General features: G+C 43.0%; 2 protein-coding genes, 1 non-coding gene and 2 pseudogenes across 4 annotated transcripts; 3 read left to right on the top strand and 2 right to left on the bottom strand.

Moving 5' to 3' along the window:
- Positions 1-35,337: 35,337 nt before the first annotated feature.
- Positions 35,338-35,455, top strand: LOC124719341 (annotated as a pseudogene).
- A 16,185-nt stretch (positions 35,456-51,640) lies between these two features.
- Positions 51,641-51,715, bottom strand: Trnas-cga. The gene has a single exon. It is a non-coding gene; the product is annotated as a tRNA-Ser (tRNA).
- Positions 51,716-114,877: 63,162 nt separating this feature from the next.
- LOC124718828 (protein draper) lies at positions 114,878-518,008 on the top strand. 2 transcript variants are annotated; one of them, XM_047244449.1, is made up of 20 exons: positions 114,878-115,067; positions 363,047-363,172; positions 408,234-408,360; positions 415,825-415,993; positions 419,140-419,386; positions 429,051-429,171; positions 438,571-438,708; positions 450,678-450,889; positions 452,590-452,756; positions 460,129-460,257; positions 478,720-478,827; positions 483,867-484,031; positions 488,386-488,592; positions 493,066-493,221; positions 497,212-497,388; positions 500,872-500,982; positions 503,297-503,497; positions 509,539-509,739; positions 511,716-511,871; positions 516,238-518,008. In XM_047244449.1, exons 2-20 carry the CDS (start codon positions 363,069-363,071, stop codon positions 516,372-516,374), a joined length of 3,033 nt encoding a protein of 1,010 aa, XP_047100405.1. In that variant the 5' UTR covers positions 114,878-115,067; positions 363,047-363,068; the 3' UTR covers positions 516,375-518,008. The 2 variants fall into 2 exon arrangements, with proteins under 2 accessions (XP_047100405.1, XP_047100406.1); XM_047244450.1 differs by lacking the exon at positions 460,129-460,257.
- Positions 195,904-230,393, bottom strand: LOC124718760 (loricrin-like). The gene is made up of 3 exons (XM_047244374.1): positions 230,358-230,393; positions 201,766-201,987; positions 195,904-196,980 (listed from the first exon to the last, which is right to left on the bottom strand). Exons 1-3 carry the CDS (start codon positions 230,391-230,393, stop codon positions 195,904-195,906), a joined length of 1,335 nt encoding a protein of 444 aa, XP_047100330.1.
- On the top strand, positions 198,791-198,908 carry LOC124719252 (annotated as a pseudogene).
- Positions 518,009-576,716: the final 58,708 nt, after the last annotated feature.

The following is a 576,716-nucleotide window of genomic DNA, read 5'->3' as shown; positions in this document are numbered from 1 at the left end:
AAACTGCTTTTAATAAACATTTTAAGTACAAGAATGCACTTCTACAATCCGAGAAAACATGCAGCATTTCTTATTAAATAAAACAGTAAACTAGTAAAAAACTGTAAATATCTTCTGGGGGGGGGGGGGGGGGGGGGGCAGCTGCCCCCCCCCCTTCCCCTGCCCCTCGCTGGGTACGTCCATGCCTACCATTGTAGCAGTGGTAACCGATCTAACAACTGCGCCAGTCACTTCTTGTCTTATAAAGGCGTTGCCGACCGCAGCGCCGTATTCTGCCAGTTTACATATCTCTATATTTGAATACGCATGCCTATATCAGTTTCTTTGGCGCTTCAGTATATTTTTGTACTGTATATCACCATACAAATAACTGTTAATACAATATACATCTTGAACATTAATAAAACGGCCAGACTGCAGGGACGGATTACCGAATAGAAATGGAGTAAGAAATGTCTTCTCAAGATGCGTCCGGAAACGCGTCGCTGCCATGGCAAATGGCACTGCTAAGCTAAAATCCGACCGAACAGGTCTCGGAAGACCCTTACGGCACCGACCGGCCGCCGTGTCATCAGCCAGTTTGCCTCACATGGGCTGAGTGCACTCGGCTTGCCAACAGCGCTTGGCAGACCGCACGGTCACCCGTTCAAGTGGTAGCCAAGCCCGACAGCGCTCAACTTCTGTGATTTCACGGGAAACGAAGTTACCACTGTGCTGACCATGTAGATGGCACTAGCGAATGAAAGTTCCTCTGACCACGCACCGAGTGTTCCTTGTGTGTTGCTGACTGTGTGATTGACCAGCGTACTGTAGGCAGCAGAATGGTCCAGTATTCATGTGAGGAACAATCCGAGATGGTGAAACTTCCTGGCAGATTAAAACTGTGTGCCGGACCGAGACTCGAACTCGGGACCTTTGCCTACCTTTGCTTTACCAACTGAGCACTTGCCCGCGAAAGGCAAAGGTCCGGCACACAGTTTTAATCTGCCAGTGTCATATCAGTGCACACTCCACTGCAGAGTAAAAATCTCATTCTGGAAACATCCCCCAGGCTGTGGCTAAGCCATGTCTCCGCAATATCCTTTCTTTCAGGAGTGCTAATTCTGTAAGGTTCGCAGGAGAGCTTCTGTAAAGTTTGGAAGGTAGGAGACGGGGTACTGGCAGAAGTAAAGCTGTGAGGATGGGGCGTGAGTCGTGCTTGGGTTGCTCAGTTGGTAGAGCACTTGCCCACGAAAGGCAAAGGTCCCGAGTTCGAGTCTCGGTCCGGCACACAGTTTCACTCCACCAGGAAGTTTCATATCAGCGCACACTCTGCTGCAGAGTGAAAATCTCATTCTGAATCCGAGATGGTGTTTGTGTACTGCCAAGCAGATGGAAACAGTCGAGAGGCAGCACGGCTATATCAAAACAAGTACCCTCACAGACATCAACCACAACACAACATTTCAAGCCCTTGTTGGGCGTTTGTGTGATCATGAGTTCTTTCAGACAGACGAACGTTCAGGGAGGCGGCGCACCGTGCGTACACCAGATTTAGAGGACAAGTAGTGCCTCTGGAGCCTTCCCGTCAGCTTGGCCGTGCACAAACACCATCTCGGCTTGTTCACAACAAGAATACCGGACCGTTCACCTGCTCACAGTACGCTGCGTCAACACACAGCCTACAACACACGAAACGTGGTCAGAGGAACTTTCATTCGTCAGCGTCATCTGCTGTGGCAACGATGCATTTCTGGACACGTTTTCATAGGGCTTTGTCCCTCCATTTACAGTCAGGAATCTGTCCCCACAGTAAGTCGGTTTTATTAACGTCCATCCTGCATATACACTCCTGGAAATGGAAAAAAGAACACATTGACACCGGTGTGTCAGACCCACCATACTTGCTCCGGACACTGCGAGAGGGCTGTACAAGCAATGATCACACGCACGGCACAGCGGACACACCAGGAACCGCGGTGTTGGCCGTCGAATGGCGCTAGCTGCGCAGCATTTGTGCACCGCCGCCGTCAGTGTCAGCCAGTTTGCCGTGGCATACGGAGCTCCATCGCAGTCTTTAACACTGGTAGCATGCCGCGACAGCGTGGACGTGAACCGTATGTGCAGTTGACGGACTTTGAGCGAGGGCGTATAGTGGGCATGCGGGAGGCCGGGTGGACGTACCGCCGAATTGCTCAACACGTGGGGCGTGAGGTCTCCACAGTACATCGATGTTGTCGCCAGTGGTCGGCGAAAGGTGCACGTGCCCGTTGACCTGGGACCGGACCGCAGCGATGCACGGATGCACGCCAAGACCGTAGGATCCTACGCAGTGCCGTAGGGGACCGCACCGCCACTTCCCAGCAAATTAGGGACACTGTTGCTCCTGGGGTATCGGCGAGGACCATTCGCAACCGTCTCCATGAAGCTGGGCTACGGTCCCGCACACCGTTAGGCCGTCTTCCGCTCACGCCCCAACATCGTGCAGCCCGCCTCCAGTGGTGTCGCGACAGGCGTGAATGGAGGGACGAATGGAGACGTGTCGTCTTCAGCGATGAGAGTCGCTTCTGCCTTGGTGCCAATGATGGTCGTATGCGTGTTTGGCGCCGTGCAGGTGAGCGCCACAATCAGGACTGCATACGACCGAGGCACACAGGGCCAACACCCGGCATCATGGTGTGGGGAGCGATCTCCTACACTGGCCGTACACCACTGGTGATCGTCGAGGGGACACTGAATAGTGCACGGTACATCCAAATCGTCATCGAACCCATCGTTCTACCATTCCTAGACCGGCAAGGGAACTTGCTGTTCCAACAGGACAATGCACGTCCGCATGTATCCCGTGCCACCCAACGTGCTCTAGAAGGTGTAAGTCAACTACCCTGGCCAGCAAGATCTCCGGATCTGTCCCCCATTGAGCATGTTTGGGACTGGATGAAGCGTCGTCTCACGCGGTCTGCACGTCCAGCACGAACGCTGGTCCGACTGAGGCGCCAGGTGGAAATGGCATGGCAAGCCGTTCCACAGGACTACATCCAGCATCTCTACGATTGTCTCCATGGGAGAATAGCAGCCTGCATTGCTGCGAAAGGTGGATATACACTGTACTAGTGCCGACATTGTGCATGCTCTGTTGCCTGTGTCTATGTGCCTGTGGTTCTGTCAGTGTGATCATGTGATGTATCTGACCCCAGGAATGTGTCAATAAAGTTTCCCCTTCCTGAGACAATGAATTCACGGTGTTCTTATTTCAATTTCCAGGAGTGTACTTACTAGTGGCCTCGGCAATGCTTCTGAATTCGTAAATCTGTATGGGAATTGGATGTACGTAAACACGTATAGAAACTGGATATACATAATAATCTCCTTCTCCCTCCAATCCGTTTATTCCTTTCCTCCCCCCCCCCTCGCTTTGCCCATTTCCTCCTCTACCCCTCTATCACCTTCCTCACTGTACACATCTTATCTCACACGCCCCATATCCATCTCCGTCATCTCTTGGCCCACATCTTCCTTCCCGTTCTTTGTATCAATTTCCTCCACCCTTCTCTGTCCTGACCATAATTCCAGGCGTAGGTCCAGTGTGTTTAGCAGCTGGATGTGTGAGGATAGTAGCTTTAATGACCAGCGTCATACGTCCCTGTATTGACCGACCATGTGCGACAGGCAAAGAACTCCACAAACTGACACCTGACACTTAGTAAGGAGTGTGTCAGGACTCTCCATTACATTGAAAACAATACATTCAACGCTATTCTTTGCATTGAGTAAGCACTCAGATATCGACAGTAACAATCTGAGAGCGAAACATGGGAGAGCGATATTAAGAGTTGTTGTGAGACTAGGAACAATCTGAGGGCGAAACAGGGGAGCGCGATTCTGAGTAGTCTCGGTTGAGAGCTCAAAGACAAAAGACGTGTCACGCTGTCCTCACGTCGGTGATGGGCGTTCTTACCGCACTCAACGCCTGCTTTCATTTATATAGCCAGGAGAGATTTAGATGGCTTAACTACGCTTGAAGACGGAATTCAAGGCAAAATTCGCAAGCATGGCGCAAAAGCAATTGCAGGGTTAGGCTCGTGATTGTTAGTCCGAGTTTGCAATAATCCCAGCCGGCCGCTGTGGCCGAGCGGTTCTAGGCGTTTCAGTCCGCAACTGCACTGCTGCTACGGTCGCAGGTTCGAATCCTGCCTCGGGCATGGATGTGTGTGATGTCCCTAGGTTAGTTAGGTTTACGTAGTTCCAAGTCTAGGGGACTTATGACCTCAGATGTTAAGTCCCACAGTGCTTAGAGCCATTTTCCTTTCCTTTTTTTTGCAGTATCCCATGTTCTGCTTGTCAGTTAAAGAAGCCCCCCTTATCCTCCAAATAATAATAATTATTCTCCACATCTAATTAATAAACAAATTCTGTGGTTATTAAATCTTAACGTAAATTTGAAATTGAAATAATTTGTTAATCTGGCACTCAGCCATTGTTGATACCTATGTCATTGTAATTGTCATTGTCTATTATTAGTTACGCGTTTATGATGATTCTGAAGTTTTAAGTAGACTTAATCTATGCAATCCCTTCTCACAAGTTATTTAGTAGTTAACAGGACCCAAGCAAACTCCTTTTTATTAGATTCTTTCTTAGTAACAATAAGCTTTAGCCGCTGTTGCTGCATGCTGCTGCGAATTGCTGTAAACCACATGGAAAATGGCACTTACCTAAAGAGATGAGTGCAAAACTTGGGGCCAAAACAGAACACTGACACACCACAACACGCCATGTACTCTAAGCCAGTAAATTCTGTTGCACAAGTCAGATTCTGTTTCACTTGTAAATTATTGTTCGAAAACGCCGTCAGATAACTTAGGTATTCATTGTTACAGGTTCATTTGTTCCTGTAGTTTTTCATATCCAAATGCGCAGTCAGATAGCTTATCCAAACGCTAGTTTTATGTTTTTCATGTAACGATGTGTTGAGGACTTCAAAAATGACAATGACATTGTCACTCATACAACACGGACGGGTTAGATTAGGTTTACTGATAGCTCAGGTTGCATATCGAATCCATTTTCACCGACGAACGAAGGGAATATTTGTTGTAGCTACGTGAAATACATGTCTTAGGTACGTTACATATTTGTTGTAGCTACATTACATATGGGTAGCTACGTTACAACCTGTACAACAAAATGCATGCACTTCTGCATGCTTACATCAACATTCTGTTAAACCGGTTGTTAATGTACCAGCATTTCACATTTGCAGTGGCCTATCTTGCGCTTGGTTTAACCTGTGATATAACAATGTTAATCACTTAAACGTATTCAAAAATGGTTCAAACGGCTCTGAGCACTATGGGACTCAACTACTGAGGTCATCAGTCCCCAAGAACGTAGGACTACTTAAACCTAACTAAGGACATCACACACATCCATGCCCGAGGCAGGATTCGAGCCTGCCACCGTAGCGGTCGCTGAAGCGCCTAGAACCGCTCGGCCACACCGGCCGGCCTTAAATGTGTTAGCTAGACCAATCTATTCCGGGAATTTTATTACTCCACATTGTTTTATACTCTACATAATTTTTACGTCCCTGTATTTGCTATGAAAACTGTATTTTTGTTTATGACATGCAACTAGAAATAATGAGACATGCATATTTCAAAAAAGGCAGATTTCCGTTTGTTAACATATATTTAATGAATTTTTTTGTTTAAATGACATAGTTATTCAACTGAACGAAAAAAAGACCAAAACGAGATTCAATGCAGCTGTCCGGTTACTACCACTGCCGAGCGATGTTTATTTTTTCCCATCGTTACGGATTTTATGCTCGATGCAAATGCTTGTAGAACATGTATCTTTGATTAAATTCACATCAGCCAGTAATCGACCCAATAGTCCCCACATGGTAGGCAAGTGTTTTACGGCAGAGCAACATTACCCGTCGAACAGTTAGTCTTTCTTTACGTTTTTAAAGACCGTCGGAAAAATTTCAAAATCGAATTCCTCGAGAATTTTTGAGAATTGCATTTTCTGGCTTTTTGTGATCAGGACTTTTTTTTTTTTTTTTTTTTTTTTCCTTCAGTCTACTGACTGGTTTGATGCGGCCCGCCACGAATTCCTTTCCTGTGCTAACCTCTTCATCTCAGAGTAGCACTTGCAACCTACGTCCTCAATTATTTGCTTGACGTTTTCCGATCTCTGTCTTCCTCTACAGTTTTTGCCCTCTACAGCTCCCTCTAGTACCATGGAAGTCATTCTCTCATGTCTTAGCAGATGTCCTATCATCCTGTCCCTTCTCCTTATCAGTGTTTTCCACATATTCCTTCCCTCTCCGATTCTGCGTAGAACCTCCTCATTCCTTACCTTATCAGTCCACCTAATTTTCAACATTCGTCTATAGCACCACATCTCAAATGCTTCGATTCTCTTCTGTTCCGGTTTTCCCACAGTCCTCCAGACGTACAACCTCAGAAATTTCTTCCTCAAATTAAGGCCGGTATTTGATACTAGTAGACTTCTCTTGGCCAGAAATGCCTTTTTTGCCATAGCGAGTCTGCTTTTGATGTCCTCCTTGCTCCGTCCGTCATTGGTTATTTTACTGCCTAGGTAGCAGAATTCCTTAACTTCATTGACTTCGTGACCATCAATCCTGATGTTAAGTTTCTCGCTGTTCTCATTTCTACTACTTCTCATTACCTTCATGTTTCTCCGATTTACTCTCAAACCATACTGTGTACTCATTAGACTGTTCATTCGGTTCAGCAGATCATTTAATTCTTCTTCACTTTCACTCAGGATAGCAATGTCATCAGCGAATCGTATCGTTGATATCCTTTCACCTTGTATTTTTATTCCACTCCTGAACCTTTCTTTTATTTCCATCATTGTTTCCTCGATGTACAGATTGAAGAGTAGGGGCGAAAGGCTACAGCCTTGTCTTACACCCTTCTTAATACGAGCACTTCGTTCTTGATCGTCCACTCTTATTATTCCCTCTTGGTTGTTGTACATATTGTATATGACCCGTCTCTCCCTATAGCTTACGCTTACTTTTATCAGAATCTCGAACAGCTTGCACCATTTTATATTGTCGAACGCTTTTTCCAGGTCGACAAAGCCTATGAAAGTGTCTTGATTTTTCTTTAGCCTTGCTTCCATTATTAGCCGTAACGTCAGAATTGCCTCTCTCGTCCCTTTACTTTTCCTAAAGCCAAACTGATCGTCACCCAGCGCATTCTCAATTTTCTTTTCCATTCTTCTGTATATTATTCTTGTAAGCAGCTTCGATGCATGAGCTGTTAAGCTGATTGTGCGATAATTCTCGCACTTGTCAGCTCTTGCCGTCTTCGGAATTGTGTGGATGATGCTTTTCCGAAAGTCAGATGGTATATCGCCAGACTCATATATTCTACACACCAACGTGAATAGTCGTTTTGTTGCCACTTCCCCCAATGATTTTAGAAATTCTGATGGAATGTTATCTATCCCTTCTGCCTTATTTGACCGTAAGTCCTCCAAAGCTGTTTTAAATTCCGATTCTAATACTGGATCCCCTGTCTCTTCTAAATCGACTCCTGTTTCTTCTCCTATCACATCAGACAAATCTTCACCATCATAGAGGCTTTCAATGTATTCTTTCCACCTATCTGCTCTCTCCTCTTCATTTAACAGTGGAGTTCCCGTTGCACTCTTAATGTTACCACCGTTGCTTTTAATGTCACCAAAGGTTGTTTTGACTTTCCTGTATGCTGAGTCTGTCCTTCCGACAATCATATCTTTTTCGATGTCTTCACATTTTTCCTGCAGCCATTTCGTCTTAGCTTCCCTGCACTTCCTATTTATTTCATTCCTCAGCGACTTGTACTTCTGTATTCCTGATTTTCCCGGAACATGTTTGTACTTCCTCCTTTAATCAATCAACTGAAGTATTTCTTCTGTTACCCATGGTTTCTTCGCAGCTACCTTCTTTGTACCTATGTTTTCCTTCCCAACTTCTGTGATGGCCCTTTTTAGAGATGTCCATTCCTCTTCAACTGTACTGCCTACTGCGCTATTCCTTATTGCTGTATCTATAGCGTTAGAGAACTTCAAACGTATCTCGTCATTCCTTAGTACTTCCGTATCCCATTTCTTTGCGCATTGATTCTTCCTGACTAATGTCTTGAACTTCAGCCTACTCTTCATCACTACTATATTGTGATTTGAGTCTATATCTGCTCCTGGGTACGCCTTACAATCCAGTACCTGATTTCGGAATCTCTGTCTGACCATGATGTAATCTAATTGAATTCTTCCCGTATCATCCGGCCTTTTCCAAGTATACCTCCTCCTCTTGTGATTCTTGAACAGGGTATTCGCTATTACTAGCTGAAACTTGTTACAGAACTCAATTAGTCTTTCTCCTCTTTCATTCCTTGTCCCAAGCCCATATTCTCCTGTAACCTTTTCTTCTACTCCTTCCCCTACAACTGCATTCCAGTCGCCAATGACTATTAGATTTTCGTCCCCCTTTACATACTGCATTACCCTTTCAGTATCCTCATACACTTTCTCAATCTGTTCACCTTCAGCTTGCGACGTCGGCATGTATACCTGAACTATCGTTGTCGGTGTTGGTCTGCTGACGGTTCTGATTAGAACAACCCGGTCACTGAACTGTTCACAGTAACACACCCTCTGCCCTACCTTCCTATTCATAACGAATCCTACACCTGTTATACCATTTTCTGCTGCTGTTGATATTGCCCGATACTCATCTGACCAGAAATCCTTGTCTTCTTTCCACATCACTTCACTGCCCCCTACTATATCTAGATTGATCCTTTGCATTTCCCTTTTCAGATTTTCTAGTTTCCCTACCACGTTCAAGCTTCTGACATTCCACGTCCCGACTCGTAGAACGTTATCCTTTCGTTGATTATTCAATCTTTTTCTCATGGTAACCTGCCCCTTGGCAGTCCCCTCCCGGAGATCCGAATGGGGGACTATTCCGGAATCTTTTGCCAATGGAGAGATCATCATGACACTTCCTCAATTACAGGCCACATGTCCTGTGGATACACGTTACGTGTCTTTAATGCAGTGGTTTCCATTGCCTTCTGCATCCTCATGTCGTTGATCATTGCTGATACTTCCGCCTTTAGAGGCAATTTCCCACCCCTAGGACAAGAGAGTGCCCTGAACCTCTATCCGCTCCTCCGCCCTCTTTGACAAGGCCGTTGGCAGAATGAGGCTGACTTCTTATGCCGGAAGTCTTCGGTCGCCAATGCTGATTATTTATCAAAATTTAGGCAGTGGCGGGGATCGAACCCGAGACCGAAGACGTTTTGACTATGAATCAAAGACGCTACCCCTACACCACGGGTACTCTGGACTTAACGTACCATAACAAGAGAAAAGTGGATGTAAGTGGGGACACTGTTCTGGGACACAATTCTGAAACACATTTATTAATATATACCATGTAGAGACAATATTAATAATACCACGTTTTGTCAATAAAGACTAGACTCGAACAGACTGATGCATTAGAATGAATACCCGAGCCGATATAAAAAAGTATGAACTAATAACCATTGATATTGCAGAGTCAGACCATCCGTCAACCTATAAATCAGAAGCTTTTTCAATAACAGACAAATAATTAAAAAACCGCACATGCAGCAGAAAACTGATCATTAACTGACATTGAGAAGAAAGTGACCAACAGGTCACAATGTTACTCCTTCCTCATTAAAGCATTAATCTCATCAACCCTAGAAGTGGACGACGGTTCAATCCCGCGTCCGGCCATCCTGATTTAGGTTTTCCGTGATTTCCCTAAATCGCTCCAGGAAAATGCTGGGATGGTTCCTTTGAAAGGGCACGGCCGACTTCCTTCCTCGTCCTTCCCTAATCCGATGAGACTGATGACCTTGCAGTTTGGTCTCTTCCCCCAAACAACCCCCAACCCACTAGAAGTGGATTTAACGAAACCTTTGCAATAAAGCAATTGTTGACGTGACAAAAGGAACTGCGGTGTCGTGAGCACGGCACGCATCACCAGACAGCACCACAGGCGCGGTCAGGTCGACAACCCAGTTCAGAGACGGCGTGTAGCACAGCCATTGCCGCACCGCCGGCCGGGGTGGCCGAGTGGTTCTAGCCGCTACAGTCTGGAACCGCGCTACCGCTACAGTGGCAGGTTCGAATCCTGCCTCGGGCATGGATGTGTGTGCTGTCCTTAGGTTAGTTCTAGCGGACTGATGACCTCAGAATTTAAGTCCCATAGTGCTCAGAGCCACTTGAACCATTTGCTTGCCGCACCGAGAAATCGCAGCGGTGGCGCCGCCGTAGAAACGCACCGGCGCCACAGCAGAGCGGCCGCTCCCAAGTCAGCTCGTCTACCGGGAACACAGCCTTCTACTTGGGTACTTCGCGCCGCATCGTCTGCTTCTAGCGAGTCCACGTCTTGAGTGAACATTCTAGTGGGACAAGAACTGTATACTGCCCAGCCCTCTGGAACAGTAGTTGAACTTCACGATTTGCTGCATGATCCGAATTGTTCAAAGCTGAGTATTCCTCAATATGTTAGTTCTTGTCACTAATCATTATCAGTGTTTTCTCCTCGTCCTCCTCTCATAGCGTTTCCCTCAGCGCGTCATAACTACACTACTGACCAATCAAATTGCTACACCAAGAAGAAATGCAGATGATAAACGGGTATTCATTGGACAAATATATTGCACTAGAACTGACATGTGATTCCATTTTCACGCAGTTTGGGTGCATAGATCCTGAGAAATCAGTACCCAAAAGAACCACCTCTGGCCGTAATAACGGCCTTGATACGCCTGGGCATTGAGTCAAACAGAGCTCGGATGGCGTGTACAGGTACAGCTGCCCATGCAACTTCAACACGATACCACAGTTCATCAAGAGTAGTGACTGGCGTATTGTGACGAGCCAGTTGCTCGGCCACCATTGACCAGACGTTTTCAATTGGGGAGAGATCTGGAGAATGTGCTGGCCAGGGCAGCGGTCGAACATTTTCTGTATCCAGAAAGGCCCGTACAGGACCTGCAATATGCGGTCGTGCATTATCCTACTGAAATGTAGGGTTTCGCAGGGATCGAATGAAGGGTAGAGCCACGGGACGTAACACATCTGAAATGTAACGTCCACTGTTCAAAGTACCGTCAATGCGAACAAGACGTGACCGAGACGTGTAACCAGTGGCACCCCGTACCATCACGCCGGGTGATACGCCAGTATGGCGATGATGAATACACGCTTCCAATGTGTGGTCACCGCGATGACGCGAAACACGGATGCGACCATCATGATGCTGTAAACAGAACCTGGATTCATCCGAAAAAATGACGTCTAGCCATTCGTGCACCCAGGTTCGTCGTTGAGTACATTGTCGCAGGCGCTCCTCCTTGTGATGCACCGTCAAGGGTAACCGCAGATACGGTCTCCGAGCTGATAGTCCATGCTGCTGCAAACGTCGTCGAACTGTTCGTGCAGATGGTTGTTGTCTTGCAAACGTCCCCATCTGTTGACTCAGGGATCGAGACGTGGCTGCACCATCCGTTACAGCCATGCGTATAAGATGCCTGTCGTCCCGACTGCTAGTGACACGAGGCTCTTGGGATCCAGCACGGCGTTCCGTATTACCCTCCTCAACCCACCGATTCCATATTCTGCTAACAGTCATTGGATTTCGACCAACGCGAGCAGCAACGTCGCGATAGGATAAACCGCAATCGCGATAGGCTACAATCCGACCTTTATGAAAGTCGGAAACGTGATGGTACGCATTTCTCCTCCTTACACGAGGCATCACAACAACGTTTCACCAGGCAACGCCGATCAACTGCTGTTTGTGTATGGGTAATCGGTTGGAAACTTTCCTCATGTCAGCACGTTGTAGGTGTCGCCACCGGCGCCAACCTTGTGTGAATGCTCTGAAAAGCTAATCATTTGCATATCACAGCATCTTCTTCCTGTCGGTTAAATTTCGCGTCTCTAGTACGTCATCTTCTTGGTGTAGCAATTTTAATGGCCAGTAGTGTAATTGAGGGTGACGAAGAGTAAAATCTCCCTCTGTGGTTGTATCAGAAGTACGGCACCACACTAACTCCGTCCGCACAGGCCTTGGAAGGTTCAACGGCGCTGACTGGCCGCCGTGCCATCCTCAGCCCAAAGGCGTCACTGGTTGTGGATATGGAGGGGAATGCAGTCAGCACACCGCGTATGTCAGGTTACGAGACCGGAGCCGCTACTTGTCAATCAAGTAGCTCCTAAGTATTTCTCACAAGGGCTCAGTGCAGCCCGCTTGCCAACAGCTCTCGGCAGACCGGATGGTCACCCATCCAAGTGCTAGCCCAGCCCGATCTGACGTGAACCAGTGTTATCACTGCGGCAAGGCCGTTGGCACGATACAACACTAATACAATTAAACTTTCCTCCAGACATTTAGCTCTCAACTTTATCGTTGATGATGGAAGCAGAAGAAGTGAATTAAAATTTGTGCCACGGCCGGAACTCGAACCCGGGTCTTCTTGCTTACTGGGCAGAAATGCTGACCATTACACATCTGTTAAGCAAGAAGACCCGGGTTCGAGTTCCGGCCGTGGCACAATTTTTAATTCATTTCTTCAGCTCCCATTATTATTGTAGATAAAGATGAGACTTAAATGTCTCGGGGAAAATTTAATTATAAGACCTATAAGATCACCTGACGATTTAGGAGAAAAATAAGCTGAAGCGTGTAATGATCAGCGTTTCTGCCTAGTAAGCAAGAAGGCCCGGGTTCGAGTCCCAGCCGTAGCAAAAATTTTAATTCATTTCTTCAGCTTCATCATTACAACACTAATAACTGACATCAATGCATTACAAAGACTCTGTTAGGAAAATAATCAAGTGAAGCGCTCAGCAAATACGTTTTAGCCGAATAATGATAGATTACGATCAACAGATCAACACACAAAAATGCGCAGCCCTCAAGAATCCATGACAGGCAAATAACATGAGTGCGTTAAAACGATCCCATCAAATACATTGTCACCTTCACTAATTGAAAGTAGTTAATTTTTAAGAAACTTACGGGAATGTCTGACGTTCCTTTTCTGACAACAATAGTATTCTGATGGAGAATCTTCTTGCTTACTGGGCAGAAATACTGACGATTACACGCCTATTAAGCAAGAAGACCCGAGTTCGAGTTCCGGCCGTGGTACTAATTTTAATTCATTTCTTCAGCTCTCATTACTACTGTAGATAAAAATGAGAAATGGGGAAAATTTTATTATAAGATCTATAAGATCACCTGTCGTGTAGGACCTCCCCACTACGTCCAACGCTGGGGTGCTATTCCAATGTCGGAGAGTCCTGGCAGTAGTGACAATTTAGGTTCAAAATGGTTCAGTTGGCTCTGAGCACTATGGGACTTAACTTCTGAAGTCATCAGTCCCCTAGAACTTACAGCTACTTAAACCTAACTAATCTAAGGACATCACACACATCCATGCCCGAGGCAGGCTTCGACCCTGCGACGGCAGCGGTCGCGCGGTTCCAGACTGTAGCGCCTAGAACCGCACGGCCACTACGGCCGGCCAGTGACAATTTAGGAGAAAAATAAGCTAAAGCGTGTAGCATTTCTGCCTAGTAAGCTAGAAGACCCGGGTTCGATTCACGGCCGTGGCGCAAGTTTTAATTCATTTCTTCAGCTTCATCATTACAACATTAATAACTGACGCCAATGCATTAGAAAGACTGTTAGGAAAAGTATGATGTGAAGCGTTCAGCAAATACGTTTTAGCCGAATGATCATAGATTACGATCAACACATAGAAATGCGCAGCCCTCAAGAATCCATGACAGGCTAATAACATGAGAGCGTTAAAATGATCCCATCAAATACATTGTCAACTTGAGTTATTGAAAGTAGTTAAATTAACTACTAAGAAATGTGTGATGTTCCATTTCTGACAACAATAGTATTCTGATGGAGAACAGAAACAACAGAGATTAATTACTCTTCCTACAAGTCATACAAAAATCTACTCTCTAGTATCTGACGTGGAGTTTTTAAATATTCTTCAACTTTTCATAACAACTATACTGCAGTGCTGCTGTACGCAACAGACACCTTACCTCGTCTTACCGCTGCATCTGCGTGACCAGAATCACGCTGAAACAGTTAAAAAGAAATACTGCAGCCCATACAGAGTGCAATGCATGGTCACAACTACTGAAACAACTATTGCCAGTTTTGTTTACAGGAACTTAATGATCAGGAGGGGTTTGGTCAACAAGCCATAAGCGGAGTAAAAATGAAAGAAATCAATAAAAACTTTAATTTACAATATTCAGAAAACTGATAATTTAAGCACTGGCAAGCTTTACACTGATGTTTGTACACTACTGGCCATTAAAATTGCTACACCACGAAGATGACGTGCTACAGACACGAAATTTAACCAACAAGAAGAAGATGCTGTGATATGCAAATGATTAGCTTTTCAGAGCATTCACACAAGGTTGGCGCCGGTAGCGACACCTACAACATGCTGAAATGAGGAAAGTTTCCAACAGATTTCTCATACACAAGCAGCAGTTGACCGGCGTTGCCTGGTGAAACGTTGTTGTGATGTCTCGTGTAAGGAGGAGAAATGCGTACCATCACGTTTCCGACTTTGATACAGGTCGGATTGTAGCCTATCGCGGTTGCGATTTATCGTATTGCGACATTGCTGCTCGCGTTGCTCGTGATCCAATGACTGTTGGTAGAATATGGAATCGGTGGGTTTAGAATGGTAATATGGAACGCCGTGCTGGATCCCAACGGCCTCGTATCACTAGCAGTCGAGATGACACGCATCTTATCCGCATGGCTGTAACGGATCGTGCAGCCACGTCTCGATCCCTGAGTTAACAGATGGGGACGTTTGCAAGACAACAGCCATCTGCACGAACAGTTCGACGACGTTTGCAGCAGCATGGACTATCAGCTCGGAGACCGTGGCTGTGGTTACCCTTGACGCTGCACCACTGACAGGAGCGCCTGCGATGGTGTACTCAACGACGAACCTGGGTGCACGAATGGCAAAACGTCATTTTTTCGGATGAACCCAGGTTCTGTTTACAGCATCATGATGGTAGCATCCATGTTTGGCGATATATCGCGGTGAACGCACATTGGAAGCGTGTATTCGTCATCGCCATACTGGCGTATCACCCGGCGTGATGGTACGGGGTGCCATTGAGTACACGTCTCGGTCGCCTCTTGTTCGCACTGACGGCAATTTGAACAGTGGACGTTACATTTCAGATGTGTTGCGACCCGTAGTTGTACCCTTCATTCGGTCCCTACGAAACCCTACATTTCAGCACTATAATGCACGACCGCATGTTGCAGGTTCTGCACGGGCCTTTCTGGATACAGAAAATGTTCGACTGCTGCCCTGGCCAGCACATTCTCCATATCTCTCGCCAATTGAAAACGTCTGGTCAATGGTGGCCGAGCAACTGGCTCGTCACAATACGCCAGTAACTACTCTTAATGAACTGTAGTATCGTGTTAAAGCTGCATGGGCAGCTGTACCTGTACACGATATCCAAGCTCTGTTTGACTCAATGGCCATGCGTATCAAGGCTGTTATTATGGCCAGAGGTGGTTGTTCTGGGTACTGATTTCTCAGGATCTATGCACCCAAATTGCGTGAAAATGTAATCAGATGTCAGTTCTAGTATATTTGTCCAATGAATACCCGTTTATCATCTGCATTTCTTCTCGGTGTAGCAAATTTAATGGCCAGTAGTGTATTTCTTCGACAGTATGACTAGCAACAACTTTAATTACTCCACAACGTCTATAATCAATAATCACGTATCTGCTCACGAAAAGGTTGCAAATATTACTATCAATGTTTGCGTACACGAATAGGACAAAACCCTCCAGTGCACAAGCAAGGAACAAGTACGTGTAGCAAAAAGACAAGTTACCAAAACTCCTCAATCAATACGAAAGTCTCCTCCATTGCTGCTAGCACCATCACGGCAGGCTGCGACCTCTCATGTCGCCCTGCTTCTCTGCACCGCATGCTGCGTCTGACCACCTCCGACTCCTCTCAACAGCTCTTAGTTCGCCACTACTCGCGACAGGTAATATTAGTATGCACACCACAACAGAATTAGAGGCCAACTTTCCAAAGAACTCAGAACCTTTGCCTTTCGTTGGCAAGACCTTTCGTGAAGTTTGGAAGGTAAGAGACGTACTGGCAGAACAGAAGCTGTGAGGACGGATCGTGAGTCGTGCTTGGGTAGCTCAGCCGGTAGAGCACTTGTCTGCGAAAGGCAAAGGTCGCGAGGTCGAGTCTCGGTCTGAAAGTTTCGTATCAGCACACACTCCGCTTCAGAGTGAAAATCCCATTCTTAAAAACCACCTTTTCTTGCAACTTAATTTATTTTTCCTAGACGCGTTTCGCCTTATTCTAAGGCAGTGGGATCTGGAACGATACAGTTTTGTTATTTTTAGATTATCAGACAGTTCGGATCCCGTTTTTTATGTAAATAAGTAATTATTTACAATTTTCTGTGCTCTGCGTTTGCTCTCATCTGGTTTGGAGTTCGCACTATCACTTTATTTGCTACACATAAGCACAATTTTGTATTCCGAACTTTTTCACACTGCTCATTATGTTTCTCCTTTTTTGTGGTGTACTGTTATTCTTTTGCCACTTGGTATAGCTATTTGTTCGAACAGTATGCTTTTAACAACGTAAATATTGTAGCTTCACATAATGAAGTTTCACATATACAGATATACATATGGCGGTAGTAACACGCACATAATGTATAAAAGGGCGGTGCATTGGTGGAGCTGTCGTTTGTACTAAGGCGATTCATCTGAAAAGGTTTCCGATGTGATTATGGCCTCACGATGTGAATTAAGAAACTCTGAACGCAGGATGGTACTTGGAGCTAGACGGGTGAGACGTTCCGTTTAGGAAACCGTTGTTGTTGTTGTTGTTGTGGTCTTCAGTCCTGAGACTGGTTTGATGCAGCTCTCCATGCTACTCTATCCTGTGCAAGCTTCTTCATCTCCCAGTACCTACTGCAACCTACATCCTTCTGAATCTGCTTAGTGTATTCATCTCTTGGTCTCCCTCTACGATTTTTACCCTCCATGCTGCCCTCCAATGCTAAATTTGTGAGCCCTTGATGCCTCAGAACATGTCCTACCAACCGATAACTTCTTCTAGTCAAACTGTGCCACAAACTTCTCTTCTCCCCAATCCTATTCAATACCTCCTCATTAGTTACGTGATCTACCCACCTTATCTTCAGCATTCTTCTGTAGCACCACATTTCGAAAGCTTCTATTCTCTTCTTGTCCAAACTAGTTATCGTCCATGTTTCGCTTCCATACATGGCTACACTCCATACAAATAATTTCAGAAACGACTTCCTGACACTTAAATCTATATTCGATGTTAACAAATTTCTCTTCTTCAGAAACGATTTCCTTGCCATTGCCAGTCTACATTTTATATCCTCTCTACTTCGACCATCATCAGTTATTTTACTCCCTAAATAGCAAAACTCCTTTACTACTTTAAGTGTCTCATTTCCTAATCTAATTCCCTCAGCATCACCCGTTTTAATTTGACTACATTCCATTATCCTCGTTTTGCTTTTGTTGATGTTCATCTTATATCCTCCTTTCAAGACACTGTCCATTCCGTTCAACTGCTGTTCCAAGTCCTTTGCTGTCTCTGACAGAATTACAATGTCATCGGCGAACCTCAAAGTTTTTACTTCTTCTCCATGAATTTTTATACCTACTCCGAATTTTTCTTTTGTTTCCTTTACTGCTTGCTCAATATACAGATTGAATAACATCGGGGAGAGGCTACAACCCTGTCTCACTCCCTTCCCAACCACTGCTTCCCTTTCATGCCCCTCGACTCTTATAACTGCCATCTGGTTTCTGTACAAATTGTAAATAGCCTTTCGCTCCCTGTATTTTACCCCTGCCACCTTCGGAATTTGAAAGAGAGTATTCCAGTTAACGTTGTCAAAAGCTTTCTCTAAGTCTACAAATGCTAGAAACGTAGGTTTGCCTTTTCTTAATCTTTCTTCTAAGATAAGTCGTAAGGTTAGTATTGCCTCACGTGTTCCAACATTTCTACGGAATCCAAACTGATCTTCCCCGAGGTCCGTTTCTACCAGTTTTTCCACTCGTCTGTAAAGAATTCGCGTTAGTATTTTGCAGCTGTGACTTATTAAACTGATAGTTCGGTAATTTTCACATCTGTCAACACCTGCTTTCTTTGGGATTGGAATCACTATATTCTTCTTAAAGTCTGAGGGTATTTCACCTGTCTCATACATCTTGCTCACCAGATGGTAGAGTGGCTCTCCCAAGGCCGTCAGTAGTTCTAATGGAATGTTGTCTACACCCGGGGCCTTGTTTCGACTCAGGTCTTTCAGTGCTCTGTCAAACTCTTCACGTAGTATCTTATCTCCCATTTCGTCTTCATCTACATCCTCTTCCATTTCCATAATAATGTCCTCAAGTACATCGCCCTTGTATAAACCCTCTATATACTCCTTCCACCTTTCTGCCTTCCCTTCTTTGCTTAGAACTGGGTTGCCATCTGAGCTCTTGATATTCATACAAGTGGTTCTCTTCTCTCCAAAGGTCTCTTTAATTTCCCTGTAGGCAGTATCTATCTTACCCCTAGTGAGACAAGCCTCTACATCCTTACATTTGTCCTCTAGCCATCCCTGCTTAGCCATTTTGCACTTCCTGTCGATCTCATTTTTGAGACGTTTGTATTCCTTTTTGCCTGCTTCATTTACTGCATTTTTATATTTTCTCCTTTCATCAATTAAATTCAATATTTCTTCTGTTACCCAAGGATTTCTATTAGCCCTCGCCTTTTTACCTACTTGATCGTCTGCTGCCTTCACTACTTCATCCCTCAGAGCTACCCATTCTTCTTCTACTGTATTTCTTTCCCCCATTCCTGTCAATTGTTCCCTTATGCTCTTCCTGAAACTCTCTACAACCTCTGGTTTTTTCAGTTTATCCAGGTCCCATCTCCTTAAATTCCCACCTTTTTGCAGTTTCTTCAGTTTCAATCTGCAGTTCATAACCAATAGATTGTGGTCAGAATCCACATCTGCCCCTGGAAATGTCTTACAATTTAAAACCTGGTTCCTAAATCTGTGTCTTACCATTATGTAATCTATCTGATACCTACTAGTATCTCCAGGATTCTTCCAGGTATACAACCTTCTTTTATGATTCTTGAACCAAGTGTTAGCTATGATTAAGTTATGCTCTGTGCAAAATTCTACAAGGCGGCTTCCTCTTTCATTTCTTCCCCCCAATCCATATTCACCTACTATGTTTCCTTCTCTCCCTTTTCCTACTGACGAATTCCAGTCACCCATGACTATTAAATTTTCGTCTCCCTTCACTACCTGAATAATTTCTTTTATCTCGTCATACATTTCATCAATTTCTTCATCATCTGCAGAGCTAGTTGGCATATAAACTTGTACTACTGTAGTAGGCATGGGCTTTGTGTCTATCTTGGCCACAATAATGCGTTCACTATGCTGTTTGTAGTAGCTAACCCACACTCCTATTTTTTTATTCATTATTAAACCTACTCCTGCATTACCCCTATTTGATTTTGTATTTATAACCCTGTAATCACCTGACCAAAAGTCTTGTTCCTCCTGCCACCGAACTTCACTAATTCCCACTATATCTAACTTTAACCTATCCATTTCCCTTTTCAAATTTTCTAACCTACCTGCCCGATTAAGGGATCTGACATTCCACGCTCCGATCCGTAGAACGCCAGTTTTCTTTCTCCTGATAACGACGTCCTCTTGAGTAGTCCCCGCCCGGAGATCCGAATGGGGAATATTTTACCTCCGGAATATTTTACCCAAGAGGACGCCATCATCATTTAATCATACAGTAAAGCTGCATGTCCTCGGGAAAAATTACGGCTGTAGTTTCCCCTTGCTTTCAGCCGTTCGCAGTACCAGCACAGCAAGGCCGTTTTGGTTAATGTTACAAGGCCAGATCAGTCAATCATCCAGACTGTTGCCCCTGCAACTACTGAAAAGGCTGCTGCCCCTCTTCAGGAACCACATGTTTGTCTGGCCTCTCAACAGATACCCCTCCGTTGTGGTTGCACCTACGGTACGGCCGTCTGTATCGCTGAGGCACGCAAGCCTCCCCACCAACGGCAAGGTCCATGGTTCATGGGGGGAGGAAACCGTTAGGGAATTCAATACTCCGAGATGCACAGCTTCAAGAATATGTCGAGAATACCAAATTTCACGCTCTACTTCTCACCACGGACTACGCAGTGGCCGACGGCCTTCACTTAACGACTGAGAGAGCGGCATTCGTGCAGAATTTTCAGTGCTAACAGACAAGCAATACTGCGTGAAATAACCGCAGATACCAATGTGGCACATATGACGAACGTATTCGTTAGGATAGTGTGGCGAAATTTCACGGTAATGGGCTATGGCAGCAGACGACCGACGACAGGGCTTTTGCTAACAGTACGACGTCGCCTGCAGCGCCTCTCTTGGGCTCGTGACCATATCGACTGGATCCTAGACGGCTGGAAAACCCTGGCCTGGTTAGATGAGACCCGATCTCAATTGGTAAGGGCTGATGGCAGGGTTCTTGTATGGACACAAGCTGTCAACAGGGCACTTCTTCCCAAACAACGATGTCACTAGGCTACTCAAATCGCTCGACATGAATCCCATCGGAAATGAAGCAGGCAAAAAGGAATACAAACGTCTCAAAAATGAGATCGACAGGAAGTGCAAAATGGCTAAGCAGGGATGGCTAGAGGACAAATGTAAGGATGTAGAGGCATATCTCACTAGTAGATACTGCCTACAGGAAAATTAAAGAGACCTTTGGAGAAAACAGATCCACTTGTATGAATGTCAAGAGCTCAGATGGAAACCCAGTTCTAAGGAAAGAAGGGAAAGCAGAAAGGTGGAAGGAGTATATAGAGGGTCTATACAATGGCGATGTTCTTGAGGTCAATAGTATAGAAATGGAAGAGAATGTAGATGAAGATGAAATGGGAGATATGATACTGCGTGAAGAGTTTGGCAGAGCACTGAAAGACCTGAGTCGAAACAAGGCCCCAGGAGTAGACAACATTCCATTAGAACTACTGACAGCCTTGGGAGAGCCAGGTCTAACAAAACTCTACCATCTAATGAGCAAGATGTATGAGACAGGCTAAATACCATCAGACTTCAAGAAGAATATTGTGATTCCAATCCCAAAGAAAGCAGGTGTTGACAGATGTGAAATTTACCGAACCATCAGTTTAATAAGCCAAGGCTGCAAAATACTAACACGAAATCTTTGCAGACGAATGGAAAGACTGGTGGAAGCCGACCTCGGGGAAGATCAGTTTGGATTCCGTAGAGATGTTGGAACACATGAGGCAATACTGACCCTACGACTTATCTTAGAAAATAGATTAAGGAAAGGCAAACCTACGTTTCTAGCATTTGTAGACTTAGAGAAAGCTTTTGACAAGGTTGACTGGAATACTCTCTTTCAAATTCTGAAGGTGGCAGGGGTAAAATACAGGGAGCGAAATGCTATTTAAATTTATACAGAAACCAGATGGCAGTTATAAGAGTCTATGGACATGATAGGGAAGCAGTGGTTGGGAAGGGAGTGAGACAGGGTTGCAGCCTATCCCCGATGTTATTCAATCTGTATGTTGAGCAAGTAGTAAAGGAACAAAAGAAAAATTCGGAGTTGGTATTACAATCCATGGAGAAGAAATAAAAACTTTGAGGTTCGCCGATGACATTGTAATTCTGTCAGAGACAGCAAAGGACCTGGAAGAGCAGCTGAACGGAATGGACAGCGTATTGAAAGGAGGATATAAGATGAACATCAACAAAAGAAAAACGATAATAATGGAATGTAGTCGAATTAAATCTGGTGATGCTGCGGGAATTAGATTAGGAAATGAGACGCCTAAAGTAGTAAATGTGTTTTGCTATTTGGGGAGCAAAATAACTGATGATGGTCGAAGTAGAGAGGATATAAAATGTAGACTGGCAATGGCAAGGAAAGCGTTTCTGAAGAAGAGAAATTTGTTAACATCGAGTATAGATTTAAGTGTCAGGAAGTCTTTTCTAAACGTATTTGTATGGAGTGTAGCCATGTATGGAAGTGAAACATGGACGATAAACAGTGTAGACAAGAAGAAAATAAAAGTTTTCGAAATGTGGTGCTACAGAAGAATGCTGTAGATTAGATGGGTAGATCACGTAACTAATGAGGAGGTATTGAATAGAATTGGGGAGAAGAGAAGTTTGTGGCACAACTTGACTAGAAGAAGGGATTGGTTGGTAGGACATGTTTTGAGGCATCAAGGGATCACAAATTTAGCATTGGAGGGCAGCGTGGAGGGTAAAAATCGTAGAGGGAGACCAAGAGATGAATACACTAAGCAGATTCAGAAGGATGTAGGTTGCAGTAGGTACTGGGAGATGAAGAACCTTGCACAGGATAGAGTAGCACGGAGAGCTGCATCAAAACAGTCTCAGGACTGAAGACTACGACAAGAACAACAATCGAGAGGTCGAATCGTGTACAAAATCATGTGCTGCCAACGCTTTCGCAATTATGGACGGCCATAGAGGCAGAATGGCTCAATATTTCTGCAGAGGACTTCCAGTGACTTGAGCCCGTGCCACGACCAGTTTCTGCACTTCGTGAGACTAAAGGAGATTCGATAAGATATTCGGAGGTATCCCATGACGTGTCACCTCCGAGTATATTGAGTGCATTGACGTCCGTCGTGCGTCCTGATATTTGCTGTTTTGCCATGACATGTTCTGCAGGATTACAGCAGGTGTCACTGGGATAAAAAGTCACTTCTATGAGAGCAAAAAGTAGCAGAGTGTCGTAACGTAGTAGGGATGGAGCGCAGATCACCTAATCTAAGACGTAAGTCGTCACATGTTTGTTGATCTTTTCTGGAGAGTTCGGCGATAACGTTAGTGTCAATAAGAAACACGACTATCTGTTCCACCAGAGCCGTACCAGGTTCTTCACACCTCTGTTGTGAGATATAGCTTGCTTCGTTTATACATGACATCGTGTACACAATAGATGATGTTTCATGAGGAATAGTAAATATATTAAGAGGTGGTAGTGTAGACTAATTCACATATAACTTTCCACATAACATGCGTCCTATTCTTGTTGGTTACAGAGTTACAGTTGTTAGAATGTAGCGCAAACGCTCACACCGTGAAGCAAAGTGAAATCATCAAAAAATTCACCCCAGACTTCATTCACGAACATCCTTGAGAACACCATTTGTAGCCGGCCGGAGTGGCCGAGCGGTTCTAGGCGCTACAGTCTGGAACCGCGCGACCGCTACGGTCGCAGGTTCGAATCCTGCCTCGGGCACGGATGTGTGTGATGTCCTTAGGTTAGTTAGGTTTAAGTAGTTCTAAGTTCTAGGGGACTGATGACCTCAGAAGTTAAGTCCCATAGCGCTCAGAGCCATTTGAATCATTTGAACACCATTTGTAGCTCATCCGAGGTCGCCTCGGCATTCTTTTATGAGGAGAGCACTATTCAAAGTCTTAACGATAAATTCGTCTCTTGAGTTTACTTCTTGTTTGCAGATATCGCGTTTCAGCCAGTCCCATAGGCAAAAATCCACAGGGGTAAGGTCTGAGGACACTGATGGCCGAAAAACGTGACCGTTTCTGCCGATACATTTTCCAAAGAAGGTTAAGTTCATATGGTGTGTTACCTGACGACAAAAATGTTTAGGCGCCCCGTCATGTTGGAAGGACATACCGATCCGTCTAGCCATAGAAAACTCTTCTACAGAGGGCACTAGGAAAGTATTGCAGTACAGCTTTGTTTATTTAATTTTTCCTAAGTAATTTCCGCCACATTCAGTACATCTCTTCACCCCCCCCCCCCCTAAACCAGATCTCCCAAGTTTATGCAGGGAGTAAGGCATACTCGTGGTTCCAAGCCCTCAGTAGGTCCTCATCACTTGAAAACTGCACTCCTTTCAGCTTCATTTTCAGGTGCGGGAACAGAGCAATGTCACAGGGAGCAAGGTCTGGACTGTAAGGAGGGTGCTCAAGAAGTTTCAGTCCTATATCCCGCAAATATTCGGTGCATGCTGCGGCGCGGTGAGCTGGAGTGTTGTCGTGATGGAGGAACCAAGTGCCCATTCTTGACTTCGGCCGCAATTCCTTCAAAGATTGGATGACTTTGGGCAGGCATTGCTCAGTGTATCACTTAGTTGTGACTGTCTTCTGTGTGTCCAAAACAACACGCTCGACAATTCCACAAGATCTGAAAAAAATACAGCTATCATTTTGTTCTTTACTGATCGGGATTTTCTGACAGCTACGGATGTGTCGTCATCTTCAAAGACGCAAACCTCGTTGTGAGTCTTAGTCGACACGTCATAACAGCATAGCTAAGTCTCGTTACCCGTCACGGTATTATTCACATACTGAGATCGTCTCTTAGAAAACTTCTTTAACATCTCCCGGCACCAAGTCACATGTCGCGTCACCTGCTCTTCCGTTAGTCTATGCGGCACCCAGAGACGACAAAGTATCCTTACTTGGAAATGATCATGCAGAATCGAATGAGTTGCTGGTGCATTTAGCCCCAAAGTATCCTCTATCTGCTTATACGTCATTCGCCTGTCTTCGTCTCTTTCCTCACAGCATCAATGTTTACCTTCATAACTAATGATTGTGGCCTTACCGTCATGTCAGCGCCCTCCAGAGTAAAATTTCCTCTTTATAATTCTCTGTGCCATCTGAATATACGCTGAAAAGCCAAACAAATTGTTACACTTGCCAAATATCGTGTAGGGCCACCGCGAGCACGCAGAAGTGCCGCAACACGACGTGGCATGGACTCGACTAATGTATGAAGTAGTGCTCGAGGGAACTGACACCATGAATCCTGCAGGGCCGTCCGCAAATCCGTAAGAGTGCGAAGTGGTGTAGATCTCTTCTGAACAGCACTTTGCAAGGCATCCCAGATATGCTAAAAAATGTTCATATCTGGGGTGTTTGGTGCCCAGTGGAAGTGTTTAAACTCATAGGAATGTTCATGGAGCCACTCTGTAGAAATTCAGGTGTGGGGTGTCTCACTGTCCTGCACGAACTGCCCGTCGGAATGCATACAGGTGATCAGACAAGATGCTTAAGTATGTGTCATCTGTTATAGTCGTCTCTAGATATATCAGGAGTCCCATATCACTCCAATTGCACACGTCCCACATAATTACAGGGCCTCCACCAGCTTGAATACTCCCCTGCTGACATGCAGGGCCCATGGATTCCTGAGGTTGTCTCCATACCCGTACACGTCCATCCGCTCGATACAATTTGAAACGAGACTCGTCCGACCAGGCAACATGTTTCCAGTCACCAACAGTCCAATGCCGGTGTTGACGGGCCCAGGCGAGGCGTAAAGCTTTGTGCTGTGCAGTTACCAAGAGTATTCCAAAAGCCCATATCGATGATGTTCCGTTGAATAGTTCGCACGCTGAAGCTTGTTGATGGCTCAGCATTGAAATCTGTAGCAATTTGCGGAAGGGTTGCACTTCTGTCTCTTTAAACGATTCATTTCAGTCGTCGTTGGTCTCATTCTTGCAGTATCATTTTCCGACCGCAGCGATGTCGGAGATTTGATGTTTTACGGGCTTCCTAATATTCATGGTACACTCGTAAAATGATGGCATAGAAAAATATCCCCTTCATCGCTACTTCTGAGATGCTGTGTCCCATCGCTCGTGCGCCGACTATAACACCACGTTCAGACTCGCTGAAATCTTGATAACCAGCAGTGTGGCAACTGTAAGCGGTCCAACAACTGCGCCAGACATTTGTTTGTCTTATACAGGCGTTGCCGACCGCAGCGCCGTATTCTGCGTAATTATGTATCTGTATTTGAATACACATGCTTATACCTATTTCTTTGGCGCTTCAGTGTAGGTGTACGATGTGGACACACATCCCCAAGTGCAAGAGTCATTTCTTCAAAGCTCTGGTCTCTGTTAAACCACGAGCGATGATGTACCGCAAAATTGCCCGAATCTCACTTCAAACTAATCCTGATAGTGAACGACTGCGCCCACAGAGCTGGCACAGCGGTTACAAGGAAAGAATGAAGTATTCTCAGAACACAGCAACAATCAGTCTCCTGCGACGTGTTGTTGCTTCGTTTTGCAAAACATTCCTAGTACCCTTTATACTAATGCTGGCAGCTCACTTTCAAAATAATCTAGACACCTCGGCCCTGTAAGGGCTGTCACACAGCAACCCCAGTCAACGTATTATTTCTCAGACCACCCTACAAAATGGTTCAAATGGCTCTGAGCACTATGCGACTTAACTTCTGAGGTCATCAGTCGCCTAGAACGTAGAACTAATTAAACCTAACTAACCTAAGGACACCACACACATCCATGCCCGAGGCAGGACTCGAACCTGCGACCGTAGCGGTCGCTCGCTTCCAGACTGTAGCGCCTAGAACCGCACGGCCATTCCGGCCGGCAGAGCACACTACACATTTACAGAGAAGCGTTATTGAAAATGTATCTCCACAAAGGTATGTTGGTTTTTGTCGGACCGTCGATATGAGTTACGAGTGTTATTGATTCTGTCTCGGGATTGTTCCTTTATTTTATTCTATTACGGCTCGTATGGTTCACCGCGAAACTGCGGTTGTGCTTGTTAACATTCCCAGGAGGAGTGAATAGCGGAAGTAAATGAAATTCTAGGCCTATGCGACGTGAAAAGCATTAATTTTTTGGAATTGCATTAATACACACATCAGAAAAAGTTTTGCATCACCCCAGTTCCCAGAACTGAAGATAGACGTCGTCTGTGGATATTGTATCACAGACACATTCCCTTTCACTGTTCACAGCCGATCAGTTCCAGTCACTCCACCAGGAAGGATGTACACGGCTCGTGCTGTCCGTAGTTCAACCACGCCTAGACGGTCGATACCACTCTTCGATCGCATCCGCCTTATTACGTTGTGCCAGGAAGGGCTCTCAACGAGGGAAGTGTCCAGGCGTCTCGGAGTGAACCAAAGCGATGTTGTTCGGGCATGGAGGAGATACAGAGTGACAGGAACTGTCGATGTCATGCCTCGCTCAAGTCTCCCAAGGGCCACTACTGCGGCGGATGACCGCTACCTACGGATTATGGCTCGGAGGAACGCTGATAGCAACGCCACCATCTTGAATAATGACTTTCGTGCAGCCACAGGCCGTCGTGTTACGACTCAAACTGTGCACAATAGGCTGCATGACGCGCAACTCCACTCCCGACGTCCATGCCGAGGTCCATCTTTGCAACCACGACACCATCCAGCAAGGTACAGATGGGCCCAACAACATGCCCAATGGACCGCTCAGGATTGGCATCAGGGTATTAGAGGTACCGGTGTTCACAGCAGCCTGAACCACCACCTCTAAAGGTCTCGCTTTATGGTGGTAAAACATGCAATGTGTAGTTTTCATGAGCAATAAAAAGTGCGTAAATGAAGTTTATGTTGATCTCTATTCAAATTTTCTGTACGAGTTACGGACCTCTCGGAAGCGATGTGATCCAAAACTTTTTTTGATGTGTGTATTTTAGTATAATATGGTCCATTTTCCTAATCCACATGTATCACGTTCCTCCCTCACTTTCTCTTGTGAGCGTGAATGTGGGCGAACAAATGTCTTTTCATATCCGTAGGGACTTATTTTGTTGTGGGAGCGGAGTTGGTCGCCGTCTGCTGGGAACAGGAGATGTGTGCTTGTCGTTAGGAGGGGAACACAGGATGACCCACTTAGGATCCCGGTTCTTGGCCAGAGAGGTTTACCCCTATTGGTCTGAGGTTTGTTTGTCTGTCAGGTTGGTGAAGAAGTGATCCCCTCTGTTAGCGTCCGTCGCACCGGTAGTTGTGAGAAGCTCGGTGAGAGAACGGACATTGGTTCTTGACGAGTATGGATGTAGCTCGTAAGTTAGGGTGGAGACAGGATGTACGTAGAGTCGCATTTTGCCTGAGTTAAATTTCGTTGAAATTAAATGAGGTGTCATGACTTCACAGTCAGTTTGTGCATCATTTACGAGCGGTTCGCATGTTGTAGGCTGTGCTATGAGTTATTTTTAACTGTTTACAATCAGCAAGCATGTGTCTGGAGCATTATAAATGAATTATGTAGGAGTGTTTTGCAGGTCTGTATGGTGTGGAACATGTCGGTGTGATACATACACTCCATTCCTAAATAAAGTAAATTGGGTCCTCCATCCATGGGCCTAGTGCAGGGTGAGTGCTTTTAGCCGAAACGTGTAAGAGAGGTTGAATGCTGGTGGCTTAGTTTAGTGGTGATGAGATTCGTTTGCAATAATTTTCTTAGGTTGGTGGCTGGAGCGCAAGTGAGCTTTATATACTGACAGATTTCAAACTTGGCGCCGGTTCCTAAGAGGTTGGTACAAGTGCCCTTTCTTTACTGCCAGAATTCAAACTCAGTGCTGGTTCCTAGGAAGAGGTGGCTGTCTGGTCCTCGAAAAGTAGTTGAAATTAGGTAGTTGAACACCTTTGCATACGTATATGAAATTGTAAATTGAATTATTTAATATGATTAAAATCGAAATGGAATTAAGTAATTAGGTATTTACAGAAGACTATGTCCGTCGCGTGTATGGAGGGTGTGTGACGTAAGCGGGGCGGCGGCGCAGCGATTGTACAGTTATTGCGCACGCGCGAGAGTGAGTCAATTAGGGAGCGTTCTAGTGCGGACCAAACTTGCTGTTATATAGTCATGGCGGATTCCACTGTCGAGCAAACTTTGCCGCCAAAAGTGTAGCACTGCGTTCTCGCTCGCACGGGGACACGTGGTGGACGGTGAGCGGTTGGCATCGACACGTTTAACGTGCCCAGGAAAACAACTTTGGCGCCAGAAGTGTGGCAGGGAACAGCCGACCGTTGTGTGATTCAGCTCGGAGGCTAACAATTTTGGCGGGAAACGTGCGGAGGTGACGAATACACGTGGTGAGCGGACAAGGGACCGCTGTGACGTCAAACTCGGCAAGTTCCAGCGTTTCCAGCGAAAACATGTTTACAACGTGGGAGCGATCGCTGGGCTCGACCCCAGTGCGAGTGGCAGGCTGCCTCGCGTGACAGGCGTCGGCAGTCTCTCCACGTGCTGGCCAGGGGGTGCGAGGATTTGAACTAATTTAGTTGGAGCGCGGACGTCGTGGTGACTGCACTGCGATATCAAAGATGTGTGTGCTGACTGTGTTGGAGAACAAGTGATGACTGTACTGCTTGAAATAATGTCTTCAGCCCCTTCCCCCCTGCAAAATCAAAGGACGTGACTTACGTTACTATAATTGCAGTTTATTATTTGACGCGATTATGATAGACTACCAGTGAAAAAAGATAAGTGACGGAGAAAGCTCGTACGTGTGATCAATTATGGTGTTGGGATTTGAACTTGTGATAGATTTTTGTTATGGATATAAGGAAAATGGCTTTCTTGCCTAGAAAATCGGACATATTGAATAAATAATAAATGATAATAATAAATAGAAGTACAGTTTTCGAGACATTATCGTGTTGGAATTTGAATTTGGCGCCATTTTCTAGTGTAGGTAGGCCTATAATAATAATAATAATAATATAATAATAAATGATAATGAATGATAATAAATGACAATGAATGATAATGAATGTTAATAAATGATAATGAATAATAATAAACAAAAGTAAGGTTTTGCAGCCATTATCGTGTTGGAATTTTGATTTTGGAGGGAATTTTCTAGTGGAGGCAGGTCAATAATAATAAATATTAAGAAAAATGATAATAAATAATAATAAATGATAATGAATGTTAATAAATGATAATCAATAATAATAATAAAGACAAGTACGGTTTTTGCATGCATTATCCTGTTGGAATTCAAACTTGCCGCCATTTTTTTCTTCTGGGGGCTTAGGTTAGTGGACGTAGCACAATTGGTCTATTTTTCCGCCAAAATTCAAACTTCCCGCCATTTTTTCTTGAAGTTAGGATAGTGGATGTAGCACAGTTGGCCTATTTCCCCGCCAAAAGCCGCCGTATTGGATGATGTCATGCGCTGTTGCCAAGTCTACATGCCACCATCTTGGATGACGTGATCGCCGCCATCTTGAATAAATTTGGCAACACTGCAGCGTGGCCTGTCACATACTTAGTCCTACTACTATGGCCAACGTACATCCAATGCGCCAACAAACTGAGTGACCACGTGGTGAAATCGATCACACACGAGTCCAAAGAAAGAACAAAAAGATAAGCCACAAATTAGGCAAGATTCCTAGCGAAAATCACCACAGCAAATGAAACACAATAATTTAGAATTAAATCACCAAGGCCGAGATCCTGCGTTCATCCAAAGTACACGCGATTGCCACCAAACTAAACCGTAACAAAAGGTGCCCTTTAAACCACGAAGATCAGATAATTCTTTAAATATAGCGCGCACAAAACAAATTAAATCGGCAAGAGACAAGACCCATTACAGTGCAGTATTAGAACAGGATCCTCTTGAATCGCAAGTACAAGTTACAACCTAAAGATAAAAGTACACGTAAGATAGATTCGAAAAATCACGGAAAAACAGAAAAATAAAGTCTCACACGTACGAAGATACAGTTACACTCACATTCACACTAGATATAGGTTCCCTAGATCAATCTCATCACGTCTGTGGTGGATCCTATTCATCACATACTTCCAAACGAACAAAGCAAGGTACGATCAATATAACTATCGAACACAATCGTTGGCTAATATTGAAACCTCGTAGCACAAACTGACTGTGAAATCATGACGGCTTTCTCTCCCCTTCTCTGTGCATTTCCTCCCCCCTTTCTCTGTCCATCTTCTCCTTTCTCTCTCTCCATCTCTTCCTGCTCCCTCTCTCTGTCCTTCTCCTCCTTCCCTTTTTCTATGTTCATTTCTTTTCCTCTTCTCCTCTGACCTTTGGCTTTGTTTATTATTATTGTAAATGCAGATTCTGTAGTAGTATTCTGATCGTAAGCTGGTAAGGCATAAATATAAAATTTCCCGTTTACTAACAATGTTTCACTGTTATATATTTATACATTAGGAATATATCCTGTGTCTGTCGAAATCTTTATTACAATAACGTGGAAAAAAATTGGAAGTAAATCGGAAAGGTACAATGTTTTCTCTTTATATATTACACATATACAGTTATAGGATATATTTATTAAGACAATACATGTGTTAAAGAATTGGGTGCCTAAACGCACGCTTGTATCAGAATTGAAAATTGAGTCAAAAAGGCAAAGCAATAGATCAAGAACTTTGCGAGGTTAACGATTTTGCACGAACCTACATTTACATTTTTTTAATGTTACCCTTTCATTACATATATATTACGTATGTAACAGATGGTGTTCCAGTAGGCATATAAAAAGACTTGCGTATTCGAATGTTGTGCTATGACAAAATTTTAAAATAGTCCATGAAAAACTTCCGGAGATTCGAGATTTTGAAGAAATGAACAACAACGTTTGTACTTACTGTATATAGAAACTACATTTGTTCCTACTCGCAAATCTCCGAAAGTTTATGGTCGAATGTTTTGAAATTTTGACACAACATTGCATTGGAATTCGCGTGTGTTTTTATATACCTGTTTTAAACATATGAAAACATACACTGAAGAGGCAAAGAAACTAATGCATGTGACTAACACGCAGAAGTGCCACAACACCACGTGTCATGAACTCGACGAATGTCTGAAGTAGTGCTGGAGGGAACTGACACCACGAATCCTGCAGGGCTGTCCATAAATTAGTAAGAGTACGAGGGAGTGGCGATCTCTTCTAAACAACACGTTGCAAGGCATCCCAGATAGTTTCAGTAATGTTCGTGTCTGGGGAGTATGGTGGCCAGCGTAAGTATTTAAACTTAGAAGAGCCACTCTGTAGCAATTCTGGGCGTGTGGCGTGTCGCATTGTCGTGCTGTAATTTCCCAAGTCCGTTGGATTGCACAATGGACATGAATGGAAGCAGGTGATCAGACAGTACGCTTATGTAGGTGTCACCTGTCAGAGTCGTATCTAGATGTATCAGGGGTCCCACATCATTCCGTCTGTACACGCGCCACACCATTACAGAGCCTCCATCAGCGTGCTCAGTCCCATGCTAACAAGCAGGATTCGTGGATTCATTAGGTTGTCTCCATATCCATACACGCCCATCCGCTCGATACAATTTGAAACGAGACTCGTCCGACCAGGCAATATGTTTCCAGTATCAACAGTCCAATTTTAGTGTTGACGGGCCCAGGCTAGGCGTAAATTTTTGTGTTGCGCAGTCATCAAGGGTACATGAGTGGACCTTTGGCTCCGAGAGCCCATATCGGTGATGTTTCGTCGAATGGTTGGCATGCTGACACTTCTTGATGGTCCAGCATTGAAATCTGCTGTAATTTGTGGAAGGGTTGCTCTTCTGTCACGTTGAACGGCTCTCTTCCGTCGTCGTTGCTCCCGTTCTAGCAGGATCTTTTTCCGGCCGCAGAGACGTCAGCGATTTGATGTTTTACCGGTTTGCTGATGTTCACCGTACACGCTTGAAATGATCGTACGGGAAAATCCCCACTACATCTCTACCTCGGAGATGCTATGTCCCTTCGTTCGTGGGTTGACTATAGTCCCACGTTCAAACTCACTTAAATCATGAAAACACGCCATTCTAGCAGCAGTGCCCGATCTAACAACAACGCCAGACACAACCGTTGCCGACCGCAGCGCCGTATTCTGTTTACATGTCCATGTATTTGAATACGCATGCCTATACCAGTTACTTTGGCTCTTTATTGTATAAGTCTTCATAAATTTAATAGTAGGGAAAGGTGTTACAAAAAGTGTTATTAGGCGTGCTGCATTAGAACGCAACGTTACTGCAAAATTTCAAGGCAATCGGTCATGAACTTCCGGAGCTATACAATTCCGAACGCACGAACATTGGTTTTTGTACTGATGTCACAAAGAGTGATAAAAAAAGTCAAAAATTTGTGCAGTTTTAACGGTATTTAAAATATTTTGTGTTATACATATTTACATAAACACTAGTAATAAGGGCACAAGTCAGTCAAATGAAAAAAATCCGTCACAAGCAATCCGACTGCGACGTCATACGGCTTCAGATGACCAACAGTGAGCTGTGTAGTACTTCAGTGTCACGCGTGATGTATCTCTAGGAGGCAGCCAGTAAGCAAGTAAACAGGCGTTCTTGTCACCGTGTCTGGCGACATCTCGCTGCGTGCCAGCCGCGAATGCTAATCGCCGCTAAACGGCCGTCTCTGCAGGATGGACAGTTGCAAAACGCAGCAGACAGGCAGCTGACGTCATCACGTCTCAATCACCACTTCCTGCCTGCCGTATTTTGCTAACACTCGCGAATCCATCTACGCCTACTCGCCGCAAGACCTGTGTGTGTGTGTGTGTGTGTGTGTGTGTGTGTGTGTGTGTGTGTGTTCCCCCTCCCTCTCCCCCCCTTCCATTTCACGTGTGAGTGGAACGAGGGAAGAATGACCATCACTCACCCATTTCATGGACGCGAATTTCTCTCATTTTATCGCCGCGGTCGTAATTTTCAGAATTTTTCCTTAGCACCACAGTTCAAAATCTTTTCTTGTCTGAACTGTTTATTTTCCTTCTTTCACTCCCGCACAAGGCCATAGGCGACACAAATATTTGTAAAAAAGATGTTCTACTGATTAAATTCACAAAAGGTTTTAACAAAAGTCTCTTTTCCACAAACGAGTTCCTTAGTATTGACAGTCTGCATTTTATATCGATTCTCTCTACTTTGGCCCTTGTCACTTACTTTTCCGGTCAAATAACAAAACTCGTCAGTCACTTTCAGTTCCTCATTTCCTAAAATAATTCCCTCGCCTTCTCCTTATTTAATTCGACTGCATCCCATTACCTTCGATTTTACTCTTACTGCCGGCCGGTGTGGCCGAGCGGTTCTAGGCGCTGCAGTCTGGACCCGCGCGACCGAAACGGTCGCAGGTTCGAATCCTGCCTCGGGCATGGATGTGTGTGATGTCAGGTTTGTTAGGTTTAAGTAGTTCTAGGGGACTGATGACCTCAGATGTTAAGTCCCATAGTGCTTAGAGCCATTTGAACCACTTTTTACTTTTACTTACAGGGTGACAGTAATTGAGCTATGCCTGCCGGGGTGGCCGAGCGGTTCTAGGCGCCACAGTCTGGAACCGAGCGACCGCTACGTCGCAGGTTCGAATCCTGCTTCGAGCATGGATGTGTTTGATGTCCTCAGGTTAGTTAGGTTTAAGTAGTTCTAAGTTCTAGGGGCCTGATGACGTCAAAAGTTAAGTCCCATAGTGCTCAGAGCCATTTGAACCATTTGAATTGAACTATCAGAAAGAATCGTAAATTAGTTACAAACTACGGCATGCACACACTTTATTCGAGATGTAAACGTCAGTACAGATATTCGGACTTTGGTTACGACATCATTGGAGACGATGCGGCGCGGAGGGGTAGCGAGATTCTGCGTGATCCCCTGAAGTGTCGGAACATCGATGCTGTCGATGACCTCCTCAGTGGCTGTTTTCAACTCAGTAATGGTTTTGGGGTTGTTGCTGTACACCTAGTCTTTCATACAGCCACACAGAAAGGAGTCGCATCTGTACGGATCCGGAGAATATGGCGACCTATCGAGGCCCATGCCAGTGGCCTCTGGATTCCCTAGAGCGAGAATGCGGTCCCCGAAGTATTCCTCCAGGACATCAAACACTCTGCTGCTTTAATGGGGTCGAGCTCCACCTCACATGAGCCACATCTTGTCGAAATCAGGGTCACTTTAGAATGAGGATGAAATCGTCCCAAAACGTGCACGTTCCGTTCGGTAGTCACCCCGCCATCAAGGAACATCGCACCGGTTATTCCGTGACTGGACGTTGCACACCACACAGTCACCTGTTGAGGGTGAAGAGACTTCTCGATCGAGAAATGCGGATTCTGAGTCCCGCAAATGCGCCAATTTTGGTTATTGACGAACCCACCCAAATGAAAGTGGGCTTCGTCGCTAAACCAAACCACGCTCGCGCATACGAATTCCCGTCATGCCCCGCGGTCAACCGCTCACTTGGAACGTCCTGACGCAAACAGTTCAGAAGTTATGACGACTATATTTCATGTAGTTCAAGAATTGTCACCCTCTATATTATATTGGCAACGGCCTTGCCACAGTGGATACACCGGTTCCCGTCAGATCACCGGAGTTAAGCGCTGTCGGGCGTGGCCGGCGCTTGGGTGGGTGACCATCCGGGCCACCATGTGCTGTAGCCATTTTTCGGGGTGCACTCAGCCACATGATGCCAATTCAGGAGCTACTCGACCGGTCACAGAAACCGTCATAACGACCGGGAGAGCGGTGTGCTGACCACACGCCCCGCCGTCCGCATCCTCAGTTGAGGATGACACGGCAGTCGGATGGTCCCGATGGGCCCCTTGTGGCCTGAAGACGGAGTGCTCTATATTATATTATATTTTTACTTTTACCCAGGTATTGTTGAAAGGAAAGTGCGAGTATTAGTTGAAGACCAATTGGATGAAAATCAGTGTGGGTTTAGGCCTCTTAGAGGTTGTCAGGACCAGATCTTTAGATTACGGCAAATAATGGAGAAGTGCTATGAGTGGAACAGAGAATTGTATCTAATTGTATCTATGCTTTATAGATCTAGAAAAGGCATATGACCGGGTTCCTAGGAGGAAGTTATTGTCTGTTCTACGAGATTATGGAATAGGAGGCAAACTTTTGCAAGCAATTAAAGGTCTTTACATGGATAGTCAGGCAGCAGTTAGAGTTGACGGTAAATTGAGTTCATGGTTCAGAGTAGTTTCAGGGGTGAGACAAGGCTGCAACCTGTCTACACTGTTGTTCATATTATTTATGGATCATACGTTGAAAACAATAGACTGGCTGGGTGAGATTAAGATATGTGAACACAAAATAAGCAGTCTCGCGTATGAGGATGACTTAGTTGTGATGGCAGATTCGATTGAAAGTTTGCAAAGTAATATTTCGGAGCTAGATCAGAAATGTAAGGACTATGGTATGAAGATTAGCATCTCCAAAACGTAAGTAATATCAGTGGGAAAGAGATATAAACGGATTGAGTGCCAAATAGGAGGAACAAAGTTAGAACAGGTGGACGGTTTCAAGTACTTAGAATGCGTATTCTCACAGGATGGCAACATAGTGAAAGAACGGGAAGCGGGGTGTAGCAAAGCTAATGCAGTGAGTACTCAGCTACGATCTACACTCTTCTGCAAGAAGGAAGTCAGTACCAAGACTAAGTTATCTGTGCACCGTTCAATCTTTCGACCAACTTTGTTGTATGGGAGCGAAAGCTGGGTGGATTCAGGTTACCTTATAAATAAGGTTGAGGTTACGGATATGAAAGTAGCTAGGATGATTGCAGGTACTAGTAGATGGGAACAATGGCAGGAGGGTGTCCACAATGAGGAAATCAAAGAAAAACTGGGAATGAACTCTATAGATGTAGCAGTCAGGGCGAACAGGCTTAGATGGTGGGGTCATGTTACACGCATGGGAGAAGCAAGGTTACCCAAGAGACTCATGGGTTCAACAGTAGAAGGTAGGAGGAGTCGGGGCAGACCAAGGAGAAGGTACCTGGATTCGGTTAAGAATGATTTTGAAGTAATAGGCTTAACATCAGAAGAGGCACCAATGTTAGCACTGAATAGGGGATCATGGAGGAATTTTATAAGGGGGGCTATGCTCCAGACTGAACGCTGAAAGGCATAATCAGTCTTAGATGATGATGATGATGATGATGACTCCTTGTATACAAATTTTCATGACATTATCCATTTGGTTCAACTACTCTTCGAAGCACTTCTCCGTCACAATCATTCTTCCGAAATTTATACCCTTTTGTGCGAGTGGGTGAGCGAGTTTTAATTTCAATCTCCAAAATTTAATTATTTTGGATTTATTTGCTCGTTTCTCACAACGAAATTATTTGTGTGCTTTTTGTGCGCCATATTTTTATGAGATGCGTTTGCTTCACACCTTACTATATTTTTAGTACCTAAATATTCATGTTTTAGTTTTACATTTTTTGTTTCTTTTCTTTTTACTTCGTCGTGCCTACGTGAAGCGAAAGCTGTAACCCCCAGTAGGTAGTCCTGAAAGCTCAAGTTGGCGAAAAATGGTTCAAATGGCTCTGAGCGCTTTGGGACTTAACATCTGAGGTCATCAGTCCCCTAGACCTTAGAACTACTTAAACCTAACTAACCTAAGGACAGCACATACATCCATGCTCGAGGCAGGATTCGAACCTGTGACCGTAGTGGTCGCGCGGTTCCAGACTGTAGCGCCTAGAACCGCTCGGCCACCCCGGCCGGATCAAGTTGACGAACTGTAGTGCACAACATAATCAAAGAACAACTTTTACAAACTCTGTAATTCTCTCCCATTGCGAACGCATTAATTTGAAAAATTCTCCCAAAGGTGCCACAACCTTCTTCTGTAATCTTGCAAAAGCACGGCGTTCCGCAACTCCCCCCCTCGGGCTCAGCGACATTTCAAACGGCAGGGTGTCACACATGCGAAAATAAGGCCAGAGCTCTAAAGTTCATGTGAGGTTTAAGGTGGACCAATGATGTGACTTTGAATCCAGACCTCACCACAACCCTGGCCGATGCCTACGTGGACGCGTCACACGTTGGGAAGGTCATCACAACTCCTGTTACTAACATCCCACCTCTTCTTTCGAGCTGGCTGACGAAAACGTTTCAGACACACCGCTTCTCCGAAACGACAGGAAAATGCTTCAGGGGGGTGGCATAAAGGACGTGAATGAAGCCACCCCTCTCTTTACGGATTTGATTCCCAAACACTTCGCGATCGAAAATAGTGTGATCAGCAACAGAATGACGTCCTTGACAACCTTTGACACTGCCCTTCTCTGAGGATGTTTTGACACAGGAACCTCCTAGAGCGTGTCCCATTCTTTTCGAGTGCAGACCCACTAGAGAACTTCCAAAAATATTCGAAGGAACTTGATCGTGATCCAGAGCAGCAGATCTCCTGTTTCGTGCCTTCGTGTGACGTGGTCCCGGAGGGTTGTGACATTCGCAGACGCGTGAAGAAAACGGAAAGTGTCCCTTCTAAGACAGAGCCTCTCCCACCCTGTTCCCAGATCGGCAACACCCTCGTGCCACCCGCCATCCTTTGTTCTTTGTTGCGCACTTCGCAAATGAACCTGCGACAGAGTCATAGGGGCCTGCAGACGGGCATCCCTTCGACACCCCTCCAGCGTGTCTACTGGCAAGTGCAAGAGCAGCAGTGTTGCCTGTCTGCAGGGGCCTGGAACTCTCGTCACGAGTTGTCTCTGTATGAATACATTTTAATGGGCTCGAAAAAGGCGGGTGGGGGCACTAATGGTGTTGCTGAAGTCAGGTGGGGGGTGGGGGTACGTCTTAGAGGGATCCACTGCCGTTTTATCCAAGTGTGTACGAGTGCCGCATGACTCTGTGATCACATCAGAGGAGAGTGCAAAGCTGGAGGACTGAAAAAGCCAAAGCATCCTCTGCTTCTTCGAATCACGTTCAACTTCTGTCTACTGTTTTTGAAAAGTTCCTGGTGATCTCACCCTGTACATCAGAGCAAAAAATGCGGTCATACTCCCAGTCAATGACGTGTGATCACATTCGATGGGGTTGCTGACCCTCGATGTTAACGAATGCGTTAACGGATGCACTGGTTACTGAAAAAAGGATATCTCAGTTAAAACAACAATTCTGACAATCAGTTCCAATTCCTTTACTGTGAATACCTAACGGTCAGTTAAATGTACTACACCGACGCTGGCCCCAGATGAAGAAAGCCAGCGATGGCGTTAACTACATGATAATAGCTCATTCTTCACCTCATTATCAATCAAAACGCTAGCTTCACTTGTGAAATGTATGCCACTCTGTAGCTCAGTATAAATTTTCCATGTACATATCATTATTTTTATCCAATTAAGCAAATTTATCGGCAGGAATATCAAATTTTGTGTGTGTTCACCTTGAGGTCTGGAGATCAATTGGCCTAGTTTACTGCTTGTAACAGTACTTGAATTACGTAACCATTACGGCACCTCACCTCAACCTCTCGATACCAGCAATATTCTACTGTATTTCTGTAAAATAGTTAACATATTTCTGTGACAATATTCAGATTTGATTTCATTAATGTAGAGGTACTTCGATACATCGAAATGTATATATTGCAATGATATTATTCTTATGTGAATTCTTTCTTTTGTCACTATGATCTTTGACGTACTTGTAACTCTGATTTTTGGCAGCGTAAGCGGTTATTAGAGAGTCAAGCTTTGGTCGTCATGTTAAAAAGACGCAAATTGTAGTCAGTTTATGAAACGTGAACTTTAACAGTGAGGAAGATATTTTCAAGTATGTTTTACATTGTGAAGCGATGTTTTGGAACGAGTTACGTGATATTGCAACAAAAGTAATAAAAAAGAAGTGTAACTTAAATTCGGAGTGCTGATTACTTTTTTACATCACCGTTGTCCTAACTTGCAAAAGTTTAATCTTCAAGAATGGGTTATGAAACACATCTATAAAATTTTTGTATAACGCAGAATAACACCTAGGCCTCTTTGCATGCGAGCTTGGAATCATCACTACCTAGGTTTTCGACGATTGAGCCATGAGTTCACAACGAGACCAGCGTGGGAAACACGAAAAGAGTGCCTAGTTTATCCATTATTTCAAGAAATGACTTTATTAACTGTGCTCTAATGACACCTGCCATATAATATAACTTTGTTGTTGCCCGAAAATGCAGTATTTAGCAGCGTGAGCAACACTACAATCATAATTAATTTTTGACCTTTGTTGTGGTAGGGTTGTTAGAAGCTCTACCACCAGAGTGGTCTGTTGGCCCTCCCCCACTCCCCTCACCGCCCGATCTGTAAATTGGTAGGGAAAAGGTCTCGGCCTGTGTGAGGCTGTTGGATATGATGGATCTTAGACTTTATTATTTCGAATGCAGTGCATAATACATTTTCAATAAACAATTTCAGTTCGCATTGATCGCTCACTGGACAGCAGCTCCATCCAGTTTTCTCAATAACTGCCAGTCTAGCCAATAGCCGTATATGGGAAACAATGATAGGACAGCGAGTTATCACTGCAGTACAGGGCAACAGCCTCCTGCTGATCTTCAAGTGAATACCTCCTGGATCTTCAGTAGATGTTTTCCGCTGTTAGGCTAGCACTGGAGAGTTCCTGCAGCCAGACTAGCCACTGTTGGGTAGACGATATTCAGCAGCATCGAATAACAGTTTTAGCCTATCGATCTTCCATTCCTATTGCATACTTTACATTATTCGACAGCTGAATCATTCAGAGTGTGTCAGCAGTATCAAAGGTTGTGGAGCAACTCACCCTGTAAATTTTTTGGAATTTGGTGGTAAGCTCCTGTGGCACCAAACCGCTGAGGTCATCGCTCCCTATTTACTTAATCTAACTTACGCTAAGGCCAACACACACATCAATGCCCGAGGGAGGACCCGAACCTCTGACGAGGGGAGCCGCGCGAACCGTGGCAAGGCGCCTCAGTCGCACTCTGAACTGTCGTTTTCAACCTCAAAATGTGCGGGAAGGAACTCCCCAGAGAGAGACAGGGGTCGTTCCATTGACGCCCTTTATGACCCCCTGATGACTTTTCATGTGGATTCTGAGCAGCGGTGTGTCCTAGGGTAGTTGTACGGAAACCACGAGAGTTGTACACGGTGGCAGCCAGTTAAGGAATATTTTAGGCGAATTTAATAAAAAATGTATTTCAAAGGCCCAGTAAAATCTTCACAGGTTTTCTCCCTGAGCAACTTACGCTGTGCCTATGTGACACAAGTCGCCTGTCTTTCAAAACCGAGGCAGTTCTGTCCAGTTAAAGCTACTGACAAGAGACGCCTTGAGCCCTCTGCTGAAACTGCTAGCTAATTCACGCCATTGGTTTTAGCCAATAGCGTACGTGGGATACAGGTCACGTGTGTGGACGCTGGAGTGTTCTGCGGTGCGGAACTCAGTTGCCTATCTCTCTTGTAATCCAGACATCGAGCAGAACAGGCGTCTGGCTCTGCTTTTCACGACCGACCACCAACGTAGGTTAACATGAACCCCTTCCGTTGCCCATTTCAGTTAATTGTTCGACCTCCTATACTGGCCTAAACCTGGTAACTTCCAACCCTAGGCGCACCCCCTGTATACCGTACTTTGAGATATATCCTCTTTGTTGTACCTAATTTCCTGTTTTGTCATTTAACGGCAGCCCTGGATGCCCACTCTCAAATCCTGACCGCTCGACCTCCTGCACACGCTCGTAACGAGGCTAATGTAACAACTGAGCCGCGTATCGACTCGTGCTACACCTTGTGTTTAGATTGCATTGGTTTTCCTTTTCTCCCCCTGACATGTTTGTTTGATATGTTGTCTGTCATTAAGTGGCTGCTTGGTTGTCTTTATCCCCTCTGCTATCGATATCTGAGTTTTTGCTTCCGGGAAACTGCTATGGAGGAAATGAGATCTTTGACCGGTTGTAACCTCGTGTGGTGGCGCGGAAGTAGGGGTGTTGCGCGCAGAGAGTGTGGTGGACACGGGAGGCCAGTGTGGCTCTGCAGCGCGAAGCAGGCGTGATCGGTTGTACCGAGTCGCCATGTGATGTATGTCGGCTGTGTGTAACGAGCGGGTCGAGTTGACGGAAGAGCTCCCCGCGTGTTGCTTGTATGCAGAATCGCCCCACGAGTAGTTGCTGTTCATTTCGCCTTGGTGGGACGTTAACAAGCTTCTTTAAATCCTCCGTTTCAACACTGGAGTTTAAAAGGAGGCACCTAGCATGAATGAGCGGTCACTACCCGTCAACGCTGCAGAGAAGACGTGAACTCTGGTGACAGAGCGTGTTATCGCGTGACCGTGGCGTGTTGGGTACTCTGGCGACGCGTGCGCGGTCGGATGTGTGGATCCTTGGCATCGGAGGTCGTGTACTGCCTGTTCGAGCATAATTGCAAGTTAAGTTCGTTGGAATTTTGTGTAACCTCTCGTTACTGTCCGATGGGAGGTGTAGTTTTGCAGTTTAATTGTTTCGCTATTCTGTCGTGTGTTACGAGTAAATTCATGCTTCTTGTTGGTTGATCATGTGGTCGCTCGTTCAGGACTGTGCGGTGTAATGTTTCCTTGCACGAGGTTGGTTCTGTCAGCAAGTTAAGCCATCTTATAATAAGTTTTCGCTGGCTAAGAGTCGGTGCAGTGACCAGCCTGAGAGCAGCAATTGTGTTTACGGGCGTATTTCAATTGATCAGTATTCTGTCTAGCATGAGCATCCGTGAGTGGGTGATTTGTGGCCGCCTTACACGGGTCCGTCATATCTGTTACGTTCTAATGATATTACAGGACATTTTTGTCCAAATTTTTTTTTAATTCCTCCAAGTTTGTAAATTCCTTTTATTGCCATTAATCGTGTGTTTACTGAGACCTGTTTAATTTTTTTAATGGCGGTGTTGGTAGCTTCACTACCTCACCGTACTTTATTAACGAAGTTCTGTATTTACTTTAGTAGCCTGTTTACTAATGTTCTTTAATTTTTTTAAAATTGTTGTATTGCTATAAATTACTTTGATTGGCGTTAGCGGCGTGTTTTAAAAGGTAGTTTATTGCCGTACTGCTAGTTTCTGTAAGATACGAATAAAACATTTGTGAAAATCTCAACTCGACAGTAAACTACTAGAAATTTGGCCCCGTTTACCAACTTGTGGTGTGGCTTGTAGTAACCGTAACCGCTGTCTGTTTCAACAACCTTCTGCTCACTTCCCTGCCCGTATATTTTATCAGCATATACATTAACATTGGTGCCCAGAAGTGGGATCACAAACATTAACAGAGTGCAGCTCTGGGCGTCGTGGTTCTGACCTCCATCACAAAGGCGCTAAAAGAAGGGATGAAATGTGGGTGAGAGGGGGTGAGACGACCTTCCCACGTCTACAGTACTTTGGGCAGGAGTGTGGTGAAATTTGGTGCCAATGTGACATCATCAGCCCACCTCATGCTACACGTATACTACTGAGCTTGGCCTGTTTCTTTGCAAGTGTCGACATCTTGTTGTTTGAAGCGTCGCTGAGCCCGAGGGTGATGAAACATTACAGAGGCAGGTTATAGGCACCTTTCAGATAAATTTCAAACTTGCATGTCGCAGTGGGAAACAATTACGGGGTTTCGAAAAAGTGATCCTTTAATTGCTCTGCACAGTGTACATCTGCATCTACCGTGGGTGGTCCATTGATCGTGACCGGGCCAAGTATCTCACGAAATAAGCAACAAACGAAAAAACTACAAAAAACGAAACTTGTCTAGCATGAAGGGGGAAACCAGATGGCGCTATGGTTGGCCCGCTAGGTGGCGCTGCCATAGGTCAAACGGATATCAACTGCGTTTCTTTTAAATAGGAACCCTATTTTTTTTATTACGTATTCGTGTAGTAAGCAAAGAAATATGAATGTTTTAGTTGGACCACTTTTTTCGCTTTGTAATAGATGACGCTGTAATAGTCACGAACCGTTGGTAACACGTAGGTTTTTTAAATTAAAATACAGAACATAGGTAAGTTTGAACATTTTATTTCGGTTATTCCAATGTGATACATGTACCTTTGTGAGCTTATCATTTCTGAGAACGCATGCTGATAAAGCGTGATTACCTGTAAATACCACATTAACGCAATAAATGCTCAAAATGGTGTCCGTCAACCTCAATGCATTTGGCAGTACGTGTAACGACATTCGTCTCAACAGCGAGCAGTTCGCCTTCCGTAATGCATCGACAATGCGCTTACGCATGTTGTCAGGCGTTGTCGATGGATCACAATAGCAAATATCCTTCAACTTTCCCCACAGAAAGAAATCCGGGAACGTCAGATCCGGTGAATGTGAGGGCCATGGTATGGTGCTTCGACGACCAATCCACCTGTCATGAAATATGCTATTCAATACCGCTTCAACCGCACGCGAGCTATGTGCCGGACATCCATAATGTTGGAAGTACATCGCCATTCTGTCATGCAGTGAAACATCTTGTAGTAACATCAGTAGAACATTACGTAGGAAACCAGCATACATTGCACCATTTAGATTGCCATAGATAAAATGGGGGCCAATTATCCTTCCTCCCAGAATGCTGCACCATACATTAACCCGCCAAGGTCGCTGATGTTCCACTTGTCACAGCCGTCGTGGATTTTCCGTTGCCCAATAGTGCATATGTTGCCGGTTTACGTTACCGCTGTTGGTGAAACGCTTCGTCGCTAAAAATAACGCGTGCAAAATATCTGTCATCGTCCCGTAATTTCTCTTGTGCCCCGTGGCAGAACTGTACACGACGTTCAAAGTCGCCGCCATGCAATTCCTGGTGCATAGAAATATGGTACGGGTGCAATCGATGTTGATGTAGCATTCTCAACACCGACGTTTTTGAGATTCCCGATTCTCGCGCAATTTGTCTGCTACTGATGTGCGGATTAGCCACGACAGCAGCTAAAACACCTACTTGAGCATCATCATTTGCTGCAGGTCGTGGTTAACGTTTCACATGTGGCTGAACACTTCCCGTTTCCTTAAATAACGTAACTATCCGGCGAACGGTCCGGACAATTGGATGATGTCGTCCAGGATACCGAGCAGCATACATAGCACACGCCCGTTGGGCATTTTGATCACAATAGCCATACATCAACACGATATCGACCTTTTCCGCAATTGGTAAACGGTCCATTTTAACACGGGTAACGTATCACGAAGCAAATACTGTCCGCACTGGCGGAATGTTACGTGATACCACGCACTTATACGTTTGTGACTATTACAGCGCCATCTATCACAAAGTGAAAAAAGTGGTTCAACTAAAACATTCATATTTCTTTACGTACTACACGAATATGTAATAAAAATGGGGGTTCCTATGTAAAAAAACGCAGTTGATATCCGTTTGACCTATGGCAGCGCCATCTAGCGGGCCAACCATAGCGCCATCTGGTTTCCCCCTTCAAGCTAGACGAGTTTTGTTCTTTGTAGTTTTTTCGTTTGATGCTTATTTCATGAGATATTTGGCTTTGTCACCATCAATGGACCACCCTGTACAAGCACTCTGGAAACCATCATGTGGTGCATGGCAGAGGATATCTTATACAGCTCCTAGGCATTCTCTTTCCTGTTGCACTTGCAAATGGAGCGAGGGGAAAATAACTGCCTTATTTGCCTCGATACGAGCCCTAATTACCCTTATCTTGTCTTGGTGGTCCTTGCGCGAAATGTACCTCGGCAGCAGCAGAATGGTTCTGCTGTCGTCCGCAAATGTCAGTTCTCCAAATTTTCTTAATAGTGTTTCACGAGAAGAAAGTGGCCTTCCATCCACGTGTCCCCACTTCAGCTCGCGACACATCTCCATAACACTCGCGCGTTGATCGAACCTACTGGTAACAAATCTCGGAGCCCGCCTCTGAATTGCTTTGTAGCCTTGTATTAATCTGATCTGGTAGAGATTCCAAAAAACTCGAGCTGTACTCAAGAATGGGTCGTACTAATTTTCTACAGGGTGTTTCAGAAGTAATGGTCAGTAATTCACACGTGGTAAATACAGACCAAAAGTGACTAAAAATCTCCAGTAAACATGAGACCACAAATCAATGATTGTCGAAATACAACACATTTTCTGTTGCGGTTCATCAGTGCCTAGGAACACATGGAATCTCTAAATTTTAAAGTAAGCGTTTTTAAATATCGTGCGTTCGTCTAAATGCAACATTGAATTCGCCTCTGAAATGTGTTGCGAATCCTCTCTGGCGGTGCTGGGGAATTTTGTAAATGCTGGAAGGCTGCTTCAATCCGCAAGCGTAATTCCCCAAGCGAGTTGACCACGGTAGCATAGACCGGGCTTTCGACATGACCCCAAACACAGGAATCCATGTAATTTAAATCTGGAGACCTTGGAGGCCATGGAACAGGCCTTATTCTACCTCTCCAAAGTTGACCACACGTCCGAGTTAGAAGCCTACCCACTCGTAAATAAAAATGTGCTGGAGCACCGTCATGCATGAACCACGTTTTCAGGCGTTGGTTCAGCGGGACATCATGATGTACATCTGGAAGTACAGTCCGCAGAAGTGGCATGTACTGCTGTCCGGCTAGTCTCTGTGGTAGGAAATGTGGTCCTATTATATGTCTCCAAGCAGTGCTGTACCAACAGTGCTTCTTCGACGATCATTCGGCAAATGCTACCAAATATCAGCCCCTTGGTTCATCTGGCCGGTCAGCTGCTCCACAGCTGCACGTCTACTCGCCTGTACACATCTCCACAGCTGTCATTCACCTCCGTAATGCACTACAGCTGCTTCGTCGCCGGTTTTGGGTAGTGTCTTTTTGCCGTGCACGGTATACTTTAACCATGGCAGCAAGCAAACTCAGCCGTTTCGGTAATGCTTCCACCCTTGGCCCAGAAGCCAATGATGAAACCCCCCTGGACGTCAGATAAATCACTCCGTTTCCGCATTATGGCAACGACTGCACTATTTTCCGCTTTATATACCCTCCACTGCTAGTGCTCCCACCTGCCGCCTGTGAGTGGTTATTGCACGTTGACGTCGAACATATGCGATGATCACATTTATGTGACTGGATCATGTATTTTGGGCGTTGCCATGTATAATAGTTGTGGTGCCGTTGAAACTCTATTAGTAATTATTCTGTAAAACGTACAGAAACGTGTATGACGTTCCGTCTCTCACAATAGTGGAATTCTTATTGGAAACCAAGAGCGTTTCCTCTCATCTGCTCTGGAAGTCGCACTACCCCTATATTTCCGAAATATAAGTACAGTTTAGTATTACGAACTGAGTGGCGATAGGTGGCCTTTGCAGATGAATCATGTTCCATCGGACAGATAGCCATGGGCGTGTACGGCGAGACACGTCTGAGAGCAACAGTTTCAGGCTGGAGGAGGGAGCTTTATTCTCTGGGGAAAGTTTTTGTGGCATACCTTGGGTGATCTCGTCATTCTGGAAGGTGTAATGGATCAACAAAAGGTCGCATCTGTCCCTGGGGCACCATGTCCTCTCCTAAAGGCAGTTTGTTTATCCTAGACATAATGATATCTATGAGCAGGACAATGCAACGTGTCACAAAGCAAGCAGTGTACGTGTGTAGTTTGATGAGCACCAGCATTTGTTTAGAATACTCCCATGGCCACCAAACTCCCAGATTTTAAACCCAATTGAGAATCTATGGAACCGCCTCGATCAGGGAGCTCGCATCATGGATTCTGAACTGAGAAATCTGGCGCAGCTGACCACAGCACTGGAGTCGGCAGGACTCCACATCCCTGTCAGTACCTTCCAAAACCTAGTTGACTCTCTTGCTGTATATGTTCCCACAATGGTCTGCACTGCAATAAAAATTACTTATCTTCTTTCCTTATCTCCTTTTTAAAAAAACAATAACAATTATGATCTTACTGGTCTGGACTTGGTTTCATGCTAGGCAGCGCGTGACCTTGAAGTAGAGTAATATCTCTGACTTGGAGTATTTTATCTGTGGCGCTCAAGCTCTTTGGCCAAGATGGCGGCGCCCACGGGTGCATGGGCCATAGTTTTACTAGGCCCGTGAGCTGAATAATTACGTCCGGTCTGCACCGCACCCAAGGCCTTGGCCGGAAGTTGCGGTTGGGCGCGGCCCAGACGGGACTGTTGGCTAAACAGCCTTATGGTACATTGGTTCCTAGCGTGCCATTTGTTTTGTATACCAGAAAAAAGAAGAAGTTGAATGCTGATGAGTATTTGTTTATATGGGCAGTGTAACCCAGCAGCTTATCGCTGACGTCACATCCTGCTAGCGCCAGTCTCAACACATAGCTCCAACCGCAACTTCTGGCCATGGCCTTGGGCGTGGCCCAGACCGGATGTAATTATTCAGCGTCATGGGCCTAGTGAAACTAAGACCCGTGCGCCCGTGGGCGCCGCCATCTTGGTGTTCACTTCTGGTAATGTACCTCAGCAATGCCTCTGCGATGTCTAGGTTACCGTCGTCACTGGCGGCGCAGTATATATGTGTACAGGTCGTTAAAGGCCATTGATATTGACCTGGCTGGACAATTTGATAAACAGCAATTAATTGGAGGACCCAAAGTATTTCGTGTACTGCGTCTGCAGCTCACTTGTGATGTACAAGCCGTGTTTGGAGGCTCGACATGGCTTACCTTGGCTGTTGTTTGGGCCAATCATGCAGACTACGGTAGCCTTGAAGCATTCCCAAATGCTAACATTCTTGCTTGGCAGACTTGGAGTATTGCTGAGACTACAGGACTGTTGGCTAAACACCCTTATGGTACATTGGTTCCTAGCATGCCATTTTTTTTGTCTACCACTCCCCACGCTTCTCTCCAGTACTAATTTGGTGATCCCCTGATGCTTTGGAATGTGTCCTACCAACTGATCCCTTCTTTTGGTCTCTTCCCCACAAACGACCAAAAACATATCTCTTCTCCCCAATTCTGCTTGCTCAGTACCTCCTCATTAGTTACATGATCTTCCCATCTAATCTTCAGCGTTCTACTGCGGCACCACATCCCAGAAGCATCTATTCCCTTTTTGTCTAAACTGTTTATCATTCACGTTCCACATCCACACATGGTTACACTTCAGACTATTACTTTCATAAAGGACTTACTGAGACTTTAATCTGTATTCGATGTTAACAAATTTTTCTTCTTCAGAAACGCTTTTCTTGCTATTGCCAGTCTACATTTTATATCCTCCCTACTTCGACCATCATCAGTTATCTTGCTTCCCAAATAGCAAAACTCATCTGCTACTTTAAGTGCTTCATTTCCTAATCTAATTCCCTCAGCACCACCTGATTTAACTCAACTACATTCCACTATCCTCGTTTTGCCTTTGTTGATGTTCATCCTATATCCTCCCTTCAAGACACTGTCCATCCCATTCAACTGCTCTTGCAAGTCCTTTGCTGCCTCTGCAAAAATTGCAGTGTCACTGGCAAACCTCAATTTTTTTATTTCTTCTCCCTGCACTTTAATTATTACTCCAAATTTTTCTTTTGTGTCGTTCACAGCTTGCTTATTATACATTTTGAATAACATCGGGGATAGGCTACAACCCTGTCACACTCCCTTCTCAACCACTGCTCCCCTTTTGTGCCCCTCGACTCTTATAACCGCCTTCTGGTTTCTGTACAAATTGTAAATACCCTCTTGCTCCCTGTATTTTACCCTTGCAACCTTTGGAATTTGAAAGAGAGTATTCCAGTCAACATTGTCAAAAGCTTTCTCTAAGTCTACAAATGCTATAAACGTAGGTTTTATCTTTCCTTAACCTATCTTCTGTCACACCTGTGAATGCCTGCTTTCTTTGTGATTGAAATTATTATATTCTTTTTGAATTCTAAAGGTATATTGCCTGTCTCATACGTCTTGCCCACCAGATGGAAGAGTTTTGTCATGGCTGGCTCACCCAAGGCTATCAGTAGTTCTAACGGAATGTTGTCTACTCCCGGGACCTTGTTTCGACTTAGGTCTTCTAGTGCTCTGTCAAATTCTTCACGCAGTATCATATCTCCCATTTCACCTTCATCTACGTCCTCTTCCATTTCCATAATATTGCCTTCAGGTCCATCACCGTTGTATGCACTCACTAATACTCCTTCCACCTTTCTGCTTTCCCTTCCTTGCTTAGGACTGGTTTTGCCTCTGAGCTCTTGATATTCATACAAGTGGTTCTCTCTCCTCCGAAGGTCTCTTTAAGTTTACTTTATGCAGCATCTATCTTACCACTAGTAATATACGCCTCTACATCCTTACATTTGTCCTCTAGCCATTCCTGCTTAGTCATTTTGCATTTCATGTCGATCTCATTTAGACGTTTGTTTTCCCTTTCACCTGCCTCATTTACTGCATTTTTTAATATTTTCTCCTTTCATCGATTAAATTCAATATCTCTTGTGTTAGCCATGAACTTCTATTAGCCCTCATCTTTTTATGTACTTGGTCCTCCGTTGCCTTCACTATTTCGTCTCTCAAAGCCACCCATTCTTCTTCTACTGTATTCATTTCCCCGGTTCTTGTCAGTCGTTCCCTAATGCTCCCTCTGAATCCCTGTACAACCTCTGGTTCTTTTAGTTTATCCAGGTCCTACCTCGTTAAATTCCAGCCTTTTTGCAGTTTCATCGCTTTTAATCTGGAGTTTATAACCAATAAAATGTGGTCAGAGTCCACATCTGTTCAACGTGCCTACGAAGCTCTAAAATTGACAGGAATTTCTGTTGTCGGTGAACGCAGATCCGTTTCAACGAGTTTTCGAGCGAACATTGTGAAGAGATATTCGTTTTATAAACAAAAACTGTCTTTTCTTGCTGCTGTTTATTTTATTTCCTTTAGACGTGTGTTGCATTTCACTTTAATGCATCTTCAGTGGGATAGTTCTTGGAATCGGCGTTTCTTGTCATCTGATCACATGCTGGAGGTGGAACTTTAACTTGACTTACGAAAAATAAGCACGTTTTCATATTCCAAATTTTTTTCTTGACAATTTTCATATTGTTTGCCCTTATTGCTGTGGAGCACTAGTAGTCTTCTGTCACTAGTTGTAGATATTTCAATTAAATTTGCGATTTAATGTCGTAACTTCTGTGAGTTCTGAACTCAAAGCATTAATTTCGTTACGCAAATTCTCTTTACTAAATGCGACTGACTTTTCGTCACTACCAGTAGTTATGTTACGGATTTTGTCTACTTCATTGTTCAATTCGTTTCACTAGATCCGTACGCCGTTAACCATTATACTCATCGATTTTTGTCCATCTTGCTTGTATTATTGATTTTAATGATCTCATTATTTTGCGCCTGTGTTTTATCAAGAGCTTTACTAACCAGTTCAATTATTTGCTTGCATTTTTTTTGTCAATGTGGGTCCGAAATTCTTGGGTTTCCGTTTCGGTTTCTTCGCGTTTGACTTTACATCCCTGTCTGAGCTGATCATGTTTTTCATCGAACATCTCAGTAAACTCGGATCGCAAATTATTCACAGTATCTGTTAACATGTTCAATTTAAAAAAAACTTCCTGGCAGATTAAAACTGTGTGCCCGACCGAGACTCGAACTCGGGACCTTTGCCTTTCGCAGGCAAGTGCTCTATCAACTGAGCTACCGAAGCACGACTCACGCCCGGTACTCACAGCTTTACTTCTGCCAGTACCACGTCTACTACCTTCCAAACTTTACAGAAGCTCTCCTGCGAACCTTGCAGAACTAGCACTCCTGAAAGAAAGGATATTGCGGAGACATGGCTTAGCCACAGCCTGGAGGATGTTTCCAGAATGAGATTTTCACTCTGCAGCGGAGTGTGCGCTGATATGAAACTTCCTGGCAGATTAAAACTGTGTGCCCGACCGAGACTCGAACTCGGGACCTTTGCCTTTCGCGGGCAACTGCTCTACCAACTGAGCTACCGAAGCACGACTCACGCCCGGTACTCACAGCTTTACTTCTGCCAGTACCTCGTCTCCTACCTTCCAAACCTTACACAAGCTCTCCTGCGAAACTTGCAGAACTAGCATTCCTGAAAGAAAGGATATTGCGGAGACATGGCTTAGCCACAGCCTGGGGGACGTTTCCAGAATGAGATTTTCACTCTGCAGCGGAGTGTGCGCTGATATGAAACTTCCTGGCAGATTAAAACTGTGTGCCCGACCGAGACTCGAACTCGGGACCTTTGCCTTTCGCGGCCAACTGCTCTACCATCTGAGCTACCGAAGCACGACTCACGCCCGGTACTCACAGCTTTACTTCTGCCAGTACCTCGTCTCCTACCTTCCAAACTCATTCATGTTCAATTTAGTTTTGATTTTCTCCTGAATTTGTTTGTTTTCCTTCCACATTTCTTTGTTTTCCTCCCGAACAGATTGTATTTGCCTTTACGATTCTTTCATTTTGTCGACCATCATTAATTCCATTTCCTCTAATACCTGAGTAGAGACGTTATTACTGACAGTAGTGGTCCCCTTTTTTTGAGTAACCAACGGCGTTGAACTAGGCTTGGGCAGACGTTTTCAATAAGCATCAAGTTAAAGAGTGATGGAAGCTGCGATTGCTGATGAGCTTCACCGCCTTGTCCATTGAACTTATCCTAGGTGGGCAGCTTCACAAAAGGATTTGGCAACCTCCATCAAGCATACTTAGTTGACATGATTGCTTATTCGAAATGGAATTCTGGATATAAATATTTATTAGCAGTGGTTGACATTTATTCCAAATACGCGTGGGTTGCTGCTCTGAAGACTAAAGACGGTGTTGCAGTTGCAAACGCGCTTTAAAAAATTTACACAGAAAGCAGGCGCGTTGTAGTACATTTACAAACTGATCTTGGGAAATAATTCTACAATACTAGTTTCAAAAAGTTAATGTAACATCTCAGAATTAATCATAAGTCCACTTTTTCGAATATGAAAGCTTCCGTAGTTGAACGTTTCAGCAGAACTCTCAAGAGTCTTATGTTCAGAAAATTTACTGCTCAGGGCTCCTACAAATTGATTAATACTGTACAAGGATTCGTAAAGCAATACAATCACACGAAACACAGGACAATTAAAATGCAGCCAGCGGAGGTGTACAATAAAATCAAAATGATCGAAACACGCCCTTCGAAACTTAAAATTGGCGGTTATGTCAGTTTTAGCAAAAAGAAGACAGTCTTTGACAAAGGATACACTGCAAACTGGTCAACGGAAATTTACAGAATACGTAAAGTGCAGTTTCTCAGATGCAGGTATTGGTGGTACGTCTTCCATTTCCAAAATTTGCGAGCTCGCAGGCGAGCTCTTACCTGCTACTTTTTTGGTTTAGTTCCCATTACTGCAAGGGGTGAGGGATCTTGGCTGCTACATTTCGCTCCAGTTCTCCTTGCCGCCACCACTCTTCTGGTAAAGACGAAGATAGCGACAGAGTTGATCACTCGTGGTACACAGGATGTGGTACACAGAACAAACTATCTCCGTGGTACTTAACCCGAATTTCGTTAGTGGTTGACGGATCGACCTATTTCCGTGGAGCCCGAATTTCGTTAGTGGTTGACGGATCGACCTATTTCCGTGGTACACAAATCGAACTAACCTACACTTGCGCAACACACTGGAAAAACGACACACGCAAGATGTTTTTTTCCACCTCATCCGGCCTAAACCGACCCTTTTAATACTTGAACTGATAATTCGTAAGAAAGGAAAGTTCACAACATTCCCATATTAAATTATGCAAATTGTAACCTCTTGTACACACACACAGAGAAAACTGTAATTATAAACATTGTGTGTGTGTATGTGTGTGTGTGTGTGTGTGTGTGTGTGCGTGTGCGTGTGTGTGTGTGTGTGTGTGTGTGTGTGGTTGTTGTGTGTGTGTATGTGTGTGTGGGTGGGTGTGTGAGTGAGTGTACGTAACCGACTCATCTCGACGGCTGCCCGACCTTGGGCAACGGCCACAGCGCGATGACTCAGATGGGTACGGTGCAGTGTAGTAAGTGTCCTCGTTGCCTATATACGTTTTCAAAGTGTTCCAGAACGAACATAGACATACTACTGTCGTGATACGTGTGTTGCATTAGGATGAACATTGGCCCAAATGTCACAGTTGTAGTTGTCAAAAATACCATCACGGGTAAATCCGGTCTCATTCATGAATAGAATACCGCTTACAAACAGAGAATTCAGGATTCACTCTTGTTCCACCCATTGACATGAATTCTCTGTAGGAGGGAAGTCTATGTTATTGAGGGCTTGCACTCGCTTGGGATGATATGGATAGAATTCTTGCCGATGCGAAACCCCCACACACTGGTACGAATCAGGACACGCTCTTGGGTAGCAATCCCCCTTGTTGAAATACTCGGACGTTCGTGTACAATGCTGAACACCCTTTTCTCAACATCATATGTTATGGATCTGGGTCGAACTAGTCGTACATGGTGTGCGAAACTCCCGGCCTCTCTAAGGCACTGATGTAATCGCCTAAATGTACGCCTGTTGGGCTGCCTGTGAAGAGGGAAAGCTTCCTCACACACTCGTGCAGCTCACTTTGCCACACAAGAAGTGATGTCAGTGTGCTCTCCATTAGTGTACACTCTGTCCATGGTGATTATGAGGCCGGTACGGCACAGTGCATAGAGGGGGAAAGGGAAGTAGTTGCGCATGCGTAAATACACAGAAAGGGGGAAAGGGGGAAAGGGAAGTAGTTGCGCATGCGTAAATACACAGATAGTCGATCCCTAACCTTGAGATATCAGCGTTTTCAGTTGGTTCCCAACTCAAATTAATGCGATACCTCAGCAACGGTTGATTTGCCAACCCATGTTTCTTGGAGCTTTCTAGCTACTTTTGGCCTGCACTTTCCATGTGTGAATTATTGACCATCACTTCTGAAACTCTCTGTACACGCAATCTCCATTGTAGCTGAGCTGCACTTTCCTAAAATTCTCCAAATATACCGCAGTCGACTACTCGCCTAATACTTAATCATACATGATCGTACCACACTTACACATCATATCTTAAATACCATAAAATCCGGATGGAGTCATGGTTGGTAGTCACACTTTATAATTAAGACATTTTATTGCCATTACCCCGCAAAAAATCCAGAATTACAAATTGTGGACGAGTCACTAGATAAAGCTTTGCAAATACAGTTAGAAACCCAACGTACTCAGTACTCAAACAGTCCCTTATTAAGAAAACAGAATTACTGACACACTTCAGAAGTTCAAACTCCCATATAGGATTTCCCTGTAAATACATGTAATAAACCAACTACAAGTAAAGGGTGACTCAATGACACTTGAACACTAGTGCTAAGCTATGATCAAATTACATAACATGATAGAACCACTTAAACAAAAAAGAAAGAAAGAAAAAAACTAGAGCAGAAACATTGATCTTTAAAATTACTAGAAAAGGCTGCACAAGGAACTCAGCAGATGCTATGCAGTTGCCAGTCCCTAATATTTAAGTTCATATGCGAACAGGTTACATACAATATGCATTTATATATTCACCAGCTTAAACCGCCTTGGTGGGAGGAAGATAAATACTAAACTTTGGAAAGCGATATGTGAACAACTCCCGGTAGTAGCCAGGTTCTTAAGCATTGCCAGGCCTAGACCTCGGATGACATTTCACTCCCTGCCAAGGCGCTGGCACAATCAAAAGTTTCTGCACGAATCACAAAGACATTCCAATAACTTTCATATCAGGTACACAATACGAGGGAGCGGGTTCCACAGTTTCACCGCTTTCCTTCAAATTTTGATCCCAGCGAAGTCACAGAACTTGTATCTCCAAGCTGCCCATGTCGGCTAAAAGCTCAACCAATTTCACACCACAACATGTAACGGTCATCACCCTCGTTCGGCAGCCGTTGACACTCGTCTCCCCTCAAATGTCGTGAGATCTCCAGGGTTACCCGTGGATGGCCAACAACCCAATCGGCCAACAACCCAATCGCTTCGCCCGCCAGTCCGGAAGATAAGACACCCGAAACGCAAAGATAACTTAGCTGAACCACAATCGATCTCAACGATACATGAACAAAATAACACTGGCGCTAGCTCGCCACGGCTCGTTTAGCTGATGTTATTATTCTGTATCATGTCACGTTTCAACGTTATGCGTACATGCGACGGCTAATTGGAAAGTAAGGAACGATAAGTCGCGAAATGGTAACCACAGTGAAAATCAAAACTGTTTTATTTGCAACGGTTAGCTACAACTTCCAGCTACTTCTCTACACAGTCACCGCTCAGAGTTAGACATCTGTCGTAGCGTTGTACAAACTTTTCAATTCCCTCGTTACAGAAGACAGCCACCAGTGCTTTTCGATAATTATCTACTCTGGACTGCAGTTCGTTGTCTGTGTCAAAATTTTGTCTTCATAGCCAGCAGTTCATTTGAGCAGAGATTAACTTCAGGGGTAGCCAATTACGAGCTGTATTGTGGGTGATCAAACGCTTCCCATCGAAAACGCTGCAGGAGCACCTTCATTGCCCCTGCAGCGTCGGCCAAGAATCGTCGTGTAGAACGAACCGCATGGCAGCTATGTTATGTGGATTGCATAGCTTCAGGCGAAATCTTTCGCCAGGCCCTCATACTTGGCAGCAGACGCTAATTTCTAGCCATCTTTACGTTCTCACTGTGAGCTCAGAGCTGGAAAGAGCGACATGATGAGATCGACGGGCATACTAGACACAGTTCCCAACGCATCTGTGCAAAGCTTCATCAGATTTTCGCTGTATTTTCCATTTCGCGACCGACTGTTCCTTACTTTCCGAATAACCCACGTATTTTATCAATGTGAATGTGTCAAGCAGCACACCACTGATACTGTATTCGGACATTAAATGATTGGTTGTCCTACTCATCTGCATTAACTTAAATTTTCCTACACTTAGAGAAAGCTGCCAAGTAGAAATTCTGTCTGAGTCATCCTGCATTCTCACTCTTTCCCGCACATGATAGTGTTACCACCAAACATTCGCAGAAAGATACTCACCCCATTCATCAGATCGTTTATGTATACAAAAAATAAGAGTTCTCCTACCACATTTCGTGGTAGCACTCCTGATGATACCCTTGTCTCTGATGAACACTCGCCATCCAAGACATCATACTGGGTTCTGTTACTCAAGAAGTCTGCGAGCCACTAACATACCTGGGAACCTATTCCACACGCTTGGACCTTCATTAAGGGATAACATCACTGTAACAGATTTTAAGAAAAGCATTCACCTGGCAGATTTTTTGGGGCAGAAGAAAAGGTCGTAGAACTATGATGCTTCAGGTAGTCATTGAGCATATATTTAAGTATATTCAAGAAGTTTTTATGGGAAAATATTGCAAAATGGCGACTTTGCAGAAATTCTTGCGAGACACATTGAATTTGAGGTGATCTGTGGTATGAACTATAACTGATGTCTGTTTGAATCACCAAGCAAGGTGACGCAGTGATTAAGCACACTGGACTTGCATTCACTAGGACGATGGTTCGAACCTGAATGTAGCCATCCAGACTTAGGTTTTCCACGATTTCCCTAAATCGCTCCAGGCAAATTCTGGGATGGTTCGTTTGAAAGGGCATGGCCGACTTCCTTCCCCAACCTTGACACCATCCAAGCTTGCATTCCATTTTTAATTACTTTAATGTCAATGGGACATTAAATCCAATCTTTATCACTTCCTTCCTTCCTTCCAATTTGAATCTGGAAAAACGGAAAAAATCTATATAGCTAGCGAAGCATGTAGGGAATTTTAAAAATGCTGGTTTTTGTGTGATTGGCAAGTGTTCGAACAAAGTTGCTTAACTTTGTTTATACATATTGTTTAAATTAAATAATCGAAAATCCTATACATGTTTCAATTTGAAATGTTATTTCAAAACTGTGGTTTAATCTTCAAATAAAAAGATTGAAAATTGACGTAGTATGTTGTGTGCCATTTTGAAAAATAATACTCTGATTAAAATACGTTTGACATTTTGGAATCTGTTACAGACACAATCAAATGTCAAAATTCTATTTTTAGAAAACTCTTACCATTGATCTGCTATCCCAGCACTGGTCTGTCTTGTTGTTGTTGTTGTAATCAAAATTATACCCACTGGTTTGTCATAGACCAATTGAAATATTGTTCATGGCAATTCCATAAACGCACAAAACATCTCGATAGTAGTAAGGTAAAAGAGCTGCTGGTGCACTTTTGTTATCAAACTGACATGCAAATTAATTAAATTGTGACAGTTGATTGATTTATGTCTGCCTCTTCCTCCCCTTACCTTCTGTTCTGCTAACTGGTTTATGACCTGGGGCTCGATGGGTCATAAACTACTCAGCAGAACGACAGGTTATGGGGAGGGAGAGGAGTCACAAAACAGTCAACTCTTACAATTTAACTTAATTTGCGTATCAATTTGAAATCAAAGGTGCACCAGAATTCCCCTTGCCCCACTATTTACAATTGCGTTTAGCGCTACTCCAGGCAGGCGCATTGCTAAGGCGACTCAACTGTAGATTTCATATGCATTCCGTATGAACCTACTGCTTGGTGTAACAACATCTGGGAAATCTGGACAAGCAATACTTCTTGTGAAGGCTAAGCCTTGAGAACTTTGTTCTTCCAATTTCATGTCTGCATTGCACAATTTACACTTTATGTATTGTGAAATGACAGAGAAAACGGCAAGAAACTGTAATCCTACAGCTCAATTCGTAATTCACATCAGAATCCAGGTCACCATCTCCCAGTTTCTTAGCAGAGGAATTGGTTCCTTCCGAACTGCTCTCAGACTCATGTCTACTCTTTGGACGTTTGATGAGATACTGCTTCGATATTGCGTTGGACACAACGTTTTGGTACATTTTCTGCCCTAGTACACTTTCTTATCACTCATTCTCACCTGAAAGATAAGACTGTATGCTACAAGTTCGCAAATAAACTATCAAAAGCCAATACTGCACACAAAAATAAGGATTCGTACACATGCTGACGCAAAGCTATCATGTTATTGTCTTTAAATGCTTCTAACTACACCGGGGTGACAAAAGTCATGGCACGACAATAAGCACCTATGCAGGTCGCACCAGTGTTTAAGAAGGGTAGTAGGAGTAATCCATCGAACTACAGACCTATATCATTGACGTCGGTTTGCAGTAGGGTTTTCGAGAATATACTGCATTCAAACATTATGAATCGCCTCGAAGGGAACGATCTATTGATACGTAATCAGCATGGTTTCAAAAAACATCATTCTTGTGCAACGCAGCTAGCTCTTTATTCGCACGAAGTAATGGCCGCTATCGACAGGGGATCTCAAGTTGATTCCGTATTTCTAGATTTCCGGAAAGCTTTTGACACCGTTCCTCACAAGCGACTTCTAATCAAGCTGCGGGCCTATGGGGTATCGTCTCAGTTGTGCGACTGGATTCGTGAGTTCCTGTCAGGAAGGTCGCAGTTCGTAGTAATAGACGGCAAATCGTCGAGTAAAACTGAAGTGATATCAGATGTTCCCCAGGGAAGCGTCCTGGGACCTCTGCTGTTCCTGATCTATATGAATGACCTGGTGACAGTCTGAGCAGTTCTCTTAGGTTGTTCGCAGATGATGCTGTAATTGACCGTCTAGTAAGCTCATCCGAAGACCAGTATCAGCTGCAAAGCGATTTAGAAAAGATTGCTGTATGGTGTGTCAGGTGGAAGTTGACACTAAATAACGAAAAGTGTGAGGTGATCCACATGAGTTCCAAAAGAAATCCGTTGGAATTCGATTACTGGATAAATCGTACAATTCTCAAGGCTGTCAATTCAACTAAGTACCTGGGTGTTAAAATTACGAACAACTTCAATTGGAAAGACCACGTAGATAATATTGTGGGGAAGGCGAGCCAAAGGTTGCGTTTCATTGGCAGGACACTTAGAAGATGCAACAAGTCCACTAAAGAGACAGCTTACACTGCACTCGTTCGTCCTCTGTTAGAATATTGCTGCGCGGTGTGGGATCCTTACCAGGTGGGATTGACGGAGGACATCGAGAGGGTGCAAAAAAGGGCAGCTCGTTTTGTATTATCACGTAATAGGGAAGAGAGTGTGGCAGATATGATACGCGGGTTGGGATGGAAGTCATTAAAGCAAAGACGTTTTTCGTCGCGGCGAGAATTTCAGTCGCCAACTTTCTCTTCCAAATGCGAAAATATTTTGTTGCTCCCAACCTACATAGGTAGGAATGATCATCAAAATAAAATAAGAGAAATCAGAGGTCGAACAGAAAGGTTTAGGTGTTCGTTTCTCCCGCGCTCTGTTCGGGAGTGGAATGGTAGAGAGACAATATGATTGTGGTTCGATAAACCCTCTGCCAAGCACTTAAATGTGAATTGCAGAGTAATCATGTAGATGTAGAAGACGGTTGTGGTGTGACGTACACGAGGTATAAAAGCGCAGTGGGTTGGCGGAACTGACATTCGTACTCGGGTGGTTCACGTGAAAAGATTTTCGGCGTGATTATGGCCGCATAACAGGAATTAACGGACTTTGAATGCGGAATGGTAGTTGCACCTAGGGACATGGGATGTTATATTTTTGGGAAAGCAATATTCTGAGATCCACTGTGTCAAGAGTATGCCGCTTTACCTCTCACCGGCGACAACGGCCTTCACTTAATGACGTTTGCGTAGAGTTGTCAGCGATAACAGATATGCAACATTGCGTGAAATTCCCACAGAAATCAATGTGGGGCGTATGACGAACGTACGTGTTAGGACAGTGTAGCGAAATATGGCGACAGTGGTCTGTGGCAACGCACGACTGCCTTTGCTAACAGCACGACATGGCCGGCAGCGCCTGTCCTGGGCTCGTGACCACACCAGTTGGACCCTAGACGACTGGAAAACCGTGACGTAGTCAGCTGAGTCCCGACTTGAGCTGGTGGTAGGGTGCGAGTGTGGCGCAGACCTCCCACAAAGCTATGGGCCCAAGTTCTCAACAATGCACTGTGCATGCTGATGATTGCTCGATAAGGGTGAAGGCAATACGGAATGGGCTGCACCCTCTGGTCCAACTTAACCGATTATTGACAGGAAATGGTTGTGTTCTGCTACCTGGAGACCTTTTGCAGCCAAAGAAGTTTTATGCGTGACGATGAGCCACGTCGCCGGACTACAATGGTTCGCAACCAGTGTGAAGAAAATTCTGGACAGTCCGATCGAATGATTTTCCACTCAGATCACCCGACATGAATCCCATCGAGCATTTATTGGGGCACAGTCGAGAGGTCAGTTTGCGCACAAAATCCTGCACCGGCTACACTTTCACGATCATGGATGGCTGTAAAGGCTCAGTATTTCTGCTGCGGACAACGAACGACTCATAGTGTCCACGCCACGTCGAGTTGGTGCCCTGCTCCGGGCAAAAGTAGATCCGACGCGATAGCGGGAGGCATCGCATGGTTTTTGTCACCTCAGTGTGTAACCAAGCACCACAGGGAGTACCGACTTAGCGCAGGTAGGCCGTTTCCGGTCATCCAAGGCCGTAGAGGTTCTCGGAATTCCATATAGGAGATTTTATTATTTCAGGGAGCAGACGCTTTGCCTCATACGCTATAGGCCATTAAAATTGCTGTACCATGAAGATGGCGTGCTACAGACGCGAAATTTAACCGACAGGAAGAAGATGCTGTGATGTGCAAATGATTAGCTTTTCAAAGCATTCACACAAGGTTGGCGGCGGTGGCGACACTTACAACGTGTTAACATGAGGAAAGTTTCCTCTCGATTTCTCATGCAAAAACAGCGGTTGACCGGCGTTGCCTGGTGAAACGTTGTTGTGATGCCTCGTGTAAGGAGGAGAAATGTGTAGCATCACGTTTCCGACTTCGATAGGTCGGATTGTAGCCTATCGCAATTGCGGTTTATCGTATGGCGACATTGCTGCTCGCGTTGGTGGAGATCCAATGACTGTTAGCAGAATATGGAATCGGTGGGTTCAGGAGAGTAATACGGAATGCCGTGCTGGATCCCAACAGCCTCGTGTCACTAGCAGTCGAGACGACAGACATCTTATACGCATGGCTGTAACGGATCGTGCAGCCACGTCTCGATCCCTGAGTCAACAGATGGGGACGTTTGCAAGACAACAACCATCTGCACGAACAGTTCGTCGAATTTGCAGCAGCATGGACTATCAGCACGGAGACCGTGGCTGCGGTTACCCTTGACGCTGCACCACAGCCAGGAGCGCCCGCGATGGTGTACTCAACGACAAACCTGGGTGCACGGGTGGCAAAACGTGATTTTTTCGGATGAATCCAGGTTCTGTTTACAGCATCATGATGATCGCATCCGTGTTTGGCGACATCGCGGTGAACGCACATTGGAAACGTGTATTCGTCATCGCCATACTGGCGTATCATCCGGTGTGATGGTATGTTGTGCCATTGGTTACACGTCTCGGTCACCTCTTGTCCGCATTGACGGCACTTTGAACAGTGGACGTTGCATTTCAGATGTGTTACGACCCGTGGCTCTACCCCTCATTCGATCCCTGCGAAACCCTACATTTTAGCAGGATAATGCACGATCGCATGTCCTGTACTGGCCTTTCTGGATATAGGAAACGTTCGACTGCTGCCATGGCCAGCAAATTCTCCAGATCTCTCACCAACTGAAAACGTCTGATCAATGGTGGCCGAGCAACTGGCTCGTCACAATACGCCAGTCACTGCTCTTGATGAACTGTGGTATCATGTTGAAGGTGCATGGGCAGCTGTACCTGTACATGCCATCCAAGCTCTGTTTGACTCAATGCCCAGGCGTATCAAGGCCGTTATTACGGCGAGAGGTAGTTGTTCTGATTTCTCAGGATCAATGCACCCAAATTGCGTGAAAATGTAATCACATGTCAGTTCTAGTATAATATATTTGTCCAATCAATACCCGTTTATCATCTGCATTTCTTCTTGGTGTAGCTATTTTAATTGCCAGTAGTGTATTTTAGAAGATTCAAGGCATCTATTAACAAATTGAAAAGATGTTTTTTTTTGTAATTCTACAGTGGTGTTACCTATTAACAATCTGCAGTTGAGCACCGTATCAAATGCTTTCCAGTAACGTTACAGAGATGGGGAGTTACGTAGCGATGTCAGGAATGTTATTTCTGGTCGACTCGAGTCCCATCCGAAGTATGCAGATGAAGAACAGGAAAGGCAGAAGTCTGAATGATTAACACCAGTAGTGCATTGTGGGACATGAAATCACCTCCAAAATGGACTCTGGGATGGCTGTGCTTACATCGTGCTGGCGGAGTTGAGATGTGCCGCTGCAGTGCACTTGACACAGTCTTGCAAAGAGTGTGGTTTTTTTTTCGCTTCCTGTTTTCAGCTACAGGCGCGAGGGGCAACAGTTATGGGCCATAAATGCCAGCAGCTATGGTGACCTTCCTGGGAAACACTCGGTATGCACGACGCTTTTTTTTGTACCAGAGAGCATGTAGCCTCACCGTCTGTAGACGTAGAGACTTAGTCAGCAGACAATATGCACAATTCCTGCTGAAATGGCGTGGAGCGAGTCAGTTTACAAGTTATGTACATCTGATTTGTTTTGTGTGTATTGTAAGTAGGTTATTTAGGTTTTCATGTTGGTAACGTCTCGTAGCGCTGTGTATGAAAATCACTGGCTGTGCTGTGTGCAGTCTGTGGCTTGTTTGCATTGTTCGAATATTCGCTATTGCAGTGTTGGGCAGTTGGAAATTAGTCCCCAGCAGTTATGGAAGTTCTGTTGTGCAGTTGGAGGTGAGAGGCCAACAGTGGTGGCTGTGGGGAGGGAGATGGCGGAGTTTTGAGAGCGGATGATTTAGGCGTGTGTCCATGAGAGACAGTAAATTTGTAAGACTGGATGTCACGAACTGACATACAGGGTGAAAAGTATTTAAACCGACAAACTCTGGGAGGTTGTAGGGGACATCAAAACAAATATTTTTCCCTAATGTCAGTTTTTTCCTATGAGGATTATTTAAACCGGTGGAGGCGGTATTACGCTCTTCAGTTGTTAGAGGCCGTATTACGATTTTGACTTGTCACACGGCATATTACGCTCTTCACTTGTATTGGCAACTGCTGTCCACCATTGTAGTAGTGCACTGTCTCTGTTTACTAATGGAGCGATACACCTGGAGTGAGTACACTGATACGGTTGGTGCGTACTACGTAGCGCACCACAACGGGCGAGCTGCACAGCGGGTTTATCAACAACAATATCCTAATCGCCGTATCCCGCATCGTACGTCCTTTGCTGGTGTGTACCAACGTCTGCGTGAGACCGGGTCATTTAGTGGATTACCTGGACAGGGACGCCGTCACACGGTAAGAACGCTGCAATTTGAGGAAGCTGTCTTACAGCATGTGGAGCGGGATCCTTCAGTCAGCACTCGTGCAATTGCACATAACATGGGGACGAATCAGGCAAATGTAATAACAGCCCTTCGAGAGCAATTGTTACTTCCATTTCACTTACAGCGTGTCCACAACCTGGAACCAGTTGATTATCCACCCAGACCACAGTTTTCGCAGTGGTATCTGGAACAGTGTGAAATGCATCCTAGATTTCCTTCCTTTGTGTTGTTTACCGATGAAACAACGTTCGGGCTTGATGGAGTCTTCAACATGCACAATTCGCATGTTTGGAGTGAGGATAACGCACATTCCACAGTTACTAGCGCTCATCAAGTGCGGTTCTTCGTTAATGTGTGGGTCGGTGTTGTTGGGGACTGTTTAATTGGGCCGTGTCTTCTACCTAGACCATTAAATGGTAGGCACTATTACAATTTTCTCGCCAGAGCATTGTCAGAATCGTTGGAAGACGTCTCGCTCGCTACAAGACAACGCATGTAAATCCAACATGACGGGGCGCCGGCACATTTCAGTCGTCGTGTGCGTCGATTCCTGGACCGACGGTTCCCAGAAACGTGGATTGGCAGAGGTGGTCCTGTAGCGTGGCCTGGTCGATCCCCAGATATGTCCCCTCTGGACTTCTTTGTGTGGGGAGAGAGATGCGCAACCTTGTTTACGCAACTCCTGTTGCATCAGAAGAGGATCTGGTTGCCCGGATAGTAGCAGCAGCAGCAGGAACAATTCAGGATACTCCTCGGGTTTTTGCCCCTGTCAGACAGAACATGATCCGACGGTATAACCTCTGTTTACGTGTCAATGGAGGAATTTTTGAAAATCTACTGTCATTGAAATTGGGTTGTATTAATGGGTTGTCTCTTGGTCATAAAAAAAATGGAAAAGTGTTTGTTGGGTTAACTAATTTGCCTCCAGAGAAATCTTCCTCTACCGCTTTAAATACTCCTCATGGGAAAAAATGACATTATGGAAAAATGTTTGTTTTGATGTCCCCTACAACCTCCCAGAGTTTGTCTGTTTAAATACTTTTCACCCTGTATATATTATGACTTTTGAACATTATTAAGGTAAATAAATTGTTTGTTCTCTATCAAAATCTTTCATTTGCTAACTATGCCTATCAGTAGTTAGTGCCTTCAGTAGTTAGAATATTTTATTCAGCTGGCAGTATTGGCGCTCGCTGTATTGCAGTAATTTGGGAAACGAAGATTTTTGTGAGGTAAGTGATTCATGAAAGGTAAAGGTTATTGTTAGTCAGGGCCATTCTTTCGTAGGGATTGTTGAAAGTCAGATTGCGTTGCGCTAAAAATATTGTGTGTCAGTTTAGTGATGATCAGAATAAGTAAAGAGAGAAATGTCTGAGTACGTTCAGTTTTGCTCAGCTGTTTGAAAATCAAATAACGTAAGAGGTTTATCAGCACAGTAATTCATAAATTTTTCTAAGGGGACGTTTCAGTATCAGTACACGTTGCAAGAACCCCCACTCGCACTAAACCTCCAGAAATGTGTCCGTAGATCGTGCTATAAGGGGCGTACAGTATAACTGGCCACGCTTGCCCACCCGAGTTTTGCGATACTTACACCAGTCTGTCCTCGAACTGACTTAGTGAGCTGCCACGTACGCATTGTTCCTACTGTACCTGTGGATATAGTCTCCTAGTTTCATGTCCCCTTGCAGAGCCGCGCCGTTGGAATCTGAAAGTGTAGTACAACCGTCTATCAAACAATGGAACATCCAGGATGAAATGTAATAACGTTCTGCCTAACTGCAACTCAGCGTCTCCGCTACATGGCGAGTAGCAACTATCCTTTTCATGTTTCTGAATGTTTTACGTAAGGAAGCCGAAGAACTTTTTGTGAAAATAATTTTTTAATACTAATAATACTAACAAGAATTCATTACAGACGAATGGAAAAACTGGTAGAAGCCAACCTCGGGGAAGATCAGTTTGGATTCCGTAGAAATATTGGAACACGTGAGGCAATACTGACCCTACGACTTATCTTAGAAGAAAGATTAAGGAAAGGCAAACCTAGGTTTGTAGCATTTGTAGACATAGAGAAAGCTTTTGACAATGTTGACTGGAATACTCTCTTTCAAATTCTAAAGGTGGCAGGGGTAAAATACAGGGATCGAAAGGCTGTTTACAATTTGTACAGAAACCAGATGGCAGTTATAAGAGTCGAGGGACATGAAAGGGAAGCATTGGTTGGGAAGGGAGTGAGACAGGGTTGTAGCCTCTCCCCGATATTGTTCAATCTGTATATTGACCAAGCAATAAAGGAAACAAAAGAAAAATTCGAAGTAGGTACAAAAATCCACGGAGAAGAAATAAAAACTTTGAGGTTCGCCGATGACATTGTAATTCTGTCAGAGACAGCAAAGGACTTGGAAGAGCAGTTGAACAGAATGGACAGGGTCTTTCAAGGAGGATATAAGATGAACATCTAGAAAAGCAAAACGATGATAATGGAATGTAGTCGAGTTAAATCGGGTGATGCTGAGGGAATTAGATTAGGAAATGAGACACTTAAGGTAGTTAAAGTGTTTGGTATTTGGGGAGCAAAATAAGTGACGATAGTCGAATTAGAGAGGATATAAAATGTAGACTGGCAATGGCAAGGAAAGCGTTTCTGAAGAAGAGAAATTTGTTAACATCGAGTATAGATTTAAGTGTTAGGAAATCGTTTTTGAAAGTATTTGTGTGGAGTGTAGCCATGTATGGAAGTGAAACATGGACGATATATAGTTTAGACAAGAAGAGAATAGAAGTTTTCGAAATGTGGTGCTACAGAAGAATGCTGAAGATTAGATGGGTAGATCACATAACTAATGAGGAGGTATTGAATAGGATTGGGGAAAAGATGAGTTTGTGACACAACTTGACAAGAAGAAGGGACCGGTTGGTAGGACACGTTCTGAGGCATCAAGGGATCACAAATTTAGCATTGGAGGGCAACGTGGAGGGTAAAAATCGTAGAGGGAGAGCAAGAGATGAATACACTAAGCAGATTCAGAAGGATGTAGGATGCAGTAGGTACTGGGAGATGAAGAAGCTTGCACAGGATAGAGTAGCATGGAGAGCTGCATCAAACCAGTCTCAGGACTGAAGGCCACAACAACAACAATTTTTAAATGCGATATCACTATGGTGCGTTTATTTAGGAAATACCCTAAAATGAAATTGTTTACACTTATTATAAGGTAACTACTAACGGCATAAGAGCATGGTCCACCACATGACCAAATCTAAAGGCATCCCATCGACGACTGCCGACTACCGCACCCAGTCTGTAACTTGAGCGTACAGTCGGTATAATTCGTGTAATATCATGCATGCTCGGTTATGCCAAAGTCTCTCATTTATTTATTAATATTAACGTTTTCTGACATTGTAAAATTTTTGAAAGGTAGTATTTATGAACCACAGACTCCTCCTAATGTCTGACTAGCAAAAGCCCACTTTTGTTTGCAAAATATTATGAGCCGTGGTGCGTCTTTTCTGGCACACCAGCTCTTTGGCAGTACTATCGATTACCCGACTGTACTACGATCTTTGCTCGTGTTGTGGGTTGCCAGCGGGTATTTGCGGTAGGGGGGTTGGTCGTTGTACTTGCTCCGAGGCGCTAGGGCGTGCTTGAGGGGACGACGGAGCAAACACGGGGGCGCGGCCGGTCTACCTTGCAAGACGGTCGCGAGTTTGTGGTGGACCTGTCTGATGTCAGCTACGGGCGCTGCTCGTCGCATTGCTTTGGGGCCTGTTTTCCCTCGAGACCATCCCGAACAACGCTCTCCATCGTCCGTGTAAGTAGTTTTGGTGCCTTCTTTTCGTCAAGCCATTTGCGTTGCAGCGAGTGTACTTGTTGGTCGGTTGGTTCTAATGTACGTGTTGTCGAAGTAAGAGCAGCCGGCAGAGTCTGTGTGACTGTATGCAGACCAGCAGTTACTATTTGCTTTAAAATCCGCTGGCTGGATGACTATTAAAAGGCAGATTAGCACGAAGGCGTGCGTCTGATGTTAGGTTATTGCCATCAAGCGACGTCCCGGGTATATTGCTGTAACAAAAAATTGCAACCAGTTGTTCTGTTATTAGTAAAACTTGCATTTGCGAAGTTAGTCATTTATATGTACTTCCTAATATGCGTGCACTTATTGAATGCAGTCACTCAACAGTAATTGGTTTGTGATTTTGTTTATCAATTTCTTAACGTATATTGATTGATGTTTGGTTGGTGTTTGCCGTGTCTTCTGCGGTCTCTTTGTGTTCCAGTTTCTGCGAGTTGGGTGTGTGGGTGCGATGCACAGAAGCTGTGACGTGCCGTCTAATGGGAAGTGACTCCCGGTTGGGTCCCAGCGTTTAGGTGTTGTTTTGGCGGCTGGTCTGCTGCTTTCGACATTTAAGTCACCTTTGCCCAGGGCAGCCTGGGGTCACTGCCCGTTGGATAAACGTTACCTATTTCTTGTATTGTTTTTTTTTTAAAAAAAGGTTTTATATTTATTGAATATAAATTATAATTATAGTCATGTGTTGTTCTGGTTGGGTTTTTGGGGGTCGAAACGAACTGAAATCAGCTTTATATTGTAAATTATTTTTTGAAAAAATATTTTGTGCCATTTCTTTACATCATCTTCAAATTGTAATTTATTTGAAATCTCTGTGGGTCATCTCTTTAAGTATGTTGGTAATTTTTATGCTTGAGAAGCAATATATCTGTAATATTTTATAATAGATGCCCACGTTGATTGTATCTTACCTGTTTTGAATAAACAATGAATTGACATTATAGGGGCCTTGACCTTCCATCTTCATCACTTCCTAATTCACGTATTTATTAATGCCAATTACTTGATTCACGCGACAATCAATGTACAGGGTGATTACAATTAAAGTTAAACTTTGAAAACGCTGTAGAAATAACACCATTGGTCAGAATGACGTCAAATTCCAACGGAATATTATCGGAGAAGGGAGAAAGCGTATGGCAGAACAAAAATAAATAGTTACAAAATGTAGCGATTGATGGCGCTGTAAGCATCATAATTTCACAGTGGTCGACTACAAATGACAAATGAATCATACTAAGGTGTACATTTGGCGTTAAACAAACAAACTGTACTACTCAGTGTGCATGGGTGAACAGGTGGGATACTGTTAGTTACGTCAGCCGATCCACCACGGCAAGGTCATATCACATCGGACGGGAAAAATCTGTTTTTAATTGTCCTGAGGCCAAAAAGCATCGGTCACGTCGATTTTTGATTGTCCTGAGGCCAAAAACAGCATAAAAAGCATCAATAACATTGGTTTTTAAATGTTCTGAGGCCAAAAACTGCATAAAGAGTATCAATGACATCAGTTTTTAATTGTCCTGAGGCCAAAAACCGCATAAAAAGCATCAATCAAAATCAAATCGGATTCTTAATTTCCGTGTGACTGGCGCATTACATTTTCAGCGTGCTGTTCTGCAACAAGTTGAAATCGAGAAACAGCACGTTCCACAACTGATCGAAGTGTTTCCGGTATAACGTTCAGAACGTGTTGCGCAATGCGTGCCTTCAATGCAGCCAAGTTTGCAATCGAAACATTGAACACAACATCTTTCAGATAGCTCCAAAGCCAGAAGTCACACGGATTAGGATCAGCTGATCGGGATGGCCAGGCTGTAGGGAAAAGGCGGTTGATAATTCTAGCTCTTCCTAAATAGCGCTTCAACAGCTTCTTAACTGGATTTGCAATGTGCAAAGGTGCGTCATCTCGCATAAAAATGTTGCCATCCACACATCCACGCTGTTGGAGAGCTGGAATGACGTGGTTGTGCAAAAGACACTCGTAGCGCTTACCAGTGACGGTATAGGTAACAGGACCGGAAGCACCTGTCTCTTCGAAAAAAATATCGCCCTATGATAAATGGTGCCGTAAACCCACACCACACAGTGACCTTTTCAGGATGAAGTGGTACTGGCTGATTTGCCTGTGTATTTTCCGTTGCCCATATTCGATAATTCTGTGTATCGAAATACCCTGTCAGCTGGAAGTGGGCTTCGTCTGTCGACAAAATCTTCCATTGCCAATCATTGTCCACTTGCATGCGTGCAAGAAATTCTAAAGCATAGGTCTCTCTTGCTGGCTGGTCAACACGAAGCAACTCGTGCACATGGGTAATTTTGAATGGATAGCAAAGAAGGATGTTTCGTAGGAATTTACGCACCGTACTCACACTTATGTCCAATGTTCGGGCAGTTCTCCGTGCACTGCACGTTTGCACACCACCACTCGTCTCCTACCGCACTGCTGTGGCCACTGCTTCCACTGACCTCGAATCAATTCGTTTCCTCCCTCTACCAGGTTGCACACCAAAAGAACCCGTCTTTTCGAATTTCCTAATCATTTTCTCCAGACCCACGGCAATCATCGCACCGACGCCTTTTTTCCAACGCTTCAGTGTCCGGAACTTCTGCAGAGCGACGTGTGCACAGTCATCATTCTTGTAATACTGCTTTACAAGCAAAGCGCGATCCTGCGTTGAGACGGTCATGGCGAACGTCGCAGACACGAAAGGAGGAAAAGCCGTGTACCCGGAGTGTTTATACCAACTTCAATGGGTCCTGCGCATGACAGGTGTTTTCATTTACGTACTATGACCCATACAGCGCCATCTATTGATCGATTTTCACACGTTTTTTTGCTTCTGCCATATGTTATGCCCCTTCTCCGATAATATTCCGTCGCAATTTGACGTCATTCTGACCACTGGTGCTATTTCTACAGCGTTTTGAAAGTTTAACTTTAGTTATAATCACCCTGTACTTTCCCAGCACATCTCTTTGCTGACGTCAGGAGCGACCTCTGCCTCAGCACCTCGTCCTAGTGGCTCTGCCAGCCAGCGTGCGAACCTACCGCTCGCTGCTTACTCTGTACGTACTGCAGCGCCGATACGTTCACTACGTGTATGTGAAATACCAAACTGAAATTTAATAAAATGCACTCTTATCTGCAAATAAGGGGTACTTTATAACGCCGGTGGCGGCCTTAGAGGCCGAGTAGTTCCAGGCGCTTCAGTCTGGAACCGCGAGACCGCTACGGTCGCTGGTCCGAATCCTTCCTCGGGCATGGATGTGTGTGGTGTCCTTAGGTTAGTTAGGTTTAAGTAGTTCTAAGTTCTAGGGGACTGATGACCTCAGATGTTAATTTCCATAGTGCTCAGAGCCATCTGAACCATCATAACGCCGCCATTTGAAATTGATGAAACTGGACGTACTATGATTTGTAGTTGCCACGTGGCACATGTTTTAACTCATTGCCTTAGGTTCCAGCCTTATCAAAGATAAACTTAAGACTCATATGTCTCCAAGAAAGTGCTATTCCATCAGATAAATTTTAATTTATATTCTGTGTCAACAAATTTCTCTTTTTCAGAAGTACTTCCCTTGCTATTGCCACTCCGCATTCTAGACTACTGGCCATTACAATTGCTACACCACGAAGATGACGTGCTACAGACGCGAAATTTAACCGACAGGAAGAAGATGCTGTGATGAGCAAATGATTAGCTTTTCAGAGCATTCACACACGGTTGGCGCCGGTGGCGACACCTACAACGTCCTGACATGAGGAAATTTTCCAACCGATTTCTCATACACAAACAGCAGTTGACCGGCGTTGCCTGGTGAAACGTTATTGTGATGCCTCGTGTAGGGAGGAGAAATGCATACCATCACGTTTCCGACTTTAATAAAGGTCGGATTGTAGCCTACCGCGATTGCGCTTTACCGTATCGCGACATTGCTGCTCGCGTTGCTCGAGATCCAATGACAGTTAGCAGAATATGGAGTCGGTGGGTTCAGGAGGGTAATACGGAACGCCGTGCTGGATCCCAACAGCCTCGTGTCACTAGCAGTCGAGACGACAGGCATCTTATCCGCATGGCTGTAACGGATCGTGCAGCCACGTCTCGATCCCTGAGTCAACAGATGGGGACGTTTGCAAGACAACAACCATCTGCACGAACAGTTCGTCGACGTTTGCAGCATCATGGACTATCAGCACGGAGACCGTGGCTGCGGTTACCCTTGACGCTGCACCACAGCCAGGAGCGCCCGCGATGGTGTACTCAACGACGAACCTGGGTGCACGGATGGCAAAACGTGATTTTTTCGGATGAATCCAGGTTCTGCTTACAGCATCATGATGATCGCATCCGTGTTTGGCGACATCGCGGTGAACGCACATTGGAAGCGTGTATTCGTCATCGCCATACTGGCGTATCATCCGGCGTGATGGTATGTTGTGCCATTGGTTACACGTCTCGGTCACCTCTTTTTCGCATTGACGGCACTTTGAACAGTGGACGGTACATTTCAGTTGTGTTACGACCCGTGGCTCTACCCTTCATTCGATCCCTGCGAAACCCAACATTTCAGCAGGAAAATGCACCACCGTATGTTGCAGGTCCTGTACGGGCCTTTCTGGATACAGAAAATGTCCGACTGCTGCTCTGGCCAGCACATTCTCCAGATCTGTCACCAATTGAAAACGTCTGGTCAATGGTGACCGAGCAACTGGCTCGTCACAATACGCCAGTCACTACTCTTGATGAACTGCACCCAAATTGCGTGAAAATGTAATCAAATTTCAATTCTAGTATATTTGTTCAATGAATACCCGTTTATCGGCTGCATTTCTTCTTGGTGTAGCAATTTTAATGGCCGGTAGTGTATATATTCTCTACTTCGCGCTTCGTTACTTTTTTGCTACCCAAATAGCAAAACTCATCTACGACTTCCAATGGCTCGTTTCATAATTCACTCACATGACTTACTTGCGGTAGGGTACATTCCATCCCTTCCTTCTTTATGTCGGACACTCGCAACCGGGATAACGGCAGAGTTGCTAAATCCGTCTTTTGCCGCACCCCCACACTTCGGCACACCCCCCGAGCGCGCCGCCGTACTACATTAGCCGGCGTGAGTGGGGGAGATGCACAACCCTCGCTGTCGCCCATTAACTGCACCAGCAGGCGCTTCCCGCTCTCTGTAGTGCCGTCCCGCGGTATTGATCGTTCAACGCGAGAGGCTGGCGCGTGTATTGTTCGCCTGTTTTACGCCCTCCCTCATCTTCTGAATGTCGTTAACTTCTGCTTTGTCAGGCGCGCCAGAGGGACGGGCGTAAGGTGGCCTCTCTGTGACTGGCACGTGTTGTACCGGCAGTTTGTCTATCCTTAAAGCGGCATAGCATGCTTCTCTGTCACAGTGAGTTCGATGTACAATGAGCTGACAACAATCATCGGATACTTCCATATACCGTGTCGGAGGACCTCCTTTTGCTCCGTGCAGTGCAGCAAGTCGACTTGGAGTGGACTCAACAAGTCTTTGGAAGTCACCTGCGAAAATACTGAGCCATTCAGAAATACTGAGCCACACTGCCCCCTCTAGCCGTGCATATAAGCGCGAAAGTATCGCCGGTACATGATTCTGTGTACCACCTAACCTCTCGATTATGTACCATAAATGTTCGATGGATTCATGCCAGGCGATCTGGCTACTCAAATAGTTTGCTCGAATTGTCCGAAATGATTTAAACTAGTCGCCAACAAATGTGGTCCGGTGGCATTGCGCATTGTCATACCTAAAAGTTCCATCGTTGTAAGGTAACATTAAGCCCACGAACAGTTGAGAATAGTCTCCAAGTAGCAGAACATAACGATTTCCAGTCAACTATTTGCTCATTTGGACCAGAGGACCCAGTCCATTCCATGTAAGCACGTTCCACATCATTATGGAGCCACCACCAGCTTGCACAGTGCCTCGTTGACAAATTGGATCCATTGCTTCGCGGGGTCTGCAACACACACTTGAACCCTGCCCATCAGTTCTTACCAACCGAAATCGGGATTCACCTGGTCACTGCAAGGTTTTACAGTCGTCCATAGACCAACCGATATGGTCACGAGCCCAGGAGAGAGGTTTCAGGCGATATGTGCTGTTAGCAAAGGCACTCGCGTCGCTCATCTGTTGCCATAGCCCGTTAACTGCTGGTAAAGCTTTCGGGATGTGAAGTCGTGGTCCTTCTCTTCCTGACGTTTCGTCCAGGACTGCGCTGGACATGCTCAGAGGCGCTCCTCCACTGAGTCTTGCCGACTGACCGGTCGGACGTCCGAGAGCTACATAAATAAAACCACGCCCTCTTTCCTACAGTATTTCTGTCGCTCTCGGACGTCCGACCGGTCAGTCGGCAAGACTCAGCGGGGGAGCGCCTCTGAGGATGTCCAGCGCAGTCCTGGACAAAACGTCAGGAACAGAAGAGTTTCTTGGACCACGACCTCACATCCCGAAAGCTTAACCTGCAGCTACGTCATCTGCTCGTGAAACCCTTCATTCTATGACAGCCCATTAACACAAATTACCGGCAGTGGTTTCTGCCGTTTTTCACGCAGTGTTGCTTGACTGTTAACACTGGCAACTCTGCTCCCGGACGTTAAGTGAAGGCTATCGGCCACTGGGCTGCCCGCGGTGAGATGTAACGTTTGAATTTTTGTATTCTCGGCACACTCTTGATACTGTATCTCTCTGAATAGTGAATTCCCTAACGACTTCCAAAGTGGAATGTCCCACGTGTCTAGCTGCAATTACTGTTGCGCGTTCAAAGTCTCTTACTTCCCATTGTGCGGCCACTATCACGTCGGAAGCTTTTTCACATGAGAAGCCTGAGTACAAATGACAGCTCCGCGAATGGCTCTTATATACCGTGTACGCGCTGCTACCACCATCTGTATATGTGCATAATCGCTATCCCATGATTTGCGTCACCTAAATGTAATAGCGCAATTTTTGCACACTCCTCTCTCAACTGATCAAATTTGACGGTAATGTTATGAGTAGTCCTCTCTAACCTCTGGTAGCAAACTTTTTTTATGGAAGAGTTTGAGGAGAGGCCATTTGATTGAGCAGTACTCAAAGCAAAAGTCTTTTACCTATGTGTAGATGATATAACGGGCGGCCAAAAAGTTTCCGTTGGAGGGCGTTGCTGCAGTGTGTATGTAATGTAGCATGACTCCGATGCGCATAGGCACTGAAGCGCCAAAGAAACTGATCATGCGTATTCAAATACAGAGATATATAAACAGACAGAATACGGTGCTGCGGTCGGCAACGTCTATATAAGAGAACAAGTGTCTGGCGCAGTTGTTAGATCGGTTACCGCTACTACAATGGTAGGTTATCAAGATTTAAGTGAGTTTGAACGTAGTCTGATAGTCGGCGCACGAGCGATGGGACACAGCATCTCCGAGGTAGCGATAAAGTGGGGATTTTCCCGTACGACCATTTCACTGGTGTACCGTGAATATCAGGAATACGGCAAAATGTCAAATCTCCGACATCGAGACGGACACGGAAAAAATCCTGCAAGAACGGAACCAACGACGACTGAAGAGAATCGTTCAACGTGACAGAAGTGCAACCCTTCCGTCAACTGCTGCAGATTTCATGCTGGGCCATCAACAAGTGGCAGCGTGCGAACCATTCAACGCAACATAAGCGATATGGACTTTCGGAGCTGAAGGCCCACTCGTGTACCCTTGATGACTCCGCGACACAAAGCTTTACGCCTCGCCTGGATCCGTCGACACCGACATTGGACTTTTGATGCCCGTTGTGCATTGCGATGGACTTTACCAAATTCCAGCAGGGTATATGGGTGTCTGAGGAGCTATTGTAAGGATCGGGAGGTATGGCTATCATCCCCTAGCGGGAAAGTCGGGAAAACTATCACCAAAGGGTGTCCCTAAGGCTCCGTTTTGGGACCCTTTTTCTGGGACCCATATGGAACCGTTACTAGACAGACTACAGCAAAGTGAAGAAGTGCTAGAGGTGATAGCCTACGCAGTTGACCTCCTCCTGCTGGTCGGCGGTCGCAGCCGAGAAGACATCGAACCAAAGATCGAAAGGGCCATGGAGAAACTGCACCAATGGTGCCAAAATACAAAAATGACAATATCTCCGAGTAAGTATACATACTTGCTTCTAAAAGGGCAGTTAATCAGGCGTTCTACTGCTAGAATCGATGGCTCACCAGTTCTTCGGCGACGGGAGACACGCTATTTCGGAGCCATCATTGACGAGAGATGGAACTTCAGGAAACACATAGACACCGTAACCCAGAGAGCTCTCCAACTACTAAACAACCTCATCTCCATTGGACATAAAAGATTTCATCTCCCTCCTCATCTCACAAAACTTTATCACAATAATATTCTAACTTCAGTAGTGGGTTACGGCTCGGGAGTCTTGGCGCACAGGCTCACTAGGGCCGTGCCCGCCATGACAGTGAGAAGGGTCCAAAGAAGCATGATTTTGAGATCTGTGGGGGCCTACAGAACATCTCCGGGGGGTGCTCTGTTAGTCATAATGGGGCTCTGCCCGCTAGATATCAAGATACGTGAGCAAGCGGCAAGGTACTGGACCAAAAAGGGGAACAGCGAGAAAATAATAGAGATCATGGGTGTGCGGTTGGAGTATAAGAGGGAAATACGAAACAGAGGAGAGGAACTTTGGCAGAGGGCTTGGGAGGAAGAAGAAACTGGGAGAAGAAACCGTCCAGTTCTTACCAGACGTAAAAGAGCCTGGGGGTATGAAATATCTTGAACCTACACGAGGACTTATTCACTTTCTCACTGGCCATGGACCCTATCCGACATATTTATGTCGGTTTGGGAAAAGGGCAACCCCCGAGTGTGACTCTCGTCCATGTGGTTTTCGAGCGCCCTCTCTTCAATGATGTCGCGACAACAGTCCGAGACAGACTTCCGAAGAACGACACATACCAAGTACTCAGACAAGAAGACACTTTTCACACTTTGAATGCACTGGCAGATGAGGTATCACGGACAGTGCTAGCAGAATACCTCAAGGACCAAGAATAGGTACCAACTCATAGACCAACCGACTGAGACCAGATTCCATTCTCATACCGCCTGTGCGTGGAATGGCCGACTTCCATCATAGTTGGAAATCGCCACGTACGGGACTGGGGGGGGGGGGGGGGGGATCAATACCACCGATTATGATAAAAGCACCGGATATGACGTAGGCTAAGTTAGTTTTTGTAGGACTTAGATTTAGGACATTAATTTAGGAAACTTCAGCGAATACTAACTTTGGCCAGCCCAGTGCCAGGGGTATGCTCCTCGGGGTTAGCTCGTCGAGCCTGGCTATTCTAAGTAAGTTTGTACTTTACTGGTACACCTGTGACGCTGCAGGTAGTAGTCATTCTAGATTAGTTAATTAACAAGTAGGTTAAATCAAACTGCCCATTGTTGTAGAAAACTAACACACTGTAGTAGTTTAAACTGTAGCTCACTACCATAACTGTAATAGTAAAGCTGCATTGTAATCCAATTTATGTATCACCTTATGACCCACTAATCATGTTAGGAGGTGGGTTAACATGTATAATTAGTATTGTTATGGAAATAAAGATTTTTTGTTATTCTTTTTTTTATAAAAAATTCCAGCAGGACAATACGACACCCCACACGTCCAGAGCGGCTCCAACTGCAGTCTTCTGAGTTTAAATACTTCCGCTGGCCACCAAAGTCCCCAGACATGAACATTATTGAGGATATCTAGGATGCCTTGTCACGTGCTTTTCACATGAGATCTCCACCCCTTCGTATTTATGGACAGCCCTGCTGTATTCATGGTGTCAGTTCCCTCCAGCACTACTTCAGACATTAGTCGGGTCCATGCCACGTCGTGCTGCGGCACTTCTGCTTGTTCGTGGGACCCTTACACGGTATCAGGGAGGTATACCAGTTTCTTTGGCTCTTCAGTGTAGAAGCACCGCCTTATAGCCAAGACATCGGCGTACGTGTGGTAAATGCAGAAACGTGAACTATGGTGACGTTATTACCAAATACGTCCAGACAGGACCAATGTGCTGTTCTGTTAGTGTTTATTTTGCTGCCGAGGAGCAAACGCCGGCAGACACCCGTCGGAGAACGAAGAATGTATGAGCGCCAGCATGTCCGTAGTGGACTGGTGGAACTACGAGTCTTGCTGCTTCATGATAACGCACTTCCCCATACCGCAAATGTCTTAATGAAGAAGTTTCGCCAACTCAAATGGGAGACACTCGCACTTTAGTCATCCATTCGATTATCTCGCCTTCGGCCCCTTAAAAAAAGGCCTCGGCGGGTTCGAAGATTCCTATAGGACGAGGAAATGGAGCAAGTAGTTACGGACTTCTTCACGCAGCAGGACACGGTGTTCTGCGAAACGTGTGTCTTCAGCCTGGTGGGCTGATGCCTCAATGCTCACTGCGACCTTGGTAGATTGGCATATCGAGTATGGTCTTCGAACGGAAAGTTTTTGATCGTCCCCTACACTTTTGTATTCTGACGCCAAGGTGAAGAAGAAGTCCGCAGTTCGGGGTCTTGCGGTAGCGTTCTCGCCTCCCGAGCACGGGGTCCTGGGTTCGATTCCCGGCGGGGTCAGGGATTTTCCCTGTCTCGAGATGACTGGGTGTTGTAGTGTTGTGTTCATCATCATCATTCATCCCCATTACGGTCGGAGGAAGGCAAAGGCAAACCACCTCCGCTACGACCTTGCCTAGTCGACAATGTGGGTCTCCCGCATCGTTCCCTACGCTCCTCGGAGTATGGGACCTCATCACCCTTCAGGTGAATAAGCACCTGAATTCAGTTCACAACAGTATCCGATTTGCGGAGGAAGCAATAGGACCGCTGTCGTTCCCTGTGTACATAAATGATTTGGCGGACAGAGTGGGCAGGCAGTCTGCAGTTGTTTTCTGATGATGCCATGGTGCACGGTAAGGTGTCGGAGTAGAGTGACTGTAGGAAGATACAAGACGACTTAGACAAAACTTCCAGTTCGTCTAATGAACCCCAGCTAGACCTAATGTGGAAAAATGCACGTTAATGGGGACGAGTCTGAAGATCAAATCTGTAATGTTCGGATACAGAATTGCTAGTGTCCTGTTTGACAGAGTCAAGTCGTTTAAATATCTGGAGTATCGTTTCAAAGTGATATGAAATGGAGTGAGCATGTAAGGATACTATGGATGACAAATGGACGACTTCGGTTTATTGGGAGAACTTTAGGAAAGACTGGTTCACCTGTAAACGAGACCGCATATAGGACGCTGGTTCGATCTATTCTTGGGTACTGTTCGAGTGTTTAGGATCCATGCCAGGTCGGACTGAAGGAAGACGTGGAAGAGCAATTCAGAGGATGGCTGCTAGATTTGTTACGGGTAGCTTCGAACAGCACATAAGTGTTGCGGAGATGTTTAGGGAACTCAAATGAGAATCCCTGCAGGGAAGGCGGCGTTCTTTCCAAGAAACACTATTGAGAAAATTTAGAGAACCGGCCTTTGAAGTTGACTGCCGAACTGTTCTACTGCCGCCAACATACTTTGTGCGTAAGGACCATGAAGATAAGGTACGAGAAATCAAGGCGTTTCAGTCTGGAACCGCGCGGCCGCTACGGTCGAAGGTTCAAATCCTGCCTCGGGCATGGATGTGTGTGATGTCCTTAGGTTAGTTAAGTTTAAGCAGTTCTAAGTTCTAGGGGACTGATGACCTCAGAAGTTCCATAGTGCTCAGAGCCATTTGAACCATTTGAACGAGAAATCAGAGCTAGTGCGAAGGCATACGGACAGTCGTTTATCCTTCTCTCTGTTGCGAGTAGGACAGGAGGGGAAATTACAAGTAGTGGTACAAGGTAGTCTCCGCTACACACCGTACGGTGGTTTGCTGAGTATCGATGTAGATAAAGTACAGAAGGGTGGCTGTCGGCCGTTTTTTGCACATCATGGTAGGTCGGAAAGTGAATGCGTGGTTTCGCTATTTCTTTCATAGTAAGTTCACAAACACAGATCCATATTTGCAGGCGTATAGCTGCCACCACCCGTCACAAACTATGAGTGTCCGAAAGTTGGTACACCGGGCACATGTTGGGTCTGACGGAGACAGTCTTGCAAAGGGCCAGGAACGCACACAGTCGGTGTTCAAAGATAGGGGATATACCGGGTGATCAAAAAGTCAGTATAAATTTGAAAACTGAATAAATCACGGAATAATGTAGATAGAGAGGTACAAATTGATACACATGCTTGGAATGACATGGGGTTTTATTAGAACCAAAAAAATACAAAAGTTCAAAAAATGTCCGACAGATGGCGCTTCATCTGATCAGAATAGCAATAATTAGCATAACAAAGTAAGACGAAGCAAAGATGATGTTCTTTACAGGAAATGCTGAATATGTCCACCATCATTCCTCAACAACAGCTGTAGTCGAGAAATAATGTTGTGAACAGCACTGTAAAGCATGTCCGGAGTTATGGTGAGGCATTGGCGTCGGATGTTGTCTTTCAGCATCCCTAGAGATGTCGGTCGATCACGATACACTTGCGACTTCAGGTAACACCAAAGCCTATAATCGCACGGACTGAGGTCTGGGGACCTGGGAGGCCAAGCATGACGATTGTCATGCGCAGTCGCTGACGTTTTGCTGTCCAGCGCCATCTGTCGAACATTTTGTGAACTTTGTTTTTTTTTTTTTGTTCTAATGAAACCCCATGTCATTCCAAGCATGTGTGTCAATTTTTACGTCTCTATCTACATTATTTCGTGATTTATTCAGTTTTCAAATTTATACTGACTTTTTGATCACCCGGTACTCCACATCACATCAGCGCAGCTTTAAGGAGGGAGGGAAGATTTAGTTTAATGTCCCGTCGACATCGAAGTCATTGGAGACGGAGCACAAGCTCGGATGGTGACAAACATAGGGAAAAAAATCGGCCGCCCCTTTTCAAAGGAACCATCCCTATATTTGCCTGGGACAGTTAATGGAAATAATGAAAAACCTAAGTTTGGATGGCCGGACGCTTGCTTGAGCCGTCGTCCTCCCAAATGAAGAATAAAGGTGTCCATCCACAGGTCAAGACGAGGAGGAGGGGTTGAAGCCCTGGGTGTTCCCCCCACACATCGACAGCAGTTCGCGGAATTAGGCAGAATATTATGTTCAAGTAATCTTCCGGCGACCTACAAAGACTGTCGCTTTTCTCGGTTCGGTAAAGAATGGTCTGAGTTTGCCGACAGCTGGAGTTTACAGAATATCATGCCAGTATGGCCGAGCCTACATTAATAAGACCGCACGCACAGTACGTGAAAGATGCGTTGAACATAACCACCACATAAGCCAAGCGTCGTTTCTCCACACGACGTCCTCTAGATTATTCTCCTACGGACATCTTGTCTCCAACTGGATCCTTCTGGAATTTAGTAATTAAGAAATCTGTGGAAATACGTCTGGCGGAAGTTCATATTAATCGTGATGGTGGCTTTCAAACTGATTTTTTTTTTATACGGATCCTAACTGGTGACAAGTTAGTAGTGCTCAAATGCGCCCTCCGTGGAAGATGTAATACATAAAAGAAGTTCCTAAATGTAACAAATGAAACATTGATGAGGACACTTTTTTTACTGCGAATAGGCCATCTGAGAACGACGTTCCAGTTCCAGTGCTTCTTTCTTTGTGCTTTTCTTTTCTTCCAGTACGCCATCATCTGTTCACTACATTTCTTCTTTCTGTCTTCAGACCATTTTCAACTAGTCTTTTTAGCTACCCTGATTTGGAATCCTTCCATTTTCAACAATCTTTCTCGAAAGGCTTCTCTGTTGTTTGTATCTTCTGTTTTTACATTTTTTCTTCCTAAATCCTATTATACTTCATTGACCCAGCTTGTTGTGGACTTCTTACGCCACAAATATTTGAAAATCTTATTAGTTAATCTACTGTCTTGCATTCGAAATAGATGTCCAAAAACGTGAGTCTTCTGTTTCTCATTAAGTTTCAAATATATTCTATATTTTGGTATATATTTCAGCATTACTTCGTTATTTCGAACTTTTTGCTGTGTTATGTGGTCCTAATATTTTCCTTATAATTCGCCTTTTAGGTACTTCTAATTTATCTAAATTATAGTCTAATATCAAAAATTCGCTTGGCTACAGTCATTCTGGCTTCGCTACTGTATTGTAATGCGTTATTTTTGCAATTTTGGATAGGCACTTTTTATGCAACCCCCCATTTTATGCAACTTTTTCTCTATTCCAGTTTTTTCTAAAGCATTTCCTTGGATTATCTCCCCTAGATATTTGAATTTTATTACCCTCTCTATTTGGCCAATATATGTCTAAAAAAATGTTCAAATGTGTGTGAAATCTTATGGGACCTAACTGCTAAGGTCATCAGTCCCTAAGCTTACACACTACTTAACCTAAATTATCCTAAGGACAAACACACACACCCCCATGCCCGAGGGAGGACTCGAACCTCCGTCGGGACCAGCCGTACAGTCCATGACTGCAGCGCCTTTAGACCGCTCGGCTAATCCCGCGCGGCTGTGTTTTCAGGAATTTTGGAGTATCCTTAACGTTTCTTACAAAGGATACTACTATTATTAAAGATTTAAAAAGAACTTTAAAAAAGTGCAATAAACATCATCTCCTCCTTTCATTTGACGATCTTACAGCTAGTAGCGCTCAAGAGTGCTCTCTATGGAGTGGAATAATTCATAATATATAAAAATGTTTCTAATCATAATACATACAAAATCAGATCTTTAACATCATTAAAAAGTTTAAAGGAAATACGCAAATTCGAAAGTTGTCTTCTCTTCGTCTTGTTTAGCGGTCGTAGAGTTACTGCTGCGGCAGGTCGAACACAGCGCCACGCTGGAGGGTGCGATGGCCAACACAAAAGGTCTGCTGCCATCTCTGCATAGTGTTTAGTTTTCACTAAGTGAGGTCTTCGTAAGATGTGGGTACTGCGATGTTTGTGTACGTCTCGTTATTATCAAGCATTAAAACGTGCTCATCTGGAGATATATTGGTCGAAAGTTGAACGAGGGGTAGCTGTTTCAAGGGCAGAGGGGGAAAAAAATGCCAAAGCAAGAGCCAAGGAAAAAACCTCTGCGATATCGCAGGATGGCGTTGGTGGTCTGTTTGTGCTTCAGCGTGAGATATTATCGGCTTCCCTGGTGTTGCCTGTCTGTCGGCTGTGATAGCAACTGGCGTATCCAGTCGGTGTTGCAGGAGCTCGCCGATGTTGTCGCTTGTCAGTGTGTGTTAGTTCGCCGTAGGTTGTTACGCCACAGCTAGCAGTGGCTTTGGTCGCTTATGCGTCCACCTGTGATTGTGATATACGTCCCCAGAGTAAGAGTGAAGGAACTGTTCGATTGTCTCGTGTTCCTGTATAGTCGTGTGGTGAGCTTTTTGAATACTTCCTTGAGGGTTTCAAGGAGGTGTTCATTGTGTAGATCCACGGTGCGAGTGTAGCGTGGAGCGATGCTAATGATGCGTAGCACTTTGCTCTGTTTGACCTGCAGGCAGCGCAGGCGTGTAGGAGCTGCATATCCTCAGATGCAAGCTATGTACGTCATCAGAGGTCTGATCAGCGTCACGTGTATGGAGCTCGACACCCTCCTACTTAGTGTGCTTTGCCTGTTGAGTGTTGGGTAGAGTTGTTTGAGCCTCACGTGCGCCCTGTTAGCAACGTATTGTGTGTGGTCCCTGTAGTGTTACCTTTTATTATCTTCTCCTCATTAGCTATTGAAACAACATCGCTTTGTAATGTAATTTTAATTTTCAGCAAAAGCACATTCAACACATCGCTGAAAAATACACGTCTTTCGTATCAAGACAAGAGAGAGAGTCATCAATTAGTTCTTAAAAACAAAAAACCTACGCAAAAATAAAAAAAAAGAACAAAATTATTTATAAAATCGGTCGCTGGCGCAGCGATCTTCTGCGTGCGCGATCGTAAATTATAACTTTGCGGTAGTCAAAGTACCATTACAATGCCTCCTCTACTGACACGCTCCGCAAGCGAGCGTGCCAGTATAGAAAATTTATATATATATATATATATATATATATATATATATATATATATATATATATATGAGAAAATAAGAAATTTACATATTACAAAAAATATTTCTGAGCACAATGCTCTTTGCATATCAGTCTTTGTATACAGTCTTTTTGGTGTGTATCTTCTTTAGGAGTCGTAACATTAATGTCTTTGAATTGCAGCGTATTATCGTTGCTTAGCACAGCGTTTAAATTCAGTTCACATGATTCGTGTTTACAATGGAATTAATTCGAACAATAAATGTTTCTATTATATTGCTCCAATGCCTTTAAACGTAGTATCGGATTCTGAGTGTGTGTGTACTGCCTGGATCTCTTGCGTGTGACTTGAAGAAAATCCAAAGTTTGTTCAATGTGTCAACACGAAATTGTGATCTCCAGCAGTCGAATTTTGGTGGTGTCAACCGGGGTATAAATGGTCAATGAGGGCATAGGAAACACCTCACTGCCTACGACAGGTGATGAGCTTGTCTTTTACACCAACCTGAAGACCTGCCGGCATCCACAACACCATACACTTCAAAGCATATTGACACTACGTAAATATTTCTTGACCAGTGTTCCATCACGTTGGTTTCTTCTTTGCATTTTCAGTCCCATTTATATGAATCATGTGGTACATGCACAAGTCCTTTGCAGTTCATTAACATCTCCTTAAAATACATTTCTTACATAAAGTACATAAATATACAAATATTTACAATTAATCATTACATGAGATAGTTACATTGTTGTCATATAGCACATATACAGAATTAAATGAAAAATATAGTAAATTTTTACGTTACATTCAATATCATTGTGCTGACATGTGAATTACATTACATTCAGATTGAAATATACATTTTATTTGTTAGCTCATTCTTTTTTTTTCCCTTTCGTTACACTTGCAACATTTGAAGATAATTGTGGCAACTCGCTAGAATATTCAACTTAGAATTCATCTTGCCTCCTGGAATAAAATTTACACATATTTCAAGCCTCAAGACAGCCCTCTGTAGGAGGATAGGTTCATGGGATGGTTGCTAACTACTTCATAAATACTAGTAAAGTCATCCCCTACAATGGACTACACAAAATAAAATATGATAAATAAAATACATGTTAACTTAATATAACGTAAAAGTTCCTATACCTAATACCGTTTCTAAGTGTGGTGTCCCCACTATTGCTGTTTCTAAGAGTGGTACCCCTCTAAATATCTTAGGATCCTACAAGTATGTACATCAGTGTGGTAAGTATATATATATATATATATATATATATATATATATATATATATATAGTTCAAGTCAATCATGTTCCTATAAAGTTTGTGTAGTTCATCTCCTTCCTTTCATGAGTATCAAGCAATATAAATAAATGTTTTACTTAATAAATAAATAAATCTTCTTAGATAGTTGCTGCTGCGTTCCATGCTGTATATCCATTCTGTATTTACCTTGTGGTACCTGTAAAATTCTACTCATAAATAAATATGTGTGTATGTCTCTCCATACTGTCAGATAATCACGAATTATATAATGTCAAATATTTCATCAACGTGTATAAATTTTTCTAAGGAAGGGATGAGAGTATGAGCCGCAACAGAGGACTGACGTTTTGTTTTCTCCTTATTCTCCTTTCTATTTAATGGTGCATCAGTTCAGTTCAGTAGATGAGCTTTAATTATGTCATTAGATGACTGCTAAATATGTTCTCTTAAATAATTCTTCCAATCTGAAGTGTCAAGCCTACATAACTCCAAAAATTTCATTACAAGTTCCCATTAGATTAGTGTTAAAGTGTTATAGATTTAAATCTTCTGGTATATTTCCAACAGTGGCTGCTGTAAATAATTCTTTCCACATAAATCTATACTTTCACCTTTAGTTATAAGAATATATAAGACACCACATAAGTTATTATCTCAGGCATACCAATCTTTCAATAAATAATATTCTTTCCACTACTTTCATTCTGTATTCCATGAGTACATGTGATATAGCGTTCAAATCTAGTTTCTCTCCTCTCAACATATTCTCAATTACTCATAACATTCTCACCTATCCATTATTCATTCTTCACAAGATAACATATACTTATTCCTCAGCATTATATATATATTTTCCTCTTATTCATCACCACTTACTTTTTACTTCAACAACAACAACAATAATAATAATAATAATACCATTTTCTCATCTTATATACCATTTACCTCTCTCCGTATTACTATTTGTCCTCTTATTAAACTAAAATTACATTCACTCATTCAGTCACTCGCATCACTCATATCAACATTACTATTATCACATGCCTCCTAAAGAAAATAATTCTGTTCAGTTCTCTGCCTCCTCTAATGTGTATATGCCTCCTCTAATGTGTATATGCCTCAATAGCAACTCCTCTTATAACCAAATATCTTATTAGCTATTGGATGGTTCACATTGCTTTCTAGACTTACCTGCATTCATTAGATTGTAAGTATCTGTATAACTTAAATGTAGGCTCATCATAACTTCAGGTTTTCCTATTCTTACAAAATAATCTGTCAATAGACGTCTGGTAATAGCAGTGGTAGAAACTGAACGTAAAGCATATAATTTTAAATACTTTGTGAAAACATCTAACACAGCAAGGATGTATTTCATTCCTCCACGTGCTTGTGGATAGGGTCCTGCAATATCTAAAGAAATTAGCTGTAATGGCCTCTTAGGTATGATTGGGTGCAATTGATTCATGCTTGTGCGATTAGAATATTTGGCTTTCTGACATATGATGCATTTCCTAATATTACTCAATACTCTTCGCCTTAAATTTGGAAAATAGCAATATTGTATAATCTTATCTGTACATTTGGTTACACCATAGTGTCCCCAAGTTCTGCGTGTAAATAAAATAAAATCATCAACATGAGCTTCAGGTAAGCAAACACACCAATGCTGTGATTTAGGGTTTCGTCGGTGAAATAATACTTCTTTGTGTAACGTGTAATATTTTTCAAGATGTGAGTCTGTTCCTGCACGTAATTTATTCTTTATCTGGATCCACCTGGGATCATTGTCCTTCAATATGGCTAACTTCCTGCACATGTTTTTGTAGTAAAGTGCAAATGTACCGTCATACATGAGTAAAATTTTAAAATCTGATGTTTGTTCTGTCACATCTGAAAATTCTTGTAGGCTTTGTGGCAAACGAGATAGAGCATCGGCTATAATGTTGGATTCTCCTTTTATATATATAATATCAAAATCATATTCTTGTAGTGATGCACACCAGCGTGCAAGACGTGGATGTAATAACCTGTATGATAGCAGGAAAGAAAGAGCTTGATGATCAGTATAAAGCTTAGTACGTTTTCCCCATAGAAAGTAGCGAAACTTGCGAAACGCCCATACTATGGCAAGTGTTTTGCGCTCGGTCACTGAATATGACTTTTCGCATTCAGTGAGCGTGCGGCTAGCAAAACTTATAGGTTTGATGACTGTTTGTTCATCTTCTACATGAATTTGGAATAAAAATGCTCCGAGCCCATAGGAACTTGCATCTGTTACTAGGCAAAAGTCTGACGTCACGTCAGGATGACATAACAACGGTGCATTAACTAAAGCATTCTTAATCGCTTCAAAATCTGTCTGACAGAACTCTGTCCATTTCCAAATATTATTTCTTTTGAATAAATATAGAAGATGTGGACTATTAAGAAGGTGGTAGGGTACAAATTTCCTGAAGAATGAAGATAGACCAAGAAAGGCTTTGAGTTGTTTACGATTCTGTGGGGATGGAAAATTCTTTATTGCATCAATTTTTCTTGAGTCTGGATAAATGCCTTCAGTTGATATGATGTGACCAAGGAATTTGATTTCTCTCCTCCCTAATTCCGTCTTTGATAAATTGACAGTGACACCTGCGTCAGAAAATTTAGTCAGAAGTTGCTTCAAAAGATTTACATGTTCTTCCCAAGTAGTGGTGGCAATGACAATGTCGTCAACATAAACTGTGATTTGCGATAACAATTGTGGTCCAAGAACAGCATCTAAGGTTTCGATAAATACTCCAGCACTCACTCGTAGACCAAAGGGTAGAACACAAAATTGATAACTACGTCCCGCACATAGAAATGCAGTGTATTTACGACTGTTTTTATGGAGGTCCACCTGCCAAAATGATGAGCGGAGGTCGATATTGGTTAAATACTGTACATCATGAAATTTTAAAAGTTGTTCTTCCAAATTAATAGGTCGTGTGTTGATTGGGATTATAACTTTGTTAATTTCTCAGGCAACCAGCACTAACCTTACACTACCATCCTCTTTATTAACTGCTAGTATCGGACTGCAATATGGTGAATGTGACCTTTCAATGATACCCCAAGCTTGCATTTTTTCAATCTCTTTCAAAACTGCGGGTTTCTTTGACCAAGGAATATTATAATATGTTCTACAGTATGTTTTGTGTGGTTTAACATCCATCTCATAAGTATAGCCTCTAATAATTCCAGGTTTCTCCACAAATACCTCAGCAAATTGCTGCAAAACTTCAAGCAATTCAAGTTGTTGTTCCTTCGTCAGATATTCAGATTCTGTGCATTTCTCATATAAATCATTAGGTTTAATTCCCTGAGATACATCTTCATTAAAAGTTAAATCACAAATGTTTATTGCTGGTGGATACACAAAATGTAACTGTTCAAATTTACCTTGTTTACTGTTTAAGTTTTTACCCTGTGTTAACTCTATTGTCAGTTGTTGTTGGTTTACGGTTAAATGACATTTCCCTTTTCCTAAATCTATGATTGCTTGATATTCATTCAAAAAGTCAATTCCTAATATGCAATGCATAACTAATTTGTGTACTACCAGAAAACTGTAATTGAGTGGTATATTTGAAAATGTGAAGTTAATTAGCACTTGAAATTTCACATTCTTTGATTTGTTACCGGTGGCACTTATAATGTGACAATTCTGTACTGGCAATGTTTGTATGTTCATTATTTGTTTGAGTTCATTATATAAGGACATTGAAATGACACTTGCTGCTGCTCCTGTATCTAACATTACTTCCACTTCATAACTACCAATCACAACTCGTGTTATAGCCTGAATAATCTTCTTTGTTTTACTGGTACTATTAAAATCTACATCCTGATATAATCCTTTTTCTATTTTCTTACTGTCATCATATCGGAGAAAACAAATCGTCGGTTCCGTTGCGCTCTGCTCCCTATTGACCGTAACTCGAGCGCTTAGCTCGGTCGTCGTTCGTTTTCTGGCAAATTCAGTTGTTGCTGCGGGTTGGGTTCATTGCCCAGCTCAATAATATTTACATTTCTGTCGCGCGTCACCCAAGTATCAGCTGTTTGGTTGTTGACATTACCCCGAGTCGCATTGGGAGTTCCGTTAGATACAAATTGAGGGTTGCTGTATTGCATGTGTCGTGGCGGTTGTCCATTGTGATTTCCCCATACATTATTTCGCCCATGACTGTAACTGGTATTGTCATTACTGTTATTCCTGCAATACATGTTTGGATGGTGTTGGATGTTGTTTCTCTGAAAATATCCTGGATGGTACCTGTTATCCTCTCTTCTTTGATCTCTATAATTTCGGTTCCTTCTTCTGTTGTTGTTATTTTGAATATAGCTGTTATTGTTCTGATTGTAATTACTGTTCGGATAACCATTATAGTAATAATTACTGTTTCCTTGCCAATGCTGCGAGTTGTTTCTCCTAATATTGAATGGATTTGTCCCAGTGTAGTGTGAATTGTTTCTTTGAGTGTTTTGTTGTGGTGTCGGAGGCGGATTCCAATAGCCTCTGTCATTTCTTTTGTGCGTACGCGAATTGCTTGGATGGATCGGATACAATTGCTTGAAATTCCTGATCTCATCTCTGCAAACAACATCTATCTCATCAACATAACTGAAAAAATTCTTTATGTTGTCCTCGGACACTCCTATTAATTTATCACGGTAAGGCAATGGTAAGTGGCTTTTAAGTGTTCTAATTACATCTGGTAAATCTGCTGGTTTTGTCCAATATAATGTTTTGTCTAGGTAGCGTTCAAAGTATTGTCGTAAAGTCTCTTTCTTCGGGTTGTAAATTTCTGGATTGTATACTTCTCGTTTTAAACTTTGCTGTTCTGTGATCGACCAGAATTCCTCAAGAAATGCTTGTTCAAACTGTTCAAATGTTAAACAAATTTGTAACATATCGAATTTTGTCGGATTCTAACCAATGTCTCGGGAAAATACCATCAAAAGAGCGGATGAAAACAATCGGATGCACTTTGTCTTTCTCATCACATGAAAATGTCTCAAAGTATCCATGTCGTACTAATGTTTCATCAGCTACTCCCGATGGTATTGTGGGTCCTGTATTTTGTGTCAAACTGTGCATAGTATGTGGTGATGTCTGATAGTAATTTTGATCTTGTGGTAGCATTGAAAATGGTTCATTGGGATTTGTATCACTCATTGGTAATTCTATTTTCGGCTGTGTGCTGGGTCTAGCATTATTATGATTCTCATTTATGTTTTGGTTGTCTGTTATGGGTTTTGGTATCACTGGCGAACATGGTATTACATTCTCTTTAAGTTTACGTACCTCTTTCTGAATATTATCTGTTTCTCCCTTTACTTGTTCCTTTGCCTTATCTAAAATGATCTGTGTCATTGTCTCAAACTTCTCATCTAAATAATCATCACATAATTTGCATTCATATACAAGTTTTTCTGCTAGAGTTGTGTCATTCTTTAAAGATGCTACATCTGCTCTGTCTTCAAGCTTTTCTAACTTTTCCTGTATGGATTTCTGCTCCAATGTTACATCATTTAATCTGTCTGAAAGGTCTGTAATCGTCAGGTCTAAGTGATCTTGGTTTGTTTTTTACGGAATTGTGTGACTGTCGTAATTCGTCAACTTGGGTACTGGTTTTCTGTTGTTCAAAAACTACTGTTAACAATTTCTCATTACATCGTTGTAAGTCAGTTTTTGTCTCGTCACTAAATTCCACAAATACCTTTTCTTGTCTCGTAACCTTGTCTGATAAGTCAGTAAATTTACTTCCAAGACTACTGGTGGTTTCTGTCAAGTCGGCAATTTGTCTCGATTGTTTTTCAAAATTTTGTTTTATGTCCCGTGTCAGTTCATCGAATTTAGTGTCAAATTTCCCAATGTCACGTTTTAAATTAACATTTTTCTCGTCTAAAGCGTCAAATCTTTTGTCTAAAGTGTCAAATTTTCTGTTTTGGTCACCAAGGAACTTGAGAATCTGGTTGAGCATGTCAGAGTCCTGTGTCTTAGTTTCGTCATTTTTTCGTGTCTGATTGATGTCTGGTTCTGAAGTTGACGTTGTCAATGTCACGTTTTGTCGCGTAGTACTCACTCTCCATTCGCCTGTATATCTGTTTAAATATAGGAGTTGTTGTCTTAATCGATCCGGTAAAATTATGTCTTGGACATCCTCCCTATTAAGTTCAATATTCATTTGACTGTCGGACATGTTTTGCAATGTGTCACTTTCACTAAGCTCGTCCGCGGAAACAATTTCTACGCGTCTAGCGTCCATCTTGCGATTTTCATAATTAATTGCAAATAAAATTTTCCAATGGTAAAAAAAAAATTTTTTTTAAATATGATATGTTGAAATCTGAAATTTCTCTTATGGAAATGGACATTTCTATATGATTTCTAATTAGAAATTGAATTATTAAACTGGTACTGAAATTTCCCTCTCACAAATAAATGACTGTCAATATGCTCTTCACTTACCATTTCCAATAATAGTAGTAAATCAATTTTAACTTCAATTTGAAAAAATAATTTCGAAATAAATGGATCGTAATAAAGGAAGTACAGATGGCTGCTTGAAACTGGAAAAAATGTAAATTTCTGTACTCACCAATTTTTTTCAGTCTTATGTTGCAAATGTAGCGTCAAATATACAGTTTTCAATCCAAAATATTTCTTTCGCGTCCGTGCAAATTATTTTATGGAACGTTATCCTTTTCCCTTTTTTTTTTACCAAATTAATTTCCTCAGCATGAAAATGAAAATTAACACAAATTAATAACAGGGAAAACAATATTGTTGTAAATTTCATGCACGTAACATTACAATTGAAATGAATGAGACTTAGTCCAAATTCATTTTCTGATGCTATTAAGTGGTTAAAATTAGATAAAATGTCCAAAATTTATAATAACTGCACTTGTATCAAATCCAAACTGCACTTGTATCAAATCCAAACTGCACTTGTATCAAATCCAAACTGCACTTGTATCAAATCCGAAGATTGCAAGTCCTGTCACCAGGACGCCAATTGTAGTGTTACCTTTTATTATCTTCTCCTCATTAGCTATTGAAACAACATCGCTTTGTAACGTAATTTTAATTTTCACCAAAAGCACATTCAACACATCGCGGAAAAATACACGTCTCTCGTATCAAGACAAGAGAGAGAGTCATCAATTAGTTCTTAAAAACAAAAAACATACGCAAAAGTAAAAAAAAAGAACAATATAAAATCGGTCGCTGGCGCAGCGCTCTTCTGCGTGCGCGATCGTAAATTATAACTTTGCGGAAGTCAAGGTACCATTACATCCCCCAAGTGCGTTTCCGGTCCAGTCCAGACACCGAGGTATCTAACTGTCTCTCGAAAACGTATTGGGCGAGCATGTGATGTTACCTGTCAACAATGTTGATGTTTGCGCAGTAGTTTCGGTCTGCTTGGGAACAGAACTGCTTCGCACTTTCCGTTTACTTTACTACGCCATCGTTCCATCCAAGGCTCGGCAGTTCTGAGTGCCGTCTGTATTGGTGTATTTATGTTCGACCGTTTTGAGTCTAGTCTAAGGATGGCTGTGTCATCCGCGTGGTTGGCCAAAGCCGTGTTTTGTGTTGCTGGGAGATCATTAATGTAGAGGTTCAACAAGATGGGCCCCAGTATGCTTCTCTGGGGTACTCCAGTTTGAATACCGTGTTGTGTCGACTGTTCGCCCTGCAAGTCAGTGTTGAAACATCGGTTGGTGAGATATGAATGTGTGAGATGTACGAGTCCGCCGGGGAAACCTACATCGCTTAGTTTGCTAATCAGGCCGTTGTGTCAGAGACAGTCGAAAGTTTTTTCGATGTCCAGGAACACAGTCCCTGTGGCCTTTTTCGTGTGTAGCCGTGTGTTATATGTTCAATTAGGCAGGGAAGTTGTGTTGCTGAGTGGTGATTCCTAAAGACTTATTGCTCCGGCCTTAGGGTGTCATTGTCGATGCAGTGTCTAGTGATCCGAATTACTAAATTCCAGAAGGATCCAGTTGGAGCCAAGATGTCCGTAGGAAAATAATCTAGAGGACGTCGTGTGGAGATACGACGCTTGGCGTTTTAGTCTTAATCCCAAAGTAAGCTATGACAAGTCTGTCAAAATTTCGTAATAGTTGCTATGCATTGGTATTTAAGCAGTTTCTCTCGATCTTTCACTTGGAGCGGGGTGCACTCAGCCCTTGTGAGGCAAACTGAGGAGCTACTTGATTGAGAAGTTGCGGCTCCGGTCTCTTACACTGACATACGACCAGGAGAACGATGTGCTAACCATATGCCCCTCCATATCCGGATCCAGTGACGCCAGTGGGCTGAGGAAGACACCAAAATTCGACCAGTTGCATCAGTGGATCTGTGATACCGAATGTCATGTATCTTAAAGTGTCTCAAATTTTAGAACTGATCCGAGGCAAATGCTGCATTGTAAGCTACGTGTATTCTTGAAACAATTGTTTGATCTCTTTACCAGCTCGATCATTTAAAGGGAGTCTCTGATACACTGCGTTCAAAAATTGATTTTGTGTTAACGGCTTATGACAACACTATCTTAGTGCCGTTCTAGTGCGCAAAGTCAGCTCAGTCGCGAAATGAGTTGAATTACAAAAACTGCACTGTAAATTCACCAGACCGCAATAACAGTTATCAGAATTTATTGTAATTATGTTCAGTGGACATTTATATTTATCTTTCGGAACGACAATTGAATTGTCGTTAGCAACATCTGCAGCCGGCCGGAGTGGCCGAGCGGTTCTAGGCGCTACAGTCTGGAGCCGCGCGACCGCTACCGTCGCAGGTTCGAATCCTGCCTCGGGCATGGATGTGTGTGATGTCCTTAGGTTAGTTAGGTTTAAGTAGTTCTAAGTTCTAGGGGACTGATGACCATAGCTGTTAAGTCCCATAGTGCTCAGAGCCATTTGAACCATTTTTTTTTTAACCATCTGCATTACTCCTATTATTTTCTCTACACAGAAATGCCCGCCCCCGGGAGCTAAGTGGAGCCGGCACAGTAGCTCAGTGTGTTCGGTCAGAGGGTTAGCTGCCCTCTGTAATAAAAAACTTATTCAACGGCTTAACATTGAACTTGAACGGGTGTCATGTGACATCCGCACAGAACAAATGCAACGAACAAAATCGAACAAAATGAGAACAGTATTTTAAAAAAAGAGTGGTCAGCGCGACAGACAGTCAATCCTAAGGGCCCAGGTTCGATTCCCGGCTGGGTCGGAGATTTTCTCCGCTCAGGGACTGGGTGTTGTGTTGCCCTAATCATCATCCTTTCATCCCCATCGATGCACAAGTCGCCGAAGTGGCGTCAAATCGAAAGACTTGCAGCCGGCGAACGGTCTACCCGACGGGAGGCCCTAGTCACATGGCATTTACATTTATTTACACAGGAATTGTCTTTCTACCGCTTCGTCTTTAAGTCCGACAGACTTCTTCGAGGCATAGCCTAAAGCAAATATAGTTTCCCCATAATACGAAACGTTGTAGCTACTGAGAATGAAGGTACTGAAAATTAGGAACACACTAAATTTTGTGGTGACGTTGGCAAACAAACACAGAGTTAGGTCCGTTTACTCTTAGGCCGAAGTAAGTGAAAAAACGACGCTAATAAACAACGTTTGTTGTCCCCCACGGCTTCGTTCCTACGTTTCGTTTTCCGCTGTTAACGACATCAACGACGTAGCAATTGCAGCACTGTAGTTGTCTGGTATGCGTGCGTTACTGCAAATGAACTATCTGCAACATTTAAACATGGAGGTCCCTACAATTACTTTCGTGTGTCGTCTCTGCCATACTACCTGATCGTTACGCGTGGTAGAAGTTGGTAGCAACGTCAGAGACAAAGGAAGACTTCACATTTGTCTTTCTGCTTCCTTTTACCTCTCCTAATGGCTGTGTATACACATGATTTTTTTCCTTTGTGTACATCTAACGCAAAGTTCCCTTGGAATTATATAAGTTCTGTTGGCCTCCTAGTATAATTGATATCAAAAATCAGTACTTCGGTTTTCGTGTCTCACGTATTCATTTACGTGTACAGAGAATAAGAGCGATCCTATCACGTTTCCCTGGGGCACTCCTGACGATAACGTTGTCTCTGACTAACACTCGCCGTCGAGGACAACATACTGGGTTCGAGTGCTTAAAACTCTTCGAGCCGCTCACGTATCTGGGAACCTATTTGCTGCGATCGGACCTTCGTTAACAGCCTGCAGTGGTGCACCGTGTCAAACTCTTTACAGAAATCTAGGAATACAGAATCCGCCTGTTGTCCTCCCTCCATGGTTCGCAGGATGTCATGCGACTACCAGGTATGAAATGAGCGTTAAGATACAAATGTGTCGATAGGGAACATTTGTTGTGAACGCGCCTTAATTTTTTTTTGTTTGGTTGGTATGACATCTGTCAAAGATATTTAGTATACATCAAGTCATGGAACAAACAACATCATATGTTTTCATCGTGTTAACAATGTCGAATTTTGTACCAAAAAGTGGTGATTTGCGGAAAGCATTAATTTTTTGTTTTCATTTAGAAAAAATTCCTGCAGAGTAGCATCGAATGCTTGTCGAGGCATATGGTGATCATGCTCAATCAGAAGCAACATGCGAAAGATGGTTTCAACTGTTCAGAAATAATGATTTTGATGTAAGAAATGAAGAACGTGGAAGGCCACCAAAAAAGTTCGAAGACGCTGAATTGCAAGCAATATTGGATGAAGATGATACTTTGAGTCAGAAGCAAATGGCAGCAATGCTAAATGTTGCACAACAAACCATTTCTGACCGTTCGAAAGCTACGGGAAAGATCTAAAAAGTGTGGAAAATTGGTGCCACATGAATTGAATGAAAGACAGATTGAAAACCGAAAAACCATTTGTCAAATTTTGCTTCGGAGACATAAAAGAAAATCAATTTTGCATCGAATTGTTACTGGCGATGAAAAATGGAATTATTTTAAGAATCCTAAACGGGAATAATCATGGGTTAATCCGGGACAACCATCAACATCGGCTTCAAAACCAGATTGATTTGGCAAGAAGACAATGATCTGTGTTTGGTGGGATCAGAAAGGTGTGGTATATTATGAGCTTCTAAAATCCGGTGAAACTGTGAATACTAATCGCTACAGACAACAAATGATCAATTTGAACTATGCAATTGATCGAAAAAAGACCAGAATGGGCCAGAATACATGGCAAAGTAATTTTTTTACACGACAATGCACCTGCACACAAAGCAAAACTGGTTCAGGATACATTCAAAACACTTGGCTGGGAGCTGCTACCCTATCCGCCGTATTCACCAGACCTGGCCCCTTCCGACTAACATTTGTTTTCATCAATGGGACACGCATTGGCTGAAGAACACTTCGATTCCTACGAAGAACTCGAAAATTGGGTGTCCGACTGGTTTGCTTCAAAAGACGAACATTTCTGTTGGTGTACTGTCCACAAATTGCCAGAAAGGTGGTCAAACTGTATAGAAAGCAATGGTCAGTACTTTGAATAGAATGTTTTAACTTTTCAATTCAAAATTAGTGTTTCATTTTCACAAAAAAAAACGCTCATTTCATACCGGTACACCTGGTAAAGGGGGAGCTGATTTCGCCCGAGTGATGCTTTCGAAATCCGTCCTGGTTTGCGGACGTAAGCTTTTCTGTGTCAAGGAAATTTATTACATTCTAACTCAGAATGTGTTCAAAAATTATGCTGCAAACCGATGTTAAGGATACTGATCTGTAATTATGCGGGTGTGTTCCCTTTCCTTTCTATTGGACAGGAGTCACCTGCGCTTTTCCCAGTGGCCTGGGCGAGAGATTCGCCATACATTCAAGAAGGTAAGTAAGGGGCCAATGCCGCGGAGCACTCTTTCTAAAACCGAATTCTGATTCAATTCGGAGCAGGCGATTTGTTTGCTTTCAAATGTTCCTGCTGTTTCTCTACGCCAGGGATACTTAGTACTATGTGGACCACACGTGAGTCTGTCCGATGGTCAAATGACTGTGTGAATGATTTCTTGAACGCGAGATTTAAAACTTGAGCTTTCCTTTTGCTGTCTTCTCATGCCACATCAGACTGGATAGAAGCTCTCGACCCGCTTCGTGATTTTAGGTAGGCGCAGAATTTTTCTTCATTTCTGGCGTTCCCCAAGATAGTGTGATAGGCCCTTTGCTGTTCCTTATCTATATAAACGATTCAGGAGAGAGTCTGAGCGGCCGTCTTAGGCTGTTTGCAGATGATGATGTCGTTTATTGACTAATAGAGTCATCAGAAGACCAAAACAAAATGCAAAACGATTTATAAAAGATATACGAGGGCGGTTCAGAAAGTAACCTCCGAATGGCCACAGTGCGGGTTGTGGGGGGAGTAGCGACGCCATCTGTGCGTTCACGCACTCAACAGGTCAGTCGGCATCAAGCCGTGGTCGAGTGAACGTCGTACCTGCGCTAGTTTAGTTTTTGTGGCAGTTTGAAATGTGTGCTGCAATAGAAAACCCCGCCAAATGTGAAGTGCGTGCTGTCATAAGGTTTTTTACAGCCAAAGGATATTCTGCAGCAGCTATTCATCGTGAGCTTTGTGCCGTGTACGGACCAAGAGTTATGAGTGAAGGAGTTGTCCGTGAATGGGTACGTTTATTTAAAAGTGGACGAGAAAACGTTCATGATGAAGAGAGGAGTGGTAGACCATCATTGGTGACTGACGAACTCGTTCAGACAGTTGATGCAAAAGTTCGTGAAAATCGACGTTTCTCAATGTCGGAGTTGTCTACTGGTTTTCCACAGATTTCTAAGACTCTCTTGTACGAGATAGTGACAGCAAGATTGGGTTACCGTAAGTTCTGTGCACGACGGGTGCCCAAAATTCTTACCGACCACCACAAAACTCAAAGAATGGCCTCTGCATTAGACTTTCTGTCACATCATGAGGACGAAGGAGAACCATTGTTAAACAGAATCGTGACCGGTGACGAAACCTGGATTAAGTACGTGAACCCTGAGACAAAAGAACAATCAAAGATGTGGGCACATTCAAATTCGCCTACCAAACCAAGAAAAGCCTCGCAAGATTTTTCTGTCAGAAAACTGATGGCAACGGTGTTTTGGGATGCCAAAGGGGTGTTGTTGGTTGAATTCATGGAACGTGGTACGACCATTAATCAAGACGTGTACTGTGAAACAATAAAAAAGTTACGACGGGCTATACAGAACAAACGCCGTGGTATGCTGACTTCCGGTATCGTTTTTTTGCACGATAACGCCTGTCCTCACTCTGCTCGCAGAACAACGGCCCTTCTTGAGTCCTTCAAGTGGGACGTTATCAACCATCCACCTTACAGCCCAGACCTGGCGCCAAGTGATTATCACCTCTTCATGCATTTGAAGAAATGGCTCGGGTCACAGCGGTTTGATGACGACGAAGAGCTCAAAGATGCGGTCACAGGCTGCCTCCAGGCACAAGCGGGTGATTTTTATGCAGAAGGAATTTCAAAGCTTGTGAAGAGATACGATAAGTGCCTCAATCGCTATGGAGACTATGTAGAAAAATAGTGCAAAGATGTAGTTGTAAGATGTATATATTAAAATATTTTTATTTAACTTGGTGTATTTTTTTAAATCAACCGGAGGTTACTTTCTGAACGGCCCTCGTATATATGGTGCGAAAAGTGGCAATGTCATGCAAATAACGAAAAGTGTGAGGTCTTCCACATGAGTGCTAAAAGGAATCCGTTAAATTTCGGTTATACGATAAATTAATCACTCGTACAACAGATCCACTAAGGAGACTGTCTTCGTTACGCTTGCCCGTCCTCTTTAAAAATACTGCTGCTCGATGTGGGATCCTCGCCAGATAGGGTTGATGGAGTACATCGAAAAAGTTCAAAGAAGGGCAGCACGTTTTGTATTATCGCGAAATAGGGGAGGGAGTGTCACTGAAATGATACAGGATTTGGGGTGGACATCATTAAAACAAAGGCGTTTTTCGTTGCGGCGGAATCTTCTCACGAAATTCCAATCACCAACTTTCTACTCCGAATGCAAAAATATTTTGTTGATGCCAACCTACATAGGGAGAAACGATCATCATAATAAAATAAGGGAAATCAGAGCTCGCACGGAAAGATATAGGTACTCGTTTTCTCCGCGCGATGCATGAGATTGGAATAATAGAGAATTACACTACTGGCCACTAAAATTGCTACACCAAGATGAAATGCAGATGATAAACGGGTATTATTGTACAAATATATTACACTAGAACTGACATGTGATTACATTTTCACGCAACTTGGATGCATAGATCCTGAGAACCCAGAACAATCACCTCTGGCCGTAATAACGGACTTGATACGCCTGGGCATTGAGTCAGACAGAGCTTGGATGGCGTGTACACGTACAGCTGCCCATGCAGCTTCAACACGATACCACAGTTCAAGAGTAGTGACTGGCGTATTGTGACGAGCCAGTTGCTCGACCACCATTGACCAGACATTTTCAGTTGGTGAGAGATCTGGAGAATGTGCTGGCCAGGGCAGCAGTCGAACATTTTCTGTATCCAGAAAGGCCCGTACAGGACCTGCAACATGCGATCGTGCATTATCCTGCTGAAGTATAGGGTTTCGCAGGGATCGAATGAAGGATAGAGCCACGGGTCTTAACACATCTGAAATGTAACGTCCATTGTTCAAAGTACCGTCAATGCGAACAATAGGTGACCGAGACGTGTAACCAATGGCACCCCATACCATCACGCCGGGTGATACGCCAGTATGGCGATGACGAATACACTCTTCCAATGTGCATTCACTGCGAAACCCTACATTTGAGCAGGATAACGCACCATCGCATGTTGCAGGTCCTGCACGGGCCTTTCTGGATACAGAAAATGTTCGACTGCTGCACTGGCCAGCACATTCTTCAGATGTCTCACCAATTGAAAACGTCTGGTCAATGGCGGCCGAGCAACTGGCTCGTCACAATACGCCAGTCACTACTCTTGATGGCCGGCCGCTGGTGGCCGAGCGGTTCTGGCGCTACAGTCTAGAACCGCGCGACCGCTACGGTCGCAGATTCGAATCCTGCCTCGGGCATGGATGTGTGTGTTGTCCTTAGGTTAGTTAGGTTTAAGTAGTTCTAAGTTCTAGGGGACTTACGACCTCTGCAGTTGAGTCCCATAGTGCTCAGAGCCATTTTTTTTAACTACTCTTGATGAACTGCGGTATCGTGTTGAAGCTGCATGGGCAGCTGAACCTGTACACACCATCCAAGCTCTGTTTGACTCAATGCCCAGGCGTATCGAGGCAATTATTACGGCCAGAGGTGGTTGTTCTGGGTACTGATTTCTGAGGATCTATGCACCCAAATTGCGTGAAAATGTAATCACATGTCAGTTCTAGTATAATATATTTGTCCAATGCATACCCGTTTATCATCTGCATTTCTTCTTGGTGTAGCAATTTTAATGGCCAGTAGTGTAGATTCTATACCAAGACGCATGATAGAAGTACAAAATAATGTGATATTCCAGATAAAATATTATAGTTCTTAAAACATTTTGTTACGTCTTTCTCTTCATTTTTTCTCGTTGACAGCCAGTGGAAGATCACTTAACAACATATAAAATAAAATTTGAGTTAGTTTTCTTTTGAGTTAGCTATTTAATTGATGTGAGATCCTTTTGAATATACAGTTTGTTACATATTCTATTTTTATTTCATTTTCAGCCTGTCTAGATACAAAGTAATCATTCTAGATGGACGCTTTAAAAGTATTTTGTGTTATTTCAAACACGTATCTGTCTTCGCCTCCATCCATTAGTACATCCTCCAAAAATTATGCAAAAGATTTCGTCTTATATTTATTCATTGTTAATTTCTCCTCTATTCTCTCTCTTACTCACGCCTCTCTTAGATTATCACCTCAACTGCCCTTCTCCCCTGAAACATTTAAACATGTCTAGCGGTTTCCATTTCAATGGGAAACCGGAGTTGCCCCTGTGGTTCTAGGCGCTTCAGTCTGGAACCGCGCGACAGCTACGGTGGGAGGTTCGAATCCTGCCTAGGGCATGGATGTGTGTGATGTCCTTAGGTTAGTTAGGTTTAAGAAGTTCTTAGGAGACTGATGACCTCAGATACTAAGTCCCATAGTGCTTAGAGCCATTTGCACCATTTTTGAAACTATACGTCCTCGTTTAATTGCTGCTTTATTTACTGTCCTCTATCATTCCTCTCAGTATATATAAATGACCTAGTAGATAGTGTCGGAAGTTCCATGTGGCTTTTCGCGGATGATGCTGTAGTATACAGAGAAGTTGGAGCATTAGAAAATTGTAGCGAAATGCAGGAAGATCTGCAGCGGATAGGTACTTGGTGCAGGGAGTGGCAACTGACCCTTAACATAGATAAATGTAATGTATTGCGAATACATAGAAAGAAGGATCCTTTATTGTATGATTATATGATAGCGGAACAAACACTGATAGCAGTTACTTCTGTAAAATATCTGGGAGTATGCGTGCGGAACGATTTGAAGTGGAATGATCACATAAAATTAATTGTTGGTAAGGCGGGTACCACGTTGAGATTCATTGGGAGAGTGCTTAGAAAATGTAGTCCATCAACAAAGGAGGTGGCTGACAAAACACTCGTTCGACCTATTGCTCATCAGTGTTGGATCCGTACCAGATCGGGTTGGCGGAGGAGATAGAGAAGATCCAAAGAAGAGCGGCGTGTTTCGTCACATGGTTATTTGGTAACCGTGATAGCGTTACGGAGATGTTTAGCAAACTCAAGTGGCAGACTCTGCAAGAGAGGCGCTCTGCATCGCGGTGTAGCTTGCTGTCCAGGTTTCGAGAGGGTGCGTTTCTGGATGAGGTATCGAATATATTGCTTCCCCCTACTTATACCTCCCGAGGAGATCACGAATGCAAAATTAGAGAGATTCGAGCGCGCACGGAGGCTTTCAGACAGTCGTTCTTCCCGCGAACCATACGCGACTGGAACAGAAAAGGGAGGTAATGACAGTGGCACGTAAAGTGCCCTACGCCACACACCGTTGGGTGGCTTGCGGAGTATAAATGTAGATGAAAACCTATGAAACCGTATTCTTTGATATCCTCTTACCTATAATCCATTCTTCGTTCTGAAAACATTCCTTCCTTTTTTCTCTGTCCTAAGATAAAATGAACTGTGGCATACACTTAAGTAAAGAAAATTTCGCAAACTTTTCACTCTTATATTTTGCTCTTCTGCACTCCTATTCGGTCCTAGATCCCTCCCTCTTTCCTGCTACCCCTCCCTTGACATCTGCATCCGCACCTACATGGATACTCTGCAATTCATAAAAAAATGCTTCGCACGGGCGTTCTTCGAACCACCGTCACATTACTTCTCTGCCGTTCCACCCTCAAAAAAAACGAAAAACAAAAAAACAAAAAACAACGCGTTGAAATAATGAACAACTAACACTGCAAACACCTTGCAAACACTGATGTGTCTTATCACAATGGTTCTGTCTCCTATCTACGAGGGTTATTCCGAAAGTAAGGTCCGATTGATTGCCAAATTGAAACCACAGTGAACATCAGAAATGTTTTACTTGTAACAATTAGCTACACCTTTCAGCTACTTCTCTACGTAGTCGCCGTTCTGACTTAGACTTTTGTCATAGCGTTGTACCAACTTTTCAATAGCCTCATCATAGAAGGCAGCCGCCAGTGCTTTCCGCCAATTCTCCACGCTGGCCTGCACCTCGTTGTCTGTGTCAAAATGTTGTCTTCAAAGACAGCGGTTCATGTGACCAGAGATGAAACTCAGGGGGAGACAATTGCGGACTGTATTGTGGGTAATCTCACATTTCCATTTGAAAACGATGCAGGAGCATCTTCATTGCCCCTGCAGAATGCGGCTGAGAATTGTCGTGAAGACGAAACAGCACGACAGTTATGTAATGTTGGCTGCATAGCTTCAGGCGAAATTTCTCACCAGGCCCTCGTACTTGGCGGCAGACACTATTTTCTAGACATCTTTACGCACTCACTGCGAGCTCAGAAATGAGAAGAGCGACGTGATGCTAACTGGGGTTATACTACAGACACTACCCAACACATCTGTGCAAAGCTTTATCGGATTTTCATAGTCGTTTCCATTTCGCGACCGATCGGACCTTACTTTTGGAATAACCCTCGTATGTTGGGGTGAGCAAAACATCGTAGCATTCAGGAAAGGTGATTGGCGATTGGAATTTAGTGAAAACACCAAGCCCACGTTTCAATGATTTCCATCCTAACTTATTTACCATATCTGTGAAACAATCTCCCATATTTCGTGATAATACAAAACGAGCTGCCGTCTTTGAACTTTTCGATGTCCTTCATCAGTCCTTCCTCGTAAGGATCTCATGCCGCGCAGGAATATGCACGAAGAGGACGGACAAGAGTGTTGTAGGCGATCACTTTAATTGATTTATTGCCTCTTCTACGTATTCTACCGATAAAACGCGGTCATTGGTTTTGATTCCCCACAATATTGCCCATATGGCGGTTCCAGTTTAAAAATTTCGTAATCGTAGCTCCTGGATATTTAGTTGAAATGACAACCTTTAAATGTGACTGATTTATCGTGTAAGCGAACTTTAACGAAATTGTTTTGATAATCATGTAGAGAAGCTCACACATTTTATTGTTTTGAGTCAATCGTCACGTTTTGCTCCGTGAAGATATATTTTCAACCTCATTTTTCAATTTGCTTTGCTTTTGTGAGGACTTTACTAGATGGAAGGATTATGTGCCACAAATCAAAGAGAAATATTCTGATTGTCTGCCAGATAGTTTATTGTTGTTGTTGTGGTCTTCAGTCCTGAGACTGGTTTGATGCACCTCTCCATGCTACTCTATCCTGTGCAAGCTTCTTCATCTCCCAGTACCTACTGCAACCTACATCCTTCTGAATCTGCTTAGTGTATTCATCTCTTGGTGTCCCTCTACGATTTTTACCCTCCACGCTGCCCTCCAGAACTTAATTGGTGATCCCTTGATGCCCCAGAACATGTCCTACCAACCGATCCCATCTTCTAGTCAAGTTGTGCCACAAACTCCTCCTCTCCCCAATTCTACTCAATACCTCCTCATTAGTTATGTGATCTACCCATCTAATCTTCAGCATTCTTCTGTAGCATCACATTTCGAAAGCTTCTATTCTCTTCTTGTCCAAACTATTTATCGTCCATGTTTCACTTCCATACATGGCTACACTCCACACAAATACTTTCAGAAACGACTTCCTGACACTTGAATTTATACTCAATGTTAACAAATTTCTCTTCTTCAGAAGGGCTGCGTCACTATACTTGCGGAATCACACTCATCGCCCCCGTTTCACTACGTGACGTCCCGCCAGATACTCCCAACTGTGACATTTCACACAGAAAAATCACGAATCCAGTCGCACACCTGAGACGATAGTCCATAAGAAAGCAATGTGATTGGGTGCCGCTTATGAGGAATGATATCAAAAGCCTTTTTGGAACTCTATAAACCTGGAATCAATTTGAGAGCCCCCGTACGCAGTACGTCGTGTGTGTCTCAGAAGAATGATGCTTTGCGAGTCCATGTTGGTTTGATGTAAATAGGATATATATTTCGGGGTATTTCATAACGCTGGAACAAAGTATTTGTTCACACGTCCTACTAAATGTCAATGTCAGTGAAATGGATCTGTAACTCAGTCTTTTTCTTTCGTATGTATTGCGGTGGTCTTCGAAACTTTAAATTCTTCTCCTTCACGATAAATATTAGAATACTTCTCACGATGTCATGGGGAAAGCAAATAAGCCGCTGCATCGTTGATGCACAAGGTGCGCTTCTAAAGACATTGCCTGTAGAAACATAATCGTCATGACAACATAATGGAACATGTCTGGTGACTCCTTGATAGTTTTGTTAGTTTCTGGAATGTCAAAGAATCGTTTCACAAAATTCATTTAATATATTCATGGTACCCCAACCAAAGATTATGAATGAATTTCACTTTGGTGAGTCATCAACTTATCAAATACATATTTACACAGAGGGGAGAATAATTTCGCGCGGCAACTACAACTAATCTCGTTGTCTACATTGCGAAGTATCTGTATCAGCCATCACAAGGGCAAAAGGGACGCAATGAACGCTGCAGTTGGTCGCTTGCTCGACGATAATGTCGACACAGGGTAAAGAGTAAGAGGTTGTAGCTCTGATTCCCAAACGGGTGTGAGAGTAACATTTTACCTCCAATGTGACAGAGTTACAAACAGCTATATCGAACTCACAACGACTTCTTCAGAAATTTTGTCATCGTAAGACGTAACCAGTAGATCTGGAGGTAAGAAACATAAAATCCTGTGGAACTGCTACTGAAAATACACAAGTCTGTTAATGAAACCTTATCACCGAGTACTCTGTTGACTATGTTTCATTCAGCAACCGATCTCACAGCCACGTTATCATATATACGTTGTAGGCCGGTAGAGTTACTTGAGCACGATTAAGACTTTACGTTTAATTAAGATAGCTGTTCGTTATATGGTATTATAATGAAACAGCAGTTGTATTAGCACAGTGCATAATAGTAGCGTTTCCTATTAGGTTGTTGATCGAAATGGACACAAACATCAGAGAAATTGTCAATGATATATTGCACTTCGTTGCCGAAAACCGTCTGATGATGCTCAGATAGTTTTCCGATCCCATGCATGTTGCAACTTTCTGTTTCTGAGTTAGCCATGTTTAAAGCGCAATCGCCTAAATAAAATAACACGAACAAACAAACAAAAGAAAACAAAAATTAACTTTCTTGGTGGTTGATCGATAAGGGGAGAGGAAGGTAAACACCTGCGGGTGCCAGATTAGATGATGTGCAGTAGGCGTGTTTGCCAATCAAGTACCTTGCTGCTGTCTTCCAGGTCGCATTTGTTACTCTGAAATTGCAAGGCATCTAATTTGTTGGCAACAAACGTCAACTGCGAAGGACAAGTCACTGTGAAGCAGTTCGTAACATAAAACACCTCCTTTGAGCTGCCAGATGTATATAATAACAATACATGTTGTGGACATATACTGGCCATCGTTTGAGATAATGTTTGTTATGGCTTACCCACTATTTTGTGGTTATGAAGCTACCATGTGGTACTTCAAATCACCAGCAGGCTGCAATGATTTTAATTTACGCTCACCTCCCTAAAACTATGATCGAAAATGCCAGGATCAATCCTTTGAAAGGGCAAAGACGACTTCCTTTCCCATCCTTCCCAGTTTAAGATTCTACTTCACACATAATTTCGTTTCCATCGAGAGGTTGTACCGTGATCCTCCTTCCTTTCTTTTAACGTCAATATGACTACTGAAGGCAACTGTCGCACGAGGTCACTTGGTCGTCCCACTTGTCAGTTACCACAGACACCGTCACTTAATATATTGGCAAATCGCAGAAACGTTCTTCATCAACACCTGTTTGTCTTCCTGAATGTGGTGATTAATGTATCTCAAAATGATCGTATTTGAAACGATACAGCTTCACTTCCTCAGGAGCACTCGCTCCATACAGCGTACGGGTGTTTCGAATCGTCTCTGCTGCTTTCATCCTTTGGACCACGCTTATTCAACTGTTGGTCTTTGATCTTTGTCCAGTACTGTCGCATCCTCTGTCGGTGTCACTCCCTTTCTTCTGTCCAGGGGGTATCTTTTCTTCGGGGCTTTTCCTGAAATCCTAGGATTTCCTTCAAGGTGTGTCCCACAGACTGTCTGTTCTGGACATCAGTTATTCCCAGTTCTTTAATGTCCTTCTCGGTTTCCGTCAGCCAAGTGGTGCGAACCTTCTTGTTTTTCCAGAAGGTAAACAGACGGTTGGTCAATCTGTTTGTAGGCAATCTTGCGACATGGCTATAGAAAGCTACCCTTCTTTTTCTTGCACAGTCAGAGAGCCTCTCGATATGTTCGTAGAGCTCCGAGTTATGCCGCCTTCTGAATTCCTCAGCTTCTTCTACCGGGTCTAGGATCTTCCCGAGGATTCTCCTCTCTCTGACTTCCAATTTCTCCATAAGACTTCTCCGGTTCATAGAAAGACACTCCATGGCATACAGGGCTTCTGGTCGTACTTCCTGGTCTGTAGTGCTTCAGTTTCAGGTTGCGTGACAGGCATCTCTTGTTGTAGGAATTCATAGTCAGTCGGTAGGCTAGTTCCAACTTGTTGACTCTCATGAATAATGACGTTTTTTTCTGATAAGTTGGGTTCAATCCATTCGCCGAGACACTTAAATTTCTCAGACCTTTTGATCTTTGCCTGGTCTAGTAACATCTCTTTATTACCTTCTTTGATGTTGGTGAAGAACTTGAAGACCCGCTTCGGCTGCCTGTTTTCTGAGGCAGTTTACCTGCATTCTTGCCATTTCAAGAGAATCAGCAATCAGTGCCATGTCATCTGCAAAAGCCAGGCAATCTACAATCAGTCCTTCGTTCTTACGGCCCATGTAGACACCACTTTGGACACCCAAATTGGTCAGTTCTTTGCGTTATTCTCTCACCACCTTTTCGAGGACACAGTTGAAGAGAATCCACCCCCTTCTACTATACACAAACAGAACACAATGTCACAAACGTTAGACTTTTCTCCGTTTTGGAGACCGTTTCCTAATGCATAAACGAGGCTTCTTATAACGCCAACAATGAGAAATATTCAAATTCTTGTGGCACGAGCTACACTACAAATTTGATCAAAATAAGACCATAGTTAAATACGCTTACAGCAACACACCATACAAAATCGCCACGAAGAATACTGAAACAACGTATTATATCATATGCAACGGTACATAATGTTGTACTTGTTAATTCGAGCGCAGAAAAGTCTACTAAGGATCATAGGCTCTAAGCGTGATTCGCCGTGATCACGTGGACGGTCGCCGGTCGGTATCCAGTCCGCGTTGGCCGATCGCGCTTAAATTGGTCTTGCCATGACCGACACCCACGAGCTCTTTCACAGGCATGTTTCCGCAAGATTTTTCTATTACTGGCTGGTTAAAAAATTGACGAAACTGTCTCTGATCTTCTGTCAGACTGATGCTCTTAGCAGACAAGTAGAATACGGCTTAAATTTGGAAATTTGTGGTAAGGTCTCGTGCGGCGAAACTGCTGGGGTCATCGGTCCCCAAGCTTACGCACTACTTAACCTAACTTAAACTAACTTACGCAAACACACACCCATGCCCGAACCTCCGACGGGGGAAGCCTCGCGGACGGTGACAAGGCGCCTAGACCACTAGGCTACCCCGCGCGGCGAAATATGGCTTAAAAATGGAAGGAAAAGGATAGGTTTGATATTACGGCTTTGCGTTCGGACCACATGACGTTAACTACAAGACCACAAGTAGGTTATTCACTACAATAGGTCAAGTGGAAATCAACATTTCCCGTACTTTGTGCTGCCTCACCCCTTTATGACAAAAGCTCGATGGTAACACGTGTGAAGCTCAGTGGCTGGTTTAACTTGTTTACCTTGTAATGGCTTAAGTATGGGTCCCAGTGTTTCACAGCCACAAACATACCCTCTTTACCTCCAGTAATCCTAACTAAAGAAATCAAAACTGTGCCGTGGTTCCTAATCAACATTAAACACGTCCATTCACAACTGCCTGGAACAGAGTTGGATTACTTTCGGCAGTCAGAGGCAGAAGTTGCTGCTTGTAGAGACTCTGTCCCTAGTAACCTTTCTTACAACAGTAATGTTAGTTTAGTTCACGAACCACTCGTCAGGTAAGGTCATGGGACCTTCATTTCTTGCTTTAAGTGACTTTTAGATTTTGAAAGTACTGGCACTAGACTGGGATTCCAGCTATGATTCCAGTTTTTCACTGGGTTTGAACCCTTCGAGATGATACTGTCCCATCATTTCGTTGTTTCATCACGATGCTAAACTCCTCTAAGTCTCTACGAACATCGCGATCCTAACTACTAGTGAAAGGGAATTTGATAGTTGATATTACCTCTTCTTTTGGGGTCAACAACGACGATATGTGCTGGGTTGGAGCCGCAGGCAGCACAGAACTATTGGTCGCGTTACCTGTAGCCGAACATGAGCACATCGCCTACTTGTGAAGAAACAACAAATATTCCGTGCCTATTCGTAGCTATAAGACAATAGCGAAAGATGCCGGATTCGAATCCCTGCCAGGCAAAAATCATTTATATCGTCTTTTCAGGTTCCAGTATATGCAACTGGTGAACATGTTTAATATTTGACATCTGATTATGCTTAGTTATCAAATCACATAGGTACTGGGTTCTTCATATCGTTTCACATTTTTACATTCCACTTCATTAGATACCTTTCGTGGTTACTTCTCAAGGGCTTGATATGAGATTCATGGAATTCCCAGTGCACTGCTAAACATATCGTCTTTTATTTCCGGGTCTGGACATTCAGTCTTTTAAACCGATGCTGGTAAACACTTCGGTATTTTACGACTCTTTATGCCAAATCGAGTCTTGATCAGACACACAAGCTTTGTTTGGTTAACAGTGGGTTCAAATTAACTTTTCATATCGTTTAATGATTGTGATGAGACTTCTGCAGTGTCACTTATTGTAATGAAGTTTAATTTACAGGTGTTGATGTCTGTCTCATCTGTAATAAAATGTTTTATAATATTTGTTGTATGACAGTACTGGTACGCATCTGGACAGGCTGCCATAATGAGCAGTCCTGCCTAGTGGTCTCTTGTGGTAGGCATTGTATATTGTCAAACTACTATACTAGAGAGGGTTTAGAGAACCTGCGACACAGCTGTGCTATGTTGGTAGCATACATTCAGGTGCACACTACAGGTTGGAATTCATGGGTGGCCCACTTTTTGTGCTGTCGAGCGTACATTTCGAGTAAGGGCCATGAAGATAAAATACGAAGAATTACTGCTCATATGGACGCATATATAGTGTCATTTTCCCTCGCTCTGTTTCCGAGTTGGACAGGAAATGACTAGAAGTGGTACATGATACCTTCCACCGCCTAACGAACGGTGGCTTGCAGAGTATGTATCCAGATAAATATGTTGACACTGAACGTGAGTTTAAGTACGAACTTACAGCATGCTGGAATAATTGTTGGTCAGCATCTTCTGTTAATCTGTGCAACGAAAAACCAGCCGAAGTTCCAAATTTCACATTTTTTTTATTCGCTCTCTGAGTAGTTTCAGGCCAGGACCCATTTTCAGATCGTCGTAACACATATTCAAAATGGTATTTCAGAAAATGGAAAAACCGTGTCAAAAAAGTATATGTATTATGAAGTGCAAATGCATGCAGCACATGCAGATAACTGTTAATATGTATACGTTTTTGAAATGGTTTTTGCATTTTCGATAATACCATTTCGACTACCTGTTATGATGATTTGAAAATAGGGTCCTGGCCAGGAACTATTCATAAAGCGGATAAAAAAAAAGTGAAATCTGGAACTCTGGCTGGTTTTTCGTTGTACGGTACTGCTAAGTTTAAGTGTCAGGAACTCTTTTCTGAAGGTGTTCGACTGGAGTGTAGCTTTGTATGCAAGTGAAACACAGCCGGCCAGGGCGGCCGAGCGGTTCTAGGCGCTTCAGTCCGGAACCGCGCGACCGATACGGTCACAGGTTCGAATCCTGCCTCGGGCATAGATGTGTGTGATGTCCTTAGGTTAGTTAGGTTTAAGTAGTTCTAAGTTCTAGAGGACTGATGACCTCGGAAGTTCAGTCCCATAGTGCTCAGAGCCATTTGAACCATTTGAAACACAGATGATAAACAGTTCAGACAAAAAGAGAAAGTGGTGCTACAGAAGGCTGCTGAAGATCAAATGGTTAGATGACGTAGCTAATGGGGAGACAAGAAATTTGAGGCACAACTTTATTAAAAGAACGGTTCAATTGATAGAACACACTCTGAGACATCAAGGATTCATCAGTTTAGTACTGGAGGGAACATGTGTGGGTTAAACGTTGTAAAGGGAGACCAAGATATGAATACAGTAAGCAGCTCCAAAAGGATGTAGCCTGCAGTAGTTATCCGTGATGATGAAGAAGTTTGGACAGGGTAGAGTAGCACGGAGAGCTGCATCAAACCAGTCTCCGGACTGAAGAATACAACAACGACGTTTTTGATGGCTAGTTCCAGTTTTACAGGTCATAGCTGAAATAAGTGAAGAGTAGAGTATCTCTTCCTTCGTAAACATACCCGAAAGAGAAATAGCTCAGACTTCAATACCAGAACAGCAACAATGACAACGTTCAGCCGTATCAGTTTTCTCTGTTGATTACGATATAGAGATCGCGATTATCGCTGAAACAACCGCTTTCCGCTTATATCTTTTTTTTCCACGCCGTATTAACCAGATTGTTAAAACCACTCAATATAACCGGTTTCTGAAATAACCGAAATTCGTTTCTGTAGTGCTGCTTTTTTCCTGTAAAAATTTATAAATCGAACAAAGATTGGAAAACTTTGACTCCCTCAGTTTCAAGTTACATAGAATCAAATTATTAAGCTGAAACGTCAAATACAAGAAAACTGCTTCCGTCCATCGTCAGCTGCTTTTCTCGAGAGTGATAAGTGGTTGAAAAAAATATTCTCCCGTTGGTTTTAGTTTTTTGAAACTCTGCTTAGAAAACATGTTTTAATCGGGTATCATACCAGTATTTGGAGAGTACAAATAGTCTGTGCTAAAGGGTGAAAACTGAGTTTGAAGAATTGTTTTCCGTGGGAATTTGTCCGTTTGCAGGGGCTATAAGCAGATTGTAAGACGTGTATATTTCTATTGCCAAACAACAATTTATGAAAGATGTTTATATTTTATCAATAGGATTAAGTAGGAATAATTAATATTTGTCATGATGGAAATAACTGTGGTATCAGGGAATGTCTGCGCCAAAGTATTGTTGGCAAGAGAGATGGTTCAAATGGTTCAAATGGCTCTGAGCACTATGGGACTTAACTTCTGAGGTCATTAGTCCCCTAGAACTTAGAACTAGTTAAACCTAACTAACCTAAGGACATCACACACATCCATGCCCGAGGCAGGATTCGAACCTGCGACCGTAGCGGTCTCGCGGTTCCAGACTGCAGCGCCCAAAACCGCACGGCCACTTCGGCCGGCGGCAAGAGAGACAGCAGATTGATATAATGTTAAAAAGGGCGGGAGAGACCGCGGTTGGATACATTTTAAGAAAAGAGCGGGAAAGACCGCGCATTGATACATTTTGTAATGGTAGCAGGGATGGTCTGCACCAGAAAGCATTGTTGGCAGGAGAGACCGCACTTCAGCGTTCGTAGGAAGTCAGTAGTAAGCGAGAAGTGAAGCGAGTCGGTAGCAGGTCTGAAGCGAGAGCTTGAGAGGAGCGGTGTGCCTGCCAGCCACCAGCTATGATTTACAGGAGATTATAAGCGGATATAGAGAGACATCAGCTTACTATTATCATAAGAGGAACTAATATTATTGAATTATTTTTTTGAGAAACTCAAGACTACTGAAGGTATGTTTGCGCAATGCTAGTTGTAAGATTATTGTAAAAAGTAAGTCCCATTTGAACGTTTGTAAAATCATTTAATTCAGAATATAATTAATTTTTGCCAGCAATATTGCATTTCTGATTATAATGCACCCCAAAAACCATCAACGTAAAACTTTGCAAAATTTTATTGTTGTCAAGAAAAAGTTTAACTATGAATTACGTAACCTCAGTCGAATTAATTAAAGAATAACGTCAGCTTTGCTACTAAAGAATGACGTCAGGTTTGGTAATAAATACAGCCACTTATTATGAAAGCCCACCAGCAGTTAATAGAGTGTAGTAAAACAGAGTAAGTATATTCATGCCGCAGTTCGATGTAGCAGTCAGACGGCGATCCAGTAACAGTAAAAAAGGTAAGGAACAGTTTTGGGTTATTGCAGGTAACGACTGAGGGCCACGACGACGACACGTTCTATGTTTCGTCGAAATACTCAGAAAATAACTTTTAATAAGCAGCATTTAAATTTGTATGGGAAGGTTGAGAAAGAGAATTAATTTCAAAGGGAAGATTTCATTTGTTATTACTAAGCAAGAGGTAGAAATCCAAAGGGAAGGTTTCATAGATTATTGTAGAAGGGAAAGTTAAGTAACAAAAGAGATATAGAGGAGACAATTATTGCGTAACATAAGAGATATATAGAGGAGACGGGAAAGTTTCAAGATAAAGCCATGTTATGCAGGCGCAGACAGCAGAACAGCTATTTTCTGTTTTCATTTTATACTATCAACGAACTGTTATTAAGTTTTTAACTTATTATTATTACCATAATTTCCTTCCTCTTCTATTATTTCGTAGAAACGACAGACACTCTTCAATCTTTTAAAGCAAATGAAGCAGTGTATTTTATTCTTGCTACGTCACTTCCAGTTTACGGTTGGTGCCATTCTGCAATACAACTGATGTGCGGCGACGATATGCGGAAACTACGGTACAGACCAGGTGGGGGCGCCGGCCGGAGTGGTCGAGCGGTTCTAGTCGCTACAGTCTGGAACCGTGCGACTACTACGGTCGCAGGTTCGAATCCTGCCTCGGGCATGGATGTGTGTGATGTCCTTGGTTAAGTAGGTCTAAGTTCTAGGGGGCTGATGACCTCAGCAGTTAAGTCCCATAGTGCTCAGAGCTGTTTGAACCAATCAGGTGGGGGGGGGGGGGGGGGGGGGAGACTTGCGGACTGCACGTGCACGCGTTTCTTAAGCCACTACACACGGCGACAGAAACATTAATGTCTCAGCACTGCTGTACCCAGCGTTCTTTGCTCCTTTCTGTCGGTACTGTTAGCAAAATAGTACTGATGTTTTTTTCCCATTTTCTACGTGTAATAACGTAATATTTCAAACCAGTGCAAATTTTTGAATAAAATTTATTTGTTCAAAGACGGATTATTTAAAAATGAAAAATCTTAGCGGCGCTCTTATGGCTAACTGATATTTCGGGTTTTTACTCGGTTATTAGAAATAAATAAAAACATCCGTTATAATCGAGACCAACCAAAAAATACCGGTAACTGAGAACTAAAATACCGTCATTGGTTTAAGCGGTACGTTTTTCCCCATCCCTGCCCTGTAGACGTGCTTGTATTACGGCGCGTTCGTCTCCCCCTGCATTCCATTGACGCCGCGTCGGCCTGTGAAGCTGCAGGTGTTTCCATGACAACCACTCGCTTGGCCGCCGCAGGGGAGACAAACCGGCCCTGTTGCGAGAGAGAATTCCTGTCCCGGCCCGCTGGCAGGCTCTCCCTGCGCCGCGTCCGCTGTGACGTCACAGCTGACGCTGCACGCTGTTTGGCTGAGGAGGGGCAGTGGGGTGGGGATAGGAGCGGAGGTGGGGGGACCAGCTGCCGAGCTGCCGCTCAGTCCGCGTCCGACCTGCGATGGGAACGGGTGGTGGGTTGTGTGAGTGCGACGCCCAGCAGTCCTCCGATCGCGCGTGTGTCCGCTGGTCGTGGGTGTGATTGTTGTCGTGATCGTGTGTGTGTTTTACACGAGCGAAGAGCTGGCGCTTCTGAGGGATACGGACACCAGCAGACGGAGGGAGCAGCGCGTTAACTTTCTCGGTGAGTCGCAATTCCACGATTACAAACAGCTGTCTTTTTTGACGTCGTGCAAGCGTAGGAGATAAAACTCCAGATACAAGGATCATTCTGAGAAGCTTCCGCCTTTATTGCAATCTCCTACGAATAACGATAACGGCCGGTTTGAAAACTGCGGGGAGTTTTAGTTGAAACGTAGTCCAAAGTCGTCATAAATGACTTTTGCCACTCTCGCCGTTGTTATTAAACCATCCTTTTACTTCATATGCAATTCCTGTTAAAGGGAAAAGTACAGTTCGTGAGTCTAATTGAAATCATTACCTGTAACAACAAGTGCGCGAGCGTTTAACGAGTTATGCTTCACATTTCAGAATGACTGCACGGTGAAAACAAAAAATGAAAGAATGGTTTCATTATAACAGTAGCAACGAAAAGGGGCAAATTTATAGCATTCAAAAAAAATACGAAGTAGCCAGTTGAGTCTAAAATTTTTAAATAGTTATCTTGTTTTTTAATAAAGTGTTTAGATTAGTTGTAATTGTAAATTAGGGAAAGCAACTCCCTGCTTCCCAAGCGTAGAAATAAGCCAGCGAATATGTGAAGCGAAGTAGGAATTTGTAGTAATGAATAGGACCGACCTGGTTGCATTTAAGTGCTCCGATACTTCAGTACGTTCGCTTACTGTCAAGGAGATGCTTTGACGCACTTCTGCCACACATTTGACCCATTTCACACGCCTATGCACAGATGGCGGTTCTTGTCGATCTTAATAGAGCAAGTAGCTGCAAGTGTCAGTGATAAATGTGCCACTATATGCTTTGTGGCGATTTTTGTGGGAGGTGTATAAACAAACAAAGAATACCTTTGGTAAAGAAGTCGTGCAGGCAACACTGTCGCTTCGAATACCTTCTTGCGTTGTGAAATTTTATTTTCTGTAATGCTAAAAACACATGGGTTTAACATCACGGCGAAATAGATCTCTGTTTCATTATTTCGTGGGCTTTACCGTCTGTACGGTGGCAAATCATTAGCTGTTCTCTACGCAAATGTGCGTCTTTGTCTCGAAAGTTACGCAAGTACGGCAATAACGTAACCTAAAGGATGACGCAGTGTTCTGTCCAGAGGTGTCATCAGTTACCTCTTACTTGACAAGGAATGTCCTCTGGGTAATTTAATTACGTTTCTCAACACACGATCTAAGTATTTATCCATCTGTAAGAGTGATGAAGCGTTGTGTCAAATTACGGGCAATGACAGGTATATATAGTTTGATTTTGTTTGCGTTGCCATCCTCCGCAACAAGCACAGATATATTTGTTTGTAAATAAAAACCTTTCTTTCTTGCTTCACTGTAATTTATTTCTCCCAGACGTGTTTCGCCTTTTTCACTTTAAGGCATCATCATTGGGATCTAGAGTGATACAGTTTTGTTTTGATGAGTGTTGTTTGTAGATTGTGTCGTTTTTTAGGTAAATAAGTGATTAGTTCTTCGCGTTCAGATGCGTTTCGCTATTATTGACACAGCATTATCAGAAGTTGTTCTGTAGGTATAACATGTGGCACAGTTTACTCACGGTGTTTGTGTTGACGTGGATTTTTTCCTCTTGTTCAAAACACGTAAAAAATGCCTGAAGTGTCGTAAGTAACTTGTACACCACATTCAAAGGCAACAAATGTTATTTATCTGATATTACCTCCTAGCAGATTAATACTGTACAGACCGAGACTCGAACCCAGGACCTTTGGGTTTCTCGACCGAATGACCCATCCAAGCACGACTCACGATCTGCCCTCAAGCCTTTGCTTCCGCCACTACCTAAATTCCTGCCTGTTAACAATCAGAACACAGGAATGTGTTACGTATGCAGTATTTGCTGAGTACGCTTTCTCAATAAAAGTAACAACTCTTTAAGATGGAGTGTGATTCAGATAGACAAGAGAAACAAGTGACAACTAATGTGCATAGTGTTTCAGAATTGCACCGACGAACTTCGAGGGGTTGTAGTGCGTCTTCAGAAACAAAATTAGGATAGGATCCTGTGTCCGGAAAGGTCATTCAACGACGCTGCAGAGCGTCGAATGCTTCAAGCTTCCAGGGATGACGCAGAAGGATAAATGTATCAATTTGATATAAAGAAGCATTGTCCGGAAACTAACTAGTCGGAAAATCTTTGTGATACCTCTGACAACAGATCTGATGTACGGTACTTTTGCTACCGATATATCGCTAGGCAACTTTCAGAGGTGGTACTGTAGACCAAAACAAGGAAAAAATGTCTACCGAACGTAAGCTCTAAAATTCATACATTAACAGCTACAAACATTTGTTCAATAGACGAGATGTGTTTCACAGTAGCGAAGATGTTCACGTCCTAATAGCTCCCCGAGTATGCATTTTAGAGCTCTTGTTTACTGGACACTTTTGTTCTTGTTTTGGTCCATAGTACTACTTCTGAAAGTCACCTACCATTCAATCTTAGCAAACAGGATGCCGGTTCATGTATTCCATTCCCACAACCGATTTTCGCTTGTAACTTTCGACTCGTTCGTTTCGAGACCAGGTGACGTACTTCAAATTGACACATTTATCCGACTCCATCATCCTCGAAAGTGTGTACTGTCATCACGGAATTGCCCTGCCTGCGTCTATAATTTCGACACTTCGTAGCGTCGTTGCATGACGTTTCCGGACACAGGTTCCTATCCTCATTTTGTTCCTCAAGACACCTTCTACATTGATTCGAAGATTGTCGGTGTAATTTTTGTTAAACACACTGTCCATCTAAACACGCTGTACTCGTATATGTGCAGCTCGGTATGATCTTCAGTGTCTCCTGCCCACCTGTTGCTATGTGTGAGTCGCTGGAGAGGGTTTGAAACGAAATATTACGCCTATACTCACTAACAGGTTCCAATCTGTGGTCTGATAATCTCGACCTTATGCACTCTGTCTGTGCCTTGGGAGCTTATCGTGCTTTTTGTCATAAACGAAGATACATGATCTACGTCTTCCCTGAGTCAAATCATTTGTTTTTTTATTCGTTCGTTATTTCATTTGTAGTCAATTTCTGTTGCAGAGATGTTGCACTGGCTTTCACGATTTCAGTTATATTTGTACATATAAATGTTTAGCCAGCAGTTCATGTGAGCAGAGATGAACAACGGAGGGAGCCAATTAAGGACTGTGTTGTGGGTGATCACACACTTCCCTTCAGATACGCTACAGATGCTTCTTTATTGCCCCTGCAGAATGCGGCTGAGAAAGTAACGCGTGACATTTGTGTTATGTATGCTGCATAGCGTCAGGCGAAATCTTTCACCTGATCCACATACTTGATGGGAGTCACTGTTGTTTTAGGCATTTCTATGTGATCACTTTGCGCTCTGATCTGAATAGAGCGACGTGAAGCGATCGACAGGCTCACTTACGACTGTAACACATCTGTGCAAAGTTCCATCGGATTTTCACAGTGACTTCCATTTCGCTCCTAATGAAAGCTTATTTCCCGAATATGCCTCGTACACGCAGCTTATGATCTTCATCAAGATGTCCTTTAACAAATGCTTATGGGCTATTGAGCAGCAAGAATGAGATACTGACTTACCTTCACATTTTCACAATCATACACTATTTTATTTTCAGTGTACACTATGCCCTCCTTGGTCTTCACTATCTTACACTCTGGCCACCTCATTCATTAGCTCCATGTCTATCCAAAGTACGTGAAGCAAACAAAAAAAGGAGCAAGCAGCAGCAGGATTATTTCTATATAAGGAGAAAGTATACACATTTCATATTTACCATTGCTAGTTTATGGACACACACCTCTTACTGATTCCTTGTTTGAACAGGAGCATTTCTACTGTTCAGCTTGGAGGTACTCTTTGAGGCAATACACAGTAAGACATTTAAATCTGTCTTAGGAAATTTGTGGAAAACTACAAATCGGATTAAGAAAAGAGTGTAATAAAAGTTGTTCGCCTCGAAGGGGAGCCTACAGTGACACCAAACTGGACTCCCCTAGACCACCTGCAGGGAACAGGAGCGGGGAGTCGACTTTGAAATCTTAAATAGGAACCCCCCCTTTTTTTGTTGTGGATTCGGATTCTCCTGGATACAATACTAACTACTGTTTTATCATTTTTGATTGCGTTATAGGTGCCGCTGAAACCGACAAAAAATGAAAATGGGTTAAAAATTGTTGAAATATTATAGTGTCTCCAGAAAGACACATCATCTTAAGATTCCAGGGGTTCAGTTATGCAGTTGTTCTAAAATCTTTAATGATAAGTCGGTTTTACAACAAAAAAACTAGATTCTCCAGAACATAACACACAACTTTGTCGACATTATTGGTGTAATTTCTTTCACACGCGTACGTGAAATGGAAAGTAGTTGCAAAAATTCATTGGTTGGTTTATCAATGAACTATCTGACAGACATTGTCCGGATATTCATTCTGCCAGAAACGAAAGCAAAAAATAAGCTGCTTTTTTAGTGTAATAACCTAAACAGTTTCTGTAAGCTGGGCGCGGCTTCTTCGTGTGTCTGCAACGCGATTCTGTAAACGTCTCTAAAAGTGACGATTGGCGTCAAGGGATTTCCTCAGGCTGGAGAGTAAATGATTTAAAACTCCATGCATGATGCTGCAGCTTTTGACGGACCTCACTGTTTGTGACGTCATACCTGCTGCACTGTGTGTCGTACAATGATACACTCAGTGGCATACGTGGATACTGTCTACAAAATATATTGGGAATAGTGTTAGCAGCAAAGAAGTGATAACTTTAAACGTCATGCACAATACTGCAGTTATTACCTCATCGCAGTGTTTATGTCTTAATATCTCCTGAGCTGTAATGGGTGGCTGGATCTTATCCTGACATAGATTGAAGCCTGACTGTAAGGGACAGGTGTACCAAGCTTGGTTGAAATCGGTCCAGTGGTTTAGGAGGAGATGTGGAACATGGACACGAGCACAGTTTTTGTAATATGTGTGCAATAAAAAGGTATCGCAGAAAATTGTGCTGTTTCGAACATTTGCTTAATGTTTTTCAGCTGCTTTGATTTTCGCGACGGAAAAGTGTTAAATACAAAGGTTACGTACTTTTTCCCTAAGAATCAGAACCCACAATAAAAAACGGGACTCATTATTTAAGATTTCGGCGTTGACCTCCCTTCCGTCTCCATTGGGGTTGGTCGGTTAAGGGGTCGAGCCTAGTATCACTGGATGTCCCCCATTGAGGCTAACAACTTTTGTTACAACCTTTTTATAATCCGATTTGTAGTTTTCCAGGTATTTCCAAAAACAGTTATAAATGCTTAGCCCTGTATAGAAAAGAGGAGAGTAAACAACGTCGTGATTGATTTCTAAATAAACACTGAAGCGCCAAAGAAACTGGTACAGGCATGCGTATTCAAATACAGAGAGATGTAAACAGGCAGAATTCGGCGCTGCGGTCGGCGATGCATATACAAGACAACAAGTGTCTGGCGCAGTTGCTAGATCGGTTACTGCTGCTACAATGGCAGGCTATCACGATTTAAGCGAGTTTGAACGTGGTATTATAGTCGACGCATGAGCGGTGGGACACAGCGTCTCCCAGGTAGCGATGAAGTGGGAATTTTCCCGTACGACCATTTCAAGAGTGTACCACGAATTTCAGGAATCTAGTAAAACATCAAATCTCCCACATCGCTGCGGCCGGAAAAAGATCCTGCAAGAACGGGACCAACGACGACTGAAGAGAATCATTCAACGTGACAGAAGCACATTCATTTCGCAGACTGCTGCAGATGTCAATGCTGGGCCATCAAAAAGTGTCAGCGTGCGAACCATTCAACGAAACGTCATTGACATGGGCTTTCGGAGCCGAAGGCCCACTCGTGTACCCTTGAAGGCTGCACGACTCAGAGCTTTACGCCTCGCCTGGGCCTGTCAACACAGACATTGGACTGTTGATGACTGGAAAAATGTTGCCTGGTCGGACGAGTCTCGTTTCAAATTGTATCGAGCGGATGGACGTGTTTGGGTATGGAGACAACCTCATGAATCCGTGGACCACGCATGTCGGCAGTGTACTGTTAAGCTGGCGGAGACTCTGCAATGGTGTTGGGGAGTGTGCAGTTGGAGTGACATGGGACCCCTGATAGGTCTAGGTGTTGCGCTGACAGGTGACACGTTAGTAAGCATCCTGTCTGATCACCTGTATCCGTTCATGTCCGTTGTGCATTCCGTCGGATTTGGGCAAATCCAGCAGAACAGTGCGACACCCCTCAGGTCCAGAATTGCTACAGAGTGAATCCAGGATACTCTCCTGAGTTTAAAAACTTTCGGTGGCCACCAAACTCCCCAGACATATGAACATCATTGAGCATATCTGGGGTGTCTTGCAACGAGCTGTTCAGCTGAGATGTCCACCTGCCACGTACCCTTCCGGATTTATGGACAGCCCTCCAGGATTCATGGTGTCAATTCCCTCCAGCACTACTTCAGACATACATCGAACCCATGTCACGTCGTGTTGCGGCACTTCTGCGTGCTCGCGGGTACCCTACGCGAGATTAGGCAGGTGTATCATTCTCTTTGGCTCTTCAGTGTAGATGCCTCTTCATTGTATAAAATCTTCCCGACCGTTACGGGAATCTTTTTCGATTAATTTCAACCGTTTCCTATGGAGATAGTGATTGTCCCTATCTTTTATATTTTATTCGAGCGTGTGTCTCCATTTATCTGAGCACCCGCATTGCCATTCAATTTGTATTATCCTCGGTCGCATCTTATGCGCACGGAGACGGACGTGTGTTATACTGCGCTCTGTTGATGGCTGTATGTTTTTTACCACGCTGACTTCTTGTGTAATCCTTGGAATTTCCTGGCGTCCAGATTGCACGCAGATGTATCATCGCGCAGATGCTTGCGAGTGGGTAAACAGGCGCAGCTGTTGATGGTTTCGTAGCCTTCCGCTTCGCGTCGGTGGCCGTTTGGCGTATCTCGCGCGCAGCAAGATCGAGCCAGTCCGATCACTGGACGAGCGTGATCGTGAATGCGTCGTGCGTCAAAAGTAGGAAAGCGCCGCCAGGGCGGGCTGGGTATGTCTTAGAACGCTAGCGGGGGAGAGAGTTGTTACGAGGAAAGAGTGAAAGTGGCTGTTGCTGAGTTAGTAGCCACCAACCAGGGCTAATTTCCATCGGTATAATTGCGCGCTGACCGGCCACATGTGATAACTGCTGCTCATAAAGTGATCGCCATTTTTTAGCATCGCGTGTTCGCTATAGGGAGCTCAGTCGCAGATTCCGGGTTCAGTTAACGCCACGTCTTGTCAGTTCTAGCGCGAACTATGGATCTGTCTGGTATCCCGTATGAGAAGAATTTCAGACGTAGGTCGTTCAACCGCACTGAGTTTCTGACTGGTTTTTCTTATTGTCTACAGATGAATGTCTGTTAGTTTCTTTGTTAAGTGTTTGCCGGGAACTTACTTTTTTGCATGTTCCATGAAGGCTGTTACCAGCAGCTCTCCACGATCTGCAACGTGTCAGTATGTTTGCAAACAAGGTCTATTTTCTCTGTGGAATCTTGACTTCATACTGGCCTTTTACATAACTGGATTTCTTTTTAAATCTTAATATGCCACGATATTGGGTAAATAAAACATATCTTAGGAAATTCAGATGCAGAATAGGACGGGAGGTCAAGCAGATATTGTTTCAATTTGTTTTTAAAACTTTTGTTGCCCCAAGGACCGTCAATTCACAGGGGAAGTGGTTTCATGACTGCATACTTTGCTCCGTTCTGTGAGAGAGTAAGACTAACCTGTCGATAGTGGAGATAATTATTGTTGGTATTGTTTCATTTTGAATGCTACCACTATTTTCTGATGATATTGTGGTGTGGGGAACAAATAGTCATCAGAAATGATAAAGTCGAGAAATATGAAATGGAAATACAGTGTGGAGAAAAGCAAGACCATGGTGGTAACCAAAGGGGATAGAGGGGGCAAGGGACAAATTCATATTAAGGGACGAAGTATTGAAATAGTGGACAACTTTAAATGTTTGGTAAGTGTATTAATGGGGAATGCTCGTTTAGAGACAGAAATTAGCAATAGAATACAACAGAGTAGTACATTTTATCAGTGTGTGAGGGGCTCGGTGTGGGGAAGGGAAGTGCCAATGAGGTGCAAGCTGGTGCTATACAAGGCTTACTTCACACCCATACTAATTTACGGCTCAGATACTTGGACTATGACTAGAAGAGAGGAGAGTAGGATACGATCCACTGAAATGAAGTTTCTGAGAAGTATGCTATGAAAGACGAGGAGAGACAGTTTGAAAAATGAAGATGTTGGGAAGAAAACTGGAGTGGGGAAGCTGACTGAGAAAATTGAAAAGAATAGATTAAAATGGTTTGGGAACGTGGAGAGGATGGGAGAGGAAAGAATAGCAAAAAGAATGATGGAGTTCAAGATTGAGGGCAAGAGGCCAAGAGGAAGACCGAGAATAAGATGCACTGATACAATAAAGATGAGTGTAAGGAGGAGAAACCTACTATGGCACCAAATTGTGGAAGAAGAATGGTGGAAAGACCGAGTAAAGTGGCGAAGTACCATTAATACCCCAACTCGACCAAATGTTGGGTAGAGGGGAAACAAAAACATCAACGGAGGGAAGTACGTAATTTAAGCTAGTTTCCTGATCTTTTCGTCATCAGAATTAGTAATTACACGCAGAGATGATGTTGCTAAACTCAAACATTTGCCAAGTTACATAATACATGCTTCTGATTAATATGTAAACACAGGTGTTTTAAAGAATCGGTTTTACATATTCCATTACATATTGTATCGTAATCAATGATGCTATATGTTGTCTTGTACAGAAGTGAATTATGTATGTAGTTTTGTAAATTGATAGAAGATTTATCGAGGATTAGTCAGTAATGCTCTCAAGAATATAAAGTATTGCTTGTGTCTAGCGTTGCGGGGACCAAGGCAGTTTATTGTGAAAAGCAGAGTAATCACGTAGATGTAAGTTGGGAAATGACGTTCGGCTGTGATACGGATATCAATTTTTTATTCGTTGTCACTTCCGATTAGCGTTGTCACAGTTGGGGTACGGAAACGTACCAAAATTCTTGCGGTGCCTAGTGAACCAACAATACACCTCTTTAAAGTGTGGTTCAAAATGGTTCAAATGGCTCTGAGCACTATGGGACTTAACTGCTGTGCTCATCAGTCCCCTAGAACTTAGAACTACTTAGGTTTAAGTAGTTAGGTTTAACCTAAGGACATCGCACACATCCATGCCCAAGGCAGGATTCGAACCTGCGACCGTAGTGGTCGCGCGGTTCCAGACTGTAGCGCCTAGAACCGCTCGGCCACTTTTAAAGTGTGGCCTCATATATTGTGTAGATAGCTCCTTTGATGTTTTTGTATGGTTCGGTTGCAGCTATCGTTAGTGTGTTTTATTTACAGTATGTCGTTTAGTTTTTGTGGATGGTGGTGGGCTTAGCTCATGTTGTTTACTGGACTTAAATAGCTCTGGCGTGTGTATTGAACTTTGCAATACTGTCGTTACATGTTGTTGTGGAACCAGTCCGAGGTCGGGTTTAGGTTATAAGATGACAATTTGGTTCTGTGTCGTCAAAGCCAGTGAATGTCCGCAGAAAATATTTTTATACATTCATGCCGCATTCCATAGTTACATTTATATCACTGGTGAAAACTGTCCAGTCAGTGTAGCGTGATATATTCAAGATTTTAATATGTTTCAAGGCGCTGGCAACCACAACGTCCCCATCCAGTATCCCATATTCCCGCGGCCGTCGAGTTAGTTTGACGGTTTTTGTTTTGTTAGTGTTTTCGTGTTGTTAGTGACGTCACCTGTTGCTCATTCCTTGAGGTTCACGTCACCGCAATCCTAAAGACGTCATCAATCGAACGGCATATCGTCGCTAATTGTCTCCAACGCCGTACAGCATTACTGAATTTACCTTGCAGCTTAATTACTTTTAAAACGTGCGCTGTTTATAGCGAACCCACGAGTATCTCGGACTGCGCTCCCGATTACCCAGTATACCACAACTTTAATTTCGCGTTGGCAGTCGTTGGCTTCGCCGACGTACTACCAACTACTAGTGTTTGTGACGTATTCCCCCATGGATCCCGTGGCCTTGTTGAAGGAACCATTCCGGCATTTGCCTGAAGTGATTTAGGGAGACCTGAATTAGGATGGGCGGACAAGTCATAAGCCTTCATCCTCCCGAATCTAAGGCCAGTGTCTCGACAAACGCACGTTTCTGAATTTTTACCTAGTGTACAATGGTGTTATTTTTAAGCGCATTGCGAACGATTTAGCTTAATAAGCCGGAAATAATTATAAACTATTCATTTAGTCTCTTCTTCGTAAAAAAGACTGAAAACTGATACTTTGTGGAAGTTAAAACTGTGTACCATCCCGCGATCCCAACCAGAAACCTTGTATACAGTGGGCAATACTCTTAACGAATTTTTAAGTCAAACATTTTTAATTACAAAATCGTCTTCAGTGGCGTGTTTCTTTTTATCATAGTTCTATCTGGAGCCGGCCGGAGTGGCCGAGCGGTTCTGGGCGCTACAATCTAGAACCGCGCGACCGCTATGGTCGCAGGTTCGAATCCTGTCTCGGGCATGGATGTGTGTGATGTCCTTTGGTAAGTTAGGTTTAAGTAGTTCTAAATTCTAGGGGACTGATGACCTCAGAAGTTAAGTCCCATAGTGCTCAGAGCCATTTGAACCATTTTCTATCGATGTTGTTATGGTCTTCATTCCGAACACTGGTTTGATGCAACTCTCCCTTACTATCCTATCCTGTGCAAGCATCTTCATCTAGGAATAACCATTGCAACCCACATCCCGTTTGAACTTGCTTACTGCTTTCTTTTCTTGGTTCCCTCTACAACTTCGTACCGTCTGCATTCTTTTGTACTACCAAATTGGTCATTCCTTGATACTTCTCGGGCGATCCTTTCTTTTAGTCAGGTTGCCCTTCAAGCTTTGTTTTCCCTAATTCTCTTTAGTTCCTTCTCATTAATTATTTAATCCATGGAACGATCACGTAGATTCGAAAGTAGGGAAAGCGGGTGGCGGATTTACGTTCATTGATAGCGTGCTAGGACAACATAACCGGTCTTCAAAGGAGATCGCTGACGAAACATTCCTGCGAACCTATCCTAGACAATTGCTTAAGTGTCAGACCCATGATGATGATGATGATGATGATTTCAGTTGAGGAGCGTTCACCATAATAGTCGTCAGCACCCTGACGAAAAGTCAGCATGCCAGTCTCCCTGGTGTGGACTAAGGAAGCCTCCCTTTCCCACCAATTAAGGGCTGAGGCCTTACAGTTCACGAAATGTCACCACCCTTGCAAAACTGGAATCATCGGCGAGGATGGTGGGCAGATCTCCATCGAGAGTGAGGACTGCACCGATATCGGTACATATGACACACGTTGCCCAAAATATGCTGAACTGAAAGTGTCACACCACAAGCCTCACAGAGTGGTGAGGAGGAAGCCATCTGTTACAGGGCTGTCTCCAATGTGCAGCCTGGTAGGCAGAATCTCCTACCAGCGGTGAGACTGACCTGAAGTCCGCGAAACCTGTGTGGCCGATTTGGGCGACCGTAGTTCGTTTTGTCACCTGCAACCATTCAGTGCAACGCTCTGGTGCTGCGCTAACGTCCAGTGCCAATTTCAGTCGCAGCTGCCGATATCGTGCAAATAATTCTGGCACATGCGATGGTCGTCGCCTACGGAGGCCCACCGTTAGGAGCGTTCGGTGCCTGTGTGTTCAGGCTCATTTGTTCTCTGCCCAGCATTGAAGTCTGATGTTGATTCCGCCTCAGGTCCCCGCCTGTCCAGTTTTACCAACCTGCCCAGCCGACGACGTCTGACATCAGTAATGAAGAGTGACCACCCCACCGCACGTCGTCTTGCGTTGTTTCACCTCGGTTTCGCCACGTGTTGAAGACATCACAGCACTCCTTGGACACCCGACGATCGTGCAGTTTGCGAAATTGTCGTGCCAAGCGTCCGGGTCATCACAATCTGCCCTCGGTCAAACTCAGATGGATCGCGCGCCTTCCTCATTCTACACAGGGACCACACGCCCACCGATACTTCGTGTACCGTGCGTGTGTCTGACTGGCAGTCAATCCTCCCCGGGTACGCTGCTATCGTCTGGTTGGGTTTATATCGATAGTAAGTCTGTGGTCATAACATTCGATTAGTGTAGACGACTGCAGGTTGGTTAACATTATTCAGAACTTACGCAATCCACTCTGGGCGGTGGAAGCAACTGGGCATCTCAACGTGTACTGTTGGTTTTGTACAAACAAGATCTGTAACGCCCCTTAGAAAAATTATAAATGTCTGTGCTGGTAAACCTCTACAGTTACTTGATTTTCAAACAGCTGAGCAAAACTGAACGTACTCAGACATTTCTCTCTTTACTTATTCTGATCACCACTAAACAGACACACTTTTTTTCTTTAGCGCAGCCCAATCTGACTTTCCATAATCTATACAAAAGTGTCCCTGACTAACAATAACCTATACCTTTCATGAATCACTTACCTCACAAAAATCTTCGTTACTTGAACTACTGCAATACAGCGAGCGCCAATACTGCCAGATAAATGAAAGATTCTCACTGCTGATAGGCATAGTTAGCAAATGAAAGATTTTGATAGCGAACAAACAATGTATTTACCTTAATAGTGTTCAAAAGTCATAATATATATAGCAGTTCATGACATCTAGTCTTACAAATTTCAAAACTCCGCCATTTCTGTCCCCACATCCACCACTGCTGGCGGCTCACCTCCAACTGCGCAACTCTACGCGCTGTTGCCCAACAATACATAAGCGAATATTCCAACAATGAGTCCAACTAGCCACAGATTACACACAGCACAGTCAGTCATTTTCATACAGATCAGATGCACATTATCTTTGGTAATACAGAGGAGGTATGAAGGAAGGAAATTTCCTAAGGAAGGGATTTATCGTACACACGTAAATACCTCTCACCATCTCTCTCCCCCCACCCCTCCTCCCTCCTCACCCTTGCCCTAACGCATCGCAATGGTAAGAGCCGTGTTGACAGAATGAGACCTTTCACAGCGCGCACAGAAGCCTTTAAGCAGTTATTCTCAGCCGCGGCAGGCGACACGGTTTGATTTCCGCTGTTCCGGCCCGCTTACCAGGGAGCGAAGTACAGCCGCAGGCTACAGCAACTAGACCTCCGTCTGAGGCGCGGAATTCTTTCCATAACGGACCTCCGGGCTCTGACGAAGATCGTTCGGATGCATTAATGCACAACGATCCAAGTCAGTGCACTCGAGAGCTGGCAAGTGTGATGAACTGTGATCATCCCACCACCGTTCGACATTTGCATGCAGTGGGGAAGGTTCAAAAATCGGGTGTATGTTTACCGCATGGTCTAACGCGAAACAAAATTCAGCGGGTGGCCATACATCAATCCATGCTCACTAGTTGCTTGGCGAGCAACACCGAACCTTTCCTGTGCCGTATCGTTGCTGGTGACGAGAAATGGCGTCTTTGTGCTAACATAAGAACGAGCTGACAAGTGCGAGAATTATCGCACAATCAGCTTAACAGCTCATGCATCGAAGCTGCTTACAAGATTAATATACAGAAGAATGGAAAAGAAAATTGAGAATGCGCTAGGTGACGATCAGTTTGGCTTTAGGAAAAGTAAAGGGACGAGAGAGGCAATTCTGACGTTACGGCTAATAATGGAAGCAAGGCTAAAGAAAAATCAAGACACTTTCATAGGATTTGTCGACCTGGAAAAAGCGTTCGACAATATAAAATGGTGCAAGCTGTTCGAGATTCTGAAAAAAGTAGGGGTAAGCTACAGGGAGAGACGGGTCATATACAATATGTACAACAACCAAGAGGGAATAATAAGAGTGAACGATCAAGAACGAAGTGCTCGTATTAAGAAGGGTGTAAGACAAGGCTGTAGCCTTTCACCCCTACTCTTCAATCTGTACATCGAAGAAGCAATGATGGAAATAAAAGAAAGGTTCAGGAGTGGAATTAAAATACAAGGTGGAAAGATATCAATGATACGATTCGCTGATGACATTGCTATCCTGAGTGAAAGTGAAGAAGAATTAAATGATCCGCTGAACGGAATCAACAGTCTAATGAGTACACAGTATGGTTTGAGAGTAAATCGGAGAAAGACGAAGGTAATGAGAAGTAATAGAAATGAGAACAGCGAGAAACTTAACATCAGGATTGATGGTCACGAAGTCAATGAAGTTAAGGAATTCTGCTACCTAGGCAGTAAGATAACCAATGACGGACGGAGCAAGGAGAACATCAAAAGCAGACTCGCTATGGCAAAAAAGGCATTTCTGGCCAAGAGAAGTCTACTAATATCAAATACCAGCCTTAATTTGAGGAAGAAATTTCTGAGTATGTACGTCTGGAGTACAGCATTGTATGGGAGTGAAACATGGACTGTGGGAAAACCGGAACAGAAGAGAATCGAAGCATTTGAGATGTGGTGCTATGTTGAAAATTAGGTGGACTGATAAGGTAAGGAATGAGGAGGTTCTGCGCAGAATCGGAGAGGAAAGGAATATGTGGAAAACACTGATAAGGAGAAGGGACAGGATGATAGGACATCTGCTAAGACATGAGGGAATGACTTCCATGGTACTAGAGGGAGCTGTAGAGGGCAAAAACTGTAGAGGAAGACAGAGATTGGAATACGTCAAGCAAATAATTGAGGACGTAGGTTGCAAGTGCTACTCTGAGGTGAAGAGGTTAGCACAGGAAAGGAATTCGTGGCGGGCCGCATCAAACCAGTCAGTAGACTGATGACCAAAAAAAAGAAAAAGAAAGGAATGGTTGAGCCCCAATAAAGCAGCAACCGCCCGATCATACACCCGCGCGCATCAACAAAAGATAATATTATTCATCTGATCGGACAGTGGCGGTGTCGCGTACTACGAAATGCTTCCCCGAGGTGTAACCGTCACTACCGATATTTACTGTCAGCAACCGAGACGGCTTGCAGGAGCCATCGAAGAATAACGAACAGGCAAAAACCACCGTACAGGGATTGGGTTGGAAAGTCATTTCGCAGCCACTTTATTCATGTTATCTTGCGTCCTCAGATTTTCACTTTTTCCACTCTCTATCGAACAACCTTCATGGACTTGCCCTCCGGATGAAAATGCGCTCCGAACATGGCTCGAAGAGTTCTTCGCTTCAGAACCGTGAGATATCTACAGTCGCAGAATCGAAAAGTTACCACAGCGTTTCCAAACTGTTGTAGATAGTGAGGGGGAATATATGTTTGAAGTCTCCGTTATGTGTATCTGTTGTGCTTATTAAACTTACGGATAACGCCACGAACTTAAGCACCAGTCCAATACATTGGGTAGAAAGAACCGCATCCTCCATGCCGACAGAGATGCCGAAGAGGCAAATCATTGAGATGGACAGTCGGGCCGTCCAGATTTACCTTTTCTGCAGTTGCTCTGAATCGCATAAGGTGAGTGTTGCGATGGTTCCTTGAGGACGACACGGTCTGTTTCATCCCTCATCCTTGTCCTGCCAGTTTGTAACCGTCTCTAATGACCATGTCTCAGACGGTACTGTGACTCTTAAATTGAATTTAGTTACTTTTCCAAGTCTGGTCACACACACACACACACACACACACACACACACACACACACACACACACACAAATTCTTTTAAGGACATCATTCTCGCAAAGGAAGTATGTTTGCTGAGAGTACCGTTCATTTGCACCGTTGCTGGTTGCGGTGTAAACAAGTGCTGTTCTCAGGAGACGTGCAGGCTTGTTGTAAGCAATTTCGTCCATCATACTAACTGTTCTTCCTATGCCTTTTTCTTTTACGCTTTCTTTCCGTATCACTTTTGTTTTTTGTTTCTATGCTTCCGACTTTTTTTAGTTTTAATCGCTGTGCCCAACCAAGGAGACGCGCTTCAGTTATTTAGCTCTTTTTGGGATTCTGTTGCTCAAGCGGTGAAGACGACACCCTTTATACGACTACTTCGTCTGTCTGTCCGTCTGTTAAGATCCCTATTTGTCTGTTTGTCCGTCTGTTGTCGGGGTAGATGTATCAAGCTGAAATTTGTGTCAAATCCCGAGTTCTACGGCCAGTTGGCGGTTTTTTTAAAAAAAATAAGCTTCTAAATCAATGGATTCCAAAGGTAGGGCTATTTCTATAACATTTTTACTCTCGCGCAATCACTCATAAAAACCTGTAGGGTTCGCTCTGACCTAGAATCATGGAATTTGGCAAGACGCAGTGTTTCACATTACAAATAAAGGAAAAAAATCAACAATTGTTATACTTGTTTCGCAAATCAAACTGCCTTTTCCTGCTGCTAGTTACTTTATTTATCCCATACGCGTTTCGCCTTCTACTGTTTTAAGGCATCAGTGGGATCTATAATGATACTGTTTTGTTAGTAGTAGATTATCAAATAGTTCACTTCGCGATTTTTTGTAAAAATGTAATTACTTAAGATTTGCTGATCCTCGTTTCCTCCCATCTGCTCTGGAGGTCGCACTACCACTTTTATCACTGTTCTATATTCACCTCTTCGTGGTGAACAGTGTGTGGAAGGCTTGCTGCGGAGGATGGCCACACAAACAAACAAAAATTGTTAGTTTGTAATTATCACATAAACAGTATTTTTCCCTATTTGTTGTCCGTTTGTTAAGACCCTTTTTCTCAGGAACTAGTAGAGGTATCAAATTGAAATTTATGTCAAATAGTAAGGTCCAAGATCCATTCATGCTGTAAAAAATTTATGCTTCTAAGGTAATACAATCAAAAGATACGGCCTTATATGTCACATATTTTGATATTCAAAAACTCACTCATTCAAACCTGTAGATGAACTATCAACGCACAATGTCCCAGACTGTATGGTCAATGTTCAGTGCTATGACAGGAACGATAATTCGAAGCAAAAAAGTCCAGTAAACATGGGCTCTGACTTCAATATTTTGGGAGCTACGAGCATTTCTTTATTTTCGATACTCAGAAATAAATCTCTTCTGCTGCAAGCTTTTCACTTTCCATATTTTGAGAGCGCAAGTGTGGATCTAAAGAAAACAAGTCCAGTAATCATGGAATCTAAATGCATATATGTTCATGTTTTCTAATATCAAAAACATCTCTTCTACCGAACGAGAGATCGTAGCTCTTAAGGTACGTGTTTTAGAACCCATGTTTATTAGGTATTTTATTCTTGTTTTCGTCCATACTTCATCCTTCCAAGATATGCAAAGCAAAGAGGTTACAGAAAGACATTCGTCTCACAGTATCAGAGATGAACTAGCGCTCACAGCTCTTAAAATATACATATTAGAACCCATCTTCACTAACTTTTTTGCTTCGAATCACCGTTCCTGTTATACCCCTGAATATTGAGCATTCTTCCTGAGACTGGGCGGGAACCCTATTCACAGTTGTCCGCTTTTTTCTCACAGCATCTCTTCATTTATTCAATGCGTTTCTACATTGTGGCCCTATCCACCCTGAATTTTTCCATGCAGGCTTCTCACCAAGCTGTAAGTGCGCGTGAATCAAAAAGTCAGTATAAATTTGAAAACTGAATAAATCACGGAATAATGTAGATAGAGAGGTACAAATTGACACACATGCTTGAAATGACATGGAGTTTTATTAGAACAAAAAAAAATACGAACGTTCAAAAAATGTCCTACAGATGGCGCTTCATCTGATCAGAATAGCAATAATTAGCATAACAAAGTAAGACAAAGCAAAGATGATGATGTTTACAGGAAATGCTCAATATATCCACCATCATTCCTCAACAATAGCTGCAGTCGAGGAATAATGTTGTGAACAGCACTGTAAAACATGTCCGGAGTTATGGTGAGGCATTGGCGTCGGATGTTGTCTTTCAGCATCCCTAGAGATGTCGGTCGATAACGATACACTTGCGACTTCAGGTAACCCCAAAGCCAATAATCGCACGGACTAAGGTCTGGGGACCTGGGAGGCCAAGCGTGAAGAAAGTGGCGGCTGAGCACACGATCACCACCAAACAACGCGCGCAAGAGATTTTTCACGCGTCTACCAATATGAGGTGTTTTTTTTCCTTTGTTCTAATAAAATCCCATGTCATTCCAAGCATGTGTGTCAATTTTTACTTCTATATCTACATTATTCCGTGGTTTATTAAGTTTTCAAATTTATCCTGACTTTTTGATCAGCCCGTAAATTAGTTTCCAGGCATCCCAATCAATATGTGAGGAACCTCGCAACCATTTCTTCGGCTGTATTTTCTCGGTGCCGCGCGGTTTGAGTCGCCATGCCACGGATTGTACGGCCCATCCCGATGGAGGTTCGAGTCCTCCCTCGAGCATGGGTGTGTGTGTTGTTTTTAGCATAAGTTAGTTTAAGTAGTGTGTAAGTCTAGGGACCGATGACCTCAGCAGTTTGGTCCCTAAGAAACTGATACACATTTGAACATTCTAATTTGCTCGACGAACGATAGAAATTAAGCAGAAGCAAAAGGACTGTCGCAATGAAACTGTACAGTTGGTTGCCCGATAGGTGCACAAGATAAAGTCGACAGCAAAAAGTCGTTATGACTAGAATTTCCGCGGAACGAATGTTCAAATGTGTGTGCGTTCCTAAGAGACCAAAGTGCTGAGGTCATCGTCCCTAGAAATACACACCACTAACATGCTAAGAACAAAACACACACACACACACACACACACACACACACACACACACACACACACGCACGCGCACGCGCGCGCGCGCGCCTGAGGGAGGGAGTGTCCGCGCAATTCGTGACATGGCGCCTCAAACCGCGCGGCTGCGCGGAACGGTTTGAGATACGTGAGGTTTGCGAGGCAGTATGAATGACGACTGCTGAAATCATGTTTTCCGCGCCGTATTTTAAGCTGGTACGTGTGAGAATATCGCATCATCTAGTTCGTGAAGCATAACAAGAAATCCCGCTGAAGTGATTTCGCCTGCAATACTACTGACAGGAAAGCCCATAGTGTTCGGCGTATTGCTCTGGCGCATCGTACTGCATCTGCAGCAGCAAATGCAGCAGCAGTCGGCACCACAGTGACACAACGAACTGCTACAAATCGGTAACTTCGAGGACAACTCCAAGCTAGACGCCCTATAGCGTGAGTTGCATTGACCGCAAACTACCGCCATTTGCGACTTCAGTGATGTCAAGCGAGAGCTCATTGGAGGCCAGGGTGGAGCTTGTTCTGCCTGGGCGCCAGTGACGGCCGTGTGTCGGTTAGAAGGAGACCAGTTGATGGTCTGCAACCAGCCTGTCTGCATGCTAGATGCGCTGGACCTACACTTGGAGTTGTGCTCTGGGGTGCAATTTCGTGTGGCAGCTGGAGCACTCTCTTGGTTATGTCACGCAGCCTGACTACAAATCTGTAAGTCAGTCTGGTGATTCTATCTGTTGTACTGCCATTTATGAACAGCATTTCACAGGATGTTTTCCAACAGGATAACGCTCGCCCACTTAACGGTGTTGTAGCCAACATATGCTGTACGGAGTGTTGACATGTTGCCTTGGGCTGCTCGATCACCAGACCTCTCTCCAACTGAGCATATACACTCCTGGAAATGGAAAAAAGAACACATTGACACCGGTGTGTCAGACCCACCATACTTGCTCCGGACACTGCGAGAGGGCTGTACAAGCAATGATCACACGCACGACACAGCGGACACACCAGGAACCGCGGTGTTGGCCGTCGAATGGCGCTAGCTGCGCAGCATTTGTGCACCGCCGCCGTCAGTGTCAGCCAGTTTGCCGTGGCATACGGAGCTCCATCGCAGTCTTTAACACTGGTAGCATGCCGCGACAGCGTGGACGTGAACCGTATGTGCAGTTGACGGTCTTGGAGCGAGGGCGTATAGTGGACACGCGGGAGGCCGGGTGGACGTACCGCCGAATTGCTCAACACGTGGGGCGTGAGGTCTCCACAGCACATCTTTGTTGTCGCCAGTGGTCGGCGGAAGGTGCACGTGCCCGTCGACCTGGGACCGGACCGCAACGACGCACGGATGCACGCCAAGACCGTAGGATCCTACGCAGTGCCGTAGGGGACCGCACCGCCACTTCCCAGCAAATTAGGGACACTGTTGCTCCTGGGGTATCGGCGAGGACCATTCGCAACCGTCTCCGTGAAGCTGGGCTACGGTCCCGCACACCGTTAGGCCGTCTTCCGCTCACGCCCCAACATCGTGCAGCCCGCCTCCAGTGGTGTCGCGACAGGCGTGAATGGAGGGACGAATGGAGACGTGTCGTCTTCAGCGATGAGAGTCGCTTCTGCCTTGGTGCCAATGATGGTCGTATGCGTGTTTGGCGCCGTGCAGGTGAGCGCCACAATCAGGACTGCATACGACCGAGGCACACAGGGCCAACACCCGGCATCATGGTGTGGGGAGCGATCTCCTACACTGGCCGTACAGCACTGGTGATCGTCGAGGGGACACTGAATAGTGCACGGTACATCCAAACCGTCATAGAACCCATCGTTCTACCATTCCTAGACCGGCAAAGGGAACTTGCTGTTCCAACAGGACAATGCACGTCCGCATGTATCCCGTGCCACCCAACGTGCTCTAGAAGGTGTAAGTCAACTACCCTGGCCAGCAAGATCTCCGGATCTGTCCCCCATTGAGCATGTTTGGGACTGGATGAAGCGTCGTCTCACGCGGTCTGCACGTCCAGCACGAACGCTGGTCCAACTGAGGCGCCAGGTGGAAATGGCATGGCAAGCCGTTCCACAGGACTACATCCAGCATCTCTACGATCGTCTCCATGGGAGAATAGCAGCCTGCATTGCTGCGAAAGGTGGATATACACTGTACTAGTGCCGACATTGTGCATGCTCTGTTGCCTGTGTCTATGTGCCTGTGGTTCTGTCAGTGTGATCATGTGATGTATCTGACCCCAGGAATGTGTCAATAAAGTTTCCCCTTCCTGGGACAATGAATTCACGGTGTTCTTATTTCAGTTTCCAGGAGTGTATGGGACATCGTCGGACGGTATCTCCACCGTTATATACAACCAACATTAACTGTTCCTATGTTGAGCAACCAAGTGCAATAGGCATGGAACTCCATCCCACAAACTGACATCCGGCACCTCTGCAGGCTTGCGTTCAACATTCTAGCCGTTACACCGCTTATTAATGCACCAGCATTTCACATTCACAGTGGCTTATCTAGCGCTTATGTTAATCTGCGGTTTCTCAAGAAGAGAAATTTGTCATCATCGAGTACAGATTTAAGTGTCAGGAAGTTGTTTCTCAAAGTATTTTAATGGAGTGTAGCCATGTATAGAAGTGAAACATGGAAGATAAATAGTTTGGACAGGACGAGAATAGAAGTTTTCGAAATGCGGTGCTACAGAAGAATGCTGAAGATTAGATGGGCAGATCAAATAACTAGCATAGAATTGGGGAGAAGAGGAGCTTGTGGCACAACTTCACTAGAAGAAGGGATCAGTTAGTAGGACATGTTCTGAGAGATCGAGGGATCACCAATTTAGTATTGGAGGGCAGCGTGGAGGGTAAAAATCGTAGAGGGAGACAAAGAGATGAATACACTAAGCAAATTCAGAAGGGGATCTAGGTTGCAGTAGGTACTGGGAAATTAAGAAGGTTGCACAGGATAGAATAGCATGGAGGGCTGCATCAAACCAGTCTCTGGACGGAAGAGCACAACAGTAACAACAACAACAACAACAACATGTTAATCTGTGATCTCGCAATATTAATCATTTAAATATGTTACCTAAACAAACGTATTCCCGAAAGTTCATTACTCTACACTAATTGTTTTTGGGTTTGCGTTTTTTTTTCTGACAGTGTACTATTGCTGAAATTGGGTTCAAATGGGTCTGAGCACTATGGGACTTAACTTCTGAGGTCATCAGTCCCCTAGAACTTAGAACTACTTAAACCTAACTAACCTAAGGACATCACACACATCCATGCCCGAGGCAGGATTCGAACCTGCGACCGTAGCGATCACGCGGTTCCAAACTGAAGCGCCTAGAACCGCACGGCGACATCGGCCGGCTGCTGACATTGGGAAATTAGTTTTTGCCGATATGTGAAAACAGAGATAGGGCGTGTGGCAGTTTTCTTTGAATGAGCGGTGGACCAGGAACAAGCTATGCGTAACTTGTGTGGACAAACGGAAACACGGAACTGGTGAAGAAGGGAAAGGGGAATAAGGTCACGGACAGCGTTTTTTAACTGGGCGACTTTGCGGCGGTACAAAGACAAAGCGCGCGCCGCAGCCGCGGTGCTAAGTGAATGTTGCGCAACGCCGCTTCTCAGCCGGGCGAGTGCAGTCAGCGGAAAAACACGATCCGGTGCACTGTTCCCTCGCACACACACACACACACACACACACACACACACACACACACACACACACACACACACACACACACACACACGCGCGCGCCCGCCGGATTCCGCCACTCACACAGAAGAAGGCCGAAACAAAAAGACTCTCCCACATCTTGCCATTTATGGAAGTGAAACATGGACGATAAATAGTTTGGACAAGAAGAGACTAGAAGCTTTCAAAATGTGGTGCTACAGAAGAATGCTGAAGATTAGATGGCTAGATCACATAACTAATGAGGAGGTATTGAATAGAATTGGAGAGAAGAGAAATTTGTGGCGCAACTTGACTAGAAGAAGGGATCGGTTGGTAGGGCATATTCTGCGGCATCAATGGACCACCAGTTTAGTATTGGAGGGCAGCGTGGAGGGTAAAAATCGTAGAGGGGGACAAAGAGATGAATACACTAAGCAGATTCAGAAGGATGTGGGGTGCAGTAGGCTACTGGGAGTTGAAGAAGCTTGCACAGGGTAGAGTAGCATGGAGAGCTGAATCAAACCAGTCTCTGGACTGAAGACCACAAACAAAAGAAAAAAAAAATAGTGCGGTAAAGCACTTACAAGAAGAATGCGCGAAGCTATATGGACTTGCACGTACCAGCTTCTCTTTATGACACGTAAAGTACAGAGTGACACCGTCGTCATGATTCAGTCTTTCAGGAGTAATGAAGAAGGCTAAATGCATCAATCTGAGATAGGAGACGTTGGTCTGGCAACGACCGAAAATCATTTCGACACCTCTGACTGTTGTTGCTACGATTTTAGGTTGAGCAACTTTCGTAGGATGTAGTATGGAGCAAAACGACAAAAAAATTATAAAGTAAACATAGGCTCTAAAATGCGTACCTTAAGAGCAAAGGGCACTTATTCATCTCCTCTACTGCAAGCTCTTTGGTTTCCTTATTTTTGGAGTAGATAGTATGGACCAAAACAAGGAGGATAATGTCCAGTAAATATTGTCTCAGAAATGCATACTTTAAGACAGATGTATTTCACAGTAGCGAATGTGGGCAGGTGCTGACAGATGTTAAGGTTTTGCATTTTAGATCCTACATTTACTAGATATTTTTTTCTTGTTTTGGTCCATACCTACAATCTTAGCAACAACAGTACTGGTACATGTGTTCTACTGTGAGAGGTCTCCGAACGACTTTAGCTTATACCTTTAGACTCGTTCGTTTCCGATACAGGGAGCCTTACATAAAATTGATACATTTACCTGTCTACATCACCCTGTACCTTCAATGCGTACAGTTTCTGAAACGGAACTATTCTTTATGAGCGAAACGTTACTGTCCCAGCCTGCTCAGACAGAGAACGAAGACGGCCATTTTAAATTCTTAGCACTGAGAATGGAGAGAGAGAGCTGTTTTGGAAGTAGATCGTTCAAGATCGTGTGCAGAAACTGTATGTTGCTGTCTTCACTATGAGGGTGTTCTCCGCTGTGTCTGACAATGAGACGCGAAGGCCTGTGTACTTCGCTCATTTTCACTCTATTATCTCGTGTGGTGTAGTGTTTTGGGGCACCAAGAATAAACGCAGGCGGTCGGGTCGGCCTACTCTGTCAGTTCGCCAACGTGCCCAACGTGCGACCCACAAGCCAATGCGGCCCAAACCAAGTATTATTTCGGCCCGAGAAGACAGCAACTATGACAACATCGGAAAAAGTCAATAAAATTCTATTTGTGTAAAGTTACAGTAAACGAAATCCCCGCCACCACACAGACACCATGTATTCCCTCATTGGTCAATCTGGCTCCCTCTCCCTCTCTATGTCGTTTTTTAGCAGTTATTGTTCGTGTTCAGTATTACATTTGGGACCCAAAAATACTCACCTTCTTCCGATGTGGCCCAAGTAAGCTAACAGGCTTCACACCCCATTGTTCACCTGTCTCGGAATTGTTAGTCCGCCGTCCCTGTTCGTATATTCCATAGTGGAAATTGTTGGTGACGATACTCATTCATTCCGAAGACACTGCGACATTCATGCAGTGTACGCTAGACGGAGAAACGCCAAGGACTTGGGTAACATCTCCTTAAGCGTTACACAGGAATGTGTGCACTCAGCAGATTTCATTTTCAACAGATCTGAAAAAAAAATTAGATGATTAACCCTTAGTCTTCACATCTGTGTTGAAAATTTCCTTTCCGAAGTCTCCCTCTATTCTGCACGGCAGTTTCTTGCAGTAGCTGTGAAGTCGCCAATATGATGTACTATTTGTTCTTATACTACCCAGTTTCTTCTTTTGTTTATAAATTTTCTAATCGCCAATGTAAAATGGTGCAAGCTATTCGAAAAAGTGTGAAAGAAGCGGTAAGCTAGGGGGGAGACGGATAGTGTACAGTATGTGCAAGAACAAAGAAGGAATATTGGAAAAGGAAGTAGGTCTTTGATTAAGAAGGGTGTAAGACAAGGTTGCAGTCTTTTGCACTTGCTGTTCAATGTATACATTGAAGACGCGATGACAGGAATAAAAGAAAAGTTAAGAGAGGGTTTAAGTTTCAGGATGAAAGGATGCCAGTTATGAGACTCGTTGATGGACATTGCTATTCTCAGAGAAATATGAAGAAATATTACAAGATCTGTCAAATGGATTGAACAAGCTAATTACTGACTGTGGATTGAGATTAAATCGAAGAAAGACGAAAGTAATGAGAAGTAGGAGAAATGAGACTGGTGAGAAACTTAACATCAAATTTTGTCATCACAAAGAAGACGAAGTTAAGGAGTTCTGGTACTTTTAGAAGCAAAATAACCCATGACGGGCGAAGCAAGGAGGACATGAAGAACAGAGTACCACAGTCAACGATGGCGTTCCCGGCCAAGAGACGCCTACTGGTATCATTTTGTAAGGCTTAATTTGAGGAAGAAATTTCCGAGAAAGTCCGTTAGAAGCATATCATTGTATAGTAGTGGACATGGATTGTGGGAAAACCGGAATAGAAGAGAAAGGACTTGAGATGTGGTGCTATAGAAGAATGTTGAAAATTAGATGGGCTGATAAGGTAGGGTCTGAGGAGTGTCTAGAGAATCGGCGAAGAAAGGAATATGTGGAAAAAAACTGACGAAAAGGAGAACAGGATGACAGGTCATGTGTCAAGATATCACAGAATAACTTCTGTGGTGCAGGAGGGAGCTGTAGAGGAAGACAGAGTGAAACACATCCAGAAAATAACAGAGGACTTAGATTACAGCTGCTACTCTGAGATGAAAAGGTTGGCACAAGAGAGCAATTCGTGGCTGGCTGCATCAAGCCAGTTAGGAGACTGCTGACAAAAAAGCTGACTCAAGTGTGTGTGGCTGGTGTGGTCCCAGGCAACGTGATAGGTAGATGAACAAAACAAGTGAACACGCAGTATCAGTATCTGTCTGGTGCCTTCGGACAAATTACCTGTTTCTTTGTCGTTTCCTGTGACGGAAACGTTAGGGGTAAAATAAAATTTGCTGAGGGGTAAAAGTAAACGATTTGATTCTATTTGTCACGAAACTAAATTATTTTCTAAAGATCATTACTATATTCCCTATTTTTAAGACTCTAATATTGATTATATAATTATCGATGATTATTGTTTCTCAGTTAGTAGCATTAATCCAATGGAGGTTACTGGTTCCTGACATAATCCAACCACTGTACAAGTATGTTATTCTTTGTCTTGTACATTGCTGATGATAAAAGTGAGACATATGCGTAACAGTGTTAAATGTCTCAAGAAAATGTCTGATCCAAATTGTAGATAGTACCTACAGTCGTCCAGAAATTGCTTCATTACTCACTTCGAAACAGATAAATGAACGCTGAACGCAGTATTTATATTATTATTGTTATTATGAGACTGGTTAGAAACAAAGCGTTGAGAGCCTGAAGTCATCCAAGCCGTGCCAGTACAGAAGTAAGGATTCCAGCAAAAAGATGATTGACAAACAGTAAGTACGGTGTACACACCTGAACGTGATTGATTTTAAGTGAGATTGCAGTGTGCAGGTCAAGCATAAGTGTCCATCCTCACTGCGGATAATTAGCTTTCTTATCTGAGGAGGAGTTGTGGGTAGCACTTGCTTCATCATCATTTAAGACTGATTATGCCTTTCAGCGTTCAGTCTGGAGCATAGTCCCCCTATTAAAATTCCTCCATGATCCCCTATTGAGTGCTAACATTGGTGCCTCTTCTGATGTTAAGCCTATTACTTCAAAATCATTCTTAACCGAGTCCAGGTACCTTCCCCTTGGTCTACCCCGACTCCTCCTACCCTCTACTGCTGAACCCATGAGTCTCTTGGGTAACCTTGCTTCTCCCATGCGTGTAACATGACCCCACCATCTAAGCCTGTTCGCCCTGACTGCTACATCTATAGAGTTCATTCCCAGTTTTTCTTTGATTTCCTCATTGTGGACACCCTCCTGCCATTGTTCCCATCTACTAGTACCTGCAATCATCCTAGCTACTTTCATATCCGTAACCTCAACCTTGTTGATAAGGTAACCTGAATCCACCCAGCTTTCGCTCCCATACAACAAAGTTGGTCGAAAGATTGAACAGTGCACAGATAACTTAGTCTTGGTACTGACTTCCTTCTTGCAGAAGAGAGTAGATCATAGCTGAGCGCTCACTGCATTAGCTTTGCTACACCTCGCTTCCAGTTCTTTCACTATGTTGCCATCTTGTGAGAATATGCATCCTAAGTACTTGAAACCGTCCACCTGTTCTAACTTTGTTCCTCCTATTTGGCACTCAATCCGTTTATATCTCTTTCCCACTGACATTACTTTCGTTTTGGACATGCTAATCTTCATACCATAGTCCTTACATTTCTGATCTAGCTCTGAAATATTACTTTGCAAACTTTAAATCGAATCTGCCATCACAACTAAGTCATCCGCATATGAGAGACTGCTTATTTTATCTTAATCTCACCCAGGCAGTCTATTGTTTTCAACATATGATCCATAAATAATATGAACAACAGTGGAGACAGGTTGCAGCCTTGTCTTACCCCTGAAACTACTCTGAACCATGAACTCAATTTACCGTCAACTCTTAAATGCTGCCTGACTATCTATGTAAAGACCTTTAATTGCTTGCCTCCTATTCCACAATCTCGTAGAACAGACAATAACTTCCTCCTAGGAACCCGGTCATATGCCTTTTCTAGATCTATAAAGCATAGATACAATTCCCTGTTCCACTTGTAACACTTCTCCATTATTTGCCGTAAGCTAAAGATTTGGTCCTGACAACCTCTAAGAGGCCTAAACCCACAGTGATTTTCATCCAATTTGTCATCAACTAATACTCGCACTTTTCTTTGAACAATACCTGAGAAGATTTTACCCACAACGCTGATTAAAGAGATACCTCTGTAGTTGTTACAATCTTTTCTGTTTGCATGTTTAAAGATTGGTGTGATTACTGCTTTCGTCTAGTCTGATGGAACCTGTCCCGATGCACTGCAAATTGCACGCACTCACACTAAATGTCCTTCATCTTTCAAACCTGTCGTCATTTTAAAAACGAAAATGTTGCAAGAAAATTCTTTCTACAGTCTAGTCAGCTGCTAGAGATGGTGATAAGGTGGCGTAAAGGGAGGGAGAGGGGGGGGGATGGTGCTAGCTAATGTCTTACTGCACTCAGGAGTAATGGTCTAAGAAAGATTGGCAACCACTGCCTTACACAGACCGAACAGCATGCTATTACAGCCGCAATGTGCCATTTACTGGCCAGTTAAACGCATTTGATGACCTGCTATAGCCTGGAGGGAATACACGGGTCTGTGCGACTGAAAACATTGTTCGCCGAGGGAACTTCACAGCTTTTGGTGTGACTGTAGTCTGGCATGCGTCATCGGCTGTTCAGTTTTCCCCGCTGCAGGCTTCGTGCATCCCCTGACCGCTGGTTCCGCGTTGAACCGCTCCGTGGGAAGACTGGCAGAAATTCCCATCTGCCTCCAGGCGACGGACAGAATCGGCACGTCTTGTGAGTTGGCTTCTATCTCCCACCAACTTAAATATTTCAAAATTTTGGTGCTAGAATGAAGGTTGTTATTCCAGACTGGTGCTGGGAGCCGCACTTCAGACGTTGTGGACTGATTGGGTTTTAGAAAACATAATCTGCATACTGCGATTTGGTAATCTCTCTATGTGATACGGTCCATTTAAAAACGTCGGACTTCTTCTCTAAATGACTGCAGGTTCCGTACACACAAGAAGTAAAAATGAACAATGCAAATGAAATCACGCCAGTGGCGAATCGGTGCAACATCTAAATGTGGTTCCCTTCGTGCTAGAAATGTTGGAAAATAAAACTCGTAATACGATAAACATTCATATAAACATGTGAACCGGTGGATTAATAAGAAAACGACACTTCAGTAACTCAAGATAAGCTCGTGTCTTATGAAATCAGTTAAAGCTACAGTGCACGATGCTTGCATGTCACAAGCCGAAGGCAGTGTAGCTATAGCTGTACTACAATATAAAGATACGTAGTTTAAAATTGTTACCAAAAATGTCGAAAAGTTGTTGAACGATTTACTTCAAATTTTTGGACAATATTCTACTAAATATTCAGACGGACATGGGCTATAATTTTTTTGTGGAACACTGTTCAGATTTTCCGTTGAAACCGAGCGAGAAACAAAAAGCGCTGAAAAATGTGTGGTTTAGTTTTCTACGTAATTAGGTCATTTAAACCATTGGACAAATGGTTACTTCGTTTCCTTCTTATATGCGATTTTAAACATTATCTGCATACAGAGAGAGAGAGAAGGGGAAGACTGAGATCAGGGCGAACATCCAGTTCCCATACGTACGGCCATACACACGAATTTAGCAACTGCCAAGAATTGCAGGGCCAGTAGTACGTCAATAAAAGCAAATAACCCAAAACGGAACCCCATGGCACCCCTCGGTTAAGTTAGTTCTTTTCTGTTCCCCTGAAAATAGGCTGGAGTGGGTAACTGACTGGTCAAAGGCAAGCACGGCATTTCCACACCATACAGAGAAGTTGCAGCATTAGAAAATTGCAGCGAAATGCAGGAAGATCTGCAGCGGATACGCACTTGGTGCGGGGAGTGGCAACTGACCCTTAACATAGACAAATGTAATGTTTTGCATATACATAGAAAGAAGGATCCTTTATTGTATGATTATATGATAGCGGAACAAACACTGGTAGCAGTTACTTCTGTAAAATATCTGGGAGTATGCTTGCGGAACGATTTGAAGTGGAATGATCATATAAAATTAATTGTTGGTAAGGCGGCTACCAGGTTGAGATTCATTGGGAGAGTCCTTAGAAAATGTAGTCCATCAACAAAGGAGGTGGCTTACAAAACACTCGGTCGACCTGTACTTGAGTATTGCTCATCAGTGTGGGATCCGTACCAGGTCGGGTTGACCGAGGAAATAGAGAAGATCCAAAGAAGAGCGGCGCGTTTCGTCACAGGGTTATTTGGTAAGCGTGATAGCGTTACGGAGATGTTTAGCAAACTCAAGTGGCAGACTCTACAAGAGAGGCGCTCTGCATCGCGGTGTAGCTTGCTGTCCAGGTTCCGAGAGGATACGTTTCTGGATGAGGTATCGAATATATTGCTTCCCCCTACTTATACCTCCCGAGGAGATCACGAATGTAAAATTAGAGAGATTCGAGCGCGCACGGAGGCTTTCCGGCGGTCGTTCTTCCCGCGAACCATACGCGACTGGAACAGGAAAGGGTAATGACAGTGGCACGTTAAGTGCCCTCCGCCACACACCATTGGGTGGCTTGCGGAGTATAAATGTAGATGTAGATGTAAACTCGACCAATCACGTAAGTTAGCTTCGTTTCCAGATGATCGATGGTCTAGCGTTCGAACGATGTGGGACCGTAAGTGCTACAGGAGATAGGTAAAATAATGTGAACACCTGTACTTGCTTGGGAATGGTGTATTAATAATGGATTGAACCCCTAATTGCCCGTAATACGGCTGCTGCTCTTCATGGGATTCTGGCATGTAATGATTGTATAGTCTCCAGTGGAATGTTATGCCACTGTTCGATCAGAACTTCTTCTAACTCCTGTACTGACGAGGAAGGCAGAAATCTGCTCCGGCGTCTGCGCTCCAATACCGCCCGCAAGGTTCCATAATGTTAAAGTCCGTGGACTGTTCTGGCCTGGGAAGACGCTGCAGTTCAGCTGCATGCTCCTCATACCACGACTGTACTGGGTGCATTATCGTCCTGAAACATGTCGTCATGTTGGGGAACGGTATTTGAATCATGGAGTGCCCCTGATTACCTAAAATGTTCACGTAATCGTTAGCTGTAACACGGCGTTTGAGAGTAATGATGGGACCAGCAGAATACCACGATATGGCTGCCCATACCATCAAGCAATCACAATTGTAGGCTTCTTTTGGCGTTCTCCAGACGTGAAACCTACCCGATGTTGGAAATAACGAAAACGTTGACTAGTCGGAGCGTATGACGTGTTTCCACTGCTAAACCCGTCCAGTATTTATGCTCCTGACACCTTGTTTTACGCTTCTTTGCCTTGGTTGTCGTCGCTAATGGTTTCGGTGTAGCAGCTCGTCCACGAATACTCGCTTTATGGCGTTCTCGGCGGACAGTGTCGATAGCTACGGGGTCTCGAAGATGGCTACTGAGCTCTGCAGTCACTTTAGCCGCCGTAGTTTTGTTTATTTGACGCAATTCGTGTTGGCGTACGATAATCTCTGTCATTTAGTTTTGATTTGCACCCACTGTTACGTTTACACGATGATGTCTTTCCATGTTTTGTGTAAGCTGTCATGGCTGTTGAAACAGTTGCTCTTGAAACATTCAATAAGTTGGCGAATGCTCCAGCTAATCAGGCCCCCCACAATCTGCCCTCCTTGGACCTCTGTTAGGTCTTTCGTTGCAGGTCGACCATAGCCTCTGATTGCAAATACGAAGTGTGCACTGCTCGTAAACAACCTGCACTGATGCCTAGTCTGTACCCAACACGCCCAGTCCAGTGCTAAACCTGCCTTACGTTCGGTGTTAACCGTTAAAGACAACCATCCCATTACTACCACCGCCCACATCATTTTGCCTATCCCCTGTGTTTCCTGATGTTGGATGTGTCTATTTCTGCAGGTTCAAAATACTGCTTCTACGGACGAACACAATCACTTTGCACCGATCACGTCTGACTGTGAAAAACTGCCGACTGGCTACAATGGTACTTAGTGTCACTGCGACGAGATTTCTGGTGTTTACCGCTATTCTCCGCGAGTGAGTTCGATGGTTGCGTCTATACCTTCAGATGAGAAACCTCACGCTACCGTATTTAATGAAGTCGTTAGACTGGACAGCGATACCACATGTCTGGTGGTAACGACTTTGTTTGTCGTTTCCCTACCTGTTACCTTGGTGTTGTAACATACGGCTGGGGACAGGTACGGTACACATTAAATACGCATACAACTGTGCACAGCACACAGTCACAATGGGCTGTCTTCTTCCCCCCCCCCTCCCTCCCTCCTCCTCCCATATTCCATAGTACTGGCACACAGTGACTCGTACCGGTTTCCTCGTATGGTGAAGAAAACTTTGCGTGGGACGCTTTTCCAGAATGACGAAGTGACTCCCGAGTATAAAGCAGTTTCAAACGTTTGACTGCTTTTAAAGTGAGTTAATGGGTTAAATATCTGACGTTAAGAACGTAAGCGAGAAAAATGACTGAAATTATTGTTGGGAGTCCCTAAATGCTTTCTTTATGAAGTCCTCAGTGGGTATAATGCGGATAATTTTACACACTGTTGAAACAGATAGCTAGTTTTTCGCACTTCTCAATGTTTATGACGTCATATCTCTTGGATATGTATCGTAGGGTGATATCGCTTCGCAGGTACATCCTATTGTGTTTGTGGACACTATCCGCAAACTGATGGCGAATGAGCCGGCCGATGTGGCCGAGCGGTTCTAGGCGTTTGCCTGAAACCGTGCGACCGTTACGGTCGCAGATTCGAATCCTGCCTCGGGCATGGATGTGTGTGATGTCCTTAGGTGAGTTAGGTTTAAGTAGTTCTAAGTTCTAGGGGACTGATGACCTCAGATGTTAAGTCTCATAATGCTCAGAGCCATTCGAACCATTTTTTTGTTGGCGAATGCAGGCGGTAGTTACAAAGTAATAAATCAAAAACCTCATGCTTGATGTTGAAGTTTTATTATATGACCAGCGAGAAATGTAGCAAGCGATAAACTTCCTTTCTTTCATCGTATTGTAGGCGGTGTCAGCGAGAAAAAGTTTCACAAGGGTTTGAAATTATGTATAAAGTTTGTTGGGAATCACTGAATGTTCTCATTCTCAAATACAGGTTGAATAAAATTCGGATATTTTCGCGCCGTCAGTTACGCTGTCGGAAGATATAGACACAGTGTGATTCTTATCAATGTTTAAAATTTTCCGAAGTGACGTATAAGAGGCTGAAACAAAATTTAATATAATGCAGATGGGCCGCAAATTTTGGGAACTACCTCAAAAGTGGATGAGAAACATTGATCGCGTGACTTCACTAGATGACGTACCTCGCCGTACGTGCAGCGTTGGAGGTCATCAGTTTGTCGCACCTGATCACCCCAACCCAAGCCAAGTACTGAGGTCGGTGTGCTTCTGGGCCCACGTGCGCGATTTTAGCATGTGCGGCTCAGGGTTCCAGTCTTGCGTCTGACAGCCAATATTTTTGTGAAACGTGTGTCGGTAAAAATCGCAGATTTTCTTTATAGATTACCGGTTTCGGGTCACTGTCAAACCATCGTCAGGATCAATCTAAAATGTTGTCAGTTTGTGACGACTATCACGCTTCGTCGTATCCTTAGTCCTAAGACGCCCTAAAATGAACAATCGTGGTAGGATCTGCTCTAAGAATGTATACTGATTGCCGCACACTGAACAACATTTCAGATTGATCTGATGATGGCTCGTCAGTGAGCCGAAACTGGTATTCAATAAAGAAAATCTGCGATCTTCATTTAGGATTTTTATCCACACATGATTTAAACCAACAGTTCGCTTACTTCCCCATTGACATCGACAAAGAATAATAGCATTGTTGTCATTGTGTGTTTACATTGAAGTAAGGTTTATTATTTTATACGCCGGTGTCGCCGGTCTCCGCTGGTTTATTGCAAAGTGCAGTACAGCAAAAACCTCCCGTACTGCATCAAACGTACACAAATATCAGTTTCCAAAATGCGTCGGTACCACTAAATGAGCCATGTTTTCTTTACTAAATGATGTGTAAACAAAAACAGAAGGGTCCAAACGAAGGAAACACGAAATAAGAACAGCTTACAGCGAGGACAATAATTTTGTTAAAGGTTTACAACAGATCACATTTACAAGAAGTACTCGAAATTTGCATCGCTTGCTCGAATGAAAGAATTAAATCGCTCAGTCATCCGTTCAGTGGCAAGCCAAACGGCTGCACCTGCGGCGAGATACGTCATCTGGTGAAACATTACTTCTTTTTAATACTTCTCTTACTACTGTGTTAATACTTTAGTGAAAGATTATACCCCTTAATGAGTAGATTATGACAGCATTTTAAGTTTTTAAATTGTCAGTTATGTGTTGTACTCTGCTGAAAAGCAAATTTTTGTTGCCCCTGAAAGCCGTCAGATAGGCAACCAGCATATGCGTCTGCGCAGCATTAACCGGAATTGCCTTTTAGTATTATAGATGTATCCGAAAGAACGTGAGTGGAGATTTCTACAACCGATGTCTCCCAGTTGTCCATCATTGATAAAAACATGTGTCATTGACGAGTCGGTGCGTAAAGAGGACTCATGTCGTCAGTAGATTTCATGGTGACGACTTCAGTTGTTCGAGGTGGTACTTCTTATAACTTCGTGGCAACCTCTTGGATGTACTCGTAATTAGCGCTCCGAGATAGAACATGAGTCTGGTTTTTCGTTTATGTCCGAAGCGTTTTGTGACTTTAGCATGTGCTCACGTGACTCTGCGTGTGGGGTGGGGGATAGGGGACAGGGGATAGAGGGGGTCAGTTTTTTTTGGGGTCGAGCTGCAGAATGCTGTAGGGTGAGTCTTGAAAAGGCTGCCTGGCCTTGGGGAGATGAGGCGAGGGTGCGTCCGCGTGGCCTTGGCTGCAGTCCAATTCTCTCTCGTGTGTGTGTGTGTGTGTGTGTGTGTGTGTGTGTGTGTGTGTGTTTCCCTCCCTGTCTCTTTCTCTCTCTCCGCTCAGTAGCTACGACTGAAACTTCTCGGAGCGCATCGATCCCGAAGCTGCACTCCCCAAGATGCCGACAACTTGTACTGTGTTCGCCAAATGCAGTTGGCGTCAAACACATAATAGTTGGCGTCAAACATATAAATGTGGCAGGAAGAGAACCCCCTGCCACTGAAAGCAGTTGTTGTTTATGTGGTGTCTTGCTTGCATGCAGCTGCTATATACAGCCTCGTCACAGGGCCGAATAGGTTAGGCAAGACTATGAGAGAAATGTGTGCAACACTCATTAACAGCAATTTACGATTATCATCACTTTCAAATTGCGTAATGACTTCAAAGACACACTGTTGAAACGTTCGGTTCGCACACTTTACAGACGAGGACACATCACTTTCGTTGCGTTAACACAGTTCACCAGTTATACTTACCAGTGCCTGTTAGTTGCTACTTGCGACTAATCACAGCGTAACGCAGTCGTCTGCACGGGACGATGGTTCAAACCCACGACCGGCCATCCTGATTTAGTTTTTTTACTACTTCGCTAAACTGTTTATGGCAAATGCTGGTATGGTTCCTTCGAAAGGTCACGACCTCTTTCGCTCTCCCTCCTTCCATAATCCGAGTTTGTGCTCAGTCGCTAATGACTTCACTGTCGATGGGACGTTAAACACTAACCGCCTCTTTCTCCACAGTGCAACATCTAAAGTTATAAATCGCGGAAATCACATTTTATCGTTAGTGGAGTGAGGAGGTATACAAATTGCGAATTCATGACTCTAAAGTGTGACAAATCACAACTAAAGTTGGAATTACCAAAAAGCAACAGTCACAGAAATCCCTGAGATTGGAAAGTCGCAGTTCAACTCACCTGTATTCACCAGATACTGAGTTCAGCAGTGCTTCTGGATGTTCCTTTGGGAAGTATTTGGGTCAGATACGGGAGACGCATAGCGCAGTCTGTGTTGGATGTGTCCTCCATACAGTCTTTCTGCAACGGTGTAGTTCCTCTGTGAAGGCTAGTATTGTTGTCGGGCTCCCTTTGTATGTGTGGCCAAAATGTTCCCTACTTTCTGAATAACCCTCGTATTTTGAAGGGGGGGGGGGGGTGAGATTGTTCTATAAACAGTTTGAAACTATAAAGCTTTTAAAAAACAATTCCGGATTATTTTGGGTACCCCCTCGTAGGTTGTAACAGCCGTGTAGAGATGAAGACGCTTGCACTGGATAGAGGTGCAGTGAGTGAAGGAAACAGCACCAACATCGCGCAGTCGCTCGCCTGTAAGCTCGGTGCGAGGGTCGCTTTCGAAACTATGCGGGTCGGTTTTTCCACGGCGGTGTCAGCAGAAGAGAACAGAACAGAGCGCGACAGTGAAGCCAGAGTGCGTTGCTCCGGGCCATTGCGACAGCGACGCAGGGGCAGGTTTCTCGCGCAGACACCCACGCATCCGATGGGCGAGCCGCCGTCTGGTTTGTCTCGTAAGTAGGCCTCCACCTGCGTTACAAGTCCCGTTTAAATCAGTCGCCATCCGACTGCGAGCAGGCTAGGCTGCTACCGCCATCAGCAGACCAGGGGCAGGTGTAGGCAACTAGCACAGCCTCACTACAGCAATTCCAGAATGAGATTTTCTCTCTGCCGCGGAGTGTACGCTGATATGAAACTTCATGGCAGATTAAAACTGTGTGCAGGACCGAGACTCGAACTCGGGACCTTTGACTTTCGCGGGCAAGTGCTCTAGCATCTGAGCTACCCAAGCAAGACTCACGCCCCGTCCTCACAGCTTTATTTCTGCCAGTACCTCGTCTCCTACCTTCCAAACTTAACAGAAGTTTCGCAGGAGAGCTTCTGTAAAGTTTGGAAGGTACGAGACGGGGTACTGGCAGAAATAAAGCTGTGAGGACGGGGCGTGAGTCGTGCTTTGTTAGCTCAGTTGGCAGAGCACTTGCCCGCGAAAGGCATAGGTCTCGAGTTCGAGTCTCGGTCCGGAACACAATTTTAATCTGCCAGGAAGTTTCACTACAGTAATGTCCGCCAGTTCTCAAGTAAAAGAAAACCTTTCCACCGCCAAGGCTTTGCCTGTTTCAGGAAACTGACGTAACTGCTGCTTTCATTAAGGTTTAGAACAGCACTTCCGCGTCCTTAACTACGTTACACTGAGACGACAAAGTCATGGGATAGCGATGTGCACAGTTAAAGGTGGCGGTAGTATCGTGTACACAAGGTATAAAAGGGCAGTGCATTGACGAAGCTCTCATTTGTACTCAGCTGATTCATATGAAAAGGTTACCGACGTGATTATGGCCGCGCGCCGGCCGGTGTGGCCGAGCGGTTCTAGGCGCTTCCGTCTGGAACTGCGCGACCGCTACGGTCGCAGGTTCGAATCCTGCCTCGGGCAGGACCTAAGACTATTAATCCATATTAGTACGAAAGGACCATATGGTTAAAATATTTTTTACTGTATTGATTAATTTACTATTTTGACAGATTTTTGTTTTGAATTTAGAATTCATTTATGTAGATTTTTTTCTACAAATAGTATTGATACTTTGATTTATTTATGTTTACTTTAAATTTTCTTTTATTAGTTATTTGTGTTTTAGTTAGTGTTGCTTTTTTAACTTTGTTGGAGCGTAAGGTGTTAGGTTATATTCAGATTCGCAAGGGTCCAAATAAAGTCGGATTTGTAGGGATCCCACAGCCCTTTAGCGATGCTATTAAGTTGATTTGTAAGGAGCACCCTATTCCTATTATATCTAATTATTCATTTTATTATTTTTCTCCTGTTTTTAATTTAATGATTTCTTTGTCTGTTTGAGTAATTTTCCCTTACTTATGTGTTCCTTTTGTTATGGATTTTTTTGTGCTGTACTAGATTAGGTGTTTATACCGTTATAATTGCTGGGTGGTCGTCTAATTCAAATTATTCTTTATTAGGTTCCCTTCGTTCTGTTGCTCAAACAATGTGATGTCCTTAGGTTAGTCAGGTTTAAGTAGTTCTAACAAGGGAACCTCCCCATCGCACCCCCCTCAGATTTAGTTATAAGTTGGCACAGTGGATAGGCCTTGATAAACTGAACACAGATCAATTGAGAAAACAGGAAGAAGTTGTGTGGAACTGTGAAAAAATAAGCAAAATATACAAACTGAGTAGTACATGGGCCACATAGGCAACATCATGACAATGTGAGCTCAGGAGCGCCGTGGTCCCGTGGTAGGGTGAGCAGCTGCAGAACAAGAGGTCCTTGCTTCAAGTCTTCCCTCGAGTGAAAATTTTACTTTCTTTATTTTTGCATAGTTATTATCTGTCCGTTTGTTCATTGACGTCTCTGTTCACTGTAATAAGTTTAGTGTCTGTGTTTTGCGACCGCATCGCAAAACCGTGCGATTAGTAGACGAAAGGACGTGCCTCTCCAATGGGAACCGAAAACATTTGATCGCGAGGTCATAGGTCAACCGATTCCGCCACAGGAAAACAAGTCTGATATATTCTATACGACATTAGTGACGGCATGTGCGTCACATGACAGGCATATGTTGTCGACCCACCTAACCTGTACACTTGGTGAATGGGTAAAAAGATTCTTCTACATTGTCCGATTTAGGTTTTCTTGTGGATGTGATAATCACTCCCAAAAAGTGATGAAAACATAAGAGTTTGTCTCACAAACTGAAAATAAAAAATTAAACTGTTCACCCGATAGTAAATTTGAACCAAGGACCTCTCGTTCCGCAGCTGCTCACGTTACCACGAGACCACAGCGCTCCTGCGTTCCTAGTGTCCCTGATGTTGCATATCTTCCCATGAACTACTCAGTTTGTATATTTTGCTTATTTTTTCATAGTTCCACACAACTTCTTCCTGTTTTCTCGATTCATCTGTGTTGAGTTTTTCAAGGCCTATCCACTGTGCCAACTTATAACTAAATCTGAGGGGGGTGCGATGGAGAGGTCCCCTTGTAAGTTCTAGGGGACTGATGACCTCAGATGTTAAGTCCCATAGTGCTCAGAGCTATTTGAACTGTATGGCCGCGCGACAGGAATTAGCTGACGCTGAACGCCGAATGGTAATTGGAGCTAGAAGCATAGAACATTCCATTTCGGAAATCGTTAGAGAATTAAATATTCTGAGATCCACAATGTCAAGAGTGCGCCGAAAAGACCTAATTTCAGGCACTGCCTCGCACCACGAACAACGCGGTGCCACAGTGCCCTCACTTAACGACCGAGAGCAGCGGCGTTAGGCTAGAGTGGTCAGTGCTAACAGACAAGAAACACTGCGTGAAATAAACGTGGGAATCACTACCGTTGTTATTGTTGTGGTCTTCAGTCCGAAAACTGGTTTCATGGAGCCCTCAATGCTCCTCGATCCTGGTCCAAACTATTCACCTCCGAATACCTACAGCGACTTACATTATTCTGAATCTGCTTACTGTATTCATCTCTTGGTCTCCCTATACAATTGTAACCCCACACACTTCCCTTGAATACTAAATTGGTGATCCCTCGATGTCGCAGAATCTGTTCTGTCAACCGATCCCTTCGTTTGGTCAGGATGTGCCACAATTTTTTTTTATCCCCAGTTCTATTCAGTACCTCATCATTTGCGCGATCTGCCCTTCCAATCCTGAGCATTATTCTGTAACACCACTTTAAAAAAAAATTCTACTCTCTCTTCTTGTCTGAACTGTTTTATTGTCCACAGTCCGTTACTAGCGGGGAACTTGAATAAAAACGTTTCGGGTTTCCAACCAGGTGAACTAATTAAAATTACACGAGCTTTCGCCCAAGCACTGCCTGGCCATTGGCAAGTGGTACGACAGCCGGTGTGGTGTTGGTACGCCCCTTCTATACACTAGCTGCCGGCTGTGACGTCACTAGTGCCTGCGTTCGATGGGCCTGCTTCAACCACGCGATCGCTGGATACCATGTCTGGCTGACCTGCAGGCCACCGTTTCTGTACAGGGTGTCATCGGTGATTTTTATTTCAATAGCTTCTCTAATTACACAACCCCAAAAGCCGTTTGTGCGAGACACACGACGCATGTTTCGTCAAACTTTATCCGGAGTCCGTTTTCCAAAGCATGCTCAGCTGAAGCAGATTTCTCGGGATAGCGTAGGCGATAAAATTTCTCATGCTCCTTCCCGTGTTGTTCCACATTGCTTACTGTTTGTCCGACATAAGACTGGCCACACTCGCAAGGTACACAGTGAGATCAAAAGTATCCGGATACCTGGCTGAAAATGATTTAAAAATCGTGGCGCCCTCCATCGGTAATGCAGGAATTCAGTATGGTCTTGGCCCACTCTTAGCCTTGATTACAGCATCCACTCTCGCAGACATACGTTCAATCAGGTGCTGGGAGGTTTCTTGGGGAATGGCAGCCCATTATTCATGGAGTGCTGCACTGAGGAGAGGTATCAATGTCGGTCGGTGACGCCTGGCACGAAGTCGGCGTACCAAAACATTCCAAAGGTGTTCTATAGGATCCAGGTCAAGACTCTGATCAGGCCAGTCCACTACAGGGATGTTATTGTCCTGTAACCACACCGCCACAGGTCGTGCATCATGAACAGGTGCTCTATCGTGTTCGAAGGTGCAATCGCCATCCCCGAATTGCTCGACTGTGGGAAGCAATAAGTTGCTTAAAACAGCAATGTAGGCCTGCGCTGTGACAGTGCCATGCAAAAAAACAAGGGGTGCAAGCCCTCACCATGAAAAACACGCCCACACCATAATACTACCGCCTCCGAATTTTATTGTGGGCACCACACACGCTGGCAGATAACGTTCACCGGGCATTCGCCATAACCACACCGTTCCATCGGATCACCACATTGTGTACCGTGATTCGTCACTCCACACAACGTTTTTCCACTGTTCAATCGCCCAAATGGTTCAAATGGCTCTAAGCACTACGGGACTTAGAACTACTTAAACCTAACTAACCTAAGGACATCGCACAACACCCAGCCATCACGAGGCAGGATTCGAACCTGCGACCGTAGCAGCAGCGCGGTTCCGGACTGAAGCCCCTAGAACCGCTCGGTCACAGCGGCCGGCTCAATCACCGAATGTTTACGCTCCTTACATCAGGCGAGGCGCCGTTTGGCATTTATCGGCGGGATGTGTGCCTTATGAGAAGCCACTCGACCATGAAATCCAGGTTTTCTCACCTCCCGCCTGTCATAGTACTTGCACTGTATCCTGATGCAGTTTGGAATTCCTGTGTGATGGTCTAGATAGATGTCAGCCCATTACACATTACGACACTCTTGAACTGTCGGCAGTCTCTGTCAGTCAACAGACGAGGTAGACCTGGACGCTTTTGTTCTGTAGGCGTCCCTTCACGTTTCCACTTCACTATCACATCGGTAACAGTGGACCTAGGGATGTTTAGGAGTGTGGAAATCTCGCGTACAGACTTATGACACAAGTGACACCCAATCTCCTGACCACGTTCAAAGTTCGTGAGTTCCGCGGAGCGACCCATTCTGCTCTCTCACGATGTCTAATGACCACTGGGGGCGCTGATATGGAGTAGCTGGCAGCACAATGTACCTGATATGAAAAATGTATTTGGGGAGTGTCCGGATACTTTTGATCACATAATATATCTTGTAGACGCCAGGTGTTATGAGATCTGCTGAGTCTTTAACTGGGCTCAGTAACTGAGGGATCTTCGTTGGGAGCGTGATGATCGATTTGATCTTGTCGTTTCAGCGGGCGGCTTATCTTGCCGCAGGCGAGAAGAAAGCAAGTTTCTTTCCCTGCTCCTCATCGGTGGCCTTTTGTGTTTCTCGAAATCACTTCATTTATTTCATAGACGTTATAGCCGTTGACCCTGGAGACTGCGTAAGTAGCTCAGCTCGGGAGGCAAGTTATCGGCGTCTGGTATCATTCTTGCACGATGCACCAATTTTTGTGAAACAGTACGTTGCTGTGCCGGGTGACGACAGCTGATGACGTGCAAGTACAGGTCGGTGTGGGTGGGTATTCTAAAGACGCTGTGGCGAGGGCATTTCGTCTGCAGCGGACGAGCACATCGAGGAAGAGCGGTGTACTGGCTATTTCTACCTCCACGGTAAACTCGATGTTACTGCTTTAGCCGTTGACATATTCCAAGAACACCTTTTGCTGTCTACAAAAACAAAACTCGAGAAAGTCGTTAGAATTACGTTCGTAGGTTCTCAGTTGCGAGGTAAGAAAAGATAGCAATAGCTTCTGAAATCGCAGTGCAAGATGTAGGAAGCTGGCGGTTTGCTTGATGTGCTATCGTTGCTACCGCCGTGTACGACCATCATCCCCCGCCAGCATATACACGGTAAGGTTTTCATATGTTTTCTGCCATTGTAAGCGGTGCACCTTTACTGCACTGGGACTAAGCTCAACGACAGCGCTGCGAAGTAGTGAATAAGATCCTTGACTCTATGTTTATCTGTGGTTCGCTTGATCTCGTGTCAGTTATGGAGCGCTGGGGCATTCTTATCTGAGGCATAATAGCGAGCAGTTAAGTTTTTAGAGGAGAAGATTTCATGCTTGTGAATATGAGAGGAACTATCTGGGATACTTTATTATGGAGATGGAAACTTGTTTGTAAACAGATGTTATTGATTCTATTCAATTTTATCTACATTTTGCAGCTGCAGACGTGACTGTATTCAACACACTGGAAGTATGAATTTAAACAAACGCCTTCAGTCACAAATTTTCGAGTTTAATTAAATACACTGTGCATTTTGCTATTTGGGGAGCAAAATAACTGATGATGGTCGAAGTAGAGAAGTTATAAAAGGTAGACTGGCAATGGCAAGGAAAGCGTTTCTGAAGAAGAGAAATTTGTTAACATGAGTATACATTTTAAATGTCAGGAAGTCATTTCTGAAAGTATTTGGATGGAGTGTAGCCATTTATGGAAGTGAAACATGGACGATAAATAGTTTAGACAAGAAGAGAATAGAAGCTTTCTAAATGTGGTGCTACAGAAGAATGCTGAAGATTAGATGGGTAGATCACATAACTAATGAGGAGGTATTGAATAGAATTGGGGAGAAGAGGAGTTTGTGGCACAGCTTGACTAGAAGAAGGGGTTGGTTGGTAGGACATGTTCTGAGGCATCAAGGGATCACCAATTTAGTACTGGAGGGCAGCGTGGAGGGTAAAAGTCGTAGAAGGAGATCAATAAATGAATACACTAAGCAGATTCAGAAGGATGTAGGTTGAAGTAGGTACTGGGAGATGAAGAAGCTTGCACAGGATAGAGTAGCATGGAGGGATGCATCAAAGCAGTCTCAGGACTGAAGACCAACAACAACAACAACTGTGCATTTACAAAGTGGGTCTATCGTCAGGTGTGAGTTGTCTTAATATATGATTTATTTTTACTTTTGTGGATTATGTGATGAGTTTACGCTGCTCATTTTTCCGCTGTTTCGCATCTTTTCCGCATTTGACTTGCGAAATTCATAATCTAACATCAAACCCCTTTGTGACAGGAACATACATTTCACTTTATTCAAGAGCAAAAATAAATCGTGTAGTAAGACAACTTATACCTGAGGATGGACGCACAGGGTTCGAAATGCAACGTGCGTTTAATAAAACAAGAATATTTATGACTGAAGGCGTTTCTTAATTCATACTGCCAGTTATTGATTTTGTTGATCGAGAAGAGTTCTTGGAAGGATTTTTGAATGTAATGAGTGCATGCACAGGAATGAGATGCATGTCTGTCAGCTCTATTAACTGAAGGAAATCTTTGTCCCTCAGATAATTAATAGCATTCACGATTAGTGTTAATCTGCTCTCTTTGTTTTCATTATGTCACAAACAGCGCAATTGGTTGGAATGTCTGTAATTTTTGTATTAAGAGAATTTCGTAATTGTTAGTGTATTGTTACGTTGTACAGTTTTTTTGACAATAATCAGAGTTTAAATTTTCAAGAACACCTTTCTTTAAAGTAAAATCCTCCTCCATAATTCTTAGTAAGGTTTTGAATATATCGCCGCGTGTGCATTGCACCTTACGCCACACGAAGCCACAGATCGTTTCTGACAAGCAAAAAACAAATTCCGTACTGAGTAGCTTATTTTTTTCTTTACCTCCTATGTCTTCTGATTTCTGTTTGCTTTTAGAACGTCAGTAGAGCAGACACAAAACAACAAACCAAGCATGAAGTAAGTTACTTTTATTCCATGGCCTACCTCACTATGCATTTTTATGAGGAAAAAGTTCACTGTCAGTATTATCAGGTGCTGTGCAAAGCGAGCAGATTAATTTAGTGAACAGTGTAGGTAATCGCAGATACTTTTCTTCTGAGGGGAGCAGTTTGTTATTTTCGTGGGCATCTCAAGTGATAAATTGTACTTCATGTCACGCAACTTTCATAATGTTCTTCAGTCGTGAGTTTTAGTTATGTTGTTCCCACTGAGCGCACAATATGTTACTTTTGGCGTTTAATTAGATTTTTTACTTATTGAAACTTTCCTCTATACAAAGGTTTTTCTTCAACATAATAAACACCCGGAAATTAATACATCTGTTGGATAACTTCTTACATTATCTTCTCAGGTTGCCACTCTGGGTGTTATGATCTTGCGTATCTTATTACTCTGCGCCAAATCTTCTCGTTGTTAATTGTACATTTTGGAGCAAGGTGCTCATAGGGGGACCTCTCCTCTTGTCCTCCGGTTACCATTCCAGGTTCATTTTCGGTATTCTGGCTTCCTCCATTCCTCTTACATGCCCACACCATTGTAACTTCCTTCAATCCATCACGTCATGTATTCTTTCCCTTACTTCCATTCTCTTCATTATTTCGTCGTTTCTTATTTTCTCTTTTCTAAAAATTGTCGCTGACCTTCTCCAGAAGTCCATTTCTACTGCTTGCAGTTTTTTTTACGTTCCTGTATTAGCAGCCCAAGTCTCCCCTCCATACATAACTGAGCTCTCTATCGGTTTATATAGACGTATGATTATTTTGCTTCTGTTCATTACATTTCTCCTCCATAAGATTGAGTTGAGCATCACAATGACGTTCCTTCCACTTCGAATTATTTTATTAATTTGTACTCTGATTTGCCCTCCATCCCTAAAACGGATCCCGAATATCAGAAAGTACTGACCTTCTTAATTTTCTTTCCTTCTGTGTGTAAGTCGGTGGATCATTAGTGAGGCATTCTCTTTTCTGGTAATTAATATGCAGTTTCTGTATTCTGTTGCTAACTGGTTACATAGATAATTCCTTCCTCGCCGTTTAGTACTGTAGGTAATTAATTAGATTAGTTTTTCACTATTTCGAATTCAGTTGTAAGTAGGCTGTTTAGGTTTTTATGTTGGTAACGTCACCTAGCGCTCTGAATGAAAATCACTGGCTGGGCTGTGTGCAGTCTGTGGCTTGTTTGCATTGTTGGAATTTGCTGTTGTAGTGTTGGGCAGTTGGATCTGAACAGCGCGTAGCGTTGCGCAGTTGGAGGTGAGCCGCCAGCAGTGGTGGATGTGGGGAGAGAGATGGCGGAGTTTGGAGAGTGGATGGTCTGGATTTGTGTCCATCAGAGACAGTAAATTTATAAGACTGGATGTCATGAACTGATACTTATATTATGACTTTTGAACACTATTAAGGTAAATACATTGTTTGTTCTCTATCAAAATCTTTCATTTGCTAACTATGCCTATCAGTAGTTAGTGCCTTCAGTAGTTAGAATCCTCTATTTAGCTGGCAGTATTGGCGCTCGCTGTATTGCAGTAGTTCGAGTAACGGGAATTTTGTGAGGTAAGTGATTCGTGAAAGGTATAGGTTATTTTTAGTCAGGGCCATTCTTTTGTAGAGATTATTGAAAGTCAGATTGCGCTGCGCTAAATATATTGTGTATCAGTTTAGTGTTTATCAGAATAGGTAAAGAGCGAAATGTCTGAGTACGTTTAGTTCTGCTCAGCTGTTTGAAAATCAGATAAAGTAAGAGGTTTACCCGCACAGCAATGCGTAAATTTTTCTAAGGGGACGTTTCACAGTATTTCGCTAAGTGTAAGTTTTTGTTTCACGGCACTGTTCACAGTTGCAACTCAGGGCCAACCGACAGTCAGTATTGCTCAGTAATTGAATACGATATCTAAAAGCTCACGTTCCACGAGAAGAAAGTTTTTTGAAAAAAAAGTATATTGAGTATTTTCATGCGTAGACAAATTTTTACAGAGCGCTTACAACACCTGTCGGAAGCTTCGCCAGTGCGAGGTGCAGTGCCAGTCCCTGTCGAAGGAGAGGCCGCTGTGTCTCCCTCCGTGGTATGCTGCCTGCTGCCTGGGGATCGCCCTCCCTCCCTCGCCACGGGATCTTTTCTGGCCGCCTCGGCTTGGCAGACGTCCCGGTGCGGAGCGCAGAGCCGCTTTGTCGAGTTCCCCCGCGTCCACCGCCGTCGTCCAAACACAGCAGGGCCCAGACACGCCGGCGTGCGTTGCTCCCCGTATACCTACACCAAGGTCGCAGGCAGGCGGTCAAGAACGAGTCTCTTCCTGCAGCCTTCCCCCCACCAGTTGGTCCCCGTCAGGCGCCAAGGCTTCGGCCTGCGAGAAAGCGACGACCGCGTCCATCTGTACAGGTCGGCACTAGCAAGGTCGCACTCCAAAATTTCACAAAAAAAACAATAAGCGATTAACTTTATTTTCGATACAGATCTTTTATTGCCTCCCAAAACATCAGCATTTTAAAATTTAAATACGAAGATTTTTGATTAGGCTTCATCGAGACTGTTAATGATTTCGAATGAAATAACCGATGACCTCACAGTCTGGTCCCATAGGAACTTACCAATGTATTCAAACATTATGAATCACCTCGAAGGGAACGATCTATTGATACGTAACCAGCATGGTTTCAAAAAACATATTTCTTGTGCAACGCAGCTAGCTCTTTATTCGCACGAAGTAATGGCCGCTATCGACAGGAGATCTCAAGTTGATTCCGTATTTCTAGATTTCCGGAAAGCTTTTGACACCGTTCCTCAAAAGCGACTTCTAATCAAGCTGTGGGCCTATGGGGTATCGTCTCAGTTGTGCGACTGGATTCGTGATTTCCTGTCAGGAAGGTCGCAGTTCGTAGTAATAGACGGCAAATCATCGAGTAAAACTGAAGTGATATCAGGTGTTCCCCGGGCAAGCGTCCTGGGACCTCTGCTGTTCCTGATCTATATAAATGACCTGGGTGACAATCTGAGCAGTTCTCTTAGGTTGTTCGCAAATGATGCTATAATTTATCGTCTAGTAAGGTCATCCGAAGACCAGTATCAGTTGCAAAGCCATTTAGAAAAGATTGCTGTATGGTGTGGCAGGTGTCAGTCGACGCTAAATAACGAAAAGTATGAGGTGATCCACATGAGTTCCAAAAGAAATCCGTTGGAATTCGATTACTCGATAAATAGTAAAATTCTCAAGGCTGTCAATTCAACTAAGTACCTGAGTGTTAAAATTACGAACAACTTCAGTTGGAAAGACCACATAGATAATATTGTAGGGAAGGCGAACCAAAGATTTCGTTTCATTGGCAGGACACTTAGAAGATGCAACAAGTCCACTAAAGAGACATCTTACACTACACTCGTTCGTCCCCTGTTAGAATATTGCTGCGCGGTGTGGGATCCTTACCAGGTGGGATTGACGGAGCACATCGAAAGGGTGCAAAAAAGGGCAGCTCGTTTTGTATTATCACGTAGTAGGGGAGAGAGTGTGGCAGATATGATACGCGAGTTGGGATGGAAGTCATTAAAGCAATGACGTTTTTCGTCGCGGTGAGATCTATTTACGAAATTTCAGTCACCAACTTTCTCTTCCGAATGCGAAAATATTTTGTTGAGTTCAACCTACGTAGGTAAGAATGATCATCAAAATAAAATAAGAGAAATGAGAGCTCGAACAGAATGGTTTAAGTGTTCGTTTTTCCCGCGCGCTGTTCGGGAGTGGAATGGTAGAGAGATAGTATGATTGTGATTCGATGAACCCTCTGCCAAGCACTTAAATGTGAATTGCAGAGTAATGATGTAGATGTAGACCACAAATTTTCCGATCTCAACGCCAAAACTGCCTCTGGTGCCTTTACCTTTACTGAAGCCAAACTGCCACTCTGATCGTCATCTACTACATCCTCATGATGGAATGTTATCTATCCCTTCTGCCTTCTTTGATCTGAAGTCGCCCAAAGCTCATTTAAAATCTGATTCTAATACTGGATTCCCTATCTCTACTAAATCGACTCCTGTTTCTCCTTTTATCACATCAGACAAATCTTATCACTCATAGAGTCTTTCAATGTACTCTTTCCACCTATCCGCTCTCTCCTCTGCATTTAACAGTGGAATTCCCGTTGCACTCTTAATGTTACAACCTGGGCTTTTGTCTTCACCGAAGGTTATTTTGACTTTCCTGTATGCTGAGTCACTCCTTCCGACAATCATTTCTTTTTCGATTTCTTTACATTTTTCATGCAACCATTTCGCTTTAGATTCCCTGCGCTTCCTATTTATTTCATTCCTTAGCGCCTTGTATTTCTGTATTTCTCTGAATATTTTTCTACTTCCTTCTTTTCATCGATCAGCTGAAGTATTTCTTCTGTTACCCATGGTTTCTTCGCAGCTACCTTCTTTGTACCTATGTTTTCCTTCCCAACTTCTGTGATGGCCCTTTTTAGAGATGTCCATTCCTCTTCAACTGTACTGCCTACTGCGCTATTCCTTATCGCTGTATCTATAGCCTTAGATAACTTCAAGTGTATTTCGCCATTCCTTAGTACTTCTGTAACCTACTTTGTTACGTATTGATTCTTCCTGAGTAATCTCTTAACTCTTCATCACTACTACATTGTAATCTGAGTCTATATCTGCTCCTGCGTAAGCCTTACGATGCAGTATCTGATTTGGGACTCTCTGCCTGACCATGATGTAATCTAACTGAAATCCTCCTGTGCCTCTCGGCCTTCTCCATGCATACCTCCTCCTCATGTAATTCTTGGACACAGTGCTACATGAAATTCAGTCGTAAAGCTGTTTCATCAAAATAACAGCCATAATGCTGCTGCTGTTGACGAGTATCGACGCATTAAAGGAGTACCGGGGTTGAATGTGATTCGGAAGTGCGAATTAAGTGGCGAGTTGGTCACAAAGATCAGCAGATTTGAAGCCATGTCGTTTATGGGTGTGCGGTTACGGCAAATAATCATTTGTTGCCTGGAACGTAAACGTGGTAAGCAATTAACAAACTTTACCCTTTCACGTGGAAATTAAAACGTGCTACTTTCAGTGGTTTATTAGTTACTCCTCTTCGGCGTGTCCTAACAGATGTTCCCACGAAGTTTCATTGTCCTGCGATGAGCCGTTTTTCAGGGGGGGGGGGGGGGGGGGGTTCTGAAGGAGCGAAAGTTGAATTGTGTGTTGCTGGGGTCTTCATTCCGAAGAATGGTCTGATGCAGCTCTCCATGCTGCTCTATGCTACGCGAGCCTCGTCATCTCCCAATAACTAGTGCGACCCACATCCTGCTGAATCTGCTTTCTGTATTCCTCTCTGGTCTCCCTCTCTGATTTGTACCCTCCACACTTCCCTCCAGTATTAAATTCAGGATCTCTTGATGTCTCAGAATGTGTCCTATCAACCGATCACTTCTTCTGGTCAAGTTGTATCACAAATTTCTTGTCTCCCCAATTCTATCCAGCACCTCGTCATTGGCTACGTGATAGACCCATCTAATCCTCAATATTGTTCTGTAGCACCACATTTCGAAAGCTTCTGTTCTCCCTTTTGTCCAAATAGTTTATCGCCCATGTTTGACGTGGCTACACTACAGACAAATACTTCCAGAAAAGAGTTCCTAAGACTTAAATCTACATTCGATGGAACATATGTTCCTTCTTCAGAAATGCGTTTCTTGCCATTGCCAATTGTATATTTTATATCCTCTCTACTTCGGCCATCATCAGGTATTTTGCTTCCCAAATAGCAAAATGCATCTACTACTTTGAGTATCTCGTTTCCTAATCTAATTACCTCAACATCACCTGATTTAATTCGATTACATTCCATATCCTTGTTTTGTTTTTGTTGATGTTCACCTTATAGCCTCTTTTCAAGACGCTGTCCATTCCGTTCAAATGCTCTGTCAAGTCCTTTGCTGTCTCCGACGGAATTAAAATGTAACCGGCGAACCTCAAAGTTTTTATTTCTTCTGCCTGACATTTAATTGCTTCTCCAAATTTTTGTTTGGTTTTCTTTACTGCCTGTTCAGTGTACAGACTGAATAACGTAAGGGATAGACTACAGCCCTGTCTCACCCCCTTCTCAACCACGTCTTGCCTTTCATGCCCCTCGACTTTTACAACTGCCGTCTGGTTTCTGTACAAATTGTAATGGGCTTTGGGTCCCTGTATTTTACCCCCTGCTACCTTCAGAATTTCGAAGAGAGTATTCCAGTCAACATTGTCAAAAGCTAGAAATGCTATGAAGGTACGTTTGTCTGTGAACTATAACCACATACAGTGCTACCAGTCGCTGCAGACGCGACACGTGTATTTGTAGGTGGCCGAGACGGGACAGGAGGATACAGAGAATCAGTAGCGGCGGCAGCTATTCGTGTAACACCGGCTCGAGGTTGTTTACAGGGCCCCGAGCAGAAGCATCGCCGCTATGCCAATCATGCCGCTACCTCTCAGGCCGACAATTGCTTGACTGCCGCCTCAACTTAGCTCATTGGCAGAAAGCACTGCGGCTCCAATGTGGTCGGCCCTGGCGGCTGCGCCTCAAGGACATCGGAGCGCTCAGTTGGCGGTGCACCACTGGCCGTGACTCAGTGGTATTTACATCTAAGTTTACCAGTGCTGCGTTTTGGACTTCACTCAAGATGACGCCAAACAGTGCATCCCTTCATTCAGCCAAGCGGTACCATCTTTATTATATACATATATTTGCGAATGAGCCCATTAGGACTACACAGAGTACTTAGTGGCCTGCATTTGCCTTTCTTTGTGCCCATACTTCTATCATTCTTTTGGTGTGGACTTCTTTTCTTTCCTGAGACCACGTTGTTCCAGTCTTCTTTGGTTTCTCCTCTTGGTCAACTTGCCACTCGTAATAAATGAAAAGCACCAGTTTGCTTTTGTTCTACAATATTACTTTTATTGCTAACCGGTTTTCGGCTTACAAGGCCACCAAAGAAGTTAAATGTCAGCAGACAGCATTGGAAGAGAAGTAACACATATAGACTGAAGTAGAAACATACAGTAAGTAACATCTTTGCAATGAAATAGTAAAAACTGAACAATACATAAATAACAATGGAGTTGACAGGAAAACCTTTAGCACAAAATAGGAATAGCATGCCTACATAAGTTTCTATTAATAAATAAAATAAGATAAAATTAGTACTAGACAAGGCTGCGTCAAGAGGTATGAAACATGGAGAGTGATACACAACCAATTAAAGAAGAAGAGACAGTTGTCAATGTAAATACAGAATACATAAGGAACTTAAGCAATATCAATAAGATAAACAGAAATTAATAAATGTAGGTGTTTGTGGGAACCTACAGTCTGAGTGTGTGGTGGTACTGCCTTTTAACATTAACATTATAATCAAAGCAGTGGCTGTGTACCAGTTTTCATTAAATAAATCAGCAAAGTAAAATATGAACAGTATTTGATGAGACAACTACAAGGGGAGTTAAATATGGACAGTAATACAAGTTAAAAGGAAACCCTTAACTATTGAAACTACAGCCTATGTGGAATACAAAGACAACTGCAACAAATAAAACAACTTAATGAACACAGGAAAATGGGAGTATGTAGGAAGAGAGAGTGTGGGAAGTAATGAACGACAAAGATAATGTTACTTAAAATCCGTCTTGATTGCATATTTTTTATTCGTATGACCGGTTTCGGTTCATTCAGAACCATCTTCAGATCTGATATTTCATTTACAGGAGTAACCCGTCCAAATCCAGCAACTTTCACATGCTGCGTGTGAAAGTTGCTGGATTTGGACGGGTTACTCCTGTAACTGAAATATCAGATCTGAAGATGGTTCTGAATGAACCGAAACCGGTCATACGAATAAACAATTTGGAATCAAGACGGATTTTAAGTAACATTATACAATCACTGATTGCTGTTATCCCATAAGACATTATGTCTGTTTTTGCAAAAACAACAAAGATGATTATTTGAAGTTAGGAGAGGGGAAGTGTTGAGTTGTGTCTGGTCATTTAAGATGAGATCTGGACTGTGAGCAAGATGTTTGTTAATTTGCAGGGCTTCCAGCAGGTTGAGTTTATGGCCTTTGTTTGCTAAGTGAAGTACATGGGGCACTGGCTGGTAGTTGTGACCCTCACTCAGTACATGCTCAGCAAATGCAGAGTCTGAATTCTGCAACCTCCAGCTGCGTTCATGTTCAGCCAGCCTAATTGATATATCTCTGCCTGACTGACCAATGTAAAATTTGTCACAATCAGGTGATTTTGTATACCCCACTGTTGGCTAATAACTGGATCTTGTCTTTGCTATTAAAAACATACTGCGCTGTCGTGTTGCTGACATAGTAGGAAAGCCTATACTTGCAGGATTTCAGTGATTTGGCTACAATCTGTGATACCTGACCTATAAATGGTAGTGTACACCATTTCTTGCAGACAGTGGATGGGGAAGCAGGTGTGGCATAGAGGAGGGGTATAATTTTCCGTTTTTGTTTCCTGTGCAAGATGTGGTCAATAAGAACTGGATTGTAGCCATTTGCTGTGGCAATAAATTATATTGTATCTAACTCTGCTTTAAAATCATCTCTGGACGTGGGGATAGATATGAGACGGTGTACTGAGTGGAAAGCTGCATGTTGGCGAGCTATGGGGTGTTGGGAGCAAGAAGGTATTACTGTGTCTGTAGTTCTTGTTTTTCTGTAAATTTTGAAACAATGTGTGTGTGTACTGATGTCAATGATGAGATCTAAGTAGTTTATGGATTTGTTGCCAATTTCCATAGTGAACTGGATATTTTTATGTTGACTGTTTAGGTTTTTCAAGAATGTATTGAGTTGTCTTGTAGTACCAGTCCACATACACAGGACATCATCCACATATCTAAACCAGCATTTGATATTTGCACTCAAAGGTTCTGTTTTTAGAAAATTTTGTTCAAATTGGTCCATAAATATTTCAGCCAACAGTGGAGTAAGAGGGAACCCATAGCTAAGCCATCTAATTGTTTATAAAGAGTCCCTTGGAACTGGGAATAGTTCTTTGCAAGGTATGTCTGTGTGGCCACTCGTAAGCTTTGCATCTGAAAATTCCCCTGTTTTGGATATCTTCTGGTGTAATTCCTGCTAGTTTCAGATCTGTTTTCATTTCGCCAATCCATTTCATTAGGTCTGTTTTAGATTTACTCCTGTTTTCATAGAATTCAACTATTTGCTTTGTAAGTCTGTCCGGATTCATTCTTTTCATGTGTCCATAGAATCTTAATCCGCGTTTTCTAATGTCATTGTGAATATTAGAGTATTGTTTGATTTCATGTTTGCCTCTGAGCCGATACTGTTCATCCAAAAGTTTTGGGCCTAAAATTTTTCTTATGATCTTCCGTTCCTTTTTCTGAATGTTTTCTATGTTTGTTTTCCTGTTTAAAATTAGTGTCTCTGATCCATATAGGCATTCTGGCTTTATGACGGTATTGTAATGTCATAGTTTTGTGTGCTTGGAGACACATTTTTCACTGTAGATATTTTGTGCGAGTCGAGAAGCAGTGTCCATCACTTGGCATCTGACTTCGCTGGCTTTCGCTTCTATTCCATTTTCCTGAATCGTTTCACCGAGATGTTTAAATTGTGGGACTCGTTTAATTTTGCCATATTTAGTCTCCATGAATTTTGGTGCTTGTTTGTAGCAAGTCATATATTCTGTCTTTTCAAAAGATACTTTTTCCGCAGTTTCTTTCAGGACTTCAGTCTGTTCTTTTGTTGTTGAAATATCGAGAGTTAAGATGGCTAGATCGTCTGCAAATGCTAAGCAATCTACTGTTAATTTTCCTCTGCCGAGAGTAATTGGTTGGTCACTCTTAAGGAATGATTTCAATTTGCGCCATTCTTGTATCACCTTTTCAAGGACGCAGTTGAACAGTAGTAGAGAGAGCCAATCTCCTTGTCTTACTGTTTTGATCAGAAAACGTTCAGAGATTTCCCCCATAAATTGGACTTTAGATTTTGTGTCTATTAATGTCTGTTGTATGATTGCAAGTGTTTTCAGATCTAAACCCTCTTCTTTTAATATTTGGAATAATGATTGACGATCAACAGAGTCGTAGGCTTTTTTAAAGTCAATAAATGTGCAAACTACATCTTTGCCACCTATTCTCTGATGTCTTAAGAATAGTTTTAATTTCAGAATTTTCTCTGGACATGGACGGCCTGGTATGAATCCTGCCTGATATTATCCAATTTTTGTTTTTACTTGTTGTGCTTCTATCGTGAAGCCACTGGGATAGAATTTTGTAAGCTACTGATATCAGTTATTATTATTATTATTATTATTATTATTATATTATTATTATTATTAGACTGGCAATGGTAAGGAAAGCGTTTCTGAAGAAGAGAAATTTGTTAACATCGAGTATAGATTTAAGTGTCAGGAAGTCGTTTCTGAAAGCATTTGTATGGAGTGTAGCCATGTATGGAAGTGAAACATGGACGATAAATAGTTTAGACAAGAAGAGAATAGAAGCTTTCGAAATGTGGTGCTACAGAAGAATGCTGAAGATTAGATGGGAGATCACATAACTAATGCGGAGGTATTGAATAGGATTGGGGAGAAGAGGAGTTTGTGGCACAACTTGACCAGAAGAAGGGATCGGTTGGTAGGACATGTTCTGAGGCATCAAAGGATCACAAATTTAGCATTGGAGGGCAGCGTGTAGGGTAAAAATCGTAGAGGGAGACCAAGAGATGAATACACTAAGCAGATTCAGAAGGATGTGGGTTGCGGTAAGTACTGGGAGAAGCTTGCACAGGATAGAGTAGCATGGAGAGCTGCATCAAACCAGTCTCATGACTGAAGACAACAACGACAAGTTTCTCACTGTTCTTTCTGCTTTTTGTCATCACTTTAGTCTTCCTTCGGTGTACTCTCAGTCCATATTGTTTGGTCATTAGACTGTTCATTCCATTCAACCAGTCCCACTAATTCCTCTTCACTTCCAGTGAGAGTAGCATTGTTACCACCGAATCTTGTCATTCATATACCTTCAGCTTGAATAACCCCACCATTGAACTCTACCACTAAGCTCCTTATACCTCTTTAAACACAGTACCTTTTGTTTGGTTATCGGATCCATCCATATAACGTCCAGCATTTTCCTGAAACACCGTATTTCATAAGCTTTGATTCTCTTCTTGTCTGAACTGTTTGTCATAGACCTTACACTTCCGTACGAGGCGATACTCTCTTCAGATTCTTCCAGAGAAAACTTCCCAACACTTTAATTTCTGTTACATGTTACCAACTGTGTCTCTGTAAACTATTTTATTGTCTTCACCTGTGTGCATGTTCTCGTAAGAGTAAAACTTTTCTGTTGTCTTACTGTTGCATGTTGTAACAGGATTCGTGGTTCCCTGTGAGAAAAGTTACAGTTTTGCACTGCTGAACGGTAAGTTATCTAGCGAAGCCGAACATGTCAGGGGCTTACCATGGATGTGTTATAGGCGCTCTGCTGTTCTTAATCTATGTACACCATTTACAGCCGGCCGAAGTGGCCGTGAGGTTAAAGGCGCTGCAGTCTGGAACCGCAAGACCGCTGCGGTCGCAGGTTCGAATCCTGCCTCGGGCATGGATGTTTGTGATGTCCTTAGGTTAGTTAGGTTTAACTAGTTCTAAGTTCTAGGGGACTAATGACCTCAGCAGTTGAGTCCCATAGTGCTCAGAGCCATTTGAACCATTTTGAAACTTTTACAAAATAATCCAAACAGCTCACATACATTGCATGCAGATGATTCCGTCGTATCCCGTCTAGTGAAGTAACCAACAGGTCAAAACGAATTAGTAAACGATTTAGAGAAGACATCTACATGGGCTCAAAGTGGCAGTTGACCCTGCTCCCAGTCCTTATGTAAAGGCCACCGCGTTGTCCGCGGTGAGAGGCAATCCCTAAAATTTGGTATTCTCGCTCTGACGCTGTGGGTCTCGGAATTTTGAATTCCCTAAAGATTTCTGAATTGCAGTGCTCTTGCGCCTAGTAGCTGCAACGACAATTCTGCGTTCAGAGTCCTTTAATTCCGGTGGTTCGGCGATAATCACGTCGGAAACCTGTACAGAAACCTGTACACATGAATCACGTGATTCGAAACAACGCCTCCGCCAATGCACTGCACCTTTACAGGTTGTATCGCGATACTAACGCCTTCTGTTAATGTACGTGTCGCTATCCAATGATTTCTTGTCAGCTCAGTATACTTGAGGAAGAGTACACTTGGTTGAATGGCTGAAAAGGTTCTAAGCACTATGGGACTAAACGATTGAGGTCTTCAGTCTCCTAAAACTTAGAACTACTTAAACCTAACCAACCTAAGGACATCACACACATCCATGCCCAAGGCAAGAATCGAACCTGCGACCGTGGCAGCAGCGCGGTTCCGGGCTAAAGCGCCTAGAACCGCTCGGCCACACCGGCCGGCTAGTACACTTGGTGTTAGCGGCGAAATTCGTACATAATTAGAAACCTTTTTTTCCTCGCTGGCAAGCTGGACAAAAGGATGCTAGGAAGAAAACTTATCGTTACAACAATACTTTTTATGCAGTAAAAGTTTAGCATCAGGTACGACGTTTTGATTTATTACTTCTTCACTAGTGACTCTTTTCGCAACACTTTTTGCAGATCGTATCCACATACAGTACTGAATGTACTAGCAAAATAATATTGTTACACGTAACATAGTTGAGGAGCAATGACGTCATAAATATTGAGAAGCGTGAAAATTAGGTTTTGCTTAAAATGGAGCGGATATTACCGATACTACGACAGCTATTCGGAAATTTCGATCGGTTGTGAAATGGAAACCGCTGTGAAAAACAAATATGTTTTATTCGCAAGAGTTAGCAACATCTTCCAGCCACTTCTCTGCCTAGTTGCAGTTTCGACCTAGAAGTTTGTCGTAGCGTTGCACCAAGTTTCCAATACCCTCGTCATAAAAGGCGCCGCCTGTGGTTTCCGCCAATTCTCTACACTGGTGCCGACCGGAGTGGCCGTGAGGTTCTAGGCGCTACAGTCTGGAGCCGAGCGACCGCTACGGTCGCAGGTTCGAATCCTGCCTCGGGCAAGGATGTGTGTGCTGTCCTTAGGTTAGTTAGGTTTAATTAGTTCTAAGTTGTAGGCGACTGATGACCTCAGAAGTTAAGTCGCATAGTCCTCAGAGCGAGAGCCTCTACACTGGTCTTCAGCGCGTTATCAGTGCCAAAATGCTGCCCACATAGAGAGCGGGTCATGTGAGCAGAGATGATACTCAAGGGGAGCTCTATGGTGGGTGATTGAACACATCCCATCGGAAACGCTGTAGGAGCATCTTCATTGCCCCTGCAGAGTGTGGCTGATAATTGTCACGAAGAACGAAACGCATGACGGTTACGTTTTGCTGGTCTGCATGGAATCAGACGAAATTTCTCACGAGGCCCCCAAACTTGGCAGGAGATACTATTTGCCAGGCATTTTTGCGCGCTCACCGTGCGCTCAGAAGTGAAGAGAGCGACGTGAAGCGATCTACAGGCATACTAGAGTCACTGCCCAACGCATCTGTGCAAAGCTTAATAGGATTTTCACTGTCGTTTCGATTTCGCGATCCATCGGAACTCACTTCCCGAATAACCCTCGTAGATCCATCCGATGTTTCATAATGAGAGCACTTAGTATCATCCCGCATGCTTTATGTTTTAGTTTCAACTTTTCATTTGTTTCTGGTCGAATAATCTGAAATTTATAAAAGCCACATTAACCCTTTCAGACCCTCTGGCGACAATTGTGTACATTAGCTTTTACTGTACCTTAGCTGCAACTAAAGTATTTTTTTCCGAACCTGAGGTACACATCTGTGAATGTTCATCCTTTTCATCTAACTCAAGTGCTGCCAACTGTTGGGCATAACTATGAAAATATCAGCAAGTCATTGTAGCAGTGTGCACCAGATCGTGGCCACCAGAATACTCGGATGTGGTTGGTTCTCTCTGTTCCACTGTATAACTGAATATTTTTATTGTTATTTGTATGATAATTATTGAATGATCATTTAATTATTTATTACAATAGAGAATATTTCATATAATGAAGCTAAGTGTAGAAAGTATGTTTTAAAAACGAATACATATTTTTTATAAATCTTGCATCGAAAAATCATTAAAAAATCATCTAAGAGCATTACCACATAAACAAAAATTTTCCTTCCTCCAGAAAAATTTCAGGTCAGGAAGGGTTAACTGGCGTTTCATGTCTTCAGGCGTGAGACTTGACATCCTTAAAGTAAAATATTTGACACATCGACTAATTTGTAAAACAATCAGACGTTTGAAGCTGTTTTCTACATGGAAGTTGGTTTCTTCACAAAATTAGGGATAGATGGGGGGGGGGGGGGGGGTGTGTAGTGTCCCTTTTGCAATATTCACCATTATTGAGGTGAAACATAAATAAAAATGACTGTATGTGACTCAAAATGAACTGCAAACATCGATTTATCTGCGAAAGGTAATAACACTAACCGTAAAAATATACAATATAGATCGATAGATGTAGAAAAGACATTATTTTTATTGTATGAGATTATAATGTGTAAGTAATTAAAAGACGTATTATTATCTTTGTAAGAGTATAAAACACAGTGCAATGCTCATTCTTCTGTCTAGTCTGTTTTGTTCTGTTCGTTCTGGTGTTAGCTGGAATAAGGTACGCAAGCTATTGTGCTGCGCTAGCATTTGTTTCTGTCGTAACGTAATTGCAAACATTTAATGGTGCAAACTATGTCCTAGTAAGAATATATTAGTATAAAGTGATCTCCGTGTGTTATTTCAAGAACCTACGCCAGATTCATCTTATGAAAAGAATATTTAATGAAAATTATTTAGCACGTTTCCAGCTGCTGCGGAGCGCGTAACAGTGATCTCTGACTGTTAACAATTAGCCGCCATTACGCGGTACATTTAAAAATATTTTTTCACAGCACAATGTCTGATAGCCGGAGCGGAAGAAATTATGTAAAAATATTCAGTGAAATTAATTGAAGGAATCCAGTGAAATTATTATTATTATTATTCGTTACAGTCAACTTTGGACTACGCTAAGCATCAGTCATTTCTTGTGCTTTTTCTTGCGTTCTTCCCAGTACTTCTTCATTTTTTCTGAGTGGGCTTCTTTACGTTCTTGCGACCAGGTTGTTTCCGTCTTCTTTGATTGCGTTCGGTCTTTGAATCCCTGTATTTTGTTGATGGCATTCCTATATTCCATTCTGTTGTAAACTGTCTCTGGTATAATGTTCATTTCTGCAATGTCTTCTTTTACTTCTTTCAGCCAGTTAATTTGTGTCTTTCTGCTTTCCATGTATTCCAGGATTTTCTTTGCCGTTCTTTCTGGTGCCATTCTTTTGACATGCCCATAGAAACTCAGTCTTCTCTTTTTAAAGGATGTTGTCAGTTTTTCAATTTTCTCGTATAACTCTTTATTGGATCGCAATTTATAATCTTGTCCATCCTTTTTAGGTCCTAAGATCTTTCTCAGTATTTTTCTCTCTTTTATTTCCAATTTCTCCAACAGACGTTTTCTGTTCAGTGGGATGCATTCAATCGCATACAAACTTTCTGGTTTTATTACCGCATTGTAGTGCCTGAGCTTGGCATTGATGGAGATCGACTTTTTATTGTATACATTTCGGCATAGCTGGTATGCCGTTTCCATCTTTATTGCTCTTTCCTGTAGTGAAACATTTGGTAACCCTGTCGGTGTAATCCATTCCCCTAGATACTTAAATTTATGAACTCTCTTAATTATTCCATATTTAGTTTGCAATGTCTGTGTTGGGTCTGTTTTGTCCTGTATCATCAGTTCTGTCTTTTCATACGATATTTGTAGACCTGTCTTCTCAGCGATCTCATGCAGCATTTCTATCTGAATCTTTGCTGTTTCGATGTCATCTGCCAATATTGCCATGTCATCAGCAAATGCCAGACATTCAATTTTTGTTTTATTTCTTCCTAACGTTATCCCATTTTTCACTCCAGCTTCTGCCATCTTCTTTCTCCATTCCCTGACCACTTTTTCAAGGACAATGTTAAACAACAGTGGGGAGAGCCCATCCCCTTGTCTAACACCTGTTCCAATTACAAACGGTTGTGACAATCTACCCAAAAACTTCACTTGCGATTTTGTTCCCGTAAGGGTTTCCTGGATTAGACTTCTGCTTTTATCATCAATCCCAAATTCTTCTAATGTGTTAATCAGGGTTGGTCTATCAATAGAATCATATGCTTTTTTGAGGTCTATGAATGTAATTACTAGATTTTTCGATGTGCGTGCGCGAAGTTGTATTATGGAGAGTAGACTGAATATCTGTTCACTGCATGATCTTCCTTTTCTAAACCCAGCCTGATATTCACCCAGTTCTTTCTCTACCTGATTTTCAATCCTGTTTTGTAGTGCCTTGGATAGGATCTTATAGGCCACTGATAACAATGAGATACCTCTGTAGTTATTTGCATTTGTCTTGGCACCCTTCTTATGTAACGGATGAATCAATGCTGTCTTCCATTCCTCCGGAATCTTCTCTGTATTCCAAATCTCTTCAAACAGCGCCTCGAAATTATTTATTAAGTTTTCTCCTGCGTATTTCAGTAGTTCCGCGACTAACGAATCTTTACCAGATGCTTTATTGTTTTTCAATCCTTTCAAGATCTCTTTAATTTCTTCTTTATTAGGTGGTTCAGAGTCTGGTAGCTTATTCTTAGGCTTCTCAAATGTCAAGGTTTCATCAGGTCTTTTGCAGCTTAGCAGCGTTTCAAAGTAGTTCGCTAGGTGTTGGCAATTTTGTTCCACGCTGGTGATCAGATTTCCTTTTTCATCTTTGAAGCAGTGTGTCGGTGGTTTATATCTTGTTATTGTAGTTCTGAATGTTTGAAAGAAATTGCGTGTATTGTTCTTAGAAAATTCATCTTGTATTTTCTGTATTTGTTGTGTGTCATATTTCCTTCGTTCACTTTTAATGATTTTCGTCGTTTCACGTCTTTGCGTTTTGAACTGCTCCCAGTCAGTTGGCCTTTTGGTTGAGTTGTATTTCTCCCAAGTTCTGGCTCTTTTCTGTAGTGCTTTCTCACAGACCTCATTCCACCAGGGATGCTTTTTCTTTTTGGTTAGTAAAATTGTTTGTTCTGCTGCGTCTCGTATTGAGGTTGCAATTTCTTCCCATTTGTGACTTTTGATTTTATCTGTCTTTTCCTTGTAGTCGTCTAAGACTTGCTGATTGAGCATTAAGTCCTGTACTCTATATTTGGCTATTTTTGTTTCGTCACTCTTGTGACTTCTTTCTGGTGTTAATTTCATCTTAATTTTGGTCAGATAATGGTCAGAATCAAAGTTGGCCCCTTTCACCACCTGTACATCTTGAATGTCCCTTGAATTATCATAACTTATTGTCACGTGATCAATCTGGAACTCGCCAAGTAATTTGTTCGGTGATTTCCATGTTGTTTGTTTTTTGGGATTCTTCTGGAATTTAGTTGTCATAATGTTCAATTTGAATTTCTCACAAAACTCTACTAATCTCTGGCCATTCATGTTAGTTTTAGTGTGTGCTGTAAACCTCCCTGTGCTTTTTGATAATTCGTCCGCCAAAGCCGGTCCCAAGCCCGGTTGAAAAAGGAGGAGGGGGAGGAGTAACAACCTCGTTAAAAAACCTTGGTTCACCTGGCCCGGGTGATAGTACCTCGTAAGGGTCCCTTGCCAGGGTAACGGTGAAGACCTCAACGGCAGTGAAGGCGGAGATGAAGATCATCGGAACGGCGGAACTGGCGGAAAAGGTGAAGATTAACCAACAGTCCAGAAGGCGGAAGAAGACACTATATGTCCCAACGGCTTTTGGAGCGGAAGAGTTATCTTCAATCAGCAGCGTCTGTACTTCAGAGAAGCGGCTGCGAAAGGCGTCTGTACTCCAGAGGAGCGGCCTGAATTAACTTCTTAGTGTAGCGAACTAAGTCTTAGTGGAAGGAGGTGTATACCTCTGGAAACAACAGCTTTAACCAAGTATCAGAAATGGAAGGTGCAATGAGAAAGTTTCCTCCCCGTGGTGGTAATACCACCGAAGCTGGGCATTCGGATCCGGGGGCCCAGCATCATTGCGCAACAGACCAGTCGGAGGGTCCTAGGATCCCTAACGCTAAACATAGGAACAGACATCAAACGTTCATAGGAACACTGAACGTGAACTCAATGCTGAGAACAGGTAAACAAAAAGAACTGACAAAACTAATGGATGAACACAAACTAAAAGTTCTGGCTATACAAGAAACAAGATACCCAGATGAGGATACAGTACAGGCAGACCAGTACAGGATTTATAAAGGGAAACCAGCACAGATAGTAAAGAATACAAAAGGTCTTCGGGTATATGGCACAGCATTTGTGATACATAACTCATTCTCTACTAAGGTACTAGAATTTAAATCTAAATCACCAAGAATATCATTGATAACATTCAGAAATAAAAATAAAAAGTACACGCTTATAAATGCCCATGCACCAATAAATAAAGACAACCAACAAAATCCAGAGAAAGTGCAGACATTTTGGGAGGAACTGGAAGAAACAATAGGGAAGATCCCTGAGCAACACACTACAATTCTGTTAGGAGACTTTAATGCACAAATTGGAAGAAACGAATCCAGTGAAATAATTTTATTAAAACTTGTCTATTTTCTGTGATAGTAATAATTTCAGATCAGTGAACTGGAGCTGACTAATATTACGCTATTGCATTTACAGTAATTTGTAGGGAGCCTGGCGCTCCAGATATAATGCGTAATTGGCGACTTACGAAATTCATTATTTTGGTTATTATATCTCTTTTGTATTTTTTTGAAAGCTAAACGTAAAAACTAACTTCACTAAAAATCAGTAACAGATCACGATAAATCAAAGGACAAACAAATTTACCAGGAGAATATCCTCTAAAAATATATTAGTTACTTTTTTTTTAAGAGATATCATAGGGGGTTGGGGGAGGGGAGGGGAGGAGGGTTACTGGTGAGACAGACTTGATGTTAAATCCACCCAAGCAAGGCTGATTTTAGTAGTAGGGACGCTGTGCTGGAAGGAAGCAGACGTGGCTGGCAGAAGCGGTTGGAACGACCTCGACGCGGCCGACGTTCGTTGGGCGTACTGTGGCGTTCGCCTCACGTAGGCGAGTCCCGGGCGTGGGCTACGTGCGAACAAGCGCCAGGTGCCAACGGCCGATACTAGAGTCACAGACTGCGCACTTGTAGCGCCTCGAACCACTGCTGCGCCAGGTTAAAAGTTAAAAACATAAAGAAGGTGCTGGACGCAACATGAAGAGGTTCAGCATGTGACTCGCCGTTAGGCCCAACTCTCACAGATATATGGATAACTGACGTGAAGCCATCATACGAGGTGCGACAGTAAAGTAATGAGACTGATGTGAAAAAAAAAGTTGCTTACCGTTTTAGTGAAGTTTGGTGTTGTCTCCGTCAAAGTAGTTCCCTTCTGATTGCAGAAACTTTTTCCACCGCTTCTGCCATTGATGGTAACATTTCTGGAACTCATCTTATGTAATATCCTCCAAGGCCCTCGTCACAGCTTTTTGGACATCTTGTGTTGCTTGAAAATGGTGTCCCTTGACCGCCGTTTTGACTCTTGGAAATAGAAAAAAAGTCGCACGGAGCGATATCTTGTGAATAAGATGGCTGTGGTAGTACTGAAATTTGTTTTGAGGTTAAAAATTGCTGTACTGGCAGAGCAGTATGGGATGGCGCATTATCGTGAAGCAGAATCCAATTATCGGCAGTGTTGGCATGGACACGAACAACTCTTTTACGAAGTCTTTATAAAATTTCTTTGTAGTAATATTGGTTAACTGTTTTTCCAGGAGGCACCCACTCTTTACGAACAATTCCCTTGGAATCAAAGAAGTACACAAGCAGGCATTTCACTTTTGACTTTGACATGAGCTTTTTTTTTTGTCTGGGCGATCCCTTTGAACACCACTGCGAACTTTGGCGTTTTGTCTCTGGATCGTTCTGAAAAAAAAAAAAAAACAACTTTCATCGCCAGCGATAACACGGCTCAACAGCCGGCCGGAGTGGCCGAGCGGATCTAGGCGCTACGGTCTGGGACCGCGCGACTGCTATGGTCGCAGGTTCGAATCCTGCCTTGGGCATGGATGTGTGTGATGTCCTTAGGTTAGTTAGGTAAGTTCTATGGGAGTGATGACCTCAGCAGTTAAGTCCCATAGTGCTCAGAGCCATTTGAACGGCTCAACAATTCTGGATTGATTTCCGTTTGTTCTAACAGATTGGATGCCACATTTTTCCGTGTTTCTCGCTGTTGTGGTGTGAGATTTTTGGGGACCATTTTTGCACAAATCTTTCTCATACCAAGATCTTCAGTTATTATTAGATGAACCGTTTCTAGATTGATGTTCAGCTCTTCTGCAATCATTTTCACGGATAATCTTCGATCAGATCGTACGAGTTCAAGCGCCCTGGCCAAATTGACATCCGTCCGTGAGGTTGATGGTCGTCTACTGTGGTCTACATCTTCAACATTCGTTCTGCCTTCACTAAACATTATATGCCAACGAAAAATTTCAGCTATTTACATAATCTCCTCTCCAAAAGCCTTCTGAAGGTTACTGTAAGTTGTCATTGCGTTTTCACACAATTTAACGCAAAAAGAAATGACATAGCATTGCGCAGTATTATGCGGTTACATTCCGTGACGAGAGACACAAACACGTATTAAGTTATTACAGCACAACTCACGACTGATCAGTTGCATCGATATGCCGCTTGGACTTAGAAGCAGCTTATAGACCAAAGATATTGTGCCTACGCAATCCTGCAGGGTTGCCACATCTTGAAAAGAAAATCAGTCTCATTACTTTATTGTCGTACCTTGTACAACTGTTATTCAAGCAATATTGAGGATATTCAGCCCATTTGTCAATCGTGTGATTATTGGCACAAAATGTTTCAGGACAACAGTATCCCATTTTCAGGTGCTAAAAAACAAGGAAACCAGATGAAACACTCCTCGTTGTACCGACAGACATATAAGGATTGCAGACATTCTGAGCTATAACCTAACTTATAAAAGTTTTATGCCATTAGGCCACGTCATAACTTAAAGACAAGCTGCACCCGTGCATTCACAACTGAAACCATAAAACATAACAGCCGGTGCATCCGCAGTTCCCGAGGTACAGTTGCGAACTGAAATCCACTACCATCACCTACCAATGATGATATTTACTTAAAGTCTAACACCATCCATGCTACTATCTGTCAGAGAATCTTTGGGAAATGCCTGTTAGTCCTAGCCTGTTCTAACTTAAAACTGCCCCCACGCTGCAGTCTGAACGGAAATAGCGTGCTTATATCCATTTCACTAGGTACAATAGGTTGGTGAATGCTTCTGAAAGAGGATTTATTTATTTTATTTGCACGTCAAGTTCCATAGGACCAAACTGAGAAGCAAATCTCCAAGGTCATGGAACGTGTCAGTACATGAAATTACAACATAACAGTAATAACAGGTAAAAATAAACATTCATGAACCTGAAAAAAGCCAGTCCTTATCTTTAAGTAAACGCTATCAGCAATACAATAAGAATCAGCTTAATTTTTCAAGGAACTCCTCGACAGAATAGGAGTGACCCATGAGGAAACTCTTCAGTTTCGATTTGAAAGCGCGTGGATTACCGCTAAGATTTTTGAATTCGAGTGACAGCTTATTGAAAATGGATGACGCAGTATACCGCACACCTTTTTGCACAAGAATTAAGGAAGTCCGATCCAAATGCAGGTTTGATTTCTGCCGAGTATTAACCGAGTGAAAGCTGCTTATTCTTGGGAATAAACTAATATTGGTAACAAGAAACGACAATAAGGAATACACATATTGAGAGGCCAATGTCAAAATACCCAGACTCGTGAACAGAGGTCGACAAGAGGTTCGCGAACTCATACCACTTACTGCCCGAGCCGCCCGTTTCTGAGCAAAACATATCCTTGTAGAATGGGAAGAGTTACCCTAAAATATAATAGCATACGACATAAACGAATGAAAATAATCAAAGTAGACTAATTTTCGTGTCGAAGTATCACTCACTTCTGATACCGTTCGAATAGTAAAAATAGCAGTATTAAGTCTTTGAACAAGATCCTGAACGTGGGCCTTCCACGACAGCTTACTATCTGTCAGAACACCTAGGAATTTGAACTGTTCAGTATCACTAATCATATGCCCGTGCTGTGAAATTAAAACGTCAGGTTTTGTTTAATATCGCTGTAGTTGCCCAGAAATGCTCTATACACACTTCCGTCCTCTCATTTAAAACGCGACGCACTCCTCTTTCAAGGCACAATATATCTCTGTCTCCTAAATTTGATAGCAACCACCCTTTTTCTTCAACGTGAAACACCCGTGTTACATCCGCCAACGAAAGGGCACTTCTGGGCACACTTTACCGATATCCTCCTTAAGCACCAACCAGCAACATATTTTACCTAGTGACAGTGGATTTACGCATGCTATTTCCGTTCAGATTGCAGCATAGAGGTAGTTTCAAATTAGAATGGGATAGTACCAGACAGGCATTTGTCAAAGGTTTTATCGTGTCGTTGGTGCTGAGCATTAGGCTGTAAGTAAATATCATCTTTGGTAGGTGATGACAGCGGCTTTATTTCGTAACTGTACCTCGGGAACGGTGGATGCACCGGCTTGTGATAGGCTTATGATGATCCATATTTTATGGTTTGAGTTGACAACGCAGGTGTCCACCTTGTTTTCAGGTTGTGAGGAGGGCTAATGCCATTTTTTTTTTGAAAGGTAGGTTATACTGTAACTTAGAACGTCTGTAATTCTTATACCCTGTATAGCCAACTCTGCCGCTGGATCTTTGATCGTCTACCTCAAGTTGTAAAACGAAGACAATTATTAATGCAATATTAACCTAAAATGTGATTGTAACTCACTTCGTAATCCACATACACAAGAGCCACAAATCTGCTTAGCGCGCGGCCGCAACGTCAACCAAACATCAGAATATATCTCTTATTTACTCGAGACTGGAAATAGGTATCGCTCTCTTTGCACCGTTAAACACAACATCGATATCTTGGCTATGTTTCGTGCACAGCAACCTAAGCCCGAAAATCAACCACACTTAAACTGGCCAGCGAGTACGTTCTTCACGGCCAACTTTTCAAAATATGCCCGGTACTTTACTTATTTGGACGTATCACAATAACTGTCTATTTTTTTATTTTATTTATTTTTGCCGTGTGGCTTCCTCAAAATCGAATGAGAGAGACGACATGGTGGAGAAAGCGCGCGGCGCGAATCCCAAAGAAGTGTTTTTGTCTTTTTTTATGCGAAAAGTAAAAGTTTTGCTGAGAAACTGCCTACAGAGACGGGTGTGGCGGACCACGAAGCGACGCGTCCCTGTCACACCATCCATCTCTTGTCGACTGGTCCATTTGTTAACAGGGAGGTGGCGCGAAACAACGCCACGCCATTTCTGTGTGAACTGGGCCTCGCATACAGGCGTCCTTATGCCGTCCTCACACGGGAGGGGGCAGCTGACGTTGATGCGAATGAGGTCAGTAACACCAACCTCACAAGGCAGCGCGCCCACGTCATTCGTGACGAGCTGGCTAACGCGATTGTGTACTTTCAGCACTCTCCAGCGGCAGTCGTCTGCTGAATTTCGTTCGCAAACCGCGCGCTTTGTTTACAAAAGTGGATTCGTGTAAAATTCTCTACGTCAGCTCTCTTGAAGCATGATTTTCCTCCCTTGTCCGTATGGTAGACATACTTAAATAAGTTCCATGTCCAATCAGTAATGATAGAAGCTTATTAAACTTCGCAGAATTGGACAGACTTACTCATCACAGAGAGCGCACTTATTTTTCCGCAGTATTGAATATTACAGAAAATATTTCTATCAATTTAATAAGAAAATACCACAACCTTTCAGAAAACGGCTACGCGTTATTTCGTAATTCTGCACTTCTATCTACTGCACTACACTGAACTTCCATAAAATAAACTTTGTATTTTCGATCTTCTGAAGATTTTAATGGCTACTACATTATTAAATAATTCATTATAACAAATCCTACTACGAACAACGCGTTCGTGATGAATCTTCAGTGCGCCATTCCCTTAAAACTGCCACACTGGACTCGCATTCGGGAGGACGACGGTTCAATCCCGAGGCCGGCCATCCTGATTTAGGTTTTCCGTGATTTCCCTAAATCGCTCCAGGAAAATCCCTGGATGGTTCCTCTGAAAGGGCACGGCCGACTTCCTTCCCCGTCCTTCTCTAATCCGATGACATCTATGACCTCGCTGTTTGGTCTCTTTCCCCCAAACAACCCAACCCAACCTTTAAAACTGCGTATTTTCGTAACAGGCAAGTAGTAACACGAAACTAACCCTACATGAAAATTCTTTAACCACTAGTGTGACGTTTTCCGTCACTTTATTACAGCAAATCCTACCAATAACGACGCGTTTTCGAGGCATGCTCCGAGAGCTGTACTTCGAACGGCATATAGTCACACGATTTAAGTTGTAATATAAAGCTTACCAAATATGGGCTTCAAGCTGAAACGACGAAATCCAATATGGCCCCTTACAAGTTCTGCTTCTACCGTAGAGATCATACTTACCTCCTACTGGTTCAGCCTCACGTAGCATGTTGCCGAAATTACCGCGGAACTTACTTTCGGGGGAAAAAAAGGAAAATGCACCACGAACAATTTGGTTCAAGTGGCTCTGAGCGCTATGGGACTTCTGAGGCCATCAGACCTCTAGAACTTAGAACTACTTAAACCTAACTAACCTAAGGACATCACACACATCCATTCCCAAGGCAGGATTCGAAACTGCGGTCGCGCGGTTCCAGACTGTAGCGCCTAGAACCGCTCGGTCACTCCGGCCGGCGAACAAATTGGAAATGGAAATGATCGTATGCGTCAGTGGCCGGGAATTCTCAGGCGGGAAGTTCGGCCGCCAAGTGCAGGTCTTGTTGAGTGCGACGCCACACTGGGCGACTTGCGTGTCGACAATGGGGATGAAATGATGATGAGAAAATACCCAGTCCCACCCTAGCCGGGAATCGAACCCGGGCCCCCGTGCGTGGCATTCCAACGCGCTGACCGTTCAGCTATTGGGGCGGACCACGAACAAAATCTCCGAATGGGACGCAAGTCGGTAGATGTGATGCACGAGGGTGAGTCAAATGAAAACCTTAAATATTTTTTTTTTTAAATATTATTTATTGTTGAGAAGTGATACAAAACTGTGTCACTTTTGAACATAATCTCCACCACGCTCAGTGCAAGTCCTCCAGCCCTTACAAAGTGCATAAAATACTTTAGAACAAAATTCTTTTGTTAGTCCGCGCAACCACTCACGCACCGCGTGGTGTACCTCTTCATCAGAACGGAACTTCTTTCCTCCCATTGCGTCTTTGAGTGGTCCAAACATATGATCACTTGGGGCAAGGTCTGGTGAGTATGGTGGATGAGGAAGACACTCAAAATGCAGGTCTGTGACAGTTACAACTGTTGAACGGGCAGTGTGGGGCCTTGCTTTGTCATGTTGCAAAAAGACACCTGCTGACAGCTAACGACATCGCTTTGATTTGATTGCAGGTTGCAGATGATTTTTTAGGAGATCTGTGTATGATGCATTGGTGACAGTGGTCCCTCTAGGCATGTAATGCTCCAAAATGACGCCTTTTTCGTCCGAAAAGAGAGTCAGCATAACCTTCCCTGGTGATGGTTCTGTTCGAAACTACTTTGGTTTTGGTGGTGAGGAATGGCGCCATTCCTTCCTCGCTCTCTTCGTTTCCGGTTGGTGGAAGTGAGCCCAGGTTTCGTCCCTAGTAACGATTCTTGCAAGGAAGCCATCACCTTCTCGTTCAAAGCGCCGAAGAAGTTCTTCACAAGCATCAACAGGTCGTTCTCTCATTTCAGGAATCAGCTGCCGTGGCAACCATCTTACAGACACTTTGTGAAACTGGAGCACAACGTCCACAATGTGGTGTGCCGACCCATGACTAATCTGTAAAAATGCTGCAATGTCATTCAAAGCCACTCGGCGGATTTCCTTCACTATTGCTTCAACGGCTGCAATGTCCTGTGGTGTCACAACTCGTTGTGCGTGACCTGGACGAGGAGTATCTTCCACTGAAGTCACGCCATTTGCGAACTTCCTGCTCCATTCGTAGACTTGCTGCTGTGACAAACATGCACCACCGTAACGAACCTTCATTCGTCGATGAATTTCAATAGGTTTCAACCTTCACTACGCAAAAACCGAATAACAGAACGCTGTTCTTCCCTGGTGCAAGTCGCAAGTGGGGCGGCCATCTTTATGCTGACACTGCGACGGTATGTGTGCATCTGCACTATGCTGCCACCTACAGGGCATTCTGCACGTTGTTTGTAGCACGCTTACCAACTTACAGGATTACGGCGCGAGATTTCGACTTGTTATTACAAATTTAAGGTGTCCATTTGACTCTCCCTCGTGCATAGAGATTCGGCGTTCTTGCTGGCCGAGCTAGTGTTCGGCAAGCAAGGAGACAAGCAGTAGAAAGTGGCACCGTGTGTGGGTGGGCATTATCTTGCTGAAATGTAAGCCCAGGACGGCTTGCCATGAAGGGCAAAAAAACTGGGCGTACAGTATCGTCGACGTACAAATGGGTCGTGGTATGAGATGAAATGGCACCACTGGTTGTCGGGCCGTATGTCGGGCGACCGTCAGGTTGGTATCCCATGTCTTCGGTCCTGGAAGCTCACTAGTTCTAGAAGAATTGTTTTCAGTGATGAGTCCTGCTCCTGATGTAATGGCGTAAAGTCAAGCGCCGGCACGCCAGTCGAAAACGAGAGAGCAGAGAGGGCTGTGAAGAAGACGTCAGCCAATGGCACCGACGCCTCTCCAGGACGACAACGCGACGGCAGCGGCCTCTGTGCGAAGACGGCATAAGCGCCGCGCCCGACAGGCCGCTGCCCGGTTCTACAGCAGCGTCAAAATTATGGCACTTCAAGACCAGCTACTTAGGAATTGTGTACAGGGTGGTCCATTTATAGTGAGCGAGCCAAATATCTCACGAAATAAGTATCAGACGAAAAAACTACAAAGAACGAAACTCGTCTAGTTTGAAGGGGGAAACCAGATGGCGCTATGGTTGGCCCGCTAGATGGCGCTGCCATAGGTCAAACGGATATCAACCGCGTTTTTACAAATAGGAACCCACCATTTTTTTTACATATTCGTGTAGTACGTAAAGAAATACGAATCTTTTAGTTGGACCACTTTTTTTCGCTTTGTGATAGATGGCGCTGTAATAGTTGCAAACGTATAAGTACATCGTATCGCGTAACATTCCGCCAGTGCGGGCGATATTTGCTTCGTGATACGTTGTCCGTGTTAAAATGGACCGTGTACCAATAGCGGAAAATGTCGATAAACGTGTTCATGTATGGCTATTGTGATCGAAATGCCCAACGACCGTGTGCTATGTATGCTGCTCGGTATCCTGGACGACACCATCCAAGTGTCCGGACCGTTCGCCGGATAGTTATGTTATTTAAGGAAACATGAAGTATTCAGCCACATGTGAAACTTCAACCACGACCTGCAACAAATGATGATGCCCAAGTAGGTGTTTTAGCTGCTGTCGCTGCTAATCCGCAGATCAGTAGCAGACAAATTGCGCGAGAATCGGGAATCTCAAAAACGTCGGCGTTAAGAATGCTACATCAATATCGATTGCACCTGTACCATATTTCTATGCACCAGAAATTGCATGGCGGCGATTTTGAACGTCGTGTACAGTTCTGCCACTGGACACGAGAGAAATTACGGGACGATGACAGATTTTTTGCACGCCTTCTATTTATCGACGAAGCGTCATTCACTAACAACGGTAACGTAAACCGGCATAATATGCACTATTGGGCAACGGAAAATCCAGGATGGCTGCGACAAGTGGAACATCAGCGACCTCGGCGGGTTAATGTGTTGTTCGGCATTATGGGAGGAAGGATAATTGGCCCCCATTTTATCGATGGCAATCTAAATGGTGCAATGTATCCTGATTTCCTACGTAATGTTCTACCGATGTTACTACAAGATGTTTCACTGCATGACAGAATGGCGATGTACTTCCAACATGATGGATGTCCGGCACGTAACTCGCGTGCGGTTGAAGCGGTATTGAATACCATATTTCATGACAGGTGGATTGGTCGTCGAAGCACCATACCGTGGCCCGCACGTTAACCGAATCTGACGTCCCCGGATTTCTTTCTGTAGGGAAAGTTGAAAGATATTTGCTATCGCGATCCACCGACAACGCCTGACAACATGCGTCAGCGCATTGTCAATGCATGTGCGAACATTACGAAAGGCGAACTACTCGCTGCTGAGACGAATGTCGTTACACGTATTGCCATATGCATTGAGGTTGACGGACATCATTTTGAGCATTTATTGCATTAATGTGGTATTTGCAGGTAATCACGCTGTAACAGCATACTTTCTCAGATATGACAAGTTCAAAAAGGTACTTGTATCATATTGGAACAACCGAAATAAAATGTTCAAAGATACCTACGTTTTGTATTTTAATTTAAATAGCCTACCTGTTACCAACTGTTAGTCTAAAATTGTGAGCCATATGTTTGTGACTATTACAGCGCCATCTATCGCAAAGTGGAAAAAGTGGTCCAACTAAAACATTCATATTTCTTTACATACTACACGAATATGTAATAAAAATGGGTGTTCCTATATAAAAAAATACGCAGTTGATATCCGTTTGACCTATGGCAGCGCCATCTAGCGGGCCAATCATAGCGTCATTTGGTTTCCCCCTTCAAGCAAGAAGAGTTTCGTTCTTTGTAGTTTTTTCGTTTGACGCTTATTTCGTGGGATATTTGGCCCGGTCATTATCAATGGACCACCCTGTATACTGAAGAACATCGTTTGTTTTCTCTGCTGCCCTTTGCTTGCGACACGTCTGTTTAATACAAAGTTCAGAACTGTCATGTACTTTCCATAATAAAACTCATCAACACGATTTGCTTGAATTGTCTAGCTATCCGAGAAGCAGGTTTCATAGACCCCCATCTTTGATAACTAGGCAGGATTCGACTTCTGCTTAAGCCCCGGATAAGCAGCAAAAACGTGTCTGCAGACGTCCCTGACAGTGGTGGGACACCAACCTGCCTCTCGTCCACCGTACGACGCGACAGCCAGGAATGGTGGTCTGGGATGCCATTTGCTTCCATAAGCAGGAATCGTTCATTACAGCACAGAGATACGTCGACGATGTTCTACGTCCACTTTTGCTGTTCTTCATGGCAGTCCACCTCGAGCTTCAATTCCACCAAGATAATGCCAGTCCCCACACACAGCGAGAATTTCTTCTGCGTGTCTTAGTGTTTGCCAAACCGTACCTCTCTTCCCAATGGAGAACGTTTGTAGCGTTATGGGCAGGGTCCTGCAACAACGTCGGTATCTTGACCATCTAACGTGCGAACTGGACAGAATGTGACACGATATCCCTGAGGAGGACTTTATCAGTCTATGAATCAAAGCCATCGCCAATAACTGCCTGCGTAAGTGCCAGAGTTGAACCAATGCGTTACTGACTTTCTCAATTTGTGAAGTGCTTCTCTTGAATTAATTGAGATATATATATATATATATATATATATATATATATATATATATATATATATATATATATATATATAAGCCTTCGTCCCGATAATTATCAGTGTCACAAGGCGGGTAGTGTCCGCCCCTGGTAGCTGAGTGGTCAGCGCGAGAGAATGTCAATCCTAAGGCCCCGGGTTCGATTCCCGGCTGGGTCGGAGATTTTCTCCGCTCAGGGACTGGGTGTTGTGTTGTCCTAATTATCATCATTTCATCCTCGACGACGCGCAAGTCGCCGATGTGACGTCAAATCGAAAGACTTGCACCAGGCGAACGGTCTACCCGACAGGAGGCCCTAGTCACACGGCAAGGCGGGGTAGTGATACGGTGGTTTGAGCAGCACTATAGTTTGATGCCGTGACCACCATATTCGCCTGATCTGAATCCGGTGGCCGGCTGATGTGGCCGAGCGCTTCTAGGCGCTTCAGTCTGGAATCGCGCAACCGCTACGGTCGCAGGTGCAAATCCTAACTCGGGCATGGATGTGTGTGATGTCTTTAGGTTAGTTACGTTTAAGTAGTTCTAGGGGACTGATGACCTCAGTTGTTGAGTCCCATAGTGCTCAGAGCCATTTGAACCATTTTTTTTTTAATCCGGTGGAGCGTATCTGGGACGCTACTGGACGGCAAATCCGCACCCACAAGCGAACTGCCCGATAATTCCGGCCAACTGAGTGATCTACCCGTTACCACACACCTCCGTAAACTTCCTTGGCGGATCTGTGCCAAGCAGAATCTCTGCTACACTGCGTCCCGAAGGTGGACCAATACGCTGTCGAGCAGGCGGGCACAGTGACCTGACTGGAAGGTGTGTGCTGGAAAGCGCTGCGTACCGCAGCTGGAGAGACGGGTGGTGTAGCATGGTAACGGTGCGCGGATGTGGAGGCGGCGAGCTGGAGAGCGCGGTAGGCGAGGGAAACAGGATGTGCAGCGCCGTGCGGCCAAGTGGCGGGCCTGGCCGACTGCGTCTTGGCGTAACCCGAGACCCGCGCGCAGCAAAAAACGCGAAAACCGCTGCTGGCGTCTCGGCAGCGCCGTAAACAAGCAGATCCGCTGACGCGCGCAGCACCACTGCCGACCAGGCAACACCCTCCCTCCCTCTCTGACGGCGCGCAAATCAAATTACGCCGCGTGGAAACGTGACCCGTATACGTTTACCAATGCGAGGCACTTCACTTCTGGAAATAGTCGCGCGCTTCGAAGGAAGTGTAATACAGATCTACTGAATTCTCCGTTCTTTCCATACATAGTATGAGACCACTCGATCTATTAATAGCCGATTGCTTCAGAAAGAAGATCCTTTGTTCTTCACAAACTAAATTTTCACGTATTGAAAGTGGTTTCGGATTACGCGTATCCATTCTACATGAATACCGGGTCATCAAAAAGTCTGTATAAATTTGAAAACTGAATAAATTACGGAATAATGTAGATAAAGAGCTACAAATTGACACACATGCTTGGAATGACATGGGGTTTTATTAGAACCAAACAAATATAAAAGTTCAAACAATGCCCGACAGATGGCGCTTCATCTGATCAGAATAGCAATAGTTAACATAACAAAGTAAGACAAAGCAAAGATGATGATCTTTACAGAAAATTCTCAATATGTCCATCATCATTCCTCAACAATAGCTCTAGTCGAGGAATAATGTTGCGAACAGCACTGTAAAGCATGTCCGGAGTTATGGTGAGGCATTGGCGTCGGATGTTGTCTTTCAGCATCCCTAGAGATGTCGGTCGATCACGATACACTTGCGACTTCAGGTAACCCCAAAGCCAATAATCGCACGGACTGAGGTCTGGGGACCTGGGAGGCCAAGCGTGACGAAAGTGGCGGCTGAGCACACGATCACCACCAAACGACGCGCGCAAGAGATCTTTCACGCGTCTACCAATATGGGGCGGAGCGAAATCCTGCATTTTGGTTATAATAAAACCCCATGTGATTCCAAGCATGTGTGTCAATTTTCACCCCTCTATCTTCATTATTCCGTGGTTTATTAAGTTTTCAAATTTATACTGACTTTTTGATCACCCGGTATATGGTCATGCACTGAAAGACTGAAGTCGAAACAAGGCCCCAGTAGTAGACAGCATTCCATTAGAGCTACTGATAGACTTGGGAGAGCCGGTCATGACAAAACTCTTCCATCTGGTGAGCAAGGTGTATCAGACAGATGAAACGCCCTCAGACTTCGACAAGAATAAATTAATTCCAATTCCAAAGAAAGCATGTTGTGACAGATGTGAAAATTACCGAACTATCAGTTTAATAAGTCACGGTTCGAAAATACTAACGCGAATCCTGTTCAAAAGAATGGAAAAACTGGTAGAAGCCGACCTCGGGGAAGATCTGTTTGGATTCAGGAGAAATGTAGCAACACGCGAGGCAGTACCGACACTGAGACTTCTCATAGAAGAGAGGTTAAGTAAAACCAAACCTACGTTTATAGCATTTGTAGGTTTAGAGAAAGCTTTTGACAATGTGGACTAGAATAGTCTCTTTGAAATTCTGAGCGAAGCAGGGGTAAAATACAGGGAGAGAAAGACTATTTACAACTTGTACAGAAACCAGGTGGCAGTTACAAGAGTCGAGGGGTATGAAAGGGAAGCAGTGGTTGGGAAGGGAGTGAGACAGGGTTGTAGCTTCTCCCCGATGTTATTCAATCTGTGTATTGAGCAAGCAGTAAAGGAAACAAAAGAAAATGTTGAGTGGGAATTAAAGTCGGGGAACAAGAAATAAAAACTTTAAAGTTTGCTGATGACACTGTAATTCTCTCAGACACAGCAAAGGACTTGGAAGAGCACTTGAACGGAATAGACAGTGTCTTGCAAAGAGGACATAAATGAACATCAATAAAAGAAAGACAAGGATAATAGAATGTAATCGAATTAAATCTAGGCGATGCTGAGGGAATTAGATTAGTAAATGAGACGCTCAAAGTAGTGGATGAGTTTCGCTATTTGGGAAGCAAAGTAGTTGATGATGGTCGAAGTAGGAAGGATATTAAATGTAGACTGGCGGTAGGGAGGAAAGCGTTTCTCAAGAAGAGAAATTTGTTAACATCGAGTATAGATTTAAGTGTCAGGAAGTCCTTTCTTAAAGTATTTATATGGAGTATAGCCATGTATGGAAGGAGAACATGGACGATAAACAGTTCAGACAAGAAGATAATAGAACCTTTCGAAATGCGGTGCTACAGAAGAATGCTGAAGATTAGTTGGGTAGATTAGGTAGCTAATTCCAAGATGCTACTACAGGCAGGTGTAAGATACATGTGAGCGACGTAAAATATTGAACACTAAAATGATGATTTGGCCGTGTCTGACTATCCCCTGAGGCAGATCTTAGGATCTCTTAATGCTCTTTAGCATATAAATTACAACCTCAACATAAATGAATCATTAAGGCAACTAATAATACTAAATGATAAACGTTGTTTCTCATTGTATATTTATTGTAGATTAAAAAACAATCCTTTATATTACAATTGTCTATATTTCCTGACTAAAAATTGCTGATCAATTGCCCAACTTTGTCCCTTTTTATGGCCACGCGATCTAACATAAATAGCTCGAAATGACTGACATAATCTATGTAGCAAACACTAGAGCGCACTACTTTCGAAAATGATCTACGGTTGTGTGGAACCTCTGTGGAAATAAACTAGCGTCAACACAGCTGTTTAGCTTTACAGCCCTAATAAGCCGAAGCAATTAGCAGTATCACCGTATGTACTGCGACCAGTTCTTTGGCGTGACTGTTCTTGTACATGTCTGCAACGGTGGAAGAACTACCACAAAAAAAACTCTTTCAAATACTAGGACGGCAGAAGGCGGCCCTCTGACTAATATGCTTTAATACCGTCGGCTCCTCTCGGTGTTCTACAGACGAGAAACGCGAACTCCCAGCCACAACGACGGAGTTCAAATAACATCTCAAAGTAAGAATAGGCAGAAGTAGTGCTCTCAATCACTGATCGCTGTGTACTCAACGACGATTTCCAACCCGCAGGCGAAGTCCAGAATCGTATAAGTTCTCAGCAGTGCAGTGCCTTTCCGTTCTAACTGTAAATTCTCCCGAGAGCAAAGACAGCAAGTCCGCCTGTATCAACAAAGCTGATACTGAGCGACCTTCACATACGGGCGCTCAAAAACTGAAGACCATTTCACCACTGGCTTGCCAGCAAGACTCGGCTCCCCTCGCTCGTAACTGCAGAAGGCGAATCATATTCTCGAAACCCCGGAATATTCTCCCTCTCTACAGATTCTTCCGAACGCCAACCAGCCATGTTTTAGTCTTTTGTCGTGAGGGAATACCTGTACTCGTACAATGGTACGCTTCAGAGTAAAACTCCTCGGAACTAACTCAGCGTGCTTGATTTCCAAGATGTCGCTTGCTCGTTCCTCTCAGCTGCGTCCAAGATTTGCAGAGTTCCTGCTTATCGTTCCAGTCCCGCTACAAATCTGCCGACCGTGACTCTATTGTGCTCCAGCGCTCAGGTGCCCCTAACGTCCGTCTTGCTACTTCCTATGTTTAAACAGGACCAACACATCTTTGCGGGCGTTCCACCCAGGGCTTGAGTTCCGCCTAACGTTTCAGCTGCACTGGCATTCCAACATCTACTAGTATAGACAATCATTCATTATGCCGTTTTGATAATAAAGACATCCCATCACCTTTCATGCAAAGGCGTTAACAATTATTTACAAGGCATACGTGACAATGTCAGTCTCCTTAAATATTCATCTATACGATGTACAACCTATCAATTGATACCTAATTGTGGTTGTGGATCATGGCAAAGTATGTAGATGAGTGCTTGTAAGGAGCGAAATTGTAGCAACCTTACAGAATGAGGAGGTACTGAACAGAACAGGGGAGAAGAGAAATTTGTGGCACAGCCAGGGCAGAAGAAGGGATCGATTGGTAGGACGAGCTATAGACACTTGGGAGAAGCGACACTTGTGAGGAGCTGGAATGTGGCGACACTTGTGAGGAGCTGGAATGTGGCGACACTTGTGAGGAGCTGGAATGTGGCGACACTTGTGAGGAGCTGGAATGTGGCGACACTTGTGAGGAGCTGGAATGTGGCGACACTTGTGAGAAATCAGCGATGCTGGGGGATCGGCACAGGGTGTGTCGCAAATGCTGCACCACTACCTGCTGCCACATGGTGCGACTGAGCGCTCGGCTTGTGCCGGCCCGGGCAGCTGCCGAGGGACATTCACACTCCTCCAGTGCAGCCAGCTTACATTATTTCAGAATTTTTTTGGGCAAGGAAGAGTGGCCTTAGTCAAATTAGAAATCGGAGTTGATTTTTTCCCCCCCACGATGTCATGTCAACCATTAGTTACAGCACAGTTATACGTTAGACCTTTTTCATTGGAATTTTTGTTCTGATTAATCCTACGTAGGACATAACTTTCGCTCAATCTCATACTTAACGATGTATTTTACAGAAAGTATAGAAACCTAAAATGTTTTCCATCTTTCAACCCCTCACCCAGAAATGATAGGAGTGGTAACCTTTTACCATATATTGAGAGGAGCCAACTAAAGAATTTGGTTCTCGATAGAAACTTTTTTCTTTAATTATTTCGAAATAAACCTCAGTTTTTCCCGAACCTCGCAGGGAAGTGTACTGAGATCTAATGTGAGTCCTGCTAGCAATTAGCGTTAATGTAGGTTTATTCTTACAAAGAAGAAGACAGCAAACAGCCACTATTAATACTGCTATTTATTTAAGTAAATGGCGCTGTAACCGGTTTCGAATTTACAAGTTCATCATCAGACGGCTGTTCACTGACGATTATGTAAAGCGTATCTTGCAAACCTCGTGAACAGCAGTCTGATGATGAACTAGTCAGTTCGAAACCGGTTACGGCGCTATTTAGTTAAATACATAGGAGTATTAATAGTGGCTGGTTGCTGTCTTCTTCTTTGTAAAAATCAACCTACATTAATTGTACACAGCCATGGTCCCACCATGTCAGTTTTAGACAAAATAGAATTAGCGTTAAGGAATGCATTTTATATATTTGTGGTGTGCGTACTGCAAGACCTTCAGTACACACACCATCAGATTATTTGACTTGTTGACTTGTCATTCTAACAAAGTAGGCGAGTGTCAGCAATATGTCTCGTGGTCTTATCGTGGCGTGTTTATCTTCTGCCGTTATGTCAGACGATAGAAATGCCACTTGCACGCTTAGAGTAGCAGATTGACGGTGACCAACTTTAAACAGAACTTGATTAATTTTCACACACATTTATTAAAATAGTAACAAGCATAAACCTTACGTAACTTGATTCTGGATGCTATTTACACTTGACAATCTGAAGTTCCTTTGGTCTTGGTACATTAATCTTATTCTCACATATCTCTGATACTTGACAAAGTGTCTCTACATTTCTCTTCATGGCTATGTACAGGAATATGGTAATCTTATTAGGCGCAGAGTGAAACTTGACTGCAGACTGGTACAGACAAATGCAGACAGGTACAGACTGACGCAGACTGACTAATCGGAGGTCTGTACACTCATTATAATACCTCGCGCGTTCAGGTATCACTGCGCGAGTGTGATCCGTGAGGAGAAAAGGTTCTACGTTAGCAGCAATCTCATTGGCTGCATTACATATTAATACGCGGATCGGCAGAAGCAGAATTTGGTCCGTCTCTAAGGCAGCGCCATCTCGTAGTGCGGAGACGGACGAGCTCTGCGCCTGCACTGTTGTGCTTAGCGGGGCGCGCTCTAGTGGGAAACTTGTGTACGCACTGACTATGCCGTACTATGTACAACAGTCTTGAAACAAGATGTATTCATCGTCCACTCAGACAGACATTGTTTCTAAAATGCTCTACACACAAATGCTGCAGAATCAGTCGGATCTTGTGTAGATCCCATGCTTTTTTGCCTGATGCGTTGCAGCGATCGTTTTCCACTCCTGTGTGACGGCAGTGACGAGACGATGTCGTCTCCTTGACTGAACAGCGGCTCTACTTCTTCGGCGTAAACAGAAGAAATTGAACTAAGTTGTTTCTGGTGGTTGGTCTCCACAGCAGTAGTGAACCTGTTTGGTGTCCCTATAGACCGCCTGCTACCTGTTCGGCCGGGTCTCCTCACAAGTGTCGCCCCTCGCAAGTGTCGCCCCCCTCGCAAGTGTCGCCCCCCTCGCAAGTGTCGCCCCCCTCGCAAGTGTCGCCCCCCTCGCAAGTGTCGCCCCCCTCGCAAGTGTCGCCCCCCTCGCAAGTGTCGCCCCCCTCGCAAGTGTCGCCCCCCTCGCAAGTGTCGCCCCCCTCGCAAGTGTCGCCCCCCTCGCAAGTGTCGCCCCCCTCGCAAGTGTCGCCCCCCTCGCAAGTGTCGCCCCCCTCGCAAGTGTCGCCCCCCTCGCAAGTGTCGCCCCCCTCGCAAGTGTCGCCCCCCTCGCAAGTGTCGCCCCCCTCGCAAGTGTCGCCCCCCTCGCAAGTGTCGCCCCCCTCGCAAGTGTCGCCCCCCTCGCAAGTGTCGCCCCCCTCGCAAGTGTCGCCCCCCTCGCAAGTGTCGCCCCCCTCGCAAGTGTCGCCCCCCTCGCAAGTGTCGCCCCCCTCGCAAGTGTCGCCCCCCTCGCAAGTGTCGCCCCCCTCGCAAGTGTCGCCCCCCTCGCAAGTGTCGCCCCCCTCGCAAGTGTCGCCCCCCTCGCAAGTGTCGCCCCCCTCGCAAGTGTCGCCCCCCTCGCAAGTGTCGCCCCCCTCGCAAGTGTCGCCCCCCTCGCAAGTGTCGCCCCCCTCGCAAGTGTCGCCCCCCTCGCAAGTGTCGCCCCCCTCGCAAGTGTCGCCCCCCTCGCAAGTGTCGCCCCCCTCGCAAGTGTCGCCCCCCTCGCAAGTGTCGCCCCCCTCGCAAGTGTCGCCCCCCTCGCAAGTGTCGCCCCCCTCGCAAGTGTCGCCCCCCTCGCAAGTGTCGCCCCCCTCGCAAGTGTCGCCCCCCTCGCAAGTGTCGCCCCCCTCGCAAGTGTCGCCCCCCTCGCAAGTGTCGCCCCCCTCGCAAGTGTCGCCCCCCTCGCAAGTGTCGCCCCCCTCGCAAGTGTCGCCCCCCTCGCAAGTGTCGCCCCCCTCGCAAGTGTCGCCCCCCTCGCAAGTGTCGCCCCCCTCGCAAGTGTCGCCCCCCTCGCAAGTGTCGCCCCCCTCGCAAGTGTCGCCCCCCTCGCAAGTGTCGCCCCCCTCGCAAGTGTCGCCCCCCTCGCAAGTGTCGCCCCCCTCGCAAGTGTCGCCCCCCCTCGCAAGTGTCGCCCCCCCTCGCAAGTGTCGCCCCCCCTCGCAAGTGTCGCCCCCCCTCGCAAGTGTCGCCCCCCCTCGCAAGTGTCGCCCCCCCTCGCAAGTGTCGCCCCCCCTCGCAAGTGTCGCCCCCCCTCGCAAGTGTCGCCCCCCCTCGCAAGTGTCGCCCCCCCTCGCAAGTGTCGCCCCCCCTCGCAAGTGTCGCCCCCCCTCGCAAGTGTCGCCCCCCCTCGCAAGTGTCGCCCCCCCTCGCAAGTGTCGCCCCCCCTCGCAAGTGTCGCCCCCCCTCGCAAGTGTCGCCCCCCCTCGCAAGTGTCGCCCCCCCTCGCAAGTGTCGCCCCCCCTCGCAAGTGTCGCCCCCCCTCGCAAGTGTCGCCCCCCCTCGCAAGTGTCGCCCCCCCTCGCAAGTGTCGCCCCCCCTCGCAAGTGTCGCCCCCCCTCGCAAGTGTCGCCCCCCCTCGCAAGTGTCGCCCCCCCTCGCAAGTGTCGCCCCCCCTCGCAAGTGTCGCCCCCCCTCGCAAGTGTCGCCCCCCCTCGCAAGTGTCGCCCCCCCTCGCAAGTGTCGCCCCCCCTCGCAAGTGTCGCCCCCCCTCGCAAGTGTCGCCCCCCCTCGCAAGTGTCGCCCCCCCTCGCAAGTGTCGCCCCCCCTCGCAAGTGTCGCCCCCCCTCGCAAGTGTCGCCCCCCCTCGCAAGTGTCGCCCCCCCTCGCAAGTGTCGCCCCCCCTCGCAAGTGTCGCCCCCCCTCGCAAGTGTCGCCCCCCCTCGCAAGTGTCGCCCCCCCTCGCAAGTGTCGCCCCCCCTCGCAAGTGTCGCCCCCCCTCGCAAGTGTCGCCCCCCCTCGCAAGTGTCGCCCCCCCTCGCAAGTGTCGCCCCCCCTCGCAAGTGTCGCCCCCCCTCGCAAGTGTCGCCCCCCCTCGCAAGTGTCGCCCCCCCTCGCAAGTGTCGCCCCCCCTCGCAAGTGTCGCCCCCCCTCGCAAGTGTCGCCCCCCCTCGCAAGTGTCGCCCCCCCTCGCAAGTGTCGCCCCCCCTCGCAAGTGTCGCCCCCCCTCGCAAGTGTCGCCCCCCCTCGCAAGTGTCCCAACCCCTGGTAGGACACGTTCTGAGGCATCAAGGGATTACCAATTTAGCACTGGAGGGAAGTGTGGAGGGTGAAAACCATAGAAGTAGGCCAAGAGACGAGTACAGTAAGCAGAATCAGAAGCATGTAGGTTGCAGTAGTCACTCGGAAATGAAGAGTCTCGCACAGGGTAGAGTAGCGTGGAGAGCTGCTACGCGTGAGTGCAGCTCGTGTCTACTGCAGCTGCGGGGGCCCATCACGGGACAGCCAGTGACGCCTGCTCAGTGGAGTGAAACTGGGCCCAGCTGGCCGTGCTGTGGGGGACGGGCGGCCTTCGCCGCCCATTGTTCGCAAATTAGGCGACGAGCGACGCGGGGCGCCTGCAGCCCGGCTGTCCTGTACAGTGCAGAGGCCGGCCGGCCAGGCCCACGTTTCTGACACACTCCACTCGCCACAGGTTGCAGAACCGCTGTCTGGCGCGTCCACCAGTTCCCCTGTATTCACAAGGGACCACTACAACAGCTCGAACGAAACAAGAACACAGGTATAAACAACTTTAAAAAAAAACTGTTACACCGATCGTCTAAAGTAGTCGTTTGTAAAGGCTTTTTGCCCAAAAGACAGCACCGACATTGTTGGCTGACACCTTGGACCGCGCATGTACCGATCGTATTATTACGAGCTGCTGTCAATAACTAGGGCAACGGCCTTGCTGCAGTGGATACACAGGTTCCCGTAAGATCACCGAAGTTAAGCGCTGTCGGGCGTGGTCGGCACTTGGATGGGTGACCATCCAGGCCGCCATGCGCTGTTGCCATTTTTCGGGGTGCACTCAGCCTCGTGATGCCAATTGAGGAGCTACTCGACCGAATAGTAGCGGCTTCGGTCAAGTATACCATCATAACGGCCGGGAGAGCGGTGTGATGACCCCACGCCCCTCCTATCCGCATCCTCAACTGAGGATGACACGGCGGTCGGATGGTACCGGTAGGCCACTTGTGGCCTGAAGACGGAGTGCCTTTTTTTGTCAATAAGTAACTCAGAACTTTCTTTACTCGGCCAATATTGGCTGAAAAAATACGGAATTTGTTATGGGCCATGGAATACTCCCACTTCAGTGACTATAGTTTCGTGGAGTTCCGATAGGTAGCGGTATTATACGTAGCCTTCAGAATGACATCTGTAACCGAGCTGCATTCCAAGCAGAGCGCAGTCATCGAGTTTGTTTTGGTGGAAAACGAAAGGCTCGCAAATATTCATAAGGGTTGGCAGTCAACAAAAGCGGGATGAGTCGTTGGGGGAGCCGTCTCTCGTCACCGCAACAAGGTGGCGCAAAGCTGTCCGATCTCCAGCGTGCCAGCCGGCCGCCCGTAGCTGTCACTCCTGCAGTGTTGTAATCAGAATAGTAGCTGGAACTCACCCAAGATCACCTTGCAGACCTTTGTTTTTGAGATAGGGACATTCACAGTACCCTCGCAAAACATATATTCACTCACGAAATTTGTAATTAATAAACCATTCCAGTTCAAAGATAATGGCAAAGTTCATAGCTACAACACATTCGAGGTGGTAGACGGATCACAGTAAAACACCTCGCTGCTCAACTCGCGAGTCTGTTGGTAGTCCTTTCCATATGTTAGGGGTACTCAAATGTGTGCGCCTGCTGGATTTCTGGCAAACGAACTTCTCCGTGACAACGCAAGGCGTCATACAAGTGTGCCCAACCGAGAGGAGTTCACGAAACTTCACTGGACTGCTCTTCCTGATCCACCCTACAGCCATGATTTCGCACCTTCCGACAGATGTGTTACTAGCTGTGTGGTACTCGCTGTCAATGTGGACTTGCATCTTGACGGCAATTGTGTTACTCAGTTATTATGATGAGATTTTTCTGTGTACTATGGTCGGCTTGAAACAACAAATTACTTTTGTTCAAATAATGGCTCAAGTTACCTAACGTTTATGCCACCAGTAAGTGTAACCTCAGTTTCCCTGTAAACTGTGTAATCTCTAATAGTGATTTATTCGTTCCAAGTTAAGCCTGATAACAGTCACTGACCCGAACTAGTAGCGAATTGTGCAAAACAAATGACAGCTGAAGGTTTCACCATGTATTTTAGCAATTACTTGGCGGCTGAATACCCCCACCTACAAACACACACAAATTTAAAAACAAATTAAAAGAATTTCTGAATGACAGTTGCTTCTACTCAACAGATGAATCTTTAGATATGAAATAGTAATTGTTTAAAGAAAATTTACATTAAACTGATACGTTCCATGCCATTACGAAATGTTGTATTCATGATCTATGGTACAACCATTAATGTAATGTAAAAAGTCCAGGGAGAAGAAATAAAAACTTTGAGGTTCGCCGATGACATTGTAATTCTGACAGAGACAGCAAAGGGCGTGGAAGAACAGTTGAACGGAATGGACAGTGTCTTGAAAGAAGGATAATAGATGAACATCAACAAAAGCAAAACGAGGATAATGGAATGTAGTCGAATTAAGTCAGGTGATGCTGAGGGAATTAATTAGGAAATGAGGCACTTAAAGTAGTAAAGGAGTTTTGCTATTTGGGGAGCAAAATAACTGATGATGGTCGAAGTAGAGAGGATATAAAATGTAGACTGGCAAGGAAAGCGTTTCTGAAGAAGAGAAATTTATTAACATCGAGTACAGATTTAAGTGTCAGGATGTCGTTTCTGAAAGTATTTGTATGGAGTGTAGCCATGTATGGAAGTGAAACGTGGACGATGAATAGCTTGGACAAGAAGAGAATAGAAGCTACAGGAGAATGCTGAAGGTTAGATGGGTAAATCACATAACTAATGAGGAGGTATTGAATAGAATAGGGGAGAAGAGGAGTTTGTGGCACAACTTGACTAGAAGAAGGGATCGGTTGGCAGGACATGTTCTGAGGCATCAAGGGATCACCAATTTAGTACTGGAGGGCAGCGTGGAGGGTAAAAATCGTAGAGGGAGACCAAGAGATGAATACACTAAGCAGATTCAGAAGGATGTAAGCTGTAGTAGGTACTGGGAGGTGGAGAAGCTTGCACAGTTTAGAGTAGCATGGGGAGCTGCATCAAACCAGTCTCAGGACTGAAGACAACAACAACAACAATGGTCGGCTTGAAAGAGCAAATTACTTTTGTTCAAATAATGGTTCAACTTTCCTGCCATTTATGCCAGTAAGTGTAACGTCAGTTACTCTGTAAACTGCGTAATCTCTAATGGTGAATTATTTGTTTCAGGCTAAGCCTGATAAGTCACTGACCGAAATTAGCAGCGAATTGTGCAAAATAAATGGTAGCTGAAGGTTTCACGATGTATTTTAAGAATTACTTGGCGCCTGAACACCCCCACCTACAAATACACATAAATTTAAAAACAAATTAAAAGAATTTCTGAATGACAGTTGCTTCTACTCAACAGATGAATGTTTAGATATGAAATAGTAATTGTTTAAAGAAAACTTACACTAACAGACACGTTCCACGTCATTACGAAATGTTGTATTCATGATCTATGATACAAGCATTAATCTAACGTAACTGTCATTGCAATTTTTTTTCCCCGTGTCCATCCATAGCTCTCTGCCGTTTCCATACGTTGGCCTCGCGTGCTAGCCACGTGCAGGAGCGGACAAATTGAGGGACCCCACGCACTATTAGCGAGTCAGTTGTGACGAAGAGGCGCGCGTCGTTGAACACACTCCCTGGAAGCACCACGTGCTGGCCAGTGCCAGGGAACGCAAACGGGAGGTGAGTGGCTGTGGGGGTGAGCAGCACGCGGGCGGCTTCCGAGAACGCCGGAGTGCGCCAGTTGGTGACACGTTGGCCATGTGATGTGTGTGGTGATGAGTGAGGGTCTGAGCCATTAGCAGCCGCCTGCTAACCGGGTTATGCCGCCCATGTCAACCAGGCCGCGAAGAATGCTCGTCTGTCATGGTGACGTGTTGCCCGTCACGGTAACTCGATTGGCTGTCGCTGTGAGATGTGGTGTCCCGTCAGCCTGCGTAGCAACGAAACCTACAGAGCCTGTACTGGCTGTATCGGAACAACACTGACAGATCATGACATGTAAGCTTTCACGGCCGGCGTCTTCATTAATTAAAAGTTCCGGGCTGAATTGCCGTGGTCCATATACGCGGTGTTACAAAAAGGTACGGCCAAACTTCCAGGAAACATTCCTCACACACAAATAAAGAAAATATGTTATGTGGACATGTGTCCGGAAATGCTTAATTTCCATGTTAGAGCTCATTTTAGTTTCGTCAGTATGTGCTGTACTTCCTCGATTCACTGCCAGTTGGCCCAATTGAAGGAAGGTAATGTTGACTTCGGTGCTTGTGTTGACATGCGACTCATTGCTCTACAGAACTAGCATCAAGCACATCAGTACGTAGCATCAACAGGTTAGTGTTCATCACGAACGTGGTTTTGCAGTCAGTGCAATGCTTACAAATGCGGAGTTGCCAGATGCCCATTTGATGTATGGATTAGCACGGGCCAATAGCCGTGGCGCGCTACGTTTGTATCGAGACAGATTTCCAGAACGAAGGTTTCCCGACAGGAAGACGTTCGAAGCAATTGATCGGCGTCTTAGGGAGCACGGAACATTCCAGCCTATGACTCGCGACTGGGAAAGACCTAGAACGACGAGAACACCTGCAATGGACCAGGTAATTCTTCGTGCAGTTGACGATAACCCTAATGTCAGCGTCAGAGAAGTTGCTGCTGTACAAGGTAACGTTGACCACGTCACTGTATGGAGAGTGCTGCGGGAGAACAAGTTGTTTCCGTACCGTGTACAGCGTGTGCAGGCACTATCAGCAGCTGATTGGCCTCCACGAGTACACTTCTGCGAATGGTTCATCCGACAATGTGTCAATCCTCATTTCAGTGCAAATGTTCTCTTTACGGATGAGGCTTCATTACAACGTGATCAAATTGTAAATTTTCACAATCGACATGGGTGGGCTGACGAGAATCCGCACGCAATTGTGCAATCACGTCATCAACACAGATTTTCTGAGAACGTTTGGGCAGGCATTGTTGGTGATGTCTCGATTGGGCCCCATGTTCTTCCACCTACGCTCAATGGAGCACGTTATAATGATTTCATACGGGATACTCTACCTGTGCTGCTAGAACATGTGCCTTTTCAATTACGACACAACATGTGGTTAATGCACGATGGAGCTCCTGCACATTTCAGTCGAAGTGTTCGTACTCTTCTCAACAACAGATTCGGTGACCGATGGATTGGTAGAGGCACACCAATTCCATGGCCTCCACGCTCTCCTGACCTCAACCCTCTTGACTTTCATTTATGGGGGCATTTGAAAGCTCTTGCCTACGCAACCCCGGTACCAAATGTAGAGACTCTTCGTGCTGGTATTGTGGACGGCTGTGATACAATACGCCATTTTTCAGGGCTGCATCAGCGCATCAGGGATTCCAAGCGACGGAGGGTGGATACATGTATCCTCGCAAACGGAGGACATTTTGAACATTTCCTGTAACAAAGTGTCTGAAGTCACGCAAACGGAGGACATTTTGAACATTTCCTGTAACAAAGTGTCTGAAGTCACGCTGGTACGTTCTGTTGCTGTGTGTTTCCATTCCATGATTAATGTGATTTGAAGAGAAGTAATAAAATGAGCTCTAACATGGAAAGTAAGCCTTTCCGGACACATGTCCACATAACGTATTTTCTTTCGTTGTGTGTGAGGAATGTTTCCTGAAAGTTTGACCGTACCTTTTTGTAACATCCTGTAGAAAACTACTACTCCTTTCTGACGTTTCGTTGCCTACTGCGGGCAACCTCACATTATTATACTCGCATGCATAGAGATCTACAAGCACGGAAATAATTTTGATAGAAAAGAAGAAGGATTAAAACTAGACAAGATATGGCGGTCGACTTTGTACCAACGAAGTGACAATCGATTACCTGTAATCGAGAGTGATGGCACTAGCCAGAGATAGTTTTAAAGTTGAAAGCACGTGATGAGTGTTGGCGCTAATCTAAGCGCTCTGTATAAGCGGGACCTCCAGCGCCTAGCAGCCAGTCGCCGACTCACCTCAGAAGATGATGTCCGCAGTAGGCAACGAAACGTCAGGAAGGAGAAGGAGTTTTATATATGGACCACGGCAATTCAGCCCGGAAGTTTCAGTTAATGAACACTGACAGAGTTTGCTGCGTTCGCAGTGGCACGAACATGGGTGGATTCCACCGATGACCGACATCGGCCGAAGACAGCCGATCACTGGAAAATCAGTAACGCCGGAACGTTCGCCGTCTCGATGCACAACCTATCCCACCGCCTGAACATGCGCCCGCGGCGGCCAAGTTCCGATCAGTTTCTGTTCTCCGGCCGAACTGGGCGAGGACTGCAACACCATTCCCCCTTTCATTTATCGAACAAACGCAAGAATGGCTGACGTAGTGTTTAGTGTATCTACATTCGCGAAAGACCATATGGCGTTAACTAGTGTGAAAAGCTTACAACGTGTTGCGATTAGTGGATAACGTAAAAATTCGGTTAAATACAAACAGAACATCTTTGCAGGCTATGCAGTGTACTCGAGCGCTAAGCTGTCTCTAATATATTCGTCAAACTTACCTGGTTGATCCAGTAACTGAGAAAAGAGTGTACGGCATAAACTACGTTCCTTAGCCGATTCACATGCATTCGGCGTGATGCAATACTTTTTTTGATCATTATATGACATACACGACACAGCAGCCCCACATGCGTACAGATTGTACACTACATGTTTGACACTTGCTGTGAAACCCAGTTGTAATTTTAATGTCAATGTAACGCTCTTATAATTAATAAATGAAAAGCACCAGTTTCCTTTTGTTCTACAATATTACTTTTACTGTTTACCGGATTTCGGCTTACAAGGCCATCTTCAGACATTTACTGAGTATTATCGCCAAAGAAGTTAAATGTTAGCAAACAACATTGGAAGAGAAGTAAAACATCTAGACTGAAGTAGAAACATACAGTAAGTAACATCTTTGCAATGAAAAAGTAAAAACTGAACAGTACATAAATAACAATGGAGTAGATAGGAAAACCTTTAACACAAAATAGGAATAGCATGACTACATAACAGTTTGTATTAATAAACAAAACTAATAAAATGAAAAGGCTGCATCAGGAGGTATGAAACATGGAGAGTGATACACAACCAATTAAAAGAAGAGACAGTTATCAATGTAACTACAGAATACGTAAGGAAGTTGAGCAATAAGATAAACAGAAATAAATAAATAAATGCAGGAAAATGGAGATCTTTGAGGAAACCTACAGTTTGAGAGTGTGGTGGTACTACATTTTAACATTAACATTATAATCAAAGCAGTGGCTGTGCAACAGTTTTCATTAAATAAATGAGCAAAGTAAAATATGAACTGTATTTGATGAGGCAACTACAAGGGGTATGAAACATGGACAGTAATAAAAGTACCAGTTAAAAGAAAGCCTTAACTATTGAAATTTGGAATACAAAGACAACTTCAACAAAACAACTTAATGAATACAGGAAAATGGGAAAATGTTGGAAGAGTGAGTGTGGGAAGTAATGAACAACAAAGATGATTATATCAAGTTTAGGAGAGGGGGAAATGTTGAGCTGTGTCCGGTCGTTTAGGATGAGATCTGGATTGTGAGCAAGATGTTTGTTAATTTCCAGGGCTTCCAGCAGGTTGTATTTATGGCCTTTGTTTGCTAAGTGAAGTACATGGGACACAGGCTGGTAGTTGTGACCCTCACTCAGTACATGCTCAGCAAATGCAGATTCTGAATTCTGCAACCTCCAGCTGCATTCATGTTCAGCCAGCCTAGTTGATATGTCTCTGCCTGACTGACCAATGTAAAATTTGTTACAATCAGAACACGTGATTTTGTATACCCCCTGTTGGCTAATAAGCCGAAAACCGGTTAACAATAAAATTAATATTGTAGAACAAAAGCAAACTGGTGCTTTTCGTTTATTATAATGTTGTTCTACCAAGAACCGACGGAAGATTCTGTTAATATGCTCTTATATTTCTTAACCTGATAAGAAACATTCGTGTAGTAAGCATCTAAAGACTTGGGTAGACAAAAGAAAACAAATAAATAAAAGGAAGAAACTGGTTTCGAACACGAGACGCCAAAGTCAGAGCCTGCAACGCTAGCTGCTGTGCCACAATTTCGGCTGATATTAGCGCCCGCTAAAAGGCGTCTAAATTATTACATCGAAAAAATTTGACGGTCGTTTACTGAGAAGCTGAGACACGTGTTAGCTTATTTTGACTCCTCTTCCGCTGAAAGAGGTTTCTGTAAGTCGGACTATGGCAATTGCCGTGTTCTCTTCGCCAGTGGCCTTGCCAATTGAAATCCCACGCGTCTGAGCTGATAGCATCGAGACAATGGCATGAGGCAGCACGACGTTTGAGGGGTGGATGATTCCAGATTCCCATCAGCTCGCCACTGAAAAACTGACCCGAATCGCTCCGTCCAAAATAAATACGTCTGTCTTTTATGGTTATAAGTGGGCCCACAGCATACTATGGAAACACAGCATTTTTTATTTCTTTTTTAATTTTTTTTTTACATTTTAATTTTCAGTCGTTGATGAGCTTCGCTATTTGGGCAGCAAAATAACTGATGGCGGAAGTGGAGAGAATATAGAATGTAGACTGGGAATAGCAAGAGCAGCATTTCTGAAGAAGAGAAATTTGTTAACATCGAATATAGATTTAAGTGTTACGTAGTTTGTCTTGAAGGTATTTGTCTGGAGTAGAGCCATGTATGGAACTGAAAAATGGACGATAAACAGTTTAGACAAAAAGGGAATAGAAGCTGATTCATGGATTTTACGTTACTGCTTGGTAGAGCAATTCCATATTTAAGGTTGAATAACATGTACACTGTTTTTGATGTTGCTAATCAACAGACATAAAATATTTTTTGAAGGAACACACCGCCATATGACTGTTTTATTGTTTATATAAGTATAACCCAGGTTTTGGCCTTTTATCCCATTTTCGAATATCTGATTTTATGACTTTTAACACACACTGCGGGACAGTTAACATGGTGGCAAGCTCATAGATGGCCATAAACTACGAAAAATATTGGTTTCCCACGAAATGTCAAATGTAAAATCGCTATCTTGTAACCGATCAGTAGATGATCGTGGGTGCCCGCCACATTTAGGAAAACAGTCTTACATTGATAAATAAAATATGATAACGTGTCCTTAAAACGTACACTACTGGCCATTGAAATTGCTACACCACGAAGATGACGTGCTACAGACGCGAAATTTAACCGACAGGAAGAAGACGCTGTGATATGCAAATGATTAGCTTTTCAGGACATTCACACAATGTTGGCGTCGGTGGCGACACCTACAATGTGCTGACATGAGGAAAGTTTCCAACCGATTTCTCATACACAAACAACAGTTTACCGGCGTTGCCTGGTGAAACGTTGTTGTGATGCCTCGTGTAAGGAGGAGAAATGCGTACCATCACGTTTCCGACTTTGATAAAGGTCGCATTGCAGCCTATCGCGGTTGCGATCGTATCGCGACATTGCTGCTCGCGTTGGTCGATATCCAATGACTGTTAGCAGAATAAGGAATCGGTGGTTTCAGGAGGGTAATACGGAACACCGTGCTGGATGCCAACGGCCTCGTATCACTAGCAGTCGAGATGACAGGCATCTTATCCGCACGGCTGTAACGGATCGTGCAGCCACTTCTCGATCCCTGAGTCAACAGATGGGGACGTTTGCAAGACAACAACAATGTGCACGAACAGTTCGACGACGTTTGCAACAGCATGGACTATCAGCTCGGAGAACATGGCTACGGTTACCCTTGACGCTGCATCACAGACAGGAGAGCCTGCGATGGTGTACTCAACGACGAACCTGGGTGCACGAATGGCAAAACGTCATTTTTTCGGACGAATCAAGGTTCTGTTTACAGCATCATGATGGTGTTTGGCGACATCGCGGTGAACGCACATTGGAATCGTGTATTCGTCATCGCCCTACTGACGTATCACCCGGCGTGATGGTATGGAGTGCCATTGGTTACACGTCTCGGCCGCATCTTGTTCGCATTGACGGCAGTTTGAACAGTGGACGTTACATTTCAGATGTGTTACGACCTGTGGCTCTACCCTTCACTCGATCCCTGCGAAACACCGAGCGAGGTGGCGCAGTGGTTAGACACTGGACTCGCATTCGGGAGGACGACGGTTCAATCCCGTGTCCGGCCATCCTGATTTAGGTTTTCCATGATTTCCCTAAATCACTCCAGGCAAATGCCGGGATGGTTCCTCTGAAAGGGCACGGCCGACTTCCTTCCCCATCCTTCCCTAATCCGATGAGACCGATGACCACGCTGTCTGGTCTCCTTCCCCAAACCAACCAACCAACCACCCCTGCGAAACCCTACATTTCAGCAGGATAATGCACGACTGCATGTTGCAGGTCCTGTATGGGCCTTTCTGGATACAGAAAATGTTCGACTGCTGACCTGGCCAGCACATTCTCCAGATCTCCCACCAACTGAAAACGTCTGGTCAATGGTGGCCGAGCAACTGGCTCGTCACAATACGCCAGTCACTAGATGATCTGTGGTATCGTGTTGAAGCTGCATGGGCAGCTGTACCGGTACACTCCATCCAAGCTCTGTTTGTCTCAATGCCCAGGCGTATCAAGGCCGTTATTACGGCCAGAGGTGGTGGTTCCCGCGTACTGATTTCTCAGGATCTATGCACCCAAATTGCGTGAAAATGTAATCACATGTCAGTTCTAGTATAACATATTTGTCCAATGAATACCCGTTTATCATCTGCATTTCTTCTTGGTGTAGCAATTTTAATGGCCAGTAGTGTAATTTGTTGCGGAATTTGGCTAAAAGAAGGGATCGGTTGATAGGAAACATTCTGAGACATCAGGGGTTCTTCAGTTTAGTACGAGAGGGAAGTGCGAGGGGTAAAAACTGCAGAGGGAGACCAAGAGATGAATACAGTAAGTAGATTGAAAAAGGATATCTGTTCGGAGATGAAGAAACTCGCACAGGCTAGAGTAGAATGGAGAGCTGCGTCAACCAGTCTTCGGACTGAAGACCAGAACAACTACTGCTTTCCATTGTCCTGGGCCGCTAGGCTGCAGTATGCAGCCCGCGCGCGATAATCGGTCCTGGCATGTGGTGGCAAAGCTTTCCCTGATCCGTTTAGCGGTGTCAGTGTTGACGGCGTTGTAGTGAGACTGTTCACTCGCTCCCTCAGATGGTTAGTCGCTCCCTACCGTTGTTCAGTCCCCCCCTTCCCCAGCCCCCTCTTCACCGCCACAGCCGCCATCGGCCACTTGACACCATTCCCGACCACGCTTCGCTCCAGCCTGGCCCCTCCAACACTGCAGAGAGTGAGCAAGAAAACCTGCCCCCTTTCCGTTTAACAGCTGACATAGTGCGCCGTGGTTTCGCCGTCACCCGCCACCTATAACTGCCTACAGCACCCGACACACACACACACACACACACACACACACACACACACAGAGAGAGAGAGAGAGAGAGAGAGAGAGAGAGAGAGAGAGATGGGGAGGTCAGCTTCGTCGTTTGTTAATTTGTTTGGCGCAGATCTCTCCATTATTGTCGATACTACTACTTTGAATTCAAGCCACATATGGTCTACACTTACATTGTCAATTTGGAAGCAGTGGAGATTCTCCCTGACGGATGCGTCAAACGAATTCTTACCTGCTTTTTTTTTTTAATACATATATTTTCATTGATTTTTGGAGCATTTGGGAGTTACGGTATTCAGTCTCGCTACGAGAACTCTGCCTTCAGTAATCTCTGTAAACGTTTTGATGCACGCAGACTACGCGTTTTATAGTCCTAAATTTAAACTCGTGTCCTAAATTTAAACTCGTGTCCTAAACTAACAACCTCGTCACGTGGAATGTATCTAAGAAAACAGCGATCAGCAGTTTGGGGCAGAACTAAAGTAACGATCGCTTTGTTGGCGACGACGATTAAATCTGACCTCTAGGAGGAAAGTCAAGACAGAAAAATTTCAATGTTAGTGGTAAAAGCAAGACACAGGCCGATTCCAGACGAAAAGAGAATAACAGGAAGAAAAATGAGGACAAATGAAAACGTCAATAAGATTTTGAAAATGACTCGACAAGTATTAGAAGTAAAAACATTACATTTAAATCCCGTAACTGACCAAAAATAATAAAGTGTTGTGATTAAATTTTGAAATCCAAAAATTTTAAATGAATTTGACGAGATTCGAACCTATGTCCACCAGCACGGCAAGTTAGTACACTGCCTACGTGATGTGACGCTGAATAGCGTCTTGTGCGGAAGGATCCAATAGTGTTCGGAGCTGTGTATGAAACATGAGTATATAGTTAGCATCGTTTTGTTTGTGTGTGTGTGTGTGTGTGTGTGTGTGTGTGTGTGTGTGTGTGTGTGTGATTTCTGCGTCAAGAGAAGGCAATACCTCTGATTAGCCTTTACACATCACCCATACAGTCAAGAGCGTTCCCCTTGAAGTTTCCGTATTTTTGGTGTCCTGAAGAAACCCATTCGTGGCTGTCGATTTGCTTTGCACGCCTGGGTGCGATCATGATTCCTTAGGCAACCGTAGTCATTTCTCCGCGAACTCATTGACTGTCTTGTCTCACAGCGGGTTAAATGTGTTAACATTTATGGCCATTGCTACTGAAATAATAGACAGTTCACTTTAAAAGTTTTCGTAACCCAATCGATAAAAACGGAACATTTATAGAGTCACTTCGTTGTCTGTCTTGTCTCTCCGACTGTTAAGAAAAATTCTTCCCAGGAACGGGAATACGTATCAAATTGAAATCTAGGGCGCAGACGAAGGTGTACGGTCCTTTGGCGGTGTATACAGAGCTTCTATGTCAATGCAATCAGAAGATGCGGGCATGTGTGTCACATATCATAGACCCACTCATCAAAATCAGTAGGTTACTTTCCTTTAACCTAGAATCATGAGATGTTTCAAGCAACAAGGTTTCACAGTACAAGTAAAATTCGAAATTGTTGATTTGTAATAATATAACACAAAAAGTATATTTTTGAATCTGTCAAGACCTCGTTTCTCAGGAATTACAACAGGAAATGCGAAAGTACACAAAACGTTTGAACTTAAAATGTTCTGAAAGTCTTGGAATTCCTGGAATACCTTACTAGTACCGATATCGATAACGGCAAAAAGTCGTAGAGACTCTAGATTCCTGGGGTGGATGAACTATGTACATCCATAAGTAAGTTTCTAACTAACTCTCACGTGATCAGTCCTACAAGCACTTAGCCAATTGATTTTTCGTCTGCCTCGTCTTCAGCTGACTGCCCCCCCCCCCCCCCCCCCCTGTAAGTAATTGCACCATAAACGAAAAGTCTGCGGTTACTGCCAGTTTTGTCTGACAGGACATTAATATACGACACGAACAACAAGGGTCCCAGCACACATCCCTATGGCAAACCTGAAGTTACTTCTGCATCTGTCGATGACACACTATCCACACTCTGTGCGCTTCTTACGAAGAAATCCTCAATCCTTACGCCATGTGATCGTACTTTCGTTAGTAATCTTCGATGTAGTGCAGAGTGAAATGCTTTCCAGAGGTCACAAAAATGCTGTTTTTATCAGACTGCCCTGATCCATCGCTTTCAGCGTGTTACGTGAAAGAAGTACGATTTTTGGAATCGATTTTCTGTAGGATGTGAGAAAAAGTAACTGGAAATCTTACTAAGCGAACTACTGAATTACTAATAATAACAACAATATGAAAAAACGTAACAGAACTTTGTTCTGCAGATGCTTATCCGTTAAGGTGACACAGTAACCAAAAATAGAGAGAGAAAAACGGTACAAGAAGTACAAATTTATGCCGCGTCATTTGCGAAGCAGTGGCGGTACCTAAAAACCTGGAATTATTTTTTAAAAGCTATATATCTTATTTTTTAAATCTTTTTACATCTTCAAATTGTTTACAAAGCAATCTCATCCCCTTCAAAATATTCTCCATTACAACTAATACATTTGTCCTACGGATGAACGCACTGTTCGGAAGATTTATCTTTAGAAATGGCTGACAGCTCCTCCCTCGTGTCATTCTTGACTTCTTCAGTGTTGTCAAAGCGGTGTCCTCCCATGGCCCTTTTCGTGCGTGGAAATAAGAAAAGAGTCGAACGGAGCCAGGTCAAGCGAGTAAAGTGCGAGAGGCAGCGGAATACTGCCAGTTTTAACCAAAAGCTGTGTAACAGCTGTGTGTTGCATGTGCGTTGTCGTGCTGGAAGAACCAGTCTCATATCTGTTACAAATCGGGTCTCTCTTGACGAACACTGTTGCGCAATCTCCTTAAAACTTCAAAATGAAAGGTTTGATCGACGGTCTGACCTGGTGGAACAAGCTCTGACTGAACTACGCCTTCGATGGAAGTCCAAAACGAGTTTTGTCATCAACTGACATGTTACCATTTAAACAACGAGCAAACCGCTCGTACACTTAAGTTTTTCCCACAGCATCATCTTGGTAAGCTGTTTTCAACATTAAAATAGTTCCAGCAGCATTCTTACCAAAAACAAAATTTCACAGCTGCATGATAAAAAAAAGAAACCAAACAAGAACACCACACATGAACTGGCAATGAGTTGGGCTATACACGCCTAGCGGCAGAAACGGCTACTACACAAGCTCTGTCCACAACAATGTCATTCCGTTTTCTTTCTTTCTTTCTTTTTTTGTTTTTTTGTTTTGAGTACCCCCCTCGTATGAAACATTTACGGCTTGTTTGTGTGCGAATACGTAAGAAAATCAATCAAAATATAACTGTTTCAAATATGAAGACAAGACAACATAGACTGCCGAATAATCGAAGTATTTAGCTATTTTGCCAGTAGATGACATTTGCTGGTTCCCTGGCTGCGTGGTAAAATTAGCATTATGGCACTGTAAACAAGTAACTATCAATAATTCATCATGTGCGTGCGTTGCACCCATCTGCAGATGATGAAAATATTCGAAACCGTGACAACCAATAGTACGGTGTTTTAAATATATATCATTTATTCAGTGTGTTGTAGCTATTATAGGACATTTTATAACTGAAGCGGTGTCTTTCTTTTCAGGTATGTGGTGTTTGACAAGTATATGGCACTGCTGCTGCTCTGCGAATGGCGTGAAATGGCTGACCTGTCTGCTTATTGGAGTACGTAATAAGAATAATAATAAATAATGTAAATTAGTTGTGCACATACTTACTACAACGAGTTGGCCTAGTTGGTAAGCTGGTGCACGCTTTCATCTGCGTATCTGACTGGTGATCTACGTGTGAAAGTGGTGGAAGAGGAATATAGCTTTCGCGCCTACAGAAAATATAGAAATATATGACTTTAATTCCTTCGGTATTCTCATCAGTACCTCAGTTTTCGTGGTAGTTAAGTTCACGTGATCGATCTGGTTCCGAACGTTCAGCGGTGCTGGTCGCCACTAAAGCAATGGGACGTGTCCTCTTTCCTTCAAAATGGCTCTGAGCATTATGGGACTTAACATCTGAGGTCATCAGTCTCCTACACTTATTGTTGTCGTCATGGTCTTCAGTCCTGAGACTGGTTTGATGCAGCTCTCCATGCTATTCTATCCAGTGCAAGCTTCTTCATCTCCCAGTACCTACTGCAACCTACATCCTTCTGAATCTGCTTGGTGATCTCTTGGTCTCCCTCTACGATTTTTACCCTCCACGCTGCCCTTCAATGCTAAATTTGTGATCCCTTGGTGACTCAGAACATGTCCTACCGACCGGTCCCATCTTCTTGTTAAGTTGTGCCACAAACTCCTCTTCTCCCCAGTTCTGTTCAGTACCTCATCATTAGTTACGTGATCTACCCATCTAATCTTCAGAATTCTTCTATAGCACCACATTTCGAAAGCTTCTAGTACAACTGAGCACCACATTGTTTAGCCTCAGTATGCTGGGCTCATGTACACTTAATCTTTCAATCTCAAGGAAAGAGCGCTGGCCGCTGTGGCAGAGCGGTTCTAGGCGCTTCAGTCCGGAACCACGATGCTGCTACGGTCGCAGGTTCGAATGCTGCCTCGGGCGTGGATATGTGTGATGTCCCTAAGTTACTTACGTTTAAGTAGTTCAAAGTCTTAGAAGAAAGATTAAGGAAAGGCAAACCTACGTTTCTAGCATTTGTAGATGTAGAGAAAGCTTTTCACAATGTTGACTGGAATACTCTCTTTCAAATTCTAAAGGTGGCAGGGATATAATACAGGAAGCGAAAGGCTATTTACAATTTGTACAGAAACCAGATGGCAGTTATAAAAGTCGAAGGACATGAAAGGGAAGCAGTGGTTGGGAAGGGAGTGAGACAGGGTTGTAGCCTCTCCCCGATGTTATTCAATCTGTATATTGAGCAAGAAATAAAGGAAACAAAAGAAAAGTTCGGAGTCGGTATTAAAATCCATGGAGAAGAAGTAAAAACTTTGAGGTTCGCCGATGACATTGTAAGTCTCAGAGACAGCAAAGGAATTGGAAGAGCAGTTGAACGGAATGGACTGTGTCTTGAAACGAGGATATAAGATGAACATCAACAAAAGCAAAACGAGGGTAATGGAATGTAGTGGAATGAAGTCGGGTTATGCTGAGAGAATTAGATTAGGGAATGAGACACTTAAAGTAGTAAAGGAGTTTTGCTATTTGGGGAGCAAAATAACTGATGATGGTCGAAGTAGAGAGGATATAAAATGTAGACTGGCAATGGCAAGGAAAGCGTTTCTGAAGAAGAGGAATTTGTTAACATCGAGTATAGATTTAAGTGTCAGGAAGTCGTTTCTGAAAGTATTTGTATGGAGTGTAGCCATGTATGGAAGTGAAACATGGACAATAAATAGTTTGGAGAAGAAGAGAATAGAAGCTTTCGAAATGTGGTGCTATAGAAGAATTCTGAAGATTAGATGGGTAGATCACATAACTAATGAGGAGGTACTGAATAGAACTGGGGAGAAGAGGAGTTTGTGGCACAACCTGACAAGAAGTCGCTCAACTTCGACATCTTTATGACGTACACCACGCCATCATCAGCACAGACAACCGCGTATTACTGCCCACCCTGTCCGCCAAATCATTTATGTATATCGAGGACAACAGCGGTCCTACGACACTTCCCTGGGGCACTCCTGAAGATACCAAATAATGGCGCCTGTTCAAACTGTTAACATTAAAAGGGCTTAACAGAACTTATACCAAAATTATTAAGATAAACGCCATTTACGTACATAAAATGAGTCCTTAAAAGTCTAATAACGGAGATTAAATTCGTGGTACATGTCACACAACAAGAACCCTTTCAGTTCCCAGGCCTGCCGGAAAGTCTGTCCCAGAGCGTGACCTACGCAAAAAGACATAGGTCCCCAAATTAAAAGAGCGGAACCACTGTAAACAAAGTCAAAATGTACTCTGTTACACGATCCAACATCCCACATCCTCATTCCAATACTGAAAAGTCCGGGTATAAGGGTGCACCATATTTATTTATTTATAACTTTTCAGATCCACCTGAAGATTGGACACAGGTCCCGAAACCAGGCTGCACTTTCTATTTAGTAAATGAAGAATTTTAAAACTTTAGTGGATGTTATCACTGATAATGAATATCAAAAGTTTTGGATGTTGTGCCAATAGAAACATGCGAAAATGCAATATTAATATGGTATTTAATTTTAATCCCAAACTGTTTCCGAGAAACTGATTTGGCATACTGAATGGGTCATTGTATCTATATTTCAACTGGTCTGGTTGAAGAGTACAGTTGTACTTACATTTTCCCTAAAATGCTGTCCGTGCTAGACACTGAGGTGACAAAAGTCATGGGATACCGGTTCAGACCTCTTTTTGTCCAGCGTAATGCGCCACCTCGACGTGACATAGACACAAGAACTCGTTGGAAGTCTCCTACGGAAATGTTTAGCCATGCTGCCTATATAGTCTGAAACGCCCCCTTAGAAAAATTATAAATGACTGTACTTAAACTAATACTGTTCAAATAATATATATATCTCAGTTCATGATATCCAGTATTACAAATTTACTCTTTCTGGCGGACACACGTCCAGATCGTCCGCTCTCAAAACTCTGCCATCTCTCTCCCACATCCACCACTGCTGGCGGCTCACCTCCAACTGCGCAACGCTACGCGCTGTTAACAGCCAACTGCCCAACACTACAATAGCAAATTCCAACAATGCAAACCAGCCACAGACTGCACACAGCACAGTCAGTGATTTTCATACAGAGCGCTACGTGACGTTACGAACATAAAAACCTGAACAGCCTACTTACAAGCCGTACATAGCAGCGAAACTGTTGCTGGTGTAGGGATGCTGTGCACGAAGTGACCTCTCCATTATATCTAACGTCGCGTGATCTGGGTGGACAAATCATTCTCTCGAACTGTCCATAATGTTCTTCAGTCCGATCACCGATCAACTGCGGCTCGGTGACCTGACGCATTATCATCCACAGAAATTCCATCGTTGTTTGGTAACATGAACTCCATGAATGACTGCAAAAGGTCTCCATGTAGCCGAACATAACCATTTCCCGTCAGTGAAGAAGAAAACTAAAATTATGGCCACTACTCCTACCAATTCGTGGGATATAGCAGGAGAAACCATGGAGGTAGTGACCACATTCAGTTATCTCGGTTCCCAGATCTCTGCTGATGGCGACTGCAGCCATGAAATCCGGAGACGCCTGTTGCTCGGTAGACAGGCGATGTCAAACCTTGACAAGGTTATAAGATCCAGTGATATAACACTAGCAACAAAGATCCGTATTGTGAGGGCTATGGTCTTTCCAGTTGTGATGTACGGATGTGAGACCTGGACCATTAGAAAGGCTGAACGGCGAAGAATTGACTCCTTCGAATTGTGGTGTTGGAGGAAACTTCTTAGAGTTTCATGGACTGCAAAGAGAACCAACAGATCAATATTGGATCAAATCAAACCAGATTTCTCCCTGGAAGGTCTAATGTGTCCTACTTTGGACACACAATGCGAAGGCATGCCTCGCTGGAAAAAAAACATTAATGCTGGGGAAGATTGAAGGAACTAGAAGAAGAGGACGTCAGAGGATGAGATGGATCGATGGCATCACAGAAACAATGTGTTCCAACCTGGAAGGTCTACGGGAGAAAGTGCAAGACAGGAAAAAGTGGCGTGATTTGGTTCATGGGGTCACGAAGAGTCGGAACCGACTAAACGAATAGAGAGAGAGAGAGAGAGAGAGAGAGAGAGAGAGAGAGAGAGAGATCGGTTCAGTTGGACCAGAGGACTCAGGCCATTCCATGTAAACACAGCCCACACCACTATGGATCCACAACCAGCTTGCACAGTCCCTTGTTGACAACTTGGATCCTTGGCCTCGTGGGGTCTGCTCTACCATCAGCTACTATCAGTTGAAATGTCCGTAAGTTCTATTAATAAACAAAGAATGAATTGAAAGTCGACATTTTCAGTCGATTTCATGAACGTCCCATCTTAAGGAAGGCGTAACTACCCCGCCACGCTGTTTAGCTATCTCTTAACACCCAAACCCCCAGATGTCACTCTCTCAGATCGATACCAAACGTTTTCTGTCGATAGAGTAGATTGGTTGGCATAAATCGCGACATAAAACGTTTGGTACCGCCAAGTAATGGCCGCTATCGACAGGGGATCTCAAGTTGATTCCGTATTTCTAGATTTCCGGAAAGCTTTTGACACCGTTCCTCACAAGCGACTTCTAATCAAGCTGCGGGCCTACGGGGTATCGTCTCAGTTGTGCGACTGGATTCGTGATTTCCTGTCAGGAAGGTCGCAGTTCGTAGTAATAGACGGCAACCGCCGGCCGCGGTGGCCGAGCGGTTCTAGGCGCGTCAATCCGGAACCGCGCGACTGCTATGGTCGCAGGTTCGAATCCTGCCTCGGGCATGGATGTGTGTGATATCCTTAGGTTAGTTAGGTTTAAGTAGTTCTAAGTTCTAGGGGACTGATGACCTAAGATGTTAAGTCCCATAGTGCTCAGAGCCATTTGAGCCATTTGAACAGACGGCAAATCATCGAGTAAAACTGAAGTGATATCAGGTGTTCCCCAGGGAAGCGTCCTGGGACCTCTGCTGTTGCTGATCTATATAAATGACCTGGGTGACAGTCTGAGCAGTTCTCTTAGGTTGTTCGCAGATGATGCTGTAACTTACCGTCTAGTAAGGTCATCCAAAGACCAGTATCAGTTGCAAAGCGATTTAGAAAAGATTGCTGTATGGTGTAGCAGGCTAAATAACGAAAAGTGTGAGGTGATCCACACGAGTTCCAAAAGAAATCCGTTGGAATTCGATTACTCGATAAGTAGTACAATTCTCAAGGCTGTCAATTCAGCTAAGTACCTGGGTGTTAAAATTACGAACAACTTCAGTTGGAAAGACCACATATATAATATTGTGGGGAAGGCGAGCCAAAGGTTGCGTTTCATTGGCAGGACACTTAGAAGATGCAACAAGTCCACTAAAGAGACAGCTTACACTACACTCGTTCGTCCTCTGTTAGAATATTGCTGCGCGGTATGGGATCCTTACCAGGTGGGGTTGACGGAGGACATCGAAAGGGTGCAAAAAAGGGCAGCTCGTTTTGTATTATCACGTAATAGGGGAGAGAGTGTGGCAGATATGATACGCGAGTTGGGATGGAAGTCATTAAAGCAAAGACGTTTTTCGTCGCGGCGAGATCTATTTACGAAATTTCAGACACCAACTTTCTCTTCCGAATGCGAAAATATTTTGTTGAGCTCACCCTACATAAGTAGGAATGATCATCAAAATAAAATAAGAGAAATGAGAGCTCGAACAGAAAGGTTTAGGTGTTCGTTTTTCCCGCGCGCTATTCGGGCGTGGAATGGTAGGGAGATAGTATGATCGTGGTTCGATGAACCCTCTGCCAAGCACTTAAATGTGAATTGCAGAGTGATTACGTAGATGTATATGAGTGTCTGACATCAGGTGGTTTGGACGTATGGTTTTACCTTCAAGTTTGTTGACGGCTGCTAGAACGGAAGTGAGTCTGCAGTGTTGTGTTGCAGCGGAGTAGTTGGTCGGGTATATATGGCGGGTTGCGCCAGAAGCGGGTCAGAGAGCAGTTACGAATGCACCGTTATACGGCGGCGCCGAGCCGGTAGGAACAGCTGCCGGCGTTAAGTGGCACACCTCAGCACCGCCACTACTGACCCACCAAGTAGGTGGCGCGCCTGTTCACAATCCGTCAGTTTCACGTACACATTGCACTACACCAGGGGTCTCCAAACTTTTTAGTCTGCGGGCCACATTGACTCCTCCGCGAAGTCATAAGGGCCAAGATCTACCTAGTGGGATTAAAGCACACTAGCACTCCATGATCACCGTAATGTAAGGCTAAATATTTTATACGATTTACTTGCTATGTGTATTTTACAACGTAATCAAAAGAAAGTAAAACCTCGCTTAAGAAGCATCTTCCATAATGATTCATTACAAAGGCTAGTCGCCGAAGTGGCGTCCATTTGAAAGACATTCACCAGACTCGTGAGTAGAATAAAATGCAAAGAATTTTTTTACTTAAAATGTTTTCGCCAAACTAGTCTGTTATCTGTTTTTTTTTTTTTTTTCACTATCGCACTGAAAATGGTCTGTCTGTTTATTGTGGATAGCCACAAGTTTAACCACGACATTCCGCTTTGTAAAGATACAGCTCCGACAATGTCGCGGTGTGTTGGTCGCGATAGACCTCGAAGCTCAATGGTTGGCAGTATAGGCACCACCTCAAATATTTGGCGGGCCGGATACCGGGGGTGTCCGGCCAGCTAACGCGGGCAGGTTTGCCGGCCCTCGCGGACCGGTTTCGGCCCGCCGGCCGTAGTTTGGAGACCCCTGCACTACACTCATGTTACACACAGTGCGTCTACAGTCCGATTAATCCTCGCAGTACCAAGCCATTTTTAGTAACGTGTATTACCAAGGGGCAGGGGGCAGGTACTTTGCGCTCACCACAAAAAATTGAAATAACAAATAAAATTCATCAATTGTTCTTGAATTACATTAATAACATACTGTTGAGAGATCTATTGGCGCATAATCAGGATCAAGAACCTGAATATTTCTCTTAAAACTGTTTTCAGAGATGCATTGTAAATCTTTCACTTACTTTGTCATCTAAGTTTAATAAGTCTAAATGTCTTCAGAAAAATTACGTAGTAGTAAAAGTCGTTATAGTACTATTGAAGTACACTTTACTATAATTAAAAAATATTACAAAAACTTGAGGTACTGTACAAATAGCTCAGGTACATAACATGTTTTGGCGAGAAGAATTATTTACCACTTTCTTCGGAATCTGGTTCACACTTGGAACATACAACAGTGCTTTTTTTCTCTGTTTACATATGCATCATATAAAGTTGACCGTTGGTAAAGCAGATGCCAGACTGGAATTCATTGGAAGAATCCTAAGGAAATGCAATCCGAAAACAAAGGAAGTAGGCTACAGCACACTTGTTCGCCCACTGCTTGAATACTGTTCAGCAGTGTGGGATCCGTACCAGATAGGGTTGATACAAGAGATAGAGAAGATCCAACGGACAGCAGCGCGCTTCGTTACACGATCATTTAGTAATCGCGAAAGTGTTATGGAGATAATAGATAAACCCCAGTGGAAGACTGCAGGAGAGACGCTCAGTAGCTCGGTACGGGCTTTTGTTGAAGTTTCAAGAACATACCTTCACCGAAGAGTCAAGCAGTATATTGCTCCCTCCTACGTATATCTCGCGAAGAGATCATGAGGAAAAAATCAGAGAGATTAGAGCCCACACAGAAGCATACCGACAATCCTTCTTTCCACGAACAATACGAGACTGGAATAGAAGGAAGAACCGATAGGTACTCAAGGTACCCTCCGCCACGCACCGTCGGGTGGCTTGCGGAGTATGGATGTAGATGTAGATGCAGATGCATATCTTAAAATCGTTGCAGATTATTGTTGTTTTATTCATTTTGTTGTACATTTCCGCTTTTGAACGGCTTTCACTAACATACAAATGACAACTACCTTTACCAAAATGGTTCAAATGGCTCTGAGCACTATAGGACTTCACGTCTGAGGTCATCAGTCCCATAAACTTAGAACTACTTAAACCTAACTAATCTAAGAACATCACACACGTCCATGCCCGAGGCAGGATTCGAACCTGTGACCGTAGCAGCAGCGCGGTTCCGGACTGAAACGCCTAGAGCCGCTCGGCCACAGCGGCCGGCCCAACTACCTTTCCCTCCCTGAGCTCACTTTGCACCGCAGTTCCTCCTGGTTTTCCGTCCGAGAATACTCTCCATACTGCAAGCTACAGGATTTGGCAATCGTGCAATATTCGTATCCCTTCCTTCGATGTATGGTTTCGTGAGCTGTAGTCCCAGATCTTGAAGAAAAAATCGACGCTTACTAGGTTTTTTCTTATTCCAGTCGGAGAAGTTCAACAAAAATAGTGTATAACTATTCAGCGCTGCTATGTCCACAAGGGGATAGAAAACAGACAGCGGCCATCTTCTAGTAGCCCTCTTAGTTGAATATTTCCTCATCATTTGATCGTTGGTCTCATTCTAATATAAATTTGTATCTGTTTCCTTCTTAGAGTCAGTAGGTGAACCAATTGCAGCGTCATAATGTTGAGAAGATAGAAACAGCAGATTTATTTTAGGTTTTTCACGGGGGACATAAGAAACAATTGTGAATTGAATATTTCCAGTGCTAGTACCACTGAAAGCAAATTTATGAGAATATAATTCTCGTCTTGAGATGTCTTTCAGGTATGTGTTTCCTATATGCTTGTAATGTTCCCACGAGAATTAGATTGTGACTCCTGCATAGATCTTCGGCCAAATCAATTGAAGTGTAATATCTGTCTGTGGTGACATTTCGCCCTGAATTATGTAAAGGACCACCAGGCGTTTGACCACAGCTGCAGCGTAATTTGATTATTGTGTACCATCATTTCTTTTCCCAGCATAAGGCTCCATGCTGATAACATGCCGGCCAGGGTGGTCGAGCGGTTCTAGGCGCTACAGTCTGGAACCGCGCGACCGCTACGGTCGCAGGTTCGAATCCTGCCTCGGGCATGGATGTGTGTGCTGTCCTTAGGTTAGTTAGGTTTAAGTAGTTCTAAGTTCTAGGGGACTGATGACCTCAGAAGTTAAGTCCCATAGTGCTGAGAGCCATTTGAACCATTTTTGAGCTGATAACATATCAACTTTTAGCGTCTCTGAGCGTGCGTATCAGTATATCGTATTTACCAGGTTTTTCCTTCATGAAGACCTTTAAGGGACACCTACCACGGAATAAAATTTCATCAATAACAGTGTGCGTCCCAACAGAATAATATTTTGGCGTTGGTAAGCGAAAACAAGTTCTTTATATTATAAATAATTTATAGCTACAGCTAACGATGTTTACATTCTGACGGCTGGAAGAAGAATGACAAATGGGTACAGCCAGGGTCTTTATACTTGCTCTCTAAAAAATTTGTAGGCCACGCCTCTTTTTTATTACACAAGCAGCTACACATGAAACCTCTGACGGTTAATCGATACATTGAAGTTTTACGCACATACAAAAAAATTTTTTTTAGTTAGGTTTACTCGAGTTCCAGGATAGTGTTTTCCAGTACTTAAGAAGTCCAGCAATCGTAGTCTCCATTACCTCCGATTATTCTTACCGGGCGTAATCTGTATAAATAAAAATCAATTGTCGCATGTATGAAAGATCATCGTCTGAGGACCGCTTGACCGATTCGATTCTTCTTTTTTGTGTTCGTACGTGTGGATGGTAATGGTATTTGTGGTACCCAAAAGTTGCATTCAGTTTGACAGTTCTGCTATCACATATTTTCCTAACAAAGAAAAACAGTTTGACAGTTACCGTAATATATAAACGAGAAACGTTGTTACCGAAAAATCTTGCGAAATTCTTGACAGAGTTACTACAGATTTTTACACGACTGACATAGGCTATGTATATATACAGGGGGAAGTGTAATTACCAATATCCTGACTGATTTACTTCACATTTTTGCACGATACTCCACTGAACATTCAGACAGAAATGAACAGAGAGGGGGGGCAAGGAATTTAGTACGAATATGCAATTACCATACATACTTAGGAATTGCGGAGCACTGCCGGGCTCGCTAGTCTGCATATAAAGTTATGCAGATATGGAATTAAAATTATCAGCATTTGAAGTGCGCCAGCATGTTAGTTGGAAAGATGGGATCCACATTCCGTGGGAATACATGTGAATTTAATAAATTGGGGCCTCTATCATGTTTAAGTGGCTTTGCACGACCACCCGTGCACGCATCTCGACACGGGGCAATAGCAGGTAAAGCAGGTGGCGGACTCTGACTCACTGTCAGGGAACTGGAAAAGTGCAGTCGGTGTACCAAGCAGATAGCTTACAAAACACTCGTCTGAGACATTCTACAATGTTGCTCAAGTGTGTGAAGAGTACCAGGCAGTGTCGCATATACACTAAGAAGGAAAACACAATCGCGGGTTTCTTTGATGCGCGGGAGACTATCACGCAACTGCTCAAAAACCTGAAGTGGCAGACTGCTGAAGATGTCCCTTTTACCCCACGAAACCCAGATTACACAGTTTCAAGCGTCACTAGTAATAAGCTCCCAGTGTTCAACCTAGGTGTTGTTCCCATTTGTACTCAGTAAGAGGTCTTTTCAAAAAATTCCGGAACTGTCCACAAAATCAATCTACGGTAACCTTTTCGTTATTGTTCATGGTCTCCTTCGAAATACTTGACTACACAGTTGATACACCGCTCCCAACACCATTTCCACTTCCGGAAGCAGTCTAGGTAGGCGTCTTGCTAGATCGAGCAAAGCGCTGTCAGCGAGTATTCGGTTATCTCGTCTATCGTTGCAAATCTTCGTCCTTTCAACGGCGTTTGCAACTTCGTAAATAGAAAAAAAAAGTCCGCAGGAGCCAGGTCTGGAGATTGCTGAGGATGAAGCAGAACAGTGATGACGTTTTTTGTACAGTGGTCACGCATCACCAGGGACGAACGTACGGGTGCATTATCGTGATGAAAGAGCCATGTCTCTCACCATATTTTAGGCCGTTTCCCTTTGACATTTTCTCGATGGCGTCGCCACACTTAGCGATAGTACCATCGATTAAGTTTGTCACTGTGGCAGGAATTTATGATGAACTCATCTTTCACAGTAAAAAAAAACTGCACAGCTTCTAATTTGACCTGACCTGAAGAGCTTTTTTTGGTCTTGGAGGACCTTTCCCGACCTATTGTGGAGATTGAACCGTGATCTCAACATCATAGCCGTAGACCCATGTCTCATCACCAGTTATAGTTCTCTTAAGGAACATCTCGTCCTCATTTGCGCGATCCAAAAGATCTTCACGAAGTGTGAGGCTAAGTTCTTTCTGGTCTTGACTCATCACCCGTGGATCGAACTCGGCGGGAGCACGATGTTTCCAAGCTGCTGTGTCAGGACTTCAAGGCGTGATCAAGCTGAAATGTTACATACTTTCGCACTTTCTCGGACAGTCAGTCTTCGACTGCCACGCACAATTTCCTTGACGTTCCTGGTAGGAGTGTCGTCGGTAGACTTCGAAGGGCGTCCTGAACAAGTCCCCTTTAACTTCCGTCCGACCATTTTTAAACCACGTGAACCATTCGTAACACCGAGTGCAGCTTAAGCACTCATCAGCATAGGCTTCCTGCATCATTTGGTGTGTCTCTGTAAAGGTTTTCTTGAGTTTGGCGCAAAATTTAATGCAGACGCGTTGCTCGTCTAACTCCGCCATCTCGAAAATCGCAAACTGTGCGCCACAACGTTCTTCTCAATACAGCACTAAACAATAATTAACAGACACACAACAATGAAAGTTCCGGCAGCTGCTCATTAAACACAGGCGCGTGCAGGAATGCCAACCGCATTTCGCTCCAACACACCACTGGCGCGAAATTATGAATGTTCCGAAACTTTTGAACAGACCTCGTATTTACAGTTCTCCGAATGTGGCTGGATAAAAATGCAATTCATACTCTAATGAGTCAGCTCATTTTGTGATGGAATCTGCCGATGATATGGGAGCGCATTGTTCATTAGGGCCTTGGATTCGATTACGAGTTTGCTCGTCTTTGAAGTCGCTATGCCGCGACTTCTACGAGTCTCTGCAGCCAACCTGAGTATTTACAGGATGGCATAGAATAACGGGAATGTCTGAAATGAGTAGTGGCAGCCATGGGCGGGTGGCAGCACTGCGGGTTCGTGACAGCCATTTCAGTAATCACGTACCAGTGGAACATTTAACAGCGTGCGTTATCCATAAAAATGTTGTATAAAAACGATAGTTTGGTAGCGACACAAAGGGAGTTTCGATGTTTTTATAATTTAGGGCGTCATAATGCCGTTCCGTAGAAACACGCGATAAAATGTTGGATTAGTAGCTTTGAAGAGACTGGATCTGCCCACAAGGATAATTTATTTATTTATTTAGCTTATGGCATATGACACATCATATAGAAAAGACATAAAAATCATAAGACACAGAAATAAAGAGTAGTCACAGTGTGTAACATATAGTTGTAGATATAAAAGTGTTTAAAAATAGTGTATATAACAAACAAAAGTTCACAAACAAACATCCAGATTTGTGACATAGTCTATTGCACTTTCAGTCGCGGTCAGAAACTCATTGGGGTCTCCTGCAAAACGTCTCAGAGGGCAATCTTCCACGATGTGACGAATCGTCTGCCGGTCCGCACCGCAGTCACATCTCGGGGTGGTGATTTTACCCCACCTGTGGAGGCTGTCTGCACATCTGCCGTTATTTGTCCGAATTCGATTCAGGGTCGTCCAAGTTTTCCTTGGCAAATTGAATCCTGGTGGTTGGACATTGATGCATGGCATATTCTGCAGGCTTTGGGGCACAGATTCTCTCCACCGCATTTTCCAGAGGTTGCCATAATCCGGGTTGAGAGGATGCGTATTTTTTGCCTTTTTTAAAGAGGGGTGTCTTGAGCGCAATCTGTTCATCTCCAGGGCAGGAACATCCTTATGGATTGGCAGTTTCTCGTTGTTAAGCACTTTTCCGTACTCGCGTAAGAGAGCGTTCTCTCTGCGCAGGTCCGGTGGGGGAATGTTGCTCAGTATAGGTAGCCAGTGTAAAGGCGTTGGCTTTATTGTTCCTGATATCATCCTCATTGTGTAGTTTAGTTGGGCATCGATCAAGCCTGTGTGTTTACTGTTTAGCCATACCGGTGCAGCATATTCTGCTGTTGTGTAGACAAGTCCCAGAGCCGAAGATCTCAGTACAGCCGCGGAAGAGCCCCACGTGGTCCCACATAGCTTCTGTATGATATTATTTCGAGTTTTAAGTTTTGCGGCTGTATTACATAGGTGTTCCTTGAATGTTAGGGTTCTGTCAAAGGTGACGCCTAGATATTTGGGGTAATTATTATGGTTTAGCTGCCTGTTTTCGAAATGAACGTTGAGCTTTCTTTTTGCTTGGGCATTGTCGAGGTGAAAGCATGTCACCTCCGTTTTTGTCGCGTTTGGCCGTAATCTCCACCTTCGGAAGTAATCTCCCAGCTTTGTTAGATCCGCAGTTAATGTGTTTTCCGTTGCCTCCATTGATCTGCCTCTTGCAGCTATTGCCCAGTCGTCGGCATATCCGAATTTTTGAGAAGTGGTTTCAGGTAAGTCAGATATGTAGAGGTTAAACATCAATGGCGCCAGAACGGAGCCTTGTGGTAAACCATTGTTGAGCTTCATTTGGTCACTTTTTAAGTCGCCCATTATGACTCTGAAACTTCTATCTGTGAGCATGTTATCAATGAGGTTGGCCAGCTTATTACATGGTATGACCCGCAGCAACTTGAATATCAGGCCTTGTCGCCAAACGGTATCATAAGCGGCTGATAGGTCAATAAAGGCTACTGATATTTTGAGTTTTTTCTGAAAGCTCGCCTCTATATGAGTTGCTAGGGAGAGGATCTGGTCGGTGCAACTGCGGTTGGGTCGAAAACCTGCCTGTTCAATCGGTACCACTTCAAGAATTTTTCCGCTTATTCTGTTGTAGATGATACGGTCCAACAGCTTATAGACACAGTTCAGCAGAGCGATAGGGCGGTAGTTTCGGGGCATGTCATTAGGTTTGCCTGGCTTTAGTATCGCTCTAATCTTTGCTCGTTTAAGCTGGTGTGGGATATTTACCCAATTCTAAAATATCTGTTAAGAAGTTTGCGAGCCATGTTCTAGTATATTTTCCACAGTGAAGTAGGAATTCCGGGTGGATGCCATCGAAGCCGGAAGCCTTGCCACTTTCGATTTTTGACAAGGCTGCTGCAACTTCTTCCGCTGTGATAGGCTGGGAAAATTCGGAGGTAGGCGATGCCCTTTGTTTTAAGGATCTTAATTCACGTTTGACGGTCGTGGTGTGTGTTCTGTCCCTTGGTGCTCTTGAGGTTCTAACTATGTGTGCGGCCACATTATTAGGGGTTATCGGGTGGGTGTCTTTTATTTTACGTTTACTGCCTCCCAGGTTACGGAGTAGGGTCCATGCTTGCCTACTGGATTTAGTGAAGTCTAGATTCTCCACGGTGTCCATCCATTTTTTCCGTCGAGCTGCATCTAAGCTGTGCAACAGTTCGTCCGCGATTTCTTGGTTGTTGGTTTCGGTAAATTCCTGGTACAGGTCTTCGCATCTCTCATTCCAGCCAGGGATGTACTCTTTCCGGTAGCCTCTGGGTACATTCCTCTTAGCCGTGGCGATGACTGCTCCTACAAATCTGTCATAGTTGTCCCTAGTCGGGGGTATCCAACCTAGACACTTGTCAAGGTTTTCTGCAAAGGTGACCCAGTCTGCCTTCTGGAAATTCCATTGTGGGCGAGGAAAGGATTTTATGATTGGGATGTTAATTCCGACTTTTAAGATAACAGGGCGATGCTGGCTATGTGGGAAATCAGACAGGACTTCACGAGTTGCGGCTAGCGGTTGGTTGTTTTTGTTTTTAGTGACAAAACATAAATCAGGGATATAATCTCGTCTCCATGCTGCTGATCGAAATGTTCCGCGGTCCTTGGCGTCGAAAATCAAGTGGGTGTTAGTCTCCTCACTCCAGCTCATCAGGGATTCACCGTTCTGGTCGTTTCGTGCGTACTTCCAGTTCTCATGGTGACTATTAAAGTCTCCTACGTAGATAGCAGGGTGGGGATATTCTTGGAGTACTTCTGGAGGCCATGGACAGCCGGGAGGCTTATAGATGTTAACTATAGTGGTCTCGCCAATTTTGACAGCAACTTCATGTATGTTGTTGTCTGTAGATATCTTACACAGGGAAGCATTTTCTATCTTATTTCGTATGTAGGTTGCCACGCCGCAATTGCGGTGATAGGTGGCTCCCAGTATCTCGAATCCAGGGATTTTTCCTCTAGAGGCCAGCCGATCTATGTTTTCCGCATGAGTCTCTTGTATCGCGACTACGTCGATTTTGTTCTGAGTGAGAACTCTCTGGAGAAATTCACATTTGCTCCTACTTATGCCTTCAATGTTTAGGTGGCAGACTCGGAGGCACGGTCCGAGTGCTCTAGTCAATTCTTCATCGTTCATTTGGTCGGTATCACTCATGATGTGTTTACCAGGAGATCCAGCACAGGATTATCTGGATTGTCTGGTTGCCTTTAGTGCTAGTTCATTTAGCGTTACCCAGGGTGCACGTGTAGTATTCTACTACGGACGCGAACTAGCCTTACACCCCCCTCAAGGATAAACCAACAGGCCGACCAAAGAAGTGTCTGTTCTCCAGCGAATATTGATGTTGTACGCGAGTCTGTCTTAACGGAGCCCACGCCGTTCAATTCGTAAGCAAGCAGCAGTTTGGATGTCCCACGAGAGTGTTCGCACAATTGATTAAAATTTCATCCGTGCAAACTACAGATGGGCCAACAATTGATGGACAACGATTACCGGTTACGATTAGGATTCTGTCAACAAATTGTAACAAAAATAAACAATGACAATGAATTTCTAAACAAGTTGTGGATGTCGAATGAGGCACATTTTCATTTGAATAAACAGAGCTTCCTTTACTGGGGAAACACAAATCCTAATGCCGTTCATGGGCGCCCCTTACACGCTATTAAAGTGACAATATGGTGTGATGTTTCATCACATGGAATTATCGGACTGTATTTTTTTCGCAAATGAACAGGGACACACTATAACTGTCAATGCCGATCGTTACGTGGAAATGTTACGAACTTTCGTTACACCTGCATTGAACAACTTTCCAAACGTTCAAGAAGTCTGGTTCCAACAGGACGGAGCGACATCACACACTGCACGGCAATCAATGGCATTTGTGCGGGAACTGTTTGGCAACCGTGTGATCTCACGATTCGGTAACATTTCCTGGCCCCCTAGATCGCCAGATTTATCAGTTTGTGATTTTTTTCTGGAGGGGCTAACTCAAGAGGAAAGTCTACACGACTTGACCAAGAACTTTAAACTTAAAACAGAGAATTCGGGATGCAATTCACAGTATCCCAGCTGAGATGTTGCAGCGGTCAATGAGGAATCTCAACAGCAGATTTCACGAATGTATTCGTACAGGAGGACGCCATCTAAATGACGCAATTTTTAAAAAATGATAAATGCCGTCCATGTTTCGTAAAAGGCAAAGTTGTAACGTTTCAGTTACTTTGAATGTAATTTCTTTCCTTCATCACATCTAGTTTTATTGTATTGTTGAAATGTTCCCGTTTTTCTGTGTCACCCTGTCCTGCTACATTAGCTCTATCGCGGCTATTTCGTGAGGATGGTAGCGCACATAAACATGAACTATTGATTAATGGAGTCACGCGACTCAAAGTTCACCCACGTCAGTGTGCTGGACGGTAGACGATCGAATTTAGGTACTTTGCTGTCGGCTTATCACATCAAAACTTTTTTTATTTTTTTATTTTTTTATTATAACGACTAGCTACTGCGAGTAGAATGGATTAACGGATAAGTAAGAGACCCGGGAATTAGCTGTAAATTCTCTGAAAGTGTAAGAATATTGAATGAAAGGTTCCAGAAAGCCGTATTAAGCCACTGACCTCCGCTGTCTCACGCTGCGCAGCAGCAGATGCCATCGCCGCAAAAGACAGAGCAGCAGCAGCTGTGGAACCGGTTTCCCGGGTCAAAGATGTCAGTTCTTTATGCTGTACTAAGTCCCCACCGGTTTACCTAATATGGAAAGACGGCGTCGCTCCATAACACACGGCATCGTTGTTGTGATGGGCTTACGATGGCGAACGCATTAATGGTTTTTCGATTTCAAGCGTCCCATTATGCCTTCTTGGCGAATACAGAGAAGCTGCAGTGAACGGAAACAAATGTTCGAATGTGTGTGAATTCCTAAGGGACCAAACTGCTGAGGTCATCGGTCCCTAGCCTTACACACTACTTAAACTTACTGAAGGGAAATACGACCTTTATTGCCCTTTATTAAAGATGTCAGTGGCTCAGAAAGGCGTTCAATATACAGCAACAAAACACAGATAATTTCCCAACAACATAAAATTTCTGACACGTAGCGAAGCAAGTTTTAAATCTAACCTAAAATCACTGCTCCTGGGCAACTCTTTGTATCCCAAGGACGAATCTGTATCTAAAACTGGAAGCCTGGAGAGAGAGAGAGGAAAAAAGCTACCTTATTGAGTGTAGCTGCCGAATAGGACTAAAATGGTTAATGGTTCAAATGGCTCTGAGCACTATGGGACTTAACATCTGTGGTCATCAGTCCCCTAGAACTTAGAACTACTTCAACCCAACTAACCTAAGGACATCACACACATCCATGCCCGAGGCAGGATTCGAACCTGCGACCGTAGCGGTCACGCGGTTCCAAACTGAAGCGCTTAGAACGGCACGGCCACACCGGCGGGCTTGTTGGTTAATGTTAACAGTAATAATGCATTCTGTAATGTATCCCTCAAAGAATAATAATAATAATAATAATAAGAAGAAGAAGAAGAAGAAGAAGAAGAAGAAGAAGATACAAAAAAAAGTGAAAATAGAAGGAAACAAAACCAGACATTCGACACAAACCAAAAGAAATTTTACCAGACAATAGATAACACACACATTAAAATAAACAATCCACCAAACATAACAGACATGGAACACTTTTGGAGCAACATATGGTCAAACCCGGTACAACATAACAGGCATGCACGGTGGATACAAGCAGAAACAGACACATACAAGATGATACCACAAATGCTTGAAGTGATAATTTTGCAACATGAAGTCACCCAAGCAATTAATTCTACTCACAATTGAAAAGCCCCTGGAAATGATAAAATTGCAAATTTCTGGTGAAAGAAGTTCACCTCAACACATTCACATCTAACTAAATTATTTAACAGTCACATTGCAGACCCATACACATTCCCTGATACACTTACACATGGAATAACTTATCTGAAACCTAAAGATCAAGCAGACACAGCGAACCCAGCTAAATATCGCCCCATAACATGCCTACCAACAATATACAAAATATTAACTTCAGTCATTAAACAGAAATTAATGACACACACAACACAGAACAAAATTATAAATGAAGAACAAAAAGGCTGTTGCAAAGGAGCACGAGGATGTAAAGAGCAACTGATAATAGATGCAGAGGTGACATATCAAGCTAAAACTAAACAAAGGTCGCTGCACTACGCATACATCGATTACCAAAAAGCTTTTGATAGTTTACCCCACTCATGGTTACTACAAATATTGGAAATATACAAAGTAGATCCTAAACTGATACAGTTCCTAAACATAGTAATGAAAAATTGGAAAACCACACTTAATATCCAAACAAATTCAAATAATATCACATCACAGCCAATACAGATTAAGCGTGGAATATACCAAGGAGACTCATTAAGTCCTTTCTGATTCTGCCTTGCTCTGAAACCACTATCCAACATGCTAAATAATACAAATTATGGATACAATATTACTGGAACATACCCACACAAAATCACACATTGGCTATACATGGATGATCTAAAACTACTGGCAGCAACAAATCAACAACTCAACCAATTACTAAAGATAACAGAAGTATTCAGCAATGATATAAATATGGCTTTTGGAACAGACAAATGTAAGAAAAATAGCATAGTCAAGGGAAAACACACTAAACAAGAAGATTACATATTGGATAACCACAGCGACTGCATAGAAGCGATGGAAAAAACGGATGCCTATAAATATCTGGGATACAGACAAAAAATAGGAATAGATAATACAAATATTAAAGAAGAACTAAAAGAAAAATATAGACAAAGACTAACAAAAATACTGAAAACAGAATTGACAGCAAGAAACAAGACAAAAGCTATAAATACTTATGCTATACCAATATTGACCTACTCATTTGGAGTAGTGAAATGGAGTAACACAGACCTAGAAGCACTCAATACACTTACACGATCACAATGCCACAAATATAGAATACATCACATACATTCAGCAACAGAAAGATTCACATTAAGCAGAAAGGAAGGAGATAGGGGATTTATCGACATAAAAAACCTACATTATGGACAGGTAGACAATTTAAGAAAATTCTTTCTAGAACGAGCAGAAACTAGCAAAATACACAAGGCAATCACTCATATAAATACATCGGCTACACCACTGCAATTTCATAACCACCTCTACAACCCATTAGATCACATAACATCAACAGATACGAAGAAAGTAAATTGGAAAAAGAAAACACTTCATGGCAAGCACCCGTATCATCTATCACAGCCACACATCGATCAAGATGCATCCAACACATGGCTAAGAAAAGGCAATATATACAGTGAGACGGAAGGATTCATGATTGCAATACAGGATCAAACAATAAACACCAGATATTACAGCAAGCATATTATTAAAGATCCCAATACCACAACAGATAAATGCAGACTTTGCAAACAACAAATAGAAACAGTAGATCACATCACAAGCGGATGCACAATACTAGCAAATACAGAATACCCGAGAAGACATGACAATGTAGCAAAAATAATACATCATCAACTTCCCATCCAACATAAACTGTAAAACAACACGTTCCCACATAGAAGTATGCACCACAAAGTGTATTGGAGAATGATGAATTCAAATTATACTGGAACAGAACCATTATAAAACAACACCACATAACAAACCTGACATCATACTCACCAATAAAAAGAAGAAATTAACACAACTAATCGAAATATCCATACCCAATACAACAAATATACAGAAGAAAACAGGAGGAAAAAATTGAAAAATACATCCAACTGGCTGAGGAAGTCAAGGACATGTGGCATCAGGATAAAGTTGACGTTATACCGATTATACTATCAACTACAGGAGTCATACCACATAATATCCACCAGTACATCAATACAATACAGCTGCATCCAAACTTATATATACAACTACAGAAATCCGTAATTATTGATACGTGTTCAATAACCCGAAAGTTCCTAAATACAATGTAACATATACCATACAGTTAAAAGGAAGTCACGCTTGATGAAGGTCCGCGTCACTTTCCATTTTTAACCAGACCTAAGGTCTGAGAAAAATAGAAATAATAATAATAAATGAGATTGAAATTGCGAATTGAGCCTCCGAATGTTAGTCATTAGAGAGGAGGGAGACATCACGTGGACGACAACAGGAGTACATAAATGAAACAGATAAGTAGAATTTTTGATATTGCATAAATTGAAAACGCCAACTGTACATTAAAGATATACGCTCTGTTTGTAGCATGATGATTCGATTACTGATGTAGGGATTTATTACAACACATATTGTGTAAATTGGTCATGCCACATAATTTAGATAAAATGTTTCAAATAATTTATAGAACGTGGAACGAACTCAGTACCAGTATGTGCTTTTTTATCGTAATAAAGTGAACCCATTGGTGGTGGTGAAATTTTACCAAACATGAATGGGTGAAAAAGAAGAAAATTGTTTTTGCTCAAGCTAACACGGATGAAAAGTGATCTTCAGCCTCAAGATGGGAGGGATAAGGTGTTACTCCCTTCCATTTGTCGCGTCTTTTAAAAAACCAAACTAAAGTTGCCCGTTATGTCACCTCTGAAGGCTGGCGTCTAGCTCCCTGTGTGGGCGGCATAACACTGACACAAGTTCTACGCAAACGCTGCCGCGCTGATGCCGTGGCGCGGCGTCAGAGCGGTTTTTAACGCGCTACGTAAGCCGTTGATATTCACCGAGCACATTATCCACGTACCTGCTAAGCTTGGAGCACAGAAGTTTAGTCGTCCCAGGAGACATCACTAGGGCTGCTGATAAAATATCGACATACCGATATTTTTTCCAAAAAAAATATACACATATGCGATATTTTTCCTCAGACATAACGATATCAAAATTGCAATATCGAGTGGCGATACATCTTTTTTAAACTATATTTTTTTCACAATTTTCGGTACATATTTGAAATTGTTCTTTTGAAATTGTAGCAGGATATAATTTTACTTCAACTGTCTGAAGGAGTCTTACTAATTTTAGCTTTCACCACGGCCAGTCTTTCTCTCTGACAGTGTAAAGCAAGTATATGGGGGATAGTAGTCCCATTGTAGTGGGGGAAGGGGGGGGGGCGGTGTGAATGGAATGACAAGTTCACCGATGTGAAAGAATAGCACTCGAGTTGCGTTAAAAAGCAAAGTTTTAATGCAACTAGAACCCGACCTTGGGGAAGATGAGTCTGGATCCGTAGAAATGTTGGAACAAGCGAGGCAATACTGACCCTACGACTTATCTTGGAACATAGATTAAGGAAAGGCAAACCTACGTTTCTAGCATTTGTAGACTTAGAGAAAGCCTTTGACAATGTTGACTGGTATACTCTCTTTCAAATTCTGAAGGTGGCAGAGGTAAAATACAGGGAACAAAAGGCTATTTACAATTTGTACAGAAACCAGATGGCACATATAAGAGTCGAGGGACGTGAAAGTGAGGCATTGGTTGGGAAGGGAGTGAGACAGGGTTGTAGCCTCTCCACGATGCTATTCAAGCTGTATACTGAACAAGCAATAAAGGAAACAAAAGAAAAATTCGGAGTAGGGATTATAATCCATGGAGAAGAAATAAAATCTTTGAGGTTCACCGATGACATTGTAATTCTGTCAGAGACAGCAAAGGACTGGGAAGTGCAGCTGAACGGAATGGACAGTGTGCTGAAAGGAGGGTATAAGATGAACATCAACAAAAGCTAAACGAGGATAATGGAATGTAGTCGAATTAAATCGGGTGGTGCTGAGGAATTAGATTAGGAAATGAGACACTTAAAATAGTAAATGAGTTTTGCTATTTAGGGAGCAAAATAACTGATGATGGTCGAAGTAGAGGGGATATAAAATGTAGACTGGCAATGGCAAGGAAAGCGTTTCTGAAGAAGAGAAATTTGTTAACATCGGGTATAGATTTAAGTGTCAGGAAGTCGTTTCTGAAAGTATTTGTATGGAGTGTAGCCATGTATGGAAGTGAAACATGGACGATAAATAGTTTGGACAAGAAGAGAATAGAAGCTTTCGAAATGCGGTGCTACAGAAGAATGCTTGAGATTAGATGGGTAGATTACATAACTAATGAGGAGGTATTGAATGGAATTGGGGAGGAGTTAGTGCAACAACTTGACTAGAAGAAGGGATCGGTCGGTAGGACAAGTTGTGAGGCATCGAGGGATCACCGGTTTAGTACTGGAGGGCAGCGTGGAGGGTAAAAACCGTAGAGGGAGACCAAGAGATGAATACAGTAAACAGATTCAGAAGGATGTAGGTTGCAGTAGGTAGTTGGAGATGAAGAAGCTTGCTCAGGATAGAGTAGCATGGAGAGCTGCATCAAACCAGTCTCTGGACTGAAGACCACAACAACAACAGTGTGCTATTTCTTCACACTGGCATTCTTCAAAAACGGTGGCTTAATTTGATGAACAAAAATCTAAGTGACGAGATCGCCATTGCGATGGGTGGAGACATGTGAGGGGAAATGCTGACGTAATCGGCGCTACCAACAGAAACTGCAGCGTGTAACGTCACCACGCTATTTTGAAACTACAACTGCTAGGTCGCTGGCGTTGGCAGAAATGAAATAATGGGGGAGTCGACACGAAGTGTTCAGGATACATCCGACTTGCGACGACACCGAACGTTGGACCCGCGGGACACCCTTCAGTGTGAAGTTACCATTGTTAGCAAAGTGGTTATCGCCAGACGTCAACGTGCACAGTTTTCCTTTCAATTTTTGCCCCAAGTTGTATAGGCAGGAAAACCGGCAGCATATTTACAGTGTGAAGCCGATATTTCTGTGGGCCAACAGATCGATATTTTTTCGGTCCACAGTTTTTATTTAGTGAATTGCTAATGCGAAGTTTGTCTGTCCTTCTGAAGAGCACTGGCTTATATCCGTCGAAACAGTGGTTAAGGTTATTCCTTTTCTTGGTACATGGAGGGTCAATAATGATACTTTTTTGAATATCGATATACTGCATTCCTGATATTTTTAAAAAACCAACAGCCTTAGACATCAGAGTCATGAAACAGCACAGAGTCGAATTCCTGCACTAGTGTTACGTCAGGACATGTGTGTACCTCTGCTGTAGCACAGGAAACGCTTTGGCTGCGATAGTTCACTCTGGCTGCCAACAGAGGACAGTATATGACGGACGGTCGTACGAGCCGTTCCGCCTTAAGTGTCTGCGAACCCCACTGACGAGAAAGAACGTTACTGTGAGTATTTATATGTTTATAGTCTGGTAAAATCAGGCGAAAGGGAATATAAACGACTAAAAAATAAAATCGGCAGGAACTGCAAAATGGCTAAGCACGATTGGCTACAGGATAGATGCGAGAATATAGAAGCATACATATAAGGGGAAAGATAGATATCACCCATAGGATTAAAGAACTTTCTGGGGAAAAGAGAGGCAGCTGTTTGAAAATAAAGAGTGCAGATGGAAAACCAGTACTAAACAAAGAAGGGAAAGGTGGAAGGAGTATATAGGACTGTATAAGGGAAGTGATCTCGAAAGCAATATTATAGAAAAGGAAGAGGATGGAGATGAAGATGAGGTGGGAGATATTAAACTGCGAGAAGAATTTGACAGAGCACTGAACGACCTAAGGTGGAACAAGGCCCCTGAAGTAGACAACATTGCGTCACAACTACTCGTAGCCTTGGGAGAGCCAGTCATGACAAAACTATTCCACAAGATGTATAAGACAGGCAAAATACGCATACACTTAAAGTACAATATAATGATTCCAATTCCAAGGAAAGCAGGTACTGATAGGTGTGAATATTACCGAACTATCAGTTTAATAAATCATGGTTGCAAAATATAAGCACGAATTATTGACAGAACAATGGAAAAACTGGTAAAAGCCGACCTCGGGGGAGGTCGTTTTCGATTACGGAGAAATGTAGGAACACGCGAGGCAATACTGACTGTACGACTTATCTTAGAAGACAGGTTAAGAAAAGGCTGATCTACGTTTATAGCATTTGTATTCTCAGAGACAGCTTTCGACAATGTTGACTGCAGTACACCTTTTGAAATTCCGAGTGTAGCAGTGGTAAAATGTAGGGAGCGAAAAGCGACTTATAGTTTGTGCAAAAACCGGAAGACAAGGGTATGAAAGGAAAGCAGTGGTTGGGAAGGGACTGAGAGAGGGTTGTAGCCTGTCTCCGATGTTACTCTACCTATACATTGTGCAAGCAAAAAAGGAAACGAAGAAGACATTTCGGAAAGGAATTAAAGTACAGGGAAAGAAAATAAAAACTTTGAGATTTCCTGATGACTGTAATTCTGGCTGAAATAGCAAAGGACTCAAAAGAGCAGTTGAAGGGGATTGAGAGTCTCTTGAAAGAGAAAAATAAGATGAATACCAACAAAAGCGCAACAAGCGTAATGAAATATAGTCGAATTATTAAGGCGATGCTGAGTATTAGATTAGGAAACGAGAAACTGAAAGCAGTAGATGAGTTTCGCTATTTGGATAACAAAGTAACTGATGATGACGGAACTAGAGAGGACATAACATGTGTAAGTAGCCTGTTTGTATGTTGGCAGCGCTATAGACTGTGTTAATATCGCTGACAGTACTCTGCGCCCTCGACAAGAGATTCGGTTGGACGGACTGCCAGTTAGCGAGAGGATAGGGAAGTGTATGGATATGATGTTCTTAGTGGAGACTCTGTGTTGGTAGGACATGCATTGTAAATTGAGATGAAACGATGTGTTTATAAGAAAATACGCAAGGAAATGTAGGAGGATGGATGTATGGTTGATAATGTTTGGGTAGTGGAAGTATTGACAACTTTATAATTTTTGGAGCTGGATGTCATATGTATGAGGTAAAATTCTCTAAATACGTTGTTTCATCTTCTACAAAATCTTTCTTTCGCTAACCATATGCCTCAAAGTAGTTGGAGCCTATAGTAGTTACAATCTTTTTATTTAGCTGGCTGCTGTTGCTACTTGCTGTAATTGCTGTAGTTCGTGTTATGAAGATTTTCTGTGAGGTAAGTGCATATGAAAAAGAATGGAGTTTCCACTATCGGGATTCGTCATCGAAATGAGTTTATGTAATTAACAGAGTTGGAGGTAGTTTCATATTTCTTGAATTTCATATTATTTGGATTTATATTATTGTTAGAATTTATAGCAATTCAGGGCCATTCTTTTGTGTTAATTATTGGAAATCATGTTGTCAATGTATAGCAGTCAGATTGCATTGGGTGATAAATTAATAGGTTACGTTTGAGATGTGTTTAATTCGGTAGGTCTGTGTTTAATAAAAAAATAAATAAATAAAGAGGCAGTTTCACATGTTGACTGGCAATGGCAAGAAAACCGTTTCTGAAGAATAGATGTGTTAGCCCAACATTAAATATAGGTTTAAATGTTAGTAAATCTTTTCTGATGTATCTTGTAATGGGCAGAATCTGGAAGAAGACCAAGTGGGAGATGGCGAACTACATAGAGATACCAGGTGGAGGATGATGTGAACCAGATAGGACAGCAATGGGAGGAAATGTTGAATGATACAACGTGGGAGAGGAGAAAAGTGTGGAAGACTTGCATAAGCAGAAACGTCTGAAGTAGAAAATGACTATGATGGTGACATACCCGCCAGCTACGAAATACAGGATGGCGATTATTGAAATATATGAAATAAAATAGCCATAACTTCTGAACTGTTTGCGTTAGGACGTTCAAACTGAACCATTGGTCGCTGGGCATTGTGGGGACTGTATGGTTTGGTTTAGCGACGAAGCCCACTTTCATTTGGATAGGTTCGTCAGTAAGCAAAATTGGCGCATTTGAGGGACTGAGAATCCGCATTTCGCGATCGAGAAATCTCTTCACCCTCGACCGGTGACTGTGTGGCGTTCAATATCCAGTCACGGAAAATCGGTGCAATATTCATCGATGGCACGGTGACTACCGAACGCTACGTGAAGGTTTTGGAAGATGATTTCATCCCCATTAGCAAAAGTGACCCTGGTCTGGACAACATGTGGTTAATGCAAGATGGAGCTCGACCCCATGGATGCAGGAAGAGTGTTTGATGTCCTGGAGGAGCACTTTGGGGACCGCATTCTGGCTCTGGGGTACCCAGGGGCCACTGGCACGGGCGTCGATTGGCCGCCGTATTCTCCGGATCTGAACACACGGACAGCATCGATGTTCCGACACTTCAACAGGTCATGCAGAATCTCGCTATTCGTCTGCGCCCCATCATCGCTAGTGATAGCATGCATATCGAACGTATCGTAACGGGTAGTCCGAATATCTGTAGTGACGTTTACATGTTGAATAAAGTGTGCGCACGCCGTAGTTTGAAACTGATTTAAGTTCAGTAATATTCACCCTGCATATAACTGCTTCGCTAGTGGTTGCAGCAGTGACTTCAGCCGGCCCGTCCATTGCTCCCCGTGGAACCTCAGACTCGGCACAGAGGAAGTGGTGCGCCCACAGGTCGTAGGATCCGACTCAAGATAAGGACCGCCTTATCTCGCAGCCACTGCCTCTGTTCTTCCCGAAGCTAACCTGCTACGTGATGTAAAACAAAATTACTGAATATAATAAGATCCGTCTGTCACGCTAACAACTTTTCCATAAAAACCAAAACGTGTTTCTGCATTTTTGTGTCGTCGTCAGAGGGTATTATTTATTCCATTCTGCAAAATGTAAACAGGTTTTAAGTGATGAAACTTCCTGGCAGATTAAAACTGTGTGCCCGACCGAGACTCGAACTCGGGACCTTTGCCTTTCGCGGGCAAGTGCTCTACCAAGATTTTAAGTGATAATTACTCAAACGAAAATTAGGTTTAAAAAGTATTTGCTGTTGTTGTCATTAACTTAATTATTCTGCATTATTGGGTTATGTAGCACCAACTCTGCTTTATTGGATTAGTGGCCGCTTGCCATTCGCAGTTAAATGAGATCGGTTGGCGGCTTAATAAATAACTTTACCTGCAAACGTAATTTTATTGTGCGAAAATATTTCACAACGATATTTTCCAATTGGAACATCCTTTCTAACCACCATTCTCATTTGCTCTTGAATATGCACACAGAACATTACACACATTTCGCCTAACTTCACCAAGTCCACTCAGTGTTGACGTTCACTTGCTCTCACATCAGCTTGGCGCCAAATTCGAACTTCGTTCGTTCTCTCCCTGTGTGTGTGTGTGTGTGTGTGTGTGTGTGTGTGTAGCCCTTAGTGCCACGGCATAGTGCAGTATAGTCATTTGTAACCTGGTTTCCTTCTGATAATGCGTTTTGAATAATGGTTGTGTGACCCCCCCCCCCCCCCACACACACACACGCACGCACACACACCTCTTTCACTACTGTTGCATTGCAACAGGTCCAGACGTCTACAGCAAAAAGTGAAGTTTTGTCGACCTTCAATGCGAGTTAGTCACCTATAGAGGTCACCTCAGCTACATGTAGAAAGACAGAACAGATTTTCGATAACCTCGCTATGAGCTAATATTAGAAATGGCTATTCCCTTTTATCCAGCAGACAGTGATAACATGGATGTAATCAAATCTAAAAACCGCACCCTTCTTGGGTGCTATTCGTATTAACACAATTTACATGTGGTGTCGTGATAATCTCGATATACAGACTGCCCGACTGTTGCTCTGGCCAATATGTTCTGCACGTCTCTCAGCCATTGGAAATATCTGACCACGGGTTGTGGGCAGACTGGTACGCCAGCCAGAACGACTGAAGAACTGTGCCATAGAGATGGAGCAGTACGAAATGACATACCCTTAGCTGCCATCCAGTCACAGTCCACTTCAATCCCTAGACGATTCAGAGCCATTGTTAATGTCACAGTCTTGTTTGTTTCTATCTGGCTTTGGCTTTGAGAGTTAGGACTCTGTTTAGCCATCGAGAGCACCTGTTTACAAAGAATATATAATTGTACAGAAAAAAATGTGTCACCGCCAGACACCACACTTGCTAGGTAGTAGCCTTTACATCGGCCGCGGTCCGTTAGTATACGTCGGACCCGCGTGTCGCCACTATCAGTGATTGCAGACCGAGCGCCGCCACACGGCAGGTCTAGTCTAGAGAGACTCCATTGCACTCGCCCCAGTTGTACAGCCGACTTTGCTAGCGACGGTTCACTGCCTACATACGCTCTCATTTGCCGAGACGACAGTTTAGCATAGCCTTCAGCTACGGCATTTGCTACGACCTAGCAAGGCGCCATATTCAGTAATTAGAATGAAATCTGAACAGACAATATTGTGAATCATGTACCGTCAAGAGCGACGTTAATCATTAATGGATTAAAGTTATCCAACTGATTATGTCCGCTTTCTGAATTCTAATTCCTTGTCATGTTTCAGGCCTCACGTCAGTATAGTTCTTCCCTCCTCACGCCAGCCTGGGTGAGCTAAAACGCGTGCATTTCGGCCTCCACTAGTAACACGGCGTTTGCTCTTCTGCCAACACAATAAAATACACAAGCACAGAATTGAAAGATCTAGTCACCGGTATAAAACTTCCCAAAATATTCACAAGAATGTCACGAGCACGCCCATGGGAGATTCCCCATTTGGTTTCAATGTGCTGCAATTTTGTTAGACGTTGTTGCGTAAGACAGAGCACTGTCCTTAAGTGTATTCCGTATGTCCTCCGCAATTTCCTCGATCGTCATACATTCCAAATGCAGATATTCAATCACAGCACGGTTCTTGATTCTCTCGACATTCGCCATTTTGCTTACACTACGGTATACAACTCATCCTAGCGGTAATACTAACGAAGCTGGAGCCGTGAGATTTGACGTGCATACCCACAAAGGGTCACCATAAAAGTAGGTGATTGTGTGAGACATTACGGTAACTAGAATGAGATTTTCACTCTGCAGCGGAGTGTGCCCTGATTTGAAACTTCCTTGCACATTAAAACTGTGTGTCGGACCGAGACTCGAACTCGGGACCTTTGACTTTCGCGGGCAAGTGCTCTAGCATCTGAGCTACCCAAGCAAGACTCGCGTCCCGTCTTCACAGCTTTACTTCTGCCAGTATCTCGCCTCCTACCTCCCAAAGTAGTTCTGCAAGTTTCGCAGGAGAGCTTCTCTAAAGTTTGGAAGGTAGGAGGCGAGATACTGACAGAAGTAAAGCTGTGAGGACGGGGCGTGAGTCGTGCTTGGGTAGCTCAGATGGTAGAGCACTTGCCCGCGAATGGAAAAGGTCCCGAGTTCGTGTCTCGGTCCGGCACACAGTGTTAATCTGCCAGGAAGTTTCATTACGGTAACTATCTCGGCTAGAAAGTTTTCGTACTTACACGGTGTATTTCATGGTTAGAACACAGTATGTCCATTCAACAGGTGTCGCACAAGGTTTGCTCGCTTTCGGCGAGAAGTGTAGTGCCGTCGGCTCTTTCACCCCGCGGTACGGAAGAGCCTGGATTGGCGGCGTTGGGTGGCAGGCGGCGCGGTCTTTCGCGTGCGTGCGTGGTGGAAGCGGAGCCGGTCGCGTATCGCCGCTTCGCTTCGCTTTAAGGCCGGTTCCCACTAGGGCTGCCGCGCGTCAAAACGGCGCGTCAGCGGCGTGGTTGCCATGGAAATGGCGTCAGCGGCAAGGCGCGGCGGGCTCTGCGTCGCGGTTTGACCATGTCGAACCGCTTCCGCTGCCGCGTGCCGCGCTCCAGGTGCGCGCCGCCAATCACAGAACGCGCTGAGCGTGACGTCAGGTACGGACTCCCGGGCCACACGAACTTTCGCCGAACCGCTGGCGCGGACGCGGCGGCAGCTATGAAATACTTATCATCCGATTCCAAGGAAACTATGGTAGAAAAATTTGATTCTTGGGCATGTTACAGCCTGATATCTTCTCTCGATAAAGGACCGAATTTCTTTTCGTTATTCGTCGTGGTTACTTGCTGTATCGCATTTACGTAAACCTTTACACGAAATTTTAATGAGTGTGCAGAGGTAAAAACGCATTGCGTGGACTTTGCGTACAGTTCATTTTAGGTAATACATTATTGCGTATGAAATTTAGTCAACATATCGAAATTGTTTTTAAAGCTGAGAGCAGATCGATAGCTATCACCGTTCTCGAGATATTGTCTGATATGTCGGCGGACGGGCTATGCCGTGACCGCGCGCGGGTTGCTCGGCGATGCGACCGGTACTTCGTCCTGCTCGTCGTAAACCATGTGGTTGTATCAACCGCAAATTTCGTAAACGGTTCAAGAAATCGAATTTTTTTTTTTTTTTTTTTTTTTTTGCAAACGATAACTTGTGAAAAGTCATGTATTTCGTCGCATGATAAATATCCTAAATCTGTTTATCTACCAAGATATGAAAGTAACTACAGTTTTTCAGAAGGGATAGATGAATTTTTTTAAATGGCATTAATAGCATGTCGAATGAGAAGTTAAACCGAAACTAATTTGCTGGTATGTCATAAGATGTAATTTACTAAATATGTAGAGCTATTGATTATTTCCTTTCTTTTTTCTTTATCCAGTGTACTTTACTGATTCAAGACGCGTTTCGCCTTTTACTTTAAGGCATCTTCGGTGGAATCTAGAATGACTCAGTTTTGTTTTGATCTGTGATACTTGGAGATTATAAAACAGTTCACATCTTTGTTTACGTGAATGACTGATTACTTACAGTGAATTGAGTTTTTGGCGGACATATACGTTTCCCCTCACCTGCTCACATGCTGGAGGTTGAACTAAAACTTAGATTATGGAACATAAGCACATTTTCATGTTCGCTCTTTTTTCTTCTGTCACTAGCAGTAGACGTTTTACCGAAAACTCTGATTTAAAGTCGTAACTACAGTGTGTTCACCTCATGTCCCTTCCTGTCTGGTTTGTTTATGTACATGTTGCCAACCTGCAGAATTATATGCTGAAAACTAATGTTTGTTTATTTTTGTTCTCCTTATATCTGTATGTGTGTGTGGCTAGCCAGTGATAGTTATAGAAAGTTGAAAGTGAATCCAGTAGTTGTCAGACAGTGGTTGAAAGATTTGGTGTTCAGCTGATTTCAGTTTTGGTTTAAATGTTTTAAGGAGTGCATGGAAGAGTAAATTCACTGCTTACATTAATAGATAAAATAGTAGAATAGTATTTCAACAGATGATTATTATCAGAATACTATCACCCAACCCCTTTGTCCTCACTCTTTGACGCCCCACAATACGCCCTGTCAACTAACCCCTATTGTCGTCAAAGTTGTACCGTAATTTCCTCTTCCTCCTCTATTTAATTCCGTACCTCTTCTTTAGTCACACGATCCTCGTATCTAAAGTTCAGCATTCTTATGAATCACCACGTTTTGAAAGCGTCCATTGTCTTCTTGACAGAAGTGTTCATCGTCCACGTTTCACTTACATACGAGGCTGCACTCCACACAAATACCTTTGTAAAATAGTATCCAACCATTAGCATTTATATTCGGTGTGAACAAATTTTCTTTTTCAGAACGCTTTTCTTGCTATTGACAGTCTTCAGTCAGGTTTGCGTCTGCACCAGGAAATGCCTTACAATTTAAAATCTGGTTTCGAAAACTGTTCCAAATATATATTATTCTTTCGTGATTCTTAAGCAAGGTGCTGGCGATGATTACATTATGCTCTGTGGGAAATTCTATCAGGTGGCTTCCACTTTCATCCCTTCCACCTAGCCTTTGTGTTCTTACTGTTTTCGTGTACCTGCTACCGTATCACATTTTAAATTTTTGTCTCGCTTAACTATCTGAATAATCTCTTTTGTCGTACATTGTTTCAATGTGTTAGGAGATAGTGAACAATCGTGAACGGTAGTCATGAAATCTGTTTATGGTGAAATGAGAAAACACGAATAATGAAATATGTGAAAGAGTACATTGTACAGAAAATGAAAAATTGGTATGTCTTCACCCAACTTCGTCTTTCCTTCATGTAGGTGTAAGATATAGCTAATCAAACGCACCGCGCGTTTCAGTGGGTCCTGCCCCGTACCTCAGTGGCTGTCCGTCATTGGCTACCGCTAGCATCTGCCGCTTCCAGATGGGAACGCCAATTCCGCGAGCCGCCGCGTCAACGCGGAAAACGCTTGCCGCTGCCGCTGCCGCACGACGCGCTGCCGCGCTCTAGTGGGAACCGGCCTTTACTCGCTGACCGACGCAAACGCCGCGCCTGTGGCCGCACGCCTGCCTTTGTCCAGTGCGTTCGCCGCTTCGGCGGCAGCCAGACTCCACAAAGCGCTGCCGACGCAGCTATAAGCACGACAGAAAGTCCGCACCACGTGCGTAGGCGACGCCAGCTCAGATGCCGTCCAAATGCCACGCTGTCCCAGGACTCAAAATGCAACACCCTGGAGCGTTCGCAGCTATCACAGGCGTACCGAAAAAGCAGACAAATAGATCAAACAAGGCATCCAACACAGAACGAACAGAAAGACTCCAGAAAGCATACACACTCACATGGTCACATTATAATAAGAAAAGCATATCAAGACAGGCCAAAATTAGACACTACGAAACATTTGTATTACCGGAAGCACTATATGCGTCAGAAACGACCACAATTAGAGCATCAGGCATTATAGAGACAGAAAAAATAGAACGCAAAATTCTCAGGAAAATATTAGGACCAATACACAAAGATGGCATATGGATGAAAAGACGTACCAATGAGTTATACCAACACACTGACAGACTCACAGACATGATCAGAAAACGCAGACTAAATTTCTACGGACACATACAGAGAATGGACAACGCCAGACATACAAAGAGAATCATTGATGAAGTATGATGTAGTAAAACATTCAAGCCTTAAAACAAATTGGTATCATGAAATAGAGGAAGACATAAGGCAGCTGGGGATCAACGAACAAGTGATAAAAGACAGAAAGGAATTCAGAAACAAAATTAGGAACGCAAAATTTATGGTAAATGAGAAGAGGAAGACGGGAGCATTATGGACGGAACAAAGAAAACAAGAGCATAGTCAGAGGATGAAGAGATTTTTAGAGAAAAGGAAGAAAGGAAAGAAGTGAAAATTGTGTCATCATGAGATATTTGAGTTCAAACACTGTCCATAAGGGAAAAAATGATATGAATGAATGAAATTAATGAAAACATGCGGGACTGATATTTTGGCACATTTTGAATTTTTAATTTTTTATTGTCTTTTCTATTAGAAGTCATAACTCAAATTGTAATCATCCAATTAATCTGAAAATTTTATTGCAATGTCCTGAGAAGGTTATAAGATAACTGAACTACAATTTTTAATTATGGTAAAAATTGTATCATTAACAGTTATTTTGCACATCCAAAATTAACTTTTTTATTTTTTTAATTTATTGTTCCTTGGGACCAAATTAAGGAGAAGTCTCCATGGTGATGGAACGAGTCAATACATGAAATTATAACACGATAGTAGAAACAGATAAAACGAAATATAAGAAACATATTCAGGCGATAAGTCGTAAGTTTAAATAAAGCAAATCAACAATGTAACACTGTAATTTGCTTAATTTTTCAGCTCTTGCAGGAGCTCCTCGACAGAATAGAAGGAGTGAGCCATGAGGAAACCCTTCAGTTTGGGTTACTGCTAAGATTTTTCAGTTCTTGTGGTAGCTTATTGAAAGTGGATGCAGCAGAATACTGCACTCCTTCCAGCACAAGAGCCAAGGAAGTGCATTCCACATGCAGATTTGATTTGTGTCTAGTATTAATTGAGTGAAAGCTGCTAACTCTTGGGAATAAGCTAATATTGCTAACACGAAACGACATTAAAGAAAATATATACTGTGAGGGCAATGTCAGAATTCCCAGACTATTGAATAGGGGTCGACAAGAGGTTCTCGAACTTACATCACATATAGCTCGAACAGTGCGTTTTTGAGCCAAAAATACCCTTTTTGAATCAGAAGAATTACCCCAAGAAATAATACCATACGACATAAGCGTATGAAAATATGCGAAGTAGACTACATTTCGTGTTGAACTATCACTTATTTCAGATACTGTTCTAATGGTAAATAAAGCAGCATTTAGTTTCTGAACAAGATCCTGAACATGGACTTTCCGCAACAGCTTACTATCTATCCGAACGCATAGGAACTTGGACTGTTCCGTCTCGCTTACAATATGCCCATTCTGTCTGATCAAAATATCGGTTCTTGTTGAATTGTGAATTAGAAACTGTAAAAACTGACTCTTACTCTGATTTAGCATCAAATTATTTTCCACAAGCCACGAACTCATTTCAAGAACTACATTATTTGATGCTGTTTCAATATTACACACAAGATCCATCACTACCAAGATGGTGTCATCAGCAAACAGAAATATTTTTGAATCACCTGTAATACTAGAAGGCATAACATTTATATAAATAAGAAACAGCAGTGGCCCAGCACCGACCCTTGGGGAACGCCCCACTTAACAGTGCCTCATTGGGACTGAACATCACTACCACTCTCAATATTGCGGAGAATTACCTTCTGCTTTCTGTTCTTAAAGTAAGAGGCGAACCAATTGTAAGCTACTCCCTTTACTCCATAATGGTCCAATTTCTGCAGTAATATTTTGTGGTCAACACAGTCAAAAGCCTTAGTTAAATCAAAGAAAACACGTAGCGTTCGCAACCTTTTATTTAATCCGTCCAAAACCTCAAAGAGAAAAGAGAATATAGCATTTTCAGTTGTTAAACCATTTCTAAAATCAAACTGTTCATTTGACAGCAAATTATGTGAATTTAAATGCTCCAGTAACCTTGTATATACAACCTTCTCGATAACTTTAGCAAACACCGAAGGCATAGAAATAGGTCTAAAATTGTCAACATTATCCCTGTCTCCCTTTTTATAAAGTGGCATCAATACCGAGTACTTTAATCGGTCAGGTAACCGACCACTCCTAAAGGAAAAGTTACAGATACGGCTAAGTACTGGGCTAACATACATAGAACAATACTTCAGTATTCTGCTAGATACCCCGTCATAGCCATGAGTGATTTAATTATTAACTCAATCTCCCGCTTGTCAGTACCATGGAGGAGCATTTTCCAGTAACAGTCTCGGAACACTTTTTTCTACGAGCGCTATATGATTCCCTGTTGGGACTAGGTTTCTATTTAGTTCACCTGCTATATTCAGAAAGTGATTATTAAATACTGTACATATATGCGACTTATCAGTAACACGGACATTCCCACTACCCACTGATTCTATATCCTCGACCTGTCTCTGCAGACCAGCCACTTCCTTTACGACTGACCATAAGGTTTTAATTTTATCCTGAGACAGCTACTCTATCTGCATACCACATACTTTTTGCGTTTCTAATAACATTTTTAAGCACCTTACAATACTGTTTGTAATGGGCTGCTGCATTTAGATTTTGACTGTTTCTAAATGGCATTTTGTTCTACAGGATATTCTTATTCCTCTAGTCAGCCACCCAGGCTGCCTGTTTGTACTAGTACACTGTTTTGAACGTTCTAACGGAAAGCAACTTTCAAAGAACACGAGAAAAGTCTTGAGGAAAGAATTATATTCATCGTCTACTGTATCAGCAATATAAACATCTTGCCACTCTTGTTCCTTGATAAGGTTTACAAAGGTCTCTACAGCAACTGGATCAGCTTTCCTAAAAAGTTGATAACTATATTTAACATGTGTTGCAGCACAAAAATCTTTGAGTTAAAATTTGTGCATCATGATCTGAAAGGCCATTCACCTTTTTGCTAACAGAATGAACAAAAATGTTGTCTGTGGTTGTTATACTGTTCCCTTGCTCTCTCGTTGGAAAGAATACGATTTGCAGCATCCTTTTCCTTGCACAATCACTTATACAATTAATATTGAAGTCACCACATTTAACTAACATTTTGTATTTCCTATAAAGTGAACCAAGAACCTCCCCTAGCTTTAGCAAAAATGTTGTGAAATCGGAGTCTGGGGATCTGCAAATAACAAGAGTTGGAAGTTTAGCTCCACTAAATTTAACCACACCTGCACAACATTCAAACACCTTTTCAGTGCAGTACTTTGCAACATCAATTGACTCAAATGGGATGCCGTTTTTCACATACATGGCTACTCCCCCACACCGCAAAGAGCTCCTAGAAAAGCTGCCAGCCAAACTGTATCCTGGTAAAGGAAGCCTCTGAATTGTCTCCTTATTTAAGAAGTGTTCAGATATACCAAAAATTTCAGAGTCAACATCTATAAGCATTTCACTAACTTTATCTCTAATACCTTGTATATTTTGATGAAATATACTAATTCCCTCACTACTCGGATACCAAAGCTTTGTCGAAAGTGGTTCCTTTATTAGAGAGACTTCCCTTAAGCAGGAATACCTATGACTTCAATCTAAAAAAGGTGCAGCTCTAACACCCACTACTACAGGAATTTTCCCATGAGTGATCCCACCACCTCCCACCAATGCTGTCACCTTTAAGCTTTGCCAACCTCCCCTTCCCATACCTGTTGAGGTGCAGGCCATGTCTAGTGAAACTCGTCCTGCTGGTAGACTCCACCGACACCACTGAAATGTGACTCGTGCCTTCTGTCATCAGCGCACCCCCAAGTCTCATGTTATTACGCCTGACGGCTGTATTAAGATGAGGCCGATCGTGACGCTGAAACAGTTCCACGAAATGCACATTCGTGTGGCCAGTCTGAGTGGCTATCTTTTCCAGATCACCATCTATGTCATACCCCCCATCCCTGTCAATACTACTACCAGCCCCACCCACAATCACTACCTGATCCTCTTTAGTAAAATCCCTACATAACCCCCCTATGTTAACACTTACCTGAGCCAATCCTGCATTAGGCTTCACAATGCTGGTGACCTGGTACTCACTCCCCAACACTTCCTGCAACTGCTGGCCTACACCCCTCTCATGAGAACTACCTAACAGCAGAACCTTCTTCTTTCTCTTCGACTTTGCAACTGTCCTAGCCACCGTAACTGCTGAGGTCTGCTGCATACTTCCTACATCTACAGCTACTAGAGATTCCTCACCACTAGACTCTGACAGTTGGTCATATCTGTTGCAAACACCAATAGTATATCTGAAAATCTCCTCCTGCTAGCAGATCTCTTGCCAACAGCCAGCTCCCATTCCCCAACCCCTTTCTCCCTCCTTATCCTATCTAGCTCCTCCTGTGCGTTTTTCAACTGCACCTGAAGGGCACAGATCTTACGCTCCTGCTCCTCTATCAACTTACTCTTGCTACATAACCTGCAGTTCCAGGAGAGGACCTCACCAGAATGCCCACTGGCTTCCGCACTGCATTCCCACCCAGTGAAAATACTTCGAACATGTCTCACACCGCAATCCACTACTTGCGAACCTATGGCAAAGCCCACACTTCTCACTCATGGTTAAATTTTACAGTTACTGAAACGAGAAAACTACTTTATCTAAGTTCCGCTACTACAATAAGAAGATGTTAAAAAACTGACTACAATAATCACAAACTTACTCTACAAGGGAGTAACTACTATTATTAACAGTATTAATCAACAACAAATGAGGATATAACAGAATATTAACACAGAAAGAAAATCAGAGTCTAATGACACAGTAACGACACTGAAAACAGATCCCAAAAATTTCTTCTGAAATTATTTCACCAGAAAACACCTAGAAAACCGGTTGAAGACTACTAAAGTTCCTAAATAAACCACTATACACAAACAATTAATTAGTACTTGGCTTTTCTACATACGTCCGCCCCTCATGGTCTCGCGGTAGCGTTCTCGCTTCCCGAGCACGGGGTCCCGGGTTCGATTCCCGGAGGGTCAGGATTTTTTCCTGCCTCGAGATGACTGGGTGTTATTGTGTCGTCTTCATCATTATCATTCATCCCCATTACGGTCGGAGGAAGGCAATGGCAAACCACCTCCACTAGGACCTTGCCTAGTAAGGCGGCGCGGTTCTCCCGCGTCGCTCCCCTGCGCTCTGTAAAGAAGTATGGGACTCATCATCATCATCATCATCATTTCTACATACAGTTATCTAAAGATCAGAATGTAATTGCAGGATCTTGTTTTTTTTCCCAAGGAGACAGCAACACATTGCGAACAGTACCTGAAAATTTCATAGCGTTAGCGCATATATGTTTTGAGAAAAAGGCTTCTAATAACGTAAAGAATGTAAAACAGAGAAAATAAGGTTCAACGATTTAATTCTCATACTGCTACATGTAATAATCTAACCTCAATTTTAAAGTCCTCCGTGCTAATAGTCCCCATCCTCCAGGTTTCTCTGCTCTCCTCTTCGAATCTGCCCGGCCTGTATTTGAAGGCAAGACTCTGTTAGCGTTTTTTGACCCTGCTCTAGTCGATGGCGTAAAATGCTTTTGTTGTAAACACACCAGGATCTATACCGACTCTCTTCAGCACTTCAATTCTACATTATTTCCGTTATTGTAACTTGAGACTGCATCACAGACACATATTTTGAGTACTTCGAGTCCACAGAATGCCCTTTTTGAGCATCTAATCCAAATTAAATTATTATTATTATTATTATTATTGAGGCTTTCATTTGCATTTTGTGTCTTTCCGTGAAGACACTTCCGCAATAAATCGGGGTTTGTGAGAAACCTGAATGTGGGCTTCATTGCATTCATAACAGGTTCTGGTAATGAGTCTTTATGCGGATACGTCATTTCTGCTGTTTAATTCGGACGCAGATTGCGGTATTCGGTCAGTGGATAGTTTGTGGGGGGAAAAAAACTGCACACATAGCACGCCTCATTTCCTCTAAACTACACTCCTGGAAATGGAAAAAAGAACACATTGACACCGGTGTGTCAGACCCACCACACTTGCTCCGGACACTGCGAGAGGGCTGTACAAGCAATGATCACACGCACGGCACAGCGGACACACCAGGAACCGCGGTGTTGGCCGTCGAATGGCGCTAGCTGCGCAGCATTTGTGCACCGCCGCCGTCAGTGTCAGCCAGTTTGCCGTGGCATACAGAGCTCCATCACAGTCTTTAACACTGGTAGCATGCCGCGACAGCGTGGACGTGAACCGTATGTGCAGTTGACGGACTTTGAGCGAGGGCGTATAGTGGGCATGCGGGAGGCCGGGTGGACGTACCGCCGAATTGCTCAACGCGTGGGGCGTGAGGTCTCCACAGTACATCGATGTTGTCGCCAGTGGTCGGCGGAAGGTGCACGTGCCCGTCGACCTGGGACCGGACCGCAGCGACGCACGGATGCACGCCAAGACCGTAGGATCCTATGAAGTGCCGTAGGGGACCGCACCGCCACTTCCCAGCAAATTAGGGACACTGTTGCTCCTGGGGTATCGGCGAGGACCATTCGCAACCGTCTCCATGAAGCTGGGCTACGGTCCCGCACACCGTTAGGCCGTCTTCCGCTCACGCCCCAACATCGTGCAGCCCGCCTCCAGTGGTGTCGCGACAGGCGTGAATGGAGGGACGAATGGAGACGTGTCGTCTTCAGCGACGAGAGTCGCTTCTGCCTTGGTGCCAATGATGGTCGTATGCGTGTTTGGCGCCGTGCAGGTGAGCGCCACAATCAGGACTGCATACGACCGAGGCACACAGGGCCAACACCCGGCATCATGGTGTGGGGAGCGATCTCCTACACTGGCCGTACACCACTGGTGATCGTCGAGGGGACACTGAATAGTGCACGGTACATCCAAACCGTCATCGAACCCATCGTTCTACCATTCCTAGACCGGCAAGGGAACTTGCTGTTCCAACAGGACAATGCACGTCCGCATGTATCCCGTGCCACCCAACGTGCTCTAGAAGGTGTAAGTCAACTACCCTGGCCAGCAAGATCTCCGGATCTGTCCCCCATTGAGCATGTTTGGGACTGGATGAAGCGTCGTCTCACGCGGTCTGCACGTCCAGCACGAACGCTGGTCCAACTGAGGCGCCAGGTGGAAATGGCATGGCAAGCCGTTCCACAGGACTACATCCAGCATCTCTACGATCGTCTCCATGGGAGAATAGCAGCCTGCATTGCTGCGAAAGGTGGATATACACTGTACTAGTGCCGACATTGTGCATGCTCTGTTGCCTGTGTCTATGTGCCTGTGGTTCTGTCAGTGTGATCATGTGATGTATCTGACCCCAGGAATGTGTCAATAAAGTTTCCCCTTCCTGGGACAATGAATTCACGGTGTTCTTATTTCAATTTCCAGGAGTGTATGTTCAAATGTGTGTGAATTCCTAAGGGACCAAACTGCTGATGTCATCTGTCCCTAGACTTACACACTACTTAAACTAACTTACGCTAAGAACAACACACACACCCATGCCCGAGGCAGGACTCGAACCTTCGGCGGGAGGTGCCGCGCAATCCGCGACATGGCGCCTCAAACCGCGCAGAAATTGTGTGTGTTTTTCCTGATAGCTCTCCCATAAAATAACTGAAGAGAATCAATTTCTTTAAGAGTAAGCCTGCTTTTTCCCTCCTAGTGGTTTTCCAGCCTCAAGTACTTCACCTTTCTTCTCTTACAGCAAGCGACGAAGCCTACCACCAAGCCTCTATTGGATGTGGCCAACACATTCCAACTTTTCTACTGTTGTATTGTACGGAATTTTTCTGTTACAGCTTTGAACGAAGAGGAGTCCGCAATACCGAGGTATTTACCCTACTGGCCATTAAAATTGCTACACCAAGAAGAAATGCAGATGATAAACGGGAATTCATTGGACAAATATATTATACTAGAACTGACACGTGATAACATTTTCACGCAATGTGGGTGCATAGATCCTGACAAATCAATACCCAGAACAACCACCTCTGGCCCTAATAACGGCCTTGATACGCCTGGGCATTGAGTCAAGCAGAGCTTGGATGGCGTGTACAGGTACAGCTGCCCATGCAGCTTCAACACGATACCACAGTTCATCAAGAGTAGTGACTGGCGTATTGCGACGAGCCAGTTGCTCGGCCACCATTGATCAGACGTTTCCAGTTGTGGAGAGTTTTGGAGAATGTGCTGGCAAGGGCAGCAGTCGAACATTTTCTGTATCCCGAAAGGCCCGTACAGGACCTGCAACATTCGGTTGTGCATTATCCTGCTGAAATGTAGGGTTCCGAAGGGATCGAATGAAGGGTAGAGCCACGGGTCGTCACACATCTGAAATGTAACGTCCACTGTTCAAAGTGCCGTCAATGCATACAAGAAGAGACCGAGACGTGTAACCAATGGCACCCCATAGTCCATGATGCTGCAAACGTCGTCCAACTGTTCGCGCAGATGGTTGTTGTCTTGCAAACGTTCCCATCTGTTGACTCAGGGATCGAGACGTGGCTGCACGATCCGTTACAGCCATGTGGATAAGATGCCTATCGTCTGGACTGCTAGTGATACGAGGCCGTTGGGATCCAGCACGGCGTTCCGTATTACCCTCCTGAACCACCTATTCCATATTCTGCTAACAGTCATTGGATATAGACCAACGCGAGCAGCAATGTCGCGATACGATAAACCGCAATCGGCTACAATCGGACCTTTATCGAAGTCGGAAACGTGATGGTACGCATTTCTCCTCCACACAAGGCATCACAACAACGTTTCACCAGGCAACGCCGGTCAACTGCTGTTTGTGTATGAGAAATCGGTTGGAAACTTTCCTCATGTCAGCACGTTGTAGGTGTCGCCACCGGCGCCAACCTTGTGTGAATGCTCTGACAAGCTAATCATTTGTATATCACAGCATCTTTTTCCTGTCGGTTAAATCTCGCGTCTGTAGCACGTCATCTTCGTGGTGTAGCCATTTTAATGGCCAGTAGTGTAGTATATCTAACAACATATTGGTGGGAATGGACGCAAGTGCAGAGATAATCAGTTTCTAAAGCTCTATCACGATAAAATTCACACACAATATAGATTAAAGTGCCTAGACCAAGAAAATAATATTTTTGAAAAATAGGGTTTTTGGACCAAAATCCATTACAACCCCACTGTAAACAATTGTTTCGAGTAGCGTGGCGAAAGATTCGGTTTCCTGGAGCAGGAAGCGGAGTGCTGTGTAGAGGCGGCGCTTGCCGTGTAGAGTGAGTCCGGTGGCTGAGTCGTGTTACCTCTGTGAACTGTCGCAGCTTCCCGGAACTGTCGCGTCAAAACTGTACGAAGCCGAGGCGACAGCGGGAGAGCAGGAAAGCCAGCCAAAACAAAGGCCGCCAGCGCACCCCACACTCCCAACTCTCCTCTCGCCTCGCCGGCAGCTCTGCTCTGGACCCGATGCGCGCCACTACCGACAGCGTACAGCGAGAGGACAGCAGAATTCTCAGCACTGTCATGTAGCGGTGGGAACAACAGAATGAAAGCAGAAAGTTGAGGTGAATAACACACACAATGTTGGGAGGGTGGTAAATTCTAGTGAACGGGGAGTTATCACAAAGGGAGTCCCACAGGGTTCAATTTTGGGTCCTGTGCGGTTCCTTATTCACGTGAATGACCTCTCACCGTTCAGCAAGCAGAACTAGTACTTTTTACAGATGACACGAGTGTTTTAATAAATCCGATTCCAGAAAAAGCAGCTGAAGATATTGTTGAGGATGCCTTTCAAAGTGGTTCTCAGAAAATGGCCTCTCCTTGAATTTAAAAAAAACCTCACTATATCCGTTTCTGTACACCGAATAGTCGTACCGACAATTTATGTAGCATATGAACAGGACTCAGTTAACAGGGTAGATTTCTCCAAATTTTTGGGTGTGCACATTGATGACAACTTGAACTGGAAGAAGCATATTACTGAGCTTCTCAAACAATTAAGTTCAGCTTCTTTCGCTCTTCGTATAATCGCTAGCCTTGCTAATAAACACATCAGCCTCCTAACGTACTTTACATATTTCCACTCAATAATGTCATATGGAATAGGTTTCTGGGGTAACTGACCACTTAGACATAAAGTATTGACTGCACAAAAGAGAGCAGTGAGAATAATTAGTGGTGTTCACCCAATTACGTCATGTAGGCACCTATTCCAGGAGTTAGTTATTTTAACTGCACCATCAGAGTACATATATTCGCTAATGAAATTCGTTATAAATAATCCATCTCAATTCGCGAAGAACAGCGATGTTCATACGTACAACACTAGAGGGGGAAAAATGACCTTTCGTATTCGCTATTGAAGCTGCCAGTTGTTCAAAAAGGAGTACATTATTCAGCAACAAAAATCTTTGATCATTTGCCCAACAACATAAAGTGTCTGGCAGGTAGCAGATCAAGTTTTAAACCTAGCTTAAAATCATTTATTTTGGACAACTTCTATTCCATGGACGAGTTACTGTTTCAGGACTGGTAAAAAAAAGAAAAAAAAGAAAGAAAATTGTACATCTAAATGTAGTTGCATGTGTAGAACTAAAAACTTCAGTAATATTAATATTAGCAATCTTGTAAACTGAGTTCTTCCACATCATATTGATAAAATAATCGTAAAAATGATCTACGGAACATGATATAACGAAACTAAAATACTCTGTTGGTGGAAAAAGGTCCACCCATTGGGCTGTAGTTTTAAAAGGTTGGACAGAAACAGGAAAAGGCTGTGACAAATGAATACCTGAATATAAATACAGACGCTGGGCAATACTGAGAAAACACAAGCAACGATGATCACTAGAAGTCTAGGAAAACCCCGACCCCGAAGACTATCCATCCAATCCATCCAACTGGTACAAGGGCAAAATCACCCCTGGAGAAACATTGCCAGGCACCTCGGTGTGACGCTGGACATGAGACTAACTTGGAACCGCCACATCGAGGAGCTCTGGAAGAACGCTCTCGGCGGGATGAAGATCCTCTGTTACGTCCTGAAGGCCAACGGTTCCCCTGACCCCAGCACGAGAGTAGTGCTTTATCAATACCTTATTAGACCGATACTGGAATATGCGTGCCCTGCATGGGGATACAAAGCCGAATCAACGACAGAACGACTAGAAAACGTCCAAAATAGAGCCTTCCGAAGTGCCCTACACGTCTCCCCGCGATTCCCCACAGCAGATATCCACGCTGCTGCGGACATCACAAACACGGCTCCACACCCTCGCAGAACAATTCTGAGCCAAAGCTAGAACCTCGCGCAACGAACTAACAGACAACAAAGGTCAGAATGCCCGGGAATTCAACCTATACAAAATCACTACTCTCAGAGTAGTAACAAACGAAACGACAGGACTCTCAACCCAAAAAGACCATCAAGAGCATAGCGAGCGCGCACACACGCACACGCGCGCGCACACACACACACACAAATATCCCACAAATGACAGCGAAGGAAATGTCCAAAAACTTTCACCAAATCAACAGCTGACAGACGAGGAGGAAATCAGACTGTATCAGCCTGCAGGTTGCGCTGTTACGTTTGACCACAGTGTCGTCAATACGTTGCAGGTATCAGACGTCGTGAGAACAGCGTTCTTTGTAGTCGTGTGTGCATTACGTCGGAGCTAAGTGAATTCCAGCGCGGTCAAATTGTTTGTGATCGCATGCTGGGTGCTTCCGTAATCAAGGAGTATTTGGTGTCCACCGAAGATTTATACCGCATACAAGGAAAGCGGAGAAACATCAGCCGCTGAGTCACAAGGCGGACTGAAGAGGATAGTGACGATTTGCAAAGAGATGACCGCTGCAAAACTCACTGCAAAACTGAATTTCGCTTTCTCGAAGCCTGTCCTTTTTTTGTGTTGAGTCTGGCCTTTGGACTACGATTTTAGACTGGGTTTTTTAGTGCGTTTCTTGGTGGTTGGCTTTTGCTTTTTTGTTTCTATGGTCGGCCAATCACTGTCACACTCTGTGTGATTTTAATTCCTTTTTTCTGGTCTCTGTCTGTGTCTTTCTTGTCCTGTGTCGTCTCATGTCCTCTCCATTGTTTATTTTTATTCCTTGTGGGGGGTTTCAAGTTCATGGAAAAAGGGACCAATGGCCATAGTAGTCTGGTCCCTTCAATCCCACAAACAAACCAACCAACCAACCTGTCAGCACCAAAACAACACACAAGGATCGCCATCAGCTGGAAATAGCAGGCAAAACTGGAATTACAAAATTGCTCATCAGTGATGCATATTTTAGTACAAGGAAATGTGGTGCCGAAGCCATAAAGTCTGGTCTACACAGCAGCGGAAGGAAGTAATTTCACGTAACAAGAGTGAAACATGCTGGGGGTTCGCTGCTGATTTGGGTAGTCATACCGTGGTACCCCATGGTTACTCTGCAAGGCCTCGTTACTGGCAAGGATTGTGTGGCCATTAAGGCTGACCAGGTCCATTCAGTGCTCCAATGTTAGTTCCCCAGTGGTGGTGTTGTGGTCCGAGACGCAGGTTCCCTGTTCACACGGCTCGCACCGTCCAGGACTGGTTTTCTCAGCAAGAGGGTGGACTGTCGCATCTTGCCTGGCCACCACTCACCTGATGTCAATTTATTGATCCTTTGTGGTCTACTTTGCAGAGAGGGCTGCGTGGTCGCTGTCGACATCTGTCACCGTTATCTGAACTCTCCACTGCCTTTCGCGAAGAATGGCATAAGATTGTCTTGAAAACCGTTCAGGACGTGTATTTATCCAGTGCGAGAAGACTAGAAGGTGTTCTGAACGCCAACGGGTTTCCAGAACCGTACTGGGAATGCTAAAGTGTTGGGTTTGTGGTATTTTCAAATTTTTGCTCACCCTCTGTAACTATCACTTCAATTGGCTCTGAGCACTATGGGACTTAACTGCCGAGGTCATCAGTCCCCCTAGAACTTAGAACTACTTAAACCTAACTAACCTAAGGACATCACACACACATCCATGCCCGAGGCAGGATTCGAACCTGCGACTGTAGCGGTTGCGCGGTTCCAGACTGTAGCGCCTACAACCGCTCGACCACCCCGGCCGGCTCACTCCAATTGTTGATACATTTTTTTCTTTTGAGTGAAGTCAGTCTGTGGGGGAGCATCCGAATTAAAAGCATCAGGCGCGTTCAGTTGTGAGCGGAAGTATTAGATATTTTTGTCGTTGTTGAAGCGCCATTGTTAACTTCATTCTGTCATCGCCTGTCCCCGATGTTCAAATGGCTCTGAGCACTATGGGACTCAACTGCTGAGGTCATTAGTCCCCTAGAACTTAGAACTAGTTAAACCTAACTAACCTAAGGACATCACAAACATCCATGCCCGAGGCAGGATTCGAACCTGCGACCGTAGCGGTCTTGCGGTTCCAGACTGCAGCGCCTTTAACCGCACGGCCACTTCGGCCGGCGTCCCCGATGTTGCCGTTGAGATTATTGCCTTTTATCTAGTGCCGATAAGTAGCTTCTAGTAGAGTTTTCGTCCTCGTTTATGAACAGGCATATTCTTAATTGTGGACATTGTGCTTGGATCGGAATACCGAAACTCTCAGTGGCGTGAGAATATAAGAAATTATATAAGCGGATAAAAAGTGATCCTCAAGATTAACGCATTGCTATATACAGTATCTCTAACGATGATTCACTTTATGAAATTATATTAATTAAAGAAATTCAAAGAAAATCGACGAATAATGGGAAATATTTCTCTCAAAAAAAAGTCTTCCGACGTGTCTACATCTACAACTATACACTGGCAGAGGGTACGTCCCATTGAACCAATTATTGGGGTTTCTTCCCGTTCCGTTCACATATGGAGCGTGGGAGTAATGATTGCATGAATGCCTCTGTACGGGCAGTAATTATTTAAACCTTATCTTCAAGATCCCTATGTGAGCAGTACGTAGGAGGTTGTATTATATCCCTAGAGTCATCATTATAGCCGGTTCTTGAATCTTTTTTAACAGACTTTCTCGAGATAGTTAACGCCTGTTTTCAGTATAGTCTTCCAGTTCAGTTTCTTCAGTATCTCTGTGGCACTCTCCCACGGATCAGACAAACCCGTAACCATTCGTGCTGTCCTCCGCTTACGTTCAATATGCCGTGCTAGTCGTACCTGGTACGGATCCCATACTCTTGAGCAATATTCTAGAACCGGTCACATGTGTGTGCCTAAGCAATGCCCCCTAAGCAATGTACGTTATTACCCTCACTTTGGCGTTAAATGCTGTCGATGTGTATGTAGTGGACGTATCTGGTCGAAGGAGTCGGCCGAGTACCTGTGCAGCGCAGCAAGTGGGCGTGTGCCTGTCACCGTCGCGGCCTCTGAATGCGTCTGCGCCCATTGTTCTCTGCCGTCCCGTCCCGTGTTGTCTCTCGGTGTGACGTCGCGTGGGAGTCGAGGCCAGTCCCACGGCAACGCCGCGCACCGCACCGCCTTATCGCAGCTTTCCGGGTCGGCCAGACTCCAAAGGCGACGCGGTCCCCTCTGCTCCGTGTATTTCTGGCTTTCTGTCTGACAACCAGCCCTGCGTACCGTAGCCTCCGCGCTAAAGCCATCGTCAGCGGCTACCCTTCAGTGTCCAGTGACAGCCAGTGCAGTGTTGGACATAATGCGGAGTTCTCTGTTACTATTATTTCTTTCCTTTCTCAGACGTTATGTCTGGTTAAAAATGGAAAGTGACGCGGACTTTGATCAAGCGTGACTTCCTTTTAACTGTACGGTATAAGATAAATTGCATTTAGGAACCTTTGGGTAATTGAACATGTATCAATAATTACAGATTTCTGTAGTTGTGTATATATATATATATATATATATATATATATATATATATATATACGTTTGGATGTAGCTGTATTGCGTTGATGTACTGGCGGATATTGTGTGGTATGACTCCTGTAGTTGATAGTATAATTGGTATAATGTCAACTTCATCCTGATGCCACGTGTCCTTGACTTCCTCAGCCAGTTGGATGTATTTTTCAATTTTTTTCTCCGGTTTTCTTCTGTATATTTGTTGTATTGGGTATGGATATTTCGATTAGTTGTGTTAATTTCTTCTTTTTATTGGTGAGTATGATGTCAGGTTTGTTATGTGGTGTTGTTTTATCTGTTATAATGGTTCTGTTCCAGTATAATTTGTATTCATCGTTCTCCAGTACGTTTTGTGGTGCATACTTGTATGTGGGAACGTGTTGTTTTATAAGTTTATGTTGTATGGCAAGTTGTTGATGTGTTATTTTTGCTACATTGTCATGTCTTCTGGGGTATTCTGTATTTGCTAGTATTGTACGAGTACATCCACTTGTGATGTGATCTACTGTTTCTATTTATTGTTTGCAAAGTCTGCATTTATCTGTTGTGGTATTGGGATCTTTAATAATATGCTTGCTGTAATATCTGGTGTTTATTGTTTGATCCTGTATTGCAATCATGAATCCTTCCGTCTCACTGTATATATTGCCTTTTCTTAGCCATGTGTTGGATGCATCTTGATCGATGTGTGGCTGTGATAGATGGTACGGATGCTTGCCATGCAGTGTTTTCTTTTTCCAATTTACTTTCTTCGTGTCTGTTTATGATATGTTATCTAAAGGGTTGCAGAAGTGTTTATGAAATTGCAATGGTGTAGCCGATGTATTTATACGAGTGATTGCTTTGTGTATTTTGCTAGTTTCTGCTCGTTCTATAAAGAATTTTCTTAAATTATCTGCCTGTCCATAATGTAGGTTTCTTATGTCGATAAATCCCCTTCCTCCTCCTTTTCTGCTTACTGTGAATCTTTCTGTTGCTGAATATATGTGATGTATTCTATATTTGTGGCAGTGTGATCGTGAAAGTGTATTGAGTGCTTCTAGTTCTGTGATGCTCCATTTCACTACTCCAAATGAATAGGTCAATATTTTGTTATTATTATTATTATTATTATTATTGTTATTATACACTTATAAGCCACTAGGGCACCATGCGAAACGTCAACTTCCGACTTTTTCGTAAGCCACCATACTACCTACCTGTCCTCACTATGCAGTTTTTTCGCCTCAACTTGCTGTGTTTTAATTTCTTAACCTGTTTGTTCATTTTCCACTTGAGTACTTTGTAGTGCACTGTTTGGCTTTCTGGTACATTTAATACTGGGTCCATTCACATAAATGTGACCATCGCATATGTTCGACGTCAATGTGCAATAACCACTCACAGGTGGCGCGAGGCAACACTAGCGGTGGAGGGTATATAAAACGTATCCGGGGGACGCGGAAACGGAGCAATTTATATCGCATCCATATGAACACGATCATTGGCTTTTGGACCAAGTGTGCAGGCATTTCCGAAACGGCTAAGTTTCTTAACTGTTCACGTGGCGCCATGGTTGAACTATACTGTGACTGATATAATCCAAAATTTCCGCCGAGGCAAACGTGGTACCCAGTAGGCCATAGATGACATGTCAAATGAATTCGCAATCGCGAATGAAAACATCATCTGTGGAATGGAATGACGACAGTGAAAATTTGTGCCGGACCGGGACTTGAACCCGGATTTCCCACTTATCGCCAGCGATCGCCTTACCATTTTTTTTTCTTTTATTTTAAAATCTCATTTTGTTCGTTCAATTTGCTCGGGACGTACGTCCGATGAAACCCGTTTAGGTTCATCGTTGATCCGTTCACTCACTTCTTTTTTATTACAGTAAATAGCTAACCCCTCTGACCGAACACGCTGAGCTACCGTGCCAGCTTCAAAATTTGTGCTGCGGCCGTACCACACAACAGCCACCCCTCAGCGGAGAAAATCTCCAACCCAACCGGGAATCGAACCCGGGCCCTTAGGATTTGGACTGAAGTAATCTGTTTCCGATTGTAGGCCTCTGTGATAATTAATGAACTGCCGTATTGAAACTTGTAATTTCGCAATGAGAAAGGCAAGCTGCACTGTGCAAATAATTAATTGTCATAATGAAAAGGAAGTCTTTCATACTGTAAAAGCTAGCACTCTGACTGCAAGAATTTTGAACAGTATAAACTGCCTGAATAATTAACTTTGACATGAAACCTAGAGTCATTGGCTTTGCAAAATTTGATCACAAGAACTGTCTGTGAATAACAAATTGGCCCTGATTGAATAAACAAAACAAAAATCAAATGGTTCAAATGGCTCTGAGCACTATGAGACTTAACATCTATGGTCATCAGCCCCCTAGAACCTAGAACTACTTGAACCTAACTAACTGAAGGACATCACACACATCCATGCCCGAGGCAGGATTCGAACCTGCGACCGTAGCGGTCACGCGGTTCCAGACTGAAGCGCCTAGAACCTCACGGCCACAAAGGCCGGCAAACAAAAATCATAACCGTTTCTGCTTACCTCTAATTTGCGCAAATCTCGATTACGCGTTGCAGTACTGCTCTGTCTTGCGCTCCGCTATGCTAAAGCTGCAGATTACCGTATCTACACACACACACTCGAGAGGTGCAATGAGTTCTCTGTTAATTCCAAATCGAACTGTTTATCGAACAAACTTGTTTTGATGATCCAGTAAAAAGAACTGTAATAGAAAGTTTGGTAAGAAAATGAAATATGCAGAAAAATGAGAACACTATGTTTTTTGTATATTGACTAAAAGAGCTCGAGGCGGATTCCAAATTTAATGAAGTTCTCAACATCCAAACAGTACACTTTCCTATCTCTCAAATCTAACAACTTTCAGTACAATAACCCAAGTTAGTTCACTGGCATGATGGCATCTTCCAGCAGGACAATGCAACGTTTCTCACAGCGTGGCACAGTATTCCTGTCAGGAGGAATCCAGAACCAGACGGATTCTCTTCCGGCACGTCTCGCAGTGGTCCACGCTGCAAAAAGTGGTTAGTCAGGCTTTTGACTGGTGGTCACACGAATGAGACTCGACAGTGTACACGAATGTGACTCGACAGTGTACACGACTCAATGGCTAAAATGGTCGACGGTCCCAGCAGAGTCGTATGAGGTGCTCGTTGAGGCATTGATTCAACCCCTCTCGCTTAGTCTTAAATGAGACAATAGCAATCGCCATATTCGAAAAACCATCCGAGATACTCTTTTGATACTAAACTCGGTCCGAACAGGTATCGGAAGACCCTAACGGTAATGACCGTCGCCGTCCCATCCTCAGGGAATAGCAGTCACTAGATGCGGGTATGGAGGGCCGTGTGGTCGGCACACCGCTGCCCCGGCCGCTGTCAGTTTTCTGTGACCGGAGCCGCTACTCCTCAATCGAGTAGCTCCTCAGTTGGCATCACAAGGGCTGAGTGCACCCCACTTGCCAACAGCACTCCGCAGACCGGACGGTCACCCATCCAAGTCCTAGTCAGGCCCGAGAGCGCTTAACTTCGCGTGGTCTGACGGGAACCGGTGTTACCACTGCAGCAAGGCCGTTGGCACTCTTTAGATGAATCTAATTTAAAATCTTTGACCCCACGAAAATTTCGCGGCCACACTGTCTATGCGTCGGGCGATGACACATCAGCCGAAAAGTGGCTTTCAGATAATAAATATTGTAGAATATTGTACCAGTGTAGTGTGTTTTTTCCAGGCATAATTTATTTACTGAAATCTGTAAAATATGGGATCTTGCAAATACCCTTCTCGAGTTTGCTATCGGATCCCACAATATTTCATCTCTACAACTGTTCGACATCTTCAGGTGGTGGTAGTTGCTGTTGTCACTGCTGCAAGACGCGACTAAGAAGTCACGTCTTGCAAATTCCTGTCGATTAAAACTGTCTGTCGGACCGAGACCCTGTAAGAGGTCCATGATTAAGGAATTTGTTGCTGGCGCACTCGATCAGATGTAATTTCGATGGATTGCTCGCGCTGCCTGCGATATGTAAGCTATAAGAGAATCTCAGACCAAAGAGCAATGTTGTATGCAGTAGGAACTGTGTAGCAGTAGCAGTAGGAGTTAAGTTGTTGCTAGCGAGCAGTCTGGTGTATCGTGTTGGCTGGGCCGGTCGTGGGGAGCGATGGCGGAGCCTGAGCGTTGTAGTATAAGGTAAAGCAGCCTTGCGCATATATAGTATTGTTATATCAAGTCCCATGTAAATGTTTTAAAAAAATCTCTTAATAATAATCTTTCTCATAAAAAGTAATTTTTGACAATCATTCATTTCAATTTAAAGAATTTACTAATTTCTCCAATCCTTGGTCATCCCGATTATTGCAAAGAAAAATCAGTTGTTTCTTTTTATACATGACAAATCTATCGGCCAGCATTGCACTCGGCTGTGCCAGAAAAATTTCTTATAGGAGCGGAGATATATGCGTTATCCGGCGACCTTATTGAGGTAAGAATTTTCAATTTATTCAGAATGATCTTTCAGGGCCATGACGCAGCACTGCTAACGTCCAAAATTTACCAGTTTAAATTCACAGTCAATTATTGAAAGGTTATAGGTGAGCCACAATTTTTTATTGAAAGATTAGTCACATTTCATTATTGATAGGTTACGCAATTTATTTATTGGGAGGTTACGCTAAATGTCAATGTTACACTTTTTTTTTACTGTTGGGAGGTTATTAGACATATTATTTATCTGTTGAGAGGTTACAACCCGAACTCGGGACCTTTGCCTATGACGGGCAAGTGCTCTACCGACTGAGCTACCCAAGCACGACTCATGACCCGTCCTTACAGCTTTACTTTCGCCAGTACCTCGTGTACCAAGTCCCAAATTTCACAGAAGCTCTCCTGTGAAACTTGTAAGCCTAGCAGTACTGGAGGAAAGGCTATTGCGGAGACACAGCTTCGCCACAGCCTGGGGGATGTTTCCAGCGAGAGGAAAAGGTCCCGAGTTCGGTTCTCGGATCACTGCACACTTCATTCTGGATATGAGACCTTACTTTCTGAAAAATCCTGAAGTGATGGAACAAAATGAGAGTTTTCAAAATCAGCGTTATAAATTGGTACTAGAGAACCTATTTCTGAGAAATGACCTCACAGTACGTTTAAAAATGCGAACTAGCGTTATCGTGTCGAAGTTATGTGCATCATTTCCGGAGTGTGTGCCGCAAAGCGTGGGGCTCTGAGAGAAACTGTTGTAAAGCTGATGGCAGAGAGAGGGAAAGTCTTTGATGCAGGCGCGCTGCAGCTAGTGGTATGTTAACGGGCGAGGCAGCGTCCGGTGCCCAAGCAGAGCAAAAAGACGGTCCCTCTCGAAGGCCGACCGCTCACGTCTCAGACGTAAACACGCCGATGGGCAGGACCCCGTCCCACAAGATGACTCACGGCTTATCAACAGTTTTTGCACTCTCCACTTATTCCTCCTTCCAGCGCGATCTTAAGCCGCTGAGTGCATTCACCAGCAGATGCCCGACCGGTTGCAGTACCCACACGCAGGGCACGGGGGGCTGACAGAAAAATGAAAACACCAAAAACACAGCACACTGCAGTGTGTCTGGAATTCAAACCAGCTTCCAGTCGTCTGGGAATGGATAAATACAAGGTCCGTATGATTTTCGAGAGAATCTTATACAGTCCCCTTCAAAATTGGGTAAACTTCAGGTAACGTAGTTTGAATTATTATTTATTTATCGTATCAAAAGAATAGAAGTGATGACACTTTCTGCAGGACCTGACCATCATTTTGCACGACAATGCTCAAGCACGTACAGTGCAAGCTGTTGCTGATTTGTTTGACTGATGGGGCTGCTAAGTGCTATACCACCTACTGCACTCCCCTGACTTAAGCCCTCGTGGGCTCAACTCGATTTCTAAACTGGAGGAAACAAATTCGTCGGACAATAGAACGCTCTGCTCGAACTGTCAACACAACTGGCACTGCTAAGAGTATCCTAAGACTTCCATATCGCCGGCCGGTGTGGCCGAGCGGTTCTAGGCGCTACAGTCTGGAACCGCGCGACCACTACGGTCGCAGGTTCGAATCCAGCCTCGGGCATGGATGTGTGTGGTGTCCTTAGGTTAGTTAGGTTTAAGTAGTTCTAAGTTCTATGGGACTGATGACCTCAGAAGTTTAGTCCCATAGTGCTCAGAGCCATTTGAACCATTTGAACTTCCATATCGCTGGCAACGGGCTATACACAATGCTGGTGACTACTTTGAAGGTGGGTAAAACTTTGAAACACGTATCTATTTTTTACGAGCTAAATAAATAGTTTTCACTATTAAAGTTCGAATTCCCTTACAAGATAACCTTCACTGCCATCGATAGCGTTACTTATGCCACACTTTTTGACAGATTTTACAATAATTAATTCTTTCACTCTAGATCATGAGTGTTTTATCCACTGACGCACGTGTTTCATTGTAGGTCGTTTCAAATTCATGTTGGATTTCATCCATTTGTTCCATTCTTCTCTCATATACACTTTAAATCGTTTATTTATGGAGATGACAAGAGGTAGCAAGTCCACGAGGAATAACAGCAAGCTCTGTATTTCCCTGTCTCAATTTCTCTTTCACAGAATTTTTCAAATTACTGCTAAACTGATCTAGCACAAGAAGAGAACTCTTCTTCAATAAAGCACTGCAGTCATGGACTGTGCGGCTGGTTCCGGCGGAGGTTCGAGTCGTCCCTCGGGCATGGGTGTGTGTGTTCGTCCTTAGGATAATTTAGGTTAAGTAGTGTGTACGCTTAGGGACTCATGACCTTAGCAGTTAAGTCCTATAAGATTTCACACACATCATTCAATGAAGCACATTTCCTTCTCTCTCTCACTTCGTTAATCCATAATTTCATACCAGCCTCGTCCATCCAACCCTTGTCATGTATGTGAACAACACCTGGCGGTATTTCAGATGGTCTTCGCATTGTTTTGCGCTTGAAAATGATCACTGGATGAAGTTTAGTGCCGTCAGTGCAACGCTGGAGGACAACAGTATAGCGTGGCTTTTTTTTTCCCCACTTGTTCGCCGCCAGCTGCTGTGACCGAGCGGTTCTAAGCGCTTCAGTCTGGAACCGCGCTGCTGCTACGGTCGCAGGTTCGAATCCCGCTTCGGGCATGTGTGATGTCCTTAGGTTAGTTGGGTTTAGGTAGTTCTAAGTCTAGGGGACTGATGACCTCAGGTGTTAAGTCCCATAGTCCTTAGAGCCATTTGGACCATTTGAACTTGTTCGCCGCGTGCTTGCCACGTAGTCTAAGGCGTCCTGCCACGGTTCGCGCGGCTCCCCCCGTCGGAGCTCCGAGTTGTCCCACGGGCATGGATGTGTGTGTATTGTCCGCAGCGTAAGTTAGAGTAAATAGTGTGTAAGACCAGGGACCGATGAACCCAGAAGTTTGGTCCCACAGAACTTACCGCAAACTTCCAAATTTTTCCATTTGTTCGTGTATTGTAGTTATTGCAGTTGTAGCCCCATTTCGTGGCGGCAGTTCTGTTACTCGGCACGTCAAACATCAGAGGGGTTCCGTCCATATTCGCTATCTGGTCAGTTCCACATCTACATCTACATCGATACTCTGCAAATCACATTTAAGTGCATGGCAGAGGGTTCATCGAACCACCGTCTTGATTCTCTATTATTCCAATCTCGTATAGTGCGCGGAAAGAACTAACACTTCTATCTTTCCGTACGAGATCTGATTTCCCTTATTTTATCTTGTTGACCGTTTCTCTCTATGTAGGACGGTGTCAACAAAATATTTTCGCATTCGGAGGAGAAATTTGGTTACTGGAATTTCGTGAGAGGATTCTGTCGCAACGAAAAGCGCCTTTCCTATAACGATGTCCAGCCCAAATCATGCATCATTTCAGTGACACTCTCTTCCATATTTCGCGACAATACAAAACGTGCTGTCCTCCTGTGAACTATTTCGAAGTACTCCGTCAGACCTGTCTGGTGAGGATCCCACACCGCACAGCAGTATTCTAAGAGAGGGCGGACAAGCGTAGTGTAGGCAGTCTCCTTAGTAGGTCTGTTACATTTTCTAAGTGTCCTGCCAATAAAACGCAGTCTTTGGTTAGCCTTCCCCACAACATTTTCTGTGTGTTCCTTCCAATTTGTTCGTTATTGTAATACCTAAGTATTTAGTTGAATTTCCGGCTTTTAGATTAGACTGATTTATCGTGTAACCGAAGTTTAACGAATTCCTTTTATCACTCATGTGGATGACCTCATACTTACCGTTATTTAGGGCCAACTGCCACTTTTCGCACCATTCATATATCTTTTCTAAATCGTTTTGCAGTTTGTTTTGATCTTCTGATGACTTTATTAGCCGATAAACGAGAGCGTCATCTGCAAACAACTTATCTTCCAAATTGTTTATATAGATAAGGAACAGCAGAGGGCCTATAACCCTACCTTGGGGAGCGCCAGAAATCACTTTTGTTTTACTCAATGACTTTCCGTCAGTTACCACGAACTGTTCAAAAAATGGTTCAAATGGCTCTGAGCACTATGGGACTTAACTTCTGAGGTCATCAGTCCCCTAGAACTTAAAACTACTTAAACCTAACCAACCTAAGGACATCACACACATCCATGCCCGAGGCAGGATTCGAACCTGCGACCGTAGCGGTCACGCGGTTCCACCACGAACTGTGATCTCTCTGAAAGGAAATCACAAATCCAGTTACATAACTGAGAACATTTTCTATAAGCACACAATTTCACTACAAGCCCCTTGTGTGGTAAAGTGTCAAAAGCCTTCCGAAAATCTAGAAATACGGAATCGACAGAAATCCTTTGTCAATAGCACCCAACACTAATGGCAGATGTAGGCCAAAATCCGTACTGCCATTTAAACATCGATATATACTGCAATACTGTAGTTAAAGTGCTGAAAATTGAGACTATTTTGTACAACATAATGCATAATCCAGTTTTTATCTTTATGGGCATTCATTTTATAATAATTTGAATTTATGATTAACAGTGTACATGTAATGTACTTTCTATCATAAGCTAATTAAGCATTAACATTGAAACTTTACAGCTTACATCTGCATAAAAGGAATGGTAAAATTAATTTTTTAGTTCTACATTAACCGTGACTGCTCTATTTTTTCCATGCAGTAGAGGGCAACTTTTCTTAGACACAAGATAAAGTGCTGCACGGGATTATTGAATAAGTGATTTTTAAGAATGGTACGAAATTGCTGGATGTTAGCTTTTATAGTTCCCGAGGAAAGGCATATTACAGCTCAAAAAATTACTATTTGACAGATCTCATTTAAAGTTTTTATTAATATCGATAATATTCATGCTCTTCCTTCTCTTCCTGGAATATTTTCTTCGTCCGATTCCTTTCCCTAGCAAACTTCTGCATATTTTCTGCTGTCTGGGCTTTCTTTGGCAAGTTGTGCTTTATCGATGCTTCTGGGTATCTTTAGTGCGAATGCACCTGGACGGAACGTAATCTGTGCAGACTCTTAATCATACTTACATTTTCACTATTAAACACAAGAGGCATCACATGCAGCTATCTTCACAACATTTGAGGAGACACATACTGTTTTTGGACAAGACATTCATATAAGGCGACTGAACCTCTCTCTCACTCTCATTCATGTTTTTCCAACAGTTTAGAATTGACTAGGTATCCGAGAGTGGTAAACCCTGCTTATGGGTGTATGGCTTTTCACTGGCTCCTGCCTGAAGATATTTGCACCACAATGGAAGTGCTGAAGATTCTTATTTGTAGAATTTTTGAGAAGGAGTATCACTCAAACTGCTTGCTGCATTATTTTCACGCTACGCCCGTTGTCCCTGATGGATTTCCCATAATATGTTTGTAGTGTGTGATCTTCCTTGTCTATCAATCTGTTAGCAACTCAGAGTGTCTTTCCATCTTCTGATTTCTTGCCCTTAATTTCTTACGCAGATTTCTAAATACATCTGCAGTTCGTTTCGATTGTGTGACCAAAAAATTAACACAAAAGAATGTCTAGCGTACAGATTGTGTGGATCACGGCATAGAGAGGCGGGCGCAAAGTGCAAAACAAAATTTTTTAAAAGTGCATTTCCATGCAGATGTCGATTATGAAACGTTGAAATGTCTTTCATATAGCACCAATCTAACAGATTAGCGTTAAAAATAATTTCGTTAGTTTTCGCTATTTTGCACTACATCTGCCCTTAATGCATTCAGTATTTCACGTTGTATATGTTAGCGAGAAAAAGTCCAGAAAACGTTTCAAATTACCATTAAAGTTCGTTGAGAGACGCAAAGTGTTTTCATTATCAAACATTGAATGAGTATAGTGTGGGTAATATGCCCTCTGTTGTAAACAACAGCTAGTTTTTCTACCACCTGAATTTTTATGGTGTTGTGCTTCCTGAACCGTGTGTCGTACAGTGGTACAATTCTGCAGGTACATTCGGTTGTATATGTGGATACTGTCTGCAAAATGTATAGCGAATTACGTTTCTAGTAAAGATATACTACATTAGAATGCCACACCTGATGAAGTTTTACTGAAAATCTAAACGATAAACTTTCTTCCGTTCATCATTTTGTGTGTGTGAAAGGGGGGGGGGGGGGGCGGTGGTCATGTAGAAAGAGATTCACAAATGTTTGAAATTATGTGTACAGTTTGTTCAAGTCGCTAAGTGAGCGTATTCTGAAATACTGGATGAAAAAATCAGTGTATTGCGCTGCCTCAAAGGACATAAACTATGTGATCAAAACTATCCGGACACGTGGCTGAAAATGACGTACAATTTCGTGGCGTCTTCCATCGGTAATGCTGGAATTCAATATGGTGTTGGCCCACCCTTAGCCTTGATGACAGCTTCCACTCTCGCAGGCATACGTTCGACCAGGTGGTGGAAGGTTTCTTGGGGAATGGCAGCCCATTCTTCACGGAGCGCTGCACTGAGGAGAGGTAGCGATGTCGGTCGGTGAGGCCAGTCCATTACAGGGATGTTATTGTCGTGTAACCACTCCGCCACAGGCCTTGCATTATGAACAGGTGCTCGATCGTGTTGAAAGATGCAATCGGCATCCCAGAATTGCTCTTCAACAGTGGGAAGCAAGAAGATGCTTAAAACATCAATGTGGTGTGACAGTGCCATGCAGAACAACAAGGTGTGCAAGCCCCCTCCATAAAAAAACACGACCACACCATAACACCACCGCCTCCAATGTTTACTGTTGACACTACACATGCTGGCAGATGAATTTCACCGAGCACTCGTCATACCCACACCCTGCCATCGGATCTCCACATTGTGTACCCTGATTCGTCACTCCACACAACGTTGTCTCACTGTTCAGTCGTCCAATGTTTACCTCCTTACAGAAAGCGAGGCGTCGTTTGGCATTTATCGGCGTGATGTGGGGCTTATGAGCAACCGCTCGACCTTGAAATCCAAGTTTTCTCACCTCCCGCCTGTCATAGTACTTGCAGTGGATCCTGATGCAGTTTGGAATTCCTTTGTGATGGTCTGGATAGATGTTTGCCCATTGCACACTACGACCCTCTTCAACTGTCGGCGGTCTCTGTCAGTCAACAGACGAGATCGGCCTGTACGCTTTTGTGCTGTACGTGTCTCTTCACGTTTCCACTTCACTATCACATCGGAAACAGTGGACCTAGGGATGTTCAGGAGTGTGGAAATCTCGCGTATAGACGTATGACACAAGTGACACCCAGTTACCTGACCTACTTGTTTATGGAGAACATTAAGGCCATATCAGACTTCGTAATACCCTAATCGCAGACCTAACGAACTGAGAAGCAACGAGATCAAAGAAGATTCAACTCAGCATATAATCAGGATGAGTATTAAGTGGGTATCAGCTGCGTTACTCATTCTCGTGCATTTTTATATTACTCGCGTCATACTCCTTACAATGCACCACTGATATCTGTTAGTGTTGGCGGGTTTAGCGAATCTGGAAGTTACAAGATGAAAGACTGAAACACTCGTAGCATAAAAATACTAGCGTCCCTATTCACTAAAGCTCAGCCACAGACCAGTTGAATGTTTGTGTGTGTGTGTGACAGTCGTTCGTAATTTATAAATGTCACCATGGGGATAATTAGAAACTGGCTTTTTTTTCTCGGCTGCGAAGTTTTTGCAGCGGAGTCGGTCTGCTTACTAGAGTTGGCCCTGCGTGCCAGCCGAGGAGACGATGACCTCGACACGTCGCCTTGTGATAGCTCGGCGGCAGCTGGCGGCAGTAGATAACCCGTGGCGTGAACGTGTTCTCGCCGATGGCACCGTCACTTACGCTCCCCGCGTGATCGCGTGGCTCTTGAGATTTACTGATCCATTAGACGTCAGAGGGCATAAGAGTTTGTGTTTTCCTGTGCTCTATATGCATTGCAGAAGATTCCAGCATGATGAAACAGGCTCGAGCTTGTGTATCTCCACTGTACTAAAACTTTTTATCTCCTTCGTTGATAGCAGTGCGCAGGACTCAACTCGCAGGATGGGAAGTAATCTCCAATGGAGAATAAACGTGATTGTGAACACAGCCTGCTGCATTCCTCGAAGTGGAAAACAATAGTGAGCTGTTGTTGCTGCCGTCTTCAGTCCAGAGACTGATTCGATACAACTCCTCACGCGACTCCGTCCTGTGCAACGCCCTTCATTTCCCAATAACTGCTGCAAACTGCATCCATTTCAACGTACTTACTGTAATCAAACCTTGGCCTCCTTTGACATCTGCATCTACACTGAAGCGCCAAAGAAACTGGTATAGGCATGCGTATTCCAATACAGAGATACGTAAACAGACACATTACGGCGTTGCGGTCGGCAACGCCTATGTAACACAACAAGTGTCTGGCGCAGTTGTTAGATCGGTTACTGCTGCTGCAATGGCAGGTTATCAAGATTCGAGTGAGTCTGAACGTGGCGTTATAGTCGGCGTACGAGTGATGGGGCACAGCATCTCCGAGGTAGCGATGAAGTGGAGATTTCCCCGTACGACAATTTCACTAGTGTACTGTGAGTACGGTAAAACATCAAATCTCCGACATCACTGTGGCCGGGAAAAGATCCTTGAAGAGCGGCACCAACGACTACTGAAGAGAATCAACGTCACAGAATTGTAACCCTTCAGCAAATTGCTGCAGATTTCAATGCTGGGCCATCAACGGCGAGAGAGCTTTTCAACCAGACATCATACATAGGGGCTTCTGACGCCGAAGGTCCACTTGCGCACCCGTGATGACTGCACGACTCAAAGCTTAACTCCTCGCCTGGGCCCGTCAACACCGACATTGGACTGTTGACGATCGGAAATATGTTGCCTAGTCGGACGAGTCTCGTTTCAAATTGTATCGAACTGATGGAGACAACGTCATGAATCCGTGGACTCTGCATGTCAGCAGGGGACTGTTCAAGCTGGTGGAGGCTCTGTAATGGCGTGGGGGGTGTGCAGTTGGAGTGACATGGGACCCCGATACGTCTTTAAACGACTGACAGGTGACACGTACGTAAGCATCCTGTCTGATCACCTGCATCTATTCATGTCCATTGTACATCCCGACGGGCAATTCCAACAGTACAATACGACACCCCAAACGTCCAGAATTGCTAAAGAGTGGCTCCAGGAGCACTCCTCTGAGTTTAAACACTTCCGCCAGCAAACTCCCCAGAGCGTATCTTGGATGCCTTGCAACGTGCTGTTCAGAGGAGATCTCCAAGCCGTCGTACTCTTACGGTTTTATGGACAGCCCTGCAGGATTCATGGTGTCAGCTCCCTCCAGCATTACTTCAGATATTAGTTGAGTGTATGCCACGTAGTGTTGCGGCAGTTCCGCGTGCTCGCGGAGCCTCACACGATATTAGGCAGGTGTATTAGTTTCTTTGGCTCTTCAGTGTACATCTGCATCATACTCCACAAGGGAAATAATAGTCTGTGGCAGAGGTACATTTGGTACCACTAACTGGTGTCCCCCCCCCCCCCCCCCTTCCCTACCCTGTTATATTGACGTATAGCACGTGGAAAGAATTTCTTATTTGTGGCGATTACGTGAGATGTATGTGGGAGGAAGTAATGTGTTGTCTGTCTCTTCCTGGAAAGTACTCTCTCCTTTCGGCGATACACAACACCTCTGTTCTAGGGTCTGCCACTGGAATTTGTAGAACATTTCGGTAACGCTCTCGCGTCGACTAAACGATCTCCTGACGAAACGCGTCGCTCTTCTTTGGATCTTTTCGATTTTTTCAATCACTCCTACCTGATAAGGGTCTCAAACGAACAACACTCAAGAATCGGTCGAACAAGCCTTATAAGCTGTTTCCTTTGCGGATGAGATAAATTACCTTAAGGCTCTTCCTATGACTCTTGAGTGGCATCTGCTTCTCCTACTATTTGTTTCATGTAAGCTGCTTCAGAAAGGCGTAGGTTGCAGTAGTTATTCAGAGATGAGGAGGCTCGCGCAAGATATAGAGTAGGTTGGAGAGCTCCATCAAACCAGTCTTCGGAATGAAGACCACAACAACAACAACAACAGTGAAATTCTACAGTAGTTGCTTTCTTTCCCTATGTATGCGCAGTACGTTACATCTCTTTATGTTCACGGTCAACTGTCAACATTCATCGAACCTCTGCAGGTCATTCTACAAATCGATACTATCTTCTAGCGTTGCTACTTTGTTACAGACACACATCTGCGAACAGCCTCAAAGAGCATCGGACGCTTTCTACTATATCATTTATACACAGTACAAATAGTAACGGTCATATCACACCTCCTTGAGGTACTCTGGAAATTGCTCTCGCATCTGTCGGTTTTTACAAATAAAATAGTTTGTGCGTCAGTTGTTTATTTTGCCACTACGCGTTTCGATGCTCCACACCATCATTTTCAGCTGGAGAACTGTTTATTTACATGACGTGTTGGTGAAGAGTACAGATGACTTTTCACAGTCGCAGACTAAGGGCAGTGTAGTTATTTTATGTCTTTTGCTAATGATAAATACTGTTGATTGAGAAAAGGCACTTTAGAGGTTAAAAAAAACACGAATTTCTAACTGTGAATTGAATTGTCCTTACAGGGACGGTAACGTTTTAAAAGATCTGTATACTGCTGCCAGATGTATGTCCTATCCACTGTAATTATATTTACACTGTCCCTTCAGGGATAATGTATATGTTACAGATATCTTTGTTTCATTGGATACAAAGATAAAAGATTAAGTAGTTTCTACAAAAATGCGTTTCTTCTTTTTTTAAATGTATAAATGGGTTGCACCAGAAATCTAACATGTGCACAATTCATTTATTATATTAGGTAGTTATGTATACATTTTTTTGTAAATAGGAATGTGCTGCAGAATTGGATACAAAAATAATAATTAAATGGTTATATATATAAATCTGTTTTCCTTTTGTTTTAAAAAATATGAATGGGCTATACTTGAATATAGATGTGCACACTTCAGTTACAATGTTAATTTCTTGTCCATAAAAATACTGTTTCAGATTACGTGTATATATTGTAAGTTGAACTTATTGGGGGTCGAATGCGAGTGGTTACATTAATTGCTGTGCTTTGAAACTGTAAATTGTGAGGATACTTTACTTTGTCAAAGCTTTCGAAAAAGTTGGTTGAGGCTACTTCACTGTTGTCGTTGAACAGATGTCCCGCATGTTTCTTTCTGTGTACATAGAGTTATAGTCCTTCATGTGTTCAGTGTGTGTAGTATTTCAAAGTTGCTTTTTACATTGCCAGATGGATGTTCTGTACCTTTTATATGGGATGCTATCGCAAATTTGTGTGGTGTGTTATAGCCGGCCTCTGTGGCCGAGCGGCTCTAGGCGCGTCAGTCCGGAACCGTGCTGCTGCTACGGTCGCAGGTTCGAATCCTGCCTCGGGCATGGATGTGTGTGATGTCCTTAGGTTGTTTAGGTTTAAGTAGTTCTAAGCTCTAGGGGACTGATGACCTCAGATGTTAAATCCCATAGTGCTCAGAACCATTTTTTTGTTTCAGTTATGTACTGAGGCGGGAATTTACTGCATATGAGTTTATGTACGCCAGAGGATGAAAATTTATCTTGACTGCTTTTCTTTGTTATGAGGCAGTCTTTCGGGGATTTTATTGTTTGTTTGAAATACAGTCCCTATTTTGTGTGACTTGACGATATTACCAATTTTTTCGAGGGATGTTACCGAGGAAGGAGATGCATGTTAGTGTATTTTCTTGGTTTTCGATGATTATTTTGTTTATTTTCTTTTTTTATTCTTTTAACGAAATTGTATGTTATGTGGGTTTGTACCCATTAGGTACAGGTATTTGTTTTATGGTTTTTATTTCATTCTGGAGACTCTCATTACTCAGTGGGATTTTTAGAGCTCTCTGAATCATTGCGCGGTAAGCCGCTAGTTTGTGTGTGCTGGGGTGACAGGAGCAAACATGTATGTTTATGTCTGTGGCGGTTGGTTACCTGCAAATTTGAAAGACATATTTGTTATCTGGTTTGCAGATGGTTAAATGGAGGAAGTTAATTGTGTTATTTATTTCCTGTTCACTGGTGAATTTAATATTCTTGTGCATTTTGTCGAATGTTTGGACATCATTTTTGTTTTCCCCATTACAGATGAGAAATATATACCATTCAAATACAATTACTTATCTTTCAATGGAGAAATCTAATAACAAACGATCCAAAGAAAAACTGCCGTTTCACGTGATATATAAACCTTTCAAGCTTTCTATGTTTTATTCGTGGTAATTTCAGAATTACAAAGATTGTTGCCTCGCACGAACAGTTTCCAGGTCAAACTTCGTCAGTTTAGACACAGTGATCGTAAAATAAGTTTTAAGAGTTTCTGCACCTGCTTCATAATTTACGTGGTTTGCGTGGTGTATGAGATTCGTTTCACCGCGTCATATTTCTCTGTCACAGATATAAACGAATAGCCGAATTCTTCATACGGTAAATTGGCTCCTTAGTCACGGAATTCTGTGTAGATTTTCTAAGATATTAGCGATAACATCGTTTAACCCAAAAAGTGATCATAACCAGTGGAAGCGAAAAACTGCTATTTTTATTTGGGAGAAAAAAACTTACTATATTCATATTTTGTCTACCTTGTCCGTCTTTGTGTATTCTCCAGTTAATTTGTGAAGTTGAGTGTGTTGTAGTTTCATATTGAAATACGAGGAAATATCGTTTTCCGAACGTAGCAGCCGATATTGTGTTTAACTATTCATATAGCGGTGAATGTTGCGGGGCTTTTGCCTCTTTTGCATTCGCTTGGCTTCGTTCCCAAGGACTGATACTTCTATTGCAGCGCACGCAAGAGAAAAACACGCCGTGAGTGGCACTGTAGAGGGACTTAAACTGTTTTATTTGCGATCTCCTTGGCGTTACACAGTTTCTGCATCGGATTGCACTGCTGTAGCAGACTTTCTTTCGGGCTAATTTATGAAAGGTGCTTCGCACCCCTACCTTCACCTCCTCTATTCCTCATCTTCATAGGCCTTGCACCGGCATGCATTTGCTCTCACTGAAGAAAATTTTTTGAAGCACTTGCTCGGAATAACGGATTCTGTTTACAAACAGATAGCTGCGATATTTCCGGTACATACGTCAGCGCACAATGGACGTTTATCACTCTCTGGTCAATGGCCCACGGCTTGAACTATTCCAGTCAACCGTCATTCTCCACAAATGGGTAGCATTTATACCTTCTCTTCGTCGATGTACATTGTACTCTAGCAAACCTCCAACTCGAGACGGTTAATTGAATGATGGACGTGTATTTCCTTCGTGTTTGCATTTATTTGCTGTCAGCTCTAGTGAGCGGACGCCTTACGTTACCGGGATACCTGCTTCGTGTGCCAGTACACGACAGTCAGTCAGTTTTATGTTACGTTTTTGACGACGTCATGTTTATGTGAATGGCGCTCTGTGATAGTTTTTTTAAACAGGTCACGAGGAGATAAGTGGATTAGCGAATAAAAAGCATAGAGTGCTATCTTAGATTTTATCGGCGTCATTGTCCCGCTGGTAGCTAAACATCATTTGCTTGATACATTTATTTCGATTGTGGACACCAAGTTATTTGGAATTGTCGGAAGAAACGGGACATCACGTTATACAGCGTGGTCAGAAAAAGTCTAAAAAGCTGGTAAGGGCGTTGAAGGTTGGCTGAGAAATACTGAGAGATAGTTGTTAAGAAAAAAATGTCGCGCCGTTTCCAAGTTAATTACACTACTGGCCATTAAAATTGCTACACCACGAAGATGACGTGCTACAGACGCGAAATTTAACCGACAGGAAGAAGATGCTGTGATATGCAGATGATTAGCTTTTCAGAGCATTCACACAAAGTTGGCGCTGGTGGCGACACCTACAACGTGCTGACACGAGGAAAGTTTCCAACCGATTTCTCACACACAAACAGCAGTTGACCAGCGTTGCCTGGTGAAACGTTGTTGTGATGCCTCGTATAAGGAGGAGGAATGCGTACCATCACGTTTCCGACTTTGATAAAGGTCGGATTGTAGCCTATCGCGATTGCGGTTTATCGTATCGCGACATTGCTGCTCCCGTTGGTCGAGATCCAATGACTGTTAGCAGAATATGGAATCGGTGGGTTCAGGATGGTAATACGGAACGCCGTGCTGGATCCCAACGACCTCGTATCACTAGCAGTCGAGATGGCAAGCATCCGCATGGCTGTAACGGATCGTGCAACCACGTCTCTATCCCTGAGTCAACAGATGAGGACGTTTGCAAGACGACAACCGTCTGCACGAACAGTTTGACGACGTTTGCAGCAGCACGGACTATCAGCTCGGAGACCATGGCTGCGGTTACCCTTGATGCTGCATCCCAGACAGGAGCGACTGCGATGGTGTACTCAACGACGAACCTGGGTGCACGAATGGCAAAACGTCATTTTCTCGGATGAATCAAAGTTCGTTTACAGCATCGTGTTGGTCGCATCCGTGTTTGGCGACATCGCGGTGAACGCACATTGGAGGCGTGTATTCGTCATCGCCATACTGGTATGGGGTGCCATTGGTTACACGTCTGTCACCTCTTGTTCGCACTGATGGCACTTTGAACAGTGGACGTTACATTTCAGATGTGTTACGACCCGTGGCTTTACCCTTCATTCGATCCCTGCGAAACCCTACATTTCAGCAGGATAATGCAGGACCACATGTTGCAGGTCATGTACGGGCCTTTCTGGATACAGAAAATGTTAGATTGCTGCCCTGGCAAGCACATTCTCCAGATCTCTCACCAATTGACAACGTCTGGTCAGTGGTGGCCGAGCAACTGGCTCGTCACAATACGCCAGTCACTACTCTTGATGAACTGTGGTATCGTGTTGAAGCTGTATGGGCAGCTGTATCTGTACACGCCATCCAAGATCTGTTTGATTCAATGCCCAGGCGTATCAAGGCCGTTATTACGGCCAGAGGTGGTTGTTCTGGGTACTGATTTCTCAGGATCTACGCACCCAAATTGCGTGAAAATCACATGTCAGTTCTAGTATAATATATTTGTCCAATGAATACCCGTTTATCATCTGCATTTTTTCTTGGTGCAGCAATTTTAATGGCCAGTAGTGTAGCATTCAAGTTAGCCAGTCGGGCCATTGCGCGCGCAAATTCAAGCTGTCCGCCACAAACAGTGTCTCCAAAGCTATACTTTGTTTGCGTTCCTAAAACCGAACAAGAGAGCGATACAAAGATTAGACACCGTACAGTAGGAAAGATCGAACCCGAGCCAAAGGATTGAGCCGTCTCGCGTGCTATCATCTACGCTATGAGAACGACTAAATGTATCTGGCGGGTCGCTTGAATCTGCGCGCACAACTTCTTTCTCAGCACAACCCACCCTGCAACAAACACAAGAATTTTAGACTATTTCTGACTACAGTGTCTAGGCTACAGTGTGTAGAATTTTTGTTACGTCACATGTGTACCGTTTCGCAGCTAGAGATCCTTGAAGTGTTTGACGCTGTACTTCCTTTAGGCCAGCGTTCATAGTTTACGGTGGCACGGAGGAAAAGGAGAGAGGGGGGAACTAAATGGAAATGAACTAAAATGAGGGGCGCTATGGGGTTCCCTCCTATAAAAATGACAACTAAGTACCGAACATGGCGATAATAATGTTTCCAAATCAACGCTCATTCCCAAAATTAATTCTTCCTTCGCTTATCCTACACCTTGGTACCGTGACGTGTAGCTGTCTGCATTTGTACTGGAAATACAGAACATGCGAGGAGCCTGTTCGTGTTCTGTCGCTTCAAGTAGAAAACAGAGCTTTTGTTACAATGCACTGTCCTGGTATCGTTTATAGATGTCGTTGTTCCAGTGTAGTTGTTCTGCTCAAGTCGTGAGTTCGTTGTTCTTGAAGTGAGGCTGCAAAATACCTGGTCACGTGACTAAGGCTCTCGTATCTACTGACTGGTCTGATAAGTTCCAATTTGTGCAGGCCAATACGTTTTAGAGAATACGACACGAAGTAGATAAAGCTGTAAACTGCAAAGACGTTTTTCGCAAATTTCTAGACTTACAGAAAGCTTTTGACAGTGTTGACTGGAATACTCTCTTTCGAATTCTGCAGGTGGCAGGGGTAAAATACAGGGAGCGATACGCTATTTACAACCTGTACAAAAACCAGATGACAGTTATAAGAGTCGAGGGGTATGAAAGAGAAGCAGTGGTTCGGAAGGGAGTGAGACAGGGTTGTAGCCGATGTTATCCAGTCTGTATACTGAGCAAGCAGTAAAGGAAACAAAAGAAAAATTTGGAGTAGGAATTAAAGTCCATGGAAAAGAAATAAAAACTTGAGGTTTGACGACGACATTGTAATTCTGTCAGAGACAGCAAAGGACTTGGAAGAGCAGCTGAACGGAATGTACAGTGTCTTGAAAGGGGGGTATAAGATGAACATCAACAAAAGCAAAACGAGGATAATGGAATGTAGTCGAATTAAGTCGGGTGATGGTGAGGGAATTAGATTAGCAAATGAGACGCTTAAAGTAGTAAACGAGTTTTGCTGTTTGGGAAACAAAATAACCGATGATGGTCGAGATAGAGAGGATATAAAATGTAGACTGGCAATGGCAAGGAAAGTGTTTCTGAAGAAGAAAAATTTGTTAACATCAAGTATAGATTTAGGAGTCAGGAAGTCGTTTCTGAAAGTATTTGTATGGAGTGTAGCCAGTATGGAAGTGAAACATGGACGATAAATAGTTTAGACAAGAAGAGAATAGAAGCCTTTGAAATATGGTGCTACAGAAGAATGCTGAAGATTAGATGGGTAGATCACATAACTAATGAGGAGGTATTGAATAGAAATGGGTAGAAGACAAATTCGTGGCACAATCTGACTAGAAGAAGGGCTCTGTTGGTATGACACATTCTGAGGCATCAAGGGATCACCGACTTAGTAGTGGAGGGAAGCGGGGGGGGGGGGGGGGGGGGGTACTAAGGATATAGGTTGCAGTAGTTACTCGTAGATGAAGAGGCTTGCACAGAACAGAGTAGCATGGAGAGCTGCATGAAGCGAGTCTTTGGACTGACAACAACAACAACAACAACAGTGTCTATTACTGCCTTTTCCATCACGTCATTTGATATCAGTTCTCTTTGACGTTTGAAGCAGTCTAATGTAGATGTTGTGTTTTCGCATATTTTACTCTTTTTTTCATGTGCATTACTGTTTGTTTTTTATGAACAAGTTATTTTTAAAATATTTATAATCGTACTTTGGCTGCTTGGCGTCGTAGCTCTGTGATTCACTCTAGCGAACATTCAAGTGAATCTGTAATAATTAGTAAAGGGTTAATAGCTATTGTTAGAACCTGTCATCCTCACCGCAACAACAACAGCAATGGATCAACGCAAGACTTCGCTGTTCAGATATGGATGCACAGCGCTCCGAGAGAAATGAATCGGGTTTTGTGAGACAGTTCTCCGTGGACAGCAGTGGCTGAGCGGTAGGGCGACACAATGGAGGCATTGTCCGGCTCCAAATTGGTGGCTGTTAGCGGCTGCTCCGTCACACACACACGCACGTTCCGCCCAGCGGGCAGAACACACACACACACACACACACACACACACACACACACACTAGGTGGGGGGAGACAGCGGTCCAAGAATGCGGCTACGCCGTAGCGGAAGTACACTGACTGGCTGGATGGTTTTCCTCACGCCACTATGCTGGGTCCTCCGGTACTCTGCATTTACATAACTGCTTCCAGTGCGCGCTGCGTCCTCTTTCTACTCGCTAAGGAGTGTAAGGTGCGCGGAGAAAACCGGCAGTACTCTACGGGCTGTTACCAACACGCCTTCTTCCGCGATTTCCGGTTTCTCCCCGCAAGGCATTATACAGTGCGCGTGGTTCAGAGCGTGTGGTGGTACACTTCACCTCCTCTGACAAGTGGGAGGGGAGTCGTAAGGTGACAGGCAACTTTACAAACATACCTTAAAAAAATGTATTTATTGTTAGTCTCTTCAAACGTTTAAACTCTTAAACACACATGATCAATTCAGAAAAGTTTAAAAACAATCTCTGATAACCAGCATGAAAGAAAATTATTAATCTTATAACCCTAACTGCTGACAATAAAAGCATATGTACAAAGAATTCAAAGAATCTTCAAGTACGACCTTTCTCCTTAAAACAGATAATTACAACTCATAATTTCACAAATGGCTGACTAGAGAAATAACTCAAGAGAGTCAATTAAACAATAGATACAATCCTTGCGAATCGATTGACAACCAAGGGATAAAAACAATAGTACTTAAATTTTACAAATTTTAGGTCCTTCAGTACACCTGCTGGCCCTTCTCTTTACTATAGCTTCCATCTTGGAGCTTCTAGTTAGACTGATACCTGTAACATAAACCTGTTAGCACCAGGCATAGACAAAAAGCAAAAAGCGACAGCGCTTCATTAAGATGTTTAACAACGGCAAAAAACATACGTAACCCCACCCTGCGCACGCGCGCGCACACACACACACACACACACACACACACACACACACACACACACGAGAGAGAGACAGAGAGAGAGAGAGAGAGAGAGAGAGAGAGAGAGAGAGAGAGAATTTGCAACGAGAAATAATTAAAAATATTAGAACTATCCCTTGGCATTAAACGACACAAACGTATTTAATTTTAAACTTTTAATTTAGCCGTCTGTGAATTATGGCAATAGTCCGCAGCTCGTGGTCGTCCGGTAGCGTTCTCGCTTCCCACGCCCGGGTTCCCGGGTTCGATTCCCGGCGGGGCCAGGGATTTTGTCTGCCTCGTGATGACTGGGTGTTGTGTGATGTCCTTAGCTTAGTTAGGTTTAAGTAGTTCTAAGTTCTAGGGGACTGATGACCATAGATGTTAAGTCCCATAGTGCTCAGAGCCATTTGAACCAATTATGCCAATAGATGGGTGCTCCCTTTCATACCGACTTAACAACCCAACAACTTGAATGACTTCCAGACACTTCACATAAGAAATAGATATTACACCTACGCAAACAAGAGCACTTGACTTTCTGAAACAATTCTGGATCAACAGCAGTGCAAACAGTTTAAGCCTGTTACTCGTATTCCACACGCACTCAGTAAGTCAACAGCTAGTTCACAAACACATCTTCGGCTTACGAGAAGCAACAGGGTCAGCCCACTTAATCGCACTAGAATTCGAAACAATTCAGTGATCATCCACCCAGCTAATCTTTACGTAATGGTTGAGGAAAGCAACTTACTTTCAAGCACATAATATCTAAAATACGGTAAAACAACAACAACAGCACATGATAGTTATTTAAATATGAACGCCGTACTAAACTACATCCAACTGAAGTTAAGTCACTTCTTAATGGGCAAAGGACACATGAACAGTAAAACTTGGGCAAATTCAAATCACCTAGACCAACCAGCTGTTTCGTAACATATATGCTGAGAAGTACAATCGGGTCACACAGTAGTATATAACAGCGTAACGGTACTCTAATTTCTACTGTAACCAGGCTGTGGGACACACTAATGCCTTCAAACAGCCGTTTAGCCGCCAGACCAACCGAACTAACAAGAGGTCATCGCTGTTTGCGAACACCAGTGCAATCTGGACCATCAGATTAGAGTACAGTATCATCGTCGGACTCTTAATGTAGATTCCCACTTGCAGAACTTCACTGTCACGTTTTTGAGCGTGGACGGTCAGAGGAATTCCTGAGCATCCACATTACAAGCCACGTAAACATCCAAAGAACGGAGGCGCCATTTCGTAGTTCACTGTAGATCGTCATAAAATGCCGAAATTTGGTTTAACGCAGCTTGCAGTGATTGCTGTTGTACCATTGAGGATCAAGAACAGCGGGCAAAAAGTGTTTACGTTAGACAACAAATGTTAAAAAATCGAGACTGTGAAGGGGAGCTACGTACTCTTCACAAGGATCCGGAAGAGGAGGGGTCATCGTTCTATAAATATTTCAGAATCTCTAAACAACAGTTCTTTTACCTGTAAAGAAAGACACAAATTATTATTTATTTAGCGTATGGCTAATACAGACATATCATGAATGTCTGTCTGGACGAACAGCCAGCCGGCCGAAGTGGCCGTGCGGTTAAAGGCGCTGCAGTCTGGAACCGCAAGACCGCTACGGTCGCAGGTTCGAATCCTGCCTCGGGCATGGATTTTTGTGATGTCCTTAGGTTAGTTAGGTTTAACTAGTTCTAAGTTCTAGGGGACTAATAACCTCAGCAGTTGAGTCCCATAGTGCTCAGAGCCATTTGAACAATTTTTTTTTTACGAACAGCCATCATACAAGGCTTGTTGATACCCAGATGAATACGACAGTGCGCATAATATCTGGCGCAGATCGACTCCAGTTTATTGGCTTCCGTGTTAACCGCTATAATGCCTCCCCGATCTATGTTGATGTACTGCCCTTATCAGAGAATTCCACAAGATCTCCAGGAATTCTAACCTACCTGTGCACAGCGACCTGCCACTTTTAAATCGTAAGAGACTGAAATCACGCCATCCAACTCTGTGCGATGCTGCTGACATGGTTTCTAAGGATTTCAAACCTCTTGAAGAATTGAAAGGTCGGTGGGAAGCAGTGACAGATGTGCACCTGCATAACACCTTCTCAGGTGCTAAACTTCCAAGTGGATTCGACCTACCACGCAAGACCTGGACTACAGTTGGACCTGGACTACTCTCAACAGAATCCGTACTGGCCATGGGCGATGCAGGGGTGCTCTCTTTAAGTGGAAGAAGCTGCCTGATCCAGCCTGTGACTGCGGGGCTCCACACCAGTGAATGTAGGATTCGAGCATATCACGGCGCCAAAGAGGACTTCCTGCTAGCAACTCCAGATGCAGTGCGCCGGATTGAAGGGCTGGATATTCGGTTGTTAAGACAAACTTAAGTTTCTTGTGTGTCAGTATGTACATTGTATAAGACACAAATAAAAATTACGAAGAAAAATTAAAGATTTAGGCGTCCCATATCAGCACGGCGTAAGCTGACAGTTCGCCCAAGGTTTGTCTACAGGGGCCGTTTTGGTGAACTAAACAAAACAAATTGGACGTGCTACTTGCCGGCAGCAACAGGGAAATGTCACGTGACTCCGTCAGTGCCCCCTCGAAACATTCTTCCCGAGAAACCTTGGCGTATTGCGGCTGGACCTGCCGCGATACCAATACGATTCTACACGGGGTATGCGAAAGAGCTTGCTCCTCTTTCAGCAGCAGTGGGTCGTAGGCCTCTAGAAGAGCGATGCGGTCGGATAAAAAGTACAACACTTCATTCCCGTTTTCTAGAAGGGCCGCCGAACAGACATACAGAACCGTCTGTTGTGGTATTTTGGAACATTTATAAGTTCCTCACTATGTTTCTGTATGAAATGTAGCCCAAATTTACCTCCCACATGCTACAATGTGGTAACGCGTAATGATAAACTCGTTTGCTAACCTTTGAGTAAACAGAACCTCATTTGAACTGAACTGTAACTGGTCCCAATACAACTTGTCTTCGTATTAAAAACGCAACTGAAGTAAAACAATTATGTAGAACAATTATCTGGACCTATTCGAAATTTCCATTTACCCCACGTCTTGACAACATTGTTGCAGATTTGTCGAAAGTACAAAACCACAAGCAGGCAGCGGATGAGCTAGATTTCTATTTTTAAACAAAATTTCCAAACAATATTCAAACTGAAACTTTCTGGCAGATTAAAACTGTGCCGGACCGAGACTCGAACTCGGGACCTTTGCCTTTCGCGGTCAAGCTGTGAGGACGGGACGTGAGTCGCGCTTGGGTAGCTCAAGTGGAGAGTACTTGCGCGCGAAAGGCAAAGATCCCGTGTTCGAGTCTCGGTCGGGCACACAGTTTTAATCTACCAGGAAGTTTCGTATCAGCGCACACTCCGCAGCAGAGTGAAAATCTCATTCTGAGTACTCAAACTGTTGCATACCACATGGTACAATGTGGTAATGCGTAATGATAAACCTTCTTTAAAGAACAGGATGGGGAGAGTAACTATTCTTACGAAATCATATTCCGAGGCGACGATTTTAGAATGAAGTGTGTAATCAAATAGACAAAGTAAAATTCCGCCTAATCTTCATACATAACATTGGTCTGAATAATACTACGCTTAACAAAGTGAACAATGGTTTGGAAAGGGTACAGTGTTAACAGAAAATTTCTGTAATGAGCAAAGACTTTCATCAGTTGATACGTTAATGCACGACTCAGGGAGTGGCGTGGTCTTTCTCTCAGCTCTGAACAAAGTTAACTAGCTTACGACAGTCATTCCGACAAACTAGCTGCGCACTGTTGGAGTCTTACCTCAAAATTCTTCTCTTCAAAAAATCGTAATTTATATATATTTTTCCCCTTTCAGTAGTTATATCGTATTCGCCCTTGCTTTCCTTTACAGTGAATCTTTCTTCATCTAACACATACAATCATAAGACAGCACTACTGCATATGTCCATTATAGTGTTGGCAGAAGAGCCAACACCGTGTTACTAGAGGAGACCGAAATGCACGCGTTTTAGCTCACGCAGGCTGGCGTGAGGAGGGAAGAATACTGACGTGAGGTCTGGAACATGACAAGGAATTAGAATTCAGAAAGCGGACGTAATTACTTTGATACTTAACTTTAATCCATCAATGATGAACGTCGCTCTTGACGTTACATGATTCACAATATTATCTGTTAGTAACTGAATATGGCGTCTTGCTAGATCGTAGCAAATGACGTAGCTGAAGGCTATGCTAAACTGTCGTCTCGTCAAATGAGAGCGTATGTAGATAGTGAACCCTCGCTAACAAAGTCGGCTGTACAACTGGGCGAGTGCTAGGGAGTCTCTCTAGACTAGACCTGCCGTGTGGCGGCGCTCGGTCTGCAATCACTGACAGCGGCCGCGGCCGATTTAAAGGCTACCACCTAGCAAGTGTGGTGCTTGGCGGTGACACCACATCCATCACCTACCACACTTCAACTAAGAATGTATCAGATTGCGCAGAGGCAAAGACTGTGCCACGACAAGACCAAAGATTGTAATTGGCTCTCTCTCTCTGACGTGCACATCCAAAACTTACAAAAATCAAAGTGACATGACCGACCACCATACCACTTCAGTTGTGATGACAAAGTTCACCTGGCCAGATATACCAGCTAGCGGACGTATTCGCCCGTGCGTAGTTGCTGCTTGTGACTTAATCACAGTGCATCATTTACGATGATAAAACTGCAGAAGTGATATTTCAACGTTGGTAGAGTACAAGTCGCAACCAGAAATAGCGTTTACCGAAAAGTACCACTCACAGAAATCGTTGATATCGGAAAGTCGCGACTCGACGGCTCCCCAGCGTCTACCCCGCAAACGCGAGAATCATCATGGCGCCCCACCCCTCCCTCTCTATCCCTCCCTCCCTCCCCCCTCACACACACACACACACACACACACGCACACACACACACACACACGGCCTACACAACTACAGCGCTCTAAAGCAACCAGTGTGACTCGTCCGGTTAACTTACTTGTGTGCAACTGTGTTGGTTGAATATACGCTTTTCATTCGACAGATCTTGAGTCACCCGTTATCTGTTCAGTCTGGACGTGTCAAAACGCGTGTGGGCTTTTAGAGCAGAGCTCATTCCGTGACTAATTCGCTATTGGACATTCCACAACGCCTGCAGTTCCTCGCGTGTTTCGCCAGTTATATTTGTACACATCACCATTCCGAGTATACCTATCTATCCCGTTCCTTATCCTGTTCGGCACTTTCCTGGTCCGCGTGGCCTCTGCTGCGGATTGACGTCGGCAATCGTGTTGGGCGGTCATCTAGGTTCAGCACCGCCGGTCAGAGGACTGATAAGTTGCGAGCGCACTGACGGACGCTGCCTGTTGGTTCTGGGGGGATTCCAGACTACCCACCCGTTAGTGTGTGGGCAGACGGTGTTCTGCGACTGGCGGGCCAACACTTAGCCGCGACAAGTGGCCGGCTTCTGGAGGGGATTCACCCGTTTGTCCGGGAGATGCTGGCAAGCAGTCAGTGGGGGGACTCCCCGCTCTTTGGAGTCTTTTGTCCGGGAGGTGCTGGCAAGCAGTCAGTGGGGGGACTCCCCGCTCTTTGGCGTCTAGCGTGAGATAAATGCAGTGAGACTTCTGAGTATGTGTCAGCCACCAAAACAAAGAAACAAAACTACGTTTTTCTTACAAATCGTTTTACCGCTTCTCAGATTAGTCTCTCCCACGTTTGCATGCGTCTGAACCTATTCTGGACACTTTACTCACCCAAGTTCTGGATGGATTCAAGAGCTTCATGAAGTGAAGTGATGAAAATCGGTGTACACATTTATTTATTTATTTATTTATTTATTTATCTATTGACGTCAATAAACGAAAGGATGTCGTCTAACGATCGATCGGGTGAATACACAGGACTAGACATCAGTTCCATGATTTTTTTTCACGAATAATCAAATTTGGTGAATATCGCAGTCAGTTTGTAAAAAGTTCTGGGAACTGTTTATCTTGGTGTCCTTAAATAGTAAGTTACCTTCCATTAGGAATGTGGGGTGCACTCAACGACTGTGATACGACTTTCAAATCGCAGAGCACAGCAATTAACCGTTCTTTTCTTTCAGGTTTTATTAGGCAAATCTAGATTTCGGCTAGTACCTGGCTATTATCAATGCTAAAAAATGCAAGGAGTACATAGTTATGCGATAGTATAAAAAGTTACAACTCGTGGCATAACTTGTATGGCTTATACATTAGATTACATACAACTGTTTCATGGTGTTTGTGGCATCTTACCCACTCGTCTCGTATAGGGTGCCTTAAGGGATGCTGCGTTATCGGAATGCTATACAACAGTTCAAACAAATAATATTAGCAGTTTTATTTCAATAAAGCAGGCTGACAATAGTTAACTTGAATGTAAAAAGGTGTCGCAAGCGATGGGTGACATGTAACATACGCTACTGCCCATTACGATTGCTACACCACGAAGATAACGTGCTACAGATGCGAAATTTAACCGACAGGATGAAGATGCTGTGATATGCAAATGATTAGCTTTTCAGAGCATTAACACAAGGTTGGCGCCGGTAGCGACACCTACAACGTGCTGACATGAGGAAAGTTGCCAACCAATTTCTCATACACAGACAGCAGTTGACCGGCGATGCCTGGTGAAACGTTGTTGTGATGCCTCGTGTAAGGAGAAGAAATGCGTACCATCACGTTTCCGACTTTGATAAAGATCGGATTGTAGCTTATCGCGATTGCGGTTTATCGTATCGCGACATTGCTGCTCGCGTTGGTGGAGATCCAATGACTGTTAGCAGAATATGGAATCGGTGGGTTCAGGAGGGTAATACGGAACGCCGTGCGAGATCCCAACGGCCTCGTATCACTAGCAGTCGAGATGACAGGTATCTCATCCGCATGGCTGTAACGGATCGTGCAGCCACGTCTCGATCTCTAAGTCAACAGATGGGGACATTTGCAAGATAACAACCATCTGCACGAACAGTTCGACGACTTTTGCAGCAGCATGGACCATCAGCTCGGAGACCACGGCTGCGGTTACCCTTGACGCTGCATTACAGACAGGAGCGCGTGCGATGGTGTACTCAACGACGAACCTGGGTGCACGAATGGCAAAACGTCATTTTTTCGGATGAATCCAAGCATGTATTCGTCGTCGCCATACTGGCGTATCACCCGGCGTGATGGTATGGGGTGCCATTGGTTACACGTCTCGGTCACCTCTTGTTCGCATTGACGTCACTTTGAACAGTGGGCGTTACATTTCAGATGTGTTACGACCCGTGGCTCTACCCTTCATTCGATCCCTGCGAAACACTACATTTCAGCAGGATAATGCACGACCGAATGTTGCAGATCCTGTACGGGCCTTTCTGGATACAGAAAATGTTCGACTGCTGCCCTGGCCAGCACATTCTCCAGCTCTCTCACCAATTGAAAACATCTGGTCAATGGTGGCCGAGCAACTGGCTCGTCACAATACACCAGTCACTATTTTGATGAAATGTGGTATCGTGTTGAAGGTGCACGGGCAGCTGTAGCTGTAAACGCGATCCAAGCTGTGTTTGACTCGGCTAGAGGTGGTTGTTCTGGGTACTGATTTCTCAGGATCTATGCACCGAAATTGCGTGAAAATGTAATCACATGTCAGTTCTAGTATAATACATTTGTCCAATGAATACCGGTTTATCATCTGCATTTCTTCTTGGTGTAGCAGTTTTAATGGCCAGTAGTGTAAATCCGACTCCTTGCTATACCAACGTTCAAACAAGCAATGGACATGCATCACTACAATCTGATATCGTAGCACTCTCTGTTAGGCCCTGCTAATACCCTGCGAATCCTGTCCACTAATGTCCGGCGGAGGCTGGCAGGAGCGGCGTTTGTATTCACCCCTTTCAGGTGTCGCTTCTGTCGTGGCGCGGTCCTGATCAGCGCACCACCTTTGGCCGACGTCGTTCCACAGCCTTCTTTTCTCTTGCGTTCTTCTTCTTGGTTCCGGCGATTGTGGTTACGCCAGAACAATATCAGTGGACGTCCTAGTACCTGAGTTCCCTGTTGTTCGGGCTTCTGCCACATCCCGTTCAAGATTACCGTATAATGAAGGTAGGCTACGTGGAGAACACATCGGTTGGCTGAATCTACATCTACATGGATACTATGCAAATCACATTGTAGTGCATGGCAGAGGGTTCATCGAACCACCTTCACGGAAAGAATGAACCGTACGAGCTCTGATTTCCCTTATTTTATCGTGGTGACCGTTCCTCCCTATGTAGGTCGGTGTCAACAAAAAATTTTCGCATTCGGAGGAGAAAGTTTGTGATTGGAATTTCGTGAGAAGATTCCGTCGCAACGAAAAACGCCTTTCCTTCAATGATGTCCCACCCAAATCATGTACCATTTCAGTGACACTTTCTCCCATATTTCGCGATAATACAAAACGTGCTGCCTTTCTTTGAACTTTTTCGATGTACTCCGTCAGTCCTATCTGGTAAGGATCCCATACCGCGCAGCAGTAGTCTAAAAGAGTACGGACAAGCGTAGTGAAGGCAGTCTCCTTAGATTCATTTTGTAAATGTCCTGCCAATAATATGCAGTCTTTGGTTAGCCTTCCCCACAACATTTTCTATGTGTTCCTTCCAATTTAAGTTGTTCGTTATTGTAATACTCTAGGTATTTGGTTGAATTCACGGCTTTTAGATTACACTGATTTATCGTGTAACCGAAGTTTAACGGGTTTCCTTTTAGCACTCATGTGGATGAACTCACCCTTTTCGTTATTTACGGTCAACTGCCACTTTTCGCACCATTCAGATCTTTTCTAAATCGTTTTGCATTTTGTTTTGATCTTCTGATGACTTTATTAATCGATAAACGACACGTCATCTGCAAAGAACCTAAGACGGCTGCTCAGATTGTCTCCCAAATCGTTTATGTAGATAAGGAAAAGCAGAGGGCCTGTAACACTACCTGGGGAACGCCATAAATCACTTCTGTTTTACTCGATGACTTTCCGTCCATTACTACGAAGTGTGACCTCTCTGACAGGAAATCACATACCCAGGTACATAACTGAGACGATATTCCATAAGCACGCAATTTCACTACGAGCCGCTTGTGTGGTACAGCGTCAAAAGCCTTCCAGAAATAAAGAAATACGGAATCGATCTGAAATCGCTTGTCAATACCACTCAACACTTCATGTGAATAAAGAGCTAGTTGTTTTTCACAAGAACGATGTTTTCTAAACCGATGTTGACTGTGTGTCAATAGACCGTTTTCTTCGAGGTAATTCATAATGTTTGAACACAATATATGTTTCAAAATCCTGCTGCATATCGACGTTAACGATATGGGCCTTTAATGAAGTGGATTACTCCTAGTACCTTTGTTGAATATTGATGTGACCTGTGCAACTTTCCAGTATTTGGGTACGGATCTTTCGTCGAGCGAACGGAGCTAATGCGTCAGCATACTCCCAAAGGAACCTAATTGGTATACAGTCTGGACCAGAAGACTTGCTTTTATTAAGTGATTTAAGTTCCTTCACTACTCCGAGGATATTTACTCACGTTGGCAGCTATTCTTGATTATAATTCTAGAACATTTACTTCGTCTTCTTTTGTGAAGGCATTTTGGAAAGCTGCGTTTAGTAACTCTGCTTTGGCAGCACTGTGTTCGATAGTGTCTGCATTGCTATCGCCCAGAGAAGGCATTGATTGTTTCTTGCCGCTAACATACTTCACATGCGTCCAGAATCTCTTTGGATTTTATGCCAGGTTTCGAGACAAAGTTTCGTTGTGGAAACTGTTATAAGCATCTCGCATTGAAGTCCGCGCTAAATTTCGAGCTTCTGTAAAAGATCGCCAATCTTGGGGATTTTGCCTCTGTTTTAATTTGGCATGTTTGTTTCGCTGTTTCTGGAACAGTGTTCTGAACTGTTTTGTGTGCCAAGGAAGATCAGCTCCGTCAATAGTTACTTTATTTGGTATAAATCTCTCAATCGCTCCCGATACTATTTTTTGAATTCAAGCCACATCTGGTCTACACTTAAATTATTAATTTAGAAGAAGCGGAGATTGTCTCTCAGGAAGGCGTGAAGTGAATTTTTATCTGCTTTTTTGAATAGGTGTATTTTTCGCTTATTTTTCGAGGATTTGGGGATTACAATATTCAATTTCGCTACGATAACCCTGTGTTCACTAATCCGTGAGTCGGTTTTGATGCTCGTTATTAACTCAGGATTATATGTTGCTAAGAGGTCAAGTGTGTTTTCACTTGGTGCCCTCTATGTGAACTAGGTAATTATAACACTAGGAGAGAAACAGCCATGGTCTCTAGTAAAAAAACTTCAAGTTTGCGTAGGAGCCGGCCGCGGTGGTCTAGCGGTTCTAGGCGCTCAGTCCGGAACCGCGCGACTGCTACGGTCGCAGGTTCGAATCCTGCCTCGGGCATGGATGTGTGTGATGTCCTTAGGTTAGTTAGGTTTAAGTAGTTCTAAGTTCTAGCGGACTGATGACCACAACTGTTAAGTCCCATAGTGCTCAGAGCCATTTGAACCATTTTTTTTTTGCGTAGGAATAACGCAAAATACAAGCAAAATTATTTTCGTTACTGTCTTATTGCCATATTTAACAACAAACACAGGAGATGTAAAAAGTTACAGAGTCACTCCTTTTGAGCCAATTGTTTTGTTATTCTTTAAAACACATATGTGACGTCAGATTGGTAAAACTTTATAAAAAAAATTATGAAACACAAGGAGGCACATGCTGTATGCTGCGACCATTAGAATTGTTTTAAATATTTTTATATTTTTATCATTTGTGCTGTTTTTCCCTTTATTTAATCATCCTGACAGGTACGTGGTTCCTCTTATTCACTGAACGGTTCACAGATGGAGCCAAATGTCTGGACGATGGATAGTTGGCGTGACTTGCCGTTCCGTGACGGATGTAGAGAACACCAATCTCTGTGCCATTTCAAGCACATTTTAATTATATGTACAACAAAACCAATATACTGGATTGCTGCTATTAACAATGTGCATGCGTCCAAACTAACGTACCATGAAGGAAGTTGTGTAGATTCAATGTTATAACCGTCGTACTCGTACATTATTTATGTTAGTGGCTGCAACATATTTGCAAGACAGAAGGGGCTATTTCGTATCCCATTGGTGAAACGTTTCACTGCTTCCAAGCAAGTAGTTTTCAAACAGTTCTCAAAACTGCGCCTTTTTTATAGTGATATGATTATTAATCAGGTTGCAATTAACATTTTTGTGGTGACAAAAGATCTCTAGCTCTTGTAGGAGGTGCTGTACAAAGAAGTTGAAAATTAGGTGGACTGGTAAGGTAGGGAATGAGGAGGTTCTCCACTGAATCGTCAAAGAAAGGACATCCAACAGATGACTTAGGGCGTAGGTTGCAAGTCCCACTCTGAGATGAAGAAGTTGGCGCAAGAGGACAATCCGTGACTCGCTTCATCGAACCTGTCAGAAGACTGATGAACCCAAGTAAAGAAAAGTAATGTCACATCTCATTAGAGCCAGCTAGGGGTCGCCTGTAAAAACTTAAAACGCGTCCGCCTTCAGGGACTGGACAACAGTCACGTACTAATCCAAGAGGCGAGCGTCTGAAAAAAAAAAGAAGGCTACTCCTCAAGGCCCCCTCCCACGTCCCCTGTGCAGCGATCGGTGACTGCACCCCACCCCTCACCCCCTCCCCTTTTGTAGTATAGCAGTTGGAGCGGGACTCAGCAACTTGTGAGGGCCCGCCTTTAAAACGAACAGGAATCACCAATTAGGCAGAGTTCGCAAGTGCCCTTGGCACTAGTTGCGAATGCTGTGGGAACGTCTTCAAGGTCACGACCCGGTCATCCGTCTGCAGCCGCACGGTGTCTGGAGATTAACGTGCGTGTCTTGTCCGGCGCTAATAGTACAAAGCACATGTGCGCACGCAGCCATTTATCCGAGAGGAGACAAGCTTCTAAAATTATCATTTTCTTAACGCGGTGAACATTAATAAAACTCAAAAACTGCAGGGACAGATTCCTGATTGGAAATGGAGGAAATAAAGATCCTATGAACATGGGTCCGGAAACTAACGGTGTGCGTGCAACGACAACATATCGTCCCGGAACACAGCGTGTAATTGGCTGGCGTCTTGTCACAACCCTTACGCTCTATCGTTCCCGACTGGCGTGCCGGCGGTTGTACCTTACGCCGTAACAGGTTGCACTTTTGTCGCGTTGAACGATTCTCCGCCGGAGATTTGATATTTTACCCGACTCCTGATATTCACGGTACACTCGTGAAATGATCGTACAGGAAAATCCCCATTTCGTCGCTTCCTCGGAGATGGTTTGTCGCATCACTCGTGAGCCGACTGTAACACCACGTCCAAACTCACTTGACAAGTGTAGTAGATCCACTGGTGTTTTCTATCTACATAAATTATCTTTCGGATAGGGTGGATAGCAATGTGCGGCTGTTTGCTGATGATGCTGTGGTGTACGGGAAGGTGTTGTCGTTGAGTGACTGTAGGAGGATACAAGATGACTTGGACACGATTTGTGATTGGTGTAGGGAATGGCAGATAACTCTAAATATAGATAAATGTACATTACTGCAGATGAATAGAAAAAGAATCTCGTAATGTTTGAATACTCCATTAGTAGTGTAGCGCTTGACACAGTCACGTCGATTAAATATTTGGGCGTAACATTGCAGAGCGATATGAAGTGGGACAAGCATGTAATGGCAGTTGTGGGAAAGGCGGATAGTCGTCTTCGGTTCATTGGTAGAATTTTGGGAAGATGTGGTTCATCTGTAAAGGAGACCGCTTATGAAACACTAATACGACCTATTCTTGAGTACTGCTGGAGCTTTTGGGATCCCTATCAGGTCATAGGACATAGAAGCAATTCAGAGGCGGGCTGCTAGATTTGTTACTGGTAGGTTTGATCATCACGCGAGTGTTACGGAAATGCTTCAGGAACTCGGGTGGCAGTCTCTGGAGGAAAGGAGGCGTTCTTTTCGTGAATAGCTACTGAGGAAATTTAGAGAACCAGCATTTGAGGCTGACTGCAGTGCAATTTTACTGCCGCCAACTTACATTTTGCGGAAAGACCACAAAGATAAGATAAGCGAGATTAGGGCTCGTACAGAGGCATATAGGCAGTCATTTTTCCCTCGTTCTGTTTAGGAGTGGAAGAGGGAGAGATGATGCTAATTGTGGTACGAGGTACCCTCCGCCACGCACCGTATGGTGGATTGCGGAGTATGGATGTAGATGCAGATACAGACAAGCTGCCATTGTAGCAGCAGTTCCCGATCTAACAACTGCGCCAGACACTTGTCTTATATACGCGTTGCCGATCGCTGCGCCGTATTCTGCCTGTTTACATATCTCTGTATTTGAATACGCATGCCTGTACCAGTTTCTTTGGCGCTTCAGTGTAGGATCATCCTTTCCTGAAGCTCTGAAATGAAAACAGAACATCGGTCCCAAGGCGACTGTGGAATGGTTCCACTCAAAAGCAATCACCAGACGCGTTAAGACATTCATCCGACTGGGAGAGGTGACTGTTAGTTCCTGTTCCGTAGAACACGGGCAGCTGCTGGCAGATCCACATCCACACTCGCTCGGGCACATCCTCGTCTGACTGAAACACATGTCCACGCATGTCTTTCTGCAGGTCGCCAGAGATGTGAAAAATGACGTAATCAAAGATGCAGGCTGTTCGGAGGATGTTGCAGTGTCTCCCACCCAAATCGCTGGAGCGTAGCCTTCGTCCTGTTGGCATTGAGGGGGGGGGGGGGGGGGGGCACCATCGTGCAACAGCATGATTACGTCCGACAGCATTCCTGGGCATTTTGGCTTTGTGGTGCGTCGCAGTTTCTGCAAAGTACCTTCACAGCGCTGTCCACTGATTGCGATGTGATGTGCTGTGCTGTTAGCGAAGGCACTCGCGTCGGTGGTCTGCTGCCATAGACCATTAACGCCGAATTTCTCTGCACTATCCTAACAGTGACATTCTTCAGACGTGCCATATCTTGTGCACGCGGTACTACCGCCATCTGTTCATATCACTATCCCATGACTTGTCGTAGTGTATATCTGTCAAAACATAAGAAAAGGTGTGAATAAAATTTTGCCGATTAACAAGAGAATCATGCAGCCAACGAGCTGCTCGACAAAATTATATGAGGAGTGGCACAGCAATCCGCCAGGGTAGCCGAGAGCACTAATGTGCTCATTCCTGGACTCGGGTAAGCGCCCTGGCTCTGCATCGCATACGCCCAGCGGATTAACGACGAGAGTCGGTAAGCCGGCCAGCCTGGATGTGGTTTTTAGGCGGTTTTCCACATCCCACTAGGTGAATATCGGGCTGGTCCCCCACGTTCGGCCTCAGTTACACGACACGCAGACATTTGCAGACATTCGCACTATTTCATGGCTTACGCTAGACGCAGACAGCAGGGGTGGGCTACTTACGTCCCAGGGGAGGGGGTTCAGGGTGAGGGGGGGGTCAGGATGGCGTCAGTAAGGGCATCCGACCACCCTGTGGAAGTAACACTGCCAAATTCGTCCTAACACGGCTGACTACGCGTTGGCGCGGGACAAAGGCCGAAAGAAAGAAAAAATGAGGAGTGGCACAGCAAACAGTTCAGACCTCAATAGGTGGCTCTCCAGGGAGAATAACTTACAGCATTTCCGCCGCCATCACAGCAGCCTACTGCCCCCAGGACCGCAATGGTCACTTTGTCCCCCATAGCTACTTTGGCCGGCTCTCTCTGGCCTGCACAGTGCGCCAGCTGGTCTCACCCACTGTAAACAGTAGTCCGTTCCCCGTGTTGCTGCGTACTGCTTCTCAGAAAAGCTGCTCCAGCTAGTAAGCTGCGTGGAGTACCGTATGTAACTCGAGACACGCAGGCGTTTAGCGGCGGGCAGCGGACACACAGTCGGAGGGAAACGCGAAACCCGCCGACAGTGGATTAGCGACGGGCAGGTTCCCGAGCCGAGCGCCGCGTGTGAAAGCTGACGGCTGACCGCAGGCAATCGGCCCAGTTCCGGAAAATCAGCTTTCCGCGAAACGTGGTGCAATGACCACTGGACAGTGGTACAGCGGCAGAGGTCTGACGTTGTTTACTGTTCGCTGAAGTGACAATAGCCCCGAGATAGCGATGTGCACACACACACACACACACACACACACACACACACACACACACAAATGGCCGTAGTATCGCGTACACAGGATATAAAAGGCCAGTGCATTGGCGGCGGCGTCGTTTGTACTGAGCTGATTCATGTGGCAAGGTCACGGATGTGATGATGGCCGTACGACGGGGATTAACATACACTACTGGCCATTAAAATTGCTACACCACGAAGATGACGTGCTACGACACGAAATTTAACCGACAGCAAGAAGATGCTGTGATATGCAGATGATTAGCTTTTCAGAGCATTCACACAAGGTTGGCACCGGTGGCGACACCTACAACGTGCTGACATGAGGAAAGTTTCCAACTGATTTCTCATACGCAAACAGCGGTTGACCGGCGTTGCCTGGAGAAACGTTGTTGTGATGCCTCGTGTAAGGGAGGAGAAATGCGTACCATCACGTTTCCGACTTTGATAAAGGTCGGATTGTAGCCTACCGCGATTGCGGTTTATCGTATTGCGACATTGCTGCTCGCGTTGGTCGAGATGCAATGACTGTTAGCAGAATATGGAATCGGTGGGTTCAGGAGGGTAATACGGAACGCCGTGCTGGATCCCAACGGCCTCGTATCACTAGCAGTCGAGATGACAGGCATCTTATCCGCACGGCTGTAACGGATCGTGCAGCGACGTCTCGATCTCTGAGTCAACAGATGGGGACGTTTGCAAGACGACAACCATCTGCACGAACAGTTCGACGACGTTTGCAACAGCATGGACTATCAGCTCGGAGACCGTGGGTGCGGTTAACTCTTGACGCTGCATCACAGACAGGAGCGCCTGCGATGATGTACTCAACGACGAACCTGGGGGCACGAATGGAAAAACGTCATTTTTTCGGATGAATCCAGGTTCCGTGTGCAGCATCATGATGGTCGCATCCGTGTTTGGCGATATCGCGGTGAACGCACATGTGTATTCGTCATCGCCATACTGGCGCAGCACCCGGCGTGATGGTATGGGGTGCTACCTGTTACACGTCTCGGTCACCTCTTGTTCGAACTGACGGCACTTTGTACAGTGGACGTTACATTTCAGACGTGTTACGACCCGTGGCTCTTTCCTTCATTCGATCCCTACGAAATCCTACATTTCAGCAGGATAATGCTCGTCCGCATGTTGCAGGTCCTGTACGGGCCTTTCTGGATACAGAAAATGTTCGACTGCTGCCCTGGCCAGCACATTCTCCAGATCTCTCGCCAATTGAAAACGTCTGGTCGATGATTGCCGAGCAACTGGCTCGTCACAATACGCCAGTCACAACTCTCGATGAACTGTGGTATCGTGTTGAAACTGCATGAGCATCTGTACCTGTACACGCCATCCAAGCTCTGTTTGACTCAGTGCCTAGGCGAATCAAGGCCGTTATTACGGCCAGAGGTGGTTGTTCTCGGTACTGATTTCTCAGAATCTATGCACCCAAATTGGGTGAAAATGTAATCACATGTCAGTCCTAGTATAATATATTTGTCCAATGAATACTCGTTTATCATCTGCATTTCTTCTTGGTGTAGGAATTTTAATGTCCAGTAGTGTGCAAGTGGCAGAATGGTAGCTGGAGCCAGACGCATGGGACATTCCGCTCCAGAAATCGTTAGAGGAATCACTATTTCGAGATCCACTGTGTCAGGCGTGTGCGCCACCACGGACAACGCAGTGGCCGATGGCGCCGACCTAACGACCGAGGGCAGGGGCGTTTGCGTACAGGTGACGCTGCTAATACGTAAGCAACACTGTGTCAAATAACCGCAGAATTGAGTGTGGGACGTACGAAGAGCTTGTCCATTAGGGCAGAGCAGCGAAATTTGGCGTTAATGGGCTGTGGGAGGGTGCGTTTGCTAACAGCACGACATCGCCTGCAGCGTCCCATCTGGGCTGGTGAAAATATCGTTTGGACTCTAGACCAATGGAAAACCGAGGCCTGATACGATGAGTTCAGATTTCAGTTGGTAAGGGCTAATGGTAGCGTTCGAGTGTGGTGCAGACCCAGTGCTGTCATTGACCCGAGTTGCCAAAAAGGCACTGTGCAAGCTGATGGTGGCTCCATAACAGTGTCGGCAATGTTTAGATGCTAGGCTACTTCGATACCCATTCATGGACGTCATGTTCCAAAATAACGATGTATTTTTTTTATAGATGACAATGCACCATGTCACCAGGCCACATGAAACGTCCCCTTAGAAAAATTATTGAATTACTATGCTGATAAACCCCTTACGTTATTTGATTTTCAAACAGCTGAGTAAAACTGAACGTGCACAGACATTTCTCTCTTTACTTATTCTGATCAGCGCTAAACTGACACACAATATTTTTAGCGCAACGCAATCTGACTTTCAATAATCCCTACGAAAGGATGGCCGTGACTAACAATAACCTATACCTTTCATGAATCACTTACCTCACAAAAATCTTCGTTACTCGAACTACTGCAATACAGCGAGCGCCACTACTGCCAGCTGAATAAAAGATTCTAACTACTGAAGGCACTAACTACTGACAGGCATAGTTAGCAAATGAAATATTTCGATAGAGAACAAACAATGTATTTACCTTAATAGTGTTCAAAAGTCATTATATATACACACATCCAACTGCCCAACACTACAATAGCGAATATTTCAACAATGCCAACCAGCCACAGACTGCACACAGCAGAGTCAGTGATTTTCATACTGAGAGCTACGTGGTGTTACCAACATAAAAACCTAAACAGCCTACTTACACACAATTGTTCGCGACCGATTCGACAATTCGACCGTGTCGCTTGGCCATGCACACCGCCTAACATGAAACCCATTGTGCATTTATGGGACGTAATCGAGATGTCAGTACGTGCACAAAATCCGACGTGGGCAGCACTTTCGCAACTTTGGATGGTTATAAAAGCAGCGTGGCTCAATATTTCTGCAGGGGACTTCCAACAGCTTATTGAGTCCCCGCCATGTCGAGTTCTTGTGCTACCCTGGGTAAAAGGGTGTCCGACACGAAGTTAGGAGATATCCCAAGACCTTTGTCATACCAGTGTAAAACTACCTTCCTCAGAAGAAAAAGTAACACTAAAAAATATGATATGACATGGAAGTCATATGTAGGGGAAGGCGGGGCAAGATGGGGAAGCTAACTTTAAACCCTTACAAAAGGGACAAAAATAAACAAATTCAAGTAGGTTTGATTATCATTTGTTTACTTCATCATTGAATTACAATAGCATGCGTATAAACCTGCAAACTTGTTACATTTAGTTAGAAATATCTCGATTTGAAACATAATGTGGGGTAAGATGGGGAACTAGCATGGATTCATCTCCAAAGCTTAAATAAGGACTGGAATAACGAAATCATGTGCCGATAAGGTTTCGAAACGTGGTTCTGCGAATTGTAGAATCAGGTATTACGTTGTTTTTAGGCCTCTTACTTTCACATAGTACACAAGTGTGGGCAGCTTCGTCGTCATCACTTTTCTATCCCTGCACGAGTATCGTTGGCCCAGCGTCCGCAGCTAATACACCGTGTCCAGCCTCCTTCAGAAAGGTCATAGCAGTACAAACATTCTTCACTCTGTTCCTTGTTGGCATTCGACCTCAGTTTATTATCCTTTGAACATGAAGGGGTGGTTAAGACGTCAGTAACGTTAGTCACTTTTTCGTTGTCATTATGTCCTATTGTTGGTATCCCAGGTTTATTAAACGTCTTTGAGAAGAGTTTTCGTTTACACGCAGCACGTTTTGGGACTCCTTTTCGTTTAATTTCATCAGATAGTTCACTCCTATAAGGAGATTCGGTTAAAACAGCGGGTTTTCCACGCCTGTTAGATGGTTTCCTTTTGGTTTTTTTATCCACCTTTGGAATAGCTAAGACCGGCAGGGGTAAAATACAGGGAGCGAAAGGCTATTTACAATTTGTACAGAAACCAGATGGCAGTTATAAGAGTCGAGGGGCTTGAAATGGATGCAGTGGTTGGGAAGGGAGTAAGACAGGGTTGTAGCCTGTCCCCGATGTTGTTCAATCTGTATATTGAGCAAGCAGTAAAGGAACCAAAAGAAAAATTCGGAGTAGGTATTAAAATTCATGGAGAAGAAATAAAAACTTTGAGGTTCGCCGATGACATTGTAATTCTGTCAGAGACAGCAAAGGACTTGGAAGAGCAGTTGAATGGAATGGACAGTGTCTTGAAAGGAGGATATAAGATGAACATCAACAAAAGCAAAACAAGGATAATGGAATGTAGTCTAATTAAGTCGGGTGATGCTGAGGGAATTAGATTAGGAAATGAGACACTTAAAGTAGTAAAGGAGTTTTGCTATTTGGGGAGCAAAATAACTGATGATGGTCGAAGTAGAGAGGATATAAAATGTAGGCTAGCAATGGCAAGAAAAGCATTTCTGAAGAAGAGAAATTTGTTAACATCCATTATTGATTCAAGTGTCAGGAAGTCATTTCTGAAAGTATTCGTATGGAGTGTAGCCATGTATGGAAGTGAAACATGGACGATAACTAGTTTGGACAAGAAGAGAATAGAAGCTTTCGAAATGTGGTGCTACAGAAGAATGCTGAAGATAAGGTGGGTAGATCACGTAACTAATGAGGAGGTATTGAATAGGATTGGGGAGAAGAGAAGTTTGTGGCACAACTTGACTAGAAGAAGGGATCGGTTGGTAGGACATGTTTTGAGGCATCAAGGGATCACAAATTTAGCATTGGAGGGCAGCGTGGAGGGTAAAAATCGTAGAGGGAGACCAAGAGATCAATACACTAAGCAGATTCAGAAGGATGTAGGTTGCAGTAGGTACTGGGAGATGAAAAAGCTTACACAGGATAGAGTAGCATGGAGAGCTGCATCAAACCAGTCTCAGGACTGAAGACCACAACAACAACAACAAGACCATTTCAGCGCTGGTAACCTCAAAGCTAGACGAAACAGGGGCTTGATCGTCAGTTGTTAATTGTTCAGGTGTTTTACGTCTTGACAACATCTCTGGTATTTGGTCGTCCGTTTCTGTAACTTCAGATGTGTGAGCTTGATGAATGTCTGTAGTTGAAAAGGGAAGGTAATCACTTTCTTGAAACACATTTCTGTTTACAGGCCAAATGCCTGTTTTCTGAAACCCGTTCACTGCTGTGGATATTGTAGCTGAATGAATGAAGGCTTTGCCGAATAAACTTGCGATCTGATGCAGCGTAACAACTTTTCCAGGATGGGTGCGAAGCCACGATCTTAATTTCATCTTCGTAAAATTTACTGAGAGGTTTCATAAATGCCACGTCCAATGGTTGAAGACGGTGTGAGCAGTGTGGTGGCAAACACGGCAAGACAATCCCATTTTCGCGGGCCACATCTATCAGTTCTAAATTCTTGGTGTGCGTTTTGTGGCCGTCCAATATGAGAAGTATTAGTCTTTCCTTTGACGCTCCAGTAAATGCAATAAACTTCTTAAACCAAGTCAAAAATAGTTCTTTCGTCATCCAACCAGTTTCTTGGACTTCTGCCCGGGAACCAGGGGGCAGGCCAGTCTCAAACGCGTCTTGCATTCGTTTTCGAGGATAAATTAACATAGGTGGTACGTAGCACCCCGACGCTGAAACACAGATTTCTGCAGTCACAGTCTGGCCTCTTTCTGCTGAAGTAGCTGCTCCCACCTGTCTGCGCCCCTTCGAAGTAACGACCTTTGTGTGACCTTTTGGAATGACTGTTAAACCAGTCTCATCGCAATTGAGAATTCTGTCTCCCGTAAACTTGAATGTGTCTAACTGACTAACAAATCGAAAAACCGATCTACAGCAACTCGATTAAACCCCGTTGCTCGTGCAATTGATGTGGCCTCTGGTTTTCGTATTGTTAAAGTAGGATTTCGTGCAAGAAACCAATTTAACCAATCTCTTCCAGCAGATTTGGCTGCTGTATTAAATGGATGTTTGATGTTTCGTTCAGCTAGCTGAAAAGCAAGTTCACAAAGTTCTTTAAGTGTTAGGCCAAACTACTGTCCTTCCATCTGTGTTAGGTAGTCTTTAAGTTCTGCCTCTTGTTCTGGGGTAAACACACTAGTGATTGGTCCTAACCTTTTCACAACTGTATAGCCAGGATTAGCACTTTCTTTGCCACATGTCGTTCAATCGTTGTCTGTGGCACGTTGAACTGTCGGGCAGCCCTGAAAGAATCCATATGACCTTCTATAACAGCATTTACAGCACCTTTCATTGACTCCAATGACCAATCTTGCCTAGACGTTTGTCGCCGATACTCTCGAACCATCTGAAATAAAACACGTGGAACGTACTATTGAGTCAGATCATTCCTGGTAATCTATATTATGTAGTAAATACCATATTTCCAATAGTCAGTCGTTAAAGCATAGCAAGAATACTAACTTTGCTCATTTTGTGTATTTTTATTTACCATATAGCCTAAGGCATACTTTGTAATTAATTAGGAAACGTTGGAATAACGAATACCATTCTATTTACAATTGTATTCAACTTATAATGTACGTGTTCAAAACCTTGCCCCACCCCGTCTTGCCCCCTACCATGCTGTCAGGTTATGTTACGCCTACATGAACAGTATTCAGTGAACATTGACTACTGATACAGCATTTTACTGTTAATAAGACGTACTATTCAGTGCTATATATACAGTCTGGACAAATGTGCACGAAACACATGTTTTAGGACCTCGAAAGGTGTAAAACGTTGCAAATCAGTATAACAATTGTACGTACCTTGCAAAGCTCACAGAAACCGCCGTCAAACTAAGGTCCAGCAATGTCAACACACTGGGACCTGTGCATTGATGATGTTGACGTAGCTATCCACAGATGGCAGCGCTCTAACTGTAGCTTATAGCCCTTCCCCGTCTTGCCCCGCCCCCCGCATCTAGCCCCGCCTCCCCGTCTTGCCCCGCCTTCCCCTACAGCAAAAAGAAACAACAGAATTACGCACAGTGGAAATATAAAAAAAAATTACTTGTTCCGCATTGCGTGAAAAGAGAAACGGTGCCGTAAGGTATAGTTAACAGTAAAATGATCGATTTAAATGCCGTGGCGTAGCCATAAGGCGTAGTCAACAGTAAAATAATTCATATGAAATCTAACGACACGTTTATCATAGACAGAAGCAGACAACTAACAGGACAGAAGGCACAAACCAGCACATAAGTAACGGTGCCAACCCCGAAGGCACCTGCCATGTTAAAAAATTTACATTAAAACAGCATTACAGAAACAGTAGTGTAATAAAATTACTAAAAAGTATGCGAACCTATGGAAATGGAATTACGTGAGATTATGCTGAGGGAATTGAATTAGCAACTGGGACCGTAAACGTAGTAGATGCGTTTTACTATTTGAGCAGCAGAGTAACAAACGATGGTGGAAGTAGAGGTGATATGAAATGCATACTGGCAACAGCAAGAAAACCGTTCCTTAAAGAGACAAAATTAACATCTCTCATTGTGTATGTGTGTTCTGGTCTCTTTGTACTATTTCTTTTTTTTTTTTTATATCGCATTATATCTAGTCTTGTTTGTTACCCATGTTGTGTTAACACACTACTAGTAACAAAAGCAATTAAAACACTTCTTTCTCTCTCTTGCAGGTACGTAATCAGATTGGCCTCACTTACGCTTACGATAGCATAACGCTCCTGGTACGTCGTACGGTAAGTAAATATATGTAGTGTACGCACGGAACCTGCAATTCCTGTTACTTCTATTGTGCGGTTGCTAATACAGGTGACGTAAAGGCGATAAATAGAGGGGGAGCGCTACGAGATCGATCAGGTTATTTGTCGTGTAGCATCCGACAGCATTGCTTCCCCTTTCTTTTTATTGTTGTCATGGCCTACTGAGAACCACATGCAATAATTTCACTCCTCCTTCCTTTATTTCTTTCCAGTCCTTTTTCTTCTTTCCCTGTGATGGTGTCTTCTTTATACTGTACATAATGGGCCTGTCTTTTTCTTTGTTTATTCCTGCAGAGTCTTTGAAAGTGATGTGAGGAGGGCTTTGGTGTCGCGGGAAGGGGTGGGGGAGGGGGGAGAAGCAGCGGGTTACGCCCAGTCACGGACTTGCTCCCCAGACTTTACCCTTTTACGTACTGCATGTAACACGTGACGTATTGTGTTAGTGTTACAGGGGGAGGGGGGTGAAGGTGAGGACGAGAGAAACAAATACTGCGATGGTTCCTTTGACGAGAAGAAAAGAAAATGTCCAGGTACAAGTAGGACTCGCGCGCTCTGGAGGCTTCCGCAGAAACTTAATTATGTGCACAGAGACAGTTCGTCCATTCCGAGAATCACGCATGTCGACGTTTTTTGCCAGATATCAACATTGATACTGGCATTGTATCGGTCCAAGAAATTCCAAGACTTCCAAGAACCCTTTTAAGTTCGATGCCGGATAAATGACAAGCGAAATATTTTTTGTGTGATATAATTACAAATTCATCAACAATAGAAAAACGAGGATAATGGAATGTAGTCGAGTTAACTCAGGTGATGCTGAGGAATTAGATTAGGAAATGAGACACACAAAGTAGTAAAGGAGTTTTGCTGTTTGGGGAGAAAAATAACTGATGATGGTCGAAGTAGAGAGGATATAAAATGTAGACTGGCAATGGCAAGGAAAGCGTTTCTGAAGAAGAGAAATTTGTTAACATCGAGTATAGATTTAAGTGCCAGCAAGTCGTTTCAGAAAGTATTTGTATGGAGTGTAGCCATGTATGGAAGTGAAACATGGACGATAACTAGTTTGGACAAGAGAAAAGAAGGTTTCGAAATGTGGTGCTACAGAAGAATGCTGAAGATTAGATGGGTAGATCATATAACTAATGAGGAGGTATTGAACAGGATTTGGGAGAAGAGAAGTTTGTGGCACAACTTGACTAGAAGAAGGGATCGGTTGGTAGGACATGTTCTGAGGCATCAAGGGATCACCAATTTAGTATTGGAGGGCAGCGTGGAGGGTAAAAATTGTAGAGGAAGACCAAGAGATGAATACACTAAACAGATTCAGAAGGATGTAGGCTGCAGTACATGCTGGGGGATGAAGCAGCTTGCACAGTATATAGTAGCAGGAAGAGCTGCATCAAACCAGTCTCAGGACTGAAGACCACAACAACAACATAATTACAAATTAACAATTTTCTGATTTTTTTTTTTTTCCTTTGCTAGTATTGTGAAACTTGCTTCTTGCCAACATTTCATGGTTCTAGGTCAACGCGAAGTACCCTACGGGATTTGATGAATGAGTTTGCGAGTTTTAAAATATGTCGCATAAACAGCCCTATCTTTTGACTGCATTGACTTACAAGCATACACGGGGTGTTTATAAATGAATACGTGGTTTTAACGCTTTATATTTATTACATTAAACTAATGGTTATAAATGATATGTCAAATGAAAGAGCAACTCAGTTGTTTGGCACGAGTGCGCATGCGCAGCGCGCAATGCTTCCGCCGCAATACGCTATTGGTTGAACTTCACTGTACCCAAGCGCTGCATAGGCCGCAAGGAGCCCAATGACAGGGCTTGCTCTGCATTTCCTCCACGTTCACGTGACCTAGCGCCATGCCATTTTGTCCTTTGGGGATTCATCAAGGATCGTGTGTACGTGCCTCCGCTACCAGCAGACCTCCCTGAATTAAGAAACCGAATTGAAGCAGCTGTTGCTACAATCACCGAAGACACACTTACCAAGTTTGGGAAGAACTCGGCTATAGACTTCATGTGTGCCATGTGACAAACGGTGCACACATTGAACATTTATAAGGTTCTTGGTAAAACTGAGTTGCTCTTTCATTTGACATATCATTTATAACTGTAAGATTAATATAATAAATATTATAAAGCGTTAAAACCCCGATATTCATTTAAAAACACTCTGTATTTATGACACTGCCAAAAGACCTTAGAGCTTAGTATGTGAGAAGCATATATTTATGAGACTGCCAAGAGACCTTAGTGCTTAGTATGTGACGTAAATTTCATTTTGATACGTCAGCCCGTTCGTGAGAAAAGGGGTCTTCATAGATGGACGGACAGCCGACTAACGAACAACAAAAAAAGATTTCTTTTTTCGTAAGATATAATCACAAATTAACAAGTTTCGGATATTTTCCTTTAGGTGTACTGTGAAACCTTGCTTCTTGCCAGATTTAATTATTTCAGGTCAACGAACATACCCTATAGGTTTTGATGAGTCAGTTTGCACGTATCAAATTATGTGACATAAATACCCGTATCTTTTGATTGCATTGACGTAGAAAGTTCAATTTTTTACACCGCAGAGGGACCGTAGGCCTTAATACGTAGCGTAAATTAAGAGCTAAGGAGCTCAAATCAAAGAGCAGAAAATATTAAAGAAAATCCTCCACGGGAAGAATAAAAGTTGTTAGAACAGGTACAGCTTGTTGACATTAGACTCTAATGTCTGCTCTCAACAAGCTGTACCTGTTCTAACAACTTTTATCTCCTCACGGAGGATTTTATTTCACATTTTCCACTGTTTGACTTGAGCTGCGTAGCTCACCATGTTTATTCACAATTTTAACGTCACGTAATTTATGTGAATTTCTTATGTAAAAGATACCCGTGGTATCAAAACCTCATACAAGAGGGACTACATGTGTCAATTTTAACCGTGCTCGTCGAAGTTTTAACCCACCAATACTAGAGATGGGGACTATGGTTTCAGGAAACGGCATGCTTTTTGCGTTTATTATTTGACTCGACGTTAACTTGGTCCCACATCTGAAAGACCTACGAACGGAAGGCTTCCAGTCATCGAATATTTTGAAATGCCCTAGCGGGAAATCATGGGGAGCTGACAGGTGCCGCCTCCTGCAGTTTCATAGGTCATTTGTTCGATCACGTTTAGATTAGGGCAGCGTGTTCTGTGGATCAACCAGTATTTCCTATTTCAAGATTTTAAATTCTGTCCAACATGAGGGCATTCGGATATCGACTGGAGCCTTTCGGACCAGCCCACTTCAGAGTGTGTCTGCACCACCACTGTGGATTCGGCGACATACAATTTGGTTAGTCAGGCACTGAAAATCTCTTCATCACCTCAGTCATTAACATTTACTGCAGTGGCCCAACCCACCTTTGAATCGTTGTTCAGGAAACGGCCCCACGCGACCAAACCGACCGGCATACGTTCTGCTGACCGTTCCAAGGAACTGGATGTATCAGCCCTCCGGTTACACAGCCAGGGATGGAACGCATTGTTGTCTTCGGCGGCCCAAAGTGATCTACATCTACATTTATACTCCGCAAGCCACCCAACGGTGTGTGGTGGAGGTGTGTGACGCGGCACAAGAAAACTTGTACTCTGCATTATGTTTTTACAACTCTGTTTTCTTCTATTTTAAGTACGTACCACAGTTTCATCGTTGCTTATACAGATGGATCCCAGCAAGAGAGTGCCCTCGGCTGTTTCGCTGTTTTCTTGGATAGAGTTTTCAAAGTCCCTTTCCAGAAGAATTAACAAATTATGTTGCGGAGTTACATGACGTTGTGATGGTACTGAAGAGGATTCATAGACATCACCGTAGAGAGTTTCTTGTCTGCTCCGACTCGTTTAGTGCCCCACAAGCACTTCACCAAACGTATCCGGTAGACCAGCTGAATCAGCTCGTCCATGGCTCCTTACAGAGGCTCCAACACCGTGGCAAGATGATCTTTTGCTGAGCACCTGGCCTCATTGTGATATAGGCAAACGACTTAGCCGACAAAGCAGCCAAGGAAGCATTCCGGGATGGTGGTGTCCGTCAATGTCCCATCCCCTTGCAGGCCGTTATCTCATTCTCTGACAGACGCATCGTGTATCAGTGGGAGACTGAAAGGTTGAAGGTGACAGAAAACAAATTGCACTTGCTCAAATTGACCACGCCAGCACGGCGGACTTCATGTCAGCCTCACCGCTGGAAGGTCTAGGGCGCCTTATCACGATCCTCGCGGTATCCCCCGTCAGAGGTTCGAGTCCTCCCTCGGGCATGTGTGTGTACGTGTGTGTGTGTGTGTGTGTGTGTGTGTGTGTGTGTGTGTGTGTGTGTGTGTGTGTGTGTGTGTGCGTGTGTGTGTTGTCCTTAGCGTAAGTTAGTTTAAATTAGCTTAAGTAGCGTGTAAGCTTAGGTACATATTACCTTAGCAGTTTGGTTCCATAAGACCTTACCACAAATTTCCAAAAAAACATTTCACCGCTGGAAATTCTGCTTACCAGGCCTTGCATCGCATCGGACCTAGCACTTTGACACACGGATTCCTTCTCCGGCGGGAGGATCTACTACTGTCAGGCTTGTGGTGTGCCTCTTTCAGCTCAGGACGTTTTGGAAACGTGTGTCTCATATACTGATATCAGGGCAGCCCTTAGTTTCGACGATCTGCTCACCATCCTCGCAGATACTGATTCCATGGTTACAAGGCCTCGTCCCTAAATTGGTGGGGAAGGGACGCAGACTTTAACTCCGTATGTGGGAATTCTGCTACCTAGACAGTAGAATAACCAATGAAGGACGGAGCAAGGACGACATAAAAGCAGACTAGCAATGGCAAAAAGTGCATTCGTGGCCAAATATCTGCTAATATCAAATATCGGCCTTAATGTGAGGAAGAAATGCCTGAGAATGTGCGTCTGGAGTACATCATTGTACGGTAGTGAAGCATGGACTGTGGGAAAACCGGAACAGAAGAGACTCGAAGCATTTGAGATGTGGTGCTACAGACGAATGATGAAAATTAGGTGGACTAATAAGGTAAGGAATGAGGCTGTAAATTCAACTAAATACTTAGGGATTACAATTACAAATAATCTAAATTGGAACGATGACATAGATAATATCGTGGGTAGAGCAAACCAAAGACAGCGATTCATTGGCAAAACACTTAGAAGGTGCAACAAGTCTACTAAACAGACTGCTTACACCACGCTTATCCGCCCTATTCTGGAGTATTGCTGTGCGGTGTGGGATCCGCATCAGGTGGGACTGACGGATACAAAGAAGGGCAGCTCGTTTTGTATTATCGCGAAGTAGGGGAGATAGTACTACAGACATGATACGTGAATTGGAGTGGCAGTCATTAACACAAAGGCGTTTTTCGTTGCGACGGGATTTTTCTCATGAAATTTGAGTCCCCAGTTTTCTCCTCAGATTGCGAAAATATTCTGTTGGCATCCACCTACATAGGGAGAAATGATCGACACGATAAAATTAGAGAAATCAGGGCTCGCACAGAAAAATGTAAGCGCTCGTTTTCCCCGTGTGCCGTTCGAGAGTGGAACGGTAGAGAGGCAGCTTGAAGGTGGTTCATTGAACCCTCTGCCAGGCACTTTATTGTGAATAGCAGAATAATCACGTAGATGTAGAATCGGAGAGGAAAGAACTGTGTGGAAAACACTGATAAAGAGAAGGGACAGCATGATAAGACATTGTTAACATGGAATGACTTCAATGGTACTAGAGGGAGCTATAGAGGGAAGGAACTGTTGAGGAAGACTGAGATTGGAATACATCCAGCAAATAATTGAGGACATCGGTTGCAAGTGCTACACTGAGATGAAGAGGTTGTCACAGGAGAGAAATTCGTGGCGGGCCGCATCAAACCAGTCAGAAGACTGATTGAAACAAAAAGTGGGACAGACTTCGTCCCCACCCCTGAGATTGGCATGCTGAATTTTCGTCAGGGCGCTGATGACCATAATGTAGAGCGCCGCTCATCTAAAACAATAATAACAACCATCATCATCAAGGAAACCTAATTAAGGATTTTACATTAGACTTAAGCAACAGTTTGGCTGTAAACATACTATGGGGTCGTCCAGAGATAGTGACCGGGCCAAATATCTCAAACGAAAAACAACAAATCTGTTCGAGCGTGACGGGGGAAAACAGATGGCGCTATGGGTGGCCCACTAAATGGCGCTGCCGTAGGTCAGATTGATAGAAACCGCATTAAAAAGAAAAAAAAAACAGGTACCCCATTTTTATTACATATTCGTATGTTGTTGTGGTCTTCAGTCCTGAGACTGGTTTGATGCAGCTCTCCATGCTACTCTATCCTGTGCAAGCTTCTTCATCTCCCAGTACCTACTGCAACCTACATCTTTCTGAATCTGCTTAGTGTATTGATCTCTTGGTCTCCCTCTACGATTTTTACCCTCCACGCTGCCCTCCAATGCTAAATTTGTGATCCCTTGATGCCTCAAAACATGTCCTACCAACCGATACCTTCTTCTAGTCAAGTTGTGCCACAAACTTCTCTTCTCCCCAATTCTGTTCAATACCTCCTCATTAGTTATGTGATCTACCCACCTTATCTTCAGCATTCTTCTGTAGCACCACATTTCGAAAGCTTCTATTCTCTTCTTGTCCAAACTAGTTATCGTCCATGTTTCACTTCCATACATGGCTACACTCCATACAAATACTTTCAGAAACGACTTCCTGACACTTAAATCTATACTCGATGTTAACAAATTTCTCTTCTTCAGAAACGATTTCCTTGCCATTGCCAGTCTACATTTTATATCCTCTCTACTTCGACCATCATCAGTTATTTTACTCCCAAAATAGCAAAACTCCTTTACTACTTTAAGTGTCTCATTTCCTAATCTAATCCCCTCAGCATCACCCGATTTAATTTGACTACATTCCATTATCCTCGTTTTGCTTTTGTTGATGTTCATCTTATATCCTCCTCTCAAGACACTGTCCATTCCGTTCAACTGCTCTTCCAAGTCCTTTGCTGTCTCTGACAGAATTACAATGTCATCGGCGAACCTCAAAGTTTTTACTTCTTCTCCGTGAATTTTAATACCTACTCCGAATTTTTCTTTTGTTTCCTTTACTGCTTGCTCAGTATACAGTTTGAATAACATCGGGGAGAGGCTACAACCCTGTCTCACTCCTTTCCCAACCACTGCTTCCCTCTCATGCCCCTCGACTCTTACAACTGCCATCTGGTTTCTGTACAAATTGTAAATAGCCTTTCGCTCCCTGTATTTTACCCCTGCCACTTCCAGAATTTGAAAGAGAGTATTCCAATTAACATTGTCAAAAGCTTTCTCTAAGTCTACAAATGCTAGAAACGTAGGTTGGCCTTTTCTTAATCTTTCTTCTAAGATAAGTCGTAAGGTTAGTATTGCCTCACGTGTTCCAACATTTCTACGGAATCCAAACTGATCTTCCCCGAGGTCCGCTTCTACCAGTTTTTCCATTCGTCTGTAAAGAATTCGCGTTAGTACTTTGCAGCTGTGACTTATTAAACTGATAGTTCGGTAATTTTCACATCTGTCAACACCTGCTTTCTTTGGGATTGGAATTATTATATTCTTCTTGAAGTCTGAGGGTATTTCGCCTGTCTCATACATCTTGCTCACCAGATGGTAGAGTTTTGTCATGACTGGCTCTCCCAAGGCCGTCAGTAGTTCTAATGGAATGTTGTCTACACCCGGGGCCTTGTTTCGACTCAGGTCTTTCAGTGCTCTGTCAAACTCTTCACGTAGTATCTTATCTCCCATTTCTTCTTCATCTACATCCTCTTCCATTTCCATAATATTGTCCTCAAGTACATCGCCCTTGTATAAACCCTCTATATACTCCTTCCACCTTTCTGCCTTCCCTTCTTTGCTTAGAACTGGTTTGCCATCTGAGCTCTTGATATTCATGCAAGTGGTTCTCTTCTCTCCGAAGGTCTCTTTAATTTTCCTGTAGGCAGTATCTATCTTACCCCTAGTGAGATAAGCCTCTACATCCTTACATTTGTCCTCTAGCCATCCCTGCTTAGCCATTTTGCACTTCCTGTCGATCTCATTTTTGAGACGTTTGTATTCCTTTTTGCCTGCTTCATTTACTGCATTTTTATATTTTCTCCTTTCGTCAATTAAATTCAATATTTCTTCTGTTACCCAAGGATTTCTATTAGCCCTCGTCTTTTTACCTACTTGATCCTCTGCTGCCTTCACTACTTCATCCCTCAAAGCTACCCATTCTTCTTCTACTGTATTTCTTTCCCCCATTCCTGTCAATTGTTCCATTATGCTCTCCCTGAAACTCTCTACAACCTCTGGTTCTTTCAGTTTATCCAGGTCCCATCTCGTTAAATTCCCGCCTTTTTGCAGTTTCTTCAGTTTCAATCTGCAGTTCATAACCAATAGATTGTGGTCAGAATCCACATCTGCCCCTGGAAATGTCTTACAATTTAAAACCTGGTTCCTAAATCACTGTCTTACCATTATGTAACTTATCTGATACCTTTTAGTATCTCCAGGATTCTTCCAGGTATACAACCTTCTTTCATGATTCTTGAACCAAGTGTTAGCTATGATTAAGTTATGCTCTGTGCAAAATTCTACAAGGCGGCTTCCTCTTTCATTTCTTCCCCCCAATCCATATTCACCTACTATGTTTCCTTCTCTCCCTTTTCCTACTGACGAATTCCAGTCACCCATGACTATTAAATTTTCGTCTCCCTTCACTACCTGAATAATTTCTTTTATCTCGTCATACATTTCATCAATTTCTTCATCATCTGCAGAGCTAGTTGGCATATAAACTTGTACTACTGTAGTAGGCATGGGCTTTGTGTCTATCTTGGCCACAATAATGCGTTCACTATGCTGTTTGTAGTAGCTAACCCGCACTCCTATTTTTTTATTCATTATTAAACCTACTCCTGCATTACCCCTATTTGATTTTGTATTTATAACCCTGTAATCACCTGACCAAAAGTCTTGTTCCTCCTGCCACCGAACTTCACTAATTCCCACTATATCTAACTTCAACCTATCCATTTCCCTTTTTAAATTTTCTAACCTACCTGCCCGATTAAGGGATCTGACATTCCACGCTCCGATCCGTAGAATGCCAATTTTCTTTCTCCTGATAACGACGTCCTCTTGAGTAGTCCCCGCCCGGAGATCCGAATGGGGGACTATTTTACCTCCGGAATATTTTACCCAAGAGGATGCCATCATCATTTAATCATACAGTAAAGCTGCATATTCGTATAGTACGTAAATAAATAGAAATGTTTTTATTTGACACATTTGTTTCGCTTTCTGATGGATGGCGCTGTAATATTCTAACAGTTATAATATGTTTGAGCCATTTACATCAACAGTTGGTAGCCACGTGGTTTCTTAAATTAGAACATAAAAAGTAGTCACGATTGGACTTTATTTCTGTTGTTCCAGTGTGATACATTTACTCCTGTGACCTTATCATAAATTATGGGGACGCATACTGTTACTGCGAGAGCAACCGTAACAATGCCATTAATGTAATAAATGCTCAAAATGACGTCCTTCAACTTCAATGCGTTTGGCAATACGCGTAACGAAATTCCTCTCAACAGTGAGTAGATCGCCTTCAGTAACTGTCGCACATGCATTGACAATGCGCTGACGTATGATTTCAGGCGTTGTCGGTGGATCACGATAACAAATATCTTTCAATTTATCCCAAAAGAAAGAAGTCCGGAGATGTAAGGTCCGGTGAATGTGCAGGGCACGTTATGGTGCTTCCGCGACCAATCCACCTGTCATTAAATATTCTATTTCATACCGCTTCAACTGCACGTGAGCAATGTGCCAGACATCGATCGTGTTGAAAGTACATCAGCACTCTGTCGTGAAGTGAAACACCTTGTAGTAGAATCGGTAAAACATTAATTAAAAAATTTAGATTTCCATAGATAAAGTAAGGGCCAATTAGATGTCCTCCCATACATTAACCCGCCAGGGTCGCTGATGTTCCACTTGTAGCAGCTATCGCCGATTTTCCGTAGCGAAGTAGAGAGGATATAAAACGTAGACAAGCAATGGCAAGGAAAGCGTTTCTGAAGAAGAGAAATTTGTTAACATCAAGTATAGATTTAAGTGTCAGGAAGTCGTTTCTGAAAGTATTTGTATGGATTGTAGCCATGTATGGAAGTGAAACGAGGACGATAAATAGTTTAGAGAAGAAGAGAATAGAAGCTCTCGAAGTGTGGTGCTACAGAAGAATGCTGAAGATTAGATGGTTAGATCACGTAACTAATGAGAAGGTACTGAACAGAACTGGGGAGAAGAGGAATTTATGGCACAACTTGACCACAAGAAGGGATCGGTTGGTAGGGCATGTTCTGAGACATTGAGGGATCACCAATTTAGTATTGGAGGGCAGCGTGGAGGGTAAAAATCGTAGAGGGAGACCAAGATATGAATACACTAAACAGATTCAGAAGGCTGTAGGTTGCAGTAGGTACTGGGAGATGAAGAAGCTTGCACAGGATAGAGTAGTCTGCAGAGCTGCATCAAACCAGTCTCTGGACTGAAGGCCACAACCACAACAACAACAACGAATATGCAATAAAAATGGGGGAACCAATTTTAAAAATTGCAGTTGCTATCAATTTGACCTATGGCAGAGCGATCCTGTGGGCCATCCAAAGCGCCATCCGTTTTCCCCTGTCACGCTCGAACAGATTTGTTCTTCTTATCTTTTCGTTTGATGCTAATTTCGTGAGATCTTTGGCCCGGTTACTATCAATGGACCACCCTGTATCTTGGAAAAAATTAATCGTGTTTTCCTCTCTAATGCGACCTTGCGCACTTGCCGGCCGAAGTGGCCGTGCGGTTAAAGGCGCTGCAGTCTGGAACCGCAAGACCGCTACGGTCGCAGGTTCGAATCCTGCCTCGGGCGTGGATGTGATGTCCTTAGGTTAGTTAGGTTTAACTAGTTCTAAGTTCTAGGGGACTAATGACCTCAGCAGTTGAGTCCCATAGTGCTCAGAGCCATTTGAACCATTTGAACCTTGCGCACTTTTTCGTCGTCTGACCTTGTTCGCGCAGCCTTAGTTTTCTCCAGCAAGGGTCGTAGTGCCCCACTATAAACTGTCCGGAATTAACGATTCACTCCGACGCGCCTTGAGGCACAGAGCGCCTGTCCTGCTGTCTGTTTGGAGGCCCGCCAGAGCCGCTCTGGCACAGCGGCGGCCGCGGGAGGCGCCAACAAACTGACGCACACGCCGTGAACCGGGCACCCAATGTTGGCAGAGCCCGGGCCCGCTGTAAACACGCGGCATGTTCCAGCTACTCTGCTGTCGTCAGCAGCTGCGGTTTAAAGCCACAGTGGTACAGACAGGGGCAGGCAGCTTCGCGTGCTGTTTACTGCAGGCGCCTGTCTAAACAGTTTCAGCAGCGACTGGGCTCACGTTCTCTCTTAACACAAAGCTAAGCCCCACTTGTATACTGTACGACGGTCACCTTTATCAAGTATTCCCGAGCGACCACTAGGGGGGCAGTACTGAGATGTGACACTCCTACCTGCTCAAAGCTTGTCATTTGTGGCTAGTTGCCGCGTAGGATTAGCCGAGCGGTCTGAGGCGCTGCGGTCGTAGACAGTGCGGCTGATCCCGGCGGAGGTTCGAGTCCTCCCTCGTGTGTGTGTGTGTGTGTGTGTGTGTGTGTGTGTGTGTGTGTGTGTGTTTGTCCTTAGGATAATTTAGGTTAAGTAGTGTGTAAGCTGAGGGACTGATGACCTTAGCACTTAAGTCCCATAAGATTTCACACACACATGAACATTTTTGTGGCTAGTTTCTTTACAGTTTATTGTGAAAAATTGAGGTTTCACTAAAGACCTTTACAAAATTTCTTTACTACGAGAGGTGATCAGTAACTAAGGCAGCAAGGCCTTTTTTCCTCGGCCAATTACCGTTGAAAAAATACGGAATTTGTTGAGGGACACAGTGGTATATTCCCGGTTGAGCTCGTATGATTTCGTGAAGTTCTGATTGGTGGCGGCGCTATAGGTAACCTTCAGTATGGCATCTGTAACGGGACTGCATTCCAAGCAGAGACCTGTCATTGAGTTTCTCTTGCCGGGAAACCAGAGCATCGCAGGTATTTATAGGGGCTGGCAGTCAACAAAAGCGCGGTGAGTCGTTTGGCGAGGTGTCTGTCATCATCGAAAAAGGTCGTGCAGACCTTGAGACTTCCCCTTGGAAAAAATATATGAATTACTGTGTTGATAAACCCCTTACGTTATTTTCTTTTCAAACAGCTGAGCAAAACTGAACCTACTCAGACATTACTCTCTTTACTTATTCTGATCAACACTAAACTGACACACAATATTTTTAGCGCAACGCAATCTGACTTTCAATAATCCCTACACAGGCGCTGCAGTCTGGAACCGCAAGCCCGCTACGGTCGCAGGTTCGAATCCTGCCTCGGGCATGGATGTTTGTGATGTCCTTAGGTTAGTTAGGTTTAACTAGTTCTAAGTTCTAGGGGACTAATGACCTCAGCAGTTGAGTCCCATAGTGCTCAGAGCCATTTGAACCAATCCCTACATAAGAATGGGCCTGACTAACAATAACCTATACCTTTAATGAATCACTTACCTCACAAAAATCTTTGTTACTCAAACTACAGCAATACAGCGAGCGCCAATACTGCCAGCTAAATAAAAGATTCTAACTACTGAAGTCACTAACTACTGATAGGCCTAGTCAGCAAATGAAAGACTTTGATAGAGAACAAACAATGTATTTACCTTAATAGTGTTCAAAAGTCATGATATATATATCAGTTCATGATACCCAGTCTTACAAATTTACTCTCTCTGACGGACACACGTCCAGACCGTCCGCTCTCAAAACTCCGCCATCTCACTCCCCACATCGACCACTGCTGGCGGCTCACCTTCAACTGCGCAACGCTACGCGCTGTTTGCATCCATCTGCCCAACACTAGAACATTCCAACAATGCAAACCAGCCACAGACTGCACACAGCACAGTCAGTGATTTTCACACAGAGCGCTACGTGGCGTTACCAACATAAAAACGTAAACAGCCTACTTAGAAGGTGCTATAATTTCGTGAAGTTCTGATCGGTGGCGGCGCTATAGGTAACCTTCAGTATGGCATCTGTAACGGGACTGTATTCCAAGCAGAGACCTGTTATTGAGTTTCTTTTGCGGGGAACCAGAGCATCGCAGCTATTTATAGGGGCTGGCAGTCAACAAAAGCGCGGTGAGTCGTTGGTCGAGGTGTCCGTCACCATCGCAAAAGGTCGTGCAGACCTGTCCGATCTCCCGCGTGCTGGCCGGCCGCTCACAGCTGTGACTCCTGGAGTGACCGGCCGCTATGGCCGAGCGGTTCTAAGCGCATCAGTCCGGAACCGCGCTGCTGCTACGGTCGCAGGTTCAAATCCTGCCTCGGGCATGGATGTGTGTGATGTCCTTAGATTAGTTAGGTGTAATTAGTTCTAAGTTCTAGGCGACTGATGACCGCAGAAGTTAAGTCGCATAGTGCTCAGAGCCATTTGAACCATTTTTTGCAGCCACAAGAGTGGGCAATAATATGGTGTACTAGAATCCTGAGCAAAACTAGACTGTTTTCCAGGGGAAAAAAGTGTTGCGTTACTTATTGAACGCCTCTCGTACTATTGAGATGGCCTAACGAAAATGTTACAGAACGCGTTGTTCAGCTTTTAGGAATCAGCAGCGTTCAGAAAACATAGTTTACAAATGTTTTTCGCAGTTTCTTTGAGGTCGTCCTTCCATCACCAATTAATTTCGTAATAAAAGAGCTAACCCAAGAAACAATTTAGCATTTCTGCTGTCATCCAGAGAGTTCAGAATAAAATTTCAGCAACACCGTCGATGGTAGATACACGTCTGACACATTCCACCACCGTTGACATATTACTGTGCTTTTCCTGAAGACAGTGATTCCAATTAAAGAATATCAAATTCTTGGTAACAGCTTTGTTAATTAGTGTGTTCTTGATCTTTTCGAATCAATAGTGCTTATTTTATTTCGTAACTGGTGTAAAAAAATTATTTATGTATTTCAACTCTGTAAAATCGCGTTCTCAGCAGCTGACAGTTTTTGCCAGTGTTGTTGATAGTGTAAGGTAGTCAGGCCTTGATCAGGGGGGTGGGGGGAGGTAAACCGGGGTACCTGCCCCGGGCGGCAATTTTAGCGGGCGCCAAATTCATATTCTTGAAGAAAAAAAGATTGGTTCACAAAGCGCCTAGCATACGCGCACGTTGGTCTATCGATTATTCATATGATTTTGAAACGCATCCTTGTTCGTTTTTGAACACATTCTAAGCCGATTTCTGATTTCTCGCATAGTGTACGTGATGAGTCTGCCAGGGGAGTCTCCGTCGCATCAAGAAACTTCCGCTCAGACAAAAGGCTAGGGGGCTACACGAGCTGAGCCGTATAAACCGCATCGGGCGAATAATAATAACTGTTTCCTAATGTGGTTGATTGGGTGTGCGAAAAATAAGCATTGTTATAATCACTAGCGAAATCCATAGATTCAGACTACCACAGTGGAAATAAACGAATAAGAGGAATAACAGGTAAGAGAGATTACATATTAATGCTCTCGGTGTATCCAAGAAAATGAAGTTTTGACAGAAAATTTTGCCACATCGCTACACTACTAAGGGACAGTTCTACAGTCCCCGGTTAGCGGCCGCTTAAGTTATGTTCTCGGAATAGCGCGGAAAACGCATTGTACAAACACGTAATAACGCCTAACCGGAGAATAATGCGGGATTACTGAACCGGTGATTCGGACAGGGTTAGTGAAGTTAACCGAGAATAAGTTTTAAAAATGGCAGGAATAGTTACAGAATTAATATGAGAAGTTTGTTTGTTAGAACGAGGAAGGAGAAGAAACGGGGCATCTTACAAATCATATGGAAGAATATGACGACTCCAAATTTATATAAAAATTTCGCACTACTACTTTTCCATCTGATTCTTGAGAAACTGGAGCGTATGAATGAAATGTGAAACTGTTTCTTAACGAAAAGTTTTTCGCTTGTAATAGGCCTAATACGCATTTGATATTGGTACTGCGTGAATTATATTCTGTCGTGTTGTTTACGTAAATGAGGTAGGTAAAAATGACCATTTGTGCCAAAACAGTCTCGCTTAGTTGGCGTGTTTTAGAATTGCTGCAGCATTACAGAGCCCTATGTCATTTTATTAAGCAGACAGTGACAAAACAGATACAATCAACTCGAGATACGACACCCCTCTTGGGCACTATTCGTATTAACAACTTTCTCAGTATTAGACAACGATATTTTCATTTTCCATGCAGCAAAACGCTTGACTAGCTTTCATGAGGTAATAGATTCTTTCACAGAAAGGAAAGCACTGCGTGTAAAGCTGTAGCAAGATTAGAGAGGAAAAAATGCTGGGACCTGAGGATTGTTTGTCTCTCGTCTTTACTGGTTTTATGTTTCCTATATTTAATTTTATGTTACACAAAAGAGAAAGTTATCAGGTAATAGGCAATAAAGATTGGAGATTATCTGAAGAGTTTTCATTCTCCCCGCCACAAATAATCCCACCTAGCAATAATTCCAAGGTTTTTTTTTAAAGGAGGATAGGATGTCAGACCGGCCGACTGGAAGTAGGAGAGGCACCACAGGACATATTAATTTTCACTCTACTGAATACATGTTTGTAGGCTTCGATTACAAAATATACAAGTTTGAGCTTGTAACGATTCATGTTGAATGTTACTTAAGTTTATTCTGCTTGGTCCATTGATGAATGAATTGGAAATTTTCATGCTTCACAAAAAAAATTATTTACATTAATTGACATCCCAACTGCACACTCGCCATGTAAACAAAACACGGAAATATTTCACTGATCTCTTTGATTTCCAAGAATAACTTCAAAACTGACTGACAAAACCAGAACTCAATAACTAACTCTTAGCCTCGCTGCATCGCTTTATAGAGAGTTTTAAGAATAACTTCCAAAATAAAGCATTATTAATTTTGTCCAAGTTAGATGTTACAATTAAAATTTACAAAATGTAAAGAAACTAATGTTACAGCCGAATAAGGTATGAAGTACAATATTCAGTGACAATCTTTTATGGTAAATCTTTGGTTTTCCATAAGAAAATCATTCTGAACCTTAATTACAATAATATCTCTTGTATTATTTTAGTTACGTAATTAATTACAGCGTGGATTTGGTTACTAAGATGTGATGGTAGTACAGAGCTCGTACTTTATCCGATTAAATATGTAAGTAGGCTGTTTATGTTTTCTCTATGTAAGTAGGCTGTTTATGTTTTCTTATTGGCAACGTTACGTAGCGCTCAATATGAAAATCACTGGCTGTGCTGTGTGCAGTCTGTGGCTAGTTTGCATTGTTGTCTGCCATTGTAGTGTTGGGCAGCGGCAGCTGGATGTGAACAGCGCGTAGCGTTGCTCAGTTGGAGGTGAGCCGCCAGCAGTGGTGGATGTGGGGAGAGAGATGGCGGAGTTTTGAAATTTGTCATGAACTGCTATATTTATATATGATGATATCAAGGTAAATACATTGTTTGTTCTCTATTAATATCTTTCATTTGCTAACTATCCCTATCAGTAGTTAGTGCCTTCCATAGTTTGAATCATTTATTTAGCTGGCAGTAGTGGCGCTCGCTGTATTGCAGTAGCTTGAGCAGCGAAGATTTTTGTGAGGTAAGTGATTTGTGAAAGGTATAGTTTAATGTTAGTCAGGGCCATTCTTTTGTAGGGAATTTTGAAAGTCAGATTGCGTTGCGCTAACAAAATATTGTGTGTCAGTTTAAGCACAGTCATGTATAATTGTTCAAAAGGGGACGTTTCAAATACATAGAACTTGCAAATAATGCCACAAATTCTGCAAAATTAGAAAAATGTGATATGTGAACAACTGGAGAGTTACTTAGAAATGTAATTACAAAGAATACAGAGGAAGACATAAAAATAAATAACAAATGAAAATACATCGCTTGGTAATAACTTTTAAGCTGTTTCTCAAGACAGTGTGTTCTTTTGTTACTGGGTTTTTAGATTACCATTTTGTTAATTAGAAGCATTGATTTTTGATGCTAACATATCTGCAGGCTCTAGTTATTTATTGCTAAGGACTTATTACTTCAATTTCTCGATTAGTTACTTAATTTAGTATACGTACATAATTTTATCAATGACAACAACCCACCGATATTTACGACAATGCACGTCCTTCTAGAGAATTCCAAATGCCTTCGCAATGAATATCAAGTTTTTATCAAATAGGACAGAATTATAGGCACACATACAAGGGCTTAGGATGCACTGAATTGTCTGATAACTATCCGGATGCATATAAAAAAAGGTGGTATGGGACATTGGAATATGAGTCCTGTGGGAGGCTGTACCGTTATAAGTTCCACACAGGGAAATACAGTGACGTGCAATAGAAGAATGCTGTGTGAAGAGGCTTGGCACTTCACTTTGGCACTCTTAAGACCAAATAATGTGTCTTAAATTTCCTTGAACATATATGTTTTATATATCAAATTGTTCAGAAATATGTGCGCTACAAAATTAACATATTTTTGAAAAATCGGTTATTTTTTTAAATTTTGGACGTATTTCAAATGCCCGAGTGGGAGGAGGAGGGGGATGGGGGGCGGCGCCACTATCAAGTTTTTGCCCGGGTTCGGAAATATGCTAGATTCGGCGCCGGTGGTCGTTTCATTATATCGAAGGTTTGACAAATCTACGCTACTGGCCATTAAAATTGCTACACCAAGAAGATGACGTGCTACAGACGCGAAATTTTACCGACAGGAAGAAGAAGCTGTGATATGCAAATGATTAGCTTTTCAGAGTATTCACAATAGGTTGGCGCCGGTGGCGACACCTACAACGTGCTGACATGAGGAAAGTTTCCAACCGATTTCTCATACACAAACAGCAGTTGACCGGCGTTGCGTGGTGAAACGTTGTTGTGATGCCTCGTGTAAGGAGGAGAAATGCGTACCATCAAGTTTCCGACTTTGATGAAGGTCGGATTGTAGCCTATCGCGATTGCGCTTTATTGTATCGCGACATCGCTGTTCGCGTTGGCCGAGATCCAATGACCATTAGCAGAATATGGAATCGGTGGGTTCAGGGGGGTAATACGGAATGCCGAGCTGGAACCCAACGGCCTCGTATCACGAGCAGTCGAGATGACAGGCATCTTATCCGGATGGCTGTAACGGATCGTGCAGCCACGTCTCGATCCCTGAGTCAACAGATGGGGACGTTTGCAAGACGACAACCATCTGCAACAGTTCGACGACGTTTGGAGCAGCATGAACTATCAGCTCGGAGACCATGGCTTCGGTTACCCTTGACGCTACATCACAGACAGGAGCGACTGCGACGGTGTACTCAACGACGAACCTGGATGCACGAATGGGAAAATGTCATTTTTTCGGATGAATCCAGGTTCTGTTTTCAGCATCATGATGGTCGCATCCGTGTTTGGCGACATCGCGGTGAACGCACATTGGAAGCGTGTATCCGTCATCGCCATACGGGCGTATCACACGGCGTGATGGTATGGGGTGCCCTTGGTTACACGTCTTGGTCGCCTCTTGTTCGCATTGACGGCACTTTGAACAGTGGACGTTACATTTCAGATGTGTTACGACCCGTGGCTCTACCCTTCATTCGATCCCTGCGAAACCATACATTTCAGCAGGATAATGCACGACCGCATGTTGCAGGTCCTGTACAGGCCTTTCTGAATACAGAAAATGTTCGACTGCTGCCCTGGCCAGCACATTCCCCAGATTTCTCACGAATTGAAAACGTCTGGTGAATGGTGGCCGAGCAACTGACTCGTCACAATACGCCAGTCACTACTCTTGATGAACTGTGGTATCGTGTTGAAGCTGCATGGGCAGCTGTACCTGTACACACCATCCCAGCTCTGTTTCACTCAATGCCCAAGCGTACAAAGGCCGTTATTACGGCTAGAGGTGGTTGTTCTGGGTACTGATTTCTCAGGATCTATGCACCCAGATTGCGTGAAAATGTAATCACATGTCAGTTCTAGTGTAATATATTTGTCCAATGAATACCCGTCTGTCACCTGCATTTCTTCTTGGTGTAGCAATTTTAATGGCCAGTAGTGTAGATTTGTCAATTAAATATTGAACTCGTGCAGGCCTCTTTACGCTCGGTCGGGACTACTGCGGCGGGACTTGTAAGGATTCGGCCGCTCTGTCCACAGAAACAGCGGTGGGGACCAGTTCCCGGTGAGTCACCTAGCCGGCCTGGGCGGAATCCGTACAAGGCGGACCGGAGCAGCTTAAGACGCCAGGCGCGGCTCCCGTGTAAACAAAAACCCCGGCCCGAGCAGCTAGACACACAGACACGCTCACTGGCACACGTGTGCAATTGGCTGCCGGATGCCGCGGAAAAAAGCCACCAGCCTCGTGCGTCATTGGCCCGGCCCGACTAGCGCCGCGGCTGTCCAAACACTGCGCCACTCCAGGTCCAGCGGTCTGGATGCCCAACCACTCAGCGCCACGTCCACCGACACCCAAGGATGAGTGGGGGCGCCTCTTCATCCAGATTTATCGCTGCCGCGCCTACCACTGCTCGCACTCATCGGCTCTCCCCCTCGTCTTTCTCATTTTTCCGCACATTCGTTTCGTACTGGCCACCTCCGGACAACGTTATTTCAACTGTACGCTACCTCTTGTCCGGGCCTTACACTGCATGAGTAACGTAGAAGTAAATATCCTCAGAGTAGTGAAGCAACTTGTGATGTGGTCTTCAGTCCTGAGACTGGTTTGATGCAGCTCTCCATGCTACTCTATCCTGTGCAAGCCTCTTCATCTCCCAGTACCTACTGCAGCCTACATCCTTCTTAGTGCATTCATCTCTTCCTCTACGATTTTTACCCTCCGCGCTGCCCTCCAATACTAAATTGGTGATCCCTCGATGCCTCAGAACATGTCCTACCAACCGATCTCTTCTTCTAGTCAAGTTGTCCCACGAACTCCTCTTCTCCCCTATTCCATTCAATACCTCCTCATTAGTTACCTAATCTACCCATCTAATCTTCAGCATTCTTCTGTAGCATCACATTTCGAAAGCTTCTATTTTCTTCCTATCCAAACTACAGTATTTATCGTCCATGTTTCACTTCCATACATGGCTACACTCCATCCAAATACTTTCAGAAACGACTTCCTGACATTTAAATCTATACTAGATGTTAAAAAATTTTTCTTCTTCAGAAACGCTTTCCTTGCCATTGCCAATCTACATTTTATATCCTCTCTACTTCGACCATCATCAGTTATTTTGCTCCCCAAATAGCAAAACTCCTTTACTACTTTAAGCGTCTCATTTCCTAATCTAATTCCCTCAGCATCACCCGACTTAATTCGACTACTTTCCTTTACCCTCGATTTGCTGTTGTTGATGTTCATCTTATATCCTCCGTTCAAGACCCTGTCCATTCCATTCAGCTGCTCTTTAAAGTTCTTTGCTCTCTCTGACAGAATTACAATGTCATCGGCGAACCTCAACGTTTTTATTTCTTCTCCATGGATTTCAATTCCTACTCCGAACTTGTCTTCTGTTTTCTTTATTGCTTGCTCAACATAGGTTTAGAAAACATCGTTCTTGTGAAACAACTAGCTCTTTATTCACATGAAATGCTGAGTGCTATTGACAAGGGATTTCAGATCGATTCCATATTCTTGGATTTCCGGAAGGCTTTTGACACTGTACCACACAAGCGGCTCGTAGTGAAATTGCGTGCTTATGAAATATCGTCTCAGTTATGTGACTGGATTTCTGATATCCTGTCAGAGAGGTCACAGTTGATAGTAACTGACGGAAAGTCATCGAGTAAAACAGAAGTAATTTATGGCGTTCCCCAAGGTAGTGTTATAGCCCCTTTCCTGTTTTTTATCTACCGGATGATCAAAAAGTCAGTATAAATTTGAAAACTGAATAAATCACAGAATAATGTACATAGAGAGGTACAAATTGAAAGACATGCTTGGAATGATAGGAGGTGTTATTAGAACCAAACAAATACAAAAGTTCAAACAATGCCCGACAGCTGGCGCTTTATCTGATCAGAATAGCAATAATTAACATAACAAAGTAAGACAAAGCAAAGATGATGATCTTTACAGAAAATGCTCAATATGTCCATCATCATACCTCAACAATAGCTGTAGTCGAGGAATAATATTGCGAACAGCACTGTAAAGCATGTCCGGAGTTATGGTGAGGCATTGGCGTCGGATGTTGTCTTTCAGCATCCCTAGAGATGTCGGTCGATCACGATACACTTGCGACTTCAGGTAACCCCAAAGCCAGTAATCGCACGGACTGAGGTCTGGGGACCTGGGAGACCAAGCATGACGAAAGTCGCGGCTGAGCACAAGATCATCACCAAACGACGCGCGCAAGAGATCTTCCACTCGTCAGGGAATATGGGGTGGTTCTAACAAAACCCTATGTTATTCCAAGCATGTGTGTGTCAATTGTTACCTCTCTATCTACATTATTCCGTGGTTTATTAAGTTTTCAAATTTATACTGAGTTTTTGATCACTCGGTATATAAATGATTTGGGAGACAATCTGAGCAGCCGTCTTCGGTTGTTTGCAGATGCTGTCGTTTATCGACTAATAAGGTCATCAGAAGATCAAAACTAACTGCAAAACGGTTTAGAAAAGATATCTGATTGGTTCGAAAAGTGGCAGTTGACCCTAAATAACGAAAAGTGCGAAGTCATCCACATGTGCTAAAAGGAACTCGTTAAACTTCGGTTACGCGATAAATCAGTCTAATCTAAAAGCTTTAAATTCAACTATATACCTAGGTATTACAATTACGAACAACTTAAATTGGAAGGAACACACAGAAAATGTTGTGGGAAAGGCTAACCAAAGGCTGCATTTTATTGGCAGGACACTTAGAAGCTGCAACAGACCTACTAAAGAGACTGCCTACACTACGCTTGTCCGTCCACTTTTAGAACACTGCTGCGCGGTGTGGGACCCTTACCAGGTAGGACTGACGGAGCACATCGAAAAAGTTCAAAGAAAGGCAGCACGTTTTTTATTATGGCGAAATATGGGAGAGAGTGTCACAGAAATGATATACGATTTGGGCTGGAAATCGTTAAAAGAAAGGCTTTTTTGCGCTACGGAATCTTCTCACGAAATTCCAATCACCAGCTTTCTCCTCCGAATGCGAAAATTTTTGTTGACACCGACCTACATAGGGAGAAACGATCACCTCGATAAAATTAGGGAAATCAGAACTCGTACGGTAAGATATAGTTGTTCGTTCTTTCCGCGCGCTATACGAGATTGGAATGATAGAGAATTGTGAAGGTGGTTCGATGAACCCTCTGCCAGGCACTTAAATGTGATTTGCAGAGTATCCATGTAGATGTAGATGCAGAAGTATCAGAGCACCCCTGTGTAATGCGGAATTGCCCACTAGATGTCACGAGAGGGCGATTCAAAAATGGTTCAGATGGCTCTGAGCACTATGGTACTTAACTGCTGTGGTCATCAGTCCCCTAGAAATTAGACCTACTTAAACCTAACTAACCCAAGGACATCACACACAACCATGCCCGAGGCAGGATTCGAACCTGCGACCGCAGCGGTCGCGCGGTTCCAGACTGTAGCGCCTAGAACCGCTCGGCCACTCCAGCCGGCAGGGCGATTCGCCAGTACAAAAAGAGTTGGCCAGTATCGCATTGCCAGTGGAGAAACATTAACAGCAGACTGGGTCGGTCTCGAGAGCTCAGTCACTTAAAAGTTTGAGCTATAGTCTGTTCAACATAAGAATATACCTGATGTAAGCATTCCGCGTTTGCTTGAATCTCGTTGGATTACGTTTCACGTGGAACTTAAACCAAGCCGTGTCAAGTACAGCCAAGTACGATACATTTTATGCTTTGTTACACGCACGTAGACGGACCGATAATGCGCTACAACTGCTTTAAGGCACATTTATTTTGGACAGCACTGGCCAGCCGGGTGTTCCAACTACCCTGCAATGATGTGAGCAGTTGCAGTTCGGGCACAAAAAGAGGAGAGCAAAAAACAATATACACTATGTGAACAATAGTATCAGGACAACTGGCTGAAAATCACTTAAAAGTTCGTGGCGCCCTCCATCGGTAATGCTGCAGTTCAGTATGGTGTTGGCCCACACTTAGCCTTGATGACAGCTTCCAGTCACGCAGGCATACGTTCAATCAGATGGTGGAAGATTTCTTGGGGAATGACAGCCCATTCTTCTCGGAGTGCTGCACTGAGGAGAGGTAGCGATGTCGGTCGGTGAGGCCTGGCCCAAGTGGGCGTTCCAAAACATCCCAAAGGTGTTCTGTAGGATTCAGGTCAGGACTCTGTGCAGTCCAGTCCATTACAGGGACTTTATTGTCGTGTAACTGGACAGAATAAAAATATGTAAGACAAGGATGTAGTTTTTTTTTTTTGATGCTACAGTTCAATGTACACAACGAAAAAGCAATGACAGAAATAAAAGTCCAAGAGTGGGATTAAAACTCAGGATGAAAAGATATCGTTGATCAGATTAGCCGATGACATTGCCGTACTCACCAGAACAACACGGCAAGTCTCATACCCGATTTCTGAGGAGCCTCGCTTAGCGGAACAGGAGTGAGAATAAGCGAAACCGTGTCTCGGCTTATCTGTAGGAAATCGACAATTTCTAAGAAACCGACGGTCAAAGTTTTTCGAGGTATTTTAAAGGAACTTTGTGTGTGTGTGTGTGTGTGTGTGTGTGTGTGTGTGTGTGTGTGTGTGTGTGTGCGTGTGTGTGTCTTTTACCGCGCGATATCATCAGATGAAGTCATGGCTCAGCAGTTAGCTCGCGGCTTCTTAATATTGCGGCTCGTGTCCGAAGCCCGATTACAGTTTTTATTTGTTTCATTGTAATTTTATTGTTTTCATTTGTATACCCATGTCCGTAGAAGGCTGCTACTCGAATGTTTCTTATCAAATCAAGGGATACAAGGGCGTTATATTAATTGTAAAATTACAACTGGTTTTCACAATAAGTGTCAAATTATGTAATATATAGGACGTAAAAAAATCAGTAGAAATTGCAGGAGATATTCCTCACACATAGACGAAAGAATTATGTTACATGAACATGGATCTGGAAACATTTTGATTCCATGTTACAATTCATTTTCTCCAACTCATTAATCGTGGGAAACCCACAAAAACGTTAAAATCATGGGGAACATGCATGGCTGGTGACGTCTGGTTAGGTTGTGCTGCACCGCTAATAGTTTTTATACATCATGTATCTGTTGCCATGCGACGTACGTCATTGCTTGTTTGCAGGTAACATTAACTGTTACAGCGATCAGTTTGACCGCTGCAAGTACACGGTTTACTAAAAACTGTTCTCCCTAACAGGCCATGAAGGCGCAACGGTACCGACCGGCCGCCGTGTCATCCTTAGCCCACAGGTCCCACTGGATGCGTGTACGAAGGGGCATGTCATGAATACACCGCTCTCTCCACCATATGTCAATTTATGAGCCCGGACGCGGGCTACTACGTAGAGTTAATCACAGACTTGGCTCGTGCAGTGGCGGTGTACACAAATGCAGAGATGGCAGTTGGCCCATTTGATGTATGGATCAGCTGATGGCAGTGGCGGTAGCGCTCAACGTTTGCCCCGACAGGAAAACGTCTGAAGCCATTGATCGTCGATCTTGGCAACACGGAACGTTTAAGGCTGATACTCGCAACTGGAGGATACAGGCCTAGAAGGACGAGGACACTGCAATGGGAGGCGGCAACTCTTCACGCTGTTGACAACGACCCTCGTGTCAGCACAAGAATTGTAGCTGCTACACAGAATGTTGACATGACTTCTGGCGAGTGTTACACGACGACCGGCTGTATCCGTACCATTTACAGCGTGTGCGGGCGCTATCAGCAGCTCATTTTCCTGCACAGGTACTCTTCTCTGAATGGATTATTCAACGAAGTGTCAACTCTTAGTACAACGACACAGTTTACAGACGAGGCCTCGTTTCAATCAGATCAAATTTTCAGAATCGGTATATATGGACATACGCCAGTCCTCACGCAACTTTTGAAGCAAGTCAGAGATTTCCTGTGAGTGTTTCGGCAGACAACGTTGATGACTGACTGGTAGAGCCTCACTTTCTCCCACTCAAGCTCAACGGACAAAGTTATCATAACTTCGTAGAGCCTGTTCTATCTGATCATTCAGCAGATGTGACTTTAACTGTGCGACAAAACCTCTATTTCATGCACGATGAAGCACCTCCTTATTTTAGTGTCAATGTCCAGTCCGTCAGTTTCTAAATAACAGGTTTGGTGACAGATGCATAGGTAGAGACGGACCGATTGCCTGGCTTCCACGCTCTCCGGACCTAAACACATGAAATTTTGCATTTGAAAGCTCTTGTGTATGGATCCCCAGTAAAAGATTTCAGTGTCTCCATGCCCGTATTATGGAAGGCTGCGAAATCATAACGCAGTACTCCAGGGTTACACCAGCACATCGCAGATTCACTACGACGGCGGGTTGATCCATGTATCAATGCCCCAGGCGGGCATATTGAACATCTCCTGAGAGAAAGATTTGCATGTGGTACGCTGGTGCGTTCTGTTCGTGTGTGTTTCCCATGTTTAGTGAGTTAGAGAAAATGAGATCTAACATGAAAACAAAGCGTTTCCAGACCTATGTTCATATAACATAATTCCTTCGTCTACGTCTGAGAAACGTGTCCTGTAATTTGTGCCTTACATTTTTTTTACACCTTGTATGTGTGTACAATATGTTGATGGGTTAGAATCTTTAAATTCTCATGTTCTGGTATTTCATTCTCATATCAGTTTTATAATAGTTCTTATATTTTATTCATACATTTATTCTTCAGCAAGATTTGATATATTCTCTAGGATGATACCGATCGTAGAAACATTCGAAACACAGACAATCTGAAACCACTAGCATCGCACGAAGGCAGGTTTGCCACAGTGACATTTCTTCATATGAATCTCACTCGGGAAAGAAACGTTGTTACTGGCGTTGACAATAATTTCGCGGCAAACCCTCCGTAACGGATCAATTTTCCGCGAACTGGCGCTTGCAGTTGATTATGAACCAAGGTACACTGCGGAAAACAATTTCAAATAATTTTCCCACTTATTTTAAATTATTTATCTGACATCCAATTAGTAGACGAATAAGGATTTCGTTATATCAGTATATACTGGCTAACATTTGTGTAGTAATCTTCTATAGACATGAGTATATAAATGAAAAACAAAAATAAAAGTAATAATCGGACTTCGACCACGGGACGAATATATATATGGCTTATCCGTAGATACTCGACCGTGTGTGTATATACATGGTCGAGTATCTATGGATAAGCCAAGACACATGTTCACTTATTTCGATTCCTCTTCCGCAAAGAAAGGGCACTGGGAAATTTGATTCTGGCACTTGCCGTGTTCTCCCCGCCAGTGAAAGTGAAGAAGAATTACGAGGGGGTAAAAAAAAAAAAAAACATTGCCGTGGGCGGATCTTGTGTAGTACACATTTCTGCCGCTAGGCGTGTCTATCGCAACTCATTGCCAGTTCAGCGCCACCTTTGTTGTCGACCTGGCTTGCTCTGTTTATCTGCGGCCAATGTTAGCACTAGCGTTGTTTTTTTTTCTTGTTTCGTTTTTTATGATGGCAAGAACACCGTGCAGCTGTGGAAATTTGTTTGCTACTCAGTGAAAATGTTGCTGAAACTGTTTTAATGTTGAAAACAGCTTACGAAAATGACGTTATGGGAAAAACTCGAGTGTACAAGTGGTTTGCTCGATTTAAAAATGGCGACATGTCAATTGATGACAAACCTCGTTCTGGACGTCCATCAACTACCCGAATCAACAAAAAATATTTAAAAAAAATTGGAGAGCTTGTGCTCACAGACAATTGATCAACGGTCAGAGATTAATGGGCATCTTGGAGCAACAGTGTTCGTCAAACAAGACCCGATTTGTGGCAGACAGGAGACTGGTTCGTCCAACACGAAAACATATCTGCACACAGAGCCATCTCTGTTAGACAGTTTTTGGCAAAAAATGGCACGGTTCCTCTGCCTCCACGCACCTCACTTGTCTGACCTGATTCCGTGCTACTTTTTCTCATTTCCACGCATGAAAAGGAGCATGAACGGACTCCGATTTGACAACACTGGACAAGTCAAGAGAAAAAACGGAGTAGGAGCGGTCAGCCATTTCTAAAGAGAACTACAAAAAGTTTTTCGAACTGTGGAAGCACCGATGGCACAGATGTATTATTTGTAATTGAAAGTATTTTGAAGGGCATAAGGTTGTTTTGTAAAGAATTTGGAAATATATAGCTTCTAAAAAATAATTCCGGTTTGTTCGGGGTGCCCCCTCGTACAGGAAATGATGAGAGGAACAAACATTCTACAATATGGATTGAGAGCAAACTGAAGAATGACACAACTAGGTACTGACTTTTTGATGATAGCAGTTTCGTAGCACGGTTCCTCCTCAGACTGCAAGACTTGGCAACAGTAGACAGCTTGGAGCGTGGTGCTCGTGGGACCGGTCGCCTAGTTGTTGTTGTTGTTGTTGTTGTTGTTGTCTTCATTCCTGAGACTGGTTTGATGCAGCTCTCCATGCTACTCTATCCTGTGCAAGCTCCTTCATCTCCCAGTACCTACTGCATCCTACATCCTTCTGAATCTGCTTAGTGTATTGATCTCTTGGTCTCCCTCTACGATTTTTACCCTCCACGCTGCCCTCCAATCCTAAATTGGTGATCCCTTGATGCCTCAAAACATGTCCTACCAACCGATCCCTTCTTCTAGTCAAGTTGTGCCACAAACTTCTCTTCTCCCCAATCCTATTCAATACCCCCTCATTAGTTATGTGATCTACCCATCTAATCTTCAGCATTCTTCTGTAGCACCACATTTCGAAAGCTTCTATTCTCTTCTTGTCCAGACTAGTTATCGTCCATGTTTCACTTCCATACATGGCTACACTCCATACAAATACTTTCAGAAACGACTTCCTGACACTTAAATCTATACTCGATGTTAACAAATTTCTCTTCTTCAGAAACGATTTCCTTGCCATTGCCAGTCTACATTTTATATCCTCTATACTTCGACCATCATCAGTTATTTTGCTCCCCAAATAGCAAAACTCCTTTACTACTTTAAGTGTCTCATTTCCTAATCTAATTCCCTCAGCATCACCCGACTTAATTCGACTACATTCCATTATCCTCGTTTTGTTTTTGTTGATGTTCATCTTATATCCTCCTTTCAAGACACTGTCCATTCCATTCAACTGCTCTTCCAAGTCCTTTGCTGTCTCTGACAGAATTACAATGTCATCGGCGAACCTCAAAGTTTTTACTTCTTCTCCATGAATTTTAATACCTACCCCGATATTTTCTTTTGTTTCCTTTACTGCTTGCTTAATATACAGATTGAATAACATCGGGGACAGGCTACAACCCTGTCTCACTCCCTTCCCAACCACTGCTTCCCTTTCATGCCCCTCGACTCTTATAACTGCCATCTGGTTTCTGTACAAATTGTAAATAGCCCTTCGCTCCTTGTATTTTACCCCTGCCACCTTCAGAGTTTGAAAGAGAGTATTCCAGTTAACGTTGTCAAAAGCTTTCTCTAAGTCTACAAATGCTAGAAACGTAGGTTTGCCTTTTCTTAATCTTTCTTCTAAGATAAGTCGTAAGGTTAGTATTGCCTCACGTGTTCCAACATTTCTACGGAATCCAAACTGATCTTCCCCGAGGTCCGCTTCTACCAGTTTTTCCATTCGTCTGTAAAGAATTCGCGTTAGTATTTTGCAGCTGTGACTTATTAAACTGATAGTTCGGTAATTTTCACATCTGTCAACACCTGCTTTCTTTGGGATTGGAATTATTATATTCTTCTTGAAGTCTGTGGGTATTTCGCCTGTCTCATACATCTTGCTCACCAGATGGTAGAGTTTTGTCATGACTGGCTCTCCTAAGGCCATCAGTAGTTCTAATGGAATGTTGTCTACTCCCGTGGCCTTGTTTCGACTCAGGTCTTTCAGTGCTCTGTCAAACTCTTCACGCAGTATTATATCTCCTCTTTCATTTTCATCTACATCCTCTTCCATTTCCATAATATTGTCCTCAAGTACATCGCGCTTGTATAAACCCTCTATATACTCCTTCCACCTTTCTGCCTTCCCTTCTTTGCTTACAACTGGGTTGCCTAGTTATTAGCTCGCCGGAATTGCGCCTGTTGGACTGCTAGAGGGAACGCCTGTTCCGTTGGAATGATGGTAGGCGAGTGAAGCGCTCCGTAATTACTTTCCCTTGGACCCTGACTGCGGGGCAGCCGGAACTGCCGGCTACCGCAACACTGCGGACTTTCTCCTGCAGTTATGATGTGTTGTGCCGGTAGCCACTCGTACGATGACCTTTGGTAGCTGGAAAGGCAGGCGGAAGTGTGAAGGCGGAATTCCACCGAGGCGGCACGCTATCACGAGTTGAATGCTTACATCGTGTCTAGTCCTGGGTTGCGACACGAAACAGTGCTTCAAACTTGGTTTTATCAAGGAAGGTGTGTGTTGGCAGATGACGCAGGCTACGAGCTGTATCTGTTAGCAGCATGAGCCTCTCAGTCACTTCAGATCATCTTAAATTGACGACGTAAAGCCGCAAAGCAGACAGGGAACATTATGTAAATTCTGACAGCGTCTTGCATCCGATCACTGCTTCATCCGGTCGCTGAAGTCAACACATCGGTTGTTGTTAAAAGTTACACTACTGGCCATTAAAATTGCTACACCAAGAAGAAATGCAGATGATAGACGGGTATTCATTGCACAAATATATTAAACTAGAACTGACATGTGATTACATTTTCACGCAATTTGGGTGCATAGATCGTGAGAAATCAGTACCCAGAACAACCACCTCTGGCCGTAATAACGGCGTTGATACTCCTAGGCATTCAGTCAGACAGAGCTTGGATGGCGTGTACAGGTACAGCTGCCCATGCAACTTCAACACAATACCACGGTACATCAAGAGTAGTGACTGGCGTATTGTGACGAGCCAGTTGCTCGGCCACCATTGACCAGTCGTTTTCAATTCGTGACAGATCTGGAGAATATGCTGGCCAGGGCAGCAGTCGAACACTTTCTGTATCCAGAAATGCCCGTACAGGACCTGCAACATGCGGTCGTGCATTATCCTGCTGAAATGTATGGTTTCGCAGGGATGGAATGAAGGGTAGAGCCACGGGTCGTAACACATCTGAAGTGTAACGTCCATTGTTCAGAGTGCCGTCAATGCGAACAAGAGGTGACCGAGACGTGTAACCAATCGTACCCCATACCATCACGCCGGGTGATACGCCAGTATGGCGATGAAGAATACACGCTTCCAATGTGAGTTTACCCCGATGTCGCCAAAGAAGGATGCGACCATCGTGATGTTGTAAACAGAACCTGGATTCATCCGAAAAAATGACGTTTTACCATTCGTGCTCCCGGGTTCGTCGCTGAGTACACCATCGCAGGCGCTCCTGCCTGTGATGCAGCGTGAAGGGTAACCGCAGCCATGATCTCCAAGCTGATAGTCCACGCTGCTGCAAACGACGTCGAACTGTTCGTGCAGATGGTTGTTGTCTAGCAGACGTTGCATGGGGGCTTAATTATTTATTATGAATGCAAATTCTTTTTAAATTTTTAGTAGCTGTATGTCCGATTACGAGGTCTCGTAAACGGTTGGCCCTGACTAGTTTTAGTACGCAATCTGACTGCATAGAATAACAACAAAGAAAGGAATGAAATTTTCCGTTAACACAATTAATTAATTAATTAATTAAGTCCCCAGCAGCTATAAAACCAACGCAACAACAAAGCACAAGTGTAACTGTTCTGTGTGTGGAAGTGTGATTCAACGTACACATCTGGCACGGTTCTTTTTCAATAAGACAAGTAATTTTAAATATCATTTATACTGAAGTAATTAAAAAAATAGAAATACTATAATTGCGGAAGAAAACCAGAATTACACTCTAATACAAGAACACAAGCCAGATGCTTTGTTGACTGAACCTGTAATGACGCATTATTTAAGACATGGAAATAATGAAAAAAAAGGGAATATTTTACCTTCATATATATTGACGAAAAGCACTCTGATCATTACAATATACCCATTCGAACAACATCTGCTGTCTAGCCCATCAAACAACTGCATAAAACATGGAACAAGCACTCCTTACTACAACATCTCAACACCGACTCACTACTACCCCATCTCGATAAGCACTCTCCACCACCACTTCTCGACAACTTTTCACTACGACATCTCAGCAAGCACTGACTACTACGAGTTCTCGACAAGCACTGCCAGTGGAGGCGGCGGAATAATACTCTTTGGCGCAATCTCTGGCGCTGTGGCTCAGTGTAGCCACCTTTCAACGTCCCCATCTGTTGACTCAGGGATCGAGACGTGGCTGCACGATCCGTTACAGCCATGCGGATAAGATGCCTGTCATCTCGACTGCTAGCGATACGAGGGCTTTGGGATCCAGCACGGCGTTCCGTATTACCCTCCTGAACCCAGCGATTCCATATTCTGCTAACAGTCATTGGATCTCGACCAACGCGAGGCAGCAATGTCGCGATACAGTAAATGTCAATCGCGATAGGCTACAAAACCGACCTTTTTCAAAGTCATAAACGTGATGGTACGCATTTCTCCTCCTCACACGGGGCATCGCAACGACGATCCACCAAGCTACGCCGGTAAACTGCTATTTGTGTATTAGAAATCGGTTGGAAACTTTACTCACGTCAGCACGTTGTAGGTGTTGCCACCGGCGCCAACGTTGTGTGAATGATCTGAAAAGCTAATCATTTGCATATCGTAGCATCTTCTTCCTGTCGGTTAAATTTCGCGTCTGTAGCATGTCATCTTGGTGGTGTAGCAATTTTAATGGCCAGTAGCGTATAATTGATGATGCGTTTCTGCCGTAGCCCACTATTAGAACATCTGCCCAGTGAAACACAATGCGCCAAAACATTATGACCACCTCCTAATAGTCGGTACGTCAACCTTTGGCACGGATGACAGCTGCGACGCGTCGTGGCATTGAAGCAATGAGGCCCTGGTAGCCGGCTGGAGGGAGTTGGCACGACTGCTACACGTACCCGTTCGTCTCTTTATTCCCGTAAATTCCGGGGAATGGGGCGATGAGCTCTGACGCCACGTTGAATCACATCCCAGATGTCTCCGATCGCGTTCTAATCTGGCCAGTTGGGGGGCCAGTACTAGAGACGGATCGTTAGCGAACTAACGGATCCAAAGGAATGGTGCACCAAGGTGAACGGAATGAGCGAGGAACGAATGCTAAGGAAAGGTCTATCATAGTTCACTTCGGTCGCGGCTTTCTACTTACAGTTCCCGGGAACGGGAAACGGTCGGTCTCGTTCCCGAACGGCACGTCGGTCGGTCTCGTTCCAGCCTCGGTCCCGTTCCCGTCTGTCTCGGTCTCGCTCGGCCGCACTCGTCTTTCTTCGGGTGGCCGCTCGTCGCAGATCCACTGCCGGCTGCTCAAAGTTCAGATCGAGTTGTTTGTTTCTTTCGCTTCGCACTCCCATTCTAGATCTGTTGCAAACCTTTTTTGAACTCTGAACTCCTGGTTCTTTTCGTATTCTATTAGCGTCCACGACCGGTAATAAAAATGTATGCTATAATTAGGTAAACTACATAAAAATTACTTGGTATGTGACACACACATCTTTTCAGGTAACAAAACGGCGTATCAGCTTACATCACTATTTCGCTAAACAGCAGAAGAAATATTCGTAAAAGGGCAAGATTTTTTGTTCTTACACATGCAAAGGACGTCGACACGGCACACGCATGTGGCCATTTTCCGTCTTTTTTTTTTTTATCCAAGATAAAAGAGCATGTTCATTGTTATAGAAGGCAGACCGACTTACAACCGAATGAAGCCTGCGCTTTGTAATCGAGTGTATGGTGTCACATTTTGTAAAAAGAAGACGATAATTCCTACAATATTACTTCTGTGGTACAGGGTGGCGCACGAAAAATCGGCCCCGAGTACTACATTGCTCATTGTCGCTTACCAATCGTCATCTATTGTTTCGAAGTTGTTTGGTTTAGCTTATTTGTTATTTCTTCACTGCCTAATTATTAGTGTTTATCTATTCTGCTCGTAGCGGTCAATAAATCGTGCGTAATTGGCGAGCAGTCTGTAGTCCGTGCCGTTTTTTTAGTGCACCACCTCATATCATTTCACTGCGATCAGCCACATAACGCTACAGTTGGCTGAACGAGATGTTTTGCAGAATCATGAAAATTACAAGTGTGTGAGAATTCTGTTACGAATAAAAACTCTGCACTCGGGGAGGAGGGGGGGAGGAGGAGGAGGCGGCGGCAAGTGCCCCCTCTTGGCGCCTTCCATCTTCAGTCAGTCACTTATGCTATTAATTTTCAATTTTTCTTGAGAATCATAATACCAAGCACAATGAAAGGTGAACGAGTAAAAATGAACGGGTCCCAAAATAGAGCGTTCACCAGTGAACTACATGTACATGAGTACTCTGCAATTCACATTTAAGTGCTTGGCAGAGGGTTCATCGAACCACAATCATACTATCTCTCTACCACTCCACTCCCGAACAGCGCGCGGGAAAAACGAACACCTAAACCTTTCTGTTCGAGCTCTGATTTCTCTTACTTTATTTTGATGACCATTCCTACCTATGTAGGTTGGGCTCAACAAAATATTTTCGCATTCGGAAGAGAAAGTTGGTGACTGAAATTTCGTAAATAGATCTCGCCGCGACGAAAAACGTCTTTGCTTTAATGACTTCCATCCCAACTCGCGTATCATATCTGCCACACTCTCTCCCCTATTACGTGATAATACAAAACGAGCTCCCCTTCTTTTGCACCCTTTTGATGTCCTCCGTCAAACCCGCCTGGTAAGGATCCCACACGGCGAAGCAATATACTAACAGAGGACGAACGAGTGTAGTTTAAGCTGTCTCTTTAGTGGACTTGTTGCATCTTCTAAGTGTCCTGCCAATGAAACGCAACCTTTGGCTCGCCTTCCCCACAATATTATCTATGTGGTCTTTCCAACTGAAGTTGTTCGTAATTTTAACACCCAGGTACTTAGTTGAATTGACAGCCTTGAGAATTGTACTATTTATCGAGTAATCGAATTCCAACGGATTTCTTTTGGAACTCGTGTGGATCACCTCACACTTTTCGTTATTTAGCGTCAACTGCTACCTGCGACACCATACAGCAATCTTTTCTAAATCGCATTGCAACTGATACTGGTCTTCGGATGACCTTACTAGACGGTAAATTACAGCATCATCTGCGAACAACCTAAGAGAACTGCTCAGATTGTCACCCAGGTCATTTATATAGATCAGGAACAGCAGAGGTCCCAGGACGCTTGCCTGGGGAACACCTGATATCACTTCAGTTTTACTCGATGATTTGTCGTCTATTACTACGAACTGCAACTAGATTCCAAGGATGAACGACTTTGCCCATCTCCAGCCAGCACGCCATTTCGATTTCGCCATTGTGTTCCTCGAACCACTCCATCACACTCCTGGCCGTGAGACATGGCGCGTTATCTTGCTGAAAAATGTCAATGCCGTTGGAAACATGTTCATCATGAAGTGGTGTAAGTGTTCCGCAACTAGTGTACGATACTCCTTGTCCTTCGTGACGCCTTGCACGAGCTCCGTGAATGATCCCCAGAGCATAATGGAGCATCTGCCAGCTTGTAGCCGTCCTGTGGTACAGGTATCGAGGAGCTGTTTCCCTGGAGGACGAACGATTCGCGCCCTCCAATCGGCATGGTGAAGAAGATACCAGGATTGATCAGACCATTCAACGCTGTACCACTGCGCCAACGTTAAGTGCAGATGATCACGTGCCCGTTTCAGCCGTAGTTGCCGAAGTCGTCGTGTTAACATAGGTACATGCACGGGCAGTCGGCTGCATTAGGAGTGTTCAGACACACACTTGTACTCTCCCCAGTATTAAAGAAAACTGGTGGTAACCGGTGTGAGCATTACTGCACCATCAGTGTAATAAGTCATTGCTGCAAAATAGTGGCACGAGTGATTTACAGAAGAACACAAAAAAAAAGAAAGAGAAAGAAAGAAACCCTGGTAGAAGCCGTCGTCGTCGAGGAAGATTAATTTGGCTTCCAGATAAATGTGGGAATACAGGAAACAACACCACTGTACGATTCATCTTAGAAGATAGGTTAACGAAAGACAAACTTAGACGTTTATAGTATTTGTAAAAGTAGCTCTCGAGACTGGTTTGATGCAGCTCTACATGCTAATCTGTCCTGTGCAAGTTGCTTCATCTCCGAGTAACTACTGCAACCTACATCCTTCAGAATCTGCTTAGTGTATTCACCTCTTGGTCTTCCTCTACGATTTTTACCTTCCACGCTTCCCTCCAGTACTAAATTGGTGGTCCCTTGATGCCTCACAATGTTTCCTACCAACCGATCCCTTCGTCTATCAAGTTGTGTCACAAGTTCCTCTTATCCCCAACTCTATACAGTACCTCCCCATTAGTTATGTGATCTACCCACATGATGTTCAGCATTCTTCTGTAACACCATATTTCAAAACCTTCTACTCTCTTCTTGTCTAAACTGTTTATCGTCCATGTTTCATATCCATACATGGCTACACTCCATACAAATGCTTCCAGAAAAGACCTCCTGACACTGAAATCTATACTCGATGTTGACCATTTCTCGTCCCCAGAAACGCTTTCCTTGTCATAGCGAGTCTACATTTTATATTCTCTCTACTTCGACCATCATTAGTTATTTTGCTTCCAGGATAGCAAAAATCATATACTACTTCAAGTGTTTCATTTCCTAATCTAATACCCTTATCACCTCCTGATTTATTTCGACTACATTCCATTATCCTCGTTTTGCTTTTGTTGACGTTCACGTTATATCCACCTTTCAAGACACTGTCCATTCCGTTCAATTGCTCTTCCAAGTCCTTTGCTATCTGACAGAATTACAATGTCATCGGCAAACCTCTAGTTTTTCATTTCTTCTCCCTGGATTTTAATTCCTCCTCCAAATTTTTATTTGGTTTCCTTTACTGTTTGTTCCATGTACCTTCCTTCTCAATCACTGCTTCCCTTTCATGCCCCTCGACTCTTGTAACTGCCATCTGGTCTCTGTACAAATTGTAAATAGCCTTTCGCTCGCTGTATTTGACCCCTGTCTCATTCAGAATTTGAAAGAATTCCAGTCAACATTGTCAAAAACTTTCTCTAAGTCTACAAATACTGTAAACGTAAGTTTGCTCTTGCCTTCTCTTAGGTTCTAAGATATGTCGCGGGGTCGGTATTGTGTGTTCCTACATTTCTACGGAAACCAAACTGATCTTCCGCGAGGTTGGCTTCTACCAGTTTGTCCATTCTTCTGTAAAGAATTTGCGTTAGTATTTTGCAGCCGTGACTTATTAAACTGATAGTTCGGTAATTTTCACACCTGTCAGCATCTGCTTTCTCTGGAATTGGGATTATTATATTCTTGTTGAAATTTGAGGTATTTTGCCTCTCTCATACATCTTCCTCACCAGATTAAAAGAGTTTTCTCATGGCTGGCTCCCCCCAGGCTATCAGTAGGTCTAATGGAATGTTGTCTACTCCCGGGGCCTTGCTTCGACTTAGTCTTTCAGTGCTTTATCAAATTCTTTACGTAGTATCAAATATCGCATCTCATCTACATCCTTTTCCATTTTCTTGATATTGCCCTCAAGTATATCGCATTCGTATATAATCCTTCCACCTTTTGGCTTTCCCTTCTTTGCTTAGGATTGTTCGGCATCTATATATCTAAACTGATAGTCCAGTAACATTCACACCTGCCAGCACCTCCTTTCTTTTGAACTGGAATTATTCCGTTTTTGTTTCAACCCAGAGGAGATTTCACTTGTATTGTTGTGGTTGACTCTTCCCAGGGATATCAGTAAAAGGTAGTGAGGATTAAATACAGGGAGCAAAAAATTACTTACAACTCGTACAGAAACCGAACTGCAGTTATAAGTGTCTGATGGCATGAAAGTGAAGCAGTGGTTGAGAAGAGCGTGCCCTTAGATTCGTGGGCCGAGAGAATGGTTTCTACTCCTAGGAAGAAGATAAGATACTCTGAAGCGCCAAAAAAACTGGTATGGGGATGCGTATCCAGAAACAGGCAGAATACAGCGTTTCGGTTGGCAACGCGAATGTAAAACAGCAAGTGTCTGGCACAGTTGTAAGATCGGTTACTGCTGCTAAAATGGCAGGTTATCAAGATTTAAGTGAGTTTGAACGTGGTGTTGTAGTCGGCGGACGAGCGATGGGACACAACATTTCCGAGGCAGCGATGAAGTGGGTATTTTCCCGTACGACCATTTCACGAGTGTACCGTGAATATCAGGACTCTGGTAAATCGGCATGTTGCTGCAGATTTCAGTTCTGAGCCATCAACAAGTGTCAGCCAGCATGCGAACCATTCAACGAAACATCATCGATATGGGCTTCCGGAGCCGAACGCCCACTCCTGTACCCTTGATAACTGCACGGTACAAAGATTTACGCGTCGCCCTCTAACACCGACATTGGACTCTTGATGACTGGAAACATGTTGCCTGCTCGGACGAGTCTCGTTTCAAATTGTATCGAGTGGATGGACGTGACGCGTATGGAGACAACCTTATGAATCCATGGACCCTGCATGTCAGCAGGGGACTGTTGAAGCTGGTGGAGGCTCTGTGATGGTGTGCGGCGTGTACAGTTGGAGTGATATGGGACACCTGATACAACTCTGACAGGTGACACGTACGTAAGCATCTTGTCTGATCACCCGCATCCATTCATGTCCACTGAGCAATTCATCGGACTTGGGCAAGCCAACGGGACAATGCGACACTCCACACGCACGGAATTGCTACAGGGTGGCTCCAGGAACTGAGTTTAAACACTTCCGCTGGCCACGAGGCTTGCCAGACATGAATATCATTGAGCATATCTGGGATGCTTTGTAACGTGCTGTTCACAAGAGATCTCGAAGCCCTTGTACTCTTACGGATTTATGGACAGCTCTGCAGGATTCGTGGTGTCAGTTCCCTCCACCACTACATCAGACATTAGTCGAGTCCATGTTACGTCGTGGTAAGGAATTCCTGCATGCTCACGGGGGCCTTAGGGGATATTAGGCAGGTGTACCTTCGGCTCTTCAGTGTACTCGTGCTGAAGCCAGACTGCAGTTATAAGCGTTGGCGGGCACGAAAGGGAAGCAGTGGTTGAGAAGAGCGTGTGCCTAGATTCATGGGGCAAGAGACTGGTTTCTTCTCGTAGGACGAAGGAAAGGCAGGAGATCCATGCACATCTACCCTTGCGAGGGGAAGAATCTACCCACCCCCTCGGTGCGGCGCTGGTTGCGAGTCGATGGCGACCGTGCCAGGAGCGGACAGGCCTGACGCGGAAGCTGGGAGCTGAGAGCTGAGAGCTGGGTGCCCGGCGGACGGCGACTCGCCTCGCCTCGCCTCCGCTTGCCTTCCAAGGCCGCGCCGGCCTGCTCTGCAGACACGACGCCCCGCTGGCCGAGACGCGGACGTGGCGGGCGCGCCGTTGCCAGATCACCTCCTGGGCTGCTCCACTCTCCGCCACTCCTACGCTGCACGGCCTTTCTCCGCCCACCAGATGCAGCTACAGGCAGTTCTTAAAGCCGCCCGCCTCCGTAGAAGAGCTTAACTAAAGCCCCTTATACACAAACCACTCGCTTGGCTCCGGCATCTTGATAAGCGAGACGCGGCGTGTTATCTTGGAGATGTCGACAGAAGCAGAAGAATTCAAGTGTGCCACCGTTTCTTGGGCACTTGCTGATCATGTTGTGTACAGAGTGTCCTCGCGAAACCTCCCTTTCTTCCTCTCCTCCTCCTCCTCCCCTCTTCTTGGATTAGGTAATTTCGTCAGTGCGATCAACAAGAACGAACCATCTCTTTCGTAGTCTTCCCCTCTGTATTGTACCTCTACATTTCTGGTCTATTTTGGGTGTCTAGTTTCATGCGTTCTGTCTACAGGTTGATTGTAATTAAATTTTCTCTGCTTGGGCCAGTGTAGACGGAAAACTAGCCGGCCGGAGTGGCCGAGCGGTTCTAGGTGCTTCAGTCTAGAACCGCGCGACCGCTACGGTCGCAGGTTCGAATCCTGCCTCGGGCATCGATGTGTGTGATGTCCTTAGGTTAGTTACGTTTAAGTAGTTCTAAGTTCTAGGGGACTGATGACCTCAGATGTTAAGTCCCATAGTGCTCAGAGCCATTTTGAACCATTTTTTGTAGCGTTGTTTAATGAAATCAAATTTTCTTATAATAAATTTTAATCAAATATCGGACGGTGTATGTTATTATATTATATTTGTGATAGTGCTTTCCATTTTACAGTCTGTGTGAACAAGGTTTATTCCTCTATAGTTCTTTCGGTCTCTACTCTTTCGTTTTTGAATATGGAGAAAATTTTAGCAAATTCCACTCCGTAGGTACCTTACAATCCAACAAAGCTTAGTAAGATGTGGATGAAAGACCTCCGTATTTCACCAGTCCGGCGTTTATTCCGTCTGTCTGTGTTGTTTTCCTGTTTCCGCATGGCTACATCTAATTAATTCATTCGTGTGGAGACTTTGTTTCTGTCAGTCGAGCAGTTTTCACAGTATTCCTCCACTAATTTCCAAACGCAATTTTTAAAAAAGCCAGGAGACCTAACTATTTGCAGCACCATGTAAAGTAACTCAAAACGTTTTGAAAAAATTAATAAACTTCTATGGGGTATCTTCCGTAACCTATTAAACGTCTGGTCGCAATTCCATCTTTACTCATTTGCGCACAAGCGTGTGTGCAGTGATGGGCGCTATTGCATCCACATACAGGCCACGTACAGGCGAGTCATAGTGTTTCTCACGTAATCCTTCAGCGAGAAATCCAGGGAGAACGCAGTGGCCACTTGGTTGGCCCATCAGTTCCTTTTCTGTTTTAGATTTCGGTTTGTTACGTTGAGAACCGTGGATGAAAATATTTCTAAGTTGTCACGTCGCGTATATTTCTTACACTCGTAGTATCGGCTAAATTATACACTAACAGTTATCAGTGTAGCTACGTAGCAAATAATTCCGAGTAAATGTACTAGGTTGGATTGTAACAATTTAATTATCTTGTCAACATATACGGCTAGCTCAAATATACGCGTGGTTTGTTTATAACTATAGTAGTTAATGCGCAAGAAATAAATATTGTTGCAGAGCGACAGACGATATAATAACCTATGCAGTTGCACTATTATTTTCAATGCTACGTAAATTCTTTGTTAAACACTGACCTTTTATACTGTTAATTATAATTTGAACAATATCTACGGCAGTGAAAAATATCTTTTTACCCGTCAGCGATTTACTTATAAGCAAACCTCCTCGTATTATTATTTATTATCTCTGCGTTTCTGCAAAAAAATAAAATAAAATAAAACAAATAAATGAAATAGAAAGAAAAATAAAAATAAATTCTTTTCCTGAAAGCAAAAACATTTAAAGTACTTTTTCCTGTAATCTTGGGGATGAAGCCCGAAAGTCATGTGATTAATTATATTTCACGTAATGGCTGCAAATGCGCCATTACGACAAAAGAATGGCACATGGTCAATAATAAAACTTGAATTTTAGCGATAATTATTTACACTTAATTGTATTTACGTGGAGGGAGATGTAGGAATTGAGGTTACAAAAAAAAAGAAAAAAAACTTACGTGAATTATCAAAATAGTGCGTCCGGAAGCAAGCTCACACAAAAGCCTCTAATAGGTTCGAGAGCTGACACCAAAGTGATCATTTTATTCATCCAAGTCTTTGTCCCATAATTATACAGAAATTTCATGACATAATATATTTGTAGTCTTCGTTATTCTTAGTGTTTGTTACACAGAAATGTTGAAAACGCGCAAAGAGGGAGAGTTTTCGCGTTCCAAAATAATATTTCACCATTGATAGCACATTTCCCGTACATAAACACGCATAGTTTTATTCGTTATTGTCCCAGTTCACTTGTGGTTATCGTAACATTTTATTACGGTTTTTAGACGACTTTCCAAGAGACGGTACACTCTCCATCGCTGTGAAGACGTTCGGTCCAGGATGTCAAAAACATGCAACTCCAGTGCGATGGTGCACCATCCTGCTGGAAGATCACATTCTGCAAAAAAGAAAGAAGCTGTAAAACACAAAACTGCTCAAACACGTCCAGATAAACGGTTCTTGTAATTGTTTGATCGATGAAGGAAACTGATCCAGCTACTCCGTCTTTCATCAGCACGCATCACGCATTCACCTCTTCACTATCCCTGATATGTTTCCGAAAATTGTAGAGGCTTTCCGAACGTTAGATGCGAATGTGCCGATTAAAATTCTAACATGTGTAGGAAGTTGCTTCGTCAGACAAACCAACGTTTCCTAGATAGTTGGGGGTTTTCGCTATCGGGCGCAACGTCTTAACGGCAAAGTCGTGGCAAAGCTGTACTACTTAGCTTCGCTTTGGTGCTTACACTATTTTCACTTTGTAAACGCATAAGCGATGTCATTCATGCAGCACCTTGTGATCTGTTGAGCGACGTATGTTAAGCGCTCGCGATGTTGGGCGAACTGACTGTGATGGGCTACTTTGGAAGGTCTCTCTGATGTGCTGTTCCATTTCATCAGATGTGTGTTTTCTGTCAGAACCTGTCTGTCTGTCTGTCTGTTTACGCTCCCCGTGTATAGGAGCTCGTCACACCAAAACTTTCTTTATCCCTCTGAAATCCACATCGTAAATATCTTTGGACGGCAATGGAGGTGATTTCATTTCTGCATACCGCACCACGCGCTGGGCTGTTTCTTAAGGTACAGTCATTTCTGGTAATTACTTAGCGCCTGAAACAAAAGTAATCGCACAGAAAAAATTTTTACGAAACTTTTTGAGTTGCTTTATGATGCCCCAACCTGCAGGTATCTGTGTCTCATAGTTTGTTTTCTTGTAATTGCATTCCAAAGTCCGGGAATTTTCCCATGCACACACTGTATTTTCAGACTGAATTTTCACTCTGCAGCGAAGGTGCGCTGATTTGAAACTTCCTGGGAAGATTAAAACTGTGTGCCTGACGGAGACTCGAACTCGGGACCTTTGCCTTTTGCAGGAAAGTGTTCTAGCGACGGAGCTACTCGATGACGACTCACGACCCGCCATCACTTCCGGTAGTAAATCTACATGTAAATCTACATCCATACTCCGCAAGCCACCTGACGGTGTGTGGCGGAGGGTACCCTGAGTACCTCTATCGGTTCTCCCTTCTATTCCAGTCTCGTATTGTTCGTGGAAAGAAGGATTGTCGTTATGCTTCTGTGTGGGCTCTAATCTCTCTGGTTTTATCCTCATGATCTCTTCGCGAGATATATACTGCTTGACTCCTCGGTGAAGGTATGTTCTCGAAACTTCAACAAAAGCCCGTACCGAGCTACTGATCGTCTCTCCTGCAGATGATCCTGTAACGAAGCGCGCTGCTCTCCGTTGGATCTTCTCTATCTCTTGTATCAACCCTATCTGGTACGGATCCCACACTGCTGAGCAGTATTCAAGCAGTGGGCGAACAAGCGTACTGTAACCTACTTCCTTTGTTTTCGGATTGCATTTCCTTAGGATTCTTCCAATGAATCTCAGTCTGGCATCTGCTTTACCGACGATCAACTTTATATGATCATTCCATTTTAAATCACTCCTAATGCGTACTCCCAGATAATTTACGGAATTAACTGCTTCCAGTTGCTGACCTGCTATTTTTGTAGCTAAATGATAAGGGATCTATCTTTCTATGTATTCGCAGCACATTACACTTCTCCTGTCATCCACATTTCAACCAAGTTCCCCGTCATATCTTGCAGGACGAGGACCCCTGTAAGAAAGGATATTGCGGAGAAGCGTTCTAGCCACAGCCCAGGGGAAGTCTGAAAGGTAATCGAAGAGAGAGAGTGGCGGAAGTATAGTTGAGAGGGCAGGTCGTGAGTCGTGATTGGGTAACACAGTCGGCATAGCACTCGCACACGAAAGGCTCGAGTCCCAGGTTCGAGTCCTAGTCTCGCACAGTTTCAGACCACCAGTGAGTGTCACGCAGTATACCAATCACCTCGCGGATGATGACGTTACCTACAGTGTGTTTAACAATTCCTTCTACACACTTCTAAGACTACAGAGGAACTTAGCAGTCAATGCTCTGATAAGGAACGCATCTTCGGAAAGGCACCGCTTGGATGTAAAATATGTTTGAAGATCGGGTCATTTTGAAATCCCCCGCTTCATCGCACGGAACGTAACGGTGGGCCTGCACAACGCACGCATCGAGAACGCCTCAGTCCGTCACATACCATTTTTCTCCGACTACAACGACGGCTGCGAAAGCTAGTACGTTCGCAGCTGTGGCACTCAAAGGACGTGCACAAGGGATTGTGGATCTTGTATATGAAAACTTGCGTCGCAGATGCGCCTTGTGCAACGAACGGCAGAGTGGCCACGTGGAACATTTCCTATAGAGCACACAGGACAGAGGTATTCTCTCCGCTGCATGTGTACCGTAAAGCGGCAGATCTTCAAATTCAGTTCACGTCCAAACGGCACTTTTCTGGACGTGGGTTCCTTATAAAAAGTTCATTTGCTAAGTCCTTTTTACAACGTTTACCAGGATGTTATTCAGTTAGGTCTGGGTATGATTTGGAAGTGATGCAAACACTGTCACTGTAATGAGATTTTCACTCTGCAGCGGAGTGTGCGCTGATATGAAACTTCCTGGCAGATTAAAACTGTGTGCCCGACCGAGACTCGAACTCGGGACCTTTGCCTTTCGCGGGCAAGTGCTCTACCATCTGAGCTACCGAAGCACGACTCACGTCCGGTACTCACAGCTTTACTTCTGCCAGTATCTCGTCTCCTACCTTCCAAACTTTACAGAAGCTCTCCTGCGAACCTTGCAGAACTAGCACTCCTGAAAGAAAGGATATAGCGGAGACATGGCTTAGCCACAGCCTGGGGATTGTTTCCAGAATGAGATTTTCACTCTGCAGCGGAGTGTGCGCTGATATGAAACTTCCTGGCAGATTAAAACTGTGTGCCCGACCGAGACTCGAACTCGGGACCTTTGCCTTTCGCGGGCAAGTGCTCTACCATCTGAGCTAAAGTTTGGAAGGTAGGAGACGAGATACTGGCAGAAGTAAAGCTGTGAGTACCGGACGTGAGTCGTGCCTCGGTAGCTCAGATGGTAGAGCACTTGCCCGCGAAAGGCAAAGGTCCCGAGTTCGAGTCTCGGTCGGGCACACAGTTTTAATCTGCCAGGAAGTTTCACTGTCACTGTGTTTCTAATGTTCTCAGTCGTAAAAGTGTGCGCTCCAGAAAGCACAAGAATGAACTAGGACGGTTTGACAACTGTTAAAAAGGTAACAGAAGAGTTTGTTTCGTGAACGGCTCACCTTACTTCTCGACATTTTCTCCTGTGGCGGATATACATTTGCTCCAGCGATCCTCCAGCTTCACCACTCCATCGGAAAAATACGTTCTGCCAGAGTCTGCAAAATACACGTTAACTGCAACTATGACTTCCTCATTTGATGAAAATCTCCTCCCAGCAAGCCAAAGTTTGAAGGCAGAGAACTGGAGGAAGTCACTTGGGGCGAAGTCTAGCGAATAGGGTGGATGACGAACGAAATCAGAATCAAATTCGTGCGCTTTCGCCATTGTTGTTGCTGGCGTGTGGGATGTTGCATTATCCTGTTGAAAGAGCGCCTTTTTCTGAACCAATTTTGCTCTTTTTTTCAGGCAACGCAAGTTTCAAACGATCCAACAACGAAGCATATTAGTGTCTACTTATGATTCTGCATTCTTCCAAGTAATCTGAGGATTATTCCTTGGGATATATATATTTTCGACGTGTAAAGTGTACAACAAGTTGTGTGTGATGTTACGTGTGTGTGAGATTCTACACAAACGGACCATTAGAAAACTTAAAAGTCAACAAAATGGAGCAGACCAACTCACACTAACAACATCAAAAGAAATGGCTTAATACACACAAAAAACGCACTTGAAAATGGGAGTTATTTCTCGAAACGCGTCGTGCGAATAGTAAAATAAAGAAAAATCGTGACTGGCAGCAGAAGATTTAATTATTTATAAACAAATCTATCGCTTTGAAATTAATAAATAAAATATGCAAAGTAAACGTTTCACTTCCGTTTCGCTTGCTCTTATTCTGATCTCAAAGACGTATTAGCGTCAGAAACTAAGTGAGACGTCAAAATAAGGTGTCATGGATGAAGGTGAGAAAGTGGTCTGTATCAGAGAACGCTAGGGGGGGGGGGGGGGGGAAGAGAATGGCAGAACTTGAAATAATCATCGCACGGGATGGCAAAATGCGTAGAGCTGGCCGTGTCCACGTATGACAGCACGGATTCGGCAGCGAAGGTCCTGTGAACATGATTTGCTGACGCTGAAATGACGAGCCTGTCGTTGGCTCGTGGTGGTGCAGTTTAGACAAAATTTGTCATTCCTGCGGTTCCTGTAAAAGAGAGGAAGATATATATTACCTCTCTTGCTGATTGGTCATAGCTGGTGTAACCTGAAAAAGAGAGAGACACTCTGTGGAGAGATCAGTAAAACTTAATCCCTCAGCATGTCGGGCCAACTCGTGGTTGGCCTGTGATGAGGTTGTTGGCCCAGTCCACGGATGAGCCGGTTGCGGGAGCGTCCCGTCTTCTCGTAGAACTTCCTGGCGATGGCGCGAAACCTGTCTCGGAGACGCAGGATCCCGGTGTCCTCGTGCAGTTGACGCGTCGAGAAGAGCATCGAAAGATGCATGGCAGTCTTCAGGGCGCGGTTCTGTATCCGCTGCAGAGTCACAATGTGAGCATCTGCAGCTTTCCCCCAGACCACGAGCGCATACTCTAACAGTGGGCGAACCAGTGTTAGGTAAAGCGTGATGCCGTGTTGCGGTGGCACTGCGGGTTTAGCAGCGGATACAGGGCGCGAAGGCGTCCTGTTGCTCTCCCTCTCACATCACGGATGTGATGCTTCAAGGTGAGCCTGCGGTCTATGGTAACTCCTAGGTATTTCGCCGTCCCACTCCATGGGATAGGTTCTCCCAGGATTTCGACCGGCGTAAGCCCTGGCGGCAAAAGTCTTCGGGTGAAGACGACTGCCTGGCTCTTTGTGGCGCCGAATTTCAGCCGCCACTTTGTTGCCCATGAGCCCAAGGCGTCGCACCCGCGTTGGAGGCGGTATTTGCTTCATGAGGCGCGGAAGGCTGTTTGGCAGCGCACCTGCGGCTGCTGCCGGGCTCCCAGGACTGCGCTCAGCGGCTCGCACAGTAGTAGTGGGGGTCGGCTGTGGCGGTGCGTGCCGCGCGGCCTTCTGCGGCTGAATCAGCGGCGGCCCACGCGCTGGCACGCGGCACGCAGTGCGTGGCTGTGGCGGGCGGGGTTTCTGCAGGCTGCGCACGCACGGCCGACACACCTGCTGGCGGCCCGCGGCTCGCGGGACGAGGCTGCCGCACCTCGCTGTGCCTTGCGGGGCTCCTACTCTACGCCGCACTGGTAATGAGGTTCTGTGGCACCCCGTAACTAACAATCAGTATGCCTGAGTCATGTGTCCCCGACATCAGGTTCGTCGCCATTGTTTTCTCCACCAACGTCACCATTGCAACAGGCACGGTTTTGCCCCCCGCCCTGGGTACGCCCCCATTACGACGGCGCGATTTACACTGAACCGCCAAAGAAAGTGTTTTTTTTTCGTCATCAGTCACCTGACAGGTTTGATGCGGCCCGCCACGAATTCCTTTCCTGTGCTAACCTCTTCATCTCATAGTAGCACTTGCAACCTACGTCCTCAATTATTTGCTTGACGTATTCCAATCTCTGTCTTCCTCTACAGTTTTTGCCCTCTACAGCTCCCTCTAGTACCATGGAAGTCATTCCCTCATGTCTTAGCAGATGTCCTATCATCCTGTCCCTTCTCCTTATCAGTGTTTTCCACATATTCCTTTCCTCTCCGATTCTGCGTAGAACCTCCTCATTCCTTACCTTTTCAGTCCACCTAATTTTCAACATTCGTCTATAGCACCACATCTCAAATGCTTCGATTCTCTTCTGTTCCGGTTTTCCCACAGTCCATGTTTCACTACCATACAATGCTGTACTCCAGACGTACATCTTCAGAAATTTCTTCCTGAAATTAAGGCCGGTATTTGATATTAGTAGACTTCTCTTGGCCAGAAATGCCTATTAGCGTGTAGGGGCCCCAGCGAGCATGCAGAAGTGCCGCAACACAACGTGGCACGAACTTGACTAATGTCTGAAGCGCTGGAGGGAATTGAAACCACGAATCTGCAAGACTGTCCATAAATCCGTAAAAGTACGAGGGGGTGGAGATCAACAGCACGTTGCAAGGCATCCCAGATATGTCTGTGGAGTTTACAGGTCAGCGGAAGAGTTTGAACTGTTCAGTGGTACTTAAGATAGGTAAATCAATTAGTGAAATCTATGTGAAGTAGAAATTAGAAAATAAACGAAAAACTTAGTTTAGTTTAGAGAAGTACACACTGGGAAACAGTGGGCAGAGCAGCAGTGGCTACGGCTGGCACTTGCAAGTTAGCACGTCAGGAGAAGCCATCGCCCTCCCCACATAAGCGGAAGCTGTCGATTCAGCCGTCAGGGCATCGCCCGACCGGCTCACCTGTTTCTCAGTTGTCACATGTGATCAAAGGCCCTCGCCTACATTCCAAGAGCCAATGACCGACGTTAAGAAGATTCTTCGAGAAGCTTTTCAACGTGACAGAAGAGGCAATGAGCGTGAAGTCGTTCACCTCCAGTGAACTGAAGTGAATAAATATGCGAGACGCAGTGGGCCCGACAGGAGGATTAGTTTTCAGTTCAGTTTCGAAGACCGTCATGCGGGAAGAGACCACATTGTACACAGAAGCACCAAGTCCGCCGATGTAATGGAATAGCAAGCAGCCGCCTCGCCGCCAGATGACAGAAGTTAAAAGGTATTTGAAGTCTGATTGTTACGTACCCGGGTGACTCGTGAGGACGGGAAGGGGACGGCCTCACATCAGCAGTCACCTGTGAGCTGGGATGAAGATTTTACAGCCGAAGACTGGCAACCTGGAGTCCGTTGTTAGAGTCCGGGACACTGACCTTCCCCCGCCGCGCCGCTCCGCTGGCCGACGCGCAACACTTTCACACGCGGCCGCTTAGAGAAGAGGAACACTGGGACGCCACATCCAAGGTATCACCATCCGATGCACGACTTCGTTCTCAATAACTGAACGGGCCACAGCACGAGGCGCGTCTCCAACCAACTGGGCGAGACGGCGACACGAGATACACACCGCCACGCGTAATCAGACGCCGCCGCTCACGCAGCATGAAGGCTTCGCAAACGACACAGCTGCCGCTCTCCCAGCCAGAACAATCCAGTAAGGAAACCGTTGTACAAAACTTTCAATAAAAGTTATCTTATGTGAAAATGCTGTTTCATTCTACCTCATACCCAAGCCAAGGAAGAAACCACCCTGCCCACAAGTTGTTAAGAGAGAAAAAGTAATTTATTTAGTGTTTTTCACCCTGACATAATGCTTTAGAATCAAATGTCCTTGGCATTGATGCTCATCCTGACAATTGACTAGCATCAAAAGAGAAAACTGAGTTACAGAACTGAGAAGTGTGTTCCTGGAGCCACTCGGTAGCAATTCTGGACGTGTGGCGTGTCGCATTGTCCTGCTGCAATTGCCTAAGTACGTCTGAATGCACAGTGAAATGAATGGATGTAGGTGATCAGACAGAACCCTTACGTACGAGTCACCAGTCAGAATCGTATCTCGACGTATCATGGGTCCCATATTACTCCATTTGCCCACGCCCCACACCATTACAGGGGTTCCACCACCTTGATCAGTCCCCTGCTAACATGCAGGGTCCATGTGTTCGTGAGGTTGTCTCCATAACCTTACACGTCCATCGGCTCGATAGAATTTGAAACGAGACGCGTCCGACCAGGCAATATGTATCCAGTCAACAACAGTCTAATGTGGGTGTTGACGGACCTATGCGAGGCGTAAAGCTTTATGTCGTGCTGTCATCGATGGTACAAGAGTGGGCCTTCGGCTCCGAAAGCCCATATCGATGATGTATCGTGTGGTTTCACCGCCAAACATCACACTTGCTAGGTGGTAGCCTTTAAATCGGCCGCGGTCCGTTAGTATACGTCGGACCCGCGTGTCGCCACTATCAGTGATTGCAGACCGAGCGCCGCCACACGGCAGGTCTAGTCTAGAGAGACTCCCTAGCACTCGCCCCAATTGTACAGCCGACTTTGCTAGCGATGGTTCGCTGTCTACATACGCTCTCATTTGCAGAGACGACAGTTTAGCGTAGCCTTCAGCTACGTCATTTGCTACTACCTAGCAAGGCGCCATATTCAGTTACTATTTATATTGATATTGTGAATCATGTACCGACAAGAGCGACGTTCATCATTAATGGATTAAAGTTAAGTATCAAACTGATTATGTCCGCTTTCTGAATTCTAATTCCTTGTCATGTTCCAGAGTCAGTTCAGTCCTTCCCTCCTCACGCCAGCCTGCGTGAGCTAAAACGCGTGCATTTCGGCCTCCACTAGTAACACGATGTTGGCTCTTCTGCCAACACAACATATCGTTAAATGGTTCGCATGCTGACATTTGTTGATAGCCGAGCTTTGAAATCTGCAGCAATTTGCGGAAGGTTTTCCACTTCTGTCACGTTGAACTATTCTCTTCAGTCGTTGTAGGCCCCAGTCTTGCAGGATCTTTTTCTGGCCGCAGCGATGTCGGAGATTTGGTGTTTTACCACACTCTTGACATTCACGGTACAGTCGTGAAATGGTCGTACGGGACAGTCCCCACTTCGTCGATACCTCGGAGGCGCTCTGTGTCCAATCGCTCATGCGCCGACTATAACTTTTGTATCCTTCCTGAAAGCGGCGCATGGGTCTGCTCCTGAAAACTGAGGGTAGGCCGAATGTAGGAAGGTAGGAGGAGCAGGTGAGGTAGAACTCTCGGCACTGCGAATAAAAATGGTTTTACTATCAACTTAATTTTGGCTGAGATGAACACGTAGGTGCGAAGCTGTACATCAAGTTACAAAGTTACAAGTAGTGTCTCGCCCACTGTGAAATAGAAACAGTGTTGCTCGGTCGTCTGCTCGGCATCAAGTGAGCTGAATCTGGAGCGCACAGCGCCGGTTAGGGCGCGCTGTCGTCGGTGTCTGTCGTAGTGCCAACCTACAGGGTGTTTCAAAAACGACCGGTATATTTGAAACGGCAATAAAAACTAAACGAGCAGCGATATAAATACACCGTTTGTTGCAATATGCTTGGGACAACAGTACATTTTCAAGCAGACAAACTTTCGAAATTACAGTAGTTACAATTTTCAACAACAGATGGCGCTGCGGTCTGGGAAACTCTATAGTACGATATTTTCCACATATCCACCATGCGTAGCAATAATATGGCGTAGTCTCTGAATGAAATTACCCGAAACCTTTGACAACGTGTCTGGCGGAATGGCTTCACATGCAGATGAGATGTACTGCTTCAGCTGTTCAATTGTTTCTGGATTCTGGCGGTACACCTGGCCTTTCAAGTGTCCCCACAGAAAGAAGTCACAGGGGTTCATGTCTGGCGAATAGGGAGGCCAATCCACGCCGCCTCCTGTATGTTTCGGGTAGCCCAAAGCAATCACACGATCATCGAAATATTCATTCAGGAAATTAAAGACGTCGGCCGTGCGATGTGGCCGGGCACCATTTTGCATAAACCACGAGGTGTTCGCAGTGTCGTCTAAGGCAGGTGGACCGCCACAAATTCACGAAGAATGTCCAGATAGCATGATGCAGTAATCGTTTCGGATCTGAAAAATGGGCCAATGATTCCTTTGGAAGAAATGGCGGCCCAGACCAGTACTTTTTGAGGATGCAGGGACGATGGGACTGCAACATGGGGCTTTTCGGTTCCCCATATGCGCCAGTTCTGTTTATTGACGAAGCCGTCCAGGTAAAAATAAGCTTCGTCAGTAAACCAAATGCTGCCCACATGCATATTGCCGTCATCAATCCTGTGCACTATATCGTTAGCGAATGTCTCTCGTGCAGCAATGGCAGCGGCGCTGAGGGGTTGCCGCGTTTGAATTTTGTATGGGTAGAGGTGTAAACTCTGGTGCATGAGACGATACGTGGACGTTGGCGTCATTTGGACCGCAGCTGCAACACGGCGAACGGAAACCCGAGGCCGCTGTTGGATCACCTGCTGCACTAGCTGCGCATTGTCCTCTGTGGTTGCCGTACGCGGTCGCCCTACCTTTCCAGCACGTTCATCCGTCACGTTCCCAGTCCGTTGAAATTTGTCAAACAGATCCTTTATTGTATCGTTTTTCGGTCCTTTGGTTACATTAAACCTCCGTTGAAAACTTCGTATTGTTGCAACAACACTGTGTTCTAGGCGGTGGAATTCCAACACCAGAAAAATCCTCTGTTCTAAGGAATAAACCATGTTGTCTACAGCACACTTGCACGTTGTGAACAGCACACGCTTACAGCAGAAAGACGACGTACAGAATGGCGCACCCACAGACTGCGTTGTCTTCTATATCTTTCACATCACTTGCAGCGCCATCTGTTGTTGAAAATTGTAACTGCTGTAATTTCGAAAGTTTGTCCGCCTGAAAATGTACTGTTGTCCCAAGCATATTGGAACAAACGGTGTATTTCTATCGCTGCTCATTTAGTTTTTATTGCCGTTTCAAATATACCGGTCATTTTTGAAACACCCTGTAAGAACTTGCACCTACGCCGTGGCATCGTAGCTATCGATACCACAATAACACCACGTTCAGACTCACTTAAATCTTGATAACCTGGCGTTGCAGCAACAGTAACCGATCTAACAACTGCGTCACACGCTTGTCGTCTTACATAGGAGCTGCCGACCGCGGCGCCGTATTCTGCTTGCGTGTATATCTCTGTATTTGAATACTAATGCCTATAGCAGTTTCTTTGGCGCTTCAGTGTAATTACTGCACTCGCTTTCGTTTGGGTGTTTGACGTGTTATCCTTGTAAAATCTCGTTGTCAACTGACGAATTTTGTCAGTGTTGGTATGAAGTCGCTTCAGTATACTTGCGAGGGGCCGGGGCTACCAGTGTATTTAACACTAAACTCTTCTAGATTCTTCATATGGAAACGACGCTCTAAGCCCCCCCCCCCCTTTTCTAACTCCGACTTTTGCTGTTGCACATGGATTAAGAAGAAACGCGAACTGACTGTAATCGACCCTGCAAGTGGAGTAGAAAATAGTTTGGCACCTGCAATAATTTAATTGGATAGAAATTAATTACCTAAAGGAAAGTTTCATTAATGTAGTGAGAAATGAAAGGGTTGCTTTACCGATTCACAGAATGAAAGTTCTGTACAAAATAACAATTTGATTTATTATGACTGAACTCAGAATAATAAACAAAAACACATGAAACATTTACACTACATCAAATCGGATACTCAGATAAATGTTGTGAAGGTGAAGTTGTCCATAAACTAGCTTGTGAAGTTTATGACCAAGTGGTATGTGGAGGCAATTCCTTGCAACTCAAATCTTAAGATAAACACCCAGCCAACCCAACATTAATTGCTGTTACAGTAGTGAGAACTCAGACAATGAACATCCAGGACAGAACCACGTAAGAAAAGACGGGAACAGGCGCGTTCTGCTGAGTTCTGATTATCACAGAGCAAAATTCCCTAATCTGCCGGTGCTGCGGACATACATTACCAAGCTGTCTTCTTAACTGCAAGGACACGATCTGGCGTACCAGAAGCGATGGCTGGTTGCTTCGACTTCCCGTCGTGGTGATGATAATGTCGCGAGTATAGCCCGAAACAAATTATCCTGGTCTGGTTGTTCCAGCCTAAAGACTTCCTATCAATACAAATGCGCCTCTGAGGGAGACGAAGAAGGCTCGCCACACAATCACTGACGGTACAGTGATTGAGTTTAACAAGCGAAGTTACACAGTAACTCCGATATAGTCAACTTTAGCCAAAACTGCTCAAGACGGACAACAGAGGCCGCTTGTACGCAGAATGCTCAATTGCCAACTGTACTCGGAAAGTTACTTTGAAGTCCAAACTTCAGCAACTTCGTCAAACAGTTACAATTAAATGAAATTACAGGGTTATTACAAATGATTGAAGGGATTTCACAGCTCTACAATAACTTTATTATTTGAGATATTTTCACAATGCTTTGCACACACATACAAAAACTCAAAGAGTTTTTTTAGGCATTCACAAATGTTCGATATGTGCCCCTTTAGTGATTCGGCAGACATCAAGTTCCTCCCACACTCGGCGCAGCATGTCCCCATCAATGAGTTCGAAAGCATCGTTGATACGAGCTCGCAGTTCTGGCACGTTTCTTGGTAGAGGAGGTTTAAACACTGAGTCTTTCACATAACCCCACAGAAAGAAATCGCATGGGGCTAAGTCGGGAGAGCGTGGAGGCCATGACATGAATTGCTGATCATGATCTCCACCACGACCGACATGACTTTGCCATCGGGTGTCAGGGCTTGTAGCAATTGTAAGCGGTAAGGCTTCTGCTTTAGCCTTTTCCGTAAGATTTTCCAAACCGTCGGCTGTGGTACGTTTAGCTCCCTGCTTGCTTTATTCGTCGACTTCCGCGGGCTACGCGTGAAACTTGCCCGCACGCGTTCAACCGTTTCTTCGCTCACTGCAGGCCGACCCGTTGATTTCCCCTTACAGAGGCATCCAGAAGCTTTAAACTGCGCATACCATCGCCGAATGGAGTTAACAGTTGGTGGATCTTTGTTGAACTTCGTCCTGAAGTGTCGTTGCACTGTTATGACTGACTGATGTGAGTGCATTTCAAGCACAACATCTGCTTTCTCGGCTCCTGTCGCCATTTTGTCTCACTGCGCTCTGGCGGCAGAAACCTGAAGTGCGGCTTCAGCCGAACAAAACTTTGAGTTTTTCTACGTATCTGTAGTGTGTCGTGACCATATGTCAATGAATGGAGCTACAGTGAATTTATGAAATCGCTTCAATCATTTGTAATAGCCCTGTATATTAGACAGCCAACGGAAGGCAGGCTGTCCAGAGCAGCGAGAGCTCAGTCTTGTAACCTACTCCGACCGAAAGGCGAGAGCCGACTCTCTCAAGAGCACCCGTACAATCCGAACACAGCACATTCCCGCCCCCACGACAGTGGCCGTGGTTAAACGTTCCAATCAGCAACTCGAAAACCGGCGGAAAATACCACTCTGTTGCCGAAACACTACCATTCCACCAGTGGAGATTCTTGGCGCCAATTTCTGCGCTGATTTTGCTACGTCACGGAGCTATGCCCTGAGCAAGCCAATCACGTTTTGCAGAAAACGCGGGAATTTGCCTGCCAAGACTGCCTGGGAACACAAGTAATTCCCGCGCCTCGCTGGTAGCCCGCCAGAAAGTGTATTCACTAAGTTTCTGCGAAGTAACGGAATCTCTAGCCCAGCCACTCCGTAAGGCCCCTGTGGGCGTGTCGCGTCCGCTCTTATGACAATGTCGGCGTCTGGAAAGCATCCACTCGACTCCCTCACACCCGTCGGCTTAACCCTTTCAAGATCAGCAGAACCCGCCTGTCACCGGACCATCCGGGTGACGAGAGACGCTGCGTGGGAAGTCAGCGTGTGAAGGAATAGCAACTTTTCACCGCATGCAATTAGAGAGGAAAATCGAATTACTCAGAGTAAGATAGAAATATGAGAGGGGGCTCATGCCACCTCTCATACTGAAGATCTGATAAACTAGCAATGTCCCCTTTTTGCTCACTTAGGAGGCAGTGGGCGCGTGATTGAGCACGTGACACGATAGCTACAAGATGTGTAAAAAAGATTGATCTGCGCGTGCGCACTGTTATGACTACTGTGTTTGTCCGGCGAGCTAATATACCTATACCTATGCCTCGCCGTCTAGGGCACACTCTTGCCTCCGTCAGAGGAACGGTGTATGCATTTCGGTAATTGTCTCAGATCGTCAGCTCAGTTTGTGTTCTGTTGTTTCAGGTGACGTGACGACGACAGCAGGATGTTTCCAGCGACGGCCGCGGCGGTAGCGGCGGCGCTGCTGTGCCTCGTGGCAGCTCCTGCGTCCGGGCTCGAGGGACCCAACGTCTGCGTGCGACAAGAGACGTGAGTACTAGAGATGGGCAAACTCGTTCATCCTTTCGAACTAGTTCACTGCTGATCGTTCTTTTTTGGGAACCGTTCATTTTTACTCGTTCACCGTTCATTTGTGCTTGGTATATGGTTGTTATGAAAAACTGAAAACTAGTAGTGTAGGTGACTGAAGGATAGAGGGCACCAAGAGGGGGCACTTGCTTCCCCCACTGGAGTATAGAGTTTTTATTCATTACAGAATTCTTACACACTTTTAGAAATAATTTCTGTGATTCTGCAGAATCTGTCGTTTAGCCTACCGTAGCCTTGTGTTGCTGATCGCAGGGAAATAATACAGAGTGGCGCACGGAAAACCGGCCCCGAGTACAGACTGCTCGCCAATTACGGACAATGTGTTGCCCGTTACGAGCAGATACAACAAACAAACATGTAATAATTAGGCAGTGAAGAAATAACAAGCTAATGCAAACAACAATTGCGAAACAATCGATGACGATGTGTAGAGAGCTGGAGAAGAGAACATGAAAATCTCACGCGACGCGCATGGGCTATAGCTCATGTAGTCTTGTAAACCTGTTGGTGGCTGTTTCCCAACTTAATAGACCACAAGTGTCTTGTACAAAATTCTTCGTTTCGACTTCCACTACATAGCTATGCTACGTTGTAAACAATAATCGTTTACGCCCTATATATACTTCACGTTGTCTCTGAGTTCGTAGGCGAAGTAGAGACTTTATGGAAGCATAAAATAAAATGTGGTTTTCTCATACTTGCGTCACACTCTCAGTAAAAATTAGGTTTTTGTGTTGCATTATTAGAGTTAATGCAGCAATAATAATAATAATAATAATAATAATTAAGTTCGCAGAAATAAAGGTTTTGGTTTGAAAGCTCCTTCTGAACAAATGTTTTTGAGATAATAAGTAAATAAGATTTTGTGGCAATCAATGTGTTTTCAAATGGAGAGGCACCGCTTTTCCTACTGAGCCAAAATGACCCACAACCTACTTTTTTTTCTTTTTTTTTCCAAAGAAACCAAACTAGCAGGTAACGCAAATTGGAAATAACCAAACTTCAAAATAATTAGAGCCTTCCTAAATGTAATGTTTTGTACATGAAAGATACACGAAAATCGTTTTATATGAATTTTCTTACACTAAAAATTAAGCAAATTATTGAAAGTTAGCTGCTAAATCAAGTCGATGAAACCAAAAAATATATGAATAACAAAAAATACTTGTCTTGTTATAAGTATGTCTTCTGCTGTTCATCGATATAATGAAGTGAGCTGACATGCCCTTTTGTTGCCTGAAAAGACGTACCTATTACGTACAAAGTAATTTTTATGTAATTTACGTAACTATAAAATAGTTTTGATTACCGGTCGTGGACGCTGAATAGCCAGTTTGAAACAAATGTAAAATAGGCGAGTGCAGTGAACGAAACGAACAACTGGATACTGAACAACTAGGAGCAGTCGGCAGTGGAACAGAGACAGGTGGTCATGCGAAGAACGACGAGTGCGGCCGAGGGAGGCCGAGACAGACGAGCACGCGACCGAGGCTGGAACGAGAACTGCCGAAGTGACCGTCGCGACCGAAGTGAACTATGAACCGATCGTTCCTTGGAATTCGTTACTCGGTCCTTTCGTTCATCCTGGTGAACCGTTCCTTTGCACCCGTTCGTTCGCGAACTACCCATCTCTAGTGAGTACATTCTATACTACAGTGTAGGGCAGCTACACTAACTAGTGTCGCGTACCGTACCGAGTAGGGGTGGGAGAAACCGACCGGTACGCGCATTTTATTTTTGAATAACCGTTACTTTTCATTATTTGTTTTGTCCCGGTTATAAAAGGGCTTTTTTTTAGTTTTACCAATAAAACAAACAAACAAATACCGTCCGAACAGGCCTTGAAGGCCCAACGGTACCGACCGGCCGCCGTATCCTCCTCAGCTATTTGGCGTCACCGGATGCGGATACGCAGGAGCGTGTAGTAACAACGCCGCTGTCCCGGCCGTTGTCAGTTTTCGTCACCGGAGCCGCTGCTTCTCAGTCATGTATCTCCACTATTGGCCTCACAAGGGCTGAGTGCACCCCGCTTGCCAACACCACCGCTTAAATTCGGTGATCTGAAGGCCAATGGCAGCTTTTACTATTGTTGTTGTTGTGGTCTTCAGTCCTGAGACTGGTTTGATGCAGCTCTCCATGCTACTCTATCCTGTGCAAGCTTCTTCATCTCCCAGTACCGACTGCAGCCTATATCCTTCTGAATCTGCTTAGTATAATGATCTCTTGATCTCCCTCTACGATTTTTACCCTCCACGCTGCCCTCCAATACTAAATTGGTGAACCCTCGATGCCTCAGAACATGGCCTACCAACCGATACCTTCTTCTAGTCAAGTTGTGCCACAAGCTCCTCTTCTCCCCAATTCTATTCAATGCCTCCTCATTAGTTATATGATCTACTCATCTGATCTTCAGCATTCTTCTGTAGCACCAGATTTCGAAAGCTTTTATTCTCTTCTTGTCTAAACTATTTATCGTCCATGTTTCACTTCCATACATGGCTACACTCCATACAAATACTCTCAGAAAAGACTTCCTGACATTTAAATCTATACTCGATGTTAACAAATGTCTCTTCTTCAGAAACGCTTTCATTGCCATTGCCCAACCTTATGTTTCACCCCTTGTGAGTCAGAATCTTACAACGAACCTTTTACTGAATGGGAATTTCTTTCTGCTCTATCTTCTTCTCATGATACGGCCCCTGGCCCAGATTCCATTCATAACCAACTGCTTCAACATCTCAGTGCTCCACAACGGCAACATCTTCTTCGGGTGTTTAACCGTATCTGGCTCCAGGGTGACTTCCCTTCTCAGTGGAGGGATAGCATTGTGGTTCCTGTCCTTAAGCCTGGTAAGAACCCCCTATCTGTTGACAGCTATCGGCCAATTAGTTTGACCAACGTTGTTTGTAAGTTACTTGAACGGATGGTAGCCCGTCGGCTCAATTGGGTCCTCGAATCTCGGGATCTATTGTCCCCTTACCAGTGTGGCTTTCGAGAAGGACGGTCTCCAATCGATCATTTACTTCGCTTGGAATCCGCAGTTCGGCAGGCTTTTTCCCAGCGCCGCCATTTGGTTGCAGTGTTTTTTGACCTTCGCAAGGCCTATGACACGGCCTGGCGCCATCACATCGTACTTACCCTTCATCAGTGGGGTCTTCGGGGCCCACTCCCGATTTTTATCCGCCAGTTCCTGATCCATCGGTCATTCAGAGTTCGAGTTGGTACTGCTTTTAGTTCTCCACGGACCCAGGAGACGGGCATCCCACAGGATTCTGTCTTGAGTGTCCTTCTTTTCCTCATTGCTATCGATGGACTGGTGGCCTCTATCGGTCCCTTGGTCGCCCCTGCCCTGTATGTGGATGATTTCTGCATTTGGGTTAGTTCCTCCTCGATGGCATCTGCAGAACGGCAGCTCCAGGTAGCTATACGGCGTGCCTCTGCATGGACCCTCTCACACGGGTTGCAATTCTCTCCTTTAAAATCGCGGGTGGTCCACTTCTGTCGCCGTACTACGATCCACCCTGATCCAGAGCTCTATCTCGCTGCACAACGATTGCCTGTGGTCCCACAGTTTCGTTTCCTAGGTCTTCTTTTCGACAACAAGCTCACTGGGCTGCCCCATATCAGACTCCTGAAGGTAGGATGTTTCCGTAAACTCAATGTCCTTCGCTTCCTTGCCCACTCCTCTTGGGGTGCGGACCGTTCCCTCCTTCTCCGTCTTTATCGTGCTCTAGTTCTGTCTCGCTTGGACTATGATTGTCAAGTTTATGGTTCAGCTGCTCCTTCCACACTGCACGTGCTGGATCCAGTCCACCATCGTGGTATCCATTTGGCCATCGGTGCCTTCCCTACTAGCCCTGTTGATAGTCTTCTGGTTGAAGCTGGGATCCCCCCCCCCCCCCCCCTTTGTGTTCGGCGGTCCCAGCTTCTGGTGTCTTATGCACTCACTATCCGTTCCTCTCCCACTCATCCTTCCTATTCTATCCTGTTCCCAGACCATGGACGTCGCCCACCCGACTCCCGCCCTCGGGCGGGTTTACCGGTTGGGTTCCGCCTTGCGTCTCTTTGCCGTGATTTTCAGCTTCCTTCTTTGTCCTGTCTTCCTCGCTCCCTCCCCTCCACCCCTACTTGGTTAGTTCCTCGGCCTCGAATTTGGATGGATCTCCGCCGAGGTCCGAAACATTCCATCCCCCCGGTGGTGTTCCGTTCCTTTTTCCGCCAAATTTTATGGGAGTTTCGGGATGCTGTTGTTTTTTACACTGATGACTCTAAATCTGCTGATCATGTTGGGTATGCCTTCACGTCCTCTGTTGGAACGGAAAATCATCTGCTGCCACCTACATGTGGGGTATTTACTACGGAATTGATGGCAATTTGCCAGGCCCTTACCTTTATTAAACAGTCCCAATACAACCGCGTTTTGTTATGTACGGACTCGATGAGTGGCCTTCTTGCTATTGACCGGTGTTTTTCGCGCCATCCCTTGGTCTCTGCCATCCATGACCATCTCGCTGATATTCACCGTGCTGCTTGTTCCATTGACTTCCTTTGGGTCCCTGGCCATGTGGGTATCCCGGGTAATGAACTCGCTGATCGTTTGGCTGGTGGAGCAGTCACCTACCCCCCGTTTTCTGTAACCCCTCCTGCAGAGGATTTACGGCTTCACATCAAATCCCACTTCGCACAGTCATGGGCCAATTCTTGGGAGGCTACTCCCCTGTCTAATAAACTTCGTGCGATTAATGTAACACCAGGCCCGCGGCGTTCTTCCTTTCGCCTCTCCCGAAAGGACTCGACCACACTGTGTCGTCTCCGCATTGGCCATACCAGGCTGACCCATGGTTTTCTTTTGCGTGATGAGCCACCCCCACTTTGTGGTTGTGGAGCCTTCCAGTCAGTAGCCCACATTTTGGTTGAATGCCCCCTTCTTTTGGCTCTGCGTGCTAAGTACAGACTCCCCCACACTTTACCTTTGATGTTGGCTGACGATTCCCGGATGGTGTCTCTGGTTCTCGGTTTCCTCCGGGAAAGTGGTTTTTATTCTCAGTTTTAAGGTTTTTAATCTCTCTCTGGTGTTGGGGCAGGGCGGTGAGTGTTTGGGTGTCTCCCACTGTAAGCCGTGTTTGGAGATTCCTGATTCACCTCCCTGACCGAGATCCTCTTTTCTTCCCCTTTTACTCTGTTTTTACCCCTTTTTTTAACGATTGGTTAGTCTCCTTTTCCCATACGTATTTCTACATTCTAGCGGTTGCACCTTTTAAGTCACAGGTGGTCTTCCCTATGCTGCTTCAGCATAGCATTGGGTTCGTTCTGTTGCCGACTTCCCTCATTTTGTTTTTTACTATTGACAACATGACTGCCCTTTTACCTTTTTCCCTTTTATTGTTCTGACTTTCCTGAGATGTACCATTGGCGGAATGGACCATATTTGAAACAAGGGACCGATGACCTTGCTGTTTGGTCCCTTAAACCTCAAACAACCAACCAACCATTGCCATTGCCAGTCTACATTTTACATCCTCTGTACTTGCTCCCCAAATATCAAAACTCCTTTACTACTTTAAGTGTCTCATTTCCTAATCTAATTCCCTCAGTATCACCCGACTTAATTTGACTACATTCCATTATCCTCGTTTTGCTTTTGTTGATGTTCATCTTATATCCTCCCTTCAAGACACTATCCATTCCATTCAACTGCTCTTCCAAGTCCTTTGCTGTCTCTGACAGAATTACAGTGTCATCGGCGAACCTCAAAGTTTTTATTTCCTTTCCATGGATTTTTATACCTACTCCGAACTTTTCTTTTCTGTCCTTTACTGCTTGCTCAATATACAGATTGAATAGCATCGGGGAGAGGCTACAACCCCGTCTCACTCCCTTCCCAATCACTGCTTCCCTTTCATGTCCCTTGACTCTTATAACTGTCTTCTGGTTTCTATACAAATTGTAAATAGCCTTTCGCTCCCTGTATTTTACCCCTGCCACCTTCACAATTTGAAAGAGAGTATTCCAATCAACATTGTCAAAAGCTTTGTCTAAGTCAACAAATGCTAGAAACGTAGTTTTGCCATTCCTTAATCTTTCTTCTGAGATAAGTCGTAGGGTCAGTATTGCCTCACGTGTTCCAACATTTGACAAATATATGCCATGCCGCAGCTACAAGGAATACGATATACACCCGCCTTACGCAGTCCAGGATCATCCTTAACGGAACTCAAAAGTGCTTTAATTTTAGATGGAGGTCGGAAAACACATTTCATATCGTATTTCCCTAAAATACGACCGATCTTGTTGGACGTGTTTCCTACGTAAGGCAAAAAGGCAGTAGGTTGCTCTATCGACCAACTGTACATCGGGTGATTGATGATAATTCTGAGTCAACACCTAAGTGTGTGTTATCTTTCCTGCTTCAATCCGAGAACCGAGGTTTTAAATTTGCACGTACGCCGCCTGTCCGTTGCAGTTTGCCTTGAAAATGGCGCGGTGTTTTCCCGCCGAAATATCGGCGGTCGCTGAAAAGTGTTACCTGGCTGAATTTCCGGAAGTTATTTGAAAGTTGTATACGCCAGGTCTTACTTTAACCTAACTAACCTGAGGACATCACACACATTCATGCCCAAGGCAGGATTCGAACCTGCGACCGTAGCAGCAGCGTGGCAATGCCGACAGAAACGAGAAACAAACGCATGGCATAAGAATTAGTACAGCATTGTTGAGACAGTAATATCCTCAGTTGCCGTGTGGCATGGCTTGCGGAACGTCTGCGTACGTGCAGTCTGCAAGACTGCCTGCCCCCACCTGGTATACACAGCCGTTTCTCGCTGTCATTGCCGGATATCCGTTGTATTGCAGAATGACACCAACCCTAGTCTGAAAGTACAGGGTGACAGTTATTGAATTAGATGAAGGAAAAAAAACGTAAATTAGTTACAAATTACAGCGTGACCACACTTTATTCGACATGTCAGCGTCACTACAGATACTCAGATTTAGGTTAAGACGTGTTCGATATGCCTGCCATCATCGCCGATGATGTGGCGAAGACGAATAGCGAAATTCTGCGTGAACCGCTGAAGTGTCGGAACCTCGATGCTGTCGATGACCTCCTGAATAGCTATTTTCAGTTCAGCAATGGTTTCGGGGCTATTGTTGTATACCTGGTCTTTAACACTCTGCCGTCCGGCGACACCACAGTGGTGTCGGGCGAGAAATAGCGGTCAATGGCCGGCGACACCGCAGTGGTGTCGTGTGCATAGTATCACTCAGTGGCTGGCGACAACATTTCAGTATCTTTCCTATTCTGTTGGTCTTTTGTTTAGGTAACAATAAGTTACACGCACATCAACAAGTTTTTTGTTTTTATAAGTACTTGTGCCCTTTCATCATTGCAGACGAAAGAGACGATACGATTATTTACAATGAATGCGCGGAGCAAAACATGGAGGTTGCCACTACATAGCGTACGTCTCATCATGATCCAGTTGACAGACTTTCCGGTCACATAAAGCAACACCAACAAATAGGCCTACGTATTTCCGAAACGATCAACGAAAACGAAGAAACTGCTATGTATGTTCCAAAAAAAAAAAAAAAACTTAATGTGCAAGTTGTGATGTAACAAAAGTGATGTTGTCATTCAGTGGATAAGTTGGAATTTGAGATTTCGCTTACTGTTTTATCAATCACAATTGGCGTAAAAATCATGGATTGACCATTGTCATAAAATATTGCATTATGAAATGTGAATAGTCTTTACTTGCAGTTACGCGTGGCTTGAAGCAGTCACAGCTAGCGTGCTATTGATTAAGAAACTGCATTATCGTCTTTCTAATTACTCCATGATCGTAGATACGATCATACCCGGTCGTGACGTTATTGTTAAGACAAAACAATTTCCTAAAGGACCAGAAAGTTCTTAAGGGCGCAAAAACAACTGTAACTTCAGACACAAGGGAAATTCAATATTAAAGCTGATGCAAGAAGACGATAAAACAGTTTTTTTTTTGTCAATGTGGCTCTGAGCACTATGGGACTTAACATCTATGGTCATCAGTCCCCTAGAACTTAGAACCACTTAAACCTAACTAACCTAAGGACAGCACACAACACCCAGTCATCACGAGGCAGAGAAAATCCCTGACCCCGCCGTGAATCGAACCCGGGACCCGGGCGTGGGAAGCGAGAACGCTACCGCACGACCACTTGGTCAATGTAACACGCACATTGGACTGCTGATCTCGGTGTCTGTAATCTTAGCAAAATGCATAATTAAAATGAAAATAATACTGAGGAGATGATAGGAATGAGCACTGCTAAATGATTCAGTATTCCCAGAACAAATATTTATTATAATTAAAACATATATCGTACCATAAGCTTAGTACTACAATGACGGTAGATTTTTAAGTCCGTTTCATGTCCACTGAGCGCTCTTTTATATAGCCCTTGTCCTCTTGAGTCACTCGTGCGTCGTCACGATTAGTTATAACAGTTCTTCTTTTCACACTTCACTCAAACTTAGACGGAACACGTTTTTATTTATTTAGTAAAAAATTAGATCAGACCGTCACAAATCTGCGTCCGTCTTACTTAAGAAAACCAGTACAAGTGTTTAGCGCTCAAGGCTTCATTTGCTCTCCAGTGAAGGATCGCATATCTATCCGTATTTTTCTGTTTATGATGCCGCCCAAAGACGACGAATCACTTTATTTAGGAAATTCCACCGTCGCTATGCGACGCCTTATTATACATTAATCATTCTTTATAAACAGGTATTTGCCTTCTGGCTGAAAGTATTAACTATTTGCTGTTTTAATGAAGCCAAAAATAGCGAATATCACAAAGTCTTGTGGAGTTGCGTTACATCTTTGAGACTGTTTTGCTGCATATCATATGAAAGAGAAATACTATGTAGCAAAGACAATGCAAATAAACAAATGTATGGAACAAACTAACTCTGTATTTATTTCCATATGTATATCTTCGAAATTTCATGAAAGTAGGGCAATAGGACTGAGAACTTATGAGAACTAATGAAGAGATTAGTAAAACGTAAGAATTTATAATCTCTCGGTAATGTCAACAACGGCCGGCGACGAGCCAGGTAATTAGATTTAGCACTGCCGGCGCCAAGCGAATAAATTGGTACGTGACGTGCGGACGGCAAAAGTGTTAATATAGCCCCACAAAAAGCAGTCGCTTGTGTTCAGATCCTGAGAATATGGCGGCCAATAGAGAACCGTGCCAGTGACCCCTGGGTACCCCCAGAGCCAGAATGCGGTCCCCAAAGTGCTCCTCCAGGACATGAAACATTCTCCTGCATAGCTGGGTGTCGAGGTCCGTCTCGCATGAACCATATCTTGTCGAAATCAGGATCACTTTGGATAACGGGGATGTATTCATCTTCCAAAGCCTTTCATCTACCGTTCGGTAGTCACCGTGTCATCAAGGAATATCGCACGGATTATTCCGTGACTGGACACTGCACACCTCACAGTCACCATTTGAGGATGAAGAGACTTCTCGAATCGCGAAATGCACCAGTTTTGCTTATTGACGAACTCATCCAAATGAAAGCAGGCTTCGTCGTGAATCCAAACCATATAGCGCGTACAAATTCCTATCATGCCCCGCGGCCAACCGAGCAGCTTGACCGTCCTAACGCAAACCGTTCAGAAGTTATGACGATTTAATTTCTTGTAGTTCAATAACTGTCACCCTGTAATTTTACCAAGTGACGTAGCAGTTGAAGTACAATACTTCATTTGCTTTAAAAGGTTTAAGATTTGTCTGTCATATGAAAATAATAAAAAAGGAATGAAATTATGTTAACAGTGATAAATTAAGAACTTAACAAGTCATTCATAGTATATAATAAAAATAGAAAGTAGGTGATCTGCTGCCTACGTCTACATAAAATGCCTTTATCTGCTTGTAGCTCTTGAAAACGGAGAAATTAACCCAAAAAATATAGGTCTTTAACCTCAGTTTTCACCCTTTATCACTGACTATTCGTAAAGCCCAAATAGTGTTATGATTCCCGTTTAGAACATGATTTTTGAGCATAGTTTCAAAAAATTAGAATCAACAGGAGAACACAGGTGATTTTTTTGGTAGTATTCAACCACTTACCAATCCTCGAGAAAAAGAACGACCAGTGGATGGACTAAGCTATCTTTTATCTCCCCGTTTCATTTAACATTTAGATATTTAATATAACATTTCGATTCGATGTATCTTGAAACTGAGACAGTTATAATTTTTTAATCTTTGTTCGATTTCTTCGTTTATTTCACGAAATAGTAGGAATAATAAACCGAACATGGATTACTTCAGAAAACCGACCACTTTGAGCGGTTCTAACGGTCACGTTAAACTCAGTGGGGAAAAAATGGTATAACCGTAAACCGGTCGTTTGACTGACAACCGCCGTCCCTAGTAGGTCTTCGCCAGATCTACTACTAGGTGGGCGTTCTAGGATGGATGTTCATTCTAGCGTTCTTTCCAGTGTCTTGTGATAGTGAACACTTCTGTTACCCGGAGGTAGTTTTCCAGTTTGCAGTATTTCACTGAAGAATGCTAGGAGACAGAGGAGCTTCCGTCCACAAGCCAAAAGGGATTAAGAAGGCACCGCTAGTCCGAAACTCAGATTGCCCTTTCCTCACGCGATATTCAGCGAACCATTGATGAAGGGCAATAGGCAGATTCCACATTCCTACATTTCCAGAAAAGTTTGTGATACAGTGCCGCACTGCAGACTGTTGACGAAGGTACGAGCATACGGAACAGGTTCCCAACTTATGAGAGTGGCTCGAAGACTTCTTACGTAATATGTAGAACGCAGTATCTTGTCCTCCACAGCGAGTGTTCATATATACATCTGTATGGCGATAGAATTCCGTCTGAGGGTCTTACTGGAGCGTGTATGCAATACACATGGTGAAAAGTATTTAAACCGACAAACTCTGGGAGGTTGTAGGGGACATCAAAACAAATATTTTTCCCTAATGTCATTTGTTCCTACGAGGAGTATTTAAAGCGGTAGAGGAAGATTTCTCTGGCAGCAAATTAATTAAACCAACAAGCGTTTTTCCATTTTTTTATGATCAAGAGACAACACATTAACGCAACCCAATTTCAATTACAGTAGATTTTCAAAAATACCTCTATTGACACGTAAACAAAGGTTACACCAAATGGTTCAAATGGCTCTGAACACTATGGGACTTAACATCTGAGGTCATCAGTCGCCTAGAACGTAGAACTACTTAAACCTAACTAACCTAAGGACATCATTCACGTCCATGCCCGAGGCAGGATTCGAACCTGCGACTGTAGCGGTCGCGCGGCTCCAAACTGGACCGCCAAGAACCGCTCGGCCACACCGGCCGGCTAAAGGTTACACCGTCATATCATGTTCTGTCTGACACGGGCAAAAACCCCAGGAGTATCGTGAACTGTTCCTGCTACTGTTACTATCCAGTCAACCAGATCCTCCTCCGATGCAACAGGAGCTGCGTAAACAAGGTTGCGCATCTCTCCCCACACAAAAAAGTCCAGAGGGGACATATCTGGAAATCGAGCAGGCCATGGTACAGGACCACCTCAGTGTAACGGACTGGCCTCCACAGAGTCCTGACCTGAACACCTTTGGGACTTTTTGGACGCCGACTTCATGCCAGGCCTCACCGACAGACATCGATACCTCTCCTCAGTGCAGCACTGTTTGAATAATGGGCTGCCATTCCCCAAGAAACCTTGCAGCACCTGACAACGTATGCTTCTGAGAGTGGAAGCTGTCATCAAGGCTAAGGGTGGACCAACACCATATTGAATTCCAGCATTTCCGATGGAGGGCGCCACGAACAAATTTTGAGTCACTTTCAGCCAGGTGTCCGGGTGCTTTTGATCACATAGTGTATGAGTGAAATAGTAGATAACGTTGGATCTTCCGTAAGACTTTTCGCAGACAATACTGTCGTGTACAGAGAAGTCGCAGCAGTAGAAAACTGTACCTGCAGTGGATCGACGCGTGGTGTAGGGAGTGGCAGCTGACCTTCGACGTAAACAGAAGGAACTAATGGCGCATAAACTGGCAGAAAAGGCCATTGTTGTATGATTACACGATTGCAGAATGATGACTGCAGGCAGCCATACCCATAAAATACTTGCCGGTATACGCACGGAGCGATTTGAAGTGGAACGACCACATAAAGTTAATCGCAGGTAAGGCAGATGCCGGCTCACTGGAAGTGTGGTCCACCCACAGAGGGGGTTGCTTACAAAGAACAGCCGTTCGGCCAATACTTGAATACTGTCAGTCAGCGTGGGACCTGTACCAGAGGGTATTGATGGAGGGAATAGAGAAGATGCAAAGAAGAGCAGTGCGTTTTGTCACGGGTTCAATTAGTAAACGCGGAGGCAACACGGAGGTGCACAGCCAGCTCTAATGGCAGACGCTGCAAGAAAGGCGTTCTGTATCACGGTGAGGTTTACCGTACGTTCCGAGAAGAGTCAGTCAGTCTATTGCTGTTAGTTACGTATATCTCGCGGAGAAAGCTCGAAAGTAAAATTAGCGAGATTCGGGCTCACACGGGAATGTACCGTCAACCGCTCGTCCGGAGAACCATTCGCGACTGAAACAGGAATAGGGGGAACTGGCATGTGATACAAAAAGTACCCTCTGCCACACAGCGTAAGGTATCCTGCGGAGTACAGACGTAGATGCAGAAAGCGAATTGTAGATTTCCTACCCTAGCAATTCAGTAATCATCCTCCTCAGCTTGCATCGTTCCTTCTTGCGTCAGCCTTACATTACAGAAAAGTTGAACTGCATACACCGAAGAGCCAAAGAAACTGGTATACCTGCCTAATATCGTGCAGGGCCCCCGCGAGCACGCAGAAGTACTGCAACAGGACGTGGCACGGACTCTACTAACGTCTGAAGTAGTGCTGGAGGGAATTGACACCATGGGCTACCAAGCATCACGCAAACCTTGACTGTCATTTTAACATTTGTTATAAGGCTTGGAATCAACGTAAGCAATGTCAAAGTATTTCCATTTGTTCAGTTTATTTTTGGAACGTATTTGCTGTCGACAAAAATATGATTGTGCGGCTATAGTTAACTACTTGCGCTTATAGTTAACAACAAATAACAATTGACAATCACTAAATGTGGCTTGTAAGTAAATAACGGGACAGGCACCAAACAGAGAAAATTTGAATTATTGGCGAAATTCCGTTGTAAATGCTAAGCCCAGTAACATACAATCCGACACAAGCGTCAGAACAGCGGGAAACAGTGTTCACAGCTGTCTAAATACTGCAGTCGTGTCTAGGGCCAACATCGATGTTGAAGCAATCAGACACGCGCGAATACTCTGTTAATGTTTCGCTGTTCACTTGTGTGAATTGCTGACAATTTGAAGTAGCTCTGTGGTTTGTTTGCAAAAAAAAATGGCACCGCCGAAATAATTATTACATGCACATAATTCACAGTATTGCAAAATGGAAAGGAAAACGGCAAAAACATTGGAATAAAGGCGGAGGTAGTGCTCAGAGTGAAAGGAAGAAACTACGCAACGAAGGAAAGGGATATGCTCGAAAAGACAATATTGTGCTTCCAACTAAAGGGGCTACCAAGCATCACGCAAACCTTGACTGTCATTTTAACATTTGTTATAAGGCTTGGAATCAACGTAAGCAATGTTAAAGCATTTCCATTTGTTCAGTTTATTTTTGAAACGAATTTCATGACCACGAAATCATCGTTATGATTATGCAATTATGGTTAATTACTTGCATAAAATCTTACCTAACAGCAAAGGGTTACTTTACGGAAATAGAACACAAGTTTTTGATGAAAGCACTCTAATATCTTGCAGTTGTGATACTGCTCACATTGATAAACGAAAGAGGCTAACTGTGTGTGAAATTAGTGAATTTAGTTAGCCTCATCACCGAATCTGCGTGCACAACACCTTACACAGCGACTGTTACGCAAGAAAGAGATTTAAACGACATGAATTCAGGCGCAGAAAAAATATGAATTTCACAAATGTCCGTATTTCAAAAGCACAGTGGATCAGACTGCCTGCTGAATGGCTAGGAGTACTGTTACATCGGTCAACTTTCAATGGAATTGAAGTGTTGAAGGAACATTACATTTTCATAAGGAATGTGAAGTCTTCCACTGTTAAACAGGTGTAGCTGGAAACACTACACGGTGAACCTAGGTTTTCTGTAGGAAAGAGGAGGGATTTAGCTAAAATGATTCCATTTGTGAAGGAGGAGAATAAGTGGTTTTACGAGAACCTTGTGAAATAAGTGGAAATTGGTATTATATTAATTGTATCGTTACTGATGTTAAATCCATTGCACACAAAACGTTTCATTTGCTTCAAATTTTGCGTCATTTTGTTCTCAAACCTGCAGATGTAAATGAAAACACATATATGACATGAAACCAGTATAGTTTTTGTGTCGCGATCCTCAAATTTTATAATGCCCCCCCCCCCCTTCCCTGTCTTGTAACATCCACCAAAACGACCGTGTTCTGTTGGTACTACCGGTACGGCTTAAACTTAAAGCAACAAGGTGAAACTACAGCTGTAATTTTTCCCGAGGGCATGCAGCATTACTGTATGGTTAAATGGTGATGGAGTCCCCTTGGGTAAAATATTCCATCTCTGGGCGTGGAATACAGGAGGACGTAGTTATCAGGAGAAAGAAAACTGGCGTTCCACGGATCGGAGCGTGGAATCTCAGATGCCTTAATCGGGCAAGTAGGTTAGAAAATTTAAAAAGGGAAATGGATAGGTTAAAGTTAGATATAGTGGGAATTAGTGAAGTTCAGTGGCAGGAGGAACAGGACTTCTGGTCAGGTGAATACAGGATTATACATACAGAATCAAATAAGGGTAATGAATAAAAAAAGTAGGAACGCGGATAAGCTACTACAAACAGCATAGTGAACGCATTATTGTAGCCAAGATAGACACGAAGCCCACGCCTGCTCCAGTAGTACAAGTTTATACGCCAACTAGCTCCTCAGATGGTGAAGAGATTGAAGAAATGTATGATGCGATAAAAGAAATTATTTAGATCGTGAAGGGAGATGAAAATTTAACAGTCATGAGGCACTGGAAGAGAGGAAAAGGAAGAGAAGGTAAAGTAGTAGGCGAATATGGAGGGAGGGGGAGGGGGGGGGGGAGGGAATGAAAGAAAGACAAAGCCGCCTGGTAGAATTTTGTGCAGAGCATAACTTAATCATAGCTAACACTTGGGTTAAGAACCATGAAAGAAAGTTGTATACATGGAAGAGACACGGAGACACCGGAAGTTTTCAGATAGATTATATAAAGGTAAGACAGAGATTTAGGAAGCAGGTTTTAAATTGTAAGACATTTCCATGGGCAGATGTGGACTCTGACCACAATTTATTGATTATGAACTGCAGACTAAAACTGAAGAAATTGTAAAAAGATAGGAATTTAAGGAGACGGGACCTGGATGATCTGAAAGAGGCAGATGCTGTAGAGAGCATTAGGAAACCACTGACGAGAACAGGGGAAAGAGATACAGTAGAAGAAGAATGGGTAGCTTTGAGAGATGAAATAGTGAAGACAGCAGAGGATCAAGTAGGTGAAAAGACGAGGGCTATTAGAAATCATTCGGTAATAGAAGAGATATTGAAATTAATTGACGAAAGGAGAAAATATAAATATGTAGTAAATGAAGCAGGCGAAAAGAAATACAAACGTCTCAAAAATGTTTCTAGCATTTGTAGACTTAGAGAAAGCTTTTGACAATGTTGACTGGAATACTCTCTTTCAAATTCCGAACGTGGCAGGGGTCAAATACAGAGAGCGAAAGGCTTATTTACAATTTGTACAGAAACGACAAGGCAGTTATAAGAGTCGAGGGGCATGAAAGGGAAGCAGTGGTTCGGAAGAGAATTAGACAGGGTTGTAGCCCATCCCCGATGTTATTCAATCTGTATATTGAGCAAGCAGTAAAGGAAACAAAAGAAAAATTTGGAGTAGGAATTAAAAGCCATGGTGACGAAATAAAAACTTTGAGGTTTTCCGACGACATTGTATTTCTGTCCGACAGCAAAGGACCTGGAAGAGCAGATGAACGGAATGGACAGTGTCTTGAAAGGAGGATATCAGATGAACATCTGCTAAAGTTAAACGAGGATAATGGAATGTAGTCGAATTAAATCATGTGATGCTGAGGGAAGTAGATTAGGAAATGAGACACTTAAAGTAGTAAAGGAGTTTTGCTGTTTTGGAACCAAAATAACTGATGACTGTCGAAGTAGAGAGGATATAAAATGTAGACTGGAAATGGCACGGAAAGCATTTATTAAGAAAAAGAGAAATTTTTTAACATCGAGTATAGATTTAAATGTGAGGAAGTTGTTTCTGAAAGTATTTGTTACGGAGTGTAACCATGTATGGAAGTGAAACGTGGCCGATAACTAGACAAGAAGAGAATATAAGCTTTCGAAATGTGGTGCTACAGAATAATGCTGGAGAATAGATGGATAGATCACGTAGCTAATGAGGAGGTACTGAATAGAACAGGGTAGAAGAGGAATTTGTGGCACAACTTGACTAGAGGAAGGGATCGGTTGGTGGGACACGTTCTGAGGCACCAAGGGATCACCAATTTAGTACTGGAAGGAAGCGTGGATGGTAAAAATCTATGAGGGAGACCAAAAGATGAATACACTAAGCAGATTCAAAAGGAGTAGGTTGCAGTAGGTACTGGGAGATGAAGAGGCTTGTGCAGTATAGAGCAGCATGGAGAGCTGCATCAAACCAGTCTCTGGACTGAAGACAACACAACACACGAACTTATCTATGCACTAATCCAATAGGGGAATCTCGGCCGCTAACACTGCACGCCCTTTAACTAGATGTTCTGTGGTGGACGCCTAGCAGTTATACCAGTGAGAATTGGCTGTTGCACTTTCGCTTGCGTTCGCTCCGGCGCGAAGGGGGCTTAAGGAGGTACAGTGTGGGGAGTAGAGCGCTTGACGTGATAGCTGCGTTGTTTCGGCGTTTGTGCGTGTTTGCCTATGCGATCGCTATCGCCTGCGGGTGTTGACGCAGTCCGCCGCATTCGGCCGCTCGCGCGCTGATAAGGAAGCAGCCGCGGTTTCGTAAGACGCCGCGCGCGCTCCGCCGAAGGCAGGACGTGGTGGCGGGCAACGCAAGCCTGTCGTTCTCATTCGCTAATAGCGCCCTAGACTGCAGGGTGAGCTGCCAGTCGGCTTCCGTGCAAAAGAGACCGGCTTTTCCATCACGCTACTACGGCGGGGAGCCACAGAATGTAGGTGCGTACGTCGGGAGGGATCAGGGTTTCGGAGTACGGGCAAAATGCTTTCATTCTGCACACAGCATCTCTCGTCTCTAGTGAACGTAACCAGGCGCAGGTTGGATGAGTTCTTTCGCGTGGGGTGTATCTGCACTTCATCCCCTCCCCACTCGCCCTTCTCTCTCTCTCTCTCTCTCTCTCTCTCCCTCTCTCTCCCTCTCCCTCTCCCGGGCGCTAATGACCATAGCAGTTTTGCGCCCTAAAACCAAAACAAACAAAAAAAATATCTCTCTCTCTCTCTCTCTCTCTCTCTCTCTCTCCCCCCACCCCTCTCCACCCTCTCCCTCTCACACACACACACACACACACACACACAAACATTATGTCTAAGGCCGCCATTGCTAATTATTTTTATTCAGAATTTATGCAGTGGTGGTGTTCAAAAAAGGAACCCAGATCGTTTTGATTACTAGTCAAAGACGTGACACTTAGACCATGGGTGTTCATGCAACAACCTCTTACGACACTGTTGACCATGTGAAGAGAATAGAGGAGATGAGGAGCCTAGGGAAGGTGGACGAGATGCAGATTGGGGGCAAGAGACTAAGAGAAGTAGAGGAAAACACTGGGAAGAGAGGAGGCGGCCTGGCCCGAGCAGTAAAGGAAAGGTGCTCGGGAAAGGATGTAAGAGAGGCTTGTGTTCCAATCAAGGTGTGCCAGTGGCGGGATGGCGACTTCTATGATGCTGACGAGAATGGCGGCGGCGACTAGAAACTGACGGCAACGGCGGTGACGGCGGCGACGACGACGAGAAAATGACGACGACGAGAAAATGACGACGACGAGAAAATGACGACGACGAGAAAATGACGACGACGAGAAAATGACGACGACGAGAAAATGACGACGAGAAAATGACGACGATGGGAAAATGACGACGACGGGAAAATGACGACGACGACGACGGGAAAATGACGACGACGACGACGGGAAAATGACGACGACGACGACGACGGGAAAATGACGACGACGACGACGACGACGGGAAAATGACGACGACGACGACGACGACGGGAAAATGACGACGACGACGACGACGACGATGGGAAAATGGCGACGACGACGACGACGACGATGGGAAAATGGCGACGACGACGACGACGACGATGGGAAAATGGCGACGACGACGACGACGACGATGGGAAAATGGCGACGACGACGACGACGACGATGGGAAAATGGCGACGACGACGACGACGACGATGGGAAAATGGCGACGACGACGACGACGACGATGGGAAAATGGCGACGACGACGACGACGACGATGGGAAAATGGCGACGACGACGACGACGACGATGGGAAAATGGCGACGACGACGACGACGACGATGGGAAAATGGCGACGACGACGACGACGACGATGGGAAAATGGCGACGACGACGATGGGAAAATGGCGACGACGACGACGACGACGGGAAAATGGCGACGACGACGACGACGACGGGAAAATGGCGACGACGACGACGACGACGGGAAAATGGCGGCGACGACGACGACGACGGGAAAATGGCGACGACGACGACGACGACGGGAAAATGGCGACGACGACGACGACGACGACGGGAAAATGGCGACGACGACGACGACGACGACGACGGGAAAATGGCGACGACGACGACGGGAAAATGGCGACGACGACGACGGGAAAATGGCGACGACGACGACGACGACGACGACGGGAAAATGACGACGACGACGACGGGAAAATGACGACGACGACGACGGGAAAATGACGACGACGACGACGGGAAAATGGCGACGACGACGACGGGAAAATGGCGACGACGACGACGATGACGACGACGGGAAAATGGCGACGACGACGACGACGGGAAAATGGCGACGACGACGACGGGAAAATGGCGACGACGACGACGACGACGACGACGACGACGACGACGGGAAAATGACAATGACGACGACGACGACGACGACGACGACGACGACGACGACGGGAAAATGACAATGACGACGACGACGACGACGACGACGACGACGACGACGACGACGACGGGAAAATGACGACTACGACGACGACGACGACGAGAAAATGACGACGGGGTGGCGGCGACGTTGTCGACGATGACAGCGACGGCAGCGAGGCGATGACGTTGATAATGACGACAATTACAGTGACGCGACGGTGACGACAGTAACGAGAATGATCCGTTGCTATGGAATTATTAATTCCAGTAGCGATTCATTGACTGTGTAGTCAAAGCTTGCTGCATACGCCTTCGTTTCGTCCTGTTTAATTCTAGACTGCTACTCGTCACGGTAGTGAACTTGCGGCACGCCAGACGGTCTGGGGTTCCGTTGAGTTGTGCGGCCGGAAACTCCCGTGACGTCCCCATTCTATCCTCCGGTATTTCGTGGCAAATTCTACTCCACAGTTAACGAGGCGCGTGGAAAAGGATCGCCGCGTGAAATTATACCCCGGCAGTCACTCACTTTCACTGTTACGACAGGTGGCTCGCGTTACGAATCGGATGTCACAATGTCATGATACGGACAGCGGGCTATATTTTGCGATGCCAGGTGATTTTTGGAGCGAAGCGTCTCTGCTTTCGCAACAGGCTGGCGGAAGGGTCATACAGATCTCAGGTATCACGTAATACTCCAGACATTTGAAATACGGTTAGTACTGCTCACAGAGTAGTTTCTTATCGGACTGTGTCCTATCAACAGATCCCGTATTTTACTCAAGTTGATCCATAAATTTCTTCTCTTCCTAATTCGGTTCAGTACTTCATCTTTTTTTAGTTGTCCAATCCACCCACGAAACAATCAGCTATCTCCTGTAGCATCGCAATTCAAAACTTCTCTTCATTGCTTGTCTGAATTGTTCATCGTCCATGTTTCACAAGTATATAAAGCTACACCGCAGACAGATATTATCAGAAAGACTTTCTAATGCATGATTTTATTTTAGATGTTAAAATATCTTTCTTTCCCAGAAATACGTTTCTCGCTGCTGCCAGTCTGCATTTTATCCTTTGTACATCGTTCATTATGAGGTAATCTCAACTGGAACACACGCAGATATGAACAGGGTGTTACAAAAAGGTACGGCCAAACTTTCAGGAAACATTCCTCACCCACAAATAAAGAAAAGATGTTATGTGGACATGTGTCCTGCTAACGCTTAATTTCCATGTTAGAGCTCATTTTAGTCTCGTCAGTATGTACTGTACTTCCTCGATTCACCGCCGTGATTTCATACGGGATACTCTACCTGTGCTGCTAGAACATGTGCCTTTACAAGTACGACACAACATGTGGTTCATGCACGATGGAGCTCCTGCACATTTCAGTCGAAGTGTTCGTACGCTTCTCAACAACAGATTCGGTGACCGATAGATTAGTAGAGGCGGACCAATTCCATGGCCTCCACGCTCTCCTGACCTCAACCCTCTTGACTTTCATTTATGGGGGCACTTGAAAGCTCTTGTCTACGCAACCCCGGTACCAAATGTAGAGACTCTTCGTGCTCGTATTGTGGACGGCTGTGATACAATACGCCATTCTCCAGGGCTGCATCAGCGCATTAGGGAGGTGGATGCATGTATCCACACTAACGGAGGACATTTTGAACATTTCCTGTAACAAAGTGTTTGAAGTCACCCTCGTACGTTCTGTTGCTGTGTGTTTCCATTCCATGATTAATGTGATTTGAAGAGAAGTAATAAAATGAGCTCTAACATGGAAAGTAAGCGTTTCCGGACCCATGTCCACATAACATATTTTCTTTCTTTGTGTGTGAGGAATGTTTCCTGAAAGTTTGACCGTACCTTTTTGTAACACCATATATATATATATATATATATATATATATATATATATATGTGTGTGTGTGTGTGTGTGTGTGTGTGTGTGTGTGTGTGTGTGTGTGTGTGTGTGTTACACGATTATAGTTACACCCTTAAATTTGAAAATTTGAGAATACGGGTACGTAGCGAGATGAAGTGGAAAGATCACATAAAAAATAATGCAGGTAAACAAGATGCCAGAATGATTCATTGGAGGAACCCTCCAGAAACTTAGTTCAACCTAGAAAGGAGGTAGCTTACAAAACATTCGTTCGGCCAATACTTGAATGCTGCTCGTCAGTGTGAGATACGTACCAAACAGAACTGATTGAGGAAAAAGATCCAAAGAAGAGCAGAGCGTTTCGTTACAGATTCATTTAGTAAGCACGAAAGCGTCCCAGAGATACTCAGTTAAGCCCACTTGCAGATGCTGCAAGTGAGGCATTCTGCATCGCGGTACGGTCTACTGTTGAAGTCCTGAGAGAGAAAGTTCCTGTAAGCGGCAATCGATATAGCGCTTACTCCTATGAATATCCCGCGAGAAGACAGTGAGGATGAAATCAGAGAAACTGGAGCCCCACTAAGCAATCTTTCTTCCAGCGAACTGTGCGCGACTGGAACAGGTGAGTAGGGAACGGACAATAGTACACAAAGTACGCTCCACCACAAACCGTAAAGTGGCTTGCGGAGTACAGATGTACATGGAATTAATGTATCTGCTCGGTTTCATAAACTGCATGATTGGCGGTGGTTTTGTATTCCAGAGTGTCTTGGCAGTAGCACAAAGGATGAAACGGGGCAGGGCCATTAATTCGTTCGTTTGGGGTGGTCAACGGAGCGGAACGTAGATGAGGCGAATGGACAATGAGAAGCTCTTTACATTTAGGGTGAGGGTCGCCTCAGTCGGAAGGGTGTCGAAGAAAAGACCAAGGGGCAGCCCAGGCGGGGGGAATTTGCAGCCGCTAGTCTGATGGTGGCGGATGAAAGGGAGGGAGGTGGGGAGGGTGGAGATGAATGAGGCGTCCGGGACGGAGGGGTGGAAAATTAAGTGTGGGGTGCCTCGATGGCGGAGCATACACTGGGGCGCCTACAGTCTCGAGTAGGACTTCACCATGAGTCGTCAGTCCCAAATGAACACGCCGGCCAATCATAGCCCTGAAGGCAAGTGGTCACTTGAATGCGCGCACCTGCCGCCAACTTGTCGCTTTTAATCGTGAACGCTCTGGGCCCTGTACTTATAGACGATAATTAACGTAGTTTCAAAACTTCCTCGCAGATTAAAACTGTGTGCCGGACCGAGACTCGAACTCGGGAACTTTGCCTTTCGCGGGCAAGTGCTCTATCATCTGAGCTACCCAAGCACGACGCACGCCCCGTCCTCACAGCTTTAAATCCGCCAGTACCTCGTCTCCTACCTTCCAAACTTCACAGAAGCTCTCCTGCGAACCAATGTTTCAATAAAAATGTCTCTTCAATAAAATTACTGCAAGGCATTGTTAACGTAATTAATTTCTCTCCATATGTAATTTGAACGAGTCTGTTGGAAATGAGATTCGTAGAACAACCAAGTGGTGACATTAGATTACATTGTACTAATGTATCCCCCTCCCCCCTTGATTCTTTACAGTATCGGACTCCCATGTACAAAACAGCATCAAACATTCGAATACTTTACAAATTAATCAACTGCTAAATTTTGTACGTTACTTCTACAGATATTTATCCAGTCAGTATTGAGAACTATTTATATTTTTCTGGAAAGCTACTTTCCCCCCGAAACTGTGTGTCGTACAGTTTATATCGATATTCTCTGGAAAATGGGTAGCGAATAGAGTTGGCAGTAAAGAAATAATAAATTAAAAGGTCAACCTTGACGTGAAGTTTTACCGCATGAGCAACAAATTTTTAGTAAGCGGCAAACTTTTTTCCTGTCGTTATTTTGTGGGGCTCCAAGCGCGAAAAATTTTCAGAAACGGTTTGAAATTATGTTTAAAATTTGTTGGTCGTCGGTAAATGCTCTCATTGCCACAGTAGATGATTATAATGCGTACAACTTGTTCTTCGTTTTAAGAAAACCTAGTTTATCTCGCATCTCAGTGTTTATGGCGTCGTATCTCCTCGACCTGTGTGTCGTACAGTAACATGATTTTGCAGCTATATTCCGTGGTACACGTAGAGACTGCAAAATGTGTTGCAAATAGAGTAGGTAGTAAAGATATAATAAATTAAATCGTCATATCTGCAGCTGAAGTTGTACTGTATTCGCATCAAAAAAGTAGTAAGCGATAAACTTTTTCTCTTTCATTATTTTTTTTTTTTTTTTTTTTTTTTTTTTTTTTTTTTTTGTGGGAGCGTGGGTGTGTCGGAACTAGTTTAGATAAGGTTCGAAATTATGTGTAAAGCTTGTTGGAAGTCGCTAAATACTATCATTCTCAAATACAGGATAAATATGCTCTGGGGCAATTTGTGCACAGCAAATTATGCTGTCTCAAACCATATCCACAGTTTCTAATTTCAGTGCACATGTCATTTTGTCAAAACATTAACATATTATATCTCTTAACGAGTAGATGGTGACAGTATTAAACTTTTTAAATTTAGTCAATAATTGTGTGAAATACTGAAAATAAAAGTTTTATTGTTTCTGGAAGCTGGTAGGCAATATGCAACTGGATTTGGGTGACATATTTAGCTATTTAGTAACACAGATTTGTTCAATAGATCCATAGTGAGGCTGTAGAACATGTAATGAAACAACGGTACATAATACACATAAACAACAACAAAAAGAGAGATACTGATGTCTGTTCCATGGATGTGGTCCCCATGGAAATGGAATTAGTCAAAGAACTGAAACATATTTTAAGATTATTGTCACAAAATATACAGCAGACAACCCCCAGGTGTCGCCATGTTGGCCCACTATCGTCAGCTACTATGGCAATGGGTGCAGTATCATAAAAATTGGACCCTGGATCAACGGAAACGTATTACCTGATCGGATGGATCGCTTTTCTTGTTGCACCAGGTCAAAATCAGAGACAATCGTTCTCAAATCTGACGAATTATTCCTGTCAGTGAATAAAGGCTCAATTCGTAAGCATTGCTTAGCCTCCCATAATAATGTCTAACTTTTTGGAATCCCCTAGTCATTACGATTTATGGGGATAAATTTAAAAACCTTGAATCAACATTCTCAACCCATTTTGATAAAAAAATCCGAAGGGTGCTGGTATGAGTAAAAGTATAAGAGATTGTGCATCAGTTAGATTACCGAATTAAAATGCTTTCTAGGATTAAGGCACTTCACACGACAATTGAAATTTTTATACTTCTGAAGCATACAAATAATATCGAGGTATCTGGATCTAATTTTCTCATTAAAACATTCTCTGAGAAAATTTCACATTGTATATTGCTGTTTTGAGGCAGTGTATGTGTTTTGACGTGATAGTTGCTTCAGTTTTCTTTAGGTCGCCAGTGTCTGTTTAAAAGCTGTGCAAGTTAAAGAATGTAGCAGTAATGTACTAGCAGTGGCAGAGTAGAAATTTGTGTGTCATTATTTCAGTGGAAGCTAAAGTAGTTCACAAATACAACGCGAAAATCCGCGGTTCACATGTTGAAGCGCTGTTCCTTAGTGACATCGCAGAATCAGCCAATAGCAGCGAAGAACACTTTCGGCCCTATGTTAAGGTATGTTTTACACGACATGAAAACGGCATTTTGCCGACAGTACAGCCCTGCAATTTGACCCATCGACATTACCGTATACTCGTACTGTTGCCAACACTGTTATCCGGCAATGTTTGCACGCTAGAACAGTTTTGCATGGAGCCGACTATGACTGCAAAATGGACGAAACTGAGCTAGTGCTGCTGCCCCACTTTGGCATTCCACAAGGGAAGGGGCTAAAAAGAAAAACCCTTACTTGAGTTTTCCACAGTTCCTCCAAGTTGCCAAGCTGAATGCTTCGATGGTTCCACTAACAAGGCCATGACAAACATCCTGCACTGTCCACATCTAATCCTATTCTACTTTGAATGCTTTTTATATAAAGCTGAGATTTTGTATGTATGTGTAAGAACTCCTCTCAGACCTCTGGACCAAAGTGGACCAAATTTGGCACACACGGATTTTAATGGAGATAGAGAGACATGACATTTTTTAGTCCCTGCTGTACAAGCTGTCTTGCGTGACAGATGCACTGCATGGGAGTAGTGCCGCCCTGCTTTATATATCTGCTTTTGAAGGGCAGCCTATGCACCAGGGACAAGAACAGTGTTCCAATCCCCGACATGTAGGCTGCTCAGCACGAGAATCAGGCTGCGCTGGGGCAACATCGGCCTTCTTTATTGGTCTGTGTTGCATGGAAGTGTACATGTCATAGGAAACACAGCATTTCCAAGCCCTTGGCGTATTGGCTGTGCTGCACAAAAGGACTGTTGTGGGACTGCGCCTGCGATGGTGTACTCAAGGACAAACCTAGGTGCACGAATGGCAAAACGTCATTTTTTCGGATGAATCTAGGTTCTGCTTACAGCATCATGATGGTCGCATCCGTGTTTGGCGACATCGCGGTGAACGCACATTGGAAGCGTGTATTCGCCATCGACATACTGTCGTATCACCCGGCGTGATGGCATGGAGTGCCATTGGTTACACGTCTCGGTCACCTATTGTTCGCATTGACGGCACTTCGAACAGTGGACGTTACATTTCAGATGTGTTACGACCCGTGGCTCGACCCTTCATTCGATCCCTGTGAAACCCTGTATTTCAGCAGGATAATGCACGACCGCATGTTGAATGTCCTGTAGGGGCCTATCTGGATACAGAAAATGTTCGACTGCTGCCCTGGCCAGCACATTCTCCAGATCTCTCAGCAACTGAAAACGTCTGGTCAATGGTGGCCGAGCAACTGGCTCGTCACAATACGTCAGTCACTACTCTTAATGAACTGTGGTATCGTGTTGAAGCTGCATGGGCAGCTGTACCTGTACACGCCATCTGTTTGACTGAATGCCCAGGCGTATCAAGGCCGTTATTATGACCAGAGGTGGTTGTTTTGGGTACCGATTTCTCAGGATCTATGCACCCAAATTGAGTGAAAATGTGATCACATGTCAGCTCTAGTATATTTGTCCAATGAATACCCGTTTATCATCTGCATTTCTTCTTGCTGTAGCAATTTTAATGGCCAGTAGTGTAATATTTGTGTTGTATGACGACGATGGGAGAAAGTAGAGGGGGTAACCCGATGCCGGCACATGGCCTGCTCCTCTCGAATAGCACCAAGCAGGCCGCCAAGGTTAAAGTCCGCACCCGACGGACGGCTCACTATCGACGGCTTCACATGCCCCCTCTCGATGAGACACTGTGGTGAGGTTTGGTATTTAAACCGTTGGTGCAGTGTGTGGTGGTCAGGAACTTCATGCCAACACCTCTCCTTCCCTTGCCGGCCAAATGCCGTCGGTGAAAATATTTTCCACCTCCGGGATTTGAACTGGTGCCCCGGGTGGAGCGCCACCTCCAGGGGACAATGCTGAGCGTGAGAGGGAAGCGTTTGAAGACAATGACGGAGGTAGGTATTACCTAGCCGTACAAAATATTCTCCACCCTTGGTGCACAAGACCGGCAACCCCTACAATATTGTAGGAACTACTTGCTACAGCCTGATCTATCAGCTATATTGCCCGGCCATCCACAATATTGCCCAGCCATCCAAAATATTTCCACATAGCAGCAATGTTGACGGCAACACTATTACGACCACATATTGCCGTGTGGTTGCGCGTTCAGTCTTTTTGTACGGACGTAGTGTGGAGCTGTCCGGGCCGCGGCGTTGGTGCGTCGGGTCGTCCAGGAAGGCCGGGGTAGCGTGGCTCCCTCGCGCTCAATGCGGGCCGCTTAATAGGCCAGAATTGCGGCCCACTGCGCCGCGCCGTCTGTTCTGCTCTGCCGCTCTGCCAGCTGGCCCACAAAAACCTCTGGCCAACAGCGGTGAGCTCCACAAACATGCGCCATCAAGAGTACTTCGCGCCACCACGCTAGACTTCCTGTACGGAGTAAAAGTGCACTTACTGTGTGAAGCGTACACTTCGGGCTACGGCTACGCATTTATTTTGGACCATAATCATTGCTTTGGTTGGTTGGTTGTTTCAAGCGAGGGGAGCAAGCAGATTACGGAAATATGTGAAAGGAAGTTGGCCGTGCCCATTGGAAGGAACCATCCCAGCATTTGCCTGACGCTATTTAGGGAAAACCTAAATCATGGTGGCTGCACGCGGATTTGAAACGTCCCCCGCCCGAATGCGACTCCAGTATGCTAACTACTCGTCTTGGTGTTAACTAACATTCGTAGGTTTCGCAAACTCTCCAACAAGTTTACAACATTCAACGGAACCCAGACCTCGGACTACGCTACAGGTCAGTCTGTCAGCAAAACTAAAGTTTCGTTAGCAATACTGGAAACAGTACCAGACCGTAACTGATAATCATCACTTTAAATGTGACTGCTTCTCGTTTCATTTCTAGCAATTGAAGCTCTGCATTCGCGACATACACTAACCAAAAGTATCCGGACGCCTATTAGTGGAGATGCATGTACACTGTGTTCACCTTTCGCCTTTACAATGGCTTGAACTCTGCTGGGGCTACTTTCTGTTAATCCTCCCTAGTCGTCGAATATGGGGTGCTTAGGAAACCTGTTTTCTAACAATGGAACCTCTCCATCGCACCCCCCTCAGATTTAGTTATAAGTTGGCACAGTGGATAGGCCTTGAAAAACTGAACACAGATCAATCGAGAAAACAGGAAGAAGTTGTGTTGAACTATGAAAAAAATAAGCAAAATATACAAACTGAGTAGTCCATGCGAAAGATGGGCAACATCAAGGATAGCGTGAGTTCGGGTGCGCCGTGGTCCCGTGGTTAGCGTGAGCAGCTGCGGAACGAGAGGTTCTTGGTTCAAGACTTCCCTCAAGTGAAAAGTTTAACTTTTTATTTTCAGACTTATTATCTGTCCATCCGTCCGTCCGCCCGTCCGATGCGAGGTAACTGCGCTGTAGTATGGGAACGCTACACCTAAACAAACATCGAAACACACGACGTCAGTCGACTACAGCGCACGGAAGAGAGAGTATTCCTGCTAACGAGGCTCCCTGGCTGGCAGTTGACTGTTCGCTACTTTGGACGGACAGATAATAATTGTCTGAAAATAAAAAATTAAACTTTTCACTTGAGGGAAGACTTGAACGAAGGACCTCTCGTTCCGCAGCTCCTCTCGCTAATCACCGGACCACGGCGCTCCTGAGCTCACACTATCCTTGATGTTGCCTATCTTCCGCATGGACTACTCAGTTTGTATATTTTGCTTATTTTTTTTCATAGTTCCACACAACTGCAATGGTTCCATGAAAGTTGTCAATCCATCGATTCATCTGATGGTGAGGTATTTATGTGTAATATCTGTGCAAATGTTCGTGACAGTGGAACCGATGCTGAAAATTAATGAAAAGTGCATTAAGTGAACTTTAAGAATGCAAAAGAAAAGTATCACGGAATTAAGCACATTGGAGCTAGACGCATGGGGCATTCCGTTTCGGAAATCGTTAGGGAGTTCAATATTCTGATAGCTAGAGTCTCGAGAGTGTGCCGAGAACACCAAATTTCAGGCGTTACCTCTCACCACAGGCGACACAGTAGCCGATAGCCTTCACTTAGGGGACCAAACCCTGCCTATCTAACCCATGTTAATTTAGGCAAGTATTAGACACATTTCTGAAAAAAGTATTTGATTCAGGACCTTAATATTTTTGCTGTATGTTACATGATACTAATAGTCAACTGTACTGAAATCTACTTTATCCATTTTATAGTTTTTAAGAAATAGTTTTTTAAATTTATTAACAAAAAATATTAAGTTTTTTCTGCAGAAAATATCTTTTTGTGAACTTCCTAATGGGGGAATATTAATGAATGTGGTACCAGAGGTGGCTGTTTATGTTATGCAGAGTCTCTGAAAATTTCATTCATTCATCTATGATAGTTTCTGATATAATGGGGCATATGTACTGAAAATTCTAGTTTGTGGGAAATTGACTTTAAAGGAAATACTATTGAAATTAGTTACAGTTAATTAAAACTGTCCTGCTGCGTATAATGGCCCTTCTTTGGCCTGTAGCAGGTCTTACAGCTTCTTTTTCACCTCCCTGGATGTTTGTCTAGCTTTCTTGGCCATATTAGATGCAGACCTGTCTGCATCGGCTATCCTCATTTTATCGCAGTGTTGCAGCGCACTGATAATATTTTCGCCAGGATTAATTCCCAGCTTTTTCAGTACCTAACACTTTCCAATATTACCACAATTGAATGTAATAACAGCATCATGAACTCCTAATTTCATTGTATGCTTGCCAACAAATACAGTTTTAGAAAGGCGGTTCCAAATTATGCTGTTGAAACATTCTTTTGGGTTCTGTGTCTGGGTCAAATGGTTCAGATGGCTCTGAGCACTATGGGACTTAACTTCCGAGGTCATAAGTCCCCTAGAACTTAGAACTACTTAAACCTAACTAACCTAAGAACATCACATACATCCATGCCCGAGGCAGGATTCGAACCTGCGACCGTAGCGGTCGCGCAGTTCCAGACTGTAGCGCCTAGAACCGCTCGACCATTCTGTGTCTGCCCATGCAGACATTTCCTCAGAAGGTCAGGATGAGCCAAGTCTCTGAAAATAGGTTTAATTGCTGTAATAACAGCAGCAGGAAGAGAATGCTGGTGAGAATAAGATTCTCCAGTTGCCAGAGCCCTATTGTATTTGCACCACGAACTTTCTCCTGATGGACACAATCCATGACATGGCTTATCATCAGTTGAGGACTTATGGAAGAATATGGCTCAAACATCTCTCTTCATTGCCTCCAGATTTTCTTTATTTCTTCTAATTGCCTGCCCATAGTATACCTGCAAGTTTTCTGTAACAACTACTCGCAATCACACTTGAACAAAACTAACCGCTTGTTTGAAAGCGTGTTGTTTACAAACAGCAGAAACAAAAGAATACCGACCGTTGCATTCCAAGGGTAGCCAACACACTCGTGAGTAAAAAAAAATCCCTAACGTACATTGTAGGGGATATAAAGATCTAAAATATAAGCAGAAAAGTGGGTGACAGAAAAGTGGGCGTGGTACATAAACACAAGTGGTACGAAAACGCTCATTAAATGCTGGAAGAAAAATTTTTTCAGCAAAATCCTTTTCAGAGTACTAAAATAAAATCTTAATCGATCAAAATATGATGAAAACCGAAAATACATTTTTTTCGACCTGAACCACGGTGTGGCTCCCTTAACGATCGAGAGCAGCAGCGTTTGCGTAGAGTTGTCGGTGCTAACAAACAGGCAACACCGCGTGAAATAACCGCAGAAATCAGTGTGGGACGTACGTCGAACGTATCCGTTAGGACAGTGCGGCGAAATTTGGTGTTAATGAGCTATGGCAGCAGACGACCGACGTGAGCTCCCTTGCTAAAAGCACTACATCGTCTGCAACGTGTCTCCTGCGCTCTTGACCATATCGGTTGGACCCTAGACGACTGGAAAACCGTGGACAGGTCAGGTGAGTCTCAATTTCAGTAGGTAAGAGCAGATGTCAGTGTCAGAGTGAGGCGCAGATACCACAAAGCCTGGGAGGCAAGTAGTCAACAAGGCAGCAATGCACTGTGCAAGCTGATGCCGGCTCCATAATGGTGTAGGATGTGTTTACATGGAATCGACTGGGTCCTCTGATCCAATCATTGAGTGTGAAATGGTCATGTTCGGCTATTTGGAGACCATTTTCACCCGTTTATGGGCTTCACGTTCCTCAACGATGATGGAATTTTTACAGACGACAATGCGCTGTGTCACTGGGTCACAATTGCTCGCGATTGAGCTGAAGAAAAATCTGAACAATTCGAGCGAATGATTTGGTCACTCATCGAACATTTATGGGACGTAATCTAGAGGTCGTGCTGCACCGGCAACACTTTGGCAGTTATTGACGGCTGTAGAGGCAGCACGGCCCAGTATTTCAGCAGCGGACTCCCACGACTTGTTGAGTTGGTGCACTACGCCCGGTAGGGGAATCTCCGGGACGATATTAGGAAATATCCCATGACTTTCTTCACCTCAGCGTATATCTCGCGAAAAGACAATCAAGGTATAATTAGCAACCGTTCTTCGCGCGCACCATTCGCGACTGGTGGAGGAAAGGAGAAAGTGGCAGTGGCACAGAAAGAACCCCCCGCCACACACCGTGAGGTGGCTCGTGGAGTATAGATGTGGATGTAGATATAGATCGCTTGTTCCGGTGTTCTTTGTTCGCACAAGCAGTGCACTGCAGACAAATACGTCAGTACAGTTCTTGATACATGCAGGCGGTACGCCTGAACGCTGTCACATCAGCGCGGAGTGATTCACAGGAAGCTGACAGAGATGTCTGAATCACGGCCTCGCTCAGCGAGACAGACGCCTATCGCGGTGAGCACACTCACTTGTCAGCGGAAAGGCGATTACGGGGAGCGCTAGCTAGCAACAGGCGTCCGGACGAGTCGTCTTCACCACACGTGTTGATATGATATGCTAGCATCTGCGTCAGCGCGCGGGGCAAAAAGAATACTAACAGCGCCTCAAGCTTTGTTTATGTTCTGGCTCAGGGCTTTCCGACGAGCAGCTGTGGCGAATCATGAGACTCCGCCAGCTGGGGAAGCTAAAGAAAGAAAGAAATCACATAACGTGATGAAAATTATATTTAATAACTTCGCAAATATACCAAAACTGACGTCGTAACGAAATACTGCGTGAACTTTCAAAGATATAAATATTATCTCTTCTCAGAAAAATAAGGAAGACTGTAATCAGTTAATATGATCTGCGGATGTAATTGCAATCTCTGTAGTTTTTTGCAAGAAGATTCTGTCTCATCCTTGTTTTCGTAGTGTAAGAAGCTGTTTTCTGACAAGGCATGGAAATTTGTAAGTTTCATGTAATGTTTAGCCTAAATATAATCAAATAGTACTCAAAAGTGTTGTCAATTTCTATATGCTTCAGCTCCCATATTCATGAAGTGGCGAAATTAATTTTTTTATGCAAATTTTATAGGAGAGCATTGGTGCAGAGGTCAGCGTGAAACGTCCCCTTAGAAAAATTATAAATGACTGTGCTTAAGCTGACACACAATATTTTTAGCGCAACGCAGTCTGACTTTCAATAATCCCTACAAAAGAATGGCCCTGACTAACAATAACCTATACCTTTCATGAATCACTTATCTCACAAAAATCTTCGTTACTCACACTCACTCGAACTACTGCAATACAGCGAGCGCCAATACTGCCAGCTGAATAAAAGATTCTAACTACTGATAGGCATAGTTAGCAAATGAAAGATTTTGATACTGAACAAACAATGCCTTTACCTTAATAGTGTTCAAAAGTCATAATAATGGTTCAAATGGCTCTGAGCACTATGGGACTCAACATTTGTGGTCATAAATCCCCTAGAGCTTAGAACTACTTAAACCTAACGAACCTAAGGACATCACACACATCCATGCCCGAGGCAGGATTCGAACCTGCGACCGTAGCGGTCACGCGGTTCCAGACTGAAGTGCCTTTAACCGCACGGCCACACCGGCCGGCCAAAAGTCATGATATATATCAGTTCATGACATCCAGTCTTACAAATTTACTGTCTCTGATGGACACATCCAGATCATCCGCTCTCAAAACTCCGCCATCTCTCTCCCCACATCCACCACTGCTGGCGGCTCACCTCCAACTGCGCAACGCTTACGCGCTGTTAACGGACAAATTCCAACAATGCAAACCAGCCACAGACTGCACACAACACAGTCAGTGATTTTCATATAGGGCGCTACGTGGCATTACCAACATAAAAATCTAAACAGCCTACTTACAAGCGCCATTGCTCTAAATGATAAACGTCCAGTCATAATAGTTATCTTAATATTTTCTAATTCTGACAATCAAAATAAATGTAAGTGTATGAGATTTCTCTTGATTAGAGATTCTTCCTTTGCAACAATAAAAGTAATCAATATTTTCAATATTCAATCATATTTGAATAAACCGAGTTCAGTAATTTTTTTCCGATCCTCGCTTAACGAAATCTCTTTAGTCTTGCATTCTTACAAAAGTAAAAATAATTCACAAAAATCAGTTTTAACAACAAATACAGTCATTTATCTAGAATATTGTTTGAGTATTGGACCGGTGGCGTTTTTTTTAATATAAATTCATCGTGTCTGTGTCCGCGGCTCGTGGTCTTGAGGTAGCGTTCTAGCTTCCCAAGCACGGGGTCCCGGGTTCGATTCCCGGCGGGGTCAGAGATTTTCTCTGCCTCGAGATGACTGGGTGTTATGTGTCTTTCATCATAATTTCATATTCAGTGGAGTTAAAGAAGTAGTGGAGCGGCGGCCGAACCGCCCCGCCTGGGGACTTCCGGCCAACAATGCCATATGCTCATATATCGTGTCGGGCAAATTAACTGCGAGAAGCAACACAACTGAGTCACTGACGTAAGTTCAAATGGCTCTGAGCACTATGGGACTTGACATCTTAGGTCATCAGTCCCCTAGAACTTAGAACTACTTAAACCTAACTAACCTAAGGACATCACACACATCCATGCCCGAGGCAGGATTCGAACCTGCGACCGTAGCAGTCCACTGACGTAAGTAATTTTCCAGTTGGGAAACAGATACAATAACACTAACTTCAACTTTTCATAGTATACGAGATTAAGTCACTTATTATCCGCAAAGCAGTTATAAAATTTTATTGTAATCAAATAGGAAACTTACAAGATAATCATTTTTCGACACAGTCTCCTTCCATCGTTGTAAAAGCTTTCTGATACCTTCATAAAAGAAGGTTCTCGGTTGAGCTGCGAGCCAGGAATGCACCGCTCCTTTCACTGCTTCGTCAAAGGCAAATCGACGGGCCCTTAATGCCCGTTTGAGTGGACCAAACAAGTGACAGTCAGAAGGAGCAAGATCGGGACTATATGGAGGATGATCCAGTACTTCAAATTTGAGTTTCTGGAGTGTTTCAGGAGTGTGGGCAGCAGTATACGGACGGGCATTGTCGTGCAACACAACACCTTTTGACAGCAATCCTCGGCGTTTGCTTCGAATTGCAGGCTCTAGCCTGGCAGTGAGCATCTCACTGTAACGTACACTGTTTATTGTTGTGCCCCTTTCCCCATAATGTTCCAGTGAGGGACCTCGTGCGTCCCAAAAAACCATACGCGTCAGTTTTCCTGCGGGCGGTTGGGTCTTGAACTTTTTCTTGCACTGCGAATTCGGATGTTTCCATTCCAACCTCTGCCGTTTACTCTCCAGCTCGTAATGATGGACTCACGTTTCGTCACCAGTAATGATCCTGTCTAAGAAGTTGTCCCCTTTGTTACCATAGCGATCCAATGTTTTTTTGCAGATGTCCAATCGCGTTTGTTTATGCAACTGTGTGAGTTGTTTTGGGACCCATCCTGCACAAACCTTATGAAACGCAAGTCTGTTGTGGATGATTTCGTAGGCAAAACCGTGACTAATTTGCAGACGATGTGCCACTTCGTCAATAGTTAATCGTCTGTCCAAGAGAATAATTTCACGTGAACGCTCAATGGTTTCTTCATTTTTGGCGGAAAACGGTCGTCTGGCTCCTTCATCGTGCGGAACACTTGTGCCACAATTTCGGAATTTTTCAGTCCATTCGTAGACACTCCATTGTGGCAAAACACTGTTCCCATACTGTACCTAAAGTCTTCGATGAATTTCGGCCTCTGATACGCCTTCCGACCACAAAAAACGGATCACTGAACGTTGCTCTTCTTTGGTGCAAATAGAAAGCGGAGCAGCCATGACTGACAGCACGGCAGCGATAACGAAATAACCTAGCAGCTTGAAAATTACAACGATATAACAACAAATAAACAAAGCATGCTTCATCAACGTAAAACGACAGTACTACCAAAATAAACATAAATATAACTAAATTGCGGATAATAATTTACTTACCCTCGTATAAAAACCAATACATACAGAACCATCACAAAGCCTTCGCCTTAGTTAAATGTTCCAACATGGAGAAAGCATTTGACTCCCCCAACACCAACTATCATACATACTGCCCCTGTCAGAAAAGTTCCAGCGCAGGTTTAAAAAAAAAAAAAAAAAAAAAAGAACTTACAATATAATGATTCTATCTACTATCATAGTAGTCTCCTTGGCAATCTATACGTAGTTGACAGCGTTTCTGGAGGTCGTGGAGGCAAGCAGGGAAATTTTCAACTGCATCGCTTGTAAGCTCGTTTCTCGCAGCCCGTTGGATGTTTGCGACATCTTGATGAAGCTTCCCTTTCAGTTGTCTTTTCACTCGCGGAAACAAGGAAAAAATCGCAAGGCGAAAGGTCGGCCTAATATGGGGGATGTCGTATGGCAATAACAAAATGTCTGGCCAGATACCCGCTAACAGATCTACACCTACATGGAAACTCAGCAAATCACACCTAAGTGCCTGGCAGAGGGTTCATCGAACCACCTTCACAATAATTCTCTATTATTCCAATCTCAAACAGATTGCGAAAAAAAACGAATACCTATATCTTTCCGTGCGAGCTCTGGTTGTTGTTGTTGTTGTTGTTGTTGTTGTCTTCAGTCCTGAGACTGGTTTGATGCAGCTCTCCATGCTACTCTATCCTGTGCAAGCTTCATCATCTCCCAGTACCTACTGCAACCTACATCCTTCTGAATCTGTTTACTGTATTCATCTCTTGGTCTCCCTCTACGATTTTTACCCTCCACGCTGCCCTCCAACGCTAAATTTGTGATCCCCTGATGCCTCAGAACATGTCTTACGAACCGGTCCCTTCTTCTTGTCAAGTTGTGCCACAAACTCCTCATTAGTTATGTGATCTACCCACCTAATCTTCAGCATTCTTCTGTAGCACCACATTTCGAAAGCTTCTATTCTCTTCTTGTCCAAACTGCTTATCGTCCACGTTACACTCCATACAAATACTTTCAGAGAAGACTTCCTGACACTTAAATCTATACTCGTTGTTAACAAATTTTTCTTCTTCATAAATGCTTTCCTTGCCATTGCCAGTCTACATTTTATATCCTCTCTACTTCGACCATCATCAGTTATTTTGCCCCCCAAATAGGAAAACTCCTTTGTGTCTCATTTCCTAATCTAATTCCCTCAGCATCACCCTACTTAATTCGACTACATTCCATTATCCTCGTTTTGCTTTTGTTGATGTTCATCTTACATACTCCTTTCAAGACACTGTCCATTCCGTTAAACTGCTCTTCCAAGTCCTTTGCTGTCTCTGACAGAATTACAAAAAAATGGTTCAAATGGCTATGAGCACTATGGGACTTAACTGCTGTGGTCATCAGTCCCTTACAACTTCGAACTACTTAAAACTAATTAACCTAAGGACATCACACACATCCATGCCCGAGGCAGGATTCGAACCTGCGAGCGTAGGACAGAATTACAATGTCATCGGCGAACCTCAACGTTTTTATTTCTTCTCCATGGACTTTAATACCTACTCCGAATTTTTCTTTTGTTTCCTTTACTGCTTGCTCAATATACAGATTGAATAACATCGGGGAGAGGCTACAACCCTGTCTCACTCCCTTCCCAACCACTGCTTCCCTTTCATGTCCCTCGACTGTTATAACTGCTCTGGTTATCCTTATATTATTATTATGATCGTTTCTCCCTGTGAAGGTCGGGCTTAACAAAATATTTTCGTATTTGGAGGAGAAAGATGGTGATAGAAATTTCGCGAAAAGATACCGCCGCAATGGAAAACACTTTTTGTTTTACTTGTCTTCCAAGGATCCCACACCGCACAGCTGTACTTCAAAAGGGACGGACAAGCGTATTGTAGGCAGTGTCTGTAGTAGATCTGTTACGTTTTGTAAGTGTTCTGTCAGTAAAATGCTGTCTTTAGTTTTCCCTCCCCACAAAAAAAATTTTTACGTGTTCTTTTCTAGGTATTTAGTTGAATTTACGGCCTTTAGATCTGACTGATTTATCGTGTAATCGAAGTTTAACGGTTTCCTTTTAGCGCTGATGTGGATGACTTCACAGTTTTCGTTGTTTAGGATCAATTGCTAATTTTTGCACGATACAAATACCTTTTCTAAATCGTTTTGCAATTTGTTTTCATCTTCTGATCACTGTACTAGTCGATAAACGACAGTGTCATCTGCAAACAACCTAAGACGGCTGTCAGATTGTCACCTAAATCGTTTATATAAATAAGGAACAGCAGAAGGAAGCTATAACATTCCCTTGGCGAACGCCAAAAACCACTTCTGTTTTCTCCGATGACTTTCTGTCAATTACTACTAATTGTGAGCTCTCTGACAGAAAATCACGAATCCAGTCACATAACTGAGACTATACTCCATAAGCGCTACAAGCCGCTCGTGCGGTATAGCGTAAAATGCCTTCTGGAAATCTAAAAACATGGAATCAGTTTGAAATAATCAGTTTGAAATCACTTGTTAGCAGCACTGGCCACGCAGTAAGAATCAGTCCTGAGAACACCACAAATCAGGGCGTCTACGTCTAATTGCTTGTCGCGAACGTTGCAAAACTTCGACGTAAAGATTTTCGTTCACTGCTTGACCTATAGGAACTACTCATGGTGAACTTATCCTTTACTATCAAAGAATACAATCGACATTACCTTTGTTCTCGAAGATTGTCGTTTGGCATCTTTCGAGGCTGGTAATCCAGGACTCCGCCATTCAGTACTTTGACGCTTTGTGTAAGGGTCATAGTTGCTTTGTGTGAGGGTCGTAGTGGTAGCACCAACTTTCATCCCCAGCAAAATCTTTGACAGAAATGTGGTATCACATCTGGCTCTGTCAGCAGAAATTCTTCGCCTTTCCTCTTTCTGTTCGTCTATTAGTGTGTGATGGACGAGTTTTGCATTAAGTTTCCGTTTCCCTAAATCTTCGCGTACAATCTTACGGCACACATCACGATTTGAATTTAGTTGTTCTAATATCGCACTCACAGTTACAGGACAAACTTATTGCAACGACTGCCTTGCACGCTCCTCGTTTGCATAGTTGAATGCTCTAGACGGGCGACCAACTCCTGTGATCGTGTTACACTGAGTCTCTGCCTTCACGAAACGTTTTGTGACACTCGAAAACATGACTTCTTGAATGTACCTCTCCTCCATATGCTTGCTTAATCATTGTCAACATTTCACTAGCGGTTTTTTCGAGCTTAACTGAGAACATGTTCTCTCTTTGCTCACAATCAGCATCCATTGTGTCACCGTAACTAATGTGCCAAGAACCCAATTAGTGTGTTGCTAATAGTAACTACAAACCTGCCACCTTGTGAGTTGGAGCGGAAACATGGCCAAGCTCATTTCAAGGACGCACACATACTAGGTAACATAAAAACAGCATTGTTGTTCCTTTTTAGCACTGCAAACTCAAAAATTGAAATCCTGTCCTTGAACTTTTCTGACAAAGGGTGTATTATTTTTCAAGTCAACGTTCCTTTTTCTCAACACACAAAATCGTAAAGGGTTGAATAAGGTATCGTTAGAAATGCTTCTAACTGGCTTATGACACAGCATACGGATTTTGCGCCGAAACGTACTATTTGTGGAAAATTTTAATGCAAAAGTCAAAAGGCAAAAGGGCATCGTGGATACCAAGCTTCACACTTATCATTTTACAAAGCTAAGTTATTAATCACGAATAGGAGACTCCCTTTTCATGTTACTTTATTGCAAATATCATTTTATTTGTTTTAAAGTATTTATTAATTTATTAACTGGATAATTTGTATACAACATTGTCATAGATAAAAACCATGACCACTGCGGTAGTCCATTATCTCCGCGTGCCGTACAAGTTGACTATTCTAGGCGAATATACATTCCGAAACGACAAACATATTTGCCATTGTCACCTTGAATTGCGATTTACCTACTGCTACTACGACCTACTGTAATTGAAAATGTTTGTCAAGTTAAAATTATAGTTTGTGACCCCACATACAGACCTTGATCTCCGCCTGTCGTGTAAGCTGGGACAAACATTCTGAATGCAAAACACATTTTTGGACAAATGGAAATCTATACACAAATTCTCAGGCCTCGAAAGGCCCAAAGGTACTGACCGACTGCCGTGTCGTCCTCAGCCACTCAGCCAGTAGGTGTCACTGGATGTAGATATGGAGGGGCATGTGGTCAGCACACTGCTCTCCCGGCCATTGTAAGTTTTTGTGACTGTGTGGGGCGGTGGGTAAATAATCATTTGATCGATGTTTCTCTGTGTCATTATCAAAAGACACTCAAATTGTCTGTGCGTACTTTACATCTACCTTCGCCGTTTACAAGAGCCTGAACACTATTTTTACGGCCAGCCAGAAAGCGATGGATAACAACAGTCTGTATGTCCAAATTACTCTTTGTGCTCACTGAAAGAAATCGTTTCTACTTGCTATTTAGTCAGTGGAATCTGGAATTATGACCATATGTAAAAGTTTTGATTTCTAGCTGATTGATATATTCTTTAAGAGTTCACATGCTCAAAATATAGTAATGTCAATAATAATAATAATAATAATAATAATAATAATAATAATAATAATAATAATAATAATAATAATAATAATAATAATCAACAACTCAACCAATTACTAAAGATAACAGAAGTATCTCATTCTGGAAACATCCCCCAGGCTGTGGCTAAGCCATGTCTCCGCAATATCCTTTCTTTCAGGAGTGCTAGTTCTGCAAGGTTCGCAGGAGAGCTTCTGTAAAGTTTGGAAGGTAGGAGACGAGGTACTGGCAGAAGTAAAGCTGTGAGTACCGGGCGTGAGTCGTGCTTCGGTAGCTCAGTTGGTAGAGCACTTGCCCGCGAAAGGCAAAGGTCCCCAGTTCGAGTCTCGGTCGGGCACACAGTTTTAATCTGCCAGGAAGTTTCATAACAGAAGTATTCAGCAATGATATAAATATGGCTTTTGGAACTGACAAATGTAAGAAAAATAGCATAGTCAAGGGAAAACACACTAAACAAGAAGATTACATATTGGATAACCACAGCGACTGCATAGAAGCGATGGAAAAAACAGTTGCCTATAAATATCTAGGATACAGACAAAAAATAGGAATAGATAATACAAATATTAAAGAAGAACTAAAAGAAAAATATAGACAAAGACTAACAAAAATACCGAAAACAGAATTGACAGCAAGAAACAAGACAAAAGCTATAAATACTTATGCTATACCAATATTGACCTACTCATTTGGAGTAGTGAAATGGAGTAACACACACCTAGAAGCACTCAATACACTTACACGATCACAATGCCACAAATATAGAATACATCACATACATTCAGCAACAGAAAGATTCACAGTAAGCAGAAAGGAAGGAGGAAGGGGATTTATCGACGTAAAAAACCTACATTATGGACAGGTAGACAATTTAAGAAAATCCTTTATAGAACGAGTAGAAACTAGCAAAATACACAAAGCAATCACTCATATGAATACATCGGCTACACCACTGCAATTTCATAACCACTTCTACAACCCTTTAGATCACATAACATCAACAGATACGAAGAACAGAGCCACACATCGATCAAGACGCATCCAACACATGCCTAAGAAAAGGCAATATATACAATGGAAGGATTCATGATTGCAATACAGGATCAAACAATAAACACCGGATATTACAGCAAGCATATTATTAAAGATCCCAATACCACAACAGATAAATGCAGACTTTGCAAACAACAAATAGAAACAGTAGATCACATCACAGGCGGATGTAAAATACTAGCAAATACAGAATACCCCAGAAGACATGACAATGTAGCAAAAATAATACAACAACAACTTGCCATACAACATAAACTAATAAAACAACATGTTCCCACATACAAGTATGCACCACAAAATGTACTGGAGAATGATAAATACAAATTATACTGGAACAGAACCATTATAACAGATAAAACACCACATAACAAACCTGACATCATACTCACAAATAAAAAGAAGAAATCAACACAATTAATCGAAATATCCATACCCAATACAACAAATACACAGAAGAAAACAGGAGAAAAAATTGAAAAATACATCCAACTGACTGAGGAAGTCAAGGACACGTGGCATCAGGATAAAGTTGACATTACACTAATTATACTATCAACTACAGGAGTCATATCACACAATATTCACCAGTACATCAACGCAATACAGCTACATCCAAACTTATATATACAACTACAGAAATCTGTAATTATTGATACATGTTGAATTACCCGAAAGTTCCTAAATGCAATGTAACATATACCGTACAGTTAAAAGGAAGTCACGCTTGATCCAGGTCCGCGTCACTTTCCATTTTTAACCAGACCTAAGGTCTGAGAAAGGAAAGAAGATGATGATAATAATAATAATAATAATAATAATAATACGTCTGTCAAAAACAGTACTGTTAACAAGTAAAATGGTCTATCACCCTGACTTCTAATCACCAGAGTTAGTTGCTCGCCATAAAAGGGGAAATTATCTGACCACTGAAAACCAAGTAATCCAGGATGGTTCACAGTCCTCGTGAGTTCGCCTCCTACTTTTACCTAAAATGCTTTTGATAGCTGCCCAGCTCTGAGGTCGTCTAACGCACAGAGCACGCAGGCGTTTGACTGACGAGGACAGATTGTTATCTCGGTGTGAAGTGTCTCTTTCAATTAATCAACCGCCCTATAGGCACAAGTAGCAGTACTAAATGGCCCATTTCTCGGACATGTATTAGTTAATATTTCTGTCGTTTAACAATTTACAATCTTCTTAATTTTTGTATAAGTAGAGTTCAGTTTGTTTTAGTTACTGAAAAAGTTTTAGCACGACTGCATTTAAACTTTGCTGGCTAGAATTTTTAGAACGGAACCGACAGTAGAGCGTGACTTCTGAACTGCCTTTTTATGATTCCTTGTAACTACCGTTATTTAGAATATAGTCTTGAAACTTGGTACAGCTGTCTTATTTTCTGAATGTAATAGTGTGCTGCAAGTGGAACATTCTATGACAAATACAAATGGTAATTAATGTATTACGAATAACGACGTTTTCGTTCCAAAATTGGTTTTTTGTAAATAACTTGAAAAATAATAGAGGTAGCTTACTGGTGCCACATCATACTGAGGCTACATACGAATTTTCACGTTTCTGAGTGTAATATTTAGCGCCTTCAATTTTTCGTAAAAATGTCAATTTTGACCGAAATATCGCTCTGATCAAGTTGACACCTGTAACTTTTAATTATGACCTACTTTCGCTTATTCTTATCAATTTTTAACTTTCTTTTATTAAAATTATATACTTTTCCTGATACACCGGGTGATCAAAAAGTCAGTATAAATTTGAAAACTGAATAAATCACGGAATAATGTAGATAGAGAGGTACAAATTGACACACATACTTGGAATGGAATGGGGTTTTATTAGAACCAAAAAAATACAAAAGTTCAAAAAATGTCCGACAGATGGCGCTTCATCTAATCAGAATAGCAATAATTAGCATATTAAAGTAAGGCAAAGCAAAGATGATGATCTTTACAGGAAATGTTCAATATGTCCACCATCATTCCTCAACAATAACTGTAGTAGAGGAATAATGTTGTGAACAGCATTGTAAAGCATGTCCGGAGTTATCGTGAGGCATTGGCGTCGGATGTTGTCTTTCAGCATCCCTAGAGATGTCGGTCGATCACGATACACTTGCGAGTTCAGGTAACCCCAAAGCCAATAATCGCACGCACTGAGGTCTGGGGGCCTGGGAGGCCAAGCATGACGAAAGTGGCGGCTGAGCACACGATCACCACCAAACGACGCTCGCAAGAGGTCTTTCACGCGTCTAGCAATATGGGGTGGAGCGCCATCCTGCATAAACATCGTACGTTCCAGCAGGTGTTTATCAGCCAGGCTGGGGATGATGCGATTCTGTAACATATCGGCGTACCTCTCACCCGTCACGGTAGTAGTTTTACTGTCCAGCGCCATCCGTGGGACATTTTGTGAACTTTTTTTTCTTCTTCTTCTTCTTCTTCTTCTTCTTATAAAACCCCATGTCATTCCAAGCATGTGTGTCAGTTTTTACCTCTCTATCTACATTATTCCGCGATTTATTAAGTTTTCAAATTTATACTGACTTTTTGATCACCCGGTATATTAATTTGATCATTCTGAGACTTTACCATGTTAACATTAATATACTTCTCTGCCTCGTGATGACTGGGTGTTGTGTGATGTCCATAGGTTAGTAAGGTTTAAGTAGTTGTTAAGTTCTAGGGGACTGATGATCACAGGTCCATAGATGTTAAGTCCCATAGTGCTCAGAGCCATAACATTAATATACTTTAGCATAGGACACGAGGTACTGGCGGAGGTAAAGCTGTGAGGACGGGGCGTGAATCGTGCTTGGGTAGCTCAGTGGTAGCCGGCACGATAGCGTGTTCGGTTCTGAGAGCCGGCGGCCCTCTGTAATAAAATAACTGTGCAACGGAATCAACGATCAACTTGAACGGGTGTCATATGACGTCCGCCCAGACCAAACACAACAAATAATACCGAACAAAATGAAAAAAAAAGATGGTAGAGCACTTGCCCGCGAAAGCCAAAGGTCCCGAGTTCGAGTCTCCGTCCGGCGCACAGTTTTAATCCGTCAGGGAGATTTACTTTAGCATAAACTGATCGAGTTTGGAAAAGTTATTCCAGTTCTTAACTTCACCCTTGGCTTATGGTGCAATCCTTTGTATGTTAAGCACAGGCGCGCTACGGACGATGTGGCGCTAGTAGCAGTGAATTGGGGTAATCCCCGACTCACTCGCTCTCCTCTGTACCACTTAACAATGATATAGCGCTTGTTTCGCCTCATCTGGAGCCGGACGATGTGGCGCTAGTAGCAGTGAATTGGGGTAAACCCCGACTCACTCGCTCTCCTCTGTACCACTTAACAATGATATAGCGCTTGTTTCGCCTCATCTGGAGCCGCTATTCTTTAGTTAAGTAAGTTCTCAATTGACGTCACAAGGACTGAGTGCACGTTGTGGCGACGTGTCGCTGGTAGTAATGAATTCGGGACAGCCCCGGCACATTCGCTCGCCTCTGTACCTCTAACAGTGACACAGCGCTAGTTTCGCCTCATCCGGAGCCGCAACTATTCAAATGGCTCTGAGCACTATGGGACTTAACATCTATGGACATCAGTCACACAACACCCAGTCAACACGAGGCAGAGAAAATCCCTGACCCCGCCGGGAATCGAACCCGAAACCCGGGCGTGGGAAGCGAGAACGCTACCGCACGACCACGAGCTGCGGACGCAACTATCCATCACGAAACTACTCAATTGGCCTCACTAGGACAGAGTGTACCCTGCATGCCAACAGCACTCGGCAGACCCAGGCGGTGACCCATCCAAGTGCTAGCCAAGCCCGACAGTGCTTAACTTCGGTGATCTGACGGGAATGGGCGTTACCACTGCGGCAAGCGCATTGACGTGTATACAAGTATTTTCATAAATTCATGATTGCTATTTTACGCCATTTGGTTCATTTTTAAGGATGTTTTCTCTTCTTTCCCGCAACTACCCTTATCCCAAAAAAGCACACTTACTCCAAATACTGTAAATATTTAAAACTATGAAATGTTTCAGGTACACGACGACGGTGAGGGTATCTGAACACAAGCCCTACCAGGTGAGAGAGTACACGTGGTGCTTCAACTTCCCACCAAGATGCTCAAAGTATAAGGTCAACTTCAAGACTGTCTACAAGACTCAAGTAAGTTCCTATGATATTTAGAAAAGCTCATTGCTAAGTAAGAGTGCTACATGAAATCTAGTACAGAGCATATGTTTATTCACTTACTTATTCATTTGTCTTGAGACAGTCTCAATTCATGGATGCAGTCAAAACATACACTATAGTTATGTATTCAGTTTTAAGCAGTTGGTTTTCCAACTGAGCTGACGATCTTCTGTGATCCAAAAAACTTCTACTTCCTACAGTTCTTTTGTTTGAGAAGACTATTTTTTGTAGCTTGTGGAGTTATATGAGAGCTGTATATAGGGCCTACCAAGTCTTCTCAAAATTCAAGGGTAATCAATTTGCCTTCAACCATCTGTTGATGTTTTTGGATATTCATTATCCACCTTTTCAGCAAAGGGACAGGTACTCATTTTTACACTGAGGTGTCAAGTCATGGCATACCTCCTCATATATCAGATCTCTTTTTGCTTGGCATAGTGCAGCAGCTAGACATGGCATCAACTCAAAAACTCATTGGAAGTCTTCATTATGGAGCCAACACCAGCTTGCACAGCGTCTTGACAACCCAGGTCTATGCCTTCGTGGGGTCTGCGCCATACTGGACCCCTACTCTTACCAACTGAAATTGGGACTCATCTGACAAGCTCACGGGTCCAGCCATTATGGTCACGAGCCCAGGAAACATGCTGCAGCCCATGTCATGCTGTTAAGAAAGGCACTTGTCTGTTGTTTGCTGTCATAGTCCATTAACGCCAAATTTCACCACACTGCCCTCGTGGATACATTCGTTTCAAATCCCACATCAGTTTCTGTGGTTATTTCATGCAGTGTTACTTGTATGTTAGTTATCCGTGGTGGTATCCACTGTGTTATCCATGGTGAGAGCTAATGCCTGAAATTTGGTATTCTTAGCATGTTCTTGACACTGCGGATATCAGAATATGAATTCCCTTATGATTTCCGAAATGGAATGTATAGTGCGCCTAGTTCCAACTAGCAATCTGTGTTGAAAGTGCAGCCATAATCACATCGGAAACCTTTTCACAGATGACAGTTCCCCAATGCACTGCCCTTTTATACCTCTTGTATGCAGTACTGCCGTCATTTTCTATCACCAATCTACATTTCATATTTTCTCCACTTTTTCCATCATCAGTTACTTTACTGCCCAAATAACAAAACCCGTCTACTAATTATAGTGTCTTTTTTCCAACTTTTTTTCCAATCTAATCCTGGCAGCATCCTGTGACTTGACTACAGTCCATTACCTTTGTTTTAATTTTGTTGATATTAATCGTAATAACCTCTTTTCAAGAACGGGCCATTACATCCGACTGCTTTTCCTAGTCCTTTGCTGTCTTCAAGGGACGTGTCATCATCAAACCTCAAAGTTTTTATTTTTTCTCAAAAAGATACAAAGATTTGTATGAGATATTTTAAAGAAGACAGTTATGAAATTCCTCATTTTTCATTTGTGGTAGGGATCTTCTTATATTTTGATGTAAATTTTCCATCAAATGAGTTTTCTCATAAAATTAGAGGGTGTTTGGTGCTGTCTCTTGTAAGTTTTCTATGGCATACTTGGTTTATAGATAGGCTTGGTGAAGATAGATAAATTGTCAGCAAAAGATATTCACTACAGTTTGATTCTCTGTCCTGAGACAGTGAGGTTTGTATTCTCTTTCCCCCATTCTCTGGTGACTGTGTCTAACATTATGTGATGGGGAGACTACATTGTCGAATTTTTCTACACTTTTTTCACCAAGAAATTTCATTTAAGATGATGTGTCTGCGAGAGTCTGCTAGATTAGTTTTCTAGTCTTCCTGTCTACTATGAGTTCTGCTAAAGTGCCTAGAATGGTTTGTCTGTCAGCTTCTTAATATCCACTAAGGTGGGAAATGTGGTGGTATCTTAATTTATCCTTGATATTGTCTTCAGCCACCAAAAAATATCAATTTTTGAAATATAAGTTGTGGTGACACACTGATCCGAAGTGTAGCACAAAGTCTAAGTTGACTTGGAACTTACTTCGCAATGTATTTACTCCTAAATTGCGTTCTTTGCTGACGCCAAGACTTTTTCAATTGACCTTTGATGTGCATGGCCTCAATACAAAAAAACAAAAATAGTTTTCATGTAGACTCTCCCTCACCATGTAGAGTTCAGAGTGATGTTATGTGCTCCGATTTGAGGATATTCAACAAGCTCTCAGTTAACATAAATTGGAAATCACAACCAACGTCATTAGACAAGCTGTCATTAAAAAATATGAACATATGTATCCAAATATGGAAAAGCCTCGTTAGCTTCATGGCCAGCAGCAGTGTTTGTTATAAATCTGTGTTGCAAGTACTAATGAACTGTGAATAGGGCTCTGTATTTACACATGTAATTTTTTTAAGTACCATTGTAATTAAGAAAATAAGAAGCTACTAATAGAGGATTTATAGATGCTGTATAATGATCTGTTAAATTTCAGGCGTGTAGCCACATAAATAACATTTCTTATAATATTTCAGCTGTATGCTTTTTCTTCAATAAAATTCTTCAGGGTATCAGACCGCATCGTCATAATTTAAAATGCGCCAACGTTTCGGCCAGCGTTGCAGCTAGCCTTCATCAGGGCCTTACGTTATGCTTTTTGGCTGGCTTCAGTGTGAGACAAATGACGGATGCTACAGCACTCACTGTACTTTTAAACCCACAGACCACACTGCTATGCACACATTCGCAGATACACGAGTGCCTGAGATATTGATTGGCAGCAAAAACGTGTGCATTAATTGAATATGTGGCTAAGTGGTTTATCCCCTGTGGGAGGTCAATGTATTGTTATGAGCTCCACTGAAGATGGCCGAAAGGTATATGGCCAAAAAAAAATACATGAACAAATGGAATTTGTGAGGCGGCTGCATGCTCAGAATTTTATTGATCTGTTACTATGCCACAAACCATGAAGCTGCAGCTGCTCTTTAGTATAAATGAGGAAGCAACAACTTTTTCCCCCAACCTACTCTGATTCAGTTTAACTGGCACAGAGTTGTATAGCATTAAGCAGCATATTGTTAATACAGTGTATGGATTAACTGTATTTCATTTCATTGTCCTTTACTAATGTATACTTTCACTTGGTCCACATCCCTGTAGGTTCTACTTCTTGATGGGATTCACAGAATACGATGAGTGAGTGGGGAATGAATAAAAATGACTGTTTGTGAAGGCTAAAGTGTGATACTGGACCTCTGCAGCACCCTACGTGAAATCCTGGTTGTGATGAAAAATTGCGGGTTAGCTTGAAATGAGGTAATTTAGTTGAGAGTTGGGAAGGCCAAAGAATGTGAATGCCCCCCCCCCCAAAAAAAAGGGGGTTGTGGTAATGGATCTGTAATGTTTACATATGTGCCTACTTAATGCACTTCCTCATTATTAACACTCTTCTTGTTATAAAAACTAACTGCAAGGTAGATTCAGAAAACATATATTAGATAATGGACAAGCCTCTGAAGAGAGTTTTGGTGCATATTATCTAACTATAAACAATGAAAAACCAAAGAGGAGTCCACTATGTTACTTCTACTTGCAAAGCCAGTAAATGTGATGTCATGACATAAAAATACACTCCTGGAAATTGAAATAAGAACATCGTGAATTCATTGTCCCAGGATGGGGAAACTTTATTGACACATTCCTGGGGTTAGATACATCACGTGATCACACTGACAGAACCACAGGCACATAGACACAGGCAACAGAGCATGCACAATGTCGGCACTAGTACAGTGTATATCCACCTTTCGCAGCAATGTAGGCTGCTATTCTCCCATGGAGACGATCGTAGAGATGCTGGATGTAGTCCTGTGGAACGGCTTGCCATGCCATTTCCACCTGGCGCCTCAGTTGGACCAGCGTTCGTGCTGGACGTGCAGACCGCGTGAGACGACGCTTCATCCAGTCCCAAACATGCTCAATGGGGGACAGATCCGGAGATCTTGCTGGCCAGGGTAGTTGACTTACACCTTCTAGAGCACGTTGGGGTGGCACGGGATACATGCGGACGTGCATTGTCCTGTTGGAACAGCAAGTTCCCTTGCCGGTCTAGGAATGGTAGAACGATGGGTTCGATGACGGTTTGGATGTACCGTGCCCCTATTCAGTGTCCCCTCGACGATCACCAGTGGTGTACGGCCAGTGCAGGAGATCGCTTCCCCACACCATGATGCCGGGTGTTGGCCCTGTGTGCCTCGGTCGTATGCAGTCCTGATTGTGGCGCTCACCTGCACGGCGCCAAACACGCATACGACCATCATTGGCACCAAGGCAGAAGCGACTCTCATCGCTGAAGACGACACGTCTCCATTCGTCCCTCCATTTCACGCCTGTCGCGACACCACTGGAGGCGGGCTGCACGATGTTGGGGCGTGAGCGGAAAGACGGCCCTAACGGTGTGCGGGACCCGTAGCCCAGCTTCATGGAGACGGTTTGCGAATGGTCCTCGCCGATACCCCAGGAGCAACAGTGTCCCTAAATTGCTGGGAAGTGGCGGTGCGGTCCCCTACGGCACTGCGTTAGGATCCTACGGTCTTGGCGTGCATCCGTGCGTCGCTGCGGTCCCGGTCCCAGGTCGACAGGCACGTGCACCTTCCGCCGACCACTGGCGACAACATCGATGTACTGTGGAGACCTCACGCCCCACGTGTTGAGCAATTCGGCGGTACGTCCACCCGGCCTCCCGCATGCCCCACTATACGCCCTCACTCAAAGTCCGTCAACTGCACATACGGTTCACGTCCACGCTGTCGCGCCATGCTACCAGTGTTAAAGACTGCGATGGAGCTCCGTATGCCACGGCAAAACTGGCTGACACTGACGGCGGTGGTGCACAAATGCTGCGCAGCTAGCGCCATTCGACGGCCAACACCGCGGTTCCTGGTGTGTCCGCTGTGCTGTGCGTGTGATCATTGCTTGTACAGCCCCTCTCGCAGTGTCCGGAGCAAGTATGGTGGGTCTGACACACCGGGTGTCAATGTGTTCTTTTTTCCATTTCCAGGAGTGTAATTCTTCTTACGGCATGTATTTTACACATGTGGAATTTCAATGAGTGGTTTATGTCTGCTGCCGTTTTGATGACTGTCATCAGTCACATACAGTTGATATTGGGGGATCCAATACTTTCCAACGTCAGCACATAAGAAAGGAATTAATACATATTAGTAAGAAAAATGAATGCACTGTATTTAATGTGTTTAAACACCGAGGTGACAAAAGTCATGGGCTATCTCGTAATATCATGTCGGACCTCCTTTTACCCTCGTTTACTGCAGCAACTTGACATGGTACAGACGCAGCAAGTCTTTGGCAGTCCCCTGCACAAATATTGAACCATGCTACCTCTATAGCCGTTCTTCATTGCAAAAATGTTGTCACTGCAGAATTTTGTGTGTGACCTGACCTCTTGATTATGTCCCATAATATTGATGGGATTCTTGTCTGGTGATCTGGTTGGCCAAATCATTCGCTCAAATTCTCCAGAATGTTATCAAACCAATCGTGAACAATTTATCGTGGAGACACTGTTATCCATAAGAATTCCATTGTTGTTTTGGAACATGAAGTCCATGAATGCCTGCAAATAGTCTCAAAGCAGTCAAACATAACCATTTCCAGTCAATGATTGGTTCAATTGGACTAGAGGATCCTGTCCATTCCATGTAAACACAGCCCACCCCTTTATGGAGCCACCACCGGCTTGCACAGTGGATTGTTGACAACTTGGGCCCCATGGCTTCATGGGAGCTGCACTGCACACTAATCCTACCATCAGCTCTTACCAACTGAAATCAGGGCTCGTCTGACAAGGCTACAGTTTTCCAGTCATCTAGGGTCCAACCAATAGGGTCGTGAGCCCAGGAGAGGCTCTGTAGGCAATGTTGTGCTGTTAGCAAAAGCACTCGCCTCGGTTGTCTGCTGCCGTATCCCATTAACACCAAATTTCACTGCACTGTCCTAACAGATATGATAGTTATGTTCCACATTAATTTCTGTGCTTGTTTCACATAGTGTCGATTGTCTGTTGGCAGTGACAACTGTATGCAATCGCTGCTGCTCTCGATAATTATACGAATGCTGTCGGCCGCTGCGTTGTCCACAGTGAGAGGTAATGCCTGACATTTGGTACTGTCAGCACAACCTTGACACTGTGGATCACAAATTACTGAATTCCTTAATGGTTTCCAAAATGAAGTGTTCCATGCATCTGGCTCCAACTACCATTCCACATTCAGAGTCTGTTAACTTCCGTCAAGGGCCCATTATCACGTCAGAAACCTTTGTATATGAATCACTGTGTACAAATGATAGCTCTGCCAATGCATTGCCCTTTTATACTTTGTGTACGTGATATTACCTATGTCCTGTGTATGTGCATGCCGGTATCACATGACTTTTCCCACCTCAGTGTAAATCTTCAACCATTGTATGTGGTGAGTCATTGGAATAAAGGTGCTTCATAAGATTGAGAAGCATGTTTATTTCCTAAACTGGCACATTTTTTTGATTGTGGAGAATAAGAACCGTATAACTGAAAACTATTAAAAGAAATGGGCTCACAACATGGTTGAAAATCCACAGCTATTTTTTCTGAGTGGCTTTGCAAGAATAATTATGGATTTGTTTCGGAAACAGTTGGTCAGCCATATTGGACAGATACTTCGTCAGTATACAGGCCTCACAGTCATTAATGGCAGCTTAGAAAGCTGGTTAAACTTCCAGTTCCTTAACAACCTACCCATGGTTTTCTCTACCATATAAACAGATGTGTAATAAATTTATAAATTGCTGAGAAACTTCACTGAGCATTATGAGCCAATAAATATGTGAATGTAGTTTTGGGAAATCTGAAAGGAAAACACCTATGGATGAAATTAGGGAGCGTAATAGAGAAATGGAGAAGTGATGACATTTAATATCAGCAAAGGCTGCCATGAAGAGAGATTTTTTCCTCAGGTTTGAGTGTAGGATTAATGTTTGATACCAGTATTTTCTTAAGAAATAACTTCTATATTTCAAGACAGTGGCTCAGATGTTCTTTTTGGTAATGGCATAGGACTAGTGTACAGTGTATACAGAATGGAATTGATGCCTGTACTATTCAGCTTGCAAAACATCATATAAACATAATTTATTTTGGTTTGATATGATAGTGATTGAGTTTCTGTAATAGCTTTTTAATTCTACTGGCACTTCAGAACATGACTTCACCCTCAATATTTTTGTCTGTACCTGTACATTGTTAATGATTCTTGGAGTTGCAAGAAATTTTTGTGATCGAATTGTGTTGAACTGAAACAGGTTTTTACTTTTTTATACTGTATCTCCCCCCAGTCGAGGCCCATGCTGATTTATCAATTTTCTGATGACCTGATGTTGTTTGAGAATTACTAAAGGCTGGTATCTCATTTTCATGTTCTTATTTTCAGACTCTGGTCAAAACCAGGCCAGTACAAGACTGCTGTCACGGTTACACAAAGAGTTCGACAGGTGACAAATGCATTGCTGTCTGTTCTGACGATTGTCTGCACGGGACATGTGTTGCCCCTGATACATGCCAATGCTTGCATGGATATGGTGGACCCACTTGCAGTGTGTGTAAGTAAAACACTTTATGAACTGCAGCAGCTGCTTACAGAATATCCCTCCCCCTCCCCTCTCCCCCTCCCCCTCTCCTCTCCCCCTCTCCACTCTCCCTCCCCCTCTCTCCCTCCCCCTCTCTCCCTCCCCCTCTCCCCCTCCCCTCCCCACCCCCTCCACCTCTCCACCTCCCCCCTCTCCCTCTCCACCTCCCCCCTCTCCTCACCCCTCTCCTCTCCCCCCTCTCCTCTCCCCCTCTCCTCTCCCCCTCTCCTCTCCCCCTCTCCTCTCCTCCTCTCCTCTCTCCCTCCACCTCTCCCCCTCCCCATCCCCCTCTCATCTCCCCCTCCTCCCCCTCCCCCCCTCCCCCCTGTCCGCCCTGCCACCCTCCCCCTCTCCTGTCCCCCTCTCCTGCCCCCCTCCTGTCCCTCCCCCTCCTGTCCCTCCCCCTCCTGTCCCTCCCCCTCCTGTCCCTCCCCCTCCTGTCCCTCCCCCTCCTGTCCCTCCCCCTCCTGTCCCTCCCCCTCCTGTCCCTCCCCCTCCTGTCCCTCCCCCTCCTGTCCCTCCCCCTCCTGTCCCTCCCCCTCCTGTCCCTCCCCCTCCTGTCCCTCCCCCTCCTGTCCCTCCCCCTCCTGTCCCTCCCCCTCCTGTCCCTCCCCCTCCTGTCCCTCCCCCTGTGCCCCTCTCCTTTCCCCCTCCCCCTCTCCTGTCCCCACTCCACTCTCCTGTCCCCACTCCCCTCTCATGTCCCCACTTCCCCTCTCTGTCCCCCCTCCACTCTCCTGTCCCCACTCCCCTCTCATGTCCCCACTTCCCCTCTCTTCTCCCCCTCCCCCTCTCTTCTCCCCCTCCCCTCCCCTCTCTCCTCCCACCCTCCCTCTCCCACCTCCCTCATATTTCATGAGATTTGATGTCATAAACTTTCAGATATACAAGAAAGTAACTTTTCTCAAAACAGAATGGAAATTACCCACATTATACTCATACAGTGTTTCATAATGGGAGCACCAAGGAATTTCCAACAAACTTTAAAATCATTTTGAACCTTTTTAAAACTTTTTCTCCCTTATAACCCCACAAAATAATGAAAAGAGAATAGTTTATTGCTTACCAAATGTTCATTGTTTGTATGGTGAAACTGCAGCATCAAGCAAGATATCTTAATTTACTCTTTCTTTAGCACTAACTCTCTTTGCTACCCATTTTGCAGATAGTATCCACATATACCACTGAAGATACCTAGAGATATACACTCCTGGAAATGGAAAAAAGAACACATTGACACCGGTGTGTCAGACCCACCATACTTGCTCCGGACACTGCGAGAGGGCTGTACAAGCAATGATCACACGCACGGCACAGCGGACACACCAGGAACCGCGGTGTTGGCCGTCGAATGGCGCTAGCTGCGCAGCATTTGTGCACCGCCGCCGTCAGTGTCAGCCAGTTTGCCGTGGCATACGGAGCTCCATCGCAGTCTTTAACACTGGTAGCATGCCGCGACAGCGTGGACGTGAACCGTATGTGCAGTTGACGGACTTTGAGTGAGGGCGTATAGTGGACATGCGGGAGGCCGGGTGGACGTACCGCCGAATTGCTCAACACGTGGGGCGTGAGGTCTCCACAGTACATCGATGTTGTCGCCAGTGGTCGGCGGAAGGTGCACGTGCCCGTCGACCTGGGACCGGACCGCAGCGAACCACGGATGCACGCCAAGACCGTAGGATCCTACGCAGTGCCTTAGGGGACCGCACCGCCACTTCCCAGCAAATTAGGGACACTGTTGCTCCTGGGGTATCGGCGAGGACCATTCGCAACCGTCTCCATGAAGCTGGGCTACGGTCCCGCACACCGTTAGGCCGTCTTCCGCTCACGCCCCAACATCGTGCAGCCCGCCTCCAGTGGTGTCGCGACTGGCGTGAATGGAGGGACAAATGGAGACGTGTCGTCTTCAGCGATGAGAGTCGCTTCTGCCTTGGTGCCAATGATGGTCGTATGCGTGTTTGGCGCCGTGCAGGTGAGCGCCACAATCAGGACTGCATACGACCAAGGCACACAGGGCCAACACCCGGCATCATGGTGTGGGGAGCGATCTCCTACACTGGCCGTACACCACTGGTGATCGTCGAGGGGACACTGAATAGTGCACGGTACATCCAAACCGTCATCGAACCCATCGTTCTACCATTCCTAGACCGGCAAGGGAACTTGCTGTTCCAACAGGACAATGCACGTCCGCATGTATCCCGTGCCACCCAACGTGCTCTAGAAGGTGTAAGTCAACTACCCTGGCCAGCAAGATCTTCGGATCTGTCCCCCATTGAGCATGTTTGGGACTGGATGAAGCGTCGTCTCACGCGGTCTGCACGTCCAGCACGAACGCTGGTCCAACTGAGGCGCCAGGTGGAAATGGCATGGCAAGCCGTTCCACAGGACTACATCCAGCATCTCTACGATCGTCTCCATGGGAGAATAGCAGCCTACATTGCTGCGAAAGGTGGATATACACTGTACTAGTGCCGACATTGTGCATGCTCTGTTGCCTGTGTCTATGTGCCTGTGGTTCTGTCAGTGTGATCATGTGATGTATCTGACCCCAGGAATGTGTCAATAAAGTTTCCCCTTCCTGGGACAATGAATTCACGATGTTCTTATTTCAATTTCCAGGAGTGTATATCATTTTACAACAGGTCAGAAAAATTAAGGTTTTGCATCTTCAGTGATAAAGGCTCTAAATTCTTAAGATGAAACATTCAACATATTAACTCATTTGTGGTAATCAAGACATTTGGAGCTGTTTTATACACAGTAATCTGATTCTTTAAGGAATCAGGGATTGGGGATTGGGGAAGGGCTTATACATTTTATATTGTCACTATTCCATCCCCGATTTCCAATTGTTTGATAACCTCATCTTCACCGTTCGGTACTAGGTTAAGTGACGCGATAGCATGTCGATAATCTGTCTAGTGTGACCACATCTCCATTTGCCTGTGACTTTCCCTGCTGTTTTCGGCATCCGGTGTGAATCGACCTCTGCAGTGCTTTGTGTCTGCTTCACAGACTTCCATCTCACGTCTCACAGTGCTGTAGTTTTGACGCACCTGTGAGGCGGTACACATTTTTGGACTACGACGTTACGCGAGCTGTCCGTTTTTCCACAGCGTGCCCGGAGGGACACTGGGGCCCAGATTGCCACCACCTGTGCCAGTGCCGCAACAACGCGAGCTGCGACCCGTACAGTGGGACGTGCCACTGTACGCGGGGCTGGCGCGGCAAGTTCTGTGACGAGGAGTGCCCGCCCTCTCACTACGGCCAGGACTGCAGCGAGGAGTGCCGCTGCCAGAACGGCGGCTCCTGCCACCACATCTCGGGTGCCTGCCACTGTGCACCTGGTTGGACCGGCCCTCTGTGAGTGTCTGCCCACCACTGCTGCTGCTGCTCCAGTCCCAGCGTTTCAAAACGTTTTAACAGACAGCTCTCGGTGATTTTTGTTTTGTGGTCATTAGGCCACGGTCTGAGGCATTTTTCTCTGCCTAACATTTTGTCTTCTGGCGCTGTCGACATTGCCAGAGGTTATAATGACTCGCAAAGCAGTTACATTGCAGTATCAGCTAGCAAGCTGAATTGTTCGTATGTATCCAGGCAACAGTTGGTTCTTGAAGTCACCAGATGTGGAGCTTCTGTGAGATTGCAGCTGCTTTCTGAATTGGAATAGCCTCTGATGATGACTCCAGCATTGGAAAATGAACTGTTAAAGAAATTTGCCTTTTAAATGAATTAATGCCCATAAAACAAACATCACAGAAAATGCAAATACTAACCACGAAAACCTGCATTGCATGTACAGTAGAACTTTGATTTTACGTTTTTTTGTGATTCTACACCATAGATTTGTAGCTCCTGTGAAAATACAAGGGTTGAAACTTTAATAGTGGCAACTATTTATTTACCACTCGTACAAAATAGACACGTTTTTCAAAGTTTTACTGACCTTCAGACTAGTCATGAGCATTGTGTGTGACCCATTGCCAGCGATGTGGAAGTTGTGGGATAATCTTAGTAGTGCCATTTGTGTTGACAATTTGAGTGGCGCTGTCTATTGCCCGACGAATTTTTACCAGTTCTGAAGACCGACAGGAAACTGGAATGTGTGAACTGTTTTGTTTGAGGAAGCTGTGTTACTATGGATTGAGCATGACCCCAGCACCAGCACACACTATCTAAACAAGTAACTAGATATCTCCAACACCAATGCATAGAATGTCCTGGACAGGATGGCATGCCTCTATTCGTGTATCAGAAGGTACAAGACCTATCAGCAGATGACTTTTCCCAGCATGTGGCATTCTGTGAGTGATATCTTTGCCAAATTGTAAACATGTGTTTTGTTTACAAATGAGGCTGCCTTCACAAGTGAAGGAGTATTCAACAGCTGCAATAGCCAAGTCTGGGAGTTGGAAAATCCTAAGGCATCACATATTTTTCATCATCAACAGGGATTTACCCAAAATGTAAGGACAGGTATTATTCACAACCATATGATTGGGTCATATCTTCTGCCTAATTACCACATATTTATCCTTGAAATACTACCTGAAACATCAGAGAAGATCCCAGAAACAGTCTGGCTGTGATTATGGTCCCAGGATGATGGGTCCCCACTATCCTTTTCTGTTGAGGTCAGAGGACATTTAGACAATGTTTTCCCCAATTGATGGCATGAGAGCAATGAGCCAGTGTCGTGGCCATCACATTCTTCCCACCTTACTTCTACAGACTTCTTTTTTAGGGTAGAGACTGAGCATTTTGTGTACAGAACGATAGTAGGCGCTACAAGAGCTGACTGCCCACTTGGCTGAAGATGCAGTGATTATTTGTGAAACACCTGGTGGTTCTGAGCATATTATAGTCATTGGCATGCAGATCCTAATGATGCATCTACATCTACATCTATACTCCGCGAGCCACCTTACGGTGTGTGGCGGAGGGTACTTATTGTACCACTATCTGATCCCCCCTTCCCTGTTCCATTCACGAATTGTGCGTGGGAAGAACGACTGCTTGTAAGTCTCCGTATTTGCTCTAATTTCTCGGATCTTTTCGTTGTGATCATTACGCGAGATATATGTGGGCGGTAGTAATATGTTGCCCATCTCTTCCCGGAATGTGCTCTCTCGTAATTTCGATAATAAACCTCTCCGTATTGCGTAACGCCTTTCTTGAAGTGTCCGCCACTGGAGCTTGTTCAGCATCTCCGTAACGCTCTCGCGCTGACTAAATGTCCCCATGACGAATCGCGCTGCTTTTCGCTGGATCATGTCTATCTCTTCTATTAATCCAACCTGGTAAGGGTCCCATACTGATGAGCAATACTCAAGAATCGGACGAACAAGCGCTTTGTAAGCTACTTCTTTCGTCGATGAGTCACATTTTCTTAGAATTCTTCCTATGAATCTCAACCTGGCGCCTGCTTTTCCCACTATTTGTTTTATGTGATCATTCCACTTCAGATCGCTCCGGATAGTAACTCCTAAGTATTTTACGGTCGTTACCGCTTCCAATGATTTACCACCTATGGCATAATCGTACTGGAATGGATTTCTGCCCCTATGTATGCGCATTATATTACATTTATCTACGTTTAGGGAAAGCTGCCAGCTGTCGCACCATGCATTAATCCTCTGCAGGTCCTCCTGGAGTACGTACGAGTCTTCTGATGTTGCTACTTTCTTGTAGACAACCGTGTCATCTGCAAATAGCCTCACGGAGCTACCGATGTTGTCAACTAAGTCATTTATGTATATTGTAAACAATAAAGGTCCTATCACGCTTCCCTGCGGTACTCCCGAAATTACCTCTACATCTGCAGATTTTGAACCGTTAAGAATGACATGTTGTGTTCTTTCTTCTAGGAAATCCTGAATCCAATCACAAACCTGGTCCGATATTCCGTAAGCTCGTATTTTTTTCACTAAACGTAAGTGCGGAACCGTATCAAATGCCTTCCTGAAGTCCAGGAATACGGCATCAATCTGCTCGCCAGTATCTACGGCACTGTGAATTTCTTGGGCAAATAGGGCGAGCTGAGTTTCACATGATCTCTGTTTGCGGAATCCATGTTGGTTATGATGAAGGAGATTTGTATTATCTAAGAACGTCATAATACGAGAACACAAAACATGTTCCATTATTCTACAACAGATTGACGTAAGCGAAATAGGCCTATAATTATTCGCATCTGATTTATGACCCTTCTTGAAAATGGGAACGACCTGCGCTTTCTTCCAGTCGCTAGGTACTTTACGTTCTTCCAGCGATCTACGATAAATTGCTGATAGAAAGGGGGCAAGTTCTTTAGCATAATCACTGTAGAATCTTAAGGGTATCTCGTCTGGTCCGGATGCTTTTCCGCTACTAAGTGATAGCAGTTGTTTTTCAATTCCGATATCGTTTATTTCAATATTTTCCATTTTGGCGTCCGTGCGACGGCTGAAGTCAGGGACCGTGTTACGATTTTCCGCAGTGAAACAGTTTCGGAACACTGAATTCAGTATTTCTGCCTTTCTTCGGTCGTCCTCTGTTTCGGTGCCATCGTGGTCAACGAGTGACTGAATAGGGGATTTAGATCCGCTTACCGATTTTACATATGACCAAAACTTTTTAGGGTTCTTGTTTAGATTGTTTGCCAATGTTTTATGTTCGAATTCGTTGAATGCTTCTCTCATTGCTCTCTTTACGCTCTTTTTCGCTTCGTTCAGCTTTTCCTTATCAGCTATGATTCGACTACTCTTAAACCTATGATGAAGCTTTCTTTGTTTCCGTAGTACCTTTCGTACATGATTGTTATACCACGGTGGATCTTTCCCCTCGCTTTGGACCTTAGTCGGTACGAACTTATCTAAGGCGTACTGGACGATGTTCCTGAATTTTTTCCATTTTTGTTCCACATCCTCTTCCTCAGAAATGAACGTTTGATGGTGGTCACTCAGATATTCTGCGATTTGTGCCCTATCACTCTTGTTAAGCAAATATATTTTCCTTCCTTTCTTGGCATTTCTTATTACACTTGTAGTCATTGATGCAACCACTGACTTATGATCACTGATACCCTCTTCTACGTTCACGGAGTCGAAAAGTTTCGGTCCATTTGTTGCTATGAGGTCTAAAACGTTAGCTTCACGAGTTGGTTCTCTAACTATCTGCTCGAAGTAATTCTCGGACAAGGCAGTCAGGATAATGTCACAAGAGTCTCTGTCCCTGGCTCCAGTTCTGATTGTGTGACTATCCCATTCTATACCTGGTAGATTGAAGTCTCCCCCTATTACAATAGTATGATCACGAAACTTCTTCACGACGTTCTGCAGGTTCTCTCTGAGGCGCTCAACTACTACGGTTGCTGATGCAGGTGGTCTATAGAAGCATCCGACTATCATATCTGACCCACCTTTGATACTTAACTTAACCCAGATTATTTCACATTCGCATTCGCTAATAACTTCACTGGATATTATTGAATTCTTTACTGCTATAAATACTCCTCCACCATTGGCGTTTATCCTATCCTTGCGGTATACATTCCATTCTGTGTCTAGGATTTCGTTACTGTTCACTTCCGGTTTTAACCAACTTTCCGTTCCTAATACTATATGCGCACTATTTCCTTCAATAAGAGATACTAATTCAGGAACCTTGCCCTGGATACTCCTGCAGTTTACCAATATTACGTTAACTTTTCCTGTTTTTGGTCTCTGAGGACGGACGTTCTTTATCAACGATGATAATGTCCTCTCTGGTAAGCCGTCAGGTATTTTATCGTTTCTCCCAAGGGGGGGTCCCTCTAACCTAAAAAACCCCCGTGTGCACGCCACACGTACTCTGCTACCCTAGTAGCTGCTTCCGGTGTGTAGTGCACGCCTGACCTGTCTAGGGGGGCCCTACAGTTCTCCACCCAATAACGGAGGTCGATGAATTTGCAACCATTATAGTCGCAGAGTCGTCTGAGCCTCTGGTTTAGACCCTCCACACGGCTCCAAACCAGAGGACCGCGATCGACTCTGGGCACTATGCTGCAGATATTAAGCTCAGCTTGCACTCCGCGTGCGATGCTGGTTGTCTTCACCAAATCAGCCAGCCGCCGGAAGGAACCAAGGATGGCCTCAGAACCCAAGCGGCAGGCGTCATTCGTTCCGACATGTGCTACTATCTGCAGCCGGTCACACCCAGTGCGTTCAATAGCTGCCGGAAGGGCCTCCTCCACATTACGGACGAGACCCCCCGGCAAGCACACCGAGTGCACACTGGCATTCTTCCCCGACCTACCTGCTATTTTCCTAAGGGGCTCCATAACCCGCCTAACGTTGGAGCTCCCTATAACTAATAGGCCCGCCCTCTGTGACTGTCGGGACCTTGCCGGAGAATCGGCCACTGGCCCAACAGGCGAGGCATCCTGTGGTGGCTCGGAAACGATGTCATCACCACTAGGAAGCACCCCGTACCTGTTGGAAAGGGGTAAGGCAGCTGCCACGCGGCCAGATCCCACCTTCGCCTTTCGGCCAGGCACGCGCGAGCCCACCACTGTCCGCCATTCACCCTGGAGTGATGGCTGACCGGTAAGATGCTCACTGCCAGAAGACGCAGCGACATCAGGGGTTCCATGTGATTCCAAGGCCACCGAAGTAGGCATAGGTCTCACCACAGTTGCCCCAACGCCACTACGAGCCGACGCCTGCGCCTCGAGCTCGATGAGCCTAACAGACAAAGCCTCCACCTGCCCCCGAAGAGTGGCCAATTCTCCTTGCGTCCGCTCACAACAACCACAGTCCCTACACATGACTATGTTTACCCTACTCTATACGGTGACAAATTCCCAAGATAATCTTCTGATGAGCTACTCTGATAATCAAGAAACACTCACTGAAATACGAGACGCGAAAACTACGCTAGGTTTTCCCAGAAAAACTATTTAAAAGCTAAGCGCAGCAAATAAGTACAAAAACGCTTTATACAAACAGTACTCGGTGCTGCTGGTGCTCTCGCTCTGGCTGTCACAAGACAACTGCTGATTCAAGTGACTAGTGGCTAACGGCCGCGAAACAAACAAAAGACGGTTTTAGGGCGCTTTCTGTTCTAAACGATCAAGAAAACACTAAGAAATCTAACACGAAAACTACGTAAAGTTTTATCAAGAACTGTTAGTTACTATGCAGAGCAGATAAACACAAATAGAATCCCTTCCTTAGTGGAAGGTCGTAAACAAAATGCAAAATAAACGCTTTATACAAACAGTACTCGCTGCTGCTGGTGCTCTCGCTCTGGCTGTCGCTGCATTGATATAGAAGGGTGGCGTATTTAGCTACATCCCTAAAACAATCACATTGCACCTTGAACACCATCTCTGAAGATCACTAGCATTTGGTTAGTTACATGTTTCTTAGGTCATTTGAATGGTGATTTTATTTAAATGATGTGGTATGAATTAGTTTACAGGATATGTATACATGTTTAGTGTTAAAATTATTAAACACATTATTTTTACTACTACTCGGCTAAAAATCTAGTGTGTGTGTGTTGGGGGGGGGTGTGGTTCTATCTCTTTGTTATAAATATTGTTGCAATTATTTGAATAGAGCTGCCATTCGTTAAAGCAAGTCTCTCCACATGTTTTTATGACTGTCCAGTAACTATACTTTCCTGCAGACACCAGTATTGTTGACAAACAATGTGATACCTGATAAATTAGCTGCCCAGTAGGACATAATACATCCTATTAGTTCATGTTGATCTCCTCTGCAGGAATGAACATGGTTTCTCAAAGCAGTTGTGAAACTTTGCTTGCTCTGTTCATCCATGAGGCCCAAAAAGCACTAGTCACAGGTGCCCTGGTAGATTCTGTGTTCCTTAACTTCCAGAAGGTGTTTGGTACAGTTCCACACTTGGTACAGGGAGTGGCAATTGACTCTCATCATGAAAAAATTAGTATATTGCACACAAGTTGACAAAATACCCATTATTGTATGGTTACAGGATTTGCACACAGTTGCTGGAAGCAGTTACTTCTATAAAATATGTAGGACTATGCGTACAGAGTGATTTGAAGTAGAATATCGTATAAAACTTACTCATGGGCAAGGCAGATGGCAGACTAAGATTCACTGGAAGAAACATCAGGAAATGTAGTCCATCAGCAAAGGAATTAGCTTACAAAATATTTGTTTGCATTACAGCTTGATACAGTAAGCATGAAAGGATCATGGAGGTGGTCAGAGTGGCAGATACTGTAAGAGATGCAGTCTGGATTGTGGTATGGTTTACTAATAAAGTTGTGAGAATATACATTCTTTGAAGAATCAACCAATATATTACTACATCTTCATGTGCCTCATGAAAAGGTCCTGAAAATTAAACTAGGTAGATAGTGTCTTACCAGCAATTGTTCTTCCCACGAGCCACATGTGATTGGCACAGGGAAAGCGGGAAGTGAGAGGGATGGACAAAGTACCCTCTGCCACACACTGTACTGTGGCTTGTGGAGTATAATGTAGCTGTAAGTGTAGTTGTATTCTTTGAGCCAGTCACATGCCTGCAATGATACTCTGTACGATCAAATCTTGGTCAGTAGTTGACAATGTGGTACAGATAGTTACAGGACAATTGCATTTCCACCCTAGCAGTTACATCTACATCTACATGGATACTCTGCAAATCACATTTAAGTGCCTGGCAGAGGGTTCATCGAACCACCTTCACAATTTTCTATTATTCCAATCTCGTATAGTGTGTGGAAAGAATGAACACCTATATCTTTCCATACAAGCGCTGATTTCCCTTATTTTATTGTGGTGATTGTTCCTCCCTCTGTATGTCGGTGTCAACAAAATATTTTCGCATTCAGAGGAGAAAGTTGGTGATTGTAATTTCATGAGAAGATTCCATCTTAATGAAAAATGCATTTCTTTCAATTATGTCCAGCTGAAATCCTACATCATTTCAGTGATGCTCTCTTCCATATTTCGCAATAATACTAAACGTGCTGCCCTTTGAGCTTTTTCAATGTACTCCATCAGTCCTATCTGGTAAGGATGCCCCATTGCACAGCAGTATTCTAACAGAGGACAGACAAGCGTAGTGTAGGCAGTCTCATTAGTAGATCTGTTACATTTTCTAAGTGTCCTGCCAACAAAACGTAGTCACCGGTTAGCCTTCCCCACAACATTTTCTGTGTGTTCCTTCCAGTTTAAGTTGTCCATAATTGTAATTCCTAGGTATTTAGTTGAATTTACAGATTTTTGGATTTGAGATTTAGCATCTCACGTTGAAGTCTGCGCTAAATTTCGAGCTTCTGTAAAAGATCGCCAATCTTGGGGATTTTGTGTCTTTTTAAATTTGGCATGTTCATTTTCATTGTTTCTGAAACAGTGTTCTGACGTGTTTTGTGTACCAACGAGGATCAGCTCCACCGCTTGTTAATTTATTTGGTATAAATCTCTCCATTGCTGCCTATATTATTTCTTTGAATTCAAGCCACATCTGGTCTACACTTATATTATTAATTTGGAAGAAGTGAGATTGTCTCTCAGGAAGGCACCAAGTGAATTTTTATCTTTCTTTTTTTTTTTTTTTTCCTTTTGATAGGTACATTTTTTGTTTATTCTTGGAGGATTTTAAGGTTGCTATATTCATTCTGTCTATGACAAGCCTCAAGCCTGTGTTCACTAATCGCAGTATCCGTTTTGATGCTCATTCTTAACTCAGGATTATTTGTTTCAAAGTGGTCAGGTTTTATATAATCAGTTTCTTTTATACCACAATCATATGATTTTTCACTGTTTGCCATTTCCAAGTGCATACCTCTACACACATAAATTTACATTGCCTCTCTTTGTGGTTTATATAAATGCAAGTGAGAACAGTGTTCCATATCTGTCAACACTTCAAAATAACATTACTTTCATAGTGGAATATGTACGTAAACATGAACGCTTAGAATATATCGCACAGTACATTGCTCTATCATGGTTGATTTGACACTGTCCTGTTTACCATAAACAACTGGTCAAATATAGAATTTGGTGGACTGAGAACTCACATTTTGTCATCAACAAGACTCTTCACATTCAACAGGTGACTGTGAGGTGTGCAATGTCCAGTCACGGAATAATTGGTTCGATATTCCTTGATGGCACGGTGACCACCGAACGGTACACGAAGGTTTTGGAAGAACATTTCATCCCCTCTATCCAAAGTGACCATGATTCCGACAAGATGTGGTTCATGTAAGACAGAGCTCAACCCCATCAAAGCAGCAGGAGAGTGTTTTATGCCCTGGGGGAGCACTTTGAAGACTGCGTTTTGGCTCTGCAGTGACCAGAGGCCATTGGCATGGGCTTCGATTGACTGCCACTTTCTCCAGATAGGAACACATGTTATCCGTTTTTGTGGGGCTGTATTAAAGGCAAGGTGTAGAGCAATAACCCCAAAACCATTTCTGAGCCAAAAATAGCCATTGAGGAGGTTGTCAACAGCACTGATGTTTCGACACTTTTTGCTATTTGTCTGCGCCACATCGCCAATGACTGGAGGCATATCAAACATATCATAATCTAAATCCGAATGTGTGTTGTGAAATTTAAACATTGAATAAAGTGTGTGCAGGCCATAGTTTGTAACTAAGTTACATTTTTTTCCGTATAGTTCAATAACTGTCACCTTGTACATGTGCAACTACAGCACTAGTTTTATTTCAGAGCATCGAGAGATACAGTATAATATTCTTGCTCATGTTTACTAAGACAGCAGTTATGTATTAAAATGAGAAATGTACATTTTTATATTCACACTGTGGGTGGTGATGTAAATTTATGAGTATAGAAATATGCACTTAAAAATGGCAAATTGCCGAAAATAGCGAAATGTAGGATAAATGGCACTGATTGTATAACAGCCAGGATGGAAAGTTCAGTTGTCTTTCAATAAAATTTGGCTGTTTCACCTGAAATGAGAAAACTTATTGAGATTACATTTTAGCACAGTTACAGTAACTGTTACTGATTTGATGTTTTGGCTCACACTACAGGTGCCAGGACTTGTGCCCAGAAGGCAAGCACGGGGACGAGTGTCAGTCGGAGTGCCGCTGCCAGAACGGCGGGACGTGCAGCCCCACGTCTGGCCAGTGCTACTGCACCACTGGATGGACCGTACGTACACACAAATACTCTGAGTAACAACTGAAGTAAATGTGAAATTGATAGCGGTGAAGTCTGTTACGTGAAATGCTCAGGCAAATGTAATATTGCACTAGCGATTCTAAACTGGATTTCTTGCTTATTGTAGGCAGTTGCCTTAATCACTAGGCTGTCTGAAGTTTCCTCCTCTTACTTTCTGAACACTGTCATCTGGGATCTACCTGTAACTGTTTTCCACCATTTAATTGAGGTGCTCATTAATATAGTCTGATTAAAATTACTTGATAGTTGACATTTCATGCATTGTAGCTGGTTTGCTCCAACCAGAGCACTCAGCAGCATGCCCAAACTGTTGGTCATTGGCAGATTGACACAACAATTAATTTATTTTGAATTCATTGTCTGGATTTCTTTCTTGATATGTTCATATGTTTGGACTCCAAATTTTGTATCTGATCCTTTTATTTTGTATTTCATCACAGGATAGACACACACACACACACACACACACACACACACACACACACACACACACACAAACACAGAGACAGACAGACAGTGCTAATAGAATACACACGTTTTGTATACAGCACTAACCAAACGCTGCTGGATCCTTCTGCTCAAGGATCAGTTCCACGTCATTTATATATTTATTATAGGCAGAGATTGGCTAACAGTAGGTAAACTTTGCATGACATTTCAAGGAGCCTAACTTTTGAAGCCTGCCAATTAGTCATTATAACTGGGACACAAGAGTCATAAATACGACAGCCTTAGGTTGTGTAATGGCATAGTGTAGTGGTCAGCATATAATCCTTAGGTGTTGAAAGTCAAAGGTTTGAATCACAACAAGCGCAGTGAAATTTTATATTTTTCTAGATCTTGTCAGAAAACTATGATATCATTTTCATTTGATTAATTCATTTAAATGTAATTTTTTTATGTATGATACTTTGCCATGTCATTTTCATCATAATATTGACTTTATTGGCTTGTTTTTTTCTTCCTCTCTTTCTTTGTGTGTTTGGAATCTGCTTGTGTCACCTATGATCTGAAACCAAGTGCCACCCAGCACTGCCCATTCGATGGTGACACAGCATCCTGTGTAGCCAGTGCGAGGATAGTTTCAGGTAACCAGTGACAGCGAGAAATTAGAGTTTGCTTTTACTGCTAAAACTGAAGTATTGCTGCAGGAGATGGCTATGCAAACAAACATATTATAAAATTTTTCTTTGTTGAGTTTGCTCATAGACATTAGTCTTAAATGATCCTAATTTTACTTCTGCCACAGATTGTTGACCATCGTTTTCTTGGATACACTGCACATCACAAAGTTGTGGCTAGGTTAGGACATGAGTTTAAATATAGGGGTACAAAACCTGTCATCTGCTGTAGTTACGTTATAATTCACTTAAAATCGGCTGTTGATAGAGGATCTCATACACCTAGTGGCAGCTGTTTCCAACATTGCTCCTCGTTAATGTTAACAACATTTGTGAAGTGACCCGCCATGTTTGTGTTTCGCTTTAACTGAGTGGTAACCAGCAGCAAATGTGGTAACACAGTTGTAGCAAGGGCAGATACAACTATCAAGTAATTTTAATCAGACTATAGATACCAAAATTTGCAACTTCTGTGGATATACTTCATCTAGTTGATGTCATTTTGTCCATGGTTACAGGTCCGCTACTTAAGTTGATGTCTGAGCTGATCGTGAGATTTGAAAAACAAACAGAAACTGTACAGAATGTTGATTTATTGTTAATGTCTAGCCACAAGAAAAACAAGCAAAATGTGGTAATTGTAAGGTGGCTGATGAGCTCCCTAGTCATTAATTGGTGGACCTGCACAGATAGCCCTTCAGGTTTATGCAGAGGAGGCGAGACTGACACATACTGAAACCACTACCAGGATGACAAGGGCTGATGAGCTGACCGGCCTGGATGACATTTTTAGGTGGTTTCCCACAACCAAATACCAGGCTAGTACCCACATTCTGCCTCAGATACACATTGTGCAAACATTCAGAACACATTCTCATGCTCTATATGTGGACACACAGGATACACAGAATGATGATCTTACATGTTCAGTCTCTTCAAACTTGTGCTAATCAGCAGCAGCAGCAGCAGCAGCAGCAGACAAGCAGAACTAGGACGGCTTTTGCTGGTAGTCATTTACTATAGTTCAATTCTTTTATCTTGGCGGTTTGCGCATGCCTGCCCAGACGCAGGAGATCGCTGCGTTGTCAGTTGCATGCACCAAGAGAAGCAGTGCCATGGTATAGTTCGCAAACTTACGTTTGGGGGGAGCATGCAGTTTATGAATTAAAGCCACCACGGCTGCATTAACCCTTTCACTGCTACAGAGACGTGCTCCCCGCGTTCATTGCACTGCTCACCTGTGCAGACACATGGTGTTTCGACTGCTTTGACACACTTTATCATTCGATTTCACAAAAACTATTTGGCCCAAAACTTTGATTTTTACATGTCTTCTTGACTGATACCTTCCCCCCATAAATGACTTAATTTTGTTTTGATGTTCAACACAGTTATTGTGCAGCATTAGATGTAGTAAACCATTGCATGAAATTTTGAAGAGATTGCAGAGCTAAAAGTCCATAGCGTATACTTTCCATATGGTCGTATTTAGTTGCCACCAGAAATTTCATAAAATTACATTCAAACAAATAAAATTCATGAAGTAAGACACTTCGATATTGCTTTTAAATAAAGAAAATATTACGCACCAAACAAGGTTTGAATTCAGTACCTTTCGCTTTCCATCCAAACACTTTAACCATTACGCTACTGCAGCTCATCATTCAATAGACCTTCCGAAGGACTTTAAAATGGCACACAAAATACCGACAAACACTGTTGGTATGACTATGAATTACTCACGTTTTGTTGAAGTACAATAGGAAAGAAACAATTACCGCTGTTCTTTATTGCGAAAAAGTGGTTATTGAGAATGATACAAACACCTTTCCTTGCTATCGCCTGAATTAGGAGGTTTATTGCTTGTTTGGTTTAATTAATTAATAGAATATGAAGCAATTGGTATAAACAATGCTTTTTACAAACTTTCTATAAAAGAAAGTCTGCTATCAAGACTTTGCGTTTGTTCAATTACTTTATTTATGACTGAACGTTTCTAAAATTGAAGACACTCATCTGTGCTCTGCACTGCAGTCGAGCTCTGGCAATGTCGTTCTCTGTTCATTGGCTGACTGTGTTTTGTGACGTCAGATGCGCAGAACGAATCTAAACTCGGCCGCCATTGTAAATGACGCGCACTTTAGCACACAGTACAGTGTGGGGTAGCCATTGCTGTGTGCTGTTTTACATCTACATTCTGTAAACCATCATGAAGTGCATGGCAGAGGGCACATCCTCTTGTACTAGTTACTAGGGTTTCTTCCTGTTCCATTTGCGTATTTTGCACAGGAAGAATGACTGTTGGAATGCCTCTGTGAATGCTGTAATTATTCTAATCTTGTCCCCATGATCCCTATGTGAGTGGTAAGTACAGGGTTGTCATATATTGCAAGAGTCATCATTTAAAGCTGGTTCTTGAAACTTTGTTAGTAGACGTTCTTGTGATAGTTTACGTCTGTCTTCAAGAGTCTGCCAGTTCAGTTCCTTTGGTATCTCTGTGGCATTCTCTCATGGATTAAACAAACCTGTGTCCATTCGTGCTCCCCTTCTCTGTATACATTCAATATCACCCATTAGTCCTCTTTGGTACAGATCCTACATACTTCAGCAATATTCTAGAACCTGTTGGCGAGTGATTTGTGAGCGATCTTCTTTGTACACTGATTCCATTTCCCCAGTCTTGTACCAATAAACCAAAATCTAGCACCTGCTTTACCCACAACTGAGCCTGTGTGATCATTTGATCTCATATCTCTATAAAGTATTACACTTAGGTATTTGTATGAGTTGGCTGATTCTGACAGTGACTCATTGGTATTACTGTCATAGGATACTATGTTTTTTCATTTTGTGAAGTGCACAGTTCTATATTTCTGAGCAATAAAAGCAAATTGCCAGTTTTTGCACCACTTTGAAATCATATTGAGGTCTGACTGAATATTTATGCACCTTCTTTCAGACAACTGCATCAAGTGCAAAAATCTTGAGGTTACTATTAATATTGTCTATGAGGTCATTTAATATATAACATGAACAGCAAGGGTCGCTACATACTTTCCTGGGCCACACCCGAATTTATTTCTATATCTGATGATGAGTTAGCTATACTTCAGTCTGTTTTGTACTGTTTCCGTGTCACAAGTGTTAGTAATTGTTGCAGTTACAATCTTTATTAAACATGCAGGTACATACAGGGTTGCCACCTCTCCCATATTGTACTGGAACACCTATGTTCTTTTGATTTTTTTTTTTAAGCCAAAGCCCTTCCCCCTTTTTTATTTTATCAGGGAGATAATATCTATTATCCCTGAGAAAATGAGACCGATTAACAGTTTAATCTGCCGCATATTTTCAAATCTCATTTATGGATGATTGTTACAACATCAATTAATTGATGTGGCAAAGTAATATCAATATGATGACTACATCGATAGGCAGTGAATGCAAAACAATGTTTAACACGGCAGCGAGTCGTGATGGCATTTTTCTTGTTGTTTCTTATTATAATGCAGTCGTATTAGTTTTTGTTCTGCCTAATCAGAGTAATGCGATGAGGATGAGCCCAAAACTGCCTAAAAATAAAGGAAGTACTTATGTATGTATGAAGAGAGGTGGGAAGGAACTCATTTATGTGTTAATCCAGGGAAGGAAACAACTATAAAGCATGTTGCTCCCTTTGCAAGTGTGAGTTCAGCATTGCGCATGGTAGTAATAAAGACAGTCAGCAGCACACCAAAACTGAAGGACACAAGAACAGAGTTAGGGGAATTAATACATCTGCTAAAATATCCAGCTGTTTTCAGTGCCGAAGTGGTAGTCCTCCTGGAAACGGAAATGAGCGAATGGCATTGTGAGCCAGGAGTCCCCCATATGAGGAAGTTTGGCTGCCGAGGGCAAGTATTTATTGCATTCGATGCCACATTGGGTGACCTGTGCATTGAAGATGGGGATGAAATGATGATGAGGACAACACAACACCCAGTACCTGAGCAGAGAAAATTTCCTGCCCCAGCCAGGAATCGAACCTGGGCCCCTTGGCGTGGCATTCCGCTGCACTGACCACTCAGCTAATGGGGGCAGACAGTAGTCCTCCTAGTGGTGAATCTGACAAGGCTGCAGTGAGTGAGTTAGTGAGTAATGGCGTATCATACAGTAAAACACATCTTCAGTTACAGTAGCATGGGCTGTGCAGATAAACTTGCAGAGAGCATATTTGTGGATTCTAATGTGGATAATAACACATTTAGGTAGAACGACCTTTCCTTTCTTGGAGGGGCATCAGATGTGTGGAATTACAAGAGCAGGAATTTGTTTCCAGTAGCATTCAGGTAGAACCTTGTGTTGGCATCGGAAATAAACTGTTAGTTTTTTTGGAACAAGCAGATGAGAGTGCTATTAGTATACGTGCTTTGATACGTAACAGTCTTGAATGTCATTCATTAAATGTAAATAACATTTCATCTTATAGTGCAGATAATGCTAGTATCAATTATGCCAAAAAAAAATCTGTGATGAAATTAGTAGTGCAATAAACCTATTTTAAGGTTGAAGAAAAAAATTGATCCTATTCATTTTGACAGGTCAAAGTATCCCTTATTTTGACAACAGAAAGGTGCCAACTCTAAATACATAAGATGATTTCAGTTTCAATCCTAAACAACATTCAGGTGATTTTTGTCTCCAGGTACGACTTTTGTGGAAGCGTGAAGTATAGTTTTAAGGTGCACCCTCCTCTGGCCACCAATCGACTTCCAGTTAATATGCTGTATCTGAAGCTCTCCAGTATGGTCACTGCCATTGTTGTGACTGTACCATTACTTGTATATGGAAATACAGCACCATCAACACTGCCATGTAGCTGCAATTGACACACCAACCATTGCCTGTCAGTGCCCACCCTCAGAAGGGGTCATCATCTTTTAAATGCTATGAAGTCAACTGAGCTACCTGATTGTATATCATAATGTCCAGCACACTGTCTTGTGGGATGGGAAAGTGAGCTGACCTGGACTGAATCCACACAGCGAATTGACAACTGGAGTCTGGTAGAGTCAACACAGCATACGGTGGTCGATGCACAGTGACCTGTTTTTGTCAAAGTGCTGGGCAAGTTCATTTGTTTGTTCAGACAGGGAAGCTGACATTGTTTCTCGCCCTTTCAGCTGGTTTGCAATAACAAAATTGATGCACACTCCCTGCAAGCTTTCTCGAGCAAGAAACCATTCGGTAAAAAAAAAAAATCATTTTTTAATTACTTACAGCTTTATATGTCAGATCCAAGATGACTTGCCTGTCATTTTGTTAGTGGTCATAGTTATTGTGATATTTGCATGGGAATAAGACACTGCATGAAATTTGAAAAACTTTGCAATGAAAAATAGGGGTCACTATGATTTTGCGTTTGGTACATATTACATAATATATTGGTGCATACAGAGTTTAGCTAATATATTGAATTTTTCTTTTGACTTGGGCGGAGGTCTCTACCTGTCACCAATCTAAAAAAAACTGATTTTATTTATCACACTCATTAGCAATTGTTAATCCATTTGAGAGATCGAGACAGGATTTTGACAAATGATAGCGTGAAAAGAGGAGAGTATTTTGTCGCATGGTTATTATACAAAACTTCAATATCTACTGTGTTATTCCATTAATTACAGACGTTTTGGTTGAAATAATGCAATTTTTAATGTCCATTGATAGCTGGTAAAACAAGAAATGCTGTGGGTTTTGGGGCAATGTAAATGAAGACATTACACATTTATTTTTGTAGTGAGGATGTTTTTTGTAAGCTATTTACCTTACTTCTCCTCACTTCCTCACTTAATAAACCACCGTTTTAGAACTTTCTTGCTGTTGCATCTGCAGGACATGTTAGTGAGGCGCAATTGTGTAAACTCTGCTGTGTTTTGGTAAAAGAAGCAAATGTGAACATGGCAACAAGAGAAATGTAGGTTTTGCTCAAAATTCGCCACTCGTGATGCTTCTATGAAAGTTACAAATGGTTAACATGCTAGGTGAAAATAAATTGCTGCTTTTGTTGCATTTTCAGCAGAAATCTTTTTATGTACTAACCGAAGCTGATCTTTTTGAATGATCACCACGTAAATGTGGGCATGGACGGGCTCCACTTAATATTTGCAAAAAATTTGAGCGTAGGGTTCAATTCAGAATGGCACTTCCCCTCCAGTGCTCAGCAGTCCTCATGCAGTGCCTGGCCGCAACACCCACCACTACTGCTCTCCCCACCCATGCCCTGCCGACCGCCCATCTGCCGACCACGTTATTCCGTGCACACTCTACACTGCCCAGCCTGAGTGTGACTTTCCATGCTCGTTTAAGCCAGTGCTGCTTTGGTCCTCAAATTCTGCCTCAAGGAATACAATGCACAAACAGTTAACCCTTTCGTGGCTGTGAGGTCTGTGTCATCCTTTCCTGGCCAGCTAATGGGATCGAACATATTGTGTGCCTGGTCTGCAGCAACATTATTACAAAATGCGTCCAACAGGGCCAACATGATGGTGATATATTTTCTCGACCGCTGAAGGACAATCCATTGGGGAATCAAGAATGCATAAGAGGCAGCAAGTCTGTTGTGTGCCAAGTTCTGTGCTCATTGTGATTTGACACGAGATGCCCATTGATCTGGGAGGCCAGCCTCATTCATTACAGATCAACTCAAGTGGTGGCACTTGAGAAACCATCCTATAATCCTGATGTCTTGCCAAGTGATTATCACACATTCAGTCCCTTAGAAAAGGCCTCGAAAGGTTGACGATTCTTGTCAAATGAGGACGTGCGCGACCAGTTTCAGACTTCTTCAAGCAGCAGGACATGGTGTTTTAACAAATGGGTATCTGTAACCTGGTGTGTCAGTGGGATGATAGCTCAGGATATGACAATTGAGAAATCTGGGCAAAACCTGGGAATTTTTCATCTGGGAGAAAACTGGGAAAAACTCGGGAAAATTTTTTTTTTCTTTAGAATTCTGAAAATTTTTCATTGTTTTAGTTTTCAGTTAAATTTTTATAATTTTGGCTGGTAAGAACTGATACTCTAACAAAAATTTTACTTTAGCACACTACTACAGAATAATGAGTACTGCAGTAATGAAACATAAATGAGAAACATCAAAACAAAACATCAGTTGCAAAGGAAGTGGACCATATATTCTTTAAAAAAATACTGCACACTCGAGTGTCTGCCAACAGCAAAACGTGTCAAAGGCCTTACGATGGAAACTATGGGATACTTCGTAACAAGAAGGTGCTTTCGATGAGGGTGGCACTACATCTGTTTGCATTTGACAAGTTGTGTGAAAATAGTGCAAGTGGTGGTTTCAGAAGTATTACTTTCAAAGAAAATTTCATTTTATACAAAATGACTTGTACTGTGTGTGGGAATGTGTGACAAACGTCTTAAATCGTGGAGCATTTGACTGTCATTCAAAACTTAACACTTTGAGGACCAGCCACTTAGAAAAATTTCAGGCCTAGAAGGCCAGCCATTTGTGTCATCATTTAAAGTTTTACTGGCACATTTGTGTCGGTGTATCTTAAAGGGTAACACAATCAAGTAAATAATATAATTAAGATGCAAACTTTGTAAGTTATTTCTGTAGCTCTGTGCCATTTAATATTGGCAATATTCAAATAAACTGTTGAGGCTGTGCAAATGGCTTACAACAATCAGTTGTAGGCTCACACTGTATTGCATGTTTCAATACTCTGAAAAAATAAGTTATTAGTTTCCTAACAAGCAGGGATGCTAAAGGTACATAAATAAAGGTTTTAAGAGCAAATAAACACACACATTTTACCGAAATGCAACATAAGTACACTTACAGTGTCTCTCACATCTGTCCTCATCCAAGATCAAGACCAGAGTAAGTAATTACATAAGATCATTCAGCTGTTTCACAGTTATTAATATTTTTAATGTAGAAAAAAGAATAATCCACATAATAAATTGATACTTTTAAAAAATACAACTGCGTTGAATGACGAATATTTTTTCTGTACATTTTTACATTAGTCTTTCAAGAAATCATAAAAGTCTTAATTCATTGCACTGTTTGCAATTCCATATGAATAAATATCATTCTCCCCAGGGCAACAAGTACATATTACGTGATTCAGTTCACTAACCAGTATTTATTTTTCAGATCATCAGTGTGTGAGGTGCCATTTTTTGAATGTTAGTGTACAATCAGAGATCTGTGTACATCGGAGTGGCATTGCTGTAGGGTCCAGTGTGTGCCAACCGCTGTCCTGCCGGGCTCTGGGGCCACAACTGCAGCGAGAGGTGCGACTGCTTCAACGGAGCCTCCTGCCACCACATCACCGGCACCTGCGAGTGTGCGCCTGGCTTCAGGGGAGATAGGGTGAGTCGCACAACCATGTGTGTTAAAACATCTGTTTATAGTGAATGGTTCTCTCTGTCAGGCACAAATCGATGTGCCATAGCTGCTTTGGGCGTGGAGATAATTCAATAGCCGCCACCTTCTCCTCCTCCTCCTCCTCCTGTTGCTGTTTCACTATAATAATGTTTTATTTTATTGCTATAAGATTCAGATTCCAGCCTTAGGCTAGTTTCAAGAACAAAAACTCGCACCAGTCCGATGTCTTTCGACATACCTGTAGAAATAAGTTTTTGTTCTTGAAAATCACCTAAGATTGAAATCTAGATCATGTAACAATAAAATAAAAAAATATTATAGTCAAATGGCTGCGGCAGCAGCATCATTCAAAAAATTTACATCTGTGTCTCCATCAAATAAAAATTCAACAACTATACTTGAAAATTTATGCCAGACCAGGAGCAGGGTGTGGATGCTCTGCTTCTCTAGGATAGTTGCCACAACTGCCTCAGTCATCCAGACAGGCTTCATGGCCTACCCAAATTCCCAAGTGCTTCTCGCCACTTATGTTGTTACCCCAGTCATTTCCCCCATTTATTGCGGCCTGACTGTATTCCTGCAAGGGGGCAAATGATGGTATGCATTTGCATTGAAGCAGCCATGTGTCCATTGAGGCATATCTGATCAAGTAAGTATGTCATGTCTGTTCTTTTGGACATGTCCAAACACCACATATATAAGTGTATAGATACGCCTTGATGGGTATGTCCGAAAGAAGACACATTGCATATATAGAACAGAACAGCCACCACGTATAAGAGGTGGCACAGTTAAAGTAGCCCGTCTCCATTTAGAATGTGAATGCAATATTCCAATTTCTGAAACAGAGTAAACAGCTACAACAATGGACAGTTTTATGCAATAATCAGTTGTTAGCATTCTTTATTCAGCGTTTGTTTATATCGTCAGTGAAGTTAGACGTTTCTATTTGCAGTCTGCAAAATGACTTTCTTAATAGAAGAAAGAATCGAAATGTGGAAGCTTATGTGAAAACAAGTTCGGTTAAGGAAAGTCGCAAAGTTTTCAGGGTCAAGTATCCTGATAGAGAACTACCAGCAAAGAGGACAATACAGAGTCTGTATAAAAACTGCCATGCCTACGGATTTGTGCAAAATGTATAACAACAAAGAATTCCTTCAGTTTGCACACCAGAAATTATTGCAATACAGGAACTGAAAGACAGCATCAGCCGTGAAGTTGCCACCACGGATATCCGAATTTTATGCCGGATGTATCTGAACGTGCTTACACGTGAACAGATGTATGATGATGTTTCAGGGGGTCACTTTCAACATTTTCTATAAATGTTTTTTTTCTTTTCTTACTGTATTTTTCATTGTAAGTAAATGGTGCACCAATTTCAGCTCTTTGTTTCTGCAATTCTACAGGGTGTTTATAAAGTCCCTTTACAACTTCAAAATTTTATTTCAACGGCAGTTGTTGAAATATTTTAACAACATTTCTTTTTTTGTAATCAGTGTTTATAAAGGTTTTTTTGACAGAGTTTAATAGACTTCTATATGGGCGCCATTAGTTGCATGAAGCACATCAAGACAGTACTCTATTTCTTGCCATGTTCGCTATAGCGTAGCGTCATCAATGGCGGCAATGGCATTACGAATCCTTTGCTTCAAGTCAGCAATGTCCCGTATCTGTGTTTGATACATGATATCTTTTACATAGCCCCACAAAAAAAGGTCCAAGGGAGTGATATCTGGTGAACGTGATGGCCAAGGAACTGGCCCATCCCTCCCAATCCATCTGCCTGGAAATGTTTTTCGTTGAGGAACTGACGAACATGCAGTCCCCAATGTGGTGGTGCACCATCTTGCAGGAAAATGATAGTTGGTTGTAAGTCAATCAATTGTGGTGCTACATATTCAGTAATTGTTGAAGAAAAATGGACCAATTATTTGGTTGCACATGATTCCACACGACACATTCACTTTTCGACTATGCTGGTGAAGCTCCCTAGTCACATGGGGGTGTTCAGATTCTCACACTGTGTCTGTTTAATGTCCCAGAAACATGAAAAGTTGCCTCATCACTGAAACAAACTCACTTGAGGAATGCTTCATCCTCCAAAAGGCATTCCAGCATGTTTTGGCTTGTCATTTGACTCAAGTGTCTGTAACAGTTGCATTTTGTAAGCATACAACCATAAGTTCTTGTGGAGGACCTTATGCACAGTTGGACTTGGTAGTTGCAACTGTCTGGCAGCATTGCGAATGGACTTCGTAGGTGAACGAGTGAAGACGTTTAAAATCCAGTCAATGTTTCCCTCGGATGTTCTTGGTCGCCCACTCCTCCCTTTATCCAACACTGTCCCTGTCTCCATAAATTTTTTGTGCCATGCATGGATTGAAGGGTGCGATGGTGGATCTCTTCCATACTTCGTTCTGAAGTTTTGTTGAGTCTGAACATCTGATTTTGTCTCAATAAACCAAGACACACATCGTGCCTTCTCTTGAGGAGTTGCCATTTTATAGAGGTTCAGTTCCTTCCATCAACAGAGTATCTGAAACACAAATTTTTAGTATATATAAAAACTTTAATAAACAGTGATTAAAATAAAAGAAATTTTGTTGAAATATTTCAACAAGTGCCGTTGTAATAAAATTTTGAAGTCGTAAAGGGACTTTATGAACACCCTTTATTACAGTTCCTATATAATTGATTGGGCTACTTTTATATGTGCCACCCTGTATAATAGTAATAGCAGTAGTAATAGTACTAGTACTAGTAATAATAATAATAATAATAATAATAATAATAATAGAGGCTAACAAAAATACTGAAAACAGAATTGACAGCAAGAAACAAGACAAAAGCTATAAATACTTATGCCATACCAATATTGACCTACTCATTTGGAGTAGTGAAATGGAGTAACACACACCTAGAAGCACTCAATACACTTACACGATCACAATGCCTCAAATATAGAATACATCACATACATTCAGCAACAAAAAGATTCACAGTAAGCAGAAAAGGAGGAGGAAGGGGATTTATCGACATAAAAAACCTACATTATGGAAAGGTAGACAATTTAAGAAAATTCTTTCTAGAACGAGCAGAAACTAGCAAAATACACAAGGCAATCACTCATATAAATACATCGGCTACACCACTGCAATTTCATAACCACCTTTACAACGCTTTAGATCATGTAACATCAGCAGATACAAAGAAAGTAAATTGGAAAAAGAAAACACTGCATGGCAAGCACCCGTATCATCTAACACAACCACACATCAATCAAGATGCATCCAACACATGGCTAAGAAAAGGCAATATATACAGTGAGACGGAAGGATTCATGATTGCAATACAGGATCAAACAATAAACACCAGATATTACAGCAAGCATATTATTAAAGATCCCAATACCACAACAGATAAATGCAGACTTTGCAAACAACAAATAGAAACAGTAGATCACATCACAAGTGGATGTACAATACTAGCAAATACAGAATACCCCAGAAGACATGACAATGTAGCAAAAATAATACATCAACAGCTTGCCTTACAACATAAACTTATAAAACAACACGTTCCCACATACAAGTATGCACCACAAAATGTACTGGAGAATGATGAATACAAATTATACTGGAACAGAACCATTACAACAGATAAAACAACACCACATAACAAACCTGACATCATACTCACCAATAAAAGGAAGAAATTAACACAACTAATCGAAATATCCATACCCAATACAACAAATATACAAAAGAAAACAGGAGAAAAAATTGAAAAATACATCCAACTGGCTGAGGAAGTCAAGGACATGTGGCCTCAGGATAAAGTTGACATCATACCAATTATACTATCAACTACAGGAGTCATACCACACAATATCCACCATTACATCAATACAATACAGCTACATCCAAACTTATATATACAATTACAGAAATCCGTAATTATTGATACATGTTCAATTACCCGAAAGTTCCTAAATGCAATATAACATATACCATACAGTTAAAAGGAAGTGACGCTTGATCAAGGTCCGCGTCACTCCATTTTTAACCAGACTTAACGTCTGAGAAAGTGAAGGAAATAATAATAATCCCCGTGGTGGCCCGGGAATAGAATAGGCCTCCGGTATGTTCTGCCAGTCGTAAAAGGCGACGAAAAGAACAAACCACTAATAGGGCTAACCCCCCTTTTAGTGTGATTACTTGGTTCAGGACAGAACTAAAGAAGCTTCGGACAAGCGCCGTCATGGTCGGGGACGACGCTTGAACCCTATGCCCGCCCACAATGGTAACGACACTGCTAGCCAACTGGAAAATGATTTAAATCCAAATAGAGGTGTTTTGCAGGATATGCTTCCTGCAACCACCCTAGAAGGAAAACAAAGACAGAGGATGAGATGGTCAGATGAAGTTAATCGACACCTCATGTTCTGTTATTACCAAACAACAAACCTAGGAACCAACACAACTGGATACAGATCACAAGTATACACAACATTTATTACCAGATACCCGGAATTAAAATTTTTAACAGAACAACGACTAGCTGATCAGATCCGTGTAATAATAAAAAATAACAGGATACCCAAGTCAGAATTAGAAAACATCACACAACAAGTACAACAAATACTGGAACAAAATAATGTGCAATCAGAAGAAGAAGAAAATACAGTAATGGACTCAAACATCCCAGAGCAAACAAACAAAGACCAACACGCGTCAATTAAACAATCAGAGGAAAACAAAATCTTAAGACAGCCACCAGAACAAGCACAAATAGAACACGAAGAGACACACGTGTTAGATATAGAAGAGAAATTTCAGCTGACATATATAGAATACAAAGACACAAATACAGACATCAGACCATTTTTGCATAGACCGCCAAATAACCCACAAGTCGAAACAACAATAAAATCTATCAACACAATCATACACAACAAAATAAATGAAAATACAACTATGGAAGAGTTACAACTACTGGTTTATATAGGAGCACTCACTACACTAAATATACACACTAGGCAGAGATCAGAACAAACCAACACACAGAAGAAACCCACAAAACCAGCATGGCAACACAGGCTACAGATCAGAATAGAAAAACTGAGAAAAGACATCGGACAGCTAACACAATTTATAAGAAATGAAATATCAGACAAAAAACGAAAAAGGTTAGGTAAAATCTCACAACAAGAAGCAATAGAGCAATTAGATGAAAAGAAGCAGAAATTACAAGCATTGGCCAAACGACTTAGAAGATACAAAAAAAGTGAAAATAGAAGGAAACAAAACCAAACATTCAACACAAACCAAAAGAGATTTTACCAAACAATAGATAACACACACATTAAAATAGACAATCCACCAAACATAACAGACATGGAACACTTCTGGAGCAACATATGGTCAAACCCGGTACAACATAACAGGCATGCACGGTGGATACAAGCAGAAACAGACACATACAAGATGATACCACAAATGCCTGAAGCGATAATTTTGCAACATGAAGTCACCCGAGCAATTAATTCTACACACAATTGGAAAGCCCCTGGAAATGATAAAATAGCAAATTACTGGCTAAAGAAGTTCACCTCAACACATTCACATCTAACTAAATTATTTAACAGTTACATTGCAGACCCATACACATTCCCTGATACACTTGCACACGGAATAACCTATCTGAAACCTAAAGATCAAGCAGACACAGCAAACCCAGCTAAATATCGCCCCATAACATGCCTACCAACAATCTACAAAATATTAACTTCAGTCATTACACAGAAATTAATGACACATACAACACAGAACAAAATTATAAATGAAGAACAAAAAGGGTGTTGCAAAGGAGCACGAGGATGTAAAGAGCAACTGATAATAGATACAGAGGTGACATATCAAGCTAAAACGAAACAAAGATCGCTACACTACGCATACATTGATTACCAAAAAGCCTTTGATAGTGTACCCCACTCATGGTTACTACAGATATTGGAAATATACAAAGTAGATCCTAAATTGATACAGTTTCTAAACATAGTAATGAAAAACTGGAAAACCACACTTAATATTCAAACAAATTCAGATAACATCACATCACAGCCAATACAGATTAAGCGTGGAATATACCAAGGAGACTCATTAAGTCCTTTCTGGTTCTGTCTTGCTCTGAACCCACTATCCAACATGCTAAATAATACAAATTATGGATATAATATTACTGGAACATACCCACACAAAATCACACATTTGCTATACATGGATGATCTAAAACTACTGGCTGCAACCAATCAACAACTCAACCAATTACTAAAGATAACAGAAGTATTCAGCAATGATATAAATATGGCTTTTGGAACAGACAAATGTAAGAAAAATAGCATAGTCAAGGGAAAACACACTAAACAAGAAGATTACATATTGAATAACCACAGTGACTCCATAGAAGCGATGGAAAAAACAGATGCCTATAAATATCTAGGATACAGACAAAAAATAGGAATAGATAATACAAATATTAAAGAAGAACTAAAAGAAAAATATAGACAAAGGCTAACAAAAATACTGAAAACAGAATTGACAGCAAGAAACAAGACAAAAGCTATAGATACTTATGCTATACCTATATTGACCTACTCATTTTGAGTAGTGAAATGGAGTAACACACACCTAGAAGCACTCAATACACTTACACGTTCACAATGCCACAAATATAGAATACATCACATACATTCAGCAACAGAAAGATTCACATTAAGCAGAAAGGATGGAGGAAGGGGCTTCATCGACATAAAAAACCTACATTATGGACAGGTAGACAATTTAAGAAAATTCTTTCTAGAACGAGCAGAAACTAGCAAAAAACACAAAGCAATCACTCATATAAATACATCGGCTACACCACTGCATTTTCATAACCACCGTTACAACCCTTTAGATCACGTAACATCAACAGATACGAAGAAAGTAAATTGGAAAAAGAAAACACTACATGGCAAGCACCCGTATCATCTAACACAGCCACACATCGATCAAGACGCATCCAATACATGGCTAAGAAAAGGCAATATATACAGTGAGACGGAAGGATTCATGATTGCAATACAGGATCAAACAATAAACACCAGATATTACAGCAAGCATATTATTGAAGATCCCAATACCACAACAGATAAATGCAGACTTTGCAAACAACAAATAGAAACAGTAGATCACATCACAAGTGGATGTAAAATACTAGCAAATACAGAATACCCCAGAAGACATGACAATGTCACAAAAATAATACATCAACAGCTTGCCTTACAACATAAACTTATAAAGCAACACGTTCCCACATACAAGTATGCACCACAAAATGTACTGGAGAATGATGAATACAAATTATACTGGAACAGAACCATTACAATAGATAAAACAACACCACATAACAAACCTGACATCATACTCACCAATAAAAAGAAGAAATTAACACAACTAATCGAAATCTCCATACCCAATACAACAAATATACAAAAGAAAACAGGAGAAAAAATTGAAAAATACATCCAACTGGCTGAGGAAGTCAAGGACATGTGGCATCAGGATAAAGTTGACATCATACCAATTATACTATCAACTACAGGAGTCATACCACACAATATCCACCAGTACATAAATACAATACAGCTACATCCAAACTTATATATACAATTACAGAAATCCGTAATTATTGATACATGTTCTATCACCCGAAAGTTCCTAAATGCAATATAACACATACCGTACAGTTAAAAGGAAGTGACTCTTGATCAAGGTCCGCGTCACGTCCCATTTTTAACCAGACTTAACGTCTGAGAAAGTAAAGAAATAATAATAATAATAATAATAATAATAATAATAATAATAACCTTGCTCTGAACCCACTATCCAACATGCTAAATAATACAAATTATGGATACAATATTAACTGGAACATACCCACACAAAATCACACATTTGCTATACATGGATGATCTAAAACTACTGGCAGCAACAAATCAACAACTCAACCAATTACTAAAGATAACAGAAGGATTCAGCAATGATATAAGTATGGCTTTTGGAACAGACAAATGTAAGAAAAATAGCATAGTCAAGGGAAAACACACTAAACAAGAAGATTACATATTGGATAACCACAGCGACTGCATAGAAGCGATGGAAAAAACAGATGCCTATAAATATCTAGGATACAGACAAAAAATAGGAATAGATAATACAAATATTAAAGAAGAAATAAAAGAAAAAGATAGACAAAGACTAACAAAAATACTGAAAACAGAATTGACAGCAAGAAACAAGACAAAAGCTATAAATACTTATGCCATACCAATATTGACCTACTCATTTGGAGTAGTGAAATGGAGTAACACACACCTAGAAGCACTCAATACACTTACACGATCACAATGCCTCAAATATAGAATACATCACATACATTCAGCAACAAAAAGATTCACAGTAAGCAGAAAAGGAGGAGGAAGGGGATTTATCGACATAAAAAACCTACATTATGGACAGGTAGACAATTTAAGAAAATTCTTTCTAGAACGAGCAGAAACTAGCAAAATACACAAGGCAATCACTCATATAAATACATCGGCTACACCACTGCAATTTCATAACCACTTCTACAACCCTTTAGATCACATAACATCAACAGATACGAAGAAAGTAAATTGGAAAAAGAACACTTCATGGCAAGCACCCGTATCATCTAACACAACCACACATCGATCAGGACGCATCCAACACATGGCTAAGAAAAGGCAATATATACAGTGAGATGGAAGGTTTCATGATTGCAATACAGGATCAAACAATAAACACCAGGTATTACAGCAAGCATATTATTAAAGATCCCAATACCACAACAGATAAATGCAGACTTTGTAAACAACAAATAGAAACAGTAGATCACATCACAAGTGGATGTACAATACTAGCAAATACAGAATACCCCAGAAGACATGACAATGTAGCAAAAATAATACATCAACAGCTTGCCTTACAACATAAACTTATAAAGCAACACGTTCCCACGTACAAGTATGCACCACAAAATGTACTGGAGAATGATGAATACAAATTATACTGGAACAGAACCATTACAACAGATAAAACAACACCACATAACAAACCTGACATCATACTCACCAATAAAAAGAAGAAATTAAAACAACTAATCGAAATATCCATACCCAATACAACAAATATACAAAAGAAAACAGGAGAAAAAATTGAAAAATACATCCAACTGGCTGAGGAAGTCAAAGACATGTGGCATCAGGATAAAGTTGACATCATACCAATTATACTATCAACTACAGGAGTCATACCACACAATATCCACCAGTACATCAATGCAATACAGCTACATCCAAACATATATATACAACTACAGAAATCCGTAATTATTGATACATGTTCAATTACCTGAAAGTTCCTAAATGCAATATAACACATACCGTACAGTTAAAAGGAAGTCACGCTTGATCAAGGTCCGCGTCACTCCATTTTTAACCAGACTTAACGTCTGAGAAAGTGAAGGAAATAATAATAATAATAAAACAATGGAAAATCCAGGATGGAAGGTAACAATATTATGAAAAGAGTAGTTGCTACTCACCATATGGCATAAATAGACAACGCAGCTCAGAGAGCAGTCAGAGACTGCGGTCCTTGTCGGCTGAAAGCTCACTTTCTGAAAGTCTTGTGGTTGTGCCTATCTGTGATTCAGCATCTCCACTATACGGTGAGTAGTAGGAACTATCCTTTTCATAATATTGTAGTAATAATAATAATAATAATAATAATAATAATAATAATAATAATAATACAGCAATAGATTTCAGATTATTGGTGGTGGTGGTGGTGGTGGTGGTGGATGATGATGATGATGGATTTTGTTTTCTGTCACTAGTTGGAAACTTCCCAAGTGTCTAGGATTGTGTGCTGTTTCAGCAAATATTTTGTGCAGATCCCAGTAAAGTGACTTTTGGTAATGGGTGGAAGAATATTTCAACAATATAAATCCATTTCAAATGTGGACTAAGATCTTTTGGCACTGCTCTCAGTGTGCTGAAAACCACTCGAACTGCTTTCACTGGTTTACATGTCACTACAGTTTGCTGTTCAATTCCTTGTATCTAGTAAGTTTTTCAAGTTGTCTCATGTTTATTCTGCCATCACCTGGGATGGAAATGTCAGTGATGGACACTTCATTTTTCTCCACTGTCATGGAGTCTGGTGTATTGTGCTGCAGCATTTGATCTGCCTGGAGTGGGAAGTCTGACAGTAATTTGTTAAGTTTGTTTTTGACAACTTTTTCTGGTTTGTCACTGGCTGATGCTAACTTTGGTAAAAAAAAATCCATTGCCTCATTCATGCCACAGCATTGTGCCTCTGCTCATAATCAGTCTGAACGATATTTTTGCAACAGCTCAAAGTGTGGTCAGCTGTTTCTTCAGCTGCTTTGTAGAGTCCGAATGTTGGGTCATCTGCCAATTTCTTGAGTCTGGCTATGATCTTCTTCCCATATTTGTCTTCAGAGTGTGAATGTGAAGTATCAGTGAAGGGATTAAAATGTAGTCCAGTGGAACAGAATACAAATTTGAAAAGGGCAGCATGTTAACTTCCTACATTATTTTTAGTTTATCTGCACTGCAGTAATCAGATACAAAAAGCCACAGTGGTGACACTATCCAGATTTTTAGTATGAGGTGTTCCATTTCGCTATATTTTAGTCACTCCACTGAGACTTCATATCCGATTTTCGATGACAGACAGGGGACAAACGTACAACGAGATGTCGGCTCCTATTTTGCAAAATATGAGTTTATAAATACTGCATGTACTAACACATACTGGTCGAATTAAATGTTTAGCTTCTGGTTGAATTAAATGTTTAGCTTCCGATGAAAATACTACCTCATAATGAGTCCTGTGAACCTGTTGGTCAAAAATTGTCTGTTAGCCGGTATTTGTTATCCAGCAACTTGTGATTCTGTTCTTTTGAGATTTGTTAAGCTTCAACATTGGTTGTACACAAATACAAAGTGGGAAGTTTTACGGAGAGAAATGACCTCGGTCGGTGGTAGAACGCACACATCTCTGTATTTTAAAATAATTTTTATTCGCTTTAGCCATTCGAGCTTGAGTACTTCATTTACTGCAAGGGTCTTCAAAAAGTAAGTTACAAATTATGATGGTTGGTGAAGTAACTTCTGTTGAATGGTGCACTGCAATTCAAGTTGACACAGTTAAATGACACTATTTTTCAGCTTAGTTACAAGTCTGTAAACAACGAGTGGAACATTCTACGAATCGTTTCTACCTCGACGATAGAAATATGCTCCTCAGTCACCGAGGCATTCGAGAACCTTTGTGTGAATGTCCTCATCGTTGGAACACCCCCTCACCCTCCTTACGTTCTTTCAGCTTACAGAAAAAAATGTAAATCACATGGTACACCATCTGGACTTTTGTATCGGCATCGCCCTTATCCGTACGGGCTTCGTCCAAGTGTTGGTACCACTCCACTGCGTATGGACACACATATTGTGAGAATTTGATGGAGAATCTGTGTGCAGTTCACATGTTTTGTCCAAAGAAATCATACTGTCCCACATACTTGAGCTTTGTACTATGTTTCCTGCAGCAGCACAATTACACTGACACACTTGTTACCTATGCAGTAGCAGAACTGTATCCAAGGAAAGTTGGAAAATGTATTCATTTCTGACAATTCGCCAGTCTTGTCCTGCAGTGGTATTAATGTGGAATGAAGTGTGTTATGTAATTCCTGAATTCCCTACGTTCTATAATTTATCGACACTATAAGGTAAATGTATCACATTGCCACTTTTTGGCATTTCTCTGCATATCTCACATCGAACTGATCTCTTGCAGTGCCTGGAGACCTGCCCAGCGGGGAAGTTTGGAGCCAACTGCTCCCAGAACTGCACCTGCAAGAACGGTGCACAGTGCTCGGCTGTCGACGGCTCCTGTGAGTGCACGGACGGTTGGAAGGGCGCCGACTGCTCCCAGCGCGCGTGTCCTGATGGGCTGTTCGGGCCGGGATGCAAGAGCGTTTGCGACTGTGACCCCCACAACACTGATATGTAAGTCAGTGTATTTCTGAAGGTTATGTGGTCCTGACTGCAGTAGTCTTTATTTAGCGGTATTGGCAGAACAGTTTGGTTCGTGGAGACATAATGTGATTAATAAACAAATTTTGAAAGGATTTTTCCTCGAGTGAACGAAACTCAAATTTTTCCTGCTCCTCATCTCTCCCTCCTCACCTCTTCCTCCTTGCTGCCCTCTCTTCTCTCTCATCTTCTCTCTTCTCTTCCACCCACACTCTCCCCTTCCCCCCTCACTCTCCCCTGCGCCCACACTCTTCCGTCCCCCCCTCACTCTCCCCTCCCCCCACACTCTCCCGTCCCCCACCTTGTACCCTCCAGCATGTCCTGTCCTCCACCCTCTTCCCTTCCCCAACCTCTCTCCCTCCCGTTCTTCCCCACCATCTCATACCCCAACCCTCTCCCTCCTCCCCCATACACCCCTCCTCCCCACACCCTTCCTCTCTCCCACACCCTCCCAACTTCTTCTCCTCCTCCGCACTCTTCCCCTCCCCCAACTTCTCACCCTCCCTCAACATTTTCCACCCAACGCTTCCCCTGATCCTCTCCTCATCTCCCAGCATCTTCCCCATCCCCCAACTTCTCCCACTCCTTAAACATTTTCCACCCAAAGCCTGCCCTCATCCTCCTGCTACCACACCTGCTCTAGCCTCTGTCCCCTCCCTCGGCCTCTGTCCCCTCCCTCAGCCTCTGCCCACCCCACAACCGCTCCTCCTCCGCCACATTCCCCAACCTACCCTCTCACCCATCCTCCCCCCCCCCCCTCTCTCTGCCTCTACCCCCCCTACCCCATCCTCTCCCTTGTCCCCAAGCCTCTCCCCCTCCCCTAGCCTTTCCCCCATCTCTCAGCCCCTCCCCCTGCTGTCCCCACTCCCCGTCCTCTTCCCCCTCCCCCAGCCTCTCCACCAACCCACTCACCCACTCCCCCTTCACACACACACACACACACACACACACACACACACACACACACACACACACACACACACATTGTAATGCTACATCTAGATTTCTGAAGATTTCATTTTCTTGTTATTATTTCCTCCAGAATGTAGACCATGATGGTTTTGTTTGTTTGAAATAATAATAAAAACTGGTACATTATCTACTTTTTGTAGGATCATTAAGTCACTGGAGGTTAATGAAACATTATCTGTGTGATGGGATTTGTGCCGACTCGCTCTGTCTGTCACACTTTTTCCAGGGAGTGCCTCAAACAGAATGTTGACACACGTAACAAGTAATGGGATATATAAAGGAGTGTCATCCGTGTATGAATGATATTTGCATGTTTTTGTTCCTTTCAGTTGATATTAAATTATACCATACAATTGATTTTAACATCCATTTACTCATTTAAAAGTGAACAATGTACAGAAGGTTCAGTAACTTTAATACACACAGGAAACTCCCCAAAATGTAATTCTACTAAATTTTGTAATCCCCCCTCCCCCTATTTTTCATCTCTCTCCTCCCAATTATGAAAAATAAGATAACATTGTCACTGTTGCTTTTTTACAAATCTGTTGACATTAAAAGATATTTTTTCTTGGTGACATTACCTGTGTACTGGTCAGCAGTTGTGTCTCATAATTTATCAACTGCTATTTCTTTTTTGTTTTATGGAAATACGTTATTGTAGTGTCGTTCGGTTGTGGCAGCTGGTAACACTTGTGCAGGTGCCACCCGTGGACAGGAGCGTGCGACTGCAAGGCAGGCTGGGACGGCGTGACCTGCTCGAGGCCGTGCCCACTCTACACGTACGGGAAGGGTTGCGACAAGCAGTGCGACTGTCAGAACGACGCCCAGTGCTCCCCCGTCAACGGGACGTGCATCTGTGCCGCAGGTCTGTACGGGTGCTGGCCGGCTGTCGGAGCACACTTCTCTTGGCGTTCTCACCTCTGGCGAGCTTACATTCATGTTCTGGATGTTCTAATTGCATCGGCCATCAGAGTACAGGTTGCACACCTTTCCACGGCTCCTGAGCAGAGGATGCCAGGGCTGCAAGCTTGTAATTGGCTCTTAGCGTATTATCTGCTGAGATGAGCCTCACCTCCTTTTCCCGTCAGAATGCGTCCTATCGACAGTTCCCATCTTTTAGCCCGTAACTTCTTTTCTCGGTGATTCTATTAATTTCCTCTTCATTAACCGCATATCTGATTTGTAGCTGTCTTCTGCAGCATTACATTTTAACTGTGTCTGTTTTCTTCTTGTCTGTACTACAATGACTTAACAAATATCATGAGATGATGCAGGTGCGTTGTTTGCATACCACACTCCCTCTGTGTTAGCTGCAGTTGTATAGGACACTTCTGAGAGGTGGTTGTGCAAATGATTTGTGTAACATGCAACATCATTGTGAGCTGATGGCTTTCGAATGGGTATAGTGTGCGGTGCCTGAAGGATGGGAATTTTGATTTTGACAGTGGTGCAGGAATTTGGCTTCACTGGTTCAACCGTGTGCAGGGTGTATCGTGAATGATTGAATGATCATGCCACAGTCCACAACAGATGAACTACTGGCCGTCCAGCCACCCTCAATGACGGTGACCGGCGGTGTCTAAGGTGAATCTTCAGTAGTGACAGAAGGACAACAGTGCAACAAATGACAGCTCAGTTCAACACTGCACATGCTAGGCATGTCTCCCAGTGGACAATCCATAGGATACGGGTTCCGTGGAGTATGGGAGCCATTGCTGCACACGGGTGCCACTGTTAACCCAACGTCATTGGACCTAGTGGCTTGCATTTGTCGCCAACTGCTAGGGACGTACACTGGAGCAAATGCATAATGTGATACAGTTGAATGAATCACGATTTAATCTGTACCGTGCCAATGGGAGGCACCGTGTATGGCGCAAACCCACACGAATCTATGGATCCTGCCTTCCAAGAAGGATGACACATTTTCAAAAATACAATGTTGTAGTATCCTCTTGCTTTCAGCCATTAGCAGTAATGATGTAGCAGGGCCTGCTTTCTAATGTTACAAAGCCAGAGCAGTCAATCACCCAGACTGTAGCACCTGAAACTACTGAAAAGGCTGCTGCCTCTCTTCAGGAACTTGAGATTAGTGTGGTGTCTCAACAGATACCTCTCCATTGTGGCTATCAATGGAACTTTTTCAGTTCATCTGAGATGGAGTGTAAACTCCGTTATAGTAACTGCTTTTTCGATCATACAATTTTCCATTTTATTCCCTTTCCGCTTCTCTCTTTCTTGTATGATATGTTGTAACACCATGCTTTGGTCTCTCTCTGCCATCACCATTTACTGTTAGTTTATTTTTTCTGTTGCTGGTGATCTTTTTGTCAGCAATGTTTAATAACCCAGTCCTCTTCTCATACCAACTGATCATTGATTTTATTTCTCTCTCTCTCTCTCTCTCTCTCTCTCTCTCTCTCCCCCTCTCCCTCTCCCTCTCCCTCCCTCCCTCCCTCCCTCCCCCCTCCCCCTCCCCTCTCCCCCCCCTCCCCCCCCCCCCTCATTACTGGTTGTTTGTAGTTATCTCTGGCACATCCATAACTTATTGACAGAGCTATTTTTCACTTGTAATTGGTAATATTTTTATTTATCTCAACTGCCAGCATTTTGTCGTTGATTTACCTCTCGTTAAAATCTCATCTCCTTTCCTCTTCTGAAAGATAAGGTGATTTTTATTTTCTGTTAATGTGTGTGTCAATGAGAAATGATTAAGAATACGTTTTTTCATTGTGGGAGGATTAGAAAGTAGCACACAATAATTTTTCCTCCCCTTGTAGTGCAGCTGGAATGTTGAAGAATGTTGGAAGAAAGCAGACCACCAGGAGGCATTGCTATGGTCCATTCAGTTGTCACTTTACATGCCATGCGTGCCCCTATGGACTTTACATTGTTTGTGCCATTTGGCTCACAAATATTCAGCTACACTTTGCTGCTCTTCACAAATGGACAACAGTAACATGCACGCCATTTTTGTTTCTTAGTTCAGGCTTCTCTCACAAGAGCTGTGCATGAAAACAAAACACTCACTGTAGCGTAAACTTCAGAATACATTGTTGTGAAATTTCAACATTTCAGCTGCAGTACCAGGGCAGAAAAAAATTATTGTGCATTATTTTCCAATCCTCCCTTGTTTATTTTCTTTGGTTGTAGTCTCTGTTCAAAGATTCTTTTCTAAAGCATAAATTAGTGATTGATTCAGTCTTATAGTAGTAGTTTATTACTGTGTTGTTGTTAACTTTTAACAAATTGCAAGCAAATTTCACATGAAGAAATATGTTAAACCTCAACAGCTATTGAGATACAAAGTTTCAGCAGCAAATTTGATTTAATTAGATGCTGTAATTCATCCAGCCATGGCAGTGAAATTAATGCAGTAGTTGCAAACGGTTTACAAATAAATTTTCTGATATTGTGGTAAAGTAAGATGTTTAATTGGTAATATATTTACTTTCTAATTTGTAATTTGTTTTATGTTGCATCCAGTGTTCTTCAAGCTTTCATCTGTTACAAAAACAAAGTGTGTGTCAACTGTTAACATTTGAACAAATTCTTCCTGTTCAGCATGTTTTATGACTGATGAGGTCTGTCGATTCTCTCTGATTGTGTGTTTCACATGTGTGTTCACTATTATATTGGATTTTATAATACTTTAGCTGGTCCTGACCTTAGTAAAAAAAGAAATTGCTTGACAGAAAGAAACACATATTGGCTATGTTTTCTGCTTGCCTGAGTCTTATAATCTTGCAGCCTTTAGATTCTATTTGTGCGTTATTTGATTGAAAACAACATTTTTTTGTATCTCAAAGATTGAAATAAAATCCATACAAGAATTAACTAGGCATACAGCAGATATCTTGAGAAAATTTTCCATCATAGAAATGTATTTTTACTACTCATTGCTGTGACTGCAAATGCTTTAGGAGAACTGTTTCTGGCTTTTCCTCTTAACATGAACTGTCAAAACACTGCAACAGTATTGATATTAATTGTCAGTTCCACACACTGCAGTTTTCAGCTTATAAGCTTTCTTCTAGCCACTTGGACAATATTTCAAATAATTTTGATAAACGACATTAAAATATTTTCATGTCTCTGACATATTGCAAATCACAACATTACTGAAAGTGCAAGCTTTGTGCTCTCTCTTAGAAAAGTGTGTCGAATGAAACTTGTGCATGAATGCAATTAAGACTTTTTTGTGTTAATAGGTAATTATCATGTATATTCAAAGCTTTACATGAAGAAATGGTATAATATAACTTGCATTGTTTGAAACTCTTAGTTAAGGCATGTTCAGAACTAATTAAATTGACACCAATAGTAAGGAAAATCTTTGGACAGTGCATGATAACTAAAGGTATGCATGTTAAACACTGCATGGGGTACAAATGCATGTAGTTTGTGGTGTGTGTGTGTGTGTGTGTGTGTGTGTGTGTGTGTGTGTGTGTGAGAGAGAGAGAGAGAGAGAGAGAGAGAGAGAGAGAGAGAGAGAGAGAGAGAGAGAGGGGGGGGGGGGGGCATGTATGCATTGTCATGATACGTATCATCAGAATGAGACAAATGCTTGTTCTGCTGGCAGCTGTTGCAATTTTGTGATTAGACAGTGATGTTACAGTTACATTAGACAGTGATGTTACAGTTACATAAGTGCTTGAGGGGATGAGAATAGGTCAATTTTCAATTTGAAAAATGCAATAATACTCCCACAAACATGGCTAAAGATGGATTCTGAGCAAACCAAATAAAACTTCATACATATACATCCATACAGAACAAGTAAACAAGTAACTGAAAATTGTCTTACTCAAGAAAATTAATCAAAAATGTATCTGTATCTTGATTTTAATTTTAATTTATTTTTAATGTAAATATCTGCATAAACCCAAGGAAAAATGTTACGAGATTATGTTCATACATTCTGAAGGCTTTCCACTATCCATTTGTGACATAACACTGTGGGAAATGCAAAAATCAGCGATATATTTAATTTATTTCTATTAACGTAAACATCCTGTAAACTAAAGTTCAGGTAATGGGTTTAAACATAGATTTATGATGTTTTCGTGGTCAATAGAATTGACTCTTGGTGAAGATTTGTAGTTTCGAATTTAGTAACAATCTGTCGGTTTCAGTAATATGTATTATACAACATCAATAATATTGATGTAGATATGAAAGAGGTGTGACTGTATTTTCCTGTGTGGCGCAGCAAGGATTCAAACTTACAAAGGAGTAAAAATCAGGGGAATGGCAGCAATATGAACTTCTGCATGTGCTAAAGCAAATTGGCTTCATATGGTCTTACTTATCAAGGATGGATTTGCGGCTGTCTTGTGGTACAGGCTCATTTCGAATTTCCTTTCTTGCTTTCGCCATTTCACCCTGTGACTTTTGGTCTGGCTTTTTGTGTTACTTTGTGTCATTTTCAGCATGAGCTTTTCACAAATGTAAAAGCTGCTGGTGTTACAGATTTTATTTTTGTACTAAGACATAATAAGACTTATGAGGGACCGCTATGGACTGGACCTCTTTAATTTTTTTACAGGATTTGGAGGTCAGTGCCTGCTTTTCAATTTCCTGAAGTAGTACGATAAAAAGGAACCTCAAAAATATGACCTTTGAAGATCCCAGTGCCATTATTAAATACAAAAAACTTAGAGCTTTTTAACAGAGCTGCTCAAAGATGTGTGTGTAGCATCTTTGTCTTCTAATCATGAGATTGCCAGTTCAGTTCTGATGAGACATAACATTTTTCTCTTTTATTTGAATTCTGTATTTATCATCAAATTGAAATGTTGATTAACAAATACTGAACAATTTTTTTTAAATTAAATAATATTTTATTTTTAATTATCGATTGCATGAAAATGTGAGTATTCATAATAATCAAAATGTACAAAAATGCAAATTTTCGTGTTGTAAGATAAGAAAAATCTACATGATGTTTAAAAAAAGTAGTGCACACATTCCTACTGGTTGTAGTGTTGCTCAAAACTAAAGGCAAATACCATGTACAATTGTGTGTCCAAGAACCAATACCTGTTGACATATGGGCCATTTTACTTGCGACGAGTTATGTGTACTGTTTGGTGGTGTGGACAGGACTCACAAGAGAAGGCATAGTAAATTACCACAATAGGCCTGTGTGGGCAGAAGCCAATCTGTGAGCGGTTGTGGAGTTGAAGTATCAGGATCACTTCCGTATCATTTTACAGGCAGGAATTGTCAGTGACACTCATTATGCCATGTTCTTTATCTAGCAGATTAACGGGTGCTGTATATCACTGGTTTCTGCACAAGGAATTACTGACAATTTTGGAGAATACCTACCCTTGCAGGAATATGGTGACGGCAGTTTATGCACTACTATCTGTACCTGGCCACACTTTGCTGTAGCCCACTGTGCTTAAATGGAAAAGAAAGAAAAGAGAAAGTACATGTTTCTAATATGTGTGGGATTTGAACATACATCCTAATTTTTGGTAACAATGTTTTCTATGTTTGTACTTACATAAACTGTAAATGTTCCTAATCGCAGATGTCCAAAAGTTTTTGACCAAAGGCTTTGAAATTTTGACACAATGTTGCATTGGAATATGCATTTGTTTTTGTGTATCTAAAATATGTAATATATAATGTTTTATTAATTTAGTAATAGGAAAATGTTGCAAAAAATCTCAACATTATAAGGAACCTAAAAACATACCTCTATTAGAATGCGAGTTTGTGACAAAATTCCAAAGCAGTCAGTCACGAAGTTTTGGAGACATGAAATTTTGAACAAATGAACATTTATATTTTTATTTATATAGATGATGATGATGGTGGTGATGATTTTTGGTGATGATGATGATTGGTTTGCGGGGCGCTCAACTGCGCAGTTGTCAGTGTCTGTACAAAGTCCCAATCTGTACACAGTCCAAACTTCATACTTTCACAAATGATGATGAAATGATAAGAACACAAACACCCAGTCCGAGGCAGAGAAAATCCCTTTATATATATGGGGCAGGGCTTAATTTCTATGGATTGTGAAACAGTACCTCACCACAATTATTCACAGGTGATAGATTGATGAAGAAGGCTCAGCAGTGTGGTCTACTCATTCACCAGACCAGAGTCCATTGGATTTTTGGCTGTGGGGACATTTAGAGGCATTGGTGTATGCCAAACCTATTAACAATGTGCAGCCATTACAGGAATGTATGACAAATGCATGTGATGCAATCCAAATGGAGACAGGTGTTACTGAAATTCATTGGGCAGAATGGCAGAAGGATGTGTCAGGATGCATGGGAACCACATGCAACACTGCCTACATTATCTTCTTATACTTACGGGACAGATGGGAATGAGAGGACTGATTGACCCGTGTGTCAACAGATATTGGTTTCTAGATATATGATTATAGGAACTTTTCTTCTAGTTTGAGCCAATACTACTGCCTGTAGGCACAGGTGACACATTTTTTGAATACCCTTGATATATCAATAATACTGTCTCTGATATTGTGTTTGTTATTTGTAATCTCTAGAAATAAAAAAATTAGTTTCTATTTGATGTTTTACATATTTTGATCAAATTTTAATTTGCTGTGTATACTCGCATTTTCATGTGATTGGAAGTTGAATAAGGGCATTATTTTATTACAAAATTATGATTCCACGTTTATTAATAGCCATCTCAATTTGACAGTAAATAAATAAATAAGTAATTCAAATAACAGGTAAAACAGTGTGTCTAGCAAGAATGAAACCAGCAACAACCTCATGACTACAAGACAAGAACACTATACATGCAGCTGCAGATGGATCTGTTAAGAACATCAAATTTTCTTGTATTGAGAGCGTTCAAAATCTTCAAAGGCAATTTCTTGGAAGTGTTTTGAGATGCTTTAGGAAATTTATGCCCAGGCGTTAATCTTCATATCCTGTAAATAAAAGGGGACAAGTCAATAAGATATCCTTCTGTAAGACTGATAGATTTACTCACATGAATAGTGTTCCGTTACTTACGTTAAAGACCTTGGACACGTGTCACTGCCTGTATAGAAGAGAGACAATCTCCAGTTTATTTAATTTAATTTTGTTTTTATTTTAAAAATCGGATTATGCATTCACAAGACACGTCTCTGCTACTGAGGCTGCTCCGACGTGCCTTTAATAACAGGTAGTAATTAGCGTCATTATTTTTTGTTTTTAGTTTTTTTGTTTTTTTTTTTTTTTGTGTCATAGGGTTTAGGGGGGCCAATTGCAGTGAACACTGCCCTGTTGGCACTTTTGGTGAGGACTGTGCACATCGCTGCAACTGCAAGAATGGTGCCACATGCTTACCAGAAAATGGTCGTTGCATCTGCACGCCAGGCAAGTTTGTTGTGCTAGAAGTTGTTTCAACACCATGGCTCTTAGTACCAAATTAGAGTGATACTTATGTGAACTTTCGGCTGCTTCTAAAAATGTCAGTCCTGTTTAGAACTTCTAATTTTTGAACCCTTGTATGTGCGAGCTCCGTAAATTAGGAACATCCATAGTCGCTTACATGAGAATGCTGACTAGAAAAGAACTATCTTCTTCATTGCTAATCGTATGTGAATAAAGGATTGGATGACTGAATATCTGTATGGGGACATATTACAATCATTAAACATTAAAGGCAGTGGGCAACAGACAAATTTCTTAGAAAAGAGCAATGGCTAGAAGAGGTTTGGGACAAAGTTCTTCTCCCAGAGAGTTAACAAAACACACACACCTGAATTAAGCACTGTAATATATGTGAACAATGTCGTGTACACATTTTTTTTATTAAATAACTGTGAAAATGGGAGCACTTTTTAACAAAGTTAACTGCTTATTTAGTTCATTAACATTATTTGAAGAGTGTCACATTATAAACTCAAAACAAATATTGTATAGTTAACTTAGCTCATTCAGGGGGTGATTTTTCAGTCATGGGATCGTGGTGCATGAGTCTAGACATGAAATATTTCTGCTTCATATTACTTCAGACATTATAAAAATAACCAATAAAATCACTCTTGAGTGAACAATATATGATACCCCGTCGAACAAATACATAAATACACTGAGCCTAAGACACTAATGAGCTCTGTGATCACAACTGTAAATCTATCTTTCAACAATCAATGTATTTCTTACATTGGTATTAGTTGTTTTAACAATTAGTTGTACCATACTTAAACAATTTTTAACAGACTTCTTGTGACAATGTTCAGTCTACTTCTTTAAACTTGTTAATGTCAAATACTACTACAAACTTCATCTCTCTGATTCAAAATATTCAAGTTATTAACTGAAAGTGTTAACAGTCTTCAAATTTATATTTGCCAGTATGCTGAAATGACTCGTTCTTTATTAAAAATATAGATTGTGTAATACACTATTAGAAGTCTGAAAAGGTTAAATTTACTCCCTCTCCCTCCTCCCTCCCTCCCTCCAACTCACATACGCACTCGTCATGCTCTTTCCATGGCAATACTGAATTTGTTACCTCATCTCATAATCCATCTTTGTTCATGCCTAGTTTGTTGCTCTCCGCTTTACCACTTCATTGAGTATTGATCTAATCCCATTACGATATTTACATTCCATCCTGGATTCATCATTAGTATATTGATTGAAATTATCCTTAGATCAAATTGTCTAATAGCTGCCAGATGTTCAAATCATTAGGTCTTATGTTACCCTTAGACATTTACTTGAACATGATGACATTTATTGTGACACTGTGGACCAGAAATAACAACAGTGCACCAACAGACATCTAACACAAATAATCTATAAAATTGTGTAGTTGCTTGTGTGGAATGCATTTAGCTTTTCCATTTAAAAATGCTCTTTTACTTACTGTCATAAATAAAATTGTAGCTATTAAATTAAATCTAAATAATTACAGTAACCTCTCATTACCAGTAATACTGCAACATTTTTTAGACAGTATTCAGCTGTATAGAGTGTCAGTTTCCTGTTACCTTGTGGTTTACTGTTGTATGTGAAACATCAAGGCTATACAGTGTAGTGTGTGCCAGTTTGAAACTTCTTGGCAGATTAAAACTGTGTGCCAGACCAGCACTTTTACCTGGAATTTTTGCCTTTTGTGGACAAGTGCTCTATTCACTGAGCTATCCAAGCATGACTCGCAACTTGCCTTCACAACTTTACTTCCACCAGTAGGTAGAAGATGAGGTACTGGTGAAAGCAAAGCTGCAAGGGCAAGTTTGGAGTCAGTGTTGGGATAACTGGAGCCATAATGTAGATAAGACTTTTCAAGAAAACAAAGCATTGGTATATTATCATCATTGAAACCTCACTTAGCAGTAGTACAATATAACCGGATGGATAAAAATCTACTCACCAAACAATGGCAGGAGAAAACACATATAAAAATTATGGAAATGTGCAAGCTTAAGGAGCCACAGGGCTGTGTCTTCTGGCAGAAGGATTGAAGCAAAAGGAACAGGGACGAGGGAAAAGAACTGGTGAGGTTTAGGAAATGGGGAGAGTTATAGAAAAGTTATCCAGAACCCCGTGTCGGGGGAGACTTACCGGATGGGATGAGAATGATTGATTGTTGAGGACTGCACTGGATGAGATTTGAAAGCCTGAGAACTGAAAAGTGGAAGATAGGATAATAAAAAAGACAGAGATTATGCAAAAACATTGTGAAAGAGTTAGTAAGAGCAGAAATCCAAGTGAGTAATACATGATAGACAGGCTACCGGGAGTGGGGGAGTCAAGGGGGAGAATAGGCAAGTTAGAAACTAAATTATACAGAAAACTAAAAGGGAGTGAAGAAAGGAATAGTTACTGAGAAGAAATGCTGGGACCAAGGAAATTATCATAAATTTAGACCACGTGGGTGGCAAGAGTCAAAGACGTAACACCAGTTTCTACCTGTGGAGTTCTGATAACATGATGTTATTGGGAAGAACCCAGATGGCATGTGTACTGGCACAGCTGAACAGTGTTTACATAACAGCTGGTACATGACGTGTGTTGTTTCACAGCTGGCTCTTCCTTTAATAGCATTTTTTTGCCAGTTATGTTCCTGGTATAGATGGTGGTAGGAGGGAGGGTGCATAGGGCAAGTCTTACAGTGGGGATGGTCATAGGGGTAGGAGACATAGGGTAGGGAAATGGGTGCAGAAGGAATACAGTGGCCACCAGGGTATTATGCAGATTGGATTGCAATGAGGGAGGATGAAAAGCTATTCTGGGTGTGGTGGGCAAAGTGTGAGACAGGATGGGCCTCATTTCAAGCCATGATTTTAGGAAGTCATAGTCTTGTCAAAGAGGCTACTTTGACAAGGCTATGGTTTCCTAAAATCATACCCAGAAATGAGGTCCATTTGATCTGACACTCTGCCCACCACACTCAGAATAGCTTTTCATCCCTGCCCCACCTCACACCCCTCCCCCTCCCTTCTCCACTCCCAAATCTCTGCATTTCTGTGAGGAGACCGTGTGCTCCTTCAGCAGCCATTTCCCTATCCTGTGGATCCTGCTCCTGAGACAGTCCCTGGTGTCAGACTTGCCCCTAGTCGAGCTCTGTAACTGGTAAAATATATACTATCAAAGGAAGAACCACCTGTGAATTGACACATTTTGTGTACCATCTTTTGTATAGACGTGGTTTGGCGTTATGCATCAGTATGACTTCCACCAAGTAATCAGTTACAATGAATTTGCGCAGATAGAGAGTGTATACTGGCGACATGTAATATCCTGCTGGAGAGCATGTTCTTCAATACAACAGTCATGACCCAGTTTCTGTTTCACCACACATGGCTTCTGGAGCCCCACATACTTTACCTTTGGAGTATGTTTCAGGTTGCAACGCCATTTAACCCACACACTGTGGTGCACCCATTATCTGTACTGCAGCGGAACTGTGTCTTAGGAAACCCAGAACATGTAGTCTCCTCTGACAATGCTACACTGCTGTTTTTGTACAATGGTGTTAGTGTGGGATAACATTTGTAATTTACATTTTGAAATCCTTCCATATGTACCTTAAAATATATTTATATCATAATTTTTTAATGATCCCTCTGTTTTTGGGCATTTGCGGACTCATTTTATACCTTTTTGTTGACTGCATAGGGGAAGCGATGAGCAGCAGATAGGCATGCAGACAAGGTTTTGGAAAACTTCCAGAAAGATAAAAGACTAGTTTATCAGACTAGGAGTCCAAGACCAGAACATTGTCTTCATCTACAGAGTGAAAAATTGTTTCTGGCTATGTCTAAAGCATTTCTTTGGATTATTCTTTCTTCTAGAAGGCATAGAGCACAACTGTACATTGGTTAGCACATTTGTTTTGTGTTTAGGAGAAAACAGTTCAGATCTCTGTGCGGACATCAAGCTTTTGGTTTTCCATGGTTTATGGAAACCACTTAAAGCATGTACTGGAACGCTCTCTATGAAGAGGAGGCAGCTGGTTTCCTTCACCAATCTGAGCTGGTGCTCCATCTCTTATGACCTCACCATTGACAAAACATTAAACACTAACCTTCCTTTCCTGCTAGTTGCAACACACTCACAAAGAGGAGGAACTTGAATTGGTAGAGATAGATGGAATAATACATCACAAAATAAAAGATGTTCAACTGAAAGTGGAGAATATCTTAAAGCTGTGTTAAGTAGACACATTAAAAAATTATGATATAAATACAGGGCGTTTCAAAAAGAAAGAGCAGATTTCAAACATTTATTTCTCAAAAACTACAAATGATAGAAACACAATTCAAACGTTTCTTGTCAGAGAAAGGTTCAAAGTTTTTCAATGGTCCGCGCAGAAGTTCCATGCAAATCCGCAGTGGCGCTGGCGTTTGTTTGTAGGAAAATGGCGACGACACCACAGGAACGATCATTTTGTGTGCTGCAATTTGCAAAGTTAGAGTCCATTGTTGGTGTGCAACGTGCATTCCGCCGTCAATTCAACAAACAGCCGCCTCGTCATAAGCAAATTTATGAGTGGCATCACAGATTCGTAGAAGATGGTTGCATCTGCAAGCGAAAAAGCACGGGTCGTCCACGCACATCGGATGAAAATGTCGAGCGTGTCCGTGCAGCTTACGAAAGGAGCCCTAGAAAATCCACGACACGGGCAAGTCACGAACTAAACATGTCTAAAACAACGGTATGGCGCGTTCTGAGTAAGCGTCTGCACATGAAGCCGTACAAACTGCAGTTATTGCAAGCATTGCGTCCTGACGACCACAACAAAAGGTTCGAATTTTCAACTGCAATTCTACAGGACATGGAAGAGGACAATTTTGCCGAACGATTAATTTTTTCAGATGAATCAACGTTTCACATTTCTGGTAAAGTTAATCGGCATAACGTACGAATTTGGGCGAGTGAAACTCCGAGGGACGTTATTCAACATGAAAGAGACTCACCAAAGGTTAACGTCTTTTGTGCAATTTCGGTAAACAAAGTTTATGGACCTTTCTTTTTCATGGAGAAAACTATCACAGGAACCATTTACCTGGACATGTTAGAAAACTGGCTATTTCCTCAACTTCAGGAAGATTCAAATCACTTCATCTTCATGCAAGATGGCGCCCCACCACACTTCTCTGAACCTGTACGACGGTACCTAAATAACACCATTCCAGGACGGTGGATTGGAAGAGCAGGAGCACAAGATCAATGTCATCGTCTGTGGCCTCCCAGGTCACCAGACCTTACTCCCTGCGATTTTTATTTGTGGGGGTACATAAAGGACTGTGTTTATGTCCCACCTATGCCCGCTACTCTTCAAGAGGTACGACATCGAATTGTTGCGGCCGTGAATTCGGTAACTAAAGACCAGTTGCGTCGTGTGTGGCAAGAAATGAGATACCGGTTTGATATTTGTCGTGTAACAAATGGTGCTCATATTGAGGTACAGTTTTGATATTTGTTGTGTAACATTTGGTACTCATATTGAGTGAAGGACCGTTGGAATTGTGTTTCTATCATTTGTAGTTTTTGAGAAATAAATGTTTGAAATCTGCTCTTTCTTTTTGAAACGCCCTGTATATTTTAAGATACATACAAAAGGATTTCAAAATGTAAATTACAAATGTTATCCCACACTAAGACCATTGTACAAAAACAGCAGTGGAGCATTGTCAGAGGAGACTACATGCAGTACAGATAATGGTTGCACCACAGTGTGTGGGTTAAATGGCGTTGCAACTTTAAACATACTCCAAAGGTGAAGTATGCGGGGCTCCAGAAGGCATGTGTGGTGAAACAGACACTGGGTCATGACTGTTGTATTGAAGAACATGCTCTCCAGCAGGAAATTACATGTTGCCAGTATACACTCTCTATCTGTGCAAATTCATTGTAACTGATTACTTGGTGGCAGTCATACTGATGCATAACGCCAAACCATGTCTATACAAAAGATGGTACACAAAATGTGTCAATTCACAGGTGGTTCTTTCTTTGATAGCATATGTTTTACCAGTTACGGAGCTCGTAGGACAAGTGCAAGTGTACACCTCCATTTTCACAAACTGAAGGGAACTGGAACAGTTGTTGGTTGAACACTATTTTATTGTTTACAACCATTATTAGAATAATATAATTTCATCTTCTGTAAAAGTCCTTTTTATATCAAATTTGTTAATATGGTGGTTGCACACCTTCGGGTTTTGTATCTAAATGTACGTGTTCTGTGCCTCCTTAGTCTTAGAGTATCCATATTTGGTTTTCCCATTTGCAGCTTTAAACCATCCATCTACCATAGCTGCATGCAGCAACTTAGTTTGCATCGCATGTAGGGCATGCTCATACTTGTGTCCCCCTCAGCTGATTACAGTTTTGTTGTCAGTTTGGCCATATGAGCAAGACAGTGGTTGAGCTCCTATGTAGGTGTCTTTTCACATATTGTGTGGTTCTCCAAATGTTCTTTTTAATATTTCTTGGGGGTTTCATGGTTCTGCAGATGGTAGTTCTCTAAAGGGTCTTTATCTATTTTGGTAACTCCTTAGGTTCACTGTTTTATGAAGTGGGACACAGAACTTTTGCTCCACAGGTAACATACGGCAAGATATAACCTTAGTTCTTATATGCTTCGTGTGAGTAATGCCCAGTCATCAGTTTGCTGTTAAATTTTTCATGACTGCTTACCCATAATTGTTACATATTGTTGCCATCAGTACAGTGCATACTAGAAGATGGAATTATGTTATTCTGAAACCAGTTGTAAACAATAAAATTGTATTGGATCAACAACTGTTGTGGTTTTCTTCATTTTGTAAAAATCGTCAAGTACAAAAGATAATGTTATAGATGAAGGATATAACGTGAAAATAAACAAGTCTAAAACAAAGTTGATGGCGTGTGACAAAGGAGGGCAAAGAAAACTAGAGAACATGTATGTGGCAAGCTAATTTAACCTGGTGTGAATGAGGTGAGAAATTGTTGCAGCAGCTATGAGGTATGAGGTGGGTACGAGATACCTGAAACTCTGATGACAAATTTTTGGTACTATAATCGTGTATTCTTTACTTGGGATATTAATAATGGTGTCTATAAAACAAGATAAGTAAGAAAAATACACTGTTTAAGATACAAATCTTTTTTTTTGGGTGAAATTATGAAGTGTCTATATATTCTCAAAAAAAGTACAAGTTTCAGAAATTTAACATTTTTTCCAACAAAATTCGAACAAAATACAGTTTCTTTGATTAATTAACATAATGATATTATCTTATAATCATAAACAGAAAAAGAAAATAAAAGGTCTTATGAGATCAATTAGCTCTGCATCAACATTACATGTACAAATCAGCACATCTGCACATAAAAATTGTGTGCTTCATAAATATTGGGTTCTCACACATGAAAACTTTTTTTTTTTTTTTTTTGGAGCTGGCGATGATGTCTGTCCCAGTTGATTAGCAATTCTCTTTTTCGAATTTCCGTTGGAAGACGTGCATTTTCTCATCTAATGCAAAGATTGTCATTCATCAGATTCAAACCTAAATTATGAATGAAATCTTGGCACTTCATGCATGTTTTGTCACTCTTCTTATTTTCTCTGTAGACTGTGATGGCATTTATGGCAGCCATATTGAATATACCATAAAAATTTGCTGTTGTGAGTAACATCATAAGTGGCACTCAGTTCATCTGCAACATCGACACCAGCTTTAGTTGCGTTGTAATAAGTAATCATTTCCAGTTTTCTTTTATCACCTGTCAGTTAGTCTATATTTTATCGTGGTGTAAAGTTTACACAACCAGCACAACTTTATTTTTTTAGGTACGTAGGACACCAATGTAACATCATTCTGGAACCCAAATCAAGAACTCCTTACTTCTGTTACTTTTTTGAAAATCTCAGGTATGCTTGTCTTGTTTTTACGGACTGTGCCGACAGAAGTCAATGAATGTTCTTTCAAGAGGTGGATCAGAAGGGGGTAACTAGTAAACCAATTATCAAATGTCAAATTCCTGTTCCACTAAATGGCTTACAATATCATATTCCTTATTACTAAGCTGGTAAGGTTGTTGTTTTCCTGAGTATACTTCTAGTTTGAGGTTATAGAACATCTTTGCATCTACAAGAGCATATATTTTTATGCTGTATTTGGCAGGTTTGTTTGGCATGTATGCACAGAAAGAACATCTTCCTCGGAAAGATAACAGCATCTCATCGATAATAAAGTTCTCAGATGGCATATAGTGTTGTTGAATATTTTCAAAAAAATTATCAGAAGTATCTCTTATAGCAGCCAGATTGTCAGTCTTTTTCTTTTCGTCTCAGGTGTTCTTATCGTCGAATGTCAAACAATTATGGAGAAAGTAAAATCTCTGCAGTGACATTGTAGTCCGAAAGATTGCAACTCCAGCACCGTCTGTACGCCACATATCATTCAAGTTTTGTCTATTTGAGCAGTTTAGGCCTGCTGTAAACAAAAGTCCCATAAATGCCTTCAAATCCTCTGAAGTTACATCATTCATGTGGTACTCATCTTTATCTTCTGGATATTTTCCCCGATACGCCTTATTATTTGTAAATGTAAGTAAAGTATTCAACATACTGTTTCTTACAAAAAGACTCCAATATTCAGTCTGTTTTGGCATGTTCTGCAGCACATTTTATGCATGGAGAATTGGTAATAATATTCTCTGAACAAATACGAACACTTTGCCCAGGACAATCCTTCATCTGTTTTGTACCATCTTTGGACGTATAAAAAATCCCATATACCTCAGGTGACTGACTAGGAGCCGCTAACACAGATATTGTCTCTTCTGAATAATACAAAATACCCTCTTGCTCTGAATCACTTTCTTCACTTCTTTGAGAAACTTTGTCAATCTCTTCTTGACTCTCAGAGTCACAGGAATTAACGTTTGAACAATTTTCTAAAATTTCTTCTAGTAGTTCTTGTAGCCGATGTTCATTTTTTTCATGAGACATCTTGAGAAATGTAAAATATAAAAAAAAATGAAAGAATACTATAAATAACAATATATCTCAAAAACTTGCTGACAGCTCAAAAATGTGACACCGACTACAAGGTCGGGGTCTGACGTACCCTTGCCACCTTTGCACACGTGTATCTCCCTCTGACACTGGCGCAACAATAAACTTGACATTGCATCTTGCCCCCTCTCCCTAACCTCCAGCTACTGTGACAGCAATATTAGTGTGGCAACAATGACATTCTATAATCAGCGCTTCAAAACACCTCGGGTATGACATATCCGATTCACTCGTGCCAGGTTAAGGAGCTGACGTGTTTACTTATTTAGGAAGCAAGATAACTGCACATGGAAGAAGCAAGGAAGAAACTTGCCCAATAATATAGTGTTTTCAGTGAAAAGAAGAAGATAATTAGCCAGAAAATATAACAACCTACAGTACAAGAAAAAGTTTCTGAAAGCATTTAGTCTGTAGTGTGTCATTGTATGGCTGTGAGACCTGGACTCTGAGGAAAGGAAAGGACTGAATTGTTTGAGATGTTTTGTTGGCGGATAGGTACATAAGATCTTGAATGATCAGTTTTGTAAAAGGATGATTATGTGTTATAAAGAGAGGAAATTTATGGGATTGAGACTGTTGGTCATCATTGAGACTGAAAGGCTCCTAAAAATGTTGTCAGAGGTATATATCAACGGAATAAGGGCTAGACGGAGGTCACAACTGAAGTACATAGATAAAATTATTAAGGAGGTAGTACACAGTTTGTAGACAGAAATGGAGGAGGTTAGTGCTATGCAGTATTACATAAAAAACAAATCTTCTAGTCTGTACATAAGAGGATTCCTTGTGTCTTGTGGTGGCTGTGTGTCTATTTATCACACAACATTGGACTTTAATAATACAATGGCAGACCTACTCGGGGAAACAATTCTGATGACTGTGTGCCACGGTTACTTTAGCTATTGTATGGATATTTTTTGGTTAGTGTAAACTGAATAGAATTTTAATCATGGACATTGATGTTCATCATCATAGGATTGCTTGCTGATGGTACTTGGTATAGAAACTGGTAGTTATGTAACATATTTTTTTTGTATACATGTATATTTACATCTGTCTATACTCTGAAAGCCACCTTATGGTGTGTGGCACAGGGTACTTTGTGTACCAGTGTCACCAACCCGTTTTCCTGTTCCAGTCACATACGATTTACAAGGAGAAAAATTGCCGATAAGATTCCATGTGGGATCAAATCTCTCTAATTTTGTCTTCGTGGTCCTTCTGTGAGATACTCATAGGAAGAAGCAATGTACTGCTTCACTCTTCTAGGAATTTTCACTCTCATAACTTTGATAGTAGACCACACCATGATGCAGAACGCCTTTTTTGCAGTGTGTCCCACTGGAGTTGGCTGAACGTTTCCTTTATGCCTTCATGCCTTCATGCTGACTAAATGAACCGGTTGAAATGTGCTGCTCATCTCTGGATCTTCTCTGTTCCCTCTATCAGCACCATCTGGTACGGATCCCGTACTGATGAAGGTTCTTCCAATGAATCCATCTGGCATCGGCTTTATTCGCGATTAGTTTTATGTGGTTGTTCCACTTCAGATCACACTTCACGCATATTGCTAGATATTTTACGGAAGTAACGGTGTTCCTGATGATTGCTGTATAACATGTAGTAATACAATAAAGGATCTTTCTGTCTATGTATTGGTGATATGTTAAATTTATTTATGTTGAGGCTTAATTGCACAAAGCATTGATCTTATGTAGTTTTCCTGCATTTTGCTACACTTATCTAGCATCGTGACTTCTTTGTATATCTTGTATCGCCTGTGAAAAGCCTGAGGGTCTTTCAATGTTATCTACTAGGTCATTTAACTATATTTTGAAAAGTAATGGTCCTATAACACTCACCTGGGGCATGCCTAAAGTTACTTTCACATCTGAAAGCTTCTCTCCATTGAGAATGACATGTTGTCTCCTGTTTGATAGAAACTCTTCAGTCCAGTTACTCAGCTGGTCTTATATTCCATATTCTCATATTTTGTTCACTAGGTCGTAGTGTCTTCTGCAAGTTAATGAACACAGTATCTCCCTAATCACTGTCCACCTCTGTATGTTGAAAATATATAGAATGCTTTTTGCCTGGACTGGCAGGGTTTTTTTTGTCATCAGGGCTGTAATGTTGTTGGAGTCTCTCTCTCTCTCTCTCTCTCTCTCTCTCTCTCTCTCTCTCTCTCTCTCTCTCTCTCTCCCCCCCCCCTCCCTCCCCCTCCCTCCCTCTGTCCTATAGGCAGAGGTTTGACATCGATGCAGCAACTTGTGCACACGGTGACTATATGAATCACTGCAATACTAAACTTGGTTGAGTGCAGCGTCCTATGGCAAATGTGATAACACAATTAATTATTATGTCAGAAAAGCTTATACAGTCAACACTACAAGTTGTTTGTAGATATTAATGTCTTGTGTCTGGATACGTCTGGAATAAATTAGTCATTGCTATTTGTTATATCTGGTTGCTTGCTTGTTTATTTCTTATTACAGTCTTAACGGGAGGCCAGGTATATTCTTAAACAGGAAGGAAAGTTTTTACATCTTTACGGTACAGAAAAGATGTGAGCATTTTTGTTGTTCTTGATTCTTTTTGTGTTTCTTGGTCATACGTGCAGGTAGTAAAGGACAGGGGTTGGTTCTGCAAATAGATTATTGTCGCGGTCTCGGTAATATTGGGAAAATTTTGTGGTATGTTAAACTGTGGTCACTTGTTCTCTGGCTGTTATTTGTATTGTATGAATTCCAGCACTGAAATGAATGTTCAGGCTTTGTATGACACTGATTTTATGGAGAGTATATTATTGATGTATTGTTGTTGTTCACAATATCAGATTCCAGTGACACTCGTCCCTGATAAAGGTTGAACACTAAGTAAAGGAACGCATTAGAGAATACTAACAAAGGAAAACAGCACTGGTTGTGGGATGGAAGAAAAGCCACTAGGCAAAATCATACAGTGGAAAGTCAAGGATGGAATAATTACAGTGTTATGAAAAGCATAGGTTGCGCTACTAGCCATTTAGTTGCACGCAGGCATAGCAAAAACAGGGCTATACATTTGAGCCTTTGGTCAAAAGGCCTTCTGAAGAAGGAAAAGAAACACACACACACACACACACACACACACACACACACACACACACACACACACACACACACACACACACACACGGACCACGGTCTGTGAGTGACCACCCAGCCTTAGTGGCTAGAGACAATGGTCATATGTGTGCGAGTTGTACTTGTGTGTGTCTGTGTCCTTTTGAAGGAGACCTTTTGATGAAAAAGTAAGATATATAGCTGTCTTTATGTTGTGCCTGTCGACAACTCAACATCTTCTCCACGTGGCGAGTAGCAATCTATCATTTTCATAATATTGTCGAAATAGTGCTATATACAAAGACAAATTGACACTTGGTGCAGTGGCTGGTTAGAGTGATCGTAAAGGCGTTTTCCATTCACAGTTGCTTCCATCATCCACCATGGTTTCAACTTAGTTTGTCCATATAGTAGTACTAATAAACATATGTAAAAGAACAAGCAGCTATTCTAGGTTTTGAAACTATTAGCTGCACAATCTGCGACATGGCGCCTGAAACCGCGCGGCCACTCTGTGTGGCAGTAATGAATACCACCTGGTGGTCTGACAGGCACATCATGCAGGAAGGAAAGTACGAGCAGAGGGGGGAAAGTAATGCACAATAATTTGACGCCTTTTACCTACTTATAATATGACCTGGTCATAGAAGTATGTTTGGTTCAAGTGTAGACATCTGCAGACTGCCAATTTCACTTCCTCATCTGTCACAAAGCGTTGACCAGCCAGGGATTTCTTGATGAGACCAAACATGAAAGTCTGACAATGCAATGTCCGGACTGTATGGTGCACCTCCCACCCAAACTTGATGATTTTCTCACAAGTGGGAGCAGCAACATGGAGACGAGTATTGTCACGAATAAGTTTGACACCAACAGCATTAATGTTGTGGCATTTGTCACAAAGGGCACAATACAATGTAACCGAAGTTTTAATGTAGGCTGCAGCTTTCACAGTGGTCCTGTGTTCAGCAAAGTCCGCCAGTAACACACCGTGCACATCCCAGAACACTGTTAGAAGCACTTTCCTGGTAGAGTGACTCACTTTGAATTTTTTTGTACTGGGGAATCAGCATGTTTCCACTCTGCAGAGGCCTGCTGGGTTTTGAATGTAGTGGTACACCCACAACTCATCACCAGTGATGATTCCTTTCAGAAAGCCATGCCCTTTTGAGGTGTAATGCGTCAAGTGATTGAAACTTGTCATCATTCACTTGTCCTTGCCAGATTCTTAAGCACCCAGTGAGCAATAACTTTATGAAATTTCAACGTGTCATGAACAATATTGTACACAGTACCAGGATATTTTGAACTGTTGTGATACAGTTTGCAGCTGCATACACGGCCGTTCAAAATTGCTGCCTCAGTGGCTCCAACACTCTGCAGGGTTGCAGTGTTTGCTGGCCACCTGAAGTGTTGTGAATCATTGAGTTTCACGCAATCCTCTTGGAAGAATGTGCACCACCTGCTACAATCCATACAGTCATCTCTGTACGTGCCACACTTGTCCCTGTGAATTTCATTCAGTTTATGCCGTTAGGTCCACAGGTATCAAACTACACTTTGCTGCTCTTCGCAAGCAGACAAAAGTAACACATGTGCCATGTTTGTTTCGTAATTCAGATTTCTGTCACTAAAGCTGCACATAAAAACAAAATACCTTCTGTGGCGCAAACTTCAAACTATACTGCCGTGAAATTTCAGCATTCCAACTGTAATACCATGGGAGAAAAGATTATTGTGCTTTACTTTCTGATCCTGTGTTGTATATAAGCAGAGCAGAGATGAATGTGGAATCATTCTAATGACAGTACTGGCCACAGATGGGGAAACCCACTTCCATAAGAGACTTACAAAAGGCAGATTGTTATGGCCTGGCACCTGGGGCTGAGCACCTAGGAAATGGCAAAGCTGGTCAGCAGTTTCTGTGCTACTGCCATAAGCATCTGTGGAAAATGGTTTAAGGATGCTGAAGTCACAAGTAGGTGCAGCTTCGAGTGCAATGAGCATGGAGGTCACTGAGATTTGAATGTGGGTCAATGAAAATGTCACACTTGATCTGATGGATCGTGTTTCTTGATGAATCATGTTTCTTGTGAAAAGGGTGGATTACTATTCACTGCAAAGATGACACATTGAGTTGCAGACAGGCACAAGGAAAAGACTGTTACACAATGAGCTTTCAGCCAAACTCTTCTTCAGAAAAGAAAACACACAAGTAGGTACACCCTGCGCACAGGTGACCACTATCTCTGGATGCTGTGGCCACAATGCAACTGTCACGTTGAACGAAAGCAACAATACAGAGAGGGGCAGAGAAGGGGATGGGGGTGGGGGGAGAGGAGGAGGAGGAGGAGGAGGAAAGCGCTGTCTGGCAGTGTGTTTAGGGACCAACAGCAGCACGATAAGGCTGCCAGGCGCAGTGTCAAGAGGCTGTGCGGGAGGAAGAGGAACAGGGAGTGGAGAAGGAAAGGATTAGAGAAGTGGAAGAGACCAGTGGGTGCGCTGGTGGACAGCGGCACACAATGAGTGTGAGGGGATGTGGGTTGGAAGGTAGTGATAGGGTAGAAGGGCAGAAACTGTTAGGTGGAGGATGTGGGGACGGTAGGATACCGTAAGTCAAGGCTCGAATGATTTCGGGAGTGGATTGCTGCTTTTGTTCAGTGTGCCAGTTGCATTCTGGCTGCAGCAGCCAGAGATAGCAGTTGTGTGTGTGAGGTGTGCCTGCTTGTGTGGATGTGTGTGTTTTCTTTTCTGAAGGAGGCTTTGGGCAGATGTTTGGTGTGTAACAGTCATTTCCTTGTGCCTGTCTGCAACTTAATGAGTCAGCTTTACGGTGAGTAGCAATTTATCCTTTCCATAATGTTGTTAATAGTCCAACCTGGACATTTCATTGTTTGAATCATATTTATTGTTACACCAAGTTGATGGTTCTGTCTGGATACACATCATCCATAAAGAACTGCATTTTTTACCATCAGCTGTATAAATAAACCTTTATTCTCTACAAGTTTTAGCACAGAGACCATCCTCACTGGAAGAAAGGCAAATGCATTAGATTGAAAAGCTGTTCACGTTTCTATTAGATGTTTCAAAAGCCCTCAATGTGACAATTATTTATGTGCTTATCTATTATGTATCATGACTTTAAATAGCAACAAACTGACCATACAATAACACACGACTGAACGTAAGTGACCTATCGTGAAGACTGATCCCGGACTGTGTGTGGCTTTTACTGTTTTTTGCGAACTGGCCGAGCGCACCATGAGTGAGGGCACTGATTCGGTAACCAAGTACACGAGCTCCGAGCAAAGTGACTCTGGACCTTTCCGTCTGGGCAAGTATTGGTCCGTGTATAGGGAAAGGCTAGCAGAAGCACGGAGGGAAAGTTTCAGAGCCATCTTACTTAGAGCTCACATATTTGGTCATCCCTTGCCACACACGGTGTGCTTGGCTAGCTCGTAAATGCAGCAAAAGCTGCACAACAGTGTGGACCTCATGGGAATATACTAGGATCAGTCTTCGTGATAGGTCCTTTACATTTGGTTGTGTGTTATTGTAACACCAATTTGTCACTATTTAATGTCATAGTACGTAATACATGGGCATTTACAGTCACTGTAACATCGAGAACTTTTGAAACATCAAATAGAAAGGTGAGTTGATTTTCCATCTAATGTAATGGTCTGGGAAGTGAGGATGAATTTGAATTTTGCGCCATTTTCTCTTATGACGGTTGTAATCCGTGGTTTTTACATGTTTATTATCTGCGATCCTTCCCCTTAGTAGCCTGATAGCTTTTGTAGGGTGAGCATTGTTGTTTGAGGTTTATTTTTATTATGGAGCAGATGATAACTAGCAAGATATCGAAGTGCTGAAAAGTTCTTACAAAAACAGTGAAAGCCCCACGACAGTTGTTCGTGAATTGCGTGTGACACTCGGACATAATGCTGCTCCAAAAGAATCATCAATTCAGAAGCTGCTCCAGAAGCTTGAGACCACAGGTTCTGTTCCAAACGTTAAGAAAATAGGGTGACCATGGTTTTTTTTTTTTTTTTTTTAACACAAGAAAACATCACTATAGTGTGTGGAAGTGTGACCGTAAGCGCCAGAAAATTGCTTCGCCAACATCTCGACAATTGAATTTATCACCAAGTTCACTGCATGAAATCCTTTCAAGAGATCTCAAAATGCATGCATACAAGATTCAATGTACACAAGAGTTGAAGCATGCAGGTCGCAGAAAGAGGCATCGATTTGCTCATTGGGTCTTGGCTCAACAAGTGGAGAATGAAAGCTTCACAAAAAGAATAATTTTCTCAGATGAGGCACACTTCCACCTCTGTGGGTATGTCAATAAGAACAACTGCAGAATTAGGGGTAATGAAAACCTGTGAGTGGCTGTGGGAGATGAAATGCATCCACAGCCCATGACTGTGTGGTGTGGTGTGGGTTTTGGGCAAGAAGAGTGATCGGCACATACTTTTTAGAAAATGATGAGGGAGCTGCCATCACCGTAAATGGAACATGCTTTCTGATTGGTTTTTCCCCTCTTATTGATGAAAATGATGGTTTTTTTGGCTTCGACAAGATGGTGTGACATGTGACACATCCCCCGAAGCGATTGCTCTGCTGAGTGAAAAATTTCCTCAAAAAATTCTCTCTTTATGTGGCAACCAGGAATGACGTGGCAGATCATACAATCTTACACCTTGTAGGGATTTGTAAAATCAAAAGTGTACAGAAGCAAACTACAAACACGACACAAATTAAAGGATGAAAGAAACGGGTTATTAACAGCATCCCACCAGATGCTTGTGAACACATCATTGGGAACTTCGGTGAACGCATTGCTCATTGCCATGCGGTGTTGGGTGGTCATATGGAGGATATAATTTTTCATACATAAATGAGAGAAGTTACTTAATGTATTTGGAAAGAAAAAACATTAAATTTTCAATAAATTTTGTATGTTCTATAGCACTTTAATATTCGTCTCTACCTCCCGGACGTCCTCTATTTGCATTTTCATCCAGTGATGACAGTCTGAATGACTGAAACTGGTGGAGAATTAAGGTTTATTGTACAGCTGATGATTAAAAATGCAGGTCTTTATGTTTGTGACAGCTGTAGGAAGTCCCCTCATTAAAATATTAAACACATCATTCATGCTGATCAAAATATGTACACTGCTACAGGTGCACGCTAGTGGGGGTATATTATGTTTGTGGGGTAGTCACCTGGGCTTTCATGGTGCTTATGGTAGTAATTGCAGGCACCACGAAAACTGTGGACTATGTGAACATTATTACAAACCAGGTGCATCCCTTCACACTTGAAGTCTGCCCTGATAGCAATGTCATCTGGCAGCAGGATAACTGTCTGTATCACGAGATCAGAATCATGCTACAGTACTTTGAGGACAATGATAGTGAAATCACGGTGTTGTAACTGAGAAATTTGCCTGATCTGAGCCCAATGGAGCGCACCTGAGTTGGTATTGGGTGTCAGCTTTGTGCCCACAAACCATCCGCTTATAATTAAGAGAACTGTTTGCTTGTGCATTGGCATCTTGTGTAAGGACACCCATATCTATGGGCAAGGAGGTACTGTGCAAAACCCCTGCTCTGTCCAGCCCAGCTCTTGGAGAAAGGAAAAAAATATAGTGTATTCAGGTGTTCTTTCTTTCATGAAAACAATTTAAAAGTCAGTATGGCAAAGGTTTTTAACATGGTCGAATCCAAAAATTTTTTATGGCTACTTAAGGGTGCCATTTGTCTTTCGAAATATTAAAAGTATGCCATACACACTGGTCTAGCTCCCACCCCTCCCCCCTCCCACCCCCACCCTCTCCCTACAAACTATCGCATTGGTGCCCTTGACGTGATGGTACTTTATAGCTCCAGAAACCACTGAAGATGAATATCATCGATGCCACACACAGTTGCTACTGTATTGCATTCCAGAGGTAAACAAACACCCTATTAAGCAGGTGGTCATAATGTTTTGGTTCATGAGAGTGTGTGTCTGTCAGCAATACTAAATATTTTACCTCTTTAAGGTAATTACTTGACAGTTACTGTCTCATAGTTTTACAGTTTTCACTAGTGAATTTTCCTTTTAATACACTTTCTATCTTGCATAGCTCTATTTAGAGCACCCAGTGAAGCTTTTAAATTACTTATTTGAGCACTCTTTTTAATACAGGGTGGGAGGGCACGCAGTGCGACCGCCCCTGCAATCAGGAGCACTACGGCAAGAACTGCTCCCAACAGTGCCACTGTCTGAACAGTGCCGCCTGCAACCCGCAGAATGGTGAGTTGATGGTGAATTTGTAAATGTAATGAGGTAAGACAATCACTGCTCAGTTGTTAAGTTGGCGTACAAGATGTGCTCAAAAATTATGGTGAATGAACCTTTTAGCAGCTGCTACTGATGCTCCATGATTTGATTAATTTGTCTGATCATCTTATCTGATGAGACAGACAGCACTGAATTAGAACACAGTCTGACTTATTAATCAGCATCCAGAGACACTAGAGTGAGGAGGTGTTTACCACGTGTGTTGCATGTTGTGGATTACAAACAATACCTGAACATTAAGTTGTGTTCCAAGCTGCAGAGAAGTTCCAAAGAAAATCGTTAAATGTTGAAATTGGGGTATGGCGATAATAATGCTGAAGACAGTTTTCAAGTGGTGTGAGCAATTTAAAAATGGACTTGGTAGAAGATGAGCAAAGGTCAGCACATCCATTAACCTCAAAAGCAGGAGCAGATGTGAAAAAGTGGCAAAAATTGTTCACTGAAGCAGACAAATATCTGAGAGAACTTTACAAGGGCATGCTCCAACATTTCCAGTACAAGTACGAAGAAAGATACCAGAGAAATTTTCCTTCTAGTGTTGCAGCTATGCACTTCACTGTTGTTTTTGAATTGGTACTACTAACTCTATTGGTTACACACTTTGCAGACATTATCTACATGTATGAGGGCTGTTCAAATAGTATCAGACTTTTACTTATATGAATAAGATCAGTCTTTATTATGATACTGTTGTCTGAGGCTGATGATCTTCAAAGTAGCCCCCTTCAGATTCTACACACTTCTCACAATGCTGGAAGCATTGCTGGGAAGAGTCCTTTGAAAGGTGTGCAGCTGCCCCGTCAAATTCTGCATAATGCCTTCCCTGTTATGAAATCTGGTCCGTTTCAGTGTCTTTTCCAGTTTATGGAAACACCACAAGTCACTCAGTGCTAGATAAGGAAAAAGGGAGGCTGACAAACCATAGCTGTGTTGTGTTTCGCCAAAAAACTCTGAATTATTGAGAATGATGAGTGAGTGCTTCACTGTGGTGAAGGTGCCCACTGCCATAAAGTCTGGCCATTTGCATCTCACCATTTTATGAAGGTGATGCAGGACCCCTGGTAGTACACCTTATTGACATAAGCACCATCTGGGCTATCCTCTTGATGGACCATGCCACTGGAGTTAGAAAAAGGTGGTCAGAACTGCCTTGTTTTTTGGGTCTCGGGTATGATGGATGCTTCCATTGCAGTGACTCCATCTTCATTTCTGTATTGTACCCATAAACCAAGGACTCACCACCAGTGATCACTGTGTTATGAAAGTTGGGATAACTGTTCACAGTTTCCAGTGTCTCTAAATGAAGTTGTTTGAGCTCAGTTGTTAGCAACTTTGGCACAAATTTTGCTGAGATTCTCCCGAGATGTAAATGTTATGTTAAAATGAAATGAAGGGATCCAATACTAATTACAACCTCGTTTGAAAGTTCTCTGATTGTAATTCATCTATCATGCATCATGAGCATTCTTACATGATCAATAACAACCTCATTTGTGGATGTTGAGAGCCTGCCTGAAGGTGCTTCACTCTTCACTGATATGCAGTCATCATTGAAATGGTTCTACTTTCTTTTATCCACGTGGCACGCATTCCTTTGTCCTGAAACATTGGTTGAATCTTGTGGATTGTTTCAACATGAGGATTGCCAAGCTTAAAACAAAATTTGATGCAATAACATTGTTCCTCTTTTTCTGTCATTTTGCACCAACACAAAATCTGATAACTACCACTTACTTTTCAACAGCTAGCCAGTGAGTGTCATTTCCTCAAGCATGAAAAACATCAGGGGTGTGCACTACATATGCCTACAGACATAGAGAGCATACTGTCCTCATACCATTGTTTGTTTCAACAATAAAAACTATGGTTTGATATTTTTTGGACATCCCTCATTTCACTCAGTATACCTGCAAAGTTATACCATTGTATGACACACAGTTTAGGAGATATGACATTGTAAATATTGAGATGTGTGATAAACTAGCTTTATCTTAAAATGCAGTGCAAATTAGCCAGACTGTACTCATCCAGTGTTTCATAATGAGAGCAGTTAGGGACTTCATACAAATAGGCTTTCAAACAATTCCTAAACTTCGTCTCTCTTAGATGCTTAAAGCGAATATTTAACACTGTAACTTATTTCTAGTCGGGTGTTTGAAGCTGTTTTATACATGAGAGTTTGATTCTTTAAAGAACTGGAGGTTTACTGGTACCTTCACAACAAACTTTCTAACACATTAATTTATAGATGTTAACAAATTCTTCTTTTCAGAAAAGCTTTAGTCCCATGCTATAGCCCATCTGCATTTTATATTCTTTCTACTTTGTCCATCGTCAGTTGTTTTCTGACCAAACAACAAAGCTAATCTACTACTTTTATCATCCAGTTTTGTGCATCCACAAAGTCTTTCCGCTGCAGCATGTCTTGTGAGTTTTGCATTGCAGGGCACATAGGGTTGACAGCACATTCAGATCTTACCTGCATGTATTCTGTGGACCTGCAGTGGTAGGGTGGGGTAGTAGTGTTGCGTGTGTGTTGCAGCTGTTAGTTGTGTTATTGTCTCGTGTAAGGTGAGTGGAGTGACAATGCTTACTATTGCAGAGACAGCATTTTTAATGGAAGTGGTTTTTTGTGCAGGAGGAAGTGATACGGAACATGTGAGGCTGCAATTCAGATTGAGTTTTCGTGCTTCAACATATCCACATTCTGACACTGTATGTGATTTAATTCACAAATTCCAGTTTGTTCAGTCCACGACGTACCACAAATTGGCAGGACCACACTTTTAACAAAATAGAAGGTTGAGGACATTTCAGACATCATGCTGTGGAGTCCAATAAGGACCATGCAAAACAAATAGCACATTGTGAATGGTTTCAGCGATTGGTTAACTGGGATGGATTTGGTGTTTAGATCTAAACTTTCTCGCTGATGAGGCCTGGTTTCACCTATATCGCCACATTAATTCCCAAAATTCACGAATTAGGTCATCAGAAAATTCACATGACTTAAAAGAAACACCATTGCATGCATAGAAAATCAGAATGTGGGTTGCCATAATGCGAGTGTGAATTACGGGGCTGATCTTTTTCGATAATATGCTTATTTCCAATGTCTATTGTTCCCAGATAATTTATCCATTAAAATGAAATCTGTCATTCATTTTTCCAACAAGAGAATGCTACTGCTGATACTGCACTCTAGTCCCTATGACTTTCAGATGAAATCTTTGGAGACAGAGTACTTTCAAAGGGCTTTGGTCCTTACACTCACCGGATCTGTCTCCACTCAACTATTTCCTTTGAGGTGTGACTAAAAGTTTGTGTATCAAAATAACCAAAAGGATGTAGATGATCTGAAGACAGTGATAATGGATTATCTGCATTTGAGTTACACATGAAACATTGGTATTGGTGTTTGCATATAAATGTTAACATGTTGAACTATGGCTTCAAGAAAGTGAAAAACATTGATGAGTACAGTGTATTTAATTGTGATTAATATAATAAATTAATTTTTTTTTCACGCGATCAGGCCCAGAGGACCGCGCGCCACCACAGTTAGAGCTCTCCATGCGTCTCTGTCTTCTGCTATCTGTCTCCAGTTTTCCGTGACTCCCAGCTGCAACAGGTCTTCCCTCACTCCATCGATCCACCTCTTTCTAGGCCTTCTCACTGGTCTGCTGCCTGACGGGATCCAGTCCATTGTGATTTTGGGCCATCTTGTTGCCCCCATTCTAACAACATGTCCAGCCCATTGCAGTCTTTTGCTTCTCATCACTCCCAAGATGTTAGGCTCCTTGTACAGCTCTTCTAATTCAGTGTTATGGCGTCTTCTCCATTCTCCAGTAGTCTGATCTCTGACTGGTCCAAATATTTTCCTGAGGACTTTCCTTTCAAATGTTAGCAGTCGCTTAAGGTCTTGTTTTCGAGTGCTCCAGGTTTGAGAATCATAAAGTGCTACTGGCATTATTAATGTCTTATATGATCGTAGCTTTAGTTGTTGCGAGACACTTCTACATTTTAATATAGGGTCTAGAGAGTGACAGTATCTGTTTCCCGCCTGCAGTCGTGCTTTTATCTCTGCTTCAGTTGATGTTACTTCTGTAAAATATGATCCGAGGTATTTTAACTCTTTCACATGTTTATACCTGGTGTTGTTCACGATTAAATCTTGAGAGTTCTGGATCTTTCTTCCTATGGTCATATACTCTGTCTTTTCAGAGCTAATTTGTAGACCGATCCCAGCTGCCAATAACTCCAAGGTCTGGATACTTCTCTTCAGATCTTCTTGTGTGCATGCTAATAGTGCAATGTCGTCTGCATAGGCCAGATATGTAATGTGTTCATTACTAATTTGAATGCCCTCGATGTTTTCACTGTTGAAATCCCGCATTACCTTCTCAAGTGCCAGGTTGAAGAGGACAGGTGATAGCCCATCTCCTTGGCGTAATCCTGTCAATTAATTTAATTGTTTTAATTGTAATGATGTTGAATTCCATCCCCCAACATAACCCAGCCCTTAGCTTATGCAGTGACACGAATGTGCTGCCAACGTTCCACCCCCAGCAATGCAAGATACAGGGAGTTCGCTGATTTGGAGAGACTTTGCAGATGCATTCTATAATTCTCTCAGTATTACCTGATTTAATTGGACTACATTTAATGTTCATCTTGTAAGATATTTTGAGGGCAATGTCCATTCTGTTAAACTGCTCCTACAAGTCTGTTGCTGTCTCTCACAGCATATTTTTTTCCTAACATTAGAAGTTTTATTTCTTTTCCATGAATTTGCTTTATGGTATATACTAACAATTTTTACTTTGATATGATTTATTTAAAAAATAAAGCCACTGCTTATGCAGGAAAGTGACTTCCTCCAAGAAATTCATGTCAGCTGTGGGCCTCTGCATGCAAAAGATTATCGATATAAAAAGTGCACTTGTGTCTGCAGGAAGGAGAGTAGTTAACTTGAGACAACTGGTGTGCAGGAACATGCACATGCCGCCCCGGTTATGTCGGGGAAGTATGCGAGCGACGCTGCGACTCGGGTTGGTTCGGCCACGGCTGCACGCAGATCTGCCAGTGCCACGATGACAACAGCATCGGCTGTGACCCGGAGACGGGCCGCTGCATCTGCAAGCCCGAGTGGAAGGGTGAGTCCGAACCTCTGTGTGTCCAGTGTAGTTGCTTAGCTCTGCTGGCACAGTTGTAGAGTATGTCTGCATCTTATGAAATCTCTTTTTCCTTGAAGATGGGGAAATAGTGCAGTAGTACGTGACTTGACAAAACGTCATTGACCACAACTACTGAATATTTCTGTCTATCCTGAGCTGAAAGGATGCTGGCTTAGCCTTCTTGACAAGCTAAAGCACAGACAGTTGAAGACACAGATTCCATCATGCTGGACATGGGACACCTGTTACGGGGGCTTAGAGATGGGGGGGGGGGGGTCATTGATAGACCATTCTATTAGTCATTATATAGTAATTTCTAATTGGTAGAAATTATATTGTAAATTGTTTTTGTAAATGTCTGTTTAGGTACTTTGAGGCATTTTTTTTTTTCATATTTTTGATGAGGTCAATTATGTAAACATATTTTTTCCTGTAATGCTGTTGTGAAGTACTTATTAAGAGATACAATCTCTTAAAAGTGTAACACAGTGAGTCAAATACTGAAAGTAGAAACTATGTCTATATCTCGAGGAAGCATAACTCACAGCATGCAAATTACCCAGATTATATTTTCTAGTATTTGAGAATGAGGGCATTTACTAACTTCCAGTAAGCCTTGTACACAGTTTCAAAACTTTTGCTCACTGACACACCACCCACTCCCATGACCCTTAAAAAATAATGAGAGAAAACAAAACTTCATTATTGGGCACAACATTTTAATTTACTAGTAATTCTGTTTGCAACTTTTTTTTGGACCAGTATCAACAAATCCCGACAAACAGTTCAGAATGTATGATGTCATAAACGTTGCCGTGCTTGATAAATTAGGTTTTATTAAAATGGAGCACAAATTACCCAGAGTATTCTCTTCCATCATTTGATAATGAGAGCACTTATACCTGACTTGGAACAACAAAGCGATGGACACTGGAAGACAGTTGAGTGTGTTAAGGTGCGATGTTATTTGTTAGCAGGTGTGTTCGCACGCCACATGGCTGTATGTGCAATAGCTGTGCAGTTGCGTACTGACTACCTTCTCATGATGCATTTTAACGTGCAGTGTTGAGTTCGGTTTGCAGGATCGTAGTAGCCTTGTCACTTAATGAATGCATTCCTGTGATTCTATTTTACTATTATTTATGTATCTCAACAACTGCAACAGGAAGCAGACTGTTTTTTTACAATAATCAGAAAAATATACATTTAATTGATGTTTTCAATATGAAAGGGGTGGTGAAATAGAACTGAAATGTTCATTTAAATACAATAACTCACAAACGTAAAATAGTATAAAATACTTGCATACTTACGAATACTGTAGTGTGCATGCAGTACATAATACTTGTGCAGGGGAGCATTCCTTAATAAGAAGATGATATTTATTGAGGAAATGCAGTATACACCATTCAGTTAAAAATATGAAACACAAACATATAAAATAAAAACAAATTATGGCAAAGGACAAATGCTACATAGTTCAAAGTCACTTTCTTCATCAGTATGACCATTGTGTGTGTTCTAATCTGTGCAAGAATTGCTGATTACACCATTTCTGTGTGGTGTAAAACATTACTTCTCTTCTCTGTTGTTGTTTGTGCCACTGCTTCCTCTAACAGTTTCTGAATCTCTGTCTCAGTGAAGTTTTTGTTATTTGTTGCCAAATAATGGTAATGTCCTCTCAAAACATTTTTATGGCTTTGAAGTGGTAGTGGTATGGTGGAAGCCTGAGAATGTGTGGCCATGTTGTTTAGCCACTTCATTCGCAACAAACTGTTTGGAACTGTAGCTTATTTGTTTTCACTGTATCCATCTGATGGAAATCATCCTGAACTTTCACAATGTAGCATTTCAGCCACTCAACAACGTTGCCATCGTCAGAGCTTTATCTTCAGTAATTGAATGGTAAGCAGCATTAGCCATTACAGTGACAGACAGCTGGTCTAAGTTTTCCAGTAGTTTGTTGTGAACCATTTAAGAAAACTATCATGGTTTATCTCCTCGTGATAGACTTTTGTTTTCCTCGATTTGTAAATGAGCCGTCAGATAGGTATGAAACCAGATGAAATTTCGGCATGCCAACATAGTAATTCCTTTGCCCCTCCCTGGAAGAACAGCAGAACGTCTGCATGTACTATTGTCTGTCCAGTCTTTTCTGGTGGAATGATGGCATATATCTACATGTGATTGAGCCATACAATATCTTTGAACGACACTTTAACAGTGTTTATTAAAAATTGAAAATGCCACACTCCAACATCACCAAAAACAGAGGACTCTGACGAACATTAATAAAGAAGTCTTGCTGCCACTGAATAATTCTGCCTTGGGAAGAGTAATGCATATTTTTTTTTTATAGTTGGTTATTCTGTTCTATGACAATATTTGTGTACGTTGCAACGAATAGCATCTTGTTGGAATGAGCCCAAGTTTCTTAATTGTTGTTCTATTCTTCTCCTTTTACCTGGTGTCCACAGTTTGGATGAGCTAGGCTCTTTCCCTTCTGCACAGTATTTATCTTTATAAATTTTGATCTTCAAAGTGTCTTTAGTTCTTTTGACAATCTTCATTAGAGACAATATAATCACACTTCTCCTTCTCAAAATATTCACATACCAATATTCACGTGTCTGGTCATGGAAAACACAAGAAGATTGCTGAACTTTCTGTTTAGCAGGCATACTTTACTGTACCCTTCTGCTGCAGGCTTCAAACATTCTATGGCACAAAATAATCTTGCAACAAAGGGAAACAAAGTACACAATGAAAAGGATCACAGCTGTTTAGGCTACTGGCTTCAAATGTCTGCAACTGGTTATAGTAGCTGTAGCATAGAGAATTAACAACACTGAATGGAACAGAAGGTGCGATCAATTGCATTCTCTGATTAACTGTTCCTATGGTAGCAGCTCTGTAAACAGCTTCATGTCAGTCACTTTGTTGTTCTCACCCAGGTATAGTGACTTCCAATAAACTGTACACATAATTTCAAACATTTTCTTGCTGAAATGTTTTAATGCTTAATACCAAGTATTTAACACATTAATTCATTTTTAAAATAATCAGATATTTGAACATGTTTTATTCAGTGGAGTTTGATTCTTCAGAGAATTGGGGGTGGCAGGGTTACTGTGATTTTGGTAAAGGGAAACAACAGAGACAGACCTGATAGAGTAACTACCAGTAAACTCCAGATTGCTTAAAGAACTGAACTTGAATGCACAAAACAGCTTCAAACGTCACATTAATTTACAAATGAGTTAAATATTTGACACTTAGCATGTAAAATCTTTATTGTTCAAGACACTCTGTTTTAAGCAAAAACTAGTTTTTCCTGCATCTTGTGTTTATGATGCTTTACCTCCTGAACTGTGTGTCATGCAGTGATATAATTTTGCAGGTAAATTTAGTATATATGTGGATACTGTGCATAAACTGTGATGTGGGATAGAGTTGACAGTAAAGAAGTATAAATTAAAAGTCTTGTCTGATGTTGAAGTTTTAGTGTATGAAAAGAGAAAGTGTGGCTCTGGCAAGTGATAAACTTTTTCCTTTCACCATATCGTCGTGGGGGAGAGGGTGATTGTCAAGGATAAAAAGTTTCATAAAGTTTTGAAATTATGTGTAAAATTGTTGAAAGTCCCTGAGTGCTCTCATTCTCAAATACTGGATCAATAAAGTCTGGATTTTACCTTGCCGTCAGTTACGCACAATTTTTGTCATTAATACTTGTCTTATTCTGTCAAACTTTCAGTGCAGGATTATGTCTCTTAATGAGTAGATTATGACAGAATTCAAATTTTTAAATTCGGTCAATAATCATCCAAAATATTCCATTCCCCCCTCTCACCCCTCCCTTCCCCCCACAAGCCATTAGATATGCACCCTGCAAGTGGGTCTTGGGTCTTGGTTCTGGGATGGTTGATTGGTAATATAGATAAGTAATATGAATGATTTGGAAAAGAGACAGACAGCTTTAATCATTTTTATCTTTCATTTGAATGGGTCTGCTCCGTTACACCAGAACCAACTTTTATTACATGAAAATTTAGGTTATGACTGACAAAGGGTCTTTCTTGTGAAGAAATTTATTGGATATAGAGTGCGTCCGTAACACTGACACAAAGAGAGAGAGAGAGAGAGAGAGAGAGAGAGAGAGAGAGAGAGAGAGAGAGAGAGAGAGAGAGTGTGAGAGTGAGTGTGAGAGTGTGTGTGTGTGTGTGTGTGTGTGTGTGTGTGTGTGTGTGTGTGTGTGCATGTGCATGCATTTGTATGTTTGTTGTACCTACAGAACTGCCGTAACATTGGCCTGGTGTTGTCTTCCCTGGAACAGGTGTGAGTTGCGAGACCCGATGTGAGGAAGGCAGCTACGGGGAAAACTGCTCGGAGACTTGCATCTGCCAGAACAACAGCTCGTGCGACCCGCAGACCGGGGAGTGCGTGTGTGCTGCTGGCTGGGAGGGCCCCGACTGCACACAGCCGTGCAAGCTCGGCTTCTACGGGCTGGGCTGCAAGCAGAGATGCCCTGAGGTCATATACGGTGCGTCCAGAACCAGCTATACACATTCCTACTCCTTTACTGCTTTTCACGAAAACAAAAGCTGCGTACAGAAAATGAAAAGTGTGATGGCTAATTGTTACAGATGAAGTGGCAGCTACAGTTAATACTAGCAGTTGTTGTTGTTGTTGTGGTCTTCAGTCCTGAGACTGGTTTGATGCAGCTCTCCATGCTACTCTATCCTGTGCAAGCTTTTTCATCTCCCAGTACCTACTGCAACCTACATCCTTCTGAATCTGCTTAGTGTATTCATCTCTTGGTCTCCCTCTACGATTTTTACCCTCCACGCTGCCCTCCAATACTAAATTGGTGATCCCTTGATGCCTCAGAACATGTCCTACCAACCGATCCCTTCTTCTGGTCAAGTTGTGCCACAAACTTCTCTTCTCCCCAATCCTATTCAATACTTCCTCATTAGTTATGTGATCTACCCATCTAATCTTCAGCATTCTTCTGTAGCACCACATTTCGAAAGCTTCTATTCTCTTCTTGTCCAAACTATTTATCGTCCATGTTTCACTTCCATACATGGCTACACTCCATACGAATACTTTCAGAAATGACTTCCTGACACTTAAATCAATACTGGATGTTAACAAATTTCTCTTCTTCAGAAACGCTTTCCTTGCCATTGCCAGCCTACATTTTATGTCCTCTCTACTTCGACCATCATCAGTTATTTTGCTCCCCAAATAGCAGTACCAATACATTTTAAATAAGCTGCGTATTCGAAACAACCTTGGTAATGTGTGGGCAGGCATTTTGTTGTTTAGAATATACTACAGGAGTTTCACTGGGAATCCCTTACACTTCCTTGATGCAGTCCCTATCTCTGTGATTTCCATATTTATTGGAGCCTTGAAGAAAGACACTTGTGGCTGTCCATTTCCTTTCGATAGAGAGGAGTGTGTTTGAATACAATTGTGGTTCCATAGGCAACAGCAAACATTTTTCCATTAAGGCATTGACCATCTTGTCTCAGTGTGATTAATGTATTAACAGTTATGACAGTTACTTTTGAGATACTGATCAGCTTATTTACTTACTTCCTTTTCTTCTGTCTCATTTTCATTTGGCTGCCCCCCTGTATCGATTTGCAGTGATTGCAAAGATACGCCTAATCTATGGGGGTAATTTGAAAAGTTCTTGGAATGGAACAGAAAGAAATGACTTACCTCAGTGAAACTTTCTTATTTTTCAGTGAAGTCTCAGTGTACACTAATGCACCTGGTACAGTGATGTTCCAGTGGCTAGATCCCCTCTTGAAAATGAGATTCATCCAGGCCTGCAAAATACCCATCAGCTAAGACTGTCGGTTCTATGTTTGAAGAGAATATCTGTCCACCAAAAACAGATTGATCTTTGAGTAGAGATAGAAGCCTGATGGAGCCAAATCAGGTGGCAGAGCCAGGTTTGACAGCAATTCGTATCTTATTTCATATATTTTTGCCATAGCAATGACACTTGCATGTTGGTGCACATTGTATTGACGGGAGGTGACGTTCTTGCTTACGAAACCTGGCCTTTTTTCATGTATCTGATGCTGTATTGGTATGTGGAGTTAGTGTAGTATTGTCCTGTAGTAGTTTGACCAATGGGAAGATAATTTATCAGCAGAATCCTTTTTGCATATCAGAAAACTGATGCCATGATCTTTCTGGCCGACTTTACTGCTTTAGTTTTCTTTGTTGGTATTGAATCAATATGTTTCCACTGTTTCGACTGTTGTTCTGTCTCTAGGATATAGTAGTTGACCCAAGTTTCCTCTGTGGTCACAAACTGGCACAAAAAGTCCTGTTGGTTGCTATAAAAACAGTTCAAATGTTGTTTGGACATTTCCATTCTGATGGATTTCCGATCCTACATAAAGAGTTGTGGCACCCATCTATCAGATAATTTGCTCATATCCAATTCCAATGTTAAAATGTGATATGCTAATTCAGGTGACATCTCTGCAGCATCAGCAGTTTCTCCACTTTCAAGTGGCAATCCTCCATGACCATTTTATGCACTTTTGCAATAATTTCTGCGCTAGAGGCACATGTTGGTCAATCACTACACGCATCGTCATCTAAGCTGTCCCGACCAAATTTAAACTCTGTTGTCAACTTGGAAACTTGAAGGAAATTGGCATGAATTTCCTTTGCTTTCATATGTTACTTTATGAGGTACTTAATGACTTTTCACATCTTGATTTTTTAAATGATATTATTATTATTATTATTATTATTTAAAATTTCCCATCTTATCAATCATTACATGGAAACAACAGCAAAGAGAAGTCCCATCACAGATCTCTACCCAGAGCTCTGATGTGTCAGGTGTTCACTCATAAAGGATAACCTATTATTGCATGGGAACGCCTTCATGTTTTGGTGGTGATTCTTCAAACATTTGAAACTGTCCATGTAACTGTAGCTTGCAGAGTGGCATTTAACAAGTCATTCTTCCCGTGCTCTGTATCTTAATATATAGTACAATGGGAAGTACCCTCTGCCATGCACTTCACAGTAACTTGCCGAATATGAATGTAGATGGAGATGTGAAAGTAGATGTACACGGTGCAAGAAGCTGCCTAACAAAGAACAGTCAAACACAGCACTGGTAGAGTCACCTCGAAGCAGGCAATCACAGCTCAAGTTTCAGAACATGGGGTGACGCTTACAATGTGAAACACAAACCAGTTTAATATCACCACCTGGTGAGGAAGTGTGCTAGCAGCAGGGTGAACCACAGTGGTGCAAGTTAATTGCACTGGTAAGACTTGGTGGGAGTTTTCCATCATTGCTGGGTAGTGTCAGTCAGTAGAAAGGTGTCAGCAGAAGCACACACTTACATTACATATACGTTCCATCTAATGTAGGAAGACAGTGCTGCATTTGTCTGATGTCACTTTTTCTATATTTCCATGTAATGTGACAGACCCCCAGATGTATGAAGCCCAAGGCTAGCTTTTAAACTGCATAGAAGGTTCTTCATTTTTAGCAGGTGGTTGAAATACTCTCCATGGCAAAAAAAAAAAAAAAATAATCCACAAAGGAATTGTCCAAATGGGACAGAAATTGGTAGATATGGTGTACATGTGCAGACAAACTAATGATTACAATTGCAGAAAAAAATGGATGATTTATTCAAGAGAAAAAGCCTCACAAGTTAAGCAAGTCAATAATGTGTTGATCTATCTTTGGCCTTTAGACAAGCTGTCATTCAGTTTGGGATTGATTGATAGGTTTGTTGGATGTGTCCTCCTGAGACATACTGTGCCAAATTCCATCCAGTTGGAGGGTCCTGCCCATAATGCTCCAGATGTGCTGAATTGGGGAGAGATCCAGGGATTTTGATGGCCATGGTATGGTTTGGCAAGCACAAAGGCAAATAATAGAAACTCTCACCGTGTGTGGGCGGGCATTATCTTGCTGAAATGTAACTCCAGGATGGCTTGCCATGAAGGACAACAAAACAGGGCTCAGAATATCATTGACATCCCACTGTGCTGTAAGGATGCCGCTCGTGACAACCAAAGGGGTACTGCTATGAAATGAAATGGCACCCCAGATAATACCTGCTGGTTGTCAAGCTGTGTGGTGGGCAACAATCAGGTTGTTATTCCAACGCTGTCTGGGGCATGTCCAGAGAGGTCTTCATTAGTCATTAGGACTGTGTTCAAAGCAGGGCTCTCTGAAGACAATTCTACTGCAGTCAATGGGACTTCAGGCTGACGATGCATCTGGAGATGCCCTATACAACGATGGGACACCAACCTGACTGTCACCCATAGTATTGCTGTAACAACCAGGAGTGATACTCCTATCAATCAATACTAATCTGAATAACTGCTTGCATAATGGTCAGAGGTGGACCAACGTGTTATTGACTTGCTCAATTTTTTGAAGATATTTCTGTTGAATAAATCATCCAATTTTTCTGAAATTATAATCATTTGTTTGTCTGTACATGTACATTTCTACTGATTTACATACCACTTGGCTAATTCCTTTATGGTGCATCTTTTTTGTCTTTAATGAATATGAGCTCGATCGGCTGATTCTTGTCGTAGCTGCACCAATGTATGGCAGAACATGATCTTTTGTTCTCTTTCATTCTGTTCTCCTCCTTTGCTCCTGTTACTGCATCTCTGTGCTCCCAGCACCTTCTCAATTTCCTTAACCATACTAGAGAAAGCTTTCATAGCTTGCACGTCATATCTGAAAGTTAGATGTATTTCTAAGCCTTGCTAAAATGTCATTAGTGGATGCTTTAACTTATATCTGGTTTAGTCTGCAGCTCCGAGGTGTTATCTGCCTCATTGCTCTGAACAACTGAAATGTGCGTGTATTATCTTCTTTCGGTATACAGATTTCATTTTAGTGTTTCGTATACAGATTTCATTTCAGTGTTTCGCCAATTGTTACCAGTGCTTCTGGTTCCACTGAGATTTGTGGTTTTATTCTGCAGGTATTCGTGCATGCGACCACGTTACTGGGCAGTACTTGTGCCGGCCAGGTTACATAGGACTCACCTGCGAGCATCCGTGCCCTATCAGTACGTATGGCCTCAACTGCCAGAATAAATGCACCTGCAAGAATGGGGCGGACTGTCACCATGTTACAGGTCAGTATACAGTGAGATTATAAGTTATGTGTTTGTATACGGTTGTAAAGTGACGATGTTCACGATTCCACAAATCGAAAGAATTTTCGAGTTTGCCATACAAAATTAAAAAGTTTACCTCAGTGCTACTGCACAGTTGTTAAACATTCATGCTATTATAGAACATTTTGTCTAAAGTTATATGCTATCAAGGAGACATTTTCAACTCTTCTCCCATGACTTACGTGATTACCAATTGCAAATGGCAACAGCAAGGTACAGTAGATGAGTACCACATTATATCGTCAAATGGTCATCTAAAATCAGTAATAATAAATAAATTATAACCACCTAGTCCCCCTTATCTGATTCCTTGTAGAGAATTCTCTCAGTGAACTTTTTGCATTTGATTAACACAGAATTCCAAGATTTCGACGATATTCTACACACCAGGTAATGTTGTAGGTACTACAGGTCTCCACACACACACACACACACACACACACGCACACACGCACACACACACACACACACACACACACGCTCACACACAGCACCCCATCTTCAGTCATGAAGCCTCAGTGCCTGAGGTTCACCTTCTATCGTGACACTCCTGTCCTCAATCAGTTTAGTGCCTTCTGTGTCACAAACAGCACAGCATGTGAATGCCTGTGGCAGGTCCCTCACTGATGTTCTCCCCAACCATTCTGCTTAATGAATTTTATTGTAGCTTTGTTTGGTGAGTTCCAGTTCAGTTGCTGACAATTCCTGATGATGTGTGCATGAAGTCCTCTGTCACCTCATCCAAGTTTTTGTGGTTTGTATCTAACCAGGGTATGCCTGGGGTCGATTTCCTGCTTCTTTTTTTCCATTTATGTGACTGTTATTCTGTGGATGTCAGTTGGCACTGTTCTCATAATCTGACAGTTTTGATGACAGGAGTTGTTCATAGACAGCCAGTCTCAGTGTGCCCAGTCTCATTCATTGCCATAACCATCTGCTTGGTATGCGTCGAATTCCATCAGACTGGTGCTGCGTATTAAGCACAGTGCCAGTGCAGCTGTAGGAGCATGTTAGGCTGTGAATCCCAGGTGGTGCCAGTAAGTTTACAAATGGTGACATGTCAAGCAAATACTTTCAGCTTTGTTTCTTGGCAATGATCTTTGTATGTGAGACTTCAGTCCAGCTGTACTCTCAGGTGTTTCGGAGTATTGTAGTGGCGTACTTGTTGTCCTTTCTAGGACGTATTTAAATTTCTCTTGGCTTCCCGGTTTCTCAGATGAGAGGCAAAGACCTGTGTTTTTCTGGGATTTGGCTTTAGGTTGTCATCTCATAATGCTTGCCGATCTCTCAGAGGACTGCTGTCAGCTTAGTCTCCACTTCCTCAAAGGTTTTGTCCGCAGTTGCTGTGTCATCTACACAAATAAATCGTCTTGTTCCGGGCTTGGTTGTTTGGCACTTGTATAGCAGGGGTGCCAATACATTACCCTGAAGGAAGTCATTCTTCAAGACTGGCTCCACTTATTATGCAAAATGAAAAAACTTCCTGTTTTGCAGTGAACATTTCTAAACAGTGTTAAACAGTAGTCTTTTGTGTTGGAATATAGCTTTGCAATCTGTTTCTTATGGTTGATGCTGCCATATGCTACTGATGGATCCACAAATGCAATTCCAGTAACTTGCAAGTATTTGACCATGACATAACTTTCCTGGGAAAAAACCTGACTGGTCATTATCAAGGTTTTTATTGGCATCTTGTGAGATCTGATTGATGATCAACCTTTCTAGGAATTATGCGGTTGGCAAAGAACAGAAACTGGTCAGAAGTGTTTAGGATCTATTGGTTCTTTTTTACACTTCAGAATGCTACAACTTTGAACAAAAGTGTCAGTATACTTGGAGACATGCATGCACGATACACACCATGCTGTCTTAGAGTATATTTATTCACAACTGGTTTTGATCATGGACTATCTTCACAGTACTAGCACAAAGAAGGAAACAAAGTGAAAACTTTGAATATCATCACAAGTTACATTTTCATGAGAATTATTAGTTGGAAGAATTAAGTGAACAAAAAAAAAAAAAAAAAAAAACTAAAACTGTTGGGACAACTTTGTACGTCATGCATGCTATTTAACCAGAAAAGATGTTATCATAAGTACACTTAATTTTTCTGACTAGTTATTCTCATGGAAATGTAATTTGCATTGATATTCACAGTTTTCACTTTGTATCCATTTTTGTGCTAGTTCTGTGAAGATAGTCCATGATCGAAACCAGTTGTGAATAAAAATATTGTAAGACAGCACATAGTGTGTCATGCATTTCTCCAGGGCTACAACACTGGTTTCACACCAAATCTTAGGAACATAAAAAGGACCAAATATAGTGTTTAGTTTTGCAAACACTTAAATCAGAATTTCAGCTGCTCGGTTTCCTTCTGTCAGCCAATCACAGCATAGAGCATGTGACATGACTGTGTCACTGTGTGTGAATGACTGGATAATTCAGTGCAAGCTGTGTGAATTTTAGAAATGTTGATTAGTCAGCACTCAGTTCCCCACAAGGGTTCCTCCTGCTTTCACTTCTGTGACCCTGACCCAAAGGAAATGTAGCTGCAGTTTTTGTCACATTGTACTGAATATTGTAAGGTTATTGTACTAAATAAAATACACATCATAAAAGATTAAGCTTATTCATTAGTAATACTGTACAATCCAGTGGCAGTGTACACTGACTTAGCAAACATCATGGGATAGTGGGGCGCAGATGGCACAAGTGTGTTGTATACACACCATACTCCCTCCGTGCCAGCTGCAGTAGTATAGGAGACCTTCTGAGAAGTGGTTGTGCAAGTGATTTGCGTAACATGTGACGACGTCATGAGCTGATGCCTCCCAAACGGGTGTGAATTTCGATCTCGGCAGTGGTGCACGAATTCCACTTCACATTTTCAACCGTATCCAAGGTGTATCATGAATGGTCCAGCCACCCTCAATGACTGTGACAGGTGACATCTGAGACAGGTCGTCAATAGTGACAGAAGAGCAACAGTGCAACAGATACAGCTCAATTCAACATAGCACGTGCTAGGAACATCCCCGAGTGGACAGTTCATACAAACACAGATTCTGTGGGGGTGTGGGAGCCACTGCTGCTCAATGTCACTGGGCCTAATGGCTTGCATTTGTTGCCACTCACCAGAGATGGACACTGGAACAATGTGATATGATCAGACGAGCCACAATTTCGACTGCGCTGTGCTGATAGGAGGCACCATCTGTGGCAGACTACCTGATTCGATGGATCCCATCTGTCAAGAAGGTGTGGTCCAAGGTGATGGTGTCTCTGATAAGGTAGGAGGTGCATTTTCCTGGTATGGAGAGACCCCCAAATTGTTCTGGAAGGCACTTTGAATGGTCCGCGGTATGTTGAGCTGCTCGCGGACCGTCTGCACCCATTTTTCGCCTTCCGACACCCAGACTGTTCTGCTTTGTTTAAAGATGATAACACAACGCCACATCACTTCTACGTCACCCAGAAATGATTCCAGGAACGTGCAGGGGAGGTCCGAAGATCGTGACGGCCCCCTGGGAGCCCAAATTTGAACCCCATCGAACATATCTGGGGTGTCACGGAATGCAGGCTCTGTGCCATTGATCCTGCACCCACGAACAGACCAGAATTGGCTGTCTCTTTGCAAGTGATTTGGTGTCACTGCTTCCTGAGGAGTACCAGGGACTTGTAGACTCATTTTCATGGCATTTCATTACAGTCTGCTGGGCCACAGGAGGCTCCAAGCATTACTTGGTGCCTCTCATCATGAAGTCAGTCTATTAAATGAAATTTACCTATAGGTAGCTGCTGGAGATTACTACAGTATTGGCACTGCACAGACTTTTTTTGTGATTATTACAACCCTACAGTTACCCCCCGCTGTCCCCGCCCGTATGTACAATCACAGAATCAGTGTACAAGTTACACATGTCTGACAATTTTTGCCTGCAGGAGTGTGTCGGTGCCTACCCGGCTGGACAGGTGTCAACTGTTCGCTGCCGTGCCCAGAGAACACGTATGGCATGAACTGCAGCCAGCACTGCAAGTGCCAGAACGGTGGGAAGTGCCGCCGCAATGACGGTGCGTGCCACTGCGCTGCCGGCTGGATGGGGGAACACTGCACCAAAGGTGAGGATGGGGCAGGACCCTCTGGTACTGGCCCCTCACATACTACAATATTAGGCCAATTCAATCCAAAATTCGTCTTTCGAAAAATACAGGGTCATCTTATACTCGTAGATTAAACTATTGCTGCTGAGGTTAACATTTTTACGTTCTTTAATAGGGTTCGTAGGGGTTGTCTTACATTTGCAGATGAAGCTTTGGCCACTGAGGTCACACACAGATTTATTTTGAAGAATTCACAAGGCCAGGGCTTGTGTTCAAGAGGCTCTTGATTTCCCAACATGCCAAAGCACTTGATACAGTATTAACAGTGCTCAAACAATAGTGTTGACACTTGATTTGTGCGGTGCTTATGCGAAGGATATGCGAGAAACTATGAACTAGCCACTACTTTTGTGTAACACAGAAGGATATAGCACTAAATTCTATTATCTTATAAACTCTTACTGTAACTGAACAGTTTGTAACAAAAGTTCTCATACATGTATTGATACCCTGTTCAAATATTAATGTTGCTTTTTTAAGTAAATGTAACATTCAAAAGTGGAAATTTTGGTCTTCAAAAAACATTACTTGATTCTAAACACAGATAAATATTTTACTCGATTATGAAAGACTGTAATGATTTTGTAAGTGGTTGCAAATGAGAAATTCTGTCACTGTTCATGTATTAGAATACCAGTTTACATTACCAGCTTTTAATCAGCTTTAGAACACTTGAGGGTGACTTTCAGATGAAACAAGAAAGAAAATTAATTGAGAATAAAATCTCTAACAAATGAAATAAATCAAATTAAAGTGACTAACTGTTGTCCTGAGAATAAATTACAGTGGCAAGATCTGTTGTGGAGATAGTAACACTACATCACTGGACGATTGGGACTTCAAGAATTGGACTCAGTTGTTGTTGCAATAATTTATTTATGTATTAGTCATTGTTATTACATATTACTAGCACTGTAGAAGATACTGCAGTCCGTGTTTCATAGTTGCTCAGGCACAGTGCGCAGAAGGGTTGGAGGGGAACAGTTATACCAGCCTGGCTACCAACTCAGTTAAGTGCAGGGAGGGACTAGTGAGCGAGCAGCAAATTATGTCATGTTGCCAGCCATGGAAATCTATACAGTGTTCTTTGGCTTTTTAAGAACATCTACCATGTTTAACATGAAGTTTGCATGAGTCTATTTGTAGTCCAGATTGAACTGACTTTAAAAATTGACAAATACCAAACAATGGTACTCACTTCTGCAGCAGATGGTAAAATTCTAGATAGGGCCCAGTGGCATCGACATGTGTTTAGTGCTGCAATGTTGTTGATGCTCATCGTGACATATGATGGGAACAAAAGGGTGTGTGTCAGCTGCTAGTTCTACACAGCCCAGCCAATGAGAGATCAGTGGGCATATGATATGTTTGGAAGCAAGAGACATTGTAACATTCCCACATCAATACTTGGATAAAAACAGCTGTGTTTTCAGGTGCCACTGCAACCAGAACCTCAGAAATTGCAACATATTTTAAAGAAACGGTGACCATGAAGGTATAAATTTCAGAATTCTACTGTTAGGATGATGATGATGATGATGATTAAAAATAGTGATACCATAGATGACAGGGTCGGTAAGCGAAAAATGTAGAAAAGAAAATGCTCCACAGATTAATGTGAACAATTTATTTTTGGTTATTTTTTCTCCTTGTATTATCAAAATGTAGACAGTCAAGAAATGGTACAAATTTAGATTAGGTACAATGTTACCTTTTTAGGCAGATAAACAGTTTGTAATTTTGATCAGTCTGAATATATTAACTTTTTTTCCAAGAAGCCTTTTGAAAAAAGTGGGTCACCTTATAATCATTTTCATCTTATACTTGGGTAAATACAGTACATATGTTCACTATGTTTCAGCCTGAAGTTCCAAGGATGTATGTTGTACATTCTTCACTGCCAGCTTTCGTAGCCCTCATTCAAATAAGTGTTTACATTATTACACAGGGTGGAGGAAACTAACCAACAACAAGATCAGAGTGGCCTAGGGAATGTCACATCGAGCATTGTTTTCAAAAGCATCGAATTGTCCGATACTTGCCCGTGGCATTGACCTGTGACATCATTAAGATAATGTACACTTCCATTTCATTCTTACACAGTGTGACATCACAGATGCTATCAAATGAGAACATTATGTATATTATAATCAAAATGATTTGAAGACAACATAAAACTATTGGGAACAATCATGGGAATTAGGGGATTTTTGAGTGGGGACAAAAAAAAATGAAATTCCCAATAAAAAATACATAGCCAGACAAAACGTACAAAAAATCCAGTACAACAACATCACATGAATTATGTTGGTTCCATACCATCTTTTGTGACCACAATAAAAGATTTATTTAATCCACACCTATTTAACTTTATTTAAAAGCATCTTCAGTGCTCTTTGCAAGAATGTGGTTTTTCTTAAAAATCTATTTGCCAGGAATGTAAACTGATCTCATGTTTTAAATTAGTACTGTTAAAGAGTATTAAATGACAGTTTATTATTAATCACAGTTTTTTGTTTTGTTCTTCATTCCTTAATGTTGTGCTACACAAAGGTGTTTGATTTTAGTACACAGAATTTCATGGACACTAACTTGAAAACAAAAATATATTCAGAGTCTGTGAAATTATTGTCCTAAAACTGAACACCTGTTTGTAGAACAACATTAGGAATTTAGTAAGAAACAAAAAGTCGTTAGAAGTAATTGTAATCTATATTGCTAAATCCCTCTCCTGGAACTGTGGTGCCAGTTTCAGTGTATGGGCAACAAAAATATGAATTTCAATATTTTGCATAAGTATTGGTTGAATCTAAAAATTCAAAATGCTGTCATAACCTACTCATTAAGAGGTGTAATATTATGTTAAAAATTTACTCAATAAGACAAGTAGTACAGGTAGATATTGTGTGTGTCTCATGGGGTAGTGTAATTGACGGTGCACAAATACCTGGAAATCATTCATCCAAAGTTTGAGAATGACAGCACTAAGTGACTTCCAACAGAGATTATACATAATTAAAAAAAAGATGAATTCAAGAAAACTGCAACTTCTGTATTTAAAATATATGTAAGTTACAGGTAATTTGTATATTCCTGTCCCATTTTTCCACAAATTTCATGAATAATTTTGCAGAAAATTGTTTGGGGCATAGGTGTCAAATATATACAAAGAGTTGACACAAATATTATTCATATATTATTGGAATATTTTCAAGATTTTACAGAATTATGTAAAAAGGAACCAGAGAGAAAGTGCTTGCATGTTCCATAAGTCTACTGCTATTTTTATTTGTATGTTTTCATTTTCTTCCTTGCTATACATATTTCTTAAAAAGATATAACACGAGTCATTAGAACAATATTGTTATGATCAAACTTTTACTATTGTGGATGACACATTTATGTATAATGTGAATTTGTAATTTTTTTTCTTTTTTCCAGTCTGCCCTGAAGGTTATTATGGAGATCACTGCATGAAGCCATGTGAATGCAAGAATGAGAACTTTATCTGTCATGCAGTTGATGGTTGTGTGTGCCGCCATGCATACACAGGTAAGGAATGTATTTGATAACTTCTGACAAACTCCTTCCTAACAATAGTCCACCTCATTTTGTGTATATACGTAGGTTGGAACTTAAATAGTGGCAACACTGCTGTGGAGACACTATGCAATGGAATATGATATTGTCACTGATAGCACACGTTGACATACCTACCTTACCTCCGAGAAGATGGACTCACCCATCCCACGTCACTGGCATGCACACAATCAAGGGAAGCACAGTCACTTTTGAGCGAGCAGTCTAACGTAACGGTGTCACTATGTTTTCGAAACAGGAACAACTTAGTTGGATCAAGATTGAATGTGCCAAAGGTCGTACAGCATCATTTAGGCATGCAGGGAATCGGCATTGCCATACAGAACAGTGGCACATTGGGTAAAAGCCTTCAGTGAAGGTCAGAAAACAGTGGTAGACATGCATCGGGCAGGTCGTCCTAGTGTCTCTGTAGAAGAAGTGCATGTTGTTGCCGCATTAGTGGACACTGATTGACATCATACAATTCATGAGATCACCCACAAAACTGGATTAGTTCATGCAACTGTGCTTCGCATCCTGAAGGAATGCTTGGGCATGTGAAAAATTGCATCACGATGGGTTCCACATGACTTGACAGAAATGCGGAAATGGATGCGTTACAATGCTGCTCAGACACAATTGGAGCACTATGAGTATGAAGGAGAGGCTTTCTTGCGCTGTATTGTCACGCTGGATGAGACATGGGCCACATTGTATGAGCCAAAACCGAAATCCCAATCCAAAAAATGACATCAATATTGGTCACATCAACAGTGCGTCAGAGCATCAGTAGGGTGAAAGTTATGGTGATTCTCATGTACGACTGTGATGGTGTTATCCTAACGCGTTACATTCCTCCATGGCAGACAGTCAATGCACAGTATTACTGTTCATTTTTGGAGCATCACCTGCAACCAGCTTTGCGAAAGAAGCAGCTACAATTTTTGTGCAACCCACCAATCATCATGCACGACAATGCACGGGCATATTCAGTGCAAGCTTTGGCTCGTCTGTTCGGTCGATGGGACTGGGAAGTGCTGCACCATCCACCATACTCCCTGGACTTAAGTCCTTGCGACTTTGATTTGATTCCGAAGATGAAGGAACCACTTTGTGGCTTTCACTTTAGAACTGTTACAAAGATTCAATAGGCAGTAGACCACTCCATTCGCACCATCAACAGAACAGGCTCTGCTCGTGGTATACTACGCCTTACACATCGTTGGCAACGGGTTCTACACAATGCTGGTGACTACTTTGAAGGACAGTAACAGGCACGAACATGTAACTCTTTTTGTATCAGTTGTGAATAATTAGTTGCCACTATTTAAATTCCAACCCTCAAATGTTTCCTGAACTTCCTATATTTTTCTATCTTTTCCTTGTTTTGCCTTGAAAACTCTTCCAGATTTTTAATTCTTTCTGTTTGTACCCTTCAAATTGTGGAATCTTTTTCTCTATTATTCATAGTTCCTCAATTTCATTTTGTTTCCAGATGTTATTTGGTTTATTCAACCCTTGGCTTCTGTGGTCAAAGTTTTTGAATCTTTCTGTTCACAAAATTACTGGAATATTTATAGGGCTGAAATGTCCTCACTCAGAAATAGGTGTCTAATAATAAGGATCAACCTTCAGTTTGACATTGTATACAATGTATTCTGTAGACTTCACTAAATTTTTCTTATTACTTCTTATTTTACATCCAGTTGTTGTGTATCTTCCACTGTTTATATTTTGCTGGGAAATCTTCTTGACTTGTCTAGACAATAACTGATAGCAAAGCATTCACATGCATTTAAACATTCAGGTCTAACCTCTGTAGGTTAATGCTTGAGGTTTGTATTTCCAGATATACATCTCTGTTCATATTAATTCTCAGTGGCACAAGATGCTCTTTATATTCTATTGATTCTTGCTCCTATTGCTGTTTTTTTTTTTCTCTCTTTCCATGTTAGCTTGTATTTAGTTGCATTTTTAAAAAAGACATATATCCTGAAATTGTTTGCAGTCAAAATTCTTAGACAAGTTACATTTAGTGTACTTGATTGTTTGCTATATTTTTCGGAAGTACTGTTAGTCACTTACACTTGTAAGTTGAACAATGTGTCTTCACTTGCTGGAGTTGACAATAAACTTACTGTTGATCATATTTTTGTAGCAACAAAACTACAAGAAAGGTCGTGTCAGATGACAGCATCCTATTCTCATTAGTGTTAGAACCGCTAGATAAGTCGTGCGACAACTAGACAGAGTTGTACAGTGAATTAATTCTGACTTTGCCTATCAGGCCCCAACTGCGACATCCCACTGAGCCAGCAGCAGAAGCAGGAGACAGCCAGCTATGGTGGCGTGGCGGCTGGCATCGTCATCTCTCTCATCCTGGTCGCCATCATCATAGGTCTGCTCTTCTACTTCCGGCGGCGCGTCCACAACCTCAAGACTGAAATCGCCCACGTACAGTACATCGCGGACCCACAGAGTGCACCAGGTAAGGGAAGCACCGCTTTGTGTACAGATGGATGACAGTCCCAGTGACATGAGTTTAGCAAATTTGGAGTCTGAAGAACCTTCTGAGAACATTGAATAACATTTTGCTATGCCTTTGCATTCTGAGATATCATTTGTGTTCAAATAAACTTACATATACTTGCATTATACAGTGTGATTCGAGAGGAATGTCACACAATTTGTGAGGTGATTCTGTATGTGAAAATAAACTGAAAAAGTCCTATGAACACGTGTCCGATTTTAGGTCACTACGGAACTGGAGCAGGTTGAAGACCACACGTCTGTGAATGTAAGCGAAGACAGTTGTGAATATTACTTACTGAAATGCTGTGTAGGTGCAGTCTTGGACAGAATAATGGTAGGACAGATGAATGATCCATCCATCAAGAGGTATGAGGGTTCTCTCAACAGGTAGCAGCACGGTGATGTCACACTCAGGCAATGACTGCAAGCATACCAAGTATACAATTGTGGGTTGGATCAGTGTGCTGCTTGAGTGTTGTTTAATTGAGCAAGTTCGTTGCATCCATGAATACTAACATGCCACATACATTCACCCATGCAGAATACTCAGACATGTTGCTTGTCCGTCAATGTGTGCGAACTGTGGGTGTTCAGGATACCACTGTAAATAAAGTGTGTTGCACAACATCTCTGCATACAGCCATCCATTCACAAAATTGTTGTCTACTTAACGAGTCACCTGGATGCAGATGTTGCACGGGCTGCACACGGAGTGGGTGCGAGTCCGTCCGTCTGTGACAGAATACCAGAAGTGCTTCCCTTATTGATGAACTCCTGTGCCAAGGTATTTCCCAGGGTTTTTCAAACATTATGTGAATTCGGAACACTACCCAGTACATGTAGCATCAGAATGTGAGGCTGCCCATTCACTTGAGAAAAGGGAAGAAATTATTGCAATGGTACAACGGAGTCCCACCACCAGTATACGGCGCAATAACTGTCGGCTCGATATTCCACAAACGTGAGTGCGCCGTACGTAACATTCTGAGGGCTCGCACCCACTCTGTGTGCAGCCCGTGCAACATCTGCATCCTGGTGACTCGTTAAGTAGACAACAATTTTATGAATGGATGGCTGTATGCAGAGATGTTGTGCAACACACTTTATTTACAGTGGTATCCTGAACACCCACAGTTCGCACACATTGACGATGGAGAATGCACATGACACTTTGGAAACAAAATTCTAAGTTAGGTTCTTAGTGAACATCTGGTAGGAGTGATCACCTGGTGGTAGGCCCAGTGTTCCTGCCAAATTGTGTGACAGGTGCAGTATATGCACTTTTCCTAATAGATGTCTCTTTTGGAAGACGTGACATTAGATTAAAGATGGCAAATGTATCTGCAACATGATGGATCACAGATTCACTGTACCAGACAAGTATTCCAGTATGTGAATAACACATTTTTTTCAACCAGTGGATTGGCCATGGTGGACTCACTAACTGGCCTGCCAGATCACCCGACCTAATCCCAGTTAGACTTCTGTTTATGGAGCTGGTTGAAGGGGGATGTATACACTACAAAAGTAGATACGTCTGAAGAACTCGACACTTGCATCACCGATGCTTTTGCCCACATTAAAGCCTGCCGAGATGGTATTTGACGTGCAACCCCACACGTGCTCCAACAAATTGACAAATGCACTGAGATGCACCTCTTATAGATTGGATCAGTCATCTGTTCCACTGTTATTCTGTCCACCACAGCACCTACACAGCATTGTAATATTCACAAATTGTCTTCATAATCTTTCATGGATGTGTGTAGTCTTAAACCCACTCCAGTCTCATAACTATCAAAATTTGAACACACATGCATAGGACTTTCTCAGTTTATTTTCACATGTAGAATCGCTTCACAAATTACATGACCTTCCTTCTGAATGACCCTTTATAGACGTGGGTGGAGTATACCAACCTGTCCCTCTTTCCCCCCAGGTCAGTGGGGAAATGAAGCATAAGTTTCTGCTGGACATTGGCTAACGGGTGTGTCTGTGATAACTGTGGCAAGTTTTGAACATCGTGTAGGTTACAAAATTGAATCCACTATGTTGGACACTAAGAAGGGCAGGCAGGAAGAATGTACATTTGCTGAGATCAACTGTTTTCAATTTTTGGGTAGTAGAGCAGAACTTCTGAGTAGGCGTGGAAGTCTTATCTCACATGAATAATGGCTATGGCATGGAACTGAGACCTGAATTTCTGCTTAAGCAGCATGCCATAATCAGTGTCAAACAGCTCGATGGGATATCATTCAGTTTGGGGGAAACTGCAATAGGCGCGACTCCCAAAAGGTTTACCATGAGGCCAAAGGGAATCTGGAGTTTATTTTCTTGTAACATGCAAGTCAAATAATTGATTTAGTATACAGGAGAGTTGTCAACTAGTAATTGTAAGAGAGGATACACGGAATGCAGTATTTATCGCCATATATCTCCCAAATTTTTATTTGATTTTGTGTCCTCCTCAAATGATCAGATCATCGAGTAATGGCATTTCTGTACCAGAATGCTACACAATTTTCTTTTTATCGACTCACTTTATCTTTTGAAAATTTCTCTCTTTTTTTTTTTTTTTTTTTTTTTTTGCATATTTTCATTCTCATATATTAAGGGGATCTGTGTGAAAAAAGAGGTCTATGAAGCATGAGACTTCCTTTGCATCTAGTTTCATACATATACCAGAAGTTACTTTGAAGAAGCTGTTCAGGATTATTATTTGTGAAGAGAATTACTTCATATGAGTGAAACGAGGGAACACTTTGTACGTTTAGGTCTCCAGGCTTTGCACTGCTCACAACTCTGATTTTTTTTTCTGTTATGTTAATATTCTTGTCAGATTGCTAGCATTACCCCAAAAGACAATACCGTATTTCATGATTGCCTCAAAGTAGCTATGCTAAACTATCTGTTCTGTATGTGATTATATTGGCTAAGATTGACATAGCAAATGCCAGACTGTTTAATTTATCTATCAGCCTTTGAAACTGTGAGTACAGTGACTGAAAGTTGATTAAAAAAATACTGTGCCACAAGGTATGGGGAAGCTACTCGGAGTGGACATAGGAACTGATTAGCATGCCAGTGCATTTTGTGTGGTTGATTCTGAACATTCTGTGTAGTAGAGCCATTGGAGAAAAATGAGGAGCTCAACAAGACATTGTGTCTTGTGTGGCAAAGTGTGCTATGCATATATGAGCTAGATGGGAATCTGGTGGTATCGGTAAGGGTAAATAATTTTGGAACTGTGGATGTGGATTACTAATAGCTAATTTAGAGGTTTTATAGGAAGAAGATTTGTACAGTTTCATGTTGTTACATGGAAAAGTAGCTCATTTAGAGGAAACTGTTAGGACAGACTTGGAAGAATTGCTGGCAGAATATGAAGACTTGTTTATTCTGCCTGAGGCTTCACCAATGACTTCAATAGCACAGCACTGAATCCTAACTAGGACCGAATTGCCTGTATATCAGAAAACATATCAGGTACCTCCAGCCTAAGATGAATATGTTTACCAACCAACAGTCACTGAAAAAACCACATGTCCGTGGGGTGTACCAGTATTGATTGTACCAAAAAAGAGTATTAACCGAACAAAAGTGTATCTGTTATGTTGTGATTACAGATACCTGAATAAAAGATGCACACCCTGTCATCAGCATTACAGAAATATTGGGTAACTCGAGACAGTGCAGGTACTTTGCAATAGTGGCTCTATGGAGTGACGCCATTTGCTGGAGGTAGCACCAGATCTAAAAACAGCATTTACCGTTCCATCGGGCCACTACCAGTACTTGTATATGCCATTTGGTTTAAAGAATACGTGAGCCACAATTCAGAGTTTAAGCGGTGAGGGTTAAAACCAAAACAATGCATTCTTTGTTTGGATTACATTATTGTAATTTCTGAAAGATGTACAGAACGTGTGATATGGTTAAGGAAAGTACTAAATGGTTATGCCTAGCATGTCTAACACTGAGTTGCAAAAAATTCGATTTCTGATTAGTGGAGATATAATATTTGGGATTTGTGATCAACTGCGAGTGGGCCCGAACACATCCTAGGATTGAAAATGCTGTATAGAATTTTTCAACACTATGTACTGAGAAGGAATTGCAGTTTCCTTGGTTTAACAAATTTGCTCTTCTTCACTTCAGAGAGTAGGCTTACAGCCTGTTCTAGCTTGACAAATGCCACCTTTTGCTTGGTATTTCTATATCTATGTTTCCTACACGTCTGACTATTCTTCCCGTCTGCATTCTTTCCACGTCTCTCTTCCATTTTGTTATCTCATTTTCTATTTTTCTATTTATGCAAAATATGTCTAGCCATTCCTTATTTCAGAACTCATTATTTGATTGCTGAGTACTTCCATTTTCTTTGCTTAAAAATGTCATTTCAGCTGACTGTATCCTTCTTTAGTCTTTCTTAGTTATTGTTCAGGTCTCAATTCCTTATGTGAGTGTAGGTGTTGCCATTACTTCATAGAATTTTGTCTTCGTATCTTTCTTGTGTTTATTCACTAATGTTCTGTGTGTAGTGCCACATACCATTGTGCAACTTATTGGAGATGTCATTATCATAGTCATAACTTACATTGCATCCTAATAGCAGAAAGTGGGATATCTGTTTAACTGATTTTCTCCTTTAAAAGCTATAATTTTGGTTTTATTTTCTGGTATTTTCAAATTATAGAATTTACCTTTTGGGTCCAAATGATCTAGAGCAAATTGTAAATCATCCTCTGTCTTTTGTAAAATTATTTGATCATCAGAAAAGAGTACTATATCTAAATGTGTTTATAGCAGACTATTATAGAAAATTTGTTACTATGTCACTGAGATAGTCTGGCCACATATGCATTTACTCAAGAAGGTAGGAAAATTCATTTGCACAGCCTAATGTGAAGGAGCTATTAAGTAGCTAAAGAGTTTATTATAATGTGGCCTTTGTTGGTGTTTCTGAACTCCCAGAAACTCTATATTTTGTTTTGCGATGCAAGAATCACACATCGGGGCATGTAGTAAGTCAGGAGATCCGACAGGATTGGATATCCTGTGACATATGCCTCACATCAGTTGAACAAAACAGAGAACAGTTACTCCACCACAGAAAAGGAGATGTTAAGTTTTATTTACTGCATAACATATTTTTGTTGTTATTTATATGGAAGGAAAAGGTTATAATAGAGCACTTCATGCTAATGTGGCCAATAGGCTTGAAAGAAATGTCCAGCCATTTGAGAAGGACACTTAAGCTCAGCAGATTTTTTGAGAGTAAATTTGGATGGTTTATTTTGGTGTGGTGCATTGTCATAGACAGAATCTTAGGGGCATCTAACTCTCTTTCGTCAATATGCTATTATTGGGTAGTAAATTAAGCTGTGTTATGATATGTACCTCATGCACGTTTGGTGACAAAATTGTATAATTTCAAAATTGACCATGTAAATTAAATATCATAAATAAAACTGCTTCATGGATTGTCCAATAACAGTGTACTAGGATACTGAGGTGTTTACCACCTGAAGGTAAATATTTGCCAGCCATTCTGTCTCGTACACTTAGCAAACATGTAAATGAAGCATCTCTGATTTTATACTAAAGATACATTTTATTCCTTTGCCTCTGTAGCATAACATGGTAATAACCAGGCAAAGAAGGGTACTCAGATACTATTATGGTAACAGAATGCATGCCCTTTTCAATTTTTTGGTTTTTCACTGGTACTGACATTGTAAAACAATAGTGAATGTGATTTGTTAGCATTCCCTCTTGTGTTGCTATGCTTGTCACCCTGGATCTAATGTCCTGGGTGATTGGACTACATTGTTCTTGAACCAACTGTTCCTCCAACCATTCTTCTCTTTTATTCACTGAAGAAATCATTTGTATCAGTATTGATTTGTGGCTCTGTCTGTACTTGCTGTAGAAGGCTAAGTGCAGTAATGATACCGTACAAGTAAATGACCCACTTCTGTTGTCAATTCTTTGCAGACCGACACCACTTCGACAATCCAGTCTATTCGTACCAGACTAGTCCGCGCACTGTGGAAGATGGAACGGGACTTCTCCTGAACAACGTACACAAGATTCGCAATGATCTCGGCTACAAGAACAACAACACAAAGTTCGAGCAGCAGAAGCTGGGACTTGCAGGATGCACTGCTGATGACGAGGATACAGGCAGCTGCACAGGTGACTGCCTCTCTGTGCCAGTGTTATTCCAGTGCGATTCTGCCATTTGTTCACTTCTTAAGGAGGTTTCTGCTGGGCCACTCTTGCAGACTTTAGTACTGTGCTACAAAAGTGTATATTGTTAATGAGTGCTTAATAGAACATTCCATGATTACTGAAATAAACTGCAGTTATCATGCACACATGTACAGTAGGCATGGGGAAAAATGACCAGTTAAAACAGATACCGGTATCTTAGTTCTGAATAACTGGTATTTTTTGGTATATGTCTGGTCTTGGTTGCAACAGGTGTTTTTATTTTTTACTAATAATGGGGGGGAAAAAATCGAAATATCAATTAGCCATAATGACAATGCTAATTTTTTTCTTTTTAAATAAACCTTTTTTAAAAAAGGAATAATTTTTATTCATAAAATTTTCATTGCTTTGAAATATTGCTTTATTATAGAAAATGAGAAAAGCAACAAACACACAGCATAAGAATTGGTACAGCATTGTTGGGACAATAATGTAAATGTTACCATGTGGCATGGCCTATTAAATGATACACATATACATGAAGTATGCAAGATTTGCCCCTCATGGTGTAGATGGTAATTTCCCACTGTCATTGTCTGATATCAGTTGTATTACAGAATGGCACCATCCCTAGTCTGAAATTGTTTTATGAAGTGTGGTATCAGTGAAGTAGCATGCTTCATTAGCTTTGAAAGATTAAAAATGGGAGGAACCACAACCAGCTTTTGACAATATAAGGAAAAAAAGTAAAACTTAACAGTTCATCCATAGTTTACAATAGGAATCAGCTGGTCTGCTGCCTGTGTGTACTCAACATGCTTTTATCTGCTTGCACTTCTTCAAAACTGACAAATAAGCACAAAAAATAAGAAGTCTTCAGCCCCAGTTTTAACCCTTTAGCACTGACTATTTGTAATGTCCAAATAGTGGTATGAACTCTGAGTACAATAGAATATTTGTTTTGGTTTTTTTTATTTTTTTTAAAGCAGTAGTCAACACCTTACTTATCACTTTTTGAGAAAAGAGGCAAACGTTGGATGAAAAAAGTTTTCTTTTATTTGCATATTTGACTTAATATTTTGGTGTGTATCTTGAAACTGAAGAACTCAAAATTGTTCAGTCTTTGTTTGATTTCTATGTTTATTACAGGAACAAATAGGAATACAAAACTGAAAATCGATTATTTCAGAAACCAGTTATTTTAAGTGGTTTTTATACTCCAGTTAAACTGTCATCGGAAACAGTCGATATAACTGAAAACTGATCACTAATGTACAGTGGGTTGTCTTGTCATCACTGACCATCTCATCTCACCCAACTGCATCACGCAGAAGCTTTGGGGCACACCACACACATGTATAACTCACACACTACTGCAAATACAATCAAGATTTGTCATTTTATATCTTTATTATTAAATTATTTATTAGTCAAAGAAATCTGCCTGTATTTAAAAATGTAGCACTTAAAAGGATTACATTGTGTAAATCACAACCATTGCAGTACCTTCTGATGACCAGGTAGTAAAATGCCCATTCATAACCACTTACTGACAGTCACAAAAAGAACCAGCAACCACTTTCTTAAAGTGTTTTATTTTAATTAACTCAGCATTGCACAGAAAGAAAGAATCCTGTATATCTGTATGCTTTTGTCAAAATTCTTTTATTTCTGTTTCTATAATTTCTAATTGTTGGCACAAACACACATTGTTGCATTTACAGTATTGTTTGTTTTAGTAGTAAATGTTCTCTCTACTAGTAGTGAATATATTCGCTTGTAAAATGTCTTCTACTTCTTCACAGTAATTTCACCTTTGTGTATGTAGTATGTAATTACTTAAAACACTTAAATGTGTTGCTTATTATTATATTTAAGAATCACATTTACTTATTGAAAAGTTGTATGACGTGCTGTTGTCATACAAAGTAATGAATGTGGATAATAATATTCTTCAGGTGCCTACGGTCTGTCATACGAGCATCCGGCATCAGCAAAGAACAAAGATGCAGATGCTTGTAATCCCAACGTGAATGTTTACCACAGTATTGAAGATCTAAGTAATTCCAAAGTGGAGCATGTTTATGATGAAATTAAACAGAAAGAAGGTCAGGGTAAGTAGATACATTTTGATCATGCTTCTGAAACATTAAGTTGGAATCACAGTTGGAAGGGTTCAAGGAAAAGAAGGATCATAACAAGAAATTTGAAATTTTGGAAATGTAGAAACTAACTTTTTTATTTAATTGCCAGTTATCATGTGTTACTGCAGTATTTCTTCCCTCTCTCTCTCAAATGTAACTATGCCAACACAGTGATTGCTTTCTTATCTTCATGTGTCATATCAACATTTTTGTGGCAGAAATATGAATTACCAGATACCTGACATAACGTGGTGTCAAGTTGCAAGGATGCTTTTTTTAAGCAAGTACCATGTATGTCAGGAAATTACTGAAAAAAAAGAAACTTCTGTTCCACATTTTTGTGCAGTCCAGACTTAAAAAATTAAAAACTAAGGAAAATGTTAAAACCCTCCCAAATACGAGCAAAACATATGTAGATGACGTATATGATTAAAAATCACAATCCTCTCCAATACTTTGTATAAAATCTGTCTATAAGTGAAGGAAATTAAATGTACAGTATGATGTTTATACAATAACTTGCAGTAATGAATTTAATCAGCTCTTAAAAAATTACAGATGTGTAACAGTAAAATAAAAACTCATCAAAAAATTGAAATTGATATCTGGGTACAAGGTAATGTAGCCCTTTTATGACATGCTGCAACCACAGATTATACATTCAAAACACACATTTTTGAGAGATAATCCTTTGCGATCACCCATAAAAATAAAAAACTGGCGAATATGTTGAATTAAACCAAAAACATCACAGCAGCTAAGTGGTTAAACCATAAGCATAGATGCAGAAATCCGCGATAATCATAAACTTTATCACCATTGCTGTTATTGTTCAATGCTTTTGTCAAGAGCTGCATTTCCTATGCTAACCACCATTAAAGTGTTATTTTAGGCTTGATGAGTGGAACAAAGACTTGAAAATTCTCCAATTGACATTAAAAGCTTATTAGATGTTGGCTCAGTGAATTTCTGTAAACTGTGTAAAATGTAAATTTTAAAGCAGGCTCAGGTGCTACAGTTTCACTTCATGCCATGTATCACTGCTGCCAATATTTACAATTTACAGTGTGTGGTGTGTGTTGAGGTGCAAAGTAAATATGCCAGTACTGTATGTAGTTGTTGCAACTGCATTGTGTCAGATTTGAACATGGAAAAACTTTGAAATGTTCTATTGCAAAACCCTTGCCTATTTTCGTGTGACATCTAAGTCGTGACACACCATCTACACAAAAAGTATATTTTCAGTACTTCACAAAATGCTTTCACCCCTACCTGCACTCCTGTTGTTGAAGGTCCGCTCCCTCTCTCCACACGTCCAGTAGGCAAACTCATTTTACACGTGTTTGTGAGGTATGGTGGCTGTGCTGACTATTGAGTGAGTCAACAAATTGCCAGCCAATAAGAGTTCACTAGCCAGAAATGGGAAATGTTTTCTTGACTATGAACGAGCATATTCTTTCAGATTCAGTGTTTGAATTTAAAAGGTTGGTAACTGATATTGTTGCTGAATAAATGCAAAAAGATGAGACTGAGTTATAAATGACACAAGAAAAGGTGGTGGCTAGTCCCATTTGTCACATATTGGCTCAGTCCGGAACACTTCGTGTCTGCTGTCTTGTTTTTCCATTACCGCTGCAACTTAGCAGTAGTTGTAACATAATCGCACAGTGAAGCTAAATGTTGCAAATTGTGTTGGTAACACTGATTGTGGTTTAAGTCAGCATTTTCTTTCTCAAGTCTTCCTTCTCCACAATGGCCAAAATATTCCCTTAACTCCACCATCTTGATAACATCAAATGTCAAGAGGAAAAAAAATGAAACAAAGTCAAGCAAGATGTACAGTTAGAACTTACTAAGAAGAAACGTAAAATTGGGGAATTTTTAGCATTCATCTTATGGGTTTTTCACAGGATCTATGAATTTATGGTGCAGAATTGCGAAAAACACAAAATCAGAGAACATAAACTTGAAGTTGCACTGTAATGGTCTCTCTATTAACAAGCAATCTATAGCGTGTATAAGCATGGAATAAAAGGAAGATAAAGCATCGTGAATTTTTTTGGAGGCGAAAGGTTGTATACAAACTTGTACAGAAAGCAACTTGCCTTTATAACAGTCAAAGGAAACAGCAGGGAAGCAGTAGTTGAGAAAAGAGGGAGACTTGCTTGGAGCCAGTGATGTTATTTAATCTGTCATAGAGAAAGCAGTAAAGGAAAGTAATGATAAAATTTGGAAAGCGACTTAGATCTCGGGAAGAAGAATTAACAACTTTGAGAATGAGATTTTCACTCTGCAGTGGAGTGTGCACTGATATGAAACTTCCTGGAAGATTGAAACTTTGTGCCAGACCAAAACACGAACTTGGGACCTTATGCCTTTTGCGGGCAAGTGCTCTACCATCTGAGCTACTCAAGCACGACTCATGCCGCGTTCTCAGAGCTTTACTTCTGCCAGGACTTCGTCTCCTACCTTCCAAACTTTGCAGAAGCTCTTCTGCGAAAGGAGACGAGGTCCTGGCAGAAGTAAAGCTGTGAGGACGGGGCATAAGTCGTGCTTGAGTAGCTCAGATGGTAGAGCACTTGCCCGCGAAAGGCAAAGGTCCCCAGTTTGAGTCTCGGTCCGGCACACAGTTTTAATCTGCCAGGAAGGTTCATATCAGCACACATTCTGCTGCAGAGTGAAAATCTCATTCTAAATAATATATTCTGTGTATAAAAGTTTGCCAACAGAGAGGTAACTTTCTGATCCCGCAGCAGTAGCAACCACAAGGTTTTGAGACGAAGAACTCATAGAGTCATGTTTGGAGTGAATCTTCATCTGGAAAGTAAGTTCCTTGAAGATTGTTCAATGTTGTTGTTGTTGTGGTCTTCAGTCCTGAGACTGGTTTAATGCAGCTCTCCATGCTCATACAGTAAAGTTGCATGCCCTCGTGAAAAATTACGGCCGTAGTTTCCCCTTGCTTTCAGCCGTTCGCAGTACCAGCACAGCAAGGCCGTTTTGGTTAGTGTTACAAGGCCAGATTAGTCAATCATTCAGACTGTTGCCCCTGCAACTACTGAAAAGGCTGCTGCCACTCTTCAGGAACCACACATTTGTTTGGCCTCTCAAGAGATACCCCTCCGTTGTGGTTGCACCTACGGTACGGCTATCTGTATCGCTGAGGCGCGCAAGCCTCCCCACCAACGGCAAGGTCCATGGTTCATGGGGGTAGGGATTGTTCAATAGAGAGCAGAAAAGGTGAAAATCTGAGCGCACAAGATCAGATGAATAAAGTGGGCGTGGAATGACTTCCCAACCTACTCCTTTATATCCCTTTTATCAATCTAGCAGAATGTGGACAGGCGTCATCGTGGAGTAACATCACTTCACGCAGTCTTCCTGGTCATCATTTTCGGATTGGATCTGCAAGATGTCACAGTTGTTTACAATAAATGTCAGCCATGATCATTAGAGAAGCAATTCGTAGTGCATCACAGTATCGCTGTTCTGTGAGATGCAGGTGCAGGTCTTTGTACAGGGAATTGCTGCTTTGTTTGGGCTCAACCAGTCCTTTCTTTTCTGTGGATCAGCATGTATACCCCATTTATCATCACCAGTAACAATACAGGATAGGAATGGTCAGTGTTGTCCACCAGCCAGTTGATGATGATGATGAGGAAGCACAGCTGCATGGCTTAGAGCATGTGGTACCCATACACCTGATTTTTGAATCCTCCCCATTGCATGCAAATGTCACACAATGATGGAATGATCACAGATCAACTGATGTGGCTCATTGTGGATTAATACACTTAAATGATCTTCATCAAACCGCTAAGGTCATCCTGAACGTGCAGAGTCACTAGTGTCAAAATGGTACACCTTAAAACAAGAAAACAATTTTCTCACTGTGCTCAGTGCTGTGGTATTATCCATATATGCTGTGCAAATATTTCTGGCTGTTCTGCCTGAACCCCTCTATTGAACTCAAGCAGAAGAACATGTTGGAAATGTTCAGAATTCTTCACCTGGCTCTCTATTGTCTATCATCTACAGCTCCACTCACTATCTCCAGTTGTCAAAGTGACAATATGGAAACTCAGAGAGCAACAGTGAACTACATATAAAAACTGACAGTTGATAAATAAACCCATAGCAGTCGGAATACCAGCATACAAAACGAAACTGGCACAGACTTATGCACAACCCCAATACATGTTGTGTTGTTTCTTAGCTAGTTAAGTAAATCTCTTACCATTCCTTTATGTGGATCTCTGTTTGCTTGTTTTGTTTTTGTTGTTGTTAGTAGCTATAGCTGTCAAAACCAGTTTTACAATTTGGACTGTAAAATTCACAGACATGGAGTACGATCATCTGGACTACAGCAGACCAGCAAGCTCATGGAAACCGCACTACCAGAGGATGGCCAATGGTATTGGACCCCCAAAAGATCCAAATGCCCCTGATGACAAGCCTTCCAAGTCATCAGACTGAATGTGCACATATTTCGAGGGCTGAGGTAGCACATAAGCGGATTTTGTTCTGCTCTCCAAGATAAACTGCTTGTGAATCTCAGAAATAGGAGGATGTGATCAGTTACAACCCCTGTGAGAGATCTGTTTCATCTGATCCGAAAGACTCAAGTGTAATGCTACTTACTACTGACAGAGGTATTCTGATAATTTTTTGTGGTCTCTGTGTCAGGATAATTTTAACCAAAGGGTGAGAAACATGAATAAACACAAGAATCATGTGGAGTGGCTATAGCAGTCAGACTTGATAAAATGATTATATAAGCATAGAGGAGGCAAACCACACCAGTTCTAACTAGAAACTGTCAAGCAAGTTCCTTATCAGTGTGTGTGAATGAGTCTCTCTGGAGTGATAAGTTTTTCAAACCTTAATTTTGCTTTACAAACTGAAAAAAGCTCTAAAATATGATCAAAATTAGGATTCTCCCCTTCATAGCAAGCTCTAATGTAGTAATAAGTTTCTGCTGCTCAATCATGTTCACATCTGCTTGTTACAGAGCCTATGAGATGACTGAATTTTTCACCCTTACAAATTAGAATTCTAAGTCGTCTTAAGAGGTTTTAGGAGGTGTGAAATGTCAAAATTGATGTCATTGAAAATGTTGGAATTATCATTGCCCTCTCAGAGACATGACTGTTGAATTCAGAAGATGATAAAGCCTGCTGTTGAATGTAAATCTGAAATTTAAATTAATGAAAATGGCTCAGTGGATTACACCATAACTCTAACATTGTTATATTTCCACCTCCACCTGTCATTTGTCTTGTTAATTTTCTTCATTCAGTTACAGTTGTTCTTGTTCAAATCCTTACATTGAAATTTACACCGAGACAGTTACAATTGCATGAGGTTAGTATGTTTGATGTGAACTGATTCCAAGAAAGCTAACCTGGGAACTGATTAATATTAAACAGGGTGTATTAATATTAAACACGGTGTAATGCTTGGAGTGTTTGAAAAATTGTGCAGAGTCAAAAATGTGAACATTTTACAGAGAAAGCACAAAAGTTCATGAACAAGTGTTAATACAAATAGTGTAATGAACTGTTGTGAATGAAATATAATCCTACAGAGTGTAGAAGTGGATTGTGTGTTTACCTCATTTGCTACTTCAGGGGTGTATTTAGAGTAATGAGTATGAAATGCTTGTGACGTTTGGTGAATTTTCTCATCTGTGTGAGAAGGACTGTTGCTAATAAAATAATTTATATTTTTCCAAATGAACTGTGATTAAACAAATTAGTATAATTGTTCACTGTAAATAGTTTTAAGTAAATGATACATATCTATTTTATATGTCGATTACATAATAAGGGTAGCCACCGACTGTGACTGCAATAGTTGTTCAGACATTCCAGAATGCACCTAGGGTACAATTACAAGAAATGGTGGGTGCTGTGCTGAATGGTATTGGCTGCTAAACATTTATATGTGAGTAATGCTGTGGTCACATTCTTGTGAAGTCAGGACCAAGAACCTGCCTTGAAAAAAAAAAAAAAATTGTGTCTCCTTTTTCTTATATTCTTAAGTTGAGGTGACTGTACATCTTGTGGCAATAACTGAAACAAGTTGGCAATAAATCTAAATGAAATGTATATAATGTTTACTGTTCACACAGAAGATGGCATGTTTAATAAACAATGCTGTTTTTAATAAAACTATAACAAATTCTATGTCTTGTCTTAGTATGATATTAAATGAATATTTAAATATGTACATGAGAGAGTTAATGTAGCCAATAGCTTTTGCAACACATCAAGGAGAGCTCTCCCCTTTTTTACTGTTATATGTTTCAGAAACATGTTAACAATCCGACTACTCCTATCACACTTTTATATTTTTTGATGCAATGAAAAAGCCTAAGGCATTCTTGACTTTGATTGGATGACTGATGCATGTAATGACTGCAACTCTCATTCTTAAATCAGTTGTCTGTATTCTCTCTGTCTACAAAAAAAGGTATCATTAAGATGGATCATACTATAGTGTGTTTTTTCACTCATCTGATGAACCCAAAATAACACATTGATGTTAATGATGATCAAATAGAAATATTAATCAAGATCACACATCAGAGTTAAAGTAACTGAAACTTACAATATAAGTCAATTCAGTGTTACTTATATGTTAGAGTTGACTATTCTTCTTGCAGCTGTTTATTGAAGGTCACTGGAGCAATGATGCAATCCATGCAATTAGAAAAAAGGGCAGATAATTCAAGTTTTCTGAAAGGGTTGTCAGACTGAGGCATACAACTATAGGTCTGTATTAGTAATGATAATTCGTTAAAGCATTAGAGATCACCTGTAATGCTGGTGAATCATGACCCTTTTTGGAGGCCAGAAACCTTCTGCACATCTCAACATGAATTCTCAAAGAGTAATATTGTGGAGCTTTATCAGTGAAGTAGAAATGGTGCTGCTTTATGATCATAAAAACATCATAATCGAGGTCAGCAGCAAGAAGAGCAGTAAATAAAATATTCCATAGTGCTAAACAGCCTATCACTTAATTTAGGAATAAAACACAGTTTATTCAGTTGTGTACAAGGCAAGATGAAATGTCTACAACAGTTCAGAGTCAGTAGGATGGAGGGGTGGGGATATGGAATATATAAATACTACTATCCACGATTCCTGGGTGTAAATATTGATATGAACTCAAATTGGCAATCATGGTGCAAAACTTCTCAAACAAGTGAATTCAACAACATTTGTTCTCTGCATAACTGGTGATTTTGGTGATGAAAGCTGTAGCAAATTAGGCTACTTCTGTTCATTTTATGGGCAGTTCCATACATACACACAAAAATTCATAAACATAACTAAAATGAAACTCCTTCTGAACAGGTCTCGGAAGACCCAACAGTACTAACCAACTGCCGTATCATCCTCAACTGATAGGTGTCACTGGATGTGGATTTGGAGGGGCTACTTCTTAATTGAGTAACTCCTTAACTGGTATCACAAGGGTTAAGGGTTGAGTGCACTCTACATGCCAACAGCACTTGGCAGACCCAGACAGTCACTCATACAAGTGCTAGCAAGCCCACAGCGCTTAACTTCTGTGATCCGATAGGAATCGGTGTTACCACTGCAGCAAGGCTGTTGATGTAAATATAACAGTAGGAAGAAAAAGGTGAACTAGCCTAACTCTTACACAGAAAGGAGCCAAATGTGCATCTCTTGTGAATTAAAAGTGCTGGCAAATAGCAAAACTTTAAAAACAAATTTAAATCATTTCCATTTGACAACTCCTGTTCTATAGATGTATTTCTGGGAAGATAGTATCTGTGTGGTTGCGTCACTTTTATTACCTTTTTTGCAGATTAAAACAAAAATTCAGTTTAGTAAATGGCCACCACAAAAAATGAATCTTAATGGGTTTACAATTGACACATTTCACATCATGGCTGGTTGTCACAAATATGATCCAAGGAACATGGGGAGAGGGGGAGAATAACACAAAATTCACTTTGTACATTGGTGGGACAAAAGGCAGCAGATACTGGCTCTCAGGTTACCACTGTATCCCCCTGCTACTAGAGGCAGGGAGAGAGGGGTGGGTCACATGCTTGCTATGTCCATGGCATTAATTATCCCATACATGCCCTCTGGGTCACACCAAATGTTGAGCTTCTCTGGGAGATCAGTTTCCATTGGCCAGAACCTGAAACGCCATCTATCACAAAGTGAAAAAAGTGGTCCAACTAAAACATGTCTTTATGCACTACATGAATACGCAATGAAAAATGGGGGTTCCTATTTAAAAAAACGCAGTTGATATCTGTTTGACCTATGGCAGCGCCCTCTAGCGGGCCAACCATAGCGCCATCTGGTTTCCCCCTTCAAGCTAGACGAGCTTCGTTCTTTGTAGTTTATTCGCTTGATGTTTATTTCATGAGATATTTGGCCTGGTCACTATCAATGGACCATTGTGTATATACACTGATGGAAAAAAGTGCAACACCAATAAATACTTAATGTGGAATAATGAAATTTTGGGAACTACATTACCTAGGTAACATATTTAAGTGATTAACTATGCAAAATCACAGGTTAATGGAAGCATGAGATAAAATATGAAAAATGTGAAATGCTGGTACATTAATAACCAGTGTAACCACCAAAATGTTGAATGCAAAAGTGCATGCACTGATTTGTACATGAGCCGGATGTCAGTTTATGAGATATAGTTCCGTGCCTGTTGCACTTTTTCAGTCAATACAGGGACCGTTAACGCTGGTGGCGGATGATGCTGGAGTTGTCATCCAGTGATGACCCAAATGTGCTCAGTTGGAGACAGACTGGTGATTGAATGGGCCAAGGCAGCATGCGGAAAGTGTAGAGTGTGTCGGGTTGCAACGGCAATTGGTGGGTGAGCATTATCCTGTTGGACAACAACCCGTGGAGTGCTGTTCATGAATGGTAGCACAGTATGTCGAATCACCAGATTGATATACAAATTTGCAGTCAGGGTGCGTGGAATAACCACGTGAGTGCTCCTGCTGTCATATGAGATCACACCCTGGACCATAAACCCAGGTACAGTTGCACTGTGTCTAGCGTGCAGACAGACAGATTGGTTGCACACCCTACACTGGCCTGCTCATAACCAACACACGGCCGTCACTGACACCCAGGCAGAACCAGCTTTCATCAGCAAACACAACAGACGTCCACCCTGGCCTCCATTGAGCTCTCGCTTGACACCACTGAAGTTGGTGTAGTGCATGTTTCAGAGTGCCTGGCTCAGGGCTGTCCTTTAAGTAACCCATTTGTTACAGCTCGTTGTGTCACTGTGGTGGCAACTGCTGCACAAATTGCTGCCGCCGGTGCAGTACAATGTGCCAGAGCCAGAGGCCGAACACAGTGGTCTTTCCTCTAAGCTGCGCCGAGAGGTCATCTGGAGCCTGGTCTTCTCGTGACTGCACAATTGCTGGAGCTCCTCCAAGATCATCCTGCAGACACTTATTTAAAGAGCTAGAAATCTTCACTGTAGCCTCACAATACATATATTCACTTATGAAATTTGTTATTAACAATCCGAATGAATTCAAAAGTAATAGCAGTGTACATGGCTACAACACTAGGAGAAAGGATGATCTTCACTACTCAAGGTTAAATCTAACTTTGGCTCAGAAGGGTATAAATTATGCTGCCACAAAAGTCTTTGGTCACTTACCTAATAGCATCAAAAGTCTGACAGATAGCCATATAGCATTTAAAAGGAAATTAAAAGAATTTCTTAATGGCAACTGCTTCTACTCATTAGATGAATTTTTGGATATAGTAAGTGGGTAATTTCCCAAAAAATTTTTAAAAAATCAAAAATATTGAGTGTCATGTAATATTTTGTTTAATGTAATTTATTGTGTAGACACCTTTTATTAACCTGACATGTTCCAGATCATTACGAAGTGTCATCTTCATGATCTATGGAACAAGTACTTATCTAATCTAATCACGTTCTCATGAACATCGCTGCCAGCACTTATGTACGGCAGCTACATTCCTGCAAGTCTTTCTGAAATATCGTAGAAGGAACATCTGGCTTCTCGTAGTCCTATTATATGACCTGAAACGAACTCGGTGAGGTGTAGATAATGGCATCTTTATTGCCTTAAAGGCGTTTTTGACTAACATAACTCACCTTGTGCAATCTCAAATGCTCAAAAGTGTTACAGAGTGTGTATAAAGCAAATCTGATTTGTGTCCCCACAGTGGTACTACTAGCATTACTCTTATGCGACTGGTGCGAAATTTGGGTATACATCTTTCTGATGAAGAAACGTGCCTACCAACTTTTTCTATGTTCCACAACTTCTTCGTGCTACAATTTTTTTTTTTTCTGTCAGTGTGTAATGTAACTGGATAGATAAAAGGTCTAATTACCAAGCTGCGGCCAGAGAAAACACACACAAAGGTACTGAAATTCAGAAGCTTTCGGAGTCAATGGCTCCTTCTACTGGCAGGCAGATTGAAGGGGAAGGAAGAGATGAAGGTGGTTTAGAAAATGGGGAGGGTTTGGAAAAGATGCCCAGAACCCCAGATCAGAGGAGAAGGAAAGAATGGTTGTTGGGGACCAGAGAGCCTAAGGATGGAAGATTGGATAATATGAATGACGGCTTTTACTCACAAAAGACAATGTGGTGACAAAAATCATAGGATATCTCTTAATATCGTTGTGAGATCTCCCTTTGCCTGGCATGGTGCAGTAACTTGGCATGGACCCAAGAAGTCTTTGGAAGTCTCCTGTAGAAAAATTACCGTATTTACTCGAATATAAGGCGCACTTTTTTTCTGGTTTTTGTAATCCAAAAAAACTCCTGCAGCTTAGAATTGAGTGCAAAGCAAGCGGAAGTTCTGAAAAATGTTGGTAGGTGCCGCCACAACTAACTTCTGCCGTCGAATATATGTAGCGCTAGACAGGCATGCTTTGTAGGCACAAAGATAAATACTGGTGCCAAAATCTCTGCGTCAGTAAATAAATTTTTAAAAAAAAGGTGGAAGACAAGCTTTTTTTTTTTTTCTCTCCGCCCCGAGTTTCGACCACTGCATTTTCATACATTATCCAACGAAGAAAATACAAATTCCGTATTGTTCATCTTCAAATGTAGGAGAATTTCAATGTACTACAAAAATCCGACTGGCAAGACTGTTTGGGATGTTTGTCAATATGGCCAACTCTACGTTCTGAATTTTTTCCTACCTGTGAGAAGAGATGGTTGCTAATAGGAGCCTGATGAAATGTGAATCACATGCAGTATTCTCTTCACCATAAGAATAATACAAATATAAACATTTTGCCATGTATTCTTTCATGTTTGCTGCTATCTCATTTAAATCCTGTCTGCCTAATAAACTACAAAACTATATTGAGACAACAGCAAACGCGGAAGAATATACTTATCGTATCATGTTTATATTCGCATTATTCTTATGCCTAATAGTGATACAGTCAGAAATGAAGCACGGCAACTGACTAGATTTTTAAATCTAAGATGACTCTAATTTCTGTGCAGAATTTGATGTACTAAAGAAGGGGCCGCAAAGGGTTTCAAACGGAGAAAAATTTTTGCCTAACTCTCGTTCAGAACATGTTCTATCATACGTAGTCTATTATTTGGTTGTTGTTGATCATTATCAAAGAAAGCAGCTGTGTAAGTGACAACAAATAGCAGTCTCTTGCCATTGTTTAGATAATGAGGCGATTCCCCTTTTTTTTAAAAAAAAAAGTCGGGAGTAGCGCGCACAAAAGCACACCATGCCGCGAGCGGCGACAGGCCGTAAACACGCACTACCAGAATGCGACAAACAATGCATGACACATTACAATAATGCATTTTCAGCTTAGAGTGACGTAAACACCTATAACAAAGAAAACGGCACTTATCAGATCAAAGCAAAACAAGCAATCGATTCAAACCAGAAGAAGCACGTGAAAAAGGAAGGGTACCCGTATAAATACAGACGGAGTGCCTGACGCATAGCAATGGCTACCTGGTAAAACTTAACTGCTAAACTTACAACTTGAACCAAACTACTGTAGCTGTATCATCATTCATTAGATCTAAATTGTGTCTCATATTACAATGGACCAACTTTGTTTCAATTTGGAGGTGCGGCCTAAAACTTTTCTCTCCGCTTGAATTTCGAGTCTGAAGTTTCAGATGTGGCTTAGATTCAGGAATATTTTTTTTCTTTTTTTCCCTTTATTTCGAGTCTCATTTTTCAGGTGCGGCTTAGATTCAAGTGCGGCTTAGATTCGAGTAAATACGGTAAGCCCTGCTGTCTCTACAGCCATCCATAATTGTGAAAGTGTTGTCAGTGCAGGATTTTGTGCACGAACTGACGTCTCGATTATGTCCTGTAAGTGTTCAATGGAACTCTTGTCGGGCGACCGTGGTGGCCAAATCATTCGCTCAAATTGTCCAGAATGTTCTTCAAACCAATTGTGAACAACTGTGACCCAGTGTACTTTCATCCACAAAAATTCCATCTTTGTTTAGCTGCAAGTGCTCGCCAAATAGCCAAAGATAACTGTTTCTAGTCAATGATCAGTTCAGTTGGTCCACAGGATCCAGTCCATTCCATATAAACACAGCCCATACAATTATAGGGCCACCTATAGCTTGCACAGTGTGTTGTTGACAGCATGCATCCGTGGCTTCGTGGGATATGCACCACACTCGAATGCTATCATCAGCTCTTACCAACAGAAATCGGGACTCATCTAGCCAGGCGATGGTTTTCCAACCGTGTACAACTGATATGGTCACAAGTCCAGCAGATACACTGCTGGCGACGTCATGATGTTAGCAAAGGCACTGGCATTTTCATTTGCTTCCATAGTCCATTAACACCAGATCTCACCGCACTATCCCAATGGATATGTTTGATGTGATTTCTGTGGTTATTTCACACCGTGTTGCTTGTCTGTTAGCACTGACAACTATGCAAATGCTGCTGTTCTTGGTCATTAAGTGAAGGTCATCAGCCACCGTGTCGTCCACGGTGAGAGGTAATGCCTGAAATTTGCTATTCTCAGTGAACTCTTGACACTGTGGATCTCGCAATATTGAATTTCCTAAGGATTTCCGAAATTGATTTCCAAAATGGAATGTCCTGTGCTCCTAGCTCGAATTACCATTCCACATACAAAGTCTATTAATTCCCGTTGTGCAGCCATAATCACATCGGAAACTTTTTCAACTGTATCATCTGAGTATGAATCATACCTCTACAAATGCACCGCCATTTTATACATTGTGCATGCAATATTACTGTCATCTGTCTACGTGCACGTTGATATCCCATGTTCTTTGTCACCTCAACGTACTGTGCATAGGCTAATGAGAGTGGAAAGCCAACTACGTTGTATGTGTTAGAGCCAGTTGGTGGAAAAAACAGATGGTTCAGAAAATAGAAGATACAGAAAACTAAAATGGAATGAAGAAAGGAATAGTTACTCAGAAGAAATATGGAGACCAAAGAAATTAGCACAAAGTAAGGTCATGTGGGAGGCGAGGACCAAGAACATGCTGCAATGCCAGCTACCACCTGAAGAGTTCTGGGAATCTGGTGTCTGGGGGAAGAATACAGATGGCACATGTAGCAAACAGGCAATGAGGTCACGACTGTCATATTGTAGCTCATTCTCATCACAGGATATTGTGTGTTGCCAGTATACACCCTCAGTCTACGCCCATTCATCCTAATTGAGAACTTCAGTTTTTATTCATACAGTTTCCTCTGGCTGACACTGATCTTTGCCAGGAGATACACGCTGTCAACCTTATCGAGCACTGGCTTCCTCAGATACCAGCAAAGAGTTGGTTTTCCTCGGCTTCTCTTTCTTTTAACGGTCACGGGAAAACCATCTTGCCACATGCAGTGGTCGTGTGGCTTGAGGCATCGTGTCATGGATTGGGTGACCCCTCCTGTCGGAGGTTCAAGTCCTCCCTTGGGCATGGGTGTGAGTGTTGTTCTTAGCATAAGTCAGTTTAAGTAGTGTGTAAGTCTACGGACCAAGGACCTCAGCAGTTTGATCCCTTAGTAATTCACACCCAATTTGAACATTTTTGAAACCGTCTTATTAAGCTGCGTCAGTTATCAGGCAAAGGCTTCCACACATGTTGATGTTGCTAACTAGGCTGGTATACAGGTTGGTGATTCCCCACCCCCTTTCTCAGTTTCTGTGGAATAATTCTCATGGGTACTTGGAACTAGTGAGATGGCTCTTCTGCGGAACTAGCGAGAAGGGTCTTGTATGGTGAGATCTGGTCAGTATCCACATGTCTGGCTGCAGGCTCACAGTATTGACATCAGTGCCTGCAGCCCTTGGACTGGAAGTGTCAAGAGAGAGAAGCAGTGTATCATCATAAATGTGGTGGCGTTTCTGCTGTTATAAGGTATGTGCAGCTCATTTTTCCAGCAGTAACTCTGCTTGTGTTGTTCACAATTTGAATCATGTTGGTGGTAGGTTAATTGTAATAACTGGTATTTTAGAGAATATGCTTATTGACTGAAGATGTGCGAACTCTGCAGCTCTCTAAGCTCGCATTTTATATTACAGCAAAACAGATATCGTGACTTCTGTGAATCTATGATCCTGTATGTAGAACAGCTTATTTTTACTGCACTGTCACCATTGCTCAGACTCATTTGTGTTATGCAATGCCACTCATTATTAATGCGCAGACAAGTTTTTGTAATAGTAATTTTTTTAAGTACCTCAGTATGCTTTCTGTCCTGCGTGTGTCTTTGGAATTCTGTGCACCTGTCGAAACTATGTTTATAGCAATGTCTGTATTCAAATTTCACTGCAATTAATATATGAGACTTAAAGTAAAGCAGAATAATTCTTTTCTCTGCTGGTATTGCAGTTCAATTGCAAAATTTCACCATGATATGTTTCGAAGTTTGTGCTACAGAGAATATTTTGTTTTCACATACAGCGCTAGTGAGAGAAGCCTGAACTACAAAACAGACATGGCACACGTGGTACTGTTTCAGTGAAGTGTGAATAAATATTGGTAGGCCAAAGGGCGTAAACTGAGTGAAGTTTACAGGGATGACTGGATGGACTGTAACAATGTCTCCAGGTGGTGTGCATTCCTCCAAGAGGGCCTTGTGAACCTTAGTGATTCGCCACACTCGGAGCAGCCAGTAACAGCTGCAATGAATGAGCCTGACCACAGCAGTTGAACATTTCCTATGGTACAGTGTACAGTATTGTTCATGACACACTGAAATTTCATAATGTTTGTGCTTGTCGGGTGCCTAAGAACCTGCAAATGATGACAAACTCGGATCACTTTGCGCATTATGCTGCAAAAGCCATGACTTTCTGAAAGGAATTATGAGTTGTGGCTGTATCAGTGCAAGCCCATTCCAAGCAGGTCTCTACAGAGTGGAAACATGCTGATTCTTCAGTACAAAAAACATTCATAGTGACTTAGTCTGCTAGGAAAGTGGTTGTGACAGTGTTCTGCAATATTCATGGTGTTATTGGTGGAGTTTGTTGGACACAGGATCACTGTGAATGCTGCAGCATACATCAAAACTTTGGTTAGCCTGTGTCATGCCCTCTGTAACAAATGCCACAACATTAATGCTGATGGTGCCAACTTCTTCATGACAATGTTTTCCCCGATGCTGCAACTCCTGTTAGTGAGAAAATCTCCAAATTTGGTTGGGAGGTGCTCCAGCATCCACCGTACAGTCCAACCCTTACACCATCTGTTTAGTCCCGTGAAGAAATTCTTGACCGGACAACACTTTGCGATAGATACTGATGTGATATCAACAGTCTGCATATGGCTATACTCCAACCAAATGGACTTCTACGAACAGGTCATATTGAAACTGGTATCACAACAGAAAAAAATGTTGAAAATAATGGAGACTATGTAGAAAAGTAGGTAAGAGATGTAAGTTCATTTGTGGTTTTTTTGTTTTGTTACCTATTAATCTTTTTGGTGATATAAGTATTGTGCATTACTTTTTGATCTTCATTCTTAGTAAAATATTACAGGGTTTATTTTGCTTCGATATCATATTTATAATTGTGTGTCTTCATTCCACCTGGGAATGCTACCTTGATGAAAGTGGGTCACCGATGCATAAGCATTGGTTTCAAAAACATGATGGTTGGGGGAAGAGGAGGATCTTGTTTCTGATTGGTCCAAAAGAAAGGGTGGAGGGAAGGGGGGTGCTTGGTGCTGTTAGGAATGTTTATATGCAAAGGTGTCCACAGTTACGACTGGTTTGCCTAGGTGGTATGCCCTCTCCCTGGATGACTGTGTGTCTTCTGTGCCAGCCAGCAGATCAAATATGATTACACATACATATTGCTTAAATAATGCAAATTTCTCTACTATGCCTGGGGAGATGATCTGGCTAGTGTTGGGCAGATACGCGGAGATCTCTTGTTCACAGCAAGGGCTTCCGTGGAGGCTGTGGCCACTTGAGGATTTCCATACATTACCAGCATCTCACTTGCCTTGCTCAACTTGCTAATGTGGTTGGAGTTCCTTGTAATCTAGGTGTGTGTTGGCAGCCATCTTTAATATATCCACCGACATGTTGAGATCTATTTGTCATTATTACTGTGGGTGGGAGATGCCTCAGTCAGAACTGACAAAGTGCCTATGCCTTTTGTGTAAGCCACCAGACCGGAGAAGATTATAAGTCTTCTCAGCCATTGTTAGCAATGAAGTTCAAGTGGTGAACTATCCTGCAGATGACGTGCAATTCATTTGGATTGTTGCAGATATTGCTCACCTCTCTAGAGTTGTATTTTGTAGCACTGTGCTACACAAATAGTGTCTTTGGATAGAAGCGCCAGAATTTTACTGTGATGTCATGCAATCTAGTACTGTAGTAGGGTCTGGCAGGGGTTTGCCCACTGCAGTGTGGTATTTCTTATACACACACTAACTTTGGTTAGAAATCAGTAGTGCTTACACAATTTGCTATGACATTATTAGTATGACATGATGTCATTATTTCTACTGATGTGTTCATTTCTAACACCCATACTATGACATCACACACACCAGCAATGTGTTAGTGATTTAACACCGATACATAAATTAGGACCATGCTGCACTGTGCTTGGCTGAGAGCATCATGACTTCAACACGATGCGTTGTGATGCGACTCTGCAGCAAGGCGAGAAGTGGCACGATGCTGTGATAGGACGTCGTGATGTGATACGGTGTTGACGTGACATTGAGAGCAGTGAGTTGGAACTTGCTTAATTGGATAAAATGCATGCAGTTGTGGAAAATCCTGAAAATACCTAAAATTTGGGAAGAATGGGAGAACTTACATATCTGCCTGGATGGGGCCTCTGCTGGCGCCTCTAATGATAAAATATTAAATTGTTATTAAAAAACAGTCATAGCCTAGACCTCAAGTGACTTAACATAATTTGTTATTAAAAAACATACACAGCCTACAACCTGTCCCTGTGGTGCCCAAGTTATAAAATGTGGAGTTGGAGAGGTGTTCTTCAATAGCAGTGATAACCAGTTCGGGCACATTATAATTGCCTGAGAGCATCATTACATCCACAGAACGTTGGGAATAGTGGGACAGAGCTTGCATAATTGGATAAAATAAGAGAAATGTGGAAATATACTGGGTGATCAAAAAGTCAGTAGAAATTTGAAAACGGAATAAATCATGGAATAGTATAGATAGAGAGGTACAAATTGACACACATGCTTGGTATGACATGGGGTTTTATTAGAACCAAAAAAATACAAAAGTTCAAAAAATGTCCGACAGATGGCCCTTCATCTGATCAGAATAGCAATAATTAGCATAACAAAGTAAGACAAAGCAAATATGATGTTCTTTACTGGAAATGCTCAATATGTCCACCACCCTTCCTCAACAATAGCTGTAGTCGAGGAATAATGTTGTGAACAGCACTGTAAAGGATGTCCGGAGTTATGGGGAGGCATTGGCGTCGGATGTTGTCTTTCAGCATCCATAGAGATGTTGGTCGATCATAATATACTTGCGACTGCAGGTAACCCCAAAGCCAATAATCGCACGGACTGAGGTCTGGGGACCTGGGAGGCCAAGCATGACGAAAGTGCCAGCTGAGCACAAGATCACCACCAAACGACGCGTGCAGGAGATCTTTCACACGTCTAGCAATATGGTTGGTTGTAATAAAGCCCCATGTCATTCCAACAATGTGTGTCAATTTTTACCTCTCTATCTACATTATTCCGTGGTTTATTAAGTTTTCAAATTTATACTGACTTTTTGATCACCAGGTACGTATAACTGAGGAAAATATGAAAAAATATGGAAAATATGGATAATTATGTAAAATTGTGGAAGAATAAGAGTACTTACATAGCTGCCAGGGTGTGGTATCTTTTGGATTCTCAAATGATGTAATATGAAATTGTTATTAACAAACAGCAACACCCTGGAATACAAGTGATGTGACTTAACGTAATTTATTATTAATAAATAGCACAGCCTGATTCTCTCCCTATGCTACCCAACTTCTGAGTGAACTCCACCCAGTCAAGTGTCCCAGTTATAAACAATGAAAATGGAGAGAGGGAACAGGAGAGGAGGCGGAAGAGGCGGTGCTTGATCCTCATTGGTTCATGGGGATGTGATGAATTTTCCATCATTTTATTGTGCTCCCACTGACTGAGAGGGTTTCTCGCCAAGTTTATATCTCATGATTAGTATTGAGTCCACTTGCATGAGGAGTGTTGCTAGGACTACATGACCACTATTAAGTTATGTCATGACCTTGAATATGAGGGCTATTCAGAAAGTAAGGTCCGATGGTCATGAAATGGAAACAACAGTGAAAAACCGATGAAGCTGTGAACACATGTGTTGGGCAGTGTTTGTAGCATGCCCAATGAACGCACCACCTCGCTCTTTTCAGTTCTGAGCACAAGTGAGCACGTAAAGATGCCTAGAACAATAGTCTCTCACGGCAAGTGTCCACTGAGAGGTTTTGCCCGATTTCAAGCAGCCCCATATAATGTAACTGTGATGCATTTTCTTCTTCGTGGCAATTCTCGGCTGCACACTGCACGAGCAATGAGGATTCCCCTACAGTGTTTTTGATGTGAAGTGTTTGCTCAACTACAGTACAGCCTGGACATGGTTCCCTGATGTGCATCTCTGGTGAAACCAACCCTAGCTATAAAGACAACATTTTGGGACAGACACCGAACTGCAGATCAGTGTAGAGGAGCGGCGGAAAGCACAGGTTGCTGTGATCTATGATGAGGCTACTGGGAAGTTGGTACAGTGTTATGACACGTGTCTAAGTCTGAGCGGCAACTACGCAGAGAAGCAGCTGGAAAGTGTATCAAACTGTTGCAGGTAAAGCATTTTTAATTTTCACTGTGGTTTCCATTTCATGACCAGTTTTTCGAACAGCCCTTGTTTAACTCAAACAATTGCCTTGGAGGGGGGTGGGGAGAGGAGATTTCTCCTGGGTCCCTTGATCAGTTTCCAGTGGTTCCCCAGGGGGAAAGAGAGTGTGGGTGACCTTGAAGATAAGTCTGCCAAGTGGATAACCTGATACTGGGTGCATAAAATGGCACCGGATGTGATATTTATCTGCACCCACTCTTTTTTTACAATACTGCTAGTAGGTACATGCCCTATCAAATAGCCAATAAAAAAATGTGTAGCAAGACACAAAATTAGCAGCCAAAGAAATAACACATACAATATTGCATGATGAGACATGCATCTGTTGTTTTTGCTTGGCTGTTGATTGTACAATGTTATAGTCCCAAAAGCGGAAAATATTAATAACAAGGAATTAATTTCTTTGGATTGAATATCGATCCATGCTGTATGTCACAAAATTGGAATGTTATAGTGATTGCCAAGTAAAAGATAGATTTTGCTTGGAAACCTGTGAAACTTTGACACCAAGAAGCATCAAACTAATCTCTGGTGAAAAAATACAAACTTTTTCTCTAAACCTAGTAACCATATATGTAAATTAAATTTACGCACCAAATGTTGGATAAATCATTGAGGAGTGCTGCAATACAGTTGTTTTACATTTAAATATTTCAGAACATAAGTTATAAAACACATTACTGGTAAAAGTATATATGGTCATATTCTCAATGAATGTATCCTGCTGCAAAGTAAAATACACAGAACAATAGTTACAATTATCTTGAATCACTCACGAAGCACATCCATTTGTTGCAGAAATATCCAAGAAATAGTTTTCTGCAGGAATATTGCCCTTGTCTTCCATATGTTTACCATCATGTTGTCTCAAAAATTATGAAGCATGTAACAGATTTTTATAAAGCTTTCACAAAACTCTGTATTTGAGATGTCGGTGTAATATTCTCCACTGCTTTTGAGAATGCCATAACCGCTGTTGACAGACTAACAAATCAATGATGTATGCACACAGTTATTGGCTGGTTTGCAAATGCTCGGTGCTCACAATCGGCCGAGCAAATCAGGCCCCTTGGACAGCCTGCAAGTGGGATTGCGCTGGAGCAGCCACGAGGTGCCACTAAGAGGGAGAAATGGCAAGTACCGTAACACGGTTTCCTAGAAATTTTGTTCAGTGCAAGAATTGTCAAAATAATCGAATATGTATCTAGTATTATCTGTAGATACTCCACCATTTCTGAAAAAGACGACGATAAAATTTTCGAGGTATTTACATGGTCCAGAATGAGATTTTCACTCTGCTGATCTGAAACTTCCTGACAAATTAAAACTGTGTACCGGACCGAGACTCGAAGTTGGGACCTGTGCCTTTCGGAGGCAAGAGCTTCTGAGAAGTTTGGAAGGTAAAAGAGGAGGTACTGGCAGAATTGAAGCTTTGAGGATGGGTCGTGAGTCGTGCTTCGGTAGCTCTGAGTGAATGGATCAACGAAGAACCTAAACAGGTGCCATCGGACGCCCGCCCCGAACAAATTCAACGATCAATATAGAACAAAATGAGTTAAAACATGGTAGAGCACTTGCCAGCGAAAGGCAAAGGTCCCAAATTCGAGTCTTGGTCCGGGACACAGTTTTAATTTGCCAGAAAGTTAAATATTTACATCATACTTTATGTGCCTTTTGCCGCGCAACATCCTCAGACGAAATGGTGGTGCTCAGTGGTTAGCACCTTGGCTTCTTAATTTTGTGCCCCATGTTCAAAACCCGATTACATTTTGTTTCATTTTTATTATTTGTATTTATCTACCCATGTCCGTAAAAGGTTATTACACGAATGTTTCTTATAAAATGGTTTCTTGTAAAATTACAACCGTAAGTATGACAAATTTTTGATATAACCTATGTGTGTATGTTGGGTAACACAAGAAATATTGAATTTAATTGATGAAAAGAGAAAATATAAAAATGCAGTAAATTAAGCAGGCAAAAAGGAATACAAATGTCTCAAAAATGAGATCGATAGGCAGTGCACAATGGCTAAGCAGGGATGGCTAGAGGACAAATGCAAGGATGTAGAGGCTTATCTCACTAGGGGTAAGATAGATACTGCCTACAAGAAAATTAAAGAGACCTTTGGAGAAAAGAGAACTTGTGTGAATATCAAGAGCTCCGATGGAAACCCAGTTCTAAGCAAAGAAGGGAAAGCAGAAAGGTGGAAGGAGTATATAGAGGGTCTATACAGGGCGCTGTACTTAAGGACAATATTATGGAAATAGAAGAGGATGTAGATGAAAATGAAATGGGAGATACGATAGTGTGTGAAGAGTTTGACAGAGCACTGAAAGACCTGAGTCGAAACAAGGCCCCGGGAGTAGACAACATTCCATTAGAACTACTGACGGCCTTGGGAGAGCCAGTCCTGACAAAACTCTACCATCTGGTGAGCAAGATGTATGAGAGAGGCGAAGTACCTTCAGACTTCAAGAAGAATATAATAATTCCAATCCCAAAGAAAGCAGGTGTTGACAGATGTGAAAATTACCGAACTATCAGTTTAATAAGTCACAGCTGCAAAATACTAACACGAATCCTTCACAGACGAATGGAAAAACTGGTAGAAGGCGACCTCGGGGAAGATCAGTTTGGATTCCGTAGAAATATTGGAACACGTGAGGCAATACTGACCTTACAACTTATCTTAGAAGCTAGATTAAGGAAAGGCAAACCTACGTTTCTAGCATTTGTAGATTTAGAGAAAGCTTTTGACAATGTTGACTGCAATACGCTCTTTCAAATTCTGAAGGTGGCAGTGGTAAAATACAGGAAGCGAAAGGCTATTTACAATTTGTACAGAAAGCAGATGGCAGTTATAAGAGTCGAGGGGCACGAAAGGGAAGCAGTGGTTGGGAAGGGAGTGAGACAGGGTTGTAGCCTATCCCCGATGTTATTCAATCTGTATATTGAGCAAGCAGTAAAGGAAACAAAAGAAAAATTTGGAGTAGGTATTAAAATCCATGGAAAGGAAATAAAAACTTTGAGGTTCGCCGATGACATTGTAATTCTGTCAGAGACAGCAAAGGACTTGGAAGAGCAGTTGAACGGAATGGACAGTGTCTTGAAAGGAGGATATATGATGAACATCAACAAAAGCAAAACGAGGATAATGGAATGTAGTCGAATTAAGTCGGGTGATGCTGAGGGAATTAGATTAGGAAATGAGACACTTAAAAGTAGTAAAGGAGTTTTGCTATTTGGGGAGCAAAATAACTGATGATGGTCGAAGTAGAGAGGATATAAAATTTAGACTGGCAATGGCAAGGAAAGCGTTTCTGAAGAAGAGAAATTTGTTAACATCGAGTATAAATTTAAGTGTCAGGAAGTTGTTTCTGAAAGTATTTGTATGGAGTGTAGCCATGTATGGAAGTGAAACTTGAATGATAAATAGTTTGGACAAGAAGAGAATAGAAGCTTTTGAAATGTGGTGCTACAGAAGAATGCTGAAGATTAGATGGGTAGATCACGTAACTAATGAGGAGGTATTGAATAAAATAGGGGAAAAGAGGAGTTTGTGGCAAAACTTGACTAGAAGAAGGGATTGGTTGGTAGGACATGTTCTGAGGCACCAAGGGATCACCTATTTAGCATTGGAGGGCAGGGTGGAGGGTAAAAATCGTACAGGGAGATGAATACACTAAGCAGATTCAGAAGGATGTAGGTTGCAGTAGGTACTGGGTGATGAAGCAGCTTGCACAGGATAGGGTAGCATGGAGAGCTGCATCAAACCAGTCTCAGGATTGAAGACCACAACAACAACAAACATGTGTGTATGATATGTTGAGGGGTTACAATCAAAAAGATTGTAAGATAATAATTAATATAAGAATTGGTGTGCTAGCGAAATATCAGAATATGAAAATTTTTTTCAAATTCGTTCTGGTACCTTTTCTTGTATTAATTACTAGCTGAGCCGGCGAACTTCGTACTGCCTAACAGTCAATGAATGTCGTGTTACCTTTTAGCTGAACTAATTTAGGCTTTGATGAACGTAATACAATGATACAAAATAATATTAATATAGGTAGAAATATAAAAGTATTTTATTTTGATGAATGATGATGAATACATACAGAATGAGAATAAAAATTAAAAAAATAATAATAATTAAGTATTTCAAACACATGTCAGAAAAAATTCATTGAAAACTATGTTGTGCAGGTTGGGATACACTCTGATTAATTCATTAATCGGATTTTCATTCAAGCACCTTGTGGTCAACGACATGCTTTGTTTTTTGGTCAGGCGCAAGAACAAATAATGCGGATGGTTTGCCGACACGTGAGCATGCCACGTACAATTGACCATGAGAAAAACACGCAGTTTCTAGATTGAGGCCACAAATAGTCAAGGATTGGCCCTGTGATTTGTTGATCGTCATGGCGAAGGCAAGACGAATCGGGAATTGAATTCGTTTAAACTCAAAGGGCATATCTGTTGGGATCATCGGAATCCTTGGAATAAGAACTTCCTCATCTTTAAATTTTCCTTTAAGTATCGACGCGTGAATCACATTGCTCTTCAGTTTTCTTATCACCAAACGCGTTCCATTGCACAGTTTTGGTTGGTTTAAATTTCTAAGCATGATGACTACCGAGCCAACCTTCAGTTGTAAATTGTGCGGTGGTAAACCAGGCACATCCAAGGAGTTCAAAAATTCAGTTGGATAATTAGTGGCTTCTTCTTCGTTTGTTACACAGTCGATAGATTTGAATGAATACAGAGTACCTACGATTTTATTTTGAATTATAAAATTGAGGTCATCTACATCTTTATTTTTAGCCGCCAAAATTGCTCGCTCACTTAACCATTTAGTATTTTTGTGGTTAGCAATGATATCCGGAAATACTTTGTTGATAAGCTCGTCTTTTGATGAGACGAAATTGCAAAAATTTGGAGGAAATGAAATCAAACCGCTCGATTCGTCAACAGGAACACGGCCATTACCGATAGTCAGCAATTGCTTCGAGAAATCATCAGCAGATAGATCGTTCAACAATGCAACTCTCATGTTTACAGACAGTTGAAGTTTGTTTACATATCGCCACAGATTTGATGCTTTGAGGCAGCAGTAGATCTTGGAATTACTGGTAGTGTTTGTCGGAAATCGCCAGATAATAAAATCATTGAACCACCAAAACATCTCGAGTCATTGCGCAGATCTTTTAATGTTCGGTCTAGTGCTTCCACTGCGCGTTTGTGCGCCATTGTGCATTCGTCCCATATGATGATTTTTGATGCTACTAAAACTTTGGCCATTGCGGAGTGTTTCGAAATGTTACATGTCGGTTGTTCAGTAGTTTGAAGGTTTAATGGCAATTTTAACGCTGAGTGAGCCGTACGGCATCCGTCTAACAATGTGGCCGCTATTCCAGAAGAAGCAATTGCTACCGCAATTTCGGATCTCGCACGTACAGTGGCCAAAATCAATGACATGAGGAATGTCTTCCTAGTTCCACCGGGGGCATCCAAAAAAAAAAAGAAAAAAAAAATAAGCCACAATTTCCATCATCAATTGCATTAATCAGTGTATCATAGACTTCCTTCTGCTTAGGATTCAACAGTGGTACATTCGTTTGAACTGATTGGATTAGCTCATGTGGATCATATTCACGTTCACGTTCCAATTCTCTATTAAATGCGTCATTCATTCCGCGATCTGGCTCTGGCATTCCTAACCTAACTAACAAACTGCCGCACATGAGGTAACACATATCTTCGATCAAGAGCAAAGCTTGGTTATGCATCTCCTCATTCGCCTCAAGATCGGGATTTCTTGAGCTGACACGAATTCGATATAAAATGTCTTCTGACATGTTATCTTTGTATTTGTTCCACAGGTCACGTGGGTTCGATGGGAAGCATGTCGAAATGATGATAGCAAATAATGTGCGTATCTGACTTGGAGATGCAGAAATAATTGCTTCAGCGATTGTCGCGTCCCAATGAGTATCGTTTTCAAGCAAATTCAGCTCTTGACATGCTGCACGAAATGTGGGGCACACTATACCATTAACAGTTCGTAGTGATTCAAATGATGTTGGCCCTCGAACATGTACCAGCAACAACCGCAAATAGAAACATTCATCATTCTTCGGATGAACTGTGTAAATACGACCAAGAGCATCAGCAGAACGCATATCTGGATGACCAGGAACTGCATCGCCTTGCTTCCGACGTTGAAATTTCTTCGATGTAGCGTTCCAAGTGTAATGACGTGGCATTTCCGAGTAAAGCAACGTTCGTGCGAACGGATCATTTTGACAAATCGCAAAGAAACTGGTCAGTGTTGTCGCTGGAGGTGTTTCGGCACGTTGAGCAGCATTCGACGCTGTGAAATATACTCTCTGACCGTTCTCTAGATGCACCCCCAAATGTACAACAGTGGGATAACGTTTGTGAATAGGGAATGAGAATATACGCCAAATTGCTTCATTGCAGTTCACGTATCTACCAACTTGATAGCGCGTGATTTCATCGTTGATATTGGATGTTTGGATACCAAAAGCCGCCATGTCGCTCCCTTTCGTGACATATTTGCAAATGTATTTAATAGATTTGACCGAATTGCAATACTCAACATTACAATGTGCCTTGAATGTTTTGGAAGGAAGTGGCGAATATGGAACAATCCAACTGTTGTCAACTATGAAATCGTTTCCTTTCACTTTAGTTGTGATAGTTCTACCATTATCATCGGGCGATCGACGCCGATACAATGCGCTACGGTCGCAGGTTCGAATCCTGCCTCGGGCATGGATGTGTGTGATGTCCTTAGGTTAGTTAGGTTTAAGTAGTTCTAAGTTCTAGGGGACTTATGACCACAGCAGTTGAGTCCCATAGTGCTCAGAGCCATTTGAACCGATACAATGGATAACCATCGTTGCCTGTAATGGTCTCTGCCGTGAATTTTCGCGGATACCGTTTGGAACACTTGCCGTCAACCATGCACGGTGATTGGCGGTTGATAGTGCCACATGGTCCATGAATCATATTCGTGATTACATCATCATGTAGGTCTGGATCAATTTCAGGAGCAGGAATCTCCGCACATATGATGTCATCTATTTGATCTGGCCGAATTCTGTCTACTAACCAAATTAGAATGTGAGCATGCGGTAGGCCTCGTTTTTGCCATTCGACTGAATACATCCAGCATCGAGTAATCCCAAAGACGTGTTGCTTAACAATGTAATTTATTAGTGACCGAATTTTTTGCTTGAAAACCCGTGCGGTGATGTCGTGTCGATCACTTGATGTTTGTCCGGGAAGTAGCAATTGAATAATTCCCATCCATTTCGGATTACACGTAAATGTAATGAATAGATGTGGCTGACCATAATGACGAACCTATGTCATTGCATCTTGCGCATATTCATGCATATGACGCGGGCTACCTGTGTATGTCGCTGGTAAAATAGTCAATCGACCAACATTTTCTGACTCTCCTTCTGTGCTTATTGCATCGCGTAAATGAATATACTCTTCCGAACGGAATTTAGCTTGATTCAACCGGATGAAAGTCAGGCGCTCCGTTTCGATTTTAACGTACGTGTCAACGCAGTATTGTTGAAGCAGTCGACGAAATCGCAACAAATAATTGTCAGAATTTTCACGAATCATCAAACGATATGCGTAATAATTCATCGAACTAACCTTCTTGGTAGTTTCCTCACCTGAAACAAATACAGTAAAAATAGTATTTTAGAACCCCTAATAGGTTAACGACTCTTACAGCTACTCTCTACTAAATTAGGAGTGACAACTTTTTTGTGTACCAAAAGCAAACAGAATAAAATGTATATCAAGTTAAAATGAAAACAATGATATTGATCTTACCATTCAATGGATTAATCATTTTGATATTAAAGTGATATCCATCGTCTCCTTGCCAAAACATCAGCGGGTATTGTAACGCGTCATATGAACGGTGTGTTTCATATATTCTTTGTAGTTGCCCAGCATTGCGTCGTGTAAGCACAATATCACGTGTTTCCAATCAGGATTGCCACTTCATCGATTGTTGGAGCATTAAATGTGCGTTCATGTGTTCCAGCTGGTCTTTTATCTGCTCTGATTACAACTTTATAGTCATCACTTGGCATGCGCTCTAAAGCAGTCTTGAACAGCCTGACCAATGCATGATGTTCATGAAGCATTTGCTGCAAATCTTGGAGAATTGCTCTTTTCGTAGCTGTGTTGATCCCTTGACACCGGTCAAGTTGTTCTTCCATATTGCCCATGAAGTATATTTGCAAGAATTTGCGCTGTGCACCTTCAATAGGTTGCAATGATCCAATGCGATGGCAAATCTGGCCTTGAATCTGTAAATTCAAAGCCATAGTTACAGTTAGATTTACAAACACTTTTTTTTCAAATAATAACGTACTATTTTTATTTTAGAAACAAATACAGAAATCTAACAAACTACATTCCAATTTTTTTTTTTACAATCATAGAAAATAAAGTTTTTAACGTAAATTACCTTAAATGTCGGATTATATCCGTGTTCTTCGATAATTTCCGCCCCAAATGAAGTCATTTGGAAACAGACATTGTATTTTTGAGTGTTCGCTAGAAAATGTCGTGATTCTAGTGTTTCGCCATAAAGCAGGGAACGCAATGGCTCTGGTGGCGGGACCACTAATGGCAATGTCACTTTGCCACTAAGGCAGCACAAACCAGGCGTTTCACCAGCAAACTTCAATGCGCCACAATGCTGGCAAACAACGTCCATTGGACCAATGCAAACTAAACGATGCAAGCTGTAGTCGATGGTGCAATCATATCGAAACGCTGCTCGATTCAAATCAATACTTGAACCATTTCTTCTTGCACTTCGAAGATTATTCCTCTGTTCATCTGTACGATAAGCTCGACGATTTCTCGTTTCTAATCTAGCCGTTTCACGGGCTGCCTCTCTTTGCTCTTGTGTTTGAGAAGCACGAATTAAGGCCCTTCTTTGCTCCATCCTAACGCGGCGCTCTTCTCGGGCCATTTCTCGTTTTCGTCAGATAATTGACTCGTGATATTCCGTTGCCTAATTGCATTACGGCTCCGCTGGGAAAGATTAGATCTTCTAGGACGCGGCATTTTTATTAATGGTAATACTGAATATGCACTCGCACAAAACCACATAAAACAATCGAGACATAGACAATAGCTTATCAAGAAAAATCATAGACAACCTATGAAAAGACATTTACACTTTTGTTAACCTGTAGAATAAATCTTTAATTAATTTAATAAATAATTTATACAAATCAATGTCTAAAACAAACAAATATAACAGTACCTACCTGAACTTTCGAGACATTTTACACAAAATAAATTTTTGAACGCACACATAAATAGTTGTTACAGTATTTGACAGGATTGGACAACAAATGTTTGACATGTAATAAACAAATGAGCATTTATTGAAATGATTAAGTATTCATTACACATTTCTGAACGCACGCGTAATATTTTTCAATCTTTTTTTTAAAAAAATATACATAATAGTTTATTCATCCATTTTAAATAGTTTATGAACGCATGCATAAATGTCAATCATTACTTACAGATTTTGACAAAAAAATTTGACAGCTCCGAAACTAAAGAACTTTTAGGGAAAATAACGCATTTTTCAAGTATTCGTCAATTTTTCATTATTTTTAAGATGTATTCTGCTATTCGGGGCGGAGACAAATCCAACAAATCAAAAACCATGAAAATTTTTATTCGTCAATTTTTCATTATTTTTAAGATGTATTCTGCTATTCGGGGCGGAGACAAATCCAACAAATCAAAAACCATGAAAATTGGTCCAGCAGATCTCGAGTTATAAGTGTTGTAACAAACCCGACTTTGTTTTATATATATAGATTATATTTTATTCACATGTTTATTCTTCAGGAAGAGTTGTTATATTCCTTCGGTTGATACCGATCATAGACACTTTCAAAACACAGATACTATGAATATCACGAGCATCGTGCGACAGCAGGTTCGCCACAGAGACATTTCATCGCATGAATCTCTCTCAGGGAAGAAACGTCGTTAACACTGGAAAAGATTTTGCGCGTTGTTAATAATTTCGTGGAAAATTATGCATTATGGATCACTTTTCCGAAAACTGGCGCTTGCAGTTGACTATGCATCAAGATACACTACGGCAGTATAAGCGAAAAAAAATTACAAATAATTTTATCTTTTCTTATATTCATTCATCTGACATACAATTAGCAGATGAATAAGGACAACGTTATATCAGTATTCGCTGGAAAACATTCGTGCAGTAATCTTCTACAGTGTTGAGTGGTAAATTCGAGGGCGAATTTCTCCGAAGGGTGGAGGAATGTTGAGTGTTAATTAAGTAAATAAATTAGTGAAATCAAAGTGAACTAAGAAATTAGAATATAAATGGAAAACTTGGTTTAGTTTAGAGAGTTACATACTGGCATTCAGCGGGCAGAACAGAAGAAACAATGACCGTGGAGTCAGCGAGTTCCACATAAGCGGGCGCTGTCGATTCAGCCGTCAGGGCATCGCCCGACCGGCTCACGTGTTTCTAAGTTGTCGCATGAGCAAAGGCCCTCGCCTACATTCCAAGAGCCAATGACCGACGTTAAGAAGATTCTTCGAGACGCCTTTCAACGTGACGGAAGAAGCAATGACCGGCTCACGTGTTTCTCAGTCGTCACATGCGATCAGAGGCCCCCGCCTACATTCCAAGAGCCAATGACCGAGGTCAAGAAGATTCTTCGAGAAGCTTTTCAACGTGACAGAAGAGGCAATGGCCGTGAAGTCGTTCACCCCCAGTGAACTGAAGTGAATAAATACGCGAGACGCGGTGGGCCCGGGAGAGGAAGACAGATGAAGACAGAGGAAGACAGATGAAGACGGGAACGGAGACGAAGACGAGAGACGAAGGAAGAAAAGAAGAGTAGCAGTAGTTTTCAGTCAGTTTCGGTGCTGAAGACCGTCATGCAAGAAGAGACTGCATCATGCACAGACGCACCAAGTCCGCCGCTGTAATGGAGTAGCAAGCAGCAGCCGCGGCACCAGAAGACAGAAGTTAAAAGGTATTGGAAGTCTGAGTTTTACGTACCCGGGTGACTCGTGAGGACGGGAAGGAGACGGCCTCACCTCAGCAGTCACCTGTGAGCTGGGATAAAGACCTGACAGCCGAAGACTGGCAAGCGGGAGTCCGTGGTTCGAGTTCGGGACACTGGCCTTGCCCCGCCGCGCCGCTCCGCTGGTCGACGCACAACACACGCGGCCGCTTAGAGAAGAGAAACACTGGGACGCCACATTCAAGGTATCACCATCCGATGCACGACGTCGCTCGCAATAATTAAACGGGCCACTTCGCGCTGCGCGTCTCCGGTCAGCTGGGCGAGACGGCAACACGAGATACACACCGCTACGCGTAATCAGACGCCGCCGCCGCCGCCGCCGCCGCTGCCACAGCAGAAGGCTACGCAAACGACACGGCTGCCGCTCTCCGAACCAGAACGTCCCAGTAAGATACAGTTGTACGAAACTTTCAATAAAAGTTATCTTATGTGAAAATGATGTTTCATTCGACCTCATACCCGAGCCAAGGAAGAACCCACCCGGCCCACATGTTGTTAAGAGAAAAAAGTTAATTTATTTAATATTTTCACCCTGACAGAATGCTTTAGAATGCTCATCCTGACAATTGACAGCATCCAAAGAGAAAACCCAGATACATTGAGTGACAGAAGTGTCACATTTAGTAACACAACTGATACATTTGATGTCAGAAGCCGTTTTAGTTGTTACAACAGAGTTGGGCAGTTGAATGGAAAACAAAAATAAAAGTAATAATAGAGTTTCGAACACGAGGTGTAAAATTACGAAGCTCTACACTCCAAAGGGGTCAGAGTACGTCGATTGGGATTGCAGTTCCACCACGTGCTTAGAGCAGGGGAGCACAGTTCAATTGTCTGGGGGATCAGCAGCGTCAAATATTGTAAAAGGTCTTCGTACTATAGCTCACTGGACTGTGAACTGTCGTTTTAGATCACGAAATGTGTGGGCAATGGCGGATTTACTTACAGACCCACTAGGCACGGGCCTGGGGGGCCATTTTTTGCTCTGTACTCATTTTAACCTTTTGCGTTTTAAAATAACTGCACTTAAAAACGACAAAATTTTTTAATATTGTTAAACAACTTGCTAGTTTAAATAAGCCTTAAGAACGAAATTCGACAATACAAGCTTGGAAATGTACATAGTTAATTGGTGACTGAATGGTCTGGTGTCATCTTCATGATTGTTCAAAATATTTTGAAGTAAGCTGTCACGACGGCACTCTACAACACAGTGTTTGAAACTTTATTATTCCGAGAATGTTGTCGGCTTCTACTTAACCCTACCACATTTTCCCCTTGAAAATACCGGGACACCTCAAAAGCTGTGATAAACTAATCAGCAGTTTCTTAAATACTGTAACATGTGTTGGCCCCAGTATGTAAATCTCATAAATTTCTGCAATACATATGGCTGTTGGTAAATTATTGCACCAAGAAATACATGATAGCCGTTGTCCCACAGTCCATAACAGATCAACAAAGATTCAGTATGAAAAAGCCGACTCTACTTAAATTGGTTGTATATATATTACGGGGAAGTATCAAGTCAACCCTTCATTAACTAATGTGAAAGCTCTGTGGTCTTCAATATCTGAGCTTTGATTTAGTGACACCCGTTTAACAAAACATGTTGATACTGGGAATGTTTTACATTTTTAAACAGATGTTTAACGAAAAGAACATTAGCAGAATATCTAATAATGTGTGAAATACATTTCACAACAGTTTAAGAATTTTATTTAATTATTTACTTAGTTACTTTTTGTGGCGAGAAAAGAAGAAGAAACCAACTTTCGTTTGCCTCATTTGCAGGGCTTATTTCAATCAATAGTGGTACAAGTCCATTTTTGTTCATTCTGCGGTACAGAGCTCTAAAGTTTAATGAGCGCTGAAAAATCTGCAGTTGAGATACCAGAAATATTCATGTAAAGTAGAGTCTCGATAGTTCGAGTTTCCAATAATCCGAGCCTCTTTTTTTAAAAAAAAAAAAAAAAAGGATGCAACGATCTACTTTCTTTTGTTTACTGACATGATAAATAATGAAAACATCATTGCAAAAGATAGACGGGGAGAGTACAGCTCAGTGACAACGCAGGCAACAATGCAATCAACACCGACGATTAGCACGATGCCCTGTTGCACGAACATCTGTTGTCAGTATGGCACGAAATACCCCGTCTGCTGCCGGCTGCTGCCGATCAAAACTGGGAGTTCATACGCTGCTGTAGTTCCCAGTAACTGTACTGTACAGTGTTGTGTGTCGTTTTGTTTGTTGACTGTGTATTCCGTTGTACACATTACAAAGATGAGTGCTGTAACAAAAAAGAGGAAATTTGTGCCTTTGCATCTAAAATTAGAAGCACTAAGACGACTTGACAAAAGAGAAACATTAAAAAGACTTGCCCTCGAATATGGTGTCGGTGAAGTTACTGTTGGTGACTGGCGAAGAAACCAAGAAACCGACTTAAATTGGAACAGTTTTCTTCACAGAAATGCTCACACGAATCTCTCAGTCGAAGAAGTATAAAGAAGTCAGACTTCGAAAAAACAGGTGAGGCATTGTTCATGTGGTTTACCCAACAGAGACAGAAGGGTGCTCCGATTTCTGGCACAGTCTTGCAAGAAAAAGCTTTGTTTTTCAGAAACCAGTTGCAGGAAGGAATTGACAATTTCGCAGCTAGTGTGGGCTGGCTCGACAAGTGGAAGAAGAGGTATGGAGTGCGTCAAGTAGACGTATGTGGAGAAAAACTCTCTGGTGACGCTCAGGCCGTTTCAAAATTTATCGTAGAGTTTAAAAAAATCATAACTGACGAAAATTTGTCTAATGAACAAATATATACTCGCAACTGTGACGAAACTGGGCTAAATTTTAAAATGTTACCAGCGAGAACACTTGCTTCTTGTGAAGAAAAAAAGTGCTCCTGGGCACAAAAAAAGCAAAGAGCGGCTCACAGTTATGGCAGCTTCAAATGCAAATGGAAACCACAAACTAAAACTAGTTGTGATTGGGAAGTCTGCCAAGCCGAGAGCATTGAAGGATGTATCCATCTCAGCTCTTCCAGTTGTCTATAAACATCGAAATAATGCCTGGATGAATAAGGAAATCTTCAAGAACTGGTTTTTTAACTAATTTGTACCTGACTGCAAGATTTTTTTTGAAAGAATGGGGACTGCCATGCAAAGCAATTTTGCTCATGGATAGTGCGTCCTCACATCCAAGTGCAGGAGAACTGCAGTGTGACGGTATCCGCGCCTTGTTTTTCCCCCACCAAACGTTACCTGTCTCATCAGCACATGGACCAGGGCGTTCTGGAATGTCTGAAAAAGAAAAGTATCGACGGCGATTGCTACAGTCAATCCTGCATTCCGAAGACAACGAAAGCATTGTAGGAGCTTTGAAGAAAGTTACTTTGAATGACGTCGTGTATTGGATTAGCGAATCTTGGGGCGAAATAAAGTCAGACACAATTTCTAAAGTCATGGAGCAAAATTCTACAGGAAAGTATGCCAGACACAGAAACTGGAGATTTAACAGATGAGGACGATCAACCATTGTGTAATTTAGTCAGAAGATTGCAGGGAGTGAAGAGGCAGAAGAGGTGGAAGTAGGCGAGTGGTTAAATTCAGAAGAACAGTTGGAAGTGACAGACTTCTATAATTGACACGGTTAACATTCCATCGCAGTGTGAGGATGACGAGGCAGAGGCTGCACCGATGATGAGTCACACCGGTGGCTACGCTGCTCTCGAGGCCGCCACCTGCTACGTGGAACAACAGCCCAATGCGACACCAGCTGACCTACTGCTCCTGAGACGGTGGCGTGACACTGCCGCGAGGAAACGTTGCAGCTTCGCCAAACAATAGACACTTCACTATTACTTGTCTAAATAAATAATTATTGTTATTCTGCCAATGCAAATGCATGTGTAAATACTTTTATTTTAATAAAGTTCATATTTTGACCTGTATTACTTACAATATCATAATATTTCTTTTTCCCATTTAAATTTCGATAGTCAGAGTTTTCGATAGTTCGAGGTGGTTCCGGTCCCGTTCACCTCGAACTATCGAGACTCTACTGTATATATACTTGAGTATTTCTGGTGCCTCAAATGCAGATTTTTCAGTGCTCATTTAACTTTACGACTCGGTATCTCAGTATGAACAAAAATGGACTTGTACCACTATTGAAATAAGTCTTTCATTTATTGTGCTACCTGCACGATATCAATCTGTGCAATCGAATAGTACGTGTTGTTGTTGTTGTTGCTGTTGTGGTCTTCAGTCCTGAGACTGGTTTGATGCAGCTCTGCATGCTACCCTATCCTATGGAAGTTTCTTCATCTCCCAGTACCTACTGCAACCTACATCCTTCTGAATCTGCTTAGTGTATTCATCTCTTGGTCTCCCTCTACGATTTTTACCATCCACGCTGCCCTCGAATGCTAAATTTGTGATCCCTTGATGCCTCAGAACATGTCCTACCAATCGGTCCCTTCTTCTCGTCAAGTTGTGCCACAAACTCCGCTTCTCCCCAATTCTATTCAATACCTCCTCGTTAGTTATGTGATCTACCCATCTAATCTTCAGCATTCTTCTGTAGCACCACATTTCGAAAGCTTCTATTCTCCTCCTGTCCGAACTGTTTATCGTCCATGTTTCACTTCCATACATGGCTACACTCCATACAAATACTTTCAGAAAAGACTTCCTGACACTTAAATTTATACTCGATGTTAACAAATTTCTCTGCTTCAGAAACGCTTTCCTTGCCATTGCCAGTCTAAATTTTATATCTTCTCTACTTCGACCATCATCAGTTATTTTGCTCCCCAAATAGCAAAACTCCTTTACTACTTTAAGTGTGTCATTTCCTAATGTAATTCCCTCAGCACCACCCGACTTAATGCGACTACATTCCATTATCCTATTTTTGCTTTTGCTGATGTTCATCATATATCCTCCTTTCAAGACACTGTCCATTCCGTTCAACTGCTCTTCCAAGTCCTTTGCTGTCTCTGACAGAATTACAATGTCATCTGCGAACCTCAAAGTTTTTATTTCCTTTCCATGGATTTTAATACCTACTCCAAATTTTTCTTTTGTTTCCTTTACTGCTTGCTCAATATACAGATTGAATAACATCGGGGAGAGGCTACAACCTTGTCTCACTCCCTTCCCAACCACTGCTTCCCTTTCATGCCCCTCGACTCTTGTATGCCATCTGGCTTCTGTACAAATTGTAAATAGCCTTTTGCTCCCTGTATTTTACCCCTGCCACCTTTAGAATTTGGAAGTGAGAAATCCAGTCAACATTGTCGAAAACTTTCTCTAAGTCTACAAATGCTAGAAACGTAGGTTTACCTTTTCTTAATCTTTCTTCTAAGATAAGTCGTAAGGTCATTATTGCCTCACGTGTTCCAGTATTTCTACGGAATCCAAACTAACCTTCCCCGATGTCGGCTTCTACCAGTTTTTCCATTTGTCTGTAAAGAATTCGCGTTAGTATTTTGCAGCTGTGACTTATTAAACTGATAGTTCGGTAATTTTCACATCTGTCAACACCTGCTTTCTTTGGGATTGGAATTATTATATTCTTCTTGAAGTCTGAAGGTACTTCACCTGTCTCATACATCTTCCTCACCAGATGGTAGAGTTTTGTCAGGACTGGCTCTCCCAAGGCCGTCAGTAGTTCTAATGGAATGTTGTCAACTCCTGGGGCCTTGTTTCGGCTCAGGTATTTCAGTGTTCTGTCACACTCTTCACGCGTACCCCTTTCTGTAGTGGATTTTTAAGCCTTCCTTCTGCTTTGTTTCTCCAATTTTTTGTTTCGTTCGCATTTCTGCTGGTTTCCATTTTCGGTTTTTACTGTTTCCTAAGTCACGGACCGGGCGCTAATGACCATAGCAGTTTTGCGCCCTAAAAAACAAAACAAAAAAAACTCTTCACGCAGTATCGTATCTCCCATTTCATCTTCATCTACATTCTCTTCCATTTCTATAATATTGTCCTCAAGTACATCGTCCTTGTATAGACCCTCTATATACTCCTTCCATCTTTCTGCTTTGCCCTTCTTTGGTTAGAACTGGGTTTCCATCTGAGCTCTTGATATTTACACAAGTTCTCTTTTCTCCAAAGGTCTCTTTAATTTTCCTGTGGGCAGTATCTATCTTACCCCTACTGAGATAAGCCTCTACATCCTTACATTTGTCCTCTAGCCATCCCTGCTTAGCCATTTTGCACTTCCTGTCGATATCATTTTTGAGACGTTTGTATTCCTTTTTGCCTGCTTCATTTACTGCATTTTTATATTTTCTCCTTTCATCAATTAAATTCAATATTTCTTCTGTTACCCAAGGATTTCTACTAGCCCTCGTATTTTTACCTACTTGATCCACTGCTGCCTTCACTATTTCATTCCTCAAAGCTGCCCATTCTTCTTGTATTGTATTTCTTTCCCCCATTCCTGTCAATTGTTCCCTTATGCTCTCCCTGAAACTCTGTACAACCTCTGGTTCTTTCAGTTTATCCAGGTCCCATCTCCTTAAATTCCCACCTTTTTGCAGTTTCTTCAATTTTAATCTGCAGTTCATAACCAATAGATTGTGGTCAGAGTCCACATCTGCCCCTGGAAATGTCTTTCAATTTAAAACCTGGTTCCTAAATCTCTGTCTTACCATCTATCTGATACCTTTTAGTATCTCTGGGATTCTTCCATGTATACAACCTTCTTTTATGATTCTTGAACCAAGTGTTAGCTATGATTAAGTTATGCTCTGTGCAAAATTCTACCAGACGGCTTCCTCTTTCATTTCTTAGCCCCAATCCATATTCACCTACTATGTTTCCTCTCTCCCTTTTCCTACTACCGAATTCCAGTCACCCATGACTGTTAAATTTTCGTCTCCCTTCACTATCTGAATAATTTCTTTTATCTCATCATACATTTCATCAGTTTCTTCATCGTCTGCAGAGCTAGTTGGCATATAAACTTGTACTACTGTAGTAGGCGTGGGCTTCGTGTCTATCTTGGCCACAATAATGCGTTCTCTAAGCTGTTTGTAGTAACTTACCCTCACGCCTATTTTTTATTCATTATTAAACCTACTCCTGCATTACCTCTATTTGATTTTGTATTTATAACCCTGTATTCACCCGACCAAAAGTCTTGTTCGTCCTGCCACCGAACTTCACTAATTCTCACTATATCTAACTTTAACCTATCCATTTCCCTTTTTAAATTTTCTAACCTACCTGCTCGATTAAGGGATCTGACATTCCACACTCCGACCCGTGGAACGCCAGTTTTCTTTCTCCTGATAACGTCCTCTTGAGTAGTCTCCGCCCGGAGATCCGAATGGGGGACTATTTTACCTCCGGAATATTTTACTCAAGAGGACGCCATCATCATTTAACCATACAGTAAAGCTGCATGTCCTCGGGAAAAATTACGGCCGTAGTTTCCCCTTGCTTTCAGCCGTTCGCAGTACCAGCACAGCAAGGCCGTTTTGATTATGGTTACAAGGCCAGATCAGTCAATCATCCAGACTGTTGCCCCTGCAACTACTGAAAAGGCTGCTGCCCCTCTTCAGGAACCACACGTTTGTCTGGCCTCTCAACAGAGTACGTGGCATTGCAAACTTTATATCAAACTAAGCTTTTTTCTTTGAGGAAAGGTTATTTTGATTTTACGTTCTAAAAAAGGTGCATTTGCGTGTAAACATAACAGCAGTGTTCACACAAATGTCAACACACCACAACTGCCAACAAGACTACTTAAACATTGTAGTCTGTCTTCTCTGCCAACAGAAACAGCTAAAATGTTATAAGAATAAGTGGGATAAGAGTCGATCCACCACACCTCACTGCAAGAAATTGCAAAAATTATTTGCTTCTTAAATTAGGAAGACAGTGTCAACAATATACAGAACATATCTGCGTCCCAGCTAAACTTCCGTCGACGCGGGAAACAAGCCAAAAAAGGAACCGTCCCGTTTTCTTTACCCACTCGATGACGTCACTGACAACAGAGAAACAAGCAACAATGAAACTAAATTATTCTGCATTGTCGTTCTTTTATAGCTCAGTTACGTTGAGTAATCCGTGTTGGTCAGTTCATCGCTCTGTGTTTCAACGAAAAATCTTTGTGCTGGTATGCCGTGTTTAAAGTAAAAAGCTTGGTGCTCATGTGCGGTCTAGTACGATTGGAACTGTATACAGCCCTTCTTTCTTTCCTTTTACAATTCATTTTCTTTCGTTTTGATTGCTAGTTGACAATTTTGCAAGTGACTTAACATGAATAACAGAGAAAAAAACCAAAATTAAGTCGGGCGGCATTTCGGAAATTATCGAAGGAAAGGCGAGAACGAGCTGTTGTAAAAGAAGTAAACACAGACGAAACAAAAGTTACAAATGAAGAAAAGCAAATTGTTCCTGATTTCGAGTTCACGAAAAACTTAAGTGTCGAGTCAGACATCACAAAAAGAAATAACCCTGTTACTGATGATCCTGCCGAATAGTGTATCAATGAATTAACATTGACATTCAACGTGGCATTAATCAAGATTGTAACGGTGATTTTTCTAATTCAAGAAGGTCAGTAGGCGATAAAACCAGATATTTGAACAAAAATGTATTTTACTATAAACTTTTAAATGGTGAATCAACTTTGCGTTATTTTCTAGTATACTCCGGTAGAACCGGTGCTGTTTTTTGTGCACCATGTAAATTGTTTGGAGGTAAGGACGCGATTGCTACTAATGGTAATGCAGGTTGGAAAAATATTTCTAATATTTTATCTCATCATGAGAATTCACTTGAACACACAAATTCTGTGTTATCAATCTTAACAAGGAAAAGGTCACTTGGAACAGGTGTCATATGTTGAGACAGAAAAAATGTACTGGCGCGGTGTGTTGAAAAGTGTGTTTGCGGCAGTGAAGAAGCTGACAAGTCGTTGACTTCCCCTACGTGGGCACGTTGTAACATTCCATTCATTATATAATGGTCAATTTATGATGTCTCTTGAACTTATAGCCGAGTTTAATCCTTTCTTGCAGAGGACACTGAACGATATGGAAATCCAGGGCAGGGACACACAAGTTATCTTTCTTCAACGATCTTTGATGAAATAATAGAGCTTCTTTCTGAACAAATAAAAAGAATTATCGTAAGTGCAGGCCAAATATTCCTCTATAATAGTAGATTTTACAGCGGACGTTTCACATACTGATCAATTATCTTTCATATTAAGATATGTGAACGAGAATGGTGAATCTGTTGAACGTTTCCTTCTGCTTTTACCAAACCCGGGACACAAGTCCGAAAACTTAGCTGAGGCCTAACTAAAAGTCCTGTCTACAAATTCCATTGATATTACTGACCGTAGAGGCCAGTCATATGACAACGCAAGCAATAGCTCAGGAACCTACACTGGTTTGCAGGCACGCATTAAAGAACGAAACCCGAAAGTGTGTTATGTGCCTTGTACAGCACTTTCATTGAATTTAGTCGGCACTAGTGGTGCAAGCAGTTGTCGGGAAGTAGTTCATTTTCCATTGTAGTGCAAAACCTTTATAATTTTTTCTCTGCTTCTACACAGCACTGGGATAAACTTCTTTCTTTCATGAAACCAGGAAGCAAAACGGTAAAAAGTTTATCAAAAACACGTTGGTCAGCAAGAGAGGAAGCGTGTGGAAGTCTATATGAAAACTGGAAGAGTGTTATCAATGGTCTCACACTTATTGCCAATAATGCGTTTGAAAAATCACTTGTACGAAATGAGGCTTTATTGAATCAAGTCAGCAGACTGGAAACAGAATTCATGATGACAGTTTGGGAGGACATACTCCGGAGATCTAATAGTGTAAATCTGAAATTGCAAATACTAAAATAGTGCGTGAATTACATGAATCACTTGTAGGATTTATTGCATCTATTCCTGGCATGTTCGACTATTATGAAAATAAATCCACGGAGCTTGTGATTGATATAGACTATGAATGCACCTATAAAAGATCACAAAAACGCGTACTTCATGATGACTAAGAAGCGGACTCTGAAGAAGTTTCCTGATTGGAAGGGAAAAATTTTGAGTCGAAACGTTTCTCCCAGTACTCGACAACTTGTACGCCGATTTAGTGAGGAGGAAGGAAATCTATAGAACACTGTTGAACTCCTTAGATTTGGAGACTTCCTTCCCTAGTGAATGTCCACATTTCACGCAACTTTTGAAATCTTCTGAGATTAGTATATACCAGTCGAAAAGAGTAAATTTTTACGAAAAGAGAGGTTACAGTCAGTGTTTCCGAATGTTGACATTGCTCTTAGGATATTTCTATGTATGGCGTTTACAAATTGTTCACAGAACGCTCGTTTTTGGCTCTTACGAGATTGAAATCGTACTTAACGTTCTACGTTGTCTGAGGAGAGACTGAACGCCTTGTCCATCCTTCACATCGAAGCCGACCTCCTACCTGATAACCGTCTGAACTATGAAGATATGATCAACGAGTTTTCTGCCGTCAAAGCCAGACGCAAATTTTGCTGACTGATGAGTTTGTTTGTTTATTCATATTAGTTTTAAAAATTTAAGATTACAATGTGATTTTTGTTATAACTTAGAGCACATTCATTGGATTTACGAACTATGTATCACTTGTTTATTCAACAATTGCCGTTGGCAGAGCGCGGAACTAAACCTCGTTTACGTGCGGAAGTGACCGAAGGCACCCGACAGTACTAAACAATACCCAAATGACCCAGGCCGCTCGGCGCTGTACAGTCATGTCATATTGATGCTGTAGTGTATTACAACAGACGCGTATTCTTGGCGTCTGCTGAAATGTATAGTTATTGCGGAAATATCCGTTATCGAAGAGTACGCTCAGATGAGGAAGTGTTAATAAATTACGTAGTTCAGTTCTATCGATAAATAAGTAAAAGGTTTGATAATACCGTTAGAAAGAGCTACGGTGAGAACTGTAGCTGCAGTACAAAACTGTTCAGCCCTTACATGGATTAAAGGTATTGTGTACATTTATTATGCAGCATCTAGCTACACAGACCCTAATGCTTTACACGTTAACTATTAGATTATAAAACAAATTTGATTTTTCCACACTAGTCTGTAAAATTATCTACATCTACATTTCTACACTTACACTCCGCAAGCCACCCAACGGTGTGTGGCGGAGAGCACTTTACGTGTCACTGTCATTACCTCCCTTTCCTGTTCCAGTCGCGTATGGTTCGCGGGAAGAAGGACTGTCTGAAAGCCTCCGTGCGCGCTCGAATCTCTCTAATTTTACATTCGTGATCTCCTCGGGAGGTATAAGTAGGGGGAAGCAATATATTCGATACCTCATCCAGAAACGCACCCTCTCGAAACCTGGACAGCAAACTACACCGCAATGCAGAGCGCCTCTCTTGCAGAGTCTGCCACTTGAGTTTGCTTAACATCTCCGTAGCGCTATCACGGTTACCAAATAACCCTGTGACGAAACGCGCCGCTCTTCTTTGGATCTTCTCTATATCCTCCGTCAAACCGATCTGGTACGGATCCCACACTGATGAGCAATACTCAAGTATAGGTCGAACGAGTGTTTTGTAAGCCACCTCCTTTGTTGATGGACTACATTTTCTAAGGACTCTCCCAATGAATGTCAACCTGGTACCCGCCTTACCAACAATTAATTTTATATGATCATTCCACTTCAAATCGTTCCGTGCGCATACTCCCAGATATTTTACAGAAGTAACTGCTATCTGTGTTTCTTCCGCTATCATATAATCATAAAATAAAGGATCCTTCTTTCTATGTATTCGCAATACATTACATTTGTGTATGTTAAGGGTGAGTTGCCACTCCCTGCACCAAGTGCCTATCCGCTGCAGATCTTCCTGCATTTCGCTACACCTTTCTAATGCTGCAACTTCTCTGTATACTACAGCATCATCCGCGAAAAGCCGCATGAAACTTCCGACACTATCTACTAGGTCATTTATATATATTGTGAAAAGCAATGGTCCCATAACACTCCCCTGTGGCACGCCAGACGTTACTTTAACGTCTGTAGACGTCTTCCCATTGGTAACAACATGCTGTGTTCTGTTTGCTAATAACTCTTCAATCCAGCCACACAGCTGGTCTGATATTCCGTAGGCTCTTTGTTTATCAGGCGACAGTGCAGAACTGTATCGAACTCCTTCCGGAAGTCAAGGAAAATAGCATCTACCTGGGAGCCTGTATCTAATATTTTCTGGGTCTCATGAACAAATAAAGCGAGTTGGGTCTCACACGATCGCTGTTTCCGGAATCCATGTTGATACCTACAGAGTAGATTCTGGGTTTCCAAAAACGACATGATACGCGAGCAAAAAACATGTTCTAAAATTCTACAACAGATCGACGTCAGAGATATAGGTCTATCGTTTTGCACATCTGCTCGACGACCCTTCTTGAAGACTGGGACTACCTGTGCTCTTTTCCAATCATTTGGAACCTTCCGTTCCTCTAGAGACTTGCGGTACACGGCTGTTAAAAGGGGAGCAAGTTCTTTCGCGTACCCTGTGTAGAATCGAATTGGTATCCCTTCAGGTCCAGTGGACTTTTCCTCTGTTGAGTGATTCCAGTTGCTTTTCTATTCCTTGGACACTTATTTCGATGTCAGCCATTTTTTCGTTTGTGCGAGGATTTAGAGAAGGAACTGCAGTTTGGTCTCTGTGAAACAGCTTTGGAAAAAGGTGTTTAGTATTTCAACTTTACGCGTGTCATCCTCTGTTTCAATGCCATCATCATCCCGGAGTGCCTGGATATGCCGTTTCGAGCCACTTACTGATTTAACGTAAGACCAGAACTTCCTAGGATTTTCTGTCAAGTCGGTACATAGAATTTTACTTTCGAATTCACTGAACGCTTCACGCATAGCCCTCCTTACGCTAACTTTGACATCGTTTAGCTTCTGTGTGTCTGAGAGGTTTTGGCTGCGTTTAAACTTGGAGTGAAGCTCTCTTTGCTTTCGCAGTAGTTTCCTAACTTTGTTGTTGAACCACGGTGGGTTTTTCCCGTCCCTCACAGTTTTATTCGGCACGTACCTGTCTAAAACGCATTTTACGATTCTCTTGAACTTCTTCCATAAACACTCAACATTGTCAGTGTCGGAACAGAAATCTGCCTTCTATTACTCTTGCTAAACAGATAAACCTTCTTCCCTTTTTTTATATTCCTATTGACTTCCATATTCAGGGTTGCTGCAACGGCCTTATAATCACTGATTCCCTGCTCTGCACTAGCTGAGTCGAAACGTTCGGGTCTGTTTGTTATCAGTAGATCCAAGATGTTATCTCCGCGAGTCGGTTCTCTGTCTAATTGCTCGAGGTAATTTTCGGATAGTGCACTCAGTATAATGTCACTCGTAGCCTGTGAGCCCGTACCTTCCATGCTGAGTGCACACAGGCCCATTGGGAGGTGTGCCTCGCTCTATTATCTAGGGTGCGCTTCATGAACATATAACAAATCCTAACACCTTCTATGCTTTTCACTCTAACGAAGGCCGTAGAAGCATGGTCTTTTTTCGATGTCTCTCTGACCAAAATGCGATTCTGGTAGCTGAAGTCCAAAGTTTTTGTTAATCTTGCCTTTTGCGTTCTTGTGGAGATATTTCCATAGCAACTTTCATCCCCAAACAAATAGTTTTTATATCTAACCGACAAGTGAAATTTTCATAAATTTACCTTTTAAAATTTTTTAATGTAACGATATATTTTCTTAAAAATTTTCGTTCCCTGTTGCACGCCCTTGGTGGTTGAATTTCCAGAGACACACGTATATTTTTAATTTCTAACTAAGAAACCAAATACCAACTGTCATAGATGTAGCCTTAAAACTCCTTTTAGTATTTCTTTAGTGGGCTAGTTATTTATTTTCAAAAACACTTTCACCCACTATTTTCCCCCCTTAGGGGTTGAATTTCGAAAAACAGCGACACGTGTATGTTTACTTCTAACAGAGAAGCCAAATAAAAAATTTCATAGATTTAGCTTCAAAAATGTTTGCACAACGAAATATTTCCGTAAAAGCTTTCATCCCCCATTTCACCTCAATAGGGGTTGAATTTCCAAAAACAATGAAGCTCATATTTTTTATTTCTAACTGAGAAACCAGATTTAAATTTTCATAGATTCAACTTAAAAAAATACTTTGATCATAAAATATTTTCATAAAAAATCTCATCCCCTACTGCACCCCTTACGGATGGAATTAAAAAAAAAACTGTTCTTAAACATCGCTTACGGTATAAGTTCCACTCCCCTCCAAATTTCAAGTTTCTTTCCTTGGCGGTTTGGGCTGGGCGATGATCAGTCAGTCAGTCAGTCAGTCATGATATAGCCTTTTACATGTGAAGAGATTCCAATACATTTTTAGCAGTTGCAAAGCATTGTCGTGTTCGCTAGTTATAGAATACATCTGAGAGCCGTGAGCCACACGGATATGTGATTGGCACGCAGTTTGACGGCCATTGCTCTAGACATTTCTGCTCAAAGAAAAGGTTCAAATGGCTCTGAGCACTATGGGACTTAACTTCTGAGGTCATCAGTCCCCTAGAATTTAGAACTACTTAAACCTAACCAACCTAAGGACACCACACACATCCCTGCCCGAGTCAGGATTCGAACCTGCGACCGTAGTGGTCGCGCGGTTCCAGACTAAAGCGTCTAGAACCGCTCGGCCACTCCGGCCGGCACACATTTCTGTCTGTGGATGCCAAGAGCACTGATAAAAAGCAAATATTTATCGACTGACGGCTGCTGTGTGAGTAATCACCATGTGTTTACCGACACAACAGATTAGACTGGGATTAACGGCACGCGTACGAATATCTCGTGTCAGAAGACGGAAGCGTAATTATGGACTATGAGTGACTGTACACGAATAGGTGGAGATGGGAACGTCATCTGTGTACGTACTGTTAACATCGGCGAAGCGTAGCGACCACTTTCTTAGGCGTTTCACTCCTCTGTAAGTGGCAACAGAACTGCATTTATGACCAGGCTATTTACGCACCACAAACTATTGAAATAAATAATCTTTTGAAAGGGCAGAACACATGACCTGCAACAAACAAGCACTAAAGTTCACGCATGCTAAATGTGGCAAAATTGAACGAGTTTCACGTTTTAAATATGTGGGTGAAACAATTCGGGGAGGTTCCGTAGAAATTAATTATTTGCTACTGTAATTTTTAATTTTTTGAGTCACATTAACACGCTATGTTAAATAGCAATGCAGATGAGTTGACTTGGTCTACTCTCGTCCGTGTTGCGATTACTGCTACGATTTGACGTAAGTTCAAAATGGCTCTGAGCACTATGGGACTTAACTTCTTAGGTCATCAGTCCCCTAGAACTTAGAACTACTTAAACCTAACTAACCTAAGGACATCACACACATCCATGCCCGAAGCAGGATTCGAACCTGCGACCGTAGCGGTCGCGCGGTTCCAGACTGTAGCGCTTAGAACCGCACGTCCACCTCCGCCGGCTTGACGTAAGTGATCCGGAGAAGAACATAGTACAAACGGCCATTGGGCTACTGTTGTTACGTAAGTGTCGACTTGCTCTGTGGAAAGCTTTAGGGGATATTTCACGGGATATCGTAACCTTATTCCAAACAATGGAAGTGTAACCCTGGATCAGTTGCCATTGTTACTTCGGTTAGAAACATTATCGTAGGCATAGATTGTCAGCATGTTGGACGACCACGCGCCCGCCACCGCTTGATGGCAAAGGCATCGTTTTCACAGCGGTGGGCGACTTCAGTTCATCGCAGCTCAGCCAATTAGCACAAAATATTTGTGAACTGTACACACAGACCTTCCTAGTAAAACCAGGTCAAAGCCCATATTGTAGTTCCTGACATAGACAGGTTACACATGCTATGTAAGTTTATAATATCAATAAATATTTCTTATGAAAGTAATAACAAATTAAGTTTTCGGATTTTTCCCTTCTCTTGTGCTGTGAAACCTGGCTCACTGTCAAATTTCATAGTTCTAGGTGAATGGAGAGTACCCTATAGATTCTTGAGGGTATTTTTGTCCTGTCGTTGCAACTACAAAAATACGTGGTCTTTTTTTTTTTCACCGGACGTGTTTAGCTTTGTTGAGGTCAAGCATCATTAGTGGCCTATAATTAAGTTATTTACATTTTGATTTGCTTTAAGATCCAAAAACTATCGTTAAGAATATGTTGATTTGTATTTACGGCGATTTTCGCTTGATTTCCCGCTTACATCGGGAAATGCCGCCTGCTAGCACATCGTTGATGTTTTTTTTCTTTAGACACTGATAATTTTGGTCTAATTTTTAGTTGTTCTGCAGGACGCATTTTTGTAGCTGCAGCGATAGAACAAAAATACTCTCAAAATTTGTAAACCAACTACGGACAATATGGCCACATACAGTAAATGAAGACGCCTATAGGTAGTTTTGAATGGGTTTGCAAGTAACAAAAGAATGCCGTATCTTTTGAGCGCAGTGACGTAGTAGCTTAAAGTTTCTACATCGCCAAGGGAGCGTAGACTCTAGCATCTGCCATAAATTTCATCTTGATACGTCTACCCGTTCGTGAGAAAATGGCATCTTAACAGACGGGTAGACAGTTGTGTAACAACTGACGTGAAACAATTACAGATTAACAACTTGGGGGTTTTCCTATACTTGTGCTGTGAAACCTTACCTCTTGTCAAATTTCGTGATTCTAGGTGAACAGGGAGTGTCCTGAAGGTTTTGATGCGTTCATTTCCGAGTATCAATATATGTGACTTAAATTACCGCTAGTTTTGATTTCATAGTCTTAGGAGCTTATAGTTTTTAGACCGCCAAGGAACCGCACACCTTCGTATGTGACGTAAATTTCAACTTGATATGTCAACCTGTTCGTGAGAAGAAAAGGGGGTCTCAACAGACGGACTGATTTAATGGCAAATGACAAAACATATTTTTTTTCGCGAAATATAGTTGATATAATTACAAATTAACAATTTTCGTGTTTTTTTCGTTTGTCGTGTGAAATCTTGTTTCGTGCCAAATTTCGTGATTCTAGGTCGATGTGAATTACCATACAGGTTTTGATGACTGAATTTGCGAGCATCAAAATTTGTGACTTAAATGGCCGTAGCCTTCGATTGTATTGCCTTATGAGGGTTTTATTTATTTATTTATTTTTACACCACCATGGGGCCGTTGACTTTCGTATGTGACACAAATTTCCAGTCGTTTGGTATATCCGTTCTTGAGAAAAAAAAGGGTTCTTAACAACAGCGCGGAAAGATAGACAGACGGACAACAAAACGATCAAGTAAGGGTTCCGATTTTACCGATTGATGTACGGAAAGGTGATAAAAATATCTTTGTATCAGTGTTGTGGCGTGTGCCTGCTTATAATAAGAAAGTTTAGTAGTAATTATTTTTATACTGGCTTTTTCGGCTAAATGTTTTAGTAGACAACCCATATGGACGAAGTCGTGCTGAACGTCTCGATCGTCGGAGCTAGTGGTCTAGCGTTGTCAGACAGTTGAACGGCAGTCGCCGAGCGGGACGGACGCGTGGCGAAGGAACGGGACGCAGCTTGCGAGGTTAGTCGGCTGTTAATTCTGCTCACAGGCGCGTTCGTGTGAGCTACTAGAATGAATAATACGAATTATCTGACGGAATTTACAATCAAATTTTCGTCTGACCGAAACTTTGGGCACTCGAAGGTTTACTATAAATGGGGTTAACTTGAAAAGATTTGCTATTATCTTGTTCTTAATGTTTGCATCACGACGTGTGTATTGAAATTGTTCGTTTCGTGTGTGATTCTAAACAACCGTGCGATGAGAAGCAGATTTAGCAAGAAATTGAAGCAAATGAATGAATTTACTATCCTCCAGGTACCGCTGGCCATTTTAGAGTTGAAAATTCACATTTGGAAAGCTTCTGTTCTGCAGGCCTGCACATGAACTCCCCGGTCATTTCATGAAGACAAAAGTGTAGCCTATCTCGTTGCTGAAGATGTGACATTAATAATTATCTCACGAGGCTTGTTGAAATTTCTTCTTCTAGTGTGCCGTATCGCAACCGCAGAACACACAACCGTTAAAGAATGACTTTGTCCGTCCGACTGTTAAAAACCAATTTTCTTAGCAACGTGTAGACTTATCAAGTCGAAATTTACGTCCTGTACTATGGTCTACAGTCGCTCGGTGTTTCAAACCATTGAAGCTTCTACGTCAGTATAGTCGAAAGATGCGGCATTTATGCCACATGCTACGATTCTCGCAAATTCACTCCTCAAAACCTATGGGGTACTTCCCGTTAACCCTTTATCACAGAATATGACAGAAAGAAAGGCTCCAAAGAACAAGTAAAGGGGAAAAAATCAAAGAAGTGTTAATTCGTAACTATATTACACGGAAAAATACTTGTTTTGACATGTTATCCAACTGCTGTCTCTCGTTACCGCCCTTTCTAATAAGAGGCTGAATGAACTGTTTATGTACAGAACCCTCGTTATGCTTGTGATATTCGCATTCATCCAGATTTTTTTTTCATATAAATCCATAAAGTGGGGTAGTTTGGAACAACTATAAATATTTTATATTCACTCAAACCCAGCTGAGACCAGAAATGGTGCTGAAAATGAACACGGTTGCGTTAATTATTGCAATACAGTAATAATCTAGAACCGAGTTCAAACGTCACAGAGAAGAAAAAAGGTCGGAAAAAATAATTTTACAGAATTGCACTATCTAAATGTGAACGATCTTGTTGCAGTGTACCTAAAGTGCAATTGAGGCTGGAACGAGGAAGCGTCAAAGTGATTAGTTGCTTAACTTAGCAAAAAAAAAAAAAAAAAAAAAAAATGGCATGATGCAGTTTAAAGCACCGTAGTTGGCGTCGCATGTGATAGAATTATTTTGGGCAATCGCTACATCCTTACATTCCTGAAACATTCTTGTACTGTAAAAAAATGAATAATTTTACAGATAAATAATTTTTAGGATTTTAAAAAGATTTTTACAGCGTTACTTTTGCCTGACGTTTTTACTGTGGGGCCTAACATCAAAAACAAAGGTGTTGCAAGAAACCCTCTAGTAAAGTGTAACTTGAAACACCCACATTGTTATGTTTTTGTAGCAATAAATATTGATCTATAATTTTATTACCTATTGGAAAACTCAGTTGGGAGCATACCTGACAGTGTGGAATAAATTGTAGTATGTTTCCAATCATTATGGTGATGCAGGATGGTTTAAAAGTTCAAAAGTGTTTCAAGGAACTAAAAATGACCGTATGAGATAAAAAGCGTGGTTCATCGAAAACATCTTTTGGTAAAGAAGGATGACGTGTAAGAGTGACCAATGCTGTGTATCTTAACATGAAATGTCCCGAATTATGTTGCTCAATTACAAATAGATGTGGTGGATCAATTAAGTTTATCCGGTCAGTCAGATATTTGTAATTTTTTATGTTAATGGTACGTGAAGTTCAGAACTCAAATTTTTGGAGGAAGTCGACTTTGAAGTTTTCCGACCGTCTTTAATATGCTAAACCAAAGTCAATTTTTCTAGATGGGACATGTTGCTGTGCCGCAGAATGCTCGCCTGCCGCATGGGGGCTTTATGTCCGTTCCCTCCCTGATGCAAATTTTTAAAGAGCTGCAACTTCTACTATGAATTACGTAAATTTATCTGTATCTGTACTTTCAGACATGTCCGACATATCATCGGTGACCATGCAGCTCGTTAGAATGAAATTACAATGAAACGAATACCCCTATCTGATCTGCATACAGGCGTTGATATGTGTCAGCAGGGGCAGTTGAAAATGTGTGCCCCGACCGGGCCTCGAAACCGGGATCTCCTGCTTACATGGCAGACGCTCTATCAATTTCTTTCTTTTTTTTCGTTCGTTGTGTCTGTTCGTTGCGGACGTCACACGACATTCTTTAAAGTTCGTTGTTCATCCTCTCACTCAGTTTTTTTATTACAGAGGCCAACCAGCTCTCTGATCGAACACGCTGAGCTACCGTGCCGACGTTAAAATCGTACAGTCTATTTATTGCCGATTCCCGTAAGAGTTCGGGCACTGTATGTGCATCCGCACAGCAATGGATGTCAGAGAGCCGGTTGGTCTCTGTAATAAAAAACTGAGTGAAAGGATCAACACCCAACTGGAACGGATGCCCGCAACGACCAAACACAGCGCTCAACAACGAACAAAATGAAAAAAAAGGATAGAGCGTCTGCGATGTAAGCAGGAGATCCCGGGTTCGAGTCCCGGGCAGGGCACACATTTTAAACTGTCCCCGTTGACTTATATCAACGCCTGTATGCAGCTAGGAGTATTCATTTCATTGTAAAACCATTATGGCTCTAGACTAGTAATTTGTGGTTACTGTTTTGTCTTCCTCATTTCCTTTTTTTCTTTCAGTTCGACTACCTACGTCATTCAGATGTACAATGAATCTCACACTAGCTCGCTAACATGTATCAAATTGCTATTTTTATCAAAAATGCTAGTCGTATTATTTCTTATTACTTATCACACAAAAGTTCAGTTTTCGTTCTAAATATAAATGACCAGTAAAATCGACAATGATTCACCATTGCTAAATTTGTACGGGAATTGGAAATACGTCCTAATCTCCTTGCCATCCCCCCCCCCCCCATTTTATCCATCTCTCTTTGTTCATCTCCTCCTCCCCCCTCCCCCAATCTCCCACTTCCTGCCTTCCTTGTCAATCTTCTCTTTCCCCTGTCTGTGTCCATTTCCTCTATGAGTCTCTGTCCACCTATTCCCTTCTCCCTTCTCTCTCTGACCTTGAGCCTTGTTTATTGTTATTGGCAACAAACATTTGATGGGAACTGAAGTTGCTTAAAATGAAAGCATTAATCGGTTAATATAATTAGTATACACTCTATGATAAACCTCTCCTGCTGCTGGATATTAAAGGATAGTAGCAACAATGGCAGAATTTTTGCATAGTTCTAATCTGTGCTGCTACTGTAGTTCAACTGACTGCGATAAACAAGACGAAACCAAACATTTTGACAGCACAACATTTTCTTCCTCGCAGTTGGGTATAATACGAAACCTGTACGTTTTTGTTTAAAAAACATGTTACCAATGTCCGTCTGAATGTTTAGTAGAGTATCGTGTAAAGATCTGAAGTAAATCGGTGAAGGACTTTTCGAGATTTTTGGCACCAACGTTAAACACCTATTTGTCTTTACATTGTAGTATAGATATGATTACTGATCGTTTATAAAAGCTTGTTTAAATAAAAAAATATATTAAAAATTAAATTCTTTTTCATCGTTGGGTATTTCACACTTCATGAAAATGTCAATGCAACATTCATGTTGAGACCAGTTAAAGATAGTCTCGGCTTAAGAGTGCCGGGAATTTATACTATTCCTTGCGAATGCGGCAAGAATTACGTGGGCCAGTCTGTAAGAACCGTTGCCGACCGCTGCATCGAGCACCAACGCCACCTGAAATACAGATATTTGGAAAAATCAGCGGTGGCTGAACATAGCCTGCTTAACAAGCATAAGATTTTATTTGAAGAAACCAGAGTAATAGCCCACACATCGAATTACTGGGACTCTGTGATCCGGGAAGCAGTCGAAATTAGACTTAGCGATAATAACTTTAATAGAGACAACGGCTATGCACTTAGCAACACTTGGAAGAGCGCACTGGATAAAGAAAAATCGCAGAGAAAAACTTCTCGCACTTTACCTCCTGATTTAAGGGATGGCGCTGCAAGCAACGTGGGATAGCAACTACTCGTACATCTATGGAAGTAGAGGGCACCACTTCGCTACGCGCCATATCGCTGACGTATTCCAGCCAATAAGAAGCCGTCCTTTACATATAAAAGTGGGAACCTCGCTAGTTCAGGACAGTCAGTTTTAGCCCTGACGACGACCATGGAGGTAGTGGTCGAAAGCTCGGAGATTTATTCTGATTTGACGCGGCATGTACACCGAGAAATTTTTACTCAACATTCACCTTAGTTTGAAATGTTGACGGGCATGGGTACATACTGCGCCAGTCCAGTCCCATGGTAGGCGTGCATTTTACGAAACCGCCGTACTACTGTCGAGATAAATCGACCTTTCCTCAGCTTATTAAAGGTGGTCGGAAAAGTTCATAGTCGATTTTCTCGAGAATTTTTGAGTTCGATCAAACTACTTTTGATGACTGATATTAGAGTTCTGAAATAAATATAAAATATAATAAATATAAGAATGAAACCCAAAAATCGGATTGCCATGTGGTCCCCTTGTCACGCAGGAATATTAGTGAAGTTATAGTTAGTCATGCTGGCTTTGAAATTTGTTCCTTCCTTCGAAATTCCACCGTAAGCAACAAATATTCCCCTCAGACTTTATGGTAGAATATTCACAAAGGTGGCAGCAAGACAGTCCGAATTTCGCATGTTCCCGTCCAGAACAGTGTTACACAAACTGAAACAGAACAGCAGAAACATATCCTACCATACCTAAATATTTGCCCCTATATCCTAGCGAACCCCATAATGCTTTGAATTGTGTGGAAAAAAGATATATGTCCTTACTTCCCCATCCTCCCCTCGCTGTCCAGCTTCCTGCTCCCCCTCCCTTTGTCCATCTCCTCCTGCTCCCCCTCCCTATGTCCATCTCCTCCTGCTCCCCCTCCCTATGTCCATCTCCTCCTGCTCCCCCTCCCTTTGTCCATCTCCTCCTGCTCCCCCTTCGTTTGTCCATCTTCTCCTACTCCTCCTTCCTTTGTCCATCTTCTCCTACTCCCCCTTCCTTTGTCCATCTCCACCTACTTCCCCTCTCTTTTCCATCTCTTCCTACTCCCCTCTCTTTTCTATCTCCTCTTACTCCCACTCTCTCTTTCTATCCACCATTTCCTCCCTTCTCTACGTCCATTTCCTCTCACCCTTGTCTGTTCACCACCTCTTCCCTCCTCTCTCTGACCTATAACCTTAAATTATTGTTATTACAAATTCAGATCCCAGACTAGTGTACTAAACATAACCCAGTTAGCCATTCAGATATATAGGTAAGAAAACTTGTGAACACAACAAAGGGCTATTTTGTTTTCTTCCTTGCAGTCAGTTTTCACAGAGTATGGGATGTGCAGGCCCAAAAAACGATAGATACATCGATACATCGGTATAGATATATGGTTCAGTATCAGTGTTTGGGTAAATCAATTGGCAGATCGATAAATCGCAACAGCAACAAATCTATAATTAGAGCGATTGACTATCAATTGAATAACCCTACAGGCACATCGATGAATCGGCGTGTGGACGGCAACCCGTACTTCGATAAATCGACAGATTGGTCGACACTGGTAGGCCGATAGACCGATAAATTGAAAGGTAGGTCTTGAAAATCGGTAGATTGACCTATAAGCCGAGAGATAGATCGATGGTTCGATTTAGATCGATAAAGCGGACAAACTGCTTTTATGGACAGATAGATCGATAAAACAGAAAAACATTAGTAGTCGGACAGGCCAAGCGGTCGCTAATCGATTGGCTGATCAATAGATCGATAAGTCAATAAACAATCTGATAAATATGTCGATACATTAATAACCCGATAAATCTGTAGATACGCAGATAGATCAAGATATCGATACGACTGTCGTATCGTGTGTTCGGTATATAAGTCGATAAACACAGTCAGGTCGGCATGTCGATAGATCGAAGAACGAATAGACATATCCTTTATCCGATGTATTGATCGACTGATCACTTAATTGACAGACAATCGGAAAACCGATAATTCGGTTTATGAATCGAAAAGATAATCGTGAAATCGATATAATGGTCTGTAAATCGCTATACAGGTGTATTATTTGATAGCTTGATCTGTGGATAGATCGCACGGTCGTTGCATACATAGGTCGATAGGTACATCGATTGCTGTATATCACGAAGTATTCTCAAGTCGACTGATACATAGATAAGCTGATCGATTGAACGTCTGGACCATTGATCGATAGATAGTCTGGCAGGGAGCTATATGCGTAGTTCGACAGAATGTTAGATCGATTAATCCTTTTATTTTTCGATACATCGTTTGCTCAACTATTAGATCGGTATATAGGTCGATTAATGATTGATCGTTTGATAGATTGATCGTTTGATAGATTGATCGTTTGATAGATTGATCGTTTGATCGAATGATAGACAGACTGACCGATCGGCAGTTAGATCGCTCTATTTGTTGGTGGGGACTAAGCAGCGAGGGCATCAGTCCTGTTGGATTGGGGAGGGATGGGGAATTAAATCACCTATGCCGTTGTAAAGGAACCATCCCGTCATTTGCCTGAAGCGATTTAGGGAAATCACGGAAGACCTAATCAGTGTGGCCGGACGTGCGTCTGAGCCGTCGTCCTCCTCCCAAATGCGGGCCGCTTGGATGTGCGCGCGCGACGACCTGATAAGCTAACTTCAGTGATAAATAACTCGGAAACGGAGGAGCGTATAGAATATTTTGCTTAACAATTATTTATCAGCCGAATGCCTCCTTCAACATCCTTACAAGCAATTACTATTAAAAACAGTCTTGATCACGATTTATTTTATAAGGTGACCGGTTTCGACCACTACTGTGGTCATCTTCAGACCATTGAGTGGAAACCCCTTTCTGTTGGAGAATCTGTTGTGATTCTCCAACAGAAAGGGGTTTCCACTCAATGGTCTGAAGATGACCACAGTAGTGGTCGAAACCGGTCACCTTATAAAATAAATCGTGATCAAGACTGTTTTTAATAGTAATTATTTACAAGACATTGATCACTGCTGTTCCCATAATGCATTCAAAAGTAATCCTTACAAGCGTTCCGTATATCATCCTCATATACAGGATGAGTCTTATTAACGTTTAAAAACCTCCGAAGCAACATAGATGACGCTGAGACAAGTAATTTGAGACACAAGGGGCTGCAAATGTCGGGAAATGACTCAAAAATGGATGCGAAATGTTGAACATGAGACATCACCAGACTACGTCCCACGCCGTGCGTGCAGAGGTTGGGCTTGGGTGTGAAGGGATGACGGATACGCAGTATTTGCTTTCGACCAAAAGGTACAAATATGGAACACCTTTTGTAAATATGGTCTGTTGTAAACCTGTTGTTGTTGTTGTTGTTGTTGTTGTTGTTGTGGTCTTCAGTCCTGAGACTGGTTTGATGCAGCTCTCCATGCTACTCTACTCTGTGCAAGCTTCTTCATCTCCCTGTACTTACTGCAACCTACATCCTTCTGAATCTGCTTGGTGTATTCATCTCTTGGTCTCCCTCTACGATTTTTACCCTCCACGCAGCCCTCCAATGCTAAATTTGTGATTCCTTGGTGCCTCAGAACATGCCCTACCAACCGGTCCCTTCTTGTTGTCAAGTTGTGCCACAAACTCCTCTTCTCCCCTATTCTATTCTATACCTCCTCGTTAGTTACGTGATCTACCCATCTAATCTTCAACATTCTTCTGTAGCACCACGTTTCGAAAGCTTCTATTCTCTTCTTGTCCAAATTATTTATCGTCCATGTTTCACTTCCATACATGGCTACACTCCATACAAATACTTTCAGAAACGACTTCCTGACACTTAAATCTATACTCGATGTTAATAAATTTCTCTTCTTCAGAAACGTTTTCCTTGCCATTGCCAGTTTACATTTTATATCCTCTCTACTTCAACCATCATCAGTTATTTTGCTCCCCAAATAGCAAAACTCCTTTACTACTGTGTTTCATTTCCTAATCTAATTCCCTCAGCATCACCCGACTTAATTCGACTACACTCCATTATCCTCGTTTTCTCTTTTGTTGATGTTCATCTTATATCCTCCTTTCAAGACACTGTCCATTCCATTCAACTGCTCTTCCAAGTCCTTTGCTGTCTGTGACAGAATTACAATGTCATCGGCGAACCTCAAAGTTTTTATTTCTTCTCCCTGTATTTTAATACCCACTCCAAATTTTTCTTTTGTTTCGTTCACTGCTTTCTCAATATACAGATTGAATAACATCGGGGATCGGCTACAACCCTGTCTCACTCCCTTCTCAACCACTCCTTCGCTTTCATGCCCCTCAACTCTTACAACTGCCATCTGGTTTCTGTACTAATTGTAAATAGCCTTTCGCTCCCTGTATTTTACCCCTGCCACCTTCAGAATTTGAAAGAGAGTATTCCAGTCAACATTGTCAAAAGCTTTCTCTAAGTCTACAAATGCTAGAAACGTAGGTTTGCCTTTCCTTAACCTAGCTTCTAAGATAAGTCGTAGGGTCAGTATTGCCTCACGTGTTCCAATATTTCTACGGAATCCAAACTGATCTTCCCCGAGGTCGGCTTCTACCAGTTTTTCCATTCGTCTATAAAGAATTCGCGTTAGTATTTTGCATCCGTGACTTATTAAACTGATTGTTCGGTAATTTTCACATCTGTCAACACCTGCTATCTTTGGGATTGGAATTATTATATTCTTCTTGAAGTCTGAGGGAATTTCGCCTCTCTCATACATCTTGCTCAGCAGATGGTAGAGTTTTGTCAGGACTGGCTCTCCCAAGGCCGTCAGTAGTTCTAATGGAATGTTGTCTACTCCCAGCGCCTTGTTTCAACTCACGACTTTTAGTGCTCTGTCAAACTCTTCGCGCAGTACAGTAGCGCATCTCCCATTTCATCTTCATCTACATTCTCTTCCATTTCCATAATATTGTCCTCAAGTACATCGCCCTTGTGTAGGCCATCTATATACTCCTTCCACCTTTCTGCTTCCCCTTCTTTGCATAGAACTGGGTTTCCGTCTGAGCTCTTGATATTCATACAAGTGGTTCTCTTTTCTCCAAAGGTCTCTTTAATTTTCCTGCAGGCAGTGTCTATTTTACCCCTAGTGAGATAAGCCTCTACATCCTTACATTTGTCCTCTAGCCATCCCTGCTTAGCCATTTTGCACTTCCTGTCGATCTCATTTTTGAGACGTTTGTATTCCTTTTTGCCTGCTTCAGTTATTGCATTTTTGTATTTTCTCCTTTCATCAATTAAATTCAATATTTCTTTTGTTACCCAAGGATTTCTACTAGCCCTCGTCTTTTTACCTACTTGATCCACTGCTGCCTTCACTACTTCATCCCTCAGAGCTGCTGTATTTCTTTCCCCCATTCCTGTCAACTGTTCCCTTATGCTGTCCCTGAAACTCTGTACAACCTCTGGTTTAGTCCTTCAACTCTCACCTTTTTGCAGTTTCTTCAGTTTTAATCTACAATTCATAACCAATAGATTGTGGTCAGAGTCCACATCTGCCCCTGGAAATGTCTTACAATTTAAAACCTGGTTCCTAAATCTCTGTCTTACCATTATATAATATATCTGATACCTTCTAGTATTTCCAGGATTCTTCCATGTGTACAACCTTCTTTTATGGTTCTTGAACCAAGTGTTAGCTATGATTAAGTTATGCTCTGTGCAAAATTCTACCAGACGGCTTCCTCTTTCATTTCTTAGCCCCAATCCATATTCACCTACTATGTTTCCTTCTCTCCCTTTTCCTACTACCGAATTCCAGTCACTCATATTAAATTTTCGTCTCCCTTCACTATCTGAATAATTTATTTTATTTCATCATACATTTCAACATCATCTGCAGAGCTAGTTGGCATATAAACTGTAGTAGGCGTGGGCTTCGTGTCTATCTTGGCCACAATAATGCGTTCACTATGCTGTTTGTAGTAGCTTATCCGCACTCCTATTTTTTTACTCATTATTAAACCGACTCCTGCATTACCCCTATTTGATTTTTTCTTTTATCATCTTCCAAAACCTTCACGTACCGTTCGGTTGTCACTATGCTACCAAGGAACATCGCACCGACTATTCCGTGACTGGACAATGCTCACCACATAGACACCCGTCGAGGTGTCTCGTTCGTGCGGCCATAATCAGGTTGGACACCTGCCCACGAGTCACCTGGGTACAAACGACAGCTACGCCAGTGTGCTGCCCACTTATACCGTGTGTTAGCGATACTGTTGTCTGTATATGTGCATATCGCTATCCATGACTTTCTCCATTTTACCGTAAAGCATTTAGCGACGAATGAAGATGACATTACTGGACCATCGGACACACATACAATTCCGACTTCTCGAAGAGTTGGGAAAAACAAAACACGATGTGACATGAGATATGGTGTTACATGTTTATTCAAATGTTTACTTTACGGGATGTGCACTAATGCTGACTGTCTAGGAGCAACATTAAGAGGTTGCTCAATTATATTGAAAACATCTAAAACTCTGAAAATATATTGCCCTGCCTGGAAATATTGTACCGTCTGTGAGCAGTATTGACAACACCCTTGACAGTCTGTCACGTTCTCCATAGGCCAAGGAGGTTTCACGTTGAGATATTTGTTGTTGTCTGGAACCTTAGTTCAAAACAAGGCGAAAGAGCATTATTATTGGATTGCTTTGAAATGTATAAATCATTGCCGGCAGTGTGGAATGTTAGACCACATGAATATAAAAAGAAAAGTGTGAGGTCATCCACATGAGTGCTAAAAGGGATTCGTTATACATCGGTTACACGATAAATCAGCCTAAAGTATTACAATTACGAACAACTTAAATTGGAAGGAACACACAGAAAATGTTCTGGGGAAGGCTAACCAAAGACTTCGTTTTGTTGGCAGGACACTCGGAAAATACACAGATCTATTAAGGAGAATGCCTACACTAAGCTTGTGCGTCCTCTTTTAGAATACTGCTGCGCGGTGTGGGATCCTTACCAGATAGGACTGACGGAGTACATCGAAAAAGTTCAAAGAAGCGAAGCACGTTTTGTATTATCGCGAAATATGGGAAAGAGTGTCACAGAAATGATACAGGATTTGGGCTGGACATCATTAAAAGAAAGGCGTTTGTCGATACGGAATTTTCTCACGAAATTCCAATCACTAACTTTCTCCTCCGGATGCTAAAATATTTTGTTGACACCGACCTACATAGAGAGAAACGATCACCACGATAAAATAAGGGAAATCAGAGCTCGTACGGAAAGATATAGTTGTTCGTTCTTTCCGCGCGCTGTACGAGATTGGAATAACAGAGAATTGTGAATCTCGTTCGGTGTACCCTCTACCAGGCACTTAAATGTGATTTGCAGAGTATGTAGATGTAGATGTAGATGCTAAGAATGATGAATCGTATGGTTTGTTGCTCAGAAAGTATAGGAAATGGCCACAAAGGAAGATGTTTTTAAAAAATTTATTCAATGCAGAGCTATGAATAAAAGTATATATAGATACTTATCGCTGTGTATACATTACTTAATCAACTATAATTGTTTAGTGCACGTATTGTTGCCGGCCGGTGTGGCCGTGCGGTTCTAGGCGCTACAGTCTGGAACCGCGTGACCGCTACGGTCGCAGGTTCGAATCCTGCCTCGGGCATGGATGTGTGTGATGTCCTTAGGTTAGTTAGGTTTAAGTAGTTCTAAGTTCTAGGGGACTGATGACCACAGATGTTAAGTCCCATAGTGCTCAGAGCCATTTAAACCATTTGCACGTATTATTAGATTACACGTTTCAATAACTGTGCCAAATACTATAAGAAGAAACTCCACTAGTAAAGTTCAAGTCATCGAAAGAAGTTCCAGTAGCGAAGTATTGTGGCGTAATGGATGAGCGCTGATTTGCTGGAACCGCGTCTCCCACTGTATTATACTGTTTTTCATCATGGGGTATGGGCCTCTTTAGAAATGAGTACCATGTCCTGTGAAGCATATCTCTGTTGTTAAAATGTTTTTCTAAGCGTGTGTATTGAGTTAAAAATGCTGTTTCTTCTTTTGTCATTATGGTTCAAATGGCTCTGTGCACTATGGGACTTAACATCTATGGTCATCAGTCCCCTAGAACTTAGAACTACTTAAACCTAACTAACCTAAGGACAGCACACAACACCCAGCCATCACGAGGCAGAGAAAATCCCTGACCCCGCCGGGAATCGAACCCGGGAACCCGGGCGTGGGAAGCGAGAACGCTACCGCACGACCACGAGATGCGGGCTTTTGTCATTATGCATTGGTACTGTATTTAATCATTAATAACAGTGTCCAGTATAAACCATATATATTATCAATACGTTAAGCAATATAATGTATGTAAAATGACATTAACTGCATGGAAAATGCTTAAAGATGGATGACTACACTACTGGCCATTAAAATTGCTACACCAAGAAGAAGTGCAGATGATAAACGGGTATTCATTGGACAAATATATTATACTAGAACTGACATGTGATTACATTTTCACGCAGTTTGGGTGAATAGCTCCTGAGAAATCAGTACGCAGAACCACCACCTCTGGCCGTAATAACGGCCTTGATACGCCTGGGCATTGAGTCGAACAGAGCTTGGATGGCTTGTACAGGTACATCTGCCCATGCAGCTTCAACACGATACCACAGTTCATCAAGAGTAGTGACTGGCGTATTGTGACGAGCCAGTTGCTCGGCCATCATTGACCAGACGTTTTCAGTTGGTGAGAGATCTGGAGAATGTGCTGGACAGGGCAGAAGTCGAACATTTTCTGTATCAGAAAGGCCCGTACAGGACCTGCAACATGCGGTCGTGCGTTATCCTGCTGAAATGTAGGGTTTTCGCAGGGATCAAAAGAAGGGTAGAGCCATGGGTCGTAACACATCTGAAATGTAACGTCCACTGTTCAAAGTGCCGTCAGTTTGAACAAGAGGTGACCGAGACGTGTAACCAATGGCACCCCATACCATCACGCTGGGTGATACGCCAGTATGGCGATGACGAATACACTCTTCCAATGTGCGGTCACCGCGGTGTCGCCAAACACAGATGCGACCATGATGATGCCGTAAACAGAACCTGGATTCATTCGAAAAAATGACGTTTTGCCATTTGTGCACCCAGATTCATCGTTGAGTACACTGTCGCAGGCGCTCCTGTCTGTGATCCAGTGTCAAGGGTAACCGCAGCCATGGTCTCCGAGCTGATAGTCCATGCTGCTGCAAACGTCGTCGCACTATTCGTGCAGATGGTTGTTGTCTTGCAAACGTCCCCATCTGTTGACTCAGGGATCGAGACGTGGCTGCACGATCCGTTGTAGCCATGCGGATAAGATGCCTGTCATCTCGACCGTTAGTGATACGAGGCCGTTGGGATCCAGCACGGCGTTCCGTATTACCCTCCAGAACCCACCGATTCCATATTCTGCTAACAGTCATTGGATTTCGACCAACGCGAGCAGCAATGTCGCGATACGATAAACCGCAATCGCGACAGGCTACAATCTAACCTTTGTCAAAGTCAGAAACGTGATGGTACGCATTTCTCCTCCTTACACGAGGCATCACAACAACGTTTCACCAGGCAACGCCGGTCAACTGCTGTTTGTGTATGAGAAAAAAAATGGCTCTGAGCACTATGCGACTTAACTTCTGAGGTCATCAGTCGCCTAGAACTTAGAACTAATTAAACCTAAATAACCTAAGGACATCACACACATCCATGCCCGAGGCAGGATTCGAACTTGCGACCGTAGCAGTCGCTCGGTTGCTGACTGTAGCGCCTAGCACCGCACGGTCACTCGGCCGGCTGTGTATGAGAAATTGGTTGGAAACTTTCCTCATATCAGCACGTTGTAGGCGTCGCAACCGGCGCCAACCTTGTGTGAATGCTCTGAAAAGCTAATCATTTGCATATCACAGCATCTTATTCCTGTTGGTTAAATTGCGCGTATGTAGCACGTCATCTTCGTGGTGTAGCAATTTTAATGGCCAGTAGTGTAAATCAAATCAGAAATTTATGCAGGGGTTTGAGGGCACTTGCGTATGTATGGGGTTGGCAGTGTATGGAAGAACCTTTTCCAATAATGAATCAAGTGTTGTATCAACACAGGAAGGTTACGATAATCTCTTTCTGTTCAACCTTAGTTCTCTGAAAAATTTTTCGAAAGTGATCTTTGACGCTCCTTGAACCAACTTTCATCCACCTTTCAGCTGCTTGCAACAAAGCAGAGCAATTACCACAGTATTCTGTTCTTCCAGCACTCTGAACCACGGTGTTATTGCACAACATGATTGACAATATTACTGAGTAGTCTAAGAAGGTGAAAGTCAAGAATATTTTTTTTATTTCTTCTTTTATTTGCTTTTGGTTACAAGGACCATACAGCCAACAACGGTTATAAAGTGCGAAAGAAACGTATCAAAACAAGCAGAATAGTGCAAAATTAAGATCTTAGCGTATAAACACACAAAGTAATAAAAAGCCCAGTTAGACAAACACCAGAGAGTCGACAACAGTGGTGACAATCACATCGCAGTAGAATTAAAAATAACACTATAGAAAGTCAAGTATGTTTGACCGTCTAGGGGCCACTTATTACTGTAGGTCTCTGAGTCGAAAGAAGACAGTCGACACGAATGTTACCGATGTGTACCGATGACAATTTCGGAACGTAGCTCAACTTATCTTGGTGTGTGCTGCGCTTTCGCGGACACACACACACACACACACACACACACACACACACACACACACACACAGTACCTCATCCTAGGCCCCCGCCCATTACGCCCCGTTGTCTCGGGTGTTCGTGCAGCGGTAGCTTACAGTTACCAGAATGAGATTTTCACTCTGTAACGAATTGTGCGCTGATATGAAACTTCCTGTCAGATTAAACTGTGTGCCGGACCGAGACTCGAACTCGGGATTTTTGCCTTTCGCGGGCAAGTGCTCTACCAACGGCCGGCCGGTGTGGCCGTGCGGTTCTAGGCGCTTCAGTCTGCAACCGCGTGACCGCTACCCGTCGCAGGTTCGAATCCTGCCTGGGGCATGGATGTGTGTGATGTCCTTAGGTTCGTTAGGTTTAAGTAGTTCTAAGTTCTAGGGGACTGATGACCTCAGACGTTAAGAGCCATAGTGCTCAGAGCCATTTTTTTGCTCTACCAACTGAGCTACCCAAGCACGACTCACACCCCGTCGTCACATACTTCTGCCAGTACCCCACCTTCCAAACTTTACAGAAGCTCTCCTGAGAACCTTGCAGAACTAGCACGGGGCGTGATTTTGCCGGCACGATAGCTCAGCGTGTTCGGTCAGAAGGTTGCGTACCCTCTGTAATAAAAAAAAAAAAAAAAAAAAAAAAAAAAAACCTGAGTTAATCGATCATCAACGAACTTAATCGGATGTCTTACGACGTCCGCCCCGAGCAGATACAACGAACAAAAGCGAACTAAATGAGACTCCGTGCCGGCCGCGGTGGTCTCGCGGTTCTAGGCGCGCAGTCTGGAACCGCGCGACTGCTACGGTCGCAGGTTCGAATCCTGCCTCGGGCATGGATGTGTGTGATGTCCTTAGGTTATTTAGGTTTAAGTAGTTCTAGGTTCCCGGGGTCTGATGACCACAGCTGTTAAGTCCCATAGTGGTCAGAGCCATTTGAACCATTTGAGACTCCGCTGCAGAGTGAAAATCTCATTCTGGAAACATCCCCCAGGCTGTGGGTAACAAGGAGACGGCACGATCGTGGGGTCGGGGATTTGTCCGAAATTTTGTGTGGTGAACGAGGACCCCTAACACCTCACGTGGTTAAAGTATTAGGACGCACTACTCGGAAAATCGCGGGAGAAATCGATCCAAAGTTTCTTAGGTGTCATATGAGTATAAAATGTTAGTGAACTGCCGAGCCGCCGTCTGTCCTAGATGTTTAGGGCTCGGACTTTTACGCCAGAGGTCTCGGGTTCGATTCCTCTCCCGGCACTTTTTTTTTCTTCTGTTTCATTTTCTTTTGTTATTCCACCAATTATTTAGAAAGTTTCCCAAATCTACATTATCTTTAACAAATGAGTTACATTATTGAATAAAAATTATTTTCTTTATGTCCAACAACACAATTCATGGCGGTGGGTTTTTCATTTTTCATTGTAAAGTACATGAGGGGAAAACATTGGGTTTTCAATCAGAATAACAAAGTCGATTGGGAAACATTCAATTTTTATACATATCATAATTATAAACAAGAACCACAGTGGTAATTATCGTAAAAACAAACAAAGCAATAATTTTTGCGACATCTTGCTCAACATATAAAAGCGGATTTTTTACAATCACAGGGCGTTTGCAATAAAT

The sequence above is a fragment of the Schistocerca piceifrons genome, chromosome 10, assembly GCF_021461385.2.
Source record: "Schistocerca piceifrons isolate TAMUIC-IGC-003096 chromosome 10, iqSchPice1.1, whole genome shotgun sequence".
Taxonomy (NCBI): Eukaryota; Metazoa; Arthropoda; class Insecta; order Orthoptera; family Acrididae; genus Schistocerca; species Schistocerca piceifrons.
Note: the sequence above shows the minus strand (reverse complement) of the source record. Positions and strands in the feature narration are given on the sequence as shown.

What these genes read in the sequence shown, in the direction of transcription:
- LOC124718760 (XM_047244374.1), bottom strand. Translation starts at nt 230,393, where the DNA reads ATGGCATCTGCTGCTGCGCAGCGTGAGACAGCGGAG. An exon ending in CGCAGCGTGAGACAGCGGAG is followed by an intron (nt 201,988 to 230,357) that starts GTCAGTGGCTTA and finishes CCCGGTTAGCAG; the next exon opens with GCGGCTGCTAATGGCTCAGA. An exon ending in TCACAACTGACTCGCTAATA is followed by an intron (nt 196,981 to 201,765) that starts GTGCGTGGGGTC and finishes GACACTTGCGAG; the next exon opens with GGGGGCGACACTTGCGAGGG.
- LOC124718828 (XM_047244449.1), top strand. Translation starts at nt 363,069, where the DNA reads ATGTTTCCAGCGACGGCCGCGGCGGTAGCGGCGGCGCTGCTGTGCCTC. An exon ending in CTGCAAGCCCGAGTGGAAGG is followed by an intron (nt 484,032 to 488,385) that starts GTGAGTCCGAAC and finishes TCCCTGGAACAG; the next exon opens with GTGTGAGTTGCGAGACCCGA. An exon ending in TAAACAGAAAGAAGGTCAGG is followed by an intron (nt 511,872 to 516,237) that starts GTAAGTAGATAC and finishes TAAAATTCACAG; the next exon opens with ACATGGAGTACGATCATCTG.